Source organism: Natrix helvetica (genome assembly GCF_964273705.1).
Source record: "Natrix helvetica genome assembly, chromosome: 1".
In the NCBI taxonomy this organism is placed as follows: Eukaryota; Metazoa; Chordata; class Lepidosauria; order Squamata; family Natricidae; genus Natrix; species Natrix helvetica.
Window position 1 is genome coordinate 242,523,935 of NC_138548.1, and position 545,705 is coordinate 243,069,639.

The 545,705-nt window shown below is 42.3% G+C and overlaps 13 protein-coding genes and 1 long non-coding RNA gene across 20 annotated transcripts; 7 read left to right on the top strand and 7 right to left on the bottom strand.

The window, feature by feature from the left end:
* Positions 1 to 14,384: 14,384 nt before the first annotated feature.
* Positions 14,385 to 151,636, top strand: DNAH17 (dynein axonemal heavy chain 17; the record flags this gene model as incomplete). The annotated part of the gene is made up of 80 exons (XM_081936791.1): positions 14,385 to 14,729; positions 17,708 to 17,901; positions 18,494 to 18,686; positions 18,786 to 18,885; positions 19,203 to 19,288; positions 21,132 to 21,257; positions 23,251 to 23,406; positions 24,997 to 25,083; positions 25,332 to 25,499; positions 25,714 to 25,830; positions 30,358 to 30,626; positions 30,774 to 30,969; positions 31,979 to 32,125; positions 34,255 to 34,363; positions 34,679 to 34,782; positions 35,591 to 35,731; positions 39,650 to 39,793; positions 40,984 to 41,166; positions 42,570 to 42,824; positions 43,805 to 43,974; positions 45,183 to 45,405; positions 45,949 to 46,065; positions 46,690 to 46,776; positions 47,536 to 47,688; positions 48,801 to 49,049; positions 49,470 to 49,592; positions 51,991 to 52,338; positions 52,431 to 52,522; positions 53,783 to 53,909; positions 54,400 to 54,552; positions 57,983 to 58,108; positions 58,545 to 58,652; positions 59,158 to 59,289; positions 61,102 to 61,262; positions 61,351 to 61,507; positions 62,960 to 63,064; positions 64,402 to 64,559; positions 65,758 to 65,896; positions 66,690 to 66,917; positions 67,978 to 68,115; positions 70,384 to 70,516; positions 74,238 to 74,365; positions 74,457 to 74,605; positions 75,977 to 76,259; positions 77,116 to 77,289; positions 79,029 to 79,236; positions 83,542 to 83,707; positions 84,213 to 84,315; positions 84,531 to 84,678; positions 85,250 to 85,341; positions 87,829 to 87,990; positions 91,564 to 91,728; positions 93,359 to 93,550; positions 95,439 to 95,705; positions 96,333 to 96,494; positions 100,860 to 101,093; positions 103,937 to 104,101; positions 106,555 to 106,650; positions 107,643 to 107,860; positions 110,677 to 110,884; positions 113,232 to 113,347; positions 116,084 to 116,276; positions 117,615 to 117,850; positions 120,015 to 120,137; positions 124,766 to 124,970; positions 125,756 to 125,920; positions 126,082 to 126,222; positions 126,857 to 127,027; positions 129,822 to 129,944; positions 132,561 to 132,754; positions 133,874 to 134,022; positions 134,554 to 134,681; positions 135,395 to 135,622; positions 137,756 to 137,947; positions 140,432 to 140,611; positions 141,809 to 141,991; positions 142,560 to 142,742; positions 144,353 to 144,496; positions 148,645 to 148,870; positions 150,344 to 151,636. The coding sequence occupies 80 exons, from the start codon at positions 14,385 to 14,387 to the stop codon at positions 150,589 to 150,591; spliced, it is 13,395 nt and encodes a 4,464-aa protein (XP_081792917.1). The 3' UTR covers positions 150,592 to 151,636.
* On the bottom strand, positions 148,742 to 263,351 carry PGS1 (phosphatidylglycerophosphate synthase 1). Of its 5 annotated transcripts, XM_081936799.1 has the most exons (11): positions 201,859 to 201,902; positions 200,824 to 200,911; positions 175,513 to 175,702; positions 173,684 to 173,761; positions 172,796 to 172,895; positions 170,797 to 170,986; positions 170,221 to 170,399; positions 166,252 to 166,782; positions 160,322 to 160,470; positions 156,220 to 156,360; positions 149,850 to 150,525 (listed from the first exon to the last, which is right to left on the bottom strand). In XM_081936799.1, the coding sequence occupies exons 3-10, from the start codon at positions 175,516 to 175,518 to the stop codon at positions 156,241 to 156,243; spliced, it is 1,353 nt and encodes a 450-aa protein (XP_081792925.1). In that variant the 5' UTR covers positions 175,519 to 175,702; positions 200,824 to 200,911; positions 201,859 to 201,902; the 3' UTR covers positions 149,850 to 150,525; positions 156,220 to 156,240. The 5 variants fall into 5 exon arrangements, with proteins under 5 accessions (XP_081792922.1, XP_081792925.1, XP_081792923.1 ...); XM_081936796.1 differs by lacking the exons at positions 149,850 to 150,525; positions 200,824 to 200,911 and adding an exon at positions 148,742 to 149,152 and having other exon boundaries at positions 201,859 to 202,041; XM_081936797.1 differs by lacking the exons at positions 200,824 to 200,911; positions 201,859 to 201,902 and adding an exon at positions 263,171 to 263,351.
* LOC309384026 lies at positions 220,030 to 224,444 on the bottom strand. The gene is made up of 3 exons (XR_014173958.1): positions 224,390 to 224,444; positions 220,226 to 220,363; positions 220,030 to 220,107 (listed from the first exon to the last, which is right to left on the bottom strand). It is a non-coding gene; the product is annotated as an uncharacterized lncRNA (long non-coding RNA).
* Positions 227,984 to 230,415, top strand: SOCS3 (suppressor of cytokine signaling 3). Its single transcript, XM_081938425.1, has 2 exons — positions 227,984 to 228,095; positions 228,441 to 230,415. Exon 2 carries the CDS (start codon positions 228,509 to 228,511, stop codon positions 229,124 to 229,126), a length of 618 nt encoding a protein of 205 aa, XP_081794551.1. The 5' UTR covers positions 227,984 to 228,095; positions 228,441 to 228,508; the 3' UTR covers positions 229,127 to 230,415.
* An 83,103-nt stretch (positions 263,352 to 346,454) lies between the features above and the next one.
* On the bottom strand, positions 346,455 to 350,021 carry TMEM235 (transmembrane protein 235; the record flags this gene model as incomplete). Its single annotated transcript, XM_081946769.1, has 4 exons — positions 346,455 to 347,152; positions 347,886 to 348,023; positions 348,345 to 348,425; positions 349,811 to 350,021. The coding sequence occupies 4 exons, from the start codon at positions 350,019 to 350,021 to the stop codon at positions 346,920 to 346,922; spliced, it is 663 nt and encodes a 220-aa protein (XP_081802895.1). The 3' UTR covers positions 346,455 to 346,919.
* Positions 350,022 to 365,865: 15,844 nt separating this feature from the next.
* On the bottom strand, positions 365,866 to 373,167 carry BIRC5 (baculoviral IAP repeat containing 5). Its single transcript, XM_081937246.1, has 4 exons — positions 372,973 to 373,167; positions 371,371 to 371,480; positions 367,414 to 367,531; positions 365,866 to 366,125 (listed from the first exon to the last, which is right to left on the bottom strand). Exons 1-4 carry the CDS (start codon positions 373,081 to 373,083, stop codon positions 366,045 to 366,047), a joined length of 420 nt encoding a protein of 139 aa, XP_081793372.1. The 5' UTR covers positions 373,084 to 373,167; the 3' UTR covers positions 365,866 to 366,044.
* A 2,118-nt stretch (positions 373,168 to 375,285) lies between these two features.
* AFMID (arylformamidase) lies at positions 375,286 to 390,313 on the bottom strand. Its single transcript, XM_081936831.1, has 11 exons — positions 390,139 to 390,313; positions 388,942 to 389,032; positions 386,357 to 386,461; positions 385,683 to 385,731; positions 385,459 to 385,544; positions 385,310 to 385,382; positions 384,996 to 385,093; positions 384,497 to 384,575; positions 383,774 to 383,906; positions 381,758 to 381,862; positions 375,286 to 375,550 (listed from the first exon to the last, which is right to left on the bottom strand). The coding sequence occupies exons 1-11, from the start codon at positions 390,166 to 390,168 to the stop codon at positions 375,521 to 375,523; spliced, it is 879 nt and encodes a 292-aa protein (XP_081792957.1). The 5' UTR covers positions 390,169 to 390,313; the 3' UTR covers positions 375,286 to 375,520.
* A 4,207-nt stretch (positions 390,314 to 394,520) lies between these two features.
* TK1 (thymidine kinase 1) lies at positions 394,521 to 400,436 on the top strand. Its single transcript, XM_081936832.1, has 7 exons — positions 394,521 to 394,704; positions 394,859 to 394,890; positions 395,641 to 395,754; positions 397,846 to 397,939; positions 398,962 to 399,051; positions 399,134 to 399,253; positions 399,360 to 400,436. The coding sequence occupies exons 1-7, from the start codon at positions 394,639 to 394,641 to the stop codon at positions 399,543 to 399,545; spliced, it is 702 nt and encodes a 233-aa protein (XP_081792958.1). The 5' UTR covers positions 394,521 to 394,638; the 3' UTR covers positions 399,546 to 400,436.
* Positions 400,437 to 401,166: 730 nt separating this feature from the next.
* Positions 401,167 to 408,516, bottom strand: SYNGR2 (synaptogyrin 2). The gene is made up of 4 exons (XM_081936835.1): positions 408,283 to 408,516; positions 405,717 to 405,954; positions 404,172 to 404,311; positions 401,167 to 403,297 (listed from the first exon to the last, which is right to left on the bottom strand). The coding sequence occupies exons 1-4, from the start codon at positions 408,385 to 408,387 to the stop codon at positions 403,100 to 403,102; spliced, it is 681 nt and encodes a 226-aa protein (XP_081792961.1). The 5' UTR covers positions 408,388 to 408,516; the 3' UTR covers positions 401,167 to 403,099.
* A 22,633-nt stretch (positions 408,517 to 431,149) lies between these two features.
* On the top strand, positions 431,150 to 463,898 carry TMC6 (transmembrane channel like 6). The gene is made up of 20 exons (XM_081936792.1): positions 431,150 to 431,290; positions 432,689 to 432,813; positions 436,263 to 436,385; positions 436,531 to 436,689; positions 438,892 to 438,997; positions 439,151 to 439,244; positions 440,120 to 440,374; positions 441,761 to 441,954; positions 443,453 to 443,597; positions 445,394 to 445,546; positions 448,391 to 448,563; positions 449,742 to 449,823; positions 452,654 to 452,751; positions 456,875 to 456,970; positions 457,400 to 457,475; positions 458,051 to 458,184; positions 459,178 to 459,354; positions 460,434 to 460,512; positions 461,747 to 461,826; positions 463,443 to 463,898. Exons 1-19 carry the CDS (start codon positions 431,235 to 431,237, stop codon positions 461,801 to 461,803), a joined length of 2,382 nt encoding a protein of 793 aa, XP_081792918.1. The 5' UTR covers positions 431,150 to 431,234; the 3' UTR covers positions 461,804 to 461,826; positions 463,443 to 463,898.
* A 1,037-nt stretch (positions 463,899 to 464,935) lies between these two features.
* On the bottom strand, positions 464,936 to 476,506 carry ARL16 (ARF like GTPase 16). 2 transcript variants are annotated; one of them, XM_081936833.1, is made up of 5 exons: positions 476,366 to 476,506; positions 475,478 to 475,534; positions 473,014 to 473,127; positions 467,237 to 467,352; positions 464,936 to 467,116 (listed from the first exon to the last, which is right to left on the bottom strand). In XM_081936833.1, the coding sequence occupies exons 1-5, from the start codon at positions 476,489 to 476,491 to the stop codon at positions 466,951 to 466,953; spliced, it is 579 nt and encodes a 192-aa protein (XP_081792959.1). In that variant the 5' UTR covers positions 476,492 to 476,506; the 3' UTR covers positions 464,936 to 466,950. The 2 variants fall into 2 exon arrangements, with proteins under 2 accessions (XP_081792959.1, XP_081792960.1); XM_081936834.1 differs by having other exon boundaries at positions 475,478 to 475,535; positions 476,345 to 476,468.
* Positions 476,507 to 476,552: 46 nt separating this feature from the next.
* Positions 476,553 to 488,789, top strand: HGS (hepatocyte growth factor-regulated tyrosine kinase substrate). Of its 2 annotated transcripts, none has more exons than XM_081936793.1 (21): positions 476,553 to 476,691; positions 478,088 to 478,172; positions 479,911 to 479,986; positions 480,138 to 480,230; positions 481,575 to 481,698; positions 482,311 to 482,363; positions 482,880 to 482,948; positions 483,093 to 483,217; positions 483,514 to 483,592; positions 483,689 to 483,787; positions 484,484 to 484,579; positions 484,984 to 485,022; positions 485,140 to 485,283; positions 485,611 to 485,824; positions 486,076 to 486,248; positions 486,361 to 486,501; positions 486,603 to 486,780; positions 486,897 to 487,030; positions 487,325 to 487,453; positions 487,651 to 487,746; positions 487,956 to 488,789. In XM_081936793.1, the coding sequence occupies exons 1-21, from the start codon at positions 476,655 to 476,657 to the stop codon at positions 488,067 to 488,069; spliced, it is 2,298 nt and encodes a 765-aa protein (XP_081792919.1). In that variant the 5' UTR covers positions 476,553 to 476,654; the 3' UTR covers positions 488,070 to 488,789. The 2 variants fall into 2 exon arrangements, with proteins under 2 accessions (XP_081792919.1, XP_081792920.1); XM_081936794.1 differs by having other exon boundaries at positions 483,689 to 483,776; positions 484,482 to 484,579.
* Positions 488,790 to 491,217: 2,428 nt separating this feature from the next.
* MRPL12 (mitochondrial ribosomal protein L12) lies at positions 491,218 to 497,874 on the top strand. The gene is made up of 5 exons (XM_081935891.1): positions 491,218 to 491,285; positions 492,637 to 492,823; positions 493,013 to 493,087; positions 495,935 to 496,069; positions 497,253 to 497,874. Exons 1-5 carry the CDS (start codon positions 491,233 to 491,235, stop codon positions 497,367 to 497,369), a joined length of 567 nt encoding a protein of 188 aa, XP_081792017.1. The 5' UTR covers positions 491,218 to 491,232; the 3' UTR covers positions 497,370 to 497,874.
* Positions 497,875 to 499,659: 1,785 nt separating this feature from the next.
* Positions 499,660 to 523,146, top strand: SLC25A10 (solute carrier family 25 member 10). The gene is made up of 11 exons (XM_081936824.1): positions 499,660 to 501,321; positions 507,529 to 507,648; positions 508,815 to 508,929; positions 509,018 to 509,066; positions 509,959 to 510,000; positions 510,364 to 510,407; positions 513,092 to 513,162; positions 518,137 to 518,229; positions 520,449 to 520,526; positions 520,764 to 520,820; positions 521,138 to 523,146. Exons 1-11 carry the CDS (start codon positions 500,989 to 500,991, stop codon positions 521,237 to 521,239), a joined length of 1,104 nt encoding a protein of 367 aa, XP_081792950.1. The 5' UTR covers positions 499,660 to 500,988; the 3' UTR covers positions 521,240 to 523,146.
* The last annotated feature ends 22,559 nt before the right edge of the window (positions 523,147 to 545,705 follow it).

The following is a 545,705-nucleotide window of genomic DNA, read 5'->3' on the forward strand; positions in this document are numbered from 1 at the left end:
GGCGTCTGGGGTGGCGGGGGAGGCTCTTTTCGCCCTCCCCAGGCTCCTATAAAGCCTCTGGAGCCTGGGGAGGGCGAAAAATGGCTTTTAAAAAGGTGAACTCAGCTGGCCAGGGCACGCATGCGCGCTGGCCAGCTGACAGGGCAGCACCTCGCGTGCCCTGACAAATGGCTCCGCGTGCCACTTGTGGCACGCGTGCCATAGGTTCGCCATCACGGTTCTATAGGTTTAGCCTTCCCTGGGATTCCCTCCCCCCACTCCAGCTGTTGCATATGCCATTAGAGTTTGGGAACTTTCAACAAATTCATCGGCGGAAAACAGAAAATTGTGCAGTGGTTTACAGCTCATCTCCCCAAGGATTTTTCTTACTGTGCCTATTTTGATTGCCTTGGCAACTCACAGGCACTTTCCCAATGATCTTTCGCTCCGTTCATCCTTTAAAGAACTTAAATACAATTGTGCGGGAAGTAATATGTGTAGTTGATGAATACATACATTATGGTAATAATGATCAATGAAAATGTCTGCTTACAGGAATAAGACTGAATCAAATAGCTAATAGCATTGCATGGGTGTTACACTCACACTATATGTCAAGCATCCCTCATTGGCATCTTGTCACAAAAGGTTCTCGCACTCAGTTATTGCAGCCAAACTGGAACCAGTAGATCCTTTAGTCCCACACGGAATGTCTTCAGCCCATATAACCAAATAGTGTTTATTTTAAGCAAGCGTTTCAAATAATAGCACAGCCATTTTCTCCTTCAATAACTAAAGTATCTACGTGGTATATGTTGCATACACTTCAAAAGCGGTGAATAAATGTTTGATATTATTAACAGATTATCGATCAAATTGAACAGAGGGCTTAATCAAATAACGCAAAATTTTGAACAAGGATAAGTGAAGGTGAGATATGGAGGATAATAGTTACAACTATTGTGTGTATAAGATTTACTATCTGCATTCAATAGAGGTTGTAGAAGTTGTACCCGGATGATATACTGTTATTGTGAATGTAGAAATTCTATACATAACCAAGAAAATTGTACAATAAAAACATATTTTTAAAAGATTAATAAATGCTGTTTATTAGTAAAGCAGACTCATTTTTTTAATGCTTCTGTGCCAGCTTGGAAAAATGACATCTTCAGATTCCATTTGATATCCCAAGAGGGATATCAGGCAGAAGATTAGGCAAGGTCTTTTTTTAGAATAGAATGAATGAGCTGGAAGGGACATTGGAGATCTTCTAGTCCAGCCCCCTGCTCAAGCAGGAGAAACTATACTATTTCAGATATGTGACTGTCTAGATTCGTCTTAAAAACATCTACTGATGGAGCGCCCACAGTTTCTGAAGGCAAGCTGTTCCACTGGTTAATTGTCCTCACTGTTGGGAAGTTCCTCCTTAATTCCGGGGTGCTTCTTTCCTTGATTAGTTCCATCCTTTGTTTCTTGTCCTGTCCTCTAGTGCTTTGGGGAATAATTTCACCCCTGCTTCTTTGTGGCAGCTCCTTCAATTTTGGAATATTGCTATCATGTCACCCCTAATCAGTGGTGGGTTTCAAAATTCTTTAGAACCTCTTCTGTAGGTGTGGCCTGCTTTGTGGGAGTGGCTTGCCAGCCATGTGACTGGGTGGGAGTGGCTTGGCAGTCATGTGACTGGGTGGGCATGGCCAACTTGTAAAATGTGGTGAAACTCACTTAACAACGCTCTTCCTTGCAACCAAAATGTTGGCTCAGAAACTCTGGTATTTGAAGCACGCAAGTCTTAAAGCTGTCAGGTTACAAGACCCTTGCACCCCTAACCCTTTAGAAAAAATTAATTAATTTAATTTAATTTCAAGATTTATAGACCGCCCCCTCTCCCCGAAGGGACTCGGGGCGGTGTACAGGCATCTCATTAAAAAACCAGATACAAAAGATAATACCCTTAAATACCCTTAAAAGCGAATTAAACCTAAATTCAGCTGTACAGAATAATAAAAGTTAAGATCAGCTAAAAAGCGTACCCCTAAATATTTAAAAATGCAGACTTGAGGGACTAAAATTGGGATTAGGCCAGGCCGGCTAAATTGAACAGGTGGGTTTTAAGCTTCTTACGGAAGGAGCGGAGGTCGGTGGTAGTTCTAATGTCCGGGGGGAGGTCATTCCAGAGGGTCGGGCCCATCACAGAGAAGGCCCTACTCCTGGGCGTCGCCCGCTGGCATTGCCTAGTGGACAGCACCCGGAGGAGTCCCTCTCTGTGAGAGCGAATCGGCCAAAGGGATGTATGGGGCAGGATACGATCCCGCAAATAGCTAGGTCCTGTGCCATGGAGCGCTTTAAAGATGATAACCAGCACCTTGAAACGCACCCGGAAAGCCACAGGTAGCCAGTGCAGCCCGCGCAGAAGAGGTGCTATGTGGGAGTATCTAGTGACTCCCACAATTGTCCGCGCGGCCGCATTCTGAACCAGCTGCAGCCTTCGGGTTCATCTCAAGGGGAGCCCCATGTAGAGAGCATTACAGTAGTCCAGTCGGGACGTCACAAGCGCATGAGTGACTGTGCAGAGGGTGTTCCGGTCCAATAGGGGACGCATTTGGCGCACCAGGCGAACCTGGTGAAACACCCCCCTTGCCACGGCTGTCACATGGTCATCCATTGACAGCCGGGCATCCAGGAGGACGCCCAAATTGCGTGCCCGATCCACGGGGGCCAGCTGTTCGCCCCCAATGGCCAGTGATGGACGCAACTGGTTGAACCGGGGTGCCGGTAGCCACAGCCACTCCGTCTTGGACGGGTTGAGCTTGAGTTTGTTACTTCCCATCCAGATCCATACGGCTTCCAGACATCGGGACATCACTTCGACGGCATCGGAAAAAACTCCAGGGGTGTTCAAACTTGACAGCTTTAAGACTTATGGACTTCAACTCCCAGAATTCCTCCTCTCGCTCTTCATCTTGATGATGTCCAGACGGGCGGGGGAAGGGAGCTGGAACCGGTTCTAAACGGCACTGTAGATTTGTGGAACCTCTTCTATAGAAGAGGTTAGAACTGGCAGGAACCCACACCTGCCCCTAATCCTTCTTTTCTTTAGACTAGCCCAGGGATCTGCAACCTTAAAAACTCAAAGAGTCATTTGGACCCATTTCCCACAGGAAAGAAAACATTGCGAGCCACAAAACCTGGGTGGGCGTGGCCAACTCAACGTCACTCCCACCCGGTTACATGACCTGCCCCAGCCACACCTACCCAGGTTTTGTGGCTCCAGGGGTTTTGTGTGGGAAATGTGTTTGTGTGTGTCTCTCTCTCTCTCTTGTTTTTCTCTTTTTCCTCTCCCTCTCCCTTCCTTCCTTCCTTCCTTCCTTCCTTCCTTCCTTCCTTCCTTCCTTCCTTCCTTCCTTCCTTCCTTCCTTTCTTCCTTCCCCTTCTCTCTCATTTGTTTCCCTCTTTTCCCTCTCTCTCATTCTCTCCCTCCAGCTCTCTCTCATTTTTCTCTCCCCCTCTCTCTCTCCCTTCTTTCCCTCATGTTTCATTTCCCCCCCCTCTCATACTCGCCCTCCATCATTTTCTCTTTTTCTGCCCTTTTCTCTCTCTCCCTTTCATTTGTTTTTCTTTCTTTTCTTTCTCTCCCATTTTGTCTCTCTCTCTCTTGTGTGTCTGTGTGTCTGTGTGTCTGTGTGTCTGTGTGTCTGTGTGCTCCCTCTTGAACCATTTCCCAAAACAGGTGAGGGTTGGCGGGGGGAGTTCCTGATGTTTTTTCTTCTTCTTTGAGTGCTTTTTACCATATGATTTAAATCAAGAGTCATTTCAAGTTCCTACATAAATGAAGCTCTCTCGTCCCCCTGATGTGGCTCCCTTTTGGCTGGTGGCCCCTCCCCTCACCCTCCCCTCCCAGTCACTTCTTGCGTAGCCTGAGAAGGTAAGGGCGACGGCAGGGATGGAGACTCACTCTGAACGAGAGGGAAGCGCTCCTGTACTTGCCTCTTATCTCGCAGAGGCTTTTTCCGGCACTTCTTAGTGCTGTGCACACATCGGTCACTTGGGGTGATGCTCAACTTGCTCTCTGCCCCAAGATGTTGGCCTGGCTGTGGCCTATGCTCCGCATTGTAAATGGCATCCCCTCCTCCTCCTGAAGCCCATTACAATGCGTAACATCAGCTGTAGCCGGCCCGGGCCAGCATCTTGGGACGGAGAGCAAGACTCACTTCTCCCCAAGCAACTGAGGTGTGTGCAGTACTAAGAAGTGCCGGAAGAGGCACCCACGAAGTGAGAGGCAAATACAGGGGTGCTTCCCTCTGGTTTGGAGCAAGTCTCCATCCCCACTGTCGCTCTTACCTTCTCTGGCTACGCAAGGAGTGACTGGGAGGAAGGGCAAGAGGCGGGGTCAGCCAGCCGACAGGGAGCCACAGCAGGTGAAACAAAAGAGCCACATGCGGCTCTGGGGACGCAGGTTGCCAACACCCGGACTAGCCAAACCCAGTTCCTGCAGCCTTTCTTCATATGTTTTAGTCTCCAGGCCTTTGATCATCTTAGTTGCTCTTCTCTGAACTTTTTCCAAAGTGTCAACATCTTTTTTGTAGTATAATGACCAACATTGTTTGCAGTGTTCCAGGTGTGGTCTTACTAGGGTTTTATAAAGTGCTACTAATACTTTTTACAACCTGGGTGCAATAACTCAATGTTATAATCTGCCCTGCATTACTGAACTGCGGCAACAAAGATGTAATGCAGGCAGATTATGACATTGAGTTATTGCACCTGTGTTGTTAAAAAAAGGATCTTGTGTAAAGAGTCATGGTGGCGCAGCAGGTAGAATGTGGTATTGCAGACTAATTCTGCTGACTGCCAGGTGTTCGCTCCTGACTGGATCAAGGTTGGCTCAGCCTTCCACCCTTCTGAGGTTGGTAAAACGAGGACCCAGATTTCTGGGAACAATACGCTGACTCTGTAAACCACTCAGAGAGGACTTTAAAGCCCCGCGAAGCTGTAGATAAACCTAAGTGCTACGTGCTATTGCTATTATCTAAATTAGGCAACAATTGGTTTCATCATCTGCAAGTTTCAGAGGTGTTCCTGCCACTCCCTGTGCATATAGGGTTCCAAAAGAAATAGCCAAAAGAGTGCTTCAGAGTCACCAACTGGACAGCATAGCAGCTGTTGAACTCTGCTGTTAGTGCAAACTAAAAAAAAAAAACACACATCAAGAATCTATGCAAGTGCAGAATCCATTATATTTCTGGACAAGATGAGGATTATTTTATGGAATCTGCCCAAGGATGAGAAACCTATGAACCACGCAGTCATTGATCATGCAGAAAGGATTGCTGGGCTGTATTTCACTTGCAGGGATCAAATGTGCGAGTGGAATATGGGGTGCGGTGCCCTGTTTCCCCGAAAATAAGCCATCCCTGAAAATATTTAAATGCATGTGCAGCCGGTCCCCATCATTTTCTCTCCTTGCTTGCTGCACAAACAACACGAGGTGAGGAGCAAGGCTGGGTGGGGGAAGGGAGGGGAAAACATGCCCCATGCACTCCACAAGTCCTTAACTAATGGCTGCCCCCACAACCCTAGCCACCACGCCCCTTCTGCCATGCTAATGGACACCGCAAAAAGAGCAGCAGACCCAGCAACGCACAACACAGCAGCAGCCATGAGGTAACCACGCTTGCCTCCTCCTGCACCTCAAAAATAATAAGACCTCCCCAAAAATAAGACCAATCACTTATTTCAGGGGTCAAAAGAAAATAAGACCCTGTCTTATTTTCGGGGAAACATGGTAGGAGTTTACAACACAAATATTTCTATTAAATAAAGAACGTGTCATGCCATAAATCAGTAGGTCTTTTAATCCTGGTGATTATAGGGATATTGCCAGAAGCAGTGGAAAGCCATTTGAGAGAAAGAGATATTCTTGAGTTAAACAGGAACTTGATGTGGTTCTAGATAATGCTTATATTGTAGAATAATTCTGCTTTATTCACAGAATCTGTCAGCCTTGCGAGGTAGTCCAGACTACCTTTACAGCCTAAGAAACTAGTCCGGGTCCTCTTCTGAGACATTTGCACATCTATGTTCCTTGTATGGACTCAGCCGTCTCTTATCCACCCATTTCTCTGTGTCCGGCTCCTCCTCTTGTCTCCCAAGGTCATTCTTACATACCACTACTTGTTGCTCTCTTTTCAGTTGCAAAACTCCTGGTTTATCCCTCTACTTTTGTTTTTCCTCTTTTCATACACAGAGATTGTTTAAGGAGATGTAGGAAGAACCACTATGCAGTGCCTTAATATCCGGTTTACGGTTTCAAGCAGACTTTGGTAGCTCATGCTGCTAAGCGATTCCAATTATCTAGACACAGCCTAAGGCAATCAGGACAATGTGGTTTAAGTGTATTTACTCAGAAGAGTTCCATGAGGCTTATCGCCAGAGAGATCTAGTTACAATTGCAGCCTTCTTATCTTCCTAGAAATAAGTTTCGCTGAAATTAGTGGATATTGTTTCCGAGTAAAATATATTGCACTGTCAGTTATGCTTTTGTTGCTATCTTTACACATCTTTTCAAAGAATCATAGAATTGAAAAGGACCCAGAGGTCATTAGTTCACTCCACAGTGCAAGGTCAGCTAAAGCATTTTAGATACAGTATATCACAGAAGTGAATATATATCCCCCTCACATTTTGTAAATATTTAAGTATATCTTTTCATGAGAAATGACACTTGGCTACAATGTAAAGTAGTGAGTATACAGCTTGTATAACAGTGTAAATGCCCTCAAAATAATGCAACACAGAGCCATTAATGTCTAAATTGCTGGCAATAAAAGTGAGTACCTTATCCAAATGTGTCTAGATCCTTCAGACTCCTTTCCGTGGCTAGTGAAGTAATAATCGATTTTGAATTTGATAATAATCCTTTCAACTCCTGTAGTTAGATCATTGTTATGGACTTTCTTAGAGCTTGAGAAAGTAAAGTTTTGCAAAACATTCCTCCGCTATCAGCAAAACTACCTTTTCTATCCATCAAGCAGCCGTTGTAAAGAAAATTAAGAATTCCCTGCCTTGGAGAGAAAATGGATTCTAAATTGAAAGTATCTAGTTGTCAAGATTGTGGTAATGTTACTTCTCTCTTCCAATACATCTGATTGAAGAATACTATGAAAATCTCATTTCCTGTTGCCAAGAGCTTCATAGTCATTAATAAAAATATTGAATAGCACAGAATCCTGTAGTTCTGCACTTGATACTATTCTCCAAGCTCTAAGTACGTTTGTGGTCATTCAGCCAATGATGAATTCATCTAAAATTCTTGTTATTTAGCCCAGATTTCTCAAGCTTTATTCATCTGTCCTATCCCGGGACAAGCACAGAGAGGCAGTTGCAAACTTTACTGATACATTTTGTAAGTAAACTAAGGAAATATGCATGCAAATGCACGCGCGCGAACAGAAGAGAAATAGGTCCCCCAAAGTTCAGCCAGCTTGCCTTAAAAGTGCCATAGTCCAAAACATAAGAGTGGTCAAGCAAAGGCCAATGGTCCAGATGTCCTGGAAGGTTCCTCAGCCAATTCAAGCCCAGAATCCAAGTCATGAGGGTTTGGAATCAAGAATCAAGGCACACAGGAGTTAAGTAAACCAACAGTTATAGCCAATGGAGAGCCTTATGCTCACTGGTCTTCTTCACTGCTGATCTTGCCAATTTGGAACGGTGATGCTCTTTTATCTTGTAAGAAGCTTTCACTACAGTACCTTGTTTTGCAGGTTTTCCTGTTTTTTCCTGGATTGCTTACCTCCTTCTGGATTTTAAGTCATTAGATCAGACTCACCTTCCGCCTCTGAAATCTAGTCTTCTGAATCCAGTAGAGAAGTCTGAATCTTCCTTTCCAGCCCATTCCCTGAATATTATGCATTCAGAACTAATATTCATAGAGTTTTAATCCAGAACGTGTATGCCTTTGTAGCCTCATCTTTCAGGGGAGTTGAATTAGTAATTTTTATGAAACCGAATGTTTATTTTAGTAAAAAAATAATAATTGTTTTACAGTATTTCATCTTGTAAGCTGTTGGAAGTTAAAATGATTTGATGCTACAATCAATCAATTGCTTCGCCATTCCTTTAATGGATTTTTCATTTCGGCTTTATAAACAACCACTTTTTGCAGAGAGAAATGAACATTTATAAACCTAAATATGAAAGAGATTAACTAACTAGATGTTTTGTAGAGTCCAGAAAATCCACCATAATAGAATTGCTCTTTTATCTTCCTGTGATTGAGGTGTGGTTCTTTGTTCTTTTAATGTCCCAGGGACACAGTCCATAACATAGGGGTTCCTAAACTTTTTGCCATCACACCTCACTTTAATGTAACCTTAATGTCTTCACTTCTCCTAAAAATGTAAACATCAAAAAGAATACAAATTAACATGTAGGAAGTTAGCACCCACCCCTCTCCTAGGAAAATGAGATATTTTAGGAAATATTAAAAGGACAGAACATTTCCCCTAAAAGGGAGGCAGAAACTCAGCCCCCCACCCCCTTTGTCAATGGGCCATTAAGGCCTGGGCCAGTCTATTCTACATAACAATGTAGAATAATACATTGCAGAGCCATAATAGGAAACCCAAAGCCCTTTCATTACATCACCACCCAGCAAGGCTCAACCAAGCTTGGGACTCAAAAACACAATCTACAAAGATACCCCAGCATGGGAATCTGACAACCAATCAGAATGCAAGCTCACATTCAAATTCCAACAGAGGGTCTCTCTCTCTCTCCCTCCCTCCCTCCCCCCCCCCCCCCCCGTGCCTTTTCCCACTTGGAACTGAACCCAGATGGACATTTCTTCCAACAAATGAAAACAATACAATGAAAGTTTAGGAAAGGTGGGCTTCTTGAACTAAATATAATAAAAGGTTCTTCATGCCTGCCCTGGATTATGTTTGCATCTCCCCAAGGGAGGAGTACCTTACAGTTTGGGAAACTGTGCCATGCACTTCTTCCACTCAGCTTACCTGACTATGAGAGTTTCAACTCTTCCCTGAATCATTCCTTTCCAGGAATCATGCCTTTTGAGATGTGATTTCTAACCACCACCACCACCACCACTAATGAATACTGTGGTGTGTAGGGCATATTTGGTGGCATTCATTTATGCTAGGCTGATTGAAAAAGCTTCTTACATCAGCCAGACTCTTGTTCATCAGCAATAGGCACTGGGCTTCTTGCTGTGTAGGAATCTCCTGTTGCTTTGTCATTCAAGATGTTGAGAACTGAAACTGAGAATCTCAGATTATAAAGCTATACAGCATTGCTATAGCAAAAAGATGCTATAATTGAGTAAATTAATAGCTTTGTGATGAGAAAGCTTATGTGGATATATATCCTTGACTATAAACACTATTTTAAATGCTAGATCCTCTTATTGCTTCTTCAATGCTGCACAGGTACCGAAACGCATGACTCAGTTGCTGGCCTGATCAACTATCCAGTGTCTCATCTATATGAGAGAGACAAAAATGTGACAATCATTAAAATACATATTAAAAAAAAAAATTCCTCAATTTGATGCCTTTGAAAAAACCTAAAGGTGAAAATGTAGTGATATTTGATAGACGAAGGTTTCTGTTTTGTGAAGAAATAGACTCTAGTGGTGTTTATCTAGAAGGTATGAGACAGGCTCAGAAACATAACAATTGAAGACAGCAATTCTATTCTTCCATTTCTATTTCTTTCACAAATAAGGAATACAGAACCTAGAACTGTGATGGCGAACTAAGTGGCACACAGACCCATCTCTCCAGGCACGCCAGCCATCGGTTGTTGCTTTTCCAGGTTCTGGGCACACATGCGCACTGCCCAGCTGGTCTTTGCACATGCGGGAGCACTGGAAACTGGAAGAGCAGCTGCCTGGCATGCATGTGCACACCGGGAAGCTGAGCTTCTGGTTTCCAGTGCACGCATGCACACTGGCCAACTGGTCTTTGCACATGCATGCGTACCAGAAACCAAAAGCCCAGGTGACTGGCGCACATGTGCATACTGGAAACTGGAAGCTCAGCTTCCCAGTGCACGCTTGCATGCTGGGGAACTGCTCTTCCAGTTTCCGGCGCTCCCTCTCCCGCACATGCTCCTTTTTCGGCACTTGGTGCCAAAAAGGTTCACCAACACTGACCTAGAAGAATTTCAGGACACTCCTACTTCAATAGCAGCTGTTGAGTTATTAGCTGGTTGGCATTGAAAGGGTCATTTTGTACCCATTGTGTCTAATTATAACCTAAATGAAGTCAGCAGGTAGCCAGAAGGAACACAAAAAGAATCCATACCTTGTAGACTGCTTGAATGTTGTGTGTGTGTTTATGTTGTTAATGGTGACATGTATCCAGAAATGTTGATTGAGGCAAACACAGTTGTCATTTAAGAAGTTCATCAAAGAGCTACAATTCCATCATACTTGTGAAACATGCAGCTGCTGTCACAGTATATAATCTGGGACATGAATGTAGGATTGGGTGTTTCCTCCCAGGATGTTCTACATTGCCAGAAATTTTGTGGCCCACTTTTTATTTTTTTAAGTCCAAGACTGCTTGGCCAACAGTATCTGAAAAAGGAGTTTCATTTCTTATGTTAGTGTAAATATCCTGTCAGGCTGTGGATGAAATATCACTGGTGTGCAATGCATAAATTACAGACTACAGACACAAACCTCAGTAAATGTTGCCCTTTACTAGCAACTGTTAAGGTAAAAGCCTGAGGTGAATATTAAAAGAAAACTTGACTTGGATCAATAAACTTCAAACCTCTCTCTTCTGTTTACACAGTAACGTCTTTGCAGAATGAAGAAAAGAGAAGTGATGGATCATGAGGGAATGGATAAAGCACCCTATGGCTCTTACACACTCCATGTTTGTTGGGAAACTGCTGATTTGTCAATAGCTGCAAGAATAATAATGAACGCTGGATAGGTGGAATGATGCCTTGGTTAATGTTTCCAAAAATTAATGTTAAATAAGTAAATGTAGGTTATGTATTTGTTTTGCTTCCTCGCAAAAAGGGATATAGAAGCTAGTCCAGGAACAAAGTGAAGAAAGAAGGGGAAAAAGCTTTTCATATGTCATCTGGCTTCATTATTAGCATTTTAATAATGGTGATTTTAGCATTTTAGCAAGCCATTCGTATCTTCTTTGAAGTTCCGGAAATTACATTTTCCTTTTAATCAAAACCATTTTTTTGATAGCAGAACTAGCCTTTTAAACAATGCAGAGCAGAATAACAGAGTAACAGATGTGGAAGAAACCTTGGAGGTCTTCTAGTCCAACCTCCTGCTCAAGCAGGAGACCCTACACTACTTCAGACAAATGGTTATCCAACCTCTTCTTGAAAACTACTGATGGAGCACCCATAAGATATTCTGGAAGTTCTAGAATACACTTGCAAATATATTAAGAAAGACAAAACTCAGCTGGGAAAGGGGTGACATAAGCTATAAATTTGCCACCTATGGAATGTTATCTAAGATTGGTGCTTCCTATTTTTAATTCCTATGTCTAATTACTGCCTTGCAATTTGAGTGTTGCTTTCTGATGCATCACATATACTGATATATACACATATACACATATAATGTATTATTTGTTTCTGTACCATATAAAAAGACTTTAACTCCCCTTAATAAATGCTTTCTGTTCTGCCTGAATTACTTAATGATTTGAATTTTGGAGTGCACTAAAAAAAACCTTGCAAAAGTAAAATTGTTTTCTCTCCCACATTAAGGAAATAAGACCTTCAGCTCCACACACACCTGATCCCTGAGTTTCTAGGCAACATGGTAATATGTTATTTGTGAATATTATCTGGGGCTTTAGGAAGCAGTAAGGTATTCTCTCAGCAGGGTATCTAATACCTACAATGGACACCTGCAGGACAGCTGTTGATTCCCACAAAATGAATTCTAAATGTAAAAGTATATCTGCCTTAAAGCCCACTGTGTTTTGATCAAATAATAACAGGTGGAAATATTATTCTAGGAAAAGGGGAGATTTCCATTTTACCATCTTCAGGGCCAGTAAGGGAATGTAGGTGAAAGAAGGTTCTAGCAGGTGTGACCGTTGATAAATGATGTCACTAGACTTCTGTTTGGAAGCAATATTCCTTGGCAGTTGGAGGTTTTCAACTGGATCCCTCCAGGCCTATTAGGTAAGGGAAAACATGGTAAAACCTTTAGCTCTGCTTGCCTGTGGGTGTGAGGAGCCTTTTGTGAGCATCTTGATTCCCCTAAAGCAGGGCTGTCAAACTCTTGGTCCATGGGCCAGTTTAAAGAAGGGGAAAAATGACCCAATACATCAACTGATGCCTCTGTTACGGTGTGAGTTTGACACCCCTGCCCTAAAGCAAGGGAATCTTTGGCAATGTGTAGCCCTCCAAACAAGACAATGCTTAATCTTCTCACCTGTTGGCCATGCTAGCTAGCTAGGGCTAATGGGAATTCAACCATTGCCTATTGTTCAGTGTTTACCTGTTCATTTATTTTATTTATTTAGAAAATTTATATAGCCATCCAGTGGTAGGATTCAAAAATTTTTTTAATAGTTTTTATTGAATGTTTTAATCTTTAAAAACTGAAAGAAAAACACAACAAGAAAAAACAAAACACAAAGCATACATAACAATATAAAGTAATTATACAGCCTTCTATATCGGCTTTCATGTTTAGCCTTTATAATTCTCCATTCTGCATCGCCTTCCTATTGCTTTTACCTTGTCCTATAATATAACAATTGTAGTACTAACATTTCTAATAATATTAATTATCTATATCACCATGTATTTACATTCTCTATATTCTGTTTTGGCTTCTGTTTTCTAGCCACTTATAAATTCTATTCCATATTTTATAGAAATCTGATTCTTCTCTTTCTTTTAGTTCTATTGTCATTTTGTCCATCTCTGCACATTCGAGTACTTTTCTAATTATTGTTTCATCTGCGGGTGTATTGATTTTTGTCCAGTTTTGTGCAAAAGCAATCCTAGCTGCAATGAGTATGTGTATTATTATGTATTGAAGTTGTTTATCCATTTTCTGGTCTAATAGTCCTAATAAGAATGCTTCCTGGTTTCAGTTCTATTTTTTGCTCCATAATTTCTTCCAACCATTTCCGAATTTTGCACCAGTATTTCCTTGTGATGGGGATTCAATTTTTTTTACTACCAGTTCTGTGGGCATGGTTTTGTCGGCGTGGCAGGGGAAGGTTACTGCAAAATCACCATTCCCTCCCCACCCCACTTACCCTGCTTTCCAGCTCTGTTCATCTTTTCAGGGCAACAGAAGATCGGCTGGGAGGCAGCGGTGGCGGGGCCAGCCTATTTTCTGGTTCTCCAAACTACTCAAAGTTTCTGCTACCAGTTCTCCAGAACCTGTCAGAACTGGCTGGATACCCCTCTGTAGCCATCTGCTCACTCACAGTGAATCTAGGCAGCTTACAAACAATAAAAACACAATATAGACAAAATAAAACTAAAAAAACAATACCCCAACCCCACTCCTGGTGACAACACACGGTCAAATAAGTGTGGATAGATTGGCTCTATCCCATTCTGGGTTCCCCAAACCTGCTGGCAAAACCAAGTCTTCAGAGCCTTCTGAAAGAGTGCCAAAGTAGGGACCAGTCTCATTTCTGGAGGGATGATATTCCAAAGGGAGGGAGCCACCATGGAGAAATCCTTCTTCTGCGTCCCACTAGATGTACCTCCTTGGGACCCACAACATTTCTTGCCTCCCTGCTCTAGTGGGTCAGGTGGATGTGATCAAGAGACGGTCCCTCAGATAACCTGGTCCCAAGCCATGAAAGGCTTTAAAGGTGACAACCAGCACCTTGAATTGCACCCGGAAACAAATCAGCAACCAATGTACTTTAGCTCTTGCAGGAGAGGTGATGCATGTGCACACCAAAGTCTGCGTAAAACCACGTGGGCTGCCGCATTTTGAACCAACTGGGACTTCCAGATGCTTTTCACGGGCTGTCCCATGTAGAGCACATTGCAATAGTCAAAGATGGAAGGTGACTAGGGCATGAGTGGCCATGAGTAGGGATTGTTTGTCCAGGAAAAGGCATAACTGGCACACAATCTGCAGTTGAGCAGGAGTTGTGAGTCCATGAAAACCTCCAGATTATGCACTGGGTCTGTTTGGGGCAGTGCCACCCCATCAAAAACCAAGAGTGGCAATTTTCCATGGGCCAAAGAACCCCAAACCTAGAGCCAGGGTTCAGCTTCCACCGGTTGCACTCCATCCAGTCCCTAACAGATGTTTTCTTCCCAAGACAGGAAATAACATTGGGAGAGGAGACTTTCCAGTTTGTTAGCTGCTCAGCTCTGTTCATTCCGCGGTTAGCTGATGAGGAATCAACATGACAACGGGGGCTGATAAACGACTGGATTTCATAGAGAATTATTGCACTCTGTCTCTTCATGTTAAACCTGACAAATGGTCCAAGTTTGCAACCAGTGAAGAGACTCATACCATGCTCAATGAGTTCTATGAGAAGCAGGATGTGACAACGTTGGTGATCACCCTCAATCCTACTGGACAACTAATCCCCTGCCTTGGCTTCCCATCAACACTGAAAAATAAAGGAATTTATTTTGTGAAAAAGAGGCGTGAAAACATTACCAAAGATAACTTCCAGGAAGCACTCCTTGTTGGAGATATCAGCCCTTCCCCAGTAGAGCAGATGATGGCTATTGTGGAAGAGGTAGGCTTCCAGTTTTGGTTTGTGGTTCACTATAGGATGCTTCCATTTTCAGCAAATAAAGAGAGGGACTGTTGTTTTGACAGCAGGACTGGCATCAACAAGATGGATAACTCACAGAATATTGGTTAATCCAGACCATTGAACTGTACCAGTATCCAGTATTGCATGAAAATGGAAGCAAAATGCTACAATATTATGGCTGAAACTATTGTTTTTCACTATTGTATAAAGCCAATATGATGCAGTAGCTACAGTCCTGGAGGGGGGGGATTCTTTTCCTCAATCCTAATCCCATTCCCAATCTCAATCCTAATTTATTCCTATAATGGTTGTGAGGAGCTTTGCTTGTTGGAAACACTCTGTTAAGGTTGCAAATGGCAACCACGTGACCCCAGGATGCATGGTGGTTGCCAAATGCCCAAATTTTGACTGTGTGACTGTGGGTTTACTGGATTGATTGTAAATGCGAGGACCGATCATAAATCCCCTTTTCAGCACTCTCATAACCAACATTTATTTGGTTCTCTTTGAAGAAAGAGCTAGGATTGAAATATAACAAATTATACCTAGCACAATCTGGCCACTTTTCTTTATTCTTTTTTTTTTCAAAAACGTAATATTCCTTTCCAGTGTCTATGACACTGTTTCAAATGGCACAGTGGTATCTGCTGCTTAAAGAAATGGCTGAGTCCTCTGGGATGTCCATGCAGGAGTATTCCCAGAAAATTCTATGAGGTTTACATTCAACACAGATATTTACCTTATTTATGGACCTAGGAGATAGAATTATGAAGCAAATATCTGGAAAATCTGTGAAATATCCGGAGAAATAGCATTAATGCCATGGTCGCCAGTGAACTTAAGTTTCTCCATGTAACTGATCTTGCTGTTTTTTACATATGATGGGTACCATCAGAAGCTGCCACAAGCTGGTCAAAATATTGGTTGATTTATCTATCAATAAAGCAGAATATTTGTAGCTCGGGGTGAAATGATTTAACTATTGAAATTAACAGCAGTTTTCTGGAGACTCGAGCTAAGGCTGCCCTTCATCCTTTAAAATGTGGATAAAGTGCAGAACTGAAACAGAGACCTTGGGATATGGCAGTGCTCTGTCTTTAGGATATACTCAGTTTCCTCACCAGAAGCATGCAAAGATAGAAACAGCCTGAGATAATATGTGCCTGAAGGCCAGTAAAAAGGAATTGACACTAAGAAGGATTCGTAAAACAGCGCTAAGAAAACATTGCTCCCACCATCACTTTTATATTACACAAATTGCCACTCTGGTACATATACAAAACCCTCCTCCCGCAATATGAGACACAGCAAAAACACAAATATATTCTCTAACTAACACACAGGTAACACTTGTCCTGGTTTAGACCTTCAAATATACATTCTGTGCAAATGCCTTATGGACACACAGTCTGATTAGTCCCACAGGGGAAAAAATGGACATTAAACACATATATACAAAGTTGGGGGCACATGACTTCATTGCTAAGAAAGAAAATATCAAAACCTCCTAGGACCATCAGTGGTAAAAGGAGTAGAAAAAATTCCATGGAGCTGCCCATACGTTTCTATAGAGATATTTTAATATTGGTAAACATTTCCCCTAGTTCAAACTTTGAAACTGATCTTTTTCATAGATTTATAGGCTGCTTCAACAGTTTAACTGGGCCTAAAAATGAAATTTCGTCGTCTTGCCTAAAATAGTGCACTTATCTCTTCTTAGAGAGTAATATGCTGAAAGAGAAAGGATCAGTGCTCACACAGCGTTATTGTTAAGCCAGCATTGTGCCTATTACTAGTACATCACTGACATAGCTCTGATGTAGCCTCTTCAAGAATAGTGCCATTAAATGAATGCTGCTGTTCTGTAATGAAATTCCAGGCATGGGTGTTTTAAAATAGAATGGATTTTTCCAGAAAAGTTTTAGTTTGTTTAGGTCTGTTATGATTCAAAAAAAGGTATTAGTAAAACAATTCCAGAAGACTTTTGAGCTCTGAGTTGTTGTTTTTTTAACTTGAAAGCAAATTGCTTCGAAGTCCAAGCTTCCAAAATAACAATGTGTTTCTAATGTGAAACTATTTATTTATTTAGTCAAGCATGTATAAGATAACAGTTATAAGTATAAAGTATAAACATGATTATGAATACAGGAAATGGATACGAATAAGTGGGGACAGTAGGACAGGGATGGTAGGCACGTTGGTGCCCTTATGCACGCCCCTTACAGACGTCTTAGGAATGGGGTGAGGTCAACAGTAGACAGTCTAAGGTTAAAGTTAGGGGGGGTTGGGGATAAAATCACAGTCAGGTAGAGCATTTCAGGTGTTGACCGCTCTGTTACTGAAGTCGTATTTTCTGCAATCAAGTTTGGTGCAGTTTACGGTTATCTTGAATTTCTATCTATTGTGTGCTCATATATATATATATATATATATAATATGTATTTGGGTTACAACCCCTGGTATGCCCAAATATGGGAGGGAGCTCACTACTCCGCCTTTCTGTCCTTCGGCTCATTACAGAAAACCATCCAGGCAGAAAACCTGTAGTAGTGAGCTCCCTCCCATATTTGGGCATACCAGGGGTTGTAACACAAATACATACCTATTTCCCTGGCTCAGCTGATAAGGAGGAGAGCCTGTGGTTTAGTGGCTAAGACTCCTGCCTAATATGTAATACAGCCCAGGTTCAAATCCCAGTAAGGGTATGGCTAGCTGATGAGAGCTAAATAGCTTGAAATAGATCTATACTAGTCTCCCTTTATTTATTTATCAGCACAAATACAACACATACACACATACATACACATTATACATTATACATTATAAAATTTAGATAATTTTAGCAGATAATTTCAGACCTGAAATAATTATTTTGTGCTCAAAATGATTTCCCCCTCCCATATCCAAAATTGTTTTATGCCAATATTACATGTTCTAATAAAATCCTTTTCCTATAGGTGGCCTACTCCTTGTTCATGAAAAGTGTAAACCTTAGCGGATGGCCTCGAGTAGTAGCTGACGATGTGATTCGGCAAGCTCACAGGCTGAAAAATGATATGTTTGTGATGGGAGGAAAAATCAAAGGAAAAACACTGCTCCCTTTACCAGAGAATATGGATGCTCTGGAGAGTGACTCGGAAGTCTTTGACAGGTGGATGCCTCTCAGTTATGTCTGCCACCTTCTGTAAATTTGTGTGGAGTGAGAGAGGATAGGCAAGACTCTTTCAATTACAAATAAATAGATGCATATACTATTAGGTCTATTATACTATATAGACTAGATACTATTATTTTAATCACCTGAATGATATGTGGGTATATTCAGTTAGCCCTTATGTTACTCCCCATAGTACTTTGTTCCCTTCAGTTACTCAGGGAATCACACATTGTCCATTCATTCCTCACTTTTTATTAATCTCTTGTCCCAGCTACCATCAAAAGATTCCAAAGTTTGCATTAAGTTTATGTAATGTGTCTTGCTGTTTGAGTGTGCTTATATGCAGAATCCAATTTACAAAATTGAACCCAATCCCATAATTTGGATCTTCATTAGAGAATTGTTAGCTTTTTATTTACATGGTTCTTTAGTATGTGATGGTTTTCAGCAGAAAATTTACTGGACAAAGGAGTCCTAGTATGATGTCTTATATAGGCTATACATATGATCTGTTAACTACGGAATCAAACCTTAAGTTTATTTCCACTTTACCATTAAGTCTTCTCTATACTTTTCCCCCCTCCAGTCTACATGCTACTGTGGACAGTTCCCTACTACACTCCATTGAAACTATAATTATTGACTGGTCTCATCAGATCCGAGATATCTTGAGTAAGGATTCTGCCCAGCCTCTCCTGGATGGTTTAAACCCATTACCCAGAGTAGAATTTGATTTCTGGTACAGTAGGCAGGTCAATCTGCAATGCATAAATGAGCAGGTAGGCTGAACGGCTTCTTTCAGATTTGCAAGGACATTAGCCTGTGGTACTGAAGACCGACATGTTTTTTCTGATCTGGCTTTTGCTTTTCCCCATCAGCTTTATGCACCTCAAGTCAAAAAGATTGCTGACATTTTAGAGCGAGCAAAAAGCTGCTATTGGCCAGCACTTAAGAATGTCTTCAGGGATGTATCTGCAGGTAAACTCTATTTCCTAGACAATCTAGTTGCGTAACCTATGTAAGTGGCTGTTTCATTGGGTTCTAGAAATCAAAGGAGTAGCAACCAACGTAATATAATACACAGTATTTTATAACCATATTTTTTTTAATAGAGGAGTTCCAGGGCCTACTGCTCTCCCTATTACCTATTCCCTTCCCACTCTTTCAAATTCCTGCATTTGCAGGTTCCAAGTCCAACCAACCTGAACATTATTATGAAAAAAGTTCTACCAAAAAATTAATCAGTTCTCTTTCTCTTCTTAATTCACTTACCCTCAAGCATTCCTTTTATTCAGGATTGAAAGAAGCCGATGATATTAACCTGTATTTGCAGCCTCTAAAAGTTACACTTGAGGAAGTGGAACAAGCTGACTATCACCAGGTATGTCAAAAATAAAGAAACAATGTTTTGAGAGCCACCATGCGGAAGCTTACAGGCCAGTGGTTGGTTGCTAACAGGATTACTACCAGTTTGCTCGTGCTCGCAACACTTCTGTGCATGGATGGAACTCTCCCGCCACCGCCGCTACTGATTTGGCCAAACCGTGCTGAACTGGGAGCAACCCATCTCTGTTACAAACCACTATATCACTTTAAAAAACCATATTGACCTTTTCAGCTGTGTGGGACTTTGCAAGTAGAAGTGCCCTCTGCTTCTATGACTAGATACTATGACCAATGAAGTCAGTCCTTGAAGAATACTAGGTTGGGTGAGGAGCTGTATGCGAGAGTAGCGTAAGAATTCTCTGGAAGATATTATCACACAAAGATCAAGTAAAGATCCTGACTACACTGTTTAGGTTTAAATTAAAACTTGAAAGTCAGCCTAAATCCAATCATGGAGACCTGGGCGGAGAGGGGAACTGGCTGATTCCAAAATGATTGGAACCAAGCTATTGCCACTTCCAACACAAACAATGACTAGTCCTCACAAAATCCGAATATTTTAGGAAGGCAATCATGGCTTATAAATAGAGACCATAAGCAGGAAATATGGCTTGGCAATACTTACACTTAATACAATAATAATAATACAATAGTAGAGTTGGAAGGGACCTTGGAGGTCTTCTAGTCCAACCCCCTGCCTAGGCAGGAAACCCTATACCGTTCCAGACAAATGGCTATCCAACATCTTCTTAAAGATGTTAAAAACTTATTATCATCAACCTGCACAAATCTACTGAAATATAAGGGCTCACCTATGGGTTCCACTGAAGTGCACCAGGCCCTCCTACACTCAACCTGAAGTGTAACTTTATCAATAAAACCTCATTCTTGTCCTCTTATGTGTCTGTAGTCCCGGAATCTCTTAAACTGGAGAGGATCTTCTCGTGCAGCACAACACATTCTAAGTTTTCTTCATTAAGCTTACAACAGAGAGAAGGAAAAGCCATTTAGGGGACATTCTATGCCAGGGGTGTCCAAACTTGAGAACTTTAAGACTTGTGGACTTCAATTCCCAGAATTCCCCAGCCGGGGAATTCTGGGAGTTGAAGTTCACAAGTCTTAAAGTTCTCAAGTTTGGACACCCCTGTTCTATGCAACTGAGAAATTTTGTCCATAGAATGCCGCACAGTCTAGAGTAGGGCTTCCCAACCTCAGTAACTTTAAGGTGAGTGGACTTCAACTCCCAGAATTCCACAACCAATACTGGTCTTAGAGAGTCTCCTTGTCCTGACTTAGCATGCAAGCACAAACCTCCATGTGATTATTAAAATGAGAAGGAGGGTACACTGATACATTATGTTGGGTGTTAGCTGCTTCTATTTCTTTCTAATGCTTTCTTGAAGTTCTGGAAATGAGAATGTTTTGGGCACATGCAAAGTTAAGAATAAGCTGTTTTTTCAAGAGACAGCTGGACTTTCTGGTTTTTCTTTTTCTTTGAAGATGTTTCACTTCTCATCCAAGAAGCTTCTTTTTTTCAAAGAAAAGAAAAAGGGAAATCAAAATGGCCAGTTGCCTCTTGAAAATACACCTTTGGGACAACCATAATCTGCATGACTGAGAATCTCCATAGAGATTCAAGGATTAACTGTGCTTGTTTATAGTTGCCCAACTATAGGTTTTTTTTCCTAGCCTGAGGAACACCGTTCACACATTCAGAAGTGTGGATGGGATTTTCAGACTAGTAAGGATGATCTTGATCAGCACACCAAAAACTATGCAGTAATATTGAAATGTTTATTTCACCTTGCTGAAATTCCTATCCTGCTGTTTCCATACAGGTGTCTTCGCACATCAATAGCATCATGTACACAGTATGCTTGATCTGGGCTAATTCTGAATATTACAACATTCCATCCCGAGTCATTGTCATTTTGCAGGAGATTTGTAATCTCTTCATTGAAATGGTATTTTACTATGGAAATTAAACATTCTTAATTGAGAAGGGGTTTTCCTTATCACTTTGATGTTTGTGACCACTGTAAAGGTTTAACCATAGAAACAATGAAAAAGAAATAATGAAACCCAGCTTATTATTCTTTAAATATGCATACATACCAGGCCGGGGGACCGTACTGGTAAGGGGGCATGGCCAGGCCACCAGTCCTAAAGGTATGTTGCGGTACGGCCGATTTCTAATACCTATTCAACCCCCCTCTGATACATACATATTGTTTTTCAAAAGAAATGGAAAACAAAAGTGTAGAACAAAATGTCATTTAAAATCATGATGTGTATATAATTGATTCTGAAAAGATTTATTAATATAGTTAAGGAATTTGGTGACAAATTTGACTGGATTTGTTTATCACTAGAATTTTTCCAAGATTGTTATTGTTCTATTATTATTTTTAGCCTAGGCAATTTCCTACACCTTTAAATAGGATTCAGTAAAAATGCATTTTAGTTTCCCAAATGCTTTGAATTATAAATCTAGCTGACAATAAGCGAATCAATTTCTTGTGATGAATTAGTTTATGTGCCTTAGGTGGTGTAAACCGTAAACCAAATTCAGAATTATAGTACTATTAAAAAATTCTGAGCAGTTTTCTTACCTCAAAAACTTTCAAACAAAAGTACTGTCTAGTCGGGCACTGTTACCAAAGATGATAACATACATTGATTTCTTTACAACTCCTACCATCTGTCTAAAGAGCTGCAATTTAGGTAATATAAACTTAGTAGAATGCACTACCACTGACAGATTATTTTTATAATCTTGCTTGATTGCCTGCTGAAATAGATTGAAAAGGAATTTTATAATGCAAAGAATTTCAAATGAAATTTATCTAGTCCATTGTCCATTCCTCTTAAGTTTTTAAAGGTAAGGCTTCCAAGAAAATCTCAAATATAAATGTAGCATATTACGGGCTTCTCTTAGTGTTGATAGATCAGGTAGCTAAAGAGTGGTGCAGAATTAAGGGGAATATCATCACTCTTACCCACTTTCTTTATGGCATGCTACCTTGCATTTGGCATTCAAGAGAAAGAGTGGGTCTCATGAACCAGGACAATAATACTAAAAGTCATTCAGATTTGAAGTATCCAAAAATGCTATGATTGGTTTTTTTCTTTTTCTTACAATTTAGTCTTATGGTTCAATAGAGGTCTTTAGAAATTATTTCAGTTAATTCAAGATTGAATTAATGTTGACCAGCATTTTTATTTGACCAATCAAAGGAAAAAACGAAGGAGCAAGCTTTCTTGATCTGCAATGTTACAGGTGGAAGACAATCTTGCATATGATTGGTTTTGCCATCACAGCCAGAAGTGGGTTTCCACTGGTTTGCCCTGGATCTGGCAAACAAGTAGTGGCGGTGGTGGGAGGCTCCGCCCACTTGCCCGGACACTTCTGCGCATGCGCATGAGTGAACCGGTAGTAAAATAAATTGAAACCCACCACTGACCACAACCCCTTGTGCATTCAGGGTGTGGGCTCCAGTTTATATGAAAACAATTTGCCCTGAAACTAAATAAGGACTTTAGAGATTCAGGGACTGTGCAAATCAACACCAATAATTTGCCAGTGAAGAAGCACTGCGAGAGAAACATTTCAGATTATGTCTGAACATTTCATCCAGAGAAGGGAATATAGGTAGAGCCAGGATGGGGAATCTTTACCTTGTCAACAACTCTGGGCCTTCTCTCATAAACTCTGCTTTCTCCTCTTTGCCACTGCTATTCCATAAACCAATCTGAGACTTTTCTTCTACCAGATAGTCCATCCTGAAAAGACTTAAATATCAGCATAAACAAAGGAGACTTTCATCTGATAATTATGATACTGAAACAACCCTTCAAGCATGAGACCATTGATTGCCAAGCTGTTAATGACATTTCAATTACAATGTCTGGTTTTATAAGCCCTGTTCATCTTTATTTGCCTCTTTTCCTGTTTAGACACGTAACTTTTTGAGTCCTGAGGAAGTGCTGAAAGGCTTGCAAGGCGAAATTGAGGAGGTTTTATCTGGAATCAAGGTGGCCATTGCTGTGATTGAGAAACTTTACAAGACCTATGACCTTTGCTCCACTGATACAATGCCTTCTTTTTTTAAGGTTAGCCACAACAGCGAGAGCAACAGAACCTGGTGAATCTTAGAGGGAATATTACTGTAAGCTTCTCAGAGTATGGGAAAGAACAGGGCGGTTTGCAAAGCATTAGTATCACATAGGAAGTCCTTAGTTAATGACTATAATTGGCACTTGGAACTTTGTTGCTAAGCAATGTGCTCACAAAGTGAAAAAAAAATCACATGACTGTGCCAATCAGGGGTGGGGTCCGGCTGCCGTTACTACCGGTTCGGTGCCTGAAAATTTTTGCACGTGTGCACATTTGCACTTAAAATGATCTGCACATGCGCACAACATTTTAAAAGGAATAAAATTCACATTTTTTCAATGAAGATTGTTCTGCGCATGTGCAGAACAGAAAATCAAGATGGCGCTACCAAGGATAGAACCTGTACGGTCACGTGTCCACTAGAGTTACTACCTGTTCAGCCGAACCGGATCTTCCCCATTGATTTTCTTCTCAAAAGCCAGTGGTGAAGGTCGCAAATGCCAATTACAAACTCAACAGAATGCTGCAAATGTCGGAATTGTGTGCCAAGTTCCCAAATTGTCATCATGCAACTGGGGGGACCCTGCAATAGCTGCAACTTCGAGGACCAGTCATAAATTTCCTTATTAACTTCAAACAATTGCTGAAAAAGTGGTCATTAATGGAGGACTGTCTCCATACAGCATCTGCATGTACTTCCATTGTCAGGAAATATCTGCCCTAATGAACTTAGAGATAAATTGGCAAATGTATCTCGTTGCCAAGAATTCAGCCCTCACCACAATCAAAAAGCAAGGTTCTTTAACTGGATTCATTCAAACAGAGAAGGATATTAGGATATGGGACAGCTAAACTGCTGAAACCCATATATAGAGGCAATATATATTCATCTACCATGATTGGATGATCTTTCTATCGCCCATATGAACACCTTGGAAAGAAAGAGCAGTCACACAAATCTCATTGTTTCATTAAAGGTGTCTCCTATGGCCACCCTGTCATGTCATGTCGTAAGAATGGCTGATGGTCGGATTCCGAAAGATCTCCTTTATGGAGAATTAGTGCAGGGAAAGCGCCCCAGAGAGAGACCACAGTTGCAACATAAGGATATCTGCAAGAAGGGTCTAAAGACCTTGGGAATGGACTTTAACAGCTGGGAAACCTTAACCTCTGATCCTTCAGCTTGGAGGCTAAAGACGCAGCATGGTCTTCTCCAATTTGAAGAGACACCTGTTCAGTAGGCTGAGGCAAAGAGGCAGTCCCAGAACCAGTGAAATCTAGGCGCTGGGCAGGGGACAGAATGCATCTGCCCTCAATGTGGAAGAGATTGCCACTCTTGAATTGGCCTTTTTAGCCACACCAGATGTTGCTTTAGGACCTCTTTCCAGAGCATGACACCATAGTCTTTTGAGACTAAAGGATGCCAATGACGGCCACCAGTAGCATAGATTGGAAAGAATTTAAGAAGCAAAGTTCTGTAAATATTTCTTACCTCTTTTTTTGAAACCTGATATTAGCTATTGCAACAAGATGGGTGATAAATGAATTTAATAAATAAATAAAATATTTTTTATTTATGTTTTCAGGATAAAGAACCTCAGTACTGGGAATTTCCCTCTACCCTTGTCTTTATAAGAATGAATTTATTTTTTCACAGATTGAAGACCATAGAGGTAGGAATTAAGTAGCTGCTATAAAATTGGGAAAGGACTGCAATAATAATTAGCATAAAAATGATATATTCTTATAGTAAAAAGCAGATTATTTATATAACATATCAGCAGTTATAAAATTCTAAACTTTTAAACTATTTTTTTAAAAGTCTGAAATTAGAAGAAATTGTTTTATGAACAATAGCACTTTAAAAAAAATTTTTTTTAAAAAAAAATCTGTGAATAATGTGGTTATATGTCTTTTTAAGGAACTTTACATGACTGCAATTGAATTTTTCAAACTGGAGAAAATTGAACTGGGAGGTGTGAGAGGCAATATCCTAGGGAGTTTGGTGTTCCAAATTTACGAAGAGGTTCTTGAACATGTGAAAGTTTTTGCAGAATGCAAATATGATCCATTAGATCCAGCAGATGAGGTTGGTCCTTTTATGACAGAAAACAGATGTACTAATAAAACTGATTAATTATTCATTTAGTATAACCTAGGAAATCCTGGTGTTTATAATTGTTAGAGCAACAAATGCATTTCTTGTAAATGCTTCCCTGATTGGGAGTGAGAATAACTTCTGCAAGTCCACGTGTATAGATATTGCCTGATCTAATTTAGTCTATTACTTTTGTTATTTAAAGCAATTTGATGAAGATTATGCACATTTTGAGATCAAAATCCAGGATTTGGATAGGCGATTGGGCACCATTTTCTGTCAAGGATTTGCTGATTGTTCCAGTTTTGAATCAGCTGTCAAGGTACCCATATTCCTGTGAAGCATTACCTGTTTCTTATCTAACACTCTGGTAGTAGGTGTGAGCCACGCTGGCACAGTGGTTAGAATGCAGTACTGCAGGCTACTTCTGCTGACTGCCGGCTGCCTGCCATTTAGTAGATTGAAGCTCACCAGGCTCAAGGTTGACTCAGCCTTCCAAGGTGGGTAAAATGAGGACCCAGATTGTTGGGGGCAATAGGTTGACTCTGTAAACCGCTTAGAGAGAGCTGTAAAACCACTGTGAAGCAGTATATAAGTCTAAGTGCTTATTGCTATTGCTAGTAGGACAAGCAGCTGTTTCTGTTCTTGCCAGAAAAAAACCCTTTTTATGACCAGATAACCTGGAGGACTTTTCTAGTTCTATCTCTGATCTGAAGAACAAAAACTGTTTTTCTAAACTGTGCTCAATATGGAACAGCATTACTGTAACTTCTCAGACTCTTTCAGAATTAAACAACTCCCAAGATCAATCCCCACTCAATATATAGTTTAACTCCACCCTAGCCCTCCAGAGATTGGGTAGATCAGTCCTACCATTGTCTGTTTTTCAGAGAATGGAGAAGAAGCTTCTGACTTGACAAAGGACTGGAAGCAGTGGTGGGATTCAAATAATTTAACAACCGGTTCTCTGCCCTAATGACCAGCTGGGTAGGCGGGGCTCAGTGGTCATGTGACTGGGTGGGCATGGCCAACTCAACGTCACTCACGTGGAGGGCCGCTTTGCCTTAGCTGTTACAATGTAATGATTAACCTGAGAGGCAGCTTTTGTAAGCAGGGCAATAAGGATTAGGCTAGAAACAACACCAGAATGTTTCCTTCCTGTCTTCCTTACAGGATTAGCCCTGTAAAGTGGGGAAAAAAAACAACCGGTTCTCCCAACTGCTTAGAAAATTAACAACTGGTTCTCCCGAATAGGTGCGAACTGGCTAAATCCCACCACTGACTGGAAGTATTTCCAGAATTATTCATTTCACAAATCAGAAGAATTTTAATAGCACTTTTCAGAGTAATACATTTGATTAGGGAACATAACTTTCATGAACTCTTGTTCACTTCATCTGATGCCAGGTTTCTCTTAACTGTAGTTCATGAAAGTTTTGGCTATTAAGCAAATATGTTAGGCTGAAAAGTTAGTACCAGAATTTTTTTGTTGTTGGCTACCATAGAGTAACATGGTTCTCCTCTTATAATATCTGCAATTTGAAGCACCAGATTTCATAGAACCATTAACTCTATGGATTTTATTAAAAGTCCAGATCAAGATCCTGGGAGCAAGAAATGGGTACATGAAATCTCACTGCTTCCAACTAATTATAATTAGGATTTAAAAAGATTTATCAGAAATTAATACAGATTTGAAATGTATGTAAATGTGTTCATAATATATTCCATCATCAGTAAAATACAGTTTCAAGAAATGGGCTGTTCTTTTGATACATTTAAAATCTCTCTTGTCTGATTAGCAGGTCGAAAAACACTGGTACAAGGGTATACTTTTGAGGAAAACACTGAAAAATGATGCAGGGTTTGCCTGCACAAAAATATCAATTCACCCATACTTCTTTTTTTTTTAAACAAAGTTTTATTGGTTTTTTGAAAAATAATAGGGAAAAAGGTAGTGGAATGGTTACAAATTTTGGCAGTTGCGATGTGCGGTAGGTGGCCCCTCCCTCCATACTCATAAAATACATTTACACAAAATTCATTGCTAAATAGTAATATATAGTCAGCATATGAGTTCAATTAATAATTTCGAACAATTTATGTCAAGCAGATTTTCTTATTCATTTTTGTGATCTGAGTTTTCTCGGTATTGCCCCATCTCCCCCCGCCGCCAGAGCTCCGGCCCCTCCCGTGTCCTGTATGTCTGTTGTAGAATCATCTGGTTTTTCTAGGAGAGCTTTATTTTTTTCCATAAAGTCCTGCGCCTCTATGGGTGTATTAATTCTAACTCTTATGTCCTCCCAGAATATTAGCATACCTTCAGGCATCAGCCATCTGAACCACACCCCCTTCTGGTATAGTTTCTTCGCTAATTGCGAATAGCTTTTTCTTTTCTCCCTCACTTTCTTGGGGATCTGTTTCAGGATGGTTATTTCCCTATCTTGGTATTTCAAAGCTTGCCCCCTTTGTGCACTCAGAATTTCATCTCTTGTACTTTTTCTGAGAAATTTAATGTGTACCTCCCTGGGTACGTTGTGTATTCTAGCATAGGCTGAGTTCACTCTATAAACCAGATCTAGTTCCCATCCCATCTGTTGTTTCTCTTTCTGAATGTATTCAGCCAAAATACTTGTCATAATGTCCCTTATATCTTCATCATCTGTCTCCACCACATTTTGAAATCTAAGGTAAAAGGACATTCTCTCAAATTCTATTTTCATCTGTTGGGTGTCAAGTTCTTTGTTCCCCTTCTGCATCCCTTCCATCCCCTCCCTCATCTCAGCCGTCCCACCCTCCAAAAGATCCAGTCTCTGTGAGTTTTTATTAATTTGGGCCTGGTTCTCTTTAATTTCTTCTTTCATCTCTTTTAATTGTCTTTTTATTTCCTCTTGTCCCTGTAGACGTTGTTGAAACATTTGTTGGAATTCAGTCTCTGTGGTTCCAGGTTGCATCAAAGCTGTTATCGTTGATTGTGTACTGGGACTGGATGTTGTAGATGTTGGGGCAGAGGCAGCAAAGCCAGGCTTCTCAGGAAGTGGTTTTTTATGAGACATTGTTTGTAGAATAAAGAGTTCAGTCAATACAGAGAGTGATCAGTCAGATAGGTAGAACAGCCAGGAGAGTCCAGGAGATTAAAGGTCCAAGCAGAAGGTGATTTTTCTAGTTACACTGGCAATAAGATAAAGTTTTTCACACCAGGGAGTCCAAAGAGTAGCAATCAACAAGAGATTTATCTGAGTAGCACGGAGACAAAGACCGGAAGCCTGAAGTTTTAAAGTGGAGTCAATTTTCACAGTTCATAAAGACAACGGAAGTGTGCCATCTTGCCCTGGCAGCTTCGGGTTTAGAGGCATAACAAAGTTTTCAAAGTTTCCAAAATTTCCAGATCATCATTGCGTTGTAGAGTTAAATCCAAAATCGCTTTTAATAAGAGCGTGACATCATTGGTTGGCTCTCCCCCTCCTCCTTCCCCTGGGGCTGAGAGCAGAATTGTTTCAAGCCGCCTGTCCGAGGGGGGGGGAAATCCCCCTCCCTCCAGCCGCGCTTCTCCAGCCAAGCTGAAAGAAATGTTTAAACTGCTGGCAATTTCTCCAGACTGGTAAAGGGAATGGAAGGGAGTTTTCGCCTCACCGCACCGCAGCCGCGTCCTTCTGCTCGTTTATTCTTCCATCAGCCTCACAGCGAAGACGCTGGAGCATCTCCCCATCATGCTCCCCAGTGCCTGGAGCGAGGCGCCCCCCGGCTGCCGCCAATCCAGGGGATCCCCCGCGGTGCCGCCCCTCTGGCAGGAGCCTCTATGGGGCGTCCTGTGCCCCCCAAGGAGTGGGGAGCCCACCGGGAAAGCGCGGGGCGAGCAAAGCTTGCCCATTGCCGTCAGCCGCCGGAACCGGAGGTCAATTCACCCATACTTCTATGAGCATTTTCATCCCCATTATATTGTTAGACAACAAAAGAAATGACGATTTGTTGCAAAAAGAGTTAGTACTTGGATTAGAGAAAAGTTTTGTAAGATGATGCTGAACCTTTTTGGATTTTTTTGAAAATGGAATTGCCTGGCTGAACTCTGATTGTTTTTATGATAGCTATAAAATTTTGGAATTGCTAAAACCATAAGATAACAATAAAGCATTATTGCCATGAATGGGGGAAATATATTTTAAAGAACAAATAGTTTGATTCATGCTGCACAAATCACATGTTGTATCCCAGTTTCTTTGTGTAGGAAGTAGATTCCTAAAAGCCAAGCAGCACAAGGAAAGAAACAGATAGTAGCTTTCACTCTGAATATAGTACAATGGAGGCATTGTTATTTGTGCTGTTGCATTCCTTGCATCTCTTCCATGGTTACCTTAGTTCACACTTTTCTTGTATGTTTTCAATACCTTGCAAATCGTACTACAGCGCAAAAGAAGACAGTGAAATCAATATTATTTGGGACAGGCCATTGGTTCTTTTTGTTATCTGTAAGATTCCAGTCCTCTTTATCCATTTGCCATGCAGTGTCATTGATATCATCAGCGCTTACTTCTTAATGTGCATACATAAGTTTGCATGATCATTCTCTTAATTACTGTTGTTTATCTCAGCAATTTTACTGGCACTGTTAATACAGATCTGAACATGCTTAGTAGTCACAGAATGGGGTCATTTGAAAAGAAAACAATATTGGGGATGAAGTAGCATACCAAAAAGCATGGCTAGGAATAACTGCTTAAAGAACCTCAAAAAGTTTCTGCAGGTGTATATTGAAAGATAAGGGATATGCATCCCCTATATGTATATGTATACACAAACACACTCACTCACTCACACATCCACACTTATTCGTACCACTTTTCTTTTCCAGCAAATCCATATGTTTTCATCTCTGTTGGAACGACCATTGATCAAAGCAGACGCCGCTCCCCACTACACAACCCTTTTGGAGATGTTCAATGTTGAATTGGACAATGCAAAGATTTTGTATGATGCCCAGATAGAAGCTACTCAAACTGGAGATCATGTGCCTCCCATTAGCAAAAATATGCCACCTGTTGCTGGGCAACTGAAATGGGCTTTAGAACTCCAGGAACGAATCCAGGGCCCAAGGAAAGAGTTGCATGCCATTGATCATCCGTAAGTAACAACCTGTCATTACTGACTGTCCAGTTTTTAGTAACATTTTCCCTGGAGTAGAATTACAAGCTATTAGCTTTGTTCAAGTTAATGTTCATTAAATTCTATTTCCCTTCTGGAACTGAGGGTTTTCTTTCCTCTTTGCAGGGTAATGGTTGGTTCTGAAGCCAAACTGATATATGGAAAATATGATGAAATGATACGTTTGCTGAAAGGCTACCGTGAAAGAATTTATGCACAGTGGATTGCCAGAGTTGATAGAGACTGCCAGTTTAATCTAGAGCAACCACTGATCCACAGAGATCCAGAAACAAGACTTATTAGTGTCAACTTCAGCAAAGAGGTTGGTAAAGGAAATGGAAGCAAACTGAACATTTCAGTTCAATGTTCAGTTTGACTGCAAGTTTTTAGCCTTCTCCAAAATGGCAGACTATAGCTATATAGGACTATTGTTCCCCTGATTCTCAGACAGCATTGACTCTTCTGTCTGGGAATGATGGGCATCAGTAGTGGGATTCAATTTTTTTTACTACCAGTTCTGTAGGCATGGCTTGGTGGGCGTGGCATGGCTTGGTGGGCGTGGCAGGGAAAAGAATACTGTAAAATCCCCATTCTTTTGGGGGGACTTGGGAGGCAGAGAATAGATGGGGGCGGGGCCACTCAGAGGTGGTATTTATCGGTTCTCCGAACTACTCAAAATTTTCACTACCGGTTCTCCAGAACTGGTCAGAATCTGCTGAATACCACCTCTGATGGGCATGGTCCAACATCTATGTATGATGCTTCTTTTGTATGCAATGACTGATCCTAGCAGAATCTTTCCCAAAATGATAGTCTGTTATATAGCAGAAAGAATAACCTTACAGGGTTTTGAAATTAATTCTGTTTAAATGACATTGATTAGATTGCTTATGAGCTTTCAAGCTTTACAGGACCTTGATTGCACTGGTACATCAGATGATACGTTATTTGGTTACTGACTATCCAAATTCTTTTGCTACTCAGTAAAACCTGGAAGATTTCCTTATGCAGGCTGAAACCTTGCGATGGGAGGAGATGGGCCTTAGCTACTATTATCCCCAGTTTTGGATCCTTATAGCTGTTCTTTGCATTGAAAGGAAAACTTCCTCAGCCACATGAACAGCAATCAGACTTACATATTAGCTACACACAGCTTTATGTGGAACGGATTTGAACATTATAGAAATGGATAAAACCAGATGGGTTCATTCCTGTTCATTTACATACTTCCTGTTGTACTACAAGCATATCCATCACATTTTTAGTTCAATTTTGTTTTCTACTGTATATCTGGAAAATCACTTATTTCTCATGGCTGCATTCCTATACAGCTCATAGCTGTTCTCCGTGAAGTCAAGTACCTGAACTTTCAGCAGCAAAAAGAAATTCCAGACAGTGCTGGCAGCCTTTTCTCTCAGAGTGGAACTTTCCAGAAGTTTGTGGATAACTTAGATCTCATTGTTGGCTGGTACAATAAGGTATTTATTTATGAACTGCCCAGTGGTGGGATTTTAAAATAATTTACTACCAGTTCTGTGGGCATGGCTTGGTGGGCATGGCAGGGGAGGGATACTGTAAAATCTCCATTCCCTCCCCACTCCAGGGGAAGGTTACTGCCGAATCTCCATTCCCTCCCGATCAGCTGGGACTCTGGAGGCAGACAATAGATGGGGACGTCAGAGGTGGTACTTACTGGTTCTCTGAACTACTCAAAATGTCCACTAACGGTTCTCCAGAACTGGTCAGAACCTGCTGAATACCACCTCTGGAATTGCCTGATTATAAATCACACTCCTTCATTAGCAATAGAGATCAGTATGACTAACAATAAAATGGAGATAAAATAAAGTTGGAACTAAAGCATTAAGATTCATAAAGATTCAAAGAAAAAGGCATCAGCAAGACATTAATTATAGTACACACACACAAATCTTTTTTCAACAGCTTGTCAATTTAAGGCCAAATAGCTTGTCTTAATCAAAACATGGTTGCCCATCAGTGGAACAGGAATGATATATCTTCCCTAGCACTTCATTCTTAATTTAGTAACCACTGCGAAAGCCCCCTCCATGGATGAGAGGTTCACAAAAAGCTCCCAAGGATCTTAGAAACTAGGCAAGCTGCTGTCTTTCAGATAAGCCTCAAGACAATTAATAGTTCCTAAACAGTCTTTCAGTTGTGTCTGGAATCTACTAGAAATCATTCAAATCCATCTTTCATTAGTTGCTAATCTGTAGAAGCTGTGAGTCACGGTAAGTGATGGTCTGAATAATAATTCATTCCTTAGCTAATGATCAGTCCATCACAACAGAATTATCAAACCTAAATTTTATGCCACCAAATACAGAAAACCGGAATCAAGTATACTTTGATTGATAAATATGGACATGCTAATTTGGACATAATCCTGGACCCCATTTTGCACAGTAGTTTCACGTAGTCAGAGCAAATGCTAAATCTACCCCCCACACACACACACAAAAAGCAAGCCTAGGGAACTTTGGCACATTTCTCAGACTTCAGATGGTTGGGAAGGGAGGCTGAATCTCTGTCCCAAACACACAGAGAATGATGGATTTGATTACAACAGATCCTTGGAAATCTGCCTCCCATCAGGCTAAGCTTGAGGAAATTATTTCTTTGAATGTCACCTACTCTGTCTCTGTGACGCAGAGGCATTCAGAATCCAGACCTGTGTGGCTATTTTTCAATGCCCTGACTTGGCATTTGGCAATAAAGTACTCAACTCAGAGAATTCTTATGTAGGCTTCCTGAACTAGAAGACGATCGAAGTAATCAAATCCTGTCACAACAGTCTCCCAATGTCATATTTTCTTCTTCTTGCCTTTTGTTATAATCTTAGCAGCTTCCCATTTTCTTCCACTGACCCCTTTTAAGACAAATCCCTCCCCCCACCCTTAGCTCCATTAGATTATAAAGAGACATACCCCATCTTTCTTTGTCAGGAAGAATGAGGAGCAATTTCATGTATCCATCCATTCATTATGTGAATAAGGGGATTATAAGAAAGCAGCACAATTCAGCCCTGCAAATAAAAATGTGTATTGCATATAAGCAATAGCACTTAGACTTACTGTATACGCTGCTTCATAGTGCTTTACAGCCCTCTCTAAGCTGTTTACAGAGTCAGCCTATTGCCTCCAACAATCTGGGTCCTCATTTTCCCGACCTCGGAAGGAATGGAAAGCTGAGTCAACCATATGCTGGTCAGGATCAAACTGCCAAACTGCCGGCAGCTGGCAGTCAGCAGACGTAGCCTGCAGTACTACATTCTAACCATTGCACCACTACGGCTCTTGTAACGTAACGTAACGTAATATAACATAATATAATTCTGCAAACTTCACAGGTTTTCTTGAACTTGCTGAATGTCCACCACAAATGCTTCTATAGCAGGACTCAGTTACCACAATAGCATCGTCCCCTCTCTTTTTTTGACAAAAAATAATAATAATTTCCCCCCTTAACTTACGCATAAGCAAAAAAGTTTCGAGGACTAAAATAAAATATGCCACTATCAAGACAATACCATAGATCTACAAAATGAGCTAAGAATGCATCCTGAAATAAACTGCCTATTTTTTAGATCAAGAGAACAATTTTACCAGTAGAACTTCCTCTAGTCAAAACTGAATTGGAAGAAATTGATGTTGGCCTAGAGAAAGCTGAGACCAATCTGTTTTGGAGTAATGAAGGTACATTTATCTATTACAAGCTGGGATCTGCCTTGAAATGCCTTATTTCCAAACTGGAGAGAGTGCGCCTCCAAATATCAGTTGCAGGAAGCAGTGGCAGGAGAGGAATATTTTTGTGTCTCTTTCTAGCAAGGACAACCAGAGACAACCGATTTGCTTAGAAGGGCCAGCAGTGCCATTCTTATGTTCTTACGGCCTTTTGTTTCTAGTGCCATTATATTGCAGCGATAAAATTGTGGGAACTGGATATTAAATCCATGGGACATGATAGACTAGCTAGCTACTAACTAAGTTTCCCTTCCATTACCCATCCAGATGTTATGGATTATATTCAAGAGATGCGAAATGTTTTATATGATTTAGAGACAAGAATTCAAAAAACCAAATTAAATGTGGAGAATATTGGACAGCTTATGCAAGTGAGTAAAGCATTGCTACCAGACACTTTAAAAAGGGAGGTTCTTTGATTTTAGTTTTAATTTTGTTCTGCTACAGATTTATCTGTGACAACTGCTGTACAAGAACTTCCTATCCTGTTCCTTTAAAAAAAAGGAGGCTCCTTGATTTTTAGTTTTAACAGAATAGAATGACAGAATAACAGATTTGGAAGGTGCCTTGGAAGTCTTCTAGTCCAACCTCCTACACCATTTCAGACAAATGGTTGCCCAGTCTCTTCTTAAAAGCCTCCACAACTTCTGAAGGCAAGCAGTTTCACTGGTTAGTTGTTCTCACTATTGGGAAATTTCTCCTTAGTTCTAGGTTGCTTCTCTCCTTGATTAATTTATATCAATTGTGTCTTGTCTTCTGGTGCTTTGGGAAATAGGCTGACCCCCTCTTTTTTGTGGCAGCCCCTCAAATATTGGAACACTACTGTCAAATCACCCTGGGCCCTAGCCCTTCTTTTTACTAGACTAGATAAACCAAATTCCTGAAACCATTCCTCATATGGTTTAACTTCCAGCTCCCTAGTCATCTTTGTTGTTCTATTCTGCACTCTTTCCAGAGTCTCTACCTCTTTTTTTTTAATAATATGGCGACCGCTTTATAAAGCGTTAGTAAGATCACACTTAGAATATGGTCTTACTAAGTCTTTATGAAGTGGTACTAATACTTGATGTGATCTTGATTCTATCCCTCTGTTAATGCATCCTAGGATTGCATTGGCTACGGATTTATTTCTGACAGCTGCTCTAAAGGAGTTTCATCTTATCCTGTTTCTTCTTACAGGAATGGTCAGCTAGTCCTTTGTTTGAAAGGAAAGACAACAAAGAGACAGCCCTTCTTGATCTAGATGGAAGACAAACAAATATAAACAAACGCTATGCAGTAATCAAAGATGCTGGGCAGAAGATCCAGAGTATGGTGGAGGTATGAAGGAGTGAGAGAAAGATAGTTTTCATAGTAATGTGGACTATTTATTGAATATTATGTTTGTCAATAGCACTTTTTTAATTAGTTTTTTTATTATTTTAAAACAAGCAAAACATACATAAAATATATCATCAATTACATGTCTATTTAGCATGTCATTTGGTCACAAACATTTGTGCATCACCGCTTTCAATTCCATATAAAATTAGTAGTTATCAACCCACTATAAGTTAATACATTGATTATCATTGTAAATCATATATTCAATTTACTCTTATAATTTCTTCCTTTTAAACATGTATTCTAAAGATTAAATTCATATATAGGCTAACTATCTGTTACATCATTGTAAATCTATTAAGTAATAACATATTTTTATAGTATCATCTATCTTATTTTAATATTTCTTGCAGCATATAAAAATGATTATTTGTATATCATTATTTTCAATTATATTAAAAAATCAAGAAATATCTATCAAATATATATAAATACATCTTTATCATTGTATCTCATATAATCAACTACAATTATTATTTCTTCATTTTAAACAAGATATTCTAAATATTCAATTCATATATATATACCAATATTCCATTACATTGTTATAAATCTATAAAATCTATATAAAAGTAATATGTCTTTATAATATCTCCTATCACATTCTATTAGTACAATTCAAGATTGTGGTAATTGTATCCATTGATAAAGCAAGTTCCAAATCTTAAAAAATTGTTCATCCTCTTGTTCTCTGATTTCAAATGTCAATTTACCCATTTCAGCACATTCCATTGTTTTTCGAATAACTTCCTCCTGCATTGGTATTTTCTCATTTTTCCAATTTTTTGCAAATACAAAATAGCTCTAGTTTTTATACACTTTCAGGAACATAGGAAATTGTTTTATCATATTATATTATGACTTCACCTCTTTCAGTGTTGACCATCGTATTCCCTACATTGGGTAAGATAATCTTCATGAAACTTACATAGATACAGCAAGGATTAAATCTGAGATTTTTTGTATATAAAGAATGTGCATTATTCTTGCACTTCAATCCTTCCTTTATACCCTATCTGGCTACATTATAATATGAATATTTATTTTTGAAACTATATTATTACTAGCTACTTTTGGAGGGTTTTGCTCAGTTGAGGCTGTTAGCTTGAGATATGTGTACTCCTTGTAATGTGTGAAATACAAAGCTTTGGTGGTAGGAAACCACAATATTTGTTTTAAGTCATTGATTTAGAGCATTTGTAGTCTTCATTTTGAAGATTTGTAAGGCAATTTACAAAATGACTTTAAAATACTCAAGTAGCTGTAAAGTGTGCTTAAACATTAAAAGTGGTCCAGACTATTGAATAACTGTTATTCTGCTAATTGAACTGCAAAATAAACCCTTGAATAACATTGAGTTCACACTCACAGGAGGTTCAAGTAAAAATGCACAGTAAAAAGATTTTAATCTGTTTTTTTAAATATGTAACCACCCTCAGCCAAATAATTTTTGTTCAGCCTCACATTTCCATCAGTCAAATTTGTAACCTTCCATATAAATACTTGTTTTCATGAATGAAAGGAACATGATAAGCATCAAACAGCGTCAATTTATTTATTTATGGGCCATTAAGTTTCATTAATGGCATCAGAGGCATGGTATTTTCTGGGTTTTTGTTAAGTGGGCCTTTGAGAATATATGCATTTCAGCCTCAGTTGTCCATGTAGCGAAGGCCACTAACAACTGGGATTCAGCTGTTATTTGCATTCTAGCTCTGTTCCTGAAGTAACTTTGTAAAAGTGATTGTAATACAAAGAAAGTTCACAATATAAATTTGGAATTTCTCTTTTCTTGTTCATATTTTTTCTGCTCACATGAAGCCAGACTAGAGACATGTTACTCAGATCCTTAAATTTCCACTGCAGATCAGGTCGCTTCTTCTGTATGACCAAGAAAGAAGACACTGATTTCAGTGGTGGATTCCTAACCGGTTTACTACCAGTTTGCGGAGAAAGGGTGCTTTGCCCGTGCACAAAATGTTTGCATTGCTGCGCATGCGCAGTTTACTGAAAACTGTTCTGAGCATGCGCAGAAACATGCCGGCAATGGGAGAAGAGACCAGGGAACCAGTTTGGGGGCATGGCAAGCCTGGGTTGCTGCCGGTTCCAGCGACCCAGGCCACCAAACCACTACCGGTTCGGCCGAACTGGTCCGAATCGGTAGGAACCCATCACTGATTGATTTGTATTAAATGTCCATAACCTAATCTATATGTACAAATAAGGAAGTGCTAAAAGTAAAATTTTAGGCCCTGTAAACCAGTGGTGGGTTGCTAAATGGTTTACTACCAGTTCGCTCGTGCTTGTGCGCGCAATACTTCTGCACCTGCGCAGAAGCGTCCGGGCAGGTGGGTGGAGCCTCCCACCACCGCCACTACCGGTTTGGCCAAACCAGGATGAACCGGCAGCAACTCACCTCTGCTATAAACCATATATGTCCTAGACCAGGGGTGTCAAAGTCAAGGCACACAGGCCAGATGTGGCCCACAGGGTGGTTAGATCTGGCCTATGGGGCTGACCTGGAAACTGTGAAGGACCCGCCCACATACCTCTGCCAGTGAAAACAGGCTCGGTTTTTGCTGGTGGAGGGTTGCAGGATGCTGTCGCAGCCAAAAACAGAGCTCATGAGCCCATTTCCGCTGGCAGAGCACTTGGGCCACCACAGGTGCCCCCAATACGCATGATGTCGAGTTGGCCATGCCCACCCTGGCCACGCCCATTCCAGCCCCCCGAGGTTAAACACAACCCTGATGAGAGAAAGAGAAAGAGAGGGGGGGGGAAGGGAGAGACTCATAACCTGCTGAATACCACCTTTGATTCTAACCCTTTATCTCCTTTTATTCTTCATTAATACCTTCATGTATTTCATCATAACAATAAAATTTGTTACACTGATACCACATGCTACACGCTCTTTTAGCATATTTTGGTCAGTCTGCCAGAAATGCAGACAGGTGAAGGCCTGGTTTTATCCCAAGCATGCTGATATTATGGTATCTACTTCAGTTTTCGAATCTAGAAATTGTCTTGCAAATCAATGTACAGCTGACAGCATTTCCCCCCTTGCCCCCCCCCGCCCCCAGTTAAAAAATACAGACAATGCTCTGAGGGAAGCATATGCTATTTTAAAAACAGAAACGTTACAGGAGTTCCTGTCTAGGAGGGAAGGAACAATTCCCCAAATGCACTATATGGTAAAACAAAAATGGTATACAGGTAGTCCTCAACTTACGACCACAATTGAGCCCAACATTTCTGTTGTTAAGTGAGACATTTGTTAAGTCCGTTTTGCCCCATTTTATGACCTTTCTTGCCTCAGTTGTTAAGTGAATCATTGAAGTTGATAAGTTAGTAACTCAGTTGTAAGTGAATCTGGCTTTCCTATTCACTTTGCTCGTCAGAATCACATGACTTTGGGACATACCAGTGGTCCTAAATATGAACCAGTTGCCAAGCATCTGAATTTTGATCACATGATCATGGGAATGCTGGAAAGGTTGAAACGGTGAAAGACAGTCATAAATCACTTTTTTTCCAATGCCATTGTAACTTTGAGCGGTCACTAAATGAACTGTGGTAAGTCAAGGACTACAAGCCATCAGTGTGGATGCAGAGCCATATGAGATGTGATATGCTTAAAGTGGGCATGTTTTTAATCTCTTACTTCTCTTCCATCGTTTCTCTTTACTGAATACATATTGGAAATGATATCATGCGTGTACTGGTAAATTCTAGTTACTGAAGTATTGCTGAGTGACTCTTTTTATGACCATTAAAGCAATTACTATTGACAGAAAGGATCTGATTAAACCTGATTCACTGCTTCTCTGAAATATTTTTTTTTTCTATCTCCAGGAAAATGCAGAGTCGTTCAAGGCTGACAAGACAACTGTAATATGGTCTCATTATGTAGAATATATAGACGAAATAATCTTAGATGGTTACTTTAAGTTTATACGCAAATCACTGCAGTTTCTACTCAGCAACATGGCAGCCGATGTAAGTAAATGAAGTTTCAGAAGTCTTTTTTTCCTTTAATACTACCTTTGAAACACAAAGATATTAATGGGCGCAATCTTGCATACTAATTTGAAGATGTTTGCATCAAAGCTCAATAAATTAAATCTCTGTGTCCAGAGAGGCTTTCTTAGTATAGGTAGTCCCCAACTTACGACCACAATATAGCTCAAAATTTATGTTGCTGAGACGTTTGTTAAGTGAATTTTGCCCCATTTTATGACTTTTCTTGCTAGAGTTGTTAAATGAACACTACAGTTGTGAAGTTAGTGACGCGGTTGTTAAGTGAACCTGGCTTCCCCATTAGTTTTACTTGTCAGAAAGTCACAAAAGTTGATCATATAAGCCTGGGACACTGCAACGGTCATAAATATGAGTCAGCTGCCAAGCATCTGAATTTTGAACATGTGACTATGGGAATGCTGCAATGGGGTGCAGTGTGAAAAAACGGCTGTAAGTCACTTTTTTGCAGTGCCGTTGTAACTTTGAACAGTCACTAAATGAACCGTGGTAAGTCGAGCACTACCTGGTAAAAGTAAATAAGCAAGATCTGTTAGCGCACACATATTTTGTAATGAGCCTACAGTGCAATACAATTGCTGTTTAATAGTGCTCAAAATGGCACACTGATACAAGAGCAATTTGGGATTTACTGGGTTCAAAGCTCTTCTTCTCTTCTATGTGGCCCACAATTCTTGTTGACTCCAGGGGGTTGCATGCATATTCCCCTCCCACTGAAACCTATGGGAACTATTCTTTTGAAAACTGTGGAGGTGGGGAGAGCAAGCACTGTATGTCCTGCTGCTCCCCCCCTACTGCTCTTCCCTTGTTTTACAATTGTTCTGCATTTTATTATTACCATTCTCAACCAATCTGAATAACACAAATCAGAATGATTCAAAATGCAAATAAAGGAAAGGGATATAAAGGGATAATTTTCTTTTGAATCCATAAACATACTGGTTTCTTTATGTACCTGCTGATTAAATTGTCAGATTCTTTAAAATGATTTAATATCACTTCAATGAAAGCAAGTCTGCTTTATACATTGAAATAGGACTATAGCAATAATGATAGGGCCAAGGGTCCAGTGAGCTTGTAGAAAAGGGAACAAAAATTTTGTACATGAGACTGAAAACTGGCAAATGAAAACTGCACCAATGTGCTTTCAGGCCAATGTTGCCCCGTTATTTGAAGTACGGATGGAGTTGTATAAAGATGACTTAAGGTATCGTCCATCGCTGGAAGTTGGAGCAGAACATGGTTTTTTGGAAATGGTAGAAAACTTAATGAATGATATCTATGAAACAGCAAACCTTATACCCCGACTGGCAAAAGGGAAACACAACTATAAGGTTAGTCCCAATCTAAGGATTTTTTTTCACCTGAATAAATCTAGGGCAAGGGATAACCAGTCAGGCAAGAGTTGATTTTTGCTTTGGTTCAAAATGCCTTGAGGGCATCAAACTAGGTCCACCTGCCTTTACACAAAGTACTGATCGTTTCTGATGGGGCAAAGGAAGAGCAGTGCTTAAATTTTTAAGAATAATTAAATGCAGCCCCCAATTTCTGCATACCTTTCTGAGGACAGAACCATGCAGTGATGTATCTAGGGTTGAAAATGAAATGTGCTAGTCGTTCCCAACTCTAGGGGGCGGTGCTCATCTCTGTTTCAAAGCCGAAGAGCCAGCGCTGTCCGAAGATGTCTCCGTGGTCATGTGACTCAGCATGACTAAATGCCGAAGACGCACGGAACGTTGTTACCTTCCCAACAAAGGTGGTCCCTATTTTTCTACTTGCATTTTTGCATGCTTTCAAACTGCTAGGTTGGCTGAAGCTGGGACAAGTAACGGGAGCTCACTCTGTTACACGGCACTAGGGATTCGAACCGCCAAACTGCCGACCTTTCTGATCGACAAGTTCAGCATCTTAGCCCCTGAGCCACCGTGTCCCTAATGTCTCTTTAAGCAATTGCTAATTGAGCACCCAAGGAATAGCAAATAATGGGGCCAACAGCTATTATGGGCACAAGAGCAAATAATGGGCATAACAGCAAGCAGGCACAACAAATCACGAGCATTGTAAATTGGTATTAATGGGCTGGTGCACATCTCTTACTTTTTTTTTTTTTTTTAGAGAAGGGTTGAGCAAAAGGACAGCTCACTAACCATGATGGTAATAGTGGTGATGATTTCCTGCGGGAAGGTAGTATTGCAGGCATTCTTCATTCTGTCCCCAAAATAATTGTGTGACCCGGGATAAGAAATAGCAATGTGTGAAGAGTGATGCAGTGAGCTCCAGGATTGAGTGGGAACCTGAACATGGGCCTTCCCTGCCCCAGTTCAACAGCTTCAGCACTATATCACAGTAGCTATCTTGAAAAAAACCGCCTTTCACCATTAAAAACATATTAACCATTGCAACATGTTCATGTACGGTAATGCACATTGTTGCCCCAAGGGATCTTTCCCCCACCTATGATCATTATTTGGTTTATATGTTTTGTTCCCAGATAGAGATTTCCTGCAAATTTCTCCTATGGTTAAAAACAAAAATGTGGGAACAGACAGGCACTATGAAAGAAGCAACACAAGCTCCTTCTCAATAGATAGCAAAGAAGCAGCACTGCAGTACTCTAATTATTAAGAACAAATACATAAAGGTTCATTTAATACAACACATGACTTTTTTTTTAACAGGTGGAAACTAGCTGCTTTATGTAATTGCCTAATGCCAGTATTGTCCTTGATGTTTGCAGACTGACTTGGAAGATAATGGAGAACTAATAGAGATGAGGGAGGAAGTGGCTAACATTGTGGTGAATGCCATGAAGCAGGGCGAGGAATATCAAGACTCTTTCGAAAAATACTCCTACCTTTGGATGGATGATCCCCAAGAATTCATGCAGCGCTTCCTGACTTTTGGCCATGCTCTCACACAGGAAGAGCTTGAATCTCACGCGGAGGAGTACTTGCCACATGTTGCACCCACTCTTGAGCAATTCCAGCTACAGGTTAGAAGAGGAGGGGGTGGATAGGTCAAGGGAGACTCTCATTCTTTATCTGACTAAACCATAGAGTGCAATATTATGGGGATATCTCCTACCCCGTTTCCCTAACCCCATAATGGCCACATCATTGCTAATGAGGGTGTGTAATAGTACGTCATCTGTCTTCTTTCAGTGGTTTCATTACAATCATTCTTTTTCTATCTCCCTGTTCAGTCCTCTTTCTTTTATAATGTCCCAAATTTGATGCTTAGACTATTGCCTCATTCCTATCTTTGATTTGAATAAGAATATTCTCATCATTCCTATCACCCATCTCCTCCCACTTATGACTGCATGACTGTAACTTTGTTGCTTGTATCCTTATGATTTATATTGATTGTTTTCTGATTGCTTATTTGTACCCTATGACTATCATTAAGTGCCGTACCTTATGATTCTTGACAAATGTATCTTGTCTTGTTATGTACACTGAGAGTATACACACAAAAGACAAATTCCTTATGTGTCCAATCACACTTGGCCAATAAAGAATTCTATTCTATTCCAGTCCATTCCATTCCATTCTATTCTATATGCATCTGGTGTTTCTTCTAAATTTTACATTTTAATAATGGTCACCACATAAATTGTACAAATGCCCAATGGCAGGTGGTTTTTTCTTAACCTAAGAACTGTTTTGTCCTGAGTACCTGTGCTTTCTTCTCTTCATCTTTTGTAAAGTATTTTTGCTAATCATCCACAACCGGAAGAGGGCACTCTGTCCCTAGAAAAGATAGCTTTTCCATACCTTTTTCAATGGGAAGTTGACTAATGCAGACTTTGTAAGACACATTTATCCTCCAGTCATCTATGTTTTGCCCATCAGTGAAAGAGTTTATGCTGCCTACCTTAGAAAAGATAGACAGCAGGAAGGTTTTATGTAGAAATCCTACCTCTGCTAGGTCCATTTCTTTTCTGAACTTTTTTTTTGTTTTGTTTCCTAGATTGATACATACGAAAAACTTTATGAAGAAGTATCCAAGTTTGATAATACCAAAGTGTTCAATGGTTGGCTGCAAAGTGATTGTCGGCCCTTCAAGCAAGCACTCCTGAACACTATCAAACGCTGGAGTTTAATGTTCAAGCAGCACCTCATCAATCATGTCACTAATAGGTAGGATTGGAAGATTTTGACAATTTCCAAGCATCTGATAACACAAACCTTCCTCCTCCCTCTCCCCAAATATGGAGTGTGTTCAAGGCAACCACAGTGATTACCTTCAGAAACTCGCTATTTGTAATTGGGAAGCCCACAAGTAGGACATGGGTGTAACAACACCTCTCCCACTTGAATTAGCTATCAACTCTACCGAATAAACAGGCTGATTCTGATTGTGAAAATGCCACACAAGATGACAGCTAGTAATCTCTGATGGCCTTATCCTTTGTCAATTTGTCTAATCTAGTTTTAAAGGTATCTGAGTTGGTGGGCGCTTCCACATGTTGTGGGAGGGAGCACCAAATTTAATTATGTACCTTGTATGGGGTGGGCTTCAAAATTTTTAGCAAGGGGTTCTCGGCCTGGTTGCTGGGTAGGCGTGGCCATTGTGGGCATGGCCTAATTGGCCTCCTGCACAACAGTGGCGGGGTGATGGTGGTGTTTTTGCCCTAACTGGGCTCCGGAGGGTTCCTCCAGCTACCGGGAAGGTGAAAATGGCCTCGCCAGGCTCCAGAATGAGCCTCCACAATGGGCCTACTGGAAGTTCAAGAAGACTGGACTTCTTGAACTTCCGTTAGCCCATTTTTGCCCTCCCCGAGCCTCCACGCATGCCCTGCACTTACCTGCATCCAAAACAAGGCGCATGGGGACTCCTGGAAGGGGAGGGGTGGGCAGGGCCAGCCAGTAGTGGGATTTGGGGGTTCTCAGAACTGCACAAAATCTTAGCTAGAGGTTCTCCCAAATCCCCGTGAACCTCCAGCAGCCCACCCCTGAATAAAGAAACACTTCCTCCCCCCCCCCATCCTGAATCTCCAACTGTCACTGGATGATTTCAGGTGTTGGGATTAAAAGTTACACCTCTGATAAGAAAGATCTTCCTCCCCCAGCTGTCTTCTTTCAGCAGGCTAGGCTAAGAAAATGAGGCAACATATTGCCTCTCAGATAAAAAGAATTACTCTGTCTCACAGGGTATCATTGTTTTCTATGCCAAAAAGAAATACTACCGTCTGTGGAAGTTGAGGATGTAAGTTTATTGGTATTTATACAAAAACACTTTTAAGATTTTCTGTAAAATAGAGTAACGTGGCTACTTCCTCTAAAGTTCAAATCAATGTTATTTCTGCATTGAAGGAAGCCAGAATATCATTTTTTGCCCTTTGTAGCCTCCAGGAGCTTGCTACTTTCATGAAAGAGGCAAATGTAGGCTTAACTAAACCAGTGAAAGAGGGCGACTACGATGGGCTTGTTGAAGTGATGGCACACTTGATGAAAGTCAAAGAAAGACAAGTAGCTACAGACAATATGTTTGAGCCTCTAAAGCAGACTATTGAATTACTAAAATTGTACGGAGAAGAAATGCCTGAAGAGATCCATATGCAGTTGCATGTAAGTATGTCAGCAGTAATTTTCACTAGAAACAATTAACTATTAGTTATCTTTTTAAAAAAGTATTTGGATATAGTATAAAATGATACGATTCGTTTGTACAATATAAACGATCACAAGTATCAAATGTTTTTATAGTTCCTATACGTTGGAATAGAAAGAAGTACAGAACATTTAGAGAGAAAAAATAATTTAGGAAGGTAAATACCTAATTAAGCGCTAAATTTGCACAATCTGCAGCGACCCTTTCTATAATTCCGTTTCAGCTCTCTGAGATCCATGTGATCTGCCATAGGTGCTGCATTGTCTACACATTTCTTTACTGTTCACTCTGCTGAAATTGGTGTTTGAAAAGTCACAAATATGAATAGAACAAGTCCCCAACAAATTTGTTCATCCTCTTATTTAGCTATTTGACTTCTTTATTTTCTTTTTTCTCCTCATATTACCTATAATAGTCTGTATTTATTTCCCTCATCCAAAGGTCTCTCACACCTGCATGGACAAAATCTCTCTCTCTCTCTCTCTCCCTCTCTCTTTTAGGACTTGCCAGAACAATGGAACAATACCAAAAAGTTGTCCTTCCAAGTCAAACAAAATGTGGCTCCTCTGCAGGCCAATGAAGTTACAATTATCCGAAGAAAATGCCAACAATTTGAGGTATGTTTTATTATTAAGGTCCAACATTGCTCAAATTCCCTCCGTTCAACATAGATTAAACATATGAGAGAGGAAAGAGACTTAAGATGGATACCTGCCCTCCGTTTGGCAGCAAGGTCCCATTATGAGCCATGGTGGCGCAGTGGTTAGAATGCTGTAGTGCAAGCTACTTCTGTTGACTGCTGACTGACTGCAATTTGGCAGTTCGAACCTCGCCAGGCTCAAGGTTGACTCAGCCTTCTATCCTTCTGAGGTGGGTAAAATGAAGACCCAGATTGTTGGGGGCAATAGGCTGACTCTGTACCCTGTTAACTGTGACAAGTGTAACATAGAAACAATTCTTAAGGCTTATCTTACTATCTTTAAAAAGGCCATCCAGAAAAGACCAATCTCATTCTTTCAGAAGGCCAACCAGGTTAAGGCAGTTAATCTCCAGTGATGAACTAAGCATCTCCTTTAGTTCCAGTCCTTCTGTTCTGATGGTAGTGGGGACTGGCAGCAACTTTTTCATATTGGACAGGCCAATTTTGGTTGAAGGAGGAGGTCCTTAAGTGTTCCAGTGTTGCATTTTAACCATTATTAATTTCCTGTACAAAATTTCCTTTCTCTTTCTTTTTTGTTCAGCTTAAACAACATGAGTTCAGAGAGAAATTCCGAGTGGATGCACCTTTCACGTTTGTTGATCCAGACCCATATAAATCCCTAAGCAAGGTATAATCTGCTAAAACAGTGCTTCCCAAACCTGGGGCAAAGTACCCCAAGTTGGGTAAAAGTGTGTTATTTTTTTTGGGGGGGGGGAGGAATAACAACACACAACTGCATTAACCAGACATTTACATTGGCTTGAAGACTGTCACATGTACTAAAATATGCTCAAAAATTTTCCAAAGCATTTTTATTAAGATGAAAACTACTGAAATTACCAATGGTTATTTGTTGAAATGACATAAGATTATAAATATTATTGTCTTTATAATACTGGTAGTCCTACAGCTACAATTCACTGATCATTTGAAGTTACAACAGTGCTGAAGGAAGGAACTTACAACTGGTCATCGAAGTTTGATAAAACTTTCTGATAAGCGATGTCTGGTAATGATGGAAAACATTTGGGAAGTGCCGTACTACGATGTGGAAATGTCTATCTGGGCAATATTGAATGGATTTCAAAGAACAATTGCTCTAATACACGTGCAGTACTTTTAGTGCCATAGTAAAATTCCCAGACCGATTGAGCTCTGTTGTTTCCCTTTGTTGAGATATATATGTCAGTTGATAATTGTCACATGTGCTATCAACCAGGCATCAAGAAAACCTCAGTAAGGCCTTGAAGGATGGCCTGGAGTGTCACTCTATAGATATTTATTGTAATGTTCCTAGCTTTAGTGCTACTAGGATAGAAAGACAGTAAAGGTCTAACCTCTATACTCAGCAAGTGGAAACCAATGCTTTTTCATTGTGTGCTTCCAGCAACAAAAAATGATTACTGGTATGGAAAAAGAGATGGAAGCCCTATCCAAATCGGCAGGCTTGTTTGAAGTATCTGTTCCAGACTACAAGCAGCTAAAAGCATGCCACAAGGAAGTGCGCTTGCTCAAGGAGCTCTGGGACATGATAGTTTTGGTAAGACTTGGAAGTGTAATATGTGGAATGGGATCAGTGCTAAACCCTGAGCCAAAATGACAGGTCTTGCCACATCAAAAAGCAGAAAAAGGGAACTACCAAGGGAAGAAAATCCCAAATCAGATCAATGTTGCTTCTCCTGTAATCCAAGTTGTTTGTTTGTTTGTTTGTTTGTTTCATTGACTATCTGCTGGTTGATTTCTTTGAGTGATTCCATCGCTGTACTTTTATTTGGAAGTGGAAGTGTTGCCAGGGTCTTTGACAAACACAATATTATTTCTTTAATGGTTACAACATGATCTTCTATGTGTAGGATCTGAATGTTTGATGGGAATTATGAGAAGTCGTTGCAATTGATAGGCTCTTGTGAAGGATGCAGGAACTAACTGCGTAGGAGAAGAGCTTGGCTTCTCTCTAGGATCTGAAGGAGAACAGCGGGTGCCTTGCTGCATTGCTTATTTGTGGCGTCCTGTGACCTGTTGATATAAACAAGTCTGCTTGTTTTTTCACAACAATCCAACGTGCTATCTGTGTGTGTATATCCATGAGGCAGGCAGAAGAGGAAAATGACAATGCTGGGGTGATGACATTGTCATGTAAAATTCATGATGTATATGCTTGTGTCAGACACCATAAAATCCTTACAAAATGTTGTCACTTGCATAATGGCATCACACCCTTGAGCCACCACTTTGATATCATGTGGCTTGTTACAGACACTTAGGACTATTTCCAACTTCTTGGCATTGGGGGATTTTTCTGTCCTTATTTCTGGAGATATTGATTATCTGCCACCAGAGCACCCACAAACAACTTGCTTATGCACTCATTAAACAGCAAATCGTTTAAAGCTCTGTACTCTCTGTTTCTAATGCAGGAAAACCTTTATTTTGAATGGACCTATTTGGGCTACTGAGAAGTAGGTTTGAATAGCACATTATTTGCACTGCATAGGGATGAACGGTAGTAAAGGATTCAAATAGATATCTCCTTACTTATTTTCTCCTTCGAGTTGTAAAATCTGTTGAAGCCTTCAAAATGATTCCACATAAGTTTTATAATAGACTGTTTCTCCAGTCAAAGATTGCACACATGCATACATTTTCATCTAGGTAAATGAAAGCATTAACGATTGGAAGACAACCAAGTGGAAAGAGATTAATGTTGAACAAATGGATCTTGACTGCAAGAAATTCGCTAAGGATGTGAGAACTTTGGACAAGGAAATGAGACCGTGGGATGCTTTTATAGGACTCGATAATACAGTTAAGAACATGATCACATCTCTTCGAGCTGTCAGTGAACTCCAGAATCCAGCTATCCGAGATAGACATTGGACAGAACTCATGGAGGCCACCCAGGTAATCGAATGTAGGCTAAAACAAAGGCCCACAAGACTGATGGTCACCATCGTCATCCTCATCCTCTTTCTAATTTTTGATCTTCCAACAAATTTGAAGTGTTCCGATGAAGTGAAATGCAAAAAATAATATAAGTATTTTAAAATTGTTTTTATTGTTGTACTGTGAGCAGCCTAGAGTTATGTAAAATAAGATAAATAGCTATATAAAGTCTTTTAAATAAATGAATAAATAAATCTACTATAAGTAAAGTAAAAGTCATACAATTGTTAGATCCAAACATTGGTTCTTCTGATTTGTTGTTAATCTGAATATAAATTGAAGCTGCAATTATTATAAAATGGCAGAGCAGAATAGAAAGACTACAGAAGAACGTTCTGCTTTGATTGACTGTCCTTCCTAATATGTCTTCTGCACCAGGTGAGGTTTACCATGTCTGAGGAAACAACACTGGCAGACCTACTTCAGCTGAATCTTCACAAGTTTGAAGATGAGGTTCGCAGCATTGTAGATAAAGCTGTGAAAGAATCTGGGATGGAAAAGGTACGGTTTGCCTCATGCCATGACCATTAATTACTCCCTCATAGGTACAGAACAGTTTGAAATGGCATTGAACACAGCTATGGTTCTCATTCCTTTCTTCAGCGTGTGGGCAAATCTTCACCATGGGATCTGTTTGATATTTTCAGAATAGCTGAGAATAAAATCTGACCAAGGCCCTGCATGCTAGGGAGCAAGCAAGCAAACATTGTACAGTGTTAAGCAGTGGTGGGATTCAATTTTTTTTTACTACCGGTTCTGTGGGCAGGGGAAGGATACTGTAAAATCTCTATTCCCTACCGATCAGCTGGGACTCAGGAGGCAGAGAATAGATGGGGGTGGAGCCAGTCAGTGGTGGTATTTACCGGTTCTCCAAACTATTCAAAATTTCCGCTACTTGTTCTCCAGAACTGATCAGAACCTGCTGAATACCACCTCTGGTATTAAGCCTTTTTAGAAACCAAAGTTTAAAATAAGCCTATCAATTCTACTGATTAAGATCGAATGTTTGCTTTTTCACATAAACCTTTGCACCCTCTATTTAAATGGTTTTTTAATATAATGTAATTGCAAGTAGGCACTATAATTATTGTTATCATCTCACAATATGGATGCTCCATTAAGTTCCCAGTCCAATTGGATCTAAAGGCCAAGAAAACTTTCAAACAAAGAGTCATTGATGTACCTCCCCAAGACGATATAGCAGCACTTAAACATATGTTAAGTCTTTGAAGTGATCTTTTCAACACAAATCAACCACCCAGTTAGAACAATGTTTAACAACTTATATACGTACCTTAGTATCTCAGAAGAGCTTTTTCTAGAGTTTGTTTCAAACAAGTAGACTTCATGGTAGGATAGGGGAGGTTTCATGAAGTCTCAATTGAAGAATTTTGTGAAGAACTAGGAGGATATTGTACATATTCTTCTTGACTGCAAACTTTAGTCTGCAGAAAGGGCTTTTTATTTACATTCTTATTTAAAAACTAAAACTGAAAAATACTCGGGCATCCAGGAGAAATTGCCTTATTTTTTACAGGGAATGAACTAGCACATAACTACTGTGTTTTCCCAAAAATAAGACACGGTCTTATTTTCTTTTGATCCCCAAAATAAGTGTTTGGTCTTATTTTCAAGGAGGTCTTATTATTTTTGAGGTGCAGGAGGCCCTCTAACCTCAGCCCATGGATCAGCTGATTCAGAGAGGGCCGGAAGTTCTGTCTCTGTTTCGGGCACATTCTTGGCAGCCCTGGCGACGCTAGGTCTGCCACTCTTTTTGCGGCCGCCACTAAGAGAAGGGGTGCGGTAGCTAGGGTTTGCAGGAGTGGCCTCAGTCCATTCTGCGTGGATGGCAGATATGGGGCATGTTCTCCCCCTTCCCCTCCCCCCAGGAAATGGTGGGGAATGGATGTGCATGCATTTAAATATTTTAGGGGAGGACTTTTTTTGGGGGGGGTAGGGCTTATTTTAGTACATGCGCTCAAAAGCCTGATTGGGGAGGTCTTATTTTTGGGGAAACAGGGTAGTAAGACTGCAGTGGTTTTTTTCAAAGGCCATTTCAAAGTAGATGGAATAATTCGATCAGATTGGAATTAGCTTGAAGTCGTACACAGGAGTCCACTATTTTTTTCTGAGCAACGTTCAAAGCCCTACATATCTTGGGATCAGAAGAATTCTCTGCTGCACATCAATTTGTCTTCGGCTCATAAATGGAAGCTTTTCTCTGGGTGAAAGGATGACTAGCGGAGGGGTCCTTCTTCCCACAGATGGAACCCTCTCCTAGCAAAGCCACTAGCAACATTGTGTTTTCTTGTCCTTTTGGCACCAAGGAGACACATATTTATTTTTTGCAGACCTTTGAAGTTTGCCATCTTTGCCGATTTAACGGCTGTTTCCATGCTGGCTTTACTCAGAGTAATTTGTTGTGCGGTATTGCTTTGTTTGTTCTTTTATCTGGGAACTGTTCTGGAACATAGAGTATACAACATATAAAATAAGTTCAAGCGAATCTTTAACCCTGCTGTGTAAAATCTGGAACAGTTTGCTGTGTTTGCCTCATTAGCTGGTATAATACACAACTGTGACCAGGAATGGAGCTGCCTTCTTTAATATTTGTCTTCCTTTCTAAAAATCCCTCATTCATGAGTAAGAAAATGGTGTATAAAGAATCCCATTGGCTTCAGTTCTCATGATTCCAGCAGGCATAGCTTTGGGCCAAGATTATTGACGTGTTATGAATATGTAAATTCAACAGATTAGGATAACACCAAACAAGGGAGGGGGGGGTTCTCTCACATTGTTGCCTTGCTTTGATTTGTTTTAGCAAAATGGAAGAAATCCACCTGCATTTGCAATACCTCAATTTTTAAAATGTTTCTCCCCTTTTATTATTGTCTTAAAGGTGTTGAAGGCTCTTGACAGTACCTGGTCAACCATGCAGTTTGAACATGAGCCTCATCACAGGACGGGAACAATGATGCTGAAGGCAGACGAAGCACTAGTGGAAACCCTTGAAGAGAACCAAGTGCAGCTCCAGACTCTGATGACGTCTAAGTATCTGTCCCACTTCCTACAGGAGGTCTCTGGCTGGCAGCAGAAATTATCCACTGCTGACTCTGTGATATCCATTTGGTTTGAAGTCCAGAGAACGTGGAGCCACCTGGAGAGCATCTTCATTGGCTCAGAGGACATTCGGAATCAGCTGCCTGAGGATTCAAAGCGTTTTGATCTCATTGACAAAGACTTCAAAGTAAGCAGACTTCCTTTTAAGCACTGATTCTGTGACGTTACTATTGCAAAAATACTATTTGAATGACTGACAAATTTTTCTTCTCTTTAAAGATATTAATGGCGGATGCAGTAAAAACTCCCAATGTGGTTGAGGCAACAAATAAACCAGGTCTCTATGACAAGCTAGAGAGCTTGCAGCAAAGGTCAGGAGGCTAATTTTGTCAAAATGCAAATGTAAAATAGAGTAGAGAGAGAATGATTTTTTTTTTGCAGCAGAAGCAAGCCATAGGGCAGTGATGGCTAACCCTTTAGGTGCTGATTCCCAAAGCGTGCACGTGTAACCCCAAAATGCAATGCCCACATGCAGGCACCCTGCCCCCCTACATATACACCACACCTCCATTGCCCACCACCCAATTTTGGCTTCTAGGTTGGTGCAGGAGGCCTTTCAGGCCCAAAATGGGCTGTGGGGTGGGGCGCACATGCACACGAAGCCCAAAATGCAATGCGAGGGTCCCCTGCACATATGCTTAGCCCCTCCCCCGCTGTGCATGTGCGGCAGAAACCAGAAGACCAGCTGACTGGTGGGAGGCACGCACGCTTCTGCCGTGGAGCTGGGCTGGGATGACGGCTGGCACGCATGCCATAGGATCGCCATCACAGTCGTAGGGTGACAGTTCTTGCAAGTCCACGTTTTAGCAAAAACAAAAACAAAAGCACCATTTCATCAGTGCCAATTTCTATTTATAATTTCTGTTTTTTTTTTTAATGGCAGCTATAAATGGTGCTAGACCCCCATTCTGAATAACTAAAATTCTTCAGCTAGGGCTTGGAGACAGAAGCTTTTTCTGCCTGGCCTTGTTTTGGAAATAATTGTCTCTCACAATGATAACTAGGGGTAGTTATGTTTCAGTGGCTATGGATCCTGTATTTCAGTAGTTGTCCCAGTGTACTAATGCATAAGCTGTCTCAAACTAGAAGCGTTGGCAGTGAAGATTATTTCATTATTTCTTTGAACTGAACAGTAGTAGATAATATGCAGAGCATAACCCAAGGACCAAACCTATCACAACCTCAGATATGAGATTTGGGGCATATTTGCAAGTATCCTGCAGGTATTATTCCTATAATTTATTTATTTTATTTATTAAATTTCTACACCATCCATCTTACCTGAGGCTGGTGAGATATACATGCACATTTCAAGTCCCAGCTGATCGGGAGGAATTGGGGATTTTGCAGTAACTTTCCCCTGGAGTGGGAAGATTTTACAGTAACCTTCCCCTGCCACGCCCACCAAGCCATGCCATGCCCACCAAGCCACACCTACAGAACTGGTAGTAAAAACATTTGAATCCCACCACTGGTCTAAATCAATGTACATCAATAGTGATGAATAAGGATAATTACTTAGAGAGAGCAAAAAGAGGGGTGTTACTACTTTCCTCTTGCTTGCTTTTTAGTTTGGCACTCTGTGAAAAAGCTTTGGCTGAATATTTGGAAACCAAGAGACTGGCTTTCCCTCGATTTTATTTTGTATCCTCTGCTGACCTGCTGGATATTTTGTCCAATGGTAATGACCCCGTTGAGGTATGATGGAATGTCTTGAGGTTTGGGGGGGGGGGTTGGGGGTTGGAACCTATAATGGAATTTGTAATAGAATGTCAGGAGTTTGACTAAATTCTCTTTCCCACATAAAAGTTAATGTATCCAATACAAACATCAGAGACTAATAGAAACTGAACAGGATTTATTTGACTTGATAACAATTAAGGAAAGGGTTTGTAGCTCAGTGAATCCTATGATTTAAATTTTGATAATCCAACTTAAAAGAGGGTCTCACTTAACAGCTGATAAAAAGACCTTCCTCTCACGGGATCAAACAGTGAGAGAAGAAAATACATGAATGAATCACTTACACAGATTTGACTGACGTCTTCAAATTAGACGCTTTTGTTCAATTGATCAATGCATGTTTACTTCAAGCTTTCAACAGTGATGATCACTTTAAAGAACTGCCGATGTCTTCATCAGACCTCTAATACCTACCGTCTGGTCCTTTGTGTTGTAATTCTTGAAGGTGTCCCGCCATTTGTCCAAATTATTTGATAGCATGGCAAGGCTGAAATTCAAGCTAGATGCAGAAGGACAGCCTCTGAAGGTTGGCGTGGGAATGTACAGCAAAGAAGATGAGTATGTTGATTTTGACAAGGAGTGCGACTGCTCTGGACAGGTTAGTTATAAATCATTTTAAATGCAGTATTCCTGTGGACCTTAAGTCAGCAGAAAAATATTGCAGTGCCAATTCCACTTCCAGACAATGTTCTGCTCAAGGATTAGGCCAGGGGTGAAATCCTCTTGGTTCAACGACGATTGGTATCAGTTCTCCTAACCGGTGGCAAAAATCCCTGGTGACCCTGCCCACGCCCATCTGGTTGCCCTGTCACCGCTCACCTCTTCCGGCCGCTCGACCCACCCACTCAATCCGAACGTTTCTTCCTCTGATCACAGCAGAGCTGCTGCAGCCTGTCCCTTTAAAGTACTTCAACCCCCGGAAGGGAGTAGGCAAGGGGGCACCAAAAAGGGAACACCATCTTCTCTGTGAATGGACTCATACACACATTTTTCCCTACTGGGTTTCTGTGGGCATGGCTTGGTGGTGATGGGGGCATGTGACTGAGTGGGTATGGCCATGAGTGACATCGAATTGGCCACGCCCAGTCAGTCACAGGACCCCACCACCAAGCCACGCCCAGAGAACCGGTAGTAAAAAAAATTGAATTTCACCACTGGATTAGGTTACTGAGCATATTGACCTTACCTTCTCAATGTGGGGCACTTGTAAAGCACTGAAGGGTGGACTCCCCTGAATGATTTTCCTCTCAAAGTAGCATTACCTGCTGATGGGAAAAAAATCATCACTAATTACAGTTCTTACCAGCAGCGTGGTTAATTCAAGTTGCTACCTTGGCAGCTTACTGGCCCTCGCATAACTTCCATAGTGGTGTCACTCACTATCTCTGAACAGATATCTAGCACTTTTCTGGAAGAATGCTAAGCCTGTGCTCCTCCTTGATTCCCACCTCTCTGCTGCACCTACAATCTGGTTGTTTTTTTAAAAATCTAGGATAAAATAGGAGAACTCTTGCTTGCTATCTCAACCCTGCTGTCATAAATCCCAAATAAAATAGTGCTGCCAGGGAATAGCTAACAATGAGTGACAACCAGCAAAATTACATCCTTTACTGCCAAAAGAATTATGACACTGAGAAATATGGCCAGACAACCCCCCCCCCCCCTGATATAGGCAGACGTGACAAAACATTGGTTGCAGAATCAGCAACATTCAATTGGCAAAATCTGGCTCTATCTCCTGTTTTTTAAGCTTAGTCCATTTTTTTAACAGGTTAGTCTACTGTTCTTCCAGAAGGGACCAATACCTGTATATATAGGGTACCCACATAATTTTTGAATTATGCTTCCTGAAACACTAGTTGGACATTATATAGGCACATTCCCTTGCAAAAGCCAAGAACTGAGTGTCTCTTCCACCCCAAGTAAAAATACCCATGGAGGCCAGTGAAAAGGTATCTGCAATATCTTCAGTGGCCAGCAAGGGTTGAGCAGATCTAACTCTTTGACCGTCTTCTCACCATCATCATAATGACACATGGTAGATTATTTTTATGGCAAAGCTCATGCTGGACAAAAGGGAAAATACTCCTTTAACACCAGAATAGCTAAAACTGAATATAAGCTGCTCTACCCTGAGCTGAAGAAGAAAGCCTAAAAGTATATATCCTTTGAAAATAGTGGCTGAAGTGACTTCACACTGCAGTTGCTGGGATGTAAGGCTGTACCCTTTGAAAAATGATAAATGGAAGAATGGAAGGAATATGAATAGATCTACCCTATATGTTTAAATGATATTGTGATTGATATTAGAATTGTATGTTGAAACACTGAACAATGAAAGAATGAAGGACAGAACTTTAATATATACAGATGTGAAGAGTTAAATAAGTGAAATATGAATAATAAAGCAGGTGAAAGATGGGAGACAGAAAAGAAACATTTTTGAATACAACAGAGACATGAATAAAAGTTAGAATAAAAATAGAAATAAGAGGGGAACAGCAATACACGTATTTTAACATAACAAGATACATGTAATAAAAAGACGGAGGTTTAGAAATTGAAGGGCGGTAGTATTAGATATGTTTAACCAATATGAAATGAAAATGAAATGTAATAACTATGAGTCAGTGGTGGGTTCCTATCGGTTTGGATCGGTTCACCCGAACCGGTAGTGGTTTGGTGGCCTGGGTTGACTGGAAGCGGCAGTGACCCAGGCCTGCCACGCCCCTGAACCGGTTCTCCCGGCGGCACTATAGGTGGCGCCATAGGCGCTGCCATCTTGTTTTGTGCTTCTGTGCATGCACAGAGCAATTTTTGTTGTACTGCAAATGCGCGGGCAGCGTGCATCAAGCGCACGCCGCATGGCCCTGAGCAAACCAAAAGTAGTGACTGCCGGAACCCACCCCTGCTATGAGTAATAATATTATGTTTATGTGTACTAAAACGTATGATGCCCAGGTATCTATCAAACTGTTCACGCAATGATATGTATAAGCAATATAAAATAAAAAACCAAAATAATAATAATAATATTAAAATCCTGCTGTCTGGGACATGTCATGAAAGGACAGTCCAACACAAAGGCAAGGAACACTGGGTGATTTATAGTAACAGGACTTCTGCTAGCAGAAACCTCCTCCGAGTGATGCTAAATTTTCATTATTTCTTTTCCATTGTATGCTTTAAATAGCTGGATGTCATCAGCAAATGTGGCACCTCTAACTCCAGATCACTTGTAAAATTTAAAAGACCTTTGGTGCAAAAACTACACTCATTTGTTTAAAAAAATCAATTTATTCTTAATCCCTGCTTTCTGTTCTCTAACTAATTATTAATCAGTGATATTAATGACAGCTGAGTTTATTTCTAAGGTTTTAGTGAGGAGCTTCCTGAAAATCCAAATATGCACCTTCATTTAGATCACTTTTACTCACATTTGCGAAGTCACTCTCAAAAAATGTAGAAGGCTAACATTATGGCTTGCCATGCTAGCTCTCCAGCAGTAATTTTTCTACTATAGGTTTGGTTATACAACCATATTTTCCACAAGTTTAACCAAAACTTACTGATCCTCAATTAATCTCGTCAGTCTCTGAAAAAATAGTTACACTGGACTTTTTCCAGACAAGAGTAGATGCCGAGTTAGAGGAAATTCTATTAGATGATCAACAATTTCAGCCCTTTTAATTTTATTAGTAAATCATATCAACAGGAGCTATCTTGTCAATTCATGGAGGAGCCTGATAAATTCTAGTATAGGATAACATCAGGATAGATAACAAAAATTACTCTTTTTAGCTATAGCAAAATGCAACAACCTTACAGTAGCATACTGATTTTTGTGTTATATCATAATCATCACTCCACCATTCTGCAAATAGGGTAGAGGATACAAATGAGTAAAAATTACACCTGTATTTTGTAATACAATCCGGTGAAGAAAGAAAGCTAGAATATAGACATTTAGGAGGATGTATATCAAGGCACCAAAACATGCACAACTAATTTGAAAAGTCTACACCCAGGTTGAAGTTTGGTTAAACCGAGTGTTGGTGAGAATGCAGAGCACCTTGCGCCAGCTAATAGCTGAAGCTGTAGTGACTTATGAGGAAAAGCCAAGAGAACAATGGATATTTGATTACCCAGCCCAGGTAAGCAGAAACCACTATGATTCAAATAAAAAAGAGGCAGGAACCAAATGAACCAAGTTCATTTATTTTTATTCCATCTGAATTTTTGGTCCTCTTTAGGCAGCATACACACCGAATTCTTTCACTCTTGTTTTCCGAACAATAACTGTGAGTGAGCTGACTTGGGCTAAGAGAGAGTGATTGGCCCAAAATCACCCAGTGAACTTTCAGGCCTAAGGACTTCCAGCCCAAAATCACAGTCCTGATTTCTAGCTCAACATCTCAGCCACTACTCCAGAGTGGCTGAAATTCTAGTAAAACACAACGGTAGACAAAAGAAGCCTTTTTTTTTGTAAGTTTAAGCTTCAGGTCTGAGTAACCATACCTCCACAAGGGCAATGTTTGTAGATGATTCACAGGACTGAAACATTTGATAATTTTTTTTTGTCTATGACAGATTGCTTTAACATGTACCCAGATCTGGTGGACTACGGAAGTTGGCATTGCCTTTTCACGATTGGAAGAAGGCTATGAAAATGCAATTAAAGATTACAATAAAAAGCAGGTGAATAGGAAGTCTCTCAGTTCACCTTACTTTAAAACATTGGGGTGTGCAATGATAGAACATGAGTGTGTTTGTGTGTGCATGTGTGTGTCGGGTGGGTTCCTGCCAGTTTTCTAAAGGGTTAGGGGTGCAAGGGTCTTGTAACTTGACAGCTTTAAGACTTGCATGCTTCAAATGCCAGAGTTTCTTAGCCAACATTTTGGTTGCTAAGCAAGAGCGTTGTTAAGTGAGTTGCACCACATTTTACAAGTTGGCCACGCCCACCCAGTCACATGGCTGGCAAGCCACTCCCACCCAGTCACATGGCTGGCAAGCCACTCCTACCTGGTCACATGGCCAGCAAGCCACTCCCACAAAGCAGGCCACACCTACAGAAGAGGTTCTAAAAAAAAACGAAACCCACCACTGGTGTGTGTGTATATACACTTATATCAAACAAGTTTCCACAGCTCATTCTGAAAGAGATCAGAAAACCCTTTCATCTCTTTGGTTTTCCTCTTCACAGATTAACCAGTTGAACACCTTAATTACGCTGCTGATTGGGAATTTATCTCCAGGGGACAGAATGAAGATTATGACCATTTGTACTATTGATGTGCATGCCAGGGACGTCATTGCCAAAATGATTTTAGCAAAGGTATATTGTGAACAAAAAAACTGTGCAGTATTTTTTTCATGGACATGTTTGAGCAAACCTTTTGTTCTGTTCGTTCGTCCTGAAATTTCTTAATTTCAGGTTGAAAAATGAATTGCAAGAATCAGCCCCCCCCCCCTCAGCCTGGTGGACTTCAGATACAGTGGAGCACACTTTTTATGATCCCCTTTGAACATGCCTGGGAGATTTCAGGATTGTGATTTAATGTATCCACCATGGAAAAATGAATGAGCAAAGAGGTTGGGCCAATCATAACACTACAAATTGTTTGAGTTAGCAGATGCCACAGAACTCGATCTGCTCCAAGGCATGAACAATCGTGGAAAAAAAATGTGTAGGACAATTGTGACTGTTCCAAATATAAAATGAAGTCTTCCTCTCTTAGCGTGTCTTTGAGAGGTCAAAAGTTTGGGAATTTGACTATAAAACTTCAATAACCATATCTCCGAGAGAGGTTATTGTACTGGCAATGACATGAAGCCTTCTCCCTTATTTACTAAGGGCAAAAAGATCTGCTATGGCAGTGATGGCAAACTTTTTTCAGCACACAAATGCCCAAACCAGAACATGCGTGTATGTGTGTGGATATGTGTGTGCCCGAGCACTGGAAACCCGAAGGCCAGCTGGTTGGCACACTCATGCCTGTTTTTTGGGCGTTTTGGGGTTATTTTCAGGCCATTTTTCAAGGCCAAAATGTCCTGGAAAACAGCCTGGTTTTTTGGACATTTGTGGGGACATTATCAGGCTGTTTTCCAGTGCTCCGGCACCCGCGAAGACCAACTGGCTGGAAACCAGAAGAGTAGCTGGCAACGGCGGACATATCCACAGAGAGGGCTCTGTGTGCCACCTGTGGCACGCATGCCATAGGTTCGCCATCACGGTGCTATGGCATGAGAAATCCTGAACAGGTGGTTCTACTTGGTTGCATTAACTTACATGACTGGAAAATACGCACTTGCAAAGTCGGTGCATGAAAGGTTTTTGTCTGTTCACATAGTCAGCCGCCTGACAAAAGAACACCAAGAGTTATCTTTAACCTTTAGAAAGAACATGGTTAAAAATATTAATACTGCAAACTATTGTTCCAGCTGGATGGAACAATGTAGGAACATGGAAGATCAGCTAGCTTTCACTAAAGGCAAAAGAATTATCATTCATCCATAATGAGGAAAACCTCCTTTATTTAAGAAGCTTATGATGTTCGTAAATGAGATGTGCATAAAAGGTCGGTGTTCAAGTTGCAAATCCCAGGCCAGCTGATGGCACAATGGATGTCTTTTGTAAGACATACATACAAAGAAGCAAGATCATTATTCATTCATCCATCTCTGGATCAGCCCTAATAATAAGTTTAGTAGATAGTCATCTACTAAAGGAGAGGCTATCTTATTTCCTGCTCCCCCGCCCCAAGCTACCCAAATACAGAGCTGATACAGCTGCAAAAAGGGGATATTAAAAGCTGATAATGAAACAAAATGGCTGGAAAACTCTCATCTTGAGAGTGTTTGACTCCATCCAAGAAAAAATGGCTGCCACTCAGCCAACCTGCTGCGCAGTTCATTCGCTTCTTCTGTAAGACACACATTGAAAGAAGCAAGGCCCTTAGTCATCAATAATAATATTAATAATAATATCAATAATATTAATATTAATATTAATAATAATAATAATAATAATAATAATAACGACGATGATGATTGCCACCAGTTACTCCCCTTCTTCCTCAGCTTCTCAGTAAATAAGGGCCACCTCACACTCCCTAGTCGGAACTAAATTGCACTCCTTTTGTGACAGGTGGAGAGCTCTCAGGCCTTTACGTGGCAGTCCCAACTTAGACACCGTTGGGATGAAGAGAAGAGGCACTGCTTTGCCAATATCTGTGATGCTCAACTCCAGTATTCCTATGAATACCTTGGCAACACTCCTCGTCTGGTGATCACCCCGCTTACCGACCGGTACGAGCTCAACCTCACAAACTTGAGGCTGGCACAGCCTGATTTGTCAGGCCCAAAAGATAACATGCCTAATCCCTGTGTTTTGCAGTTGCTATATCACCCTGACCCAGTCCCTCCACTTAATCATGGGAGGAGCCCCTGCAGGCCCTGCGGGAACAGGAAAAACCGAGACCACCAAGGACTTGGGCAGGGCTGTAGGAATCATGGTGTATGTCTTCAACTGCTCTGAGCAAATGGACTATAAGGTAGCGATCCAGCGGGCGAAATGAAATATATGGGTCAGGAGAACAGCTTCCATCCTGTAAAGTCTCTTATTGTTGTTCTAATGAATGCTTATGCATCGTTTCTTTGATTCGATTCAAGGACAAGTACATTTGAGTCATGTGCAAATCGCTTAGAAAAGAAATCCAAAGGAAAGGGTCTGAGAGAATCATTCATTGAGAGCTACAATTAAATATACATGAATTTTTGTTGGTTATGAAAAGATTGCGTTACCTTTAAAGCAATGGGCTTTTTCTCAAATTCCGTGCAGTAAAATAACCATTTTCCATCTGCATTGTTTCCATTTGGCAGCACTAATTACACCACTCAAAACAACCCCCCCCCAAAAAAAAGAACAGGCTGCTCATCTTTACATGAGTGCTTTACAACAGTTTCTTTTCTAAAATATCCTTTTTGGTGATGCCTCATCTGTTTTCTGCAATTTGTGAGTACTAAGGAGAGGGTGATTGCCTGTCAAATATCAGTGATGATTGGGGTATCTCCCCCTTGCAATGCACTCACTTCCAAAACAATGCATCTCATTTCAGTTTGAAGTTCCTCCTTGTGACCTATCGACCACTTCGCCTTTAATTTGAAATGACTCACTGAGAGGCATAGGCTCTAGGACTGGGATGGCTAACCTTTTTTGGCTCGGGTGCCAAAAGCATGTGTGCGCCTGCGATAGCACATGCACACGTGCCCATCCCATAATTCAATCCCCCCTGCATGCTCCCCACGCATGCATGCAAGACCTCCCCCCGCTGCCCCACTCCCGTGCATACGTGACAACCTCCCCACCTTCTGAAACCTGGGGAGGGCGTAAACAGCCTCCCCCAGCCCCCCCGGAGACCCTCCAGAAGCTGGAAACGGCCCATTTCTGAACTTCCAGTACGCCTGGTAGGACTGTTTGTTGCCCTCCCCAGGCTTCGGAGGCTTTCTTGAAGCCTGGGAGGGCAAAAGCAGCCTCCCCCAGCCCTTCAGAGGCCCTTCAAAGGCCCAAAACCAGCTGGCTGGCATGCACATGTGCGCTGCAGCTGACCTAGGGTAATGGCTCATGTACCCTCCGAGATGGTTCCACATACCACCTGTGGCACGCATGCCATAGGTTCGCCATCACGGCCCTAGGATGTTAGGAATACTTGCAAACCTCCCCCATATTAGTCCTTAAAACCCAATCACTCCCCTACTTGCTAACCCTTGATAGGGCTTGTTCATTGAAATATCACATCATTCCACTGGCAGTTATGTGGGACAAATTGGAACTGCCCATAGTAGGGTATTTCCATCAACAAACATCACAAGACTGTATGGACCGTATTACTTTCACTGTGTACAAAATAAAGACAACTGCAATTTAATAATACTCGCCTCTGGGGGAAAACCCAAACCTTCATTTGGAACAACTTTTTTCTCTCTCTCTCTCTCTCTCCCTCTAGTCCTGTGGAAATATCTACAAAGGGCTGGCCCAAACCGGGGCCTGGGGATGTTTTGATGAATTCAATCGGATTTCAGTAGAAGTCCTGTCAGTAATTGCTGTACAGGTAAATCTTTTCCATAAGAGGCCGGTGCTGTGGTGTGTGAATAACTTAGAGGCAAGGGAGGTGATTTCAGCTTGATGATTGCAGCTAAATGTCTGTCTTGTGGGTGTTCCAAGAACAACAGCTGTTAAAAAAAAAGGCTGGGCAGCTAGTCCATCTTTTTTTATGTTCTGATGAGATAAAAGATGGAAGTGGTAGTGGGAGGCTGTTCAAAGGAATAAAATGTTCAGGACTCGGTGTAAAAGTCTGTGAATGACGCAGAGCCATCACACAATGAAAGATTTGTATGGTTAAAGCAGTGGTATAGGAATAATGGATCAGATCCAAACATCCTATAAATGGACTCCTGCAGATAAAATGTCCCAGAAAAGCAGAAGGAAACCTCTGTGCATGCTTTTTCTCCATCTTCTACAATATCCCTTGCAGCTTCTATAAGCTAAAGCTACCAGACCGGAACTGCAAATTTCAGGTAGCCACTGTGTAACAGCAAATGGAGCTTTATGTGCTTCATGGCTGCCATCAAGGGTGGATTGCTGCCAGCTCGGTGCACGCACGATTTGCCAGTGCGAACCGTTAGCAACCCACCTCTGGTCTGGATTTTTGGAATCCTAATCTGGTAGCTCTGTTACAAATAGGATTATATCCAAAATTTTAATGGTTACAGTGGAATCTGCCTATAACTGTTAACTACAATTAAGCAATTGCTATTGCCGGCATGAAGCATCAAGTTGTCTCACATAAAGCATTGAAATAAGTTTAACATTAGTGTAGTACTATGACAAGCTGTAGATGTGACTGATTATGAGAGTGCCATGAATGTTTGCAGAATGTTGTTTTCAAAGAACCCAGAAAGTTCCCCAGAGTTCCCTTATTCCTCTTCACTTGATTGATAGGTGCTGAGGCTGCCCAGAACCAAGCAGTCAGTGAGATGTTGTCAAAACCACACAATAGAGCCCATTAGGTTTGACAACATGAGACCATCCAGAAGCTATTCATGGGAAATGCTTTCTCTTCTCATTCTTAACAGTGAACAATTTGCCATTCATAGCTGAAGCCTACAGCGGCGCTTTAAAAATTGGTACTTTTCAACTTGCAAAAAGCCTTATTCACATGCATAAGCATTATTTTAGTCATGGCTAATTTGCCATAAAATGTCCTGGGAAATGAATGTGTGAGCTTCAGTGTGCTGTTATTCCTGGGTTTATTATTTATCCAACATGCCTTTGGTATTATAGTTTGAATTGTTATACATTTGTATGTAAATATTTGTGCACTGCTCTTCATTTTCCAAATTCAGCCACGTGTGAAATCAATAAAATGATCTTCTTCTCATTGTTTAGGTTAAATGTGTTCAAGACGCTATTCGAGCCAAGAAGAAGACATTCAATTTCCTTGGAGAGATAATCTCTCTGATTCCCACTGTTGGAATGTTTATTACCATGAATCCTGGGTATGCAGGTCGTACTGAACTGCCTGAAAATCTGAAAGCTTTATTCAGGTATTAATATCTTGAGGAAATGAAGAAATGCAGGTTGGCTTGAATAATGAAAAAGTTTGACTTGGGGAATTGGCTCAAAAGAAAGACCAAGCATTAAATACAGAAACTCAGGTGGCTATGTTTGTTTTGGCTTTGAAGCTAAGTGGGGCACTTGGATGAGAGGCCTGCAAGGAATATCTGGGCTATAGAACTAATATGAGCATATCTGTCAGAAGAAACGATGGCAAACGACTTCTATTATATTGCCACTACAAGAACATGTCCATATTCATGTCTATTAAATTAGCAAGAGCTGAATTTGACATAGAAATGTATATTTAAGATTGCCTACTTTGGCAGACTTTAATGGGACAAAGTCCCCCAGAATGCCCATTTCAAGAAGGCACTCAATGAGATGCTCTTAAATTTCCAAATGGAATACTTTATTGTCATTATACGTATATACACAATATACCCACACAACGAAATTCACAAACACCCAGAGACCAGGCCCAGCACACATGACAATCCCTCCACACACCAAAAATTTCCTGCCCCTAAACCACCCAAGCATCCACACAACAGACCAAGTAATGCTGTCCAATAGCTCACTGATGGTGGCCCTTTAGTTCATTGTTGAGTGAAATTATAGCCCTGGGACAAAAACTATTCAGAAGACATGTGGTCCGAGTTTTAATTGTTCTGTATCTTCTGCCAGAAGGCAACAGTCCAAAAAGATTGTAAGCAGGATGGGAGCAGTCTCTGAGAATGTTGTGCAACGTCTTCAAACAGTGAGATGTGAAGATGTCATCCAGGGCTGGTAGCTGGAGCCCGATGATATTCTGGGCAAATGTGTCACCAGCCAAGAAAGGCTGGAAATCCCTGAACAAGTATATGACTGGGTGCCCTAAAATAAACTTTCAAAGTACACCTGAAGTCCCTTTATACTGAAAATGTGGCCAGGTAATATTCAAAATGACTTCTTTGCATAAAATATCATTATACGAGAAGGCTGTCAATTACACATCACAAAAAATGTATGTATCATTGTTTTACCTTTTTACAGCAGGTGGATTTTTTTTTCTAATAGAGGCACTTGAAATTGAATTGTGTCTGGCATTTGCAGTGAGTGCTCCCTGTAGCTGAATGGAAAGATGTGCTTGTTGCTTCTGCAGTATAAGCACTCCAGATGTTCATTTTCCCTCATGTCCTCTCGTAGGCCCTGTGCCATGGTTGTTCCTGATTTTGAGCTTATCTGTGAAATCATGCTTGTTGCTGAAGGTTTTATTGAAGCTAGGCTCCTGGCCAGGAAATTTATTACCCTCTACACACTATGTAAGGAGCTACTTTCCAAGCAGGTAATTGAATGTGGTTCCCCAGCTCTGCTACGGCGCCAAATATTTCAAAGCAAACAAAAGAATTGGTGGGAAAGAATTGGCAGAGATTTCTGAAAATATTACAGTAATATAACTCGCCGAATTCCATCTCCAATACTCCATTATGCCGAATGTTGTTTCCAAAGCCCTTGATAATACTGCAAGAATGTATAGATTTCAATATCTGGAATAAATCCATGATAAATGCAGCTGAGCACCCTGTTCATTTGGGTAGGCCAAAACGGCCTGCAGGAGCCACAGACGTATTTGGATTGCAATTCCTATCATCCCTGTTCAGCATAGTGAGGGAGATGGGATTAGTGGTTCAGAAAAATATATAGTAACCTTGGTGGGGAAAGCTGGTTTAAAGCAGAGGTGGGCTCCTACTGGTTTGGACTGGTTCGGCCAAGTAGGTAGTAACTTGGCTGGCCACATGCCCAAACCGATTATCTCGGTTGCGCGTAGCTGCCGCCATCTTGTTTTTTGCTTCTGCATATGCACAGAAATCATTTTTTTACTTCTGCGCATGCACCCGAAACATGTCCCTAAGCAAACCGACAGTAAAAGAAGTCAGAACCCACCCCTGGTTTCAAGTCTTTGAGAAAAGACTTTAAAAGGTTTGGGAAGGGCCATCTTCCTCTGATTAATAGTGGATATCTTTGCTAAGGGAAGCATCGGTCCTTTCTTCTCATTGGAAGTAGGTGATCTTTTGTGCCTTATTTAAGCGACATCATTTTATTCACCTGGAGTTCTAACGGCATTTTCTGTCTCTCAGGATCACTACGACTGGGGGTTGAGAGCTATCAAATCTGTGCTAGTGGTGGCAGGGTCCCTGAAGAGAGGAGACCCAGGCCGGGCTGAAGACCAGGTCCTCATGAGAGCTTTGCGAGATTTTAATATACCCAAGATTGTGACTGACGACTTACCTGTGTTCATGGGACTCATTGGGGACCTTTTCCCAGCCCTGGATGTACCCCGGAAGCGTGACCTGAACTTTGAGAAGGTGAGTTGGCTACTGTGGGTTCAAGCAAGGGGCTAAGGAAAGCAACTAAATGCTTCTTGTTAGAAATACAAGTACTTTCTTCTGTGGGAAAATCAAGATGTCATCTGAAGAACAGCCTTGATTCAGAAACTGCCCTCTCTTCTTACTTGAGTTATAAGACTGAAAAACAGGGCCTATAAGGAGAATCATGATACCAGGCCATGCTTCAGAGGATACAGAGGAATTCTCTTGGCCCATTTCTCTCTCTCTCTCTCTCTCTCTCTCTCTCTCTCTCTCTCTCTCTCTCTCTCTCTCTCTCTCTCTCACTCTCACACTCACACACACACACACACACACACACACAGAGCTTACTTCCTACTCTCTTGACTAATGGATAGAGTCACATGCAATTATATTTGTGGTATTGTTTGTGTCTGAATTACACACTTTGATTCTTGTCTTTAAACACCTCCACTGCTACCACTATCGTACAGTCAGTGTAAACAGACAGGCAGGGAGATGGATGGCATAGAACGTATGAATATCCCTCGACTTACAACCATTTATTTAGAGTGATGGTGCAAAAAAAGGAAGTGACTTATGACCAGCCCTCACAGTCACATGATCAAAATTTGGATGTTTGGCAACTGGCATGAATTTATGATCTCCTGCATTGTCCCATGATCACTATTTACAACCTTGCTAGCTGACTTTCAACAAGCAAAATACGTGGGGGAATCTGGATTCGCTTAACAACCCTGGTGATTTGCTTAACTACTATAGCAAAAAAAAGGGGTGCAAAATCAGGTGTAACTCATTTAATAACTGTCTTCTAGCGACAGAGGTTCTGGTTCCAATACAGGACATAAGTTGATGACTCTATCTCACTCTCTCTCTCCCTCCCTCTCCCTCCCTCCCCCTTTCCCTCTCCCTCTCTCTCTCTCCCTCCCCCCTCTCTCCTTGTGTGGGTCAGTCATGAAGATTAATAGAAATGACCTGGAATATAGTAAATGGAAAAATAAAACATGCAAGACTGACCCAATCTGGAAACAACTCTGTTTGTGATTTCTCTTATCCTCAGATTATTAAACAAGCTGTTGTTGAGCTCCGTCTGCAACCTGAGGAGAGTTTTGTTTTGAAGGTGGTGCAGCTAGAGGAACTACTGCAAGTCCGACACTCGGTGTTCGTGATTGGAAATGCCGGCTCTGGCAAGTCACAGGTGGGAACCCTGTTTCACCACTTGGGATTTTTTAGCCAAGGACTCAGATATGAGTTCAGTGTCATCACCAAGGGCCAACTGGAAATAGAAATGTTTTGCTTAAAATTGGTTTCACAGAACATGGCAGCCATCACACACTGATTCCCAGAATATTTGTGATTGACAGATCTTACACCTAAGATCAGGGGCCTGAATGCACTGCTGTCTGGAGGAAGCCCAGATAAGTGGCTAGCTCCATCACACGCTGGTGGTTCCAATGATCTCATTTGCCTGGGGAAGTAGGATATAAAGAGGCTATGAGCATTTGGATAGAGAACAACAGCCTTTGGCTACACCAGGGGTCAGCAACCTGAGGCTCTGGAGCCGCATGTGGCTCTTTCATCTCTGTGCTGTTGCTCCCTGTTATTGGTCAGCTCCACAATTGATAGGGCTTTCAGTTAGGACAGGTAGAGGAAAAAGGACGCCGTGCTAGGAGGAGACCCTATGGTGGGGGAACTGGACTTCCGGTCAGCTTCAGAATTGAATGAGGAGCTTCCGGTTAGGACTTTTGTAGCTCTTTGAGTGGGTTTGAGAACCCTCCTCATCTTTGGTCCTGGTTGAGGTTATATTCCCTCAGTTAGAACTTGTGCACAATTTGGACATTCTCTAGAAATCTAAGCTGTTGCTGGAGAAGCAGGTAGCAGGCATGCCAAGTAGGCCTTTGCACAATCCTGGATTGGCATGTCCTATTCACAGTAACATAACATATATATCACCCTCTGTTTAAACTACTGCAGTGTGCTCTACATAGGGCTTCCCTTGAACACTATCTGGGAGCTATTCAAATGCAGTGAAACAAATAATTATAAACTCGTCTTGGTGCACCCATGTAACATGGTTATGTCAATTCAACCTATAAGATTTAAGAATTAAGAGCTGTGGTGGCGCGGTGGCGCAGCCACAGTGAATGTAGTACTGCAGGCTATTTCTGCTGATCACCATCTGCCAGCAGTTTGTCAGTTTGAGTCTCATCAGGCTCAAGGTTGATTCAGCCTTCCATCCTTCTGAGGTGGGTAAAATGAGGATCCATATTGCCCCATATTGTTGGGGGCAATATGCTGACTCTGTAAACCAAATCAGTTTAGAGATAGCTGTAAAGCACTGTGAAGTGGTATATAAGTCTAAGTGCTAAGTGCAAAATGCTAAGATCTGGCAGAGAGAACATGCTTCAAGTCCCTTTCACAAAATTTTTATTGTATATTTATTGTCTGTACACCGCCCCAAGTCCCTTCGGGGAGAGGGGGCGGTTTATAAATGTAATAAACTAAACTAAACTAAAATAATCCCACTTAGTGGGAACCAGGAATCATATCCCTGCCCCATGAGACATCATTTCCCCCTGATTTAGATTCCCCTTCTCTATTTCTACAGGGCACTAAAAACTTGGTTCTTCTGCCAAGCATTGACCAGATCTCAGGATGAGCTCACAGATAAGGCTTTTGAACAAGACCTGAGCTAGCCGGCCTTAGTTGCTTCCCTGATTATTATTATTATTTCTGTTGTGTTAGCCTGTTTTTTTATGGTCTGGGATTACATATTATATTATAATACTTTTAATTCCCAGTTTTTACATGTAAGCTACCCAAAGTCTTCCTTGCAAATTAGGCAACCATACATATCCAGTCAATCCAACGTCCAGTCTGGGTCGGTCACCAGGACCAGAGGTCTACTCTTCCAAGCTTCCAATATCTCAGGGGTTGCCACAAAGAAGAGGGAGTCAAACTGTTCTCCAAGGCACCTGAGGGTAGAACAAGAGGCAATGGGTGGAAACTAATCAAGGGGAGAAGCAACTTAGAACTGAGGAGAAACTTCCTGACAGTTAGAACAATTAATCAGTGGAACAGAAGTTGCCTCCAGAAGTTGTGAATGCCCCAACACTGGAAGTCTTTAAGAAGATGTTGGATAGGCATCTGTCTGAAACGGTATAGGGTTTCCTGCCTAGGCAGGGGGTTGGACTAGAAGACCTCCAAGGTCCCTTCCAACTCTACTATTGTATTGTATTGTATTGTATTAAGCTTTCGGACTTGTGGAACCCATCAATTCAATCAATACCTTTGGAGTTCCAATCATGGGGCTTTCCAAAAGTGTGTTAGTGGTTGCATCTTTTGCGTAGGCTGGTTCGAAGAAGCTTAAAATCGAAATCCAATATATCTGAAGAAAGCCAGATTAGGAATGGACACAATAGTGTGAACATGATGGACAAAGCACTCAATCTTTTCCTTCTGACAGGTATTAAAATCTCTGAATAAAACTTATCAGCTCATGAAGAGGAAGCCTGTAGCTGTTGATCTTGATCCTAAAGCTGTGACTTGTGATGAGCTATTTGGCATAATTAACCCAGCAACAAGAGAATGGAAAGATGGTAAGAAACAATATAGCTACTTTCTGGAGATTGTAGCTGAACAACGCTTTTTAATTTGAATTGTTGTTCAACTACAATCTACAGACATCACAAAAAAGGTGATTCTATAAAAGCTGAGAAAACAGTACAAAATAGCAGATGTGTTACATGAATATACATAGAAACATCATGCATTTGTTTTACAGATTGACATTTAAATGTTTTTCCCCTGAAATACTACTATAGTGGCACTATTTTTTTTTTACAAAATTAGAGTCTTGGTGAAAATAATAATAATTACAATTCACTTATCTTCACTTAGAATAATGGTTTGCTTAGGAAACTCAGAGATATTTCATTTGGGAAAATTACATACTACAGTCATGAACTTAAAACACATTCATGCTGTTTAAAATTCTAATACTATCACTTTCTAAAAAGAACCCTTTGTTACACTGTGTAAAGATTCTTCCCCACTTCAGTTATTTGGGCCAACGTCAAGCAGGACAAAAAAAAACCAGGATTATTTTTTTCCCCATGGAATATCCAATGACAAATCTCTTTAATGATTTGACATTTTTAAAAGCTTATAACTAAGGAAGATACCAAATGCATATACTGTATATGATAGCTGCCAAATGTTATCAGGTTTATTTTAATTATTCAAAGAAAGGGTTTTTCTGTTTTCACCATGTTTACTGTTCAAATTCTCTGAAATATTTCTGAAATGATTTGAGACCAATCTCATTGGAAGCAGTTTCAACACTTTGAAAACGACATATGAGTCAACCAGTTCTTTATTAAACTAAGGCTTGGTATGACTACTGTTACACTGGCGTGAGTTAGCAAAAGGAGAGAGAAATAGGAGAAAGGAAACTCAATTCTGGCCTGGAAGTGCAGGTACATAGGGCTGTGGTGGCGCAGTGGTTAGAAAGCAGTACTGCAGGCTACTTCTGCTGACTACCGGCTGCCAGCACTTCGAGTCCCACAGGCTCACGATTGACTCAGCCTTCTATCCTTCCGAGGTGGGTAAAATGAGGACCCAGATTGTTGGGGGCAATAAGCTGACTCTGTAAACTGCTTAGAGAGGGCTGTAAAGCACTGTGAAGCAGTATATAAGTATTGCTATTGCTACTCCATTATACAGGCCAGTGGTGTGTTTCAATTTATTTTACTACCAGTTCGCTTAGGTGCATGCTTGTGCGACGCTTCTGCACAGAAATGTCCGGTCAGGTGGGCGGAGCCTCCCGGTGCCGCCACTACTGGTTTGCCTGATCCGGGGTGAAATGGCAAAACTCACTTCTGACACAGGCTGATAGCTGAACTGGCTGCCAGCCAGTACTCTTGTGGGACACAGATAGAAAGCAACCCCATTAGTCCAGCTTTATATAGCGAGGTTAGGGACTAGAACCCTGGGAGGGACACATACCTCCTTTGTTGCTGGATGGATATGCTGCTGCTCTAACCTAAAATTGGAGATAGGAAGAAGGAGAAGGGAGAAAATTGTGGTGGGGGAGAAAAATGAGGAGAGAAAATATACTATAGAGTGTTGCAGAAGGCAATGGCTGGAGAGAAAATATGGAGAGTTAGTGTCAGTGTATCGAGCAGTTTTTGGTGTCCAGTCAGAAAAGCTAAGTTGTAGAGGGATGACATATTTACCCAAGGTTCAAGATGGGAAAGAGATAGAGAGAACTGCCCATGGACAGAGGATTGCAATCTATGGCAAAGCTGCAGTCTCTGTGCAAGGATTGAACAGAAGACTGCGAAGAGAGTTTTGTTCCACAAATGGAGGAGGAGCCCAGGACAATGATCAACTGAGCAGATCAAAAGAAAGGAGATGAAAGGCACTGAGCCTACTGAGTATTTAGGCAAGAAAAACCAAACACACAGGTACAGTATATGTGGTACCTTGCTCAATAGTAGTAACTGTGAGAGGGATCTTGGAGTCCTAATGGACAACCATTTGAATATGAACCAGCAGTGTGCAGCAGCTGCCAAAAAAGCCAACACAGTCCTAGGGTGCATCAACAGAGGGATAGAATCAAGATCACGTGAAGTGTTAATACCACTTTATAATGCCTTGGTAAGGCCACACTTGGAATACTGCATTCAGTTCTGATCGCCACGATGTAAAAAAGATGTGGAGACTCTAGAAAGAGTGCAGAGAAGAGCAACAAATATGATTAGGAGACTGGAGGCTAAAACATATGAAGAACGGTAGCTGGATGTCTAGTTTAATGAAAAGAAGGACTAGGGGAGACATGATAGCAATATCTCAGGGGTTGCCACAAAGAAGAGGGAGTCAACCAAAGCACCCGAAGGCAGGACAAGAAGCAATGGGTGGAAACTAATCAAGGAGAGAAGCAACTTAGAACTGAGGAGAACTTTCCTGACAATTAGAACAATTAATCAGTGGAACAGCTTGCCTCCAGAAGTTCTGAATGCTCCAACACTGGAGGTTTTTAAGAAGATATTGGATAACCATTTGTCTGAAGTGGTGTAAGGTTTCCTGCCTGAGCAGGGGGTTGGACTAGAAGGCCTCCAAGGCCCCTTCCAACTCTGTTATTCTAAGTATCTAAGTATCATTTATAAATGTAGCATATTTCTTCCTTTATTCCCTCTATAGTTACTAAAATGGAGGACTCTAGCATGGTCTCTTTTTTTATTGCACAATTTAAAATAGTGGTGAATGGTGACACCAAAGTCCTTCTGCTTCACCTTCTTTGGGATGACTCTCTGTCAATTGGAGTATGCCTAGAATTTAGAAAGCAGGTGTTTTCCCAGCTGAGGAAATGGCCCAGCTGCAGCTCTGCAGAGATCCACTGATTCACCTGGAAAAACAATTATAGTTGTGCCAGGAAATAAATGGACTCAGCTGCCAAACAGGGATAAAAATACTCGCTCAGAAGAATGCAGAGCTATCTGGAATGGCACAATCCCTTGTTTTGGAAGTATCTTAAAAAGATACATAATCTTGTTCTAAGGAAAAGTTTATGAACATCTGTGGTCTATCCAGCTGGAGTCAATATGCCCCCATTCATATTTACTAGCTGCAAATATGAATACATTAACATATCTGTTACTAATTCTCTTTGTGGGGCAGCCCCATATAGAGCCAGAAAGTAGCTAGGTGATAGCTCCCCCAAGACATGATTTTAAAACACCAGCCTGTGTAGAATATAGTTACTGTTACAGTAACTTAAGTAAGTAACTTACTTACAGTAAGTTACAGTAATCAATTACTGTTCAAAGTGCCTTGCTGTTAATATTCATGTACAAAGCCTTGAACCACCTAAAGAATTATCTCTGCTAATGTCAGCAATTTAGACACTTATGATCTTTAGGGATGATACTGTTGGTGATTTGCAAATCTGCTGAGAACACACTACTGAACCCTTTTTTTGCAGCAGTATCTGTCTTGTACCAAAATTCTTCTTTACCATCTGTAAAACTGAAATGGACCCATGATTTAGGTGCTCTTTGAAAATTGCTCATGTCAGCTTTGCTGAAGACCAACTAGTATTTCCCCCGTTTTCTGGATGATGAATTGCTAGCACATTACAGCTTGGGGATTTATATAAATGAGATGATAATCACAAATAGTTTAATAACTTTATTGGTCAGCATGTGTTGATATATGTTTTTATCAGCTCTGTGCCTTCTTTCTGCTATAAGATTACTGCAACTTGAGCACATACCTGCATATTATAAAATTCATTGAGAATTGCTCTGTTCTGGACAGGCTTATTTTCAACTATAATGCGAGATCTAGCTAATGTAACTCACCGAGGACCTAAATGGATTGTTCTAGATGGAGATATTGATCCCATGTGGATTGAATCTTTGAATACCGTGATGGATGACAACAAGGTCAGCACAACAAGCTAGGGACTCAGTCATTGGCATCCACTTTTATGAAATTAGGAAGTTGCATTGTATGATTTGATTTCCTCCTTCCTAGGTGCTGACCTTAGCCAGCAATGAGAGAATTCCACTAAACCCCACCATGAGGCTTGTGTTTGAAATCAGTCACCTAAGGACAGCAACACCTGCCACGGTGTCTCGAGCAGGAATTTTGTATATCAATCCCGCTGACCTGGGCTGGAATCCGTAAGTCCTGATTTCCTTTGAAAGTGTATCAGTGCACCCATTTTTAGATTTTATATATATATGATAAAGGAGGAGAGCCTGTGGCTTAGTGGCTAATACATCTGCCTAATAGGTAATACAGCCCAGGTTCAAATCCCAGTAAGGGTATGGCTAGCTGATGAGAGCTAAATAGCTTGAAATAGATCTATACTAGTCTCCCTTTATTTATTTATCAGCGCGCGTGCGTGCGCGCGCACACACACACACACACACATTCAATAATATATATATGCTGGTTTTGTTGTATTCGGGTCTTTTCCCGTGTAAGATTGAGATTGTCTTTGCAACGTTTCGGCAGGATCTCACCTGCTATCTTCAACCTTGGGCTCAAAATGGGAACGGAGCTGCCATCTTTCTGTAAATCTGTAAACGTTGCAAAGACAATCTCAATCTTACACGGGAAAAGACCCGAATACAACAAAACCAGCATACCTACACCCGTGAAAATCTACGAAAACAAATATATATATTTGATCTATAATATATCCCATTATAGATGAGACACAGTCCTCACTGGTCATATGAGGATGTTGCCAGGAATCTATTATTGCATTATTCCAGATTATTCTAGTTCCAACAGCAAGTTACTTGCTGTCTAAGAAAATTTTGGACAGACAGTGCTACATGAGACATGTAATCATTAAAGAAAAATTTCCCTTGACCCATTTCCTAGGTGCTGAACCCTTCTGTAGTGCCTGGATATTATTATGGGGTTAAGGTCCTCCATATATAGTATAGTTGCTATGACAGCATAAGGACACTTGTGAAGGACGCCTCCATGATGAGTGCAACATTATGATTTCTCCCTCCCTCCCTTGGGTTGTGCAGAGCGGAGAGAAATGAATTCGAGTTTTAGAATAAAATTGAGACGGTTGGGATGAGATATTATTGGGAATAAGTACTAATAGGTCAACTATTAATGATTGGTTGATTGTCAATTCTTGTTTCTCCTTTTCCTTTCAAACATGTTGACCTGTTCTCCAAAATAAGGAACTTCTGATGCTTTATTTTTACCAAAAGGTGTAACTTGTATACGCAATGTAGTTTACACAAAAATGATTAGCTTCATTTGGTAATTACCAAAACACACTGATCATACACTGATGGTATTTATTGATTTATTTGTACTATTTATTGAGTAGTATGTTATGTCTTTCTTAACAGCTAAATACCTTCCCTGTAATTTAAATGGCATTCCTATAAAGATGTAGTGTAAGAGGGGGGAAAGAAGAAGAATAAAAAATATCAGTTGATGGGTACATGTTACATGCATGGCACATGTTACATGCATGAGAATGCATATTCAATAACTAATTTTATGTCACTCTACAGAATAGTGAGCAGCTGGATTGAGCGCCGAGAAGTGCAATCAGAAAAAGCTAACCTGATGATCTTGTTTGATAAATACTTACCAGTTTGTTTGGACAAACTGAAATTTGGGTTCAAGAAGATAACCCCTGTTCCTGAAGTGACTGTGGTGCAAATGATTCTCTATTTACTAGAATGCCTCTTGACCCCAACCAACACACCTCCAGATTCTCCCAAAGAGCTATACGAACTCTATTTTGTATTTGCTTGCTTCTGGGCTTTCGGAGGAGCAATGTTCCAAGATCAGGTATCTTCAGAAATGGAAGTGATCAGGTCTTCCGTTACTATAATTCAAGAGCTATCTCAATATAGATCCGTGATGGCGAACCTATGGCACACACGGAAGTCGGAAAATGGGCCGTTTCTGGCCTCTGGAGGGCCTCCGGGGGGAGGAGGCCATTTTCGGCCTCCCCAGGTTCCAAGAAAGCTGTGTGCAGTGGTGGTAGGGGTCATGCACGCATGCACAGGGGTACGATGTGGGGGGCATAAAATTATGGGGTAAGTATACAAGCGTGCACGATGCTTATGGCACCCGAGGCGAAAAAGGTTCGCCATTGCTAATATAAACCAATGACGCCATAAACAACGTTCAGTACATAGAGTCCATTTTTCTATGGGCCTTTTTCAAAGGTTTCTGCACTGACACAATTGATACCAAAATCACTTCCATCTTCTTAGGGTTTAACATTTCATTGATACGTTATATTGTTTACCAGGATTCTTTTCGAGGCCACACATCCTTTAGAATCAATGGAAGTAATGGGGTTTTGGCCCATCTTTGAAGGAAAAAAAAATCATATATTCCATGAAGGAAAAAAAAATCATATATTCCACTAGTACTACTACATTGTGGTCATTTGGGCCCTCATTGAGATGAATGGGGTAATGGGGTTTGGGAAGTTATCCCTGTTTATCATAGCAGTTGATTCAGATCATTCACTCAGATTATGCCTGCATTTGATTTTTTTAAAGCTCATTTAGCTTTGATAAATTTTGTTTTGATGTTTTATTATATTCCCTCTGGTCATGTTTTCAGAACATATTCTAATTTAAATCAAATGTAAGTTTAAAACCATAAAAAATATGCATAACTTTCTCCGCAGCTTGTGGATTATCGTGTGGAATTTAGCAAGTGGTGGGTGAATGAATTTAAAACAATCAAATTCCCATCTCAGGGAACAATTTTTGACTATTACATTGACCCAGAATCAAAGAAATTCATGCCATGGACTGATAAAGTGCCACAATTTGAATTGGATCCAGATGTCCCATTACAGGTAATTTGCTGGAAATAATTCTGCTTCTGATATTGCTTGTTTTAGAGTACTTTTGCAGTATTCTGAGGCAAAAATCACTCACATTAGCAAAAGATGCTGAATCTACTAACTCAAAACAAGTTTGGGAGAAATACAGATTGTTGATTTATATTCTACTGGTAATTTGAGATACCAGTTTCTTGTCATGTTTCCAATATATCTACCCACAGCTTATATCTAAATCCTTCAAAACAACAATTACCACTGCAGCAAGATTGGTTTTAAAAAATGAACAAATAGTATGGACTATACTGTACGTATGTATCAGAAAGAATAAATGAAAGTTGTTATACGGTTGTCATGAAATTTAAAATAGAAGTCCTGCACAGATATGGTACTTTAATTATCCCGGTGGATGTTTGCATCTTACCGTGGGTAAGCCACATATTTGTAGAAGAAAAATGACAGAGGGTCAATACTAGAGGAAATCAACCCTGACTCAACCCTTTGGAAGGATACTGAAGTCAAAGCTCAAATACATTGGCCAAATGAGAAGAGAGGACTCATTGGAAAAGGTCCAGAAAGATTGGAGGCAAAAGGAGAAGGGGACGGCAGAGGATGAATTGGCTAGAGAGTGCCATTGTTGCAATGAACATGAATTTGGGCAAACTCTGGGAGACAGTGGAGGGCAGGAAAGGCCTGGCATGCTATGGTCCATGGGGTTGCGAAGAATTGCACATGACTTAGTGACTGAACAACAGCAATGAGAGTGGGAGCATGTGCAGAGTTCCAGTTGCCTTGTTCCAGGCTGGCCCAATCCTACCATCCTTGCCAATTTTATCATTCTGTGGTCATGACACATACACAGTTCTCGTGGTGGTTTTTGCATTTTCCCTCTTTAAGGTATATTTTTGCTTATAAATTTTGCCTTAAAGGTATATTTTTGCATTTCTACTAATTTGGAACTTCCTCAAGCTTCCTGATCCCTTCCTTATATACATGGCTAATATAAGGACTGGCACTCAAGACTGGTTTTCTTTTCTGGGGCTGAGAACACGTTGTTACTGTTCCACTTTGGCTGCAACGACATCATCTGTACTTATAGAGCAGTTATCCTCTGACTTTAAAAAAATAATATTTTCAGTACATTAATTTAATTAATTAATGTAAATTTAAATTTTAAAAATTAGCTCTGAGAAGTAGAGAGATAGATACACAATATTTTTGCTTCAAATATTGTCAGTGTAGTATTCAGGAGCTGGAATAAGGTTTAGTAACAAGGTCAGCCAATGGGAGCTGAAACAGCTTGGAGCCAGGGCATGGCTTAGCTCTGCAGCTTTGAGTCTGTGCTGAGCCAAAAAAAAACTGCTTTGCTGCACTGAACTGAAATTGAAACTGTTCTCTCCTCTGCCTGTGTTTTACTTGTATTTAGTACCATGTTGGAAAACCTGCTTTTGGTATTGTATATTTACTTCATGTGTTGTATTATTTATAAAGAGAAGTTAATGAATCCCGCTGAATCAGTTACCCGTGTGCACTTTCTGGATGTGATTGCTGCAACAAACTCTGACAAATATTCTATTCAAACACAGCTGGGTTTTGCCAAGCCTGTGTGTACATTTATTTTCAAGGGGAGATCTCTCTAGCCACCAATACTTCTTTTCTTAGAAGCTATTTCATTATTCAGTTTCTTTTAAAATTACAATTCAGGTTGTTGTTCTTTTAATTGATGTAGATTTCATAGGGGGTCTGTTTTTCAGGCTTCAATGGTCCACACAACAGAAACCATCCGGATTCGTTACTTCATGGACTTACTAATGGAGAAAAAATGGCCAGTGATGTTAGTTGGGAATGCAGGCACTGGGAAGTCAGTTCTGATGGGAGACAAGCTGGATACTCTGAACCTGGATGATTTTATGGTGCAAGCTGTTCCCTTTAACTTCTACACGACTTCAGCTATGCTTCAGGGTAAGGGGATTGGATGGATTTTCATTTTTAACAATTAGGGGTGCACAATCTGAGCCCCCTCAAAGCTACAGACGAGTTCTCCAAACCCCTTGGTTGTGTCTCTGGAAAAGCAGTTTCCATATTGTAATCTCAATGCAAAGAATACAAACTGGCAATTGTTAAAGATTTATGGGAATATTCTGGTGAGAGAGAAGTTCCCTGAGGATGGACTCCAGCATGAGTAAAAAACTCGGAGGACTAAACCTTGGGTCCCGGTGACTGACCCAGATTGGATCCTGCAACATTATCTGGGACATGAATATTTTAATTCATTCATTTATGAGAATACATAAAAAGTGAGACTTTGTATATTATGTGAACTCTCCTAAATAACTTTTGGAGTACATGTTCTCAGCAAAAAATGCCACTCTATGTTGATTTAAATATTTCATATTACTTAATTGACCAATATTGATATACAGGGAAAAGTCCTTGTGTTTAAGGGGAAGAACAGATATTGTTAAAATGAATATTATTTCTTCAGAATAGATAGATAATGAGAATTTTATTATCAGTCCAAATCCACCCTATTGAATTATGAAAAAAGAGTTCCATCACTGACATAATCAAGCCAACATTTGTAGAGTTTGCTTACATAAACTGCTAATCAGTGGTGGGATTCAAATAATTTAACAACCAGTTCTCTGCCTTAATGACCAGCTGGGTAGGCATGGCTCGGTGGTCATGTGACTGTGTGGGTGTGGTCAACTCAACATCACTCAGGTCAATGGGCACTTCGCCTTAGCTGTTACAATGTAATAAGGGTTAACTGGAGAGGCAGTTTCTGTAAGCAGGGCAATAAAGATTAGGCTAGAAACAACACTAGAATGTTTCCTTCCTGTCTTCCTTACAGGAGTAACCCTGTAAAGTGGTGGGAAAAAACAAAATAAGATTTCTTCCAACAACCAGTTCTCTGAACTGCTTAGAAAGTTAACAAGTGGTTCTCCCAAATAGGTACAAACTGGCTGAATCCCACCACTGCTGCTAATGTTATGGCATTCCTTAACTTTATTCTCACCTGGTGAATTGGATTTCAAATCCCTCCATCTCTGTCTATTGATAATGCTGTAGGCCTAATGGGAATAGTATTACAGAACATCAAAAGAGGAACAGGTAGTGTTTCAGCTCTACTGAATACGATACGATACGATACGATGCGATACGATACGATACGATGCGATACGATACAATACAATACAATACAATACAATATAATACAATACAATAATACAATGCAATACAATACCAGAGTTGGAAGGGACCTTGGAGGTTTTCTAGTCCAACCCCCTGCCTTGGCAGGAAACCCTATACCATTTCAGACAAATGGCTATCCAACATCTTCTTAAAGACTTCCAGTGTTGGGGCATTCACAACTTCTGGAGGCAAGCTGTTCCACTGATTAATTGTTCTAACTGTCAGGAAATTTCTTCTCAGTTCTAAGTTGCTTCTCTCCTTGATTAGTTTCCATCCATTGCTTCTTGTTCTACCCTCAGTTGCCTTGGAGAATAGTTTGACTCCCTCTTCTTTGTGGCAACCCCTGAGATATTGGAACACTGCTCTCATGTCTCCCCTGGCTCTTCTTTTCATTAAACTAGACATACCCAGTTCCTGCAACCGTTCCTCATATGTTTTAGCCTCCAGTCTCCTAATCACCTTTGTTGCTCTTCTCTAGATTCTCAACATCTTTTCTGCATCGTGGCGACCAGAACTGAATGCAGTATTCCAAGCGTGGCCTTACCAAGGCATTATAAAGTGGTATTAACACTTCACGTGATCTTGATTCTATCCCTCTGTTTATGTAGCCTAGAACTGTGTTGGCTTTTTTGGCAGCTGCTGAACACTGCTGGCTCATATTCAAATGGTTGTCCACTAGGACTCCAAGATCCCTCTCACAGTTACTACTATTGAGCAAGGTACCACTTATACTGTACCTGTGCATTTCGTTTTTCTTGCCTAAATGTAGAACCTTATCTTTTCACCAATGAATTTCATTTTATTAGATAGTGCCCAATGTTCAAGTTTGTCAAGATCCTTCTGTATCTTAAGCCTATCTTCTGGAGTGTTGGCTATTCCTGCCAGCTTGGTGTCATCTGCAAATTTGATGAGTTCCCCATTTATTCCCTCACCCAAATTATTGATGAAGATGTTGAAGAGTAGGTTTCTGAGATCTCGTCTGCCAGTTCCTTCAGAACCCTGGGGTGTAATCCATCCGGTCCTGGTGATTTGAACTCGTCTAGGGTAAACAGGTGCTCACTTATCATTTTCTTCCCTATTTCATGTTCCTAATCTGATTTTTGTGGTGCTGTTTTTGATAGGTTGGACTGTTTTATCCCTTTGTGTAAAAACAGATGCAAAAAATGAATTAAATAGTTCTGCTTTCTCCCTGTTGCTTGTCATCTTCTTGCCACTTTCTCCCAGAAATGGACCAATTGTTTCCTTAACTTTTTTCTTGTTTTTAACATGTTGGAAGAAGCTTTTTTTGTTATTTTTTTACTTTTGTGGCATGCCTTTCTTCATTGGGAGCCTTAGCTTTCCTCACTTCATCTTTACAGGCTCGGGCTATTTGCTGATATTCTGCCTTTGTTATGTCCCCCTCCTTCCACTTTTTATACTTACCTTTTTTGTCTTTCAATTTGTCAGAGAGTTCTTTATGCAGCCATGCTGTTTTCTTTTGGGAGCTGTTATTTCTCTTCTTCATTGGTATTGTGCTACACTGGGCTTTTGTAATCTCATTTTTCAAAATTTCCCAAGCTTCTTGAGTTGTTTTCCCCTTGAGGATTCTCATTCATAAAATTCTTCCCAAGCTCTCTCTAAGTTTATTGAAATTAGCTCTCTTAAAGTCCAAGACTCTAGTTTGACTTTGTTCTACTACTTGTGTTTTCATAATGTTGAATTCCAATATTGCATGGTCACTTGCCCCCAGGGTTCCTGTGGCTTCAGCACCTTCTATCATTTCCTCTCTGTTAGTGAGAATTAAGTCCAATATAGCTGACCCCCTTGTTCCCTTCTCTTCTTTTTGGAAAACAAAGTTGTCTGCTAGGTTTGTTAGGAACCTGTTGGATCTTTCACTTGGTGTGGAGTTTGTTTCCCAGTTGATGTCAGGGTAGTTAAAATCCCCCATTACTATTGCAGTGTGCTTCCTACATACCTTAGTTAGCTGACTAGCAAAAAGTTCATCTACTTCCTCTACTTGGTTGGGTGTCCTGTAGTATAGACCTATGGCAATGTCATTTCCTCCACAACCTTTAATATTGACCCAAATGCTTTCAAGATAGTCCTCATCATTGTTGTGCTCTATTTCTGTAGAGATGTAGTTATTTCTTATATATAGTGCAACTCCACCTCCTCTTTTATTTGGTCTATTTCTTTTAAATAATTGAAATCCTTCTAGCTGTATGTTCCATTTGTCGGTTTCATCCCACCAAGTTTCTGTAATGGCAACAATATCGTATCCGCCCTCATTTACTTGAGTTTCTAATTCACCCTGTTTATTTCTCATACTCTGTGGATTGGTGTATAGACATTTGAGTCCATTTTGATTGACCCTGTGTTTACTGTCTACATAACCTGTGTTGTGCCTGACTGCCCCTATTTTCTTGCCACTTGTATGATTCATGCACATGGTATGGCACTCACTATTAAATGCTTGGTTTTGCTTGACAGGAGGAGTGATAATCTTACACGCACAAACATCTATGTTACACACACTGATAACCCTATGAATTTTAGATTGCTGGGGACAGAAATGTTCTGTATCAATTAATTCTCTGTCCCCGCTGTTCAGTTTAAATGTTTATCTAGAAAATCTGTGAATTAAATGCCAAGTAACTCAGTCCCTTTCTTGGATGGGTGCAAACCATCTCTTGCTATTATACTTGCTATTTGAGAAGGAGACTCCTGCTCTTTTCCACTGCCATTATTCAGCACAGCATGTGTATATCTGCATCCTAGACAGGTTGTGAGAAAAGGTATTTTAACTGGTCTGCCTGTACTAATGGAACTGATTCGGGACTTCTTGTTCCTTGCATCAAGGTGTTTTCAAGTTATCATTTAGGTAATGATAACTTACAAAGTCTTACAGAGGAGGTAGGTTACCTGCCTCCTCTGTTAAGACTTTGATGCACTGAAGAAAAGCTGCCTTCCTCAAGAACATTACATAACTAACTTTCACTTTGGAACTTGTGCATGAGATGGAAGGACATTTGACCAGATCATTTAGATAAGGTCCAATGCCATCTGTTGATTAATGGTCTTCTGTTTGCACAGCTATTCTGGAGAAGCCTCTGGAGAAGAAATCAGGGCGTAATTTTGGGCCCCCTGGTACCAAGAAGCTGATTTACTTCATAGATGATATGAACATGCCAGAAGTTGACAAATATGGCACTGTGGCTCCTCATACCTTGATCCGGCAGCACATGGATCATGGCCATTGGTATAAATACATTTTTTTCCTTGATAATTACTATGGCTGTATGGCTAAAGGATAGGCTCACAGAGAACCTCATGCAAAAAAAAGCAACTAACCTTCAAGTTGAATCTTTTGTGTTTTCTATTATTATTATATTATACAATATTATAATATATTGTAATGTAATGCATTGCAATGCATTAATGTATTATAGAGATGATATCGTTTGAACGCTATGCTATGCTATGCATATTGCAGGCTATCAATATGATGCCTGCGTGTTTAAAGATATAGGCCATCTTGTCTCCTACTTGTAGATTAAGCTCAATATTTTCATTGATAGATGTGTTATTTAAAACTTAGTTGTGCTTTTTTTTTTTTAAATGAAAAGACATCAAAGCCCTTCATTCCTTGTTCATTTTGTATAAAAGACAGGAAGACGATCTTAAGTGTAAGGGAATAGTGCAGCATCGCTTTCTCAAAAATATTGGGTCAGTATAATGCTCACCAATTTGCTTCTTCCCATTAGGTATGATAGAAACAAATTGACCTTAAAGGATATCCACAACTGTCAGTATGTTGCCTGTATGAACCCAACCTCTGGATCCTTCACTATTGATTCCAGGCTCCAGGTACCTAATAGAGGGAGACGTGGTACTTTGGTGATTTCAGTGAAAAATAAGACCGTCTTTCTTACATTACGGTCGTTGCTTTTTTTTAAAAAAAAAGACTAAACTGTGAGCAGAAAAAGTGGGAGGCCTAAATTTAGAGGGTTTTTTTGGTTGATGTTGTTAAGAGACCTACCTAGCAGCATTGCAGGATGTTGTAAATTGTGTTTTGTTTGTAGAGGCACTTCTGTGTGTTTGCGGTGAGTTTCCCAGGTCAGGATGCCCTAATGTCCATCTACAGTACTATCTTAGGACAGCACTTGGCCGTTCGAAATGTCTCAATGGTCGTCCAGAAGGTTACCCAACAGCTTGTTTCGGCAGCTCTGGGTAAGCACTGCAGAAAAACCAGCATGAACTAAAACAGGTTTTCCCATTAATGTTCTACCCCTTGGCATCTTATTCATATTTGTAACCTGCATGATGCTGAAGGTTTTCAGATTCAGATCTCTTTGTGCAAAGAATGTTTGGGAAATGGGGGCAATGGTTAGCCAATAGTGTATTTTGCCTGGGGAAAAAGGTACAACTGACTGAATCACTGGGATGGAATTTTGCCTGGCATGATTGTCACAGGTACTTCCTGCCTTGGATGCTACCACATCATTATCATTTTTCTTTGGAACTGCCATCTTTTGTTGATTTGGGTTTACTCAACTTCCACTTAGTGTTGTTAAATTATTCTAGTTAGGTGAGTTTGTAGGTGTTATGAAACCTCTATTGGATTGTAAAACTGACAAGGCTTTGCAAGAGTCCTACATATTTAATTAAACAATTTGGAGATCAACCCATTCCATTGTTTTTTGTTGATCCTGACTGAGGAATTAATCATGAATAACCTGTTTCTTATCCCAAGCAACTCCATGCTTTTTTGGTATGATTATGGCATGTTTCTTCATAACAGGTCTACATCAAAAAATTACATCAACATTTCTTCCTACGGCCATAAAATTTCACTACGTTTTCAATCTCCGGGATCTCTCAAATATATTCCAGGTACAATATCATTTTTGTATTTTGGTATGTATGAATTTTCCAATATCTTGGAATAAAAATGACACCACACAAGTCACTTGTTTGTGAACCATTTCTTTGAAGCTATATTATAATAAATGCTAGAAATTGTGAACTCAATTTCCTTGAGATATTCAGGGTTTTAGATTTCACAAGCCACAGTCAGCATGGCCAATATGTAGTAAGGGATGGTAAAATTAGTGGATATAAGGAGGAACCAAGCTGCTACCTCTCATGTATGTCTTTCGATACAGTCAATTTAATAAAATAAAATTGGCCAAATGAACTGAACCTAGAGAGTTTCCTTTGTCCATGTTAGTATTGTTACAATTGCTAATTTGCCCTATCATATTAAAGAAAATAGCCTTAGAACTAGACTGCTGTATGAATTCTTGAGGGTAAGACTTTCCACAATTATCACATTCCATTAATCAAAGGACACTTCCACAGCAGAAGTGGTATTCAGCAAGTTCTGATCAGTTCAGGAGAATCGGTAGTGAAAATTTTGAGTAGTTCAGAGAACCTGTAAATACAATTTCTGAATGGCCCCACCCCATCTATTCTCTGCCTCCCGTGTCCCAGCTGATCGGGAAGAATTGGAGATTTTACAAAATCCTTCCCCTGTCACATCCACCAAACCATGTCATCCACCAAACCATGTCACCAAGCCATGCCCACAGAACCGGTAGTAATTTTTTTGGAATCTCATCACTGTTCCACAGGGCTTCTGTCTGAATTAAGATATTCCTACTCTGGCTTTAAGATTTCTGATATTATCTTGTATTTTAGAATTTTTTTCTTATTATAGGATATAACGTTCTTCTTCGTTTATTATGACTGCTCATTGTATGACCAGTATGAATGTATACAACATATTTTTTTCACACTGTTACCCTCCATTTTAACCCTTTATATCTAGAGGGCACTAAGTTGAAAAAGAATAGAATAGAATAGAATAGAATAGAATAGAATAGAATAGAATAGAATAGACAACAGGAGTGAATGGAATAGAATGCAATCCAATGCCATGCCATACCATACTATATCATTAATGTCCTGATCCAGGAAAAGCTGGTATATATTAGGATATGGCATCATCTTGGATAGATGGCAGTCTATCACCTCTCTTAAATCCAAAATCAACATATAAAAGCCCTGGTGAGCAGAGGACCATTTTGAGTTCATTTAGAATTGCTGAAGTTGCTTTTGCCTTTTATAATCATCTGAATATATCTTTCTTAATAATGCATATTTGAATTACTTAGTCATGACCTTCCACATAAATATATTGAAAGATAAACATATCTGCAAATAACCTGAGAAAACATCAACTTCTCTCCCAATTCTTAAAATATTTTTTTGCAAACATGTTCTCTGGTGACTGTTTGCATGCAAAGTTTTGCATATACTGTATATGAATTAATAAATATGTACTTTGCTAAGATAGATTTACATAGATTAAAATATACCTACAACAGCCTATACAACAGCATCATTAATAACTTTACTTTTACTTTACAGCGGTCTGTATATCTTAAAACTCAAACAAGGAATTTATTTATTTTTTATAGTCTTTCCTTGTCTGAGTTTCACTGATGTGGCATTGCAAACACAACGGCTCAAGTTAGATTGGCACATATAATACAATATACTACCAAATTAGTTGTTAGTCAACGGTATGTAGCTTGGAAACATTATCTATATCAGGGGTGTCCAAACTAGGGAACTTTAAGACTTGTGGACTGGCTGGGGAATTCTGGGAGTTGAAGTCCACAAGGCTTAAAGTTCCCAAGTTTGGACACCCCTGATCTATATTAAAAGATTGAGCACAAATCCTTAAGAGAATTGTTTTTCCGAGAAAGTATTATCATGACAGAACATTTTTCACTGACTCATATGGAGGCTGCAACAATAGATTAGGTCAAAGAAATCAGAAATTGTGGATCTTTCTGAGGTAATTGGAAATAGACCATGGGAGTATATTGTCAAGCATCGGTTATGATGCATCCTTGTCCTTTGTGGGGATAGGTATGAAATCCATCTCCCCATCTACACCCACGTATGTATATACAGTAGTAGGAGGGGGAGAGATAAACAGAGATTTATACTCAGAATATTATTCAACCATTTCCTCTTTTTTTTCTTGTTACCATCTTTACTGTGCTTATTATCATGCTTACAAGGCTCATTGTGTCAACTTCAGCCTGAGCATTTTAGGGCAGAGTGACCACAACCCCTCATTTCTTAAGACCTTGGAAAATGTCAAAGAGAAATTTCACCCAAAAGAGATGCTTGCAATTTCAGCAACAATGCTCAATCCCGCCTCAGTCAAAGAATACATAGATTTGAAGTCTGCAGGTGTCTCCTTTATTCCATCTTAGCTCATATAGGACTTTAAATGTCACCGAAATGTCCTGCCTTAGTAACATACCAAGGAGAAAGCAACCCTGATCCTTTTGTCTCTGCCAGGGACTCCTGTTCTCCACTCACGAGTGCCTCAAAATACCATCAGACCTGGTCCGGCTGTGGCTGCATGAAGCAGAGAGGGTTTACTATGACAAACTTGTGGAAGATAAAGATCAAGAGACCTATACCCGGGTCATGACAGCAAATTGCAAGAAATTCTTTGAGGTGAAGGAACTGTTGATGCTACTTCTTTACCTCTACCCTCTTCTCTTCCTCCAGCTGACATTCAAAAGTGACTTTGGACTCAACCAGGATGTACTTTCCCAATACCAGTAGTTAAATGTTAATTAATTTGATATAGGAATATGCTTGCTTTAAAAGGCCGTATGCGGGTTTTCAGAGGCTTCATTGAATTAGGAAAAAATGTTGTGTCTAGGTTAGGGGTGAAATCTGCCCGGCTTGGGCCAGTTCAACCGAACCGGGAGGGACAATTGTCGTTGGTTCTGTGAACCAGTAGTTTAAAAAAAAAGCTTCCGAGGATCGCATGGCTCAGCTGTGAGCCACGCGATTGTCGGAAGCTTTCCCCCCGCTTTTTAAAGCAATTTTTTTCCTGCTTATGCGCCCAAACCGGCAGGAAAAAAAAATGCTTTAAAAAGTGAAAAAAAGTTGGCCACACCTGTTAGATTGGGTATTGAGAAGGCAGACATGGGCTTATGGCAACAACAGCTCTTCATTTAACAAGTAACAGTATGTACAATCCAGCTCCTGCTTGGTCTGACAGCAGCCCTTTTATAGGGAGCTGTCAGACCTCTCAACCAATAGGATTGAACCTCTGTGGCTCGGTGGCTGAGGACAGCGCCGATGCCGAATGGAGATGCGTCGCAGGTTAACACCAACGGCAGGGTCTGGCTGTGCTGGACTAGAAGGGAGTCAGCTGTCAGTAGTTGTTTGATCACGGCAAATGCGGTAGCCTCGGCTCTGCCCCAGGATCACTTTGCGTTCTTGGCCAGGAGATGGTGGAGCGGTTCAGCAACGGTGGCTTTCTGTTTAAGAAAGACACTGTAGAAATTAAGGAGCCCGAGGAACGCCTGCAGCTCGGTTTGAGTGCAAGGTGTGGGGGCTTCCTGGATTGCTTTTATTTTTTGTGATATCGGGTGAATCCCAGAGCCATTGATCATGTACCCAAGGAATTCAACCCTTGGTACATTAATTTTGCATTTTTCTTTTTTGAGCCGGAGGCCTTTTTCTCTAATTCTGGCCAAAACCATTCAAACTCATTTTAAACGTTGTGCCTCGTTTGCAGCTGATACCAAGATGACATCGAAATGGGGGACGACTCCTGGTATCCCCTGCAAAAGCTGTTCCATGACACTTTTGAACAGTCCAGGGGCGATACTAACTCCAAATTGCAGTCGGTGGCATTTGAATGCACCCCTGTGCATCACAATGGTTTGAGCCTCCACTGTAGTGCCATCTACAGGAAACTGTTGGTATGCCTGCTCCATGTGTAATTTCGCAAAAAATTTTCCTGGGCCTAGCGAATGTAGTAGGTGTTGTACAATGGGTACAGGGTATGCGCTTTGTTGTAGCGTGTTGTTAATTGTACATTTATAGTCTGTGCAGATGCGGACTGACCCATTAGGCTTGACTGGGGTCACAATAGGGGTCTCCCAGCAAGCATGGTCGACTGGTTTTAGGATTCCCTGGCTCATGAGCTTGTCAATTTCCCTGTCAATTTTAGGGCTGAAAGCGAAAGGTACTCTCCTGGGTTTTAGCCTAATCGGCGCTATGTTGGGGTCCAAACTAAAAAAGATTGGTGTCCCCATATACCGAGACTGGTACCAAAGACGTCTTCAAACTCCTTAAATATGGCCTCAGTGCCGTCTCACTTCATGGAATTGATTCTGGTCACTTCCAACCCCAGGGCTTGGAACTAATCAAGCCCCAGGAGGCTCTGCAGTTTTTTGCTGGCCACGGTCATGGGAAGTTTTGTGCAGAATTCCTTGAATTTCACCTGGAAGGTGCCCTGGCCTACGATGGGAACTTGATTCCCATGGTAGTCTCGTAGGCTGATGTCAGGGGTGCGAAGATGCTGCTTTTTCAAGCTCATAATGGCTTGCTTCAGGGTCGACCATGACATGATCGTTAATGATGATCCAGTCTATCTCCAACTCACAGGGAGCGTCCTCTATGGGGACAGTGATCTTCAGCTTTTTTGGCCGCCTGGTGCGGACTTGTCCTATCGCAGTGTGATAGGTGACCTTGGTTTCTCTCTCTGGGCGCCCTTGTGGTTTCTGCCAGGCCCCTGTGCTGGGCCTCTGTTTGCGGTTTGGAGTAGTTTTAGGCTGCCATGTGGTGGCAGGGAATTCACTCCGGCACACTTTGGCAATGTGCCCCTTTCATTCGCAATGCTGACCAGTTGTGTCTCGGAAGCGGCAAGTAGACCGGGCATAGTCTCCTCCACAGCTTTCGCAAGGCGGCAAATGCGAGTTGAATTTTCGCACCGGCTTCGTGCGCAGTAGCCGTCATCTTCTTCACTGTCAGAGCGCTCAGGCTCTGCAGCCTCTTGGTGGACGCAGGTTTGTTTCTGAGCGGCTTGTGGCACCTTTTGTTGACGCTGCAAGGTCTCCGTTGACTTGTCTGCTGATTCGGACACTCTGGCCCCATCGAGTGCGATCTGCAGAGATAGATTTGATTTGGCAAGCAATCTTCTCTGTAGATGTCCCGCACACCGCAGATTATGCGGTCCAATATTAAGTCGTCCAGGTCACGGAACTCGCAATAGGCGGCTGCCTTACGAAGCGCCGCCATGTATTCATTGATTGATTCGCCCTCTCTCTGGTGCCTAATATTGAATTTGTGGCGGCGAACGTGCTTCGATGGTTTGGGTGCATAGTGGGTTTTCAAAGTCTGTTGTAATGCCGCCCAGGGAACCGCTTGGAGCGGGGTTGGCTCCGACAGGTTCTTTGCTGTTTCAAAAACCTCTCAGCCGCAGTACCCCAGAAAGAGGTTTTTCTTTCGGCTTTCAGAGACGCCCATGAGATCGTTTGCCTCGAGGAAGCATTCGAATCGTAACATGTACGATTCCCAGTGTTCGGCCACCGGGTCAAACGGAGTTGGCGGGGCGTGCATGGCCATTTTCGTATAGAGGGCAATTCGAGTTTTGCCGCTCAAAATGGTCGCTCAATGCCGCACCGAGAGCTCCGGGCTGGATCTACTTGCTGGATTTCGCTGTTTTTCTTTTTCGCCTGTTTGCCTTCCGATCCCATCCTCGTCGCCAGTGTTAGATTGGGTATTGAGAAGGCAGACTCAGGCTTATGGCAACAACAACTCTTTATTTAACAAGTAATAGTATGTACAATCCAGCTACTGCTTGGTCTGACAGCAGCCCTTTTATAGGGAGCTGTCAGACCTCTCAACCAATAGGATTGAACCTCTGTTCCCGCCGGAACAGAGGACCTTGGTGGAAACCATGGTAGTTAGAATGAATATCTAACAGCACCCATTCAGTCACATGACCCCTCCCCACTAAGCCACGCCCCAAGAACCAGTGGCAAAAAATTAGATTTTACCACTGGTCTAGGTTGAGCAAAGAGCCCAGCTCCCAGGTGCTAACTTTTTAAAATTTATCTTCTGTCAAAATAACTCTCCAGGCTTTACTTGCAGGCTAGCCCTAGATAATTAATCCCAAACGTTGTCTTAGATGTTTCAAATAAATCCAAGATTAAAAAGCAGCGGATGAGTGGGTAAAAAGTAGCTTCAGCCTGATGCATTGTTTTGTTTTGTTTTGTTTTGCAGGATCTGGGTGAAAATATTATCTTTGCAAAGCCCAACATTTTTTGCCACTTTGCTCAAGGCATTGGAGATCCAAAGTATTTTCCTGTTTCCAATATACAGAGTTTGAATAAATTGCTTGTGGAAGCCTTGGATAGCTACAATGAGGTCAATGCAGTGATGAATTTGGTAAGTGAAACTGGAGCTGAGCCAGAGAGAGAATGCTGCTGCTGAGCCCATGAAGCAAGGCTAAACTAACGGATGGCTGTGCTACAATTTCCATAATACAAAGTCATTAGCGATAGCACTTATACTGCTCTATCTGAACAGTTATAATGTCAGCATATTGCCTTTAACAATCTGGGTCGTCATTTGACTGACTTTGAAAGAATGCCAATCTCAAGCCCCATCAGGATCAAACTCCTGGCTGGGGACAGAATTTGCCTGCAATACTGCATTCTAACCACTGCATCACCACAGCTCATTAACTACAGTATGGTGGCTTAGAGGTTTAGCAGTTCTAGCCCAAAATGTAAACATTTGGAGGAGAAAAAGTTGCTTCTTTCTAGTAAAGACATTATTTTTATTTAGGTTAGTCTTCCCTATTGATTTTATTTCCTGCTTCTTCGAGCTGGAACAAGCTCTTGCATCAAAAGGATATAACACAGCGACCCCTAAATCATAGAAAAGTGCTTCTGGTCGTAGCATTCACCGATGGTGGAAAAAATTATGTTAAACATGATAGGCTCCATCACATTACCCAAATACCTTTATGCCCTAACCAAGTAGAGTTTTCTTTTTGTTGTTATTGTTTACCGTATTTCCTTCTTTTCTTTCCCCCATTACAGTAATCTCATACTTAGTGAATTCTGAGACATGTTTGAATAATTCTGTAATTTTACAGGCACTGCTAAATTTTGGGGGCTCCTGGTCTTTAAAAAGATGAAATAAGGGGAACAAAATCATGATTCCTTGGGATCCTGCCAAATATCCATAGTTTTAAAAGGTTGAGACTAATGAGAATGAAGTTAGAGTTTGGAGTTGATGAATAATTAATAGGCACAACCATAAATTAGATGATGGAAATTGGAGGATGGGTCAGTGGCCAAGATAAAAATGTTGTATGGACTGTTTTTATTCCCAGAATCTAGAAACATCAATTAGAATATGGTTCAGATTAGGATGAGAATAAGCATGAGTAAACCTGATGCTACAATTAAGATATAGTCACGTGTCTCCCCGCCCCAAAAGGCCACTATTGGCTGGGAAGGGTGAAACAAAGTGGATGGAACCAGTGGTGGGATTCAAATTTTTTTACTACCGGTTCTGTGGGCGTGGCTTGGTGGGCGTGATGTGGGTTGGTGGGCGTGGGATGGTGGGCGTGGCAGGGAAAGGTTACTGCAAAATCCCCATTCCCTCCTGATCAGCTGGGACTCGGGAGGCAGAGAATAGATGGGGGTGGGGCCAGTCAGAGGTGGTATTTACTGGTTCTCCAAACTACTCAAAATGTCCACTACCAGTTCTCCAGAACTGGTCAGAACCTTTTGAATACCACCTCTGGATGGAACTCAGAAGAGTCTCCATGTTTTGCTTTGTTTTGTTTTGTTTTGTTTTGCTTTCCTTGTTGTGAGTGGAGTCGGGTGTTAAATGATTTTCCCTATCTTGAGAATTATACAGTACTACAATTTCTGCTTTGTTCACTGTTTAAAATGCCATTCAGCTTTGCCTGCTCAAGGAGAGGTAGAATCTAATGTTATTGTTTTGGTTGTTTCCATGTTGTTGGGTCAAAACTAGGAACAGGCCTTCTTGTCTACTGCAGGTGCTGTTTGAAGATGCTGTGTCACATGTCTGTAGGATCAATCGCATCCTAGAGTCTCCCAGAGGCAATGCTTTGCTTGTGGGGGTTGGAGGCAGTGGCAAGCAAAGTCTGTCTCGACTGGCTGCCTATATTAGCTCCCTGGATGTCTTTCAGATCACTTTGAAGAAGGGTTATGGCATTCCAGATCTCAAGGTGAGGACAATTTGTCCAGGTATATATCAGCAAACTTCAAAAATGGTATGAAGAGGCCTAAAATGGAAGATAAATGCTGGGTCCAGCTACCTGACAAGTTATACATTGTAATCAAATCAACATTTCTGAGTTTATCATTATCAGTGTGCTGCGATGCCATGTGTTATAGGCATACTGTCAGGGTTCCAAATAGCATCCAAAAGTAAATTAGAGTCCAAGGCAAAGTATTGCTCAAAGTTCCAATTTATTAAGAGAGCCATGTTGGCACATCTGGGAAAACCCAAATCTGAAAGCTTCCTGGTTTTCCCCACCCAGTTGAAAGTTCATGATCTTGCCCCCACACCCACAAGTCTATCACATGGTCCAATCTTCCACTTCCATGCTGGCAGTTCCACCCATCTAGGTCCGGTCAGGTCCAGAGGTGCAAAGACAAAGGATGACCTTGGCTTTCTAGAAAGAATTTTGTCATGGCTACATAGCATCTAACTCTATACAATTCCCCCTTCCACTTTCCCACAATAGAAAATGCATAGTAGAATAATAGAAAGTATGGGAAGTCAAAGATCCAAAAGAAAAGATGGCTGCAGGCCTGACATGCATGCTTCTAAAGACAGAAACGTGAGATCTTTCTACCTAGGATGGACAGTAGGGAGCTACAGAAGAAACACAGGAATATAAAACAGGAAGCATCAAGGAATATAAAAGAGGAATTAGTTTTACTTAGGTTGTTGAGAAGATTGAGATAAGGCCTTCAGAGGTTTAGACAGGGATAGCTATCTTTTTTTTATGGCCGGGAGCATGACAGGGACATGTGAACATCACCAAAAGGGTGGATCCAGAAATGATTATTTTCTTTTTGAAAGACAGGGAATGATGTGTTCTGGCTGGAGGAGCCTTAATATCAATTAATATTGTGGAATTTCCCAGACTCACACCTGCATTGCCTAATGTCCTCATTTTTATATCGGCACAGGGTTACTGTGCATGAGGCTGAGAAAACAGGATTAGAGAATTGCATGGGGCATGAGTTATGCAGGTTGCATATCCCTGCCATAAACAAGAAGCTGGTTGGGATGTGATAGGAGATTGTTTTCATGCATATCATCCTAACCCTTCCTATACCACAATGGCCCCTGCAGTGTGTTTGTGGAATTAAGCCATTTATGCATTTTATATGCTAATTTATTTTGGATTTTGGCCTCAAACATTGTATTTCGGTCCTGATCTGTGTACAGAGATAATACTCCAGAATAGCCTGTCCAAACCTGATGCCTTCTCGGTGTCTCAGGAATAAAATTTCCAAGCTTACCAGTCATCGTTTTCTTTTCCATGTTCGGAGTTCTGAAAGATGTATTCTCAACATATTTGGAGAGCCCTGGGTCAGGAAAGGCTGCATTGTGCTTGCCTGTCTGATAAATACAAGAGTGACACCAGGGGTGGGTTACTGCCGGTGTTGCTGCCAGTTTGCAACCCACGTGCAACGTGTGTGCATGCCAGACACCCGCAGCTCGTGCATGCACTGTTCAATGTAAATTGTTCTGCGTGCATGCACAGAACAATTGAAAATCCAAAATGGCGGTCCTCAAGTGGCATTTGGGGAGGTGGCAGGCATGGGTCACTGCCGGTTCTGGCGACCCAAGCCTGAATTCCACTACCAGTTCGGCTGAACCTGGCCGAACCGGTCAAAACCCACCTTTGGGTGATACCTCAGGACCATTGGGGAACATGGTGGTTGCTTTTACATAATGATGCTTTCAACATCATTAACCAGCTTTCATAATACTATGGGAAAGTTTTCTACATGAAATTCGACATTTTTTTAAATTGTTCACTCTTGAAACGAAATAGAAAGGATGCTAAACTGACAAGTATTTGTTCTGTGATTCAGGCTGATCTGGCCTCCCAGTACATCAAATCTGCGGTGAAGAATACGCCTACTGTTTTCCTTATGACAGACTCACAGGTTGCTGAAGAGCAGTTTTTGGTTTTGATCAATGATCTTTTGGCATCTGGTGAGATTCCAGGGCTATTTCAGGATGATGAAGTGGAAAATATTATTAGCTCCATGAGGCCTCAGGTAAAATCTATGGGCTTGCCGGACACTCGTGAAAACGCCTGGAAATTTTTCATTGACAAAGTCCGAAAACAATTAAAGGTAAGAAGTTGGAAGAGTTCAAATTCTATTCGGCCACAAATTGTTTTGGCTAACCAGTTGCCAGGTTCAACATACTAGCTTACACAATCATGTGGTTTGTTGGTTTGTGCAAAGTGTTATGAAATGAAGGCACTGGGGTTTGTAAACCATGGTTTATGGGTTAACAATGAGCAAATATTGCCCTCATTCCCAGCCTAACCTACCTCACAAGATTTTTGTGAACATTAAATTGAAACAGATGGAAGATGCACTCTACCTTGTACCCTTAAAGGAAATGTCAAATGTGTGTATAACTAATAATATCCAAATTAATATTCTTTATTATTGCATGACTGATGGAAGGAGAGGACATTTAATCTTTTGAGTGGGGCTGTTGATGTAAAAAAAACAGTAACTATGGTTTTGTGTCATGTGAAATATGAAAATTCTTTAGCCAACCTTTGGGTATTGTACAAATGAAGGCAGGAATATCTACAGTATCCACTCTAATAGGGAGAGCATTTTTCAAATGTAAATTTGATATACAGAGATTTACAGGGACTCCCCAATAACATTTGAGTAGTAAAAGCTCTTAAGTAATTAATAGTAGTGATTGTGCCCATTGATGGGTCTTCACTCCCTCCCCAGGTAATCCTATGTTTCTCTCCTGTGGGATCTACTCTCCGTGTGAGGGCCAGAAAATTCCCTGCTGTAGTAAACTGCACAGCTATTGACTGGTTTCACGAATGGCCTGAAGATGCCTTAGTGTCTGTCAGTGGAAGATTCCTTGAGGAGATTGAAGGGATTGAGGTATGCATCCATTTTCAAAAAAGTAAACACTGTATACTCCCAATATCTCTTGGCACTAAATAGAATCTCTTTTTTTTGGCCAATGTTTCATTATGGTTTTATTCTTTGATTTCTTTCAAATGGCATTCCCTCTATCTCTTTAGACTGTGGTGAGCAACGGCGGGTTAAGGCTCACTGGTGCCCTAAACACTGACAAATCTTGGTGCCCTCTTCCTTTGTACACACTGTACAAATCTTCATTGTTTTTTTTTTTCTTTCTCAACTTTGTGGGGCCCCCTTTGGGCCTGGTGCCCTACGCATGTGCTTAGTCTGCTTAATGGTTAATACACCACTGGTGGTGAGCAATATATGCTCCCTTCCGAAACCTTAATTACAATCCCCAGAGCCAGCCTAAGCTTTGTCACCACATTGTCATGTTAATATGATAGACGTTGAAAATCCTTTCTGGTTCCACCCAGTTTTGGATGCAGGCCAAGTGTGCCCCTAGTCTCATTCCAAAAAGAGTTCATTCTTGGTAAATGGCATCACATGTTCAAAGTTGTCTGGATTCGGAAACTAAGCAGGATCAGGTCACTAAGAAAGATCAATGTGTAACTCACAATCAACCATTTTTTCAGCAATTTATAGAACAGTTGACAAAAATATGTGTCAGATTGAATAATTAATGCTATATGATCAGGTTGGCACAATTCTTAGCAATCATCTAGGTAGATTTTTTTCCAAGACTATCTGTCCCTCACTTAATCCTTCAGGCCTTCCCACAGTGCATCTATTGCCACTGCAATTGAATTTGTCCACCTTGTTGATCATCTTCTTTTTCTCATTCCTTCTACCTTCCCAACATTACACCTTTTTCCAAGAAAGATGGGTCTTTGCATAATGTGTCTGAAGTCAAATAATTAGCATCTGGTTGTTTGTGCCTCATGTGAGAACGCTGGTTTGATTTGTACAAGGATCCATTTGTTTATTTCCTTGGCTATTCAAAAGTCTTCAGGAGTCTTCTCAACACCAGCATGTCAGTTTGAAAACCTTTATTTTGCTCAGAATGTTTGTTTCAAATAATCATTTAAAATATAAAGCAGGGCTTCAAGAGTAGCCAACCTTTGATCCTCCCAAATTTTATTAGAGTTGGGGCATTTCCCCACAGGTACTTAAACACATCACATTACATATCTGTTGTGGCCCAGCAGGATCCGGTTGAGCTGCTGATGGATTCAGATAGCGAGGAACCATATGAGTCTGCCCTGGACGATGTGGAGGACCCTGTGCAGGGTTCAGACTCAGAGCAGGGACCAGAGAGGGTGGTTGGCCACCAGGAGGCACCTGAGGCATGGAGCAGTGGGGAGGATCAAAGGCAGTTTGTCCCTGATGCTAGATTGAGAAGGGCTGAGAAACGGAAGCAGCAACTCCATAGGCAGACTCACAGAAGATGATTAAGCACAGGTGGTTGTGGATTGGCCCCTCCCAAGAGAGATTATAGGTGAGGCGTTGGGAGGGGACATTTGCAGGAAACAACCGTTCGAATTAGTAGTTAAGAAAATCTATCTGTGTATTCTAGCCGTGTCTGTTCGTTTGGACTATCTGCGCTGCTTCATTTGAATTATCTGGGTTGCTCTATTGAACGTGAGTTGTCTGGGTCCTCAACCAAAGGATTCGTTCTCTCAGTAATTAAACAGTGGCAAACATCCAAGCCAGTGTTCTGGTTTATTCACAGGCGTGGAGAGGGGGGTCAGAACACATATCCTAGCACATTTTGTATCTCCATGATGAAACCTTTTACCTTCTAGCCAGTAAGGTCTATAGCTCAGGACCTAGTTACCTGCGGGATCGTATTCTGCCCCATACATCCCTACGACCCATCCGCTCGCACAGAGAGGGACTTCTCCAGGTGCCGTCTACCAGACAGTGCCATGGGGCGGCGCCTAGGAGCAGAGCCTTCTCTGTGGCGGGCCCAGCCCTGTGGAATGACCTCCCCCCGGATATTAGGACTACTACTGACCTCCGCTCCTTCCGTGTCAAGCTCAAGACCCACCTTTTCCAAATAGCTGGCCTGGCTCGACCATAACTTAGTAACGCTCCTGATGGGTTTTTTAATTTGGTAATTTTATTAGGGGATTTTAAATTGTATTTTTAACTGTCTTTCACTTAAGTCCATCCTCCTCCATGCACATATGTATATGTCTCTGTTCTTTTGTATATATGTTTGTCTTATGTGTATTTTTTATCTGTTTGATTGTACGCCGCCCCGAGTCCTTCGGGAGAGGGTTGCGGCTAATCAAATAAAATTATTATTATTATTATTATTATTATTATTATTATTATTATTATTATTATTATTATTATTATTATTATTATTATTATAGCTCCTGCCTTTTTGATGGTCAAGGCATGTGATGCCGGAAAATTAAATTAAATATGGAATATATAATTATTGCATGTTTTTTATAAAGGTAATATATACATTAGAATATAATTCAGTGGTGGGTTGCTGGGAGTACGCCCTGGTACAGGCATACCGGAGCCTGCCTGGAGCACCGTGTAGCGTTCTGGTACAGTGTTCTGGAGGGCCCACCCGCCTGCCTGTACTCCTTACCTGTCTTTAAACTCTTCAATGCTTCCACACACGACACGTACAGCACCTGCATGACACTCCACCAAGCAGCTGGAGCATTGCAGAGGTGTCGCTGGACGGTAAGATGCATGCGCGTGCTGCACACGTGTGCGCGCACACCGCACACATTCATGTGGAGGACGCCGGGCTCCACCACTGATGTAATTCTTAATATGTTTACTTAGAAATAAAGCCTATTGAGCATAAAAGGTTGCAAATGTTGATAGAATTGCTGAAAGGACAGGAAATCTTGGAAACAGCTTCATGAAGACAAGGAAAACCTTTAGCTTTAATAAGATTTTTAAAAGATATTGTTTGCTTAGTTACCAATTCTCCGACCTTTGGAAGGGTTGCCTCTTTACTAGCTGTTGCAGGATTTTGATGCTGATATGGATCTTTTCTACAGAAGCAGTTATATATTCCATGCCTCTTTCTGTCATTATGTCTCTCTTTTATGTTATAGTTTGTGCTTCACATAGTGTTGGCTTGAAAATACCACTTTATAGATTTTGGCCTGGAGCTTTTGTTTCCTGGAAAGAGCATGATACATTTATTTATTTTTCATTTGACATTTATTCCAGATTTTTAAAAACTGCAGTATAAGCCCAATGTAATTTTATTTGTGTACAGCATTAGCATCAGTGTTCTCCTGGGACTTGTCAAAAATGCTAATATTGACCAGAGCCTTTATGTCTGTGTTTCTTTGCTATACATGCTATCTCTTCCTAAGTACATTTAGTATTAATAATTCTGTTTCTTATACCACAGTGTTTATATCAGATTCTTAGAGAAAGGAATGTGGGGCATGCAAAACCTCAAATCCGCAGAATAACATTAACTTATCAACTGCATGTCATAGTAGTATTTGAAGCTAACATTTCCAAAACTCAATTAGGTGTAAAACATGCATTCTCTGAGTTGTCTGTTTCTTATTTGGTGCCCTTCATGATGTGCAGTTTTTAATGTCACTGACTTTAGGCAGAGATAGGAACCCAAATAAATGCTTTTCATTCAAAGTTAGACAAACAATGTACTTTGTTCCAAGCTCATTGTGCTCATTACATATAACCTGAACTAATTCAGATGAGTTAACTGTAGGTGTGTTACTGTATTTTTCCTCTAGAGAGTTCAAATTTGTTTAGGAGATGGAGCAAGAGATTCGTAATTTGGTGAAGATGGTGTTGGTGTTGAATTAGGATTGATGAGGCCGTGTTCAGTTATGATCAATGAGGCCAAGATTCAAATCCACTTTCCAACATGGAATCTCTCTGGGAATAAACCCCCATCTCACAGCATGATTGTTGTAGAGAAAATTAGAGCAAGGGGGAACAGTGAATTATAAGAAATGAAACGTTGAAATTGATCAAGCAAAGTTCCTTCAAGTTAACAATTGCAGAGTTTCTGAATAGTTGGAAAAGCTATTTGGCAGTCAACCAACTTTATTCAAATTATTTCCCATTATTCTCTGTTTGGTATCCAGTTTGTCTCCCCTTAGGCAAACATAGCCTTATCAAGCAGCAATTGGGCCTGGGACTTATTCAGGAGGGAAATTCCCATAAGTGCCTGTATGGAAATGTGTGGATTTTGTTACAGCTAATGAGAAATTATAAACGATATAATCAAGTCTTAATTCAATTAAGATAATGATAAATAAATAACTTCTAAATTACAAAAAGAACAGTGGGGAGGGGGGAAAGGGAGAAGAAGGTTGCTCTTGCACAAATTGGCCTAATATTTTCTGGTCCTTTTTGCAGCCTGGAGTTAAAACCTCCATCAGCCTGTTTATGTCCTTCGTCCATACAACCGTCAACGAAATGTCCAAGGTCTACCTGGCCACCGAAAGGCGTTATAATTATACCACCCCAAAGACCTTCCTGGAACAGATCAAACTTTACCAGAACCTCCTAGCCAAAAAAAGAAAAGAACTGATTGCTAAAATTGAGAGGCTGGAGAATGGCTTAATGAAACTTCAGAGTACAGCTTCACAGGTTTGTGGGCAAATTGGAAGTTCTTGATTGTAGCCATTTTCAGATCTCATTGTGGAACCCTCATTGGCTGCCTACAGAGGATTATCATATAGTGACTGGTTATTTCAATTCAGGTTTGACAAGATCCATCTAGATTCTAGAAAGTGTCTTGGCTGATCTATTTTAGAGGTTTTGAGTGGGCACAAAAATTCTCTGTTTCGTCTTGAAATTCCAATCTGAGGTAAAAGATTGGGAATCTATAGGGAAATATTTTTTTTCTCCAAGATTATGCCAACTTCTCCCATAATATGCTAAAGTTAATTGCATGTAACTGAAACGCTTTTCCAAATGAGCAGCCACATTCAACTACTACCTGTCTACATCCACTGTCTAATATTCCACTGCCACTGCAATAATCTACTGCGTAAAATTATATACCGCCTGGAGCGGAGTAATTTCCTCCCCACCCATCTGTTCTTTTTAAAAGCTCAATCAGGTTAGGAGGTAAGGAATCTGAGTACCATAGCAGAAGAATGGAGATGGAGACCCTTGACTGTATATGGGTGGCAGAGATGTTCAAAATCCACCTCTAAAGTCTGCTGCAATGGACTGAGCCTTGTTTTCTTTTAGGAGAGGGGAGGATGTTTAGAGGAGAAAAGATGCTTCCATACAAAGATTATGCACTAGTTTGAAAGCAACTTCAGTCCTATGCAGCCTCCTGATATTATCAGCGTTGGAAATTGGGATGATTTCCTGCTAGTTTATCAACATGTAATTCAGACTGTGGCAAATGTTTTGATTTTGTTTACCTTTGTTTTCTCACATTCTGTAGCTACATTTCCACTATATCGCTCCTGACGGGTTTTTTATTTGGGGTATTTTAATTGTATTCTATTAGTTAGGGGTTTTTAAACATTGTGTTTTTAATTGTTTTTATTCATCAGCTTACCTCCTCCTTGTATATGTCTTGGTATACGTTTTTGTTATATGTATGTTTGTCTATATATTTATTTCCTATGTTTTATTGTACGCCGCCCCGAGTCCTTCGGGAGAGGGTGCGGCTAAGAAATAAATATTTATTATTATTATTATTATTTAGAGGGATACCCTTCCTGGTTTCTGAATATAAGTCCTGTAAGTGAAATATTGGGATGCGGTGGCTCAGTGGCTAAGACGCTGAGCTTGTTGATCAGAAAGGTCGGCAGTTCAACGGTTCGAATCCGTAGCACCGCCTAACGGAGTGAGCTCCCATTATTTGTCTCAGCTTCTGCCAACCTAGCAGTTCGAAAGCATGCAAAAATGCAAGTAGAAAAATAGGAACCACCTTTGGTGGGAAGGTAACAGCGTTACGTGCGTCTTCAGCGTTTAGTCATGCCGGCCACATGACCACGGAGACGTCTTCGGACAGCGCTGGTTCTTCAGCTTTGAAACAAAGATGAGCACCGCCCCCTAGAGTTTGGGAATGACTAGCACATATGTGTGAGCGGAACCTTTAAGGGAAATACTACCTTGATGGCTTTGCAGAAATCCCCCATAAAACTAAGATTCATATTCTGGATGAACAAATTTCCAAGGGTCAGGCTCCTGGGGTTGCTTTGTTTTTCATTTTCTTTCTTTCCATACAATAAAGAGATTTTCTTGCTGCTGGGTTTGCAGTGGTTTGGGAGAGGGCACTGAGTGTCTCTACTTGTTTTCATCATGTTGTGTTGCCAGACGTGACGCCAGCCACAAATCCTCTTCAGATTGCCTTGGAATATTTGGCATGGAAATGGTGGGATTATGGCATTCTCATTATTTCCTGGGTTAATTCTGGCTCCAAAGAAATGTAGAAGGGGGTGGGCTGGGGGAGGCTGCAGATGCCATTTAAGAATGTCCTATCTCTGAGGTCTTTTTGTTTTATTAAAAGCAATCACGTTTTGGTGAAAAGCTGCTTCGCTTTTTCTTCTTGCGACTCTTTCTGAATTTAACCAGTCTCCTAACAAATGTATTAATTGCAAAGAAAACAAGAATTCTTTGCAATTAAGAGTAGGAAGAAATGTAGAGTAGGAAGAAATGCTCAAGCTGTCAGAGTTCCGACCGATGCCCTAATAATAATCAGGAGCCTCAAGCCATTTAGCAAGAAAAATCCAGTTGTTTATTAGGAATGCCATGTCAGCATGAAGCCAGTGAAGCCAGCTCTGACTTCACTCAATTCATGCCTTGCCTCTGACACTGTTTCCCCCTCCCCCCCAAAGTGTGTCACCAGTCACATCCCCCAATTTTGGGGTTGTAGAAGTCACTCCCTCCAGCCATTGCGGGTAGAGATGGCGTTAACTTCGGCTGACAAGGATGTGTTTTGTTTTGATTGAGGTGTGATTTCCTCAGTGCAGCTGCAAGGTGCGATTTCCCATCCCCCTGCCTATGGCAACTCAGGAGCAGGTCAGGAAAGTTTCGCGAGTTGACACAAGCATTACCCTATCAGGATGATTTTACTTGGTTTGCTTAGAGGAGGTGATAGATGCTTAGATTTCCTGAATAGGTTTTAGCACTATTTGGGATAAATATTTCATATTTTACTAGGATGCGCATGGAAGTTATACTAAGATACCACAGACCCTCAGTTTTCCATGTGTAAGTTAGGTCTTTAGGTGTGCCAATATGTCAGAATCTACTTCCCACAGCCTCCTTCCATCTTCCTGATCTATAGATTTGATTTGATTTATTTATTTTAAGAACAGCTATTCTCTGAAATAATCCCATGTGGTCAGAATCCATTTCTAAGAGGCTAGAACAAGTAAATGTAAGAAGTCAAACATATTTCATTGGGAGGAGCAGCTGTAAACATACATGTATTTGAGAGTTTGTCTTCATGTGGAACTTTATAGGTGGATGATCTGAAAGCCAAACTTGCTGTTCAGGAGCTGGAGCTTAAGCACAAGAATGAAGATGCTGACAAACTGATTCATGTGGTAGGAGTTGAAACAGAGAAAGTGAGCAGGGAAAAAGCAATTGCTGATGAAGAGGAACTCAAAGTGCAAGTCATTAACTTGGTAGGGGTTTTTTTTTTTATTTGATTTGGCACTGGCAGTTGCTCCCCTTGTAAAAGATGTAGAAAGAGAAAGCTGCTAATTAAGCAAAGAATGCATAAGGAGGCCTATGCAAGAACCAGATGCTGGCCTAAGACACATATTCTATCTGTAAACAATACAATACAATACAATACAATAGTAGAGTTGGAAGGGACCTTGGAGGTCTTCTAGTCCAACCCCCTGCCTAGGCAGGAAACCCTATACCGTTCCAGACAGATGGCTATCCAACATCTTCTTAAAGACTTCCAGTGTTGGGGCATTCACAACTTCTGGAAGGAACTACTCGAAACCTCATTTCATTTTGGTTTGCTTTAATTCTGTGATGGCGAACCTATAGCAAACGTGCCACAGAGGCACGCAGAGCCCTCTCTGCGGGCACACGACCCGTCGCCCCAGCTCAGCTTCACCGCACATGTGCACATACCTCCCGCTGGCTGGTTAATTTTCTGGTCTCTGCCGCATATGTGCAGGGGGCAGGATGCATGCAGGAGATGCGCAGGCATGCGCAGAGATGCTTGTGCATGTGCAGTGTATACATATGCATGGGGTGCATGTGCTTGCATGCGCTTGCACGAGATGGGGTGGGGTGCGCCTCCCCCCCATGGTCCGTTTTTGCTCCCAGGAAGCTACAGGGAAGCCTACTAGGCCCAAAATGAGGCATGGAGTGTGTGCAGCACGACCCCTCTGTGGCCCGTTTTTACTCCCAAGAGGCTGTAGGGAGTCCTTCTAAGCCCAAAGTGGGATGTGGGGGGTGCAGCACGGCCCCCCTTGTGGTCCGTTCTTGCTCCCAGGAGGCTGTAGGGAGGGTGCACATGTATGGGGGGAAGGGGGAGCACAGTGGGGGGCCCTGCAGGGGTGTATTCCGCACATGCATTTCATTATGGCTGTCACGCGGGTACGTATTTTTCGGCACGCAATGACAAAAAGGTTAGCGATCACTGCTTTAATTCCCGGCATCTTTTTTTTAACCAAGTCTGACCAGTGGTTTATTACACTAGTTTTTGATCATTTAAACCAAAACACGGATCCATTTCATAGATCAGTGTTGCTAGTAGAATTTAGTTGTCACCTCCGTTGGTTGTCTAACATATTGTTCCTCAATAGTGATGAGCTCTCATAATCTCTAACCAACCACTTTAACATTAATTATATGTATAACCCACAATAGTTTTTTAACCAGTTGCCCTTTGCTCCAAATCCCACTAACTAGTTTTGCCCATTAGAAGACACTGCATTGTAAGAAGAGGTTGTGATTTTTAAAGATAAGATTATATACTTTATACAAATATGAGAAATTGATATTATTGATGGATTTGCTGCAGTGTACTCTATCTGTATTTATTTGTTTTAAACGTTGACATCACTGCCCATCATACCAAACTCTGAGTAGCTCCCAATCAAGAATTAAAATAAGATCAGTAAAAAAGACATAAAAAACCAAATTAAATCAATTAATATTCTAAATATTAAAAAGCAAAAAACTTGGCACTAAATTAAGCGAAGAATTTATGTATTAAAAATATTAAAGAACTTAGCCACAAAGCCACACATTGTTCCTTGCAGATCCGCTCCTTTCGTGTGCTCTCTCTAGTGTGTATTGAAGCACTGAAAACTGCCTCAAAGGTGCTTTCTTTCAAAAGACAAGTGGGCTTTCTGTTTTTGCTTGAAGATGTTTTGCCTCTCATCCAAAAAGCTTCTTCAGTTCTGACTGAATGGTGGAGAATGGAAGGATTTTATTCTTTGCAATCATCCTTGTTCAGGATATGAACGGATCTTCAGGGGGGAAATTTGCCGACTAGAGGATTCAGGTGACTCTGAGGGCATTTATAAACCTCCAAGTGTCCTCCAACAATTCTCAGAAAGAGGGCTATTGACCAGATGACTGCAAAAAATATAAATCCTTCCATTCTCCTCCATTTAGTCAGAACTGAATTAGCTTCTTGGATGAGAAGTGAAACGTCTTCAAGAAAAACTAGAAGGTCCAGCTGCCTTTTGAAAGAAAGCACCTTTGGGACATCCATGACCTGGATGACAAAGAATCTCCTTAGACACTGAAAACTGCATTGCATCATATGCCAATCATATATGAGGATGAATCTGCCTCAGCAAGGAGATAGAATGAATAATCTCCTTCATTATTTTCCCTTTGTGCTTCTCTTTACTTGGCAGTTCATTTGAATTCATTTATTGGGTGTCCTAAACACAGAACTCTCCTGGGAAATTTCCAGTTACCAAGCTTCGGCAATTGCTCACAACCGGTGTTCACAATTACTCTCTTTCTTAGCATTACTTTATGATGGAAACTTTTTTGTTCATCTAACAAGGGAACCTTGAGGGGATCTGAATGTTAAAACTGAACTAATGAAACACATTTTCCCAAATAAATTGAGAAACATTCGTATTTCCTTCCCCAGAACGTATCTGAAAAGCAAAGGGCTTGTGAAACTGATTTGGCTAAGGCTGAACCAGCACTGATTGCCGCTCAGGAAGCTCTCGACACCCTCAATAAGGTAAAAATCCTTTAGGTTTTCAACCATCCATAAAAAAACGATGTACTCATTTCTAGTGATATACTCTGTTTCAACATGTCATTGATTAAGTAGATGAATATGCTTCTATTTTTATGAAAGAAGATCCCAGAGACAGAAATGTGGTCTGGATAATTGATTCCTCTTACAGGAACCATTTCCAAGCCATCAATTGTAAAAGGGCAGAGTTTCTCAGAGTTTGTTTGAAACTTCAAATCTCTTTGGAAATAAATACCTCTCATCCAACAAAATATGAAGTTAAAAAAAAAACCCACAGACTGAGATTGTTTTGCATATCAAAAACCCAAGATCCCTTTTAGATTGAGCCCCTACCCTGGAAGGCTTTATCAAGGATTTGGAGCTGCACGGACTATGAAGCCTCTGAAGTACTGCTCCAAAATTCTGTAAATCCAAAATTCCACTAGAAGAGAATATTTGTAGCTTCAGGTTGAATTGTGGGGTCCTTGGTGCTCTCTGAGCTTGGTTGTTTACTTGTCGACCAGTGGTAGGATTCAATTTTTTTTATTACTGGTTCTGTGGGTGTGGCTTGGTGGGCGTGGCAGGGGAGGGATACTGTAAAATCTCCCACCCCACTCCAGGGGAAGGTTACTGCAAAATCCTCATTCCCTCCCAATCAGCTGGGACTCGGGAGGCAGTTAATAGATGGGGGTGGGGCCAGTCAGAGGTGGTATTTACCGGTTCTCTGAACTACTCAAAATGCCCGCTACCAATTCTCCAGAACTGGTCAGAACCTGCTGAATTTCACCTCTGTTGTAGACATTTCATTACTCAACTCGGTAACATCCAAGCTCAAAGGCCAAACTATAGCATGTAATATTCTGCTGCTCTGCTAACACAGATATATTGTAGTGAATATGGGGTGCTTAATGGATTATTTTCTTAATCATGGAATTTACTATTTCATTGTTAGTTTTTTTTTTCCTCTTCTCCCCCATCTTTGGCTACCTTTTTAGAACAACCTGACAGAGCTGAAGTCTTTTGGATCTCCTCCAGAAGCTGTGGTTAATGTAACAGCAGCAGTTCTGATTCTTACTGCTCCAGGTGGCAAGATACCAAAAGATAGAAGCTGGAAAGCAGCAAAATCCATGATGGGCAAAGTAGATGCTTTCCTGGATGCCCTGAAGAAATATGACAAAGAACACATTCCCGAATCTTGCTTGAAAGCTTTTAAGTAAGAAGCACCTACACATATATGTTCTTACAGTTAAATAAATTGAAATGGCAGGTAATGCATTGGAGGGGAGGGGAGAGAGAGGAGAGAAAGAGGGAGGGAGGAGAGAGAAAGAGAGGGGTGAAAGAAAGAGAGGGGTAAGAGAGAGAGAGGAGAGAGAGAGGAGAGAGAGAAGAGAAAGAGAGAGGAGAGAGAGAAGAAAGAGAGGGGTGAGAGAGGAAAGAGAGGAGAGAAAGAGAGGAGAGAGGGGAGAGAAAGAGAGGAGAGAGAGAGGAAGAGAGAGATTTAAACTTAGAATCTTCTTCTCTGTAGCTCACTGACACCACCTTCAATAATAAAAGTGGGGTAAATGCCAATAATTGTGGCTGAGCAGAGGCTCTGAATGCAAAAGGTGCCAGTCTTTCCAAACATGTCTGGGAATTCTTCCCTGAAACCCTGAGAGTCTGTGTTAATTATTGCCGACACTGCTGAGGTTTGATGGCATTTGTGTTGTCCTTGACTTGGGGTGAGGCTGTATCTGTCTCTCCAGTGCCCAGAGCAGATTTTCTCCTTCCTCTTTCTTTCTTCTTCCTTCTCATGCCAGGCCCGCAAGGAGTTTAACATTTTCCCCAGTTGCCGTCGTCCTATGGATGAGTTATAATTCTCAGATTTCTAGATTTAATTTAATTGCTAATCTGAAACCTTCTTTAAAGGTGACAAATGTAACCAGAATTTTTCCCATTTTCTAAGAAAAATCTGTTCTTGCATCTCTTGCCTTTAGCGAGATGCAATGTACAGTGTTGGCAGCAATCAACCGATGCAGTGATTAGAAAAGGACTTTTCTGCTTTTCTTTATTTAGATATAGATAGCTGCCCAGTTCACCACAGAGGCTCTGAGCAGCAAACAAAGATTAAACAGAAACCATAATATAAAACTTTAAAATGTATAATACTGACATATAATTAAAAACAAAAGCAGGAACTACAAGTTTTTTAAAAAAATTAATTATATAAGGCTGTGTTAACCCACTCAGGCTTTGCTAACTTCACAACCCCCATGCTTGACAAATAACTGGCTTTTGACGATTTCCAGAGAGGCAGCAGGGTCAGGGCCAGCCTGATTTCCGATGGTATAGTGTCTCAGAGGCAGTGGTGAGATTCAATTTTTTTTACTACCGGTTTTGTGGGCGTGGCGTTGCTTGCTGGGTGTGGCTTGGCTTGGCTTGGTGGGTGTGGCAATGGAAGGATACTGCAAAATCCCCAGTCCCTCCCCACTCCTGGGGAAAGGATACTGTAAAATCTCCATTTCCACCCCACCCCACCAACCTGTTTTCCAGCTCTGTTCTCCTGTGCAGGGCAACAGAAGAAGACCCAGCCAATCAGCTGTGACTCGGGAGGCAGCGAATAGATTGGAGGCGGGACCAGTCAGAGGTGGTATTTGCCGGTTCTCTGAACTACTCAAAATGTATACTACCAGTTTGCCAGAACCGGTCTGAACTGGCTGAATACCACCTCTGTTCAGAGGACAGGGGTCATGACAGAACATGTACATTTCCTGGTTCCTGCAAGATGACAATCTTTAATTGATAGGAGTTGAATTGTGCCCTTCCAGGCAGCTCTCAAAGGAGAATACAGCCCACTTGGAGAGGCAGTATTTCCAGTTTCCATGATTTGCTGAGAGAGGAAGAAAAAGATGGAAGATCCACTTCAATGTACATTGCCTTTTTTGTGCCTTCTGACTTTATTGGCTATTGCCGATAATAAGTGTAATCTTTAGTGGAAGGATTCCTCTTTTTCACTTCTTTATATTCCATCTATGATACCATCAAGCATGCCTATAACTAGACACTCTGATATTCTCAGGACTCCCATCACTTCCAGTACCAAATCCTTGTCCTCACAATTCCTCTTTCCACAATTCCCCTCCAGTAATAAAGTAAATACTGTGTGTGCCAGGCTCCACGCTGTCTAGCAGACTACGTGTCTTTCATTCACTTACTGTACTTTGAATATAACTGGATCAGATACGGAGGCTATGTATCTAAACGTAATTTCCTAATAAAGACTGCATTCCTTTTTAAAGGCAAACACCAGTTATATAAATCTTATTGTGAATTTAGAAGCAACGGAGCAAAAACTGGAGCAATATTTCTACTTTTCCATAATTTAAACATTTCTTAATGTTTCCATCAACAGATTACATTATTTTATGATTGTGTGTGTGTGTGTTGTGTGTTGCAAAAGTAGCAAAAAGAATATGAATGATAGCAGTCTTATTGTTGTTGCACTCATTCTAAGATGACCTGGAACATGTTCGTCTCTTCATCTGCTTTCACTTTGTCCAGTGTGTGATTGATGTCAGAGAGTTTAAAGACTTGAACAATTTTCTTCAATTTCATTCCTTGAAAAGTGCTAACAGCCTGTATCGCCGTTTCACTTGCTAAAAAAGAAACAGCACAATTCCTAGGATCAGTTCATACACATTTGCAGGGAGATCAGTTGGCAAGACCGCGTTATGATGTCAAATGTGCTGTAAAACCCTTAACTTATGTATTGGTCCGCAACATTTCGATGTAAATACAAAAGAACAGGGATTTGCACTGTAACATCACGTGTGCCGTTGTTCATCACAGTTGCTGGGCCCAGAGCAGACATCTTTGTAGTTCTTTGGGGCAAATAGATTATAACGGTGGTCACTCTTTTTTCCTCTTTCTTGTAAATACAGTAACACGGCTTTATCTTTCATTACTGCTTTTGTTCATTTAAGTGATCAGCAACTTGAAGATGTCCTTGTTCCCCCAGCTCCAATATATCCCTTTGTAAACTTTTCTCTGCAGACCATTTCAGAATGATCCAACGTTTGATCCTGAGTTTATACTCTCCAAGTCCACAGCTGCGTCTGGTTTATGCTCTTGGTGCTTAAACATTGTTCGTTTCTATGAAGTCTACTGTGATGTGGCACCTAAGCGGCAGGCCTTGGAAGAGGCCAATGCCGAACTGGCAGAGGCACAAGCCAAACTCACGATGATTAAAAACAAGATTGCAGTAAGTAGGCTACAACTTCACTTGGGTAATGTGCCAGACCCCAGGGCATCTTGTTGAAGTAGATAACAGTGTTCCAATTGGCTGACATTCGCTGCTGGCGCCAAGCAAGAGAATTAATTATTTAGCCAAAGTTACACAATTAAACCAATTGCATGCAAACAACATTCCGTTGTATCTATACAGATCAAGAACCGGTATAAACATGAACTCTTGAGTCACACATTTTCCTGCACATGAATGGAATGAAATGAAATGAAAACTGTACTGGCCCAGTTGAGATGTGGTGACCTCGTGGCTTTCCAAAATTTGCTACGCTGTAACAGTAGCTGTTACTGTACTAAGGAGTGGAATGCTGGGAGTTGACGTTATGCAATATCTGACGGGACACGTTACCCATTCCTGAGCTAAATAAGAAGCATCTCTCCCTTCCTTCCCTCCACATAGCCAGAGGAATTAATTTAGGCTTTAGATTTTACAGATTTCTGGCTTTTGAGAAGGGCTGTGATTTATAATATGCTCTGATTTTGGGACAAACTATTAAAGCATTTCAGTGTTCAAAGTTGGTTCCAAACAGGCAAGGTGGTAATTGCAGTGTCACAATTAAGGCCCTGTCCCTTTGGGTTTGCATGTGACATCCTATATGGGCAAATCTTTGCCACCATCACCATGTTGCCTCTTTGAATACACAAACACATATCTGTCCTGGCAGATGCCACTGTTGGTTTGTTTAGCCACAGTTTCTGGTTTAAACAAAACAGCAAGCAGGCATCTGCTAATTCCAATGTATTTTCTCCTCCCTTTTACTTCAGAAGAGAAAAGTGAGCATAGGCTGTGCATGAACTCATACCCACTTGTACACCAGTTTGTTAAGGAGAACCTGGCTCAATCAATAGCTTACCTAGCTCTGGACCGATTTCAATAGAAGATAGTTAGAAGTTAACATGAGTGTAACAGCTCTTTTCTACTGCATGTGAGGCTCAGTTAATTTTAACCTTGCTTAATGGCTACTTAGTACATTTCTGCTTGGTTTTATTATTTCATTTCATTTCATTATTTTAAATAATGGGGAAATTTATCCTCTTGTACTTATGTTATTATTCAATATATTGTGCAAATCCAGAAACCAGATTGATTCAGAGTCTAAGTTATATACAGTATAGTGTATAGTTTGTTCTGAATCCTTCATTATGTGCAACTTGAAGAAGTATGTCATTTACCAGCTTTACATCTCTTATTTAGGACTAAGATACAGGTAGTCCTTGACTTACAACAGTTCGTTTAGTGACTGTTCAAAGTTACAATGGCCCTGAAAAAAGTAACTTATGACCATTTTTCACATTTACAACCATTACGTTCCCTATGATCATGGGATCAAAATTTGAACCCTTGGCAACCTGCTCATATTTATGGCGGTCGCAGTATCCCGGGGTCATGGGTTAAGCTTTTATGACCTTCTGACAAGCAAAGTCAATGGGGAAGCCAGATTCACTTAACAACCGTGCTACTAATTTAATGATTGCAATGATTCACTTAACAACTGTGGTAAGAAAAGTTGTAAAATGGGGCAACAGTCACTTAACAGATGTCTCACTAGGCAACATAAATTCTATGGTTGAGTTGTGGTCGTTAGTTGAGGATTATCTGTATGAATAGGACTCTCAGCCTCCCTGTTTCTAGCCTAATGTCTTTAACCACTACACCAAATTGATTCTTTTTCTAAATTGGATATTTTTTTTACAAACCTCCCTTACGTTTCCATTCTTTGCCCTTTCCCCCCCTAAACTATCACTACCCATTATTACAGCCTTTTCTCCCTCACAGTTTTAAACAACTTTACTTGATGAAATTATTGCCACGATTACTGATAAATTACGCTTCATTCATTCATGATTTGCTGTCAGAAGGCTATTCAGGGGCCTGGTGGCGTGATTATGAAAGCAGAATGACACACAGCACAGCCTCCGCCCCTTTTCCTGTGCACATTGTGATGTTGCACACATGAACGATGTTTTCCTCATTTCGATATACATGTTAGATCCTGCGACACCTCCCCAAATTATTGCATATTTGTAAGCATTTCCAACAACAACTAGGGGCGTCTTCATTTTATTTGTTTTTAATCAGGAGTAGTTGTCTGCTTTTCTGTGATGAATTGATATTACTCCCCTTTCAGATCTGGTTACATGATGCAGCACTTACTCATCCTTCAAAACTAGCTTGTGCGTAAATGCTCAATTTAAATAAATTTCTTTTAGCCAAACTATTGCCTCATTAATATGGGAAGAAATTACATCGGTTTAATTCGTCATTTCCATACACGTAACTTTTCAAACTTTTTGTCCGAAAGGATCTAAATGCCAATTTAGCTAATCTGACTGCCGAATTCGAAAAGGCCACAGCTGCGAAAATCAAGTGCCAGCAAGAGGCTGATGCAACGAATAGAGTAATTTCATTGGCTAACAGGTACACTGTCACTAAATACCTCCTAGGATGCTCTTTGTTAATGTTGGTTAATTACCGTAGTTGGCTTGTGTCAGCATGAGCCTGACCACAGGAGGTCCATGATTGATCTTCCTCTTTTTAAAAACTGAAAGCCAGAAGTAGGGTGGGGAGGGGAGGGGGCTGCCGTTGTCTCTGAAGCAGCAGTTACAGGAGGAGAGTTTCACTGTTTGAACCCCAACCCATTTCTCAATTCAGATTGACTCTTGTAAATGGATATTGTGGACATATGCTCCATCTTAATTTTCTTGGGGATAGGTCAGAAATTAAATATGATTTCTAAAAGTATTTGTTTCATTACATCAAAAAGCATGCTGGCATAGAGGTTTTGTTTGAGTTTTCCTATATCATTAACTCTAACGGCTAATACTTTACATTCAGGGGTGGACTGCTACGGGTTTGCCCGGGTTTGGGAGAACCTGTAGCTAACCTTGTGGCTGGTTCAGAGGGCCTCCCATCCCTGGCTGGCCCTGGCCACCCCACCCTGCCACTCCAGGAGTGTCCATGCAGCCCATTTTGGAGGCGAGGTAAATGCAGGGCATGCGCGGAGAACTCAGGGAGGGGGGGGAAAGGGGCCTCGTGAAAGTTCCGGAGGGCCTCCAGAGCCTGAGGAGGTAGTTTTCGCCTTCCCAGAGGCTTGAAGAAAGCCTCCGGAGCCTGGGGAAGATGAAAATGTTGCCCACCCACCCCCCGGCATGGTGCAGGAGGCCGACTAGGCCATTCCCACCATGGCTATGCCCGTTGCTGAATTTTTTGAAGCCCGCCCCTGTTTACATTTGTATGTCTTCCAAAATTTCTAAGAGACAGAATCCAATACCTTCACTCTTACAAGCCCTTGGAAGAAGATGCTCTTCGTTTGGTTACACCAGGGGTCAGCAACCCGCAGCTCTGGAGCCGCATGTGGCTCTTTCATCCCTCTGCTGTGGCTCCTTGTCGCCAGTCAGTAAAAGAAAAAAAGAATGCCGCTCTATGAGGAGACTCTATGGTGGGGGGACTTCCAGCCAGTAAAAGGAAAAAGGATGCCATGCTAGGGGGAGACTCTATGGTGGGGAAACCAGAGTTCCGGTCAGCTCCAAAATTGAACAGGGGGCTTCCGGTTAGGATAGCTGTGGCTCTTACTGCAAACAATACTATAGTTTGGTGTAGCCCAGGGGTTGGCAACCTTAAACACTCATTTAAGGTTGCCAACCCCTGGGCTACACCAAACTATAGTGTTGTTTGCAGTTAATCATGGCTAGCCTAGGAGGATACATGATATTCCTTATTTGAATCCCAAGACTCTAAGCCACATTTCAAGAAGATCAGAAAGAATAGTATAATATGAATCTTAAATGTTATAAACCAGACAGTGATTGCTAAAGCTTCAAACTACTTGTGTATTCATATCAAATTGGGGTGTTTTTTTTAATTCTTGTGAATCCGAAAATATGAGAAGTCATTGGGAAGCTTGATTCTCCCAAACTGGCTGGAAGTCCCAGCTGGTATGAAGAAAATTGTTCAGCTTCTCAGCAAGCCATGAACCATTTCCTGAAAATAAAATACTGCATACGAGAGAAAGCATGAATCAAAGATGAGTGGTTTGTTTAGAGGAACTGCAGTTAGCATTTGGAGAAGGCTGTTTGTTCATAAACAAGCAATGTTCTCTGCTTTTATGGGTCCTCTGGAGATGACAGTCTTAACTGATTCTCATCACTCTGCCCCTTGCCAGAAGCCACAAAGTATATCACCAAGGAAAAGAGTTACGGTACACATCTCCCACTAAGGCTTATGGTATGGATCTTCACAAAAGTTGTGGCTTAAATGTTGCTGAAAACTGTTGTGGCCCTCAGATCTATCCTACTGTTATATGCTCCCTGATTTCTTTTAATAATGAGAAACCCGAGCGGTTTCAGAACTTACCAGGAAGTGCTTGCTTCAAATGAGAATGTTTATGGTTTTATACATCGTATTTCACAGTAGCTGAAGGGAGGAGGGGGAAACACTCTGATTGCCAGATTGTTCTTTCCCAAAGAGCCCAACAGCTGAGGGCAGCCCCTGCAATGAAGAAAAAAAAAATACTTGGTCATTTTCCCAAGTTCCTTATTGGTGGTTTTCTCCTTGGTAGTTCCTTGAAGAGGTCATTGTTTTCCGCTTGATGGTCTGTCTGGTGTTAATCCCTGGTTATTTGGGTGTAGGCTGATATAAAGGATATGTTCGGATCGTTTGGTTTCCTCCTCAGCCTTTTAATTGTCTCTTTTGAATAATGTGCAGAATAAATGTGGTTTATTACAAACCCCACATTCCCTAGCACTGATGATGTTACCTACTTAGGTAATGAAACACGCGGAGGCTCGGGGAGGGGGAAAACCAGGCCTCCTGGAAGACCTCTGGAGCCCGGGTGGAAAGTTTTCACCCTCCCAGAATCTCAAGTAAAGCCTCCGGAGCCTGGAGAGGGTGAAACACTCTCCTCCCCGCTGCCGACTAGGCCACACCCACCATGGCCACGCCCACCCAGCAACTGGACAGAGAACCCGTTGCTGAACTTTTTGAAGCCCAGTCCTGAAGTAAACAGCAAATCTCAGAGAGCACTAAGGACTCTGCAGTTCAGCCCTGAGCGCCATATATTGCCTTCTATTCTATGACTGACTATTTAAGCCAGGTTGGGTTAGATCCTCACACGTCCTAATCAGATCCTTCTCTCCTTTTGGAATGTTTCCTAAGGCTTGTTGGTGGATTAGCCTCTGAAAACGTGCGCTGGGCTGAATCGGTGGAAAATTTCAGTGAACAGGGAAAGACTCTGTGCGGGGATGTGCTACTGATTACTGCATTTGTTTCCTATGTTGGGTATTTTACCAAAAAGTATAGGACCGAGTTACTGGATAAGTTCTGGACTCCTTACTTAAAGCAGCTGAAGGTAAGTCTATGTGAACCACCTATTCCAGAAGATGAATGCTCTTTCAGTGGATCTGTCTGGCTTCTAATCCTAGTGGCTTTAGGTTAGAAGTAGAGTGTCAGGGTTCCAAATAGCATCCAAAATTAAATCAGAGTCCAAGGCTAAGTATTGCTCATAGTTCCAATTTATTAAGAGAGCCATGTTGGCACATCTGGGAAAACCCGAATCTGAAAACTTCCTGGTTTTCCCCACCTAGTTGAAAGTTCATGATCTTGCTCCCACACCCACAAGTCCATCACATGGTCCATCACCCATCCAGTTCCAGTAAGGTTCAGAAGTACAGAAACAAAGGATGACCTTGGCTTCCTAGAAATAATTTTGTTTAGGCTACACAGTAAGTGACTCTGTACAATCCCTCCTCCCATCTTTCCCACAGTAGAAAAAGGCATAGTAGAATAATAGAAAGTGTGGCAGGCCAAAGATCCAAAAGAAAACTGCAGGCCTGACAGGTTCTTCAGGTTATGCCCAGCTTTAGACTATAAACCTCTACCTCTCTGACCATTTCTTGACTTCTTGGCCAAGAAAGGAAACACCATCCTTTACTTTTATTCTCCAGGGCACTTTGTAACAACCCATTAAAATAATTGAGCCTCAGAGTGATCTTTTCAGAAGTAATACCGTAGCACAGAAATGACAAAGAGCCTTGGGGAATGAAGGGAACTTTGCTTCATACCTTAAAAATACGAACGTTAATATGAGTAGCAGCCAAACCTTCCTAGAGAGAGTCACACGCAAGATGTCCTTGCTGGAAGGCCTACTCCCATTGCTTCTCTTCAGATGATAGATGTGAAGGGTGAAAAATACTGACGCATCATATCCCCCTCAAGTGTTTTGCCAAGATGTATGCATTTTGTCAAAATAATAGTTTGTCAATGAAGGGTGCAGCATATCCAAGAGATGATAGATCTTGAGGACAAGATGTTATTCCTGCAGGCTATTCCTGCTAAAAATCTATGATTCTTTCTAACCATTGTGTCATTTGTCTAAATTAGTGAGGAGCTCCTGGCCTGTGAGTCTCCTTATCCAATCTGCAGGGTTTTCTCATCTGAGCCCTGAAGCTCCCTTGATGCTGCTTTCTCTCTGCTCATCTGCCCTTTAGAGAACTGCTGCTTTATAGTGCTTCCTTGAACCAACACCTGATTTTCCAGTAACAAGTGAGATAGTCTCAGATAAGCAAAGAGATCGTGAAGTTCTGTTTTATGTTCACAGTGGCTTGTCAAAATCTGAGAAATTTACAGCTGAACACAGGCGGTGCCTTTTCGATCCTAACAGTCCATTCTTATCTTAACATCATGATAGGTACCAATTCCTATTACCTCTGGCCTGGATCCTTTGTCCCTGTTAACAGACGATGCAGATATAGCAACCTGGAACAACCAGGGGCTCCCCAGCGACCGAATGTCAACAGAAAATGCAACCATTCTGTGCAACACAGAACGCTGGCCCCTCATTGTAGACGCGCAGCTTCAAGGGATCAAATGGATCAAAAACAAACATGGACGAGATCTGAAGGCCATCCGGCTTGGACAGAAAAGGTGAACGAGCATTAATCTGTTCGGTTTGGGCTTTATTCTAAAAGAATAGCCTTATAGGCTCAAAACCAAGAATTGCTCAGAGACCAGGGATGGGCTTCAAAAATTTTAGCAACGGGCTCTCTGCCCAGTTGCTGGGTGGGCGTGGCCATGGTGGGCATGGTCTAGTTGGCCTCCTGGGGGCATTTTCTCCCTCGAGCCTCCAGGAGGGCAAAAATAGTCGCCCCTGGGCTCCGGAGACCCTCCGGAGGCCAGAAATGGCCTTGTTTCTAGCCTTCCAGAGGCCCATTGTTTGCTCTCCCCAAGCCTCCATGCGGGCCCTGTACTTACCTGGCATCCCAAATGGGCTGCGTGGAGACTCCTGGGAGGGGATGGGAGGGGCAGGGTGCGCGGGGCCAGCCAGGGGTAGTATTTGTGGGTTTTCCAAACTGGGCAGATTCCCGAACCCGTGCGAACCTGCAGCAGCCCACCCTGTCTGAGACACACCTTCATTTTGCTTGCATCTCTGGGATTATTATAATTAGCCCCTTCACGTTCTTTGCATTCAATCAATCTTCCTTGCACCACCCCTCAAAGCCCACACGATCAGATTTCCTCACTTGCGATGCCCCACACTTAGGGAATGGCTGGGAACAGGCTCCTTGAGATGACTGGAGCCTTGATCAGTAGCCAGGAGTTTAGGTGGGAAACACACAGTCATCTTTCAATGACATAGCAACATTTCCAGGATCTGGGACAGGCAGGTAATTCACACCCAATGACACTTTATCCACAAAGAATTCTTTATTAATCTCCTAGCTTTATTATTCAACACTGAGATCTTTCACTCCCCCATGCTTCCCTAACTCCACCAGAAAAGCTAATCAAGAAACAGGCGAGAAGAAGATGGATGCCATCCAGATGGATGCATCTACACACAAAATGTCCTCTGTCCAACCCTCCTTCTTATAGCAATTGTGGTCATAGTCACTCACCATGTTGGGCTACATAGCTTTTACCCTGCGATGTGTAAACTGCCACATGGTAGCCAGTTTCCGGTTGGTCTAGTTTCAGACTGTGTCACTCACAGGTCTTTACGCATCCAAGGACACACTCCTTAGGTGGCTTTGTTGTTGTGTTTGCCTTCTTGCGTTGTTCGATGTTTTTCTTAGGCCATAATAACCTATGTACCAGTCCATTTAATTCAGGTAGATTTTGTAAATTTTACAACTTCTTCTGCCCAAATTCCACAGATTTAATAGGCGTTCTGGGCTTATTTATTTATTTAAATTTATATAATTGCCCATCTAATTTACATGACTCTGGGTGACTCACATGGAAAACAATGACAAATTCACATTGCATAAAATGATTAAAATGATTAACCGAATAGACAAGCACAAGCAAGTGCCAATCTACAACTCAGTATTTAATTGGCTATTTCATCTAATTGGGTAGTTAATTAGTGTGAGGACTCCATTGCTGCTTTTCTATCTTGCAATGTCTGTCACTCTCTGTTCACTTGAATTCTCACTGAATCTTCTCATGTCTTATGTCCAGGATGGCAAACCTATGGCACGTGCGCCAAGGCCAGCCCAGCCCAGCTCCACCATGCATGCGTGTCCTGCTGGCCATCTGGTCTTCGGGTCTCTGCCGCACATGTGTGGGGGGCAGAGGGCATGCATGGGATGCACATGTGATGCACGCATACATGTATGGGGAGCAGGGCACATGCGGAGGGCACTCACATTGCATTTTTGGGGTTCATGTGTGTGCGTGCCCCATGCCCCATTTTGGGCCTCCCGCACCAACCTGGAAGCCAAAAATGGGTGGGGGCCAAGGCAGATGTGTGGGGTTTATGCAGGACGGGGTGCATGCACAGGCGGTGGAGCACATGCGCAGAGGCAGGGAGCATGCGCAGAGGGTGCTCGCATTGCATTTTGGTGTTTTGCACGCACACAGGTGCGCTTTGGCCACTCGGCACCAAAAACATTAGCAATCCCAGTCCTATGTGCTCTGGCATCTGCTTCAGTGGCCCTGATGGAGCTCCCTTTCCCAGCATGCCTCTCCACTGCAAGTGATTATGAAAACGCACTTGACTTCTTTTTCAGTAGAGTAGGGTTTTTGTCTGTGTGTGTTCTCAAGAGACTGTGTGACACATGTTAAAGGTTGATTATCAATTGTCCAGCTACCTAGATATCATTGAAAAAGCTGTTTCTGATGGAGATACGCTGCTTATTGAAAATATTGGAGAGACAATAGAGCCTGTGCTGGACCCCCTGCTAGGTCGAAACACAATTAAGAAAGGAAGGTAAGTGCATTTGCAGCTGCAACAGCCCTTGATTGTATCTTTGCAGCCCGGTTTGCACTGGAAGTTGATGCATTTGGTGTGTGTGCCTTCGTTGTCCTAAGAGCGGGAATTTGATGCAAGCAAAGATTAGTGAAGCATATTTTACGGTTACAGCAACAGAAGATGTATTTACAGTAAATACATTTTTTCCCTTCCATTCAATTGTGCTGATTCACAGAGGCTGCCTGGATAATTCCCTCCAGTTTTCTTGGCAAGATTTTCAGGCGTGGCTTGCTGTTTCCTCTTCCCTAAGGCTATGAAAGTGATGACCTTCCAGGGCCATTCAGTTGTCTTTGTCCCTAAGGAGAACCTAGAAGCTATCCTGTCCTAGTTTTTAACCTAGTGCCTTAATCATTACACCAAACTGGTAAAACCAACACATAGATAAAGGCATCCTAGGAAGAGAGTATTTGTTCTGGGCATGGGCACTTTGGGAAAGAAAGGCAGAAGCAGATGACCTCAGATTAGCAATCTCTTAAAACAGGGGTGTCCAAACTTGGGAAGCTTAAGACTTGTGGACTTCAACTCCCAGGCCTCTTTGAATATATCACAAATTTAATTCAACAACTTGCTTTCGCAGTTTTCAAACCTTTCATTAAGGCACCATTCTGACTTTTGCAGGTTGTTTTGCATTTGTATTGGGTTTGTGTGTTCTTACACCCACTTACCCAGTTAGCATTCAAGAATGCACAGAAAAGTTGCTTTAAACCAGATGAAGCCTTAGTCCAGGGGTGTCCAAACTTGGGAACTTTAAGACTTGTGGACTTCAGCTGGCTGGGGAATTCTGGGAGTTGAAGTCCACAAGTCTTAAGCTTCCCAAGTTTGGACACCCCTGTCTTAAAAGAAAGAGCAGGCAAGATAATCAAGAAAGAAGGCGCACGATGAAAACCCTTCACTTTACACTCACACTAGACAACTCTCTTTTGATCAATAGATCACGAGGTGCTGAAGCATCAGCACCGTCACATTATCTTCAACCATTTGATAAAGAAGAGGAGAGCAAGACCTCTGTTACTTTGTTGAGGGAAGAGGAACAGACATGTTTGTTCATTTTTTTTCATCAACAGTGTTCTAAAATGAAAAAAAATATTGTTTATACAGAACTGCATGTATGCACTTGCCTTAGGGGTAGGTTACTGACGGCATTACTGCCGGTTCATCAAGATGGCACCGCCGTAGGAGAACTGGTTCGGGGGCGTGGCAGGCCTGGGTCACTGCTGGTTCCAGCGACCCAGGCCACCAAACCACTACAGGTTCGGCTAAACCGGTCTGAATCGGTAGGAACCCTCCACTGACTTCCTTGTCTTCCCCAAATGAAGTGAGGAGGCTCTTCTCTATCTTTTTGGAAGCTAGAGATTGCTGGGTTCAGAAATGGAGAGAAAGGTGAGGAAGGAACACAAGGAAACAAATGCTGACACACAAAATAAACTCTGAGAATGAAACAATTGTGAGTGACTGGCTGGTGACCAGAGAGGTCACCTCACCTAACCTTAAGGATAATGAATGATGAAGTATGACAGAAAACCCTCATTTACTGACTGCCTCCAATAGTGGTTTTGTAACCAATCTCTCCCTCCCTCCCTCCCTCCCTCCCTCCCTCTCCCTCTCTGTCTTTCCCCCCTCCCTCCCCCCCCTCTCTTCTCTGTGTCTCTCCCTCTCATCCTAGGCTAGAGATACTTATCTGTAAGCCTTCTGAGTTTTCACTGAGCTCTAACACCAACAGAGGGCTATAGCAGAGGTGGTTCTGACCAGTTCTGGAGAACCGGTAGTGGAAATTTTGAGTAGTTCAGAGAACCAGTAAATACCACCTCTGACTGGCTCCACCCCCATCTATTCTCTGCCTCCCGAGTCCCAGCTGATCAGGAGGGAATGGGGATTTTACAGTGTCCTTCCCCTGCCATGCCCATCAAGCCACGCCCACCAAGCCACACCCACAGTACCGGTAGTAAAAAAAATTGAATCCCAACACTGGGCTACAGCTGTTTAACATCTCTGCAATTTTAATTTATTTACTCTTCATATTACAATAACGTGTAAACTGCACGATCTGTCCAAATTAGTTCCCAAATTAGCTCATTGTTTTCAAGTGTGGTGGATGATGGTATGTTAAGTTTATGTTTATTTGATTTATAGACCGCCCCCTCTCCCCGAAGGGACTCCATTGTATGCCATTGCTTATCTGTCAGGTGCCACTGCCATTTGAATTAGGGCTTCCTCCCCCTTTCAGGATCAGGAGGGAGCACCATACACCCTTTTGCCTTAAGCAGCGAAGTGTCTCTGGTTATCCACGAGTGGATTTAGGACAGCAGTAAGAGTTTCAGAAATGGCAGGCTCATGCCCTTTTCCTTTAAACTGACTCAGAATTGCAAGTCTTGGCCTGCTGGCTTTTATCCACATCTACCTTTGTAGGCACAAAGTTTCCCTCTGACGTAACCAAGACTGATAACGTTGGGACTGGTCTCACTCCATTCAGAGGTGTCCCAAGAGGAGAAGAACATTATTGCCCTGCCAGCCATCACAAAGCAACAAGCTGCAAAGCAATTTTAAGTGCACTTTGGGTCTGTTTTCACCCAAAGGATTTTAACTAAAATTCACTAAATCTTTTCCTAGCACAGGAGATTTATATCGAATTCCGGAGTGCTATTTAAGGATAGAAAAAACAGGATTGCTTCCACTTCGTACCTGTTTCAAATTATACATCTTGAATCATAAATGCTCCAGAATGTTGATAATTTAAGTTGTTATAATGAAAATCAAAGAGAGAGAAAAAAAAAACCCCAATGACAGCAAATATTTTTAAGTTGTGCTGTTTGTGCTCGTGTCTCTGAATCTATCCAAAAGGATATTGAAATCTGTCACTCTTGTGTGGGTTGACAACACAAATCTCACTCCACTTTAAGCTATTTTTACTAGTTTTCATTGCAATGGCCAACTTCCAGCATCACAATGTCCCTCATTAACCTTGACCTTACCTAATTAATCTCTTTTTTTCAAGATGTGTTGCATAAGATGAGCGGATATGGAAAGGGGCTGCTCTATTACAATTTAGTGCCGTGAATCTGCTTTGCATGCTGAAATTATCTAGTTTCCCCCTGCAGCATCTCCAGAATAGGACGCAGAAAGATTCATTTGTGAAACCGGGGCAACCTGACTTAAAGCCTTTATTTGCATCTAACTGTAATAAATTCTTTTGCCCTGGCCTCACGATAATTGCTTTCATCTCATTCTTAGATCATAAGGCCACCTTAGGTGATCCTGAGCTGTGCCAATTTGAGTAGTGTTTTCCCTTTAATCTAATACACTTTACTAGCTGTTCTGCTGGAAGTGCAATTAGTAAACAGCCTGCATCTGTTGGCCATTTGACAAGGCACAGCCCTTCCCCTGGGGCTCCAAGCGCTTGTCTTGGGCTGCCCTCCTTTTTAACTTCAGATAGAAAGAACGGGTGGTGGCAGCTATCATCAAGTTATCCTGCAGTCCCTTAGAAGCCATAGAAAAACTGACCGGGGATCAGGGGGAGCTGCACTACAAAGAAAAAAAAAAGGTGTCGGTCTCAAATCTGATCAACATAAACTTCTTGCTTTACCACAGTTTGTCCAGCCCGCTGATCAGCTGTTCAGCAATCTGGATTGCTGCCATTGGGTTTTGCAAATGCCCGTTCTGCTTTACCATGGAACTTCCCTGGTTTCTGATAGACGTCTTGGCCAGTGGTGAAATTCAATTTTTCTTACTACCGGCTCTGTGGGAATGGCTTGGTGGGCGTGGCGTGGTGGGCATGGCTTGGTGGGTGTGGCAGGGGAAGGATACTGCAAAATCTCCATTCCCACCCCACTCCAGGGGAAGGATACTGCAAAATCCTCATTCCCACCCTACTCTGGGGCCGTCCAGAGGTGACATTTGTCAGTTCTCCAAACTACTCAAAATTTCCGCTATCGGTTCTCCAGAACCTGTCAGAACCTGCTGGGTTTCACCCCTGGTCTTGGCGTAATGATAAGCTTGGATAGCTGCTTATAATCAAGTCAGCCACCAGTCAACATTTGCCATCACCCCAAGCCCCATCACTGCATCGCTGCTCTGACTGGAATATGATTGGCCGATGGCTGGTCAGATCCAAAAAGGAGGACAGTGCAGTAAAGCCAGGGAGCTTTACCCATAGCTTTGTACCTGAGCGGCTGGAATCAAGATACCACCATTTGGCAACAAGCCAAAAAAGAAGCGGTTGGTGCAGGATAAAGATTGACAGCGTAGAAAGACAGAGACTGTAGAAAACTATAGCTTTCTGCCAATTGAAGCATGGGTCAATAGCACTAGCTCAGCGTTTGGCAACGGCTCCCAGTCTACATAGACAATCTTAAACTAAATGAATTGATGATCTGACCTGATAAGCAGTTCCCTGTCTATTGAACCATCTGTTCTAGACAAAAAGCATTGATTTTCTATCACCGAGTCTAAACTAAAATGAAAAAAAAAAAAAAAGCAAAATGATGGTGGGACAGAGATAGTAGCTCTGCCCATCAATAGTGAATACAAACAAAAGTGAGTTACATTAGTTTATGCAATATTTTCACATATTTGCAAACTCTTATTTCCAGATACATTAAAATAGGAGACAAGGAAGTAGAATACCACCCCAACTTTCGCCTGATTCTGCACACCAAGTACTTCAATCCCCACTACAAGCCAGAGATGCAGGCTCAGTGCACGTTGATCAACTTCTTGGTTACCAGGGATGGCTTGGAAGACCAGCTTTTAGCTGCTGTGGTTGCTAAGGAAAGACCTGACTTAGAGGAACTGAAGGTATTATCATTACTAGTGGTGGGCTTCTGAGTTATGGACTATGCAGTAGTCATCTTAGTAATGCCAAAGGAAAGCAAATTGTCTTAAGTCAGCCTTCCTGATATGATAGTCTACAGATGTATTGACACTTATTAAACCTCAGCCAGGATTGACAAAGATTATGGAAGCTGACATCCAGCCTATTTGGCAAGTTGAAAAAGCAGAGAATCTAAAACAAGTGTTCAGATTGGTCTTCTTCCTTAATATGTTTGTTTATTATGTCCCAGGACTGCAACAACCCAAGTGTTTTATAAAGGGGAATAGCACTGATGTGTAGCCTTCACAATAAATAAATGTGTATTTAAAATAAATGAAATGTTAGTCAGTGGTGGGATGCTACTGGTGGGATGATTTTGAGAAAACTTAACTTCCACATTACTGTTGGGGAGGAAAACAGCTGAGGCGCAGAAATCCACTGTGCCGCGCGACTCCGCTGAGAAGATATAGGTGAGTTAAGCGCAGGGCGGGTGGATGGCCCCACTTCATCATCGGAGCGAACCGGTTCGCTTCCAGCTGATGGTCGAAGCTACCAGTTCGCCCGAACCCATCCGAACCGGTAGAATCCACCCCTGATGTTAATGGAAAAATCCAAGAATTCATATCCCATTTTTACACAGTAACCTCATCTAAGATAGGAACCTGCAGCTCCATGTTGCAAATGATCTGGCTTTGGTACAAGAAAAAAAGAGATTTGCTGATAAATAACAAAAGCTCTCCCTCCCCCTCCCCCTCTGTTTCTGGTATAGGCTACTCTCACAAAGCAACAGAATGAATTCAAGATCATCCTGAAAGAACTAGAGGATTCCTTACTAGCTAGACTCTCTGCTGCATCAGGAAACTTCTTAGGAGATACAGCCTTGGTAGAAAACCTGGAGACCACAAAGCGCACAGCTAATGAAATAGAACAAAAAGTAAGCTAGCTGGCTCAACTTCACTCTGCAACACTGTGCACCCAGCAAGAGCGCTGAGAAATGTACATGTGATTTACCAATCCAGCAACATAGACATCACACATCGTGGTCTTTTTTTTTTATTCTTTAAAAACGGTGGGGGTTTTTTTGTATTTCTTTAGGTGAAAGAGGCTAAAGTTACTGAAATACAAATCAATGAAGCCAGAGAGAACTACAGGCCAGCTGCAGAAAGGGCATCCCTGTTGTATTTTATATTAAATGACCTAAACAAAATCAACCCCATCTATCAGTTCTCCCTGAAGGTAACTAATAGTAGAACATGCTGTTTGGATAGTCATTGGTTCTATTTTTGTACAAAAGATAGCTCCCTCTGTCAGAGGTTCTGACCAGTTCTGGAGAACCGGTAGTGGAAATTTGGAGTAGTTCGGAGAACCGGTAAATACCACCTCTGGCTGGCTCTGCCTCCATCTATTCTCCGCCTCCCGAGTCCCAGCTGATCGGGAGGAAATGGGGATTTTGCAGGAACCTTCCCCTGCCACGCCCACCAAGCCACGCCCACAGTAGTAAAAAAAATTGAATCCCACCACTGCCTCTCTCCTTATGGAGTCCAAGATACATTCAGCTTTCTTTGCAGAAACCTTACAGCTGCCCATTGGGACTTTTTGTCTATGATGAGGAAGCATGACTAAGATCCAAGCAGGAAGAAAACTCCTCAGATGCAATGGGGGGGGGGGATCCATAGAGACTTATGATCCATAGAGTCAAACCTTGGGCCTTATGTTTTGCTCATGCCCAAATATGTAACCCCTTCATGTTCTTGAAGATGGTACCTTGCTTGTGTCTTTCTGTTCCAGAATACAAAGCAAGGCATCTGCCTGAAACCCCACATGGTTTGGCATTTTGGCTCCTTTTCCTTGTTCTTCTCTTTCTGTTCAGGCTTTCAACGTGGTGTTTGAGAAAGCTATTCAGCGTACAGCTCCAGCAGAGGATGTGAAACACAGGGTGATCAACCTTACAGATGAAATCACCTATTCAGTTTTCATGTACACGGCTCGGGGACTTTTCGAGAGAGACAAACTTATTTTTCTAGCCCAGGTTGCCTTCCAGGTAAAGTGACTGGATGATGATCATGACAAAAAGTATTTTACTCCTGCCTGATAAAAAGGATAGAAGAATGTAGAAAAGTTGCTATTATATTGAAAATATCACTGGCTATTGGCTAACCGTATAGTATGAGAAACTAAGCTGACACATTATTTACTTGCCGTGGCTTGTTCAGTAGAATGTGTTCACACAGCATGCTAAGACATCAACCACAATGGCTGGATTTACACGTCCCCTTAACCACAGTCCAGCCACATGATAGCGTGATGAGATGTATGAACCAAACCACAGAATATTTTGCAAATGAGAATAAAGGTCCCCAAGAGGCCAAGGATCACCCTGTAATAGAGAATGCAGAAGCAGACCAGTCTTATTGCAAAATAAGTTGGGAAACCAATTTCTCAAGAAAATTCATGTAGGAAAAAAAAATGCTCATAAATGAATAAATAAATGAAGCAACTGGAATTGGAAGGCAGTTAGCCATGAAAGGTTAAAGGAGAAGGCAGGGTGGAAATAACTCTAAGCAATAAAGAATACTTATGCGGCCAGGCATTCTCTAGATTTGAGGACAGCTTCTATTAATTCCCAGCCAATTACCCTATGGATCATTTTGGCTATAGATTTTCAGTGCTGCAATTTAGAAAAGCTCATTAAGTATTGCACTCTAGGGAAGTAAGGTCAACATTGGCATGGCTACTACCACCAATGTGGCCTCGTTTCACTGAAAGCTCAAGCAGATATTTGTGCTATAAATTATCTTCAGTAGTCCGAATGCATTCAATTCTAGGGAATCACACTACAGGTAGCCTTCAACTTATGACCACAATTGAGCCCAAAATTTATGTCGCTAAGCAAGACAGTTGCTAAGTGAATCTTTCCTCATTTTATGACTGTCAACTCACGAAGCATTCTTGACCTGCTCTTGAGTTGCCATAGGCAGGGGGGTAGAGAATCGAGCCTCGCGGCTGCATTGAGGAACTTGCACTTCAGTTAAAACAAAGCACATTCTAGCCGGCAAACGCCAAGGCCATCTCCACGGAGATCCACGGTGGCCAGAGGGAGTGACTTCTATAACCCGCGAAATTGCTTCATTGGGGAATGTGACTGATGACACACCTTGGGAGGAAGGGGAACCAGAGTCAGAGCCAAGGCGCAAATTAAGTGAGGTCAGAGTTCGCTTCACTTGGTCTGTGCTGACATAATAAATAACTGGATTTCTTTTGAAGCTTGGCTTGAAGCTCATGATTTAATTAGGGCATTGGTCGAAAACCTGACAGTGATCTTTCTTGCCACAGTTGTTAAGTGAATCACTGCTGTTATAGTAATATGGTTATAAAGTGTCTTCCCATTAACAGCTCATCAGAAGGTCACAAAAGGTGATCACATGACTCCAGAATACTGCAACCATCGTAAATACATGCCAATTGCCAAGCTTCCAAATGTTGATCCCATGACCATGGAGATGCTGCAATGGTCGTAAATGTAAAAAACAGTCATAAGTCACTTTTTTTAGTTCCATTACAACTTTGAACAATCACTAGAGAAATGGTTGTTAAGTTGAAGACAACTTGTATACTGTACAAAGATCTGCATTTGCTCCCCTTTCTCAGAATTCCCAAGCTAGCCCCCCCCTCCCGGTTTAAATTATGTCCTTTTATGTAGGCTCACCACAGGAGTGGGTTTCAGCCAATACGGACCGGTACGGGCATACCGGTTGGTGAAATTTAGCGTGCCTTAGCGTACCCATTCTTCCGGAGGCCCTGACAAGCCCACGTGGCCTCTTCTCTTTGATAACTACCTTGTTTCCATTGAAGGTGGCGGGGAATCCATTCAGAGGGTTCCACACAGGGCTTTTCCAACAGCCGAACTCCCCTCCTGTTCCTTCTTCGCCTGTTTGAAGAAGCCACGCGGGGCACGCTCCCTTGATTTTGACAGCGGCCTCATTTTCAATTGGTGGGGGGAGAAATTCATGTTTTTCCTCCTTCTGCATGGATCCCCCCCAATTGGAAACAAGGCCACTGTCAAAGACAAGGGAGCACGCCCCACATGGCTTCTTCAATCAAGTGAAGAAGGAACAGGAGGGGAGTTCCACGCGGGGCTTTTCCAACTCCCCTCCTGTTCCTTCTTCGCCTCTTTACACAGAGATGAGGCCTGGGGCTCGCTTCCCTGTCTCCTTCCTCCGAGAGCTGCGGGCAGCAGGGAAAACAAGGCTTCTTTGCCAGCCTCCCAGCTGGCAAAACAGAAATTTTCGCCAACTGTAAGGCATGTGTATGTGAGAGGGGGGGCGAGCGAGAGAGAGAGAGAGAGAAAGAGAAAGAATAAGAGAGAAAGAACGGAAGGAAGGGAGAGAGAGAGAAAAAGAGAGAGACAAAGATAGAAAGAGAAAGAAGGAAAAAGAAAGAAAGAAAGTTGGAGAGATAGAAACAAGAAAGAAGGAAGAAAGAAAAGAAAGAAAGAAAGAAAGAAAGAAGAAAGAAAGAAAGAAAGAAAGAAAGAAAGAAAGAAAGAAAGAAAGAAAGAAAGAAAGAACTTATGATCACAATTGAGCCCAAAATTTGGCTGCTAAGCAAGAGCGTTGTTAAATGAGTTTCACCACATTTTATAAGTTGGCCACTGCCACCCAGTCACATGACCACCAAGCCACGCCCACAAAGTAGGCCACACCTACAGAATAGGTTCTAAAATATTTTGAAATTCACCACTGGAAGGTACATGAATTTGACTTCGAAGCTGTTGTTTGTTTGTTTGAAGAAAGGTATATCATTTGTAACATTCCTAATTTTCTCATCTTCCTTAGGTCTTGCTGGTTAAAAAAGAAGTGAATCCAGTGGAACTAGACTTCCTTCTGCGTTTTCCCTTTAAAGCTGGCTTGACATCTCCAGTAGAATTCTTATTAGGTCAAGGATGGGGTGGAATTAAGGTGTGCTCAAAACCACTATTTGTAGCCTAATCTCTTCTTAGTAACTTAGAGGGAGCCATGAAAAGTGCTAGGCAGGGGTGGGTTCCAGCAGCCACTACTGCCGGTTTGCTCGTGGACGCACAGTGCGCACGCACACTTGATGTGCACTGTGCAAGCATGCACAGTACAATAAAAATTATTCTGCGCATGCACAGAACCAAAACAAGATGGTGCCACCCATGGCGCCACCAGGAGAACCATTTCGGGACCTTGGCAGGCCTGGGTTGCTGCCAGTTCCAGCGACCCAGGCCGCCAAACCACTAGCGAACTGGTCCGAACCCATCACTGGTGCTAGGCCTCATATCTGTAGTAGAGTCCATAATAGATATAAACATCTTCATGAACAATTTGCTTCAGTTACAAGATGAGGTGCTGGCTAGGCGGTGCATGCCTTTTGGTAGGCCCGCTTTATACTTAGTTTTAAAGGTGAGATATGAGCTGCAGGACAGCAAAGACCTGGAGTAAGATATGCAAGAGGAAGCATGGTATAAGGGTGATTTTACAATGTAGATTTCAAAAGTAGTTGCAGTTTGTTACCATTGTAGTGGCTGGACAGGTATGAATTAGTTCTGAATACATTCTAATTTTATTTTATTTATTTATTTATTCGATTTATCAGTCGCCCCCTCTCCGCAAAGGGACTCGGGGCGACGTACAATCAAATCAAATAAACAGGTGTGGCATGGAGGAGGTAAAATCAATGTTTAACAAATCAGATACAAATGAGCAGCCACTAGGTTAAAATAAATAATAATAAGTTACGACAATTAAAACAATTTAAAAAACCCCAAAATTTACATTTAAATAATTAAAATTGCCAGGGAGGTTAGAAGGTTCTGATTAAGCCAGGCCGGCTAGTTGGAACAGGTGGGTCTTGAGTTTCGTGCGGAAGGAGCGGAGGTCGGTCGTTATCCTGATATCTGGGGGGAGGTCATTCCAGAGGGCTGGGCCCATCACAGAGAAGGCCCTACTCCTGGGCGCCGCCCTCTGACACTGCCTAGTGGACGGCACCCGGAGGAGTCCCTCTCTGTGAGAGCGAATTGGTCGCAGGGATGTATGGGGCAGAATGTGATCCCGCAAATAGCTAGGTCCTGTGCCATGGAGCGCTTTAAAGATGGTAACTAACACCTTGAAGCGCACCCGATAGACCACAGGGAGCCAGTGCAGCTCGCGCAGGAGAGGTGTTATGTGGGAGAACCTAGTTCTCCCCATGATTGCCCGCGCGGCCGCATTCTGGACCAGCTGCAGTCTCCGGGTGCATCTCAAGGGGAGCCCCATGTAGAGAGCGTTACAGTAGTCCAGGCGGGACGTCACCAGCGCGTGAGTGACTGTGCGGAGGGCATCCTGGTCCAATAGGGGGCACAATTGGCGCACCAGGCGAGCCTGGTGGAACGCCCCCCTCGCCACGGCTGCCACATGATCATCCATAGACAGCCGGGCGTCTAGGAGGACGCCCAAATTGCGCGCCCGCTCCACGGGGGCCAGTTGCTCGCCCCCAATGGCCAGTGATGGAATACATTGGTTGAACCGGGGGGGCGGTAGCCACAGCCATTCCGTCTGCATACCAAATCTGCATCGATCCAAACCATTCAAATCTGTTCAGGGAGGTCCAAGAAGCAGCTGGATCCTTCATTATTGATTAGGGGCAGTATTATGGCATCACTTGGCAAAAACAGTTTATCCTGTTGGGTATCATTGACCTTGGTCCACATCCAGTCCCTTATCTTGCTGTTTTCCATAGTGGAAAATACAATAGACTGCCAAGATCATCATTAGGTCAAGGGCTATTTTAATCCCAGAGAAATGGCTGGGTCCTATTAAAGACCACCACAATGGAAAACATGTTGTATTTGGATAACCACGTCATACTCATTAACATAGTTTTGTGATCAATTGCTTCTTTAAGTATAAACAGTCTTCCATGTCTGGGAAGTGCAGGTTACTGGGGAGGGGGCCATTTACAAATTGTTCATCAGAACTATCTTTTGAGGATATTTTATAATAAAATGGCAATGTCGTAAATGGATAAAGCTAAAGAAACCATATGGAAAGTATGCCTTAGTAAGTTTGTACATCTGGAGATGAAAAATGTGTCCTTTATTATAACTTTTTAAAGGACCAAAATATGGTCTGAATTTGATTACCTGCAGATTTAGGTCCCCTTAGAAACAAAAACTTTAACATCATATGGTCACTCCCCTCCTCCCCCAGTGTTCATGCTACCTGTCTTTCTTTAGTTACGTTGTCCAAGGCAAGGATAGTTGATCCTTTTGTCCCACTTGGAAGAAGAAAGAGATCAGCAAGACCAGTCAGGAATTTCCTAGCAGGACCTAGCTGAGGTTTTTTTTTTTTCCTCAACAGAGGTTGCACAATAGTCTGCCATTCCTGCTATTACAATATGCAAAACAGTTCATTAGCCCCTCTTAATACTTTACTAATACAGGAGCTGCTTCATTTCTTTCTGTTGCAACACATCTAAAACCTAGACGGAGAATGATAAGAACCAAGTGATCTAACTAGTCCCTCATGGGAATGGGGAATTAGAAGGCAATGCAACTGCTGTTGCTGTATCCCCAGGTGCTTTCTGAAATGGATGAATTCAAAAACCTGGACAGCGATATTGAAGGCTCTGCGAAGCGATGGAAAAAATTTGTAGAATCGGAGACCCCAGAAAAGGAAGTTTTCCCGAAGGAGTGGAAGAATAAGACTGCCCTGCAAAAGCTGTGCATGATGCGATGCATGAGGCCAGACCGCATGACCTACGCAGTCAAGTATGTATCCTGTTGTCTTCTGCAGGCTTGGAAAATAGGAAATCTGAGGGTGCTTCACCTGGAGACTGAAGAATATTGTCATGGGGAACATCTCATATTATAGCTTGATATGTTATTCCAAGGGTGTGAGTCTTTTGGTCTACTCTGGCCTTTTTCCTGCTATACAGTCAAGAAGAAGACACAGGTTTGTACAGTCCAGAGGTTCAAAGGCAAGCAACAGAGACATCCATCTTGCAGACAGGGACACATAAGACATGGGCACCAGGGCTCAGACAGCTCTATATATATATATCACTCATTTCGTGTTCCTTTATCAACAATTCCGGAAAGCTTCAGCTGATAGCAAACGCTGATAATTCTGAAAGAATCCAAGCATGTAGGAGCAGTTGCAAATGGTCAGCTAGATTTCATTTAGGGGTTTGCTTGGTCCCATAATTAAAGTTACTTCTGTGGTTTTAACAATACAAACAAAAACATCCATTTTTCACGCTCGTAAATGATGAATCTACCCCACCTCAAGAACGGAATTACACATTTATGCTATCTAAACTAATAGCACAAAACCCCACTCAAGATTGGTTGCTTGGGGCTCAAGTGAAAAACGAGCAGACTGTTTCCCTGAGAATAAGGATAGGTAATCAGATTTTTTTTTTAAAAAAAAGTTTCTTTTATAACACCTGTGGTCCTCAAGCAATGTGAACAGTAGACAGGGATCTGGAGAGCTGTAGTCCAAAACATTTGGAGGACACTATGTAGCTTACTACAAAACCATTCATACAGAAAGCTAATAATGTACTACTGAATTCTATTGGAACTTGCCATTTCCAGTGCTATTACACATAGAGCATCTCTGCCATCAGTTTGTAGTGGAGAAAGGGCCAATCTCAATTATTTATATCTCTGTTCTATCCATGTGTGTCTAAATCTGCCTGGTGGAATTCATAGAACTTACTTTTAAGCAGTTGTTGACAGGATAACAAGCTAAAGTCCCTATGACTGAAACTGAGTGAACTGATAATTCCCCAGACTGTTTGTTTTAATAATGTACCTGGCTGCTTCTATTCCTCCCTCTCTGCCCCTCTCCTTCCCTCCCTTTCCAAAAAAAAATGACTTTCTCAGAAACTTTGTGGAAGAGAAGATGGGAAGTAAATTTGTTGAAGGGCGTAGTGTTGAATTCTCAAAGTCCTACGAAGAAAGCAGTCAATCCACACCAATATTTTTCATTCTTTCTCCTGGAGTGGATCCCCTGAAGGATGTTGAAGCCCTAGGTAAGTTGATATGGCACTGTTGATAAATGTTCCCTATAGATAATATGACATTGGCTGGTGCAGTCCATAGATAGACAACCCAATTATTAATTGTATAGATAGTTATACCGTGTTTCCCCAAAAATAAGACAGGATCTTATTTTCTTTTGACCCCAGAAATAAACGCTTGGCCTTATTTTCAAGGAGGTCCTATTATTTTTGAGGTGCACGAGACCCCTTAACCTCGCCCCGTGGCCCGCAGCTCAGCTGATCCAGAGAGGAACAGAAGTTCTGTTTCTGGTACACTCTTGCCAACCCTAGCATCGCTGGGCCTGCTTCTTTTTTTGCGGCCGTCACTAAGACAATGGGCGTGGGAGCTAGGGTTTGCAAGAGGAGGAGGAGGGAGGGCTTATTTTAGGGCCCGCGCTCAAAATCCCGATTGGGCTTATTATCTAGGAAACAGGGTATAGAGACCTGGACAAAGTGCAAGGAAATCACAACAAAAGCAAGCAATGAACATGTGCAGTTTTTAAACTGTGTTATTGCTCCTAGGTCAAAAGCTTGGTTTCACCATAGACAATGGGAAAATCCATAATGTGTCCCTGGGACAGGGGCAAGAGGTTGTGGCTGAAAATGCTCTGGATGTGGCTGCAGTAGAAGGACATTGGGTCATTCTTCAGGTATTGAATACCCATAGATTTCCTGTTTACAATTCCTAGATTTGTCAGCTGCACTGACTCCACACACTATTCCTTTTTCCTACGTGATTAAACAATTAGTCAATGCGTAGTCCACACAAATTGCACAAACTGTCTGCATTCTGATCCAAAAACAAACCCACAATAAATAAATGTCCAAATATTTGCTTGCCCCAGAAATGCAGAATGCCCATCACCAGAGGCTGTCACAAGGCGACCGCACCATTACATGCCAAGGAGCTTGTTGCAACCTTTAGACAGAAGCACCCCACATTTTAGATAAATTTGTTAAGTTATAATGTGAATACACCCCTTCCCTCTGATTAACAGAAGGAGGGGCATTTTTAGTAATAAGACTGATCCAAAGAGCACACATTGTTACATAATAGCATTACTCATTAAATACAAAAGATATCTGGGCTAGCACAAAGAGAAGAAATTATAAATAACATACTCATGATAATACACATCCAATGCAGGGAACTCTAAACACACATAGCAGAGTCAGCAAAGAATTGCCCTACCACAGCTTCGTAGACAAATGCAGGAGGCTGAGCATTTTTTCAACGAGAGGGGGGTCAAAGCTTTGGAACAGAAGACAGGGGCAGTTTAAAATAGCAGTCCAGTCATTGCCAGACCAAAAAGACAAGTTAAACTTCGTCAGTGCCAAGTCATTTAATTTTACAATCTTGCAGAATATACATCTGGTAGCCAAGTGGCTGAGCACGCTGGATAAGAAAGTGGAGCGCTACAGCATTGGGAGCCACGACGATTACCGCGTATTTATGAGTGCTGAACCTGCTCCTTGTCCCGATGCTCACATTATTCCTCAGGGCCTGCTAGAAAACGCCATTAAAATCACAAATGAGCCTCCAACTGGCATGTATGCCAACTTACACAAGGCCCTCGACCTCTTTACACAGGTAAACAAACTCCTCTGTCCAATTTGTTATGCCTTTCTAGCCTCAAGTCCTAGTTCTTAAATACTAACACAACAATTGGTTTGATTTATTTGGGAGGGCTGCCAGCACTTCATTGGTTAGAACAGATACTGAAGTTTTGTCTTGCTTCTGGAGATTAGGACAGCCTTTGTGTTCTGAACATGTGCTACTTATTTCCTTCAAGCTTAGAATATTTTTTTCTAGTTTGCCTAAGTAAATTTTTAGACCTTTACGAAGAGCCAAGCGACAGAACACATCATAACAAGATGAGGACTTAGAAGAATTGTCACTATGTCAAAAACATAGCTGAGGTCAAACTTGACCCTAAAATTACTCCTTTCCTTGCATCTGGGAGAATCTGGGAGAACCATTCCCATTCTGTATATCACAACTGTGACTCCTTCTGGCCAAAATACTAAAACTGAAAAAGCAGGTACACATGTGGGAACAGAATTCAGATCTCAATGGTTTTTTTTTAAAACAAGGGCTTTAGTGATAGTGGGTCATCTGATGATACTAAAATACTAAAGAAATTAAGAACTTTAAGGTTCAGTCAAAAATTGAGTAAGGCAAAACAATGGTACCATCTTAAAGCCTTAAAAACTACAACTAGAATTTCCTGGCAGCCTTTTGGTCTACTCTTCCTTGCTTCTGATTTCTATTTAATTTTCCACCGATTTATATTCTTTGTCAGAATACTACAGTAACTCTAAATTCTCTAGAAAGAATCAGATTAGTGGTGTTCCTAATGCCTTGGGCATTTTCACAAGTGCAGTATTTTGTTAGACCAATAGTGAAGTTTAGATTATGGTACTCTAGAAAATGCCTTTGTCATTGCTCTGCTTTTGCAGTTCCCAGTTGAATTTCCACAACAGGAGGAGTATTTTACACCCATCTTACAACACCACTTTTATACCTAGTTGCTGTGAGTGAGGGTATTTGAAATTTAGCTTACAGCTTCTGTAGCCCTGCTGAGGACACCGTTTATTTTTAAGTCTGTATTTTAATTAGTCAATGAAGTATATTTCTACTGTTAAATGAAAGATTGGTAGATTGCTGTAATTGTACAGTGCTAGGTTTTTAGGGGAAGGGTGTTTTTGTGGCAGGTTTTTGTATGTTTTGTATTATTATTCTTATTATATGAAGTCATTACCATTTTTTGCAACATGATTTGTATTGGTAACTGGAAAATACTGTATTTAAAATTAATAATAATATAAAGATAGGGTGCTATTTCTGTCTTTAATTATGGATATGGCCGGATAACTATTTAACATGAATTACAATAGTACTTTTAAAAGATTGTGGTCACCATATGGCATTCCCCATAAAACTATAATGAGCACATAAGGTCTAATGGAGCCCTCTTCCCAATATATTAGTGCCTAACTAAAACCCTATTAAAGTGATGGATGAGTAGCCCTAAAGGCAGATACACCTTAAGAAATGATGCTGTTCGTTCCTCCATTCTCCTGAAAACAGGAAGCATTCTGCACTCTGATGGAGATCAAATGAGAGTGCTTGAGTGACGGGATCTTGTGTGTGTCCTAAAAAGAGCGAGGGGTTGCCTAGTGTAGAAGAACAACCCTGGATTACAACCAAAGGAATTTAAATGTACATCTGCCATGTTTTCTGAGCAATTTCCCTGAATTACAGACAGTCCTCAACTTACAACCATTTCGTTTATTGACCAAAGTTACAACTGCGATGAAAAAAGTGACTCTATGATTGTTTTTCATGCTTATGACTGTTGCAGCATCCCCATGGTAACATGATCAAAATTCAGACACTTGGTAACTGGCTTATATTTAGGACGGTTGCAGCGTCCCAAGGCCATGTGATCACCTTTTGTGGCTTTCTGACAAGTAAAGTCACTAGGGACACCAGGTACACTTAGTAATCGTGCTACTAAATTAACAACTGCAGTGATTCACTTACCAACTGTGGCAAGAAAGTGGGGCAAAATTCATTTAACGGTTTCTGTTATTTAAGCAACAGAAATTTGGGGCTCTATTGTAGTTGTAAGTTGAGGACTACCTGTAAAGCAATAAGCATTGTAACAAAACGATATCATTGTAATTTGTGCATATATTTTCTTTCTATGCATCCCTTTAGGATACCCTGGAAATGTGCACCAAGGAAATTGAGTTTAAGTGCGTTCTCTTTGCCCTCTGCTACTTCCACGCAGTGGTAGCGGAACGGAGGAAATTTGGAGCGCAAGGTTGGAACAGGTCTTACCCCTTTAACAATGGAGATCTCACCATTTCCATCAATGTCCTGTATAATTACCTGGAAGCCAACGTGAGGGTAAAGATTATTTGATTGCTCATTTGCCTGCTAATGCTGTTATAAAATAGTAACTAAATCTCTGCTTCCCCAATTCACTTGATTAACAAACTAGATTTGTGAGGAATAAAGAAACATGGAATAAGGCAGTGTATCCTTGTGGATAGCATGCTTTCTTTTTGAGGGGAAGACTGCCAGGGCTTCTGGACTTTGTCAAAAGGACTTCTCCACTTTTTAACATGGAACTGCTTCAAATGAAGTAGACTTCCAGCAACTGAAAAGCAAAACATGTGTGTTTCTGCAATCTAGAAGGTCAGTATAATAGAATCATTTTACTTCCCTCAAAAGCTGTTCCAGATTCCTGTTGTAATCCATCCAATTTCTATGTCATTATATAGGTAAGAATGGGAGAAATGGACCTATAACACTTTCTCCTGTTACAAGGGTATCAATGTGACCCAAAGGCTGTATGTAAGACCAAGGGTGGGTTCCTGCCGGCGTTACTACCGATTCGGAGCGCAAAAATGTTTGCACACGAGCGCTCATTTCACTTGTGCGCATGCCAGACGTGCGCATTTGCACCTAAAATGGTCTGCACGTGCACACATTAGAAAAAGCAAAAAAAAAAATTCAATGAAGATTGAAAAAATCAAGATGGCAACCCCCGAGGATAGAACTGGTTTGGGCGCATATCCGGCCAATTACTACCTACTCGGCCGAATCGGCCCGAACCAGTAGGAACCCACCTCGGTGTGAGACACAGACTTCCAATACATACATTTTTGGGGGTACCCTATTTCCCCAAAAATAAGACCCCGGTGGATGATAAGTCCAATTGGGCTTTTGAGCGCATGTGCTAAAATAAGCCCTCCCCAGAAAATAAGCCCTCCCCAAAAATATTGCAACACAACAGCAGCCATGAGGTGACCATGCTTGCCACCTCCTGCACCTGAAAAATAATAAGACCTCCCTGAAAATAAGGCCAAGCGCTTATTTTGGGGGTCAAAAGAAAATAAGACCCTGTCTTATTTTCGGGAAAACACGGTAGCTATGTGAATTCCTCCCCTCCCTTTCATTTCCAAACGTTGCAATCCTGCCATTACCAGGTGGGAAGCAAAACTATAGTACCTGAAAGCTTAAAATGTGCTTTAGGAAAATTTTAAAAGAGCCAGACTGATCTAGTAATTATGGCATCAAGCTAGAAAGCAAGAGACCATAGTTCAAGTCCTGCCTTAGTCATGAAAGTCAGCTGGGTGGCTTTGGGCCAATCACACACCCTCTCTCAGCCCAACCCACCTCACAGGGTTGCTGCTGTGGGGAAATTAGGAGGAGGAAGGTGTGTTGAATATGTTTGCCACCTTGAGCTATTTGTAAAAATAATAAAGGTGGGATATAAACAAACAAACCAATAAAAAGCCTGGTAACTGTTAGAAAGGCCTTAAAAACCTGGTTCTTCCATAGCCTCTAGGCCAGAATGCTACATTAGCCCATCTTCCTTGTTTTGTTTATTTATTTTTACTTTATTTATTTCATCAAACATGTATTAGATAACATATATAAGTATAAACATGATTTTGGATACATGAAATGGATACTAATAAAAGGGAATATTAGAACAGGGACGTTAGGCACATTGGTGCGCTTGTGCACACCCCTTACAGACCTCTTAGGAATGAGGTGAGGTCAACAAGAGTTTTGGGGGTTTGGGGAAGAAACCACAGTGTCAGGTAGAGCATTCCAGGCATTGACCACTCTGTTGCTGAAGTCGTATTTTCTGCAATCGAGTTTGGAGTTTACATTGAGTTTGTATCTATTGTGGGCTCGTTTGTTGTTGTGGTTGAAGCTGAAGTAGTTATTGACAGGTAGGACATTGTAGCAGATAATTTTATGTACTACGCTTAGGTCGGATCGAAGCCGGTGTGGTTCTAAGTTGTCTAAGCCCAAAATTTCAAGTCTGGTGGCATAAGGTATTCTGTTGCAAGCAGAGGAGCGGAGGAATCTTCTCGTGAAATATCTCTGGACTCACTCAGTGTTTTTAATCATTTCTGTTGCATTTTATTTTATTTTATTCACTCTGTTATAACAAAAACTGCAGGTGGGGATTCAGACTTCCCTCTCTTGCATAACACAGTCCCACTTTACCTCCTAATTTCATTACCTGGAGTCCTCAAACCTCCCAAAATCATGAAACATATCCCACAACTACCAAAAAGCATTTATTTTCTTCAACAAGTGTCACCAAGATAATTTTTTTTCCAATCCTGAAATAAAATAGTCTTTATATTATCATTCATTTTCTGGGAGGAAAAGAATTAATTGAAAAAATCTGTTGTACATGCTAGGAATTCTGGGAGTTCCCATCTGAACCCAACTGGCTGGACTTTGGAAGCCACACTGGTACTACAGTCAAATCAAAAGCTGCATGTCTTTTGCATTATGAAGAACCAAGGAATAAAGTTCTATCTGCTAACATCACAGTCATAAATATTGTCCCCTGCTCTCTAGGTGCCGTGGGATGACTTACGGTATCTCTTTGGTGAAATCATGTATGGGGGACATATCACTGATGACTGGGACCGCAGACTGTGTCGGACGTACCTGGCTGAATACATACGCATGGAAATGCTGGAAGGCGAAATGTTTCTGGCTCCAGGATTCCTCATTCCACCCAATAGTGATTACAAGGTGAAAACAGGGTGGATCCAATGTACAGAGAATCAGGCAGGGGCAGGGCAGTAAAGATGGTATTCAGCCGGTTCTGAGCAGTTCTGGAGAACCGGTAGCGGAAATTTTGAGTAGTTCGGAGAACCGGTAAATACCACTTGACTGGGCCCGCCCCCATCTATTCTCTGCCTCCTGAGTCCCAGCTGATCGGGAGGGAATGGGGATTTTGCAGAGAGAGAAAGCTTCACATTTGACATAGAGAATACAGGAAGCTCATTTGGAGCAAGCCAAAACAGTTTTTAGATAGATATGAAAAATAAAAGCACTTTAATAGTAAGCAAGTCAGGCAGATGCTCCTGAGAGAACCATCAAATGGGAGGCAGAGATTGGGAAGATAATCTAAAACCTTCCTGGCCATCTTCCAAGAGCTCCTCAAAATGGAGGCTGTCATTGGTCAGGCTGGCCTTCCTGATGCTTCCAGTCCAGGGATGTCAAACTCACAGCCGCAGGCCAGATGTCTCACACACTGGCCACGTCCACCTCTGGTTTAGCGAAGGGGGGGATTGGAGATGTGTCACATGACGGCTCTGTGATGACGCATGTTTGACACCCCTGCCCTCGTCCATCAACTGAGGAGAATTTCACCCTTCTGCCAAGAACTTCATCCTGCAGGCCAGCCCTAGGCAAACTAACTGTAGCTTTTGTGTCCCTCTAGCCTGTATTTTAAATTTTAAATGTTTAGGGATAGATTTTATAGGTTGTTTTAATTTTTAACTATAATGTACAGCCTATCATATAATTTGTTTTAATGGGTATTTATAATTATTTAAGTTTGTATATTGTTTTATTGTGGTCTGTACACCGCCCCGAGTCCCTTTGGGGAGAGGGGGCGGTCTATAAATTAAATAAATAAAATAAATAAATAAACTAACAAACAGATATGCTCTGGAGCGCCCTGCTGAAATACAGAATTTACTTAACTATCAGTCCTGAAATAGAAACAGCAGCTGTGTTATATGCGAGGAAGGTTTTAACAAGAAAACCGATTCAACCTATAAAGCCTAAATACGAAAAAAATACTTCTTGGGAAAAGGGGAATATAGGAAAAGTTAACAGAAGATATGAATCACACAGAAAATTCAAATTAAATGGATGCAGAGTAAACTGGAAGCTATCATGTGAAGGTCAGAATGTCGAGACTCGGCTATATTTCCATAGGGCTATCATGAGTATATTGATGAAAATCTACCACCTGAGAGTCCTTATCTGTATGGGCTCCACCCGAATGCAGAGATTGGTTTCCTCACTGTAACCTCAGAGAAGCTTTTCCGCACGGTGCTGGAAATGCAACCCAAAGAATCCGATGCTGGAGGAGGAACTGGCGTGTCCCGTGAAGAAAAGGTAAAGTTGTATGTCATTTCCTGAGAAATGAAGCACCGTAGAAAAATAGAGGATTGGTAGTAGAAAACCAATGTTCCGTCAAGTCTGCCTTTTGAGTTTTGGGGTGTTTTTTTTTTCTTATTTTTAAAATTTATTTATTTTAAATTATCATTTGTTTTTATTTTATTTTATTTATTTAAAATTATTTGACCTTTTTAATTTCCCCACTTGCTCTGTCTCTCCCACTGTCAGGTTTTGTTTTGTAGAAGTTGGTTGATCTCTCATTCAGATTTAAATATGGTTGGATCAGGCTAGTATTTGGATGACAGACTTCTTGGGAATTTCCAAGGTTGTTGATTAAACAATTAAAAATAATAATCCCACAAGACAGTAGTGTCTAGCTGTCAAGAAAACTGCCTGGTTGCCGCCCAAAGAATCACACTCAGGAAAGCTTTATCATCTTTTGGGGCTACGCTGTGCTTAGCACTTCTTTGACCACATGAGAAATAAACTTGATCATCCAAGTAATTTGCTCTCACAGCAAAATGTTCTAAGCAATAAAACATACAATTGGCCTTTTGTGTGTCAGGTGAAGGCAGTACTAGATGAGATCATGGATCGTCTTCCAGAGCCCTTCAACATGGTGGAAATTATGGCAAAAGCAATTGAGAAAACGCCCTATGTGGTAGTTGCTTTCCAGGAATGTGAACGGATGAATATCCTCACCAGTGAAATCAGACGCTCTTTGAAAGAACTGAACTTGGGGCTGAAGGTGACTGTATATTATTACATGCTTTTGCTGGTACTGTCTTCAATAAGACAATGATCAGCTCTTCAGTTGGTGTACTGATCCAGAAAAAAGATGAGTGGAAAACTGTTTTGTGGTAATATATATCAAGATCAAGTTTCACCTGGTGAACAGAAATGCCCTTCCACTGAATTTAATCCTTTTTGTAACACCAAATTGGTCTTTTGCTTTTCTTCTCTAGCAAATTACCCTGACCCCTCATCTCATTGCTTTATCCCCGCCCCCATCCCATCCAAACGTTTTCTCATTTTCTCCTTCCATTCATCCCATCTGCCTCCTGTCCCGTCACGTTCCCCCCCTCCCCCAGTCTCTTTTTTGCTGTTGTCCTGAGATAGGGTGATTGTATGTATACTGAATAATTCTCTGGATGAGGGGAAATGGTTATCTATGCAGATGGGGACTCTATTTTAGGCAAATTTAACTAGTAGTCAATTAATATACCTCCCTCCCTTTCGGGGTCCTTGTTCTGCTCTTGGATTTGCATGCTCATATACAGAACAAGACTGCCACTCACGCACAAAGAGGCTGCGAAATCAGCTGCGGTGGGCAACTTTGGTTGACAAGACAGGGACTGCACTGAATTAAAGCTGTACATATTAGACCTACGCTTTCTTTGGAGGTGAATAATCTTCGGCGTTTAGTCATGCCGGCCACATGACAACGGAGAGGTCTTCAGACAGCGCTGGCTCTTCGGCTTTGAAACAGAGATGAGCACCGCCCCCAAGAGTCGGGAACAACTAGCACATATGTGCGAGGGGAACCTTTACTTTAACCTTTAATCTTAAATTCAGAATAGTAATTTTTGAGTGATTATATAGTGAACACAAGTTTGTGTGTTTACATATGTAAAAATTGAGGGAGCTAGATCCAAAGTGTGGCTGAGATATGATGTAATATACTAGCTCACACGGCTGCCTTAAAAGCTGTCTCTGGTTCTTTGTATGAGTCTGCACAGGAACAGACTCAAGACTTTTCCAGGAATTGCCGAAGTAACATTTCAAAATAGCTGTATGAGCTTTCCAGAGGACATAGACATTTAAATGTTTCAAGCAGGTATACTTTATTGTACTAATACTCTTTTGCAAAGGATTCCTTTGAAATGCTTAGTTGGGAGCTAGAAGCTAAAGTTGCTCAAAAACTTGGACCTTGCTTCTCCTTTGAAACTATCGCACAAGCATTCAGAGAGAAAAACTGATTTTTCATGTCGAAAATCAGTTTTGTGTATGCTATGTATATGCTTTTGATTCATATTACAATCAGTCATCCTCTAATTTCAACCCTGGCAATTACAACAGTAACTGGGAAAATAATCTTATTTTCTCAGCAGTGTGTTGGGAAATTTAAATTGCCACACGGCACCATAATTAACTTGAAGGAAAATGCTAAAAAGTCCCCTGAAAGAATCTGCTTATTGGATAATGCAATACAGAGATAATTAACATTCAGATAATCAGGACCAAGCGTGGGATGCCATTTCCCTAGTTACCCTGAAAATTATTCAAATGGACAATATGTTCAGGCAGGATGTTCTGATAATGGCAACAACTAATTTACAACTTTTACTTTTTCCAAAGGGTGAATTGACAATCACAACAGACATGGAGGACTTATCCAATGCCCTTTTTTATGACAATGTGCCCGAATCCTGGACAAAACGTGCTTACCCATCTTTACTTAGCTTAGCAGCCTGGTATGCAGATCTACTGCTCCGGATCAGGGTAAGGACCATGAAGCTTTAGTTAAAACCTTCCATGCTAGGTTTTTTTTTTTAAGTACTTAGTTGTAAAATTTGCTGTAAATTATTTAGGCTGGTTTTTTCAAAAAGCTGACCTGCCCTTAAGCATTATTCTCCTATTAGGATCTTGTTTGCTGAGCTTGGTTTTCTTCTGGTGAATCTTTCCTTCCATCCTTCCGAGGTCGGTAAAATGAGGACCCAGATTGTTGGGGGCAATATGCTGACTCTGTAAACCATTTAGAGATGGCTGTAAAGCATTGTGAAGCGGTATATAAGTCTGAGTGCTATTGCTGTTACTATGTTGTTGTTAGTTGTGAAGTCGTGTCTGACCCATCGTGACCCCATGGACAACATTCCTCCAGGCCTTCCTTGGGCTACCAGGACAGAGGGGCCGAAGTGCTGTGCTGAGCACAGGGGACTGGATGCCTTTCAGTGCTGATCTCGTGGACGCTGTCCTTTGCATTCCATCCCACCGTCAGGGCCTGAGTTCAAGCCAGCCGGGACTCTCTCCTCCCGATCCAGTCAATATGTCTCCTCCCCCTCCCCTTCCCCACAGTCCCTGTCCAAGAAAATAGGGAGGGACGAGGGAGAATACGCCAGCACCACTCTGGCTTGTTTACAGCTCCTGGCACAGTCCAGTTAGGACTCAAAAGGCAGTTAATCATTAACACCCTCCTGGGATCCCTGGCTCTTCAAGCCTTGTTGTCTCCTAACCCAGGAGCCCCCTTCCCGGTAGCTGACAAAATCCCCCATGTGCCCAGAGTCAGACTTCCTGGCTGGAAAGCTATGCTGGGTTCCCATGGGTGGTTGGGCAATGCCCTGGGTTCGTGCAGAATAAACTCCGAGGCCCCCGTGAACTAATGCCTTCAATCCTTCTCTAATCTGGTTAAAGGGCTTCTGAATGGGACTGCAGTGCTCCGGACAAGCAAGCTATTCTTTGCTGGGCACCTTGCAACAACAGGCTAAGCTTTTGGCAACAGATCCCGCCAGAGCTCTGCTGGGATTAAGAGGGGGCTACTCCACTTACCCCATGAAGCAAAAATCCCTTGGCCTTGGATTGCTGGAGTTTTAACTGTGGAGCCTTGGAAGGAACAACTTCCCACCAGACACCAGAACTTCCCAGTCCCCCAAATTCTCGATGGAAAAGGACACCCAGAAAACCGGGAGATCCTCTTTTGCTAGAAGGCAACTGCACCTTTCCGAAATTGTCAGGATGTGATTGATCCAAAGTAGAGAGTTTGGGTTTAGCAAGAAAAGGAGTCCCTGTGGCTAATAATTCTTGCTGGCTCCCCTTCGTAGCTCGTGGAAACAACATACTCATCCAGTAAATTAATTTAAGACATTTTTAGACCACCTACTGATTGCAATGAATCCACAAAAGTGGGTCACAGTAATTGGAACCGATAGTCAAACCAACACCCACTGATACAGGCACGAATAGTGTAAATGCAGAGCAGTTGGTGATCCTTCAGTCAGTATAGAAATAACTGGGTCTCCCCTGATGTGATTAAAGGGCAATGCATAAATACAATTTTTTTCCAGCCATAGAAAGTCTAACTCAAGGTTCTGGCACTGAGAATTCCAGAATGTGAATACCTAGTCCTGCCATAGAAGTGTGGCCGTTCCCCAAACTAACTTCCAAAGAACAAATCCTTTGAGTCTGTAATGCAATTCTGTCTATTTGTTGTTGTTAGTTGCAAAGTCGTGTATGACCCATCGCAACCCCATGGACAACATTCTTGCAGGCCTTCCTGTCCTCTACCATCCTCTGGAGTCCATTTAAGCACACATCAACTGCTTCAGTGATTCCATCCAGCCGCCTCGCTCTCTGTCGTCCACTTCTTCTTATGCCCTCAATGTTTCCCAGCACATTAGGCTCTTCTCCAGTGAGTCCTTCCTTCTCATTAGTGGCCAAAGTATTTGAGTTTCATCTTCAGAATCTGGCCTTCTAAAGAGCAGTCAGGGTTGATTGATCTTCTCTAGGGCTGACCGGTTTGATTGCCTTGCAGTCCAAGGGACTCACAGAAGTCTTCTCCAGCACATAGTTCAAAGACCTCAATTTTCTGACGCTCAGCCTTCCTTATGGTCCAACTTTCACAGTCATACATTGCAAATGGGAAAACCATAGCCTTGAGTATATGCACTTTTGTTGGCAGGGTGATGTCTCTGCTTTTTGGTATGCTGTCTAGATTTGCCATAGCTTTCCTCCCCAGGAGCAAGCATCTTTAAATTTCTTGGCTTCAGTCCCCATCTACGGTGATCTTGGAGTTACTATACTAGGTAATATTGTCATTTGATGGCTTTTTATGAGTAGCAGCCTGTCCTACTTATCTTGAGCAGGAATGGTGTAGATTGCCTGTTTCCAATTTGTTTATCTAGTTTGGTTGACACTATTGTTCTCTGAAAAGTACTCCTATCTATTGTGTTCTCACTTAACCTATTTAATTGCTGGTTATAAGGATGTGCCGCAAGCTGCTTGCTTCCTTGTTGGATCACTGCTTTTTAAAAATAGTTTATACACTGGGATTTTATATGTTTGTTAATGGCTGATCGATCAGAATGCCTTTGGCTTTTACAAATTCTCTTGCATTGATCTAAAACAGTTTCCCAGGTGAATTTATGGCTGCATTTGTCTATGTGCTATGAAATGAAAGAATCATCGTGTTTTGTAAGAACTAGTTTATGGATGTGTTCTGATAAGCTGCTTGTTTTTTTTCTACCTGGTGACATTCAGAATCCTTGCATTGTATCTTGCAAATAACTGTCTGTCCGTCTGTTCCGTCTTCTTCAGTTGTTGGGTCTTTGGGGTTTCTTCAGATGTTTTAGAGATATTTTGTTGGAGTTTTTATTATTCTGATGTCTATAGCAAATGAAGTAAACTGCTTGCAATTTTTAAATATTTTTTGGTTGTATGGGAGAATTGATCTTTTCATGAGTTGTGGTGGTTGTGCACTAGTTGGCTGCATAGAAAAGATTTTTTTTTCTATTTTGTTAACATAATCAGTTACTTTTCTTTGACGTTTTTGGCTGTATAGCATTCTTACACAGCTTTTCTTGCAGACAGCTGGACTGGTAAGGTACCCCTTGGTTTGTTATTTTTTTAGTACACCTGAGTTGAAACTCTGGGATTATTTCCTCAGCTGAGAAATATCTAGGAAGGGTAGTCGGTTTCTATTCTCTTCTTCTCTTTTGAAATTATTAAATTAACTATTGATATTCTTGAGTTTCCTATTGTCCTCCTTTGACCATGACAACTGTGCATCTACGTAATGGGTGCATAGTTTGATTTACATATGTGTGAGGGCTATTATTTCCAGCTATTGCATACCTTGTTTGTGTTATGAATTCTGGGATTTGGTGTTCCCATAGAGCAGGCCTGGCAACATTTAAAAAAAAAAAACCTCTGTAGCTGCCAGGGAGAAACTATACCACTACCTTTAAACATTGAAAGGAGAATGAGTTGGTATTCTGCAGTCAAGAAAAAAAAAACTTTATATTTCCTTATCTTCTTCCAGATCTCTGCAATACCTTTCTGTTTCTTGGTGACCCACTTAATTCATTTTTTTTCCTTTTAAAAGTTAAATAACAGAAGCAGAATAAAACAGACTCACATAATCATGCATGTTATTCATAAAAGAATGGTTTTATTGCAATGTTTTACCCAAAGTTATCATAATGGCCAGCAATAGACATGTCTCTAGAAATTCTGCTAGGTCCAACAGCAGTCCCCACTCCTTTCTCCCAGTGTTTTTACAGAGGACTACAGAAGGGATAAATTTATAGTAGCTTACACCAATACCGTGATCCATTTGTGCTCCAATTCTCTTGTAGGTTTGCCTTGACAAAAGAAGTTTTTAAAACAGAAGAGTGTCAAAACTCCTGTACCTTAACACTGTTTAATAGTACACAAAGCAAAACAAAAAGACCGCTCTCTTTGTCTGGATTTTTTGCTATCACCCAAATCTCAGCGTGCTTACTCCAATTTGTTCAGCAAATTTTATTTAATACATCTTCCCATTCAAGCTGTAGATATTTTTTAAAAACACGCAGGAGAATTAAAGCTGCAATATGAAGTATGTGCGGTCCTTAATATGCTTGTCTATAAAACACTGCCACTATTTTCATTTCCAGGAGCTGGAGGCTTGGACCACAGATTTTGCCCTGCCCACAACTGTGTGGCTAGCAGGTTTCTTCAATCCTCAGTCTTTCCTGACTGCCATTATGCAGTCCATGGCTAGGAGGAATGAATGGCCTCTTGACAGAATGTGTCTCTCCGTGGAAGTTACCAAGAAAAACCGGGAAGATATGACAGCTCCACCTCGAGAAGGCTCCTATGTGCATGGGCTTTTCATGGAAGGTACAGACCATTCCTCTAGTAGTGTAGATAAGATATGGACATTGTTTCGTGGGACCCTGAGTTTAATTTCAAAAACCTTCTCAATCGTGAGTGCAGCTTACAGACAATCATTGGTGTTTTCTTCCACAGCAATTTGCCGAACAGATAAGAGGAGGGGAAAGAAAATAATTTTGGAAACAGAATGTTCAGATTTTACTTTGAGACTAAATAGATAAATTCCTGAGAGATTTCAGAATGTTGTTTTCAGACTTTCTCTACCAGTGTTGCATCTGTTCCACAATTCTGTAACCAAGAAAAATAACATAATTCAGGTGCCCATTCTCCAAAATTAAAAAAATAGAATAGAATTCTTCAACTGCTGTTCAATGACAGCTTCTATAATTACCATGGGAATACTGAGGGTTGCAGGCCAATATATCAGGAGTGCAGTGACTTTGAGTAACCTTGAAATTAAAATTCCTCTTTGGTAGTTTAAGTCCCTATTGAGTCACGTCCGACACCTGGTGACTGCATAGATGAATATTCATTACCTCAGCCTGACCCCTACTGCATCTCATAGCTATTCCAACGACTACCCTGTCATTTCTTTGATCCATCCATCCATCCATTCACAACATGATTTTTTTCTAGCCCATCATCCACTTGCTTCCATTGTTGATCGCTGCTGCAAAAGAACAGTCAGCTTTAATTTGGTCCAGGTTTTATTGAATGATTACTGCAGTCTGCGGTACCCTTATTTTCCATCTCCAGATCTATAATTCAAAGACAACTTTATTTCTATCCGTCTCTCATTCTTTTTCAGTGTCCAACTTTCATACTTATACAAAGACTATTTGACAGAAATTATGCTAGAAATCAGCCACTTGGCAATACACTTTGCACCCACAGCAGAATTAGAACGAATCCTCCAAATTCATTCTGAGAAATAAATATTTGACACCACCATCCCCACCGACCAAAAAAATAAACCAGACAGACGTTTGGCTAGCTGCCTCTTTTATTTCATATCGGTAGAGGGCAGCAGATCCATTGCATTAGCAAACCAACCTGTGTTTAAAAAACAAGAGGACAGCTTTCACAATTCTTTCTACTTTGGAAATGTTGGGTCTAAGATACGTTTCCCCCCCCTTTTTTTTTAGAAGCTGTTTTTTAAAGTTGAGCAAAACAAGCCTAGATTTTTCTGCTTAGCTGTGTATAAATGGACTTTATGTTAAAAGATCTTGTAGGGGTGCACAACCTTCCGCAATAAAATAATAGCTGCTACAGGCCAAGGGCAGGGTATGAATCAAATCATTTTGCTTATATTCCTGTAAAGCATATTAAGTAAACCACCGGCATAGCATCAAAAACAAGTGCAAGCCAAAGTCTAGCAGGTATTGCTAAAGTTAGCAGGTTGATAATCATGCAAACTCCCTTTCCTTAGCCTTGCTGCAAAACAACTGCTCTTGAGAGTACTGCCCCATATCGTTGCAGGTGCACGCTGGGATACTCAGACGGGGGTCATCACGGATGCACGCCTGAAGGAGCTGACGCCTTCGATGCCAGTCATTTTCATCAAGGCCATCCCTGTGGATCGCATGGATATCAAGAACGTGTATGAGTGTCCCGTGTACAAGACACGCACAAGAGGCCCCACCTACGTCTGGACTTTCAACCTGAAAACAAAAGAGAAGCCGGCTAAGTGGATTCTTGCTGGAGTTGCTTTACTCTTACAGATTTAATGTCTGATAACATTTTGTCCACGGGACTTATATCCCTTCCCCGAAAACCCCAAGCAAAGTAATTGTAAGTTTCAAAATAAAATTTATTTTAAAATATATCTGGCCTGATGTTCCTACTCAAGTGATCATTAATAACATTGTTCCTATATTTAATTATTCTCCACGAATGACAGAAAGGTTGTCTGTCCAATCAGTGGCTCTGCAAGCACACACAGAAAGAAAGAAAAACAAAGACTGCAGTAACTATCACTTAACAGCTTATGGTACTTAGCCCAGACATCTTCACCTTACTGGCCATACATGGAACTTTGGAAAAATGTAACTTCCACTTGCATAGAACTCATTCATTAACTAAAACCTGGTCAACCTAATAGTGAAATAATTTGCTCAAAACTTTGAACGTTAAGGTACAAATGGAATCTAAAACACTTTGAACCCAGAGTCACCTCTCACTCAATACCTACTTATCCTGATGATAGACATTTCTCTGTACATACACCAAGACTTGGTGCTCCTGCTTTATCATCTTGGAATGCCTCTATTAACCTACTAGGTTATTTCTGAAGCTGTCCGTGAGCTGCCCATCTAGCCAAATCTTTTCACTTCTGCCTCCCACAATATTGGCTCACCACCAGATCTAACTTGGATCACTGTCAGGCTCGTAATGAAAACTCGGCTCTGGAGTGTTTGAAATTGCACAGCCAGCATTCCTTAAAATGCAAAATGCTTGACAGGACATTATCACATTTCCATTCAAAAAAGGCTGTGTTATGATGTCTAAAAATTGTAAATAAATGTGCACTTATCCAGGGAAATTATACTACTTGTACAATGAATGAATTTCTCCTGTCTACTTGCCTTGTCCATTCACCAGAAAGAGGGACAGCTGTCAATCAAAATAACTCAACCAATATAACACCTAATACATCCAACCCACCCTCTAATTCTTGGGTGTCCCTGACTAACTCACTGCAACAGGATAGACCAGTGCATGAGACATATTAGTTATTGTTGGTATGAATTAAGTTTATGTTATTTCAGTATATACTTGTATAGTATGTAAACTATCTTTCTGGTATAAGATGTGAACTTGCTTTTAACATTTTGCTCTCCAAAAAGTAAATAAGCAAAATAAAATAAATATCAAGAGGCCATTTTGTGGGGCAGGAGAAAGTGTCCACAGGTGAATGATGCCTATCAATTCCTGATAATTATTATTTAAAAGCACTCAGTGATTCCTGAAGTTTTAGGAATCTGATTACAAATGTTAATAAGCAACTTTTATTATACTTATCTAATTAGCAAAAAAAAAACCACCATACATATAAAGGTAAAGGTTCCCCTCACACATATGTGCTAGTTGTTTCCAACTCTAGGGGGCAGTGCTCATCTCCGTTTCAAAGCCAAAGAGCCAGCGCTCTCCAAAGACCTCTCCGTTGTCATGTGGCCAGCATGACTAAACGCCAAAGGCACACAGAACACTGTTACCTTCCCACCAAAGGTGGTCCCTATTTTTCTACTTGCATTTTTTACGTGCTTCCAAACTGCTAAGTTGGCAGAAGCTGGGACAAGTAACGGGAGCTCACTACGTTATGTGACGCTAGGGATTCAAACTGCCAAACTTCCAACCCCTCTGATGGACAAGCTCAGCATCTTAGCCACTGAGCCAGCGTGTCCTTATCTAATTAGCAAATTTTTAAAAAACCATATATTCCTCCAATTTTTAAAGAAAAAAATACCCAAATATATCCTTAACTTTTTTTTAGTCTTACACGGGATATCACTCTTTAGAGCAGTCAGTAGCAGCAAATCTAGGCACCTGCTAAAAATACTCATTGATCTGATAAAAGGTAGAACATGCTTACTGAAAGGCTGTTTACTCTCAAAATACAAAAGTGATACTGTAGATACTGAAGAGGTATCGCGTAGCTTTATGCCTGGGACACTAGCAGACTTCTTGTGTATGTGGTGCTCATTCACATCACTTCTGTACCCAGCTCCAAATTGGCTCAACCTATCTCATGTTGCACATATGTTTTCCCAACAGAGCTTTCACCTCAGTGCCAACCCACTGCTGATAAATTAAAGCCATATCGAAGCTATATGGCAGGAAAGTAGCTTTTAATCAAATCTTGTCACCTCTCCCACCATACCTTTGCATGCTTTGGTCTTCCCAAAAGCACTGGGCATGGGGAAATTCCCCAGAGAAGCTGAGAAAAAAGCAAGCAAATGAGGGAAGCTAAGAATAAGGCCTGGACTAATGTTTTGCTCTCTTCCTTCCCCCATTCTGCCTCATCCTGTCACACCAAAAGAGGAATGTACTGCCTTACGCAGAACAGCAGCAGTGGCTGCCCGTGTGAGGGCAGCAGCACCGCAAGTCTTGTGCCTGAGGCAGAGTAAAGGACCACTGTATTTCAGGATCTGTCACCAAGGAGAGGAGGAAAGCACATTGATGCCAACGGGATGGGTGATCCCATTCAGATGAAAAGAATTTCCACTCCTCAGCAGTTCACAAATTAGCTTCAGACATTACAGTCAAATGTTATTAAGGAGCAAGACTATCGCAGAACTGCTTGTAAACTCATTCCAGCTTTTTTTTTCCCATTCAGCAATTGAAAAGAATTATCTAAAGAAGAATGCAGGGCTATTAACTCAGACAGTAGAAGGTCTGCAGTTCTCTGTGTGAAAACTAAATCTTGCTTTCTTGGCCATTCAGAACATGCATCAGTTTTCAAAGCAGATTTTTCTTTAATGGTGATTTTTAATGTACTTCAACATTTAAAATGGTATGTATTAACAGCGTAGTAAAATTATAATTCCCCCTCTCTAACAAAACAATCTATTGATTTTTCTTTCCTCGCGTAGCAACTTGGTCACAGTCTTTTCTTCTTCTGTTTTGCTCTTAGCGTCAGAAGCCAAAGCAAGGGAAATAATGGCCCACACTGTTCACAAAGTACATTTTATTATTATTCTTTTTAAAATCTACCATGGTTGGAATGAAACAACAGAGGAACTTGGTTGACCAGAACATATTACAAATATATCTACATGCATTCTTAAGTCAGCAGCAGGGAAGGTTCTTCAACTCCTTTGAGTTACAAGAAGGAAGCAGCATGAACTTTGCTTATACAAAAGGGAAACAAAACAAATAGCACTTCAGAGAGAAACCGAAAAGGGTACAACCACTATACTCTTTCCCCAACTGCCAATCCAACCTTGCAAATGCCATTGAAGACCAAAACCGTGAATTTTCTCCTCAAAATCTATTTCTAGCGGACTAACATGGTGCCTTAATGAAATCTCCTACAGCAGGGCTGTCAAACTTGTGGCCTACGGGATGGATGCATCCCGCACTGGCCACGCCCACACCTGGTTTCGTGAAAGGGGGAAAAGTCATGATATGTCACGTGGCAACGTGGGTTTGACATCCCTGCCCCTGCCCTGAATTACAATCACATCAAGGACTATTTTCCCTCCTTATGTTTGTGGATGAAGGGCTTATCAATAGCAAGTACTAGGAATAATTTTCTCTTTACTGTTCAGAAGTGAGATGTTCTGACGACAATGTCCAAACTCTCTTTTGTTGGCTCTTAATTTTTTGCATCATTTCCCAGCCAATTTATTCCCTCTGTGGCCCCACTCCAAGTGTAATATTCTTACTACATTATTTTGCTTTCTAAAGAAAATTGTAGCCAGAAGCTGAAAACTGCAATCCACCAGCTATTCTTATAGTCCCACTCACATTATTTCTGAGTAGCTATGCTGTCTAGACCTGAAAGAAGACAGCGCTCAGGAACATCTAGAGAGCTACAAATTTCCCTCCCTTACACTATTTACATACCCGCGGGGGGGATTATTTGATATGACTAATAGATTAGTATATTAAAATTACTTAGAATCCAAAAATCAGTTTCTTGGAATCTAGTGTTTCTTATTGTAAATGCTGCAGAAGATGTCTATGGAGTCTATAGAACCAAAATATCAAAAGCAACTTGGCAGTACTTTTTTCAGCTAACGAATTTGTTAATTGGGTGCTGCCAAAATTCTTCTGATCCCTCATAACTTAGTACCTACTCAAGGGTACAACAGAATTAGATTTGTGCTATCTCTGGCTATCCTATACTGTTCTAAAGAAGCACACAACAGATGATGGGTGCAGTATTTAACTATCATAGGACACCTCTTTTATTTAAAAAGTCTTCTTACAAATTAGAAAATACATATCTAAAAATATTTAGACAATATAAAAAATCTCAAAAGCACAATGTAACTGTTGTCTAAGACTTCTAGTATCTAAGAAACAGGCATTCGATTCCTTTTATATCACCTCATAGTTGCCAAATCCAAAATAAAATTCTCAGGTAGCTAAAATAACACGTGGATTATCTGAGAACATACATTTGTGTAGCATTAATTGATCACAAATCTTGTGATATTAATTACTAAACAGATGATCCATATAATCCTCTGAGCTTTCTTTTTCTCTGAAACAGATTGTGGACAGCCTTTTCTCTTCCTAAAGGGAAATGTTCAGGTTCTTTTATGACTAATTTCTAGCCATATGAAAAGGAACAGGCCCAGCAATTAAATCTATTTTCATGTTGGGTTGAAACCAACTTGTGTAGTTCTTAAGTATGCTCAGTTTCACAAATGAGTAATAGGCCTTGAGGCTCACCATTAGTTAAGAAGTCTTTATGAGCAATGTCTCCTCCCAAAATTTAAGTCCTCCAGGCATCCTTCTATTGAAAGAAGAGGGCTGACTCTTGGGTGCCCCTACCCAGTAGATGCATTCTTGGATAAGCCTACTGTATGTCTGTTTACCCTTAACAATACAGAATTTTATGCTTCCCTGTCCTTTCATGAGTCCTTATTTTAATTTTGAATTTCTGGGGAGAAGTTTAATCCCTGCGGAAACAACAAAAATCAACACAAATTTCTTTATTCGTGGCCGTGTATATTTATGACAGAAAATCAATAGCTGATACTTATTAAAATACATTATTGTGCACCAAAAGGACATAAGTGAAAGAAAAATATTTATACAATGTTCCAGAGGAGAATGCAAAATTTAGTTCTGTTTTGCTCTGAGATAGTTGGCAAAAATATGTCTCACTGTTCCAGTATATTTCTGCTTATGAGAAGTAATAAGATCTTAATATACTTTAACAAAGCTGAGTTGCTACCTTACTCTTTGAAAAAGGTATCTCCGTTTAAAAGGCTTATTTTTGTTTAAATAAGATGGAAATGCACAGAAATGTATTTGTACCTTTTCTTAACATAAATATTTTTTTACTCAAAAGAACAAGGCATATTCAAAATTAACATAATTTTGATATATTTTGTACCCTTACAGACTCAGAATTCTTAAAAACCAAAATAGTGTTCCACAATTGAATTTAAAGTTGTACAGAGAGATCCAATTATTTTACACATAGCTTTTAACATTTCCCAGAAGAATCTGATCTATGATTGTGAGAGTTGACACCAAGAACTCAAGACTGCATAATGTTCAAGAACATTACGCATTGTAGAAGTACATTAAAATGAAATCAGCCCCTACGCATTTCCTGTTAACTGAAGTGCTTCCCAATAAGAGGAAGCTATAAAAAAACCTCATATCATACTCACCAAGAGCTGCCTCTCCTTATTTCAGAAGAAGTTCTTAATCAGAGGTGTCAACATCTTCACCCACAGCTTGACATAACGGCTTGGCTGATCAAACGTTGAAGAAGACACTGTACCAGAATGGGAGTAAAGTTGCTCCTGCTCCTAGAGTAAAAAAATTACAACCTGAATTTCAACGTTTGCTCTAATTAGTACCTCCTGATCTGTAGTCCACCATTGCTACTCAAGAACCAATAAGTGTCTACTACAATCACTGTCTAGCTTAACCTTTTTAAAATCAAAATCAGTCTGATCAGAATCCTGGTATTTCATCCAGCAAATGTGATCAGAAATCTGTAAAATCTTTCCAGAATTTGGCATCTTAGATGCTAATTGAGCCAAACCCCAAGTAATTGCAAACACAGAACCCAACCCACATGTGTATACAAACATACAAAGAGGAAAGCACTGCAAGACTGGCTCTATGGTTATTCTTTTTCCCGTAACACAGCCAAGCCCTGAGCTATAATTGTCCCAAAAGGAAACCCAGCTTTGATCTCCAGAGACCTTGGCTGCTCATTTCTCTTTAGAAAAATCCAAAGCTCCATTCAAAAACTAATGTGCCGTCAAGGTTTCAATGTGGTTCCCAGAAATGTTAAGCTCTTTAAAAGTACAAACAGTACAGCTGGAAGGAAAAGTGAATGTTTCTATTACAAAAGCATACACGTGGCATTTGAAAATGGTGTTTACAACACATGAATATTTCATCTGAATTAATAAAACAGACAACTATACGTAAAGAGCTATGATATCATTATGGGACTCCTGCCCACCTTCAGCCAAGCTACCCCTTCCTGTTCTCAATTCTTAAAACATCATCTTTGACGCCAGCTAAGCCTATGCAAACGGCATTGCTATGCTCGTTTTTCTTCCCTTTTTCCTACACTGTAGATCCCACTGAGGTTTAATAAGACCAGTTTTAGGGAGGGGGGGGGGGGATAAACGGATCCCATGTAATATTTTTCCATCTGCCCAACTGATCTGAAGAACACTCCACAATATTGCTTCTAATTTTACATAATAATTGCAGCTCCATAGACTGCAGTGAGAAAAATCCTAAGGGTGGCTAATTGAAGGTTCTGCTCTGAGAGCGAGAAAACCATGACGGACCTTCAGAGAGTGTGCTGCCCCATGTGACCTGCTCCATTCTGAGGCTCATCATCTATTAGAGCATACCAAAAAAAAGACCGAGGAATAAGCCATATAGGAAATAAAGGAAGCTTTTCCAAAGGTTTAAGGAAATATTCACTTTAGCTCTCCTGCTTGCATCCACCAGAATGACCACAGGACAGACATTGACTTTCAAAAAGAAATTCGGAAAAGTTAACTAAATAAAAAAATGATAACTACAGCTTCCACTAGAGCTGTGATGGCGAACCTATGGCACAGGTGCCACAGGTGGCATGCAGAGCCCTCTCTGCGGGCACGCCAGCCGTCACCCCAGCCTCCTGCTAGCCAGCTGGTCTTCGGATCTCTGCCATGCATGCGTGGGGGGCAAAGTGCACGTGGGGTGGGGGGGGGCTTCCATTGCATTTTTGGGCCTCATGCAGCGCCCCCATGCCCTGTTTTGGATTCCAGGTTGGCGCAGGAGGCCTTCCAGGCCCAAAGCGGGGTGCGGGGGGGGCAGCCCATTTTGGGCCTGGAAGGCCCCCTGCACCAACCTGGAAGCCAAAACAAGCATGGGGGCATATGCATGGGGAGCAGGGCGCAAGCGGGGGGTCATGCGCATGTGCATGGGGCGGGCTGCACGGGGGGCTCACACATGCATTGCATTACATTATGGATGTGGGCTTTTGGCATGTGACGACGAAAAGGTTCGCCATCACTGCCTTTGAGCTATCTAGAAGAAGTGCTTGCTTAACTACAGTACTTGGGAATGGTAACTCCCTCTCTAAAGGCCGTGGTCATAAACTGCGACGTCATAGGACTGTGCCAACTTATGAAGGCAATTGAGAAGTTCTGGTTGCCAGTGAGTCCTGCATGGTTGTTAGGTACAACATTATTGTGATCATCATTTATAATCTCCTGATCATTATTTACAATCTCACTGACTTTGTTTGTCAGGCCATGAGTATAAGACCGGTCAAAAGTCTACTCATTCAGGACCATTGTAAGCCTGAATGGTTGCTGAACAAGTTGTTAAACCTGCACAAACAATAAGCAAGTAAAACACTGCTTTTTATAGGACAAGAAATGATAGCAAGGTGTGTGCTTTCATTCCTCCGGTTTGTCTCTGGCTTCTGAAATACCCCTCTCACTTTTCTAACCACCTACGGATGAAGGCCGTGATGGCACGCAGAGTCTCTCTGCTGGTGCAGCAGCTGTCACCCCAGACTAGCTCTACCGCGCATGTGCGCATACCTCTTGCTGGCCAGCTGGTCTTTGGGTCTCTGCCACGCATTTGTGGGCGTTGGGGCCTTTACCAATCTCCACAGGTCCCCCTACAGCACACCCTACCTTTCTACTCCATTTCTGCCAGCCGTGCCATCCCCGATCTCTGTAGATTCCCCCCCACCCAGTGTGCCCTACCTTTGTACTCCATTTCTTCCGCCTGCACCAACCTGGAAGCCAAAACATGGTGCGGAGGTGCCACGCGAGGCCACTCCACACCTCATTTTGGGCCTGGAAAGCCTCCTGTACCAACTTGGAAGCCAAAATGGGGCGGGGGGGCGCATGTGCGGTGGGAGAGGTGCATGTGTGTGCGTGTATGGGGGCGTGGCGCATGCACAGGGAGCGCTCACATTGCATTTGGGGGATTAAGGCGTGGGGGCTTGCATTCGCACATGTACAGGCGCACCCTGGGCGCTCAGCACCAAAAAGATTAACCATCACTGGATTAAAGGCATACAAAAATAAGATAAATTAAAGGAGGATCAAGTCCAACCTCTAACAAAACGAACTAAATTAGGCAAATGGCAAAAGTCTTTTTTCCTTGTCACGCAAGATTTCAAACATTGTGGTGTGTGGTGGCATAAACTACATCAGCTTCCCTTTCCCTCTTCCCAAAGTTCAATTCCTGCCACTTCCTATATTTCTGAAGTCATGCACACAAAGCAAAAGCATCTCTTCCTTCTCAAATCGTCCACAGATGCCACAGAAATAAGGAAGGCCTATAGGAAGGCTGCCTTTTTTAAAACGTTTTACAGATATCAAACGTTTAGCCAAAGATACAGCAGTTCCACTGCTTCTGATTTCTACAAAACCAGATCAAACGATCAAAAGACGTTTCCTTGAAACGTCTGATAGAAGTAAATAACATGGGGTCAGGGGAAAGTTCAGTTCTGACTACAAGTTGCAACTAGTAAAACAAAATATACAGCCTCGATGTGCCTTATTTCTGGGATTCAATTGCAAAGAAAGTGGGTACATCTTAACTGACTGAACACTGAATATTTATATAGTTCTGGTTCTCAAGGGGAATAAAAGATCAGTTTAAAGTGTATTTGCAATATTCAAAAGATTAATTCTATGAGCTCAGAACAATCATCATTTTATTAAGCAAGTCTAGATGAAACAATTTACAAGGGCAGCACTGCACGAAATATTTACTTGTCCTAGAAGCAAGACTACAGCTTACCCTTGATTTGTGGGAAGAAAGCCAGGAAGAGACAGGAATTTTATCTCATAATAGAATTAACCAGGCTTATGAGTTATCTAAACATTGGGAGCTACTGGAAACAGTTGCTACAGATTTTGCTTGGGAAGTGAGGAGTTGCTACATTTCCCCGCAGCAGCCCCTCAGATGGGAGAACCGCTTCAGAGAAAGACAGAGGAATTAATTTACAACCAGAATAAACGCACTTTCACATTTTTCTCATGCTCTCTTCAAATTCCTGGGTCAGCTTCTTATTCAGAATTCTTCCAGCATTCAACTATTTAAGGTAGTGGATCTTTCATGAAAAGTCATTTTAAAAAAAAGCCTTTTGTCAATTCTCAATTACTGTTTTTTTTTAAAAAAATAAAAATAAAACCCTCCTGTCGCACCCAAACCCTCAGCCCTATGAAGTAGGCCCAGTGCTCAAAAAAAAAAAAAAAAAAAAAACCAAGAGTCCGCGTGGCTACAAACCTGATGGAACTGCTGCTGTAGGGCTTTGTTTTCTGTCACTATCGCAATCTGTGCTTCCAGGTCACGATGGACTGACCTGTACCCGAAATTAGGAGAGCCAATCAAAGTTAAGCAGGGCAGGCAGCTTCCTGCGAGGTACAACCAGAGGCCTGCAAGGAAACATAGAAAGGAAATATGGCAGACAGAGGAAGTGACCAGGGTAGCCGTTAGGTGCTCCGAACAATTGTTTGTTATCACTGTAACAAAAGCACACTGAACGTTTTGTTAGGTTTACCAGCAGTGTAAATCATTAAAAGTGAGCAACCAGGAAACAGGGATGCTTCCCGCCAGAGATTGTCATCCAATTCATTCGAGAATTAGCCTCCTTCAGCTTGCACAATGCAATCGCCACATGGTGCAGACCATGTTCTAATTTCCATTACCACATCCCAGCTGTCACAAGTCTAACTAATAACCCAGCCCCATTATTATACTTACCATATTTGAAAATAAATAATGACAACGAAGACTGCAAGAACATGCCGGAATTGAAGCCATTTTAGCAATTTTTAACGAGAAACTATAAAAGGGGCTCCTTTAATGTTATTAGGATGAATGGGCAGGGGAAAACTATGCCAACTTGAACTCCTGCAGAGTACAATGAATAAATAAAAACTGTATTGACCTACCAGATATAGGCTACACTTATCCTAACTACCCCCACAATTCTTTGCTTGGTTTTTTACAATGATATCAACATCAATAAAAAGCCATAGATGGCTAATGGTAATCATCACTGAAAAATTAATTTGGGATCTGGGGAGGAAGGCGAAAAGGCTTCCCTTAAGAAATTATATAGTGTGGCTTCCACATGCATAGATAAAATTAAGTTCATTTATTTCAAGAGTGAGCAGCTCTTAGCAATCAAACCCACAAGCTCTTCCCCAACTGAAGCAGACAGCAGGAATGTCCCAACAGTATTTCTAACATTGTATTTTATTTGTGCAATTCACAACACAAACAATACAGCAATACAACTCGCATTCTGAGAATATTTTCTCATTGGGAAAAATATATTAATATTTTAAATAAAACTCCTTATTACTACTACCATGTTTCCCCAAAAACAAGACAGAGTCTTATTTTCTTTTGACCCCCCTCAATAAGCACTTGGCCTTATTTTTGGGAAGGTCTTATTATTTTTGAGGTGCAGGAGGCTCCTTAACCTCGGCCGGTGGATCAGCAAATCAAGGGAGGGCCAGAGGTTCTGTCTCTGTTTCTGGCTGGGCCTGCCGCTCTTTTTATGGCTGCTACTAAGAGAAGGGGCGTGGTAGCTAGAGTTTGGGAGAGCGGTCTCCACAAGGCTGTTCTGCATGGATGGCAGGTGCATGCAGGGCATGTGGGGCACGCCCCCCCCAGGAAATAGCGGGGAGTGGCTGCGCATGTGTTTAAATATTTCAGGGGAGGGCTTATTTTAGCGCCTGTGCTCAAAAGCCCAATTGGGCTTATTATCCCAGGGTGTGTGTGTGTGTGTGTCTTATTTTTGGGGAAACAGGATAGATGCCGCATTATGATAGAAGCCATTGTAGAATCCAAAACAAATTTATCCCTGTATTTCTAATTCTAATCCTCATTCTGGTAAATAGGGCTTTTTTTGGTGGGGTGGGGGGGATAAACAAGCCAACCTTCATTGCATCTTTAAAATATGCCATGATCACATCAGATACGCTTTAATACAGATACTATATACTTTCAGCTAAAATAATGAGCAACCAACAGTTTTGATGTCTCTTTTGGGAAACTGAGCCTCCACCCGGCAGTTACCTTTTCACCGCTCTGTCACATCTGCCAGGACAAAAGTGGCACACACCCATTTTGCACGGTTTCCTATCTTCTAATCTCTTCCTCTTTACATACCAAAAAACTAAAGCAGTATTCCAAAAACAACTGTAATAACTACCCCAAACTCCCAAACATACACATGCAATCACAAGGCTTCCCTGCAGCCTGGGATCTAATTCATATCGCGGCAACTAAATGAGACAAGAGCAGAAAGGGCTAGATCCATTTGCCCCTTCTTTTTAATTTTTGAAAGGGAATGGGGGATGGACTGCTGAAGAGTGACAATTTTGCAATTGGGGCTAGGTGGTACAACCTGGAGGAGCTGTGAGGGTCACACTTCACCTGTGAGATGTAGCACTTACAAGCTTTGAAAATTATTCCTGATGCCATTAATGAGGTGAGTACAGTATTGCAGTTTTCATGCAAGCAGTTGACTGCCAAAGAAAGCACACCCTTACAAATTGTGTTTGAAGAACCTGCAGTGCAGTAACATCTAATGAATTAATTATGCTCCTAAAACTTGGAGTTTAAAACATCCATGCTTTTTCTGTTAAAGTCCTGTTAAAAACATAAGAAAATTAATTATATGATTCTTCCTTCCCAAGTTAAAGGTAAAGGTTCCCCTCGCACATATGTGCTAGTCGTTCCCGACTCTAGGGGGCAGTGCTCATCTCCGTTTCAAAGCCGAAGAACCAGTGCTCTCCGAAGACGTCTCTGTGGTCATGTGGTCGGCATGACTAAACGCTGAAGGCGCTCGGAATGCTGTTACCTTCCAACCAAATGTGGCTCCTATTTTTCTACTTGCATTTTTTACATGCTTTCAAATTGCTAGGTTGGAAATAAGCCCTTCCAAGTTAGCAATTTCCTTTATAGTTCTGCTTTTGTTTTCTTACACCTGAAATAAAATTAGTCACCCAGACACACTCAATTGAGGCACACATTATTGTCCATAATTCTAAATATTCCATATTCTTCTATCCTCACTGCGTATCAATGGTTCCTTGGCAAACAAAGAGCTGGGTTATCCAGTTGTTCCAACTGATGGCTCTCAGCACAACCTACAATGCAACCCAGGAGAAGTGAGGGAAAGGGCCGCCTGCTACTCCACTGGAATCTGACAGAAAAGACCCCAGCGATGCTTTTGATCATAGGGACCAGGCAGGTGTGGAATGGGAAGCCAAAAAGCAGGAGACTGACTGCCTACTGTAAGAGGGGATCGGTCTTGGGACTATACCAACCTGATTTGGCTCACGTCATGACTCACCTTTCCAGGAGGGAAATACAAAGAATGTCTCAATTGTCACGCAATTGCTGTAGAGGAGATTTACCTCAGCACAAGGGACACTTTGCCCCCAGTTGCATAACAGACAGCAGATCATTTTTCCCTGCAAGAACACACTTGCCTCTCCTAAGAGGTGCTTACAACTTTATTTACCTCAAGCCTCTCCATCTAATCTAAATCCCTTCCTCCACAGCCAGATTCCAAGACAGGAATCTTAAATGTGCTTTCCCAAACTAGTGAGGAATTACTGCCTCTTACACAACTTGGTTTGGTAAGTGGATGAATTCTTGGTAGTCTTAACTGTTAACAGTGCTTGGAAGGTTTTTTTTTTAAGCTGACGTATCTTACCTAAAACTCTGGCCAGCACAAGATGGAATGTATCAAGAATGAGAAATTCTTCTTTCAGTTTGCAGCAACAAGAAACACATGGGATTGTGACTTTGTATGGCAACTGCACTTGCAATTTTTTTCTGTTTTGTGTAACTTTATTATCCATTGCCATTGCTCAGTCAAAGCCAGTTACAGAATGCCTATGACATTATTCTAATCTACTGCAGGATCCGCAGCTTTTTAAAGTACAGTGTGTATATTTCACATCTCCTGAATCATAAAATGAGGAAAGGCATGTCATGTGTAGTCAACTGACAAAAGTATGAGGGCTTTGGAGAATGTAAAAAAAAAATCAGGGGAAAAACATTTCACAGCACTGAGAAACTAACCAAAGTCATCCTCCTAAAATTGTCGTCCCCCGCCCACTAGTCCTCCTATTTCTAAAGAGGTTTGCAATATCGGAGCCCACTGCCAGTAAGACAGAAGATCAGCCATTCTAAGGCCACCCCCCTTCGAAGGGTTGCTGACAGGGGGGATCTTAAAAGAACGCATAAGCAGTGCTCTTGGTTACCCACATGATCCCATCCTTTGCCCTTTTTCCTGATTTTGGCTGAGCGGGAGCATGAGTATGTTTTCTTAACAGAAAAGAGCTTGCTCAGCAGCCATCCCCCACACCCAACCTCCAAGCCTCTTCCCAGAAGCTCTGCAGGAAGGAGGTTGGGAAGATATCAGCATTCCCATAATGATTAACCACCACAAACGCAGACAAATAAAAGCCTAGATCCCTGGAGTACAACGGCCTGTTAGGACGTGAACTTTGGGACTTGCTCAAGGTAACAAGAGAAGGCTGCCCAGTTTACTCTAATCTAATGTATACAGTAAGCGACCAAGAGGTTCCTGAGGGCAATAAAAAGCGGACTGATGCAAGGGAGAACTTGGATTTTGCATGGGAAATACTAATTATTTCTGGCAGCAGCTTCTCTTCCAAGGGCTAGACAATGGATGCCATAGTTTGGCAATATACGACTGAATGGAAATTTTAGGCGCCTCAACTTGCCAGGACATGCAAAATATCCAAATTTGAGAAATTCAAATTTGGTTGCTTTCAAATAAAGACTATGAAAATTACTACATTTTTCCAACTGTTTATAGAGATTCTGAGATGCTATGGTTTCCACAAAAAGTGTGGCTTTATCACAGCTGGGACACTTCACTTCCACTTATGTTTTGGGCATCCATTTCCTCTCCCCTGGCATACCACAATCTCACCCTGCTTAACCTTGAATTCCATTCCGCATAGCACATCTTTCGCAGAGAAATTTTTAAATCAAGGCTAGCTAGTAAAAATGCAGGAATCCATTGTCTTTTTCCCAAAATGGATCTGATTTCAGACTTCCCAGCCTCATTTCTCAGAACACAGGAAAGACAGGACTGCTTCATTAACGGGAGGTTTCTTCCCTTCAGGCATCCATCATTCTTAAACGTTACTGGAAAATTGGCAAATTCAGTTCAGTACCCAGATTGTTATTTGTCAGATGCCTCAACTGGCCTTTAGATCCCATTCAGCCACTACTTTCTTACACGGTAACACAATTTCCTGCTTTCCCAACTGGCCACATCACAGTAACAGGAAATGAAGAAATTGTAGCAGATTACAAGGTCAGTAATGTAGTTAACAATTCCCATACATCTTCTTCCCAAATCTAGTACTATATAGTTCCTATTTTCTACTGTCTTTCCTATACGGAGAAATACTTTTGATTCTGATGTGGCCATCTTTTTTTAAAAAAAATCTTCCTCTGTCTTGTTGTATTCCTGGCATGCTTTTATCTTTTCTATTGGATTGATTTTAAGCTATTTTTTCTATGTAAGACACTGAGAGTTCCAGTGGTATATAAATGCAATAAACAAACAAACAAATAAATAAATATTGCTGCAGTAGTTTCTTTCATATTTGGTTCCAATATATCATATTCCTGACCTAAATATAAAATTATCAAGATAAACTGATTATCAACAATATGGCACAGTGGTTTTGCTGCCACTGATTAGTTCAGGAACAGTAAAGTATTTACATCTGCCCCTGTGGCTTGAAGGTCCAACTTGAAATCCTTTGCTAATCCCTACCCTTAGAGGGGCATCTTGGAAATGTATCATATAACCCCGCCTCACAAGGCTGTTGTTGTGGGGAAACCAGAAGGAGGAAGGAGTATGATATATGATGCCTTGAGTTACTGATAAAGTAATAAATACAGGATAAAAAAATTAACAAAAATACATTATATGACTCTGGCCTTTTCCTAGCCTTTTTAAACCTACAATTCATAATCAATTCATCAGCTGGATTTCCTGGCATGAAAATTATCCAAGGACTGTTCTCCAGAGCAAATGCAGAAAGATGTTTAAAACAGAATTAAGTCTAACTCATTTTTTGATTATAAAACATGTTCAACCACTTCAATGAATAAGCAAAAGTCCTTTGCCTAGAATGTCTCACCTTTGGCGTGGAAAGTCCATTCACTCCTTGTATATTCATGCAACTGGACTCTCTCTTCCTGACCCAGGCCACACACCTTGCTGAAGAATTGCTGTTCAATGTAAACGTAAGCAGCAGGGATGGCACCTGCCACCCCTTTGGCTCCAAAAAACCCATTCACCTCCGGTGAGGCTAGTAGAATCTGGAATTTTGCCCGGGTGCCTAGAATCAGATCTACATATGTTTTTGTGAGGTTGAAATAACCTGTGGTGAGATATATGCTGGCACCCTGCTCTGCTTCCATAAGGAGAGTATTTGTGACTGTCTCATCTATCCGAATCCCAAACGGCTTCATCTGTATTAGTGGATAAATCCACGTGTCTGGTTCTGACTGCCCATCACCAATTGCCTTTGTATCACCGGATGAGATTTCTCCTTCTGTGTTGTTGCTATGGAAAGTCCGAGTGTGAAATTGTTCTTGTTTGATCCTGGCAGAATTGATCACTTCCATCACTTTCTTATTTGCCATCTCATAATAGGCCATCTTGTCTCCTGAGAAGATAAATGTATGATTTAATGAAATATAAGATCTATCAAAGAGATCAGAATAGTCGGTGGTTGCTTCATGCAGGTCAGGAATTATGGAAATCAAATTAAGCTAAAACGGTGGTGCTCAAACCAGGAGGAATTACACTTAAGGGGGTATCTAGATATATCATGGAGCAATTTGTAACTGTTTGTTTGTGAACCAAAGGTCCAGCTGGAATTGCCCCTTTCAAAACCCTGGTGTAAACCAACAGATGTTGGAGGCTTCGGAGGGGGGGGGGAGTTGACAGCAAAGGGGTAATTGAACCAAGGTCCAGCTGAAATAGCCCCTTCCAAGACCCTTGTGTAGAACAATAGAAGGTGGATGCTTGGGTGTCTGTGTCTGATGATAATGGCATTATTTAAGACCAGGAAAGGTAACTGACATAACAAATAGAACTGGGAAAAGCCCCCTGGCTGCAGCTTCTACCCGTTGCACTTAAGCCTAAAGAAATCCCTAATGCTCTTTTAAAAGCATGTTCTTTGGACTCAGGACAGAGCCAAACCTGCCACCAATACACACTTTCTATAACACTTTTTGCTTGTTGGATTGGCTTTCAATTGTATCTACTGAGTTACTAATGGCAATGGGATATATTATGATATGGGAACAAAATCTGGTTCTCAAATGAAGAATTGTGGATTTACTCAATTAATTTTTGTCAGGCGCTAGTTTGCAAAGGAATAAGTGGATTAGAGATGAAAGCAGAGGCATGAGTAACTGAGGCATATGGGACATATTGGGAAGAGTGTGTCTTCTTCCTGCCCTGACATGACTCATTTCCCAAGTTTTGACAATCAGGGCCAGATGAAACAATTTAGTCTTATCCAAGCCGTCTCAGATCTCTTGCAGAGACCCTTGACTTCCTTAGCGGCAGTAACTGCTTTGTGACTCTCATGGATTCTGGGATTTGTGATTTAGTGTGATTAATTGAATTTACAGGTACTTTCAGGTGGTGAAAATAAAAGGGGCCCCTATGTGACACCCTTTCAGCACCTGACTAAAGGTTTTTCTTCCCAAAGGTTTAACACAGAGAATTTGCCTGCCTATTCTATCTATCTTATCTTATCTTATCTATCTATCTTATCTATCTATCACCTACCTACCTAATTTGGCATCTCACCAAAGGGAACTCTGGGCGGCGCACAATAGATAAACCACATAACAAATCAAAATGTAAGCTACATAAATATCCCAAACTGGAAAAACTACTAAAGTGACATTCATGCTACATACCTCTTCAATTTAATGAACATAATTTACTATGTACAAATAATTAAAAAAAATAAGGCACCTGTGATTTTTTTTAAAAAATAACAAAATGAGACAAGAATTTACAACTGTTAAGGAATTGTCAGCTAAGGTGCATGTCAAGTACCTTCTTCTGTGCCTATTTGAGCATAATTCATTTTATTCTCATCAATATAACAAACGTCAGAGCGCAGTCCAGTCCCCCTTTACCTACTCCCAGAGTATTTGCTTTTGTTACCTGATCTAGAAATCACAGCAACTGACTTGCCGGGAAGGGCTCTCAACAATTGGTATTGCTTGGAAAACACCTCCCAAGGGAAAGCGACACCCAGTGACTTATGCTCTGCAGTAAAAATTAGCTTTCCAGGTTGTAACAAAGAAAGACTATTCCCCAGACACAAACAAAAACATATTTTAGTGAGAACAAATAGCATCCACCATACCAGCATTCACGTACAGATTTTGAAACACACATTATATAGCAGCGCTTGGAGTTCTTCGCTTCTTCCCATTCAGGAATCACCACAAAGTCACTCAAATTACTTACTAGCATGGGAATCATTAGAATGTTTAGCTTTAGCCTCACAATCTACAGAACCAAGTCAGCTTAGCCGAAAGCCCCTGGCTACAAAAGATGAATGCAAAATTTTATTGTGGACTCAGCACTGTTTTAAATGGTTTTCTGTTTAAATTGTTTTGTGGGGTTTTTATTCTTGTTTGCCATGCAGAGTTCCTCCTGTTTAGTCATTGTCATAAAATTTAATGCCACCTATGGATAAATTCCTTCCATCGTTGCTCCTCCTATCTCAAAGGTTTCAGCCCTAAAGTATGTATCAATTGGCAATTGTATCTGTAATCCCAGTAATCACGGTTAGCAGAGAAATTCCTACTAGCTAAACCAGAATGCTTCTCCTGTCACAAAAGAATCTCCATGGACAAGTGTCTCTCCAGGGATCAAGCTAAATGCTGATTAGAAAGGAGCCGTAACTCCATTTTTCAGCCTATTCTTTACAGAAAAATCACTTTCAGGCTCCATCCTTAGGAATATAAAAGAAGATCAACAGGGTTTACTGGGCCTGGCAGTGCTTTCCTAGCTCTGCTTTCAGAGATCCTTATGAACCCCCAGGATACGGGTATCTGGAATGCATAACAGAAGGTAGTCTGGATTGGTATTGGTATCAGGCCTTTCTGACATTTATGTTGACCACTGTTTAATTCTATTTGATTTAATAGATTATATAACTTAACTCAATTTTATAGGGCCTAATTTATACGTTCTTTTTACTGTAGTGACCTGTCGGTATTCTACTACTTCCTTAGAATTACAAGTGCCTAGGTTTTCATGTGTCTATTTTATATTTTTGAATTAATATTAGTTTTAGTTAATTCAGTTTTTGTACTGCGCTTAGTTCTTAAACATATTCTACATTAGTTATATATAGTTAAACATCATAATGATTATGTCAACAACATATAATATTAATATATTAAAACTATAATTTATATAATTTATATTATATTGCCGGCAAGAAAACTCAAAATAAATTCTGGTAAGATACAAATCTCTCTCTCTCTATCTAGTCAGTCATCTGTGTACCAAGTTTGGTTGAAATTGCTCGAGGTGTTTCAAAGTTACGCTGGAACACACGCACGCACGCACACGCACACACACCCGTGTGTGTTTATGTGTGTGTGTATTGCTTGACTTACAACAGTTCATTTAGTGATCGTTCAAATTTATAACGGTTTTTCACAGTTACAACCCTTTGAAGCATCCCCAGGATCAGATGAACAAAATTCAGGTGCTTGGCAACTAGTTCACTTTTATGACCATTGCTGTGTTACAAGGCCATGTGATCCCCTTTTGCGACCTATTGACAAGCAAAGTCAATGGGGAAACCAGATTCACTTAACAACCAGGTTATTAACTTAGTAACTGCAGTGATTTATTTAAAGTGGTGGCAAGAATGGTTGTAAAATGGGGCAAAACTCACTTAACAAATGTCTCACTTAACAACAGAAATTTTGGGCTCAATTTTGGTTGTAAGTCAAGGACTACCTGTATACGTAATAAATTCCTTGCTAAAGACCTCCCCAAAATCTAAATTTATGGCAATGTAGAAAATAAAGTGATAAATAAATGGCCATCCTACCTTTGTAAGGATGGACCATCCCATCTATGATTTTGACTGTGTCATCCTGCTGTAACTGTAAAGATACATCCCCAACTGCATTTACTAGCTCAGTGAAGAAATCTGCAATCTCTGGCGAGCCTTGCAGGAACACGTAACGGTCTTGCCGATTGCTGAAGTAAGAGTCACTTAAGTTGGCTCTGGAGTGGGGAAATAGGAGGCAGTTAAGAATGCCAAATGATGGCATATATATCATATTCAACGCACATACATTTGACAGTTGAAAAAACAATAGACAGGAAGGCACATAAGATTAATCAACACATGAACACTAATATTGCCTTCCTGATCCATTTCCCCATTAAAACTTTGGTTAAAGGCAAATGAATTGTAGAATCCTTATTCAGAATCACTTAAGACTAGAAACAGTCCAAAAATGGGAAAGTACAGAACAGAGCTATGACACATATTCCAGAATTTTCAGAACGATCCCTATTATGATCTGGCTTCATTGACTTCCTTCTTTCCTTTCTTCTTTACTGGAAATCACCAAATTCTTCCTAACCCAATGCTATTTCCTTATAACGAGGAACTCACCCGCTCAAGATCACATTATCGTCAAAGAGATAGACTTTGATATGCTGCAACCCGATGGTCTCATTAAAACGCTCAGGAATTAGATGTCTGAGAAGACCACGTAGATTAGGAGTGTGGAAGAGGGAGACACGGACCTTATCTGGAAATCGCCTCAGGAGTGGAAGCAGCATGGTTCGAGAATTCTTTTGGCCTTGTGGGGGGGAAAACACACCGGATGGGATCACAGTAACACAGAATATCTGCTCCAACCCACTGTAAGAATTAGAAAACCTTAACAATCGGGAGATGCTAGAAACTGTTATGTATAGAATGTCTAAATATGTCCAGTTGTTCATCAGCTGCAGAGTGATTAAAAAATGACCATTTACCTCTCTAGAAGCACATGTTAGAAGATATTTTGTGTCATCTCTAGTTGCTCTGGATTAATAATAAGAGAATTAAGTGGACAGTGGTTGTACCAGGCACACATGCTTTGGCTCATTTCCATCTCTGGTGATCAAGAATAGTAGTTGAGCATATGATTAAGTTTTTTTTTTCCTGATCTCCCAAAGATGGACCTAATAGGAAGATCTTAACTTCACCTCCTCCAGAGGCCATGCCTCAAGGCATTTCTACATTTTACAGCCTTCAGCTGCAAGTTCTGACTCCTTCTTTATTGTATATTTCACATAACAGCAAAACTTGCATCATGGGAACAGAAAAATGTAGATAGACAGAATGCCGTAAAGAGAGTTTTGTGTACCTCTCATGCAGCATCTTCTGCAAATGAAGTTTGTTTTACTTGGAGAGTAGTGCCTGCTCTTTCTTTGCTAAGGCAGTTATGCCTCACTATTAGGCTACGAAATTCATGCTTTTCGTCTTAAGAGCAGCTCCTGGATTTTTCCATCCAAGACACTTCCATTACTATCTACAACTAGCCTATCATTTTGGAAGCATAATGCCATTCACTGAACTGTTCCTTTGACACATCACAGACGTCTGCGTGGAAAACCTGAGTCACGAACATCTTGTCTTCTGGGAACTGCTCAAGGCACAAACTTAGGAAATATCAGCAGCAAGTCATGCAAGAGGAATAGAGATATCTCTTAGAACAAAATCAAAGAATTGGTCATCAGCAAGACGGTGGTTATTTAGTTGCGAGGCCAAGATCTGTAGTCATTCACGACAGCTGATCAACATAAGGGCAAAATCTTTGAGGGGGGGAGGGGCTCTGACCGGTCTGGTGAAGAATATGCACCAGCAAGGAGTCAGAAGTCTGTATGGATCTAAATTCAGACCTGAATAGGAAGTAGGAGAATTAGATAGTAAATGCTGCAAAAGAAGAGGCACCAAAGTGGATATGAAAACCATCAAAATTTAAGGAAGGTTTCAAAGGAGCAAATAAAACATGATTAAGAAGAAAATACGTGGATTTTGATATATTTTGGGTTTGTTTTGCATTAGAAACAAAAAGAAAAAGAAAAGAAACAACAACACAGAAAATATTCCTGATTATGTCAGGCAGTAAAAGAGGAGCTGAGGAAAACCAGCAGGCTAATAATACATAAGTGGGGAGAGATAAGGTTCCTATCAATTTGGCTCAGCTGGGGAATGCTTCAAAACACTTAATTTGACAGATACAGACTCCTCAACAGGCGGCAGAGATCAAGAAAATTAACATTATTCTTCACAATTCAATAAAATAGGAAGAATTGTATAGGCAAGATTTACATTTTAGTAAGTTTAAAAAAAAGAGTATCAGGAATATCTTGCCTGGGTTTTAAATTAAGAGAATTCTTTGCATTTTTTATGGCTGTTTGCAAAATAAAACTAATGAGATAATATTTTGACATCTACAGAAGAATTGAAGTTGTTTTTTGAGCATTGATTTCAGACAAAGGTCCAAATTCTTTGATCTGCAGAATTATTTAAACCAAATTCTTATATCAGAGATCCTGAACCATATCAGTCTATTCCGACTAAGTGAAAAGAGTTGGTCAATGAATACATTTATACTTACCTCGGGATCCTCTCGTGAAGTCTAACAGGATAGACACTCTAAAATTGGGACTCTCACATCCCTTCAATGAGCTTTCCAAAGCTATTTCAATACAATCCACCTACAAGAAGGAAACATACACAAATGTGGGTGAACATTCATTCTCCGAGCTTGTGGGTTGATTTCTGAATGTTTCGTTGCCAGGCTAGATAACATCTTCAGCGGGGTTTAGGGGATGTTAGTGTCACCCTTCACCCTCATCCTACACCTGAGCTACAGATATTCGCCACTATTGCAAACATACACAAATGCACAAGGCTGTCTTCCTATCTTTCAAGCATACTAAGCGTTGGGAAGTGAAGTGTGCATAAAATAAATCAAATGTCAGATTTACATAGAACTTCAACTTGCCAAGCGGGAAGTGTCAGTGTTTTCCTAATTTATCTGTTTATTTAGCTTGTCAAACATGTGCAAGATAACAGGTATAAGTATAAACATAGACATGCACAAGGAAATGAATAGAAATAGATGGGGACAGTAGGACAGGGATGGAAGGCACGCTGGTGCACTTATGCACGCCCCCTTTACGGACCTCTTAGGCATGGGGTGAGGTCCACGTAGACAATTTAAGGTTGAATCTGTGGGGATTAGAAGATGTAACCACAGAGTCAGGCAGAGCATTCCAGGTCTCAACCACTCTGTTGCTGAAGTCGTATTTTCTGCAATCAATCTAACTTTTTTTCTCCTATCACAACTCGCATACAGCAATATAACAGAGTGGATCTCTGAATTAGAGTTCTGAAGCCAGAGCCCCTGCCCCCTCCCCAAATAAAACTAAATCTAAGGCATCTCTTATCTAGCTATTTAGTAAAAAGGCTTCAGTCCCTCCTTCCCATTTTAGATACTTACTAATTCCTGTTCCAAAGAGCCTGTTCCAAGATATAGCGAAGCTAAAACGATTCGTTGCTTAGCCATCTTTGCCTGTCCCTGAAAAAGAAAAACATTTAGATTTGTAGTCCATCAAATGAAGCATCTAAGTACAGATAGTCCCTGACGTATGATGACAATTGAGCCCCCAATTTCCGAAGCTAAGGAAGACATTTGTTAAGTTTGCCCCATTCTACAACTTTTCTTGCCCCAGTTGTTAAGTGAATCACTGCACTTGCTTGGTAACACAGTTACTGAGTGAATCTGGCTTCCCCGGTGACTTGGTTTGTCAGAAGGTCACAAAAGATGATCGCATGACTTCAGGACACCGCATCCATCAGAAACACATTTTAATCACATGACCAAGGCGATACGGCAATAGTCGTAAGTGTGAAAAACTGTAAGTCACTTTTTTTTCAGTCCGTTGCAACTTTAAACGGTCGCTAAAAGAATGGTTTTACGTCAAGGACTATTTGCATCTCCTATGGGACACACTACTTAATTTTATAAGAATCAATAAAGCTTGAATTTACCAGGAAAAATATTAAACATTTTTTGCTCACAACTGGACTGAGAAAAAGTTTCTTGGTTGCAAGTGACTATATCTCTCTTGTCAACTAAAAGGTCAAGAAAGAAAAATCTGCTAATACTGGATAGGTTGATCCTCTTTCATCACTTTTAATTATATACAAACTGAGGGTTTTCTATTCTTAATGTTTATTGTCTTCCAAAAGAGAAAAAAATGTTTGAAAGCCATTAATGTACTAAGTTAAATATAATCACTCACATTTTAAAAATTACTTCAAAAGTCCCACTTTTATAAACTTAGAAGCACCTACTTTTTAATAGAAACTGGCGGAAAAAATAATTTTGGGATTTTTTTTTACATGTTATGCTGAAATGTAATGAAAAAATTGAATAAATAAAGTTAGCAGCACCCATGTGGCAGAAACAGCTCGATGCTTTTAAGCAAGAGTCTTTCCCTGGCCAGCTACTGATTTTTCTACTTAGAGATGGCAATAATTGACACATTAAAATAAGCACAACACTGAGCTACGAGACTGTAACTTTTCAGGTCTCACTATATTGACAGAAATTTACACTATTTTCTTCTTCTTTAGTCTTAAGAATTGAATATAGTAACTAATTCACCAAGGAATGGTAAGGTAAAATTACTTTAACTTATAAGCCTGAAAAGATTTTTTAGAACCACAACAGAGCCATTGAACAATCCTGTCTTTACACGGGAAAAGACCCAAATACAACAAGATCAGCATACCTACACCCGTAAAAATATACGAAAACAAATGTATGTATGTACGTATGTATGTATATGTATATGCATATGTATATATGAATGACTCTCTCCCTCTCTCTTTGTCTTTCTCTTTCTCTCTCTCTCTCTGTCTGTGTATGTTATAGCATAACTTTGAAACACCTTGAGCAATTTCAACCAAACTTGGTACACAGATAACTTACTCTCTGGAAACAAATACTGTGGTGGTAAGACACTCCTAATACCCTTTGGGGGGGTGTTCTGTTATGATACAGCCTGTTGTGCCTTCAAATGGCTTCTACTGTACTGCCACAAAATGGCTTTTATTATGCAGCGCAGTGAGTTGCCATGGTAACGGCTTCACAGTACTCCACAGGGGGGCTCCCTCTGTGATGGGGAAAATCCAACATTAGAAATTATGTTTGGTTCGGACATTTTCCTCCTATAAATAAATACCCGGACAACGCTGGGTTATCAGCTATGTAGTATAACAAAACCAGTGACAAAACATGGAAGAGAAAAATATTGAGATCACCTTCATAAGTTCGTAGAATTCGGCTGGCGATGAAAGTACCTTGACGTGGGAGCCAGCAATACCAAATTCTGGAACCAAGTTTCTGATCCATTGAAAAATGTGTGTTCCCTCAGGGCTAAGGCAATTTGTGGGAAGAGTCAGCTGTGGAACTGCAGATGTGAGTAAAGGAGCCAACAGCAGCCATGATGACCTAATTTTTTTAAAAAAAGAGATTAGCTTAGCAACATATATGGTTTTCTCTTAAAGCCTGCAGACATGTGATATACTCAGTCTATATTTCACCTATATTACAGGTAGGTTTTTGGTATAAATAGAAACAACAATCTGCAGGCAAAGAAGAGGCACCTACCCTATACTTTGTATGTGGAAACTAAGCAATTACCTACTTAGTAATAAACCATCAAAATGGTTAAAATATATGTGTAATTGGCCACTTGCAAAAAGAAAAAGCAACACAAACCACATAAATACTACTAAAATAGAGAGCCAGTTTAGTTAAGGTGCTAGACTAGAAACTGAGAGACCATGAATTCTAGTCCCCTCTATAAGCATAGAAGCCAGGTGGGTGACTGTAGGCATTCTCTCTTGCAGCCCAGCCATGTCACAGAATTAATATGGGGAAGAAGAAGAGATGGATAGAGATAGGAGAGACAGAGAGAGAGTGTGTATGTGGGGAGAGGGAGAGGGAGAGGGAGAGGGAGAGGGAGAGAGAGAGAGAGAGAGAGAGAGAGAGAGAGAGAGAGAGAGAGAGAGAGAGATATTTTAGATATAAATATATACATGTAGATATATCATACTGAATTAAATGGGATAAAATCAAATAAAAATAATTAAAAACCAATTAATCAAATTAATAAAAATTGTTCCATTAGTTCTTAAAATATGATTCCTAAATGAGTAGACTATTCTCCTAGCTGATTCCCTTCATTGATTTCAGATGTCTTTCTAGAATAAATGATTCTGGACGAGAGTATGCAACTTTTTTCTGATTTGCCGCATGTGACAGGGCTATATTGTTTAATTAGAAAAACACCACAAACCCATGCTTTGGATTCAGTTCCAAACACACAATTTGGAGTGTTCAGGACTACAAACACAGTACCTCTCTGCAGGCTTTTAAAGCAGCCACACCTTTTCTCAGGACTACACAACTGTGCTCTTCAACTATTTTGTGATCCCAGGAGTAGATGCAGCAAATTTACAAAATTATAGACCCATGCCCCACTCACATTCCTTGTTTCACAGCCTACTCTTGTTGGAAGATTGAGTCACTATGTTCCCACATGCTAAGCCAGTGATGGGGAATCTTTTTGTAAATGTGTGCCAAAAGTGTGTGTGCATGTGCGATAGCACACACCCGTGTGCCCCACACCCACAATGCGCTCCCCGCACCTGCATATGTGTCCCCCGCACATGTGCGCATGACTCTCCCCGTGCGCATGACTGCCCCACATGGGGGGGGGGGGTTGGCCTCTCCAGGCTTCCGGAAAGCCTCCGGAGCCTGGGGAAGGTGAAAAACGGCCCCAACAGATCAACCAGAAGTTCAGAAACAATCTGTTTCTGGCTTCCAGAGGGCCTCCAGGGGGTCAGGAGAGGCTGTTTTCACCCTCCCCAGCCTCCGGAGACTTTCCTGAAGCATGGGGAGGCTGAAAACAGCCTCCCTTGCCCCTCCGGAAAACCGAAAATCAGCTGGCCAATGCGTGCATGCGCGCTGAAGCTGACAGCTTATGTGCCGGCAGATATTGCTAAGTATGTCACCTGTGGCATGCGTGTCATAAGTTTGCCGTCACGGTGTTAAGCCATAGTTGGTTAGTTGATTAAACCATAATAGTTAAGATGCTCAAAACATTTCAAAGCCAAACCAAATTAATCATCCTAATGGCTTGGGATGATGTACAAAACTAATCAAGGGCTGCAAATTTGAGCGTGCAAATTTGGATTCTTAATATTAAATGCATATAATTTCTTTTTATATTTAACTATTATTTTAATCCATTATCCTGTATTTCAAGTTTTTCTTTATATGAGCATCTGTATAAAAATTTAATAAACAACCAGTGAAGCTTGAAGAGGCACATCTAACTGCAGATAGCCAGTTTCTAACACTAATACAGATTTGACTAATATTTTCCTACTATAACATGAAAAAAAAAAATCAAATGACTTTAAAGGAAATAATTTTTTCTCTAAGTCATTTTTACATTACTATATACGTATCATCAAAGTATTTCTAACACAGAAACCATCGCTTCACTTGTCATCCTGGTCCCACACCGCTCTGTGGTCATAGTTTACCCCAAAGTATTCCCCGTCTCACTACAAAGTCCTAAAATGCTTAAACGAAACAGCATTGTAGGAGGAACTCTTAACTATGAGGAACTGTCAGTCCAAAGAGCAAATTGACCACAGGTGCCAGGAAGATGATTTCACTTGTTTCACAGAAAAAATGTTAAATCTTTACAAGGTTTGCATGCATCCTTCCCCCTTAGTCTCCAGAAAAAAAAGAAAAAAATCAAAACCAAAAATGGTTTGCCACTGCATTTCCCAGAAAGCCCACCGCTTTGTCATTGCCTATTCATACAATGGAGAGCTGACTCAGTGTGTACAAGAATTCCTAGCTACTCTGTTTTCAACAGTTTTGTGGGGACCGGCATTTCTTTGGCAATAGTGAATTACAGTAATCTGGAGGAAAGCTGCCATTATCCTGATCTTAAAAAGAGAACTTCACAAATTACTTCCCCAATGAAATCTTTGAAACGTGCAATCAAAAGGCAGCGAAATAGCAATGTCCTACTGAGGTTTAACCAATATTAGCCTAGACTATCACAATAGAATTAGGGTATTTTAAAAAGTCATTGTTCACATGTAAAAAGTAACTTTTTAAAATATCCTAATAAAGATGTTAATAAAAAACTTATTCCAACTTCTAGCTCTAGCACAATTGGAATTCATGGAATCATGGCTATACATACTGGTTTACAAGAAACAAAAGCACATTATTTCTACATTTATATAACATAATCAATATGTTTCTTTCAGTGAGGCATACTAGTGCCTTCCCTATTTCCTCTGAAGCCATCAATCCTCTGATTCATATACATTGATAATGGACATGCATTTAGGACAATACACAGTATTATCATTAATCTACTTTATAACCGGGGTTACAATATAACTGCTGCTTTAAAGTGTGTGTCAGGGATGTGTGTATGTGTGTGTAGGGTACAGATCCTATTTATTTTAAGAAATTAATCTAGTTATATCTGATTCCAAAACATAGTTTCAATGTGTTTTTTCCCCATAAAACAGAGGACTGTAGTATTTTTAAGCTTCTCCGTGATTCAAGAATCATCCATCATTATTATCTGGCATGAAGTAGCATTGCAATTCTTTTTTTAAGAAAATAGAAGCCTTGAGGTACCCATGGTTATTTGTGAAAATTTAAATATGAAGATGCTATTGATTTCCTTCCTGCAAAGAAATTATTTTGGCCAGATTACTTAGAGTAACTGAAGTACTTAAAAAAACGTGCAGTATGTCAAATATGCTGGCTCAAAGATACACTTTTGAAATGCCATTTTAAAAAATTTAATCTATCGTGTTTTCCCAAAAAGAAACACAGGGCCTTATTTTCTTTTGACCCCCAAAATAAGTGCCGGGCCTTATTTTCAAGGTGGCCTTATTATTTTTGAGGTACAGGAGGCAAGCATGGTCACCTCATGGCTGTTGCTGTGTTGCAATATTTTTGGGGAGTGCTTATTTTAGCCCATGCACTCAAAAGCCCGATTGGGCTTAGTATCCAGGGAGGTCTTATTTTCAGGCAAATGGGGTATTTCAAACCAGTGATCTAAGTAGAAAGCAACTAGTAGCGCATATTAAAATCAACATTATCCAGAAAGGAAAATGAACTGAAAATCATACCTTTCTTTTCTGAATTTGACTTTCTACTATTAATAAATCTGGGGGTTTTGGAATCTCTATTTTTAGGAAGTAGGATTTTGACTAATATTAGGAATGAACTCAAAGCACCATAATACTTGTTTAATTGCAACAACTTTACCAGAGGCAAAGAGAGATTAACAGGATATTTCTCATGGTATTTATCACCCACACATAAACCACATTAGAGTGACTTCTGCTAATGACTCTTGTTTCATTGGAATGCCTGAGTGTATATTACAGTATTTCTGCATATGTTATGACTGAATCTGGGAAACCAATTTTATTGTTAACATATTGATGCCAATGAACAATAAAGACTCAAGGGTAACTTCCTTAAACAAGAGAAGAGTGAGCATGGACCTGTGGCCCCAGATTATCAGTCTGCCCTTGTTTCAACTGAGTCATGCTTACGGGATATTACATATTGCTTAAGTCTACGTCCTTCTGGATGCTATCTGACTTGTAAGAAATTAAAAGCGAAATGAAATCAAAGAGGAAGCTGTTTCTAAAAAACAAATTGTCATCTGATAAACACAAAACTATATTAATGAAATATAAACTATTTTACAGAATTTATACATAACAGCTGTAGCATCAATCCTCCAAAAATTCATAACGCATGAGTACAATTTGCGCTACCGAATTCCTGAAGTTGTCATCTGATTTAAATTTAGAACAAAGTGAATATTATTATATACAATGAACATAACTCTAAACAGAATTGGCTTAAGCCACGGGTGTCAAATTCGCCACGTCACATTGCCGTCACGTGACGTTTTGTGACGTTTCCCCCCTTCGCAGAGCTGGGGTGGGTGTGGCCTGTGCATGATGCCTCGGGCCCACTGGCCGCGGGTTTGATACTCCTGGTCAGTCTTAAGCAATCTGACTGTATTGCATCATAGAAAAGAACATGCAAATCAAATGGAAGTCTGTCTCCATATTCTTTTTTAAATGCTTTTATTTAGTCAATAACTTTTCACACAGAGGATAATATAAACATACCTTCTTAATTTCTGTATTATAGTAGGTAAAGTAAAGGTAAAGGTTCCCCTCGTACGTATGTACTAGTCATTCCCAACTCTAGGGGGTGGTGCTGATCTCCGTTTTAAAGCCAAAGAGCCAGCATTGTCCAAAGATGTCTCTGTGGTCATGTAGCCGACATGACTAAATGCCAAAAGCGCACGGAATGCTGTTACCTTCCCACCAAAGGTGATCCCCATTTTTCTACTTGCATTTTTACATGCTTTCGAACTGCTAGGTTGGCAGAAGCTGGGACAAGTAACGGGAGCTCACTAGGGATTTGAACCACCGAACTGCTGACCTTTCTGATCGACAAGCTCAGCATCTTAGCCACTGAGCCACCATGTCCCTATTCTGTATTATAGTACAAAGATCTTTTTAGAGCCAATAATACAGACTTGCTTAAAATGCACAAACTGAATATTCTATTGAAAAATAAGATTCATATGCAACTACCAGTGTGTCCATGATAACGCATGAGCTAGAGGCTTCGATGGTTGCATAAAAGGAGCTACCTTGAGAATACGTATTTTTCCTCATGAATGTACACATTTACAGCACGAAATCCCATCACAACTATGAAGACAAGGTACATCCACATAAAAAATCTTATTCCCATGAAATCTATTAAGAGTATGTATTAGAAAATCAGGTTGCTAGGGATCTTGGTGCTCCTATTCCAATTTGTGTGTAATCCATCCAACCACTTTTACATGATTATATTCTTTATGACTTGGGATTCACCCAACAGGGGGCCTCTTAAGGAAATTTATAAATGCAAAAACATTGTTTATTGTTTCCATAGTGCACAACTTTAGGGGAAAATGTTTGTTTTCAAAATATTGAGTTTTACTACTGGCAAGGACCCAGAACATCTGCTGAGAAAATAAAGAACTAATGTGAATGCAACACACTTCCTGTAACACCAGCAAGCAATTTTTCCCAGATAATGCAAGACAAAGCATCAAGCACTATTCAGAAATCTTTCCTCCTTGAGAAAAAAGGAACTAGTTCAGTATGTGTATTTTATGTGGTATAAAAACATTTTGCATATAGTGTATTTATAAGCCAATTAGCCCAGCAAGTCAAACTACTTCTCAGGTGCTGGTGGTAAGACCGAAGCTAAGGGAGTCAAAATTTTCTAAATATCACTTTATAGACCAGGATGCTGATTAAGAAATTTAAGTAAATTAAACACTTTCACTCATTTAATTTTTTTTGCATATGTGGTGAAAAGCTTGCACATCTTACACTTATGTTAGGAAATAGTTTGTATTGCTTTAGCATCTAATGACATGTTGATAAACTCAGCTTCTTTCGTGTTTCACATTTTTATTAGTTTATAAACACAGCTTCTTAAGAAAAGAATGAGGAAGATGACCCTGGTATTTGAAGGACTACTTCCACGGTAAAGTAATGCATAGCAGAAGAAGTTGTAAAGAATTAATAGGAACTTGCAAAGAAATTAAAAATAACTTTCTATGAAGTTATAAAAGGTTCAAAAAAGCAACTTACAAAGAATTAAAAAGCAAGTCGTGGGTTCAGCATTAGCAACTGTCTACGAAGTCACGATATATACTCTTCTCACTCTGCTGAACTACATAAATGATTTCTGACATAGAATATAAACTCACAGGCCAACATTCTACATACTTCAGGTGTAGTAAGGTTGATAAAAATAATGCTCCACTGTCACCCTCACAAACCATTTTTTAAAATTATAGGCAAAGGAAAGCATAAAATTATTATTTTTTCTCACTGAAGTATGATAACCAAGTGAATAAATCCAAGTAAGCTCTTTCAATTAACTAAAATTTCAATTTAACTTCTGTAGTTTTAATGTTTGTTAGGCAACTTAAATAACAGAATGACTTGGAAGGGACCTTGGAGGTCCTCCAGTCCAACCCCTGCTCAAGCAGGAAACCCCAAACCATTTCAGAAAAATGGTTGTCCAATCTCTTCTTTAAATATTGTATTGGAGCATCTACAACTTCTGGAGGCAAGTCATTCCGTTGATTAATTTTGCTGTCAGGAAATGTCTCCTTATTTCTAGGTTGCTTCTCTCCTTGATTAGTTTCCATCCATTGTTTCTTGTCCTGCCTTCAGGTGTTTTGGAGAATAGGTTGAGCCCCCTCTTCTTTGTGGCAACCCCTGAGATATTGGAACACTGCTTAACACAAATAAGAGCATCTTGCCAAACAATTAGAAAAACAACAGTAACCCACCAGAAGAATTCCAATAGCTGGTAAACCTACAATTGTGAAATGCAAAAATAAATGCAGAATTCTGCTCTGCAATATAAACCATTCAAAAATAGCTAGTATTACAAGTACCTTGTTTTCCTGAAAATAAGACCTATCCCAAAAATAAGCCCTTGCTTATGCCCCCAATATAAGCCCTAACACCCCACCACCACCACCAAATAAGCCCTAGTTAAGACCCTGGCTACTCTGTTGCATCCGATTGCATGAGATGGAGCGAGGCGCATAGGTAAATATCAAGCTAGGGGTGGGGATGAGGGGGTGCTGCCCCACAGGCCCCACACTTGCTGACTTTAAGATAATTGTAGCCTGGCCTCCAATGCCCCGACATCTGCCTCGCTTTCCTGGCCCATTTCTTCTGCAGCCGCTTGCCACCGCTCGCACGTGTCACCCCCCCACCCCCATGTCGCCATCAGAAGCCTTCAGGAAAGCAGCCTCTGCAGCCAAGAATCTTAAGGAAAGGCCTCTGATGGCGGAACGGAGGCTGGGGGGGAGAGATGCCAAGCATGTCAATTCGGGGCTCGTTTCTCAGCTGCAGAGGCCTTTCCTGGAAGTCTCTGATGGCGGAATGGAGGCTGGGGGTGCCATGCGCAAGTGGCGGCAAACAGCTGCAGAAGAAGTAGGCCAGCAGTGGCCACATGGGCTTTTGCTGGGCGGGGCTGTCGGTGCCACCACCACTGCAGCGAGTGGAAAAGACATCCCCTGAAAATAAGACCTAATGCCTCTTTTGGAGGCAAAAAAAATAACGGGTCATATTTTCAGGGAAACGGGGTAGTATGTAAACGATATAAATTATATTGGTTGGTTAATTGGCTTTATAAGCCAATTAACCCAGCAAGTCAAACTACTTCTCAGGTGCTGGTGGTAAGACAGAAGCTAAGGGAGTCAAAATTTTCTAAATATCACTTTATAGACCAGGATGCTGATTAAGAAATTTAAGTAAATTAAACGCTTTCACTCATTTAATTTTTTTTTTTGCATATGTGGTGAAAAGCTTGCACATCCTACACTTATGTTAGGAAATAGTTTTTGTTGCTTTAGCATCTAATGACATGTTGATAAACTCAGCTTCTTTCGTGTTTCACATTTTTATTAGTTTATAAACACAGCTTCTTAAGAAAAGAATGAGGAAGATGACCCTGGTATTTGAAGGACTACTTCCACGGTAAAGTAATGCATAGCAGAAGAAGTTGTAAAGAATTAATAGGAACTTGCAAAGAAATTAAAAAGAACTTTCTATGAAGTTATAAAAGACATTCCCTGAAAATAAGACCTAATGCCTCTTTTGGAGGCAAAAAAAATAACGGGTCATATTTTCAGGGAAACGGGGTAGTATGTAAACGATATAAATTATATTGGTTGGCTCTAGTATGTCAAAAATAAGCAACATGAATCCTAAATTTAGAGATCAAGAAAATCAGAGTAAGCAAAATCATGTGTAAAAGCAAAATCTTCCAGTCTGACTCAGTTCTAAAATAAAGGCCAAGCCGTTTCAGCAATATTTCATCAATGAACTCATCCATGGAGGTCATGCTGTGTTCTAGTGTTTCCTCTCCTCACACTCCTCCAGCGATTGTCTCAATAAACCAAGATGAAAGGCCTCTGCAGCAATGGGAGGTGAAACCCTCTTCATATTATGAAGCATCTCTGCTCTACAGCAGAGCCTGTTCTATTTGAAGCGTCTTGTCTCGATTAGGCATGTTTCTAACTTGCCTATTGTTGGACTTAGAAATACAAGCCTGAGGGGGTTACTCTGTTTGCCTCCAGAGGAAAGCAAATATCGTGGCTCTTCACATCCGCCTCCAATTCTGATAATAATCTAAACTGGAAAAGAACGTCCTATATGTCTTTCTCATGTAACCTACCCTACACCGCTGACTTTCAAACTTACTTCTCCCCGTGCAGATCCTTCTCAACCTGGTTGCAAGTGACATCAAACAGAAGAAAAGGTTTCTTCCCCGTCCACTGAGCCAGACCGCATCCTGTTTTAAGGGTTACTACTTCCTCCATTATTTTAGAAAAACTATACTTTGGGGCCCTAGAAAGAGAAGGGAGGCAAACCATCTTCCCAACTTCTTACTAACATCAGAATATTTTCATTGACAAGAGAACTCACAGATCAGAGGATTGACAACACAGGAACTCTCAAGGATTGGACAGGAGGCTTGAAACTTTAGGGAAACAAAGATGGGTGCAGTTCAAATTCAAAAATACATGTAAATAATGGAGGAGACCTTTCAGCTAAGGGAGACAGGTGCCTAAACTAACCTATTGTATAGTTTCCACAATGCCCCAGATTTTACCACTGAAATATGATAGAAAATCTGATTTGGTTTGGGTACGTGATGGCGAACCTATGGCACGCATACCACAGGGGGCACGCGGAAGCCTCTCGGCTGGCACGCAAGCCATCATCCTAGCTGAGTTCAATCGCGCATGTGCGTGCGCCTTCCACCGGCCATCTGATTTTTGGGTCTCTGCAGCGTGTGTTGTTTAATCAAAATGCAGTTAAAACACTATACAAGCCCTCAAGAATATAACTATATACATCCAACAGGAGCAGGAGCAGGAGCAGGTAGAGGTAAATCCTAGAGAGGCAGGAAATGCATCACTGAACAATGGAGATGAATGCTAGAGAGGAATAAAGCTGCTCATAAGGCCAACATGACACCGGTAACAGCATTGGCCTGCATTGGGGCAAGGGGAGCATGGGGGTTGCGGCGCCCACCCACACCCCATTTTTGGTGCCAGCAGGCCCAAAACAGGGCATGGGGGGGTCTCACACGCATGCACGGGGGATGTGCAGGGGGTCACACGCGCATGCACAGGTGGCAGGGCACACAGGTCACTCGCGCATTGTATTATGGGTGTGGGCACATGCACATTTTCGGCACATGAGGACAAAAAGGTTAGCCATCCCTGGTTTAGGGGGTAGTGGCAGGAGAAAAAGTATGTGTACGACCATTTAAGCATCCCCAATCGTCACATGATCAAAATTCAGCTGCTTGGCAACTGACTCATAGTTATGACGGCGACAGTGCCCTGTGTCATGTGATCATCTTTTGCAACCTTCTTGCAAACCAAGTCAATGAGGAGGTCAGATTCACTTAACAACTGTGTTAACTAACAGAACAACTGCAGTGATTCAGTTAACTGTGGCAAGGAAGGTCATAACGGGGGGCAAAACTCACTCAACAACTGCCTTATCTTATCAACAGAAATTTTGAGTTCAACTGTGGTCCTAAGTCGAGGACTACCCGTATTACTGAATTGGTACTATTTGATCCCCTTTTGTGACCTTCTGGCAAGCAAAGTCAATGGGGAAGCCAGATTCATTTAACCACTGTGTTACTAACTTAACAACTGCAAGTGAGTCTCTTAACAACTGTGGCAAGGAAAGTCGTAATCTGGGGCAACATTCACTTAACACAGTGCTTCTCAATTATTTTCTGTCATGCCCCCCCTAGGAAGAAGAAAACATTTCGCGCCCCCCCGCATGACTGTAAATAGTATCATTTGTCTATAAAATTGTTATAAGTACACCTCTGCATAACACTGTATCCTTATTAACGTATAAGAGAATAAAAAAAGAAAAATGTGGATCAATTTACAACAAAGAATAGCTTTATTAACTGTAGCAGAAAAGATTTAAAGGAGCACAGCTAGAACATATATATATACATATATTTATATATAGAGTATCACAGAAGTGAGTACACCCCTTAACATTTTGTAAATATTTAAGTATACTTAAATATTTACAAAATGTTAAGGGGTGTACTCACTTCTGTGATAACACTGAAGAAATGACACTTGTATGTGCATGTATACATGTTACGGTGAAAGTCCGAAATCTGGTGAATGTCGACATTCACCGGTGAATGTCGACATTCACCAATCTCGCTTGGTGAATGTCCGAAATATTTGCTAAATGCCCTTATTTCTGACTTACACCGGTGAATGTCGACATTCACCAAGTATGTTTTCCCCTCTCTTTGGGGAGGAGGAGAGCCAGAGGATCGCCTCTCTTTGGGGAGGAAAGTACGTTTTCCCCTCTCTTTGGGGAGGAGGAGAGCCAGAGGATCGCCTCTCTTTGGGGAGGAAAGTACGTTTCCCCCTCTCTTTGGGGAGGAGGAGAGCCAGAGGATCGCCTCTCTTTGGGGAGGAAAGTACGTTTCCCCCTCTCTTTGGGGAGGAGGAGAGCCAGAGGGTCGCCTCTCTTTGGGGAGGAAAGTACGTTTCCCCCTCTCTTTGGGGAGGAGGAGAGCCAGAGGATCGCCTCTCTTTGGGGAGGAAAGTACGTTTCCCCCTCTCTTTGGGGAGGAGGAGAGCCAGAGGATCGCCTCTCTTTGGGGAGGAGGAGAGCCAGAGGATCGCCTCTCTTTGGGGAGGAAAGTACGTTTTGCCTCTCTTTGGGGCATCCTTTGAGGCGATCCTCTGGCTCTCCTCCTCCCCAAAGAGAGGGGGAAACGTACTTTCCTCCCCAAAGAGAGGCGATCCTCTGGCTCTCCTCCTCCCCAAAGAGAGGGGGAAACGTACTTTCCTCCCCAAAGAGAGGCGACCCTCTGGCTCTCCTCCTCCCCAAAGAGAGGGGGAAGCGTACTTGGTGAATGTCGACATTCACCGGTGTAAGTCAGAAATAAGGGCATTTAGCAAATATTTCGGACATTCACCAAGCGAGATTGGTGAATGTCGACATTCACCGGTGAATGTCGACATTCACCAATTTCGGTCTTTCACCGTAACATACACACACAAACACACACATATATTTCCTGCATGCAGTGATTTCTAGAAACAACACCTGCTCGTCTCAATGGGAAAGACCCATGCATCCCAGATGCGAAGACAGTCCAAGTGGTCTCTCCCTCTGTCTCTCTCTCTCCCTCGTCTCTCTCCCTCTCTCTCTCTCTCTGCCTTTCTCTTTCTGTCTCTCCTTCTATTTCTGTCTGTCTTTCTGTCTCCCTCTCTCTTTCTCTCTCTCTGTCTCTCACTCTCTCTGTCTCTTTCTGTCTCTCTCTCTTTGTCTCCTCTCTCTCTGTCTCTTTCTGTCTCTCTGTGTCTCACTCTCTCTTTCTGTCTCTCTCTTCTCTCTCTCTGTCTTTCTGTCTCTCTCTGTCTTTCTCGGTCTCTCTCTCCTCTCTCTCTCTTTCTGTCCCTCTTTCTCCTTCTGTCTCTCTCTGTCTCTCTCTCTCTGTGTGTCTCTCTCTCTGTCTATCTCTTTCTGTCTCACTTCTCCCTCCCTCCCTCTCACTAGCTCTCTCTTTCTCTATCATCTTCTGAAGGTGGGGGGGGTTGAAAAGGGGCCCATTTTTTGTGCCTCCTGGGGCATCTGTGCACCCCATTTTTCACCTCCCCCACCCCCAGAAGCATTCTACTGGCAACAAATGGGCAAAAATGGCCCGTTTTTTGGCCAAAACCTTCCCCTCACAGCCAGTTGCAGGGCGTGGATCCCGCTCGGAGAAGGCGGAGCGGCAGCTCCTCCCTCAGCCAGGAGCCAGCGGGGGCTGGTCGGACAGGCAACCTTGGCGGGAAACTCCAGTCCGCCGCCGCCGCTGCGCTGTTGCCGCCGCCGTTGCACCCAGATGGAAAGGGAGCCTTCGCGCCCCCCTTTACGGAGCCTCGCGCCCCCCCTGGGGGGCGCGCCCCACTATTTGAGAACCACTGACTTAACAGCTGTCTTGCTTAGCCACAGAACTTTCAGGTAAATTGTGGACGTAAGTCAAGGACTACCTGTATTACAGATGTGGTACTCTCAAGCCAAACTGTGTGAAAACAGCCAAACTCAGAGAGCACCCGGGACCCCTCATTTCAAGCATGAGCTACAAATATTCTCCTCTACTGAAACTACAATATGTGGCAGCACAGCGCCAATCTTGTCTGGTTTTTAAAAGCTTAGCAGACTTTAGTTAGGAATAGACAGGACCACCAGGAAACTAGACTGGACTGAAGTACTGAAAAAATACCCTGGAAAAGCCAGTGGAAACTACTTTTCTATTGCTGCCAAGAAACCACCTGGACATATCCAAGAAGTTATGAGAGAGTTCCACACTTAAACACTGTTAACATCACACATTTGAATAATCCAAAAGAAGAAAATATTATTGGGTGATCCTGGGTGCAAAAGTCTTTACTGTCATAGAAGCTCCAATAAAATGTACAAGAAATAAATGTGCTCTCACCAGCATCACATGGACACACACTACTAAATGGGATTCTTAAAAACCAGCTTTCAAAAATCATGGAAATATAGAGTTAAAAGATACTTTGCAGGTCATTTAGCACAACCCTCTGGGCTTACTCAGTGCAGAATCCACTAGCATTGATAGGTGATATAGTTCTCTGAAGATCTTTGGCAAAGGAGAATTCACTACTTCATGTGGCAGCCTGTCTCACTGACCAACAAGGACAGGCAGATCCTTTTCATGTGTATTACTGCCAAGCCAGGTTTCCCATGTCCAACACTTGAGCTTTACATACTGTATCTCTCTCCCCCCCATTCAAATTCCAAGCTATTCATCTCAATTCATTGTTCTTCTCTAGTTCTTTTGGAACTTTCTCTCTCTTATCTAAAGTACTGGCCAGAACTTCTAATTTTGTATCATATGCAAACTTTACAAGTGGCCCTTCACAACTGTTTTATTCAATCACTGATAAAAATGCTGAACAGCATAGGGCCCAGGACACCACATTATAGCACTCCACACTTCTGCCCAAGCTGAAGTGGAGCCATTCATGATGTGAACCCATCTGCCAGGAGTATCATCCTGCCCATATTGTACCATTTTATTAAGCAAAAATATGAAGCAGTCTGTCAAGGACTTTGCTGAGGTCCAACGACATTTTGCTAACACCTGGCTCAATAGTAGTAATTGTGAGAGGGATCTTGGAGTCCTGGTGGACAATCACTTAAATATGAGCCAGTGGTGTGCCGCAGCTGCCAAAAAAGCCAATGCAACCCTAGGCTGCATTAATGAGGGGGTAGAATCAAGATCACGTGAAGTGTTAATACCACTTTATAATGCCTTGGTGTGACCATATTTGGAATATTGCATCCAGTTTTGTTCACCACAATGTAAAAAAGATGTGGAGACTCTAGAACAGTGATGGTGAACCTATGGCATGTGGAGCCATTTGTCAGGACACGCGAGGCGCTGCCCTGTCAGCTGGCCAGCGCGCATGCATGCGCTGGCCAGCTGAGTTCACCCTTTTTAAAAGCCATTTTTCGCCCTCCCCAGGCTCCAGAGGCTTTATAGGAGCCTGGGGAGGGCGAGAAGAGCCTCCCCCACCCCCACCCCCGGAGGCCCTCCGGAAGCTTCATGAGCTTCCGTGAAGCCTCCGGAGCATAAAAAACCGGCCCTACGGGCAAACCAGAAGTTCGGGAACAGACTTCCGGTTTGCTCAGAGGGTCGTTTTGAGCACTCCGAAAGCTTCAGGGACCTTCCGGAGGCTTCCCTGAAGCCTTTGGAATGCTTAAAACGACCCTCCGAGCAAACCGGAAGTGACTTTCGGTTTGCTCGGAGGGTCATTTTGAGCGCTCTGAAGGCATCTGGGAGGCCTCTGGACGGTCCCTGAAGCCTTCAGAGCGCTAGAGGGTCGTTTTGACTGCTCCGAAGGCTTCAGGGAAGCCTCCTGAAGGTCCCTGAAGCCTCCGGAGGGCGTCCGGGTGGGCGGAGGAGGCTGTTTTCGCCCTCCCCAGGCTCCCATAAAGCCTCTGGAGCCTGGGAAAGGCGAAAAAAGCATGTAAAAAAGGGGGGAACGCCTGTAGTGCATGTATGCACACTGGGTGGGGTCGCGCATTGAATTATGGGTGCGGCATCCCCGCACATGACCCCCTTGCACTCCCCCCACTTATGGCACGTGAGCCAAAAAAGGTTCGCCATTGCTGCTCTAGAAAGAGTGCAGAGAAGAGCAACAAAGATGATTAGGGGACTGGAAGCTAAAACATATAAAGAATGGTTGCTGGAACTGGGCATGTCTATTTTGATGAAAAGAAGGACTAGGGGAGACATAATAGCAGTGTTCTGATATCTCAGCGGTTGCCACAAAGAAAAGGAAGTCAACCTATTCTCCAAAGCAGCTGAAAGTAGGACAAGAAGCAATGGATGGGAACTAATCAAGGAAAGAAGCAACCTAGAAGTAAAGAGAAATCTCCTGACAGTTAGAGCAATTAATCGGTGGAACAATTTGTCTCCAGAAATTTTGAATTTTCCAACACCGGACGTTTTTAAGAAGAGATTGGACAACCATTTGTCTGGAATGGTATAGGGCTTCCTACCTGAGCAGGGGGTTGGACTAAAAGGCTTCCAAGGTCTCTTCCAACTCTGTCATTCTGTTATTATTCTGTTATTATTATTAATAACTCTATAAAAGAAAGCAATATGGTTAGATTAGCATGAACTGTTTGTGACACACCCACAATACCTGTTACTGATAACAAGCTTGTAAAATACAAGCTGCTTGATGATAACCAGTTCTTGCCTAGTATAAATGTCAAACTTAGATTTGTAGTTCTCTACACCCTCCTTCCCCCTCTGGATAAGGACTAAGTATTATCTTGGGGGTGCAATGCTCAGCAGTTAAAGGTGCTGAGCCTGTCAGCTGGAAATAGCAATAGCAGTTAGACTTATATATCGCTTCACAGTGCTTTATAGTCTTCTCTAAGCAGTTTACAAAGTCAGCCTGTTGCCCCCGACTATCTGGGTCCTTATTTTACCCACTTCGGAAGGATGGAAGGCTGAGTCAACCTTGAGCAGGTGACATTCGAACTGCCAAACTGTAGGCAGCCGGCAGGCAGCAAACAAAGCCTGCAGTACTGCATTCTAACCACTGTGCTACTACAGAAAGCTGACAGCCTGGGTTAGACACTCAAGTGTCACACAACAGGGTGAACTACTATTACTTGTCCTAGCTCCCACCTAGCAGTTCAAAAGCATGCAAATGCAAGTAGATAAATAGGCAACACTTCAATGGGAAGGTAACAGCGTTCCATGCGTATAGCAAAGCTGGCCACATGACCATGGAAATTGTCTTTGGACAACACTGACTCCCTCGGCTAAGATATAGAGATGAGCATGTTCCCTCTTTATCTTTAAGTATTATCTTAACTTCAACTTGTCTATCTTCAGCTCAGTTCCCTCATTCCCCCAGTGGTATGACCAACAAGGGCACCATCTCCCTTGTGAGAGAAGATAAACAGGAAATAGAAGTGAAGAACTCTTGCCTTCACAATCACCAATTAGCAGTTCATTCCTTCCACCTTGCAGTGGATAAAGAGGATGGCCTTGAAGGACAGAGGGAAGATTCATTACCAGGGTAACAATCAGATAAAGAAAATCTGACCCCAGGCCAAATAAATTATGAAAATGCCTTGGACAAGACCAATATGACAGTGCCCTCCCACCCCCATTCTCATAAAAACAAAAGCAAGAAGACAGATAACACATTCAGATTTGTAAGATTTTGTTCCTATAGTGGTTCTAATAAAAATAGCTTAGATCTGCATGATCCTGACTTTCTACCTGATAGGACTGATGTGGACCAGTGGTGGGTTTCAAAAAATTTTATTATTTTTTTTTTAAAAAGTTTTATTGGTTTTTTTAAAACATTTATAGGGAAAAAGGTAGGTGGAATGGTTACAAATTTTGGCAGTTGCAAGTGTGGCAGACGCCCCGTCCCTCCAAACTCATAGGTTAGATCTAAATATCAAACATTAATACATAGTCATAAAAAGTCAGCATATTAGTTCTAGAAAAAATAATTTTCAATCAGTTTATATAGTTATGATATATAGTCTAGATATAATTTCATTATTACTTTCGGTCTGTTTGTAATATTGTGGTTTTCTTATTCATTTTTGTGATCTGAGCGTTCTTTGTGTTGCCCCTTCACCCCCCGCTGGCTGAGCTCCGGCCCCTCCCGTGTCCTGTGTGACCGTAGTAGTGTCTTCTGTTTTTTCTAGGTTCGCTTTATTTTTTTCCATAAAGGCCTGTGCCTCTATGGGTGTGTTGATTCTGATTCTTGTCTCCTCCCAGAATATCAGCATACCTTCACGCATCAACCATCTAAACCACACCCCCTTCTGGTATAGTTTATTCACCAATTGCGAATAGCTTTTCCTTTTCTCCCTAATTTTTTTGGGAATCTGCTTTAGAACGGTTATCTCCCTGTCATGGTATGTCAGTGTTTGCCCCCTTTGTACACCCAGGATTTCATCTCTTGTGCTTTTCCTAAGGAATTTAATATGAACCTCCCTGGGTACATTGTGTGTCCTAGCATATGCTGAGTTTACTCTATAAGCCAGATCTATCTCCCATTCCATCTGCTGTTTATCTTTGTGTATGTATTCAGCAAGAATATTAGTCATAATGTCCCTTATGTTTTCCCCATCTACTTCTATTACATTTTGAAATCTGAGATAAAAGGACATTCTCTCAAACTCTGTTTTCATTTGTTGGATGTCAAGTTCTTTGTTTCCCTTCTGTAAGGCCTCTACCACCCCTCTCGCCTCCGCCACCCCACCCTCCACAAGGTCCAGTCTCTGTGAGTTCTTATAAATTTGGACTTGATTCTCTTTAATTTCATCTTTCATCTCCCTTAACTGTTTCTTGATTTCCTCCTGGCCCTGTAAAATTTGTTGAAGCATTTGTTGAAAGTCTGTCTCTGTAGTCTTAGGTTGCATCAGTTCTGTTATCTTTGACTGTGTAGCTGGACTAGATGTTGCAGATGTTGGAGCAGAAGTGGCAAAGCCAGGTTTTCCAGGGGGTGGTCTTTTTGGAGGCATGATGTATGAAACAAAGAGATCAGTCAGTGTAGAAACTGGGCAGCTGGGGAGGTAGAGCAGGCAGGCGAGTCCAGAAGGCAGAGGGTCCAAACAGATGGGAGTTTCTTTAATCACTCTAGCAATAGATGAAAGTTTTTTCTCCAAAGAGTTCAGAAAATAACAATCCACAAGAGATTCCTCTGGGTGACTCGGAGACAAAGACCGGAAGCCTGAATTTTAAAGGTGGAGTCAGGTTTCACAATTCATGAAGACAACGGAAGTGTGCCATCTTGCCCTGCCAGCTTTGGGCTCAGAGGCATAGAAAAAACTTTAAAAGTTCAAAAAGTTCTCAGGTCATCAATAAATCCTGGAACTAAGTCCCATGAAAAGCACTTTTACTGGGGTGAGGCATCGTTGGTTGGCTCTCCCCCCTCCTCCTTCCCCTGGGGGCGAGAGCAGAATTTTAACAAGCCGCTTGTCCAAGGGGGGGGGAATCCCCCTCCCCTCTAGCCGCTCCTCAAAGAGTAAATCCGAAAGGTTAACTTTTAGAGTTACTGAAAAGTCTGTCAATTCAAGAGTAAGGGAATGGAGAGAGGAAGCATCTCACCGCACCGCCGCTGCTTCCTTCAGTTTTGCATTCTCCGATCAGCATGGGGCGAGACGCTGGCGCGTCCTCCAAAACTGCTCCCCGGTGCCTGGAGCAAAGCGGAAAAGCCCCCACCAGCCGCCGCCGGTGCCAGAGCCTTCCGCGAGCCGCTCCTTCGGCAGGGCGCCTCTCCGGGGTGTCCTGTGCCCCCCCCGAAGACGGGGGAAGCCCACCGAAGAGCGGGAGCGGGCAAAGTCCTTGCCCGTCGCCGTAGCCGCCGGAACCGGAAGACAGATAACACATTCAGATTTGTAAGATTTTGTTCCTATAGTGGTTCTAATAAAAATAGCTTAGATCTGCATGATCCTGACTTTCTACCTGATAGGACTGATGTGGACCAGTGGTGGGTTTCAAAAAATTTTAGAACCTCTTCTGTAGGTGTGTCCTGCTTTGTGGGAGTGGCTTGCTGGCCATGTGACTGGGTGGGAGTAGCTTGCCAGCCATGTGACTGGGTTGGAGTGGCTTGCCAGCCATGTGACTGGGTAACTGGGTAGGTATGGCCAACTTGTAAAATGTGCTGAAACTCACTTAACAACGCTCCTGCTTAGCAACCAAAATGTTGGCTCAGAAACTCTAGCATTTGAAGCACGCAAGTCTTAAAGCTGTCAAGTTACAAGACCCTTGTACCCCTAACCCTTTAGAAAGAAATCCCCAGGGTTGTTCAAATTTGACAGCTTTAAGACTTGTGGACTTCAACTCCCAGAATTCCTCCTCTCACTCATCTTGATGATATGCGGGGGGGGGGGAGCTGGAACCGATTCTAAACAGCACTGTAGATTTGTGGAACTTCTTCTATAGAAGAGGTTAGAGCTGGCAGGAACCCACCCCTGATGTGGACTTACAGTATACCATCCTTGTCTTTCCTTTTATTTTCAACAAAAACTGGAAAAAAAACCTTTTTGCTGTTTTTGATATCTCATTCTGAGTTTTAGCCTGAAAGAACTTCAACAGCAGCAGTCACCGATCTTTTTGGCTCCACAGATTGGCGATGGCGGCAAGGGAGAGAGGATGGTTTTGTGCACACAACCTAATTCTGCTCCTGTGCATATAAAACTTTACACGCTCACCCCCACTTATACTGTCCAATTCCCAATGGGGCACAGACCAGTACCAGTCAGTGCAGCAGGGATCAGGGATCTCAATTCTACAGCTTCAGAAAGACTACTTTCATCTGCTGTCCAGAGATTCAACAATACTTTTGGGTGTATCATTTGAAGATGGCAAGGAAGTAACAGGCAGTAGAGACAAAGCAAGAGCTGTTTAATTCATTTTTTGCATCAGTCTTCACACAAAAAGAAACTATAGCCCAACCTACCAAAAACCAAACTGTCAGACTAGAAATAAAAATTAAAATAAGCAAAAAAATGATTAGAGGACACCTATCTGATCTTGATGAATATAAATCACCGGGACCTGATGGGTTTATATCCCAGAATCCTGAAGGAGTTGGCAGATGGTATCTCAGATATCCCATATCTTTCAAAAGCCCTGGAACACCAAGGAATTTTACCCAAGGATTGGAAAAGAGCTGATGTGGTTCCCATCATTTAAAAAAAAGGGAGGGGGGATAACAGACCCTGGAAATTACAGACCAATCAGCCTAACATCAATACCTGGGAAGATACTGGAAAAAATAATAAAACAAATCTGTGAACATATGGAACCAAATAAAATTATCACTAAAAGCCAGCATGGGTTTGTTAAAAACAGATCATGCCAAACCAATCTTATTTCATACTTTGACAAAGTGCCTAAATTAGTAGACCAGCAAAATGCTATGGATATAGTATACTTAGACTTCAGCAAGGCATTCAACAAAGTAGACTACTTCTTGGTAAGCTAGAAAAATGTGGGATAGTCAACATCACCACTAGATGGATTTGTAACTGCCTGACAAACCATACTCAACTAATAATCCTTAATGGCTCTATATCTACCTAGAGGGAAGTAAATAGTGGGGTTCCATTGGGTTCCATCTTAGGCCCAGTACTCTTCAATATCATCATAAATGACTTAGATGAGGGAATAGAAGGGGAACTCATCACATTTGCAGAAGACACTAAGCTGGCAGGAATAGCCAACATTCTAGAAGACAACCTCAGGATCTAAAAAGATCTTGACAGACTTGAACAATGGGCACTATCCAACAACATGAAATTTAATATGGAAAAAAGCAAGGTTTTACACTTAGGCAGGAAAAACCTAAGGTAAAAGTACACATTAGGTGAAATGAGGCAGTAGTCAAAAATGCTAATATAATCCTTGGTTGTATAAACAAAGGCATAAAATCAAAATCATGTGAAGTATTACTACCGCTGCATAAAGACTTAGTAAGCCACACCGGGAATACCGCATCCAGTTTTGGTCACCACATTACAAAAATGATGTTGAGACTTTGGAAAAAGTGTAAAGAAGAGCAACTAAGATGATTAAACGCCTGGAGATTAAAACATATGAAGTTGCAGGATTTGGGTTTGGCTAGTATAGAAAAAAGAAGGACTAGGGGTGACATGATAACAGAATTCCCTCCAGAGGGCTTAAACCGATCCTACGAGCAAACTGGAAGTCCGTTCCTGAACTTCCGGTTTGCCCATAGGGCCAGTTTTTTTGCACTCCAGAGGCTTCAGGGAAGCTCCTGAAGCTTCGGGAGGGCCTCAGGGAGGAGGCTCTTTTCCCCCTCCCCAGGCTCCTATAAAGCCTCTGGAGGCCTGGGGAGGGCGAAAAAATGCCTTTTAAAAAGGCTGAACTCAGCTGGCCAGCACGTGCCATAGGTTCGCCATCCCGGGTATAAGGTCTCCTGCCTGAACAGGAGGTTGAAATAGAAGACCTCCAAGGTCCCTTTCAGCTCTATTCTGGTTGGTTGGTTGGTTGGTTGGTTGGTTGGTTGGTTGGTTGGTTGGTTGATTGATTGTCCCCACATGAACCAAAAAGAAACAATATGGTAGTTTTTAGTGGATTTGAGTAATTTTGGTGACTTCTTCATCATGTCCTGTATATAGATACCTGGAAATCAGCACACCTCACACAACTTCACAGCAAGTCTGCATACAGCTTCCCCATATCAAGGAACCCTGACATTCCTTTTTTTCAAAGCAATTCTTGGGGTTTTTTTATGTTTTTGACCTTGTTTGCTCCAGGTGGCTGTCAATTCTCATGTCTGGGAACCTATCATCTTCCCTAATGCAACACAATGTAGCAACTCTCTAATGTCCTTTACAGTTTGCTCCAATAAGCTTTTTTGCTTATAGGAGCAAACTGTAAATGACATTAGGAGAGTCTATGCTGTCTATGTCCTCTTTAGACAGAAAGACAATCATTGCATATATTTTGGAGGTCACAATAATTTTTCCTCCCTGCCTTACCTACCAACGCTCCTAGTGCACATTAAGCTTATGTTTGCTTAATCTGGCTATAAGCTTCCAGGAGTTGCTTCTTTAATGCAAAATAGAATGGACTTGATTTCCTTTTAATTTTCATGGAATGTCCAAGTTTACTTTTTGAGACTTAGAGGAAGTAGCAAAGCCTTATGTCTTTCAGGCATCTTCTTGTTATACTTTTCCCCAAGTTCATATAAAGGAAGACATTGAAACTTTTCATAAAAATGTTTTGACATAACAGAAGTCCTGAAGCAACTTTTGCCAAAAGCACCAAAACCTGGTTTAATGACTGTGGGATTACTGTGCTTGATTGGCCTCTTCATTCTTCCTCCATACTCTGGGTCCTTGGTTTCCAAATGAGATGCAAAAGTTGCTCTCATCAGAAAAGAAGACTTTGGACCACTGAGCAACAGGACTTTGGACCACTGTGCTTCATTAAGACCAGGGTTAATGCAGCCGTCTACCAGGAGATGTTGGAGGACTTCATGCTTCCTTCCGCAGACGAGCTTTATGGGGATGCTGACTTCATTTTCCAGCTGCCCACACTGCCAAAAGCACCAAAACCTGGTTCAATGACCATGGGATGTACTGTGCTTGATTGGCCAGCAAACTCGCCTGACCTGAACTCCATAGAGAATCTATGGGGCATTGCCAAGAGAAAGATGAGAGACATGAGACCGAATGCAGAAGAGCTGAAGGCCGCTACTGAAGCATCCTGGTCTTCCATAACACCTCAGCAGTGCCACAGGCTGATAGCTTCCATGCCACGCTGCATTGAGGCAGTAACTGCTGCAAAAGGGGCCCAAACCAAGTACTGAGTACATATGCATGCTTATACTTTTCAGAGGTCTGATATTGTTCTATGTACAATCCTTGTTTTATTGATTGCATGTAATATTCTAATTTTCTGAGATGGTGGATTTGGGGTTTTCACGAGCTGTACGCCATAATCATCACAATTATGACAAATCACGGCCTGAACTATCTTGCTTTGCATGTAATGAGTCTATCTCATATATTAGTTTCAGCTTTTAAGTTGCATTACTGAAATAAATGAACTTTTGCACAATATTCTAATTTTTTGAGTTTTACCTGTATATAGAAAACAAAAAATAAAAAAACTTTATATTAAAAAAAGGAATATTAAAGTTTGGAAATGTAGCAAATTGATATAGCAAGTATCGTTAGCAACAGTGAGTCTTGTAAGACCACTCTGGGAGGAGTTTGACTCTGTTGCCCCCGAGGATTTGGACAGGTTGCGTGGACGGCTGCGGCCCACCACATGTTTAATGGACCCGTGTCCCTCCTGGCTGGTACTGGCATCCTGGGAGGTGACACGAGGCTGGCTTCTGGGCCTGGTGAACGCTTCATTGGGTGAGGGATCCTTACCAACTGCCTTGAAAGAGGCGGTGGTGAGGCCCTTACTCAAGAGGCCTTCACTGGACCCAATGGAGCTGGCTAATTATCGTCCAGTCTCCAACCTTCCTTTTTTAGCGAAGGTTGTTGAGAATGTGGTGGCGCAGCAATTTCCACGACACCTTGATGAATCCGAATATCTAGACCCACGCCAGTCCGGCTTCCGACCCGGACACAGCACAGAGACAGCCTTGGTCGCGCTGGTTGATGATCTCTGGAGGGCCAGAGATAGAGGTTGCTCCTCTATCCTGGTCCTATTAGATCTCTCAGCGGCTTTTGATACCATCGACCATGGTATCCTACTGCGCCGGCTGGAGGGGATGGGAGTCGGAGGCACCGTTTTACGGTGGTTCGGCTCCTACCTCTCCGACCGGTCGCAATGTGTGTTGACGGGGGGGCAGAGGTCGACCCTGAGGTCACTCACTTGTGGGGTGCCGCAGGGATCGGTCCTTTCGCCCCTCCTGTTCAACACATATGTGAAGCCGCTGGGGGAGATCATCCGTGGTTTTGGGGTTGAATACCATCTGTACGCTGATGATACTCAGCTGTACGTTTCAACCCCAAACCACCCCAGTGAGGCTGTCGAAGTGATGTCCCGGTGTTTGGAAGCCGTCGGGGTCTGGATGGGGGACAACAGACTCAAACTCAACCCCTCCAAGACTGAGTGGCTGTGGCTACCGGCACCTCGGTTCAGTCAGCTAATCCCAACGCTGGCCATAGGGGGCGAGCAGCTGCCCCCTGTGGAACGGGCGCGCAATTTGGGCGTCCTCCTAGATGCCCGGCTGTCAATGGATGACCATGTGGCAGCCGTGGCAAGGGGGGCGTTCCACCAGGTTCGCCTGGTGCGCCAATTGCGCCCCCTCCTGGACCGAGATGCCCTACGCACGGTCACTCATGCACTGGTGACGTCTCGCCTGGACTACTGTAATGCTCTCTACATGGGGCTTCCCTTGGGACGCGCCCGAAGACTGCAGCTAGTCCAGAACGCAGCCGTGCGGGCAGTCATGGGGAGTACCAGGTACTCCCATGTAACACCGCTCCTGCGCGAGCTGCACTGGCTGCCTGTGGTCTTTCGGGTGCGTTTCAAGGTTTTGACTACCATCTTTAAAGCGCTCCATGGCATAGGGCCCAGTTATCTGTGGGATCGCGTCCTCCCACATACATCCCAGCGGCCAATTCGCTCTCACAGGGAGGGGCTTCTCCTGGTGCCGTCCGCTAGGCAATGCCAGCGGGCGACGCCAAGGAGTAGGGCCTTCTCTGTGATGGGCCCAACCCTCTGGAATGACCTCCCCCCAGACATTAGAACCACCACCGACTTCCGGCAGAAACTAAAGACTCACCTGTTCCGACTGGCTGGCCTGGCATAATTTCAACGCCTATCTCCTGGCATTTATATTTTTACTGGTTTTTAAGGGGATTATTCTGTAGACTTAATTTTATTGGGTATTGGGATTTTAATGTCTGTTTATTTTAATTATTTATTAGCAATACAGTCCTGCACATCTTTTATCCTCTTCTTATCCATCTATTTTATATTTGTATATGTATACTGTCCATTTAGTAATTTTAATTGTTTTAATTTTGTTCTTTGACATGGACTGTACACCGCCCCGAGTCCCTTTCGGGAGAGGGGGCGGTCTATAAGCGCTAATAAATTGAATTGAATATTAAAATGTGACTATATTCTGAATCTAAATTACTAATAAGTAATTTGACCAATTTACATCAATTAGTAAAAGAATTAAAAGAAGAATCAAAATAAAATATTTCTGAGAGGAAAAAAACTTTCAAAATAATTAAAGTTGTACAAGTCATTTAGGAAAACCTGAAACTAATTTTAAAAAATGCAGATGACTTTGCAGAAGTTTGGACAGTTTTTCTTTTTACCTGTGCAATTCTAATGGTAGGCTTTACACTACATTTATGCTTCCCCTCCTCATTATGAAGGAAACGAGCTCATCCGTTTTCAAAAGTCCTATTGGAGAGGGACCACAAAAAAATCAGCCAAGAACGGCACAAACTGGGCATATTTTAGCACAGCACATTAAGCAAACTAGTCTTGGTAATCAGTTTATGGTTCAATGTATTGTAAGACCACTACCCCTCTCCCCAATGTAGGCTTTATATGTCAGAATAACAGAGTTGGAAGGGACCTTGGAGGTCTTCTAGTCCAAACCCCTGCTCAAGTAGGAGACCCTATATCAGGGGTGAAATCCAGCAGGTTCTGACAGGTTCTGGAAAACCGGTAGCAGAAATTTTGAGTAGTTCGGAGAACTGGCAAATGCCATCTCTGGCTGGCCCCAGTGGGGAGAGAATGGAGATTTTACAGTATCCTTTCCCTGCCACGCCCACCAAGCCATTAAAAAAATGAATTTCACCACTGCCCTATACCATTTTAGACCAATGGCTGTCCAATCTCTTGTTAAAAGCATCCAACGATGGAGACACCTATAACCTCTAAAGGCAAACCGCTCCACCGGATTCACTGTTCTGTCAGTGGATTCCTCCTTATTTCTAGCCTGGATCGATGGAACCCAGGCAAGCAACTTGAACAAATCCGTCTGGAAATCAAGTCCTTTTTCTCCTCTTACATAAAACAATCGTTTCTCAGGCCAGCCTACGGTTGCTTCAGATCAACTTCACCCAACAATCCAGGATGCTCCAAAAGGATAGAACTGCAGCTTCTACCAACAACAGATGCGCAACCCAACATCTGAGGATCGGAGAAGCTGCAAATCCTACACACACTTCGAGGACGCGGCGCCCATTGCAGACTTCCAACTGCATCGGTCCCCACGTGGGTTTCTCCCGACTCGGCCCAAGCCACGGCGTCTCATTGATTTACTGCATCCACTAGGAATGCAGGTGAATTATGAGCAGGCGGAACCGCGCAGGCTTTTAGCCGCTCCTCCTCCTCCTCACCTGCGAGCGCTGCTTTCGCGGCCTCGGCTCAGACGATCCGAGAGCCTGCCCAAAAACGCCGCCAGAGACGGCCTCCCGCGGGGCAAACAATCCAGCAACCGCCGCCAGAGCGCGGGAGCCGCCGCAACTACGGCCGCCGCCGCCATGGAAACACGGCCGCTTCTGTTTCCGGGTGTTGAAGTTCCGCCGGTTCTGCTTCCGGTGGTGGGGGTGGAAAGCTTTGAGACAAAGGCGAAAAGGTGGGGGGGAGCTGAGCGTTAGGATTAGAATTCGGATAACAGAGTTGGGAGGGACCTTGGAGGTCTTCTAGTCCAACCCCCTGCTCAGGCAGAAAGCCCTGAACCCATTTCAGACAAGTGGCTGCCATCTTCTTCAAAATCTTCAGTGACAGAGAGTACCCACAGCTTCTGATTCCAAGACATTCCACTGATTAATTCAGAGGTCTTCAAACTTGGCAACTTTAAGACCTGTGGACTTCAACTCCCAGAATTCTCCAGCCAGAAGCTGGCTGGAGAATTCTGGGAGTTGAAGTCCACAAGACTTAAAGTTGCAAAGTTTGGGAAGCCCTGGATTAATTGTTTCCTAAGTGTCAGGAAATTTCTCTTTAGTTCTAAGTTTCTCTCCTTGATTAGTTGCCACCCACTGCTTCTTGTCCTGCCCTCAGGTGCTTTGGAGAATAGTTTGACTCCCTGTTCTTTGTAGCAACCCCTGAGATATCGGAATACTGCTATCATGTCTCCCCTAGTCCTTCTTTTCATCAAAATAGACATACCCAGTTCGAGCAACCATTCTTTATATGTTTTAGCTTCCAGTCCCCTAATCATCTTTGTTGCTCTTCTCTAGATTCTCAACATCTTTTTTATATGGTGGCGAGACCAAAACTGGATGCAGTATTTCAAATATGATCTCACCAAGGCATTATAAAGTGGTATTAACACTTCACATGATTTTGATTCTATCCCTCTCTTAATGCAGCCTAGGACTGTGTTGACTTTTTTGGCAGCTGCTTGTTCTGACTAGTTCCAACTCGTGTTGTATTTCATCATAAAGCCATGAAGTAGTAGCACTACTAATACTATACAAGATCCAGTCTGGATTAGATATTGAGGCAGATAACAGTAGAGACCCTCAAGTCACCCACCTATTCACTGTCAACCCAACCCAACATATCTGACACATCCTCTTTGAATTCCCGGAGAAAAGATATGCTATAAATCTAACACACATACTGGAATTGGCTTTCATTTTAAGACCATATCTCTGCAACTAACCAAGGGCTAATCTAAGGCTACTTTACTTGAGTTGCAGAAATCAGGAGATAGGCAGCTGACTCTGGGAGAATAAGAGTTGTCTGGATTGTTATAGTCCAAATTTGATAGCTGCAGCCTAATCTTAATTATTGAGTACAGTAAGTCGAAGACAATCTGTATAATTTGGCCCTGAAAAATGTCTAGAGTTGTGCTGTACTGCATTGTACCATACATTTTAAAGATCCAATCTGAGTATTATTACAGATGCTGAGTTGAGGGAATTGAAAACTAAGCAAAATGGTTTTGGTTTTTTTCCCCCCAGTATATTAATTACACACATACAGTAATGATTTCAAAGATTAAGTACATCTCTATGTTTTACAGAACTAAATTGACTGAAATTATAGATTAAATTATAGGAAATTATAATTAAAGTTTTTTAAAATTCATAGTCATTCCCACTTAATTTAATTGTGCTTATTCTTATAAATGCATAGAACATAGCAGTGATAGAAACCCAAGTGGTTTTTTATAATGTTGAATAATGTCAATCAGATAATGAATGGGAGTTGTAGTTCAAAATATCTGGAAACTAGGAATTGCATTTAATCTTGACGTTGAGCATTAAGAAATGAAAATAGGTCAGAATTATTAAAAAGCTTATGAGTACCACAAACCCCTGTACTATCCTCTTCAATGTATGTGGAAGTATTAAACAGAAGCCGTATCTCCAATTTATGAATTGGAAATTCCAAATTAGAAGGTTATGACAAGGCATAAATTGCCATTGTTTGAACTTGTCTATTAGACTGAAGAAAAAAATGATAAAATGTATATTGCATGCTTTTGGAATTACTAGTATTCATTCAGCAAGCATTCATTCAGCAACTGTTCAAAGTTACAGCAGCTCCAAATGAGAGTAACTTACAATTGGTCCACAAAGTTGTGGCTGTTGCAGTACTCCCAAATCAGGTAATCACAATCCAGTCACTCAGTGATCAACTGATTACATCACAGTAAGTCACAGTCACATGATCATAATTTCTGATGTTCCCTACTGGCTCCCAGGAGGCGAACTAAGAAAATCAAATACAAGGCACATGGTTTTTTTTCATTCAGTCAGAGACAAAGAGGGAGAAATTAGAGAACTTAAATCCTTTTGAAATTATACTTACTGTTCCCTCACAATAGGTACATCTGCTATGCAAATAGATTGAGAACTATAAATGGCTTTATTTAATTAGCACTTATGTTCCTCATAAATTGATCCTGTGCGGGTGTCTTCACATATATGTTCCAATATATTAAAGTAGCCCAACAAGAAAAAACAGGAGTCCCCTAAAACATACAGTGTAAGCACTGTAATATTACTATGTAGGTCACACAGGCAGAAAACACTTTTAACCTCACTACACATGGACAGATTCATAATAGTTTCAACTGGGAAACTGTGAGGATTCTAAACCAAGCTAATTCCAAAATGCTCAAGAATTCCTGGTAGTTTGGCATAGACAAATCAGCCATCAATAGATATGAGGTGGGTTGCTGCTGGTTTTACTACAGGTTTGCTTCGTGGGTGTTTTGCGCGTGTGCCATTGCTTCGCTCACATACGTGTGCGCAGTTCAATGTAAATTGTTCCTTGCGCATGCACAGAATAATTTACAGTGAACTGCGCAGGGGCTGTCAATACAAAACAACATGGTGGCGACAGAGGTGAAGAGGGAACCGGTTCGGGGGCATGGCAAGCCTGGGTCGCTGCCAGTTCTGTGACCCAGGCAAAAATGCACTACCGGTTCGGCCGAACCTGGCCAAACCGGGAGCAACCCACCTCTGCAACAGATACATATAAATGAACTATATTTATTTATCATTCAAAAGAGACAAACAAGCTAAGGGGGAAAACAAAAAGACCAGAGCATATCCTCTCCAGCAGCCAATACCCATAGAAGCAGGGTTTAACCCCCTTAAGCAATCAATCAAGCAGAAAACAATAGCCTAATCAAAGAACTGCTAAGGAGAACACTCACACACACTCCACCAAAACAGGCAAGGCAAGCTTCTGTTTATAAATAGGGAACAAACCAGTGGTGGGTTGCTCTTACCGTCGCTACTGGTACACTGATCACAGTCTGTTCGTGCACAAACCAGAAGTGCACTGTGCATGCACCTAAGGAGAGCTACGCACGCATGTGCAATCCACCGCCCCTGCGACAACCAGCTGCTTGTTGGGGCTCGCGCAGGCACCGTACACTGTGCGCTTGCACTTTGCCATTTGCCACAAAAACAGCTGTAGAGCACGGGCAGGCGGACGGGCAGGCAGGCGGGCCAAACGAGCCACCATACCGGTATGCTCTCAGCTGCTCCCAACCACTACTGGTACGGCTGTACCAGGCCGTACCTGCAGCAACCCACCTCTGGAATAAATCCCATGCTCACTAGCACTGATGATGCTACCTAGTCAAATAATGAAACATCTGCAAGCAAACAACCAAGCTCAGAGAGTACCAAGGACTCCATTTGTTCCAGAGGATTCTATGGAGCTTCCTTCTACGTAAGCAATCTCAGGAACCCAACTTTCAAACATAGCTAGAGCAGCCAGATAAACTGTTTCTGTACTGTGCAGCAGCTTGAGTTTCCATTTACTGTATCTTGAAATAGTTCAATAGTTATTTAGAGAGCTTCAGCTGCTTTCCCAGCACCAAGGAATAAAAAACCTTTTACTTTCCGAAAGAAAGGTTTCACCCACAGTCTCCAACAGATATCAGAGCTTTTGAAATCTACTAATCTCCAAATCACTTCTCAAACAAATTAGATCTTTTGTAGAGTGCTAGTCAAAAGATTTTTCCCCCCTGCTGAAACCAGATCTTCTCTCTCCAAAGTCAATTTCTGACTTTGGGACTTTAATGTGACTGTCCCCTATCAGATCAAACAAAGGCAGGAAATCCTGATTTAGGACTGTTATGGGCAGAAAGTCTATAATTCACCCTAAGGCAAACCCATTGAAAATTCCTCAATGCCCTTCATTCTCAAAATATCTTTCTGCTGTATGCCCACAGGCAATTGACAAAAACAAATGACATTCTTTTTAAGGAACGTGCCCTTTCATTTTGTCATTGTGGTTTTCACATCTGGCAGCTGGGCATTAAAATGCAATTGGGAGAACTTTCCATTCAGCTCAAGTGCAGGTTACGAATGTGTATGCAAAACAGTTTTGATGTTTTCATTTCTTTCCCCAAAACATATTTTTTAAAGCAATAACACAAATTAGTATTGCCATCTACAATATATTTCTTAAATCTAAATACTTTAAAAGTGAATTTGCCTTTTTATTTTAAAATATTGATTTTCAAATCTTTTCTTTTAAAATACCATGATCTGAGGTTAAACATGAGGAACTTCCTCCTTATATAAGACTATAAAAGACAAGAAGAAAAAACAACTTATTTAGTTTAACAAGGAATTTGACCAAAAGATTTCTTAAAATGGAAGATAGTAAACAAATGGGTTAAGTTAGTTTAGCATTCTCTCCCTTTCAGTTGAAGCCACAGGTTAGCTAAAGAGAAAGCAAAGGTTAATAACCTGCTCCCCTAAGATCTCCTTAATATGCTTCAAAGTCCTTCCCTCAAGAAACCTTCCAATGAGTTAACTGTCCCCACTGTGGTTGGGTAGGGTCTTCCCACTATAAAGCTTTGCCTCAGAAAAATTCCAGCTTTCACTAGAGGAGAACAAATCACCCCAGGGATTTTGCTGTTGAGGAGAGCAAACCATCACTGCTCTGGCAAAACAGATTTCCAGCTGCTATGTGGCAGAATATGCCTTCTCTAATTGGCTGAGTGTGCTGCACATACATGGGACAGTCTCAGAAGCAGAGGTGAGCAGAGATGGGATAGATACTGAACCTTTGGAAGGGATCGAGATTCCTTATCATGTTCCTCTTGGCAAGTCCTTAACAGTAGTTTATTTTAGAACCGTATCAAAATAGAAACCCAAGTAAAAACTTGATGAAACTATATTTGGTTTCTCATATTCTACACAGGGCTGAGGATTTATGGAGTTATCCCTAAAATATAACACATAGCGCTTTTTATGAAAACACCTGCTTTACTTGCAATTTCTGAATATCACACAGTGGGATTCCTGAGGCAAAGGGCATACAGGTAGTGTCAATGTCATTAAGAGAGTTAAAAAAATTAAAATCCTCCTGAGTAGAAATGCTCGGTCTAAGCTGGTGGCAATTAACCAGATGTTTCTATGGTGTAGGAATGAAAATGGCAACTCCACATAAAAAAGACAAATTCCATGCAGGGCTTCATTAGAAAATAGATATATTAACTGGGCTCATATCTTGTGCTAAATCATAGCTAGGTTTGCATGAGTTTGGTTTTGTAGGTTATTTAAACTCAAACATTACTGAGTTTAAATTTTTCATGGCCAAAAATTGTCAATGTCACCAAATTTTGCTAGCATGGTGCTGGCTGATTGTGAGGGAGATAAGAATGGGCCTGGCCTATAATAAGAGAGACAGTTAACCTAACCTATGATAATAGAGGCATCTGTTTTCTTGGCACAGGTTACATCATGAAGAATAAAATGGTGTTGGAAGAAATGTCCTTCTGGGTTCGGCTCCAAGTGGGGAAAAAGACACTGGAGACATGGAGGCTGCTTGGAAAGATGGTTTTAATGGTGGACAGGACCGCATGGCTTGAGTCCTGAACAGAAAAGGTTATCACATGCTTCAATGTTGGTGGAGAAGAAGAGAAGGCAAAGGAAGAGAAGAGGGGTGAAGAAGGGCTTGCAGGGCTTTTTATAATCTGTTCTGCCCCACCTATCTGTTGCCTGTTCCTGTGTAAGAAATGTATTCTGATTGGTTGCCAGACTCCCATGGGCCCGGGCAAGGGCAACCCTCTAGGCTGAGTTTTGAATCGAGGTTTGGTTGAGTTCTCAGATGCCATGTGGTCAGTTGAGTAAAAGGCAATATTATCCTGCCTTAATCCCATCACTCTGGAGTTGAAGAGGAGAACTCTTTATTATGTAAAGTGGACTAGCTTGGCCTTCTTAATGGCCCATTGACAAAGTGGGATGGGCCGGAAGCTGCAGGAATTTACTTTGTGTTTAAAATGTGTTTCTCCCTTTTTCACATCCAGGAAAATATAATATTCTGCCTTTTCAATATTTCCTAGGACCGTGATGGCGAACCTATGGCATGCGTGCCACAAGTGGCACGCGGAGCCATTTGTCAGGGCACGCGAGGTGCTGCCCTGTCAGCTGGCCAGCGCGCATGCGCGCGCTGGCCAGCTGAGTTCACCTTTTTAGAAGCTATTTTTCGGCTTCCCCAGGCTCCAGAGGCTTTATAGGAGCCTGGGGAGGGCGAGAAGAGCCTCCCCCCCACGGAGGCCCTCCGGAAGCTTCATGAGCTTCCGTGAAGCCTCCGGAGCGTAAAAAACCGGCCTTACGGGCAAACCGGAAATTCGGGAACGGACTTCCGGTTTGCTCAGAGGGTCATTTTGAGCGCTCCAAAGGCATCTGGGACCATCCGGAGGCTTCCCTGAAGCCTTCGGAACGCTTAAAACCACCCTCCGAGCAAACCGGAAGTGACTTACGGGTTGCTCGGAGGGTCGTTTTAAGCACTTCAAAGGCATCAGGGAAGCCTCGGACGGTCCCTGAAGCCTTCGGAGCACTTAAAGCCACCCGAGCAAACCGGAAGTTACTTCCGGGTTGCTCGGAGGGTCGTTTTAAGCGCTCCGAAGGCATCAGGGAAGCCTCGGACGGTCCCTGAAGCCTTCGGAGCGCTTAAAACCACCCTCCGAGCAAACCTGAAGTGACTTCCGGGTTGCTCGGAGGGTCGTTTTAAGCGCTCCGAAGGCATCAGGGAAGCCTCGGACGGTCCCTGAAGCCTTCGGAACGCTTAAAACGACCCTCTGAGCAACCCGGAAGTCACTTCCGGTTTGCTCGGAGGGTGGTTTTCAGCGTTCCGAAGGCTTCAGGGACGGTCCCTGAAGCCTCCGGGGTGGGTGGGGGAGGCTCTTTTCGCCCTCCCCAGGCTCCTATAAAGCCCCTGGAGCCTGGGGAGGGCAAAAAAAATGTAAAAATGGGGGGGTCGCGCATTGCATTATGGGTGCAGCACGCCCGCCCTTGACCCCCCTGCGCTCCCCCCATTTGTGGCACGCGAGCCAAAAAAGGTTTGCCATCACTGTCCTAGGATATTTCATTTTTTCTGGGAGAGGTGATAAATTCCAACAATCCCTCCTTTTTTTTTTCAAAACATGTGAGTGGAACGCACATGTTCTTGACAAAAGATCAAAATTGGTCATATCAAGGAAACTTAATTTTTCTGATGGGAAGGCATTGAGAGACAGCAGAAGGATCCCTTCAGTGGCTCCCAGAGAGCTTTCAACCATGAAGGTCTAGCAACCAGGGCACAATTGTTGGAAAGAAATTTACAATATCCAATTTACCATGCCAATTATTTTCAGATGTTTGATATCACTTTCTGTGAGCTTCCAGACAGGTTACAAGCAAGCAGAAGTCCCAAAATTCTTCACAGCCATGCTTTTCCTTTAAGTTACAGGCTGCCCATTTCAAAGGGATGATTCTAGAACCTGCCCTAGCTTTTATTTTAATGAGGCCAAATTGAGTTTAGCTAGTGTGCAATACAAGCTATTTAGTATTTTTTTTAAAAAAAATTACACACAATGAGCCCAGAGACCACCAGTGCAACATGTCCTGCTATACTGGGCAACTGGGCAGCATCATTTTTTTTTGAGTCACAGTCAGGGTTTGAGTTTTGAAGATCCTTTCTGCTACTCTTCAAGTGGGGGAATTGCCTGAGGGGAATTGACCCTCCCCCATGGGATTAAAAGGGAGATATCACTGCTTAGGCTTTTGTGCAAAGGCAAAAATCAACCTAGGAAAAACTTTGTGTGGAGTTAAGTCAAGGAGATAGTTTCAATCTAATTCTGAATGGGGCCTCTCTCTCTCTCTCTCTCTCTCTTTTGTGTGTGTGTGTGTGTGTGTGCTTCTACAATACAGAAAATACAGATATTTTGGATAAATTTCCCTCCCACCAGCCAGAAATCTAAGGTGTTCAGATCTTGCTGTGCCAGCCACTCTCAAATACAATTCTTACATGAATACATTACTGATTACAATATAAATGAGATAAGAAAAGAAAGCTTACAATGAGGCAAAGAAAGAAAACTTTACAATCAATTTTCACCCTCCCCCATAGTCTTTACAGCTGTCTTCTGGGGATAGAAGAGAGACTTTTGGTCTTTACTTCTTCATCTCCTTCAGGGTTCTTTCATGTCTGCTAGGATGGCATGCTTGATTTGGTGGTAAGGCTGGTGAGTTAGGCTTCACTCTGGTTGCTGGACATTCAGTGGAGGACTAGATCCAAACCCAAGTCCTGGCTCAAATGGATGGAGGGTCTCCTCTAGAGGCATCTGGATCCATGTGCTCTGCTCATTGTGCAGGGCTGAAAGACATGAGAACAAGGTCCCCTCCCCCACAGAAAAGGCATTGTTGGAGGATTAGAGGTAAGGGAGGGGCGTGGGGGGGGTAGATAGCTTGCAGGCAGAGTTTGAAAAATAAAACCATTTACTAAACAGATAAACTGGTAACATTATGGGAATATCACAGATGAGAAATGGGGTCTGAATTCACATGCTTCAGGAAAGAAATGAACAGGTAAAATCATTTAAACACACAAATGCAAGGATGAAAACTTTTCTTGTAAATGAACTTAAAACATTTCCTGGGTTGCTACTTTAAGGTATAGGGAAGGAAGGAAGGAAAAAAAACTTCTCTGTACTCTGTTTCTGCTGGCCAAACAGACGCAAAGTAAAGACCCCCTCCATCTTCACTCAGTTTTCTGGGCCCAACAAACTGAGCGAAGGCAATTTCTGCCAGTTTACTCTTTTCTTTCTTTGAACACTTTAAAATTCTTGTCTTTTGGGTTGGAAACATCTTAGTTACAATTACCTTGAGGGTGCACAAAGACTTAGACATACACACACAGAGACAAAGAGGGGATAACAAAACTCATGAGTTTCACAAACAAAATCATTCCCACCATAAATCTCAGTTAAATTGGGGAAGGCACAAATCTTAACAAACAAACCACGTGGTTACATAGAAGACAGAGAAAGAGACAGACAAGAGAAAAAAAGAAATCCCACCATTTTCCCTTTTCTTTTAAGTACCTTTTTAGCCAAATTAGTTTTTCCTGTATCATCTTTCAGCAAAGCCCATTTTTCTACAATCTGTTTTGCTTTCCTTTTTTTTCATTCCGGCCAGGACAGGCATCTGCCTTTTCGTCCCAGGCCCCCAACAGTTCCCCTAGGGGGGTTTCCGTGGCCACCCGCGAGCTACTGCTTCCCATGATCCCGTTCAGATGTGGGCTCACTTCGTCCTAGCCGGGTTTGCCACTTCGTATTCCCCGCTTCAATTTTGTATCCTTAGAGGACTTTCGCACCCTTTTGAAGGGACTTTTGTTTGCCCTTCGGAGGGACTATGTGTGCCCTTCGGAGGGACTTTTTTCTGTGTGCCCTTCGGAAGGACTTTTTCGCGTTCCTCACCGCAGGAACCTTCTCTCTATTCGTGCCCTTTCACGCAGGGACTTTTCTTACAGTTTCAAGTCTTGGGGAAAGACCCGGAGGACCAACCGCACAGTTACCCAGGAGGGGTTCTGTCATCAGTGGGTATGCGTACCTCCATTTTTTTCCTTTCTCTACCTTTCTTATGGGCTTTGGCTTTTTTCTCTCACAGGACAAAAACAGCAGCAACAACAAAAAATAAAAAATTCATTCACTTTTCCATCCATTTTCACACACACTAGTCACACACATGCAGGCATACACACATTTCCCACGCTTTAAAATTAAATTTTAGAGAATTAAAATTTAGAGGTACTCACCTTCTTTCCAGGCAGCCTTTGAGCTCAAACTCAAAACCCCTTTAAAGCCTAGGTCGCCAATTGTTGGAAGAAATGTCCTTCTGGGTTCGGCTCCAAGTGGGGAAAAAGACACTGGAGACATGGAGGCTACTTGGAAAGATGGTTTTAATGGTGGACAGGACCGCATGGCTTGTGTCCTGAACAGAAAAGGTGATCACATGCTTCAATGTTGGTGGAGAAGAAGAGAAGGGAAGAGGGGTGAAGAAGGGAGAACCTACAAATTTTTGCCGCTCTAAATCCCACCACAGGGCTTACACATCCCCGGGTCTGTACCCACCTCCCCCGCCACACTGGCGTAAATGCCGGCAATGTGAGTGGGAGGAAAGGCCCCAAGAACGGTGCACCCACTGTCTGCAGTGCGGGGAGGAAGGACACCTAAAACGAGATTGTAGACAAAACCCGGCAAACCAACCACGCCGGGCCCGACCTAGAGCACCCTTGCAAAGGGCCCGCCCAGGTAACCGAGGAGAATGGAGGCAGAACTACATGCACACACAGGATTCAGGGAGGGATAGGGATCAATCACCCTTATGACTAGCGGTGAACGCCATGGACTTTTCGGCTACCTTTTGTGGATTGGCCATTCCCTTAAGGAACGGCCCCAGAGGGGAACCCATTATATCCCTCTGGATAGGGGGAAAGCAGTATGAGTGCCTAGTGGACACAGGAGCAACCTCCTCACTAATAACAACACCCCCAACAAAAAACTCGATCGCACAAGGGGTCCGCGATGAAATAATGGGGGTAGGAGGAAGGACCATCCCAGTAGAATTCACAAAGGAAATTCCAGTTGATGTAGGTCCTCTAGCCCTAAAACATTCCTTTACAATCTGTACTCAATCTCCCCTCTCCCTACTGGGTAGAGACCTCCTGTGTAAAATGGGGGCCACTATTAAATGTGGAAAGGACGGTTTGCTACTAGATATCCCGACAAAGAACGTCCATATGGTAGTCACCAAGGCCACCTCCCTGCCTAATGACCTTAATAGTCTACCCTCCTCCCTATGGGACTGGGACGCCATGGAAGTAGGATTGTTAAAAATAGCGGTAAAACCTGAGGCCCCACCTTACGCCCCGCAGTATAAAATCCAGACTGAAGCCATCCAGCCCATAAGAAAGTTAATAAAGGCTTATCTAGAGCAAGGAGTCCTCCGCAAGTGCACCTCCCCATGTAACACTCCAATCTTCCCTGTAAAGAAACAGAAATTAGACCGGGAAGGGAACCCTATTTTCAGATTCGTACATGACTTACGCCTAATCAATAAACATGTGATACCCCGGGCTCCGGTAGTACCCAATTCTGCAATCATAGTCACGGAAGTACCGGCTTGGGCACAATATTTTACAGTCATAGACCTGTACTCTGCCTTCTTTAGTATCCCGGTACATCAGACCTCCCAATACCTTTTTGCCTTCACTTGGGAAGACCAACAGTACACGTGGACTCGCTTGCCACAAGGCTACACGGAGTCACCCACCTTATTCTCCCAGATCTTAAAAACGGACCTTTCTTCCATATCACTCCCACACAACTCGACCTTAATACAATATGTAGATGATTTATTGCTGGCATCAGAAACAGAGGAGGCCTGTAAAATGGACACAATACATCTCCTGCAAGCTCTAGCACAGTGTTTTTCAACCACTGTTCCGCGGCACACTAGTGTGCCGCGAGATGTTGCCTGGTGTGCCGTGGGAAAATCTTGAATCTTGAAGGGAAGAGGGAAGAGGGAAGAGGGAAGAGGGAAGCCACCGGGGAAACTACGAATCCCAGCATGCCGCGGCCTCCCCCCTCCCCGCCTGCCTGGCCGTCTTGGCACAGGGGAGCGATCCAGTAGCAGCGGGGAGAGGGGGGCGTCAGGGCGGCGGGAGGGGCAGGGAGGGACCGCAGCCAAGTGCCTCCGCCTTCTCACCCGGGCAAGAGGCTTGCAGGGCTGACGACGGGAGGCGGGATCCGGAGGCTGGGCTGCCACCACCGCGGGGGCTGCTGCGGACGGAGCTCCGGTAAGCCGAGGCAGGCCCGCGACCGCGCCTGAGGACGCCTTCGCTGTGGGCTGGAGCGCCCCACGGGGGCTGGGGGCGGCGCTGCTCTGTGGCGGTGGAGGGAGCCAGCAGCGGTCGAGCGGCCCGGAGCCCCCGCCGGAGCTGGGCGGCCGATAAGCAGGTGAGCCCAGCGCCAGGCAAACCGCACCCCCCCACGCGCCCAGGTAACTGTCCCTGGCCGCCCCGCCCCCCGTTTTGTATATATAGACTTTATATATAGTCAATATAGGCACAGAGTTAAATTTTTTAACATTTTCTAATGGTGGTGTGCCTCGTGATTTTTTTCATGAAACAAGTGTGCCTTTGCCCAAAAAAGGTTGAAAAACACTGCTCTAGCAGATAGAGGGCACAAAGCGTCACCCACTAAGTTACAATATCTACAACGAGAGGTGACCTATTTGGGGTACATCATAGCACCCAGCATAAGGAGACTAGCCCCCAGCAGAGTGCAGACCATTTTGAACATGAAACCTCCACACACAAAGAGGCAAATCAGAGCCCTACTGGGCGTACTGGGTTTCTGCCGCCCATGGATTCCATCATTCGGGGAATTAGCAAAACCCTTAATACAATTAACGGAAAAGGCTATGCCCGACCCCATTGAATGGACCAACTCCTTAGACCAAACTCTAAAAGAAATTAAACAGACATTAGCCTCGGCCCCAGCACTGGGACTTCCAGACTACAATAAACCCTTTACATTATTCATTCATGAAAACAGGGGAGTAGCTTCAGGAGTTTTAACACAAACATTTGGCCCCGCGCAACGTCCAGTCGCCTACTACTCAGTAATCCAAGACCCGGTAGCTCAAGGAGCTGTACCATGCCTTAGAGCAGTGGCAGCAACAGTAGAAATTGTAAGAAAGTCAAAAGACATAGTCCTGGGACACCCGCTGCTTTTAAAAGTACCTCGCGAAGTCTTTGCGCTTCTGTTAAAATCACAAACGCAAGCCTTCATACACCAGCGCCTAGCACGATATGAGGCCGAATTATTTACAATGGATCACATAACATTTGAAAGGTGTTCCACCCTGAACCCAGCCACCTTACTCCCGACAGAACAGCAGGGCAACTTGCACGATTGCCTCCACCTGATTCACGATGCTAAATCCCCACGCCCCGATCTAACCGATACCCCACTCCTAAACCCAGACATGGAACTATATACAGATGGCTCATCTTACATGTATAACGGGAAGAGGGTAGCAGGAGCCGCCGTTGTTTCTCTACATGAAATTATTTGGGCTTCCCCTCTCCCCCCCTCCCATAGCGCCCAAGCGGCCGAGCTCATAGCATTAACAAAAGCTTGCGAAGCCGCTAGGAACCAGTCTGTAAACATTTACACCGACTCCAAGTATGCTTTTGGAGTCTGCCACGCCACAGGTACCCTATGGAAACAGCGGGGGTTTCTCACGTCGGCTGGCCAATGCATAGCCCACGCCACCTTGGTCTCTGACCTATTAAACGCCATTAAATTACCACACTCCATAGCTGTCATCCACTGTAGAGCCCACCTAACAGATAACTCCTTGACCACAAAGAGCAACAGATATGCGGATGAAACGGCAAAATGGGCGGCTACCGAACCTCTCCCTCAAAATATGACAGCAGTAGCAATACAAGCCACCCCAACCATCCCTTATGCCGATTTCCTGGAGAATGGAGAGGCAGAAATATGGAAGGAGACATTGGGTGCAGTTTTTAGGGATGGGTTCTGGAGGGTGCTGGATGGCAAGCCATTAGCCCCACGACGCCTCTTACAATTAATCTGCCAGAGGCTACAGACAAAAGGCCACTGTGGGATGCAAGCGATAGTAGACGCCGCCAGAAGAGTATGGCACGCACCAGGGATCTATAGCGAAGCCACTAGGGTGACTAGCACCTGTCAGACTTGTCAAGCCAATAATAGTTCATCTAGAAAAAGCATTCATGAAGGCGGTAGACCCTGGGCACAGAGACCATTCGAAAAAATACAAATGGACTACATACAATTACCCAAAGCAGATGGATACCAATATGCCCTTGTATGCTGGGATCAGCTCACACACTGGGTAGAAGCTTTCCCCTGCCGCCACGCAACAGCCTTAGAGACAGCGAGGCACCTCATCAATGACATTATACCAAGATTTGGGGTACCTACAGTCATAGACATGGATCGGGGAAAACATTTTGTAGCACAAGTCCTAGATCACATAGTCCAAGCCCTAGGTATTACCCAGAACCTTCACTGCCCGTATTCACCTTCCTCCTCGGGAGGAACTGAACAATCTAATAGGGAAATTAAGACCCTGCTGGGGAAACTTTGCCAGGAAACGCATCTCTCATGGCCTAAAGTATTGCCTATTGAACTATTTCATATCAGGACTAGACCACAGCAAGACATCGGACTCTCCCCGTTTGAAATACTTTTCGGACGACCACCTGATACCTTAAAAGGTCTAGACCCACACTCCCTGAGCTTAGAGAGGGGGGATATGGTATTATGCTCTTTCAGCCCTGCATAACAGACTCCAGACTCTGTGGACACAGAGCGCCCTGACTCAGACGCTACCCCTGGAGGAAAACCTGCATTCATACGAACCAGGCAGCTGGGTGTGGATAAAGCACTTTACCAGAACGACGTCATTACAACCCAGCTGGACAGACCCTACCAAGTCTTGCTGACTACACAAACAGCTGTAAAGGTTGTGGAAAAAGACTCCTGGATTCATTGGACTCATGTCAAGCCCGCGGTTATAGACCACAGTGCCGACATCCCACCGATTAAGCTGAAACGGAACCCGGAAACCCAGCAGTAGACTCTAGAGGCCCTCTTCCAAGAGAAGGAACAAGTAAACTGACCTAAAAAGACTTGTTGGTTAAAACTTTAAAAACTTTTCATAACTTTCAAAAAAAAAAGAAGGGGGAGGGGTATTTAGTGGGTATTTAGTTGAAAATGAGAAAAGAGAATATTGGGACAAAGATCTTATGTTGTTGTATAATGTTAACTGTAACTCGAGTAACTGCATTTTTAGAACCAAACCTCATCCCAGAGAAAGGAAACATATGGGAATATTTAGCAAGGGAAGTGCTTAACACCACAGACTTCTGCCTAGAGGGGGGGAGCTTAGTAAAATACATTTTAAAAACATGCCTCATGGGGGTGGCAGTGGGACCCCAAGCCATTCACAACGACACTAAGCTTAGGCACATCCCCATCACTCCGTCATACTCAACCATTTATGACTGGGGAAACGTCACCAAGGCTAAAAATTTAGACATGTACACTCTACACATAGCAGCCATTTCATCCTCATCCTGGTGTTTCAGGGTCGAGGGATGCGAGGCCCAAAGAGGGGAAGGTTGCACTAACCTCAACAACACCGACCTCAAATGCAACCACACAGAAAACATTCCCCACTCCTATAGCTACATGAGGCTACCCCACGGATGGCTCATACTATGTGGATTTCACGCCTATTCATATATACCGGCCAACTCTACAGGGGGGCCGTGCACCCTAGGAAAGTTAACCATGCTCATGCCTTCTTTACAGAGGCGACACAAAAGGGCCTTTCACTCCCTAGACTCGGACTGCGAATCTAAAGTATCCCTACTGACAAAAGCTGAATATGTTTCATTGGCGGTATCACTAGTGGGATTGCCAGAGCTAGCAGTGCGAAACTCCAGAAATTTGAATAGCCTGGCATGTACCCTAACAAAAGGTTTAAATTCGACTTCCCATGCGCTGGATGCTTTAAACAGAGAGCTGCGGCAAGTTAGAGAAGCCACCTTGGAAAATCGCGCAGCAATAGACTTCCTATTGCTGAAACATAACTACGGATGCGTGGAATTCAGAGGATTGTGCTGCTTCAACCTAGATCAAAGCTCTGGAGCTGTAGAAAAAGACATCCACCACCTAAAAGAATTGGCTCAGAATATAGGCCAGGACCAACCCTGTATAGACTGGTCCTGGATTTATTCCTTCCACTGGCTAAAAATACTCCTGACAGGAATCGTCATAGTCTGTGTCATAGGAGCCCTCATGTGTTGTCTCTGCCATTGTATTCCCCCTTGTTTAGCCTGCTTAAGGACCTGCCAACCCACTAGGACCTCACGAAAAACAACTAAACATAGCCAAGCAGCCCTCATGATGATCCAGATAGACCGGGACTTTCAAGTATACCCCGATGAGGCACCCAACGACACTGAGGGGGCGAAAATAATTGACACCAATTATTTTGCCCCAGTTCAGAATGAGGGATTGTAGTAAGGTAACAGAAATAACCCAGAGAGCATGCACAGAAACAAATTAATGATACATAGTCAGGGACCATAGCCAGAGAAAAACCACACACGTAACCAGGAAGAGGTTACACTTGGTCACAAAAGAAATAAGATAATAGGATTAGGAAAAGGATAATAGAGTTGGGAAATCCCCGAATCTAGCAATGATAACAAACAGAAAACCAATTACAAGATAACACGAACACCATGACCATTTACATAAAACAGACCTCTTTGTATAAGCGCCCCAAATAAGAGGAAAACATCCTCCTCAGGTTCGATGATAGGATTAACCCAAGGGCGAGATACCGGACGAACGAAACCCAAAGACAAGAGAATCAGTATCAGAACGATCATCCAGAATAAAGGAACTTTTATTCTCATTGAAATTTACACTATAGCCAGGGGCAAGAAAAACTGTATATAAGGAAAAACCAAACTGTATATGGTGCTGCAGACCCGGGAATGATAGAGCTGCGTCTCATCCTTCCCGTTCCTTTTTCCTTCAATAAAGCTCATAACTTTCAGGCGGCTGTCTTCACAAAACTTTCTTCTAAGCGTCGGCAGTGACTCCTGGCTGGGAACGAACCAGGAAACCTTTCTCTTCCAACAATGGCATCACAATACAAGTCTGCTTTTTCTTCAAAAAGTACCATAATCTTATTTCAGTTAGAACATCTAAGCACTACATACCTAATAAGGTAGTTAACACTGTGTTTTAGCCTATTATTCTAGGAAAACCACTGAAAAGATTACTTTACCTGAAATATTGAAAAAAATGTATAATTTATATTCTAATATTCATTTTTCCCATCAGTGCTAATCATTTCTTTAAGACAAGCATTTCTTTGCTCCTCCCTTTGTGTTTGTCTTTTGAGTGTCTTCTGACTTTATGAGAAATATCTCCTTAGGCTTGTTCCCTTTCTCTGAAAAACCATGAACTTGGCAAATAGGCTGCATTGAGTAATAAGGGGGAAAAATGCATGCTTCATTGTGTCAATATCTATTTGGTAAACTGTGGACCTACTAACCCATAGTATAGGACAGCGATGGCGAACCTTTTTTGGCTCGCGTGCCACAAGTGGGGGGAGCGCAGGGGGGTCGTGTGCGGGCGTGCCACACCCATAATGCAACACGCGACACCCCCCCATTTTTACATGCTTTTTTCTCCCTCCCCAGGCTCCAGAGGCTTTATAGGAGCCTGGGGAGGACGAAAAGAGCCTCCCCTGCCCCCCATGGAGGCTTCAGGGACTGTCCGGAGGCTTTCCTGAAGCCTTCGGAACGCTTAAAACGACCCTCAGAGCAACCCGGAAGTCACTTCCGGTTTGCTCGGAGGGTGGTTTTAAGCGCTCCTAAGTCATCAGGGAAGCCTCCGGACAGTCCCTGAAGCCTCCATGGGGGGCAGGGGAGGCTCTTTTCGCTCTCCCCAGGCTCCTATAAAGCCTCTGGAGCCTGGGGAAGGCGAAAAATAGCTTTTAAAAAGGTGAACTCAGCTGGCCAGCGCGCGCATGCGCGCTGGCCAGGTGACAGGGCAGCGCCTCGCGTGCCCTGACAAATGGCTCCGTGTGCCACTTGTGGCACGCGTGCCATAGGTTTGCCATCACTGCTATAGGACATAAACTTGCCCAACAAACAGAGCTTAGCTATGGAGGCAGAGGTGGGAGGATGCTGCTTGAATTTTTGGAACAGAATCTTGCTCTTGCTTCCTCTCATTGGATTTTGAAGCTTAAGAAGGGCTATAAGAATAAACAGGAGGAAGGCAGAGTATTAGATATGTTTGCAGTCTTGATTTGTTTATAAAAATAATAATGGTGGGATATCAATTGAGTAAATAATAAAATAAGCCTGGAGTACCTAGAAAAGGTTTCTCAGCAAATCTGTACTGTGGCTGATTGGTGGAATCTGCTTTAGAATTTGGTTTTCTTTCCATTCCCAATGTGCTCCTGGATGTGCTTCATGCCCCAACATCTAATGGGATGCCCTTAGAACTTCCTTCAAAACAACCACACCATCATTGGTACTCATGTCTAACATTCAGAGTTGCTTAATGTTGCATAACACGAGAGGTCTTAATTCTGCACACCTAAATCTAACTCAGGCACTCTTTCCCCCATGCCTAATTACATCCATACAAAAAAAAAAAGTCTATTGTTAGGTACTCATATCATCCCAGTTCAGACCTTTCCAGAGTGTTTTTAAGGTCTGCTGCTGTAGCAGTCCAGAATAGCACAAAGTAATATATCTGACTAAGATGCAGCTGATAAATAACCCCGTCACAAGGAATGTAGTTATGCTTGAAGTGCCATGGAATTATCTTGGGTTGTTCTGAATATAAATATTGTCCTGAAACGGTGTTTCAAATCTGAATGAAAATTCAGTGGCTGAAGTCACACATTGTGACACAAGTCATTACGGATAACCCTTGTCTTAAATCCATTCATTCAGTGACCAATCAAAGTTAAAACGGCACTGAAAGAAGTGACTTAAGACTAGCCTCCCACAGTCAGGTGATCAAAGGTTGAACCCTTGGCAACTGGCATGTATTTACGAAGGCAGCAGGGTTCTGGCCCTTTGCTACCTTCCCAGCTAATAAAAGCCAAAGTGGAGGTGAGGGTGGTGCCGAAATCACTTAACAACATAGTAAAAAAAAAAAGTTGTAAAATCGGGCACCACTCATTTAACAACTGCCTTATTTAGCCATGGAAATTATAGTCCCAATTGCAGTCGTAAGTCGAAGACTACCTGTACACAATATGTCTTCTTTGAGCTTAGTGCCACATGTCAGCCCTCTTGGTATCTGAATACCTTTCCCTTTAATTAATGGTGTGGCTTTCCAGGGTCTCTGAAAATTGTAAGTGGTAGCTTGATGATAATCATGTTTGATTATGTAAAAAAAAAATACTGTCACTTTTGGAAGTTTTTTGTCTGAATGTAGCAGGGGTGGGTTCCGGATCCTGTTGCAACTGATACAGTGCAACGGGGCCTGGTGTCCACCACATGAACGCATGCACATGCGCAGCGCATGCATGCATATCCTTACCTTTTGCGATGCTCCATGACGTCTCCGCCATGCTCCAGCTGCTCGGCAAGCATTACGCAGACACCGTACGCTTTGTGCGCGTGTGTGGAAGCACTGAAGAGCTCAAATACAGGTGAGGGTGGGCGGGCGGACCCTCTGGAGCACAGTACCAGAACGGTACCCTGTGCTCCTGGCAGGCACCGGTACGCCTGTACCGAGGCGTACCAGTCGTAACCCACCGCTGGAATGCAGATACCTCTAAGATAGTTGCAAAGCAGGACGATGCTCCAGGAAAATTCCACTGTGGTTTTCCAAAGGACAAGCTGAATTCCTGAATCTTTTTTATTTATAGACTATATCTCTTGATTGTCCTCCTTACACTATTTGCACTACTATAATTGTTTGTTAGTACTTAATATCATAAAATATCTAACTATTTCAAAATATGGTATTAGTATGCCTTCCACAAATGGTTTCAAAATAAGGAATCCTGTGTAACTCGTGCTACATTAGGTAGCAAGAATGACATATTAGCCAAACAGTGTCTTTTTTTTTTTTTTTTGCTTCTTCCCTTAGTTTTCCTCTATGCCAGGGGTGTCAAACTGGTGGCCCGTGGGCTGGATGCGTCATGCACAGGCCACACCCGCCCCAGCTCCACAAAGGCAAAAAACGTCACAATATATCACGCGATATCACAGGATGCAATCGAGTTTGAAACCCGTGCTCTATGCTATCATCATTTCTATCACCTGAATGAGAAAGGAGAATTTTTTGAGTAAAGGGAATGTGAAAAGGTCATAAATTAAGGACTTAGCCTGGAGTATATAGTTATAGTACAATTGACCTGGCTACTCTCTCAATCTGATAACACATTCTCTAAATTGAAAGCAGCAGAAAAGAGAAAGTCTCCCCTGTATTGAACTTCATTCCTATTTGACTTCATGATTATGATAATTTAATAGAGAAGTGGCTTATATAGTGATCTGCCTTCCCAATCTAACATGTAAATAAATTCAAAAGCTCATTTAAATTTTTGCAAAATAGACCGTGTAAAATTTCTTCTTCGCAGATGTTTAAATGCAACAAAGGAATTGTAACCAAATGGGTGGGAAGAAGCTGAAAGATTGTAATGGTTTTATTTTGTATATAATCTTTTGTCCCCCAGCATCCCATTTTGCAAACATTCACTTCTGGGGACAGCTGATTGGGGGTATTCTGGGAAGCCGATCCACCTGCCAATCAGCTGCTCGTGCTGAATCAGGCTATGATAATGTGCTGAAGCTGACCAGGCTGTTTGCTAAGGACGCTAGTCATATGAATACCAATGGATGCTGGTAGGCAGAGGCAGAATTTTTTTTCTTATTTTCCTCCCCAAAAACTAATGTGCATCTTATATTCCGAAAAATACAGTATATCAGCAGGCTGCTGTTATATAAAATGGGATGGAGTTTTGATTGGAAAATAGAGCACAGCTCTATTTTAAATGCTATTTTAAACGCTCTATTTTAAACAGCTTTAAATGCTTGAACTGCTGTCACTGCTGATCTCATCAACACTAAATTTCTCCCCAGCTTGAGTTGCTTTAAAATTAAAAGTAATATAATGAAAACATATTTTTAAAGTCAGAAAATTCCAGTACAGATTACTCATGTCGCACTTGCTTTAACCTTTGAACAACGAATTGCGTTTAGGGAAAAGAGTGCTTTGTGATGCCTACCTTACCCCTTTGCCTTCTTTTAGGTACATCGCAAGAGAAGGGATTAGTGTGCCCTTTACTACTTGGACAAAGCATATTGCCATAGATGAACTAACAGGAGGTGCTTCCCATCACCAGCATTTCTGTCTCGAAAATAAGTTTGAAACTCACCCATACTTCTGCTAAATCAGCCTTGAAATACAGAGAATGCATGAAGAATACCATAAACCAATAATTACTCATACTCTTCCCTTCATGCTGATCAACAGGCAAACACAGATTTTCTACCCCTCTCACCTCTCCCTGGTTATCAGCAGTCAGATGTTCTCAGCAACACACACACCCCACACACACACAAAAAGAAGAGAAGGAGATCAGATCCTATCACACAGGCCTTTTAATGTGTGCATTCGGAGGGTGGACAGCCCTACATTCAATATATAAGAAGCACCCAAATTTCAGTCTCTTTTGTGGGGGGAGAGTGTGTCTTATACTTCGAAAAATACAGCATGTAGCAGAATCATACTAGGCTTTGTTTCCTCAGTGGAAGGACAGCAGTTTCAGAAGAAAAAATAAAACTGTAGAGGATCATTAGCTTGTCTCTTATCCCACCTCCATGCATGAAGATTCAATTCATATAGTACGTGGTCCCATACCAGAGGTCTGGTATGAGACTAAGCCCCATGAAAACAGTGGTGTTTACATATCTGGATTCATATAGCGGCTCTGGCAGCATGCACAGTAAATGTCCAGATGGGATGCAATTCAGACATCGTCTGCCACAGACAGGATACCAGATCCACGCTGCAGAAATCTAGATGACCATTAGATAGCAGTCAAGAGATGTGAAAAAACCCAGTCTTTTTAGTGTCATTAATTGGTAGTCTGGAGTTTTGTAACCCAGATCTGTTAGCCCTTAATATGCCTGCTTTAATGCTGTCAACACCTAGTAACAACCATCTCAGATTACGATTCCAGCCTTCCTGTACATCTTCAGCTCTGGCTTATTTATTTAAAACAAGCACCAGAACACCAGGCTTCTTTCATTCCTTTCCTTTAACAGCACCTGGGATGATTCCCCCCCCCCCACTTTCTGCCCTTTGCTTCTCCTCCAGGAAGACTCTAGGCAGCATCTTATTGTTTGCATTTTGGAGCAGCTGCTATTGCAGCTTCACTTCCCAGAACTGCTTGCTGGTGTTTGTTCCTGAGTGCTCATGGGCAGCTGCTATGGGGCAAGGAAAACTCCCTCCCTGTATTGCAGCATATACAATAAGACGCCGCTTATTCCCAAGTTCAGACTTACCATATCTGCGATCCCCTCTCGCTGGGAAAAGAGATAAAGGAGACTTACAGTGGAGTTCTGAGGCTGGAACCATTCAGGCATGTTAGGAACACCTGCCAAGAACTCCACTCTAACATACAATAATGAGGACTTGTCAGGCAACCAGTACTGAGCACAGAGAAATACAGGGAAGATGGGGGCCACATTATTTTCTGCCAAATAATTCTGCATAAGAAACAGAACGATTGCTATAATAATTCAATGTGTATTTGCAGTTTTAGCACTTTATTTGATCCATTTCCAGTAACACTTTTGCGGTTATTAGATATTTATCCCAGCTTTATTATTTTTATAAGTAACTTAAGACTGCAAATATACCTAATACTCCAGCCCTCTTTTACCCACACAACAACCATGTAAGGTAGGTTGGGCTGAGAGAGTGACTAGCCCAAAGACACCCAGCCACTTTTTGTGCCTAAGGCAGGACTAGAACTCATAGTCTCCGGGCTTTTAGACAAACACCTTAACCACTACACCAGATAGGTTCACAACTTATTTCTGTTATTGAACATAATGATGAACATGTAAGCACTGCCTTGAATGCAGCCAGCAAGGAAGTTTTTTATAGTCATCATTTTGTTCCTGAAATAATAGTACAGTATATGTGAAAACTGATTCAAGTTAGTACCTTAATGGTTTGTTCAATTTACTTTTCAAACAATCACTCTTTGAACTCTCCAAAGCTGCTGTGACACACTGAAAATTTAGAGCATAGAGAAATTATAATGTAAATAAAAGAGCTTGAGTAAATTAACACAGGGTGTACTGCATATGCTATACTTTTTGTTACTATTTCAATTATAATCATAGGCAATGCAAACTCATGCAACCACGCTTGTGCACAATTTTTATTGGATTCTTAGCAGAACTGTAAACTCTTCAAAAAAAAAATTGGAAGAAGAGCTTTGGACCACTTGCATGCATAACACTTCTCTTTTATTTATTCATGCAGCCTGTCTTTTAAAGCCTGGGAGGGAAAGTTGTGGTTGTTTTAAGGGTTGTGTTAAGTTTAATGAGTCAATTGCTTAAAACAGTAGCATCTTTTTTCAGGTTCCCATAACAGCCTGAGAAAAAAATGGGCTGCTTCAATTAAGAGAGAGGGGGAAGGAAGGGAGGGAGATATTGTCTTCTGCTCACAAGAGATCCCAATCACTTCTTCAGAATCATTTTTAATTAATCGAATGCTATTGGGAACAACCTGGATCTCATACATAAATAACCACTTTACCCGGTTATGGATTCTCTAAATAAAGCTTTAAATGTTGCTGTTTCATCTTTCCTATGAGAATCATTATTTTCTGCAGCAACTTCTATGATGCAAGTGCATAAACACCCACGTACACACAAAATGTTCCGAAAAATTTCAGCCAGCCAGTATTCATAGCGCACTCATCCCTTCTGAGCATTTAGAGTTGTCTATGCCTCTCCCATTATACATGCTTATTGTGGGAAATGTCATTCCAACGGCAAAGTACACAAAGGTTGCATAAAGTATGCCTTACACAATCACTACACAAAAGGCTTTCTATTTCCTCCATACGGGGCTGTTCCAGCCTGCACTTCACATTTCTCACATGCTAGGGAAAAAAAATGTCGAGCCACAATCGGAGCCCATAATTTTATTCGGAAGGCTTCCTCAATCTCCTGTTTTCTTGCAAAACAGACTCTTTCCCTTAAGAGTTGCAGCTGCAGCACATCCAGTCATTGGTTCACTCAGTAACCTGACCTGTTTCCCTGAGCCCCGAGGCACCAAATTAAAGCAAAGAAGTGGGAGGGCTCCTTGCTTTTCAGGTTCCCAATGTTTCTCTTCCCTGCAGCTCCTCTGGAAAGGGCAAGTAAGGATAGAATATGAATGGCAATGTAATGAATGTAATCCCTGGGAGAAGAAAAATAATAAGAATGCACCAGACAATCAAGCACAAAACCTTTCTCCAGTCCAAGGGCATCCAGACAAACCTTGCGAGATGCTGAAGTTGGAGAGAGGAAGGGGCACCTCCTGCAAAGCAAATGTTTTTTTTAACATTTACCGTATATTTAGATTTCTGTCATTTATCTCCTCGGAGATTGGGAAACGCCTTTTGACTGACATCAACGCAACCAGAGGGGTTCCCAGGCTGCTTCATGCATGTTTTAGCTCTGCTGATAAATGCTGATGCATTTCTGAGGTTGCTTTATAAGTACCAAGGTTGAGTTAATAGGAGGGAGGTTTTCTTCCAGGTAGAAGAAAAAGCTGCTTTGTGGAAAATGTGCACAAGACTCAGGAGTTACAAGGTGCAATTCCAGGGGGATGGCCCCTTACTGTTACCAAACAAACAGGATATTGGACAGCTAATTCCATTTTGGTTTATTTTAAAAATAGCAATAGAAGAAAGGCTTGGAAGAAGTCATGTGGAGGCTCAGTAAAATTCCATCAACAAAGCAGGGTAATTCCTGCTAGTGGGTCACATCGGGAAGCAGCTCCTGATGCATTTACAGGTTTATCCCACAAAGGTTGATTTCCTCCTGCCCTTTCCCTGCATCGAGGCCCCGAATTGCTCATAACAAATCCTATTTCCCCATCTGCTTTTTCCCCATCCTCGAACGATCAGCAGTCCTGTACATAATATGGGGCTGCTGACATTCTGGGTAGTCAGTAGATATGCAAATATGCCAAATTAGATTTCTGTTCTGGCAAATTCTTTGTTATCCCGGCTTTATCGCAAAGCCCTACTTATAAGGCTAAAAAGAAGCCTCATTCCAGACCACCAGGAATGGCATTATTTGCCAGAGATGAACTTCTCAAAAGGAAACGTTGAATTGTGGCACTCGGGTGACCTGGGAAGCCCTTGGCTGCTTCTTACCCATGCCAGTAAACCTCCGTTACATCCCAGGAAGGGCGCCCTCTAGCGTGGGTCACCCAACGGGTTCTCAGCTATCGTTACCACACAATTTGAAAAAGGAACTAGCGGCGGGGGGGGGGGGAGGGTGAAGGGGTCTCAGGCGCTTAGGAGGATGGCTGTTTTCGAAGAAATGCAAAAGAGTGACTGGAAGAGCCACAAAACCACATTAAGGAATGAAGGAACTTGAGATGACACGCGAGTTTGTTTGAGCGGCCCCACGCCGTCCTTGGCCGCCAAGTCTTTCGGGCGCTCTTTTCCCACGCGCCTTTTTTTTCACCGGGAAGAGGCACGGGGGGGGGAGGCAGCCCGCGGCCCCGGGCGTCCCACCGCGCGTGGAAGCCCTCCGCTCACACGTCCCCAAAGGTCGCCCCTTAGAGTGGGGGAGGCGGCCGCCTCTGCCCGCGGATCTTCTCGCCAAAGGGAGCGACGTGACTCCAGCCTTCCCGCTGGTTCCTTGGAGCAAGTGGCGGGCCGAGAAGCGGCCAGGACAGGGAGGGAGCGGGGGAGGGGAAAAGGAGGCCTCGCTGCCCGGAATGGGCTGGCCGCTGCCTGGCTGGCTGGCTGGCTGCCTGGGACGCGCTCGCCCTCCCGGCAGAACTGAGTTCCAGGAACCACGAGGCGTGGCTAAGCGGATGCTCTATAAAAGCCTCCGATAGGCGCTCTGGCAGCTTTGTAAAGTAGGACAAGCTAAACGCGCCGAAGCGGAGCCGCTGTTCCTTCTGCCTCGCCAACAGCCGCGCTCTGCCAGCACCTTGGATTCCCCCCGCGACTCTTTTCTCGCCCCCCAGGTAACCACCGACTCCGCTCCGATCTCTTGAGAAATAGCCGAACGAGCGAGGTCCCGGGCTGCTACAGACAAAGGGGGAGGTGGTCCCGGGAGAAAGCGATGCCAAATGGGGAGCCAGCGAGAGGGGTGGGCTGCGTGCGAGGGGGAGGCAGAGTAGTTATTCTTGGGGATCCAACCCAGGGAGAGATGCCCTCTGTGGTAGCGTTTGGCCCAAGAGGCAGCGACCAAACTGAGGGAATATTTTGGCGATGTGGTAGGAAAGTAGAGTTCCAGTCCTGAAGATGCAGTGATGCCTGGCTATTGAGATGCTCTTTGTCTTAAAACATTTTCTCCTCTCCATTCACAGGTACCCATCCTAGCAGCCGCTGCGCTTGGCAGCAGCCCAGATTACTTGCAAAGCTGGCTCCCTGCGCCATGGTCACCCACAGCAAGTTCCCCACTACCGGGATGAGCCACCCGCTGGACACCAGCCTGCGCCTCAAGACGTTCAGTTCCAAGAGCGAATATCAGCTGGTGGTGAACGCTGTGCGCAAGCTGCAGGAGAGCGGCTTCTACTGGAGCACAGTGACAGGTGGTCAAGCCAACCTGCTCCTGAGCTCCGAGCCCATCGGCACCTTCCTCATCCGTGACAGCTCAGACCAGCGCCACTTCTTCACTCTGAGCGTGAAGACTGAGTCAGGCACCAAAAACCTGCGGATCCAGTGTGAAGGAGGCAGCTTCTCGCTCCAGAGTGATCCGCACAGCAGCCACCCTGTGCCCCGCTTTGACTGTGTTCTCAAACTCGTCCATCACTACATGCCGCTCCCTGAGCCACAGCCAGGGCAGGCATCGCACCCTAGACGTGCCTACTATATCCACTCAGGTGAAGAGAAGATCCCGCTGGTGCTGAACCGCCCCCTCTCCTCCACCGTCTCCACTCTACAACATTTGTGTCGCAAGACTGTCAATGGGCACTTGGATTCCTATGAGAAGAGGACCCAGCTTCCTGCTCCCATCAAAGACTTCTTGGACCAGTATGATGCGACTTTCTAAGGGGCTCTATCAGCAGGATTAGCCAATGACACAAGCACAAGAGCAGAAAGAAGAAAGGATGGAGATGGAGAATCCAGGACAAAACTCACACTTTTTTCCCTTAGCATGTGGATTATGAAAGGGGCAGAGGGGCCCAGCACACAGATCAGCCTAGGAACCTCTGCCCAGCACAGAAACTATCTCACTGTTGCTTGTGCTGGATAACTTGCCAACAGGGAATTTGTGCAAGTGACTGATGCTGTTGGACTATGGAACAGGCTGTTGCTCCTAGATAAAACTGTCTCTCTGATTTAGGATGGGCATGATTGGATGGTTTGCAAACTTCCTTAACCAACGGACCGTTTACAAAGAGCTGATTGCTCTGCACTGGACCAGACCACCTCTAATGACTTTTGACCAGAACCATTCTTCTGACAAAGGAATGCATGCACTGGAATCCAGCTAGTGCCTGAAAGTCAATGTTTTCCTCAGTTTTAAGGGGGAAATCTTTTTTGTTATTGTGGTTATTGTTATTAATCTTTACCTCTTGCAACCTCCAGGAGGGACAAATCTCCTTTCAACCCAAGTCTCTTCCTCGGAGGTTGTTGCCACAACATTTTATTCATGGGACTAAGCCTTAAGAAGAAATCCACATCCTCCATAGACTATTAATGAAATCCCATGAAGAAAATACCATTCACTCTCTGGGCCATCATGCAGGCAAAAGACATAACTCTCTGAGATTTCTTTATTGCTTTTTGGAACACCAAACTGAATGTTACATGATCTGGTGTTTCTCCTGAGTGTTTATTCTACTTTGACTTTTCCTGCTCAGGCTGCTAATTTCTTGCCTTCCTTTTTGGAATTTGAACTCATCAAAAAATGGCATTACATCTATAACAGAGGTTGTGGATTTGTTTGGGTCCTTGATTGCACTGAATAACTGAAAACCGTACAGGAATGTAGCAACAAGAGAATTACCTGGAACTCCTTAATTTAACTTTTTTTTTGTAAAAAACTGTAACCAAAATTTTGTGGGTTCATCTTATTTTTGCATATCAGGGTTTTAGAAGGGCAGATAAGGTTTTGTTTTTACAGAAAGAAATGTTTACAGACCTGCCTAAGAAAAATTGTTCTGTCTTTTATAAAGATTCCACCCTTCAGCCTTGAAGGCTGTTAGACATGCTTGAAGACTCCACCAAAAATCAAACTTGGAAGAAAACTTTGCACATCTATTTATATTTATATTCAAGGGACTTTAAAGACAGCATTCAATAATTTATAATAAAAAGCACTATTTTTTAAATTAATGGTTTGACTCACTTCTCTTCTTCTTCCCTCCCTAAGTGTCTTACCTCCAATGTTATCTACATTGTACATCCCAATCCAGTAAATCTTTTAATAATAGAAAGCAAAAGAGATGCCTTGGCCAAGAAAGACTGCAGTGAAAAGTAAGGCTCTTTTGCTATCATTAGTCTCAGTTATAGTAAATGTGCATCTACACATCACTGCTTTTTCTCAGAAAAGGAAACACTAGAAAGGCATTGACTCCTTATCATTAAGCACTGCTTTTTATCACCACCTTGGACACTGAGATTCATTGCACACTCAGAATTAATTGATTCTGTGTGGAATGCACTTAAGTAATAACTACTTGCAGCCTTCTGCATGGGAGGAAGGAAGTCTTCTGTGTGTATTTCTGAAATGCCATAGGGACACATAAAGGATATCACTAGTGTAATGGCCATAGGACTTGGAAATATAAGTAATGATGAAAATAGCATTTACCCTGTTTGTTTCGTGGCTTATACCATGTTTCCCTGAAAATAAGACAGTCTTATTTCTTTTGACCCCCGAAATAAGCGCTTGGCCTTATTTTCGGGGTGGTCTTATTATTTTTGTGGTGCAGGAGGCGGCGAGTGGGTCACCTCATGGCTGCTGCTGTGTTGCAATATTTTCGGGGAGGGCTTATTTTAGCCCATGAGCTCAAAAGCCAGATTGGGCTTATTATCTTATTTCCAGGGAAACAGGGTACAAGTATTTGAAGGCAAGCAAAAGCTGCCATCATGCCATTCTTTGCATTCCCCAATCGCCATCACAGAGCTAAACCCAGAAGTAAAAAAAACCTCGGGAGAAGGGGAAATAAGTATCTGGAACAGCAGATTTTTTTTTACATGCAGAATATCCCAAATTCAGTCAATGGCACCTAGAATTAGCAAGGTATAGAAGACCTTTACCTGAATCCTGGACTACTACTGCCAGCCAGAATAAACATTCCCGAGCTTAATGGCTGTTCCTATAAGATGTTATATTAGATAACACAATTTTAAATGAGTCCATCAAGCCCATTACTTATTTTTATTTATTTATTTACTATCTATGCAGCCATATTTGAAAAGAAACTCATGGTGATGTGAAATCAAAATTGTTGCTTTTCTCTTTGCAGCTGTTATTCCCTCTCCTGCCATTTTTCTCCCAAGTAAAGCAAATACCAAAGAGCTTTGGCTAGATGAAATCAACCTAGGGAATTGTATTAGAATTGTGTTCACCATTCAGGGTCTCGACTATTGTAATTAAGGCAAGGTTAGCAGCTTTCCAGAAATGTTGACTTCCCAAGTCTCATTAGCCCTGCTCAGTATAATTAAAGGTTAGAAGTGATGGTAATTGTGCTGGAATAACAATTTAAAGAGGCCCAGGGCAACATCCCTGACATAAGCAAATTGTTTCCCAGAAATAAGCAATGTGTAAAACACATCCCTTGATATGCAAACTTTTCAGTGAGGCTTCCTGCAATCTAACTCCACTTCCCATCATATCACAGCCAGACCACTGAGAGGTATGATAAGATAGCTTGTTTAGCTTTGGGATCTTCTCAAGGGCAGTGGAAAGTTCTGGTGGAGAACGTGCTGTCTGCATGTCAGCTCCCTTCTATGTGTTTGCAGAAAGCTGCTTCCTTATCACTCCAACATTTGCTAACAAAATGGGGAGTGGTGGAGGTATCTTTTGATGGACCCATTTAGAAGAAGTCTAAATTTTTCCCCACCATGTTTGTATGTCTCCACCTGCATAATGTATATTTTACCTAAAACTGAGTCAACCCTGGCTTCACAAGTGTGGATATATTTTTTTTGGCCCACAATTTATCTCCTTTAAATAATATTCTCCTTTTCTACAGTATCCTTCAGCTTATGTCTCTATCCCTATAATTTGCCTCTTTCCTTCAGTGGTGCCACTTCCAGAGGTGGGTTGCTCCCGGATCAGCCCGGATCGGCGAACCGGTAGTGGTGGTGGTGGGAGGCTCTGTCGCACACGTTGCTAACCAGTAGTAAAGTTAATGGAAACCCACCACTGACCACTTCCCAAACTCATACCTGTTGCTTCCATCAGCTTGCTCTTTCTTTTCTTTTTAAAGTAACACACAGTTGTATATTTAAGCATGTAACTTTTCTATTTATTTTATGAAAGGGCTACTGGTGGACACAGATACTCAGTATGGTATATATCCCCTGATAGCAACAGGACCTTTAATCATTTGGTCAGACCAAAGCTTTCTACTCCTGTTATAATGGCCCTGATCCTCATTCTTCCTATCCCACCATTCTGGACATGTGTGTTATAAACATATACATACACACATGCATATACACATATACAGTACATACATGAATGCATACATATATATACAGAGATGAACCAGAGTTATAAGGCACTTAAAGATTAGTATTTCACATTACTTCATTTGAGTGATGATATAAAACAATTCTTAGTCTGGATTCCCTGGGCAAGCAAAATAGATATTTTCCAGTTGAATTGGTTTTTCAAAAGGGGGTTGCTGTTTGTAAACACGAATAATGGAGGAGAAAACAAAAATGGATGGTGTTTGGATGAATCCATGGAGAGGGTTACACCCTTGGTGGGCGTGGCAGGGGATGGATATCATAAAATCTCCATTCCCTTCCCACTCCAGGGGAAGGATACTGTAAAATCTCTATTCCCTACTGATCAGCTGGGACTCGGGAGGCAGAGAATAGATGGGGGCGGGGCCAGTCAGAGGTGGCATTTACCAATTCTCCGAACTACTCAAAATGTCCGCTACCAGTTCTCCAGAACTGGTCAGAACCTGCTGAATAACCACCTCTGAATCCATGGCATCTGAACATGGAATATGTTCTTTGGGCTGAAGGAAAAGAATCCCAGAAGTGTTTGGACTATTCCAATCCTCCACTAATAAGGCTGGGTGGGAGCACCAGGCTGGAAAAAGAGAAGGTATCCCAAAAACATAACACAGAGATAAAATAAGTTAGCTCGAAGTGCATCATGTTGGCATTGCCAAAGGCCATAATATCATCACCTCTATTTCAGTCAACATTATTTTGCCTTTAAATACTGAACAAGAGTCAGAAAATCATCTGATATGTCCTATCTTCACACTGCCTCTCTATGCCAGAGATAACTGCACTCGTAGAGTTCTTACTTGATATGTAGCAGTTAAAAATATACAGAAGCCATAAGCAGTAAAAAGGGTGACTGTCCAAAGCAGGGGTCTCCAACCTTGGCAACATTAAACCTGGCGGACTTCAAGTCCCAGAATTCCCCTTTTGCTGACTGGGGAATTCCAGGAGTTGAAGTCCGACAGGCTTAAAGTTGCCAAGGTTGGAGATCACTAGTCCAAAGGGAAGCATAGGCCCTGCTCCAGCAAAACAAGGCTCAGTTACAAATAAGCCCATGATTAATCCAGACCTTTGTCCCTGCATTTGTAGAATGACTGTGATCATTCTAATCTTGCATCTTCCATTAGCAGAATAAATGGAAAGATAAGGAGGACTGCACAAGTTCCTGGCCATGCCCCTGCCTGGTCCTCTGGCTTATTGTCCCAGCTCTGCCAGGAATCAGTGGTTCCTAGTTGAGTCAGAGCTATGTCAAGAATGTCCAGCCCAAGTAAAGCTGGTGGCACCATGCCAAGCCCTGCTGAGGCACATCCCCAGCGTCAGTGCCATCTGATCCTGGCTGGCCCACACCCCTCTCCTTGCCGAGATCTAGGTTGCCACAGCAACAGGATTAAAGGCTGGGGTATCACTGTTATTCTTTGGCCTGTGCCAGGAAATGAGAGGCCTTCCATCTCCTTTACTCCAGCTGCCGTCTATGGTATAGCAGCAGCCATGGAAATTTGAGGTGGAAGGCCTCCCTTTTCCATTAATGGTGGAGGATGAATAAGTTAATCCTATCTAGGAGAGAGCTGAGAAGGCCCACTTTGGAAGGCTCTCAACATGGACTATGAAAGAACTTCAGTTCTACCTTGTTTCATACAGAGACCACATCATATCCTCTCATTGTTTACCAACAGCTCTTACCATCTGAACCTACACCGTTCCCATACAGATCCACAATGAAAGGCAGAATTAAGACCATCGCCATGATTTTGATTGGTTAAAAATATAGTCTATCCCCTACACTGTCCCTCTCTTATATCAGCTTGCCAGCTGCAACTTTCTGGGATTTCAGAGCCATCCTTAGTCTTAAATTTACTGTATGGCATTTCATCTGAATAGTTTGAAAGAGAAATGAATTATGTATGCTTGAATTCACTGTGGTATTTACATCAAGGAAGGGAGGAATGGATTCAAGAAATACGTATTTGGTTGGATTTTAGATTCTCCTTGAGGGGAAGAGGAATGTTTTCCCCTCAAGTACTGAATTATCTTGGACCAACCCAGCCTCTCCCCTTCTACCTTCTGAACAGTTTCCAGCTGTTTACTTCTGCACACAAAACACCCAGCTGCAATGTGTTGCTGATTCAAAAAAATCCAGGAAGGTTTGCAAATGCCTATCATTTCTTGGAACCTGCCCCAATCGGTTGTGACGTTTCTGGTCCAGGAGCCAACTTTAAGCAGAAGTTTCTCAAGTCTCGTAATTGCTCCAGAAATTTCTCTAGTTCTGCATAATGCAGGGAACTGAGAGACTTTATCAGTAAGTGTACTGTTCCTTTCCTCAGTTCTCAAGCTCTGGATTTCGTAGACTTTATGTCACCAGGGGGAAAAGTCGTTGAATGGGGGAGTGGGTGGACCTGCCTGGCTGAACATAGTAATAAACTTCAGCCAATCGGCCCTCATTTGACTGGCAGGAAATACCCTGTCCCAACAGGAAAGTATCTCCACCAAATGCAGGATGCACAGCCCTTATCTAGTGCTTTACACAATTAACCAGTTCCTGTCAGCCGGTGTTCGGAGAATGTGAAACAAGCACTTGCCAGAATTAAGTATGAGTAGAAGTTTTTCGAAACATCAAAAAAATAGATTGGAAATACTTAACGCAAGGACTATTGCAAATTCATAAACAGTGATAAATTTGAGGTCAATTTAACATATACCCATCCTTCATTGTATTCTATTCTATTCTATCATATTATATTATCTGGCGTACCCATGAACTGCCATTTTATAAGGCCCAGAAGTGCCAATTGTAAGATGAGGAACAATTTTATTCTTGTTTTAATTTCCTCCTGATATATTTATTTATGGGTTTTATGTTTTACGTTTTAATTGTACAGAGTTACTCTGGAAATGATGTAGGCAGTTTCCAGATTTGGCAATTAAATAAACCAATGTCAGAACTTCGTCAAGACAAGAATCGCACTATGACGCTTTTTGACTTTGTTATATAAGATAAAAGATGACTACACATTTTAAACAGAAACGGGGTTTTAGTCATGATATTTATACGTAAAATGTTCCACAGGCTTCTCGTTAATTAGAAGAAGAGTAGTTGAAACAAAAATGAGCAATTGGGAGAAAAATTGCATTTCAATGCTATCTCAAAAACTAAGGGGAAAACTACATTTGACAGTAATTGGAATTTTATATCCAGATTTCAGATGGAACTGATGAAATCAGGAGGACGTAAAATATGACTAAGCTGAATGCCTGAACCCTATCTAATTCAGTGGGTTTACTTTAAAGTATGACTAAACCTTTATTCAGTAGTGATATATTTCATCAACACAATCAGATAGAGTAACAGAGCCTAGATAAAAAACATGATGAGAGCCAATCTGGTAGAAGCAGATTAAACCCCGGTTCTTGTCCATTTCCAGACACAGAATTTTTCCACATAGTTTATTTTCCAGTCCAATTTACCTTACAGATTGTTATTATGGGGAAAAGTAGATCTTGTATTGATATGTGCATATAAATAAAAATAGTAAAAATAGTAAGTGCTATGATAAAGATTAGAAGATGTAGCTGTTGGCAAAATAATATCAAGCACAAGTCATGCTTTAATAAACAGCTAAACTTTGTAGCCATCTCCTGCAGTTTTCTTTCAGAAGTTACACTATAATTTATGGTGACAATTAAACCAGTAGCCATTAAGTGAAGAAATTAATTTTTTAATAATATAGCCGTAGTTGCCCATGATGTTTTGAACCATAAGTATGCACAATGAACAGGGTAAAATAGTGCCATCAATCTGGAATCCTCAGACACTGAACTATAACTGTCATCATTACCGGTAGCTTTGCCATCTCATTGAAAAGGATCAGATATGAGCTGATGTGAGATCTAGCTGATAGGGAACCAGACTGTAGAAGCCAAATCTGGAACATATGTTCTCCAACAATTCTAGATCTAAGACTCATTTTTAATACCAGTACATTCTTCCTTCCTTCCTTCCTGCCTCCTTACCTTCCTGCCTTCCTACCTCCCTTCCTCTCCTTTTGTCTCTAGGACTTTATTTCTAATATATCTCCTGAAATGGATTTTAAGCTTCAAACACATACTGCATGTCCTGGAAAATGTCATTAATTATCATAAGATTTTTTGTTATTTGTTCTCGTTTATCTTCCTAGCCATCAGTGAATAATTCCAGAGAAGCTTTCACCAGGTTTTGTGGCATTTTCCTTCTCTTTAAAAATGGGGCAGCAAGATTGACTTTTGCTTTGCTCCACAAACTATATGACCCTCAATTACAAATTAATGATGCACAGATATATTTTTAATGTTGTTTTGTGGAAGGTTTAAGAAACAGTTTAACTGGTTTTTGTTTTTTTTTAGTTTCAGCTCAATGAATTCCCAATCCCTTGATAGTTTATCACAGTGTGCACATCTGTAATTTTAAAAATATCTGAGACAGTATATATTTCTTCAAGGGTTTCTAACAATGAAAATCTCTAACAATCTCTAAGTTTTCCACTAGATAATAAATAACAATGAAATTATTGTAAGACGTACATTCACAAACATTGTTAGAGCACTAATCCAAAATTGGCAAATACAGAAGCAAAACCAAAAAAGAGAAGGCTATAATCCAATATGTGGGAATAACACATTTTAAATCCCATTAAAACCAGACAGACAAGTATTAAATTGTTGGCTGGCTTCCATACAAGGAAGTTGCTGCACTTTTTTGATGAATTAGTCATAAATAGGACTGGCAAATATAGTCAATTAATCAGTTAAATTGATCAAGTACCTTTTGACTGATTTATAAAATTGTCCTGATGAATTAAGAGCAGATTACCAATACTATGAATGTTTATACCAAATGTTCAGGTGACATAGGCATTTCCCCTTGCACACACAAAAGACAAATTCCACATGGCACCAACAAGGTTAGCTAAAATCTCAACAAATACCTCCCCAAAATGTTGGAAATGCGAATCAATACATGGAACATATTACCATTTATGGTGGACCTGTGAAGAGGCTAAATTTTTTTGGAAAAAGATCAAAAATTGGCTGGAGGCAATAACGGAGGTTACAATAGAATGGAAACCTGAATTTTTTTTATTAGGAATAATGTCTGCAAAATACAAAAAAGAAATCCAGTATTTAATTCTACACATAATTATGGCGGCAAGGATTGCCTTTGCCCAGAAATGGAAAAACAAACTAACTCCAAGCGAAGATGAAATAATAAGAAAGGTTATGGATTGTGCTGAAATGGACAAACTAACTAAAGAAATTCAGGGAAAAGAAGAATCAGAATTCTACCAGATATGGGATAAATGGTATAGGTGGATGGAGGAAAGAAACAAGAATCAATGAAGGAATATAACAAAACTCAAAAATAATAGTTATGAGTATAATAAGAGAGTTAAGAATGTTGAAATCCAAATGAAATACAATAGAAGGGGAAATAATATAAGGTGAGCGGTATCGATTGATAATTGCTATTAGAAAGAACAGGAAGCTCCTGTTTGTATTGCATTGTGTAAATGTGTTGTACGTCTAAGTTTTTTGTGTGTGTGTGTATTTTACATGTTTGTTAATAAAATTGAAAATTCCTTCTGCGATGAAGTTCCTGAAGAAGCTATGCATTTGTGACAGAGCTAATTTACAAACAGGCGAGTTGAACACATGGAAAGGTTGGCTTAAATTGGCCTTTATTCTTCAGAATCGTTCTGATGCCGCTAGCAATCACCAACCCTTTCCAGAGATGCATTTTATTCTAATCTATGTTCATTACGATGTGACGCCTTTGAGCACTGATAATGGGCATAGCCTCTGTTGAGAGAGGAAGTTATACAATCAGATTAAGGGAAAGGAGTGGTCTTTCCTGAGGATGGGATGTGGGGGGTGAGGGGGGGAGAAGCCAACATTATGTAGCAAGACTTTGGATGCAGGGAAAAAGATAAATGAAGTTTATAAATGCCCCCAAATGAAATGTATTCGTTTCTTTGTTACCAGAAAAGGCCACAGCAGTGAGACAAGCAGAGGCAGATAGCCTCTTGACACAATAAGTGAAGAGTCCTAAGGGGTGACCTCTTTGTGACATCTGTATTTGAATTTGCCTATCTTGTGGTAGAAACCAAACAACAGGCCTTAGAAGAAATAAGAGCATCCTTGACATGAGGGGACTTTGCACCAGTACAAAATGACTCTCTGGTCAGTTAAAATGTTTGATTTTCATGAGCTGAGTTGGATTTTTGTCTCTGCAGAGGTTTTCTTGACACCAGAACAAAGGCAGACTTCCCCTCCTCCTCCTCTGGAAATAATTGTTGTTATTGTTGCTGTGGCCTGCCAGCAGCCAGCAGAGCTAGCAGCAGATTCGGACAGTGAGGAGGTTGGGGAGGATCATGGGCCAGTCCTGGAGTCTGGGGAAGGCTCTGATGAGGGCTCTGTGCCGGAGGCAGAGAGGGGGCCAGAGCCGTATGCCAGTCATCAGCTGCCTTCAGAGTCAGACTTCAGTGAGGCAGACGAACAGCTGGAGCCTGTTCCTATGTGCACATGCGCAGTTACCAGACGAAGGGAACAGCTAAAGAACAGGGGTCGACTTGGGAGTAAGGCCACAGGTGGATGATGAATGGCCCCTCTCAGAGGAAATAAAGGAGGAGCGAAAGGGGAGTGGAGTTTGTAGGAGACAATTAGTTCACTTAATTGGTTTGTGACTCTCCGAGACTCCTTGCCAAATTTTGCAGATATTAGCCTGTCAGCTTTCCAAGCCAGAGAAGGTCTGTGACTGTAAATCCTCCCTCGAAAGACTTTGCTGGATGTGAATGAGCAGAATTCACAGTAAATTAATAAAAGGGTTTTTTGTTGGAACAAGGAGTTTGCTTCATGCTCTTGGCAAGCCTCAGTCAGAACAGTTGTTGCTGGGTGTCAACATTTCTGGCCATTCCCGTCATGAGAAATCTTGCTTCTCCCTATTTCCCACCTATAGCCCAGGTAACCCTAACCCTTTCAACGTAATTACATTGCTCTTTTCTTTTCCTTTTAAAAAGGACAAATTGTAGTTTTGCATGCAAGCTAGTTCTGGGCTGGCTACAACATACACATATATGGCACCTTTAGGAGACCAAAGCAATATGATGGCCGCACAAATAACTCAAGTCAGAAGAAGAAAGTTTTTCCTTAAATAACTGCTGCTTTCATGTTGATTTTTTTTATCACCCCTCCTCCTCAATCCAATACCTTGGTCCAATGGTGAAATTCACATTTTTTTACTACTGGTTCTGTGGGCAAGGCTTGGTGGCCATGGCAGGGGAATGATACTGCAAAATTGCCACCCCACTCTGGAGCCAGACAGAGGTGGCATTTGCCGGTTCTCCAAACTACTCAAAATTTCCACTACCGGTTCTCCAGAACCCGTCAGAACCTACCATATTTCACCTCTGCCTTGGTCCCATCACATTACATGGTAAAATATGGTATCTTGCATGTATTTCATATGTTAAAAAAGGGGGTGGGTGGGCAGAAGTGGAGCAAAAGTGTTATTTATGGTACTGCCCGCTTATGTGCTGCTTTTGATCTCCATAGGGATAGTCCTTGATGTACAACCACTCGCTTGGACCACCCAAAGTTACCACAGCACTGAAAAAAGTGACTTATGACTGTTTTTCACACTTACGACCATTGCAGCATCCCCATGGTCACATGATTAAAATTTGACCTCTTGGCAACTGGCATGTATTTATAACGAATGTAGTGTCCTGGGTCCATGTGATCACCTTTTGCGACCTTCAGACAAGCAAAAACAGTAAAACTGTGTCACTAACTTAATAACTGCAGTGCTTCACTTAACAACTGGGGCAAGAAAGGTTGTAAACAGGGGGCAAAATTCACTTAAAAACCCTAGAAAGCGGAATTTTGGGCTCAATTGCAGTTGTAAGTTGATGACTACCTGTAGAAGAGAAAATTTGTAGCGCAGGGTGCGTGTTTCCTTGCAGAAGTTTCATTACCCAACTAGATAACATCGGTGCTAATTAGAAAGCAGCAAGGACACACAGTGCTTTTTATCTGTTTTTCTTCTAACTTTGTTTCCTTTGAGTTATGACAGAGCACATATGGAAAGGGCAGAGGAAAAATGTCAGAAATAATGGGCAGAGTTCTGGAGTCACCATCCCTGCTGCAATACCGTGATGGCTAGACTTCCCATTCAATGTTACATTTGTTCAGTCTACCATATAGATCCACCACGTTACCATTCGCCGTTAAATTAGCCACATTATTTTGACCTGGTTGACCCCAAGATGTCCAACCTTGCCAGTTTTTGCACCTCTATTTTTTACACTGTCAGAATTAGCTTCAACACTCCCTACACATAACAGAACATGCTCTTGTGCCATTTGGTGCGTTTTATCATTCGTGGGTTATTTTTAAAATAGGGATATCCCCTATTTAAATGCTTGGCTAGTACTAAGAAAATCTGAAGAAGGTAGCATGTGACTCCAAATTTGTCCTGTCTCAATCCAGACTTTGCTATTATGACCTTTGACTTCAGAGATTTAGCTAACATTTCAACATCTAATTTTATATATGACTACACACTTAGCCATTCCCCTAAAAGGGATTTGGTTCAATCTCTCTCCTACTTTTTCCAGAACATTTATACATTATTATTTTTCTTTTTTCCAAAAAGTATTTTTTTTCTGTGATTTTGACACATCATATTTAGTCCGTTTTGCCTAGACTAAATAGAATACAAGGACCTCACTCCTACAGGGAATGCAGAATGAATCTAAGATATTACAAAAGAAGAAAGTCGTGTTTCTAACCTGATTGCCTATCAATGGCAGTTAAATCAGGGACGTGCGGTCATTGGAGGCAGGGGAGGCAGAGCCTCACCTCTCATCATGAAATAATAATATATAAAATAATAATATCCACGAGGGAGTTTCATATATATAAGAGGAAGAGGAGGGAGGAGGAGGAGCGTGTGCGGGGTGGTGCCAGCTGGGCAACCGGCGGAGGCAGGAGGGTTCTCGGAAGCGCCAATAACCTTCCTGCCTTCGCTGTACTTTGCGCCCTCCTCGCGACTGCAATCGACGTCCAGAAGTGGCAGGGGCTTGATGACGTTGCCGCAGCTGCCATGTGCGGATGGACGGAGGTAGCCAGACTGCCGCCAAGGCAGTCCGGCGGACGAGCGACCAAGGATCAGGCTACCTGATCCTCCATCGCTCGCTCAGTCGCTCTTTCGTCCACCCGGACCCCTCGGCGCCACTCTGGTTACCTCCGTCCGGCCGCGCCTAGCAGCAACGTCGGCGACGTCATCAAGACGAAGTGGCTTGGAGGCAAAGTGCTTTTCTGTGCTTTTCTGTGCGTCTGGCGTTTAGGTAGATAGCCTGATGTCCTAAACACCAGACACACAGAAAAGCACTAAAAAGCAGCTGCTGTTGGGGAGCGCGAGCCGGCGGAGCGTGCTCAGGAAGGTGGGGAATGGGATCACGTGTGCTGATCCATTCCCCGCCTTCCTGAGCACGCTCCGCCAGCTTGCGCTCTGCAATCCCCAACAGCAGCTGCTTTTATGTGCGTCTGGCGTTTAGGTAGATAGCCGGATGTTCTAAACGCCAGACACACAGAAAAGCACTAAAAAGCAGCTGCTGTTGGGGAGCGCGAGCCGGTGGAGCGCGCTCAGGAAGGCAGGGAATGGGATCACGTGTGCTGGAGACCAGTGACGTGCGGTGAGAGTTACGGCTGGTGAGGCTGGTGACGTCATCAGGAAGGCGGGGAATGGGACCACGTGTGCAGGAGGCTGAGGCAGCCCCCACCTTCCTGAGTGAACATTAAGGGGACCGCGGAGTGCACTGATCCGCGTAGCCTTGCTTCCTCCACCGGCGCCAGTCCCTTCCCCCCCACTCCTTCAAGGTCTTCCACCAACCCAAAGCCCAATCCCCAGAAGCCTCCCTCGGGCCTTCTGCATCCCCCTAACTCTTCCTGCATGGCTTCTTCAGTGTTGTCACCTCAGCGAAGCCCTGCCTTGGCAGCCAGCAAAAGACCCGTTGGCTCCCGGGAATGGCCCCACATCAAACGAGAGACTCACCTACAGGGCGGGCCTCTCCCGAGCCGCCGACTCCGAGAAAAAAATCGGGGTGAGGGAGGGAGACGCACAAAATGGGGGCAGGAGCTTCCCAGGGGTGTGGGAGAGGAGGAGGAAGAAGAAGAGCCTGTCCAAGGCTTGCAGCCGCCGGCGCCCACAAACGTGGGCCCGTGGCGGTGGGTTCCTTTGCGTTTGCTTCCTAACGACCTGAGAGGTGGTGTGCCGGCTGTGTGGTTGTCAAGCGGCTTCACGAATCGCTGCCCAGGAAAAGCAGCTCCGCGGGGCCCAGCGGCAAGGCTTGAGCGGGGTGACAGAACAGCCGCCTGAATGGGAAAGCAACGAAAGGGGCTGCATTTTCACCCCGCTGAAGCCTTGCTGCCTGAATGGGAAGCCGTCCTCGCTGCCCCTTTCATTGCTTTCCCATTCAGGCAGCTGCGTTTTCACCCCGCTGAAGCCTTGCTGCCTGAATGGGAAGCTGTCCTCGCTGTCCCTTTCGTTGCTTTCCTATTCAGGCAGCTGCGTTTTCACCTCGCTGAAGCCTTGCTGCTGAATGGGAAAGCAAGAAAGGGGCTGCGTTTTCACCTCGCTGAAGCCTTGCTGCCTGAATGGGAAAGCAAGAAAGGGGCTGCGTTTTCACCTCGCTGAAGCCTTGCTGCTGAATGGGAAAGCAAGAAAGGGGCTGCGTTTTCACCTCGCTGAAGCCTTGCTGCCTGAATGGGAAAGCAACGAAAGGGGCAGCGAGGTCGTTCTCCAGTCGCTTTCATGGCTTCGTCATCCGGGAGCGCCAACAACATTTCTGCCTCCGCAGCTCCCGGGCGCGGCTGACGGATGTATGTAATATTATAATATTATATATATATATAGTATATAATATTATATACTATTATTTCATGAAGAGAGGTGAGGCTCTGCCTCCCCTGCCTCCCCTGACCGCACGTCCCTGCTGGAGACTGAGGCAGCCTCAGCCTCCAGCACACGTGGTCCCATTCCCCGCCTTCCTGATGACGTCACCAGCCTCACCAGGCGTAAACCTCACCGCACGTCACTGCAATTAAAGTATAGCTATTGTACTAAATCATGGTCTGTTTGATCAAAGGGTTTTTCAATCACCTTTTTACTAAATATATGTCAAATAGCTGAATTTATTCAATACACACTGTCCCAAGTAAAGGTTGGATTCACACCACAGGTTAAGCTAAAGCAAATAAGTGTTATTATGATTTTGGGGCGGGCAAACCAAAGCGTCACAGCCGCACACAGCCCAACGTCAGTGGCTGATCAGTGACAATATATTTTGCGGTGATAAAATGTACACAAAGTCCTATTATAAGTACTGATATACGTAGGTTCAACATGGTTTATAAAAACTGCTCTTCAAAGGGCCAGGGGAAATAAAACAAAAAATCCTGGCTATGGTTAGCAAAGTAACTTGTCTTCATCCATTAGGTTTCACTCAGGAGTGGGCTTCAAAAATTTTAGCAAGGGGTTCTCTGCCCAGTTGATGGGTGGACGTGACCATGGTGGGCATGGCCTAGTCGGGTTCCTGCACCACAATGGGGAGGGGGCATTTTTGCCCTTCCTGGGCTCCAGAGGCTTTCCTCCAGGAAGGCGAAAATGGTCTCTCCAGGCTCCAGAGACTTTCTGCAGGCTGGAAACGGGCCGGTTTCTGGCATTCCCGAATTTCCACTAGGCCAATTTTTTTGCCTTCCCTGAGCCTCTGCGCATGCCCTGCACTTACCTGCATCCAAAATGGGCTGCATGGGGACTCCTGGAAGGGGTGCAGTGGGTGGGGCGGGGCCAGCCAGGAGTGGGATTTGGGGGTTCTCCGAACTGCATAGAATCTTAGCTAGAGATTCTCCTGAACCTCTGTGAGCTCCCAACAGCCCACCCTTGGTTTCACTGGTCCACCCTCAGATCTCTCTTTCCATCAGCCATTGAGTAAAAGTTGCTCCAGTTTAGCACAATCTATGAAACCCGCTAAAATGATAAGAATGGGAATTTAATAGTGTGTATTTGTATAGCTGCAGCCTGAATCAATAGAGGGAGGGAGGGAGGGAGGGAGGGAGGGAGGGAGGGAGATAGATAGATAGATAGATAGATAGATAGATAGATAGATAGATAGATAGATAGATAGATAGATAGATGATAGATAGATGATAGATAGATAGATAGATAGATAGATAGATAGATAGATAGATGATAGATAGATAGATAGATAGATAGATAGATAGATAGATAGATAGATAGATAGATAGATAGATAGATAGATAGAACAAACCCCGGGCAATGTGATCTTGTCGCCGTTAAATATTCTACCCATTCCAACTGCTGGACCTCCCAATAAGAAGCAACATGAGTAGTGAAAATCCACAGATGAGAAATATGTGATCCCCCTTGGTATTCCTTCCTTCCCTACAATTTCCAGTATCTCTTCCTGCTGATCAGACTAGCTGGGGTTGCAGGGAATCATTTGGTAAGATTAGGAAGGCCCCAGATTCCCAACTGCCACTGATAGCGAAAAATAGTTTTTTCCTGATTGTACGTGCCATAATTAAACCTCTACATTAAAATTCCATTTGGAAAAACTGATGGCTGTTCAAAGAATTCCAACAATTAGCACTCCCATGCATGATCTCTGTACCAGTTTGAAGCCAGCTTTGAACCTCCTTGGTCCCTACTTGTACCCTGTATCCGAAGGCTGATTTATTATATTTCTGGTTCAGAGAGAGTGTGTTGGGAAACTCAGTCATGCTAGCCATTTGGCCAAAATCCTAGAACTCTGTGAGGCTTGTGGATGATCCCTGCTTACTGGAAACTGCCTCTTGCAGCCTCTCAGCTTCTCAGCACCTTTGCAGCTCCTCCCTCGTAGGTATTATTCAGATGTTTTGCAGACAGCCAGCGAAATGCCCGATGTGAAGTAAGGATGTAAACTTGAAGCGAAATTCTTGTATTCTAAGTAAAATCAAACCAATTGTTGCCATCACAATTACCATCAAATACTGCTTTTCCCATTGTAGGAAGTTAGCACCCACCCCTCTCCTAGAAGAATGAAATATCCTAGGAGATACTAAAAAAGCAGAATATTATATTTCTCTGGATAAGAAATGGAGAAACATGTTTTTAGGTAGGAAACAGACTCACTCTTAATAGCCCCCACCTTTGTCAATGGGCCATTAAAAGGCCTGATCCAGTCTATGCTACATAACAAAGATCTCCCTCCTTCAGTTCCAGGGTGATGGGATTAAGGCATGATAGTATTAGCCCATTACCCATCTCACCACAGGGCACCTGGGAAGAAGCAATGCTCGACTAAACGTGGACTCAAAGCACAGCCTACAGAGTTGCCCCTGCATGGCCCCATGGGAGTCTGACAACCAATCAGAATACAAACTCAAGATCAAAACTCAGAGAGGGCATAAAACCAAGGTCTTTCGGCATCTCTGTCTCTTTTCTTCTTCACCCAACATCTGGAAGCATGTAATCCCCTTTTTCTGTTCAGGAGTTCAAGCCATGTGGTCCCATCCACCATTAAACCATCTTTCCAAGCAGCCTCCATGTTTCCAGTGTCTTTTTCCACACTTGGAACTGAACCCAGAAGGACATTTCTTCCAACACTATATTACGGCAAGATAGGAAATACCATAATATAGGGCATATTCTGCTAAAACAAGGCTCTGCAATTGTGGAACAATGGTAAAACTGTACTGTTTCCCAGTCAAAACACAGGATAATTTCCAGCTGCATCCAATTCCGGCTCTTGGTTGCATGTTCCTGAGTCAGGGATAACCCACTGAATAGGTCAAGGAAGGGAGGAGCATAAGGCTTCCCATTCTTCAGGGACTGATCATCTTTGTGCCTGGATTTCTTCACACACAACTTCCCAGAGCCGCTTAGCAAAGCACTGAACCGCAAGTGTACATTTACTGTAAATGGTCTCTGTTCTTTCATTCCCTGCTCTTTCATTCTCTTAGTCTGGGCTGTGATGCTTCAAGACAATCCAAGAAGGAGAGAGAGGGGTTTACCTGTCCGTGTGCTGCGCATGACAACGTGGATTGTGTTCTTCTAAACAATTACTTCACTCCTGATTGCTTTGAAGTCTTTCGGTTTCATTCAGTGCATGCAGAATAACACAGACTTCCATCACACTTCTAGTTAGTGCCTCGCTTTGCAGCTTAACAGCAAATTATTAGAAACTTAGCATAAAGCGTTCCAGCTGAATGTTGCCTGGCAAGCTCAAGTTTTATTGGAATGCAACACTTCACAGAGCTTGCAACGATCTCACTAGCACAAAGTTCACCATAGAGGGCAGATTTGATGGCACACCGAACAGAAAGCTTTTGCAGCCTCCCAGTACATTTGTTAATCGCTTTAATAATCAATCTTTCTTTGCATCCACTCCGTAGTAGCCTATTGGAATGCTTTGAAACCACCAGATCAATGTACACATATATAACTGGACATATGCAAGGATGTTTTCTTGGCAGGATTTCAGGAGTGATTTGCCTTTGCTTCCTTCCTAGGGTGGGAAGAGAGTGACTGGCTCAAGGTCACCCGTCTGGCTTTGAACCTAAACTGGGACTAGAACTCAGGATCTCCCGGTTTCTAACCACGAAACCATCCTGACTTCTCTTATAAATTATGACATGTCTTTAAAAAGCAGGTTCAGACATTGCGTTATGGCTGTCCTTTTTTTTACAAAAAATTAAAATCTCTGTATAGTGATATAATTAGTGCAGATCTTCTTCTTTTTTTGTGTGAATTATATCAGTTAGTGCAGGGGCGTCAAACTCAAGGCCCAGGGGCTGGATCCTGCCCATGGGGTGCTTAGATCTGGCACGCAGGGCCACCCTGGAAACAGCGAAGGACCGGCCTGTGGTGCCTCTGCCAGCAAAAGCGGAGCTTGGGAGGGCTTCGGCCAGCCGGGCCAGGTTCCGCCTTTGCTGGCAGAGGCCTGCAGGAGGTCGTCACAACTGAAAACGGAGCTCTTTTGCTGGCAGAGCAGCCAGGCCACCACAGGCACCCTCGACACGAGTGACATCGAGCTGGCCATGCCCACCCTGGCCACGGGCCATCGAGCCCCCCCCCCCCGGTTAAATACAACACTGATGAGGCCCTCAATGAAAACGAGTTTGACACCCGCAAGTGTCTTTGGCACCTACACTTGCCATGATTTAACTGCATGTAAAATCACACACTATGCACAAATCAAGATGTCATAAAGACAGAAATGATGAATTAACCAATAAATTCCCTGAAGTTTGTGGGTAGGAGGGTGTGTGGCTGTGCCATTGCTATACAGGTAGTCCTTGACTTACCAGAGTTCCTTTAGTGACCGTTGAAAGTTATGACCATTTTTCACACTTATGACCGCTGCAGCATCCCCATGGTCACGTGATTTAGATTCGGATGCTTGACCACTGGTTCATATTTATGACGCTTGCAGTGTCCTTGGATCACGTGATCATCTTTTGTGACATTTTGATAAACACAGTCAATGGGGAAGCCACATTCGCTCAACAACCATTTGACTAGTTTAACAACTGCAGCGATCCACTTAACAAATGTGGCAAGAAAAGTTGTAAAAGGGGGCAAAATTCACTTAACAATTTTTTTCACTTAGCAACATAAATTCTGGGCTCAATTGTCGTCGTACGTTGATGACTACCTGTGTTTTGTTCAAGTGACTTTTCAGAGGATTGCCATTCTGATGTTTCCTCTGTTGGGAAGCTATGATGTTTAATCCTTGAGTTTGAAACTGGTCTAAAAGTTCGTGCCATGACGACATGGGGATGATTGACCCGCAAACCTAAACGAAGAAAAAAGATCAGTAAGTCAAATTGAATGACCGGTATTTTATTGAGCATCTGATGGATTCTATCAGAAATTTATGCCCCCAGATTCAGGTGACATGAAACCTACTTTTCCCTACTTCTTCCCTCTTTCCCACCAAACACATACAAACATGCAAACATTTTTACTATGCTATCGTTCAGTGATAGACTCTAGATAGTTCTAAAATTTATTTGTTATTCTGTGACATTCTGTCTGGCCTAATAAAGATATTACAACAGTAAGCATTTTGACATCTCTCCAGTGGTGGGATTCAATTTTTTTTACTACTGGTTCTGTTGGTGTGGCTTGGTGGGCGTGGCTTGGTGGGCATGGCAGGGGAAGGATACTGTAAAATCCCCATTCCCTCCTGATCAGCTGGGACTCGGGAGGCAGAGAATAGATGTGGGCAGGGCCAGTCAGAGGTGGTATTTACCGGTTCTCCGAATTATTCAAAATTTCCGCTACCGGTTCTCCAGAACTGGTCAGAACCTGCTGAATACCACCTCTGCATCTCTCTCCTGCTTCATGTATGACATCAAGGATCCCGGATTTAGATGTCCAAAGGAGGAATCCTAAATTGAAGAAAAGGAAGCCAGTTCAGTGTGGTGACTTAAAGGCAATAGAGTAGAAACTAGGGATCCATGATTTTTACTCCTACCTTATGGACTACCAACTGGGTGACTTTGAGGAAGAGAAAGAAAGAGGAAGAAAAAGATAGACAGATAGTCTCCCTCCCTTTCTCCCTTCCTCCCTTCCTCCCTCCCTCCCTCCCCCTCCCTCCCTCCCTCCCTCCCTCCCTCTCTCTCTCTCTCTCTCTCTCTTTCTTTTCTAGGAAACTGACGTAATATGAATTACACCATGTGTTTAACTTATCAGGTCTTTTCATGGAACTGAAAGCTCTTAATCGTAGTGGAAGAGCACAGGCAGTGCAAGCAAGCAACGGGAAGGAGGAGGGAAAGTATTTTGGTATGTTTGAAGGGTAGGCAAAGTTGGTTTTTTAAAGTGCTGTTTACATCTCCATGGCAACATACTTTCTGTTGCTCCATCTCCAGTGAAGCTACGGTAAACTCGTAAAAGGCAAATGGGCAGCTGCACATTCCTCACTTGTTCCATGAGCAAAACTGCTCTCAGAGCCCAGACCTTTCACTCCGGCCAAAGCAACCAAGCTCTATGAGCTCATCAAATTCTTCTCTCCCCCATCCCCCACACCGCCCTGCTCCAGCCGCAAGCTTTCCCAGAGAAAAACCAAGAGAAACGGGAAGATGGATGGTTGACCATCTTTGTCTTCCTCGGAATGGAACGTTTTGTACTCAAGTCTTGGTCAAGATCTAGAGATATGATTCTAATAAGCACAGGAAATTCTTCTGATCTGTAGGAATAGTAATCTGCCCAAATATGTAATGACTTTAAGAAGCATAAATGCAAGGAGGAAGCGAGAAAGCTTGAGGCTGTAGTAGTAGTACCATGTTCCCCAACTTGTTTGTTTGTTTGTTTGTTTGCTTGTCAAACATGTACAGGTGTAAGTATGAATATGGACATGAGCAAAGGAAATGAATGCAAATAGATGGGGACAATAGCAGTGGTGAAATTCAAAACTTTTTACTACCGGTTCTGTGGGCTTGGCTTGGTGGGCGTGGCAGGGAAAGGTTATTGCAATATCTCCATTCCATGGCCAGCCAGAGGTAGTATTTGCTGGTTCTCCAAACTACTCAAAATTTCCGCTACCAGTTCTCCAGGACCACCTGTCAGAACCTGCTGAATTTCACCTGTGGACGGTAGGACATGGATGTCAGGCACGCTGGTGAGCTCATGCACAACCCCTTTACGGACCTCTTAGGAATAAGGTGAGGTCCACCATAGACAGTTTATGGTTGAAGCTGTGGGGGTTTGAGGATGTAACAACGGAGTCAGGCAGTGCCTTCCAGGCGTTGACCACTCTGTTGCCGAAGCCGTATTTTCCGCAATCGACTTTGAAGTGGTTTACCTCGAGTTTAATAATTTAATAATTGTACATTTGTACAATTTTACAGTTTAATAATTTAATAATTGTATTGAGTTTGTTTACCTTGAGTTTGAGTTTGTATTTTTATTGGAGTAAAGTTGCATAAACTTGGCATCTTGGAGGCAGCCCGTTGAAGAAGGTTGCACTGGACTTCAAGACCTGTCTCAGTCTGTTTCAAGAATAGGAAGTCCTCATCTGCCTTGCGGTCTTCAGTCCTGTTTCAGAGGTGGTGGTTTCAGTATTGGCAGTATTTCTAGTAATCGTAATCTTTTCTAGTAAACATAAAGTGCACCTGAATTATGTTGGCGGATATCTATGGCCATTTTCACTGATCACACACAGATGTTTTATGGGGATGCAGAACTGAGGACACAGCGCATACAGAGGCTTCCCTGCACACTTTAGTCACCTTACAGTACAACAGTGCAGCTTGCACCAGTGGTGGGTTTCCAAATTTTTTACTACCAGTTTGCTCTCGTGCTCTCTCTTGCGCACGTGCAACGCTTCTGCGCAGATCTGTCCGGGTGGATGGGCGGAGCTTCCCGCTGCCGCTACTACCAGTTTGGCCAATCCGGGCCGAACTGGGAGCTACCCACCTCTGGCTTCCATCAGAGGTGGTATTCAGCAGTTTCTAACCAGTTCTGGAGAACCAGTAGTAGAAATTTTGAGTAGTTCAGAGAATTGGTAAATACCACCTCTGATTGGCCCCGCCCCCATCTATCCTCTGCCTCCTAAGTCCCAGCTGATCAGGAGGAAATGGGGATTTTGCAGTAATCTTCCCCTGGAGTGGGGAGGGAATGGAGATTTTACAGTATCCTTTCCCTGCCACGCCCACCAAGCCAAGCCCACCAAGCCATACCCATAGAACTGGTAGTAAAAATTTTTGAATCCCACCAGTGGCTTGCACTCAGTTTGGAAACCGTAGCTTCAATAAAGGCTTCATTGCCCTTGAAATGGCCTTGGGCCTGAATCATTTGTCTCTGCTTCACAGGAGTTGTTTTGTGATTGGACAAGCCATATTTTACCTTCCTATGTCATCTCGCTGTTTGTGAAATAAAAGTAATAAACTGGTGTACTTAGCTGAGCAATGAGGCTGAGCAGCAGAAAGGCTCTCTCTCTCTCTTTTTTTTTTTTTCCACAAGTTCGAACTGCCATAAAGAACCTCTGAAGTAATAAAATATAAACATGGTGGAAAAACAGCATGCTAATCCAGAACACCCTTAGTCATTCAATGAGTTTGGCATAGTTGGCATGCAACATTGTGAACTTGATAATAGTACTATAGCAAAATTATTCCCATAAGAACAGTGCTATAAAACCAATGAAATTAATTTCAGGAGTCAGACTGAAGAACAGAGGGCAAGACTACATTACAGTTTTAAATCAATTTAAAGCCTATTTAACTGTTATGGCTCTCATCCAAGGAGACTGGGAACTGTAGTTCCGTCAAAGGACTAGGAGTTTCTAATGAAGCTGGAATTCATTGGCATCTAATGCACTGCTTGTGGCAGCAACTTTTTGCAATAATTTAAATCACTCCTGGGAGTACTTTAGGCTGATGTAAGATGTGTGAATACACTTTTCTCAATAGATCCTTTAACACCGCTTGATCTCCTAAAATAGAATCATTTGGATGTATATTTTAGTGTAATAGTGAAGATCAACAATGGCCTGAAATACATTTTCATTTATTGGTGTGTTTCTGATAATTTGCAATATTGGGAGGATTTCTATTTCATAATTATCAGTAAAAGCAATATGGAGAAGAAATGGAGAAAAACATATCTTAGAGTAACCAAGGCTGGATTTTTAATGTGAAAAAAACTATTTTTAATGATGAGATTTTGGGTAAAAAATGAATAATACTTTCTCTATTAAAATGTTCTTAAGAAATAAACAAATCTCTTAAATTGTACTCCTAAATGTACTTACTAGGAAATGAAAGATCAAGCCAAAATCCAAGGAATTTGGGCTGGATTCTCAGTTAATCATGCTAGGGTTTTTTTTAAACTAACAAGGAAGTGCCTTATCATTGTCTTACTTCCAAGTAAATATGCATAAGATGATTTCATTAATAAAGTTTCACAGAACTCTTGCCAAAGAATTCTATATGAGTCTACTATTACTGAAAAATCAATCCCAGTGATTCAATAAGTTCTGCTAAAAGGCCCCACAGATATTGTAAAGCAAGTGAAGAAACAATTTGGGCATGTAAGTGAGTGGCATTCATTCATCTGATGTCAGGAAATATATCCATTCTGACTTGGCAGCCTATTTCACCTAGTAAAATGCTATCATTAGGAACTTCCTCATCATACTGAGCCCTGAGTTTGTTTCTATAGTGATTGTTTACTTCAGTGACCAAAAATATTTTGCTACTGTTAAGATGTATTTACAATTATGTTATGGGAAGTTTTATCCACTAAGTGTAATGCAAACAGCTTCCTGGAATTAATCCAACATATTTCCTCCACCACCGCCCTATTTACACGATTGTTATGATTTTCTGGAAATATAATACTGGTAAGTAGCAATAATGCTCAATAACCCTGTTGGAATAATATCATGTCTCCCCGAAAATAAGACAGGGTCTTATTTTCTTTTGACTCTCGAAGTAAGCATTTGGACTTATTTTTGTGGAGGTCTTATTATTTCTGAGGTGCAGGAGGCAGCGAGCCTGGTCACCTCATGGCTGCTGCTATGTTGCAATATTCTGGGGGCGGGTTTATTTTAACATGCGTGCTCAAAAAGCCTGATTAAGCTTATTATCCGGGGAGGTCTTATTTTCAGGGAAACAGGGTGTGCAAAGAAATCCTAAATGCAGAAGTCTACTAGTTTAACAGGTATCTTCACAATGTATTCAGGAGTCACTGGGGATGCAAAATGTGTGCTGAAAAGGTTCATGTGACAACCAGGTTGTCCATCCTAATCGTAAGAGATATCCTTAGGTGTAGAGTATTTTCATATATTTTATAAAGTTAATATCCTTCATAGATTCCCATTGTTGGAACTCCCTTTTTGGAACTGTGAAAACATCCCCTGGCCAATAGATGTAGCTGAAAATGTATCAACAGGACATGAGTATGATATCCTCTGGAATTCCAAGAAACTATTACATTCATTCCAATTCTTAGAGCAACAAGACATTCTAAGTGCTTCATGAGCTGTGGATTTCTATGGCAAGCAGCCACTTGAAAAATATGCTGCTATGATACATAGATATATTAATTTATATACATAGGAGCACAGATTAGCACTCAAAAGATTGCCAAAACTCCTGGTCTCATGTCGGATTTTCAGAAAGAAATCTTTCCTTAGATCTGTTTATTTTCATTATTCTGCTACAGCCTAATGTTCTGCAAATGTATTGGTACTTCAATTTCCAAAACTATTGGCCTGTGTGGGCCTTGGTCTAAAGAGCCCAGACTCTCTTTTTCAGTAAATCTGCTCTTGTAATCTGACCAGAGACAGGAGAAAGGATGAGTTATCTCCTAACTTTATTGGGCTAATTTTCAGCATTCAAAGATAATCTCCAGATGATTTTTTAAAAAATTGATTGTGAGTTACAGTGAGTTACAATTCCAGAATCTTCAGCCTACTTTTACATAGTGAAAAATGCTGGCCCATAGGTCTCTATCCGTCTCTAATATTCAACTCCATGAAAATCCCTTTCTCTCAACGCCACACAACAAGATATGTACGATTAAGGAAATCTTCATCAGTTCCTAAGTTTCATTAATATTTTCTTCTCCAAAATCCAGTATGTCCTTTGTCTTAAATGTTGTACCTAATTGCCAGAAATAGCCCTACCTTTCATTTACATTTGCTTTCTGTCAGAGGTGGGATTCAGCCAGTTCACACCAGTTCAAGTGAACCGGTTGTTAACTTTTTGTGCAGTTCAGTTGCACTGGCTCATCCCACCACTGGCTGGCCCCTCCACACCCTGCTCCTCCCAGCCACTCCTTATCTCGCCTCACCCATCTTGGCCAGTGCCTAGACTAGAGTGATGCCCACGGCATAGCTGCTGCTGATCCCTGGCTCCCTCTCTCATTCGCTTGCAGTGACCACACGGTCCCCGTGGCCCAACTTTCTGCCTCAGGTACATGCCTTCCCTGATCTCCGCTTCTCACCCAGCTGCCTCCCCCGCGCTGCGGCCTACCTTTCTGCTGCCTGAGCTCTCTGCAGTTTCCCCCCACAGAGCGCCTCACCTTTTGGCTCCCTTTCTGTTGCCTGTGCCTAAGCCAATCTCTACAGCAGGGGTGTCCAAACTTGGAAACTTTAAGACTTGTGGACTTCAACTCCCAGAATTCCCCAGCCAGCCATGCTGGCTGGGGAATTCTGGGAGTTGAAGTCCACAAGTCTTAAAGTTCCCAAGTTTGGACACCCCTGCTCTACAGGCTCCCCTCCAGCGCACCCTACCTTTCTGCTCCCTTTCTGCCACCTGCGCCTTCCCCGATCTCCGCAAGCTCCCCCCCCGAGCACCCCACCTTTCTGCTCCCTTTCTGCCGCCTGTGCCTTCCCCGATCTCCACAGGCTCCACCCCAGCACCACATACCTTTCTGCTCCCTTTCTGCAGCCTGTGCCTTTCCCAATCTCCTACCCTGTCTCAGAGTCCGAGCTCTGGACCTAAACCAGTATGAAAACGCCACACACATGTAGGCTAACTGGCTTTATTCAGCCAGACTCTGGCACAGAATGAGTTCTAGCAGAAGCAAAACAGCATTCTGTAATGATACAAAGTCAGTGCTGGCAGCTTCCGCCTCCCAGCACGCTTTATCAAAGCGAGCCTTGCACTCTTTCTCCTGTCTGGCCTCGCCCCTTCATCAGTCATGTGTTAGCCTAGTCTGCGAGGCTCCCGCTTTCAGCCTGGAAGGCCTCCTGCAACCCTTTGCCAGCAAAAAATGGAGCCACCACAGGCCAGTCCTTCGCTGTTTTCCCATGGGCCAGGTCTAAGCACCCCGCCAGCCAGATCCAGCCCATGGACCTTGACTTTGACATCCTTGCTCTGCGACATTGCCTCCACCTCACCCTGAGCCCACAAATGAGACAGGGTTAAGTTTAGGGTCATCCTTAACTTCACCAGTATTCACAAACTATTTCCTCTCTTGTTCTGACAGCTTCAGAATAATCCATTAGGCTTTGCCACCTGTTACCTTGGAAGGAAATCAGGGGATTGCGGAGACTCGCAGCAGAGACAATAGCCGTGGAGGAATGGCTGGTGAGAGCAAATTTCATACAGGTCCAACTTTTGCTGATTCAAGATGGGCAGCTAGTAGCTCAATTCAAGATGAGGAAAAGCCTCAGAGCTTCTCCTGAATACAGGTGCCTGCTATCCCCAGCCTACCAAAATGGGATCCAGGATTGGCTTAGGCCAGTGATGGCGAACCTATGGCACGCGTGCCACAGGTGGCACGTGGAGCCATTTGTCAGGGCACGCGAGGCGCTGCCCTGTTAGCTGGCCAGCATGCATGCACGCGCTGGCCAGCTGAGTTCACCTTTTTAAAAGCCATTTTTCGCCCTCCCTAGGCTCCAGAGGCTTTATAGGAGCCTGGGGAGGGCGAAAAGAGCCTCCCCCGCCCTCCCAGAGGGCCTCTGGAGGCTTCAGGGTCCGCCTGGAGGCTTCCCTGATGCCTTCGGAATGCTTAAAACAACCCTCTGAGCAAACCGGAAGTGACTTCCGGTTTACTCGGAGGGTGATTTTAAGCGTTTCGAAGGCTTCAGGGACCGTCCGGAGGCTTCCCTGACGTCTTCGGAGCACTTAAAACCACCCTCCGAGCAAACCGGAAGTCACTTCCGGTTTGCTCGGAGGATCCTTTTGAGCGCTCCGAAGGCTTCAGGGAAGCCTCCAGACGCTCCCTAGGGCCTCTGGAGGGCCTCCGGGGCGGCGGGGAAGGCTCTTTTCGCCCTCCCTAGGCTCCTATAAAGCCTCTGGAGCCTGGGGAGGGCGAAAAAAGCATGTATAAATTGGGGGGGGCGCACGTTGTGTGTGCATGCGCACTGGGGGGGTTGTGCATTGCATTATGGGTGCGGCACGCCCGCACACGACCCCTCTGTGCTCCCCCCACTTGTGGCACGCGAGCCAAAAAAGGTTCGCCATTGCTGGCTTAGGCTCAGGCAAGCGGAACCAGAATGGATTTTATTATATGTTTTTCCTCTCAACACCTGATGGTTGTACAAATCACTGTGCTGCTGTTGCCACTGGATCCATTCTCTTGGTAGAATAGAATAGAATAGAATAGAATAGAATAGAATAGAATAGAATAGAGCAGAGCAGAGCAGAGCAGAGCAGAGCAGAATAGAATTCTTTATTGGCCAAGTGTGATTGGACACACAAGGAATTTGTCTTTAGTGCATATGCTCTCAGTGTACATAAAAAGACAAGGTACATTTGTCAACTAGTTTCATGATTACAGTATCTGGATGTTAATTTTTGTGCAACAAAAGCAAGGGACTCTTATCTCCATAATTGGGTAAATTCCTACAGAAAGAAATTCCCATTAAACCTGGCACTTTTCTCCTCCTGACTATAGAAAGCAGGAAATGTCACTGTATTTGCATAGAGTGTTTTATACAGAAAAGGGAACTAGCGGCTGGGAAATACAATACCATTTCCCTGGTAGAATAGACTCCAGTTTCAACAGGCCAACGTCATGTGGCCACAGCAGTAAGGAAGTTGCATCTTCGCTAGACTCTTTGTGATTGACAGAGGCCAGGGTGGTATTTCCAGGAAACTTTTTGATGTGGAGGAACTCCTACGCAATCGTTCAGGGAAATAGGTTCAAAGAAAGGAAAGGGAAATATCATAATACTATTCAAAGAGGAAACCAGAGATTCCTCACAAGTCTGAGTATCGGAAGATATCCCAGTTTCTTCTAAAAGCCACTCACTTTATTGAGAAAGTTGGGGACTTTTATTACAATCATTCCAGGAGTCACCCTTTCTGGGAGCAAGACAGACTGAATTCAGATACCTTAATATTACTGTTCCAAATTGACATTTTGATTTCTGAAAGTCCTTTACAAACATGGTCTGTGTACTCTTCAGAATTACTGCATACCTTTGTGTTTTCTGCATTCCTCTGTGCATGTGTGAGTGTGCGATCAGAACTAATACCTAAAATAAAACTCTAGTTTAGGCTTATGGGAGTTGTGTCTGGGTATCTGAGGAACCACCTAATCCTGAGGGACTAACCCGCCCCACACATTCCAGACCACTTTGGATCCCATTGGCCAAAGAATTTCAGATGGCGGGGCCCAGGAGAAGAGCCTTTTCTGCTGTGGCCCCGGCCCTCTGGTCTTATATTCTCCAGTCAGAGGTGAGATCAGCCCCCATACTCCTGGCCTTCAGGACAGCCTAAAATTTGGCTCTGCCAGTTGGCCTGGGGCCCTGTCCAGAGCTTGCTATATTTTTATTTATTTATTTCATCAAGTATGAGTTAGATAACATATATAAGTATAGACATGATTATGAATATATGAAATAAATACAAATACAAGGGAATATTACAGACCTCTTAGGAATGGGGTGAGGTTCGACAGTAAACAATCTAAGGTTAAAGTTTTGGGGGTTTGGGGAAGAAATAATAGCATCAGGTAGTGCATTCTAGGCATTGACAACTCTGTTACTGAAGTTGTATTTTCTGCAGTCAAGTTTGGAGCGGTTTACCATAAGTTTATATCTATTGTGAACTCGTGTGTTGCTGTGGTTGAAGCTGAAATATTCATTGACAGGTAAGACATTGTAGCAGATACTTTTATGTACTACACTTAGGTCAGATCGAAGCCCATCATCTTGGATTTTAATTTTAATGTTTAACTTTTTATTCTGTTTTAACTGTTGTTGTTTTTTGCACTTTCTAACTTTTATTGCATTGGAAGCTTATTAGGGAGGTAGGTGGCATAGAACTCCATCTATCAAACATAGGTGGATTGTTGTACGTGTACACATACGCACACACACACACCAATCTGGAATAACAGCATATGCTTTGGTGGTTGTGGGAAAGGATAGCTAATAAATGATAGAGGAGAAGTACTTGAGTGAAATGGCATAACATCACTTTAAAAAGTTTAGGGGAAAATATATTCAGTTGTATCTCCAGCTCCTGGGGATAAATAAAACACTCGTCCGTCCAGATTTCAGTCATTTTCCTTCCTTTCATTTTAAGCAGAATTTACTGTTTTATCAGCTGATTTGCCTTGAATTTCTTTTGGCATGATGAGAGCAGAGTTGTTTTGGTTTCTAAGATGGCTGAGTAAATTTCTATTCTAAGAAAACGCTTTTTGGAAAATACCACACTTGCATGATGCATGTACAATAATATTTTGGAGGAATGTTTTAATCAAAGCTTGGTTGCTACGACAACAGACATTGTCCATAATTCCTGTCCACCCCACACACACACCCGTTACGCACACACACCATTGCCATTTCCTCCCTAAATTGGGAAGACACTCATTGCCGATGACAAGAAACAACAATGTCTCATCTCACAGGCATTAGAATGCAGTCACCCAGGCAAACTGCTCCTCCTGTCTCCATGAAGCTCCTCCAGAAATCTTGAGTTTTAAAAGTTTGAGGAGATGCCAGCTGACTATGAGGGGGAAACAGGAGGAGGAAGGAGTTTTAGGAATATTTGCCACCTTGAGTTACTTATAAAGTAATAAAGATGGGGTAACAATCTAACCCATTGATCAATAAAGATGGGCCAAGCTGGTTTGGAGCTGAAGAGAAAACCTTACTGGAGGACAGAGTTCACTTAGAAAAACTCTTCCTTCCTTTCTGAAAGTTCACTCGTCGCATAAGGGTCATATTCGTTTTGGATCTAACCATGAGACAAAGATATTCCAACAGCATCTTTTTTGCTGCTTACAGTAGTTTGAATGACATTGCCTTCCCTTCATCCCCAACCCATGAGGAAGGCAACCATGTCATCCTTCACTGTGCTGAAAAAGCCTTCTCTGCTTCTGACACTCTCCGAGATGGAAGGAAGTCAGATGACTACCAATGATGGGGGACAAAGATAAATAGAAAAGAGATAGAAATTAGCAACAAGGGACAGCAAATACCGTATGGTTACGTTGTGTTTTGCTAATTCAAGGTTGGTTACAAAGCACTCTATTCTGGTCATGGGGAGAACCCATACCCATGATGGGGAAACTATGGCATGCGTGCCCAAAGTGGCATACACTTTGGGCACGTCTGGCATGGGTGGTATCACCCGTTCCTCTACTGGGTTTCTGGCATGCATGCGCACCGACTATCAGCTGGCCTTTGTGTGTGCAGAAACTGGAGGAGCTGGTCTTCTGTTTTCTGGCGTGAGCATGTGCGCCACCAGCCAGCTGATCAGTGCACCAGTAACTGGAAGATTTTGGAAACCGGAAGTTCATTTTCCGGTGCGTGCATGCCCCCTAGGCAGCTCCTCTTCCGGGTTGCGGCCCAGACGAATGTGCACATGCTCCCTTTTCGGCACTCGGTGCCAAAAAGGTTCGCCATCACTGACCTATACTATAGGCTGGCTATTTTTATTTACCAAAAGAATCCCATTGGATCCCTTCTAAATCTGCCATCCTGAGGTTAGATATTATTTTCTGATGCATTTTTTGGTAACTCTGTCCTCTGAATGAATGCCAGCATTCAACAGTGTGAGCGTGAGTATGTATTAAAATTGGAGCAAGTTATCTACGGACGCAAAAAGTAATGAACTACAGGTAGTCCTCAACTTACAGCCACAACTGAGTCAAAAATTTCTGTTGTTAAGCAAAACAGTTGTTAAGTGAATTGTGCTTCATTTTGCAATTTTCCTTGCCTCAATTGTTAAGTGAATCGCTGCAGTTGTTGAGTTAGTAACACGGTTGTTAAGTGAATCTGGCTTCCCCATTGACTTTGCTTGTCGGAATATTGCAAAAGCTGATCACCTGATTCCCAATTTTGAACACATGACACTGGGAATGATGCAATGGTTGTAAGTATGAAAAACAGTTGTAAGACAGTTTTTCCAGTGACGTCGTAACTTTGATCGGTCCCTAAATGAACTGTTGTAAATCAAGGGCTGCCTGTGTTGTAATTCTTTTGCTCCCCACCCCTTCCATCCCTTGTCATCAATATTAAAAGTCACAGAGTCTGTTCATCCTTCGGCACATTAAATGAGACAAAATTATGGACTTAGCTATTTTATTACACAGTCTTCTGTTAAAAAATTAAAAATGTAATCCTTTACTTGGTCGAAAGGTTTGGGCAAATTCCAGATGGTAAATATCATCTTTTAGAAAAGTGAAATGAAAGCTCAGTTGCCCTTATGACCTCACACATATGACAGTGTCCCAGTCCCTTAGTGTATTTCAGTGGTTCCTCTTTTATGCTCTACTCAAACTGCCTAAGTTAAACTTACCAGGGCAGAGCAGCCTGGAAATCCTTCTATTCCTGTAGCACCACCATACTGTGTGTGTTTTGTCCACATACATATGGATCATATGCTAAGGAACACCTCTCTAATTTTATAAGATAATCAGGTGCCAAGCAGCGTCTTCACTGCCGTTATAAGTATGATTACATTTTAACCTCTTCCTTTAATGTTATGTCATAATACTCTTTTTCTATCATCTATCTTAATCATCCAAACCATAAATCATGTGTTCAATTTTTTTTATTTTTAAGCAAAAAGTCCGTAAGAGGTTTTCAGCAGGGGTGAAATGCTACCGGTTCGGATTGGTTCGCCTGAACCAGTAGTAAAAAAAGCTAGTGGTTCAGGCGAATTGGTATTTCCTGCTTTCTAGCTCATCTAAATCGTATGGCACAGCGGATTCCCCACCACCACCTGTTCTACTTACCTTTGCAGGTGCGCTCAGTAGCAGGCTCTGCCCACCCACCTGGACATCCGTTTTTGATGCTCTGCACATGCGGGAAGGTCCTGCGTGCACTCACATTTGCAAACCGGTAGCAAAGGTAAGTAGATTTCACCCCTGGTATCCAGTCACCAATAAATTTCTCTAACCAAAGAAGGTAGTTTATACATCTCAGCAAGATTTGTCAATTTCATCAACCACCCCTCCATAATGAGAACAGATAGTCCTCAACTTAATTTAGTCCTTAACTTATAACAGATCCCGCAAAAGGTACTTACTACCCAGTTCTGAAGTTCCAATGGCCACCCCTCAATACAATCACATATTGGTTAGGTTTATCAGCCCACCCACCCAATGATCTTGGTGGAACAATAAAAATCTAGTCTGGTTCACAACTTGTGCCGCTGTAACATGGGAGTAGATAGGAAGGACCCGCTTTGGATTTAGATAGTTTTAAAAGATTTTTCATCCTGCCTTTATTATTTTTATAAATAATTCAAGGCAGTGAACCTATCCATAATACCTTCCTCTGCCCTATTTTCCCCACAATAACAACCCTATGAGGCTGAGAAAGAGTGATTGGCTGACAGTCACTAGCCAGCTTTCATGGCTAAGGCAGGACTAGAATTCACAGTTGTCTACTTTCCAACTCAGTCCAAACTGGGCTCTCTAGAGCCATGATGGCGAACCTATGGCATGTGTGCCACAGGTGGCACGCAGAGCCCTCTCTGCCGGCATGCCAGCCATTGCCCCAGCCTAGCTCCACTGCGCCCCTCACTGGCCAGCTGGTCTTTGGGTCTCTGTCACTCATGCACGGGGGGGCACGCTCGCATTGCATTTTGGGACCTCGCTCAGCACTCCCACGCTCTGTTTTGGCTTTCAAGTTGATGCAGGAAGACTTCCAAGCCCAAAATGGGGTGGGGCGGCGCGTATGGCCTCCCCATGATTTGTTTTGGCTTCCAGGTTGGTCAGGAGGCCTTCCAGGTCCAAAATGGGGCATGGGGAGGCATGCCCCCTCTGCACCCTATTTTGGGCCTAGAAGGCCTCCTGCACCAACCTAGAAGCCAGAGGGGGTGGGCCGCATGCGTGGGGGTTGGGGGGTGTCACACATGCATTGCATTACATTGCTTTCGGCACACGACGACAAAAAAGCCATCACTGTTCTAGGGGAAATGAAAGCTGAATCCTGCGGCCTCTTAGCTTGAGCTCAATTGGCTAGATGTTTTAGGGAGCAATTTTGTGCCACCCTTAAACTAGGGGGATTATCACACCTCCCCAGTAAGGATTTTTGCAGATGGATTCATTTGAAAAATGGCCTGAGCAACATGCAGAAAAATGTAACATTTAGGCAAACTCACGTGCCAATTTTATAAAGAAACACATGAGTTTATTTATTTATAAATGTATTTGATTTCACCTCACCACAATCTAATAGACTAAGCAGCTTTCAAGTGCAATAAAAAAAAAAATCTCCAAGCAAAACTGCAAACATACAGTGCAGAGAAGGAGAAACTCAAACCGCAAAGCATAAGGTGTCCCCATCCAAAAGGCGTCCTAGTACCACAGAACAAACATCCAGTAGAAGAGCTCAATCTTGAACATCTTCTGGAAGCTAGCTTGGTAGACAAGTCTTACCTCAGATGGGAGGTCGTTCCAAAGGGCTGGGTGTCACCACCAAAAAGCAACACTTTTGACCATCCTTCTCCTTGACCTTCCAAAAGTGCTGAGGAATCCATAATTTGTTCTCACGTAATTGCAACATTTGGGCCAACATCATTAGGGAGATGCAGACGTCCATGTGGTTTGGTGCTGAGACATAATGCCTCCTATATGTTTAACAATGGCACTTTTAACTGCGCTTGGAAACCAATAGGTAATCCATTCAGGGCTTACAAAATAGGCGTCACGTGTTCCCACTGATGGCTGCCAGGGAATATTAGGAGTGTTGCAATCTGTATCAATTGAAACTCCCAGGTGGCTTTTAAAGGCAGACCCATGCAGTGTGTTTTGCAATAGTCATGGGGATGAGGGTGTAAGCCGCTATCACAAGATCCCCTGAGCCAGGGATGGGTTCCTGCCGACATCACTGCCGGTTCGGCGTGCAAAAAATGCACACGTGAGTATTTAACCTAAAAAGGTCTGCGCATGTGCACAACATTAGAAAAGGAGAGGAAAAAAATACATTTTTGCAATGAAGATCGTTCTGCACATGCGCAGAACAGACAATCAAGATGGTGCCGCCGAGGATAGAACTGGTTCGGGCACGTGTCCGGCCGAGTTACTACCTACTCGGCCGACTGGGCCGAATCAGTAGGAATCCACCTCTGCCCTGGGCCCAGGAAAGGCCACAAACGATACACCAGTCAAAGTTAGGCAAAGCCTCCATCTGCCGCTCTAGAAGGAGCCGCAATTCCAGCAGGACCTCCAAGTTGTGGATCTGCCTCTTCGGGGATCAATGGCTTCCCATCCACAATAATCAGGGGTGAGTTGCTGCCAGTTCTGCAACCCAGGCCAAAATACCACTACCAGTTCACCTGCACCGGTGCAAACCGGTAGCAATCTACCTCTGACAATAATCACTGGGTCTCAAAGGGAATCCAAATCAGGGGTGAGTTCCTGCCGGCATTACTATTGGATCGGAGTCCAAAAGAAATGTGCCCACAGGCGCATTTGCACTTTAAAAGGTCTGCGCATGCGCACAACATTTAAAAAGGAACAAGAATAATATTTTTTCAATGAAGATTGTTCTGCACATGTGCAGAACAGAAAATCAAGATGGCGCCGCCAAGGATAGAATCAGTACGGTCACTTGTCCAGCCAGTTACTCCCTATTCAGCCAAACCGGTCCGAACCGGTAGGAACCCACCTTTGATCCGAATGTATAAGAGCAGTTCTGTCGTGCTGGAGCTTAATGTCAATATCTACCTGTTTCCTTCCATCCGCGCATTGAGATGTACTTCAGTGGGATGAATTACCACTCCAGAAAAGTCTGATGTGCAAGATGAGACTGGAAAACAAACTTAAATTCGATTCCTGTGAAATATAGACTAGATACAAAGTCAGGATTGAAAACTGGGCCCGAGTTCCACATTCAGGATGCCAAGAGAATTGTGCCAAAGCTGAAGTTGGATCAATATTTATTTATTTATCTGTATATTTAAAAAGAAGAAGGATGATAAACACATTTGATATTTCTTAGAATTTGGTGCGCGGGATTCCAAACGCTCATCCAAACCGGCTACTGCAAAAATAAATTCAAGTAATTGCTTTGGCAGCTCTGCAGAGTTCCTGCTTGGATTATATATAAGAAAACATGGGAAATGTGTTACACAAACTGTCCTCAGGATAAATCGAAAGGCCGTAATTGTTTAGAGTGATTTATCCAGGCGTCTTGTGATGCTCTATATATACCACTGTTCTCTATTCACAGGATCACATGAAACACATGCAGGAAAGCGAGAGGGGAACAGATAAAAGCCACAGCCAACTTGATTCTGTGTATTAGATAAGGAGGCCTTAAAAGACAGAAATGAAAAGTGACTTTATGCCGAATGCAAAGCTTTTAGATGTTTCCAAGCAGCTTGTCCTGAATTAACAAAAATGCTTCTTTACCAAAATGGTCACTTCCCAGCAGGCTTCGCAAAGCCTCTCTTCTGCTGGTGGGAAGCTGGCACCTCCCCCCACACACACACACACCTTTGGGGCGCCTGGGTTCTCCCACCTGGCATATTTCCAGAACAAGTTTGCTTTGATTCCATACAGGTTGAGCAAGAAGTAGTTCCTCCCTTCCTCCCTTCTGCCTATAGGGCAGCTGGCAACCAGTAAAAGCGGGTGAAATAGCGCTTCAGCAACACTTACACAATTATACATGGTGCCTGCTTCCCGGCAGTCTGTACACAACCCTCACATGCTCTAGTTTTATAATCCGCCTGTTCTACACCGATCATGCACGTACACACCTACAAATCTAGTTCACCACCCTTGATTCCTCTCACCTAGATCTCAGGTTACCACCTTGGAATCCAAGGGCTATATATTCTATGGTTTTTTTTTGGAGGACTCCTATGTTTCACACCACAGCTTTAAATGAAAGAAGCTGAAAAGGCAAGAGAGGGAGCTCCCCCCCCCCCACACACACACACTTCAGTGTTTTTCTTTACGGTTCTACCAATCAGGTATTTCCAGTAAGTGTGAACTGTTAGTTGGCAATTATGGGGATTGGTATCTAATACATCTGTAAGACACCAGTTGGGGAAGAATTGCTTATATGCTGCTTGTTAAATATATGAAATGTTTTAGGACAGATTACTATTATCCCAATAACATCAGCAATGTGCATTTTAATTTATCCACTGGACTCCTGGTGAGTATTTTAAGGCTCTGCCCAGAGTATGGGAAACAGATCAGGAAAAATCCTAATAGCACAAAGGCAATATGATACAAACTTTACAGAAATGAGGTGGGGTGACACACAATTGGAACATAGCCCTGGAAGACGACAACCGGAAGACTACAAGAAACAGACTCTACAGAAGAAATAGAAATACTATACCACTGTATGTGTTTATCTATTTTTCAGTCAGATATACAGCTCACTGTAATTCTAAAGGATTGTTGGTGATTCACAAAGATAAGCACAGAATAAATAGTTTGCAATTAAAGTACACAGTTAAAAAAAATCTGCAAACCAATGACCGTAACAAGCAAAAAATGCAAATTGTATCAATAGCACCAGGCTATGACCCATTCGAATTGGCATCTGGGACATGATAAACAATGCAAACAATTGATACAAACTCAAGGTAAACTGCTCCAAACACGATTGCAGAAAATACAACTTTAGCCACCGAGTGGTCAATGCCTGGAATGCTCTACCTGACTCCGTTGTTACATCCTCTAACCCTCACAGCTTCAACCTTCAACTGTCTACTGTGGGCCTCACCCCATTCCTAAGAGGTCCGTAAAGGGGGCGTACATAAGTGCACCAGTGTGCCTACTGTCCCTGTCCTACTGTCCCCATTTATTTGTATTCATTTCATGTCCATGTTTATACTTATACCTGCTATCATGTACATGTTTGACAAACTAATAAATACAAATACAGATATAAAGCCTTCTAGAAAAGCTGCTTTTGGGAAGATGGTCACAGTGGGTGCTAACTGGAGGATCACTGGGAGGTCATTCCAAAGGACTGTCAATTGTGGCCCCTCTCACCTCCCTAAAGAAAGGGACCACTAGCAGCTTTACTCTGGCAGATAACCTGGCACCAGTTACACAGAGAAAGCATACTCCAGCATGGAAAATGTGGGTAAGGATAAAAGGAAACAAAAAGAAAATAACATAATCCTAGGAATTATTGTAGCCTATCTAGATAGATAAACTAGATGGGTGAGTTGTTCCTGTGCCAAATAAACAAGCTTTTAAAGAGTCAAGCAATTGTGACAATGGGAGGTTTCAGTTATCTCCAGTGGTGCAATTTAGCTGATTCTATCTGGTTCGGGCCAACTGGCAGGGGTGGCAGCGGGAGGCTCCACCCACCCACCTGACATCATCACATCCTGTTTTTGATGCTCTTCACATGCACAGAGGTGGCGTGTGCGAGCAAAGCAAGCACATGCGCGCAAGCTATCACATTTGCGAACCGGTTGATTTCACCCCTGGTTTTCTCTATATCTGCTGGGAATCTAACTCTGACAACCTTGACAGAATTCCAGCAAATCCCTGTCTCCTCTTGTTCACAACTTCATTTGTCAAAAGATAGAAGAAAGAAAAGGAAGTCAGAGGGCCTGGATCCAATCCTTCTAAATAGGGAGGAACTGGAGAAGTGAAGATGACCCAAACCTCGAAGAGAAATTCTATGACTATGTTTTTCTTCAGTTTGTGATATCAAGGAGAGAAGAAATAGAAAAGAATCAGACTTTTATGCCAAACTTCAGAAGAAGAGATTTCAATTAACTAAGATCTAGCGGCTTAGACTACAGCACCATATACAGAGGGCAAACCCTGCTGCCTTCTGAGCAATGAAGATGTTACCTAGTTGGATAATGAAACATCTGCAACAAAAAAAACACCACATAAGCTCTGAGAGCACCAAGCACTTCGCAGCTTTTGGATTTGTTGCAAATGTCGCAGGGGTGGACTGCTACGGTTTCACCCAGATTCGGGAGAACCTGTAGCTAATGTTATGGTTGGTTCAGAGAACCTACAAATCCCACCCCGGCTGGCCCTGCCCACCCCCCCCCCCTCCCAGGAGTCTCCACGCGGCCCGTTTTGGATGCGAGGTAAGTGCAGGGCCCATGCAGAGGCTTGGGGGGGAAATGGGCCTCCCAGAAGTTCCAGAGGGCCTCCAGAGCCCAGGGAAGGCAGTTTTCACCCTCCCAGAGCCTGGGGAAGGCAAAAGTGCCCCTCCCCCCCGCTGTGGTGCAGGAAGCCAACTAGGCCACGCCCATTATGGCCACACCAACCCAGCAACCAGGCAGAGAACCCGTTGCTGAAATTTTTGAAGCCCGCCCCTGCAAATGTGTGTATCAGATCAGAAGAACACCATGGACAACATACTGTACTTTGACCACAGCAGCAAACTGATGGTAACTTCATTAATAAATCTGAAATGTGGGCTACATTATAGAAGCATTCAAGTAACAGGTTGAATCATCCCAGTCAGAAAATATTACTGTAGAATGGCTCCACACGAACTAGAATAGTGGGGTTGAGTAGAATACCAGTTCCGAAGCCCTTCCCCATTCCACATTTTTTTAAAATTGATGACATGGCTGAAGGGGTTGGGGCGATGATTACCGTTTGCAGAGAATATAGAATTGGGGGAAGGGGCTAAAGTATTAGAACAAAAAGGCAAAATTCAGGAAGATCTAGACAATGCTTGAACAGTACTGTGAGCTGAAACAGGCAAGATGAAATTTAATTGCAAGGAATGAGATGTCCTGTATTTGGCAAGGAAAAAATGAAAAGCACAGTATAGGACGGAGGAGATGTGGCTTGGCAGCAGAACATGTGAAAAGGAACTGGGTGTTCTAGTATTACTGCTCACAGACTGAACATGACCCAAGAGTATGGTACAGCTGCTAAAAAGGCCTATGGTATTTTGCAATATATTAATGGAAACTTACACACCAGAGCATAGGATATAATTGTTCTACTCTACTTTGCCTTGGTGAGGCCCCACTTGGAATCGTGTGTCCGGTTCCAGTTAACAGAGTACAAAATGGGCATCAACATAGGGCAGCGTTCAAGGGAAGGCAGGCAAGATGAGGAGGAGACTGGAAACAGCCCTACTGGGAATGTTTATGGAACCTGAGTAAGTTTAGCCTACAGAAGAGAAGGCTGAAGGGAGATGGAACACCAGGCTTCATATATCTAAAGCGCTGTCATACAATGTAAGGACAAGACTTAGTTCTATGTCTTCCTGAAGTAAAGTAGATTCAGATTAGATATTAAGAGGATTTTCCTGAGAATAACAAGTGGAATAAACTTCCTAATGAAATGGTATGGCCCCTTTCACTGGAGGTCCTGAAACAAGATCTGGATAAGCAGTTTCACAGATCAAGCAGGAGATTAAATTAGATGACCTCCGAGATCTTTTGTTCAGTTCTCTAATGATTCCCACTTCACTATCCTTATGCTAAAATTTATCCTTGTCTCATTTAATTAAGGTAAGTCAGTAGAGGGAGGCCAGTAGTCAAAATAGAGTTAGAGGATTCAGAGTCACTCAACTTTCAGTTTAAAGCAGAGGGGTGGAACTTCTGATGCTCACATTAGTCAGGATGGATGAAAATTGGGAGAATATTTAAAGACCGCAAATAAATGTGCCCATTTCATTCTCTTATAGCTGGTTTTCCCAATTGAAGGCCCTTTGGCATTCTAGTCCCAATGTATCAAGTTGGTGCTGTATTGGGCGTCCTATAGACATGGACATACTACACGCCCCATTTGATCCAATTTCCTTTAGTTTTACTCATTAAAGGAACGGGGGGGGGGGCAGGGGATTGTTTGCTGGATATACTGTGCTAGCTGCAAGCTAGTCACTCACGTTTTACCAGTCTGCTATGTTGGATAAATCTAGCCTTCAGATTACTGATGATTCAATGTCTTGCAAACCCAGAGTGCTGCATTAATGGAGTAAACCATGGTTTAGTTAAATATAGATGTTCGTGTGATGTCATGTGAAGACAGCAGTGAGTTATTTCCAGTAGCTCTTAATCTGAGTTTCGCCTCAACAACTCTTAACTTTTCCTGCAAGGTCCATTGCAAACCACAATATTACCCAAATGACAAGCGTGCAATGACATCATCATGTAAGTGCTGTACTTTTGTATTTCTGTCCCCATCTCTGAGACAAGTGTGTAAGCCACAGAATTATCATCATTATTCATACAATGACCACTTGTCACCTCCCAGAATTTATGCCTTTCCTTTTATCAGTAACTAGAATAATTTATTGGGCACTTAGACACACATATATCACGCATATTACCTTTGTAGGGTAAGTAATATTATAAAAAGGAACCCAAAATAGTAAGGAGTAGCAAATAAAAGATGAAGATAGAAGATAAAATAAAAGGAAATTTAATTACATTTAGTTTAAACTAATATACTTTGTATTTCTCCATATGTATCTGTCTTGCAAATCATTATTTCTTTGACCATTCTAATACTCTTGTGCATAGATCGTTATTTTTAAACTTCTCACCTCTCTCCTTCGAAGGATTTTATCAGCTCAATCGGATAACTATCTCAAAACCACAATTTTCTCAGACCTTCCCCATCCTCTCAATTCACTCTTTTTTCTTCAGATTTGCAATTTGTTCCTAATTCACTCTTTTCACATGATCTATCTCAACATACTTCTAGTCACTCACTTTTGTTTATCAAATCACATGCATGCAATATGTTATTGTTGATTACAGAGACTGTCAGATTGGATATGGTATTTTTTGTCACTCTATCAAGTTGTTCTCAAGCAGCTGGGATAGGTATTGTAGTAGTAGTAGTAGTAGTAGTAGTAGTAGTAGTAGTAGTAGTAGTAGTTGGTTGAAGTCACCCAGATGTTAGATTGGATTTGGCATTTTTGTCTTCCAACTGAATCTTTCCCAAGGGGATAGGTAAATGTTGGGACAGACCTGGGGTAGGCAAATGTTGTTGCTTAATAATATTGAAGATGTTGAATTAAATATTGATTTAGATATTGATATCTTCAACAATATTGAAAATATTGTTTGCCAGATGTAAGGTCTTCCAAAAAAGCTGCCTTCTGCAATTAACTGGTGATGATTTTGTCAATGACAAAGGTGTTCACACTGTGTTCCAGTGGTTTTGGAATTGTATCCAAAGAGCCTATTATATTGGTACTATCTTTGATTTCTTCTGAAGATGTTTCGTTTCCCATCCAAGAAGCTTCTTTAGTTCTTCACTTCTTCAGCTTCTTGGATGAGAAGCAACATGTCTTCAAGGAAAAAAAAACAAGGCTAGTTCCTTTTTTGGAAACAACTTTTGAGACAACTATGACATAGATCAGGGGTGTCCAAACTTGGGAACTTTAAGACTTGTGGACTTCAACTCCCAGAATTCCCCAGCCAGCATGGCTGGCTGGGGAATTCTGGGAGTTGAAGTCCACAAGTCTTAAAGTTCCCAAGTTTGGACACCCCTGACCTAGATGATTGAGAATCTCCATAGACATTTTCCACAGTTGTTTATATTTTATTATTTTTCCCCAATTCTTTCTCTTCTCTTCTGCTGACTCCAGAAATAGCAGTGTCCGCTATTCAGATATTTTTGTCTTTCTTATCAACAATTGTTATATCTTGTTGTGTGGCAGGTGCTTATCTGTTTGAATTCTAAAGCAAGGGTCCCCAACCCCCGATCAATGGACCAGAACGCAGCATGCCAGAAAACAATCTATGCCAACAAGTGAAGCCCCATCCACGGGATGCAGGCAGCACACGAAATCACGACCCCTCCGGTCCGTGGAAAAACCTTTCACCACAGAACCGGTCCCTGCTGCCCAAAAAGTTGGGGGCCACTGTTTAAAGTCCAGAGTACATTAGCTTCTTGTTTTCTGTCACTTTGTCTATTTTGTGGTCCCAGCAGTTTTTGCTTGCAGGTGAAGGAAGTTAAAACCCACCCCTCTGCTAGAAAACTGAAATATTCTGGGAAATATTAAGAATATTATATTTCCCTGGATGTGAAAAGGGAGAAACATGTTTTTAAAGACAGAGTACCTCCCTGCAGCTTCCTGCTCCTCTACCCCTTGTCAATGAGCCATTAAAGCCTGAGCTAGTCTACTTTACATAATAAAGGTAGGATCAGCCTTCCACCGAAACTCACCACATGGCATCTGAAAACTCAATCAAACTTGGGACTCAAAATACAGCCTAGAGAGTTGCCCCTGCATGGCTCCATGGGAGTCTGACAACCAATCAGAATACACAGGAACAGGAAACAGAGATGTGGGGCCAAACAGAGTATTAAAAAAACAGTAAGCCCCTTCTCTCTTCTTCACCCAACATCTGGAAGCATGTGACCCACCCACCCCAACCCCATTTTCTGTTCAGAAACTCAAGCCATGAGATCCTGTCCACCATTAAACCATATTTCCAAGCAGCCTCCATGTCTCCAGTGTCTTTTTCTCCACTTGGAACTGAACCCAGAAGGACATTTCTTCGAACAATGGCAAATGGTATCTCTTGCAGGTATTCTAATGTAGCATTGTGGCTACTTTGTCATATTATTATTATTATTACTCAGCATCCATTCATTTATAATCTTATATCTTATTATTCTACCATGCACACTTCTTAAGTAACTCGTTCCCATTACATCCAATTTACTTTTATCCTTCCACTGGTATCCCCAACTCTCACCTCCACATAACAACATGGGCAAAAATTACTCTCACACAGATCTATTTTAATTCCTTCTGACAAAATTCATTCCTAACAATAGCAATAGCACAGACTTATATATTGCTTCATAGTGCTTTACAGCCCTCTCTCAAAAGTTTACAGAGTCAGCATATTGCCCCCAACAATCTAGGTCCTCCTTTTACCATCCTTGGAAGGGTGGAAGGCTGAGTCGACCTTGACCCCCGTCAGGATCGAACTCCTGGCAGTGGGCAGAGTTAGCCTGCAATACTGCATTCCAACCATTGCACCATGCCGCAGAACCCAGAGTGCCCACAAGATTTCTGCCAGATGTGCATGTCTTTTTAAAAATACATTCTTCCATATACTTGCCCTAATTTTTCACCATTGATGTATAGGCTGTATTCATTCACTCCATTTTCCTTCTAAAGTATAAATATTTTATACCATCTGCCCTGCCCATTCAATCTGCTAGGGTTAGAATGCTCTGGTTCCTTTGATTAAGCAACGCATCCTCCTAGAAATGTATCTTCCCAGGAGCAGCGCCTGCCCTCTGGAATGGGATTCCTCACAAGATCCAGACTTTGGATCCTGGTTCTAAGAATGCAAAAAAAACCGTTGGGTTGTGGGAGTCTACTGTATTTTTCGGAGTATAAGACACACTTTTTTCCTTCAAAAAAAGTGGATGAAAATCTGGGTGCGTCTTATACACTTTACACTATAGAATTTTTGGCCTCCTGAAACCCAGCCCCCTTTGCAAAAAATGGCCGTGCATAGCCTTTAGGAAGCTTCCAGAGTGCTCCTGGGGGCTGGGGAGGCAGAAATGAGTGAAAAATGGGTCATTTTTTGCTCTTTTTTGCCCTCCCCAGTCCCCAGGAGCACTCTACAAGCCTCCTAAAGGCTATGCATGCCCTTTTGTTGACAAAAAACACGCCCGTTTTTGTGAAAAACGGGCCATTTTTGGGAGGTCTGCAGAGTGCTAAAGCTTTTTTTTAAATTTGCCTCTTCAAAATCTTGGAACGTCTTATACTCCAGTGCATCTTATACTCCGAAAAATACAGTATTTATTTTTTCCTTCTTGTTCAGCTTTTGTCATCTTTGCCATCTTCTACTTCTTTATTGTTATCTATGATGATACCTTTTTCCTTTCTTGTTCTTAATATTTTTTAAAACTTGTGAACTACCCAGAGTTGTTAGAGAAAAGAAATAAATAAAATAAATTATGCAAGCTAACTAACATTCACTGCAAATCGGTCAGGCTCTCAGCCAGCAACAGTGCATTGTCTGCATAAAAAGGAAACAGTCAACTTCAGCCAACACACCTCTAATGACCTTACAATTATTCCTTATACACTGACTCACAAATACATTAATCAAGAAGAAATACTGTAGGAATTTCAAAGAAACCCGGATATGTTGCTTCCCACCCCCACCCCATCAGTATATTTAACTCTGAAATATCTACAGGGATTGAATTTTTTCTTTATGAATCAAGCAGGGATCTTTCCCATCTGGAGTTGCAGATTTTGAAATGGAAACTTTGCCAAGGTTCACTCTATGGCTGCAGCAGGGCTCAAATGGCAATATTCAATACAGAAACTCAAGCCTGAAATATACATGAGGTTCAAGAAAATAGAAGAACCATTGAGAAGGTACAAAATGTCGCCACTACAGAGCCCCCCACAATCAAAAGACAGAAGGCAGAAAAGAGGGAGGTTGAATGGATAAAGATACCTACAAATTAAGGACTATTAGCAATAAGCTGAGTTGGTAGGGGTGAAACTTAATTGAGAATCATGACTAATTTGTTCTTTGAATAACATCTCTGTACGTCCCTCCAGAAGAGACTGGTGGGAATAAGAAAGGGAAAACTGAATCATAGCTCCTGGCCAGCAAGTTATATTGCACAGAAAAAAGAAAAGAAACAGATGTTTGCCAGGGCTATGATTATAGCATACTACACAAGATCAACATGGGACAAATGTGAGATGCGTCACGGGAAGGCCAAGCGAGAGCCAATGCTATTCTTCCCCACCCCCCATCTCACTGGGACCACCCAGAACCATGGAGGCTTCCCTCTCCTACTGCAAGTTGCTATGGATCCTGTCAATAATGACTTCAGTAATAAACCATGAGGCAGACTGAGTTAAGTTTGAGAGGGGGGCACACTGTTGTATGTACGTGTATTAGTACAGAGATGGCCTATGCAAGGACTGGGGGAAGGAGAGGCCGTGTCTTGCAATTCAAGAATCTATATGCAGACATTCTTATTTTTAGATAAGACTGTTAGGCAGACATCCCAGGTAATAAAAGGGTATAAAGTGGGCAATGGCAAAAGCCTGTCCCCGTACCCCTAAGTTAGCCTGCTAAGGATAGTGCCCTACCAAAATCAAACCAAGATTTAATCATCATTCTTATAACTTTTTTGAAATGCGTTTTGTTATTCTGCCTCTCACTATTAAAATAAACCTCCTACCATTAAAATTACAGATTGATCGTTCCTTTGTCAGTGGGCAAGTGTATAAAATCAGCAGGGGATCAAATACTTTTTTCCCTCACTGTATTCCTCATAACATAATTTAAGACCTTCAGACCATTTTTCAAAAGAAGTTCCAATTAAGAACCCTACGTAATTGCAAACTGCTTAAAATGGCAAATTTGAATAAAGCACAGCAAAAAACCTAATAAACGGGTTTTTAAAAAAAAAAAAAAAAACTTGAAACAAAGTATGTATTTTCATCCCCAAGAAATAGATGAACTAATTTGAAATATTGCATTTGTGGAATCTGAGAAAAGGACTGTTCTGTTCTGGACTTTCCTATTCTGGGAAATTATTTCATAAGGACTGACCTGCTACAATTTTAAGAAATCCCTGTCACTTGTTCTTGCCAGCCTGTCTCCAAAGGTTATGCAAGCAAGCCAGGCGTGGGATTCAAAATTTTTTACTACTAGTTCTGTCGGCGTGGGTGGTGTGGGTGGCATGGCACGGTGAGCGTGGCAGGGGAAGGTTACTGCAAAATCCCCATTCCCTCCCGATCAGCCAGGACTCGGGAGGCAGAGAATAGATGGGGGCGGAGCCAATCAGAAGTGGCATTTACTAGTTCTCCAAATTACTCAAAATTTCCTCTGCCAGTTCTCTAGAATTGGTCAGAACCAGCTGAATATCACCTCTAGCAAGCGTCGTAGTAGCAAGCGTCGTAGTAGCAATCTCAGTATACTGATGGAGAATTGAGAGAGAAGGGGTGTTCCACACATGTAACTTCTATATTAAAGAGAATAAACCTCTATGGATACAGAATACAGAATAACAGAGTTGAAAGGAAACTCGGAGGTCTTCTAGTCTAACTCCTTGCTTAAGTAGGAGTTACTCTATTCCAGGCGTGTCAAACTCAATTTCATTGAGGGCCGCATCAGGATTGTGTTTGACCTTCGGGGGCTGGTGTGGGCATGGCCAGGGTAGGCATGGGCAACTTGACATCACTTGTGTCGGGGGCGCCTGTGGTGGCCCAAGCACTCTGCCAGCAAAAACGGGGCCCCGAGGTCCATTTTCGGCTGTGACAGCTTCCTGCAACCCTCTGTCAGTGAAAACGGAGCTTAGGGGGAGGGAGCTCCATTTTCACTGGCAGAAGCACCGTGGGCCAGGCCTTTGCTGTTTCCAGGGCAGCCTGGATCTAAGCACTCTGCGGACTGGATCCAGCCTGCAGGCCTTGAGTTTGAGACCGCTGCCCTATATAATTCCACACAAATGGAATGATTTACCTCTTCTTAAAAACCTCTAGTGATGGAGCGCACACAACTTCTGAAAGCAAGCCGTTCTACTGATTAATTGTTCTCACTGCCAGGAAATTTCTCGTTAATTCTAGGATTTAGGATCCCTAAAGTTTCCCTCCATTACTTCTTGTCTTGCCCTCAGGTGCTTTGGAGAATAGAGACCTGAGGGCAAGACAATAAAGTAATCAATCAATTAATTTATCAATCAATCAGTAAAATGGTTTATTGTTCTCTATTACAAAGCCATTCCATGTTAAAGGTAAAAAGAAAGAGGACATTGAAGCGACCATTATAATAGCATCTGAACCAAACAAGCATGCAGAACATCCAACCTTTCCACAAATATAGTGAGATGCATTATACTTCTGTTTAAAGTATATCATTAAGTTGTTTCTGTACCAACCAATTAACATGTAATTTTTAGGCAAATATGCTTTCCTTTTCTCCTCTTTGGGGCGATTTCTTCTTTTAGTAACGTAAAACTGGACAATCTACTCCTAGAGGTGTGGTCTTGAGGTGAAGAAAGAGACTTGTGATGTTCATTGCGAGTGATGATATCACAGGGTTACTCAGTAGGTCCTATGATCCTTACACAAACAGATTCCCGTCAAAAGGTTTCCATTAACTGGTAAAGGAATGAGTTTTTGCACTAAAAAAAATGACTGAATTCTGGTTGCTGAAATAATTTTTAGAACACACGAACAACAAAAATGTACTCGAACAAGCATTCAGTAAAATTATGGGATCTGAGTGTGTTTCCTGCATTCAAGAGCTCTTCACCCAAGGGGGAAAATAACATGATCCCTTACACAATTCAGCACAGAGTATTTTCTGACAACTTGTGTCAGTTGCAGAGATTTTAAAAATGCCCCTATTCTTGTAATAAAAGCATTACCTTAAAGAGGGAAAGAACCCGCAAGAGAGGCACAATAACCTGCATTGTGGCAAAACATATACACACACACATTCGTGTCTTGCTCATTTGGGAAAAAAAAAATCTTCACAGCACCCCTCTCCATATCTACAATAGTAATGCTATGAGTGAACCAATGGCTGGGAAGAGAGAGGCCTTGTCCTGACACTGACTGGGATCTGGCTCTCATTGATTTGCTGTTACTGAAGCAAGTAAGAGTGGATGCTGCGGTCGGGAACTCAGAAGCTCCCCTCAGGCATTTCCTGGAACAGGCATTGCTCATACGGCCTTCAGTTTCAGAAACTGCACACAAACACTTTTGCCTCAGATCTGGAATAACTCCCTTGCTTTTGCATAAATGGGTGGACATGCATTTCTATACTCTTCATGAGGTTTTCCGTTGGAAGAAGCTCAGAATGAGCTTGTCACACTGTTAATTACACAGAAGACTTCTCTAGGGCCGTTTCCCCACTTCTCACTTCTATCGTCTCTACAGCATTACCCAGCCATCACTTAAGGGATATAAAGCCCGTTGCCGTGATTATTTATTTACACATAACCATGGTTGTTTGGCTTCTAGAATCTTCTGGGTACCATACGGTGTTATCAAGGAAATATTCCCTGGGACATAGCCATTCATCTCTAAATCCAACATTTCCATGGATTATCTCAGTATGAATTATGTTTTTTTTAAAAATATTTCTGATGTCATGGAGCCATTCTTGTTACCCCATCTGCTTTGTCAACCTAACTCAGGACAAGCTGGTGTGCTTGTGTGTCCAATATCAGCACAAGAAGTTGACTCTCAGAAACATTCGCTGTGAAATATTCAAAGAGTTTAATAGGTGCTTAGCGTGTGCTTACATTCCTAAGAGTCTAAATTCCTAAGTGCAGCCTTACCAATGTTTGTTTGGCGTATTTATAGGCCACCGAACTCAAAATCACTCTGGGCAGCACACATATTGCATAAGGTTTCCCCCACCATCACTTTGTGGTACGCTCTCCAGAATCATAGCCAGATCCATTTTAAAGTCATGATTTTAACTTTAAAGCCTTAGAAGATTTAGGATCACATTCTTTTAAATGCCTCCTCATGAGCCTAAACTTCAAATCAAGTTATCAAGAAATTGGGCTTCCTTGGTAGTAGTCCAGAAATTCCTTCATGTTAATTTTAGGTCTTAAGTTGTTTAAGCAACTAAAACCATTTTCTTCACTTCTATTAGAATGGGATTATTAAAAAAAAAAACCCAACCCTGAGAATTCCTTGTGAGGTTCATGGTATCTGAACAAGATCGCAGATCTTCTCTGGTAGTTCACGCACTATGGAACATGCATCCCCTGGAGGCTTTAAGGGCTCCTTATTTTCGGGAAGAACATTACAACTTTCCCGTTCCACTAGGCATTTGGCTCCATTTGATTGGTTGTGGGCACCTCTCTCTATTAATTTGCAGCTTTTGTTAGGTTGCACTGGTTCTTTTTGTAGGACTTTTGTTCTTTTTTTTTCTTTGTTGTACACTCCTCACAATCAAATGAATGGGCTGGTTTATAAATGTTGTAAAACCAACCAACCAACAAATAATAAACTTCATAAAGTAGTCTGTATCCTAAAGGCTACCATATACCTGCAGCATTCCTAGCTCTTGCTTCTACAAACATGTATGAATAGATAAGGTTAAAATATCAATTTGGTAAGCGCTGAATTAAGTAGATAAGGGCTAAGTGGCTAAGACACTGAGCTTGTCGATCAGAAGGTCAACAGTTCGGCGGTTTGAATCCCTAGCACCGTGTGACAGAGTGAGTTCCTGTTACTTGTCCCAGCTTCTGCCAAATTATCAGTTCGAAAACATGGAGTAGAAAAATAGGGACCACCTTTGGTGGGAAGGTAACAGCATTCTATGCGTCTTCAACGTTTAGTCATGCTGGCCACATGACCATGGAGATGAGCACCAACCCCAAGAGTCAGGAACGACTAGCACATATGTGCGAGAGAAACCTTTACCTTAAGTAGATAGTTCAATTTGCTTAGGCCCAGTAAAATAGAACGACATTGTTTTTTCAATATTTTTTAGTAATAATAATACAATACAATACAATACAATACAATAGTAGAGTTGGAAGGGACCTTGGAGGTCTTCTAGTCCAACCCCCTGCCTAGGCAGGAAACCCTATACCTGTGATGGCGAACCTATGGCACGCGTGCCACAAGTAGCACGTGGAGCCATTTGTCAGGGCACGCGAGGCGCTGGCCAGCTGAGTTCACCTTTTTAAGAGCTATTTTTCACCTTCCCCAGGCTCCAGAGGCTTTATTAGGAGCCTGGGGAGGGTGAAAAGAGCCTCCCCCGCCCCCCCCCCCGGAGGCTTCAGGGACCGTCCCTGAAGCCTTCGGAGCGCTTAAAACGACCCTCCGAGCAACCCGGAAGTCACTTCCGGTTTGCTCAGAGGGTGGTTTTAAGTACTCCGAAGGCTTCAGGGAAGCCTCTGGACAGTCCCTGAAGCCTCCGGAGGGCCTCCGGGGGGTCGGGGGAGGCTCTTTTCGCCCTCCCCAGGCTCCTATAAAGCCCCTGGAGCATGGGGAGGGCAAAAAAAATGTAAAAATGGGGGGGAGCGTGCGTTTTGCGCGCATGCACACTGGGGGGGTCGCGCGTTGCATTATGGGTGCGGCACGCCCGCACTCGACCCCCCTGCGCTCCCCACACTTGTGGCACGCGAGCCAAAAAAGGTTCGCCATCACTGCCCTATACCGTTTCAGACAGATGGCTATCCAACATCTTCTTAAAGACTTCCAGTGTTGGGGCATTCACAACTTCTGGAGGCAAGCCGTTCCACTGATTAATTGTTCTAACTGTCAGGAAATTTCTCCTCAGTTTTAAGTTGCTTCTCTCCTTGATTAGTTTCCACCCATTGCTTCTTGTTCTACCCTCAGGTGCCTTGGAGAATAATTTGACTCCCTCTTCTTTGTGGCAACCCCTGAGATAATAAAGGAGACAGGGAAGTGGATTTTTTTTTGTTGTTGTTCATATACCAAAATGTAAAGCTACATATTTTAGAAGCCTTCATGTCCCACAATTAAAGTGCCACAACTTGGAGCCTGGTGACTTGGTGCTAAGATAATGTTTCTTCTCCCCATCCATTGCCTCTCTCAGTATCATATTAACCATGGTCACTTGAACAGAGGTCCTATCAGAGATGGCTAGGATCACAGTGGTCTATGTAGGAGGTCAGGTGCTCTTCTCCCTAGGGATAAATTTTGTTCCCTGTCCAGGAACCAATCCGTGGCTCGGCCCCAGGACATAGCCATGACTCACCTTTTGCCATCTGGTTCCTGCATGCTTGGGAGCATAAATGCATGATCAATCAGCATGGCCACAACCCCACCCTCCCATTTTGTACATGTTTCCTGGAAGTGGGTAAAGTCATCCTTTCCAGTTTTGGAGGAGGGTGGGCAGTGAATCACCGTCATGTTGCATGAATTCCATCCATAATATCTGCTTTAAGGAAGAGTTAAAGGATTTTAAAACAACTCAAAATGAACACCATTGCCAGCTCTTGACAAAGCAGAAGGTTAGAGTCTAGAAATAAGCCATGGTGAGGCATGGCCCAAAGGAAAGAATCTGTTCCTTTCATGTTGTCAGTGAAACCCCTAAGTGTTCAGCAATTCGAGCAAGACCATTGACGCAGGAGATTGTATCAGCGTAGATTTCTCAATTGAAGCACACTTCTAGAACAAGGATTCAAAATGCACGCATAATAATAATGTAGGACTTAAGTTAGAAGGTGTGCCTAGAATAAATTACATTTATACACAAAATGTATATATGCCTTTGAGTTTCTTTTGGCAGAAAAGTAGAAGGTAAATATTTAAAAGAAATATAGATTCAGCATATAATGGCTGAATAAAAAAAAGAAATATTGACATTTTAGAAATTATTAACCTATGGGACTGTGTGGATGGAGACTAATGACAGTGAACCCAGGGTTAAGATCTCAAATATATAAAGAATAAATATCCTTAACAACAGACAACCACAAAATGTGTGTTTATGTGAAAAGATGATTGAAGAAAATGTCGAAGGCTGAAAATTACAGATACTTAGAACAAGACTGGGAATTAGGATTAAAAGGCTACTAACATCTCTGCTTATCAGTTGTTGTCTCTGAAAACATCTGTTTTATCAAAAAATCAGAAGGATATCAAAATCCTGCGGTAGCACTTTTTCCGACTAATATATTTTATAAAAAGGCATCATTTTTTCTGAGCTTGTTGATCAGAAAGGTCGGCAGTTCGGTGGTTTGAATCCCTAGCGCCGTGTAACGGAGTGAGCTTGTCCCAGCTTCTACCAACCTAGAAGTTCAAAAGCACGTAAAAAATGCAAGTAGAAAAATAGGGATCACCTTTGTTGGGAAGGCAACAGTATTCCATGCGCCTTGGTTTAGTCATGCCAGCCACATGACCATGGAGCCGTCTTCGGACAGTGATGGCTCTTTGGCTTTGAAACGAAGATGAGCACCGCCCCCTAGAGTTGGGAATGACTAGCACATAGTATGTGCGAGGGGAATCTTTGTATGTACGTATGTATGTATGTATGTATGTATGTATGTATGTATGTATGTATGTATGTATGAAATAAAGAAACAGATTTCTGCTAGAGACAGATTTCTCCAAATAAAACTCATACAATAATCCTGTTGTGCATTTCACCACAGAGACTCTGTCAAGAGAAGTACAAAGCTGCACACAAAATCAGGAAAACTACCCAAACCTTGACTGTTGACAAACTACCCTTTGACTATTATGGTTGTGCTGATTTGGCCTCCTGGAACCACCACAAAGGGCTGATTCCCAGGAAATACAGTGGATAAGATTAAAAACCACACAGCCTTTGCTTGGTCGCATGCCAAAAAGTTGAGATGGCCAGGAAAAAGAAGTAGCTCACAGTAGAAGAAAAACGTAAACATATTGAAATTAAATCACAAAATTATCAAATGAATTAAACGCAAGTAATGCGACTTTCTTCCTGTGCCGCTAATAAAAATAATTAAGATAATTCAATTTACTTTGCATATTGCAAATGATTTTTCTGTTCTGTCATATAAAAAATTACAGTTCATCAGCAAAGTTTAGATGGATTAAGGCCTTGAGGGTGAGGTGAAGATGCAGGCCTGCAGCTGTGGTACCACAAAAGGTGTCACCTCACATGGAAGTAGTAAGATTAAGTATGAGCCATGAAATCAGCTCCCCACACAAAGCGTAAGCCAAATGTTTGTTCCATTTTTTGTGGCACAACCAATTGCACTCTCAATGTAAGCCAGCTAGCCAACACATTCAATATGTTTCTACCCTTTCATATTCTAGTCAATGTTTAGCTTCCAATCCAAAATATTGCCCCTCTGTGATGTACTCAAGGGAATGAATGTTCCATCCTCCCCAAAATATTGATGTGGTCTTCTTTGTGGCTATATTGATGGTATGATGTTAGTGAGCTACTGTCTATACAGGCAGTCCTCAACTTACAACAATTTATATAGTGACCATTCAAACTTACAACAGCCCTGAAAAAAAGTGACTTATGGCAGGATTTCACATGACCGCTGTAGCATCCCTATGGTCATGACATCAAAATTTGGGCACTTGACAACTGGTAGGCGTTTAGGATAGTTGCATTTTCCAAGGGTATCACCATTTGTCAAGATAGTTTCTGACAAACAAAATCAATGGGAGCAGACAGATACTCTTAACAACCACACAATTCATTTAACAACTGCAGTGATTCATTTAACTATTGTGTGTGTGGGGGAATATCATAAAATGGGCACCACTCACTGTCAGGGTTCCAAATAGCATCCAAAAGTAAACCAGAGTCCAGGGCAAAGTACTGCTCAAAGTTCCAATTTATTAAGAGAGCCATGTTGGCACATCTGGGAAAACCCGAATTTGAAAGCTTCCTGGTTTTCCCCACCCAGTTGAAAGTTCAAGATCTTGCCCCCACACCCACAAGTCCATCACATGGTCCAATCTTCCGCTGCCATGCTGGCAATTCCAGCCATCCAGTTCCAATCAGGTCCAGAGGTGCAAAGACAAAGGATGACTGTTCTGACCCCCCCTTCCTCCTTCGCCCACACAGAACACTCTCCGGAATAATACAAATGAACAGGGTTTATTTTACAGACAGACAGAAAGTTCCGTGGCAGTAAACCACCACGACAAAGCTCACAAATACAAGGCATGAAAGCAGCTATCCAGCCTGCTATGTTTCAAGACCAAAACTTCTTGCAGGAGTTCTTTGTTGACTGCTGCAAAGGGCGTATGCACAGTCAACCCTTTTATAGCCTGAAGAGGAGTCTCCTGATCAACAGCTGAGAGCCCTTACCGCCGATAATTACGCCCACGCTCCTTGCGTCTATGGGCGTGGCGATAACAGGCGTCCAGGAACTCCCTGTTAATCTCTGACTCACTGTCTCGTGACTCCTCCCCACTGCTCCAAGGCATGGCATCAGGAGTCCCCCTCCTCTGGCTCTCACCGCTGCTCCATGCCTCAGGCGCCTCCTGGTGGCCGACCAGACTCTCTGATCCCTGCTCAGAGTCGGAACCCTGTCCAGGGTCCTCCACATCCTCCTGAGCCGACTCATAGGGACCCTCACTCTCGGAGTCTGGTGGCAGCGGCAACGGCTCCTGCTGGGCCACAACAGATGACCTTGGCTTTTTAGAAAGAATTTTGTTGTGGTTACATAGTATCTCACTCCTTACAATCCCCCCTCCCATTTTCCCACAATACAAAATGCATAATACAATAAAAGAAAGTGTGGCAGGCCAAAGATCCAAAAGAAAAGATAGTCTGAACTCACTTAACAACTTTCTTGCTTAGCAATGGAAAATTTGCGCTCCATTGTGGTCGTCAGTCGAGAACTACTTGTAGTAGGAAGTGATGCAACATGTAGAGAAAGGGATTTAAGAAACTAAGCAAAGAGTATACAGAGAATCTCATAAGACAAAGGAGCTAAATGAGGAAAAGGTGAGATGGAAGTTGGAGCTGACTTTTGTCTTTGTGGAGACCAAAGATTAAGCAAGTCAAGTAAAGATCTAGCAGGTGCATTTAGATAAACACAATTAGGGCTTTTGTTTTAGGTAGTTCAGTGGATGATGCAGACTCAACTCACTCGTTTATTTTATGCATCCAAAATAAATTTAATTAATTTGATTACCTGTGTTGTAGGAACACAGGGAGAATGGAGTTGCAAGATAGCAGGAGACATAGCTAGAACATCTCCAGATGTTTGGAGCCAACTTCCAGACTTCCTTTTCATTGTCTGTTCCACCTAGGACTGATGTGAGTTGAATAAAAGACATCAGGATTCTATCAGGTGGCTACTTCCTAATTTAGAAGTACTACGCTCAGAATCTACATACTTCCCCAAACTGGGTACTCTTTTCTGTGGGACGCACACCTGTATGGCTGTGTCAGTGCTCAGTTTCAACTTTAAAAAAATTCCATGGTTATCACTTTCTGTTCTTCTTTTGCAAGAAATTCCTCCTTTATGAGAAATCCCCGGTTTCTGTCGGGCAAAGGAGAAGAGAAGGGTCAAACTGTCTACAATTCAGACAGTGACAACATAATGGAAATGATTGCTCGGCTCAGGGTTCCCACGAATCGCTATGTCTCTCTACCCCCAACACATTGTTCAGAAAGCACTTGCCTAACAAGTTTTTAGAAACATCAAAACAACCCAAAATACTTAATATTCTTCATTCCTTCATAATTGGGTAATAGAATGAGGCAAAATTTCTGCTAATTTGGTTTGTACTTCCAGTATGTTATCTTACTGTATCTTTAGGTTCACTAAAATAAACAAATTAACAATTAAAACTCCTTCCCCCTCTTTTTTGGAGAAAACCCAACCCAACCATAATCAAGTCAATTTTATGCATAATGCCACAACTGGCCCAGCCTCTTCCAATTGTTGATTTGAACTCTGATTTCCAGTATCTCAGCATGGTCATCTCATGTTTATTTGATGGCTCTATTTATCACTTTCAGAATTATGAAAAGAGACAGATTCCATTGCATGGCATGTGATGTCATCACATGTTGAATAGGCTCTTAATGCTAAGCCAAGACCTTGATTTCTATTTTTACGAACCTGTAAACCCTATGGTATTTTTATATATTTCCATTAGGCAAAATTTCCCATTTTTTCCTTGATTTTACAGTATTGAAAGGTAGAACCCAGTTTTACCATCTTACCTATTTTGTACTTGTTTGTTGTTTCTCCCTGAATAGCAAAAGACTAGTACTTGCTGTAGCAAAATAAGAATGACAATGAAAAACAATTTAACTTCTATACTCACGCACACATACCTAATGCTACATTTTGGCTGCACAGGCCTAATTGAAGCACAGAGTGAGGAATTGCTATGGTCTGGTTTTTCTCCATAACATCAAATTGGAAGTGATCCAACTCATTATTCAGGGCAGGGTCTGCTAAAACATCTTGGACAGATGGCGATCCAACCTCTGTTTGAAGTCAGCCAGTTCTACGGGTTAGAATAGCTCTTACATCAGGAAGTTTCACTTAATACCTACTCTCAATCTAAATCTCTGCAGTTCAACACTTTCTGGTCCCACCCTCTGGGACAAAAGAGAAAATATCATTCCCTCCTGTTTAGATATCTAAAGATATGTCAGTTCCCTCTTGTGCAGATTAAACATATTACATCGTTCTTACAATACAATACAATACAATAGTAGAGTTGGAAGGGACCTTGGAGGTCTTCTAGTCCAACCCCCTGCCTAGGCAGGAAACCCTATACCGTTCCAGACAAATGGCTATCCAACATCTTCTTAAAGACTTCCAGTGTTGGGGCATTCACAACTTCTGGAGGCAAGCTGTTCCGCTGATTAATTGTTCTAACTGTCAGGAAGTTTCTCCTCAGTTCTAAGTTGCTTCTCTCCTTGATTAGTTTCCACCCATTGCTTCTTGTTCTGTTCACAGGTGCCTTGGAGAATAGCTTGACTCCCTCTTCTTTGTGGCAACTCCTGAGATATTGGAACACTGCTATCATGTCTTCCCTAGTCCTTCTTTCTCTTAAGCTAGACATACCTAGTTCCTGCAACCGTTCTTCGTATGTTTTAGTCTCCAGTCCCCTAATCATCTTTGTTGCTCTTCTCTGCACTCTTTCTAGAGTCTCCACATCTTTTTTACATCGTGGCGACCAGAACTGAATGCAGTATTCCAAGTGTGGCCTTACCAAGGCATTATAAAGTGGTATTAATACTTCACGTGATCTTGATTCTATCCCTCTGTTGATGCAGCCTAGAACTGTGTTGGCTTTTTTGGCAGCTGCTGCACACTGCTGGCTCATATTTAAATGGTTGTCCACTAGAACTCCAAGATCCCTCTCACAGTTACTACTATTGAGCACGGTACCACCTATACTGTACCTGTGCATTCCGTTTTTGTTGCCTAAATGTAGAACCTTACTCTTTTCACCATTGAATTTCATTTTATTAGATAGTGCCCAATGTTCAAGTTTGTCAAGATCCTTCTGTATCTTAAGCCTATCTTCTGGAGTGTTGGCTATTCCTGCCAGCTTGGTGTCATCTGCAAATTTGATGAGTTCCCCATTTATTCCCTCATCCAAATCATTGATGAAGATGTTGAAGAGTACTGGGCCTAAAACAGAGCCTTGGGGTACTCCACTGCATACTTCCCTCCATGTAGATGCAGTTCCATTGAGGACTACACGTTGAGTGCGGTTGGTCAGCCAGTTACGAATCCATCTGGTGGTGATGCTGTCTAACCCACATTCTTCTACTTTATCTAGTAGTAGGTTATGGTCTACCTTATCAAAAGCCTTACTGAAGTCCAAGTAAACTATATCAACGGCATTCTTCTGGTCCACTAATTTTGTCACATTATCAAAGAATGCAATAAGATTAGTCTGGCATGATCTGTTTTTGACAAATCCATGTTGACTTTTGGCTATTACTTTGTTTGCTTCTAGGTGTTCGCAAATTCGTTGCTTGATTATTTTTTCCAGAATCTTTCCTGGTATTGAGGTCAGGCTGATAGGTCTGTAGTTTCCTGGATCTATTTTTTTCCCTTTTTTGAAGATGGGAACCACATCAGCTCTTTTCCAGTCCTCTTCATAGGACTTGATTCACAGTCCCCTCACCATTCTGGTAGCCCTTCTTTGAACTGAATCAGGTGTGTCAATGCCTGGAACTGGAGGCTCTATTCCACATGGAATAGAGCAGAGGTGGGTTGCAGCCAGTTCAGCTCCATTAGTGGAATTCAGGCCTGGGTCACAGAACCAGCAGCAACCCAGGCCTGCAACATCCCTGAACCGGTTACCTCGCTGTTGCTTGGCCAGCGCCATTTTGGATTTTAGTGACTGAACGTGCGCAATTCACTGTAACTTGTTCTGAGCATGTGCGCAGAACAATTTACATTGAACAGCACGTGTGCGCACATTGCACGCACTTCGCGAACCAGCAGTAACGCCGGCACCAACCCACCCCCGGAATAGAGCCTTCCACCAAAGCAGAATAGAGGAGAACCATTACTTACTTCCCATAAGTTGGACTCTCTTGCTCCCATACATACATTCCAAAACAGCGCCTGTCATTTTAAGCAGCTGCATCACATTGGTTCATGTTCGATTGATGAGCCAGTAAAACAAGAGAGATCTTTTTGTATGTAGTAGGAGCCATCCAGATCTCTCCCATCCTATTTTGCCCCTTTTTGTTTTCTCCCCAGGAACAGGACACTATATTTCTTCTTGTTAAATTACTTGTTTCAGCCCATTGTTTCAAACCTGTTTATATCCATTGGGAGCTTCTCTCTCTCTTCTGTAAAGTTGTAGTCGCTCCTCTTCAAATTTAATAATCAAACTATTAATCCCTTCAGTCAGGTCATTAATAAAAAAAATGGTGAACAGCACAGGTCCCAGGACAAAAACTACTGGCATTCCATTCAATACTACTCTTCTAGCTGGTGTAGAGCTATTGATGAATAATCTCTGAGTGTGATCATTCACATCTAGCCCATATTTTTACCTTTTTTTTTTTTTGCTGAATGAAATTGAATTGTCTAACATGTTACTGAATTCAAGATATACCAAGTTCATGGCATTCCCCTGATAAATTATACTAATAACTCTTGTCAAAGAGAAGATGTTTCTAATACCCTCATACTGACAATTCTTAATTGTTGCATTCTTATCTATGTACTAACTAATTGATATACTTTTAGTTATTTGCTCAATACTCTTTCTCATTGTAGACAACAGGCAGACAGACTCATAATTTCCCAAGTCTTTTTTCTTCCTTTATTTGAGGATAGGGACCACATTTAGCCATTTCAATTCTTCTGAGACTTTATATTTGTTTCTTGCAAACAACTCAAGGAGGTGAACATTTATTTCATTTTATTTAGTTTGTCAAGCGTATACAAGACAACAGGTATAAGTATAAACATGGACATGAACAAAGGAAATGATTACAAATAAATGGGGATAGTAGGACAGGGATGGTAGGCATGCTGGTGCGCTTATGCACGCCCCCTTTACGGACCTCTTAGGAAAGGGGTGAGGTCCATGGTAGATAGTTTAAGGTTGAAGCTGTGAGGGTTTGAGGATGTAACGATGGAGTCAGGTAGAGCATTCCAGGCGTTGACCACTCTGTTGCTGAAGTCGTATTTTCTGCAATTGAGTTTGGAGTGATTTACCTTGAGTTTGTATCTATTGTTTGCTCGTGTATTATTGAGGTTGAAGCTGAAGTAGTCGTTGACATGTAGGATGTTGCAGCAGACAATTTTGCGTACTATGCTTTGGTCAGACCATAGGTGGCGTAGTTCCAGGTTGTCCAAGCCCAAAATTTTGAGCCTGGTGGCGTAAGGGATTTTATTGTGAGCAGAGGAGTGGAGTACTCTTCTAGTGAAATACTTCTGGACATATCCAGCACATCTTCCTCCTGCTTTCCCCTCAACAATAACCCTGTGAGGTGGGCTGGGCTAAGAGAGAATAACTGGCCCAGAGTCACCCAACTGGCTTTCATGGCTAAGAGGGGACTTGAACTCTGCCTCCCATTTTCTAGGCTGGTGTGTTAACCACTAGACCAAACCAGCTCTCTAGATCTTACCAGTTCTCCTAGAATTCTCAAAAGACTGTCTTACAATTAGCAGTTCTGTGATCTCTTCCTGCTGTGACTTCAGTACTGTAGGATGTAGTTCATTTGGCCTTGGAGATATGAATTTATTAAATTAGCTAGGTGTTTGCACTGTGTTCTTGTTGAGCTTTAATTCCCTCCTTCTACTGATGTCAAAATGTTAGCCAGCTGGAGCTTTGTTTCCCATATTGGAGATGACATAAAATACAAAATATTATACTTGTCATCGTTCCTTTCTCCTCACAATGTAAATAAGAGCTTTTTCTTTTATTTCTGACATGTTCACACAATTGAGACATTATTTTTGGGGGTCCTTTGGGGCATGACTTTCAAGCCTCAGCACGTTCCCACTTTAGCCTTTCCAGCATACATCCTAGTTTCTGACAATTGCCTAGAAGTTTTTTGTTTTTTGTTTTTTTATTGAATCCCCATCCTCCCATTTCTTATACACATTTCTTTTTCTTTTCAGCGTTGTAGAAAGCTCTGGGTATATCCACCCTGGTCTCTTTGGCTATCTCCCATTTTTTCTGTAGTAGGAATTCCTTATTATCAGTTTCTCTTTTGACAGGATTATTCCATCCTTCCCAGATCTCTTTCATCTTCTTTCTTTCAAGTCATTGGACCGGATTATCTGCTGCTTGAGTTCACAGAAATTCACTCTTCTGAAACACATAAGCCTTTCTTTTCTATTCCTCTTTGATTAACCCTGTCTGTTACTAAAAAAGAAAGCAATATAGAAACATAAAGCAAATGCTTTCTCTCTGTGTGTGGCTTCTTTTTAATCAGAGGATTCACAGGAAGCTCACATATTAGTCAAAGCATCTTGCATTACGTGTACAAAACATGTCCTCATCTCCAATGCTTTTCATTCTTCCAAAGCAAGTGCAAACTGACCTGCAATCATCACCCACGCTGCCAACCTTGAAATACAGCAAATATGTTGAGATCACCAAGCCAGTCAATGTTTCTTCCAGCTCATCAATGGGGAGAGAGTGGGAGGGACAGAATCATTTAATCATTGACCTAAACCCTCTCCCACACTAGCTAACTAAGTAGCTCCTATCAATACACTCATGTTACTAGGAAATATTACTACCATACAGGTAGTCTTTGACTTATGATAGGCCGCTTAGCGACCACTCTCAAAGCTACTATGGACCCTCCAAAAGGTATTTGCAACTCGGTTCTAAAGTTCCAATGGCTGCTCCCTGCCCCAAGGTCACATTACATCTCAGGCGCTAGGCAATTGATCCGCATTTAAGCTGTTTGCAGTGTCCTGCAGACATGTACCAGTAAGTGTGATTTACATTTTTGCTACAAACTGATGTTTACTTTCACACCGCAAACAATGGGTTCACTTAACACTGTGACAGCCACTTAACAACTGTAGTGGTGGCTTTAGCCCCATGGTATTCACTTAATGCTTGCCACAAGAAATGGTCATAAAATCAGGTCGATCACAAGATGATCTGCTTTACAACTTTACAACCAAAATGGGCAAGTTCCATTAAGGGCGAAAATTAAGGATTATCTGTACTATGTTGCTTAAGAAAGCAACTGAAGCTGTTAACATTAATAGCAATTACACAGTTACAGTAGGACCTTTTCCCGCTGTCCTTACATATGGTTCTGTGCCACCAGTTACAGTGGCTGGAGTGGGAGAGAAGCAGGGGTGGGCTGCTGGGTGTTCGCAGGGGTTCAGGAGAATCTCTAGCTAAGATTCTGTGCAGTTCGGAGAACCCCCAAATCAATGGTGGGGGGAATTTTTTTTTACTTCTGGTTCTGTTGGCATAGCTTGATAGGCGTAGCTTGGTGGGCACGGCAAGGGAAGGATACTGCAAAATACCATTCCTTCCTGAACAGCTGCAACTCGGGAGGCACAGAATATATCGGGGCGGGGCCAGCCAGAAGTGGCATTTACCAGTTCTCCAAACTACTCAAGATGTCCACTACCAGTTCTCCAGAACTGGTCAGAACCTGCTGAATACCACCTCTGCCCCAAATCCCATCCTGGTGGCCCCACCCACCCCGCCCCTCCCAGGAGTCCCCATGCAGCCCATTTTCGATGCAGGTGTGTAGGGTGCGCATGGAAACTCAGGGAGGGTGAAAAATGGGCCTACTGGAAGTTTGGGAAGGCCAGAAACAGACCCGTTTGTGGCCTCCAGGGGGCCTCCGGAGCCTGGGGAGGCCATTTTCTCTCTCCTGGAGGTTCAAGGAAAGCCTCCGGAGCCCATGGAGGGCAAAAATGCCCCTTCCTGCTGTGGTGCAGGAGGCTGACTAGGCCACGCCTACCCAGCAACCAGGCAGAGAACCCCTTGCTAAAATTTTTGAAGCCCACCCATGGCAGCGAAGACCTTCTAAGCAACAAAGAATAATGATAATACAGACAGAATGCAGACAACATTTTTCTGGGTTGACAAGGGTATCTGTCTGTGTACAAAATACCCTTATGCTTTGGTTTCTTCTGTGGGATTGTGTGAACATAGGAGCCTTTCCTGAGCCATGCAGAAGAGGCCCACAGAGGCCAGATTTCCCGCCAAAGTGGGTCATTCCCAAACACCAACAATGGGAAAGAATATGCCAACTTTACTCCAGTTTCAAGTGGAGAAAATGCAGCTGTATTTTTTAGGATCAGAAGGGGAAATACCTGGAAAAACTCCCAGTTTTCATTTTACCGAACAGTAAACTTGGATTAGTGACTCAGTAGAGGACAGATAGTATGCACCTCAGTGATGGATTACAGGCGGTACGCCCCGGTATGGGCATACCAGAGTCTGCCCGGAGCACCAGGTACCATTCCGGTACGATGCTCCGGAGGGTAGTTCCTTGCCTGTCCTTTAAAGCCTTCGGCGATTCCGCACACGCGCATGGTGCCTACAGCACCTGCGCAATGCTCTGCCAAGCAGCTGGAGCGTCGCAGAGGCTTGCGGAGGCATCGCTGGCAGGTACGACACATGCGCGCACCGCACGCATTCATGTGGAGGGCAACAGGATCCAGAACCCACCATTGGTGCACCTGTACAGACACATACTTTAGGAAAAATGAAAAAAATCCCCTTCCTTGACAGAAGTGTGCCATTCTGCTTCTAAGAAAATTAATGAGTTCTCTCTTGCGTCGACAGAGTGACAAAAAAAGAGACTGTAAAAGGCAGGAAATTTTTTTAGACTCAGTTTGACTCTAATTTCCCCTGCAGTACAGAGATTAAAGGTCTAGCTATTATCGGTGGAGTAGACAATCTGTGGCTGACAAATACAGTAAACCGAAACAGCAAATGAAGAAATAGGATGTGAAGAACAGGGAAGAGGGACAATTTATAGAACATGGTAACAAAAGTCCAGATCAATCAGGTTAGAGATCATTCTATGAGATTTGCAGGGCACAAATTACAATTACTTGTTAGGGAACATACTTTAACTTTCCACACATTCAGATCTTTCTTTCTTTTCTTTTTTTTGTTTTCTTATTTTCCAAATTTTTAATTTTCTTTCTTTATTCTTTTCCCTGTTTTCTTTTTTCCTTTTCTCTTTTCTTTCTTTTTTCTTTTTTCTTTTTTTCTTTTTCTTTCTTTCTCTCCTGCCTTAAACCCACCTTCTTTATCCTATTTTCCCCACAACAATACTTGCAATGAAGTGAGCTAGACAAGAGTGCCCCAAAATCACCCAAATGGCTTTCATATACAAGGTGGGACTAGAACGCCCCATCTCCCACTTTGTAGCCTGGCACCTTAACCCCTATTAGACCAAACTGGCTTTCTTATATTTAGGCACTCATCCTGGTGTGGTAAGGAGCTGGAATAAGGAACCTCACAAATTTTCTTCTTTGGATTCAATTCAAGAATAATTTTTCTTTGCTGAATTTTGGTTAATGACGGTATTGAGAAACCTCTGGAGCAGAGATGGTATTCAGCAGGTTCTGACCAGTTCTGGAGAACCAGAAGCAGAAATTTTGAGTAGTTCAGAGAACCAGCAAATACCACCTCTGGCTGGCCCCGCCCCCATCTATTCTTTGTCTCCCGAGTCCCCTCTGATCGGGAGGAAATGGAGATTTTGCAGTAATCTTCCCCTGGAGTGGGGTGGGAATGGAGATTTTACAGTATCCTTCCTCTGCCACGGCCACCAAGCCACGGCCACCAAGCCACAGAACCGGTACTAAAAAAATTTTTAATCCCACCACTGCTCTGGATCACTTTCAATATCTGTGCTTAATACTACAAAACATATAGAAATAGTCTTCAACTAGCAACCATTCGTTTAGCAACTGTTCAAAGGTAAAACAGCACTGAATAAAGTGGCTTATGACCAGTCCTTGCATTAGTCCTACAACTGCTGTAGCATCCTCAGGAAATTTGGGGTACTTGGCAACCGGCATGTATTTATAATTGCTGGAGCATCTTGGAGTCATGTGATCACCATTGGCAATTTTTCTCAGTCAGCTTTTGACAAGCAAAATCAATGGAAGAAACCAAATACACTTATTGATCATAATGATTCCCTTGACAACTGTAGCAAGAAAGGTTGTAAGACTGGGTGCAATTCGTTTAACAATTTCTTATTTAACCACCAAAATCCTGGGCCAAATTTGGATTGTAAGAAGGACTACCTGTATGGAACTGATGAAAGAAATGTCCTTCTGGGTTCGGCTCCAAGTGGGGAAAAAGACACTGGAGACATGGAGGCTGCTTGGAAAGATGGTTTTAATGGTGGACAGGACCGCATGGCCTGAGTCCTGAACAGAAAAGGTGATCACATGCTTCAATGTTGGTGGAGAAGAAGAGAAGGGAAGAGAAGAGAAGAGAAGAAGGGCTTGCAGGGCTTTTTATAACCTGTTCTGCCCCACCTATCTGTTTCCTGTTCCTGTGTAAGAAATGTATTCTGATTGGTTGCCAGACTCCCATGGGCCTGGGCAAGGGCAACCCTCTAGGCTGAGTTTTGAATCCAGGTTTGGTTGAGTTCTCAGATGCCATGTGGTCAGTTGAGTAAAAGGCAATATTATCCTGCCTTAATCCCATCACTCTGGAGCTGAAGAGGAGAACTCTTTATTATGTAAAGTGGACTAGCTTGGCCTTCTTAATGGCCCATTGACAAAGTGGGTGGAGGCAGGAAGCTACAGGGAGCTATTCTCAATTTAAAACATGTTTCTCCCTTTTTCACATCCAGGGAAATATAATATTCTGCCTTTTCAATATTTCCTAGGATATTTCATTTTTCTGGGAGAGGGCTGGGTGATAACTTCTAACAGAACATAATAGGTTGCTGACATAATTTTGATTGTTTTCATGAAACTCTTGTAAAATAATCAAGCTTCTCACAGCATTATTACTTTGATCAACTCATTTCCGAAGCATTCTATCAAATGATACTTTTGCAAAATTACAAAAGAAATTCATTTACTTCAGAATGCTTGTTGGCAGTTTATTCAACTTCAGTATTTCTTATTCGATTTATTTGTTCAGATGCTGTTCTGGCTTCCAAAGATCCAGTACAAATAGAGATTTTGTAGGAATTAATTGTACTTCCTATGCCAGTAGCCCTTTTTAATAAGAAATTGATGAAATTGGCATTTACTCAACTTCAGGGATAATCAGATGGAATATTCTGGCTTAGTAAACTAAGAGGAAATTGTGCTAAAACAATATAAAATTTCTACTATCTTCCAATGAGTTTAAGATAATGCTTCTGATTTATTGGATGACTGAAAAACATATTAATACCTGTTGGTTATACTACATTTATTGTTGGAAATATAATTCAGTATTCATTAACAACTCTGATCTTGTTTTATTATTTTCCCTTTTTCTATTGATATCAACAGAATAATTCATGTGATTTTGGATTTTTGGGTTAATAACAGTATGTTAGAATGCATATATTATTCTTGGCTAACAGAAGTATGGATTTTTCAGAAATTGGGGTTAGCTCAAAGAATTAACACTAGAAAAAAATGCAACAATGAATTTTTGATGTATTTTCTGTCAACTTTCAATTAGCATTTTAAAATCATGGGACAAGGAAGAATTCGTTTAGCACGATAAAATTGTAAGAAAATGCCTGTCTTGCCTCTTAAGAAGCAAATTTCTCAGTGATGACAACCAAATCAGCAAGTGCAAAGGTGACACATACTAAACAAAATATCCAGTAGCCTACAATTTAATACGTTCTAACTAGTAGCTATTGGAACTTCATTATTTTGTAAAGAACGTGTTATGCTCTCTTTTGTTAAGGAGAACATGAGACACTCATAGCTGCCAGACACATGTCTAGACATCAATAAGTAAAATATTATCAATTTGCACCTTGGGGGGATGACTGCAGTCTTCAAGGAAACAAGAAGCCTTCATTTGATCTTACTAATTGCATGAAAAGATATGCTTCTTAGTCAGCCTACGTTCACCAATGAAAAAAACTACTTTGCTTTTTTCATGGGTCAATTCCACAGAACTTATAATTTTGCATGATAATAAGGATTGAGTCAGTTGTCAGGGTTCCAAGTAATAGATCCATAGCAACGAAATCTGGAGGCAGGTAGATTCTTCAAATAATAGTTTCATTGGAAATAGCTGGTGAAAACCAACTCTGAAGTCTCCCGCGGTTTTCACCTAATTAAAAGTAAAAGTTTTTCTACTTCCCTATTCCTCGGCTCCAGTGTGACAACACTGAAGTGGTTTAAAATGGCTTCGGCCAGGTCAGCTTCAGGATTGACATTAGTATGGATATGCTGGTGCACTCCGTGTCTCTTTAGCAGCTAATATACAGGTAGTCTTCTACTTATGTCAATTGAATCCAACATTTCTGTTGCTTAGCAAGATGGTTGTTAAATGAACTTTAAATGAATTTTGACCCATTTTACAACTTTTTTTTTGCCAGAGTTATTAAGTGAATCAATGCAGTTGTTAAGTTAGTAACACAGTTGTTAAGGAAACCTCGTTTCCCCACTGACTTTGCTCATCAGAAAGTTGCAGAAGGTGATCGCGTGGCACTGCAACCGTCATAAATATGTCTCAGTTGTCAAGCATCTGAATTTTGATCATGTAACTATGGGATGCTGCAATGGTCATAATAAGTGTGAAAATCAGTCATAAGTCACTCTTTTCAGTGATATTGTAACTTTGAACAGTCATTAAATGAACTGTTTTAAGCTGAAGACTATCTGTAGTAGGAAGGGAAAGTGTTTACTTTTCATGGAAATTGGACTCTAATATACACCGGCATAGAAAAACTGCCAAATATGCTGATTCCAAGAGAGCAAATTTGCAGTATGCATATGCTTAACCCAAGAAATGCCCTTCTTAACCAATATGCCTTATGATAGAAATTTACACTGGGGGAATTGAAACCATCTTCTCTAACTGAAAACTGAAGCTACCAAGTGGAAAAATAAGGGGGAGAATTTCCCCCAACAATGTAGGGCATCTCTGAAAATATGTTTTATCAATAGTTCAGGGAACATTAAGCATACTATATAGTATTGTCTATGGCAAAATATTAATTTTTAAATTATCCATTTTGATTAAATTACTCCAAGACTCGCATATGCAATATATATCTTATCAATGTTGGCTGATATTTCTAATAATAAAGGATTTAGATGTCATTTAATCATCTGATTAAAAAAGAATTAGATAGAACTGCACCCAAGATAAAGTTATTTCCCAGGACACCAACAACCATATCCAGAGGGATCAGTTTAGACTCGGGTCAGTGCATATGTTGTGCGTATGTGTGTGTGCGCACAATATCTAAAAACAGCTTCAAAACTGTCTGTGATTGAATTAAGGAAGATCTGGAATATCTTTCAATATTTTAGGATTAGAAATAGGAGCGGGCTTGTGTCAATGGGTGTGTCAACATGCTTTTTCTTTCTCTGTAGTTAAGGGAAGAGAACATGCATCCTTAATTTAGCAGAGACCGGCACCATGGGACCACTGTTCCTCTAAGCAAACACCATCTCTTTTCTTAAATTAAAAATCAAGTGTTTGTTATGGCCTGAATTATATAATGTAATTGGTTACAGATTTTTTTTTTTTTGTATTTTGGGATTCCCAGTGACTGCCTTGATTAATTCCTACAGTTTTCTTGGCAAGATTTCAGTAGTGATCGGCCACTGCTTAGAATTGAGGCAGTGGTATTAGTCCAAAGTTAGCTGGCATGCTTTCTGCCAAGACCAAACTAGAACTGAGAGTCTCCAGGTTTCTACCCTGATGCCTTAACCGCTACACAAAACCAGCTCTTACAGACTTTTAGATGTGTGCATGTATGCACATATATCGCATGCAGTAATCTATGTGAAATTATGGTATTTGATTTTAAGAGCTGTGGTGGTGCGGTGGTTAGACTGCAGTATTGCTGGCTAATTTTGCTGCCTGCCGACTGCCAGCAGTTCAAATCACACATGCTCAAGGTTAACTCAGTCTTCCATTCTTCCAAGGTCAGTAAAATGTGGAGCCAGATTGTTGGGGGGGAGGGGCAAAATGATGACTCTGCAAATCATTTAGAGAGGGCTGGAAAAAACTGTGATGCAGTATATAAATCTAAGTGTTATTGCTATTTATCCAGGTTTTTTTTTCAAATACTATTTGATTAATGATTGCTAATTGCCCATTTATTAGATTTATATGCAACCTGTATTTTTGTACAACTCTAGGGGAGCATATTTGATGCCCCACATTCTGTTTTCCCCTCAACATCTTGTCAGATGCATTTAGCTAAAATAAAGTGACTGGCCCAAAGGCAACCAGTTGAGTTTCATGTTGAAGGGAAGACTAATGGTCTACAGTTTCAAGTTCAGGATCTTAACCACTACACCTGACTCTTGATTACATAAACGTCTGAAATTCCCAAATTATTGACCTTTCAAGGAGAGAAAAAAAATCTCTTTTTTTCCTCAGAAAATTAAGAAGATCCTATGTGAGCTAGTGCCTAAGGCTACAGGCTAGAAACTAGGAGACTGTGGTTTCTAGTGCCACTTTAGGTATGAAAGCCAGCTGCGGGACTTTAGATCAGTCATTCTCTGAAGCCCATCACACCCCACAGAACTGCTGTTAAGGGGAAAATAGGAGGAAGGAGTATTAGCAGTGGGGGGTTTCAATTTTTTTTAGAACCTATTCTGTAGGTGTGGCCTGTTTTGTGGGAGTGGCTTGGTGGTCATGTGACCGGGTGGGAGTGGCTTGGCAGTCATGTGACTGAGTTGGAGTGGCTTGGCAGTCATGTGACTGAATGGGAGTGCGAAGTTGATGTCACTGAATTCTTTGCCCCAAAGAATGACCTACAAAAAGAAGATATAAAAAAGGAAATTTATTATTTTGTGCACTTACTACTTAAATAAGAATAAAATAAGTACACAAAACAATAAAAACAGCTACTTACAGAAGAAATATGGCTGTCCTTGCAACATTACTGACCACCTTGCACACACTCTTCCAGCCCCTCTGCCTCTTGCCTCTTCCTGGGTTCACTCAGAGGTTTTTAAGACTCACAGCCTGTGCACACACAAGACATTTTTAAAACCCACAGTCTGTGCACAGCACACACACTTCCAGCCCCTCTGGCTCTTGCCTCTTCCTGGATTCACTCAGAGGTTTTTTAAAAGCCACAGCCTGTGCACATGCACACACTCTTCCAGCAGCTCCTCTGCCTCTTCCCTCGTCCCCACCATCCTCCCCCCGACCCCAGCCACTCACCAGTTCTTTCTTCTTCTGAGAACTTTTTGGCAGCATGGTGCGGATGGGCGGAGCGAGTGAAAGAGCGAATGAGGGGGGGGAGCGTTCCGGTACAGGGCCTCCTGACCAACAGGTACGGGAAGGCACGCTAAATTTCAACATCCGGTATGGCCATACAGGTCCATATCGGTTGAAACCCACCTCTGAGTATTAGTTATGCCCATCTCCTTGAGTTACTTATAAACTAATAAAGGCAGGATAAAAAAATATCTAAAAATAAATATATACTTTCAATTAGTTCTTGCACTGAAGTTTTACTAAGTCAAGAAAGGCCTAAGGCATTATTATATTTTCAAATGGTATAAGAATACTGTGAAACCAGCTATCTGGACTACTCAGAAGCAAGATTCATTAAATCTCAGATTTCAAACATTTTAAATATATATATTTTACTGAACTCTTGGTTAACAAAAATTATCAGTATGTTATTTAGTACATAATGTAACATCTGAGCTAAAAAAGATTTTTTAAAGTACAAAAAAGCCTCCTAAAAAGTAAGTAAAGAAACAGCTACCATACACATCTAAATCTACCATATGAATTTATTATATATAAAATATTACAACATTAATCTATTGGAACTGAGATAAACTAGAAACTCCATTCAGGTTTGAAAGAATCTTCCTCTAACATTTCGTTGTTTTAACTGTGATTTTTTTTTCTAATGTAGCACTGGAAGGGTCTTTGTTAATTCACATCTCAAGAGATGATTACAACTTATTCTAATTACGGTAAGCTTACCCTAACTAGAATAAGTTGTAATGATCTCAATTGTATTTTTGCATAGATTGCCATAGGACAGGGTTGTATACTTCTTTAACAATTCTGAACTACAGTACAGAAATTTGCTTATTTCCTTTGCTTATTTCCAATTCTCTGGATGTCTGCTGTTCAACTCCATAAAAGCAAGATTGCTTACACTTAACCTTTTCAAGATTTAGAAGTATTATATATAATTCTGGTGTTTTTTTTTAGGTATGGTGAGTTTTAATAGTGAAGTAGTCATATTTGGTGTATGCTATTTAATTGTTAACTCCAGATCCCATTGAGGTGAAAGGTATTTTCCTCTATGCTATGTTCAATGGGTGTATGCTTTTCCAATATTTGTCAATATATGCATACCCCTTGAGTCACAACTGATTACACACCTACTATTGTGGAGGGCATGTCCTGAGAGTAACAGCTGGAACGGGAAATACCTCAAGTTGTACCAGTTATTGACATGCAGGATTCATCACATGCATATGATTCAGTTAAGGAACATTTGTCATGGTGCACTTACTCTGTTGGCACAGAAGGGCGTTGATAAAGGGATCAAAGCAGGAGAAAGCCTCAGGCCACCAATGACAGCCACCTCTGAGATTTGCTCCAGGGTGCAATGTGCCTTTTACTTTTTTGAAAATGTGGCCATTTCCTGCAGCAAAAGGTTGCAGACATCTGCTTAACTTGAATTGGGGTTTTCCAGAAGGGGGATGTCCTCCTCACAAACCAGGATCTTATCTTGCCAATAAATACGAACATGTCATGTGCAACAACCAATTATTTGCATGCATCAAAGCACTCTTCTGCCTAACTATGAAGTTAAAAGCACCAAACCTAAATCAAAGAAAAAGGAAGGGGCCAATCATTATTCTCCTTTGCAAAAGAGAGAGAGAGAGAGAGAGATCTTAGTTGTTTTTAAATTCTGGGGGGGAAAGAACAATTTTGAAATAATTTTTTAAAAGTATTGAAATATAGATTCCAAATGGGTATATATTTTGCATTTCAGTTTTCCATTAAAGTAACATAATTTATATTTGGTTTCTTTCTGGAGCAAATAGCAGCATAAGAGAGAGGGCAATGTGGATTATGACTTGGTGGGGAACATTATGAAAATGACTTGGTGGGGAACATTAACCCCCTGACCTAAAATGTTGCTGTCCCATTCCAGCTTAGTGTCAGTTGCTTTAGTCCTTGAAAAAGACTTGATTTGCATACAGATTCACCTTTCTCATATTTAATTTAACTTCAGAAGAAGTGTACCATTGAAAGGAAAGCTTGGTAGAAATTATCAGGTTGCAGAATTAGGAATACCCAAATAGTCATAGATGAGAGAATATATATATATATACCAGGAACAGCAAAAAAAAAAAAAAACCTATTAGAAGAGTTCAGAAGTTCCAGAGGTGGATGCTAGATGCCTGTCTAACAAGAATTATGATCAATAACAGATCCCTGACATTATGCAAATGCCTTCAAATTCTAATGTTCTTATCACTTTGAAATTAAGGTAAAGGTAAAGGTTCCGCTCGCACATATGTGCTAGTCATTCCCGAAATTACAAAATTAGGAAGAACTAAAATCTCAGTGAGTCAATTTGGTGTAGTGGTTAAGGCATCATGCTCGAAACTGGGAGACTGGAAGTTCTAGTCCTCCCTTAGGCACAAAGCCAGCTGGGTAACATTCAGCCAATCACTTTCTGCCGTAGGAAGGAAGCCGTGGCAAACCACGTCTGAAAAACCTTGCCAAGAAAACTGCAAGGACTTGTCCAGGCATCTCCCGGAATCAGACACAACTGAACAAAAGAAAAGAAAAACTCAATAGAAAAAGCCCAAGGGGAACAACCCCACCTTGTGACAAATGCATGGTTTTGACCGAGTGAAGATTTTACTCCAGTGCTCCCAAACAAGGACGTGTAGGGAAGATTGGGGGAGTGGGAAGGTCCCCCCTCAGGAACAAGGTGCAAAATTTCCTATTAGGTAGTCACAGAGACAAACCACATTTGACAGAATGTGGAACAGGTAGACTTTACCATTCCATTAAGTAATAACAGGCCACCCATGTAGTAACAGACACTAGACAGAAGGCGATTTATTACTTTTTCCCCATTTCTGTGATGTGGTGAAGCTCAGGGCAAGCTTGGCATCAGCACTTGTTGTACTTGGGCTGAACCACTGCTGCATATTTTAAAATGGACATTGACCATTTCTTGGAACATCCCCTGTATAATGTTGCCTCAGGACACAGTGAGAAATCCCAGTAAGGGAAATGGCTAAAATCCTGTGGCACTTCGGGGAGCAATGTTGCTGTTTCCATCACTGGCACTAAATACAAGAAAGCTAATTGGGAGGGAGGAGAAATTAAATCATCAGAGAATAGGATGCCAAAGATACCTTCAAATCTGGGACAGGCCATGATTCATAGCCTCTCCAGCAGAAAAGCAGAGAAATCCGGAGTTGTTTTACAGTACATGGTCATTGTGGGAGTTGATTGCTTTTCCTTACTGTAAATCAAACTAGAGAACAAACAGCTTGTTATTTAACCCAGTTTAATACAAAGAAGAATGGTTGCAGGAACTGGGTATGACTAATTTAATAGAAAGAAGGACTAGGGGAGACATGATAGCAGTGTTCCAATAATTCAGGGGCTGCCACAAAGAAGAGGGAGTCAAACTATTCGCCAAAGCACCTGAGGGCAGGACAAGAAGCAATGGGTGGAAACTAATCAAGGAGAGAAGCAACTTAGAACTGAGGAAAAATTTCCTGATAGAATAATTAATCAGTGGAACAGCTTTGCCTCCAGAAGTTGTGAATACCCCAACACTGGAAGTCTTTAAGATGTTGGATAGCCAGCTGTCTGAAACGGTATAGGGTTTCCTGCCAATGCAGGGGGTTGGACTAGAAGACCTCCAAGGTTCCTTCCAACTCGGTTCTTCTATTCTATTCTAAACTCTATCCCAATAAGAGCATGTTAACACTTCGTTATTTATTTATCCGCACAACAAGCCTATGGGATACATACACTGTTAGGATGACTGTTTCTGACGACTGCAGAATTTCTGATTTGCCCACACATGAAGACACTTCCAGATACAATATCCTATTCACCAGACCACTCTGTTTATAATCCTTTGAATGGAAGTAATTTGTTCCACCTTACGAAATCCTTTTGATTTGTTGACTGCCAGGAATTCAGCAGCATTCATTTCTATTTCCCCTTAAACGCTCATCTCCTCCTAGTGGCCAGTTTTGGCAGAGATCTTCAGATTTATAATTTTCTCATTGCTTGTGGGAACCTCCTCAAATGCATTTTTAATAATGGTGATAGCAATCGCTTTTACAGAAGGCTCGACGCAATATACCAAGAAGGAAAGCGTTATCTAGACTCAAGAAAATGATTACTTTACCAATTAAGTTATATTCAGAGAACAGCATAGGCCACATATAAGAGTCAGATAAACAAGAAATACACGTATGCATAATGATATCACAGTACTAAATAGACAGCAATGATGAAATACTATGCAGGCAGTGGTAATTTTGACTTATTTCAAAGATAATTAATTCAACCCATGGGAGGCTGTTTTTCACATTATCTAGCATTGATACAGTGCCTGTAAACCAAGAATAGAGACTATTCTCCTGCAGATGTTAAAACTCCAAGTTTCATCAAAAGGTCCTAACTGGGGAGTATGAGAAATCAGTCAACAATCTAAATAAACTAGGATTCCTCATTTCTTGCTATAAATACTTTACAATTCCTCTCACCCACCCCCAAAAAGCTCTTTCAGCACTCCTCTCTTATTCTTTTCAGGCTTTTGGCCATTCCCCCCACCCCCTGCTATTGTGGAATAACACCAAAGACACTGTCACAGCACATGGGAAGAGAAACACAGACAGTGGGAAGTTTACATACATTTGTGCAAAAATAAGGCATCTAGCATCCTGGATTTCAACTCCTATCAAGACAGCTACAGTGCCAATACGTGCATGTGTGGGTATGCACCTGTATGCATTAATGCAACAGAAGTCTGTGGATTGAAGGGTTTCATGGTTGCTAAATGTGACCACTATGGTTAACTGAGCTCACACCCTGAGGATTTTCTCTGCTGGTGGAAGTGTCACTTCTGCTTCAGCAGCCTTTGGTGGTGGTGTGAGACAACAGCCTTTCACTTCCTGAAGATCACCAGATACCCACAGCACCTGATCACCACACCACAATTGAGTCAGACTATTTCCTGAGTGGAAAGTTTCTGAAAGTGATGTGAATTGTAGGTGCCTGGTTTTGTGTGTGTGTGTGTGTGTGTGTGTGTGTGTGTGTGTGTGTGTGTGCCTTCATGCACACGCGTGCATGTATGTGTCTCTTACTCTTCCCATATGCACTCACAAACAATAACTATAGCGCCCCACGTGTATGGCAAGACATGCAAAGACCAAGGAAAGCTTCTTCGGCCTATTAGGCTGAGCCTCTTGGCTATACCCACATGAAGTCTTGCAGGGATGCTTGCTATGAATAATCATACAGGTAGTCCTTGACTTAAGACCACGAGGAAGGCTCCATATTTTTGTTGCAAAGCAAAACAGTTAAGTAAATTCTGCCCCGCTTTATGAACTTTCTTATCATACTTGCTAAATGAATCACTGCAGTTCTTAAGTGAGTAACAGGGTTGTTAAGTGAATCTGGCTTTTCTGTTGTCTTTGTTGATCAGGAGGTCACGAAAGGTGATCACATGACCTTTGAACACTGTAACCATCGTAAATACAGCTGCCCAAATTTTGATCACGTGACCATGGAGATCAGGGGTGGGTTGCTGCCGGTTTTAACACCCGTTCACAACCCACGCGCATGCGCAGAACAATTTACAGTGAACTGCGCATGCGCAGTCACTAAAACCGAAATGGTGGCGGCCCAGCGGTGGCGAGGGAACCGGTTCAGGGGCCTGGCAGGCCTGGGTTGCTGCCAGTTCTGCGACCCAGGCCTGAATTCCACTACCGGTTCAGCCAAAACGGGAGCAACCCACCTCTGATGGAGCTGCTGCAACAGTCATACGAGAAATGATCATAAGCCACATTTCTCAGTGCCGTTATAACTTTGAACAGTCACTAAATGAATACTTGTAATTTTTTTACTCCAACCATATGGATGAAGGGCAATTTTCCAAAATAACAATGTATCTTAAAAAAAAAAATCAGATAGTAAACTTGCAACTTTAATGCTTGTAGGAAAAAGTACCTTTCTACAGGGTTGCCAAAAGGATTATTAAGTGCTGGAACAAGACTACTACGCCCCTCCCCCACTTACACATGGACACATAAATCAATAATGTCATAATTGTACATTTACAATGTATAGGGTTTTTGAGCTCCGGATTTTTGACATGACATGTTATCACCATTCATAAATGGACATGAAATATAGAATATATTCATAAACGAAATGAAACTAAACTTGCAAACTTAAATAAATAATGAAATTAAAGTTCAATAAATTACATAAATGGTCACTGAGTTTCAGATTAATAAAAGTTATGTCAAACAAGGCTGCAAGGTGGTTTTGCTATACACACAAAGTAGAGAGTAGGAAGTATATAATATCCAATATTTTTTTCTTTTTAAAAAATTGGTTTTGTAAATCTTTTTAAAAAAAAAAATCCCCTTCATGGGCCCCCTTTGAGCTCCATGGGCCCTGGAACAATGTGCCAGTTGCACCCCCCCTCTTCTCAGGCCTGCCTTTCTATCATCATTATAATTTAGCCCAGGTGATTGTGATCTGGGGATCTAGCAGAGAACAGATTTTAACACTTCTAAACAAGCTCATTCCCAGTAGTTTTTATCCAACCCATCACATCTGACAGGATGGGCAGGCTCTGGGTCCCCTTTGTAAAGCAACATCATCCGGGATGATCTAAAAAGAGTTCTCTATCCTGAGGCCTGCCTTATAAAACGATCTCCTGCTTGAGACTCCTCAATCCGGCGTGAAAACACAACTTTTCCTCCAGGCATTGTGATCAAGAAGCTTAGTGGTGCCCAGCATGGCTGTCTTTATGTTGTTTTTAAGGAGCCTCTACTAGACTTTTTTTTTTAAAGTAGTTTGCACATTTGTGCTTTTGTTTCCTGTCCAGAGTTCCTCTAGTTATGATGGGCAGCCATTTAAATGTGCTTAATAAATACTGAAATAAATAGAAGTTTATATATAAAACTATTTTCCTCTACACCAAACCCTTGTAAGTTACATTAGGCTAAGAGATATTAACTCAGTGGTGAAATTCAATTTTTTTTACTACCACTTCTGTGGGCGTGGCTTAGTGGGCGTGGCCTGGTGGGCGTGGCAGAGGAAGGATACTGCAAAATCCCCATTCGCTCCCTACTCTGGGGCCAGCCAGAGGTGGCATTTGTCGGTTCTCCGAACTACTCAAAATATCTGCTACCAGTTCTCCAGAACCTGTCAGAACCTGCTGGATTTCACTGCTTAACTCCTAATTTGGAATAGCTTAAACTGGGCTGAAATTGTTCTTGGGACATACAAAATGTGCCCAAAGTGACAAACACTGTCATTATCTTATCAGGGAAAGATGCCTATAGAATAGATAACACTAACACAAGTGGTCCAGTCTACATTACTAAAATTTAATACGGGTAAGCCCTCGCCTTATAACTGATCATTTAATGACCACTTGAAGTTACAATCGCACTTTAAAAAGTGACTTATGACTGTTTTTCACACTTACAACCACAACAGCATCCCCATGATCACATGATCAAAATTCAGATGTTTGGGGACTGTCTCACATTTACGACCGTTGCAGTGTCACATGCAGGGTAATGTGATCCCTTTTGCAGTCTTCTGACCGCCACGTCAATGGGAAAAACAGATTCACTTAACAACCGCGTTACTAATTTAACACTTGTGGTTATTCACTTAGCAAGTGTGGCAAGAAAGGTCGTAAAATGGAGCAAAATTCATTGAACAAGTGTCTCACTTAGCAACAAAAATGTTGGACTCTATTGGTGGTCATAAGTCAAGGACCATCTGTACCTGGGAGATTGCCCTGACTGACTAATAGTTATGATGAGCAGCAGAGGTATGTCTCTGTGGACCCATCTGGATATAATTATGGCACAGGAGAGATTGAAATTGGGAACATAAGAACAACAAACATAAAATAGCAAATGGCATGAAAGAAAAGGGCGAGATATATATTGAAAGTGTAAAACGAAGGGTATTTCTAGACTGCAGACAATTTGCATAAACTGGCTGGAAACAAAGCGAGTTTAAGAATTTTATCTTCTCCTTTCAACTCTTTCTTCCGCTTTGGCTCAGGTGATGGCCTTTTATTCCTAAACATGGTCCTTGACTGATGTGTTCTCCTGCTTCTTCTACCCTTATGAAACCAGTAAAGAAAGAAAAAGAAAACACCACAGTTACACCAGTTTCTTCCCTTTACTTGGTCTAGAAGAGAAAAGTGGGAAAACTCTTCTACTCCATTGGTTAAAAAATAAAAACCCAGAAGCTTCATTTCCATCCGTAAGCTTGTAAGACCAAAGGAAAAAAACCTCAACTTCTCATCGTGCGACTGGTGAATTTGTGTGTGGGGATGGGTTTGGGAAACTGGCTATGAAAGGCGCTAACCAGGGATTGGAGGAGAAGACTGTGGTCAAATACAAAGTGGTCAAATGGAGTGGATGCATCTACCTATCATAAAACAAAACCCAGCAGGCAAATCAGTCAGTACCACCTGATACAGCAGAAGTCACTGAATGCAAAGCAAGCAAGCAAGAAGAAAAAGGAGAGACATTTCCTGCCCAGGAGCCTGGGGAGGGTAAAGAATTATGCTGTATATGTTCTGACCTAGGCTTCCCCAACAGCACAAAGCCGGGTCCTGGTCCCGATAAACTCCTTTTATTTAATTTACAGTGAATTCCCCTCCAGCCCACAGTCTTTCAAGATAGTTCCCAATTATCAACCTTTATCAGGCCAAGCTGCTATCTTTCAGATGCCGCAATACTTGGCAAGAATGTAGGAATGAACTAATTGTCTCCTGCAAACTTCCCTCCCCTTTCACTCCTCTTTTATTTCCTATGGGAGGGGCCATTCACTGTCCTTCGTCTGGCAGCTCTGTGTATACGCATACTGGGAACAGGCTCCAGTTGTTCATCTGCCTCAGTGATGTCTGACTGTGAAGGCAGCTGATAACTGGCATACGGCTCTGGCCTCCAACACAGAGCCCTCATCAGAGCCTTCCCCAGACTCCAGGACTAGCCCATGTTCCTCCCCAACCTCCTCACTGTCCAAATCTGCTGCCAGTTCCACTGGCCATTGCCGGAGCACAACAGTATATTCATACCCTCAAGAGATGGTCAGTGACTCATATTCATACCAGGGCAAGTTATTTCTACAGATAAACTATAAGAGAAAGGGTTCCACGTTGAACAAACCTACAATAAAAATTGTATCACTAAGTTTATTGTTTATACAACTATGGAATGTCCTGGGAATCCAAGGCAGCATACCATAAATATCAGATGCCAGTATGCAAAAGAGGAAGAAGCTGTTCTAATGGCCTCCTTGTGAGCTTCTTAGTATATTTTGTTGGCCTCTAATCATAAGTAGGTCTTTGGCTTGATCCAGCAGGGATAATCTTACATTCTTAAAAGAGGAGGGATCTATGGGAGCGCTAACACATTACTATGGTAAAATGAAAGCTGAAGTTGGAAATGAAATCCAGAAATGAGTAAGCAGCCAGATCAGGTTCTACATTCTGACAGATATATCAGTAGACAACCAGATCCACAGTCAGGTGAACTTATAATCAAGAGTCAGATAATTTATCCAAGCAAAAGTAATCAACTTTTTCAAGAAAAAAGCATATTGATTGATTTTTGCTATGTTGTGGGCATCAAAATAAGCAATTATGTAAGAACACAGATATCTTACAAGATTTAATTACTTACAAGACTGTGATTTTTTTTTTCATTTTGAGAGTATCATTAGGCCTTGTTATGGGTGCCATGGTTGATTACCAATTCAAAGGAATTAAGCTACTGAAACTACGTAGGTTCATGGTTTAAACATAAGATTCTGTATGTATATGTGCTTTATGAACAAAGTTAAAACCAACTAGAAATAATTGTTACTAAGCCTAGTGAGAAACAGCCAATCAAGCTATTTGACTAGGAAAGGAAAAATTGTCAAGGATATCGAAGGGCAGCAAAACTTATTTTTCTTTCAACATGCAGCCTTGAATGCTTAGATTATACCAATAAGGCCACTAGGTAGACTTCGGATTAAAATTCCTAAAGACTATGATACCCACAACAATTTGGGATGCTTCCAAAAAGTTTTCTTATTATGCAATGTTTCTGCTTCATTTATGGAATTTTATAGGGAAGTGATTCAGACATAAAGTTCTTCTCGATCAACCTGTCTCCAAGTCATTCTGAACCCAATTTAAAGCATGCTCAAGGTGAATCTAAACTGTTTTGACCATTTTTATTTGGGAGCAAACTATGCTACCGAAGCATAGAACTGCAATATGTTGCCAGTGAAAACAGCTTCAGAATTGCATTTTCCCACCCATAGATGCAATGCTACTACCTAAGTCAGGGGTGTCCAAACTTGGGAACTTTAAGACTTGTGGACTTCAACCAATTTTGTTGTATTTAAGTACAATGACAATAAAGATTATACTTATATTTATAACTCCCAGAATTCCCCAGCCAGCATGGCTGGCTGGGGAATTCTGGGAGTTAAAGTCCACAAATCTTAAAGTTCCCAAGTTTGGACACCCCTGACCTAGGGATATATTGAAATTGTTCACATTTGCAAGTTATAACATTTTATCAATGAGGATACTCTCACCTTAACACAGAAACTACATCTCTTTCTGAAAGGGCTCAGTGTCCTCCATTCAGGTGGAGATCCCCAGCAAGAATCTAAAAAGGAAAAGAGTGGTAATAGCTGAACAATGTCTTTTGATTAATAGTGCTAGGAGCCATCTGCTTGGAAACAGCCTCCTTGTGCAATTCATCTTAATCCTGGCAGAGAGGCAATTCAAAACAATAGAGCCAAAATGAAATGTGCATAATGGGGATTACATTTAAAATATGGCTAACATCTGGTTGAGCTGGATTAGAGGAATCTCACATTTTTAAAATCCCTTAATTTACATCTTCTTCCTGGAATCTTAGGAGCTCAGTGTGATCCCTAAAGAGCCATTTCCAAGAAACTCAGCTTTCTTTTCTCTTTACCAGATGCTGATTGCTAGGATTGGCCTCACTGGATCAATTTGCAGTGACTTGCCTTGGGGGGGATGATAGAGGTTTAATGCAGCCCAGCTGCCAGTTGTTCTCTTGCAGGTTTTGTTTGAATTTAGAGCCTACTTCAAGATCTGTCTGCCCAAAACAGACCTGTGGTAGGATTAATCCATTTAAATATCCATATCATGTTGCCACCCTCCCAAGGGGGGGAAAATCCACACTATCTTTAGCACACTGCTGGAACTGAGTAAGAAGCTGAACCTAAAGGGGTCTTCTAAGAATCTAAGAAAGTATTGTGTTTGCTCTCCTGCAGTTCTAAATCTACACACCTCTCACTTCCAGGACCCACATTTGCATATGTTGGAAGAAATGTCCTTCTGGGTTCAGTTCCAAGTGGGGGGAAAGACACTGGAAACATGGAGGCTGGTTGGAAAGATGGTTTAAGGGTGGACAGGCTCACATGGCTTGAGCTCCTGAATAGAAAAGGGGGATCACATGCTTCCAGATGTTGGGTGAAGAATAAAAGGAAAAGGAGGGCTTGCTGAGAGTTCCTGGGTTTTTTTTTTACTCTCTGTTCGGCCCCACCTCTCTGTTTCCTGTTCCTGTGTAAGAAAATGTATTCTGATTGGTTGTCAGACTCCCATGGGGCCATGCAGGGGCAACTCTTTAGGTTGTGCTTTGAGTCCACGTTTGGTTGAGCATTGCTTCTTCCCAAGTGCCCTGCGGTGAGATGGGTAAAGGGCTAATACTATCATGCCTTAATCCCGTCACCCTGGAACTGAAGGAGGGAGATCTTTGTTATGTAGCATAGACTGGATCAGGCCTTTTAATGGCCCATTGACAAAGGTGGGGGCTATTAAGAGTGAGTCTGTTTCCTACCTAAAAACATGTTTCTCCATTTCTTATCCAGAGAAATATAATATTCTGCTTTTTTAGTATCTCCTAAGATATTTCATTCTTTTAGGAGAGGGGTGGGTGCTAAATTCCTACACATCAGATCCTCCAAACTTGCAATCTCCCTTCCCTGGGTGCCTTCTCTCTCAGGAGTCAGCCTATGTACTCAACTATTCCGTTTTCAAAGCAATTACCAGCAAGGGGCTTTGTAGGCTGTGCTCCCTACCCATTAACACTGGGTTGATTTATAGGAAACCGATGGTTGGGCTTGTCAGAGTATATTAATGGCTGGCAGAGGAACAAGTCAAACAGCCTGGCCAGTAAGAAAGGAAATCCTTGTCTGAGCCTCACTAAAGGGAAGAGGCAAATCTCCTTGCCTCACTTGCATTCCAGCTGGGGACTTCAAGCCTGCACCAGGCAGGGGAAGCCAAGGAAATATTTAGAAGAGGCATTCAAATCAGAAAACAACAATCTGGACTCCAGAGGTCTTTCAAGAAAGATTAGCTTTTTATAATGAAGAGCCACATCAAGACTGGAGCTTCCCAAGAGAAGAAATGTATTTGGTTCTTCTTATTATATAAATGAGCTTGGTCTAGTGGTTAAAATACCAGGCTACAAACCAGGCGTCTCTGAATTCTAGACCTCCCTTAGAAGTGAAAGCCAATGGGATGACTTTGGGCCAGTCCCTCTCTCTTAGCCCAACTCACTTCACAGGGGTTGTTATGGGGAAATTAAAGGGAAGAAAGAATATTAGGTAGGTTCCTCTTCTTGACTTATTTATACAAAATAAAAAAGGCGGGGGGGAAATCCAAATCTAATATTATACAGTATAAGGAACTTATACATGCAAGTTTTGCCTGAACTAATCACTTCCCTCATTTCCCTCTTCTGAAGATCAGAGTTATCAGAGATTGATAGTTAATTGATTTTAAATTATTTTTAAATATCCTGATTTGACAGTATTTTGGGGAAGAATTTGAAGTAGTGTGTACATGTGTGTGTGTGTATTTCTACAGGCAGTGTCCACTTAAATCAACTGTTGTGGCTTAACTGTAGCACAGAGCCTGAATTACTGATTACTGAACTACATACAGAGCCTTCAATGGGGAATATAGTCACTGATGTGCTGTTATGATGCCCCTTGAGAAATGGCCATATTTGTTTCCCAGAACAGCGCCTCTCATCTGTCGGGATCGCTGGCAACAATAATCAAGAGCCAGGCACCCTCACATTTTCTGATTGCTGTGCTGCACTGTGAAGCATGAGACTTTCCTGGCACAGCTGCAGACCATGAGGAAATCCCATTTTCTGGGAATGCAATTGGAGGAGGGGACAGCGTGAAGGTCATTCAAGTACTGCTGGGATAGCTACAAAAGTGCTAATCTAATTCAGTGTTTGACTTCATTTACATGACCATGTTGGGTGAGACACTAGAAAAAGTTAGAGAAAATAATCAGGGATCCCTTATGAAACAATTTCTATCAAAAGAATCAGGGGTACACTAATAAAAACTTGCATCCCTTATTGATTCTGCTCATTTAACGCTTCTTAAATCCATGTTTGCTTCTTGACCTTGTAGGAAGTTAAAACCCACCCCTCTCCAAGAAAAATGAAATATCCATGGGAAATATTGAAAAAAGCAGATTATCTTTCCCTGGATAAGAAATGGAGAAACATGTTTTTAGGTAGGAAACAGACTTGCTCTTAATAGCCCCCACCCCTTTGTGAATGGGCCATTAAAATGCCTGAGCCAGTCTATTCTACATAACAAAGATCTACCTCCTTCAGACAGAGCCATAATAGGAATCCCAAAGCCCTTTAATTACATCATCACCCAGCGAGGCTCAACCAAGCTTGGGATCCAGGACAGCCTACAGAGTTGCCCCTCCATGGCCCCATGGGAGTCTGACAACCAATCAGAATACAAACTCAATATCAAAGGCCAGAGAGGGCATAAAACCAGGAACTTTCAGCATCTTGCTCTCTTTTCTTCTTCACCCAACATCTGGAAGCACGTGATCCCCCTTTTCTGTTCAGGAGCTCAAGACATGTGGTCCTGTTCACCATTAAAGCATCTTTCCAAACAACCTCCATGTTTCCAGTATCTTTTTCCCCACTTGGAGCTGAACCCAAATGGACATTTCTTCCAACAACCTAATTTGATACAGTAAATATGGCAGTAAAAAGCCAAGCCTGATTCCTATCCAGAAGTTTCTTTTCCTCATAATTGCTCATGAAATGAATACATACAGCCAGTTTGGTCTGGTCAGGTGGTTAAGATACTGGGATAGAAACCAGGAGGTTGCGAGTTCAAGTTCTGCTTTAGCCATGAAAGCCAGCTGAGTGACTTCGGACCAGTCACCCTCTGTCAGCCCAACAGGTACAGGTGAAAATTTTCATGGGTACAGGTGAGAACAGCCTTCGGCTTCGTGCTTGTGCGAGCAAAGTGTGATCGGAGCTGCCGTCTTTCTATAAATATTGGTGGGGGTGTGTGGAGTGCTGGCTTTGTTGCTCTTAGCAGATTGGTTGGCTATGTCGTGACATCTTGATTAGTTGATGTTTGTAGATTAGTTGGCTGTTTTGTAACATCCTATGTGGTTGAGGTACTAGCTGTGTGTCCGTTGTTCTTTTGTGTTGTAATGACCTGGGTAATGGGCTGACATCCTGAGCTCTATTGTAGTGATATCCTGATTCCTGTACTGCAACCTCCTGGGGGGTTGGCTGCGTTGTAACATCCCGAGTCTTTGCGTTGTAACCTCCTGAGTTCTGTGATGTAATGTCCTGAGCAGATGGCTGTGGTGTAATATCCCGGGCTTTGGTTTGGCTCTGAGTTTGCGATCTGGCCATGTGTTCATGGCGTGTGTCAGTTTGCTTTGTGTGGGGGTCAGAGGGGGGTGCAGCAGTTGGTGATGCCACTGTGGTTTGGCTTCTGGATGGTGGTTGCAAACATATATGTGTGTGTGTGTGTGTGTGTGTGTGTGTGTGTGTTTTCGTAGATTTTCACGGGTACAGGTATGCAGGTCTTGGCATATCCGGGTCTTTTCCTGTGTAAGATTGAGAGTATCTTGGTGACGTTTCGACGAGGTCCCACTCGCCATCTTTAGGCTGGTGCCTTCGGGCACAAGCACGAAGCCGAAGGCACCAGCCTGAAGATGGCAAGTGGGACCTTGTTGAAACGTTGCCAAGATACTCTCAATCTTACATGGGAAAAGACCCGAATACGCCAAGACCTGCATACACACACGGACATTCATACCAGTGGTGGGTTTCAAATTTTTTTAGAACTTCTTCTGTAGGTGTGGCCTGCTTTGTGGGAGTGGCTTGCCAGCCATGTGACTGAGTGGGAGTAGCTTGGCAGTCATGTGACTGGGTGTGCGTGGCCAACTTGTAAAATGTGGTGAAACTCACGTAACAACGCTCTTGCTTAACAACCAAAATGTTGGCTCAGGAACTCTGGCATTGAAGTGTGCAAGCCTTAAAGCTGTCAAGTTACAAGACCCTTGCACCCCTAACCCTTTAGAAAAAAAAAACCCCAAGGGTGTTCAAGCTTGACAGCTTTAAGACTTTAAGGTTTAGATAGGACTCTTAGAGGCAGGCGGGGCAATTGGTGAGCCAGCCAATCAGTGAGCGGTGGGTGGGGCAAGCGTGGTGCAGACGGGCGGGGGGAGGGAGCTGGAACTGGTTCTAAACGGCACGGTAGATTTGTGGAACCTCTTCTATAGAAGAGGTTACAATTGGCAGGAACCCACCCCTGATACATACACACATACACACACACAAAATACAGCTGAGTGCGTTTTTTTGTTCTACAGGAATTGAAGCAAGAATTGGGTAAACATTCCCAAATAGCATGATCAGTGTCAGAGGTTGCTTGCTATATATCAAAATTAGTACATCTTATTTCTGCTCCAGTCACCTTAGTTAAGAATCAACCTTCCTTGCAGTCAAATAACAACACCCTCATCAGATACAGTATTGTATTCTGAGGAACCCATGTGACAAAATTCCCCATGCTTAGAAAAGGTTATTCACTATGAACCTGGAGGACTTCTTTATTCTCTCCCCAATCAGTGACAAAATGGAGAATAAATTTACAATTTACGACCACAATTGGAGGAGCGCCCCAAAGCAACAAGACTTTGCTCTCCAGAGCCATGGCAGAATGCTCCCTGCCAGCAATTCTGAGTTGTTTCGCACTGCCTGGGTTGATTTAAGACAGACTGTTTCCTCATTTAAAAAAAAAAATGCTCCCTCCCTACCTCCTCACAAAAAAGTGGAGGCATTGTAGCCTGCCCACTTAATGTTGCAACAAGTAATAAGAGCGAATTAATAGCCTTCAATGGTTGTTCTGTTGTCTCACCAGGCAATGTGGGGCTTGTTCCATTATGGAGCTAAACAAAGGAAGCAGGAAGCTACAGCCCTAGCTCAGAGGCATGGTGTGCCTTCCCACCCATTCCAGCTGTGTGGGCTTGAGCAATTTACATGACAGAGATTCTTCACTCCTACATACAATTCGGACATTCCTTCCATTGCCTCCGGGGTGTTAAGGAGAGCTCTCAGGGCTCAGAGCACACCTTTCAGGCGCCCCAATTAGGAGAGAGCGAAGGTGCCAAGCTTTCCCACCCAGCAGACTGCATCAATTTAAATACCATATTTGAGTCGACCGGAAGTTCTCCAGCTGAACAGATGTGGGTGAGGGGTGAACTCTCAAGAGCCACACATGAAACCTGTCTGACAAACCAATTCCGAGATCCGGTTTGGGTCAGAACCCTCCTGGAGGGGGGGCGAAGAAGGGGCAGCATCTCATTAGACCCAGGGAGAGGCAACAGGTCCCTCTCAGGTCGGAGATTTGCCCTCTGAATCAGAGTAGGGGTGGCAGCATGGCAACATGGCTGCACAAGAAGCTGGCTTCCAGCCAAAGCAACTGAACAGGAGTGTGAAGGCAAGATGAAATTCATTTAACCCACAGTCATAAATCAAAACTTGGAAAAGGCAAAGAATCCTGAGAGTATAAATAATATTAATAGACAGATCTGGATTTTGGCAAAAAGAAAGAAAGAAAGGGGAAATGGGGGGTTGGAACACTAGCCCCCCCAAAAAAGGCCATTTGTTTGAAACAATTTGGACAGAAAGGGAGAAAGCAGAGAAGTGACAAACCCACTCAAATACAAACTCTAAATTTGGATTTGGATTTGAAATAGAAAGCAAACATTCCGAGGGAATTACTTCGTCTGAATTTCTTCCAACTAATATATCTTAAGCAACTCCAATTAATGAGAGGTGGAATGCAACAAGGGAGAAAGTTCAAGAAAAAAGCAATATTTTCTCACTGACAACTGATAACCTAATCCAGCTTGTGCGGGAAGTTTTAATTAACCAACTGCCATAAATCAGAAATTGGAAAAGCAGGAGGTGAAGAGAAACATACCCAAGTTTGGCTATATGCAAGTGTGTTCCAATTAATATATTTTGAGCAACTATAACCAAAAAGAGGTGGAAAGTAGAAAGGGAAAAAATAATAACAAAATCAAGAACTAGGAAAATACGAAGTTTGTTTTCTTTTCTTTTCTGCAAAAGATCAAGATGGCTCCAGCTTCTCTTCCGTTTTCACATTAGTTGAATTTGCTAAATTTAAGGAGGACCAGAACTCTGAAACAAGAACTGTATAATTAACTGTAACTTTGGAACTGGACATAATGGAAAGGTGGGAATTTGAAGAACTACGTGAAATTATAAAAAATATATATGCATAAATCATTAAAATCAAGCCTAAATAGAATTCTGAACTCAGAGAAGCAAGTATTTAAAGAAGAAGGGAAGGGAGAAGGGGGGGGAGGAATAATGAAGGGGTAGAAACGATGGGAAATAAAAAGCAGACAAAAAACTACATTGGGTTTGGCAGTGGTATAGGGAAAATTGAAAGAGGGGATGTGTCCCAACGAAAGGAAATAAAAAGCATACAAAAGATGTTTCGGAGGTTGACAGTGGCATAAGGAATATTGAAGAAGGAGGTTATGCCCCAACAAAGGGAAATAGAAAAGATTTCTTTGATGGTGGCTTGGGGAAAATTGAAGAGGGTGGACGTGTCAAAACAAAGAAAAGGCAGAAGACAGGAGTAGAGAAGTGGTACAAAAGACTTACTAGGAAAAAAATCAGACAACTAGAAATTGTTATATGGGAAAATATAAAGCTGAGATAAGGGTTTACTCCTAAATATGACAACAAAATTAAGTTGCTAACTGATTGAATATGATAATGGAAAGATAATTAAATAAAGGTTAAAATATATGGAATATGGACAAATATGAAAGTGATATGGGGGGATTGTAAAGCAGAGGTTGTGATTCACTTTTATACATGATAATTAAACTGAGTTGCTAATTGATTGAATATGACAATAGAAGGACATTAAGCATGGGTTAAAATATATGAAACATGGACATATATAGAACTTCTAAGATGATGAACAAAGTGAGATGTGTACCGCTTGTTATTCTATATGGTAGATTACGGGAATTGTAATGAACTTTGAACAGTAAGGATTACCATTTATAGACAATTAAGGGTAACCTAAACCAAGATATGGAAAAATGGAGAGGGAACATGAAATATACTTACAATGGGAAACTATTGAGATTTAAAGACAGAATCACAAGGCGGGGGCATGTAAGGATGCATAATTATATAAATATAATGATGAGAATAGCTGGGAATTGTAACCAGGTCTACATCTCAGCCAAATTGAGGCGGGGGAGGGGTTAAAAGCACAATGACTATTTATGTATACTTTTTTCTCTCTTTTTTAAAAAAGGAGGAAAATATGTTAAAATTAAATATGTATATTGAAAAGGAATTTTAAAATACTATCAACATAAAATGGAGCTTGCTCAGAAGCTGAAATACACCAAGTAAATGAGATGAAGAGTGTGAAGTAGAGGAGAGAGGTAAGGGAAGAAGAGAGGGATAGGAGAGAGGGCAGGGTGGGGGGGAAGAGGAGGAGAGAAAGAAGGAGTGGAAAGGGGAGAGAGGAGAAGGAGAGAGGAAGAGGAAGTAGAGAAGGAAAGGATGACAGAGGGAAGAAAGGAGGTAGGGAGGGGGAGGAGAGAGGGAGAAGAAAGTGGTGAATAAGGTACAAATATGGTGTATGGAGAGCAGAAGAGCCAATAATTGTTTTTTGGGAGTTGATGGTAAGACAAATTAATGTAAACATTTAGTAATACAATATGATGTTGGCTATGTAATAGTATACATGTGGGTTATATGTTATGAAAATGAAAAAATAAAAAACTTTATATTAAAAAAAATTAAATACCATATTTGAGAAAGCATAAAGAACAGCTAGGCCACACACCCCACCCGCACTGCTGGACCAGGAGGGCCTGATCCCTGCAAAGACTTTGCTCAGTTCCCAAAGCATCCCTTTCCCACCCTCCCACCAAAGATCTTTCTCAGCCATGCCCTTCGAGGCCATGTTGGAAGAAATGTCCTTTTAGGTTCAGTTCTAAGCGGGGAGAAAGACACTGGAAACATGGTGGCTGTTTGGAAAGATGGTTTTTAATGGTGGACAGGATCACATGCCTTGAAGATGTTGGGTGAAGAAAAAAAGGGCGGAGATGCTGAGAGTGCCTGAGTTTTATGCCCTCTCTGGGCTTTTGAACTTGAGCTTGCATTCTGATTGGTTGTCGGACTCCCATGGGGCCATGCAGGGGCAACTCTGTAGTCTGTCATGAGTCCCAGAATTGGTTGAGCCTTGCTGGGTGATGATGTAAAGAAAGGGCTTTGGGATTCCTATTATGGCTCTGTTTGAAGGAGGTAGATCTCTGTTATATAGAATAGAGTGGCTCGGGCCTTAATGGTCCATTGGCAAAGGTGGGGGGGGGTGAGTTTCTGCTTCCATTTTAGAAGAAATATTCTGTCCTTTTAATATTTCCTAAAATATTTCATTTTTCTAGGAGAGGGGTGGGTGCTAACTTCCTACAGCAAACTTGGCAACTTTAAGACTTGAGGACTTCAACTCCCAGAATTCTCCAGTCAGCATAGCTGGGAGTTGAAGTCCTCAAGTCTTTAAAGTTGCCAAGTTTGAAGACCTCTGCACTAGATGGTAGGCACGCATTCGTGTTTCCGGTATGATATGACTACCCTCTATTGGTTGCTGGGAATTTTGTGGATCATGTATGGGTTGCACTGTCATTCATGTTTTTATGCCTCCGTCCTTCACCTACTGTAGGAGGAAGAGAGCAAGAAAAGGAAGAGAGCGGTTGGTAGCCATGTTCAGGGAAGCTGCCAGATTCTCCAAGGACATTGTTTCTAGCACACACAATGGCTGATTCCATGACAGCTGCCATAGCAGTCCTGCTGCCCTTTCTCTTGCAGATCTCAATGCTTCCTATGGGGATCCCCACAAGTTGGGCTTTCGTATCTGGGTTGCAGAAATCTGGACCGCCATAGACACGCCAGCAAAGAGATAAAGCTCTTTATTGATATCTATTGATATTTATTGATAGTGATCATCTGGAATCAGCAATCATCGGGGTTGTTAAAGGGTCAGAGAGTGTGAACTCTAAGGAGGCCGCTTTTCCTATATTTAATCGCTTAAGCCACTGATCATCTTAGGAAAAGTTATTTACTGTCAATAATAGCTTTAATTAATTCCCCCCAAAGACCTCTCAATTATTCATCCTGCTCTGGGCTGCAGAGAAAACAATTAAAGCACTTTATATTTCAATGCCATCCCTGCTTCCGAAAGGAAAGAGGCAAATGGCATCATATGGCATCTGCTCCAACCTGTGGCCCTTCAGAAAATTTCAGTATTAAGTACTATTATTAGTCTAATATAACAATATGAATACATTATTTATATTAATATATTACTATTATTAGATAATAATACTATCCAATTAACCAGCTGTTCTGCACCTTCAGTTATTTACAGGGTTGTGGAGATTGATTGATTTGATTGATTTGATTGATTTGATTGATTTGACTGATTTGACTGATTTGACTGATTTGATTTGATTTGATTGATTTACCCATGGAATTAGATTTGTACATCAACATACAGTGTGCTCCTCTATAGAAATGAAATATGAAATATCCCAATCTATGTAAATGCTCACTGTTTTGTCATGTCATAATTTTAATGGAAAGATGACTGACAAAGGTGGTCAAAAGATACTAGCTAGCCTGTTGGAATTTAATAAAAAGAATATACATAAATGTTTCACTTCTCAGGGAAAAGCATCCCCAGTTTTAGCACAGAGGGGGAAGCCAAAGAATCAACCAGAATCAAAAGCCACCTCCTTCTATATAAGGAACAGCTTGTACTTTAAACCAGGGGTCCCCAACCTTTCGGACCTCAGGGACCATTAAATTCATAATTTTAAATCCCATGAACCACTGAAGATAAATAGTATTTAGTGCAATATAAAAAATGCAAATATTTTTTTTGCAGACTACCAACATTTTCCACAGATCACCAGTTGGTGACCGCTGCTTTAACCCTCACAGAGACTCCAACATTGCTGATTTTCTTACTCTCACATTATAAAAACTTGGATTAGGACACTATGTCAGAGTAGAGTTAAATGTGGGAGAAAGAAGGAAAGTTAAAACTATGCACCCCACTCTTCACTGTTTAATTTTACACTCTTTTTTTTTGTTTCTGGACAAACAAAATTGTTTACTACCTTAAAGGGCCCTGGGAATAAGAGTTTGGATAACTGTAATAAATAAAATGAAGCCATACCTGACAGGCAGAAGGCAGAACCATTTTGCTACGACCTGATGGCATTCATTTCCAATTTGCCTAATCTACATTTAGATTTATGTTGATTTTGCCCGACTCCTCCCTTCTCACGGACCAGAAAACCGCAGTTAAGAGTTCGGAAACTACAATAGATGAAAGTGGATAGGGGAGGGCTGGGAGTTCTACCACGATTTTAACTGCCGTCAGAAACTGATTCTTTCTGTGATTCTTTCATAAAACCTGAGTTCTTAGGCGCATACCATCTATCGTCTTTTATCACCAAAGCACCTCCGCAGCAGACCAACCATCCTTGTTCTCCATTCCGGCCTGCCAAGGGTTAAGAGCACAAATAATTAAATAAACCCTCAGTCCTCTTCCCCAGCCCACCATCCACTATGCAGCCAGAGGGCGGGGCTGTCGGGAAGCCCAGAGTTCTGCAGGGGGTTTACTGGAAAAGTTGTTGTGGCAGGTAGGAGGGAGTCACCATGGCAACACCAATGGCAGAGTGGGTGGCATTCTGCTACTACCAGGACTACTCCTCCCGGAGATCCGATTCATCAGAAAACACCAGTACAGCAAACTGTGGCTAACAGCCCTGGAAAAAGGCCACCAGTGTTTAATTTCTAAGGAGGGAAGGGGGAGTGAAATGCAAAGGAGTGAGTGGGATTACTCAGAAAGGCAACTCAGCCTGCCCAGAACCGTGTTTCCTTGGCATAACTTCAAAGTTTCACTCATTATCACACTCATTATCAAGGTTACTGTGAAACAGTTTACAACCCCAGCAGGAGTGGAGTTAGGTGAAATGCAAAGAATGTTGTTTTCCCATTTGACTGTGGTCAACTTCCCTCACTGGAGAAGAGCCTTATGCTGGGAAAGATTGAGGGCAAAAGAAGAAGGGGATGACAGAGAATGAAGTGGCTGTATGGAGTCACCGAAACATAGATGGTGTGAGCTTAAATGGACTCCAGAGGATGGTAGAGGACAGGAAGGCCCGGAGGAACGTTGTCCATTGGGTCGGACATGATTTCGCAACTAACAACAACAACAAACTTCCCTCATGCTTATTCCCCTACTGTTGTTGCCAGTGTTGAGTTTTGGCTGAGAAGTCAAATACCAAGATTGGTATCCGAGAAATGCATCATTAGCTAAGAGATGGCAGGCTTTGCATCCAATTAGGGTCGGATACAATGTTTTCCATGAGGATAACATGGAAAATGAAATGCTATGAGATTCATCTTGAGTAGAATTAAGCAGCTTGGCACTCTCCACATTTGCTTACTACAGGTAATCTTCGATTTACGACCACAATTGAGCCCAAAATTTCTGTGGTGATTTTTGCCCCATTTTACGACCTTTCTTGCCTCAGTTGTTAAGTGAAGCACTTATGACTTGATAAGTTAGTAACCTGGTTATTAAGTGAATCTGGCTTCACCATTGACTTTGCTTGTCAGAAAAACGCAAAGGGTGATCGATCACATGATCCTGGGACACAACGACGGTCATAAATATGAACCAGTTGCTCAGCATCTGAATTTTGATCAACTGATCATGGGGTTGCTGGAAATTGTAATTGTGAAAAATGGTCATAAGTCACTTTTTTTCAGTGACTTTGAATGGTCATTAAGCAAATTGTTGTAAGTCAAGGACTACCTCTTTGCTTACTTAACTGGAGCTGATGGGGAGTGCAGAAGACAGAAAGGAGTACTGTTGCCTAGTCTACTTCATGGATTTTAAAGATTTTGGACCAGACCTGGACCAAATGTAAAGAAATGTGATATTACTGGCTGTTACAACTCTGGATTGCTTACTTGTTTATGATGTTATAAATGCCGCAACCCATATTACCAGTTTCTTTATCGAACCTGGACAAGAGGTTACAGTTGTACTAATAAAAACTGTTATCCAGCCATTTTATAAAGTTGTGACATTGCTTCAGCATCTCATTGTCAAAAAGATCTCTGGCCATACTAGAACTTCCATTCTGTGGAACTTCCCATCAATGTGCTATTCTGTTTTGCAATTTGAAAACTGAAGTAAGCAACCAAGATGATGTAAACGATGGGTGTGCATTTTATTTTGCAGAAGTCAGCTCAAGTCCAAAATACACAATTGTTAAATTATTTATTTTACAATATTAAAGCCCATCCAATCCAAAGAGGTGGAAATAAACAAACATGAACAAAGAAATGCACCAAGCAATTCACTGAAATCATCAATAAACATGAATTGGGATCATGTTGTATTATTTTTTTCCCAGAAGATAGTGCTAAGACTGCCACTATATCCAGTGGCGGGAGTCAAATAATTTAACAGCTGGTTCTCTGCCCTAATGACCAGCTGGGTAGGTATGGCTCAGTGGCCATGTGACTGTGGGGGTGTGGCCAACTCAACGTCACTCAGGTCGATGGGCACGTCGCCTTAGCTGTTACAATGTAATAAGGGTTAACCGGAGAGGCACTTTCTGTAAGCAGGGCAATAAAGATTAGGCTAGAAACAACACCAGAATGTTTCCTTCCTGCCTTCCTTACAGGATTAGCCTTGTAAAGTGGAAAAACAAAAAACAAAAGGAGATTTCTTCCAACAACTGATTCTCCAAATCAGTGACGTGCAGTCAGGTGAGGCAAGTGAGGCATAGCCTCACCACTCTCATCATGAAAAGAAAAAAAAATGTAAAAGGAAAAAGCTGAGCTAGTTGCTGCCTCAACATGGATGACTCTGCTTAACTGTTTAAAAAAGCCTCTAAAAAAGCACCCTCTACTATGAGGCAGAAGAAGTGCATGCCTCATCTAGTCTGACTTTAGGTGTTGATCACTCCAGAGTTAAGCAAGGGTTAAAAGCCTAAAAATTCTTGACGTAGGTGAGGCACGCAGTTCTCCTGCCTCATAGTAGAGGGTGCTTTTTAAGAGGCTTTTTTTAACAGTTAAGCAGAGTCATCCACGGAAGCCAGGCAAAGAGCCATGCTGCACCACACACACTTTCCCCCAGTCTCTTTCTTTTGGAAGGCTCGGATTGGCTCCCCTCCGGCTTCTCTGCCTCTCCTCTCACCCCAGCCTGCCAGCAGGAGGTGAGTGGGTGGGCTTTATTGCGTTCCAGGCATTTCCCACCCAGACAGCAGGCTGCATTTGCAATGGTGGAGGTGTTTGGGGAAGGCAGCAGGGGAATGGGGGGGGATGGCAGAGGAGTTGCTTTCAAGCCACTGGAAAAGATATCCAATCCAACTTTTGTGTGTGTGTGTGTGTGTGTGTGTGTGTGTTTGTTTGAGAGTGAGTGAGAGAGGGAAGGGGGTAGGAGAGATAGTCCAATCCAACTTTTGTGTGTGTGTGTGTGTGTGTGTGTGTGTTTGAGAGAGGGGGAGGAAGGAGGGAAAGGGAGAAAAAAAGAAAATGAAAAAAAGAAATTTATTTCGCAAAGGAGAAAAACAAATGCTGTCGTTTTAAATCGGAACTGAGCATGCCTGGCTGTGGAATTCTGGGAGTTGAAGTCCACAAGTCTAAAAATATTTGAAACCCACCACTGTGTCAGTGCCTCACCAGCCATAAACCTCACCGCACGTCACTGCTCCAAATTGCTTAGAAAGTTAACAACCAGTTCACCTGAATAGGTGCTAACTAGCTGAATTTCACCACTGTTTATATCTGCCTGTCCCATCAGATTTGACAGAGAAGGCATGCTGCACGTCCCATCTTCTCGGGAACTTACATTGGCAGATCCCAGGAGGCGGACTTTCTCTGCTATGTCAACTGGCATATGGAATTTTCTCCCTCTGAAAGCAAGTTTAACTCCATCCCTGTTAATGTTCTGGAAGTCCCTCAAACCTAGCTCTTTCATTAGGGCTGGGGATCCCAGAGAACTGGTGAAATCTTTGGATGGGTCCCATTCTGTAATGCCTTGTGCTTTTTCATATTTTTAATAATAATTTTATATATTTATTGTTTTAATTAAATGTTCATCATTTTTTTCTAGGATGGGCAGCCATAAGGCAAATATAAAGGTTTCCCTCGCACATATGTGCTAGTCGTTCCCGACTCCAGGGGGTGGTGCTCATCTCCATTTCAAAGCCGAAGAGCCAGCGCTGTCCGAAGACTTCTCTGTGGTCATGTTGCCGGCATGACTAAATGCCGAAGGCGTACGGAACACTGTTACCTTCCCACCAAAGGTGGTCTCTATTTTTCTACTTGCATTTTTACATGCTTTTGAACTGCAAGGTTGGTAGAAGCTGGGACAAGTAACGGGAGCTCACTCCATTATGCAGCACTAGGGGTTCAAACCGCCAAACTGCTGATCTTTCCGATTGACAAGCTTTGCATCTTAGCCACTGAGCCACCGCATCTTCCCTGAGCAGCCATATAAATTTGATGAATAAATTTATTTTGTATTTATCTAAATACTTTCTATTTAGATGAATGAGATGGGCCTTATTTTATTGACTGTTATATTCTGAACGGTTTGGAAACTGAGCAGGAAAGAATGAATCAGTAGAAGAAAATATTCACAGGCTACACTCAGCAAAGCAGGCAGGATGTAAATCTGGATGGAATATGAGTATGAAAAATAACAAGTTGTTGGCTGATGCAGGGTGGAGCTAGTGTACATCTTACTCCAATCAATGTTGCCTTGAGTCAATTATAGTGGTTGTATGGAGGGGATAGGAAGGGATGTGTATCTGACAGAAATGCATATTATTAGCTATGAAAAGTCAAAGGAGAGGAGATAAAAGATGTATGCTACCTTTAAAGACTTGATTGCTACATGCCAGCAAATGAGGCAACCCTGAGATACAGCAGCCTTCTCCAGATCTGAACCCCCCTTTAGCTATCTGGGCTAAAGCTTCCAGAATTCCAAAACCAGATGTGTGAGCTAAAGCTGTGCATGCTTTAAAAATGATTCAGAAGAAGTGTTTCAGGCTTCACATGAAACCATAAATCTCTGCTTTTTATTAAAGCAGCCATTTTATTTCAAAACCTCTGTGCAACCTCTCCAAAGGTAGCTAAAAAACTATCTTGCTGCTTTTCCTCTTCTATCCTGGGCCTCAGCCATGAGCTTCTTTAGAAAGGATGAAAAATACTAAATCTAAATAAAAAATGGATTTCCCTACTCCATCCTCTCAAGAAACAAATGATCTTTTTCCCCACACTGGCTCTGGAGAAATTTTTAGCTGTGTTTTTTTTTAAGTTTCACACGGCATCACTTAACTGACTTAATTTGATCTCCAAAAGGAAATCAAGGTTGGCAGCATTTCCTTGCTCTTCATTAAAGCAGTCTGCCATTTTGCAAAGTTCCAAACTTGTGGCTACAGACATGTTAACTTTAATTAGCCCAATAGCATGTTTGTTGACTAACACATTTGTTTAAAGGGCTTAAGCTTTCATGAGCCAGAGATTGAGAGTGATGAAGTGAGCTGTAGCTCAAGAATTTTAAATTAGATAGATAGATGATAGATGATAGATAGATAGATAGATAGATAGATAGATAGATAGATAGATAGATAGATAGTAATGAGAGAGAGAGAGAGAGAGAAAGAGAGAGAGAGAGAGAGAGAGAGAGATTTATACCCTCTGTTGGGCTTTGAATTTGAGCTTGTATTCTGATTGGTTGTCAGACTCCCATGAGGCCATGCAGGGTTGGTTGACTCTTGCTGGGTGATGCTTTAGTGAAAAGGCTTTGGGATTCCTATTATGTCTCTGCCTGAAGGAAGTAGATCTTTGTTATGTAGAATAGATTGACTCAGGCCTTAATTTCCCATTGACAAAAGGTGGGGGGCTGAGTTTCTGCCTCCTTTTTAGAGGAAATATTCTGCCCTTTAAAAATTACCTAAACTATCTCATTTTCTTTGGAGAGGGGTAGGTGCTAGCTTCCTACAATAAAGAGCAGAGAGGTTCTGGCATTGTCAGAGGTCCAAAGAAAGTTCTATTTCCAACACATCATTCAAACCCATGAAGGTCAACAGCTCTAGTCTGTTGTGTGCCCCGTGCTGACAACTATGTTTCAAAATATGCTTACACCAAACACAGAAGCTGCATTTAGCTGTCACAGCTAATAGCTAACATCTTCACTGAATATGCTTAACATCAGATTGTTTAATACCGAGTATGTCTTAGGAAATCAAGGAAGAAAATGTCTCTTGTTCTCTAAAAAAAAGGAAAATTACAACATAGACTTGCTCTGTCTGAGAAATTATGTCACTAATTATGCCCAAGAGATGAACTATGGTATTTCTGCAATTATGGCCCCATTATTTCTACAGAAGATAGAGGTTTTCTAACTAGGAACTATAGTAGAATTTTCCTGGCATAAAATATTGAACTTTGCTCAGAAAGTGCAATTTCTGCTAGACTACAACAAAGTCTGAGCACAAGGTGACAATACTGTAGAAACCACATGAAAAGTGAAATTAATTACCACCCACAAACATGCACAAAAAAGACTGCCATATAATCTTCAAGTAATATTCTAGCCTAGCCTCAGCAGGAAAGTCTCGGAGCTATGAGCTCATTCATTCATCCAAGTTGCACAGTCTTTTTCCAGGTCAGGAAGACAAAACTAGACAAGGCAACCTTAGTTTGAAAAGATGACATTTGGCCAATAGCAAAGAAGAGAGCAAATGATTAATACACAATCCAGAAGACTGACAGTGGGAGCCTCTCACTCCCAAGAAGAACCTTCCATTCTGAACAGGGGGTAGGAAGTTAAAACCCACCCCCCAGGATTTTTCAGAAAATATTAAGAAGGCAGAATATTATATTTCTCTGGATGTGAAAAGGGAGAAACATGTTTTTAAAGACAGAATAGCTTCCTGCAGCTTCCTGCCCCTCTCTTGTCAATGAGCCATTAAAGCCTGAGCTAGTCTATTTTACATAATAAAGGTAGGATCAGCCTTCCACAGAAACTCACCAAATGGCATCTGGAAACGCGATCAAACTTGGGACTCAAAACACAGCCTAGACTCTAGAGAGTTGCCCCTGCATGGCCCCATGGGCGCCTGACAATCAATCAGAATATATTTCTTACATAGGAAAAGGAAACAGAGAGGTGGGGCGGAACAGAGTATAAAAAACCCAGCAAGCCCCTTCTTCTCTCTCTTCTCTTCTTCACCCAACATCTGGAAGCATGTGACACATCTTTTCTGTTCAGGAACTCAAGCCATGTGATCCTGTCCACCATTAAATCATCTTTCCAAGCAGCCTCCTTGTCTCCAATGTCTTTTTCCCCACTTGCAGCTGAACTCAGAAGGACATTTCTTCCAACAAGGGCATAACCAAGTTTGTTCGGCCAATGCCTTCATGGCCCTCTACAGTTTAATGAATTACATACAATACAATACAATAGTAGAGTTGGAAGGGACCTTGGAGGTCTTCTAGTCCAACCCCCTGCCTAGGCAGGAAACCCTATACTATTTCAGACAGATGGCTATCCAACATCTTCTTAAAGACTTCCAGTGTTGGGGCATTCACAACTTCTGGAGGCAAGCTGTTCCACTGATTAATTGTTCTAACTGTCAGGAAGTTTCTCCTCAGTTCTAAGTTGCTTCTCTCCTTGATTAGTTTCCACCCATTGCTTCTTGTTCTACCCTCAGGTGCCTTGGAGAATAGTTTGACTCCCTCTTCTTTGTGGCAACCCCTGAGATATTGGAACACTGCTATCATGTCTCCCCTAGTCCTTCTTTCTCTTAAGCTAAACATACCCAGTTCCTGCAACCATTCTTCATATGTTTTAGTCTCCAGTCCCCTAATCATCTTTGTTGCTCTTCTCTGCACTCTTTCTAGAGTCTTCATCTTTTTTACATCGTGGCGACCAGAACTGAATGCAGTATTCCAAGTGTGGCCTTACCAAGGCATTATAAAGTGGTATTAACACTTTACGTGATCTTGATTCTATCCCTCTGTTGATGCAGCCTAGAACTGTGTTGGCTTTTTTGGCAGCTGCTGCACACTGCTGGCTCATATTTAAATGGTTGTCCACTAGAACTCCAAGATCCCTCTCACAGTTACTACTATTGAGCACGGTAGCACCTATACTGTACCTGTGCATTCCGTTTTTGTTGCCTAAATGTAGAACCTTATTCTTTTCACCATTGAATTGCATTTTATTAGATAGTGCCCAATGTTCAAGAATAAGAATATCCTTTGTAGGAAGGGTAAGTGGGCATGGATCAGGCAGCTCTGCTCTCATTGCTTTTCCATAAGAAGAAACAGTTGATAACTGCTGACTTCCTGGCAGTCCTTCCTTTGATTAATTCCCAAAGCCTTTGGAGATGTAAAAGGATGCGAAGTATGTTTGCAGAGGGTCTCACTTCTTCCAATCTACACAACATACCTTCCACAAGACTGCCTATTGCTTGAGTTTCACACCCACGTTATTGCTTTCCAGCTTCTACATAACCCTAACAAACTCCTGGACAGATTTATGCAGTTTCTTGCCACCCTGATCTCTCTCTGCCCCTTTTTAAAGCCTCCTTGCCTCTCTTCATTGCCTTTTCTATGCCAATGCCACCCACCCAGCCGCTGGCATGCTGTTTGATCTCACTGCCTTGCTTAACCAACATTTAAGTGGCTGGTGAAGGAGCCAGGAAAGGAGACACATGTGGTAGGATAACTCTGTGGTATAGCACTGTTCCCAAGCCTGTGCCCGCTAACGGGAAGTAGTTATTTTCAATGACAGTAAATCAGATTGGCAAGATTAGAGGCTTCTTGCTGCCTAATCATGAGCTACTTGGACAGGACAACTTACTGGAACTGAGAGGAAATAAAAGTAATAAACAAACAGTGCTGTTAACATCTGGCCCTTGTCATATGGTGAACAGTTTCTGCAGGATGGGGGGTGGGTGGGTATAATTTATTCCCTGACTTTTTAGGGCTCCATGGTGTAAGGAAAGAGAGTAAGAGCAATAGAGTACAACACACTGTGCTAAAGTCAGGATTGTACATACATATACATATAACTCTGCGTGCAAGTGTAAATATTCACATTTATATTCAAACAAGACCAGGCAGGTCAGGTAAGTAAGAAGGCCGTTTGGGTAGCCCCATTTGTAGAATCTCAATTAGCATTGTGCTCCAAGTGGCCTACCTATTCCAAGGACAAAGTATCGTGCATCAACTACAGAGAGGTTTATACAGAGCTCATTATGCAACTGCCCTAGGAGCAGGGGGTCAGCTGTGCAGTGAAGACTTGTCATTGCAACTGGGAATAGACCAATTTTCCGAGCAACAAAGTTCACATCGCTGACTTCCTTCCTGGTAATAGCTAAGAGAACATTTTAAGTATGTTGTCCCTCTTCCCGCCCTTGACACCTCCCACAGATACCCAGTCATTGTGTGTGAGAGAGATGGGCCATCTCACCAGAGAACAAGTAAGTCTGTGGGTATCTTTTCAAAAGACTGGCACTTCCACCAGCAAAATCTCAACTATAGGAGAAAACCAAGGCCGTAACTGGGTACATTAGAATAGAGCGAAAGAAATTGAAACAATCATTAATACTGAAAATAGCAGGAGCTAAAGTAACCGATGCTCTTGATCTTTCTCAATCTCAGGTGCCCTGCAAACGTGTTCAGTGCATAATTCCCAACTACCATCTAAAGAGAGGTAATTGGGGAAATTAGACCTAACCTGTTTCTCATCTTCATCGCCAGCCAGTTCGGACTAATAGTTAAGGTCTTGGTGTAGAAAGAAGGAGGCTGTGAGTTGTAATCCTGCTTTAGGCATGAAAGCCAGCTGGGTGACTTTGGGCCAGTCATTTTTACTCAGCCCAACCCACCTCGTTATTGTTGTGGGGAAAATAGGAGGAGAAAGGAGTGTAATATATATTTTCCCCTTGAGTTATTTATAAAAGTAATAAAGACAGGATTTTAAAAAAGCAAATAAATAGAGCTTATGCATATGTAAAACAAGGCCTTCCAAAATCTGAGTTTGATCTTCAGAATCCTTCCAAAACTGCCACTGTGCTTTTTTCTTCTTCTTCTTCTTTTTCTTCTATCTCAGATGCTGCTGAATTATCTTTCCTATTTTAATTGTGATTTACATTCTACGCACTATCATTAGATAACAAGGGATGAGGGAATGATGGGCAAAGTTCACTGATTTTTCCATTATGGGAAGAATGTTTTTATCTGCAAACATATCACTGGGCAGAACAGGAGGAAGACCTTGCTTCTCCCCTTTCATAACTGAGAATATTTTAAAGGAAGGGTATACAGAGCTGGGGTGTCAAACCCAAGGCCTGGGGGCTGCATTTGGCCCATGGGGTGCTTAGATCTGGCCCGCGGGGCCTCCCTGGAAACAGCAAAGGACTGGCCCATAATGTTTCTGCCAGCAAAAATGGAGCCGACACAGCTGAAAATGACGCTTGTGAGGGCCGCGGGTGGCACTCCCAACTCTGTTTTCGCTGGCAGAGGGTTGCAGGAGGCCATTGCAGCTGAAACTAAGGAGCCTGTTTTTGCTTGCAGAGCACTCGAGCCACCACAAGTGTCCCCAATATGAGTGACATTGAACTGGCCATGCCCACCCAGCCACATCCATCCTGCCTCCCCCCCCCCCCGGTCAAAATGGTGGCGGCATGAGGCTCCGCCCACAAACCCTGATGTCATGAAGGACCTTCTGTGCTCGCGCAGAAGGTTCGGCGCATGCCCAAATGTGCTGCGTGTGAGCGAATGGAGCTACCAAACTGGTAGTGAAGAAAATAAAATACCATCTCTGCCCTGGTGTAGGGAAATGTGATAATGAAGAAATGTGCACCTGCAATGTTTGTATGTAGCTTTGTGAATAATCAACATCGCTTCCCCAGCTCTATAAACAAGGAGGCTCTGAAATTACAAGTCACGCAGCCACAATTCCAATAATTTGAACTTCTTGAATTTAAACATTATAATAATCACCATGTTGATGCTGCTTAGAAATAATTTTCCTAAACAATAAAAACCCATTTCGCCAAAGTACTAGGAATGAGGAGTGGATCACACTCTTTGTTCAAAAACTGGGTAGTTGGTGGAAATAAAGATAATTTCTTCCAATTCATAAGTAAAAAAAAATTAGTTGGAATTAATAATTAGGTTGCCAACATGCACTACAAAACATATTAAGGAGTTACTTGCTCCTTGTATCAGGTGTCCAATGTCTGAATATATTTTCTTTTACTGGTCTAACATCCAATAATATTCTCATTACCAATTGGTAGGATACATTCACAGAATGGAAAATGTAACCCAGGAATCTTCTTCAAGGATGTTAGTAAGGTTCTACATTTAGGCAACAAAAATGGAATGCACAGGTACAGTATAGGTGATACCTTGCTCAGTAGTAGTAACTGTGAAAGGGATCTTGGAGTCCTAGTGGACAACCATTTAAATATGAGCCAGCAGTGTGCAGCAGCTGCCAAAAAAGCCAACACAGTTCTAAGCTGCATCAACAGAGGGATAGAATCAAGATCATGTGAAGTGTTAATACCACTTTACAATGCCTTGGTAAGGCCACACTTGGAATACTGCATTCAGTTCTGGTCGCCAAGATGTAAAAAAGATGTGGAGATTCTAGAAAGAGTGCAGAGAAGAACAACAAAGATGATTAGGGGACTGGAGACTAAAACATATGAAGAACGGTTGCAGGAACTGGGTATGTTTAGCTTAAGAGAAAGAAGGACTAGGGGAGACATGATAGCAGTGTTCCAATATCTCAGGGGTTGCCACAAAGAAGAGGGAGTCAAACTATTCTCCAAGGCACCTGAGGGTAGAACAAGAAGCAATGGGTGGAAACTAATCAAGGAGAGAAGCAACTTAGAACTGAGGAGAAACTTCCTGACAGTTAGAACAATTAATCAGTGGAACAGCTTGCTTCCAGAAGTTGTGAATGCCCCAACACTGGAAGTCTTTAAGAAGATGTTGGATAGCCATCTGTCTGAAACAGTATAAGGTTTCCTGCCTAGGCAGGGGGTTGGACTAGAAGACCTCCAAGGTCCCTTCCAACTACTATTGTATTGTATTGTATCACCATCCCTGCCCCAATGCAACTTTTTGGCAGGTATGAATAGTTGTTTAACAGGTTGATTTATATAACAAGGATCATCTCCAGGTAATTTAAGCATTTCATCGGTTTTAATTTGTCAGGATTTAGATGTAGTTTTCAGAAACAGTGCAAAGATGGATGTGAGAGTTCGGAATTCCAGTACTGAAGATTCGCCATCTCAAGAATTTGAATTTCAACACTGCTACGGTCCTTAGCACTTCTGCTAGATTTGACGTTTGTTCCTCAAGCACACGAAGCTTTTCCTAGAAGAGATGGAAAACAAGGGAAATGCCTCAGTACACGGGGGAAACAAACCTCAAATCCACGGTTCCCTCTGCCTGCAACCTTTCCTGCCAGCTTCCCCATTGACTTTCTGAGGAAACCTGAAGAAGATTGCAAATAGTGATCACGTGATTTACAGGGCACTTGGCAACCAGTCATAATCATGCAAATAGGTTGCAATGCACTTGAAATATGGTCATGTGATAATTGGTGGCTGGCGTGATTGCCAGAAGTATTTTATCAGCTGTAAAGCACTTGTTCAAGGTCGTCATGACAGCAAATAGTCATCAAACATCCAATTGGGTGAGGATACCAGTAATACACTTTGAAAAATGTTTTCACCTGATAACAGAACGTACGGAAAGTCACTTAAGTCTTGGAACAGGGAAGTCCATATATCAAATGCAAGTAGGGGTGTTTCCTTATTTCCTCACAGGTAAAAAAAAAAAGGAGCCCAGTGAGGCACTTGCTAGCATCACACCAAAGTATGGTAAATTGTGCACCTGTCACATCCAAAAGGGCAGTGTAGGGAAAGGTGAACGAGAGAAGGAAGGGAATGCTCTTTTCTCTGCCCTCTCTCTGGGTAGCTCGCAATCATGGAGTTCCTGAAAGAAAACATGAGCCAGAAGAGACAGCCAGCGGGATATCCATGGCAGGAGTAAAATCAACTTACTTTCATTACGTTTGCAAATGCGAGTGCGCATTCACTTCCGTGCATGCGCGAAATGTCAAAAACAGGACATGATGACATCCGGGTGGGTGGGTACAGCCTCCCACCGCCACTGCTACCAGCCCAAACTGGATGGAACTGACTGAATTGCACCACTAATCCGTGGGCTTTTCTCACTTTATCTGTAATCCTTTTTGAAGGTTCTCTCCCTGCCAGGACCTACGTAACTGTGGCAGGAGCATGCTCTGATTGGGAGGGGCAGCGTGGTTGGCTTTGTCAGCCATTATTCTGGAGACAAGTTCAATGACTGAGAACAGAGACAATAGATTCGAAGCTGAATAGAGATTGGCAATGAGGAGAACAAGTTTCATGCCAGTTGTCACACACTTGCTGATGGCCAGTAAGCAAAGGCTGGATGGAGATGTTTCATTCATCCTTGTGCTTCTTGATCTCTTAGGAGCTTTCAATATTCTTCTCCACAGTATACTTCTGGATAGGTTCTAGGGGTTGGGACCAGGTGGCACTGTTCTTCTTAGTTCTCTTCAAGACTATCAACTTTTGTTGACAGCAATAGCACTTAGACTTATGTACTGCTTCATAATGTTTTATAACACTCTATGAACAGTTACAATGTCAGTGTACTGCCCTCAACAATCAGAGTCCTCATTTTAGGGACTTCAGAATGATGGAAGGCTGAGTCAACCTCAAGCACGTCAGGATCAAACTCCAGACTGTGGACAGAGTTTGCTGCAATACTGCATTCTAACCACTGAGCAAGGGAAGGGGAGTGGGGGAGGTCATTCTCTAGACCCCTCCTTTATGAGCTTCCTCGGGGCTCCATGCTTTCTCAATTCCTGTTTATCATATACAAGAAACTATTACTTGTGGTCATCTATTAGTTTGGGGCTTGATATCATAATTATGCTGGTGATACCAAATTAATCTTAATTGTAGAGATGGGCCAAGTGAGGCTATCAAAGTCCTGTCCCAGTTTTTGAATGCTGCGCAATCAGATAGGGGGACAGTTCAATCCTACAAGACTGAACAGCTACAATTGTTAGGGTCACCTAAATCCAGGGAGATTGCAATTTTGACTTTGTGCGAGGTTGCACTTCTCCAATCATTGAACAATCTGGTGGCCTTCTTAGACTCGTAGCTCCTGCTTGATAGTACAGCAGATGGTACATGTGACCAAGAAGCTTCATCTGGTTCATCAGTTATGGCTTTTCCAGGATCGGGAACCCCTTAAAATCATCCATGACTCAATTATTAAAACATGCTCTACATGGCATTGCTGTTGAAGACAATTCAGAAATTTCAAATGATTCAAAACGTAGCATTGTAGACAATGATCGGCAGGCCTCAGTATGCTCATATGAGACCCTGCTCTATGAGTTGCACTGATTACCAGTTTTTTTTTAGTGCAATCCAAAGTGCTGGTTATGATATATAAAGCCCTACATGCTGTGATTATTTAAGAAACCATCTTGCCTTCCATGGTCTTTGTACAGCCCATACAAGATAGGAGGGCCCACATGTTTTAGGTCCCTTCGATTAAACAGTGTCATCTTTTGGGATCCAAAAGCAACACCTTCTCCATCACAGGACCTGCCCTCTGGAATGAATCCTCCCTACCAGATCTAGGTGGCTCCTGCATAGAGAGCGGTCCAGAGAGTCATAAAGATCTGGCTTTTGCCCCAGATCTTGGGGTTATGATGGTAGGAACCGCTTGTGAGTTTTGTGAGCCAGATTTTCCATGCTGTGGGAAATGTGTTTTAATTTGCTTTGTTATCTCTTTGGTAGATCCTTTTTGAATTGCACTGCATTTTATTCTTTTGTACCCTCTGAGCCACCCAGAATCATTTGTAGTCAGGTGGCACATAAATTGATGAAGATACATGGGCTTGGACAAGCTAGAGCTACACCGCCTATGGTCTCACCTAAGCGCAGTACACAAAAGTATCTGCTACAAAGTCCTACTTGTCAATGACTACTTCAGCTTCAACCGCAATAATACAGGAGCACACAACAGATACAAACTCAAGGTAAACCGCTCCAAACTTGATTGCAGAAAATACGACTTCAGCAACAGAGTGGTCAATGCCTGGAACGGACTACCTGACTCTGTTGTTACATCCTCAAGCCCAGTGGTGAAATTGAAATGTTTTTACTACTGGTACTGTGGGCGTAGCTTGGTGGGCGTGGCAGGGGAAGGATACTGCAAAATCCCCATTCCCACCCCACTCCTGGGGGAAGGATACTGCAAAATCCCCATTCCCTCCCCACTCCTGGGGGAGGAATACTGCAAAATCCCCATTCCCTCCCCACTCCTGGAGGAAGGATACTGCAAAATCCCCATTCCCTCCCCACTCCTGGGGGAGGAATACTGCAAAATCCCCATTCCCTCCCCACTCCTGGAGGAAGGAATACTGCAAAATCCCCATTCCCTCCCCACTCCTGGGGGAGGGATACTGCAAAATCCCCATTCCTTCCCCACTCCTGGGGGAGGGATACTGCAAAATCCCCATTCCCACCCCACTCCTGGGGGAGGGATACTGCAAAATCCCCATTCCCACCCCACTCCTGGGGGAGGGATACTGCAAAATCCCCATTCCCACCCCACTCCTGGGGGAGGGATACTGCAAAATCCCCATTCCCACCCCACTCTGGGGCCAGCCAGAGGTAGTATTTGCTGGTTCTCCGAACTACTCAAACTTTCCCTACAGGTTTTCCAGAACCTGTCAGAACCTGCTGAATTTTACCCCTGCTCAAACCCTGCTCAAACCCCCATAACTTTAACCTTAAACTGTACTGTTGACTTCATCCCTTTCTTAAGAGGTCTGCAGGGGACGTGCATAAGCACACCAGCATGCCTAACGTCCCTGTCCTACTGTCCCCTATTTATTTGTCCCCAATTTCCTGTGTTCTTACTCACGTTTATTCTTATTCCTGTCATTTTGTACATGAGTGACAAACTAAATGCATAAATAAAAGAAATAAATAAAGATAAATTACTTTCTGCCCTCTAAAGGATGGCTGACTAGCCCTGTAGCTTGAAAGGCCCTGAGAAAGCAGTGTGTGCAGAAGTGGCTGTTCCAGCAGGGGGAAAGGCTGCTTTGTCGTTTCACTTGCACCTTGAACTAATGGCCACACATTGCCAAGAAAGCGCCATTCTAGTCACTTTCCCTGGTATGATCTTCCATGGAGAGAAGTAAGTTTGGACTACGGCTGTTCCCGACAACTTACCTCTCTTCTCCCTGGGGCGATTCCACCCAGTCCTCCCCCGTTTCTCTTTGGGTGGCCCAGCGGAGAACGTTTAAGGCCGAGAAACCCCACCCCGGGAAGAAACAAAGGAGAGGCTTTCGACCTGCCGTTCACCGCCATCCAGCTCCCTCAGGGCCCCGCGGTAGGGAAGAGTACCCGCATAGCTCCGGCTCCAGTTCGCGCCTCAAGCCGGGCTAAAGTGGGCGCCAAGCGTCGGGAACAGCAGCAGAAAGCGAAGCGCTTCCTTCTCGGACCCTTTCCCGTGAACAGGCTCGCTATCCCGGCTCTACGTCGCCGGCCTACTGAGTCCAGAAGGACCCACCGCAGAAAGAGGGGAATAAGACTTAAACGATGGCCGCCGCCTTCCTCTACCTGCGCCCCGCCAAAACTGGCTGGAAACCTGAAAAGGAGGCGGGGTGGGTGGGTATATTTCTCCATGCCAAGAACGGGACCTGGTCTACCATTTGTCAGAAATGGTGTAGGGACTCCTGCTTGGGCGGGGGAGATGACCTACAAGGTCTCTTAACGTGTAATCTGGCCTTCCGTAGGCAAAACCCTAAAAGCCGAATGTATAACCACATCCCCTTCCACAGCTGCCCTGCCAGGTATTTTGAACACCATAATGCAGCCGGATGACTTATGTTCTCTAAGAAACAAGCCCTTTGGAATCTTTCCAAGTGGGACAAGGCTGGGGTGGGGGTGAGGAGGAGGAGGAGGTTAGATTGAGCAGGCTAGTAGGAGAGATGGTAGACTGGTAAAGAAATAGATGGAGTTCTGTACAATGAGCCTCCCAGCTCTCACACCTCCTCTTTGGCACCCAGCACTCTGACCTCTGCCAGCACCAAGATGAAAAGTTGAGGCCACAAGCAACTGACAGGTGGATTGTTCTGAATGCGATCAGTCACTGGTGGAGCCAAGCAGGGGCTCAAGGTTGGACCCAGCCTGGGAACATAAAGGCAGTTTGAGCTTTACAAACCCAAACCAGTGGTGGGATTCAAAATTTTTTACTACCAGTTCTGTGGGCGTGGCAGGGGAAGGATACTGCAAAATCCCCATTCCCTCCCCACTCCAGGGGAAGGATACTGCAAAATCCCCATTCCCTCCCCACTCCAGGGGAAGGATACTGCAAAATCCCCATTCCCTCCCCACTCCTGGGGGAAGGATACTGCAAAACCCCCATTCCCTCCCCACTCCAGGGGAAGGATACTGCAAAATCTCCATTCCCTCACCACTCCAGGGGAAGGATACTGCAAAATCCCCATTCCCTCCCCACTCCTGGGGGAAGGATACTGCAAAACCCCCATTCCCTCCCCACTCCAGGGGAAAGATACTGCAAAATCTCCATTCCCTCACCACTCCAGGGGAAGGATACTGCAAAATCTCCATTCCCTCCCCACTCCAGGGGAAGGATACTGCAAAATCTCCATTCCCTCCCCACTCCAGGGGAAAGATACTGCAAAATCCCCATTCCCTCCCCACTCCAGTGGAAGGATACTGCAAAATCCCCATTCCCTCCCCACTCCAGGGGAAGGATACTGCAAAATCCCCATTCCCTCCCCACTCCAGGGGAAGGATACTGCAAAATCTCCATTCCCTCCCAACTCCTGGGGGAAGGATACTGCAAAACCCCCATTCCCTCCCCACTCCAGGGGAAGGATACTGCAAAATCCCCATTCCCTCCCCACTCCAGGGGAAGGATACTGCAAAATTCCCATTCCCTCCCCACTCCTGGGGGAAGGATACTGCAAAATCCCCATTCCCTCCCGATCAGCTGGGACTCAGGAGGCAGAGAATAGATGGGGATGAGGCCAGTCAGAGGTGGTCTTTACCGGTGCTCTGAACTACTCAAACGTTTCCGCTACCGGTTCTCCAGAACTGATCAGAACCTGCTGAATAACTACCTCTGACCCAAACGCTACACAAACCTTGGGACTTGTAGCAGGATGATTACTATCTTTTGGAGAAGGAATTGGGGCAGAATTTCAGAAGTCTGTTCAGCCAGGCCCAGAAAAAAGCCAACATCTTAGTATCAGCTAGGCCAGTGGTGGGCAACCCGCGGCTCGGGAGCCACATGCGGCTCTTTACACCCTTTAATGCGGCTCTTCTGTGTGCCGGGTGCCCGCTCCCCTCCCTCCTCTCGGGCTTCGGAGGGAAGCTTCTGCAAAAGCCCGGGCGAGTGACAACCAATTTTGGTCCTATGACTGCAGAATGCTGCAAAATACCATAAATGCAGGCCAGTTGTTGAGTGTTTCAAATGTGATTGGAACACTCAACAAGGTGACCACACTGTGTGTTTGTGTGTGTGTGAGTGAGAAAGACAGACAGAGAGAGGAACAGAGAGAGGGAGTGAGGGAGGGAATCAGAGAGAGACTGACAGACAGACACACACACACACACACAGACAGAGAGAGACAGAGAGGGGGAGGGAGGGAGAGAAAGATAGACAGACAGAGAGACACACACAGAGTGAGTGATTAAGTGAATGAGTGAGAGACAGACACACCCACATACACAGTGACAGAGAGAGAGGAAGGGAGGGGAGAGAGACAGAGACAGACACACACACACACAGAGTGAGTGAGAGACAGACAGACACACACACACACAGAGTGACAGAGATGGGGGAGGGAGGGAGAGAGAGACAAAGAGCCAGAGAGAGAGAGAGAAAGAAAAAGAAAAAAAGAAAGAAAGTGGGAGAGAGAGATGAAATTAAAAACAACAACATACAAACCTGACTTACTCAAACTATCCAAGGAAATGCAAGGCCAATGTTCACATTAGTGGTTGTGACTTTGTCAGTCAATGTCAGGATGTAATTTTCTCTACATTGTAAGGCAAATTTTACGGAATTTAACGTTATCGATAAATAATATCGTTCTAAAGTTTTTGTTTTATTAGTTGTGTTATTTGTATCCTCCCGACCCATGTGGATACTTGCATGCAGAATATTCTCAATAAAAACTTATTGAAACTAAAAACAGTGTACCATCCTATGTATTTTCGGTTTTAAAAATGTGGCTCTCAAAGTAAATTTCAATCATGGTTTTGGCGAGATTTGGCTCAGTTGAAAAAAAAGGTTGCCCACCACTGAGCTAGGCAGCCTTGCTTCTTAAGCATCCTATCAAAAATTACAGCCACTTTGTTCCTGACCAAGAAAATATCATTAATCCAAGAGACTGAATATATATCTTCCCTTGTCTCAGATACAAAACCTAATACTCACAGTTACTGCACCACAGAGACCAATTGCTGTGTGGCAGTTCAACAGAGAGACTGGATGAATCTGCCTGACTCAGACAGGAGTTACTCTACGGTTCAGACAGAGATGGGTGATGACTCTATGCAAGCAGAATAGGCACCCCATGGCAGGATTCATGTTGCAACCGTATTCTGAACGTGCTTACAGTTTTACAATACAATACAATAGCAGAGTTGGAAGAGACCTTGGAGGTCTTCTAGTCCAACCCCCTGCCTAGGCAGGAAACCCTATACCATTTCAGGCAAATGGCTGTCCAACATCTTCTTAAAGACTTCCAGTGTTGGTGCATTCACAACTTCTAGAGGCAACTTCTGTTCCACTGATTAATTGTTCTAACTGTCAGGAAATTTCTCCTCAGTTCTAAGTTGCTTCTCTCCTTGATTAGTTTCCACCCATTGCTTCTTGTTCTACCCTCAGGTGCCTTGGAGAATAATTTGACTCCCTCTTCTTTGTGGCAACCCCTGAGATATTGGAACACTGCTATCATGTCTCCCCTAGTCCTTCTTTCTCTTAAGCTAAACATACCCAGTTCCTGCAACCGTTCTTCATATGTTTTAGTCTCCAGTCCCTTAATCATCTTTGTTGCTCTTCTCTGCGCTGCGTTTTATATGCGCTGATTCTGCTCATCTCTGTAGCAAAGGGTACAGGTAAAACCACAGAGCACAGAGCATTGGTGTGTGCCCAGGAATCATATGGCAGCTAGAAGAATACGGGATAGAAGAGCCACCATTAACATTTTTAAAAAGGAAGGATACATGTTGATGCTTGTGTTGTTATTGATAGTGGGATACTTTCACTCCCTATAATTATAGAAGACTAGTTCTATTAGTGGATGCCTCCAGAAAAGATTAAACAGCAATAAACTACACACCTTATGACTGCATCTTATTTAGAAGTATAAAATGTAATCCACCAGCAACACTTCAAAAAAAAAAGTAGATGGAACTTTAATCTTTGTTCAAGTATAAAACTAGTATTTATTAAATTACTAGTCTCTGAAATCTTATTTTTGTATTTTCCAATACAAGTAGCCCTTGACCTATGACCACAACTGAGCCCAAAATTCCTGTTTGCTAAGTGAGACATTTGTTAAGTGAGTTTTGCCCTATTTTACAACCTTTCAGCGAAGTGAATCACTGCAGCGGTTGTAACACAGTTATTAAATGAATCTTGCTTCCCAATGGACTTCGCTTGTCAGAAGGTCACAAGACCCTGGAACTCTGCGACTAGCGTGAATATGAGTGAGTTGGCAAGTATCTGAATGTAGATCATGTGACCATGGGGATGCTGCAATGATTGTAAGGGTGAAAAAAAGGTCATAAGTCTCTTTTTTCAGTGCTATTGTAATTTCAAATGGTCACTAAACACAGGGTTGTAAGTTGAGGGCTACCTATAAAGTTTGCCTCTCCCCACAGAATCGGTCACTTCACAGTTGTTCTCTTAACCATCTTCAAGTGTCACTGTTACGGGCATCAAGCAGACATAAATGTTGTCAGAAGAGACGCTGCAGTGCACAGATTGGAGTCACATTGGATTGGGCCAGTAAATCTTGATTAATAAAGGGAAAGGTTTGATACAGAATACTAAAAATGCACCTGAACTTTCCTCTTTCATTGTTTCTGTTCATGCTAAAGTGTACAAACACTAGGAGACAATTTAGAACAATTGAATGTATATTTCAATCCACATGAGCTTGATATTAAAATTAGGAACCTATTTGTAACTAACATGAGAAAGTTATCTCTGTCCTCATAGCAAGTAGGACTCCTGAAAGAAATTAATAACCATTTTGGTTTCAACATAGTTCAGACAAAGAGGTTTTAAAAAAGAGACTAGAAAAATCAAGAAAATCTGAACACCAGTTTGAGGGCTTTAGCACTGCAATTGTTAGCCTGTCAATGCCGATCTCAAACACAGTCCCCAAATTGCATCTGGAATAAATGAATACACTTCAGCTACATCACAAGGCAACTTGCTTAGGTGAGTTACAATAAATGTTGCTAACAGTTACCAATATTTTTTTGATGTTAACAGTTCTGCAAGATTTAGAGAGCTGCTTTGCAAAGTTTGCACACACATGAATGAAATGCTTACAGAAAGGCAGGGAAACCTGGTCATTGGTTTCCCTCTAGTGGCCATTAGTACAAGCCTTATTTTCTTCTCCTGGGCTAGGTACATTAACGAAATGTCCTAGGATTTTAATAATTGGGAGGTGCACCAGACCATCCCGTGTAATTGTGCAAAGACACTGGAGACCTGAAAGGATTGGCATCCCCTAAATTAGATAATTCTATTTATTACCCTCTCTCCTCTCCTCTATATCCCCTGCACCAAATCCAAAGTAGTATTCTCACATGTAGGCTTCCTTGTGATGCAGGAGGAGAAAATGAAGATGGTCACCCCCCCAGTCGTCCTACCATGGTATTAGCAGAAGGACTCTTGAATAGGCTGGAAACCCTTCCGGAAGAAAAATGGAGGCCCACGAAGGAAGAGATGGGGAATATCTATTTCTTTGTTAATGTGCACATTTAATGTAAATGTAAGAAAGAATTGAGGCTTTTGAACTATGGTGCTGGAGAAGACTCCTACGAGTCCCTTGGACTGCAAGGCAATCAAACCGGTCAGTCCTAGAGGAGATCAACCCTGACTGCTCTTTAGAAGGCCAGATCCTGAAGATGAAACTCAAAACACTTTGGCCACCTAATGAGAAGGAAGGACTCACTGGAGAAGAGCCTGATGCTGGGGAAGATTGAGGGCAAAAGAAGAAAGGGATGACAGAGAATGAGGTGGCTGGATGGAGTCACCAAAACAGTAGGCGTGAGCTTAAATGGACTCCAGAGGATGGTAGAGGACAGGAAGGCCTGGAGGAATGTTGTAGATGGGGTCGTGATGGGTTGGACACGACTTCGCAATTAACAACAACAACAATAAAATAAGAAAGGGATGGGATTTTTTTTCCTCCTGCCAAAGTGATTATACTTTTCCTAGTGTATCAGGAAACCATATGCAAAAGCAAAAGGGACCTAAAGAAAACATAAATTGGTGTCAACTCCACCAGATATTTTCTCAAACACATGTACCGGTATATATCCAACTCTCCATCCTGAAATTAGGCTTTTAACCAATTTTACTGCAAAGGTAGGTAGTTTGGCCTCCAGATAACTTATCAGTTGGAACCAACCCAAGAATTCCTCCTCTTTAGACTCCTAAGATCTTCTGATTTCTAGATACGAAATATTAAGATGGAACTTATCGGGGACCTCTCTCAAGTCGAGTTTAACTCTTTGTGATGACATGGACGTGTTCCATGCTGCTTTTTGACCATGTTATGAATATGATTTAACACTGGGGTTTGTTGTTATTGTTTTGTTTTTCTTTTCAACTTTCCAATCTGGCCTGCAACAACCTCCCATCTCAGTATTAATAAATCAGGCTGTGCAGCACTTCAGATTTCATTCTGCACAAGGAGTTTCAGAGTGTAGAGGTGTACACAGAGTACTTGCCCACAACTCTATAATTATCTTTAATTAGAATAGAAATTATATTAAAATTCTTGTGCTAAGAGATAATTAAATGGAACTGGTATAACGGATCTACCTTATTTCATCTACCCACTTCATCCTGGAATAGGAAATTGGGGTCCTTTCAGACTCCCCTGTTGGGATCATGAGTCATGATGAATTGGAATACAAACTCTAGCAGATGCACAAGAACAAGTACCATCTTCATCTTGAGTCCTCCTGCCTTGAGAAGGCAGCTTGTTCAGATGGGGGAAAGGGGCAGGCACAGAGATGATGATTCATTCAGTAACTCCAGGAGATAAATTTTTAAGAGCCAGCCAACCTTCCTTAACCAATTAATTTTTCTGAAGAATCACCTTGTTCTCTAGATAAATGGGTATCTTGAGTCATTTCAAGTAGAAGCAATATGACCTACAAAAACTATTTTGCATTTCCACCTCACTGCTTCCAAAATAATAATCTTGTAGTAAAAAGACTAGAGTAACCTCTTGCCCAGATCTTCTCTCATTCCTGCGATATCTCCTGTGCCTAACAAAAAAATGGAAACACTGTGATTATTACTTGGATAGGCAGCTAAATTGGGCGCTTGGAAGAGCAATCTTACTGGAGCTTGCAAGAACCAATAGATGGTTGCAACAGAAGTTTCTCAGACTTCTAAACAAGGCCTCTAACTGGATCCAGAGGGGACTGGCTTTCCCATTCTCCAGTGCCTTTGCATGTGGCCTCCATTTCTTTCCCCTTTTGTTTGACATGAGATGGGTATACTATATGTGATGGACATGGGTAGAGGCAAAAAAGTACTGGACAAAAATACAAATGTGGTTTGGAAAAGATGATAAGGCAGCATCTTGACTTAAAACCAGAAATATTTTTGTTGGAGATTTTGCCCGAAACTTACAGTAAAGGAAATGGATATTTAATTATACATGTATTAACTGCAGTTAGAATTGTATTTGCTCAAAATTGGAAAAGTGATGAGATCCCTACAGATAAGAATGCAATTAGGAAAATATTGGAATGTGCAAAAATGAACTGATTAACACTTGCTATAAAGGAGACAGAATGGGACATGGGAGCTATTTTACAGGTGGTTGGAGAATAAAAACAGAAATGAGAAATAAATGGAGACAAGTGAAATAAAGAATATATGTTAAGATAGAGATGTAAACAATATAATGATGATGATTAATATGATTGTTAAGATTATTATACCTAATATTATATCTTCATTTGAAGATAAGAGGGAGAAATGAATAGAGTGATAATATTGATAATTATTATTGTAAGATTAGAGAATCATTATCAATGTAATGAATACTGTAAGTTTTGATTGTAATAGCACAGAGACATTTGTACCCAGATGACACATTGTTTAATGGAAGATATGTTCAAGTTTTAAAAAAATATTTAAAAAAATAGATGAGTATCCCCTGCCAGGAGTCCTCGGGCTAGAGATAAGGAAACCCATCTCTGAAGGGGCTTGGGGGAGAAAGGCAGGTTCTGACAGCCACTCCATTTGTTGGATTAAACTGTATGAATGAAACACTGAAAAGTAGGTTTGCTCAATGTACCATTTCTGGGAGGAGGAAGAGGGGAGGGGCAAAAGAGTTGTGTAGTTAACTATTTGAGCTAAAACTCCTGGTGGTGCAGGGACTGGGATGTTTTTTTCAAATCTGTTTATGCAAGTTAGAGCCTTCTGCGGCAATTACTCAGTCCCTTCCTCCTGAGAGGCACAGTTTTTACATGATTGAATATTAATGTGCTTTGGATGATGGCTCATCCCAGCTTTCTAACCTCAGAATTCTTCTACAGTCTGTAGAAGGTCTGTAATTCTCTGTTCTCTTCCATGGGTCCAGTAACAGTAGAAGCCTGTATTACCATGGGGTAATTAACTCCTGCAAGTTATGTGAGCTCATGAAGCTATGCATGAGGAAGGTGCTGCAGTCACGGGCGAAGTTATTAACACCCAGCTCACCCCATAGGGTGAACTCTACCTAAGTGCTACCTGGCACTACAAATCTCCAGGAAACATCAAAGAAGCGGAGCTTGGATTACATATTTTGGAGGACAAATCAATCCGCACACCAGAAGTGAAGCTGATGCTTGGCAGACCAATCTAGACTACATCAAAATATGCTCAGCTTGGCTAACGTTAGACTTACTCTTAGAGAAGCATTTAACAGGCTAAGATTCCAACATGGATTTTTCATTCCTTTCTATTAAAACTCTCATTGACTACTCCACAGCTATAAAACTGAAACAGATTCTGTTTTTTAAGACATGGTATGTTAAGTGAAACCTGCTTCCTATCCTCTGTTCCCAGAAGACTCCAAAGGCTAAGGTGGAAATTGATCCAATGCGTGTGCCACCTTTTACTATGACGTATCCTTGCACTAAAACCTTTCAAGTTCATTAAAATCCCATGCGAAAACAATAGGAGAGCAGCAGTCCTATCTCAGCAGGATGAGAGAAACAGCTGGTTTGTAGGAGTAGGTCTGAAGGCCAATAACACCAATGCTCTCCAAAACACTTTGCATCGAGATCAGTTGTGACTGAGAATCATTCTTGCTTCCTGCACAGAAAGAGACACTGTTGTACATTCTTCTTGTTTATACCTCGTTGCACTTTCAGGGCAGGATGGGAGATGTAGCAGAGAGTTACTTCTCTGAGCTACTACAAACTATTTAATTATATCTGCTAGGTGAGGTCTGGAGAATCCAATTGTCACAGCACTGATAAAACAGCTCTATAGTGATGACACACGGAAGCTGCATTTCCCTTTTGCTTCCAGGAGAGAATAAGAAACTAGCAGCCAGGTGTTAGATTTGCTTGCTTTATTTTGAGAGATTCCGGTAGAAATTAAGCCATGAAGAAAAGGAGAAATAAGGAATGCATTAAACAATCAGGGCAAACGAGCCACATTTGTCATAATTCTTGGAGAGGCAATAAATCCTGCCTTGCATGACTTAATTCAATTTGCACACCAGGAGTTCAATTCTATGCTCCCTGCTAATGTTCATGAAAACAACAATCAGAAATGAAATTATGATGTCTTTTTAACAAGTTTCCATTTGTGCTACCCCTTAGCCTTTCACATTCACCAGGGATTCTTCTTCTACAGTAGGCACAGTCCCAGCCCTGTAACCCCACAGTCTACCTGTGTGTGCTGTGTTTACACCAGAGCAGGGCATGAGCATCAGCATTTCCTATAAGAAAGATTAAGGAAAGCAGTATTGTAGAGCAAGAATTACTTCACAGGCCTGGCGCCGCCTCGTTTCCTTTCCCACCTTCTCCCAGGATTAAATGTCTGCTGAATGGGCATCCAGCTTCAGACGGAGTCCTTGAGCAGCCAGGAGAAGCAGGATGCCAGCTAAACCCTCAGTGCCAAAAGAGAGCCAGGCGAGTGCCAGGGACCAGCCAAAGGTAATATGGACACGGTCAAAACGCTGTTGGTCAAACATACGCACGGTTTCAATGAACGCGGCTTTGGAGTAGCAGATATAGGTGCTTATCCCGGACAGAGTCAGGAGTGCTGAATGGGAACAAAAGTGGAGGAAAAGTCATCAACTTTGAGTAGCAAATAGAGTCATTCTGTTGGTATCAATGGAGGTAAATGGAGCAATCCAGATCACAAACAGATGGTCAAGCAAAGAGGCAGGGCTACCATCTCCCAGTTTGCTTGGAAGTTTCTAAAAGCATTTGTAAACTAGATAGATCTTTGCATTCTAATAAAGCAAATCCTTAGATGACACACCTTCATAAAATAAGTTTCCAGAGAGCTCTTGCTGTAACTATCCAAGAAACAAGTCACAGGAGAGTGGTCCCTGCCAGAGAAATGTTTGGGGATTCTGTCCAGAAAAGACCTGCCTAAATCTAGCTACCAACTGTGCTTCAATTGTGTATCCTATTGGCTTCAGAATAAATTAATTGTTTATAGCTTCTAGCATAGTGAATGTGATTTTTCACAGCAATCTCACCACTTCATTTGCTGGCAATCTGAACTGCTTACTATGAGATGTCTCACAGATAACTTATGTCCAAATCTGCTGTGAGTCTCAATTAATTGCTAAAAATACAATCTGCCCTGCATAATCTCAGGAACTACTACTTGGATCCAAGATGATGCAGGTGAATATTTGATGTCATAAACAAAGCATGCACACTGTCATTTGAAATGTCAGGTCCAACAAGGAGTAGCAGGCAGGCTCATAATGCAGAGATGCTAAGGGATTCTTCGGAGACTTTCCAGACATAATATCACTCACCAACCAACAGAAAATAGCAGCCTGTGAAGAGCAGAAGCCAGGAAATCTGGGCCAAGGAGCCAATGATCCCACAGATCCAGCCAAAAATAATCAAGATGAGGCTGAGTGGCAGCAAGATCATGAAGGCTCGATGCATGTCTGACAAAGGAAAAAAAAAACAGTGGCATAGCAAAAGAAGAAAGCAAAATCCTGGAATTTGAATAAAGGGCTATGCATTGGCTGAATTATAACAATCTTTCTGCTGGAAACATCACTCCTTCTTAAACATCTATCAATTTTTCCTCTTAAAGAACAAATACTTCCCTTACGCCCATCCCCAAAACTAAACAGTGCCCACTTCTACAAATAATCAGTTTTACAAAAGGCTCCATCCCGGTGTGTTTTTACAGAGGACAGTGTGAATTTCAAAATGCTACGTAAAATGTAGGATGCCAAAGTCACATTAATCTCTCTACTCACAGATAAGATGCTGGAGTGATGCTGGCACCAGCCAACTCTCTGCACCAAAGGGGTCGATCAGGGGCATACAGGCATTTTGTCCTGGGGAAGCAGCAAAATAAGAAAAGCAACAGGCATGTAGCTTTGGGGTTTACGGTGCTGGATTGCTGACCAATGCAAGCTCAGCAAAAAGCATGTCCTAGTTCAGTAGAAACTTCAAAGAAACCACAAGTTAGAACTAAACAACAGCAGTCCAACAAATATTTGTGCCAAATGACAGTACTTAGAGGTTTATTTATTTTTATCAAGATCACTAATTTGGCTCGTTGCAGACAATAAAAGCTTTTTTTAAAAGCTAGAAAGAGCAAATCAAGTCCCTGTAGTGCATTTAATTTTTTTCCTGTGGTAGCATCACAATAGGGGCACCCTTTCTGCCTTTCATACCCAGTTGCATAATTCTGATGTGACTTGGAAGAAGAGCAAATGGGAAGAACGGAGGATGTGTGTCTCTTGGGTGAGAAAGAGATCCTGCCTGTTGCAAATCTCTCTTGATGGTAGGTACCCCTTTTCTCCTAGCTATGCAAGTAGATACGTAACTGTATACTTGACCCACCTCTGCTGCCATAAAAGTTATTTCCCTTCCCATATTGAGAAATGAGACAATTGTAACCATACCCATCCCTACCCTTAGAAGAAGGGGGTCTCGATGCTACCAGTCAATTGTAACAAAAGGAAGCAAAGCTCAGAAGACAGAGCGTGGCTCTATTTCACAGCCTGATGCAAAATGAATGGAGATGCTTAGGATCGGCTTGGGATCCAACATAAACGTGCCATTTCGGTGGGTTGGCAATGAGAGATACTAAAAGTCATGCTAGGCATCCGAATGAGATAGCATCAAGTAGCTTCCCAATGATGTGGTGCATTCTTCAGAGCTGATGGCTAAAAAAACAGACAGCAGCGGTTGGCAGGAGCCACACATTTTCTTCATTGTTGTCTCCTTTGCCCAGGAGATCAAGCCTTCTCCTTCACTTCGAGCTCCTCTTTTCTTAAGGCAGTATTTCTAGAGCTTGCAGACCCCAGCTCCTACAGGTACTGGAAAGGCACTGAGATACAGAATCTAGGGATTGGTGGGGGCACAAGGAAAGCCACAAGAGAGTTAGGAGCCCCCCCTCCCCCAAATTGGCATTTTTACTCGAACTATATCATATTATTTAAGTAGCAGGGAAAACAGCGGAGGAAGCACAAATGTGCTGGGGAGGGGGGACGGCCAGAATGAAGCGCCAGCTGAGTTCAACATCCTGAGCCGCTACTCGCTCACCTCAAGAGCCCAGCCTTCAGCAGGGACTGTAGTTCCTACCTAGGCGGGTGCAGTTGGATGGCACAGATCTCCCGGATCCAGTAGCCACGGAGTTCCAGTCCATGCCATGGGGCAGGGGCAGCGGCACCGGCAGGCAAGGGGCAAGCAAGGCTGCCCCATCCCTCCTTACCTTCGCAGAGTCGCCACAGCCCGGAGTGAGAACTCAGTTCCTCGCCATCCCGAGCGCTGCCGTTGCGCCCAGCCCCGTCCACGTGGATCAAGTACCAGTAGTCGGTGCCGATGGCCGCAGCCAGGAAGCCGAAGCTGAGTAGTCCATTGAGCGCAGCGGCCAGACAGAGCGTGCCAGGGGAGGATAGAGCCGCCCCGCACTTCAGTACCATGATCCAGCCTCAAGCACAGGAGCCGAGAAGCTGCCCAGAGAGAGACAGAGACAGAGACAGAGACGGGGGGGGGGGAGACGGAGAGAGAGACAGAGAGAGAGTCAGAGAGAGAGAGAGAGAGAGAGAGAGAGAGAGAGAGAGAGAGAGAGAGAGAGAGAAGGGGGGAGAGAGACACAGAGAGACAGCGAGCGAGCGAGCGAGCGAGAGAGAGAGAGAGAGAGAGAGAGAGAGAGAGAGAGAGAGGGAGAGAGGCACCCTTTTGGAAAGCAACTCTACCAGCTCTACCTTCTGAGAGACCTCAGGGGAGCCCAGGAGAGAGGAGGGCTCCGGAGTCGCTCAGTCAATTCAAAACAAGCAAGGGGGGGCAGTTGCTGCCACCCTTCGTCCTTCAAACTGAGCTCAAAGAGCGCATCTATGGGCAAAAGAGCAGAGCCCAGCTTCATCCAGAAGAGACTCTGCACCACTGGAGAGCAAAATCAGATCTTGGAAACCCGACCAGATGTTACTTGGTGGCAGAATCTCTTCCCCCCCCCCCCCGTTCATTTTCCATCTACTTCCATTTCATCTAGAAATATAGTTCAGATTCATACAATACTATAAAACCTGGGATGGAAATGTCCAGATCAGTTTTTGGGTCTATGATTCCTTTGAGATGAAAAGCATGTTAAGAGGGGTTGGGGGTTCTCTCTCACCCCTCATTCTCTTGTGTTCATTCCCTATATTCATTTGAAACACCTGCAGCAATCATGCTAACCAAATAGAAGGGGCTTTAAATTTCTCTCCAAAACTCATTACTTTTGAGGAGCCATTAATCTCCCTAGTTCCTACTACGTTCCAATTGCTCTAATATATCAATCATTGAAGTAAGCGCATTTGAATAAAAGAATAGAGAGCAAATAATTGGACAGGACAAAGAAAACAAGAAATAGAAACCCAGACAACACAGTACCAAATGAAGAGGGGGAAAGGAGGGGGGAAATAAAAAGGTATTAATACACAAATATATGCTTAAAAGATGATGTACGTGTAGCTATTAGAATGAAAATAAATTGTGGAAGAGGGAATTTAAGATTGTTATGTAAATACAGAACCGGGTTTGCTAGAATACAATCCCAAAAATACACCAGATTGAAGAGGAAAATATCTAAATGCAACAATGGAAAGAGGGCATGGAGAGAGGAGTAGAGGGAAAGACAGGAAGAGGAGAGAAGAAAATAGAGGGAAAGAAGAAAGGGAAAAGGAGAGGAAGAAACGGCGGGGAAATAAGAGTAGGAGAGAGGATAGGAAAGGGAAGAAGAGGGAAGGAGTGGGGGAGAGGAAGTAGAGAAGGGAAAGGAGAGGAGGGAAGAAGAAAGGAGAGAAGAAGGGAGGGAAGGAAGGAGTAAGACGTAGGGTTGTTGTAAAATAAGTTGGGTGGATGGGATGACAGAAAAGCAATCTTGATCATTTGTTAATTGTAGGGGAGAAAAATTGTTATCAATATTAAAAGATAACACACATTATTAATAATAGTTATGAGATTGTATGTTTGTGAATGTATGTATGAGAAATAAAAACAAAAACTTTTTTTTTTAAAAAGTGAATTTCTCTTTTCCATTGTTTCTACATGCCTTACATGGGGTGGATGGGGTGTTCAGGGAGGGGTAGCACCCCTGGTGTAGGGGCATGTCGTGTCATTTTAGGGCAGCACATCCACCTTTGGTCCCCACCTGTCACTCAGCTCTCAGTTGGGGCTGCTAGTAGTTGTAGCATGCGCAGTGGCCACACCCCGGACAACTGCTTAGACAGGCTGGCCAAACCACGTTGAGAGCAGCCTTTGGGTCATTGACTTTCGGTGAGATAGGGAATTGTCTATCCTGAGCATGTGAAGACAGATTCCGACGGACTGAGCGGATAAAACTTACTAAAATAGGACAACAGACATGAAGGCGGTCTTAGCAAGCGATGTGGTATGCTAGGAGCACGGCAAGACATGAAAGAAACCCTGGTCAACCACTGCATCCAGCCCATCTCCAACTGTCTCAACTCTTGTCCTGCTCATGGAGCAAGATGGACTCTGGGAAGAGAGAGCGAGGCTGACTCTGCGCACCTCCCCCTCACTTTAATCCAATTCACCCGCAAGTCTTGACATCCCCTCAATTAAATATCAAGGATCCTCTTCGAGCAGGATGGACGATCTTCATCATCACGTGCCTTAGAATTACAAGGAAGGGATTCAAGAGGCTTGCAAAGTGCCATTCACAAAGGCAATATTATGTCCAATAATGTAACATTATTACATTATTACAATACCCTGTATTGCCGCCTTATACTTAATTTGTCAAGAAACAAAAAGATGCTTTGCCTGAAATGGAAAATTCAATAGACTCTTCCATCAATCACTAAACCTTCAATACCAGATTGAAAAATAATTGATGATTCACTGCCCTTCAGTGGCATCCAAAAACTTGCTACCAGAGTGGTGGGGTCTAGCTGCAAGGCTCTCTCTGATCTGAAAGATGGTTGCAGCCACCCTGTCTCATTAGAAATATCCTACTGTGACATGAATTAGTGCAAATGTATCAAGAAACTGCAGTGCCATTGTTTCAATTGTATTACAGTTTCACAGGTGTCCTACCCTGCGCATGCACGCATGACCCCCCTGCCCTCCCCCCACTTTTCGCATGATTTTCATCCTCCCCAGGCTGCAAAGGCTTTCTAGGAGCCTGGGGAGGGCAAAAACGGCCTCCCCCGCCCCACCTCCCGCAGGCCAGAAACGGCCTGTTTCTGACTTCCAGTTTGCGTGTTGGACCGTTTTTCTCCCTCTGGAGGCTTTAGGGAAGCCTCCTGAAGCCTCCGGAGGGAGAAAAGCGGCCAACGCACAAACCAGAAGTCCGTTTCCAAATTTCCGGTTTGTACGTTGGGTTGTTTTTTGCCCTCCGGAGGCTTCAGGGAAGCTTCCGGAGGGAGAAAAACAGCCAAAAATGAAGGCTGAAATCAGCTGGCCAACACGTGCATGTGCACTGGAGCTGACAGGGCAATGCCTCACGTGTCCTAAGAAATGGCTCCACATGCCACCTGTGGCATGCGTGCCATAGGTTCACCATCACGGCACTAGGGATCTATTATGGTTTCACCACTGAACAAAGAGCAGAGTTACCGTTCTAAGAAACTCAGCAATGCTGCCCATTGCAAATCATGGCTGGAGGTCATTAGGAATGCTCTCAACTTTTTAAGAGCATAAAGCACCTTTTCCAAGCTGTTTATTTAGCTTGTTAAGCTTTGCAAGAGTGTGAGGGAACTTTACAGTCTCACAAGGTGGGTAATTTCTGGCCATGCTGGAGACGTTGTATAAGAAGGCTGCCTACTGTAGTAAAAAAAATAAATCAGCTCCTACTAAACAAAGCCAAAGCAATACATGGCCTGCCTGTTGCCTTTTCATCCATCTCTACCCTGAAAAGTGAGTTTTTAAAGGAACAATATAAGTCAGACCCTTCTTACAAAAGGGTCTGACTTCTGATGTTGTTCACCTCCCAGACCTGACAACACCAATTATTCTTGCAATAAAACTCCAACAAGGAACGTTTTGTCTGAATATATGTTGTGCGGCTGTTATAAGTACTGATAATACCATAAGCTTTCAACTACAATTTGATTGGGGTGGTAATCATTAAAATACCAAAGAAAGGGAGCCTCAGATTGTAATAACTGGAGGGGCATAACATTGCTATCAGTCCCTGGAAACGTTCTATACCTTGTGTTGCTCAGGAAACTGCAGCATCAAGTGGATGCATATTGCATACCTGTGTGAAGAACAAACAGGATTCAGAACAGGACACTCTTGTAAGGCCCAGATCCTGACCTTAAGAAATATCCTCAAACACACGTCAGAATTCTGGAAGCCAGTGGAAATCAATTTTATTGACTTCAAAAAGGCTTTTGAGTCTATTCATTGAGAATCACTTTGGATTATTGTAAAGTCCTAGGGCAGTGATGGCTACCTTTTTGTCTTTGCGGGCTGAAAGCTTACATTTGCGCATGTGACAATGCAATGTACGTGTGACTCCCCCCCATGTGCTCCGCCCATGCACATGTGATCTCCCGTGTGTGCCCCGCCCTGTGCATGCGAAAATCCCCCGCATACTTCCCCACCCCCCTTCACCCATTTTTTTGCTTCCAGGATGGTGCAGGAGGCTTTCCAGGCCCAAAACGCAGCGCAGGGGGCCTCACATGCCCCCCCCCATGCCCCGTTTCAGGCCTGGAAGCCCTCCTGCAGCAACCTGGAAGCAAAAACAAGGCACAGGGGCATCGTGAGAGGCTCCAAAATGCAATGCGAGTGCCTCCCACGGATGTGCCCCATGTGTGCACATGCGCATCCCCCACATGCACCCCATCCCACGCATTTGCAGTAGACACCCAAAGATCAGCTGGCTGGTGGGAGGTGCACATGCATGTGCAATGGAGCTGGGCTGGGGTGACGGCTGGCGTGCCTGCAGAGAGGGCTCTGCATGGCACCTGTGGCACGTGTACCATAGGTCCTATGGCATTCCTCAAAGTTTTATTAACATCTTTAAGAGCCCGTATTATAATTCTAGTTGTTATGTACGAACGGAATGTGGCAACACAGCCTTTAACATTAATGCAGGAGTTAGACAGGGATGGATACTATTGCCATTCTCCTTTCTCCTCTCCATGTACATATTACTGTTATGCAATAGCAATGGATAAACCATCTAACAGATTTAGATTCTGTGGATGACGTTGCACTGTTTGGTGAAACAAAGGCACACTTGCAGAAATGATCACCAGTTTAGATACAAGGCCAACAAAATTGACTTACACATAAATTTTGAGAAGACCAAGTTTATGCACATCGGAAGTGCTCAGGATATGCGTATAACAGTCAGTGGCCAGGCTATAGAACAAGTCCAACAATTAATTTGGCAGCATTATATCTGCCAATGGAGGTACAGATAAGGACCTTAACTATATATGCTTGGAATGGCGGCAGCTGAGTTTCAATGCATGCACCCAATTTGATCTATGGCAGATATATATATTCCCACAAAGATAAAACTCTTCAAGAGTGTTGTTATACCAACGGCAATATATGCTTGTGAAACATGGAAGCGTACAACCAAGATTATTAAATGGTTTCCAGCAATGCTGTTTGAGAATGACCGTTGTCTTACCTGAACGGTCGTTCTCATGGCGCTGCGGAGAGTACAAGGATGGGTTAACACAGCCTGTTTGCCCATGGACTGAGTAGATTTTTCCCCTCTGGCCACGCCTCCTTTGCCTCTTCTGGCTCAGTTTTAAAAACGAGGTCTTGTCCGACGAAGACGTTCTCAGCTCACACCTGTGCAAAGATACAATCTCGGAGCTAAACAATCACCCTGGGTGGGTCTTGTACTCTCCGCAGCGCCATGAGAACAACCGTTCAGGTAAGACAATGGTCATTCTCCATAGCGCTGCTTGGAGAGTCCAAGGATGGGACATGCCCAAGCTATTGTGTCCCAGGGCGGGAAGAAGAGACATTGTCCGGAGCCTCAATAACCTTCTGTAATACTCTACGGCCAAAGGAGGCTTCGGCAGAGGCAAAGGAATCGATCTTGTAGTTTCTAATGAAAGCCGTGGGAGACGCCCACGTGGCTGCTCTGCAAATGTCCAGAATAGATGCTTGAGTCGCCCAGGCTGCGGTCGTGGCCGCACTTCTGGTGGAATGTGCCGTTACACGAGGTGGAACCGGCTTGCCCTGAAGGTCATATGTCATCTTAATGCAAGCTCGCAGCCACCGACCTATGGTTGAAGATGACACCTTGCGACCCAGCGAGCCTGGTTGAAAAGACACAAAGAAGGCCTCGGAGTGCCTGATGTCCTTAGTTCGTTTCAGGTAAATGCGGACTGCCCTTCGTACGTCCAATTTGTGCCACCTGCGCTCCTTGGAGTGTTGAGGGCTGGGACAGAAGTTCGGGAGGATAACCTCCTGAGACCTGTGAAAATGAGAATTCACCTTCGGCATGAAGGCGGGGTCTAACCGTAGGATGATCCTGTCTGGGTGGATGATTCACAGCTCTTCCTTGGCCGAGAAGGCCGCAATCTCAGATACCCTTCTGGCTGAAGTAATGGCTATGAGGAAGGCAGTCTTAAGAGTCAGATGTCGAAGAGATACCTTCCTCAAAGGTTCGAAGGGAGCCGCTGTCAATGCCTGCAGGACAAAGGGTAGGTTCCAGGTCGGGTACCTGTGCACCACCTGGGGTCGGATGTTGTAGGCCCCCTTCAAGAAGCTCTTGACCTGAGGATGGTGACTCAGGGATTGAAGTTGGTGTCTGGCTAAGATGGTGGATAATGCAGCAACCTGGCGCCTGAGAGTGGCTGGTGCCAGTCCTTTCTCCAAGCCCTCTTGTAGGAAGTCCAATAACTGAGGGATGGACACTTCCACACTGTCAATGTCCCGTTTGCTGCACCAGGAAGAAAAGGCAGCCCAAGTCGCGTCATAAATGCGAGTAGTGGCCGGACGTCTGGAAGCTTGGATGGTTTTAATGACGTTGTCTGAGAGGCTCTGGTCCTTTAGGAGCTGCCCCTCAAGTGCCAGACGGCTAACTGCAACCATTGGGGCTCTGGATGGTTGATGGCCCCTTGACGCAAGGATACCTGGTCTGGAGGAATTCTCCATGGTTGCTCCACAGACAGATCGACTAGGTCCGCGAACCAGGATCTCCTGGGCCAATGTGGAGCCACCAGAATGAGCTCCGCCCCCTCCTTCAGCAGCTTGTAGATCACCTGCGGGATCAGAGGGAGGGGTGGAAACGCGTAAAGAAGCCCTGGAGGCCAGTTGGACCTCAGGGCATCCGTCCCCTCCGCTTGTGCTGACTTGTAGCGGGAGAAGAACCGCTGGAGCTGTGTGTTTGCCGCCGAGGCAAACAGGTCGACCTGTGGGAGACCAAACCTCCTTACCACCTGTGCGAACAGATCCGGATGAAGTTGCCACTCCGAGTTGTCGATGGTCTGACGGCTCAACCAATCCGCACTCACATTGCTGGTTCCGGAGATGTGATCCGCCCTCAGCGACGCTAAGTGGATCTCTGCCCATCGTCCTATGGCCTCCGCCTCTGACATGAGTCTTTTGGAGTGGGTCCCTCCTTGTCGGTTCACGTGAGCCTTTGTGGCCACATTGTCGGTCAGTAGCAGAACGTGGTGCCCCTTCAGCTGTTCTGCAAATCTCTTCAGCGCAAGCCGGGCTGCCCTGAGTTCTAGCCAATTGATGCTCCGGGCTGCCTCCGTGCTGGACCACCTGCCTTGCGCCAGCTGACCTTGGCAATGCGCCCCCCAACCGTAGAGACTGGTGTCGGTCGTTACCACGATCCTGTCGGGTTCTCTGACTAGGCAGCCCTTCTCCACTGCTCGAGACTGCCACCAACTCAGAGACCGAGTCACTCTTGGTGGGATGCGAACTTTCCTGGTGGAGTTGCTGATCTTTGCTCTTTGCATTGGAAGTAAGAACCATTGCAGTTCCCTTGCATGAAGACGTGCCCAGGGAACTATGTTGAGGCAAGAAATCATGATCCCTAACAGTTGGGATAGCTGCACTACCTGCCAGGACCTGTTCCTGTGACACGACCGGATCCTGCTCCTGAGGTTGCGGATTCTTTCCGGAGACAGGGACACCTGGCAAGATACTGAGTCTATTATGGCGCCCAGGTGTTGTATGCGTGTGGCAGGAGTCAGGTTGCTTTTTTCCATGTTTACGGAAAAACCGTGGTCCTGTAAGGTGTGAACTGTGACGTTTACATCTCTCACCGCTTGCTGCTGAGTCCTTGAGTGGATGATGATGTCGTCCAGATAGCACTCCAGGCGGACTGGAAGCTTGCGCAGGTGGGCCGCCACAGCTGCAAGAAGCTTCGTGAACGTTCTGGGTGCAGAAGAAAGTCCGAACGGAAGCGCCCTGTATTGGAAGTGCTTTCCGTTGTAACACAAGCGCAGGAACTTCCTGTGTGCAGGATGGATGGGCACATGCAGGTACGCCTCCTTGAGATCGATGGAGGTGAGCAGATCCCCTTGTCGCGTGCAGCTTAGGATCGACTGGAGAGACTGCATTTTGAAGCGCTTGTAGGCCAAATGTCTGTTCAGGCGCTTCAGATCTAAAATGGCCCTCCACCCCCCTGAATTCTTGGGGACCAGGAAGAGAATGGAATAGAACCCCCTCCCTTCCTGTTCTGGAGGAACTGCCTCTATTGCGTTGATCTGCAGAAGATGATCTATCTCTGCCTGCATGAGAGCCCTCTTTACAGGGTTCTTGGATAGTGGGCAGCGAACAAAGGTCCGCGGAGGAGAGGATAGAAACTCCAAGGTTAGACCCCTCCTGATGGTATTTAAGACCCACTTGTCCGAGGTTGTTTCCTCCCAACGGTCTGCATAGAATTGCAGGCGGCCCCCGATGGGAGGAGATCCCAGACGGTCACTTCCCACGTCTAAACTGACGGTTGTGGGATCCCCCACGAAAGGGCTTCTGAAAGGACCCCTGATTGGATTGTCTGCCCCTGGAAGAAAAGTTGTTTCGTTCCTGGGACCTGTCAGAGGACTGGTTAAACTGTCTTTGGGAGGAATATGAAGAGGAGGAGGCCTGGGCACCTTCCTGTGCCCGAAAGGCCTGTTTCCTGAACGAGCCCTGACCTTTCCTGTCATGCTTCCTGAAGGTGGAAGGAAGGACCTTCCTCTTATCCTTTGTCTCAATTAGGAATTTCTCTAGGGAATCCCCAAAGAGGTTCTCTCCCTTGAATGGAGCTGAAGCCAGCTTCCACTTAGCCTTCATGTCCGCCTGCCAGTGCCGAAGCCAAAGCAGGCGGCGAGAAGTGATGTTGGACGCTAGTGCCCTGGAGGCGAATTTCGCTGCATGCAGGGATGCATCAGAGGCATATTCCACAGCCGTAATGATCTTGTTAAGATCATGTCGCCAACGAGATGCTTCAGATGGGGGCTGAGATCTGAGTTGGCGCAGCCATAATAGGGATGCCCTCGTAAAGAACGAGGCAGAAGTGGAGGTTTTGATCGCCCAGGCAGCCGCCTGGTGCGTTTTGAGACAAGCCTTTTCTGCCCTCTTATCCTCTGCCTTTAACCCTTCTAATAACTTGGCCGGGAGATTAGAATTAGAGGTCAGAGAGACCACAGGGGCATCCACTTCTGGAGGCTTCAATACATCCTCCAGCCTAGGTTCTAAGGGATACAATGATTTGTCTGCGCCACTGGGGTTGGCCAGGGTACCTGGCTGTGCCCATTGGCGCTGGATAACCTCCATGAACATGTCAGGGACTGGTATCAGTTCTGGGTCAGGGGTTGTTTCGCTGAACAGCCCTGCCATGAGGTCCTGGGAAGTAGAGGGGACTTCCTTGTCCTTAGGTTTGGCACCAAGCTCAGTAGAGGCTCTGGCCTTGTGTAAGATGGACTTGAATAAGGATGGCTTAAAGAGACCAGTGAAGGAGGGCTTGTCTGGAGGCATATCCTCATCCTCCGAGACAGCAAAGTCCTCAGCGGTCTCCTCCTCCCACGTAGACACCTCTGTGGTGATAGAAGTGCCCGGGGAATCGAGTACTCTGGTCCTCTTTTCCCCCAGGGGGCGAGTAGGCCTAGAGGCCTTGCCACCCCTGCCTTCCTGTAGCCTCATGGCTTCTACCACACCCTGGGAAATAGCCTGCGTGATGAGATCCCTCATCTCTGCTGACATAGCTGGGCCCTTGTCCTCTACAGGCCTGGATTGGGCATAGGCCTGTCCCCTGGCACCCCTAGGAGGATCTCCCTGATCCTCTGCATGAAAACAGCATTGAAAGGAGGGGATATCCTCCCTGACTGAAGAGCTAGGAGAACCTGGATAACCCAGAGAGGCTGCAGGGGATCCTGACATGGAATCCCTATCACAGAAGGATGGGGATCTGTCCCCCATCTCCTCCCCCTGCTCTATCTCCCTCTGGATGGGTGGGGAAGGAACTGGCCCAGCCTCACTTGGTAAGGGTGCAGAGGGAACCTGGGGCCTAGCAGACTTGTCCTTTAGGGAGTCCTGCCCCTTGTCCCCTTGAATTTTGGGGGCCTTGCTCCCAGCTGAAGAGTGGGAAGCTTTCCCCCCAGCGCCCTTGTTTCCCTTTCTCCCCTGGCCTGAGGGATCTGGCCTACTGCGCTTTGCAGATGGCCCTGCCAGCTCCTCCCTTCGCTCCAAACCTTCATCAGCCATCCTTGGTTGATCTTGAGTCGAAGAGGTCGCTGCTGTGGGAAGGGCAGTGGACGCTGGCCCGACGGCTCCAGAAGCGTCTGCAGATTCAGTTGGGAGGCTGGATCAGGCACCAGGACACTCCCTGCCGCTTCCCCTTAGTTGGCTGGGGAACTTCAGGCTTGCTGGAGACCCAGGCAAGCCCTCGCAATCCTCTGCGGCTGTCTGCTTGAGGCGGAGAGGCTCTGCTGCTTGCTGCTACTTCCGGACAGTAAAAAAGTCTCCAAAAAAATGGCCGCCGGTTCTTCTGCGCGCCGAAAGCCTCACTTAAGGGCCAGGCGCTTCCTATTGGCTGCAGCCGAAAAGCGCGCCAAAGCAGCGCTTTTCAAAATGGCCGCCGCTCTCCCGATCGGCAAAAGACGCCGTTTGGAGAAGCAAGGGCTTTTTTAAAAGCCTCTCCTCCAAAACGACCAGGGAAACACGGGGATTGCCGTCCTTCCCTGCGCTCGCCAGCAGACGCCGGACAAGCGGCCTCGCTTGTTCCCCCAGCTGCGACTAAGCAGCTGTGGAACCGATCGCTGCCTCAGCCTTACTTTAGTAAATCCTCTTCTTGGTAAAAAATAGAAAAAAGGAAAATAAAAAGTCAAAATAATAAAACCTGGGGAAAAATCCTAATAACAACTAAATATCAACACATAAAATACTCTAAAATTACTATTGGAGAACCCAGCCTATTTGCTCAAAGCTGAGTGTTCCCCAAACTCGTCCTATCGGGCGGACTGAGTTTTTAAAACTGAGCCAGAAGAGGCAAAGGAGGCGTGGCCAGAGGGGAAAAATCTACTCAGTCCATGGGCAAACAGGCTGTGTTAACCCATCCTTGGACTCTCCAAGCAGCGCTATGGAGAATACTTTGTCTCTCATATTATGACCGCATCACTAATGAAGACGTATTACAAAGATCAGATTTAGATAACCTATTGAAAAGTGTGGATGAATGCCGAATGGGGCTTGTCGGCCAAATCTTATGTATGCCTAAAGACCGGAATCCAAAAATTGTTCTATATTGGATACCTCCTGGAAACAAGCCCAGCCTTGGAAAACCTGGCACCAAACACTTAAGGAAGATCTTAAGACAATTAATGTCTCTTGGGACAAGTAATGATGATGATGATGAATCAACGACATCACACTGTTCATCTTGATATCCAGTCAATCTTTTTGCAAATTCATTTGTTATAACACATCCTTCAACAATAAATTCTGAAAGTTAGTTGTGCACTACTTAAGTATTCACACTATTGAAAGTTCTGGCACTTAGTTTCATTTGATGATTGCAAGTCAACTGAAGGATAAGTTTCTCTGTTTACTTTCTCTTATAAGCAAAGCAAACTACTATTTGATAGGATGTTTGGAATCTTTTCTAACATTTTTTAGTTTATGACAGTGAAATATAAAGTTTATATAAAATATAAAATCTGGCAAGACTTCTGGCTAAGATAATATAGCCACTGAGCTTAAACAAAACCTAGATTGATGGGGCCCTGCCTTACTCGCTACAATTCATATCTCTGGTTTAATCCCCCTGGGCTGGAATAGAGCTATGATATTGAAAATCCTGCCAATCAGATTACTATTAGATCTGGGAAAACTTTATGCAAACCATTTAAATGGACAATTAACCTCTTACCATTAACAATCAAATGGAAAGGAGAAGCAAAAAGGGAAAAGAGATGGACCATGACTCAGAGGGTTGTAAAAGAAAATAATTAGGTACAGTATGTGGAAAAAGAATTAGCATTTTTCCTAAAAGAAAACTGGAATGAACAGACAACCATTCAAAACCTATGGGATACAACTAAAGCTCCTGTGCGATTTTTATACAATAAGAAGAAATAAAGATAAAAAGAAACGATATACAGAGCTTCAGGAGAAACTGGGGAAATTAGAATATAAATTCCAGAAAGAACCTCAAAACAAAGAAACCAAAGAAGAAAAAGAAATAATTAAACATAGATTAAACTTAATTACACAAGAAGTGGCCCAGAAAATTAGATCAAGTAGGCAAAATTATTTCAAAAATGCCAATAAACTGGGGAGATAGCTAGCCTATAAACTAAAAAGAGAAAGAAAAGAAAATAATACAGCAACTAGAGGATGAAAAAGGGCTGATACACTACCAAAAGGAAGAAAAAAAAGTATAGCAGTAAGATACTTCCAAGCATTGTACTGCCAAGAGGAAATAGAAGAGGAGGATATTAAAAGATATCTCCAGAGGAGGGATCTTCCAACCTTACCGGAAACAATAAAAGAAACATTACATGAGAAAATAACGAGGCTAGAATTAAAAAGGGCAATCCCAAAACAAAAAAATAATAAAACTCTGGGCCTAGACAGAATTCCAGCAGAATTTTATAAAGAATTGCAAAAATCATTAGAGAACATATTATTAGAAATGTATAATGAAGTATTAGAACGAGCTAAGACACCAAAATCCTGGATGAAGGCATTAATAACACTAATTCCCAAAGACAACGCTGAAAAACAAAAGATCCAAAATTATAGGCCAATCTTGCTGCTAAATGCTGATTATAAAATATTTATGACAATAATGGCGGAAATAATTAAAAATATATTAAATGGAATCATACATCCAGACTAAAAAGGGTTTTTACCCAATAGACAAATAAAAAACAATATACGAACAATAATGGACATATTAGAATGCTACAAGATACATCCAGGAAAACAAGCAGCATTGATATTTATCAATGCACAAAAAGCATTTGATAACCTGAATTGGGATTTTCTTATAAATCAATTAGCAGTAATGAACTTCGGAGAGAAATTCATCGGGATGATCAGAGCGATATATTCGAGTCAGAGGGCAAAAATAATACTAAACGGGGAAGCAACAGAAGATTTCAGCATAACCAAAGGGGTAAGACAGGGATGCCCGCTATCCCCGTTATTTATCCTCTCATTATAGACATTGATATCACAAATCAGGCAAAATAAGGACATAAAGGGGCCGAAAATTAGAACACAGGAATATAAAGTGCAGGCCTTTGCAGACGATCTTGCATTTATCATAGAGGAACCCCTAGAAACTGGACTAAAACTATTACAGGATATAAACCAATTCGGTAAAGTGGCAGGGTTTAAAACGAATAAAGAGAAAACTAAAATATTAACTAAGAATTTAACCAAAAGACAAAATGAAGTATTGGAGGAGCAACTGGGAATTTCGAGGGCCAAGAAAATTAAATATTTGGGAATATGGCTATCGGCAAATGTATTACAATAAAAGAAGATAATTACAACAAACTGCTATGACAGATACAAAAATATTTGGACAATTGGACTAAACTACAGATATCACTAATTAGCAGAATCTCAACAATCAAAATGAATATACTACCCAAATTACTCTATCTTTTTCAAATGATACCGATTAAATTAGAGAATTGTTTTTCCGAACAACGAAATAAAATGGTATCCAAATTTATTTGGTCAGGGAAAAAACTGTGTATAAAATACACTTCTACAAGATAGTAGAAACAGAGGCGGCTTTGGACTCCCAGATTGGGAGCTATATTACCAGGTGGCAGCCCTAACATGGTTAAAAGACTGGATCCAATTTAAAAATAAAAGAATCCTTATGCTAGAAGGACACGATCTCCAACTAGGCTGGCACGGCTTCCTCTGGGAGGGAAAGACTAAATCCCATTCCTACTTTCAGAGACATATAGTAAGGGATGCTCTGTTTAGGGTCTGGGAAAAAATAAAAAAAACCCACTACCTGAAAATCCCAAGCTGGTTTTCAACCATGGAGGCAATGACATATCGATATACTAGACCTTAGTAAAATGATAAGATATGCAGACCTCTTAGATGAAAAAGGAGAACTAAAATCAGTACAAGATCTGAAAGCACAGGGAATAAATATGGAATGGTGGCCTTACCTACAAATTAAAACAAGATTTAAAAAAGATCGGGAACAATACAGAATATATGAGACACAAGTGGAATTAGATAAAATATTACTAGGAATGGGAGGAAAAATGATCACTAGATTATATAATTTTCTTTAAAATATAAATTGGAGGAAGATACTGTAAAGGAGACAATGATTAGCTTGGGAAGAAATTTTGGCCATAATATAGTTAGAAAAATGGAATAAACTGTGGGAAAGAAATTATAAATTTACGACGGCAGTAGCTTACAAAAAAAAATCTCTATAAAATGTTTTATAGATGGCATTGGCCTCCAGCGAGATTGGCAAAAATGCACCCAAATTTGTCCCCTAATTGTTGGAGATGCAACCACAAGCCTGGAACATTCCATCACAAGAAAGTACTGGTGCAAAATTCGGAAATGGTTAGAAGAAATTACTGAGCGAAAAATAGAACTCAAACCAGAAGCATTCTTATTAGGACTACTGGATTAAAAAATGGACAAACAATATCAATACATAATCATACACATACTCACTACAGCTAGGATTGCCTTCGCACAAAACTGGAAAAAATCACCCTCAGATGAAACTACAATCAGGAAAATACTCAAATGCGCAGAAATGGATAAAATGACAATAGAACTAAAGGAAAGAGAAGAATCGGACTTCTATAAAGTATGGAATAAAATGTACAAGTGGCTAGAAAACAGAAGCCAAGATAGAAAATAGAGAATACAAATATATGGAGATATAAATAATGAATACTATTATAAGTGTTAATACTATGTTTGTTAAATTATAGGACAAGGTTATAGTGAGAGGAAGGCAATGCAGAAGGGAGAATTATAAAAACTAAGAAGGAAAGCCAATAGAGAAAGCTATGAAATTACTGTACATTGTTATGTATGTTGTTTTGTCTTATTGTTTTTTTTCTTTGTTGTGTCTTCCATATTGTTTTTAAGGATCAAAATATTTAATAAAAATTATTTATTAAAAATAAATTAAAAAAGAGAAAAAAAATAAAGTTTACAAGTCTATAAATACTGCCTCTAACCTATATTTCTATTGCCTCTATATTTCTATATTATTATCTATAGTAATACTAATATAACAATGTTTTGTTCTTCCAAACACTATTCTGCTTTAATTCCTCTCTATAATTTCTTTTGCTTTTTTCTTTTCTATTACTGGCCAGGACAACATGTAGAGTATTTGCAACTTTCCATATTATGCTTTTGTACTTAACTTTTCCTTGCTGTGCCACTATTTTTGCTGTGCTTCTTTTCCTCTGGATGATTCACTACTTTAAAGGAAAAATGTCTTCTTTCGTTCAGCTATTTTCAATTTTCTGGTAATTGCAGAGCTTCCAAAACATCCCCCCCCCCCCTATCTCCATCTATATCTGTTCAAAGGTTGCAGTTTAATTGGCAAGTTTGTTGATGTAGGGAGAAGGCTTAAATAGGAGGTGAAGAAGACAATACAAGTGTCTGCATTTTTTTCTAAGCAGCTTGCTGTTTTATAGTACCACTTTGAGGATGATCATTGCAAAGAGTCAAAGACATAATCAAAATAAAGCAGTTTCCTAAGAAGTTCATCCACTCTTCTGACTTGATCTCATTTTCAAGAGTGGGTCAGAGCTTCATTTAACACCTGAGAGCAATGGTTGCCTTCAAACAATTTTGAAACAATTTATTAAAATATGGTAAACATGGTATTTTACAAAAAGGAACATTTATTCGCAAACACATCAGAAGAAATTCCATAAGAAGTAACTACAAAAAAACTTAACATAAACTTGAACAGCAGACTTTGAGAAATTCAACTTTTGATCTTGCTCAATACAATTTAGACACTCGAAAAGGCCACAGCATCCAATGGCATATACAGTTTATTAACGCAGGTTGTCTATTTGTCCACGGATCAGCTGAGCATATTTCTCCATCTCAGTAATTGTGTGCTTAACTTCTTTTTCCTAGAAGAAAATAAAAAACACATATTCCTATTACTAAATAGGCAGCTACTGAATTATAGGGGGAAAATCCATACAGGGAATCTGATCCTAATGAAGAGAAATGTATCTAAATAATTCACTCTGAGATAGAAATCAGCCAGTAACAAACAGGCCTACACACTGTGGCTAAATTAGGACATACGGTATGTATGCAGCCATATGACCCCTATAACACAATATGGAAAGCAGAGTAATTCTAGAAGGAATTCAAGAAGACATTCTAGAACAGAAATGACAAACCTTTTCAGCACCAAGTGCCCAAAACGGAGCATGTGCACATATGTGCAAGTGCCGGAAACCCGAAGACCAGCTGGTCTTTGGATTTCTGGGACGCGCATGTGCACTGGCCAGCTGTTCTTCACGTACATCGCAAACCCGAAGACCAATTGGCTGACACACACATTCGCACTGGCCAGTTAGTCTTTGGGTTTCCGGTGCTCCGGTGCACACGAAGACCAGCTGGTGTGCCAGAAACCAAAAGGGCAGCTGGCGATGGCGCGCATGCCCACAGAGAGCTCTGCATGCCATCTCTGGCACATGTATCGTACCATATTTTTCAGAGTATAAGATGCACTGGAGTATAAGACGCACCAAGGTTTTGAAGAGCCATTTTTTTTTAAAAAAGTAGGTAGATAGATAGAGGGATAGACAGGGAGAGAAAGAGAAATACAGTAGGTAGGTAGGGAGAGAGAGAGTAGTTAGGTAGGTAGGTAGATAAAGGGATAGAGAGAAAAATAGAGAGATAGAGAGAGTGTGTAGGTAGGTAGAGGGATAGAGAGAGAGAGAAATACAGTAGATAGGTAGAGAGAGAGAATAATTAGCTGGTAGATAAAGGGAGAGAGAGAGAAAAATACAGTATGACATTGCTGAATTCACATATGTCAAAAGGCTTGAAGCTATATCACGATATCTCAACAAATACAGTAGACTTTAATACAACACTTTTATTCCTTATTGTACAATTCCTTATTATGCAATAAAGAACTTATAATATATATCGCATGTAACTTACATCCGAGGAACCTATCCGTCTTCTCCTTCCCCACCCCATTCCCTGCTTTATCCCAATTTAATTTGGCATTAATCAATTTAATTTAATCAATTTGCCATTTCGTGCATCTGACAAAATGAGCTGTAGTTCACTCTTTAATAATAAAATGTGTTAATCTGAAAAGGTGCTACCAAACTACTGCAGAGCGATGAGAGACTACTCAAGCTAAGTTAATGGCTCCTTGCAAGTTATACTCACAATCAAATTGTTCATCCTCTCTTTACGAAGTTTCATAAATTCCTGTACTGTCAGGTCACAAATGTCTTTCCGTAGAGCAAGAAATGCACATTTGGGGGAGTGTTTACGGTGCTCTTCCCTAGAAATTTGAAATACAAGTCATAATCATGCAATGGATTTACAAGGGCAATTAAATAGCAAGCATACTGCAAATGAAGAATGCGACCCTAATTTGGATCTCATGCCGTCTCCCACCCCATGCAAACTTTTTGTCCATCGATTTACTATTAAACAGCTACTTTCCCCCAAATCTGTACATGTCAGGTGGGGAAACTCTGCTCTTAGTCCCGTGGGACATTGACTTGCAGCCTGGAGCCAGAAATAGGGCCTTTGGCAGCCAGATTATGGAATTCTTTCTCAGAATGTGTATAGCTGCCTTTCTTTCTATGTTCTATTTCTACATTTGTAGAATAACAATTGCTCTAGGACAGGGATGGCTAACCTTCTCCTCGCGTGCCAAAAGCAGGCGCACAGGTGCGACAGCATGTGCGTGCGTGCCCACACCCATAATACAATGCATGCAGGACACCCCATGATATCCACCCCCTCCACCCCCTATGCATGCACGTGTGACCCCCACTCTCCCACCGCCCATGCATATGTGACCCCCCCTTGTGGCCTGTTTTAGGCCTAGCAGGCATCCCTGAAGCCTCCTGGCACCAAAAACAGGGGGGGCGCCACAACCCCACCCCCCCGTGCATGCACACATGACCTACCCATCCCCGTGCATGGGCGCATCTCCCAACAATGACCTGAAAATCAGCTGGCTGATGGGAGACATGCACACATGTACAGTGGAGCTGAGCTGGTTGACAGCTTGCGTGCCCGCAGAGGGAACTGCGTGCCACATGTGGCATGTGTGCCATAGGCTTGCCATCACGGCTCTAGGACAATGACGAACCTTTTTGTTGTTGGGTGCCAAAAATGCGAGGCGTGCACACAATAGGGCGTGCTCATACCAGCACCCATAATGCAAAATGCGCCCCACATATGCATGCATGCACAACCTCCCCCCCCCCGCATTGCTCAACTCCAAGTTGAGTTTGGTATTTCCTTGGGGGGGGGGGTTATTTTTGTCCTCCCCAGGTTCTGGGAAAGCCTCCAGAGTGTGGGGAGGGCAAAAAATGGGCCCAATGGGCCAACAGGAAGTTCAGAAACGAACTTCCAGTAGGCCCATTGGACTTGGTTTTTGCACTCCCCAGGTTCTGGAGGCTTTCCTGAAGCCTGGGGAGGGCAAAAACGGCATCCCCCAGACACCTGGAAGCCGGAAATAGATTGGTTCCAAACGTTTGGTTGGCCCCGTTTTTCACCCTCCCCCAGGCTCCAGAGGCTTTCCTGAAGCCTTGGGAGGGCGTAAACAGCCTCCCCCGGCCCTCCAGAGGGCCGTAAATCAGCTGGCCGGCTCACGTGCTGGCAGATATGGCTCCACCTGCTGCACGCATAACATAGGTGTGCCATCACAGTTCTAGGACCAGACTATCATTTTAAATGAACTGTTGTAACTGTTCTTTCAATTTTTATGGAAAGAATAAATGACAACCTTCCGATGGCACTTACAGTCATAAAACCTATGTTTATAACTGGATAAACTGTGTCACACTTTTTTTAAAAAGAATTTTATTGGTTTTTAAACATTTATGGGGAAAGGTACAGGGTATATAGAAAATTTTGGCAGCTCCCATGCTAGTGGTAGAAATCCCTCCAAATCTCACTATTTTTACATGTTAAAAACAACGTATAAAAGATAAGCAAAAACAGAATTTTGTTCTACATCATATCAACCATGTGTTCAATCATCTTTTTTGGTCACTTCTAGTATATCAACAATTACAGTAACATTTCAAATATGTTTATTTTTGTGACCTGAGCTTTTTCGATATTGCTCCCTCCTCCCTGTCCCCAGATGGAGCCAAAGCCCCTCCCTCCCTCATAACTTGTGCATTACTACCTTTTTCACTACCTCCCGTATTTTCGTCTTCTAGGAGAGAACTGTTTTTTTTAATGAAGGCTTCTGCCTCCCCCACTGTTAATTCTAGTGTTAATTCTAATTCTGTTTCCCTCCCAAAAAATCAACATTCCCTCTGGCAATAACCATCTAAACCAAACTCCTTTAATGAATAATTTCTTTGATAAGGAGGAGTACTTCCTCCTTTTTTCTCTTATCTTTTTTGGAATTTGCTTAAGAATGGTAATTTCTTTGTCTTTATATTTTAGTGGTCCCCCCTTTGGGCCCCTAGCACCTCATCCCTAGTGGTCCTCCTAAGAAATTTAACATGTACCTCCCTTGGAACATTACGTGTTCTAGCATATGCTGAATTAATCCTATAAACCAGATCCATATCCCACCACAGCTGTTCTTTGTCTCTCTTAATATATTCTGCTAAAATTGTACTCATAATATCCTTAAGGTCTTCATTTTCTATCTCTGGTAGGTTCTGGAATCTGAGAAAAAAGGACATTCTTTCAAGTTCTAGCTTTGCCAAAAAAAAATTCAATTCTAAATTCCCCTTCCGGACTGTCTTAACCTCCTCCTCCAACCCAGCCGCCCCCTCCTCCAACGCACTTATTCTTTGTTTATTCTCTATTATATGTTGTTGTACACCTCTGAGTTCTTCTTTGAGGTCTGTCACCTTTTTTTTCAACTCATTTTGACCCCTCATAATTTCTTGAAACATTTGGGTAACAGATAAGTCTTTTGAGCTCTCTCCAGCCCCTTCTTAAATGTGTCACACTTTTGGACGAGGCTCGGGCAAGCTTACCCAGAGCGCTATTATATTTGACAATGATGCAGTCAGAAGCCTGGAACATTTCTTGGGTTTCCTTCTATGAACTGGATGAAATCAGGAGCCTTGACCCCAGAGTTCCTCCCACTGTTCCCGAGGGGCCATCACTATGGTGCACCTTGAAGCAACAGCTCCCAAGGGCTGGCTTGTCTTTCTGACTGCTTTGTTTCTGTGGCTGAAGGATAAAAATTAGTGACATACACTTTGTCATGATTCATCACTCGTAATCACAGCCCAGCCAGCTCTAGAGAAAGTCAAATTGATTCCCAAGCAGCTTACGTGTTTTCAAAAACCTCAGAAAGTATAGATAACATTTATGCTGGTCTTTGCCAATTTAGGCCTCTAGTGCAGGGTTGTCAAACTCACGGCCCACAGGCATCACACGCTGGCCACCCCTCTGCCCGGTTTAGTGAAAGGGGGGGGATCGTGATACGTCATGTGATGACATCATGACTTGAGTTTGAAACTCCTACTGCAGTGAAAAAACAGATGTTGCAGATGGATTTAGCACAGGACTGTCAAACTCACGGCCCACGGGCCGGATGCATCACGCACTGGCCATGCCTGGTTTAGCAAAAGGGGGAAAATCCCGATACATCACATGACACCACAGTGACAATGTGAGTTTGACATCCCTGATTTAGAGTTAGCTGACAGGGCACATATAAACCCTTATAAACACCCCACAAAATATTCTAGAGGTTTCTGGACTGCGTAAGTTCATAATCAAGAATCCGGGTTCCCATCCTCCTACCTCACTGAAAGAAGGGGAAAAAAACGAGTGGAAAAACTGGAGTGGAAGCCAGCTGTACTGACTGCAAAGTATTAGTTGATCATGTTAACAATCCCTGTCAGCCATACAACTAATAATCAGATAGAGATGTTGAATCCGTCTTTGACAAGTGGCTTAATTTGCTTTGACGTGGCGTGAACAGTACTATGGAAAAAAGAGTAGATGACATAATAAATTATTAATATCTAGTACTACCATACTATCTTTGCCTCTATCATCCCTCATTTTAGCAACGAAATATAATGTTTTGCAAGATTCTGTAAGTGTATTTGTTGAGCTTTCTTTCCTAAACGTCATTTGGTATCATTAAAAGTCTTAGGATAACAATTTCAAAGTACTTACATGGGGTCATCATCAGGTTCCCATCCCTCTAATTCTTTAAAGCATATAAAACATTGTGCCACATCGGAAGCATTCTCAATAGGACAGTGAATGAATCCAGCTTCGGCCATCTGAATTGGGAAAGGCGGAAGAGACAGAGCAAGACAAATGAGGAAAAAAAAACATTCAACAAAGTTACACATTTCAGGTTATGCATCTTATTTCTGAAACGGGGCTGTAGTTGAAAAATTTCTGAAGGCAAGCTGTTCCACTGGTTAATTGTCCTCAATATTAGAAAGTTTCTCCTTAATTCCAGGTTGCTTCTCTCCTTGATTAGTTTCCAACCATTGTCACAACGGTGGCTCGTTGTCCTGCCCTCTGGTGCTTTGAAGATTAATTTGACCATCTCTTCTTCGTGGCAGCCCCTCAAATATTGACATACCATGTCACCCCTAATTCTTCTTTTCTTTAGACTAGCAAATCCAGTTCCTACAGCCATTCTTCATGTGTTTTAGTCTCCAGGCCTTTGATTATCTTAGTTGCTCTTCCCTGAACTTTTTCCAAAGTCTCAACATCTTTTTTTTTTTTGTAGTAGGGTGACCAAAACTGGTTGCAGCATTCCAGGTGTGGTCTTAGTAGGGTTTTATAAAGTAGTACTAAATGGAATGCGGTGGCTCAGATGCTGAGCTTGTTGATCAGAATTGTCGGAAGTTCAAATCCATAGTGCAGTGTAATGGAGTGAGTTCCTGTTACTTGTCTAAGCTTCTGCCAACCTAGCAGTTCGAAAGCATGTAAAAATGCAAGTATAAAATAGGGACCACCTTTGGTGGGAAGGTAACAGTGTTCTGTGCGCCCTTCGGCATTTAGTCATGTCAGCTATAGGATCATGGAGACGTCTTCGGACAGTGCTGGTGGCTCTTCGGGTTTGAAACACGGATGAGCACCACCCCCTAGAGTTGGGAATGACTAGCACATATGTGTGAGGGGAACCTTTACCTTTAGCATTAGATAAATGAATCTGGAGGAGAGGGGGACGGTATCTGTCTCTTTGTTCTGAAAAATTGGTAAAAGGCCTCACTTGGTTCTCTATGCTGGAAAATAAAATGGGATCCAATCTCAGAATGTTTAGTCTGCGTTTAACCCATTGCATTTTATTAAGAAAAACAGGGGACTTCTCTTAAGAGATTTAAATCCCTTGCAATCATACACTCAGACCAAAAGCAATTATTCTGCACTTCTAGATAGGAGCCGGAGTGCTGCCTCTCCCCCCCAAATGGTCCGCAAAGCTTCCCCTGGTTTTTGGAATTGCTTGCTGGCAAAATTGTTTCAATTGCAGTTGGTGAAATGAAGAGGTGTGTTTTGATTCCAAGGGGGGGGGGCGCATCGAACCACTGGAGGGAGGGAGGAAAAGGAGGGGAAGGAAGAAGAGAGGGAGGGAGGGGAAGAAGGGGGAAGGAAGAATAAAGGAAGAAAGAGGCGTGATTTTGATTCCCAGGATGTGCTTGGGAATAAAAGCCCATGAGGCAGGAGAAGCATCACTTCCAAGGAAGAAAACCCACCCACTCCAAGCCCCCCGAGAGAAGAGGGACCCCAGGCAGGGGTTGGGAGAAACGAGCCCCTCACCCTGTCCGCCGTGCAGGAACAGTCGGAGTCGAAGGGCCACTGGGTAAACGTGGCGAGACGGTTCTCTTTCAGGTACAACTCGAGGCCCGGCGGGAACCCCCCGCGAGACATGATGACGGTTGCCGGAGCTTTCAAACAGCCGCGGGAAAGAAGAAGGGAAAAAAAACAAAAAGGCTTTCCCGAGGCATGATGGGAAATAGGCTGAGTGCGGACGTCGTGCGTGCCACGACCCCCCCCCCGAGCGCTGAGCATGCTGGGAAGCGTAGTTTTTCTTACGGTCGCAATGAACAAAGAACGACCTTTGTTCTACAATTGGAAAATATCACTTCTGTATCGACAGCACCTTTTAGAAAAATGGCCCCTTAAAAACCCTTACTGGTTTTGTTGTACTGTAAGTGTAAAGCAAAATTAGATCTCCCAAGTTGTCGTTTCAAACTGGAAAAACTCCATTATTATTATTATTATTTTGCATTTGGTGCAACAGTAAGAGAAAAGGTTTTTGTGGCCTTTGACTATGAACAAGTCACTGATTTGGTGTTACCATTACCCGCACAGGTCTTGGTAACGCTCATGAAAGTACAGTAGATGGCAGCACTTTGCTGCCCTTGATAAAAAGTTAACCAGGGTTGGGTGTGTTAGTTATTGGACTAGGAAATCCAATAAGGCTAGCCTAAGAATTTGAAAAAGGATATCAAGCAGTCAATCATAGGGTTTCCTGCCTAGACAGGGGGTTGGACTAGACGACCTCCAAGGTCCCTTCCAACTCTGCTATTGTATTATTGTAAACCATTTTCATACCATATTGTGGCTCAGAAAATTACTTGTGGGTCCCTGGTCACAATCAATTGAGTTCACCTGGAATCTCAATTTACTTTTTTAACATTACTAAACACCATAGAATTAATTTCTGAGTGAATACAATAAACATGTAAGCTTGAAGATTTATTTCCCCTTGGCAATGCTCTAAAAAGTTTCTTGGTTGATGTCAGATTCAGATAAATCCTCAAGATTCCAAGATTCAAATGGGAGCCGTTTGAAATTGCCATAAAAAACACAAGCCACATCTATCTGTGTAAGAAGAATCTCCATTTATGGTTGAACCAGCAATCCCTCACATTTTACTGTCAATATGGAGAAAAAAGTAGATCTATGTATGGGGAAGGAAGGGAAGGAGGGAGGGAAGAAGGGAAGGAAGGAAGGATTTTTTGGCAAAGATGCAGTGCAAAAACATGAATTCAAGAAGCACATCTTTTTGAATCCTCCCAATTGTACATAGGATCCATTTGAAAGTACTATTAAAACAGATCACATCGATTTGAACAGAGTGAGTTTTTAAAATCTCATCCAATTACTTTTAGACAAGAACAGCAGAATTATAGGCTATAATGGAATGAAAAAGATTTGGAATTGTGACTATTATTCATTCTTTGCAGATAGCTATGATCTGTGCTTTGATAGTGGTCTCAGATGATACTCATATACATATCATGAGCATCCATAAGAAATCACATGGATCTGATATCTTCCTTTTAAAAATAAAGTTAAAGTAATAGTTTACTTTTTTCAGACTGTATGATTTGCCAGCCAGAATGAACACAATGTACAGCAAAAATATAAGTGGTATTTAAAGAAAAGTACATAAGTAGCTTTTTCTCCAGGCTAATTCTTTAAAATGTATTATTTTTTCTTACACTTCGATTGTTCTCTCGTAAACGTGCCCTGAATTGCAGTTAAGAGGTCCAATTAAAAATGTAATTACTTGTTTGATATTTTTCTCACTCTTGTCTGGTTTTTATCCAATTTTTGCCTGTTAACTCTTTCTAGTCTTTGCTAATATTTAATACGTAGATACAAAGTATACTTTTGCTAGCTGGAGTGATTGGCTGTATCTTTGCTCTGATCTAGATGCAAAGATTAGCTAAGATTGATCCAGGTGCAAACTAAACTGGAAATTGGCCTGTCATTTCCTAACAAAAATTGCTTTGAGATAGGAGGAAAATGGGCTGGATGATTCCTTCCCATTTTTTATGAAGAGATACCGGTATATAGTCCTCAAAGCACAGGGAACCATAACCAAAAAGAACAGCTACCGCTGAGCTAACTCATAGTTTTACTATTCTGATCATGATTGCTTTATATTCACCCAGAACATCATATGCAGTTGCTGCTCAAAGGGAAAAATATATACCTGCAATTTGAGACTAAAGCAAAATAGATAAAAGTGGTAATTTATGCAGCAATTTTGTATTACTGGCAGATTCATTCCCAAGCTACATCCTTTGGGACAAGTATTGTACAACTATGATAACTATGATGTAATTGAGGCTCTGGTTTTGTTTATTGCTTTTCATCTCTCACGCCATAATAGATGTCACAGTGTGAGAACAGAGGTGAACTGCTTCAAAGTGATAGCTCTGGTCTCAATTCATCTGCGGCTGAGAAAAGAAAGGTCTGAGGAAGCTCAGTCTTTGTTTGACCTAAAGGACTTCAATGGAAAGACAGTGGAGAAGAAGACAGCAGGCAGACAGCAATTTCTCCTTTCCTGGCTTCAGCCACTTGAAATCATGTTCAAAATCACCTGGAACAGAAGGAATAGGGACATGTAATTCTTTTCTTCTTGCAGGTATAGGAAGTTAGCACCCACCCCTCTCCTAGGAAATATTTATTATTTAGGAAATATTTAGGAATTATTAAAAGGACAGAATATGTCACCTAAAAGAGAGGCCAAAACTCTCTCACACACACAGCCTTGTCAATGGGCCATTAAGGCCTGAGCCAGTCTATTCTACATAACAAACATCTATCCCCTTCAGGCAGAACCATAATAGGAATCCCAAAGCACTTTCATTACATCATCGCCCAGCAAGCTTGGGACTCAGGAAGCCTACAGAGTTGCCCCTGCATGGCCTCATGGGAGTCTGACAACCAATCAGAATACAAACTCAAATTCAAAAGCCCAGTGTTAGATTGGATAATGGAAAGACACACAAGGCTAAAGACAACAACATCTCTTTATTATAACACAACAAGTAAGAACAATCCAGCGAAGGTTGAGTCTGACAGCAGCCCTTTTATAGAGAGCTTTCAGACCCTTCGGCCAATGAGATTAAACCTCTGTTCCCGCTGGAACAGAGGACCTTGGTGGAAACCACTATAACTGAAGCTAGTATCTAACATCCCTCCCCTCTTAAATGGAATAATCCTACTGGTTACATAGTCACGCAGGTAGGGGGCTTTATGGTAGCTCTGCCTGATCTGCGCAGTTCAGTCGGAGGGTGTTCTTTGGACAGGTCGGACGGACTTGTTTGCTCTGCAGCTCCGCTTGGTGGAAGCTCCTGGAAACTTGCAGAGGCCACGGCTGGAGCTTCTAGAGCCAGTTCGCTCGGAGCTTGCTGTGGGCCTGCAACACAAGAAGCTAAGTATCCCGGTGACTTCGGGTTTGAGTTGGCTTTGGAAAGAGTGACTTTGTATTCCTTTTGGGTAGGGCTTTGGCTAACTCATGCAGGAGTTACCTCTGGCTGCCTAAGAGTGTAGTTGGAGAGGCAGTCACGGAGTTGGTCAACATGCCTTCTCCAATTCCGACCGTCCTCGAGCTCTATGAGATAAGACCAAGGCCCGGTGATGCCTATCACTGTGGCAGGAATCTGCAGAGTTCCCCCGGCATAGTTGTGGGCGTAAACTGAAACCCCCACGCTAAAATTCCGAATTTTGCTTGTGGAGTTTGGGGGCAATGTGGCAGAATAGTTTGGGTATAGCCAGTCTAAGTGGGACCTTAGCCGGCAACCCATGAGAAGCTCGGAGGGGCTTCTCCCTGTAGTGGCACTTGGTGTGATATGTTGAATTAGCAGGTAATGGTCAACCCGCGTTTGCCAATCTCCCGGGCCCATCCTAGATAGGGCCTCTTTTGCAGATCTCACCATTCTCTCCGCCTGACCATTGGAGGCCGGGTGGAATGGCACGGCCAGGGCATGTCTGATTCCCTGTGCTGCTAAGAAGGTCTCAAATTGCATGGCTGTGAATTGGGGCCCATTGTCAGAGACCAGGACGTTGGTCAGGCCCTGTGTGGAGAAAAGTCTCCGTAGTACCTTGATGACCGCTTCTGCCGTAGTGGAGGTCATCAGGACTAACTCTAGCCATTTTGAGTAGGTGTCCACAACTACGAGGAATGTCTGGCCATGAACTGGGCCAGCAAAATCAATGTGCACTCTAGACCACGGTGTTTGAGGTCACTCCCACTCCTTAGCGGGCGCCTCTGGGAGAGCTGGTCTGGACTCCTGACACGGTGTGCAGGTAGCTACCCATTCTTTGATCTCCCTGTCCATGTTAGGCCACCACATGTAACTCCTGGCCAAAGACTTAATCCTGACAATTCCAGAATGCCCTATGTGTAAAGCCTCTAATACTGAAATGCGCAGTTTGGGTGGAACAACGACCCGGTCCCCTCACAGCAAACAGCCATTAGCAATGGACAATTTGTCTTGCTTACAATGGTACATTTTGAAATCAGACCCAACAGGTCCCTTGGGCCACCTACTCCACACCCAGTTCAAAATTTGTTTGATGGTGGAGTCTTTTGCAGAGTGGCAGGCAACGTCACTAGACTAGACAGGACCAGTCTCTAAGCAGTCAATGAGAAGGACTGGCATCTCGGGGGTAGGGTCAGCAAGAAGTTCTGGCAGTGGGCAGTGGCTCAAAGCGTCGGCGTGCCCCAAAGTGGAGCCTGGTCGGTGGATGAGACAATAGGAGTTGACAGCTAGGAAGATGGTCCATCTGGTCATCCGCTGTGATAATGACACAGGAGTAGGTCGGTCCCCAGCCAGTAAGCCCAATAGTGGTTTGTGGTCCATAATTAGTTTGAAATCACGGCCGTATAGATACTCATGGAACCTTTTTACTCCGGCCACTGCAGCCAAAGCCTCACGGTCCAGCTGGCTGTAGTTCCGCTCAGCAGCGGACAAGGTCCTAGAGTAAAAGGCTATGGGAACCTCGGTGCCGTTGGGCATGCAGTGGCTGAGGACGGTGCCGACGCCAAACAGGGAAGCGTCGCAGGTCAGCACCAGTGACAGGGTCTGGCTGTACTGTAATTGTTGGTGTCTGCCGACAGAAGTCTTTTTACCGCGGCAAATGCGGCAGCCTTGGCTCTGCCCCAGGACCACTTTGTGTTCTTTGCCAGGAGATGGTGTAAGGGCTCAGCAACAGTGGCTTTCTGTTTTAAAAAGATGCTGTAGAAATTAAGTAGCTCGGTTTGGTTGCGAGGTGTAGGGGCGTACTGAATTGCTTTAATTTTTCTCATGGTTGGGTGAATCCCAGAGCCATCGACTAGGTACCCTAAGAATTCAACCCTTGGCACGTTAATTTGGCATTTTTCTTTTTTGAGACGGAGGCCTTTGTCTCTAATTCTAGCCAAAACAGTTTGTAAATGTTTGAAAAGTTGCACCTCATTTGCAACCGATACCAAGATGTCATCAAAATAGGGAACGACTACTGGAATCCCCTGCAAAAGCCACTCCATGACCCTTTGGAACAGTCGAGGGGCGATACTAACTCAAATTGCAGGCGGTGACATTTGAATGCACCCCTGTGCGTCACAGTGGTTTGGGCTTCCGCCGTAGCGGCATCTACAGGCAATTCTTGGTATTCCTGCACCATGTCCACTTTAGCGAATACTTTGCCGGGGCCTAGAGAATGTAATAAATGCTGCACAATAGGTACAGGGTAAGCGCTTTGTTGTAACGATTTATTGATTGTGCATTTGTAGTCCACGCAGATGCGGACAGACCTGTCAGATTTCACAGGTGTCACTATAGGGGTCCCCCAGGGTGTGTGATCAACTGGCTCTAGGATTCCCTGACCTATGAACTTGTCAATTTCCAGATCGATTTTGGGGCGGAGAGCGAAAGGTACTCTCCTGGGTTTTAGCCTTATGGGGGCTATGTTAGGGTCCAAATTAAACGAGATTGGAGTCCCCATATACTTACCCAGACCGGTGCCGAAGACGTCCTCAAACTCCTTAAAAATTGCTTCAGCGCTCTCAGCTTTCAAGGCGTTGATACCGGTCACTTCTAGGCCCAGGGCTTCGAACCAGTCAAGCCCCAGGAGGCTCTGCAGGTCACCGCTGACCAGTGTCACTGGGAGCAGGCCTCTGTATTTCTTGAATTGCATCCGGAAGGAGCCCTGGCTTACGATGGGGACTCGGTTCCCCTGGTAATCGCGAAGGCGGATGTCAGGGGAGCGTAGATGCTGCTTCTTCAGGCTAGGGATAGCCTGCTTGAGCGTGGACTATGGCATGATGGTCAGTGATGACCCCTTGTCGATCTCCATCTCACATGGAGAGCCCTCGATGAGGACTGTGACCTTCAGCTTTTTTGGCCGCCTAGTGGGGACTTGGCTGATTGAGGTTTGATGGGTGACTCTGGAGTTGGCCTCTGAGCGCCGTGATGGCCTCTGCCATGCCCCTTGGTTGGCCCTCTGCTGTTGGTTAGCTCAACTTCTTGGCTGCCAGGTCGCCTTCCCTGTTTTAATCTTTTTTGTAGCTACCAATATCTCCATAGTTGGTATAGGAATCTTCACAATATGCTATGGGATTATGAAAGTATTGATACATTTTGTTCTACCATTTTTTCTTGGCTACTGTGTTTTATACAAATTAGAATAATACAGATAGTCTTTAATTTACAACCATTCATTTAGTGACTGTTCAAAATTACAACGGGACTGAAAAAAGTGACTTATGACCATTTTTCACCCAACTGTTACAGCATCCCCATGGTCACATCTTTAAAATTCAGATGCTTGCAGTATCTTAGGGTCAGATTTTGCAATCTCAAGCGAGGTCAATGTGGAAGCCAAGTGAAGCTTAACAACTGCAGTAATTCACTTAACAACTAAGGCGAGAAAGGTCGTAAAATGGGGCAAAACTCATTTAACAATTATTCCTTCCAACTATGCGACAATAAAATGGAATATTTTTTCTGTTTCAAAAAGTCTGTTTGGAAGAAGTACACAAGATCCTAATGGGAATCTCCTTTAAAACAATTGCATCAACATTATCAATTTCAATCTTGCCTCAAAAATCACATTGCAAAAATTAGTCCCCTGTTCTTTTCCTCAAGAAATGTACCAAAATATATCTTGGTGTTTGTCTTAATGCAACAAAATGTGAATCCACATGATACACAAGGGTTCTTCATCAACCCTTTCCTACTCCCCAGCTCAACAGATCAACTAATGCCTGAACAAGCTTTTTTCATATATTCTCAAGGTATCTTCTGGAATAGACCTGCACTGCAAACAAAATTCCTTCTGTATGGATTCTGGCATAACCAAATTTTTCAATTCTTTCTGTAGATCCAAATCCCTAGTTTTCTATAAAAAAAATCCATCCTGTTAGTGAGTTGTTTAATTTCTTCTGAATTTTTCTCGTCTTTTGTCCAAATTTCAAATTGTACTTCCAGAGATTGTATCAATCTTTTACTCAAATCATCAAATGCTCCTTTCATCACAGCCTGTGGTACCTGCTTATCACAGGAACTTCATCTAACACAGTGGTTCTCAACCTGTGGGTCGGGACCCCTTTGGGGGGGTCGAACAACCCTTTCACAGGGGTCGCCTAAGACCATCAGAAAACACATATTTTTGATGGTCTTAGGAACCGAGACACCAATTTTATGGTTGGGGGTCACCACAATATGAACTATATTAAAGGGTTGCGGCATTGGGAAGGTTGAGAACCACTGATATAGCACCATGTAGTCACGGTCTATAACACACTCTGCTGGTAGAACATATAATATTATCTCTTAATTCATAAAAGAGACGACAAATGGGTGACAAGGTAAATTTTTAAAAAAATTAAAAAGTAATTCTGTCTAAATGTTTTTAATCTCTTTTATTTCCAAATTTTTGTGAGCCAAGCAAGTGCCAATAAGAGTTTCTAATGTTTTAATTTAAACACAACCTAAGAAATAACAAAATAATCCAGTATTTATGGGATCCAAAGAAAGTCTCTCTTTCACTATAGAAAAAAATAAATCCAAAAGTGATTTAGAAATTAGGAAGGTTGTTTTTGGTGAGTGTAATTTTGGTTACATTGCAACTGTGGACTCAATGAAGATCCTACCCCAGAGGTTGTATTCAGCAGGTTCTGACCAGTTCTAGAGAAATAGTAGCGGAAATGTTGAGTAATTCAGAGAACTGGTAAAGATCACCTCTGACTCCCCCCTCCCACTCTTCCATCTGTTCTCTGCCTCTCGAGTCCCAGCTGATCCGGAGGAAATGGGGATTTTGCAGTATCCTTCCCCTGGAGTGGGGAGAGAATGGGGATTTTGCAGTATCCTTCCCCTGCCACGCCCACCAAGCCATGCCCACCAAGCCACGCCCACAGTACCGGTAGTAAAAAAAATTGAATGCCACTACTGTCCTACCCCCTTGTCACTCAATTCACAAGCCAACTGAGGAAACCTCTGTTTCTGCCATTTATTCATGAGGAGCAATAGTCTGGGAATTGAATAGTGAATTCCTAGCTTCCTTCTTGAATCTGGAGGAAGAATGAAGGCCTCCTGTTGCACAGGGAGCATAAAAGAGCTGGGATGTCATCTCTGAATGTGTCTCAACTATCATTTTCCCCACAGGAAGTCCAGAAGCTACAGTTCTCATTTGTCTGTGAATGACCCATTATTTTCTAAATGTCATGATGACTGTCTGAAGCACAGTTTATAGCACAAGTTCAGTCCAATCTGTTCCCAAATGCTCTCATTTTTACTGCCAAATCTCTTAGCCGCTATACCTGTGTGAGGCGATAGTTCTCTTGGGAGAGTTTCTCAATGACATCAAAGTGATCGGTGCCTGGTAGGTCTAGCAAGGAGACCTTCCAACCTGCTGTACGAAGAGCCTGTGGGATAAATAAATAAATAAATAAATAAATAAATAAATAATAAATAAATAAATAAATAAATAAATAAATAAATAAATAAATAAATAAATAAATAAATAAATGAAAGGGGTGTGAACAAAATGGCTCCCACCATGCTAGGTACAAATGCAATTGCCCTGAGTACCCAACAAGTAGAAAGGCAGAACATAAATTAAAGTAACACAACAATAATGATGTAGATCTCAGGATAGGAGAACAGATTTTTTTTAAAAAAAACGGGCAAACAAAAAATGTATGCGTGAGAGGACATCTATTTGTCTTCTTGAGGAAGTTGAAGTGGCACAATGGAAGGGGTGCATTTGATAACTATTTAGGCATCCCTCTCCAAACAGAAAAGAATGGTCCAAATACAGATAGCCCTCAACTTACAAGAAGTTTAGTGACCATTCAAAGTTACAACGGCAGTAAAGAATGTGACTTATGATTGTTTTCCACAGTTACGACTTTTGCAGCATCCCCCCAGTCATGTGATCAAAATTCAGACACTTGGCAACTGCCTGATATTTATGATGGTTGCAGTGTCCCAGGGTCATGGGATCCCCTTGTTGTGAGTTTCTGACAAGCAAAGTCAATGGGGAAGCCGGGATCCACTTAACAGCTGTGGCAAGAAAGCTCGAAAAATGGGGCAAAACTCACTTAACAAATATCTCATTTATCAACAGAAATTCTAGGCTCAATTGTGGTTGTAAGTCAAGGACTAGGCTTATGCATTTTTAGTCTTACGTTTAGATATATAAATGTAATACATATTTTAGATGCACAAACATGATTGCAACGTACTTTGATTTACCCCCTACAATTTTACACTGATTGCTCAAGGTAAATAATAGAATTAAAAGATGGATGAAAGTTAAAATTATTAAAATTATGCCTTTTAAAGGACTGGCTGAAGAGGAGGCAATATCAGCCATATGTCAGCGTTCCAAATATCATCCAAAATTAAATCAGAGTCCAAGGCAGAACTTTCCTCAAACTTCCAATTTATTAAGAGAAACATGTTGGCACATCTGTGGAAAACCTAAATCTGAAAACTTCCTTGGTTTCCCACCCAATTGAAAGTTCATGATCTTGCCCCCACACCCACAAGTCCCATCACATGGTCCAATCTTCCATTGCCACGCTGGCAGTTCCACCCATCCAGTTCCGGTCAGGCTCAGAGGTGTAGAGACAAAGGATGACCTTGGGCTTCTTGGAAGGAATTTTTTATTTTGACAACAACACATTCTACTCCTTACTATTCTCCCTTCCATTCCCCACTAATGAAAAAGCACAGTAAAATAATAGGGAGTGTGGCAGGCTAAAGATCCTAAAAGGAACCAGCTGCAGGCCTGACACCATACTTGCTTAAAACTTTGTGAAATACATGTCCTCGACTTAAAACCATTCATTGAGTGTCCGTTCAAAGTTACAATGGCACTGAAAAAAGTTACTTATGACCATTTTTCACACTTACGACTGTTGCAGCATCCCCATGATCATGTGATCAAAATTTGGACGCTTGACAATTGATTCATATTTATAATGGTTACAGTGTCCTGGGGTCATGTGGTCACATTTCGCAAACTTCTGACCAGTGAAGTCAATGGGGTATCCAGATTCACTTAACAACCGTGTGACTAACTTAACAACAGCAGTGATTCATTTAACAACTGTGGCAAGAAAAGTCTAAAATGGGGCAAAACAGAAATTTTGAGCTCAATTGTAGTCGTAGGTTGAGGACTACCTGTCTTTCCAAGGGATCAAAATTGCTGGCATGTTTGTTCAGGCATGTTTGTTTCCATACAAAAGGGCACAGGCACATTTTTTCCTTAACTGCTTTCTCTGGTCATTGAACTCCTACATTTCAAATGGAATGTGTAGTCAATCTACCTGACAATATTCCTGAGATTGCCTGTGGAACTCCGATGGGTCATGCTGGGCTACTGCAATGAGCACCTGGCAAGTTTTCTTGTCTTTCACCTTTGGCACACACCGCAAAGGGCTATTCTCTTGGGCTACTGCACTGAAGAAAGAAAACACACTATTAAAATTAGTAGTGAGGTAAAGGAAGCAGACTTTGACAGATGGGCAGGCCTGTGAACGAGGCAAAAATACAAACAGCCCTTTCTGTGTATAACCGTATTTCGAATGCATTTATCACACTAAATGCAAATGAGAGAACGAAGCCCATGGGTTCAAAAAACTTTGCTATGCGAAGATGTACAGTGTGTTTGGGATATCATATTTCTATGCATTGGCTGAAAAGACAATGTGATATGCAAATGGAGGACACAAGAAGCTACAGGCATATAGGCACACAAATCTAGAAGGCACAGAAGGCAATAGAGAGAAAAGTTCTAAATCAAAGATAATGAACTAATCAGAGATTTAAATTATTTGGTTGTACACTTGTTTCTCCCTGTACAGATCACTCAGGAAGCTAAAGGGCTATTGTGCTGGATTATGTAAATATTGCAGCCTTAGCTGGTCATGTGTATATAATTAATATAGTACTTCCTGCTTCAAGTCAACCTGAAGAATTGGCAGTTACAAGAGAGCTACTGTTATGTTTCTGCCCTGCCCAAATTAAACAGTTCTAGGAATGTTCCTTACCGGCTCATCTGCAACAGATCATTAACATAGGTGTGTGTAATGGGCTCCAAATCATAAATGCCGCTCACCAAAAAGACACCTACAGTGAAAAATAATTAAAAATAACTTAATTAATAATTTAATAATTAAAATAAAAATCTGGATTGTTTTAAATGGATTCCAACTCGATCTACCCCAAAAATAAGACCTCCTCAGATAATAAGCCCAATTGGGTTTTGAGCGCATGCGCTAAAATAAGCCCTCCCCCCCCAACTATTGCAACATAGCAGCAGCCATGGGGTGATCACGCTTGCTGCCTCCTGCACCTCAAAAATAACAAGACCTCCCTGAAAATAAGACCAAGTGCTTATTTGGGGGATCAAAAGAAAATAAGATCCTGTCTTATTTTGGGGGAAACACGGTAATATTCCAGTATGCACGATGTTCAAGCAAGGGAAATCGAGGAAATAATGAGGCAAAAAAAATGAGAAAAACAGGATGAATTTCTCCCAGGCAATACCTTTGATGTTTGGCTCAACACCAAATTTTGCCCAATCTGTGGAAAGCACCATGGCTGCTAGGTGGGCTCCTGCCGAGTGCCCAAGCAGGTAGACCCCACTGCAAGAAAAGATGAAGTGGTTACAATACAAGAAGTGGTTAGAGCAAAGAAGAGATGCTGATGGGGATAGAGAAGGGAAAACTGGTTGAGGAGTCAATCACTCAACATCTATTAAACTGAGTTCTAAACCTGGGCAGGTTATCAGTTGGAATCCAAGTTTCTCTTTCTCAAAGTTGCATGTTTATTACTCATGCAACTTGTGAAGGCCCTCTTACCTGATCCCTGTATATTGCTGAACTGCAAAAGCCACACTATGCCGCACCTGCTCAACCATTACCTCCAGCTGGCCTGGGCAGAGAACACAATACCATGGTTAGTCAGAGGGGAGCAGGGTGTGCAATGCACCTGAGCCAGCATACTATACCTTTGGGAGCCACGTCATAGCCAACTGCAGCCAAGGCAATGCCTTGCTTCACTAGAGGACATGCAGCAAAACCGGAAACATCTTTGCTAGAAAGAAATTAAAAGGTCAGTTGTTATAACAGTAGGTGTCCTCCATCAAAAAAGAGGTTCTTCTAGCCAGAGTGCCACTGACTGAAGTCTAGCAATTGGAAAATGTAGACCGTTGCAGCCTCCAATACAACTCACCTCAAACTTTGCCAGTAGCCACCGTGAATATAGAGGACCAGAGGAAAGGCTGAAATGGGATAATAAGTCACCAAAAGCATTGTCTACGGTAACTTTCCCCAAATGTACCATTCCCCCCCCCCCCGGTCTTTGTTCATCTTAGCTAAGAGCCATGGTGGCACAGTGGTTAGAATGCAGTATTGCAGGCTAATTCTGTCGACTGCCAGCAGTTCGATCCTGATCGGCTCAAGGTAGATTCAGCCTTCCATCCTTCCAAGGTCGGTAAAATGAGGACCCAGATTGTTAGGGGCAATATGATGACTCTGTAAACTGCTTAGAAAGGGCTGTAAAGCACTCTATGAAGCTGCATATAAGTCTAAGTGATATTGCTACCTCTGAGACATAACATCAGTCCTTGCAGGTAGATCAGGTCAAGAAATCATCACCACAACTGATGAAGTCTAGTGCTGGCAAGTATATAATAGTAGGAGATTCTTGAAAGCATGACAGAGACTTTCTCTCCCACCCCTTACATCAAAAGTATTAAAACGGGGCAATCTTAAGTTTCTTCCTTTCAGGGCTGAGGATTTACCGAACAACTACATTCTTGAAGGCCATTTCCATCCTGCTCTCTGTTTTCCTATTTCCCTACCCTGCTTCTTTCAGAGCCCTCACCCCACCTTTTGTGCTCTTACTTTCAACGTGTTTTTTAGGAAGATACACATCCAGTTTCTCTCCCTCACTGGAGCCATAGGGGACATTCAGCAGAGTTTGGGTGAGTGCCTGGGCATTTCGAGTACCTGCAGAGTATTGGAAGAAAACACAAACAAATGCAGCAACCCCCCTTCCTAAATATTATTTGGGCTGCCCTCCAAGATGTTCCAGATGTCACTGAATCCCCATACAGGCAGTCCTTGACTTACAACTATTGGTTTAGTGACTGTTTTTTACAGAGGTATTGAAAAAAAGTCATCTATGACAGTGTTTCACTTATAGCCATTGCCGCATCCCCTATGTTCATATGATCAATATCTGGTCTCTTGGCAAGTAGTTCATATTTATGATCTTTGATGTGTCCCAAGGTCATGTGATCACCTTTTGCGACCTTCTGATGAGCAAAATCAATGGGGAAGCCAGATTCATTTAGTAACCAGGTTACTACCTTAACAACTGCAGTGATTCACAAGAATCACTGCAGTTGTTAAGGTAGTAACATGGTTGTTACTACCTGTGACAAGAAAGGTCGTAAAATGGGGCAAAACTCATGTACAATTGTCTTGCTTAGCTAGCGAAATGTTGGGCTTGATTGTGGTCATAAGTCGAGGACTACTTACCGTGTTTCCCCAAAAATACGACATGTCCTGATAATAAGGCCATGCCACATTTTTCTGGTGGCAAAAATATAAGCCCTCCCCCGCAAATAAGCCCCCTGGACAACCCCCCACTTCTGGCCAGGCAGAGCGCCACTCACCAACCTAGCTGTATCCTGAAGCTGCCAAGCCGCGGGAACCAGGGGGGAGGCAAAGGTGATCGCGTTGCTTGGCGCCTTCGGGATACCGCTAGGTTGGTGAGCAGCACTGTGCCCAGTTGAAGAGGGAGGTTGCCGTGCGGTGGTGGCGAACAGGCACTCACACGGCTTGGCAATACCCCTAGGTCAGTGAATGGCGCTGTGCCCAGCTGGAAAGGGGGTTTGCCGGGCAGCTGCTCGTGAGCGTGGTCGCCTCATGGCTGTTGTGTTGCGCTGCTGCGACAGCGCAAAACAGCCATTCGCCCCTGAGGCTGTGCCCGGCTCTTTGGGAGCCCACTCGCAAGAGAGCAGCCGCCCGGCAACCCCAAAACAATAAACCCTCCCCTGATAATAAGGCCCAAGCCATATTTTGTGTGTTAAAAGAAAATAAGACCCTGTCTTAGTTTCAGGGAAACACGGTATTGTCACAACTGCATCTGATTCTGTTTGCTTCCTGGGAGAACAGTGGCTCTTCACTTTGACATAGCTTCAAAGGATGGAGTTCTCCATGTTTTTTTCCAGACTTGCCCAGCTCTTCCTTGGTACGTTTTTCTTTCCATACCAGAGGGTAGGTAGTCCATAGATCTGTATGGCCTACTCATTAGAAATGCCATATTCACCAATTTATTTCAGTATTTTCCACCTTCTGGAAAAAGTTGAAGGCTGAGCTTTTCAGGAGTGCTTTGAGGACATTGTTGTGGTCTGTTGTATTTTGGGATTTATTTGCCTTATTTATTGTATTTTTTTGTTGTCGTGAACAATAAGGATTTCTATGCTTGCAGCTGTGTGCAATTGTTTGTAATTATTTCAGAGTTTACAAACACGGGAACACCTGCTACGACATAACTAATCCTGGCAATGTAATCATGTGTTCATAAAAGCATGCTTGCTGCCTGTTTTGCTGGAGCGGACTCGGATGCTCTAGTACAGTGATGGCTAAACTTTTGGTTGTTGGGTGCCAAAAATATGAGCATGCACACAATAGCTCACGGACATGCCGGCACCCATAACACAAAGCACGCCCCCACACAAACCCCCTTCATGCTCCCCCCCCCCCATGCATGCCGCACTGTTCGCCTCCAAGCGGAGCTTGGTATTTCCTCCAGGGGGGGCTGTTTTTGCCTCCCCAGGCTCCAAGAAAGCCTCCAGAGTCTCGGGAGGGTGAAAAACAGGCCCAACGAGCCAAAGAACTTCCGGTAAGCCAGTTGGGCCTGTTTTTCACCCTCCCCAGGCTCCGGAGGCTTTCCTGAAGCCTAGGGAGGGTGAAAGCAGCCTCTCCCGGCCCCCCGGAGGCCCTCCGGAAGCTGGAAACGGATTGTTTCCAAACTTAGTAGGCCTGTTGGGTCCATTTTTCACCCACCCCAGGCTCCGGAGGCTTTCCTGAAGCCTGGGGGAGTGGGCAAAAATGGCTTTCCCCAGCCCTCCGGAAGGCCGAAAATCAGATGGCCTGTGCACACATGCATGCTGGAATGGATAACTCGTGTGCCAGCAAATATGGCTCTGCCTGCCCCCTGTGGCATGCGTGCCATAGGTTTGCCATCATGGCTCTAGTATATTTTGGCAATAAAGCCACAATCCAGAGTAATTGGGAAGTCTATAGGAAGGTACCGTGTTTCCCCAAAAATATGAAATGAACTGAAAATAAGGCCAAGGTCATATTTTGGGGGTCAAAAGAAAATATTTTCATAAATATGAGAAAATATGTCTCATTTTCGGGGAAACACAGTAATTTTTCTGCTTACTCCATTTTTCTGGTTCTTGGATAGCCCCTACCTTCAGTCACTGCTTTCACGTGTGCCTCAATCACAGCATCCTTATCCAGCCGTGGAGACCACCTGCTAGGGGAATATTGAGTCTCCAGCTCCTGTGTAGAAAGAAAGCAGGATAACTTGTACAAAGGCAAGGGAATCCTCCATACCTCGTGTGGACATTTTCAGAAATACTTGCAGATTGAACCCCACTTAAGAAAAAGTAGGTAGCTACCTGCAAGAGAGAGGCAAGAGGATGCCTGTATGAATGGCTGCACCTGTAGTCCCTTCCATCTGTCTGCACAAAATGCTTTGTTGATTTATTTGTCTAGGATTAATTTAGTTCATCTTAAATTTAACATTTCATGACTGCTTCTGTAACATGGACCCTTCCAAGTCGCATTCAATTTATTCCCCAGAATTTTCTTAGCCTTAACTTCAGTAACAGTGATCCAAATAATCGGCTAAGCAAGTCTTCTTTCTACCCCTCTTGTCTCTTCTCTGAACCTGGGTATGAAAGTGGCAGTATGTTGCAGGAAAGCTAAGAGGAGGAGCAGGAGGGAGGGACCTGAGAAGCTCAGAATAGAAGCTCTTTTGCAAGGCAGACTGTGATATTCTTGTCACAAATGGAGCTAGCTGGTTAAACCTTCAGGGGTTTTGTGCTGTCTATAATTTTTGTGGCAGGGCGCAAGAGCAGGTTCAGAGAGTTCCTCGGGGATTCAGAGAACGATACTTCCAAGCACATAAATAAATCTATGAGTAAGTCATTTCTTAGCCCTTGTTCTAGAGCCATGATGGCGAACCTATGGCACGCAGGCCAGAGGTGACAGGCAGAGCACTCTCTGTGGCCATGTGCACCATTGCCAGCTGTTCTTCTGGTTTCCGCATGCGCATGCACACCAGCCAACTGGTCTTTGTGTGTGCCGAAGCTCTGGAAACCTGAAGACCAGCTAGCCTTTCCGGTGTGTGTATGCGTGATGGCCAGCTGGTCTTCAGGTTTTTGGTGTTCCGGCACAAACACGCACATGAATGCATTCCAGTTTGGGCACTCAGTGCCGAAACATTTTGCCATCACTGTTCTAGAGCAAAATAGGTTGTACCACTCCCCTTCCCATTCTGGAAACTCCCATATCTTTTTTTTTTTTAATGTGTCTAAAATACACCCCACATTAAACAAATATTGAAAATCTCTCTTCCCTCCCAACAAACATTAAAACTATACCTCCTTTGTCATTTCCTGCCACTTTCCCATAGCAATGGCTAAGTGGTGGCTCTATTCCTTCTCCGGATGAACCTCGGCCCAAGGCGAACAAAGTGGCGAGAACATGTGATCCTACATAGCCTCTGACAAACAGTGCAGATCAGATTCAGTGTTCCTCCTTGGCCTGTGCTCTTCCAGCTGCTCTGCAAGACGTCAGAAATTCCTGATTAGTGGGCTGACCTCATTGGCCATACCAGCATTGGGGCTGCATACAAAGCAGCGTTGCTGTAGAACAGAGACACTGAGTAAACTCAGATCACTATCTTCCTGCTATGATATCCAGGTACACAAATTTGGGGGAAGTAATGGTAATGTTAGGCCTGGCAATGTTATCTCTATCCCCACCCCATTTTTTTCCTTGTCTTAATTTACTGATCTCTGTGTATCTATCAACAAAATTTTTAGCATGCCTTCATAAGTATGCTAAAAACGAATAATTGGCAAATAAACGTTAAATATTAACCTAGATACACTGAGAGGCCAGTCAACTTCTAAAAATCAAGGCTGTTTTAGAAAGGTTTTTATTCAGCATATCCACTTTAGTTTTGACTGACCCACACAGTACTAATAGATACAGAATGTTTTGGTAATGTCTTTGTCTTCCGTTTGCTAATCTTAAAACCTGTTAATGTACCAAATTGTTTTATTTTTCTGATTAATGTTACAATTCCCTTTAAAGGACCCTCTAAAACCAGTGTCAAATCAAATGCTCTTAGCCTATAGGTTTCTCTTTCAGTCTTTATTCCCACAATTTTTTTCATTTTTGTCTTATATCTTCATTCAATATTTCAAGAACTAAACAAAACAAAAACAAGAGGAGATAATGAACAGACCTCTCTTGTTCCTTTTTGTATCCCATAAGATTTGTTAGCTCTCCATTAACAATTATTTGTGCTTTCCATGTTGTGTAAACCAGTTTTATACATTTAATAAAATTCTCTCCAAACTTCATATCCTCCAAGACATTGAATAGGCCTTTTCTGCATTTAAGAAATCAATGTGAATTGTTTTTCATTATGTTGCTCCAAATATTCCAAAATGTCCGATACATTTCTAATATTGTTATTAAGTGTCTTTTAAATTAAGCACACATTGATCTTCATATACAAATTCTTACAAACTTATTTTCAATCTCTCAGTTAAAATTGTTCAAACAACTTAAAGTCATTAATCAATAAGGGTATTGGTTGATAGTTTCTTGTTAAAGTCAAATCTTTCCCTTTTTGTATTAATTAATGTAGAATTAATGTATTAATTCTATATTATCCTTTCCCCCCCAGCTCTCTGGCAATTTTCCTCCCTATAAAATAGAGTTCATCATATTTTGTAAAGTTTGTAAAACTTTGTCCTTAAAACATTTATGCGATCCTTGTTATCCATCTGTTCCAGGCAACTTTCCTGTTTTAATCTTTTTTATAGTTTTGCAAATTTCCCTTATTGTTATAATGAATGTGTTATAGGTTGATAAATACATTTGCAAGAATAAGAAATATTGTAAGGTATGCTCTGGTGCATTTTGTCAGGAAGACAAGAGATCAGGTTTTGCAGCAGCAACTTAATACAAGGTTGAAGATTGATAACATGGATGTAAGTCATATTATCTTTCAGAAAATAATAACAAGGAAACAAGTTAACCAAATTAATATGAGATTAATTTTAACCAAAATTAATCTCATTATATGAATCATATTATTATGAACCACATTATTTAAAACTCATGTACATGTTTTTCTAATTCCTTGTTCCAAGCTTCATGCAAGTAACATTTTATTTGCTAAATTCTTACAATTAAAGAGTATTGTTTAATTGATACTCTTTCATTGATATACTACTAAAATTCTCAGCCATGATCTTTAACTGGGTAAAAGGAGAAAGATAATGACAGAATTACAGTGCGGGAGGGAGAAAGGGAAAAAGGTGAAGGAGGAAGGAAGAAGAAAGTAGGAAGGAAGGGTGGAAAGGGGGAAAAAGAAGTAAGGGAGAGGGAGGTATAGAGAGAAGGAGGAAGGAAGAGAGAGGAACAGTGAGGAAAGGACAGAGGAAAGAAAGAGTGGAAAGTGGGAGGGAGGGAAGGGAGGGAGAGACAGAGAGAGAGAAGGGTGGGTGGGAGGGAAGAGACTGACAGAATGACAGCAAGGGAAGGAAGCAGGGAAGAAGGGAAGGGAGGGAGAAAGGGAAGGAGGCCAAGAAGGAAGGTGGAGGGAGAGTGCGAGGGCCGGAGGGAGACTGGTTGGTTTCTGATGCTCTCTGCAAGTTTCCCATAAGGAAATTAAATGGGAAGCCCGCAAGAAGTTGGAAGTCACTCCCGTTCTGACTTTTTTTCTCCCTCAACCATGGTCATGTCCCTTAAAAATAGTTAACAAAACAATCTTGCACTGCAACGTGGAGCGTGAATGTAAGTTGTGAATCGGAATTGGTAGGTTTATCTATTGTGGTGAGTCAAAACTAAACAAATTGCTACATGAAAAATCATGTAGCTAAAAACAAACATTTCCTCAGCTAAAGAGGAAGCACTGAAGTTAAACAGAAAAAGAAACATCAGAATTTTTTTTTATTATTATTACTGATGGGAGATAGAAAGCTTGAATGGAGCAAGAGCTTCAAGATTGAAGATGGTTCATTGACTCAGCCACAAAAATATTAAGAAGCAGCAGCTGCTAAGCAAAGAGAACTCCGGAGTCCAAGAGCTCAGCACAAAATGACTGTCCAAGATGGTGAGCAGATGTGGGAGAAGAGGGTAGTGAACAGTCCCTGCAGTCCCTTGGAGCTGGGACTGCTACTATGAAAAGAACAGAGCACCTGAGACCCTTCGCCCCACCCCTGAAGGGCTTAAGATGGCTCAGGTTGAAAGAATAGCAGCTTCGACTCAAAGCTGGAAAATATGAGCAGAGGGTGCATTTGAAGTGGGTGTTGGTGTGCATTCTTGCATGCACAGAGTGCTGAAGCGGCCTATATTGGTGATGGGCCAGGCAGAAAGCGCAGATCTGAGTCTACTTTTTCACTCATTTCTGTCATGAGAGATTTAATGCACTCAGTATACGCAACCTGTATGTTTGGTACTTATAATTGAAATAATTCACATAAACTATACTTTTATTATTTCAGCTGCAGGCCCAGTGATACCTATCTGCCAGTTAATTAACAGATTAGCAGAGCTGGAAGGGACCTTGTAGGTCATCTAATCCAACCCCTTGCCCAAGCAGGAGACCCTGGCCTACACTATTTCTGACAGATGGCAGTCAAGTTTCTTCTTGAAAGCTTCCAGTAATGAAGCTCCCACAACCTCTGAAGGCAAGTTGTTCCATTGGTTGATTGCGCTGTCAGAAAATGTCTCCTTATTTCCAGGTCGAATCTCTCCTTGTTCAGTTTCCATCCATTATTCCTTGTCTGGCCTCCAGGTGCTGTGGAAAATAGCTTGATTCCTTCCTCTCTGTGGCTTCCCCTCAAATATTGGAACACTGCTATTGTCTCTCCTGGTCCTTCTCTTCATTAGACTACTGGTGCCCAGTTCCTGCAACCATTCATTGTAAGCTTTAGCCTCCAGTCCCCTAATCATCCTGGTTGCTCTTTTCTGCAATCTTTCTGGAGTCTCAACATATTTTTATAGTGTGGTGACCAAAACTGGATACAGTACTCTAGGTGTGGTCTTACTAGAGCTTTTATAGAGCTTTGTATTAGTACCTCACTTGATCTTGATTGTATCCCTTTGTTAATGCAACATAGGATTGCACTGGTTTTTTTGGCTGCCTCCACACATTGTTGGCTCATATTTAATTGGTTATCCACTAAGACTCCAAGATCCCTCTCACAGCTACTGCTATTAAGCCTAGTTTCACCCAGTCTATATTTCTAATTATTTTCAGTTTAGTTCTGTGACATTGAATTTCTTGAATCTCTGAATCCTCAGTTCCTAAAGAAGCAAGCAGCGTGCCCCGTACCGACAGCCTTCCTCAAACTAATGCTCTCCAGATTTTCTGACAAAAGCAATTGAAATCTCAAGTTATCAATTAGACAACAGGCTGGGGAGATTGAATGCTTTGCCGACAGAAAAAGATCCCTTTAAAACGAAAGATATTGCAACAAAAGAAGGCGGCGCTCAGCTAGAAAAGCAAAGAGAACATTAAGAGCAATAGATCAGCAAATTCGGAGATCTCCTTCTTCCCTTCCTCCCTTGGCTTGCTTCATAGCGCACGTTGGAAGTTCCTGATAAACGGGCTAACAGGAATGTCGAAAAGCATTTTAAAGGGGAAAAAAATATGCCCTGCCTTGTTAGTGATTGGCCGAAAAGTTCTTTCTTCTTCTTCTTCTTCATGATTTGCCAGATGACTGGTGGGAACCGTCCCGATTGGTCAGCTAACTCTGCTGTAGACGAAAATCCCGCGCGCGCCTGAAAGAAAAAGCCGCCTTTTGGGGATTCCACTTTGGGAGCAGAGCAATCGGTGGGACCAGGTCGGTGCTGCTATGAGTTGCATGATGATGCCGAGGGTGCAGCCAGGATCCCCGCAGAAGGCCCGCGGCCAGATACAGGTACAGGGCAGGACGATCCGCTTTAAGAATTTGAAAAAATCGCATTCTAGCTGAGGATGGAAAGTTTTAAAATTAGGGAGGGGAAAGAGAAGTAGGTCACGCGGAAAGTGGAAAAACTGCTAATTATTCGTTTTCTTTTTTCCTCTTATGGCAGGTCATCTTTGGACCCATGTTCTCTGGAAAAAGGTATGAAGGCATTAAAAATAGTTAGCACTGGTATCTAGATGCTGAGATTATGACTAGATAAGAAGACGGGAGCTTCAAGGGAAATACATTGCTGGGGGAGGGGGGAAGCTGCAGAGGAGCAAGACAATCTGCAGGCCTGGTTATATTCAACTAGGGCCCATGCTTCTCCTTAGCTCAGTAGACTAGGAATTAAAAGTATGGCTGAGATCATTTTAGCCATGAAAGCCAAACTGGGTGACTTTGAGCCAGTCAGTCTCTCTCAGTCCAATCCACCTCACAGGGTTCTTGTTATGGAGAAAATTGAGTTATTGGTAAAAATAATAGAAGCCGGGTATAAATAAATAAAAATAAAGAATAGATTACACATGTATTACAACATGAGCACCACTGTCTTATTCTTTGAAACTTTGGCTAAGAATTTTAGAAGTTTAAGCTTTAATTTCAATAACATGCTGGAGGAGGCTGGGATAAGCAGGGGGCAAAAATTACGGTAACTACAATTTTTTTTCTGTTTCTGATAATACAGTATCTAAATAGGAAATGATACAGGTTTGGTATCTTGAGGGAGCATATTATCCAAGGGCTTAGATGCTCAATTACTTCAAAGTTATGTGGCCAAATTATTAAAATTGAAATTTTGGGTAGTGCAAGAAGCTTTGATCCATGATGGAATAAAAAAGATTTTACTTTTTGATTACTTTAGGTTTTTTCTGAGTAACATTTCTCACAATGGAATCTAATTTTTTTTAGCACTGAACTGATGCGCCGAGTCCGTCGATTTCAAATTGCACAGTATAAATGTCTACTAATCAAGTATGCGAAAGATACACGCTATTGCGTCAATGGAGTCTCCACACATGACAGGTGAAAATATACTATGAGCAAAGTAAATCAATAGTTTATCACTTGAAGAAAACACTTTACAGAGATACATTTTTGGGTTTAGGAAAACAGAATTCATATGTGTCCTGTAATATTGATTGCTTGTGGATTTTGTTTTATCATCTTCAAGAAACAGCAATTTGTGTTATTGCCTCAGAATACAATATATCTGACACACTTTTTTGGCTTTTAATATTGTACAGTGAAGCTTCATATAAGTCTCAACATAACATGAGCTTTTAGAGAACTAGAATTTTTTTTACAGATTATGATAGACAAGCATGAAATTATTAATATATGAAAAGACATTGTTTCACAAAAATAAGGCAAGTTCATTTCCTTATATAGTAAAGTAACTTTCCCAATGATTTGTAACTATTTTACTATACCTATATATAACCACTGCACCACCACAGCTCTTATATATAGGTATAGTATTGCAGGTTACTTCTGCTGATTAGTGGCTGCCAGCAGTTTGGCAGATCAAATCTCACCAGGCTCAAGGTTGACTCAGCTTTCCGTCCTTCTGAGGTGGGTAAAATGAGGGCCTAGATCAGTGATGGTGAACCTTTTTTGGCTCCCGTACCAAAAGCGGGGGGGGGGTGTCGTACGCAGGCATGCCACACCCATAATGCTATGCACGTGACACCCCCCACATGCATGCCCGCGCAACCAGCACCACCCCACCTCCCTGCTTTTGGTGCGGTTTTTTTTCCCCTCCCCAGGCTCCAGACACTTTTTAGGAGCCTGGGGAGGGTGAAAACAGCCCCCAACGCCCTCCGGAGGTCTCAGGAGCTTTCCGAGGGCAAAACAGACCTACGGGGTATCCGGAAATTCAGGAATGGTGACTTCCGGTTTGGCTATAGGGCCAATTTTCAACCTCCGAGGCCGTCAGGAGGCTTCCCTGAAGGCTCCGGAAGGCAAAAACCGGACCTACGGGGTACCCAGAGGTTTGGGAATGGTGACTTCCGGTTTGTCCGTAGGACCTGTTTTCAACCTCAGGAGCCTTCAGGGTCCATTCCTGAACTTCTGGTTTGCCCATAGGGCCGGTTTTTCGCGCTCCAGAGGCTTCAAGGAAGCCCCCAGAGGGCAAAAAACGGCCTCAAAAGAAGGCCAAAGTCAGCTGACAGGGCAACACCTCATGTGCCCTTAAAAATGGCTACGTGTGCCACCTGTTGCATAGGTTCGCCTTCACAGACCTAGATTGTTGGGGGCGATATGCTGACTCTAAACTGCTTAGAGAGGGCTATAAAACACTGAAGCGGTATATAAGTCTAAGTGCTACTGTTACTACATTTACACACACAGCTTAATATTTACAAATAAATAAGAAATGAGTGCTATCACATTGGAGGGAGGAAACAAAATTGCAAGAACAATATAAAAGGTTTTGTTAGTTAGATGCTAGCGTAATCCAGAGCCCTTCTATGTGCAGTTATGTTTTCATCATAAAATCATTCTTGTAAGGAAAATCACCCCAAAATCTTATGATTCAATCTTATGATTGTAACTGAATACACTTCTTTATATAACTTTTGTTCTTTTGAAAGCTAAAATTGGGATCTCCTAATTTATCATATTGGTTGAGCCTTTCAGAACTTCAAATGATTATTTTTTTTCATAAAATGTCATCTATTTTCCATATAAATAAGACAATTGCAAAAAAGGTAAAACATGTTTCTACTTCTTTTATTTGAATCTCTTCATTAAAATGTTTGCTATCAGATGGTCTTTAGGATTCCGAGGGTTGCTGTCTGTCTTAAAGAGGATCTGCAGGTTTTGGTATTTGGGAATAGTTACTCTGAAATAAATTTTAACCTGCTGCAGATACTTATCTTATAAGCAGAAACTTAATGGAGGAGAGATGCAACCTAGAATTAAAGAGAAACTTCCTGACAGTGGAATGGCTTGCCTCCAGAAATTGTGGGGGCTCCCATCGCTGGAGATTTTTAAGAAGAGATTGGACAGCCATTTATCTGAAATAGTGTAAGGTCTCCAGCTTGAGCAGGGGTTGGACTAGAAGACCTCCAAGGTCCCTCCAACGCTCAAACGCTCGATGTTCTTTCTGCACAGAAACACCATGGGGGCCATGTCAGCTTGTTGTCTCAAAGATGTCCAGCAGGAGGCTCTGAATTCCGCTGTGATTGGCATTGACGAAGGCCAGTTTGTAAGTTTATATTACCTAAATGTTTAAATGAACTGCCAAGTATTGATAATTGTTTCCGTGCTTAGTAGAGTTTGAAATGTAATTCTATACACACCTATGTAGGGTAAAACCCATTTTGTTCATTGATATTACCTCTGAGATGTGGGGCAACAGTGACAGTATGATAGATCTTTATATTCTCTTAACTTGATTGCAAACGTGAATGATTAAAATACAATCCTATGCATGCTTAGCCTGTAAACTCAGTAGGACTTGGATAAAATTGTGCTATGGATACCATGTAAATGCTTCTAATGGCATAATCTCAAAACAAATTGAAAATGCAGCCAGACTTGGAAATACAAGTAGAATTTTGATCAATTCATCTGAAAAAGAGTATCATGGGGATAAAGGACACACACACACACACCGTTCAAAAGAATATAATTTTGCTCGCTTTACATAGGAAGTGTGAAAATTTATTCTTTTGAATTATAAAACCTACGAATTAAGCTGAATGATAGAATTGCAACAAATAAAAGGACATGCTTATTTAAAAGACTATATTCTATGTACAATTTCTTTTATTATTGGAGAAAGCATATATTCAAAAGTTAATTACCAAAGAAGTTCAGTGGGAGGCTATGTTGTACTCCGGCTTGTGAGCTTCGTAGAGGCATCTAATGCACCAGTGGACACAGAATGATGAACTAAATAGATCTTATGTTCTTTGGAGGAATATCACTAACTTTATTCACAACAAAACAGCATCTTAGACATTGCTTTACAAAGTCTCTAAGGCAGTGGATCTCAACCTGTGGGTCGCGACCCCTTTGGGGGTCAAACGACCCTTTCACAGGGGTTACCTGAGACCATCGGAAAGCATTTTTGAAAAAAATACGGAAAACATAAAATAATCTTATGGTTGGGGGTCACCACAACATGAGGAACTGTATTAAAGGGTCGCGGCATTAGGAAGGTTGAGACCCACTGCTCTAAAGGCTTGAATGAGGGAATGATGAACTTTTAATTTTCCCAATTAGTTTCCAGATATAGTTGAGTTTTGCGAGACAATGGCCAACGCAGGGAAGACTGTCATTGTGGCAGCCCTTGATGGAACATTTCAGAGGAAGGTAAATCCCTTTAAATTCTTCATTAGAATTTCTGGATAGTTTATGTCCCAGATCTACAAAATATTTCATGATTTGATTTCAGGCTTTTGGGAATATCTTACAACTAGTCCCCTTAGCGGAGAGTGTCGTGAAACTTAACGCTGTTTGTATGGAGTGTTATCGTGAGGCCTCTTACACTAAAAGGTTGGGAACAGAGAAAGAGGTAAGACCCCCACAAAAGCTCTCCCTTTCTTGAAAGCTATTGACTGTGAGAGATATTGCCTGTTGAGCACAGCAAAACCTTTCGTTTTTAAATTTCATCCTACTAGGTGGAAGTAATAGGAGGGGCAGATAAATATCACTCAGTCTGCCGGGTCTGCTATTTCAAGAATCGACAACAGTTGGTATCTGAAAACAAAGAGAACCTACTAGGTGGGAATAAGCCACTGGATATTAGTGCCTCCAGGAAAGTCTTGGCTACCCGTCAGATCATGCAATGGAGTCCATCTAACTGAACAAAGGAAGCAAGAGATCTGATTCCCAGGTGGAATCATTTTCCTGTCCTTCCTTCTAGCTTTGCATTAAGCTGATGTCCTTCCAACAAATCAGAAAGAGTTATTTTTATGAGGAACAACAAGGCTCAAGGACATTATAACATGCTATGAATAAGGATGTTCTATATTGAGAGTTGCACTGGTTTCTTAGTCTCTAGAGGGAAGATTTTGTAATGTCATTAGTGGCGTTTCCTCTTGCACAAAATTTCCCCAAACGGTTTAATTCAGAGTTTTAACGGACGTAATAGCTAAATTTACTAACAGCAAGTTGCACTATGAAACTGGAACATTGTTTTTCTAAATCCATCAAATTGGGGTTTGGGGGAAGCGGAACTCTTACTCTATTCAATAGGTAATTCGTTTAAAATAAAACAGGCTGTTGGGCTGTAAAGACTGAATAAGTTAACTGAACAAAATGTATTTTTATTTGGTGCTGTGTGTATCGGTAAGTAAAGATCGACTTTAAAAAAGAAAGGCCCTTTTCCAGCACCTATAATTAAATGCCTTTATTTTAATCTTCCTGGATAGAGATTTGACATCTTACATTATTGACTTAAATATATTCTACTTTTGCTTGTTTAATTTATTAAATTGGCTACTAATGTGTCAAGTCGTTTTAAGTATTATATTCCTGCTTTATACTTTCTAGCATACTGCCTAGCGTTTTGTGATGAGTATCTGCATTTCCTCTTTTTAAGTAAATGTAATCTTTTTACACTGAAAACATTCCCCATGTCTTGCTTCTGTTTTCTTAGGAGTAGAAGCAGTAACTTCTTTTAGTGGAAACCAATGGGTTGGCTTTAATCAATGATGTATTGAATAAAATAAATCTTAAAAGTTTTATGTGTAGGACTTAGTGGTACCAGTTCATCTTAAGAATATTTAAGTTCAGTGACGAGAACTTTATTACTGGTTTAAAATGTATTCTAGACCTACCCTACCACCTCATTAATGCCTGTTGATAAAACAGGCATTATACTGCCCTAATATGTAAAGCTCTTAAACCATTAATCAGGAAATGGCTATGTGTATGGCATTCATTGAAGGGAAATTACAGCTGAAAATGCTGGGAAGTTTAAAAATAATTACTGCCAATAATCTTATCCTAGTTATTCCTAAACATTATAGATCCATGATGGCGAACCTATGGCATGCGTGCCAGAGGTGGCACACAGAGCCCTCTCTGGGTATGCGCGCAGTCGTCCCAGCTCAGCTCCATTCGCGTTTCACTCAATTCCAACTTCTCGAGTTTTTGTTTGTTTCATGATCTCACGAAGTTGGAATTGATTGAGTAAACTTTTTCACTCACGTGCTTCACAATGGGGGAGACGGAATCCCCCCACTCATGAAGCCCATTACTATGTGGAGCCACAATGCAACTTGGCTTAAAAAAAAGAACAGTTGCTTTTCCTGCAGAGCTGCCTGTGTTGGGATGCCCTGCCTGCCAGCTGAGCATGAGAACGCAGCTCCTGGGTCCGTTGTCATTCTCACCACCCAGCACCAGTTCAGGGGTTCCTTTCCCCCAGAGAGGGGGGGAGAGAAAGGGAGAGGGAAAGGGGAGAGAGGGGGAGGGAAAGAGAAATTATATTACAAAAGTTTTTCTTTTTTATTGTTGCTAAACGTAATATTTCAAAAGCAGGGGAAAAAATGAAAGGGCATAAAAGTGCATTTCCACGTTTTTCTTAGAACAATTAGCTGAACTCTGTTTATCATTCTTTCAGGTAGTAAAACCTCATTATTCAGGTTAAATTGCCGTGTTGTCACTTTCCGATGAATAAGTGGATTTTGGGTTGTAGTTTGGGCACTTGGTCTCTAAATGTTTGCCATCACTGGTATGGATGATCTTCACACAAAAGCTATACAACTTTTTTTTCCCCAGACAAAAAGTAGGCAATAAAGGCTAGCCTAAAAGGGTTCGTGCTTTTTAAAAGCTCCACCACTGTCGTTATGCTAGACAATACACCCTCGCCCAGTTATTAAATCTTTCTGTAATCTAAAGTATTTGTCCTCTGCCCTAAAATTATAGGATACATCAAAATCCACAATATGTTCTAAGGGATGACTATAATTCAACTTCTACTCTAGCAAAAAGATTTAAAACACTTCAAAGCCCCAAGATTGCAATATTTGCCTGAAGTTTCCCAAAACGTGCAATTAGAAAACAATATAGCGTTAACAGCCACAGGCTATGGATACAAAAAAGCCATTCTCTGAAAGACTTGTTAATGGAGATGTATAAATCATTGTGTGCAGAACAGCCATTTTTAGCTGGTTTCTGCCTGAACTAAAATACATCAATTTTGAATGTTTTGGTCTGCCTACAGACTGAAATGGGAGCCTCTTTTGTTCCAGTGGTGGACTGAAGTACAGATGGCTTGAGATAGAGCAAGAGAGATACCACATGCAGAGGCTGGCAGTCACAGCAAGGAGGGAGGGAAGGCATTGTAAAGATTGGGGTTAGGCTCTGGTGTGCTTTTGGGGCAGGGACTGCTGGAAAGATCAGACAAAGTGAGGCAATGGGATATGCTGTGCTTTGGCATTGGTGGTGGTTGAAGGCAGTATGCCTATTATTCTATTCACCAGAAAAATCCTCCTGATTTGAGTTTGATCAAAAGACAGTATTGCAGCTAGTGTTTTTGAGCCCTTCTAGAATGCAAAGTGTTTTGGGTTCAAAGCAGTGTATTTTCCACTTCACACACATTCCTATTTGTTACTGATTCAGGAGAGGTTAGGATAATAAAATTTGCAAGAGTGAGTGTGTCTTTGGTACATTATTGAAAACCTGTAGGTCTCTATAGAATACTTAAAACAGGTCTCACAATTCTTCACAGAGCCAAACCTTTCCCACTTTTAAACCAAAGGAAAGGTACGATAAGGTAAATTCAGTTGAATCACTAATGCAATACGTCTCGAGCTTTATCTAGAAATGCTTTTAATCGGTTTTGGTTATCAGCAACTGAAATGATAGAAAGCACTGCCAGTCTGGAAGGGTATTTCCCAGTCTGGAAGGGTAGCACCACTGAGCCATAGGAACACCAGACCCATTGGAGGTCTGGAATGATCAAAATGAACAAGCACACCAAGGCACAGATGTAACAGCATTGGGCAGTTAGCAGTGGCAAGGATCCCATTGGGCCATATCCAGTAGAAGTACAAGCTTCCTCTGCTGCAAAATGCCTCTAGCTTAATTTCCAGCAAGCAGCTTAGTTGGCTGCAGCAGTAATAAGACCAAGTAGTCAATACCGTTTCAGCCATTAATATGCCTTGCAAGTCACACAGCAAGCTTCCTGTGCCCACAAAAGAAACAGCATTTTTTTTTTGCAAGAAGCAAGTTTTGAAAACAGTTGAAAACAACAGAATATCCCAGAACCCAATACACACACAGGCACAACCCGCAATCTTGGATGTGGCACCCTCACAATTTCACAGTAGACATAGTCCCCACCACAAGAAATGAATACAAAGCACTCTAGGATACTATCCCCGCCAGCTGCTTTGAACAGTGTTAATAGCAATCAATACACAGGTGGAGGCTGGTAGCCCTCAGAGTTCTCTGCAGTCTGAGTGAAGGGTGGCTGCTGGTAGCTCTCATGACTGGCATTGGGGTAACTGGAGTAGGGGGGTGTCGGACCTGGTGCTGGGTCGATGTAACTTTGGTCAAAATCTTGGACACCCATACGGTAACGCTGAAGGGCGAAGGCAATCAGGAGTCCCTAAGGAGAGGAAGAGTTATTTGCAATAGTAGGAATCTGCCCACAAAGACTTACTTGCCAAGTACAAATACTGTATTTTTCAGACTATAAGACATACCTTTTTGTGTCCCACAAATGTCTGCATTTTATAGACAAATATTGCCAAAGCCCCGCCCACCCACCGGCCATTTTTTGGGCTCCACGCACCGTTTTAGGGCCTTTTCTGGCCCGTTTTGTAGGCTTTTTTTGGCCCGTTATGAGGCGCTTTTTGGGGGGGCAAAAAAAGCCGCCAAAAGAGGCCGAAATGCCTCAAAAAAGGGCCAAATAAGCCTCGAAAATGGATACAAAAAAGGCTGGAAAGGGGCCAAAAAAGGACTGAAAATGTAGCACATGGAAATCAAGAACCAGGTTTTTTTGTGTTAAATTTAGGTGCATCTTATAGTCAGGTGCGTTTTATAATCTGAAAAATATGGTGTCCTCTGCAACACTCAGCACAGTGTTCAGCAAACATGCCATCACCTTAATTAATTTAATCACACTGCAGCTTAAGGAGTTGAACTGAAAAAGTTGCATTTCATGAGTCAGTTCTATTGTAAAAGGCACCTGGATACATTTCCCTGGGATTCCTTTATTCAAAGAATTTACCACCTTTCTATAAAAGAGAGTAACTCCCATGTCCCTCAGGCAGTTAGAAGGCTGTGTTAATGACAATGAGATCTGAATCGTTCTCTGGTTTTGTGCTGAGGTCCCTTTAATGAAATAGCAAAAATCACCAGTTTCATATCCTGTTTGCCAACCAGGCAAACGAAGCCTTAAAGCTGCTTGATCTCCCTAGGCCGACAATGTTCATTCACCCTTGGGCTTTTTGAGACAGAGGAAGAAACTCTTTACTCACCCAGGAAAAAATGGAGAAGAAACTGAAGGCAATCGATGCACGGGCAGAATCAGCCCCAATTAGTACATCTTCAGCTTGCGTTGATGACCACTGGTTTGTCAGCACACAGAATCCAATAAACCACAAAAAGGTCCAAACAGCTAGACAAGAGAACACATCCTTATAGATTACATGATAGCAGGAAAGTAACATTTTGACTATAGTTATGACAAGTTACAGCACGGTACGTTAATCCTATTCAGATATTCTTGAAGAGCCGTGGTGGTGCAGTGGTTAGAGTTACAGGCTACTTCTGCTGACTGCCGATTGCCAGCAGTTCGGCAGTTTGAATCTCACCGGTTCAATGTTGACTCAGCCTTCCGTCCTTCCGAGGTGGGTAAAATGAGGACCCAGATTGTTGGGGGCAAAAGGCTGACTCTGTAAACTGCTTAGAGAGGGCTGGAAAGCACTGTGAAGTGGTGTATAAGTCTAAGTCCTATTTCTATTCCAAGTCAGCATTGGCCACTTTAGACAAATGGTCTAAAGCAGCGGCCCCCAACCTTTTGAGCGGCAGAGACCAGTTTTGGAAAGGGTGGAGCTTTTTCATGGATCAGGGGATGTAAAATCATACACTGCCTGGATCCCATGTGTGCAGATGGGGCTTCGCTCACTTGCATGGCCCAGTTCCGGGCAAGCTGTGGACCAGTGATGGTCTGTGAACTGAGGACCTCTGGTCTAGAGCATGGGCAGGCTTCATTCTAACTTCATAATAGGCATTAGGCAATATGATAGCCTTCAAACGCTTTGAACAATATCCCAGTGTTCTTGATCATTGGCAATGATGGCAGAGACTGAGGGAAATTGTAGTCCAAGAAGTTATAAAGGACTGCTTGTTCAATAACTGAAGTTACTATGAAAAAGGAAATTTCTGGCCACTCCTTCATGTAACAAACGCTGTAGCATCCACATAATCACTATTCAGGTGCTTGGCAACCCACATTTATGATAGTTACAGTGCTCTGCAGTCAAATCACATGATTGCCATTTGCAATCCTCACAGCTAACGTCCGACAAGGCAAGACAAGGCAAGCAAAATCAACGGGAAGCCAGCAGGAAGTTGCAAATTACAGTCAAGTGACATTGCATTTAATTGGGTTATGTGCTTCAGAATTGCAATCACATGGCTTTGCTTAGTGATAGAATTGCAGGCCCCAGTTGCAGTCAGTAAGTGAAGACTACCAGCAGTGACTTTTTATTCAGAGCATAAGACTCAAGCTTAAGCCAGAGAACAGGCTCCAAGTCTATGGTCTCTTATCCTTCAGCAATTATCCACATGAAGAAGCACCCAGAATGAGGTCCGCTCCCTTAAAGCCACTTTGCCCTTGCACAAAGCAGACCTTAGAGGGCATCATTCCAAAACCTAAACAATGACATGCACACACAGGGGAATAGGAGCCAAAAGGGGAAATGCTGTCCCAAGTCTGGAAGAGAAAAAAAAGCACAAGGACAGGACTCAGCTGTTCTCCCCAGGGTCCTTCTTTGAGTTCACATCTCCCAGAAACATACCTGAGAAGGCTAGGTCGGCCATAACGAGGTACTTGCGATCAGTGGCACTGCTAATCTGGGGGAAGTAGATATCGACCATAAAGAAAAATACACAAGCCAGGAAGGCAACCACACCAATGCCGATACCATAACGACAGGCATCCTCACTGTGATTAAAGATGCAGAAAAGTCCAGAGTCTTTCCCGGTACTCGTGTAACCTTCCCCAATGATGCATGAGAAAACGATGAGTGCAAATACCTGCAAAATAATAAAAGAGAAGGGGGAAAGGTCAATGCTAACACTTCCCAGGGAAATCCAATAATAACCATTTACCGAATTACAGATTCCGCCAAGTTTTGAACTCAAATACTCATGCCTACTGCTATTCTAGGACAGGGGGCAGCAACCCATGGCTCTGGAGCTGCATGTGGCTCTTTCATTCCTCTGCTGCGGCTCCATCACTCAAAATATGCGTCACAACCGCCAATGCGCAACACCTGCCGGCATGCAATTCATTGAGCTTTTTGACCCCCGGGAAGGCCAACCATGGATAAATCCAAGAAAAGAAAAGTTTCAGAAGAAAACAGAACATTTAATGGTACCTTAGAGAGGACTCAAATAGACATTGAGAAATTTATTTGAAAGTAACCTTCAACCCAGCATCTTTTTTCGAAGTTCAAAATGTTTTTGTTGCATGCAGAAATAAAAATTGGTTTTCTCTGTAGCAATTCATTGATTTTTTAAAAAATACATAGCATAGAGGTAAAAAAAACAATATGTGCAGTGTTATCTTCATTGTAGATGTCAAAAGCCAACTGAGATGGCTCCCGGTGTTTTCTTTTCTGGGGGAAATGGGTCCAGATGGCTCTTTGAGTGTTTAAGGTTGTCGTGCCCTGTTCTAGGGCAAGAAGCCAACTTGCAATATATGCACACTTTATTGGTATGCCGACCAATCCCCATAGACTTTAGGTCGGTTAAGATCATAAAATAAAGCTTTGATAAAGAGGAGTAGTAAAAAACAAAACAAATATCATGGCCCAACAATAAAACTCTGTAATCATATAGCTCTGGTGTTCAGGCAATAGCCCTTACTCAAGAGGAATCCACTAGTCACAGAAATGTTCTCACTTTCCCCGCCACAAACACAAGAAACTCTACCTTAAAAGGTTTCCCGGTTCCTGTTAATTGGAATGGAATTGAAACAGGCTCGCCAAACTACAAACTGAATGCTCATCACAGGTAATCAAGCACACCGTCAAAAACAAATCAGCACAGCAGCCTGTTTGCGTGCCTGCGGGACTTGCTTTGCCTATATATACTACAATGTTTGAAGACAAGGACAGAAACTTCTAAAAGCTTTTTTTATTTTTAAAGCCGCAGAATAAATGACTCCAAGTCTTTAACGAATACAAATTTCCTAGGATTTCAAGCTAAACCCCCACCACCACCACCACCACTTTAAAAGAAAGTAAAGAGCGCAGGGGAGTCAACAAGACGGCTGCCATCTACTTCCGTGTTTTGGCTAAGAAAACCAGAGGGACGGGTCGAGCTCGACTTGAATGGGTCTTTTTATCTGTCTCCGGTGCCCAGGCTTTATTGCCCGAAAAGTCAGAGGTCTTCAAACTTGGCAACTTGAAGACTTGTGGACTTCAACTCCCAGAATTCTCCAGCCAGCAGGCTTAAAGTTGCCAAGTTGAAAGACCCCTGGCTTAGAAGTAGCCCGAACGGAGCTGTGCAGAGTCACGTAGTTTCCCTCGGAGAGGGATTGTTGTTTTCGCTTCTCCAAAAATCCCGGCGGCGCTGAGCCGCTTGGGAAACCTAACGGCCTTGCCCTTCGCGTTGCAAAAACTTAAGAGGCGGGTGTTTTTGACCCTCGCCGGGCAGGGACCCCTTGAGGAGGAGGTGACGGGAGGGTAGGGGCTTTGCTTCGGATTAGCCTGATTAAAAACCTCTCCGTTTGTACGCAGCGGTGTTTGTGCGGCAGCCTAGTCATAGGGAGGTCAGCTGATGGATCACGGGCAGCGCGAGGGGCTGGCTGGCTTCCTTACAATGTAACGAGGATAGGACCAGCAAACGAGCACGGTCATGGCTCCGCTCTCCCTTGCTTTGATAGCCTTGCAAAGAACGTGGCAGTGCATTGCGCACCGGCTGCTACTGTAGATTAAGGCAGAGGTCTTCAAACTTGGCAACTTGAAGACTTGTGGACTTCAACTCCCAGAATTCTCCAGCCAGCAGAGCTGCCTGGAGAATTCTGGGAGTTGAAGTCCACAAGTCTTAAAAAGTTACCAAGTTTGGGGACCCCTGTTCTAGGTAGTGGTCCCAGCCCAGGTACGCAGTGACTAAGCAGACCCTCCTCTAGTGGTTCCAACTTCATGCTGACGGAACGCCTAACCCACCGGCACTCTGGTCACGTCACCCCCCACCCCCTCGTCCACACCCTGAGGTGAGAGCGGCCGTTCCACGCGCGCCCGCGAGAGGGACGGAAAAGAGAAGAAGCGGATCGGTCGCCGGCAAGCTGGAGCCCGCCGCTGGTGATTTCCAAGCTTCTCCGGGGCCCCGGGACCAACCTCAGCCACTCACACTCACCGCGCTGAACAAGCGTGCAATGACCTGTGGCTGCTGCAAAAATTGCCACAAGTCGAACGTGCCTCCCGCTTTAGCGGCTCCGTAGGCGCCCCCGCCGCTCTCCATAACTCTCTGACGCTGCTTTCCGCGGACTGTCTCAGCCCGGAAACTCCCTACGGCCGCCTCGCCCAAACTTGTGTTTGAGCGTTCATGAGGCCCGCCCCTTTGGGAGGAGACCCTGCCCGGGACCGCGGAAGCGAAGGACCGCGTGCCGGTTAAGAAAGGGCGGAATCGAGGCTTCTGCAACCTGCTCGTCTCAAAGCGGTTCGCTTTCTCCTTCTCCCTTTACTAAGGAAAGGAGCGCGTTAGGCGCGTCGTTACAATAAGCTTTAAAAGGTAAAGGTTCCCCTCCGCACATATGTGCTAGTCCAGGGGTCCCCAAACTTGGCAACTTTAAGACTTGTGGACTTAACTCTCAGAATTCACATGTCTTAAAAGTTGCCAAGTTTGAAAACCTTGCCTCATGATTTCTGTCCATCCTGTGTTTGATCTGGAAGGGTTGACATGCTTCAAAGCCCCTCAATTCAACAGTGTCATCTTCTGAAGCTGGGAAATTTTATCTGAGTGGCATCTTCCCTCTGGAATTAGGTCCACCCTAGATCCCTGTATCTCCCACTCTGAAGATATTTTGGAACGCATTGAAAAACCTATAAAACAGATAGTAAGGTGGGTGGGATTCCCCTGCTTGCCACATTTTATGTTGACTTTGTTGTTTATGCCTTCACATAATTATTTTGTAGTTAACTTTTGGGTACTCCGGTCATTTTTTGTATATTGTTTTTATGTCCCAAAGGTGCTTTTTTCAGGAGGCAACTGTACTTTCCTTGTTTTTTCTTTGAAGATGTTTCGCTTCTCATCCAAGAAGCTTCTTCAGCTCTGACAGGGCCCACTATCCTGACAGAGCTGAAGAAGCTTCTTGGATGAGAAGCGAAAAACAAGAAAAGTACAGTTGCCTTATGAAAAAAGCAACCTGACCTGAATGACTGAGAATCTCTACAGAATACTGCTTTTATATTATTCTGTTGTGAGCTGCTTGGAAGCAGTTGGAGATGAGTAGCACCATCATATTGAATAAATTAAATATGTTCTATAAACTGCTTGTTACATTGAAGGAATAGCAACCAGGATACAGGTTGGGAATAGTTCCTCTTTCGCTGAGGAGTGTACTGTATTCACGGTTGGGGAATTTTCAGCAAAACCTATTGGCCTGAATGACATAATTCAGATCAAGGCCTTAGGACATCAGCTCCCTTTATGACAAAGGAAGCAAATCAATTCTTACTGAAGAAATTTCCTTTAATATTAAATGCAACAAAGGGAAAATACTGAGCATGTAGCAAGTAGTTAAATCCTGAGCAATTGTAACACCTTCAATCCCACAAGATACATTTATCTTGATTTCTAGTGTTACCTAATCTGAAATACACCTATTTTTCCAAACTCCACAGAAGTTATTTTGATTCATTTGAACTAAATTATATAATTTAGGGCCTTCCCTCACTTGCATCCAACCCTCACAAACATGCCCTGGCACATTTTTTCTTCCTCATTCCTATGATGTGGCCTTCATCATGGCTCCTTTTCATGAGTCACTGTTAGCTGTACTAGTATTGAAACAATGCTACCAATTGTTTTCCTTACCAATGATACTGCTGAAGGCACATACACCTTAAGGTATGTAAAAGCTGTGATGCTTTGGTTCTCATCACCTTAGAGCAGTGATAGATAACCTTTTTGTCCCCGGGGACTGAAAGTGTGCATGCGTGCATGCGCAGCAGCATGCGTGCGTGTGCCCACACCCATAATGCAATGTGCATGCGACACCCCACTTGCGTTCCCCGCTCCCCCAGGCAAGTGACACCTTCCTCGTACCCCCCACTCTTCCGCGCATGCATACGCACCCCCGCTCCCCATGCATGTACATGCTCCCCCACCAGCCAGTTTTCGGCCTAGCAGACCTCCCTGAAGCCGCCTGGGACCAAAAATGGGCTGCAGGGGGCGTGCTGCTCCCCCCACCCCCCTCGTTTATGCTCATGCATCTCCCACATGCACGGCAGAGACCCAAAGATCAGCTGGCTGATGAGAGGCACGCGTGCATGTGCTGTGGTGCTGAGCTGGGGTGACAGCTCGCATGCCCGTAGAAAGAGCTTCGTGTGCCACCTTTGGAACGCGTGCCATAGGATCGCCAGCACGCCCTTAGAGGGTACTCAGGGGACTGCAGTGACTTGAAACAGAGGTTTCAGAGGCAAAATAAGGATCAGCAATGAAGACCTCAAATTTAGGTGGTGTTTTCTATTCCCACCAACTCAATAGCAGGAGAAAGTCCTGAGTCTTGTTGGAATCAGTTTAGAGTTCAATCTATTGCAACTGATTCAGTGTTTTAGATCCATTCCAGTGGTGGGTTACAGGCGATACGCCCCGGTACGGGCGTACCGGAGCCAGCCCAGAGCACCAGATACCGTTCCGGCACAGTGCTCCGGAGGTCCCACTCGCCTGCCTGAGCTTCTGTGCACATGCACAGCACATACAGCACCTGCACGTTGCTCCGTTGAGTAGCTGGAGCGTCGTGGAGGCTTGTGGAGGCGCTAAGATGCATGCATGCCCACTGGGCTCATTCCAACCGTACCAGTTGGAACGGGATCCAGAACCCACCACTGATCCATTTTAATTATGCAAGACTCTAGGAATCTAATACATGTGATTCGTTAAATAAAACACCTATTGTGACTTTGTGTTATGTGAGTCATAAACATGATGCAGTGGATCAAAGAGTTGGTCTGTGCTCTAGTCAATAAAGTTCTTCCAGCTTCATGTTTAGATCAGAATAATCTTCTACCTTCCCTAGTTCAGATATATTATTTTGTGGGTTCTGCTCTCAGAAAAAAAAAAATACATTTTCTTGCTTGATCATTGCGCTCTTACCAGCTTCTTTCCTTTTTTCTCGGGGATCTTTTACACCAAGTTTAGGGGAATTCCACCGGAACGCTACTTTTACTAAATATCACTTTTCCTAGGCACACAAATAACAAGAAAAAAATGAACCATTAAACCATTATATTAAATACATGTCAAAACAAAACGTCTTCCTATCATAGGTATCATCAATTCCACAGTGAATATTAATGCATCTCATCCAACATCCTTCTACAAAATTACAGGATTGCTCATTGTAAGTGTTGCCTCTTGAGTCTGTAATGCTTTGTCTGTTCGCCTGTGTCTGAGAAATGTAAACCGCAAAGACAATGCTGCGAGACGTGAAAGAGAAACTGTCACGCTGACACCAGTAGTTCCTCTATTCTTACTTTCTACTTCCCCCACTGAATAGATAGTGAAATGAAAGAGTTTAAGGCATAAAAAAATAGTAAAGTTCATTTATTTTATTTATTAATAAAAATAAATTTTATTTATATTTTAAAATTAATTTTATGGACTTGTGGTATTATGGATTAGTTTGATAGACCTTAATAGAAATGATTTGTTTATATTATTATGGAAAAACAGTTTAATGTCAAACAACGGGAATATAAAATTGTATGGGATGTGAAGACAGTAGACCAGTGGTTCTCAACCTGTGGGTCGGGAATCCTTTGGGGGTCAAGTGACCCTTTCACGGGGGTCGCCTAAGACCATCGGAAAACACATATTTTCGATGGTCTTAGGAACTGAGACACCAATTTTATGATTGGGGGTCACCACAACATGTGGAACTGTATTAAAGGGTCGCGGCATTGGGAAGGTTGAGAACCACTGCAGTAGATAGACACCTCTTTAATAATTCTGGAATTGTGTTCACATGATGAAAAAGAATTATGGGAGATTGTCTCCTCTCCCCCCCACAAAAAACACAACCAAGTATTTCTTCACACACTGTGCAGTTAGACAATGAAATCTACTAACGTAAAATGCAGCAGAAGCCATCAGCAAACGGCTTTAAAAGGGCTAGCAACATCATATCAGGTTATGTCTTATCTATATTTGTTAGTAACAATGGTTAAACATTCAACATCCAGTTGCTGGGGAAGCAAAGTGGGAGGGCCTTCTCGCAGATATAGAGTTCTCACTTTAGAAACACAATGCAGGATGAGACAAAGACTGTTATTCTTATGATTTATGTTCTTATGATCTATGTTATTGCTTCTAATCTCGACAGGATGGCCAGATAAGGATATTTTCCTAACGGATCCAAAGGAGTAATGTGCATATCTGTAAATAAAAGGCACATTTGCCTAATTTATATTCTGATAGGCCAACAATCAAGGAAACCTGAATTCTACATTTAGTTAGAATTGCTTATGATATTTTGCCTTAACTATGAGAAACACTGATAACAAAGACATAGACCAATATAGTCAGGAAGCTATATCATCCCAAAGTCCTTTGAGAAAAGCTACCAACACTTAACAAAATTTGTAAAAGTAGTCCTTTCATTTTAGATATCAGAAACAATGAAAATGAGTAAGTGAGATGAGGAAATAATGCACAGGGTAAGAGTGGTAACTGAATGTCTGCCTCCCCTAAAATGGCATGTCCCATTTTTATAGACTTGGTGCCTGCCAATCCTCCCAGATCTTACAGGTTTGGCAGAAATAATTGGAGTATCAGCGTACTTGGTAGACGGGACCGGAAAATCAACTCTACAGGAGAACGAGAACCTTATTGAGATAGCCTACAATAACAGAATCTTGAAAGTCTGATTGTGCTTTTACTCTTCTCTTATATCCCAGTAAATCCAGGAAGCATTTGTCTGAGCTTCTTCTGAACATTATTCTGCTTCCCAGGACATAAAATAATGTCTTGTCCCTCTTTACCTAGATAAAATGCAAAACGATCACTTCTTGTGAAATGAATGCATCCTGTTTCACACAATATAACAACATATGAAAGTGAATGTATATTACATTTCTGATTTACTACAGTTTCAGTGCGTTAGCTTTTCTTACTAAAGTCAGACTCCAATATTTCCCAAATCCCAATATTCATGGTTTAGTAAGAATCACCAGATCCAGAAATTAGGAATTTTTGGTTCCCAGGGATGGGAGGGACCAAAACTTAGGGAGGAAACACACTTTTGGTCCAAATTTGGAAACAGCCACTTACAGCCTCACTCTGACCCTTATCCTAATTAAATATAAAGGTTGGGCCTACCAGGGAACTCTTAGAGAATGAAGTAGAAAGCAGAAGCCCTTAATAGCAAGAGGATACAGTACAAGAAAAATGTTCAATGCTCTGCTAGGACTATCTGCCTAGAGAAAGACGGTCGTCTATATTTTGTTCAACGGAGCCTATAGTGAAACTGTTTATTCAAAAGCTTTAGGTATACAATGGCTACGTACTTTTAAAAACTTATATGATCATAACATCTTCACAAAAATACCAGAACAATAAGCATAACCTCTTGTCATCCTGGAAAGCATCCTCCAAGAAACCAGAATTATTCTTTATTATTCTTATAAATCCTAATTCTCCTTTTGTTGGCCCAATGACTAATTAAGAGCATCTGATTTTGCAAAACATGCTTACAAGGAATGACAAAACATCCATGTGAAGATTAGAATGTATCATTAGTACAAGGAACACATTCCCTTAGGTCTGCTTCAAATTAATATTTGAGACAGAGTTGTATAATTTTATGGACAGATTAGAAAACCAAGGACAATTCCCTGTTTTATCTTAAGCCACATCTTCACAAATCCCTTTTCAGCATTCCAGATGCATTCCTCTTATCTAATCTCTGTCAAAACCAGAATTTCCAACATTTTTGAGCTGGTTAGTTTATATGTAATTTTGAGAATATCTTATCAAAAAGAATTTCTAGAGGGAAAGATTCAGAAAATGATTGTTACAGTGGGACTGGCCAATCACAGAACACCAATTTATTAAAAGACAACTTGATAAAGTTGGTCTCTGCCGTGCCTTTTTAGCCTCTATGATGCAGTTATCTCTAAACCATATTTCCTACTGACTCAATTCCCCAGTGAAGATACATACGAAGAGAGCCAGTTTGGTATAGTAGTTAAGATGCTGCCCTAGAAACCAAGAGGCTATGAGTTGTAGTCTAGCGGCTAGCCTTAGGCATGAGAGTCACTTAAGTGACCTTGGGCCAGTCAATTTTCTCAGCCCAATCCACCTCAAAGTGTTGTTGTTGGGGAAATACAAGGAGGAAGGAGTGGGGGGGGGAGGAGCTGAAGTCGTGACGCCACGACGTGCAATGTCAATGCTCTGAGATCGCAGTCGATACTTTTGCCACTGGGTAGTCCACACGGACCTAAACCGTTCCGCAGAGTTGGTGAACAGGAAGAATACATCTTGCTGATCTCAGGGACATTGCAAAGTCCCTGATTGATCCAAGAGAAGTTCTTCAAGCCGGTGACAAAAAATCCAGCCATTTGGCTGATGAAGTCGGGGCGGCTCCAAAATGGAAGGATATGGAAAGAGAAAGTGTTTCCAGCTGGTGAGGAATTTTTACTGTTTTAAAAGTGACTGCCTATAAAAAAACTTAAAATTAATTTAAATTGGAGAACAGAAGAAATAAGCGGCGGAATTAAATTTGGACTGGTTTTGGACAGTGGGTTATCTTACTTTTTAAATGCTATCTTCACGGAGGGAATTTATGCAAGCCTTTTAAAATGAATGGATTAAGTTTCCTTCTATTTTTTTTCCTTTACTATTCTCTGTAATCTATGGACTAAGATTCTCCTCTTTCATTACTCTGAGTGTTTTTCTAACTCATTTAATAATTGGACTTTTTAAAAACTTGAAATACAAAAAAGATACAAAAAGAATCAAAGAAATTAACATTGTAACACTGCTACTCGGAGGCTGGAGGTTTGTGTATTGGAAATGAAACACTTTTTTCACTGATTATCCTGGCTTGGCACTTCAAGGTCTCACAGCTTGTTTATAGAGAGTGATAAAAAGAAAGCACACAGATGTTCCTTTGAAGTATAATTTTAACCAGAGAAAGGTGAAATGTTATTGTGATGCTTAATCCTGTTAAAACCTTCTAAGCTAGACCAGCAGTGTTTGTTGGCTGGAGATAATGGCACAATTTCAACAGCAGAAAGAAGTTTTAAGTCTGCAAAAGATACTTTCAGAAATACAGAAATTATCAGATACACGTGAGAGGATAGAGAAGAAGTTGGAAGTTTTAGTTCATCTAACAGCAAAATATGATGAAGACGTTGAAGATGCTAATCAAATGGAAAAAGTGGCAGTTAAAATCCTAAAAATCGAAGAGAAAAATGAATTTAAAGAAATTAAAATTGCTGATATTTATGGTGATTGGTTTGTCTCTGAAAAGGGAAAGAGTGGAATACTGAAAGAGGAATTAAATGGAGGGGAAATCTACCCCAGATGGCAAGATACAGAAGAAGAGAAAACAAAAGAATTTATGGATTTAAAGAGAGAAATTTTATTAGCAATATACAATACAATACAATACAATACAATAGTAGAGTTGGAAGGGACCTTGGAGGTCTTCTAGTCCAACCCCCTGCCTAGGCAGGAAACCCTATACCGTTTCAGACATATGGCTAGCCAACATCTTCTTAAAGACTTCCAGTGTTGGGGCATTCACAACTTTGATAACACTACCGATAATCAAAGATAAGCCCATTAAGGAAACAGAAGAAGGGCATTGAAATTACTTGAGAGATTTTATAAGCAAAGAGTTGCTAAGAGGAGTCCATACAAAGTTGATTAAGGAGATGATTAGAGGACTGACACCACAAATGGCAGAAGATATGAGACTGTTTTGCTACTGGAAAGATACAGGTTGATAGATGGAAGAGTATAATTTAAAACTAGCTAAACTTAGTGAAATTTAGTGATAATAGATATAGTTAAATAAATAATTGATAATGATAATAATGTATACCATGTGTAGTGTTATGATAAGTAATAACTTGATATGAATATTGAATGGTACCCATGAAAGGAAGATTAGAAACCCTTTTGGATTATATATAAAGGTTAATAAAAAAAGAATTGTTAGATTTAGTTAAGTCTTGATTATTAGGGGGAAAATGATATGATGCAGGATATAATCAAATAAAGCAGTGATAATTATAATAACGTGTGTGTATATGTATGTATATGTGTGTGTGTGTGTGTGTGTTGTATTTGTGCTGATAAATAAAGGGCATACCAGGGGTTGTAACACAAATACATACATACATACATACATACATACATACATACATACATACATACATACATATATGGGTACAACATAAGGAAATGGGATGCAAATTGTAAACAGTGATTTGGAAAGAAGGATAGAAAACTTTATTAAATATTATGGATGTTTAGCTAGAATAGGACATAAGGATTTAGTGTCATTGGAGAATTTTAGAAATAGTAAATGAAATGCCAGTATGTGGTTATGTGTTAAATCTTGGTATATTTTATGATGAAGGATGTTTAAACAATTATAGTCAAATGAAAATGGAGGTATGAAGATGGTAACATGTATAAATATCTGAGTTAAAATATTTGAGTTAAAATATTTGAGTTAATATGAATTATGTTTGTTGACTGTGGAAGAGATGCACGAAAGTCTTTTTGTAACCAACTGATACACTTTGTACAGTATGTAAAGAAGGATGTGTTGTGTTTGTTTGAAAATAAAAAATAAAAAAAAACTTTAATTAAAAAAAAGGAGGAAGGAGCATTACGTATGTTTTCTGCCTTGAGCTATTTATAAAAAATAATAAAGGCAGGAGAAAAAACTAATAAATTATTCCAAAAGTGTTGCCAGAAAGAACGTTGACTGGTGTCGTAACTGGCGTTGACTCAGTGGTAGGATTCAAACTTTATTACTACGGTTCTGTGGGCGTGGCATGGTGGGCGTGGCAGGGGAAGGATACTGTAAAATCGCCATTCTCTCCCCACTCCAGGGGAAGGATAATGCAAATTCCTCATTTCCTCCCAATCAGCTGGGACTCAGGAGGCAGCGAGTAGCTGGGGGCAGGGCCAGTCAGAGGTGATATTTACCGGTTCTCTGAAGTCCTCAAAATTTCCTCTACTGGTTCTCCATAACTGGTCAGAAACTGCTGAATACTACCTCTGCATTGACTGGTTTAATTCATGCATGCTGAGTGTAATGGCTGCATGGATTACAACTGCTATAATTCTCAACATATGCCCAGCAGCCATATTAGAATAATCTATTTGAGAGATGCTTGACTTATAATTTTAAAGTGACTGTTCCTACACAAAAGAAAGTTTGCCATTCGTTGTTTTTAATAATCTTTGTACATAGCCAGCCTCTAGAGGTCTCCCTTGCCTTACACACCAGCTTGATCAATGGTTTAAAAATTATTACTCCTGTATGTAGATACTATTAGACAAAGATGGACAAGTTATTGTCCTACTGATGTTGTTCAAACTAGCAAAGCCAATCGTGAAAGCTGTTGTAATTCAACAACATCTTCAAAGCAACAACTTGCCTACTACTATATAACAGAGATTCCCAATCTGTTTGTTCAAAGGACACATATTACATTTTAAGAGCATGTCATGTGGAGTAAAAGAAACATAGGGGAAAAGGGTTGTCATGAAAACTGGTCCATTCACAAAATGATTTCCATTGATTGGTGTGACCAAAAGGCAAATTTCCCTAACTTCCTTGTTTTCTAACATTCCAAGATCCTGTTATCAATCTATTGTAGGAAGTTAGCACCCACCCCTCTCCTAGAAAAATGAAATATCCTGGGAAATATTGAAAAAGGCAGAATATTATATTTTCCTGGATCAGAAATGGAGAAACATGTTTTAGGCAGGGAAAAGACTCACTCTTAATAGCCCCCACCTTTGTCAATGGGCCATTAAAAAAGCCTGAGTCTACTCTACATAACAAAGGTAGGATTAGTCTTCGGCAGAAACTCACCACAGGGCACCCAGGAAGAAGCAATGCTGAACCAAACTTGGACTCAAAGCACAACCTAAAAGTTGCCTCTGCATGGCCCCTTGGGAGTCTGACAACCAATCAGAATACAAGCTCAAGATCAAAGGCCAGAGAGGGCATAAAACCAGGGTCTATTAGCATCTCTGCCTCTTTTCTTCTTCACCCAACATCTGGAAGCATGTGATCCCCCTTTTCTGTTCAGGAGCTCAAGCCATGTGATCCTGTTCACCATTAAACCATCTTTCCAAGCAGCCTCCATGTTTCCAGTGTCTTTTTCCCCACTTGGAACTGAACCCAGAAGGACATTTCTTCCAACACTATAGTTTAATATATATATTTTTATGATCATGTAAACACAATTTTTAAAAAACAGAAAAATTAGTTATAACATCTGCTGTTTTTATTTTATATGAATAGGAATCTAAGCCATTATTGGAAAAAGATGACTAGAGGCCAATGTTTTGCTTTGCAGCATGCTGGTTTCACTTTGGTAGAAATAATAGCACTCTTAGCTCATGAGCTCTGACTTTTTTATACCAGGGCAGGGATGGGCATTTTTTAAGAAGGAAAGAGGGGAACATTTCTCACTTCCTTTGGCTGATGTCGTAATGTCATGAGAGAGTCTTCTGTGGTCATCCAGGAAGTAAAAGACTGAGTTACAACCCCCTTCTCCTCAAACATTGCCCAGTCTTATCTATTTGTGCAGCTGAAAAATGATTTCCAGTCGCTTCTTTTAATTTCATCCAGAAAGCCTTTCCCAAACTGGAAGATTATAGTTGACGCCCTCCTGAAGCTGCCTTTGCTCACTAAACTCAAGATTTAGAAGGATCATTAACAATTAATCTACTTAATACATTGTCTGTCCTTCTGTTCAATCACAATATATACATTTGTTCCAGTCTTGTCATCTTGTCTTATACCAATCATGGTTGAAACTAGCTGTACATAATGTGAATGTATGATCACTCCGACTCCGCGGTATTGCATTGTTTTAAATGATATATATATATATACATATATATATATATATATATATATGTATGTATGTATGTATGTATGTATGTATGTATGTATGTATGTGTATATATATATGTTGTAATTGTACTGATAAATAAATAAAGGGAGACTTTATTTATTTATTTATTGTAACACAAATACATACATACATACATACATACATACATACATACATATATATACACACACACAAGATTTAGAAGGATCATGATAGACTTGAATACTGGACCCTACCTAACATCATGAGATTCAATGGTGAAAAAAGCAAGGTTCTACCTTTAGGCAAGAAAACCCAAATACACAGGTATAGAATAGGTGGTAGCAGTAACTGTAAGAGAGATCTAGGGCTCTTGGTGGAAAACAATTTAAATATGAGCCAGAAGTGTATTCAGCCATCAAAAAAGTCAATGTGGTCCTAAACTGCATTAACAGAGATAGAATCAAGATCACATGAAGTGTTAGTACTGCTTTATAATGCCTTGGTAAGACTATACTTGGAATATTGCATCTGATTTTGGTTGCCACAATGCAAAAAAAAAAAGATGTTGAGACTCTAGAAAAAAATGCAGAGAAGATCAGCAAAGATGTCTGGGGACTGGAGGCTAAAGCATATGAAGAACAGTTGCAGGTCTAGTTTACTGAAGGTGTTAGGGGACTAGGATAAGGTGACCAACTTTTTTACAATGAAAAGGAGGACAAAACACGTTCTATTGTCCAAAATGCTAAGGTGACCAAGTTTTTTACAATGAAAAGGAGGACAAATAAATTGGAAAAAATATATCGTAAATAAAAGAAATATTTTATTCATTGCAACAATAATACACTAAAATATGATATATGCATAATAAAAACATTTACAACATTTTATATTGTAATTATACTTACATGCCTGTTAATTATTATTTAAATGAGTACTTTTCCATTGAATTAATATTTTTTGTCAATGTATCATCTTCTAACAATATATTGGAAATATCTGAACAAGAAATATCCTTCATATTGAATTTTACGGCAAGTGCTGCAGCTAGAGTATCAGCATTCAATCTCGATTTCTCACCTGTCGAAAAATCATTGGCAATTGAAAAAAAAACTCTTTCAACTGCTGCATTAGTTTCAGGGCAGCACAACGTAAATTGAACAAGTATAAATAAATGTTCACATGGAATATGTTCATTTTTGAAATGGCTGAAAATATCCACCCATCTTTTATCAATTTCAACATGTTGATTTTCCCATTGTATTAATTTTTCAGAATTTAAATATACATTCAGTCTTCTAATTTCTTCAAAGAGACAATTGTCATCTATTTTAATGTCTAGCATTTCTTTAGATAAAAATTCAACACAAGATTCAATATCTGTTCAATATACTTGTGATGAAGTAAAAAAAACACCATTAAAAACTGTTTAATAAAACGTGAATTGTACTTACCTCTGTATAATTGAATATTCACTGAGAAAGAAATAATTACTGTGAGTCATTCAATTGCCAACGTGCCATGAGTCTACTGCGTGTGTATGTGTCGTGTTGTGTTTCGGTAAGAAGTAAACAAAGCCACTTGCACGCGGCACTCTCTTTCAAGGTCTCCCGTGTGGAGCACATGCGTCTCATAATCGCGTCTTATACCGCACTATACTGAGTCTTGACGAATTGTCATGTCAAATACAAATACGTCACATAACGCGCAACAGATTAGTCTTCAAATATCGAAAAGGAGGACATGTAGGAGGACACTTTTCGAGGGAGGACAGAACTTACAAAAGAAGGACTGTCCTCCCTAAAGGAGGACGGTTGGTCACCTTAACTAGGATAACATGATAGCAATTGTTCTAATATCTAAGGGGCTGCCACAAAGAAGAGGGAGTCAATGTATTCTCCTAATCACCTGAAGGCAGGAAGAAGCAATGGATGGAAATTTATGAAGAAGAGACCCAACCTAGAAATAAGAAGACATTTCCTGACAGAACAATTAATAAGTGAAATTGCTTGCCTCCAGAATTTGGGGGTGTTCCACTAGGGGAGATTTTTAGGAAGGGATCAGACACTCTGGAGTGGTATAGGGTCAGGGCCGGATTTTCCTATAGGCTAACTAGGCTTCAGCCTAGGGCCTCAAGATCAAGAGGGGCCTTTTATTTTTATTTATTTTCCGTGCCACATTTTTTATAAAGGTTAGTACCAATTACAACATGTTTCATTTAATATATTGATATATATCACAGTAATGATGTATTTTATTATCTCTCATGTAATTTACAAACTTAAAAATGGGAGGTGAAAGGGCCCCATAAGTGGAATAGCCTAGGGCCTCTTTTCATCTAAATCGGGTCCTGTATAGGGTCTTTTGTTTGAGCAGGGGGTTGGACTAGAAGTCCTCCAAGGTCCCTTCCAATTCTATTATTCTGTAGGCACAAGTTATTAAGTCCAACCTTCCTTGAATTCCATTATTTTTTATCTAACTGTAAACAGGTGCTAACTATTAGTTCAAAAGATTGGTGTGAATAGGCTGTTTAGCAACAAATCAGTTTAATAACATCTTGTGTGGTCTTTCCCACCTGATATTGAAGCATTTATTCAGTAAATTAAAAAAGAACATGGAACCAAAAATTGACTTGAGTAAAGCTAACTATGGGCAAGTGTATTATGCAAACATAATCTATATGTCATTAAATGTTTAACGTCATACTGGACTTATACGTGTTGTTTTATAAGAAAGACGCTTCCTTTTTTAAAAAAGCTTTTCAAGAAACCTTAAAAATATGGATTACAATAAATCAGTCTACCATGCAAAACAATATATTTTATCCCTACATTACAATTACACTTAATTATTACCCGTCTACTTTGCCTTCACAAGACAATAAATACAAAAAATGTCTAAAATGAGTTTGGATGTTGCATGCATGGAAGCTCTTCACCCAATCATCGCATAGCTGAGGTCAACTAAAGAATATTTCAGTTTACAGTTGCCAGCCTTTAATTCATAAGTGCATTCTGATTAATCTAGTATAACACTGATATTGGCTATAGTTAGGCATATTAATTTTAGACCTTGACATTACCCCTGTTACAGCTCCCACACCCTTAGTAGACATGTGGAAGTATTTAAATAGTAACTATGAAGCATATTATTGTTTTTCTCCTTCTCTTCCTCACCCTGACATTCTATGTTTTTACACCCAATTAAAATATTCCCGATATGTTCCTTGGAGGAACAAAAACTTAAGATTTGCCAACCCTGAATTTAAATAAGAAGGAAAACAATAAATATGATTTCCTTCTGAAGAGTTTGCTATCATAAACATAAATCATAGGATCATTATAATTACCAGATTAGAAGGGAATTTGCTATTTTGGTTTGATGCTCAGTAGTTTTGCTTCGCAATGAATGCCATTTTTTGGAAGAATGGTTTTATACAGTCACGCTTTTTAGAAGTAAACATAACAAAATTAGCATAACCATAAATCTTCCTGATCTCTAGCTGTCAGCTATAAGTTGTTTTTAAAGTAGTATATGCACTATTGCAATATCTAACCTGCACTGAGCGTTAAATTATCCAGGTAGTTGGTCTGTTTTCACCTCCATCCTGTTTTCTGCTTCCATTGTCTTTGGGTTCAATATTTCTTTAGTGTCCAGGTCCATCTGATTTTCTATATATACTAAAAACAGAAGTTTATGGACTGTACTGCATATTCCAGTGTTACTTTTATTTTCAAGCAGAGCTTATCTGGCCTGAGTCCTGCAAACTTTCTTAAAGGTAAAGATCATAGGCAATGACAGTCTTAGGAGTTCTGCAGAATGTTAATTATTATAATGACCTGACTGATAGTGTCTAAGCAGATTTGGGAATTGACAAGGAGACCTCCAGGGAATACCAAGTCTGTAGCCTAGCTTGGGAAATTGAAAAAAAAAAATCCCAGAAGAAAGCCAGTGCAAGCCATCCTTTATTGTTGCCAAGAAGATACATAGCTATTTCTGTGAAGATACCAGGTATCAAGTTCAGCTCAGAATTAATTTATATGGATCCATTTCCAGGAGAAGTCAACTACTGTATGCAAGGAGGTTCCCTGTAAGCAATCTAGTATAGGAAGGGGGGGGAAGGGGGGAGGAGAGATATCTGCTTACAGGGCCTTTTTTAAAGGAGGCAATACATCACTTCTCATAATTCAAACTCCTCTGTGAATGTCTTAGATTCCGGACGGTCCCTGAAGACTTCGGAACGCTTAAAACGACCCTCCGAGCAACCCGGAAGTCACACTCTTTTCGCCCTCCCCAGGCTCCTATAAAGCCTCTGGAGCCTGGGGAAGGCGAAAAATAGCTTTTAAAAAGGTGAACTCAGCTGGCCAGCGCGCGCATGCGCGCTGGCCAGCTAACAGGGCAGCGCCTCGCGTGCCCTGACAAATGGCTCCACATGCCACTTGTGGCAAGCGTGCCATAGGTTCGCCATCACTGTCTTAGAAAGTGCCCCTCTTACTTTTCTGCTAATAACCACTCAAATGAAATATTTTAAATAATTCTTTTTTTTCCTCATTATAAAGAGGGGAAATATTTATATGTAACATTTGTAATATTTAAGTTTTACCCATCTTGTCCTCCCTCTCTGATGTATGGGATCCACAGCTCCTGCTCTATATATTAAACCAATGTCCATTCTGACTGGTCCTTCTGCCCATACCAAGGAGCTGGAAAGAAGTCGCTAGACAAGAGAAAAGATGACTTTGATGAGTTCGGTTTTTCAAACTTGGCAAGATGTGTGGACTTCAACTCCCAGAATTTCCGGGTTACCAAAGGGGTTGAAGCCCACACACCCTAAACTTACCACCTTGAAAAACATTCACTTAGAAGTTGTAGAAGCTTCCCGATAAGAGTAATTGGTCTCACTGGATAGGAAGGTTACTCATTTGTAGAGGAAACTTTTTTCTTCTCGCAAGCAGTTTTCCCTTTCAGTTGTGTAGAACTTAAAGCAAACCTAAAAGCACCTTTCCTGCTCCAGTAGGTGCTGGGGGGGGGGGGGGAGAACTACAGCTCCCAGAGTCCTTTGTTGTTCAGGTGAAACTCAGGGTGTGTTCTAGCCGCCGGGACTGGGGTTTCCTTTGGAGAAAAAAAAAGTTTTCTTGGTGTGAAGAGGAGCCCTTTAACCTGATTAAACCTGGAGGAAGGTGAGTGAAAAAGATAACCTGATGTAACCGCGGGGCTATGCCGTGATTCCGGGAGTTGTAAAAAGGCTCCGTGTTCTTTATTTTGTGAGGTCTTACTTTTTCTCGCACGTTTTACAATTGTTTATTTGTAATAGATCGTGGGGAGGGGGTGTCCGCGGGTTGCAAATTGGGTCTGAATGTGATCTCCGTTACTGCGATCGCTATCCTGGATCACAGAAATTCCATTGTCCAGCGTAGGATTTGCCGCAGGCGGGAAAATCACCCGAGGGACGCGGCTTCAAGGATTCCTGCGTGCAGTAAATGACCTCCGGGTTTCTTTCTCACACCCACGAAGCTGCTTGTAGAAATGTGAAGTCCTTGTCCTGGAGGGGCCGAACATAAAGCAGACTAAGTGTAATATAAATAAATGCACTAAAATGCGTTTGCTTTCTTTCCAATACATTCCAAGCCCCAAACAAACACAAACACAAAAGTATTTGCTATTTGTCCCGGAGAGAATCTTGAAATCAATTATTTAATTGTAGGATCCTGAGGTATTGGATTCAAATCAGGCAGGGTTTGGGTTTTAAAAACAGTACACCTTTTCTACCTTTTGAAAATCTGAAAGGGGCAATAGAAGCAGTAGCTATAATGTAGAGGTAAATCAAAAGAGGCAAGATTTTAACATGCAGGTCTCCCTGGGAAAACGGGGGCTGCTTCTTTATGATAAAATATCACTTATTGCAGCCCACATACTGCATAATTTACTCCCAGTAAGAAGTTCAAAAAGAAGTGGTGCTTCTTGCTAAATATAGATCTTGTAGGTCTATTATGATGGGGGGAGGAGGGGATGTAAAACTCTGCAGAATCCCCAGCACTGACATTCCTGGACTTTAAAATGTACTTATAATAGAAAATGAGCCTGTCGCCTTTCGGAATAAGTATGTTTTGTAGGATTAGGTTTGCTTCACTTTTTTCATCGTTCCCTCCAGAGGAGCATTTTTGAAGAAAAATTTAAAAACGCTAAGGTCCTGATCAGGTTTAAACACCAGTAATTGTAATAATCTTGGCTGCTAGATAAGTAGGCTGAGATCTTCAATAGGAACACAAGTAGTTGTTGGAAAAATGATTTTTCTTTCTTAGCCCTTTTGGGATGCCCCGATGTATCAGTCAGCTCATTTTAAGGAGGTGGCTGCCAAGAATATGCCCGGAGAAAAGGGAGGGTGGAAGATGAGACAGCAGCCTGGACTGCTTGGCACAGTGGGAGCAAAAACCCTTGGTTATGCAGCCTGCCCATTCTTTCTAAGCTGCATGAATGAGAGAATGTAAAGGAGGATTGCCATCAGCCAGTGGAATAGGATGCTCTTGACGGAGACAGTGTTTTACTTTGGGTCTATGACAGATTTCAGGAGCTAAGGTGGCCTTTGGATAGCCTTGTGTTGGTAAGTAATCAGGCTGTAATTTTTATTTTGAGGAATGAGCTACCAAATGCATTACAGATACACCCTTTTTCCCCTACGTTTATCTTTGATGGATATAGCACTGAGCTGCCAGAGAAATTGGCAGAAATTAAGAAGAGACAACCTCCAGCGAGGTCATTTCCCAGCTTTCTGCTGGAAGCCAGTTTGTTGGGTGTTAACGTTTGCCCCTTCTTATCCAGTTCTCTCCTTTCCCCTGCAATTGTGCTGTATGATTATGAATTCCTCTGGGTAATACCATAGAATACTTGCAAAAATATAGAACTGAACGGGAGTTGAAACATTTTTGTTTCACCACACAATATATGCACTGTGGAATAAATTTATGAAAACATAATCTGTCTGAACAAGATGTTTAGTTTCTCTTAACTCATTCTCTTGTACCTGCACTCTATTTTTGTTATGTGCGTATGTACACCAGAGATGGTATTCAGCAGGTTCTGACCAGTTCTGGAGAACCGGTAGTGGAAAGTTTGAGAACCGGTAAATATAATCTCTGACTGATCCTGCCCCCATCTATTCTCTTCCTCCCGAGTCCCAGCTGATCGGGAGGGAATGGAGATTTTGCAGTAACCTTCCCCTGGAGTGAGGAGGAAATGGGGATTTTACGGTATCCTTCCCTGGAGTGGGGTGGGAATATGTGACTTGGTGGGCATGGCTTGGTGGGCGTGGCAGGGGAAGGATACTGCAAATCTCCAAGCCACACAACGCCTACCAAGCCAGGTCCACAGAACTGGTAGTAAAAAGTTTTGAATTTTTTGAATCCCACCACTGATACACACATGAAAGAGAGAATGACCCTAGGCCAATGGGCTGGCTGGACAAATCCTGATTGGCTCCTTAGAACTCAGCAGTGACCGTGCCAATTATAAATTCTTCCCCTGTGTGGCTACCAATAAACGATCCAAAATTCATTGAAATTTGGGCTACATCAACTGGTGTAAATGCTGCCAAAAATCGTAAGTTGTAGTTTGTTTCTCAACTGAGCAATCAATCCAGTCTGGGTTTCAAAGACAGAAAACAGTGTGGCTTACTAGCAAATTGGAGGATGGGTGGAGGACTATGCCTCCTATAAAGTATGATATATACGCATGGCAAGACTACTTGAATACAACCCCTCAAAAAAATAGATACTATTGAAATGGGGAAAGTACAGATTATTATTATTATTGTGCAGATCAAGGGCCACCTGAGTAGATATCCTCCAAATCAGACTGAAGAAAGTAGACTGTGATAAAGTTTTGCTATTCAGTTGAATTGGTGCCAAAGCAGGACAAAAGGCTTCTAAGTCATTGGAAAGGCGGGCAGCCATGACGGGCAAGCCAATGCATTTCATGCATATCATTTACGCGGCAGCTGGCTCCTTGCATTCTGTAGAAGTGAAAGAACATAAAGGTTGACATTTATGTGTAATCCCTATGTCATGCTAATCTGCATAATGGGTCTGCTGGGGTAACGGGTTATAAATTGAACTTTCATAAAAAAGAAGAACCCAGCGCTGCTCATATCAAACATGAAGTGTTTTAGAGCAGAAGTAGGCATCTCCCTTGGCACCCTCCAGGTTCCCTATCGATCTGACAATTTGTTTATACCAGGAGTGAAATCCTCCTGGTTCGGCCGAACTGGTAGCGATGGTTCTGCAAACCGGTAGTAAAAAAAAAAAAGCTTCCGAGGAGCGTGTAGCTCAGCTGTGAGCCGCGCGATCGTGGGAAACTTTTTTTCTTTTTAATGCATTTTTTTCCCTGCAGGTTTGGGCAAATAGGTAGGGACCAAATGCTTTAAAAAGTGAAAAAAAAGTTGGCCAGGCCCACCCAGTCACATGAACCCCCTACGAAGCCACGCCCACAGAACCGGTGGCCCAAAAAATTAGATTTCACTATTGGTTTATATCCTACTTAATTTAAAACAATACATGGAAATTGATGTGCTGCAAAGAAAAGTGCCAGTATCCAGCTGCAACTGGGTTTGCATAAAAGCTGTTAAATAAAAATGGTGAGTGGCACCATTGAGGGAGGTGCATATGATTTTTTTTAAGAAAGGATTTTCTCTATTGCTATTAGTGTTGAGTTGAAGTGCTCCTGGACATCCTTGACTCAGCAGAAAACTATACAGACTGCCCCTGGCAGTGTCATAATAAGCAGAAAAGTACTAATTTAACCAAGTACAGCCAAAGGTGACTTAAGACTGTCTCACTCATGGGTTGGGAACAAGCTAAAGGCAGTGCCATGGAACATTGCAGAAAAAACGGTACCAGAGTATGCTGAATCTTTGGTTAAGTGAAACCACCAATCAAGTGAGGGCTCAAACTCCAAAGAAATCCCTACCCAGTATGGTGGCTGGGGAATCCTGGGAGTGGAAATCCACTCATCTTAAAGTTGCTAACAATGAGAAACATTGACCAAGATGTTTGTCAGAAAAACTCAAGGAGGTCATAACAGAGAATAAACTAGCTGATAGCTAGGAAAATAAAAAAGTGGAGATGATTAATGGTTTGGACAGGAATATACCTATCTCATCTGGTCTGTTAGTCTTTCTGTTCCCCAAACATCCTGGCAAACCAAAATTTGTGGAGAGACAATTCATTCTCCCCAAGTCTTTCTTCCTGTCAGAACTAGTTATTGGAGGGAATTGTTTTCCTTCGTCATGAAGAGTGTTCCAATATCTTAACTGGTTGCCACAAAGAACCAAAAAGAATTATTCTCAACCTATTCTCCAAAGCATCTGAAGGCAGAACAAGAAGCAATAGATGAAAACCAATCAAGGAGAGAAGCAACCTAAAACTAAGAAATGTCTTGACAGTGAGAACAATTAATTAGTGGAACAACTTGCCTCCAGAAGTTATGGATGCTCCAACGTTGGAAGTTTTTAAGAAGAGATTGAACAACCATTTTGTCTGAAATGGTAGGGTTTCCTGCCTGAGCAGGGGGTTGGACTAGAAGTCCTCCAAGGTCCCTTCCAACTCTGTTATTCTGTTAAGAAAGGGATGCTTTTCTTGCTTCGAGAGATGAGCAGGGATGTTGTCCCTGCCATTTCCCAGATGTGAAAAGACATTCCATATAGAGCAGGGTGTTCAGCCTTGGCAACTTTAAGATTTGTAGACTTCAACTCCCAGAATTCCCTAGCCAGTGGGGAAATTCCTGTTGGCTCATTCTGTACTGGATGCTTTCCTTCATACAAGAGGACTCGGAGAGCCATCAACTCCAGGAAAGAAATAAAGTCCCAGAGTTTTGCTGCTGCTTCATTTGTTTAGCAAGGATGACAAAGGTTGCCTAGCTGATGCCCAATATGTTAAAGTGTGGAATATCAGGTACCCTGTTTTCCTGAAAATAAGACCTCCCTGCGTAATAAGCTCAATCGGGCTTTTGAGCGCATATGCTAAAATAAAGCCTTCCCCTGAAAATAAACCCAGCCCCAAAATATTGCAACACAGCAGCAGCCATGAGGTGACAATGCTCGCTGCCTCCTGCACCTCAAAAATAATAAGACGTCCCCGAAAATAAGGCCAAGTGCTTATTTTGGGGGGGTCAAAAGAAAATAAGACCCTGTCTTATTTTCGGGGAAATATGGTAGTAGCTCAGGCTTCAGGATTTTCTGAAAATATTAAAACAGCAGCTGTTAGATAAGCTAAATTTCCAGCAACTGTTCATTTGTTGCCACACCCATAGTTCCCCAAAGCCGTGACTCTCTCTCTAGCTTTGTTTGCCCCTTTTGTATTTTGGGGTCAGGAAAAGATTAAAGCTGTACAAAGCCCTGAAAGCTGCTATTTCACAACAATCTTTGCCCTGAAGCTGGAGACTAAGCTGGAGCCAGGCTTCCAATTTTTGCAAGCGGGGAGGTGAGAATACATACTGTAAGAAGGCTCAAGGATTTGTGTTTCACAGCACTCTTGAGTTCCTTCAGACGTTTGGATTCTGTCTTTATCAGGCTGTAACAAAGACGTCTGATATAGTCCATGTTCGACCATCCTTGTCCTTGTATCAGAAGATAAAAAATATGCAACATATTGTTGCAAGCTCCACTTAAAATCACATTTTTTAAAAAATTAAAACAGGTCAAGGCTGGTTTGCTGCTGTCTTTTTCTTGCCATTTTAGTGAAGTTTTATTTTGCCCCACCCTGCATGACAAGGTCCTAAGATCTCCAAAAATCCAGACATCTGAACAGCCACAGTATGGAACCTTTCTGAAAGGGAATGATACATAATGTGAGAGAGTTCAGACTGAGAAGCAGAAGTGGGTTTTTTTCCCCCTCCAGTCAAGAGCTGTCCTGGTCAAGATAATTACTTAATCACTTCCCCAGGAATAGAGTATGTAATAGTGACCTTATACGTCAACCACAAGTTTATAATTTCAAAAAGCAAATACGCCATGAAGTTCTTTGCTATCAGTATAGCAAAGTACTGGCGTCTTTTACAGAAAAACAAAATACCTTTCTGCATACAGTAAACGCGTGTTGCAACTCTTGTTGAGCTGAACCAGGGAAGCAGCCAGACAGTTTCCTAGTGTTAACCCCTGACAGGATGCTCCGTTTTTTTATCTTTCATAGGCAACAACCTCGCTTCCTTTCTTCATTCTTCTCATGCCCTGTTGAGAGTGTTAGCCCTCTGAACCTGCACAGTCAGTGGTAGAAACAAACTTCCTGTCAGGCAGGAAGCTTGGTTGCTTCATTGCTGGTGTTCGCTCACATTCTCCTCTCAGGAATGCAGGAACTGGGCTTTACTAACCCTTGGAAGCCTAGTCCATCCTGGAGTATTGAAATGCAGAGTTACTTATCTCCCTTAGTGACAGCCGGGATGCTTGACAAGGATTGAGACAATCAAGAGAAACTTTATGTTATGTTTTCTGGTAGTGAAGGACAGAAATGCACCTGCAGGTAAGTGCAAGGGAGCTTCCGCTTTCCTTTGCAGAAATGATTTGCTTTCCTACCGTAAGTCAGGGAATTACGAAGTTTGAGCGCCAGCAGCTGTATTTGCATTGTCTGAATTGCAGCCTTTGTCTCGACCTTGTTTTCCTTCCTTTTTGTGTGATTTGCTCACAGCGGACCAGCCAGCTCTTGCGATACACACTTTTCTAAATCTTGTAGTGGGAGGAGGCGGGAGACCCCAGTACAGCAGCTCTGTGTCTTTCAAGTTGTGTTCTTTATGGCGTGTAGGCTTGAACGTTTTGTGGCCTGCCGTTCTTCGATCTCGAGAGGGAATAAGAAGACACCAGATATTAGACCACAGTCTGAGCCATTTGTTAGAAGATGGGGAGCCTGAATCGTCTCAATGGAACCAGCTCCGTGTGACATTGATTCTTTCTGTAACCTGCATTTGGCAATGTGGTGGAACTGAAAAGTGCAGAGGCGAGCAAATTACTTGTGGAGTGCATTTATCAAAATGTCCCACACGGTGACTTTCACCTTTCAGGACTTTGAGAATGGAGACCCTGCCAGGTGAGTGTGGTTCTTTAAAAAAAAAAGAGGCACATTTTTAAAAAGTATATGGGAACTGTATTCATTCCTGCCTTAGAAAAGGAAAGCATGTCATCAGATGGTGAGAGTTCTTCCAAATTATGTACAAAGCTGAAAATTAGCATGTATTGGTTTCAAAGCAAAACTACTTTTCAAAAGCCTGAAAATAAGACTTTTCTTTTTCTATATTGAATTGTCAAGAATACTAAAAGTAGAATTCTTGTTAGCATAAGCATGGTGTTCTGTTGTCTGTTTATGAAAGCTGGAGAGAGGAGTTCCCAGTAACAAATATAAATCATTATCAACATTGGGGAAAAAAAGTTGATGGACTATTTATATGCACTGATGATGTTACCTAGTTTGGTAATGAAATGTTTGCAAAAAAAAAAACACTAAGCTTAGAGAGCACCAAGGACCCCTCATATGGGAAGTCAGTTCAATCCTGAGCTACAAAAATTCTGTACTATCAGGACTATTTATAATATCCAATGTAAATCCTTGGGAATGAGTGGGTGGTGCATAAATTGCCCTACCGTGGTATCAGTTATTCTCAGAATAGTTTACAGTGTTAGGAAAATATTAGTCATTGCTTCTAAATGTTTTGAGTATCGCAGCCTTAGATCTGATCTTAAGACATATGAAACATGTTTTGTACATTATTGCACCATATGGTACTAAGATCTGCAAATTACCATTAGTAGAATTTTAGCCAGAGATATCAAAAGTACAGGATTCATATATTACAAATCCTGGAAGAGACAGGAATTGATTGATTCTACCTCAATATTAGATTGGTAGATAATCATTATTTCCCCAGACTTAGGACAGAACATACCAGAACAGTATACAGCTGTGTAATAAGGATTTACAGAATTCGGATGTAAATATGTTAACAGTTTAATTAAATTAGAAATAAAAATGGAACAATAAAATGCAATTACTAGAGCGCTAAAAGATAGGATGCCGAGATTAATCTCTACCTTACAACACGACTTTCCAAGGTGTAATAATCAAGACTTCGTTATTTGTTTGTAGTTTATTGTTTAAACATATAAGGCTTTGGTTTCACTCTCATTATGTAGATCTCCTGGGTGCCCATTAGTAGATGCTTACATAATGCTCTGAAGGCCCTGAGGGGAAGCCTTTGCAAACCATGTTCGATCACGTGGTTGTTATGTCTTCTGTCTGCGTCTTAGACTCTGTCATGATTTGCTATAAGAACTGTAATGTTCCAATATGTTCTGCCTCCTTCCGTTTAGTCACTACCTATTCCCAACTGCTAACTGAATCCCATGTGAATTTGGTGAGATGTTAGAGGCTGTTGTTTTAGGGATCCTGTTCATTAAATAGTTGGGCAGACTGGTTCTCTGTTCCCCACAGCCAAGATCCAAGCCCATATGATGAAGGGGCCGTACATGATTCCTTCCACCAGCTAATTAAGGAGCAGAGCAGTTTGGCTGAGCAAGAGTTGGTGGAGATGCAAGATTTGACTAACAGGAGCAAAGGTGAGACAAGCCACGTCTATATAGCACGGACACTTCCTGGTGATTATCAAGGATATTCAATTTGTAGGTAAATAGTTGGGTTGAAGGAGAACGATGTGTAACTTTTAAGTGGTATTTCCTGATTTTTCATCAAAGAAAAATGTGAAAAGCTGTGCGACCTGATGTTACAGCTTTTAACTGTTGGAAGCTTTTAACTTCTGGGTTCAGTTCCAAGTGGAGAAAAAGATACTGGAAACATGGAAGCTGCTCGGAAAGATGCTTTAATGGTGAACAGGACCACATGGCTTGAGCTCCTGAACAGAAAAGGGGGAACCACATGCTTCCAGATGTTGGGTGAAGAAGAAAAGAGGCAGAGATGCTGAAAGTTCCTGGTTTTATGTCCTCTCTGGCCTTTGATCTTGAGTTTGTATTATGATTGGTTGCCAGACTCCCATGGGGCCATGCAGGGGCAACTCTCTAGGCTGTGCTTTGAGTCCAAGTTTGGTTGAGCATTGCTTCATCCCAGGTGTCTTGTGGTGAGATGGATAAAGGGCTAATACTATCGTTCCTTAATCCCGTCACCCTGGAGCTGAAGGGAGATCTTTGTTATATAGAATAGACTGGCCCAGGCTTTTTTAATGGCCCATTGACAAAGGTGGGGGCTAGGAAGAGTGAGTCTGCTTCCTGCCTAAAAACATGCTTCTCCATTTCTGACCCAGGAAAATGTAATATTCTGCCTTTTCAATATTTCCCAGGATATTTCATTTTTCTAGGAGAGCAGGTGTGTGTGTGTGCTAACCTCCTACATAACTTAACAAAATGTGGATGAGGAAATGTTTCTAGAAAGCATTTTTTTTTCAATCATTGTCTCTCTGTATAGCCAGCACCTACAGCTAAACAAAAAATATTTGGCATCTTAACTATGTTTAACAACCCTGTTGACAGTAAAAAGTAGGATGAAAAAGAAATGCATGATCTCATTTTATTCTCACAACCATCCTGTATGGAAGATTGGCTTCAGAAGCAGTGAAAGCTCCACAATACGTTTATAGCCAGCATGGATTTCAATTTGGAGTAATAATAATAATGACCTCTTTCACAAGATTAACCTGATACTAAATAAGATAACTGAAAGGGCATTGGAGCAGTGGTGGATGCTGGGTTCTAAACCCCGGTATGGGGGTACTGGTGCCAGCTGGGAGCAGCTGCCACCATACCGGAACGATGTTTCCGTTGGGCCCACCCTCGTTCCTTACCTCTTTTTAAGCAGGCAGGCCATTTGCGCATTCACGCGCTGCAAATGGCACCTGTGCAACCTCCGCCAAGCAGCTGGAGCGTCGCAGGTGGTGGCATGCAGGTGCGTGCGTAGCGCGCGTGCCCAAGGTGGACGCCCGGCCCCGTCGTAATGTACCGGTTGTGACGGGATCCAGAACCCACCACTGCATTGGAGATAGAGGTGGGCTTCTAGAGCAGTGAGTGCCCCAACTGGTATGCGCATGCACAGGTGCGCACTGGAGCATCAGAGTGCTGGAAACCCAAAGACCAGCTGGCCAGTGCTCATGTGCGCACCGGAAACCAGAAGAGCAGCTGTGATGGTGCACGTGCCCAGAAAGAGGGCTCTGCTTGCCACCTCTGGCACGTGTGCCATAGGTTCGCCATCATGGCTATAGAGAGTGATAGGTCAGATCAAAACTAGAGAACTAACTAAGATGTGGAATCCGAGTGAGCAAGAACCAAGGCTATAGGGCAGTGATGGCTAACCTTTCTGCTATCATGTGCCAAAAGCAGGGGGGGTCGTGTGCATGTGTGCCCACCCCCCATGCATGCGCGTGCAACCCCCTGCCTTCCCCCCCGCTTTTGGCACACGATGGCATTGTGGACCCATTTTTCGCCCTCCCCAGGCTCCAGAGGCTTTCTCCCCTGCCACCCCTCGCCCCCGGGACCCTACCACCCAGGAAGAACTCAGCTAATACAGAAAACTCTGCTTATTCTCTTTTTCTGTCCTTTAGGACCCAGTGGCTCACTGAGAGACCTGGATCAAGCCAGGGCATGAATACATTTTACTGAGAATATTTTGCAGGGTAGCATTAAAGGATTATTTGCCAGTGGAGGAGGTTGGCATGCAACGTTATGGCACAAAATTGTATCTTTAATCTTCTGCCGCAGAACAAATTGTTGATGGAAGAGAGAAACTATAAATAGCCCTTGTTTAGTAACTGCCTCATTTAGTGACCATTTGCAATTACAAGGGTGATGAGAAATATAGAATAACAGAATTGGAAGGCATCAATCTCCTTCTCAGGCAGGAGACCCTATGCCAGTGATGGCTAACCTTTCCGAGACCCTGTGCCCAAAGTGCAAGTGCAAACCCCCAAAATACAATGCGCCCCCTTATGCATGCTCCTTGCTCCTGCGCATGTGTGTGTCCTCACATGCTCCCCGCCCCCGCACATTTCCCCCCCCCCCCAGATGAATGGCTGTCCAATCTCTTCTTAAAATCTTCCAGTGACCCACAACTTCTGGAGGCAATCTGTTCCACTGGCTAAAGACCACGTCTTTTGCCCATGTCTTCCTGAAATCCCCAAGGCATCTTCCTGCCATGGTCAGCAGACTATGCGGAAGAAGACCTGAGAAACCTCTAACTGCATTTCAGTGGTTCATTTAATGGGGCAGCTGCATTCAAACACCTGAAACAGAACTTAAATAATTCATATGTCCATTATGAAAGTGTTAGGACGTTATTCTCCTCCCAATCAAAAGCTAAGAATATTATTTTCCTCCGCTTCAAAACAACTCATTTGTGTGATTCATATAAAACGTTGATCAGAATTAGAGGTCCTGCACTTAATTTTTCTCCTGCTATGTTGTATTTTGAGCCATGGTGGGGCAGTGGTTAAAATGCAGTATTGCAGGCTAACTCTGCCCACAGGTGGGAGTTTGATTCTGACAGGGCTCAAGGTTGACTCAGCCTTCCATCCTTCCGAGGTCGGTAAAATGAGACTCAGATTGTTGGGGACAATATATTGACATTGTAAACTGCCCAGAGAGTGCTGTAAAGCACTATGACGCGGTATATAAGTCTAAGTGCTTGCTTAGAACTTTACCTACTGTTGCTTTAGAGCTGATTTTGAGCATTTCATTATTCTGTTATTTGTAAAGCTTGGATTTGGAGTCTTTTGTTTTTTCTGGAACACAACTGCCTGGACACAACTGTATCGGCACAAAGATTTCTGTCCTGTAAACGACAGGGAGTGACTCAGTCCACCTGTCATATAATAAATATTTTCGCTGTAGGAAATAGTGAAATGAATTTAGAATGAATGTCTTAAGTTGTAAAATGTTAGGGGGAAAAAAACATGCTCATTTAGGGGTGCAAAAGGGAGGATGTGGAGATTCCAGTTTTGACAAGACAATTCATAGCAACTTGGCAATGCAGAGAGGTTGTATCGAGGACTTTTCTTTTCCCCCAGAAAATCTGGTTCATCCATCAGATCCGACTGGAACTTGGAACCCAAATGCACAGCTGATGGAGCACCCTGATTACTCTTCCACCACATTGCGCATCCTTGCCAATATGCCAAGCCGGACTATTGGTGAGTTGTGATGCTCCCCTGTAGCCCCGGTCTACTTCTTTTGATGAAGAAGAATTTCAGGATAGGGCATGGGAAATGTGGGGATTAGCACAGAAGATGATCCTTTTCTTCCCTCCGTAGTGATGGTCTTCCCTTTCGTTTGCAGGGCGCAGCAGAGGAGCCATACTGTCCCAGTATTGCAACCGCACTGCCAGACGACGGCGTCGGAGCAGCCGTGCCCCTCTCCAGGAAGTATCCCGTTCTGCACGGCCTAGTTTTCGACAGCTGTCTCTAGAGTTGGATTCCAGCTACAGAGAAGAAGACCGTAAGTTGACTAAAAGAGGAGGAAGATGCCTGTTAAGCAGAAAAGTAGTGCAAGAAAAATAGAAGTGTATATTTAACTTATTGTGCAGTTATTATGAGTAGCAATAGCAATAGCACTTAGACGTATTGTTCTGACCTAGGCTTCCTGATACAGTAAAAAGCACACAGTCCAAAAAAACCTTTTTTTATTTCAACGGCTATGAATTATGTTCACAGCCCTTAATGAGTCACAAATAGTTTGTAAAGAGTCCAACAGAAGTCTGCCAAAGTCTTTTGGGATAAGGCTGATAAGCACCCACTTTTATCTCCTTTGAAACGCTGCCAAAGACCTAATTGGCAATTAGCTTGCAAGGCCACATGGAGCAAAGAGTAAAAGAGGAGCTTCAGAATTTAAACGGACCAGAACGAACAAAGTTGCTTCCTGCAAAGGCTCACGTGCCTTTGCTCCTCCTTTATGTCCTATGGGAGGTGCCAATCACCTCTAAGCCTTACTTCTGAGTCATTCCTTTTGTCTTAACTGTTCTTGCCTTCTGGCAGCTGTGTATGTGTGTACTGGGAACAGGCTCCCCCTGTTCCTCTGCCTCGCTGATGTCCGACTCTGGAGGCTCTGGAGGGATACACAGAACCCTCATCCGAGCCTTCCCCAGACTCCAGGACTGGCCCATGTTCCTCCCCAACCTCCTCGCTGTCCGACTCTGCTGCAGGCTGCTGGCGGACCACAATACTTATATACCGCTTCACAGTAGATTACAGCACTCTCTAAGCAATTTGCAGAGTCAGATATTGCCCCCAACAACCTGGACTTCATTTTATTGACCTCGGAAGGATGAAAGGCTTGAGCCGGTCAGGATTGAATTCCTGGCAGACAGCAGAATTAGCCTGCAATACTGCATTCTAATCACTGCACTCCCCATGGATTTTCCTTATCATAAAGAAATCATCTTGATCATTTTCAGTATGTAATCCAGCCATCCAGGCATTGTAATCTCTCAGTGCTTCTCACAAAATAATGATGACGTGTTACAACGTGTCCTGCTCGGTGGATCAGCTAGTCATCTTTGACTGATTTTGCAAACCCAAGCAGGGTTTGACCTGATTGGGACTTAGATGGGAAAATGCTAGAGAGCGACGTATTCCTGGAGAGGAAAACTAGGAATGTATCCATGAAGTCCTGAAGAGTCAAACGTGATTCGGGGGAGGCCATTATAATATTCCTCATTGAAAGAGATGGAACAATGTCCTACCTGTTAATGATTACTTTTACTTCAACTGCAATAACACAAGGGCGATCAATAGATACAAACTAAAGGTAATCCGCTCTAATCTTGATTGCAGGAAAAATGACTTCAGCAATAGAGTAGTAAATGTCTGGAACACTCTACCTGATCCCATTGTTAGTTCCTCTAACCCAGTGGTTCTCAACCTTCCCAATGCCGTGACCCTTTAATACAGTTCCTTATGTTGTGGTGACCCCCAACCATAAAATTGGTGTCTCGGTTCCTAAGACCGTCGAAGATATGTGTTTTCCGATGGTCTTAGGTGACCCCTGTGAAAGGGTCGTTTGACCCCCAAAGGGGTCCCGACCCACAGGTTGAGAACCACTGCTCTAACCCACAAAACCTTTTACCTGAAACTGTCTTCTGTGGACCTTACATATTTCTTAAGAGGTCCTTAAGGGGGCATGCATAAGCGCACCAGCCTGCCTACCGTCTCTGTCCTACTGTCCCCATTTATGTATATGTTTATGTACTCATTTATTTAAGGCTATGTTTTGCTTATTTATATCCATTTATTTGTGCTATATTTTCATGTGTCCATGTCTATGCCTATACAGATACTTGCTTCCTTGTACTTGTTGTCATAAACAAACAAACAAACAAACAAATAAATAAATAAAATGTACACTTCCAGAAGACCTGAGAGTGGGAGTACTCTTGCTCCCTATTTAACCTGTAAAGATGACTTTGTCAAGGTTCTTTTCTTGGTCAGCTTTGCCATGAAAGGCCACAATACGCTTGCTTTTAGTAGAGAAGGTGGTTGTTGTTTTTTTAACCTTCCTATGCCTTTAAAGAAAAAAGGTATGATCCTAATTAAAAGTGGAAGAAGGAAAGCATCCTTTTCCTTTCTGTAATCCAAATGTTTGCACTGGAGATGCAGTTTGGGCTGCCTGACCTCCGGCCTCACCTCTGCATTTCCTCCATAGCCAAGTGTATTTTGTTGGTCAAAGAACTCCAGAACCTGCCAGTACATCAACGCAATCACATGCTGCAAATGATGCCTCTAAGCTTGGCTGAGAAGCGCAGACTCAAGTGAGTGCCTTTAATCTTTGTTAGTGTTCGGGTCATAAACTGCTTTGGGAGGAGAGAATTTACCTCACAGCTCTTCCTCCCAAAAACAACTTTGGCCACAGTTTAAGTTTATCCACCCCCCAACCTCTCTTTCCCCCCTCCCCTCTTTTACAGACATGATTCAAGTGGGCATTCAGGCACCTTGAGGAAACCCAAGACAACGGGTCACTTGTCTTACTGCAGCTGGATTAAGTACCACATCCTAATAGTAAGCCATGTTCCCCACTTGACTTTTATTGTGGTAGTTGAGAAATAAGTGGACTCAGTGTCTTTCTCACACTATGAGAAAGGAAACTTTCACTGGAGTCTTTCTGTGAAATTTGTGACTATTCAAAGAGTTGGGAAAAGTACTCTGGAAGGTGTTTTTTTTTTGTCAATTCTTGATATACTTATCAAGAAGGCATTAGCAAATTTTAGGAGGATCTTTCTAGGTCACTACATTGAATATGAAGCAGGGGGGTTGCTGTTTGCCAAATTCTGGTGAACAGGATGGGAAAAGTGGCTTTTGGTTCAAACCGGCTTAGGAAAATAGGCTAGAGCTTTTGGGAAAATAGGAAAGGAGGCTGCTGTGGTCTTCTTGCCAAGAAACAAAAATTGCCAGACAAATAGAAATAATTCCTACTTTGAGACATGGGATGTTTCTTCATTTTAGCGGAAGCTGCAAATCCTTCTGCTCAGCAACATTTTTATAGCACAAAAAAGAGAAGAAGTATGGCACTCCTTTTAACATGAGTTTTACAGTCTGAGTTCCTGGAAGACTTCTCTTTCCATTTATTTTAATGATTTTTGCTAATAGTGTCCTGGGCTTGAAAAAAAAGTCAATTAGCACACTTTTCCATTGTGCTAAACGTTGTTTCAAACATTTAATTTTTTTGCAGTACTCCTTCAAGTAAGTAATTGCAATCCTTTTTTCTGCCTAAGAAGACCGAGAGAGTTTCTCATAAATGAAGGCTGGGGAAAGATGTTTCTGATACACGTTGGACTATACTGTTATTTTCTGTCGAATAAAGGGGATTGGATAGTTACTCCAGGGACATCGTCCTGTTATGTTTTCATCTGAAGCTGTATCCATTTTTCTTGCAGGGCTTCCGGAATTTTTGGTACAATCTGCTGTCCTTCATTCCTATTCTCCAGCCCTGGCATTATTCCCTCAAGAAGATCAGTGGCCGCTTTGGCTCTAGCATCCTCTCCTATTTCCTATTCCTTAGGACGTTGCTCTTCTTCAATCTCTTTATGTTCTTGATCCTGCTGGTCTTTGTAGTTGTCGTGCAGGCTGCTTTCCCTTCTGCCATGCCCAACAGTGTGGCGTTCGCAGGATCTGATCTCTTAACTGGAGCAGTGAGTATTCCTGAAATCCAATAGCTTTCCCTTTACTAATATAATTTCTTAACAGAGTGTATCACCAGCAGTTTTGAGTATCTGTAGTGACATATTTCCCTTTAATCCGTTCAATTGCACAGTAGAAATGTTTGCTTAGCCCTTAGAAAAGATGGTTTAAAAATCCAGATAAAGCCTGGCTCTATGAGACACTATGAGACAGAATGGAAAAAATATAAGCTATTGGTGCCTATCAATTTTGCCTTGCCTTTCAGTCCATAACCTTCTACCAGAGTCAAACTTTTGCTTGCCAATCTAACAGATTAGATTGCCATAGTAAACTACACACCTATTGAGTCTGTAGCAACATGTCTGGATGGTTGATAGATGCCTGTTCACTATCAGTGCTTCTACTTGTAGTCTATACTCCGGTAACCTGAACTTGTTCCAGAAACGAAAGAATACAGGTAATCCCGGGTTAAGAATGTCCCCGTAGTGAATGTTCGAAGTTACACGATAAGCGCCCCCTAGTGTTTATGAAAAAGTCCCAAAACTACGAATCTTGTAGCACCAGGGTAGTTGTTCGCCCTTACAAACAACCACAGAGCCTTGGCAACATTCATCCTGCACATTGCAGGCCGAAATGGAGGTCCAGAAGGGCAGATCCAACGCTCCGTTCAGGCCTCCAAATCCACCTCTCCGAAGCTGCCTTTGGCAACGTGCTAGGTAAGACCTGCCGAGGCCGAAATGGAGCATCTAAGCTCCATTTTGGCCTGCAATGTGCTGGGGAAGGCCTCTGGAGGCCCAAATGGAGTGGTGGATCTGCCCCTCCGGAGTTCCATTTCAGCCTGCAATGTGCCGGGCGAGATCTGCGCAGGCCTAAACGGAGCTGCAGAGGGGAGCACGCAGCTGAGAGGCTGGGAGACTGCTTGCCAGATCTTCGCCTGGTAAGTGACCCAGCGCGACAGGTTGTGCGGAGCATGAGGTATTTCAATGGGCCGGGGAGGCCTTGGGTGGTGACCTGTTCCATCACATGGCCATCCTCCCCACCGTGAAATGCCTCATGTGCACTTAACGAACCATGCATTCTATTAGCGAATGTGTGGGCGAAAGGAGGGAGTGATCCAGTTCAAGGTACGAGATTCACTCTCACAAATCCTCGGGTTAGGAATGGAATGTGCAGGCTCCATTACAATCCTAAGTCGAGGGCTACCTGTAATGTTTGGAATAGTCCACGGGTTATAGGTTACTTCTGTGTGATTTTGGTGTCAGTATAAGACCATTTCCACGAATAATCTGTGGCTTTTAATAAAGAGTGAAATATTTCAGGATGGTTGCAGCCAGTGCCATCTTCTTCGGGAAAGGATAACCCTCCAAAGGATTGACAATATTGTATTTTCTTCACAGGGCTACTTCAGTCACACAGTGATGTATTATGGCTACTACAGTAATTTCACACTGAATGCCCCTGATGCTTCTGAGGCTAATAGCACCCATTACAGGCAACACACTCATAGCCAGATGTCCTACAATATGCCTCTGGCTTACCTCTTTGTTACTGGAAGCGCCTTCTTTGGAATCTGCTTTCTCTTGATCTACAGGTGAGATGCCTACTAGCTTCCCTTTGCATAAGAGCCCAGTTAATCCTTTCTTTTCTGCCTGGGATAAGACCAGTCTTCCTAAATGCATTAATTGTGCATTTGCATCCCTTTCAGGTAGGATTTAAATAAACATTATTTTTATACGTCATCCCAAGTGGTTTCCTCCTACCTATCAATATTTATTTTTCTTGACTGTGATTCTCAGCACCAGGGAGAGGAAGCTCTGCCGCTCACCTAGACTTTTGTATTTTGAGAGTCCTGGTCATCTGGACCAAGAGCAAAGGATTGTGGGACATCTTAGTGGAATCAGACTGATATCAGTACATACAGGATTGCAAGAAAACAAAAGAGATGGTTACTCATGAATTAGCCTCACTGAACTTGTGAGGGGGTCTTATTTCTGCAACATAGGATTATATTGCCAATCTTGTGTAATTTACAATTACATTATTTGAACATAAATATTGTACTTTGGTCACCAAATGAGAAGGAAGGACTCACTGGAGAAGGGCCTAATGCTGGGAAAGATTGAGGGCAAAAGAAGAAGGGGGCGACAGAGAATGAGGTGGCTGGATGGAGTCACTGAAGCAATAAGCATGAGCTTAAAGGGACTCCAGGGGATGATAGAGGACAGGAAGGCCTGAAGGAACGTTGTCCATGGGGTCATAATGGGTTGGACATGACTCCGCAACTAACAACAACAAAATTGTAAATTGTTTCAAAACAATTTCAAACTTCTTAATATGATCACTAAAAACGGGTTTAAATAATTAAATAACTTGATATTCATCATTTTCAAAATGTCATTTCCCCCCCAAGAAATGGTTTGATATCAAATATTCTAACGCAGGGGTGTCAAACTGAAGGCCCCGTGGGATGCTTAGATCTGGCCCACGGGGCAGCCCTGGAAACAGTAAAGGACTGGCCCACGGTGCTCTGCCAGTGAAAATGGAGCTCAGACGGGCCGCACATGGGTCCTTTCAAGCTCCGTTTTTGCTGGCAGTAGGCCATCGCAGCCGAAACTGGAGCTCAGGAGCCTGTTTTCTCTGGCAGAGTGTTCAAGCCGCCCCAGGTGCCCCCAACATGAATGACGTCGAGCTGGCCATGCCTACCCTGGCCACGCCCACTCTGGCCCCCGAGGTCAAACACAACCCTGATGTGCCCCTCAATGAAATTGAGTTTGACGCCCCTGCTCTAACGTTATTCCTGTTATTAATAGGAATAACATTATTCCCATTATAGCTTTCCCAGTGCTCTTAAAAATCTTCCTTCAGGCACTTTACTCATATTTATAATATTAAGCTTATCTACAATCTTACATACCTGCCTATGAAATACAGTGAAATTTGCCTGTAGCCCTGCCAATCTTTCAACCACACAGTTAATTCCATGCTTGCAGCTAACAGAGTGACCACAGAGGCTCTTCCTTGGAGAACAGTTTAAAACGGTTGCTTGTCTAACCAGCAGATACCGATGGCTTTTTCCCCCCTCCTCACAGTGTGTCTCACTCCTTTGGGGAGAGTTATCGTGTAGGCAGTGCATCAACTAACCTGGCAGTTAAAGTCTTCTGTTCCTGGGATTACAAAGTGATTCAGAAACGCTCAGTCCAACTGCAAAGTGAGAACATTCGCACACATCTGAAGGTACGTAAGTGCTGAACAGAGCTGTGTAGTCTGTGAAAATGCAAGAACTAAACCAACTGGGAAATAAAATCTCCAGTGTTAGCGAAATGGAGAATAGAAATGAGATGTCACAGGGTTACTTGAGAGTGCATTTGAAAGAAATGGTGCAGCCCAGTGGTGAGACTCAAAAATTTTTACTACTGGTTCTGTGGACCTGGCTTGGTAGGCATTGTGTGGCTTGGAGATTTTACAGTATCCTTCCCCTGCCACGCCCACCAAGCCATGCCCACCAAGTCACATATTCCCACCCCACTCCAGGGAAGGATACCGTAAAATCCCCATTCCCTCCCCACTCCAGGGGAAGGTTACTGCAAAATCCCCATTTCCTCCTGATCAGCTGGGACTCAGGAGGCAGAGAATAGATGGGGGCGGGATCAGTCAGAGGTGATGTTTACCGGTTCTCCAAACTACTCAAAATTTCCGCTACCGGTTCTCCAGAACTGGTCAGAACCTGCTGAATACCACCTCTGGTGCAGCCTTTTCATGCTGAATACATCCAAATCTTCATTTTCACTAATGTTTCTGCAAGTAGGTTACCAGCAGCTGTGAATTCTGACTGACATCCTGCCTGTTGCTACAGCCCTAGTGTGCAAAAGAAGGGGAATAATCCCAACTTTCCATTATATTCTTTGGCTGAATGCTTACAGGGTTTCAAATTAGGTGAATGTTTGAGCTATTTTCTTCTTTCCCTTATGGCTAACTACCTCCACTATGCTAGCAATAGTACCATCCCATGTGGTTCCTAAAATGTTCATTGCCCCTCATGATACAGGGCATTTTAGTGAACAAGAATCAAACCTTCTGCCCTGAACATATGATGTTCCCTGTCTCAACCAGTTCATACTACATACATACAGTGAGTTCAAAGGGATTCTATCTGCAAGAAATAAATACGTGTAGTGCATTTTACAGGGGGGACAAAAGAAAAACGCAGCGGCTTGTATGTAGCAGTGTGTCTCTTGATTGAGGCGTAGTGAGCAATTTACAGCTTTTGGCCTCTGCAAGCAGTCAGATCAGTCCTTTGGCAAGGAGATATCTGCCCCTTCCTTGGCAGGTTGAGAGCGGGAGAAGGGGTGCAATTGCTACTGATAGGTCACTGACGAGATTATACTCCAAGGATATTTGATCCTCATACCAACGACAGCAACGACAAAAATTTCCCATCCTATCGGTTTAGCGACAGGAGAGTGGATTTGGACACAGAGTAGGAAACCTGGCTTATGCATGCTCAGTGGCAAAGCCTTCTCAGAGTCATAGTACTGGGCATTAATAGAGAGATGTAGATTGCATCCAAGATAAGATATTATGTTCCTTGGAGGTTTCAATATAATTCGCCTGAAGCTTGTCTTTTCCTGTAATGGCCTCTTTTTGTTTACACCACATTCCCATTTAAAGCCCACAGTTCACTTTTAAGGCTCTAGTGGTTCTCCAGAGATTTCCTTTCTGAAAATCAGTGCTGACTTCTCATTCATTGAGAATCTACTTATGTGTAAGATATAACTGTACTGTTACACTTTCATTATTGAGTCACATACTTAATCCCTTTTAATCATGAACGGAGCTCTTTCTCTCTCTCCCCCTCCTCTCTCTCTTTCCCTCCTCTCTCTCTCATTCCTTCTCTCTCTCTCATTCTCTCTCTGCTTCTCTCTCCTCTCTACCTCCTCTCTCTCTCTACCTCCTCTCTCTCTCTCTCTTTCTCTTTCTCTCTCTCTCTGTATCTGTATCTGTATCCTGTTTTTCCTATCTTTTTTTCCCAGGAGTGTCTGGCTGAGCAGAGGCTGGAATCCTGTTTAAGCTTTTCTAAGAAACTTCAGGAACTCGTAATCTTGCTGGTGACCTGGACTATGTCGCTGAGCACTGTTGCAGGCACTGCCATTGGTATACACTACTTTTCTGAATATGTACACCAGGTATGTGAGAAATAGGATTTCTGTTCAGATACTTGCTCCTGCTTCCTGGGAGAGAATCAGGAGAATGATCATTTTCTGGGCTCATACAATAATTCAAGGCTCAGGAGTGGCAGGAGCCTCTGAGAAAGGGAAGTCAAAACAGGAAAAGATGGCGGTTGCAGCAGGCACGTGCAAAGGAACAGGGCTTCATTCGCATAGCTGCAACTGCTGTCTAGCCTGTTTTTATCCTTCCTGGGAGATGCTACTGCTCAGGGCACTTATACCAGTAGCAGTAAGTCTTGGATTCATGCATTTATATATTGCCATAGGCACCTATCAGAAAATCTTGCCCAAAAAAATCTGCAGGGACTTATCCAAAAATAAGACACAATTGAACTAAAGGAAAAAAATTAATAACAATGTTTATGGTCCGAAAGCTATTATTGGACAGATTAAAAAGCTAATGTATACCTCAACGAAGAAAATAAATTGATGCAAATAGAGCGTAGGTCAGGGTGGTTAATAGAGTGATCTTTCCCAAGCTTGCATTCTCCTGGCATATTGTTTTATTGTTCCCATCATAAACAGCCAACATTTCATGCTTGCTTTGCCCGATGGGAAATGTAACTATACAGAACAAACACACTGGGGTGACCAATAATGACCAATCTGGCTTCTATAAAATAACCATTCTTGTGAATGAAATTAAACTCTTAGTTTCAGCAGAAATATAATTGGGGGCAAGTACATTGAGCTACCATCAGCCATCTTTGTTGTTGTTAGTTGCGAAGTCATATCCGACCCATCGTGACCCCATGGACAACGTTCCTCCAGGCCCTCCTCAGCCCTCTTAACTGCAGTGAAAGAAGCTCCTTTTCCAAGATGTCTGTTTCAAACAAACAGTAGTTCTCCAGTCACCATGGAATTATTGCACACACTCTGCTAACTAATTACAATGGCCCAACTTGTCTACAGGAACTTGAGCGAAAGCTCAGTTTGAGGGAAACTCTCCATATTCCATACCAACAGTTCCATTAGCACTGAATGTGGATGTGCTGGTTTTCTTAGTGGTTTCATGCATTCTTTGGGCATTTCATAGCCAGGCAGAAAGATGCACTGATTAAGATGTTGGTCTTGGACCAGGGTAACCGTATGTCAAGTCTCTGCTCAATCATGGACCTCATTGGGTGACATTGAGCCAATCGTCTTAGCCTATCCAAATTTGCTTACAGTGTAGTTGTGGGAAAGCTAGTTTGGTCTAATAGTTAAGGCGCCGGGCTAGAAAGCAGGAGATTGTGAGTTCAAGTCCCACCTTAGCCATAAAAGCCGTCTAGGTCCATGATGGCGAACCTATGGCATGCATGCCACAGGTGGCACATGGAGCCATTTGTCAGGGCACGTGAGGCATTGCCCTGTCAGCTAGCCAGTGCGCATGTGTACACTGGCTAGCTGATTTCAGCCTTTTGAGGCCATTTTTCGCCCTCTGGAGGCTTCCTTGAAGGCTCCAGAGTGTGAAAAACCGGTCCTACGGGCAAACCGAAAATTCAGGAACGTACTTCTGGTTTGCTCGTAGGGCTGGTTTTAGCCCTCAGGAGGCTTTCCTGAAGACTCCGGAGGGCTAAAACCAGCCCTACGAGCAACCCAGAAGTGACTTCCAGTTTGCTCGTAGGGTTGTTTTTTGCCCTCCGGAGCCTTCAGGAAAGCCTCCTGAAGGCCCCTGAAGGCTCCGGAAGATGAAAAACAGCCCTATGGACAAACCGGAAGTCTATCCCCGAATTCCCGGTTTGCCCGTAGGGGCAGTTTTTTGCACTCTGGAGGCTTCAGGGAAACTCCTGAAGCCTCTGGAGGGCCTCCGGGGAGGGCGGGGAGGCTGTTTTCGCCCTCCCCAGACTCCTATAAAGCCTCTGGAGCCTGGGGAGGGCAAAAAAATCCCACACCAAAAATGGGTGAGGGCGCCGGTTGTGCGTGCATGCTTGCTGGGGTTGTGCGCAAAGCATTATGGATGTGACACACCTGTGCACGAACCCCCCTGCGCTCCTCCCACTTTTGGCACGTGAGCCAAGAAAGGTTCGCCATCACTGGTCTAGGTGATCTTGGGCCAATCAATCATTCTCAGCCCAATTCATCTCACAGAGTTGTGGGGAAATTAGGAGGAAGAAAGTGAGTTGCATATATTGGCTGTCTTGAGTGAGTGAATTGTTTATTTATTTATTTAATTTATATTGCTGCCAATTCGCTCATGGCGACTCAAGGCAGCTTACTTAATTTAAAACCACATTAAAAAAACAATCAAACTAATCTAAAAGAATCAGATAAATTAATATAATAAAATCACCCCCACCCCCCAGCGACCTGCCGATAACAGGAGCCATTTAATGGGCTCCATTCCGCTCTGGCTTCCCCAGGCCTGGTGGCAGAACCAGGTCTTCAGCGCCTTCTGGAAGAGCATTAGAGTGGGGGCCATTCTAATCTCTGGGGGAATAATGTTCCAGAGAGGAGCCACAATGGAGAAGGCCCTTCTTCTGGGTCACACCAGGTGTATCTCCCTCGGGGATGCAACCTGCAGCATTCCCTGCCTCTCTGTTCTAATGGGTCGAGTAGATGTGATCAGCAAGAGACGGTCCTTCAGATAACCTGGTCCCAAGCCATGAAGGGCTTTAAAGGTGACAACAAGCACCTCGAATTACACCCGGAAGCAAATCGGCAGCCAATGCAGCTCCCGCTGCATTGCATTATTATTTGTGAAAATAATAAAGATGGGATGCAGATAAAGGATAATAGCATCAGGGAAAACTCTTTCTATGCTGTCTTGGTTTCCTAGTGAAGAAGTGGAATGTAAATGCATGTGAATGATTTTCTCCTTAGGTTCTGCGTGAGGAGTTTTTGAAAAACAACCATGCTGGGAAAGAGTTGTTGCTCCTGGCCCTGCCTCTGGTTGTGTCACTCATTAACTTGCTTATGCCGTATTTTTACAACCTCCTGGCTGCATGGGAGAAACAGGAATCTCCAGTCCTGGAGGTGTACGTTGCCATTAGCAGGTAATAAAAATAAAAAAAATCTCACAGCCTGAAATGCAGGATCAACCCCATCCCATTGTTGCAATATTATTAACCGTTTATAAAGGGGACTTGAAAGCCATTTCCACCAGCAGTACTGCACAGGAAGAGCCCAGCCCTCAATGCCTTTCTATTCCATTCCCCATCAATTTATGCACTCCAGCCAGAAGCACGTGATAGGACCGTGTGTGTGTGTGTGTGTGTGTTTGTGTGTGTGTGTGACCGAGCTGTGCTTGCAGAAATGAGCTAAATCATGGTATACATAATTTTGTAATAGAAAGAGCCATTTGTAGCAATAGCAATAGCACTTAGACTTATATACCGCTTTACAGCCCTCTCTAAGTGATTTACAGAGACAGGATATTGCCCCCAAACAATCTGGGTCCTCTTTTCCCCACCTCGGAAGGATGGAAGGCTGAGTCAACCTTGAGCCTGGTGGGATTCGATCTGCCAAACTGCTGGCAGCCGGGGATCAGCAGAAGTAGCCTGCAGTACTGCGCTCTTACCACTGCACCCCCACGGCTCATTGTACCTTTGTTTTTACTGTGTGGCTAGAAAAGAGGAGGCACCTGGGGCTTAATCTGCTTCCCTCTTCTTGTTCTGCCCACACTCTGCCTCCTTGTACCAATGCGACAGTGGTGGGATTCAAATAATTTAACAACCGGTTTTCTGCCCCAATGACCAGCTGGGTAGGCGTGGCTCAGTGGTCATGTGACCGTGTGGGCATGGCCAACTCAACCTCACTCAGGTCGATGGGCGCTTTGCCTTAGCTGTTACAATGTAATAAAGGTTAACCGGAGAGGCATCTTCTGTAAGCAGGGAAATAAAATTAGGCTAGAAGCAACACCACAATGTTTCCTTCCTGCCTTTTTTGCAGGAACCCTTAACCCTGTAAAGTGGGAAAAAAACAAAAAGAGATTTCTTCCAACAAACAGTTCTCCAAACTGCTTGGAAAGTTAACAACCGGTTCTCCCGAATAGGTGCGAACTGGCTGAATCCCGCCACTGCAATGCGGGATAAAAGAGGTCTTCCTTGCTCCAGGTGTCAGCTGGAGGGAGGCAAGAGAAGCAGGCAGAGAGGATACCCGATGGTGATTCCTCTGATCTGAAAGCAAACTCTTCTTTTCTTAGGCAATAATTTTATTTCTCCCCCCCCCCCAGGAATTTAATTCTCAAGATGGTCATCTTGGGCCTCCTGTCCTACCATTGGCTGAGTTGGAAAGTGACATCTTCAGAGATTCAGGTCAGTTCAGATCTGAAGTAACTCAAGACTGTTCCTGGAACAGTTCGAAAAGGGTTCGTGGCTCTCCCCCTCTGACATTAGGCCAACCACCGATCAATGGTTTTAGGAATTGTGGAACAAAAGAGCTTTTCTCTTGGTCAATCCAGTGTGGGTTGTACCAGAACGACAACCCGTGATTGCCAGTTACGAAGAGAGAAAGGGCCTTTAAGAACATGAAGGGTTCTCCAGTGAGTAGCTTTTCCCATGGAATAAGACTGGTCATCCGGACTACGTGTGGCTTTTCTCTTGGGTCATAGGCAGTGGTGAGTGGGTTGAGGATATGAATTGGGCAGGCACCCCCCTCCCCATGTGGGCAGAAGCAGACGTTTCCTTTTTTCCTTCTTTGTGGGCACTGAGAATACAATTTTCTGTGTTTTACTAGTTTTTGGTAATCAGGCTTCCCAAATTTGCCATGCAGCTGGAGGGCGCAACAAAAAGGATTGGGAAATGGCCAAACTCCCACCTTCAATTCGGCCAGTTCTGTAGCATTTATTAAACTTATGGAGGAAAAAAAGACTCCTGAGTTTTTAAGACTACAACCCAGACTTGCTAGTACAGTATTCCAAATGGCGTTCCTGATTTTTCCAAGGCGAGACATTTATTCCCAGGCCTATAAAATTGTTTCTGCGTGGCAGGGAGGGGCTCTGCTCTGATGGGCTTGGTGAGTTGATGTTTCCGATAAGAGAGAAGTTGATGGGCACAAAGCTCTGGAAAGAGTGAAGGAGCAGATTCAGTATTGCATCATGGGGTTCAAGTACATTTTACTAGGTTTGTGAGTGTTTGCATGTCGGGGAGAGGTATCTGAGGACTCCTGTATTATTGCAGCGAAGGAGACATTTACATTGTAAGTGCTGTAGTAATAGATACCCGGTGGTACAGTGTTGCCACTGAGACTTCCCATATGAGGGGTCCTTGGGGCTCCCTGAGCTTGCTTGTTTTCTGGCAGACGTTTCATTACACTAACTAGGTAACATCATCAGTGCTAGTAAGCAGGGCTGCTTGCTGTCAGTTTATATTCTGGTGTCTTGCCTGTCTGTTTGGGCGTGGGTGGTCTTAGAGATTCTTCAATTGGGCTGTTTACTGATGGCTCTTTGTCAGTTTGTTGATTGTTGGTCTGAAGTTAACCTTGGAGTTAATCTATGACCTGGGTGCTGATACTGGTGGAGAGGTGCTGGAGTGTTTTTGTTCTCTTTTGGGCTGGTTGTTTGTTTCTTTTGCATAGACTATAGCAGGGGTGAAATGCTACCAGTTCAGGGCAGTTCGCCTGAACCGGTAGTAAAAAATGCTACAGTTTGCCCGAACCAGTAGCAAAAGTTTTTTAAAAAGTCCGACAATTGTTCAGCACAGCTGATTGTCGCACAGCTGATCATTGGAACTTTTAAAAAACTTTTTAAAAGCATTTTTTTACTACTGATCAGCTGTGCAACAATCAGCTGTGCCTGATTGTCTGTGAGGCTCCTGCTTGTTGCAAGGGGCCTTTTTGTGTGAAGTACAGCTGTTTTTGCATGTTGTGTAGCTTTTGTGTTGTTTTTGTGTAAAGTGTGACAGTTTGTTTTTGAGCTCTCTGTGACTCTGTGAGGTTCCTGCTTATTGCAGGGGACATTTTTTGTGAAGTCCTGCTGCTTTTACATTGTGTGTGAATCAGTTGTGCAGCCACGCCCACCCGGTCACATGACCACCAAGCCACACCCACCCAGTCATATGACCACCAAGCCATGCCCACAGAATTGGTAGGGAACATTTTTTGAATTTCACCACTGGTCTATAGATGTTAATGTCTATGTGTCTATTGATGGCTGCTTTGTGCCAGGCTTCTAGAAATTCCCTGGCATTTTTGGACTTAGCCTAGTCTAGGATTGTCACATTTTTCCCAATTGAAATTATGGCTACAACTGTCTATATGTTGTGAAATTAAAGAATTTTCGTCATGTTTTCTGACTGCCAGTTGGTGTTCTGCTATGGATGCCACTTCCCATATGGCTGAAGTACATTCCAAGTTACAGTACCTTTCCCTGCATTTTCATTTGTATTAAAGGCTCCTCAGTTCCCTTGGAATGAAAACTCTGGCACAGGACTTTTCAATGTTCCCTTCTCTTATGATCTCAGCAGCTTGCTCCTAAGTGCAAGCCAAGATGACACAGGCAAAGAGCATAAGGGGACAGCTCTTTAGATCTATTATGATTCACTCCTTTGTATGGGAATTGAGAAGCACCAATGGCCCTTCAAGCTTTCTTCTATTCAAAAGGTGGTCTCAGCTCCAAAGAAGCTATGAGTTTTATAGAATGATGGGACTTGGGCCTGAAGGATTAGACATTGAAAGAGATCCTGCATTAAGCATTGTTAGCTTCTTCTAGGAGTTACCTGGTGCCAAAGAACTACATTTTTGTTAACTTTGGTTTAGCCTGCTACTTGGTGTTCATGTGACTCAGTGGTGGCATTCAAATATTTTTACTACTAGTTCTGTGGGCGTGGCTTGGTGGGCATGGCAGGGGAAGGATACTGCAAAATCCCCATTCCCTCCCCACTCTAGGGGAAGGATACTGCAAAATCCCCATTCCCTCCCGATCAGCTGGGACTCGGGAAGCAGAGAATAGATGGAGGTGGAGCCAGTCAGAGGTGGTCTTTACTGGTTCTCTAAACTACTCAACATGTTTGCTACCGGTTCTTCAGAACCGGTCAGAACCTGCTGTATACCACCTCTGATTTGACTTCTGTAAAGGTGATAGGGAAGGCCAAATGGAGAGAAGCTCACCTGCCTGCTCTGATGCAAACAATGCTTACCTTTCCACAGTGCTGGGAAACCTTTGTGGGGCAGGAGCTCTACCGTTTGATGGTGATGGACTTGATTTTCATTCTCCTGGACGTCATCTTTGGAGAGCTGATATGGAGGTAATCATTACAATGAGATAATATGGAGGCAATCAGATGGAGCCCATCAAGTGGTGGGGCGCATACTTATTTAATGTAGGCAACATACTTCAAATCTTAATACACAGGTAATCAAAAGAAATATGCCATACAGCTAGTCTTGACTTAACAACTGCAATTGAGCCAAAATTTGGGTTGCTAACCAAGGCGTTTGTTAAGTGAGTTGTGCCCGTTTCGCAACCTTTTTGTCAAAGTTAGGTGAATCATGGTGGTGTTAAGTGAATGTGGCTTCCCACTTAATTTTACTGATCAGAAGCCAGCTGGGAAGGTTGCAAATGGGGATCACATGGCCCTGGGGGGACAGTGCAGCTACCATGCATGCATGCCGATTGCCAAGCAGGCAAACTTGAATCATGTGACTATGGGGATATTCCAATGCTCGTAAGTGTGAAAACTGATCATAAGCAGGGGTGGGTTCCTGCCAGTTCTAACCTCTTCTATAGAAGAGGTTCCACAAATCTACAGTGCCGTTTAGAACCGGTTCCAGCTCCCTCCCCCCCGCCCGCCCGTACATCATCACGAAGAAAGAGAGGAGGAATTCTGGGAGTTGAAGTCCACAAGTCTTAAAGCTGTCAAGTTGGAACACCCCTGGGTTATTTTTCTAAAGGATTAGGGGTGGAAGGGTCTTGTAACTTGACAGCTTTAAGACTTGCACACTTCAATGCCAGAGTTCCTGAGCCAACATTTTGGTTGCTAAGCAAGAGCGTTGTTAAGTGAGTTTCACCACATTTTCCAAGTTGGCCATGCCCACCCAGTCACATGACTGCCAAGTCACTCCCACTCAATCACATGGCTGGCAAGCCACTCCCACAAAGCAGGCCACACCTACAGAAGAGGTTCTAAAAATTTTTGAAACCCACCACTGATCATAAGCCACTTTTTTCAGTGCCACTGGAACTTCAAATGGTGATTAAACAAATGATTGTAAGTCAAAGATGTTACGTACTGACGCGGCCCGCCCCCTTCTGTCAATCAGGCAGAGCAATTACTGATTGTGTCAATTTATGTTGTATTCAGGCGGGAGAATTGGAGCATTCTCTTTGGCTAACGCTCTGACAGCTGCGAGTATAAAAGAGCTGTCAGAGCGCGCGCTGCTGTTCTGTTCTAGTTTCAGTTGAAATAAAGCCGTTGCTGTGAACACAGAGCTTCAGCATTTCCTCAAGACGCTAAGTACATTAGAAAAGACTACCTGTACCACTCTGCATATGCATGTTTATGGATAAGATTAAGGATATACCATATTTTTGGAGTATAAGACGCACCTTTTTCCTCCCTAAAAGAGGGTGAAAATTTGGGCATGTCTTAAACACTGAATGTAGCCCCATCCACCCACCGGCCCCAACCCTTTGGCCTCTGCCTCCCAGCAATTTAGTTCCTTGCAGCAAACGGGGAAAATGGGGCTTGGGAGGCGCACTTAAATTGAAAGTGAAACTTGCTGTTTGCTCCACGAGGCAAATTGCTGTGAGGCAGAAGCAGATATTTTTTTCTTGTGCTAATCGGGCTGTTTGCTGCAAGAAGATAAGTCAATAACTATAAATGCCTATAGAATGTTCAAATTATTAGACTTATTTTTTAAAGACTGCTTTATTATTGTTCTAGACAGCTTAACAAAATGAAGAACCTTTTTAAAATAAATGCTTGATCTGAAGAGGCCCAGTGTTATTGTATCTTCTTTTAAATAGCAGAGAATAACTATACTTCCAGAAAGCACCTCAATTTTAATAGCATCTGTACAAGTATAGTCTGAAATGTAATACCACAAACAATATATATTGTCTGTACTGTTTGCTGTTTGTTGCAAGGAGGCAAATTGCTGGGAGGCAGAAGCAGATTTCCCCCCCTTGTTTTCCTCCCCAAAAGCTAGGTGTGTCTTACACTTCGGAGCGTCTTATACTCCAAAAAATACGATAGGTTACATAGCTGTGAAAGAGCATACGATGCTTTCTTCCAGCATTAAAAATAAGCAAGAGATTTACCCTTTATTGGAATGGGAAGGAAATGCAATGGGAAGAAAAAAATGATCCATATATTATGCAGGTAGTTCTTGTTTAGTAACCACAATTGGGACCAACTACTCGGTCTTTAAGTAAAACAGTAAAAAAAATCATGTGATAGTGGTTACAATTTTACTTTGATTTCCCCTTGCTTTATAGCAGGGCTGTCAAACTCCTGGCCCGCCAGACAGATGCGTCACGCACTGGCCAGGCCCGGTTTAGCAAAGGGGGGGGGGAGTCGTGATACATCACCTGATGCCACCATGACAATGCGAGTTTGACATCCCTGCTTTACAGCATCAGAAGGATAGGACCCCAACTGCCAGGTGAGCCCAAATGGTAGGGAAGGTTTCCAGCATTTGAGTCATGAGGAAGCCAGGCAAAAGGGCAAATCTTATAGCCTTTTTACCCCCTCCCTGCCCTTTAGAGTGCTCACCCAGGCACTGGGATAGTTAGCAAGAAGAGAATTGATGTTTGTATTTACATTCATTGGAGAGGAAGAAATTACGAGAGAGTAAGCAGGCACAGAAGGAGGAAGATGCACCAAAAGGAATGTGCTACAGTTAGTTGTTGCTTAGTGAACCTAATTGGGATTGGAATGTCCATCACTCAGCAATGAGGTCATTCGGTGAAACATCATGTGACTGCACTGCTTAGTGACAGCAGTTTCAGTCATCCCGCTTGTGGTTCTTAGGCAAGGATCTTGTGCCTCTGCCCTTCCAGCTTCCCTCTGCTTCAGCTCCTCTCTCTCCCCATCCCGTCTTCCCCATCTCTGCCCTTTTGATCACATGACTGCAGAGGCGCACAATAGCCATGCTTTTGGATCATTTGTTCAGTGTTGTCATAACTTCAAACAATGGCTGAATGAATGATTGTTAAAGGGGGATTACTGTAGCTGAAGTGCCAGCCATAAGCTGCAAAGGAGGCAAACAAAAACCTTTAGTGTGAAACTGATTAGATTCTGATTAATTTCAGGCCAGCTGATTAATTAAGGTTGCAGAGCTGACCTGGTTAACATTCCCTTAGCACAGGGGTGTCCAAACTTGGCAACTTTAAGACTTGTGGACTTCAATTCCCAGAATTGAAGAGCTGGCTGGGGAATTCTGGGAGTTGAAGTCCACAAGTCTTAAAGTTGCCAAGTTTGGACACCCCTGCCTTAGCATTTTCTAAGGAGAGTTGCACTGCCTAGAAAAGCAGCTGTGGAAAAGAGTGCTTGTTTAGGCAATTTCTGCTGTGTGAAGGGAAAGGGTAAAAAAAAGAAGAGTCAGGCACAGGATAATGTTTACTAGTTGATTGTAATGATCAGCACAAGTGACAAGAGAGACATGTAGCAAACATAGCAAAGTTGCTTTTTCATCACCATGTATCCACAGACCGTTGCTATCCAAGGCAGTTGCTAAAAACAAGAACCACGTGTCACCCTAAATATAATTCTAATTATGTGAGGTACATTGGATTTGTTTCAGAGTAACCTCCAATAGGATTGTGTTGTTAGCACCTTATAATGATGCTACTTCAGGTAAATAAATATCAACATAAAGGGTCAACTCCTAAAGTGGAAACTTTGGGGGTCTGAAAAATGTAGACAAGTATTCCAGAAATGAAATAACTTGCTTGATACTTTGAATAAATATATAGAGAGAGGGGGCTTTGTGTTTAAATACATTTTAATTCAACATTTTCTAAACATTAAAATCACAATTACACTTGTGAATTGTGAAAAATATGTGAAAACCATATTTTTATTTTTAATGTTGCCTTTGCTATGTTTGTGTTGTATTTGTGCTGATAAATAAATAAAGGGAGACTAGTATAGATCTATTTCAAGCTATTTAGCTCTCATCAGCTAGCCATACCCTTACTGGGATTAGAACCTGGGCTGTATTACATATTAGGCAGATGTATTAGCCACTAATCCACAGGCTCTCCTCCTTATCAGCTGAGCCAGGGAAATAGGTATGCATTACACACACACACACACACACACAATATTTACATCTCTATTAGAGAGGGTTATGTATTGATTAAATAGCAAGACAAAAATTGATCTTTGAATTTTTTAAGCAAGGCCTTTTCCCTTTTCTTTACAGGATCATATTGGAGAAGAAGTTACAAAGTAAACAGAGGCCTGAATTTGACATTGCTAGAAATGTGCTAGATCTGATTTATGGACAAACCCTAACTTGGTGAGACTCTTTCTTTTCCTTCTGTTGGTTGTTTCCTGCTTTGTTCCTTATACAACACCCACCCCACCCCTGGAGATTACAAGCTTCAAAGTATGTTGATCTTTAGAATCCTTGTGTGGATGTGATTTAAAATAATTTTACTCTGCCTTTGTCAAAGTTTTCAAAATGCTTCCCAACACATTTATATATTTTAATTTTTTAAGAAATACACTGAATTAACCCCATGAAGACATGTCTGTGAGATGGAACCTTGGTATTCACTATTGCTCATTGTCACTGGCTTCTGTGGTCTCCATCTCTAAATCTAAGCTTTGGATTACTTAAGCAAATGGGGTGAGATGCGGAATTGTGTCAGTGCACTGCATCCTAATGAAATAACAGCTAAGCAATGTAATAACATTTCTTCATCTTTTTAATTTTTTTCCCTAGGTTGGGAGTCTTCTTTGCCCCACTTCTTCCTGTGGTCCAAATCCTCAAGTTGCTGCTGCTGTTCTATGTTAAGAAGGTAATTTAGTTGCCATTTTTCTTAATTCTCAAGCACCTTTGTTGCATTACCTGGCAGCATTCCTGGAGAAAGGACAGGAATGTGGAAGTAGGTACAATATTAGACACACACTCCCCCACCCAGTCAGGATGGAAAAGTTAGCAAATCATATTGAATGGGAGGAGCTGCATTGACCAGGAGACTGTTTACCGAAAGGGAAATCCATCAGGTGTTCTGGGCCAAGAGGAAGATGTTTATTTCACACATTCAGAAGGAGCAGTGAATGAAATGCACTCTCGCTCTGAGATGTGAATTAGAGTATTTTTTGTAAAATATTTTTTAAAAAAATGCTTTGGGAGGTTACATTTGCAGAAGAAAATATTTTGGCCATGTTTTATTTTCCCTTCCTTAAAATCACCCTGCATGATTTATTCCTTTGCAGAGTTTAGGCATAAATTACCCTTAAAGAAGAGGCATTGATTGTCTATAGTTCACCTGTTTCAGCATACATATATACTGCATGTAAGTTTTACTCAGAAACTACTGCTGTTGGGAATAAGTAAAAATCCATGAATTTTCCTATGAATCTCTCTTAGGTCAGTTTGATGAGAAATTGTCAATGTCCCAGCAAACCCTGGCGTGCATCTCAGATGAGCACCATCTTCATCTCTTTGCTGTGCTTCCCTTCCTTCCTGGGTGCCTCCGTATTCCTCTCCTATACCATCTGGGCGTGAGTCGATTTTCCGTGCAAAATAACCTTGGGGTTACCTTTCAGATGTGAAATATTTCAGACCAAATAGTCACAACTTCCTCCTCCTCATTTCTGTAATCTCCATTCTGCCATCCATTGTCTGCTACAAAACAGATCCTGTTTTGGTGGTTTTGGGGAGAAGGGGCTCTCGCCAGCATCATGTTGTAGAACTTGTATCTCCACCCGGTATACAAGTTACCATGTTCCTTTCCTCCTAAGAGGCCAGTCTTCTACCAATGCTAGTTCATTGGTACTCACAGCAGAACCATTTTAACACAATCTGTTGTCAGGTCAGGAAACTATAGACTGCGTTTCTGATAAAGTGACCCTCTGATTATTCTGTCATTGCAACATTTAATAGGATGTTATTTTGACAAAGCACTTATTTTTCCTTTGAGAAATGTATTTCTTAAGCTGCTGCAAATTGCTCTTTCCGTTAGTGGAGATGTCGCAATTAAATCTGTTTTATTTTCCATTCTCAGAACTCCAATTCACACATAGTGGCATATGCAGCATCTTTTATATATATCTATGGAGATTCTCAGTCATCCAGATCATGGTTGTCCCCAAAGGTGCTTTTTTCAAAAGGTGACTGGACATTGTTTTTTGTTGAAGAGGCTTCACTTCTCATCCAAGTAGCTTCTTCAGTTCTGACAGTCAGAACTGAAGAAACTTTTGGGATGAGAAGTGAAAAGTAAGAAAAAACTAACTCCCGTTGCCTTTTGAAAAAGCATCTCTGGCACATCTTTTATATATTGTTAAATAAATAAGGAACATATGTTAAGAGGGAAATTGCTTTTTATGTGTTGGTGCTATCAATTGTGTTTAATGAATACTGAAAACACTGGTTTTATAATAAGCAATACCGATTACATATAAATCTGTAAAATGAAGAATTAAACGTGGTAGTTACATGAGTTACATTTCCTTTTGCTTGACATTTTGATACTCAGCCTATCTTTCCCCATACAGAATAAAACCGTCAGAACTGTGCGGACCTTTTCAAACTTTTGATACCATCTATGATTCTTGGAAGGTATGGGTATTACAGCTGGAAGAATCCAATCCAAATATCACTTGGTTTACCTGGATCCATCAAAACCTCTTCCAAACTTCCTATTTCATGTTGTTAATCGTTGCAATGTTGGTGTAAGTTGAAATGACAAATTTATTCATGTAAGCCTAGAAAATCATAAGCACCTGTTAGCCACGGTGCATAAAATATTTTTGCAGATGTATGTACCATGTAATTGAGTGATTGAATAGTATGGATAAAGGCTGATTGCGTGCCATTTCCCAACTTAATGTAACATCAGGCTAGATCAGAAGTTGTTGATGATTTCTGCTGCTGGATATGGTATTAAGTCAAACAGGAATAATTTGCTGTAGATTTTAATGTAATGTAATGTATAGTTTGGTTTTAATTGAACTTCTAGGAAGTTAATGAAAATTTGTCTTCTTCCAAACAATGTAAAAAGCCTTAAAAAGTTAATTGAAAATATTTAATAGAAAATGATTAATGATTCGGAGAAGTAAAATGGAGGCTGTATTATAGGAAAATATATAAAATACAATTGATATTTTAAAAACTGAAAATTTTATGCAGTATTAGTAAAGAGTTATAGAATGAACTGTCAGTTTAAAAAGTTTACTTATTAGTAAACTTTTAATAAAAAAATAATAAATACAATACGTATAGCTTTAAGACCCATGGTGGCACAGTGGTTAGAATGCAGTACTGCGGGCTACTTCTGCTGACTGCCAGCTGACTGCAGTTCATCAATTCAAGTCTCACAGTACAGTAACAGATTCTTGCAAGTCTGAATGTGCTTCCTCACTTTATCTTAGTGTGAAGGAGCCTGTCTGAGATATTTACTCAAACTCATTCCTTGCAGTGGGCTCAAACTGGGCTTGTATGATCATTGCCTTAGTATTGGCTCTTCCTCCTGTCCTTGAAGGCCACTCTAAATGCTCTCTACATGCAGTAGGTAGAGATCTCAAGATGCTCACCAGAAGATGTGCTGGCTTATCTGGTCATAGATAATTGATTCCTATCATTCTTCTAAAGGATTATCTTCCCTGTTCTCTGTTTGAAAATACCGGGCAAATGGCTTTCATTCCCCTTGGCCAATTCTCATAGCCTTTTTGGAGCACACATTGTTCTTCTCAGTATGTGTTGATTAATTTGTCAGCATAAATATAATATTCTCCAACCTTATCTTTTACAGGGCTGTGATCTACTTCACCATTGAGATGGTAAAGGGTCTGCGGAGTATCATTTCAATACTAAAGGGTCAGATTGCCAATGTGAGTACTAAAGGGGAGTGGTTCCCCTTTTTAAATAATTTTAATTTAAACATAGAGTGAAAAAGAAACATTAGCAATTAAAAGGACAAAAAAAACCCTATCAGAAATATAGAAAGCAAATATTTAAAACCTGCATAAACTGAGATTATGTATATATTCATTTGAAACACACAAATATAAACATCTGGATTTATTTTTATTTATACAATTCTTAATGCAGCCCAACTCCCCTACAAGTTGGGGAAGCATGATCAGCAGAATTCATACCATCGTTTACACAATTCCACATTTCCAGAGCTCTTATTTCCTCCAGTCCGAACAGCTATTAGATTTTCCCCATTCTTATGAAACTTTTCTATCTAAAACAGGTCCAATGTATTCCATTTCCAGACAAACATACATTTTGATTTGGATACACACACACACACCTTAAAAAAAACCCGCTAGCAATTGTAGGCATTTTTGTATCCTTATCCATTTTTAGTATTTTTATCTAAACAGACAATTTTAGACAGGAATAATCTACTATGAGTTACATGATTACCCTGCCTAAAAAATGGAGACTAAATCCGATTTAAAATATTTTTAAAAGAAAAAAATCTTAGAGAGACTTTACTGTGTTTATTCTCAGACAACACTGTTTCCTACATTTGTAAAGACCTTTATCCCCCCCCAAAAGAAGTTTGTTTGGTTTTCTGTTATTCTGTTATATGGTAGCTAACAAAAATATTCATTTCTAATGTTGCAACATTTTATTTGTCCTAAAAAAAGAACAGAATTATACAGCTTATTATTAACTTACTGATTTCCTCAAAAATGTTCAACCAAAATTAGTAATTAAATGGCGATTGCCAAAGTTGGTAGTATTCACCAATTTAATCACACTTCCTCAATTCGGCTTTACTTTGTGACTTTTAAAAGAAAAAAGAACTTGTCTTCCTGCATTGCCCAACTTACACTAGTTGTAGCTAGGTAGTTGAGGGGAGTGGGCTGCAAACTGTCAGTGCCCAAGGCTCTACAGATAAAATGGACCTCCTACTCTAGGTACCTGAACTGTAATGACTTTCCCGTTCATACCTATTTTGCCAATCATAAGTAACCTTTTAGCAATCAACTCCAGCATAAAAAACAATTAGCAATCTTGCATTGTATTTGCTTCAGCACTCATAATGTCCACGTTCTATTAAGAAAGTCAGTTTCCTGTTGCTCATCTTAAACGTGTCTCATATTCCAGGAAAGAGAAGACAAGAAGTTTCTCATTCAAAGACTTCATATTATATATGAAAAATGAAAGTACAACATGGTGAAAATAAGGTAAGGTTATTTGGAACTAATCAGGATAGGACAGGACAGTGATATGCCAAACGAGACCCAAGTTGGCTAAAAGTTTTGCTCAAACTAGCAGACAGCATATGCCAAATCCACACAGCTAGTAGCCTCCTAACTTACAGTTTGGTTTTGGAATTCTGCAATAGTTGTTTTGTGTTTTCTCTCTTTCAGTAGACCAAAATACCAAATGCAGTTACAGGTTTCCCTAAGGCCCTTCCTTCAGTATATAATACTGTAGGAAATTTTTGGCAGAAAATTACAGGCTCTGAAGCAAATAGATTTCAGAGGAAGACACATTAGTCTTGTTTTCTCTCTCTCTCTCTCTCTCTCTCACACACACACACACACACACACACACACACACATACCAGTGGTAGAATCCTGCCAATTTCACAAGCGGTTCGGTGATTGCCTGTTTCACACGCCCAGGTCTGATGTGCGCTCCGCACATGTGCGCAGTTTTAAGGAAACTTACCTTCCATGTAGCTTCTGAGGAGTAACACAGCTGAGGCGCGGCAGTCTGCTATGCCGCGTGAATCAGCTGAGAGGATATAGGACAGTAAAGCACAGGGGCAGATGGGTGGGCCCACCTGATCATCAGAGCGAACTGGTTTGCTCCAGCTGATCATCGGAGCTACCGATTCGCCCGAACAGGTCCGAACCAGCTGAATCCCACCCTGCCCTGACACATACACAAATGAGAGAGACTATCCCCACTAAACTTAAAATGTTAGGCTGCCATGATTACAGGAACTTTCTATGAAAGGACGATGTTCTAAGCAGCAATATGAACAAGTGGATACTGAAATCTTGCTATGGCCAACACATTTTTCCTAATAACATTTTTCTTCTATTTAGGCTCAAGACTGACAGTATTTCCTTCCATCAGAAGTATAGCAGGCATAGAAAAAAATGATGAGAGTCTGGGAGAGGGGGAACACATTATAACTGATGTGTAGGCTGGTATTATACAGGTAGTTCTCACCTTACAAACAACATTGAGCCCAAAGTTTATGTTGTTAAGTGAGAAATTAGTTGTGAGTTTTGCCCACTTTACGACTTTTCTTGCCACAGTTGTTAAGTAAATCACTGCCGTTGATAAGTTAGTAACCCGGTTGCTAAGGGAATTTGGCTTCCCCAGTGACTGCTTGTCAGAAGGTCCCAAAAGGGGATCACCTGACCCCAGGACACTGCAACAGTCGTAAGTATGAACCAGTTGCCAAGCATCTGAATTTTGATCACATGATGAGGATGCTACAAAGGTTGTAACTGACAAATAAGTCACTTTTTTTCAGTGGCGTTAACAACTTTGAATGGTTACTAAATGAACTGTTGTAAGTTGAGGACTACCTGTATTTGTTTACTCTTGGGAACCAAGTCTTTAGATCCTCTGTTCAGCACATAGGATGCTAGAGGACACTATACAGTAATTCAAATTTTGGGATTTTATTTATAAGCAAAGATGAGGTTGGACTGTATTTTTCAAATTGGTTTTTTGAGGACAAATTTAAAAAGGCAAGGTAAGGGTTGAAAAATGTGTTGTCATTAGGAAATGCATTGCTCATTATTGACTCATCACTAATTTTCTTATTACATTACAGATCCATTTTCCCTTAGCATCTTTACCAGCGAATGGAGCAAGTAAACTCTTCGCTGAAGGACTTCTTAGGAAAAGGAGAACAGATATGGGACTATCCAAAAAAGATTTGATGAACATGTTTATGCTGCTGAAAACATCTGACGTTGACTCCCTTCACTTCCTGCATTGTGAATGTCATCTACCTTTAGCTGAAGAAGTTATATTCTAACTGTTTGCTGGCCATTCCAATTTGTCTTCAGCCAAATGGAAACCTTTCCTGAACCAGACTAAGAGCTTCTAGACTTCCTGAAGATTTTTACAGACAGTTTTTATAGTAGAGAATTCAAACATATTTTATAATGTGCAATGATCTAAGTACTTTGTTTTGCCAGGATTATGAAATCTATGACTTCACATGGAAAGTGTACAGTTACTGGAAAGAAATCTTTTTTTTACAAAGGCTTAATATTATTAAAAATGACTCTTTAAAAAGCTCTCTAGTTACCTAAGAGAGTAAATTATATTCCCTTTGAATTCATTTGCTATCAGTTGCCTAAGTGATGGTGAACAGGTGTCATTTGTTAAGTTCTCATAGTGTGCAGTTACTCCAACATGATTGTGCATGCCTACATTTTAACTCATATCCTTTGAATGTATTTTCACCAGGTGTGAGTACTAATCTGTAGAGGAAATCTTAACTCTTTGCTACCTCATCTTTTATTTTCTTTGTGGAATTAAGGTGTACAATTATGGGTCATTTTTCACCATTTCTATGTTCCAGACAGTAAATAAAAACTGCAACTTTCTTTTTAGAATTGTCTCACCCACAAGAGTCGGGTGAGTGAAGGGAGGTATGAGAATGTGTGTCATGGTGAAAGCAAAGGATTTTTTAAAAATAAAGTGTTGCAACCGAAGCCATGTGCTCAAAACTCACTGAAAGTTTCTAGCTGTTCTACCACCTAATGCCTTATGAAAATTAAGAAAAGGAGTCCCATTGGATGGTACATGTATGCTATCCCATAATAAAATCTCATGCCCTTTACCTCAACTGTGCAAAATATTTCCCCAAATATGTTAACTGGTAGTGGAGCAGCAGAACTAATCTCATTTCTGGACATGTTATATCTCCACTCTCTCCATGTTGAATATTAAGGATAGTCTATGCTTGCTTGAATGTATAAATTGGAAATGCTACTTTAACAATCAATTAGGAAATATGTTTCCAAAACAGAGATTCAGAAAACAATGTTACAGGACTAATACCAGCTCTACTTCTTAGATGTCAGTGGCTCTCCCTTGCTGGCTCTATTTTTTTGCCCAAGCTAATTCCTCATGGAAATCATTATTTATTTTGGGCTGCAAACTAAATATCTTCTAAAGAACAAATTACTAAAAGTTACTAGTAAATTTCAATAAAATGAAAGTAATGATGAAGCTTGTACAGAATGATGCTGTAAGAGCTGCTCAATCATTGACACAGGAAGCATTTTTACTCAATGAAATATTTATTTCAAATAAATATTTAAATGTCTAATTTAGAGCACTGTCATAAAAACACCAGTGAGAAAATATGGCAGCATAAAATAGGTTAGTTCATAGCATTCAGATGCATTGAGTTCATAATTGGCTGGCTTTTGGTATTAGGAATTCAGTGTAATTAATTAAAGCTCCCATTAAACTGAGTGTTTATGGAGGGTGAACACAGTGTTTATGGAGGGTGGATACAGCATGATGAGATGGGAGAGTCAATTCTACTGGATTGAATCTACGCATTTTGTGAGACAGGAAGAAGATGTCATCTGTATTCACCTCTAGTAAAACCATCTTTGTTATTGTCCAGCAGTAGGTGCAACTGAACTGAATGCCAGCATTCATTCTGTAACTATTCTTTACTATACTTTTAACCCTAGTACATATTTGGTTTCTTATAGGCCATTCAAAAACTCTCGAGAGTCACTGAATTAGACTAAGTAATTAAAAGCATTCAAATAACTGGTTAGTGGCTCTGATGGAGGCCACTGATACCAAAAGAGAATAAAATGGAAAGCGGAGAAGATAACAGTTTAGGTGAAAAAAGAGACAGAAGAGCTGAGGGTTAAACAGAATACATCCAATATTGATAAGCTCTCGTCTTGTTACATCTTAAACTTTACAATTTTTAATTGGTTGAGAGAACTAATTTGTTCAGAACTTCAGAATTGCTACATGGCATACCCATTTTGTAATTCAACTACAATCTACTGATGTTTTGCTGATGTCCCATGACTCAGCTAATCTGGTTCACATGATGGTATGAGCTCACCAAAACCCTGAATTCCAAGAATGTGAGATTCTTGTAAGAAGAAATCAAAGTCAAGGAAACACTCGGAGAATCAACACATTTCTAATGCATCTCCCAGAAAACCAATAGTGTACAGTACAGCAACCACTGTATATGATATTTAATATAGCAGGGTCAATCCGTGGTGTGTTTCAAAGTTTTTTAGAACCTCTTCTGTTGGTGTGGCCTGCTTTGTGGGAGTGGCTTGTCGGCCATGTAACTGGGTGGGAGTGGTTTGCCGGCCATGTGACCGGGTGGGAATGGCTTGGCAGCCATGTGACCGGGTGGGAGTGACCAACTTGTAAAATGTGGTGAAACTCACTTAACAACTCTTGCTTAGCAGCCAAAATGTTGGGTCAGGAACTCTGGCATTGAAGTGTGCAAGTCTTAAAGCTGTCAAGTTACAAGATCCTTGCACTCCTAACCCTTTAGAAAAAAAACCCCAGGGGTGTTCAAACTTGACAGTTTTAAGACTTGTGGACTTCAACTCCCAGAATTCCTCCTCTCGCTCTTCATCGTGATGATGTGCGGATGGGCGGGGGGGGGGAGCTGGAACCGGTTCTAAACGGCACTGTAGATTTGTGGAACCTCTTCTATAGAAGAGGTTAGAACTGGCAGGAACCCACCCCTGAGGTCAATGTTGTCCCTGCACATTGGTCTGGAACAGCAGATTGCGCCAGTGGCAAAAGCCATCTACTAAACCCCGTCAAGTTAATACTTTGTAGGTCTGAATTTATGGTTAGATTACTGTTGTAGAAAATAATTAAATATTGACAACTAAAACATAAGATACTATGCACACAAACTCTTGAATAAGGTATTCAGACTTGAGCAATCTGAATTTCTAGTGTGTTATAGAACAGGATTTTCTTTGCTTTATACTTCCATCAAATCTGACTTCATACAAAGCACAGAAACATATGAGTGAAATTAAATTTCATGTTGTCTACAAAACCTTATACTTACTTGCCATTATTTCAACTCTACAAATCTTCATCTAAAGAAAATGATACTGTATATCATTATTGGGCTTACCTTAGAAGCTACAATATTCCCTTTCAATGCATCTGCATGCAGTAGCAGCAATCCAATTTGCCAGTTAAGAGGCAATCCACTGAATAATTTAAATGACATATTTCTACATCAAAGTTTGTGATAGCAATGTTGATCCGCGGCTTGCAGGAAACACTTCAGCTTCCAGATTCCAGCTTCAATCATGCAGGGTGGATTGAAACCACTTCATTACATCTGATAAGCCCCTGCCGTCTCGTGCACTGATCTCAACCACAGTGATAACCTGTTTGGCCTGAGCAATGATATCGTGGATTCGGAATAATGACTTCATCTCTACCAGGGACATGTAGCATGGTAAGTCACTAGGATTCAGAATAGTGAGGAAAGAAAGTAGTTACACACCCATTTCCATTTGCCTGCTGAGCTGACAAAAGCCACTAATGTTAAGTCTTCTGTGTGGAAATTCAGCTTAATTTTCTTACATTTTGTTGAAAATGAGGAGGACAGGAACTGATGTTAGCTGTTCAGCAGAAAGGAGGGTCAGAAGCTGGACACAGGATGCGGAAATCTGGGTAGGGTTGGCAGCATCAATCATATACTGCAAGAGACAGAAAGCCATATCCTTAAATAATATCCTAAAGCACTGTATAAGCTTATTTGCTTATTTCACTATTTGTGGCGCTTGCCATGGCAAAACAAGAAATACATAAAAATTTAGTCCAATCTGAATTCCCAAATGTTATAATCTATTGACAATTTTATAGAAAATGGGCTGTAAGGCTATAATTTTACAACCATTTAACTCCTTTATTCGGGATGGAGTTGGAGCGATTGAATGGAGTGTTTACTGGCCGGATGCCCTTCCTGACACCTATGCGGAATTCACGTAGGTGTCAGGAAGGGCATCCGGCCATTAAACACATTAAACATTAAGCTCCATTCAGTCACCCAACTCCACCCCAAATAAACGGCTTAAAGAGTGAATGTTAAATATAATATATGCATACCTAGGCATAAGAAATTTGCTTACCCTATATACAACACATTAAATACAGGTTTAGGATTATATTTTCTTATAAAAGAACGCCAATAGTGTCTTATCAGCCCCACCAGATCTGGCAGAAGGGATATTCTCCAAGTCCCATTGATTAAAGAGCGTCACTTGGCAGGACCCAAGAGATGTGTCATCTTGTAGCATTGCCTGCCCTTTGGCGCACCATCCCTCCCAATATGAGATCAGCCCCAAACCTAGCTAGTTTCATCTGAGTCTCTTAAGACCTGGCTTTTCTTTCAGGTACAATAGAACCTCTGGTCACAACCATAATTTATTCCATAACTTTTGTCGCAACCCGATTTGGTCGTGACCTGAACCTAATTTTGGAAATTTGCTTACAAAAAAAATGGTGTGGAAGGGGAAATCGGCTGTGAAAAAAATTATACGTTTTTTTGGTCATTTAGTCATAATTGGAAGCGTTTGTTAGCCAGAGGTTCTACTGTATGTGGCTGTGAAGTCCAGTAGTTGTGAACATGAGTTGTGCAAATGTGTTACTGATTGATTTAGCCTTTGCCATTTTTCATTTTTGCTTTCTCATGTGCTTTTATGTACTGTATTTTGTGTTGCACAAAAACAATCTGAAAGACCAGATTAGGAACAGATCATCCTGGAGACAATTTTAATGTATGTGGCTGCTGAGAGTCGAGAGTCAACACTGACTTCATGGCGCATAATCAATTTTATTATGTCGAAGTTTTCATTGGGTTAGCTATCCAGAGTCACTTTATGGGAGGTCATATAAATCTAATACATAAACACTCTAGCCTAAGAAATAAGAGCATATGTTGAGATGACAAATCCAATTGGAATGTCCCAGAACATCTAGAATTGTTTAAAAACCCTCAGAATAGAGTTATTAAGTTAGTAACACAGAATCTGGTTTCTCCATTGACTTTGTCAGAAAGTTGCAAAAAGTCATCACATGACCCCAGGACATTGCAACCATCATAAATGCAAAAAACAATCTAATCACTTTTTCATTGCTATTGTAACTTTGAATGTCCCAAACAAATGGTTCTAACTCAGGGTCTAACTGTATTTATTTGACATTTTTGCACCTTATAGCAAAAAAACTTTCAGCAGGGTAAAATCTTAATCAAAGTACCCATGTCACAATTATAAATTTAAACTAATCAATACAACAAAATAAACAAACTGCTCAAGTAAAGAACAGCACCACCAGCAAATAGAAACAATAAACAAATTGCAACAAATCCAAAACTTTATTGAATAATGCTATCTTCAGTAGTTACCAAAACTACTGAAAGCTGAATAAAGTGGGAACTGATCGAATGTTAGGGGCAAGATATTCTGGAGCCGGGATGGCGAACCTATGGCACGCGTGCCACAGGTGGCACCCGGAGTCATTTGTCAGGGCATGCGAAGGGCATGTGCGCACTGGTCAGCTGATTTTGGCCTTTTGAGGCCATTTTTCGCCCTCCGGAGGCTTCCTTGAAGGCTCTGGAGTGCGAAAAACCGGCCCTATGGGCAAACCGGAAGTTCAGGAATGGACTTCCGGTTTCTTCGTAGGGTCGGTTTAAGCCCTCCGGAGGCTTCAGAGACCTTCAGGAGGCTTCCCTGAAGCCTCCGGAAGATTAAAAAGGACACTACGAGTAAACCGGAAGTGACCTCCGGTTTGCTTGTAGGGTTGTTTTTTGCCCTTTGGAGGCTTCAGGGAAGCCTCCTGAAGGTCCCTGAAGCCTCTGGAGAGCCTCCAGAGAGGGCGGGGGAGGGCTTTTTTCACCCTCCGCAGGTTCCTATAAAGCCTCTGGAGCCTGAGGAGGGCGAAAAAAGCATGCAAAAAATGGGGGGGGGGTAACACCTCTAATGCACGCATGCGCACTGGGAGGGGGTCACGCGTTGCACTATGGGTGCGGCACACCCATGCATGACACCCCTGCGTTCCCCCTCCTTATGGCACACGAGCCAAAAAAGGTTCGCCATCGCTGTTCTAGAGCAGGGGTGTCAAACTCCATTTCATTGAGGAGTGCATCAGGGTTGTGTTTGACTACTGGGGACCGGATGTATGTGCCCGAGATGTGGGTGGCCAGCCCAACGTCACTTATCGAGGATCTGTTTTGGGCCACAATGGCCGCCTCCAATTCTCTGCCAGCGAAAACAAAGCTTGGGAGGCTGCAATCAGCTCGTCTGGGCCCCATTTTCAGCTGCAACTGGCTGCAGCCCTCTGGCAGCAAAAACAGAGCCCAGGCGGGATCCATGCACCCTCCCTGGCTTGGTTTCCACTGGCAGAGGGCTGCAGGAGGCCATCACGGCCTAACATGGAGCCTGGGAGGGCTGTTTTCGCCCTCCCAGACTCCCCCCCCCAACCTCTTTTTTTGCTAGCAGAAGCACCGTGGCTGGTTCTTTGCTGTTTCCAGGTTAGCCCCACGGGCCAGATCCAAGCACCGTGGGCCTTGAGTTTGACACCCCTTTTCTAGAGCAACTTAATATGGTTGAGGTTGCATTTGGGGATGTTGTGGGCCACATGCAGCCCGTGGGTTTGGCACCTCTGCTCTAGAGTGCCCTGTAGCTGCACATCAACCACAGTTTTAATAACCGTGTCCCCACCCCCAAAGCAGTGGTGGGTTCCGGATCCTGTTGCAAAAGGTACGGTGCAACGGGGCCCGGCGTCCACATGAACGTGTGCAGCACGCGCACATGCGTCCTTATCTCCTGCAATGCTCCGCAACGCCTCCGCAATGCCCCAGCTGCTTGGTGGAGCGTTGTGCAGGCACCGTATGCTCCATGCACGTGCGCGGAAGAGCTCAAATACAGGTAAGGATGGTGGGCGGGCGGGTGGGCCTTCTGGAGCACCGTACCGGAAGGGTACCAGGTGCGCCCAGCAGGCACCGGTACGCCCATACCGGGGCGTACCTCCTGCAACTCACCACTGCCCCAAAGAAGAATAGAGAACGTGCGTAAAAGTGGTTGTCATCAAGTGCAAATGGGTTCAGGGAGAATCTCTTGAGGACACACCAGAGGCAGATGACCTTAATTTCCTCCCTCACCCAATCTGTTCCCTCTCTTCCAGATACCCAAAGGAGCCAAGAGCAAGAGAGAGGGATGAAGCACACAAGGGACAACCAAAACAGCCCCCTATCAATTTCATTAAAGTTCAAAGGATAGAACCCATTCCCGGTAACACGGCTAGACAAGACCACAAAGACTCAATATTTTGATGAATCAAGAGTAGCCTTCACAAAAATTGGTGTTAAACAGTCACAGGAGCAGCATACAGACAGCCCTTGACTTCCAACTGGTCATTTAACACTGGTTCAAGTTATGACAGGCTTAAAAAAAAAATCTATTTATGACTCATCTTCAAAATTATGACTGCCATTTCCCCCCTCACCCAGTGGTCATGTGATAGCATTTTAGGTGCCTGGCAATCAGCTCATCTTTATGATCAGCTTCAGCATTCCCTGGTCACGTGACCTTGATTTACAATGTTCTTGCCATTTTCTGGCAAAAAAAACCCCACCCCTGAATATGCTTAATGACCACGTAGTTCGTAAAACAAACATGTGTTTCACTTAACAATAGCGATGACTCACTTTCCAACTGCCATAAAAATAGTCATAAAATCAAGTTGGGTCGTGAGGCGCCTCAACTTATAACAGCAATAACTTACAACCAAAATTCCGGGTTCCACTAAGGTCCTATGTCGAGGACTACCTGTACAGATGTATCTGCCTTCCGTTCCCTAAATGTCTGTGCCAGTGCAAGAGGTCAGAGGCTTTATGGTAGCTATAAATCTTACAACAGTACAAGGAATGTGAAAGCCCAGGAGAAATAAACAAGGAGCCAGGATTCATTGCAGACAAATCCAAGTTCCAGGAATCAGAGCTAAGTATATTCTTGTACCGATCCAAAGTTCAATCAAGGAATCAAAACACGGTCAGAAAGTCAGGCTGAAGAATCAGAAGTTGCTTACCAGCAGAAATCCGATCCCCAAGCCCTTCTTTTATAACATGATTCAGGCTCGTCTGTTTTCAAAGTCAAATCTCTTTTGAGGTGCCTTATGAAGCATTCACCCCTCTGAGGTGAGAGTCCCTGATCAAAAGCTGCCATTTAAGATGAATATTATACTCCTATTGCCTGGCGCAGGCATCTGGGTCTTTAGCCAAGAGAGCAGATTTCTAAGAGAGCAGTGTCACTGCCCTCGCACAACCAGGTTTTGGAAATATACAGTACATTAGATCAGCAAGTTGTGGACAAGAAAAGTTTTACAAGGACTGCATCGCAGCTGACAAACCTATGCAATGAAACATGTACAGTACCAGTAAACCAGCTAAATAAGCTCCCAAAGCCCCAACTTTTAAGAAGATCCAGACACCCTCTAGCCCAGTGAGTAGCTGTTCTACTTCCTCCTTTTTTCTGTCAGGTTTCTGCCATTGATCTCATTTATCTTCACCACATACCATCCTCCCAATTTACAACACTGCACTTTTTGCCAACTCCAATGTTACAGGATAAGGATGACCACAATCGCCCAGAAACTTCAACTCTACCAAAAATAATTCTGAGTAATAGTATTCTTCCAATCTGACCTTACTCTCTCTTTCAAAAAAAACATTCATTGTTTAGCACCATCTCTCATTCCTTTGTGTCCATATAAGCAGAAAAACTGGTATGCCACCGATACAAGTTAAAAGGCCTCTGTTCTGCATCCGCGCCCCCCCTTTTAGCAGCCCTCTGAATTTTTAATTGCTGAGCAGCCCCAGAATAATCATACAATCCTAACACTTAGACAAGTATTTGCCTGACTCCCTAAAAAACAGGAATCCTCTAGGATAAAGAGAAACGTCATATGTAGATATGAAATACACATATCTGAGGAACATCTTCCTTTATGGATTTCACACAGGATCAAAGCCCAAATCAGGTGCAACTGCACAGGAAGGACACGTTAAAACCAGCATGTTCACAAACCCCTTTGCTCACATCAAAGTCTAGCCCCTCTATAAAACCAAGCCTCTGGACCCCATTTCCTAGGTAGTCTACCCCCAAAAGCAAATCTCTTTGTTCTTGGGAATAAAATTGGATCTCTTTTCTCACAGTAGGTCTGGATTTCATTTGTTCTTATGCCACCCAAGCTTGTAGGAACCCACATTATTATTCTAACACCATAAAACTGGTAATAATCTTGCAGGTTTATTATAAAAATACCACTGAATTATACATAATACATTAATGAATGCTCACCAGGAGAGCACAGCAGTCACTATAGTAACTGGACCAGATAGGACCCATGCATCCTCCTAGCTCTCGAATTGTGATCTTCTTTCCTATTGGGAGATCAGTAAGATTTGTGCCTACCTGCAAAAACATAATCATACAAACATATACACAGATGTGCAAATGAATTAATGTGTAATGTACCATAAACTATCATAGGTTTTATTCCCAAGAATCTGTGTACAGAACTGTAGATACAGTCTACTCTGTTAATTAGGTTCCCTATCCTGGTATAGTAATCTAACTTTCCCAATTCTAATGAGAAAGAGCAAAAAAATTCCGGTACACAATATCATAAAGTTGTTTTCAGGTTCCTCAGAGACCTAAGCTCTATTTTCAATGCAAGGTCTGATATAATTCAGTAGTGCCAGAAGGCCTTCTGCTTTCACTGATGCTATGTTTTTTAGGACTTAAATATCCAAAAATATCCATGTCATATACATACTATTGAGTTATGATTAGCATGACTAACATTTCCACAGGTAATGTGCTTTTTCCAAGACTGGAAAGAAGCAGCAGCTGAAAAATCACGTTGGAGGGAACATGATAATAATTCAACAACTCATTTATTTATTTTTTCCACATTTTTAAACTGCCCATCTCCCCAAGAGATGGATACTATTGGGTAAATACATAATAACAAGCCACAGGTGGGCGCATCTCATATCAACACACATTATAAAATATAATGGAAGGAAAAATCATTAACAAATAGAGAGGATAACAAAGTTTGTCCTAGAAGAATTAATCCTGAGGGCCACCTACTGGCTTTAATTACATGAGGTTTTAAAAATCTGCTTTGAATGAAGAGAGTCTGAAAACAAGTATGAACTTGAAGATTAGTCATTACATTGCAATAGTGACAATCAACTATAAAATTACAGTCAGAGCAGCAAAAAGTTATTTTTTAGAAGGATCTGTAATCCTGTAGTATTATGATGCACAATGTGAACTGAGCTTCATTTACATCCTACTGGAATAGTATACCATAAAATAGCATAGCGTGTATTGTCTAGTGAACACACTAAGCCAACATTCACTATCTTTATCAGAAAATTTGTAAAGATTTAAAGAAGTACTATCAAAGTAATTGATGTTACTTCTTTTAGCAGTGACAACTTCCAACAAATGTTTTCTGTTTTTTCTTTACAGAACTACAATTAATAATATGATTGTGCTTCAGGTGATGCCATAGTATTTCAACTTAGTTAATGTCACAGCTTTAACTTGGATATTCCAAAAGTCAGTTTCCTCTGCTTCAGTTATTTTGATGTAGATTTATATGTATTTTACTATTGTTTTGTTGCATGATCCACATTCATTTAAGCATCAGCTCATGGACATTTACCCTGCCATTTTCCTGATAAATTTGCTAATACAGGCCAAAATTTGGTTTTTTCAATTATTGCAAGGTGAAAGCAGCCCTTTTCTTTATGCACTCTTCTGTTAGAATGCAGTACGAAACCCACAAAAATATTTCAAGCTCATAATTCACTTCTACAAACCTGTATCATGGAGGGAAGTTTCCAAAAGAGGCAACCAACTTTTTACTTGAGAAGAGTTCCTCAGACTCATACCTGGTTCATCACCAAATTAATTGAAACATCTAATTCAACTTGAGTTGCTTATCCTAGGCTTCATATATTTCTCCCCAGCAAAGATATTAAATATTGACTCAATGTTCTATAAAGATGTGACACTGTGCAGTTTTCAGTATTGATTGTTTAGTACAAGTGTAAAGGTACTAGGCTAGAAATCATGAGATCTAGTCTTGCCTTAGACATGAAGCCAACCCGGTGCCTTTGGGCAGTCATTCTCTTAGACCTAGAAGGCGGCAAGGATAAACTACTTCTGAAAATCTTGCCAAAACACCAGGGATTAGTTTAGGCAATTGCCAGGAGAAAAGGCTGACCTGAAGGCATAGAAAAAGAGCTTTCTCTACTGTTTACTGAAAAATACAAACAAATCTAAACATACATTATATGGTATCCTACACTGCATCTACTATTAATCCACTAGCCTAGCAAAATATATTCAATACCTAAACAGAACACAATGGCATTCCCTCAGCAGTTTGTGCAATCTGACTAACAATACTCTGCCAGCCAGCTTTTCAGCCATCAGACAGGCTGTGAGGAAAACAATCGAATGCAGAAGGCATATTACCTCACTCTTGCCCTATAATACTGAGAAAAGGGGAGGGAGAACAGAAAGGTCTGTTTAAGGGTACGTATATAAGAATGTATGGATGAACATGAGTCTCCTAATCCTGTTTTCCACATATTGTACCTACCAGCTCCAACTATTTATGTGGGCTCAATTCTATAAACCAATCGCCCCTGATCTATTCAAGCAACAGTGCTCAAAAGAATTCCTTTCACTGGATTTGTTTTCACCAAAACTAGTGAACCAAAGATAATAAAAGCCATACCGTTGGCAAAGTAGCTGGTGGGTCTCCAAGGTCCTTGGCACCATCTTTGGAGCTCAGCTGTATAAAAAAGCCATTAAGGAAGATGGTAGGAAAGAATAATATTCAATACAATAATAAGATATAGGTCGGATTGAAATTTTCCAGAATAACATTTCTCAAACTTACTCTCAGAAGTCTTCCATTGCCTATGTGCTTATCTGGGAATTATGGAAATATTTCTCAAAGATAATTATCTGGAAAACAGCAGGATATGAGTAGGAAAAGATGCTCAAGAAGGAGATCCCATTTACACCCTTGCCCAATACAGCAAGGACTAAATATTGTATGTCAAAAAAACCTATGTTCCAAACATCAAGTAGACATTTTTTTAAAATTCCATCCCTCTCTCTGACACTTAACTCCACATGCCACCATTAGCCCCAAGCCTCTTAGAAGAGAGGCCAAACCCCTATAATTTCCCCCCCCCCCCCGTGCATTTAACAATTTAATACTGTATATTGCACTTTAAAAAGTAATGGCAGCGGACAGAAAGCCATATTCCAAGTCTTCCTTTGCATTTAAACTTCATTAAAATTAAATATAACCCAATACGGATTTTTTTTTGCAGTCATACATTTATTTAATGGATGCCCTCTTCAGTCCCATTTAAAGCCACAATTTAGCAATCACAGTTTAGTCATCACTTTCTGCGATCTCTAGAGGCTACCCTCAGTCTATGCATCCTTTCCCTGCAAAGAGAAGCAAGGCGCACCCACCGCCTTCCTTGGGCAAAAGCGTCTCCTCGTTCCTTTCCTTTTTCCCCCTCTACCCCGTCCGCCTTTGACCCACGAGCCCCGCTTCCCCCTTGCCCGTCGGGACCCGAGGATATTCTGCAGCCGCTTCACCAACAGCGTCTTGCCCACCCCGGTGGCCCCGAGGAGCAGGCAGCAGGGAGGAATACCACCGCTTCCCGCCATTCCCATAGCAACCAAAGGCCCCGACTGTCCCGTCGCCAACGTTCTTCGGCGCGTTCATTGGTTCCGAACGACAGTTCGCTTCAACCAATCGCGAAGGCTTGCCGCCGGAAAGCCCGCCTCTCCGTTGACTGGAAGCCGGAAGCGGGGCCTAAATTGCGGAGACGTCGGGAGGGGAAGAACGGCGGCGGGTCGGTCCAGCCTGATCTTCAGCGGGGAGGACAATGGGGCGAGGAGGCGGCACCTTCGAGCGCCTTTTAGGTACCGAGGAGGGGATAGGGGGACCTTGGCCTAACCCTGCCTCAGAGCCTCGGCCTTCAGTTTAACGCTCGCTCGGAGCAGCGGGGCTGGGTTCCTCTTGTTTTCCTTCGACCTCCCTTCCTTCTTCAGCTCTTGTGCAAAAAACCTTTCTGTCAATGGCGCCTTCCTTCTCTGGGATTTTTCGTGGCTTCTGAAAAGCCAATCAGGACTTCGAAGCATTTTCCCTTTCCTCCCTCCCCCCTTAGACACCCATATTGATTGTCCTGTATTTATTGGTAGGATCATTGTCCTCTTTCCACAAATTCAAAGGTTGCACTTTCAGCGACAAAGAGGTCGACTGGAGTGATTAATAATGTGACATTGCCTAGTAGGGTCATGGGATGGGATTGCAGGATGACAGTATTATTCACTACTCGAGACTAAGTACTGGCTCTCCTTTGCGTAAATGGGGGAACCAGCTTGATCCATTTTGAATGTATGGACTGGTAACAAATGTGTAATTTGGGGGTGGGGGAGAGAAAAAAAATCTCAGTTCCCGTATTTGTAATTGTGCAATGCTGCTGACCTCATTGCTAACCTAGAATCAGGTTCTACAAGGTGACTGATTGTACCAGGAAACAACAGACTTAAGCAGTGACTGAATCGAGGCAAACGTGATGTGCTGCATTAGGACAAATATCAGTGGGGAAAAAAATCTACATCACCCCCTATCAACAGTCGACAAATTCACTGGTGTTTTTGTGTTGATGGGGAAAAGGCAATGATCAGTTATTCATTTCCCTTTAAATATAGTGCTCTATTTGAATTGGGAATGTTAGAATATAGCAAAGTATACCACTCCAAAATATACTTACATTCCCTCAAAAAATTTATAACATGACAGGGAAGGGGAAAATAAGGGGGAGAGAGTGATATGCAGAAAGATTAAATACATACAAAAGCAGTTACATGTAACTAGGATTTATTCTACATAAATGTGGAAAAAAGTACCAAAGTTTATGACAGAAGGAAGTTTGGAGGAAGAACTGGAAGTGAAGAGGTTATAATTTACTGTAAACCTGATGATGGAGATGCTTGAGTGGCCTGATTAAAAAAGTCTATTTATTGGGGACGATAAAGATGAAGTAATTAAAGGAAAATATAAGATATCTGGGCAAATGATAAATATGGTTGGAGGAGTACATGTTTATAGCTAGATTCGACAGCTAAGAGGTCAGCTTTGCTGAGAAAAGTTACAAATGCTTGCTAATAGCATATGGTAAATAACTGTAATAGCTGTAATTGTGATCTCATTCATCTCTAATAATTCTTGTCATTTGTCCTTTGTCCATCAATTCTCTGATAGCTAATATAAATTTTATTTTGTGCCTGAATGACTTAGCTTATTATCTTGCAGATAAGGCCACAAGTCAGCTTCTGCTGGAGACAGACTGGGAATCTATTCTACAGATCTGTGACATGATTCGTCAGGGAGATACCCAGTACGTGCTGAACTCTACCATCTTATCATTTCCCCTATTTTTATGCACTTTATTGACAAAAGAAGCATTCTTTCATTGCAATTAAACTTTAAGCAAAGTATGAGTGGAAAGAAACATGCTGCTAACATAGAAATTTGAATCTGTGTTTATCTATTTTCTAAAGTCAGAATTTTAGGTATTGACTACATTGTGTCTCTAAAGACTTTGTTGTTCAAATAAACCATCAGCTAGCAGAGCGCTACACAATGTGAGATATCTGTATAATTCACCAAATCCTTGGCAGCCCCTAGATTGTTGATAAATTATAAATTTTAATATAAAAATACATAGGGAACAATCATTTCAATGATACTGCAGTGTTAATCTTAATATTAGTTTCATTAGTTTTAGCTATAATTTAGTTTTTTGTCCTGTGTCTTAATCACTTTTGCAGTGTGGATTTCAGGATGCTATTGAAAGCTGAGGGCTGCCATCACTCAAAAAGGATGATTGGTTGCTACCCTCCAGATAGCATGGAATTCAGCTCTCAGCAATCCCAACTAACATGACTAATACCTGGAATTATTATCCAGTATATAGAAACTAAGAAAAATCCTTCTGGATCAGCACATAGATCTGTTTAATACACATTCTGTGTTACATTATCCAGTCAGTTCCATTCTAGAAGCTCATGAGCAGGATTTGAAGTTGGTAGCCTTTTCCTGTTGTTGCTCCTTTTATATATGCTGTGTATAAAAATATAAATATATATACACACATACACACACACACATATAAAATGCTACCTTTGATTTTGGAGATAGATTCTAATTTTAGACATCCTAGACAACCCAAGGTGACACAGAATTTGCATTGGACGTCATAACATGAATTCTAGGCTTTTGTACTTCTATCCCAATGTTGTATAGAAGCATGTAAGTCATGCGGCTAATTTTGTTATTTGTCCCCAGTCCTCATCTCTCTCTCCTGAAGATGGCTATGAATAGATCCATCAACATGAATAGTCACTAATAGCCCTATCCTCTGAACACGTATCTTGCTAATCCATTTTAAAACCATTTGCACTGATGGTCAGTGTCTACTGACAATGAATTTCATAGCTTAATTGTTTGTGTGACTAAGATTGTTTTCTCATTTAGATTCAGTAAATAAAATACATTCTAATACTGTGTGTGAAAGAAAATATATTTTCTGCTATCCATTTTCCCCCCTTACATACTCTGTCTGCTTTGTTAACTAAGAAGTATTCAACACTATTTCCCCCCCTTTTTGCAGTGCCTTTGTTCTGCTCATTGCTGCATCTTTTACAGCTCTGTAATGGGTTTTTTTTAGAAATAACTAAGATGCAGTTGTAAAATTGATTTATATTAACAATTATTTCACTGGCAATTTTTATTTTTAATCAATTGGCGAATTATTCCTAGGAAATCCCAGAACAGAACTTGGTTGCTACTTGGGACTAAGCATATAGTTGGTTCCACTCTGGTTGGCCCTTAGCCCATTATTCTAGGTCTAGGACATAGTCATTTGGGATATTTTCTTTGTCTAGGACTAAGCTAGTCATAATATGACTTTTTGTTTTGTCTTGGCATATACACAGCCTCCTTCATCAAATGTTTGCATTTTGTAGGTGATTATACTATGTTTCGTGAGAGAGAAAAATGTTATCTGGCTTAGGTGTTTCTTGCAGCTTTCATTAGACTGAACTGGTTCCCTCCCCCCCCCCCCCTTTTCCCAGGGCTAAGTATGCTGTGGGTGCGATTAAGAAAAAAGTCAATGATAAGAATCCTCACGTGGCGCTCTATGCACTAGAGGTAAGCAGAAGTATAATCACACTCCCAGGTGACTAGGGAGGTTTTCTTCATTTGGGTCCATGTGGTATGCGTTGTAGAGGAGATCCAGACCATTTGTTGTGAAGTCTCTGAACTTTATTTGGGAACCAACTTTTGTATAATTTTCACACAGGTCTTGGAATCTGTAGTAAAGAATTGTGGTCAGACAGTCCATGATGAGGTGGCTAACAAGCAGACCATGGAGGAATTGAAGGAATTGTTCAAGGTAACATCACTTAGGCAATTTTTGTTTACAGTAAGCTAAACTAGAGAAAAGCCTTATACTGGAGCGAGGTGGAATAGATTGACTTTCTGTTTTTTTTTCCCCTGAAGGTTTGTATTAATATTATATGACAAAAATATTACCTTATATGACCTTTTTTTTTACAAGTAAACAATACAGAAAAAATCCCAAAGTCCTAAAAGTTTTATTTTAAAAAATCAGTTTGGGCATTAAAATTGTAATGACCTTATTCAAGCGTAGTATGTTTATACATTTATATATACACATACCACATCTAATATATTTCAATTAGCCTGAAATAGTTTTAGAGCACAACCATTTCCATGTCTGCGCATGTATTTGTATAGCAAAGATTTCAGCTTGAATAGTTGCGCATGCTTATATCAGTGTATGTGTTATTGATGCTTTCATTGCTTGAATACACTCATTGCTGGATTGTTTTCTTCCTTATTATCATCACATTTTCTAACGTGGGAATTTTATCTACTAGTGTCAATTGAAACATAGCACTTTCTATGCTTCCATTGTATCTCTAAAAAAAAATCAGTGAAGAAAAATAAATGTTGGATTACTGTGCAAGTTTTGTACTCTGATTTGCTAGTTCTTAAAAATATATAGATTTAATATGTATATAGTATACACAAGTGTAGTAATGCTCCTGTAGCTAAGTGGTGGAACACATCTTTTTCCTAGAAGAACGTTCCAGATTCAAATCTTGGTCTCTTTTAGCACCATAGAATAACATGACTCCTCCCACAAAGTCCATTTTTATTATGGCTCTCTAAACCCTAACTTTATCCAATTTAGATCTTGTCCTTATGCTCTTTCCTGCCTTACAGTATTTCAGCCTCATTCCATCAATGGTTCTTGATGGAAGAATGTACTATTATGCAAGGTGAGAATGTGCTTGTGACTGCATCTTCAGTAATGCAGAGGTAATCCTAGTGTTCAGGGAAGAGTATTTTTCTACAAGAGCCTTGCTGTACCTTTAACTTTGTTTTTTTTAGCTTGTTGCAACAGGAAGAGCCTTACATTATTTTATGTTTGTGAGGTAAGAACAGTCATTCGTGTACCAAAACACCTCTTAAAATTAGATATACATTTCTTCAATGAGAATATATTTTTAGGAAGAAAGTATTTTGAGTCCCTAGTCATATTGTACATGTTTACAAGCAATGACTAAACAAGGGGAAAAGTTGGGCTTAGCTTTTGCTGCTCTGAGGGATGATGCCCTCTGTATCAGTATCATAACTCAAACAGGGGAAGATTGCGAGCTCAGTTCGGCTGGCTACAATGCCTGATCTTGACCCTTCCTATTATCTGCAGAGACAGGTTGAGGCAAACGTTCGCAACAAGATCCTGTACCTGATCCAAGCATGGGCCCATGCCTTCCGCAATGAGCCCAAATACAAGGTGGTCCAAGATACCTACCAGATCATGAAGGTAGAAGGTGAGGAAAGACAAGTAGCCTTCCATTGTGGTACTAAGGCTGTTTGGGCGGGTAATATGTCTGCAGCTGGGGATTTGGAGAAAAAACCAGAACTTTCCATTGATTTATCAAATTTATATGACCTGAAAACCACCTCATAAATTTACTGACACTACTGAAGTGCTGGTGGCAATTGCTTAGTGTGTTTCAAATACTGATCATAGCCATTTCACTTCTTGGGCCTATCTCAGTCTTCCAATTCTGGAGCCAGTAGATATATCAGCTTTCAAATTCTGTCATTCTTATCCCTTCTGACTCCACGATTCTGGACATAGTGGCAATCAAAAATTAATCCCTTTGCCCTTGGTCATTGTCACATTGTGACATTCATGGGATTTAGTGGTCAAGTGATCATCTGGAAAGATTCTGAAGAGTTCTTGCAAATAAATCATGCCCTGTAAGCTCCCTAACTTTGGTTGGTTAAAAAAAAGAGGCTTGGAGGCTTTGCCCACATGAGGCAGAGCATAGGGAGGCATGGGGACAGTTGCTCAGGTCCACCGTGTAGTCCTTAGTCCAATATCCAGGGCCCAAGGTTTGGCATGCAGTGGCATGACAGTGTTAATTTACCTACAGGTCATGTTTTTCCAGAATTCAAAGAAAGTGATGCGATGTTCGCCGCAGAAAGGGTAAGTATAGCTGGGAAAGTGGCTCACCTCATTGGGGGAAATAATGTGGACTTTTCTGTAGTAATTACATCTAGAATGTGTAGCATATATTTGTTTTGTCTCTGATTTGATACTCTTTCTAAGGCTGAGAATTTGGGATGAATCAATCACCAGCAGAGCAGCTGGTTGAGGCAGGTGATAAAACACAGCCTCTCCTCTTTTTTTGCTATCAATACACCGGGAATTTCCCCAATTCCTTTCTTCTCCACTCATTACTTCACATCTGAGAGTGATTTGTGGTTGCAGTTGTATTCAGACAGACAGCTAATCGTTTTTCGACTTGTAAGTCAACAAAAAGATTAGTTCACACTGAGCTTTTACTGACCATTAGCGACACATATCACTGGATGCATTTCCTTTATCTGGAATGCATTCTAGCATAGCAGTAGTTTTGGAAAGCTTTGCACATTTAGGATCATGCAAAGTGTTATAGTGGCCTTTTTTGTACTCATAATCGCTGTGTTTCTGTGAGGTTAGGCTCCTGATTGGGTGGATGCAGAAGAATGCCACCGGTGCCGAGTTCAATTTGGCGTGGTGACGCGCAAGGTGAGTACTGCCGCATCCTCTGATCCTGGGAATGTGATGCAGGGTTTTTGTTAGAGGTGCTAGGAGAGAAGAGGGCATTGGCTTTAATGTTTTCCTACCAGATGTTTATCTTGGATAATCCTGATCGTTCTAATATGTTCACAGCATCATTGTCGGGCCTGTGGGCAGATCTTCTGTGGAAAATGCTCATCCAAATATTCCACCATCCCCAAGTTTGGCATAGAGAAGGAAGTACGAGTATGTGAGCCTTGCTATGAACATCTCAACAAGTAAGAGCTTAACTATGGAAGGGGCTACTACATTTGAGATTCTGAAAACAATGGCTGTTTGGGCACCTCTGCTTTTTGTACGTGGGAATTTTGCAGTATGGGATTTGTAAAAACCGAATGGCGTAACTTCCCCTATTCTACAGAAATGCTGTTTCCAGAAAAATTGCTAGTTGGTTCATTGCAGATTATAGTTTAGTTGTTGCTGCCCCCCCCCCCCCCCGCTTCCTCTTCCTCATTCAGCTTAGCAAGAGGGTAGTTCCGCAGCAGTCAGGACCTTGTCCTTTTCATCCATACAGGAAGGGAGAAGGAAAAGGAACTGCTACCACAGAACTTCCTCCGGAATACCTGACCAGCCCTCTTTCACAGCAGTCCCAGGTAAGTCCTTGCCTGTTTTAGCTCTCTACTCCTCTTTAATTTAATTCATCAGCGTCACATAGTAGGTACAGTGACTGCTGTTTGCTCTGTCCCTAGCTGCCCCCAAAGCGTGATGAAACTGCCCTGCAGGAGGAGGAAGAGCTACAGCTGGCAATTGCACTTTCCCAGTCTGAGGCGGAGGAAAAGGAAAGGATGGTTTGTGTATTGATCATGATTCTTACAAGTTATCATGATTAATTTTCATTTGTCGTAACTAACATTCCTGTGAATTCCTCATGCTTGGCTGCTTTGTGCCATTATAAGAATTTATTTAGCAACTCGGGCTTCTGCTTCTTCCTGTGACAGCCTATTGTCCACTTGTGAGAAATTTCTGCTAATGAAAGGAAGCCCCTTAATTACCAAATAGAAGTCTTTCTGATAGTCTCTCTCACCTAATCTACTATTCGCAAATGATCCAAAAATTGAATTCCTCAGGACTTTTCAATCTTTGTTGCATTCAGGTTACAATATCACATTTTGGTTTCTGACATCTAGTTATCACTGATGTACTGTATTTTAATGAAATATCCTCATATCTAAGATATTGTCGTTCTGACTGTCAAAAGGATGCTTAACGCTTCCTCATAAGACTGTAATCTGGATTCGAAAGGGGAAACATGATTTGGACTGTACATTTACATGTTGATAACTCTTTTAAAATGTGTCATCCTAGTGTTGTATGTAATCCTAGGTTTGATTTAAGAAGGTTCCAAAGCGTGGTCTGAATTATCTTTTTCCCCTCTCAATCCTTACACAGTGCTACTCTTTTCTGTCCTCCATCTCTCATGCTGATGAACATCAAAAGGTAATTAAAGGTGGTAGTCTTACTTTTTTTTTTCTTTTCCTCTGCAGAGGCAGAAAAGCACCTATTCTACCTACCCCAAGGCTGAGCCCACCCCAGTCACCTCTTCAGCACCCCCAGGCGGCACCCTCTATTCCTCTCCTGTGGTAAGAACGGAGCCTTTGGCAGAGAAGGTTTTGGACCCCTGCAGGCGAAAATACTTTGTACTTGTTTTGATTGGTTTATTGTGTGCAAGTCAGAGTCAGGTTTGTGAGACGAGGAGCTATATAAATCTGATTAGTGAATCCCAGGAATTAATTTCTTTTGGGCTTTAGGTGACTCTTAAGGCACTTCATTTCTCATGATAATCCAGTAGTATCTTGATCAGGCTAATGAAAGAAATTTGAAAGATGAAAATAAGAATTTTGCTCTCGTCTGCCTTGCTTGAGCAGCTGATTTGCAGGTCTATTCTCAAGCATTTGATATATATTTCTAAAGGATAATTAGATTGTGGGATATTTTCATGATGTTAACCTTACTAAAAAAATTTTTTAAAACCTGTCTTTTTCAGAACTCCTCTGCTCCTCTAGCTGAGGACATCGATCCTGAGGTAAGACTCCAAACTTTTTAAGCTAATGAGATGGTCTCAATGATATCTGACAATAAGTTGCTGGTTTGAATAATGTCTTGGCAATAAGTTGTTTTCATTTCTCCTTTTTCTGGGCAGTTGGCTCGATATCTGAATCGCAACTTTTGGGAAAAGAAGCAGGAGGAAGTGCGCAAGAGCCCCACTCCTTCAGCCCCACTGTCTATGGGGGAGCCAGCAACCCAAACTACGGAAGTCCCACCTGCCCCACTTAGTGTTGTGGAGGTAGGAACAAAACCCTTCTGCGTTAGTAGAGTTAGTACAGTGTCACTCTCTAAGCGTCACTCAGACTCAACCACATCACTGTAGGGTTTGGGGAATATTTATTTATGAACTGGGAGTAGCAGCGCTAAAGGAAAGTTTAGGAGTGAGTGCCAGGCTTTCTTTTTTAGGAGTTGTTTCGTTGTGGGTGCATCTATTCTGGTGTGGGGTTTACCTGGACAAACAGTAGTAGCCATCTTGAAGAACAAAATTAACTTTTAAAGAAGCAGTGCCAGGATTCTAAGGCAGAACCTGGGACTTCTGGTCAGCGGCTTCCCATCTCTTCCCCAGCAGCAATATCAGAATGGTGAGACAGACGAGAGCCATGAGCAGTTTTTGAAAGCTCTGCAGACTGCGGTCACCACCTTTGTCAACCGTATGAAGAGCAACCACCTGCGAGGGCGGAGCATTACCAATGATTCGGCAGTCCTTTCTGTCTTCCAGTCCATCAACAGCATGCAACCCCAGCTCTTGGAGCTCCTGAACCAATTGGATGAGCGCCGCTGTATGTTATCAGAAGCTGTGTCCCTGATGCGTGAATTGAAAATAGATTTAGAGTTCCCTCGCCCCCTGTTGAATCTTAGCCACCTAAGTGACTACTACTACTACTACTTTTCGATTGGTGTGGGGTTAAAACAATCCGGTGCTTCCCAATCCTTCTGACAGTTCCGCTTCTGCTTTCCTCTTTGAAGAGATTTGGGGAGGTGTGACGTGGAAGCTGTGATGAGACTCCAGCCTTGTCCTTCTTTTCCATAGTATATTATGAGGGACTTCAAGATAAACTTGCCCAGATCCGGGATGCACGTGGAGCCTTAAATGCCTTGAGAGAAGAGCACAGAGAAAAGCTGCGCCGAGCTGCAGAAGAGGCAGAGCGTCAACGTCAGATCCAGCTAGTTCAAAAACTGGAGATCATGCGGCAGAAGAAGCAGGTGAGGCTTGGACTGGGATGTCCCACGTTTGTTTTGGAGCAAAGATTCGTCTGCTATCTGACAGCATCATGACCAGAGTGCCTAATACACCCTGTGTTATTCCAACCTTTAGGAATATCTGGAAATGCAACGGCAGATAGCCATCCAGCGCCTTCAAGAGCAAGAAAAGGAACGCCAGTTACGGTTGGAGCAACAGAAGCAAACGATCCAGATGAGGGCACAAATGCCTGCTTTCTCCTTGCCATACGCACAGGTATTTGAGTGGAAGAAGACTGGGGAGGCCAAAAATTCCTTTTACCCTGCCCTGCCCTGCCCGTAAAGTTTACAGGAACCAATCTTGCTTACTGTGTGTAGCTGCAGGCCATGCCTCCTGCTAGCGGAGTGATCTACCAACCATCAGGACCCACAAGCTTCCCAGGCACCTTCAGCCCAGCAAGCTCTGTGGAGGGCTCCCCCATGCACACTGTCTACATGAGTCAGTCCGCCCAGGGCAGTACAGGACCCTACACTGCGATGCCTGTGGCAGGAACAGGTAACGGAAGTAGAAGAAAGAAAAGGAGTGGGTGTGGATTTAGCCCAGCCCTTTACTGGTAAGCTACAAAGCTCAGCCCGGAAGAATAACTTTCAAATCTTGCATGTTTGTTTCAGATCCTGGCATGGTGAGCACCTACATGTACTCCACAGGCAATAACAACACACAACCTCCCCCACAGGCACAGGCAGTGCCCACCGCAAATCCTGCTTATTCTTCCTATCAGCCCACACCTACGCAGGGCTACCAGGTACAGTTGATCCCCACTCCCCAATCTCACCTCAAGTCAGGAGACCAGCTCCTACCATTCTATTGCTGCTCAAGCCCTCAGCTTAATTAAGGAGGATTTCTTGGCAGGGTTCTCTCTTCATTTACTTGTGGAGAAAGCAGCCTTTCCCAGCTTTCTAGAAGCAAAAGGCATCACATTTTATCTGTATGTTGAAGTTTGTCTAGACTTTCCTTGGAAGTTTCTGGGTATCAAAATCTTCTGCTCAACGTTGCTATGTACGGGCATCTTGTTCCAGCTATCTTCTTTACCTTGCAGAATGCAGCCGCCCCTTCCCAAACGCAGACAATGCCTGGCATGACACAAGCGCCCCCCCAGTCTGGGGGTACTATGGGTTACATGGGCAATCAGCCAGTGCCAATGGGATACCAGCCCTACAATATGCAGGTGAGGAAGTTGTTTCAATTACTGTGCTGTTTCCTTTGCTGAACTTCATGAATGAGGTTAGCAGCAGGAAGATTCATAGGGAATATGTAGTTATGTTCATAGAGACAGGAAAAATTCATTTCTAAAGCCGAAGCGGCTGCATTTCAAGAAGGGCCACTTGTTCTGGTGCAAAGTTTGACACTCTCTTTTTCTGCTAGAACCTTATGTCAACTCTCCCTGGCCAGGAATCAGGTCTGAGTAGCCTGCCACCCCAGCAGCCTTACATGTCAGGACAACAGCCTATGTATCAACAGGTAAGTCTTCGACCAAAATTTCAATGTAATCTCCTCCCCCCCCCCCCAAAAAAAAAATACCAAAGAATTCCTTGACCTTATTAGCATTAAGATAGTGACTCTACCAACCCTTGGGCTAAGGGAGCAAGTGCTATTAATTCTTTCCTGTAGGAATTCCACTGAAAGAAATGCTGTCTTACTCCATGCTGGCTTCCATTTAACTTTTGCAGATGGCACCCTCCGGAGGGCCTCCACAACAACAGCCGCCTCCCCAGCAGACCCATCCCCAGGTGCAGCAAGTGCAAGGGGGAAGTGGAGAGGCTCAGCTTATTTCCTTTGACTAATCTCTTGGGTTCCAAGGCAAGGGAGGGATGGGTTTCTAAAACATTGTAAAGCTACCATTTCTTGGTCACTGCTGTACTTGCTACACCATTGCTGTTCCTTTGTGCTGTTCCCTCAATGGGGAGAGAGGAGAGTTGAGCCCTCAGTGTTGGGTAATTTCCCACTGTCTGTCTGCATTTTCCCATTCCACCTGTCTAAAATGCTGCCAGGATCAAGAATCTGTAACATCCTATATGCTGCTACTCGGCTATGGAGAGAGAGTGGCCCACAGCCCAACTCACCTAGCTTTTCATTAGTTGGATAACAGAGCTTAGTTCTCAAGCAGTCGCTGGTATGTAGACCATTCAGGAAACTTCTCTTGTGGGGAAAATAACATTTAAGCATGCTCTAGAGTCAGAATTTATGAGATCCAGTGTACGTGCCGGCCCTGAGCCCGCATTCTCTCTCTCAGTGGTCACATCTAGCCAAACAAGTGACCTTCACTATGCCCAGCACACTCAACTTCTTTCCACACTAATTTTTGACATCTCTCCACCACTTCCCTCCATGTCTTCTGAGAACCCCCTATCTTGAACACAGCCTTTCCCAACCCAGTATGTTTTTTAAGTCCTCACCCCATCCAACCTATCTGTCCTTATGGCTTTGAAGATTTGTGTCTCATACTTAGTGACTGGTGTAGACAGAATGGAATCAGTGACAATAAAAATAAGTATTTAAAACTTTCCAGTCTCTGTTTCTGTTACAAGTCCTGTGCTGGTATTTGAGTCTTTGCATAAATGTGCATTCTACCAAACATGTCATTGGGTTGTGATTACTGAAGTGCTTCAGCAAGAGTACATGACACATTGCGGTGTTCCAGGACTCGGGGAATTTTCACCCATTTACCAAATGAAGAATTTGTAGAACTACCTACAGTAGCTTCATATTCAAAAGTTTTGTATCCAAACAGAAGGGCCAGGGAGGTGCAGAGCCCTGCACTAATCCTTCCACTGACTCACCAGGCCAATTGGAGCCAGCAGTTTTAGCAATAGCAATAGCACTTGCTTATATACCGCTTCATAGTGCTTTACAGCCTTCTCTAAGCGGTTTTCTGACCCTCGGAGGCTTCTTCTCACCTCCAGTTAGAGAAACATTACCTTCATGCTCTTTAATATCTTGGACGGTCTTCAGCCTGTATCAGCAATAGTTCATCTAGGAAAGGGAGCATAATTTGGAGGACTTGTCTTCAACAATACTAAGCAGACTTCAGTCCTTGATGAGTTCATAAAATTGGATTCCCTATGTTTGGTTTTCCATTCTGCAACATTCCAGGAAGTTCAGCATCTATCCATTGACATTATAGACTTTAATATATTTCTGTTGAGAAGGTGCATTGATCTCTACAGTAATGGCAATAAAGGCCTTGGCAGTTAGGCCTTAACCTAACTGCACACACTTTTGTTATGGTCTGCCTGTCTGCTTCATGCATCTTATGGTCTAAAAATAGGTTGATCTAAAAAGAGTAATTCCACAATCAATTTTTGAGGGGAATTATAGAAATCCTAAAATACACCTAGAAAGTTTTTTTTTCCCTAATTCAGTGGTACATAGTTCTGTGACAGGACTTGTATTTTGAATGCTACCATTATTTTATGAGGAAGTCAATAAAAAAGATTCCTTCACCCAACTCCTGACAATTTCCCGTGATTCTTCTTGGCAGTAATACAGAAGTGGTTTGTAACTGCCTTTCTCAACTTTCCAGTTTAGCCTACAGCTTTAATCTATCCAAGTACTAACCAGGTTCAACCTTAGTTTTTTTCAAAGTCAGGGTTAGCTCCATGCTATTGCAAACAGAATCATTAGATGAAACAGAAAACTTTCTGCTGTGGAAAATAATTTTTGTTTTTTTAAAAACTTTTAATGCTGTAATGAATGTTCAGTGGCCATTAGTGCAATATTATTACAAATGCCAATGTATAAGTATATCCAAGAACAGGATATGCCATAAGGCAAAACTATTTATTTTTGTATCATCCTGGTGATAATTAGATGATAAAATTTATAAAACAATGTCTGGAGAAGGCAGATTGGACTTCACGCCCTGATTTTTTCCCCCTTGGTCTTCACCCAAAAAGCATTTTGTGTATGAAACATAAACCTCTCTACATAACTTTTTTATCATTGTGTGCCAATAAGTACAGTGCGGTAACTCAAATGCAATATGTTTTCTGAAATAAACATGTTCCAAGAAGACTGTTAAATTGACTGGGGGGGGGGGGACCTGCTATAAAATGAACCACAGGCAAACTGTGTGCCCACATTCTCAAAATACGGTAGCTGGTTTACTGCTAAATAAATCAAATATAATAGAAATAAAAATTCCATCTACTTCACTATCTTGTGTCTGTTGACTTCACTGCCTCGGGCAAAATTTTAAATTAGTTCTCCCTTGCCGAGCTGTTAAGAGGCTCAGATTAACAAGAGTTGGAAGGGACCTTGTAGGCCATCTAGTCCAACACCCCCCTCCCCGCCCAAGCAGGAGCCCCTACACCATTTCTGACAGATGGCAGTCCAGTCTCTTCCTGAAAGCTTCCAGTGATGAAGTTCCCACAACTTCTGAAGGCAACTTCTGTTCCATTGGTTGACTGGATCACATTAGTGATTAGATCACATTAATCACTGCAAATAGTCCTCAACTTATAACCACAGAAGGCTCACACAGTAAATCCTAAATTATAGTCTTCCATCCTGTAAACCCTTCGCGGAGCCTCCTCACTCGTCCGCCTAGTTTGGAGTTCTTTTTTCCGCTTAAGCCTCCGAATTGCGGAGTATTCTTTAGTTGCAAATATCACTTGGTTTCACTTTGTTCGCCGAGCGCTGCAAGGGGAGCTGGGTAACGAAGTTTGGCTCGGTTGGAAAACGGACTTCCGGTTCCCGCAGTTTTTCATTTCTAACCTGGTACGCTAGACGGGCTTTGAATCGTCACGTCCGCTTACCATCGAGATGCCAGGCTGTGCAATGCTCTGTTGTACCTCACGGAGAGTCGAACTCGGCGGCGATTGGACGTTTCGTTGAACCACAGAGATGGCTCGGAGAGAGCGTCCCCGGCGCCCTTTGCGGTGTGCACGCTGCAGAAAGAGGGGGCCGTCGGTGTTTCCTTCCTGCCGCCTTTTGCAGCCGCCGGTAATGGCCATGTTCCCCGCGGCCGGACTCGGTACCGCTCTCCGACTGTTACTGCGGTACGTAGGCCTGGACGACAGATGCCCCGACCGAAGGGGAAGCGGGTGGGGGCGAACTAAGAGGCCCGAACGCCCAAATAAAGGTCACACGGCCGCCTCGCTTCTGCAGACGGAGCCCTTGCTTGGCGGTGCGCGTATACAATTGAAGGGGATTTGTTTTTGGCTCTCTTTAAACCACGCTTCAGCCCTCTCGATGTGTGGAGAGAGAATTTACTTCTTGATCAGTCTTGAAGCACCCCTGAAAGGTCAGCTCCGTTACCCCAGGTTGCTAAGGGGGCAGAAACTGATGGTGGGTGGACTCCTGTAAACGGGTGAGATCTGAACCAGAAACCTCGTGACTTGGGGCTGTGGCCAGTAGAGAGCCGGTGCGTCCAGGTAATATTCATAAATAAGCTCTAATAGATCAATCAGTGCTTGCGACTATTGTTGCAAATAGTACTGAATTAAAGTAGGCCTATTTTGCCTGAGGAATGAATAAAAAGGCACATTTCAAATAAATGTACCCACATGAATCCCTAATTATTAAAAACAGTCTGTCCTTTGTCATCTTAAAGCATGCTAGCAGAGCAGATTACGTTTGGTAAAAAAAATTTTTTTTGACCTATGCTACAGTATATTATGGGAAGCGGTGGCTTGGTGGCTAAGACACTGTGCTTGTCGATCAGAAAGGTCGGCAGTTTGGCGGTTCGAATCCCTAGCGCCACGTAACCGACTGAGTTCTTGTTACTTGTCCCAGCTTCTGCCAACCTAGCAGTTTGGAAGCATGTAAAAACTGCAAGTGGGAAAATAGGAACCACTTTGGTGGGAAGTAACGGCGTTCCGTGCGCCTTCAGCATTTAGTCATGCCGGCCACATGAGCATGGAGACGTCTTCGGACAGCGTTGGTTCTTTGGCTTTGAAACGGAGATGAGCACCGCCCCCTAGAGTCAGGAACGACTAGCACATATGTGCGAGGGGAACCTTTGCCTTTCAATATATTATAGCTTATCTTTTGGTTGACTGTTTTAAACTACTTGAACTGCACCTTTTGCGGTATGAAACCTTGTCATTATAAAGCTCCTACCATGTAATATTTCAGGCTATTGAAAATAGTCATTATGTCTGAAACTGGACTATTTCTAAAATGGAATTTTTCAAAATTTGCTAAAAAAAATGGCTGAGGAAGATTTTTTTTCCTTTTCAGTAGCATATGCACCAATTCATACTGTTGTTCCCCCCACCACCACCAATCTTGGTTGGTCTTGCCTTGTTATCCCTCCTTTCCTCATCTGTTCAACATATACTTTTCATTTGCATGTACCTGTGTGTTGGGAAATGTGAATTGTAACTTTTGTTTTCTGATCTTCTACAGGCAGCATCGATCACAAGCTTGTGCTATCCGGATGCTGAAGACTACATGTTCAAAGTGTAGTGAAGTTTTAGCAAGTCCGCGTATAGATGATGCCCCAAAAGAATATTCACCCAAGATTCAGCAGCTAGTTCAGGATATTGCTAACCTGACTCTCCTGGAGATCTCTGACCTCAATGAGTTGCTAAAGGTACCATTTTTACATTGGAAATTGAGTGATTAATAGATCAAAAATTAAAAGGTTGTAGTAGATGCTTCCTGTTGTTTGTAGCTTCTTTTTCCTTATAGAGATGGGGTGTGGTACTGTGGGTTATAATCCCTACTTCAGTATTACAAGTGATATAAAAGATGGATAAAAAGATGTGTTCTATATTTACAGAAAACTCTCAAGATCCAAGATATTGGACTTATGCCAATGGCCGGGATGATGCCAGCAGCACAGTTGGCAGCACCGGTAAGCAATCAGCCTTATATCTTGTCATTTACCTGAATCAAATAGTAATTGCTTTTAGAGGAGGGTCTGAATGTACCTGGTCAACAAATATACATTGTTCTTGAAGAGGTGGGTATGAAACTTGTAAGCATGAAGATGAAAGGTGCAGACAGACTGCCTTTCTTTATTTGGTATTTCAAAGAGCTGCTGCATGGTATCATGAAAATAATAGCACAGTTACTATTTGTAATGATATACAAATTGTAATAAACTCCTGAACAATTGGCAGTATAAAATGGGGCAAAAAGATTTATAAAGGCGGTTCATGAGTTAAAGTTAGCTACTTCTCTACGCAGCTATAGTTTTAGTTAGCTGGATACTTTTTAGTCCTGAGGGTGATCCTAAATTAAGTGACATAACAGACATATTTATTATAATGGACTTGGAAGCCATTTTTTTCAGCTGTACCTTTTAGATATTTCTATGCCTCTATTGCTCACTTAATTGTTTCCTACATATTTTTGTATATCGTGAATTTCTATTAAAGTTAAGCTTTGCATCATTAAATATAGAATAAATATTTTTGTGGTGCCCCAATTATGATGAGATTTGCTTCCTGACTAAAAGATTGTATAGATTTGAGTGAATCAAGTGAAAATATTTCTAAAGGTTTAAGAAATTCATCTCAAACTTAACTTTTCCAAGTGGTTGCTTAATTTTACTCCAAAGGAGTTCCCAAAACAATTTCCTTATAGCAGTTTTGGAAATTTGCCAGATACAGTGGGATATTTGTAGTAATTGTGGATAGATGCCTTTTAGAGGCTACTCTATTCTCCCCGCTGCCTCATATCACCTTCCTCAAGGTTGCTGTCTGATCTTCTCTCCGTTTACCAAACAAAAAGGCACCAGCAGCACTTCTTTTCCTTTTATTTTTTTCTTTCACATTTTGATAATCAAATATTTTTACTGATGTGGGATGGTGATAAAAATTTCAAGACATGAAGATGCAGACAAAATTTGGCAAATATTAATCTACCCATGAATATTAAACCTGGATAAAACTATAGACTCTAAAGTCTGCAGCAAACTATAAGAAGGAGCACACACTAGCTCCTGAATGAAATAATTCATTAGCAATTTTGGGAAATATTTTAACCAGCTCCATAGAGAAGAAAGAAAAAAATGGTCCTTAAAGTAAGGGGATTTTTCCAGAGAAAATAGCATGCAGGGCATCAACTTCTCAAAAAGGAAAATATATGTCTGGATTGTCTAGGTTAAGAAATTAATGAAACAAGCTTTTTCAAGGATGGAGGTTTCATATTCTATCCCCTTTCTTCTGTGACCCGACTCTCAAAGGGAAATTAATGAGTTTACTCTATTTGGAAAAAACAGAATTCATATTTTAGCCCTTCTTGTGATTATTCCCCTTGTGAGTTGTTATTTATGATTAAATTTAGGCAACTTGGTTGCACAGCATAAAATCACTGATCAGGCAAAAAAACCAGTGTGAGATTTATTTATTAATGTAGATGGGCAAATATGTTTTTTTAGGTTTATCAGTGAAATGTGTATATTAACGTTCTGGAAGAATGACAAGAGGAACAGAAATAATAAAGATTTGCATTACTTGTATATAATATCCATTCCCACTTAGAAATTCAGAGGAATGTACTTGATATGCTATGAGAGCATTTGATTAAACTAAGTCACAGAAGAATAAACAATATTATTGTTGTCAATACATTCAAAGTTAAATGCATATGTACATTTTATTGGATAATACCTTTGATAATGTAATGGCACGTAGGGATGACCTTTCGGGACATGTAGTTCAAATTTGCAAGATGTCAGCCTTGCAAGATTGTCCAGACAGGAAGCACATCACATGAACTAATTGTATTATAATTGTAAGATTACATTGATTAGAAGAAGAGAGCCAGTTTGATACAGTGGGTAAGGTAACAGGCTAGAAACCTGGAGACAGTGAGTTCTAATCCCACCTTAGACATGAACCCAGTTGGGTGACCTTAAACCAGTCACTTTTCTCAGCCCTGGGAAGAAAGCAAAAAAGAAGGTAGGAAGAAGGCAGAGTATTTCTAAAAAATCTTGCTTAGAAAAATGCAGACTAATCTAGGCAGTCGACAAGTCAAAAGGCACCCAATACACACACACACACACACACACACACACACCTACTTTACAAATCTGAAGGTAGATTCCCCCCCTCCCCCCAAAATCACCTTTAGAGGCCAAAAAACTAGACAGGATCCCTTCTGAGATATTTGCCTTGCCCACATTCGCTCTGCAGGTGAAACTCTCTTATCCAACTGTCCCCTTGGTTGTGGCTCTTTCCTGTTTCCCAAGGTCATTCCCACATACCATACATATAATTGACATCACAACAGTACACTTCATTTATTTTTATTAAATAAGTTGGATGAAGAACTGAAAACAATGCTTAGTACACTTTCAGATCATACAAAATTGGGGCAGATAGCTAACACCGTAGAAGACATAAATAAAAATGTCTTCTTTTGATTCTATGATTATTAAAAAGAGATTATTGGATCTAGTTTGGTACTATATTTTCTGCAATGGAAAGCTAAAAAAATTCTAAGAAGTCCCCATATAGAATATGAAACTAGTAACCATCCATTTCCTATTTGTACCTTTAGTTCCATTGTCAGTTTATAATAACAACATTGTTATAATTCAGTGCTGGCTTTGGGGGCCCTCCCCCATCTAAATTAATCAAATGAGGTGCCTAAATAGTTGGATCCTTTCTTTACTGCTGTCTCCTTGGAGACAAAGGGGCAGGCACTACCTACTAATTGTCAATTTGTTTCCCCATTCCTCTTCATCTACTAGGCAGAAGAAGAAGAAATGGTTGAAAAAGTAGAAAAGGTCAATTTTACAGTGCGATTGACTGGGTTTAAAGCTGAAGACAAGGTGAAAGTTATCAAGGAAATAAAGAACCATGTGGAGAACATAAACCTTGTCCAGGTAAACTGATTCTTTCCTATACTTGTTCAGATTGTACTGTTGAGGGAGAATATCTCTTTACTTGAAATGCTTGCAGGGGCTAAGAATGCTTAGAATTATGTGACCGACAGTTCCCTCTATAGTAACTGTTCATTTAATAGAAACATATATGCTGCTTTAAGCCTAAGGGGTCTTAAAGTGGTTTGCACTAATAATACCAATTTCATTAAAACAGTTAGGAAAATAAACAAAATGGTGATCATCAAAGTTAACATTGGATGGAAATATGCTTTTTGCCTGCTTAAAAAACATCCACGAAGGACTGGGTTATACATCTTGGAAGCAGGTTCCACAGCTAAGTGCTGATACTAAAAGTGTCATACGTTATGCTGCTGATTCCCTTGATGCCAAACTAGTGGAAACTAGTGATTACAGTTGATTTCTTAGCAAGATCTTGCAGATACTGTGGTCCCAAAAGATATGAAGTTTATAGAAAGAAATCAACATCTTATCCTGTGTCTGAGAATGAATAAGAACCTAATCCCAAGAAACAGAGTTAGTATAATATGGTCCATAAGAGGGATATTCTAAAAACATGTTGCTTCCCAACTGCCTTAGTTCATTTCCATAGAACTTGAATTTCCATAGAACTCCTGTTGTAATTTTTTGATGTTGCCAGTTGGGAGCAGAAAGGGTATGATTTGATGGAGAGTTTAAAAAAAAAAGACGATGTGGAATGAATAAGAGTAAAATTAGGATCTTCAGATATAGTGGCAATTAGTGTGACACCGTCTGTCATGAATCATGCAACTCAGTGGTATCTATTGAGAAAGCAGGGCTAAAAAAAAGGCAGGTTGGCAGAAAAGTCAGAGCAGTGCGAACCCACATCCCTTGGGTGTGATGTATACATCACTTTCCCCTTCTTGCCTTTTTGAACTTGCATGCATCCCCACCTTTCCTCCATGCAAATGAAGCTGGTAAGGCTCCAAAGACAATTTCCTCGAATCTTTGAATTCTGTTTAGTAAACCCTGGAACCATAATTTAGGAAATGCTTCTTGGGAAAGATTTGGGGGCTGCGTTGTCTCCTCAAATTCAAGAGGTAAGTAGAAAGTATATAGAGACCAAGACTAGCATTAGCTGAGGTTTCCCTTGAATGTCGTGATACCCTTTTCATTTTCTGATTAGAGTCTGTCTGTCTTGCAGGCCAAGAAGTTGGTGGAATCTCTTCCTCAAGATATCAAAGTAAATGTTCGTAAAGAAGAAGCAGAAAAGGTTAAATCGGCTCTAGAGGCAGCTGGAGGCACTGTAGTTGTGGATTAAAGAATCTGCCTACTTGCCAAAGGACTTAAAGCAGAATGGGGGAAGGACCCTCTGACTTGTGTCAGCCACTCCTGCTGATTGGTGGTGGAGTACTGTGCGGTTCCAGGAAAGTTGCTCTGCCCCATTTCTTTCTGCTCTGCAGTTTCCCTTGGGGATGGCTCAGTGTGTATCAATTATTTGACACACCTTGCAGTCTGCTATGTGGTTAAAAACCTGTATTCATAACGAATATATGTGATGGATAACACCTGCAAAACATGTGTGATAATCCTTTCTTACATGTTATTGGATCCCATTTCCTCCCCCCCCCCCCCCCAATCCAGCAGGTTTCTCAAGTTTGCATGGGTGTTTGGACCGGTGTCCCTTACTGGCAGATTTAATCATTTGTGAAAGGAGGTGGGTGGGATCTTTGTAGATTTTGTGTCATACTCTAAGATCATATTTCCAATAGGAGGTGTAAGTGAAATTGATACTCTCTTAATAAAGAAGGACAGCAGCTTGGAAATTTTAGCTTTCCCTGTTGTGACTTACTAGATTTAGTAGACAAAAGTATATATTTTTTCCAAATCTGAGCAGGTTAAACTTAGGTAGGGACAATACATCCTGCCAAGTTATTTTGTAGATGGCTAGACCTCCAACTTAGCCCCCTGATTGAGGTCTATTCTCTTCTGTGGGTGCCCCTTTTCCTTTCCCTTTGTCCAGTGGTTCTCAACCTTCCTAATGCTGCAACCCTTTAATACAGTTCCTCATGTTGTGGTGACCCCCAACCATAAGATTATTTTATGTTTTCCATATTTTTTCGAAAATACATGTTTTCCAATGGTCTTAGGCAACCCCTGTGAAAGGGTCGTTCGACCCCCAGAGGGGTCCCGACCCACAGGTTGAACCACTGCCTTAGTCCCTTTTGGTATGATTTATATCAGCACAGCCTACAACTATCTTTTCCTTGGCACTTGCTGGGTCTTGCAGTATGGTAGTTTGCTGAATCTTGGCTCCTGTTTGAAGGTTTAATATAAGCCATTGTTCAGGTCAAAAGGAATATTCTTAATTTGTTTTAGATATTTCACTCAATGAAACAAGATGTGGTTTTAGTCCAATGTCCATGTTGTTGCACTTTCATTTAAAACCAAGCTAAAGTGAACTCTTGGCAGGCAAGAGATGGCCTAAAGGCAGCTTTTAAGGCACACTGCTGATAGTTGGAATGCTGCTTTTGCAGTTTTAACTATATTTTCTCCAGCACTTGAGAATTCATAGAGGAGTTTTAAAGTATGCAAATTTATGTGAGGCTTTAAAGACAGAAACAATTTGAAACATCTTTTTCTTACGGTCATTTTTTCATGCTTTTCTCAAAGGTAGCTTGGAAGTGGCTAATTTTTAAGAGTTGGGAAACAGGTTTTACTGACCAATAAATTTATTGGGCATTTTCTACTATATTAATGCAATAAACAATGCCAAATATTACACTACCTCCAAAATTTACGTACACAAATGTATCTTCTGTGCTTACACACCTCAAATATTTTCAACATTGCTGAAGCCCTGTAAATATCATTGCCAATTTACAGATGCAACCACGAAGATATAGAACGAATTTCCGCAAATGAGCACACTTTTAACAATTATTCTATCACAGATATTGCTAGTTAGGATCTGCAACAAACATTGGAAAACAGCAAATACATCATTCAAGACTGGAATGATGACGATGATAAAGTGTATGAATGGAATGTTTCATCTTAAATACTGGTTTTTTTTTCTGTTGTCTGTGATAAGGCAGTAAGATTACTCGGAACATATAAAACTCCAATTTTTCTTAATGCATTTGTGGATGCTGTTAAAGCAATTTGGAATGGCATGCCTTCAGAAATTATAGGTGGTCCATCACTAAAGGTTTTTAAGACGAGATTGGACAACCATTTGTCTGATATAGTACGAGATCTTCTGCTTGAGAAGGGGGTTGGATTAGAAGACTTCCAAGATCTCTTCCATCTCTTATTCTATTAATTGAGAGAGAGAGCAAGGGTTTGTTTTTTTACATAGAAGGTAACATTATAAATGGCATCCCTGGTTAAATTGAAGAATTAACACTCTGCTACTGGGGGCAGGGGAATCGAGCAATTGTGTGCAAAATGTTTCTAATGTGTATTGCTTCAAGTCTGAAACAGGCTGAAGCATGTTGGACTTGAAACAGTTCTGAAATGATTACGCCTATTTCAAAATAATTGTTTCAGATATAAAACAGTACAACTGTGGAAGTTTTGCACATCTTTATTCAGTAAATCATGCAAAATGAATGCCCTCTTAGGAGCCTTGAAGAAGACTTTGCTGCAGGATATACAATGTTCAGATTGCTATGCCAAAGGCAATGCAGTAGGAGTTAGAAAAGCTATAGCCAGTAGATCTGAAGAACATCTGTCAAAAGAAGACTTATGTATGGAGTACAACTATATAACTATCTAAAGGGAGCCAGCTGTGCAAGAGGGCAGCTTGTATACACAAGAAAGATGGAATTGCAGGACAAGGCTTTGAAGTTCAATAGTTTGGTGAAACCGCAATGCAATGCAAACTAAAGCTGAATTTTTAATTTCCTATCAAACTTTCCCAGTTAGACCTGCAAGACTTGCTCCAAAACATTTACAGATTTTATGATACCATAAATACATTTACTATGGCATAAACATTTTAGGATTACAAGTTCTCTAACAAATGAAAGATCTTCAACAGGAAGGAAAAAAATAATGAAATGGGGAACAATAATGCCTATATATTACCAGCCAATGCAGTAAAGGCAAGAACACAAGCAGTCTAGGAAGTATGCTATAATTTAAAGAAGATCCTGATTAACCCCAAATCAGCAGCAAGACGTTTTTTTTCCCCAACATGTCCTGATGGATGTCAAATGAACAGTGTTTTAATTTAAAAGTAGGGAAACAGGTTTTATAAATTTATTGGGCATTTGCAAATGCCAGTGTTATTTGTTGATCACTATCTTGTCCCAAAGGCCTTGCCTGTTACCTTGCATTATAAAGGCTCCTAATACCAACAAAGTGATATAAAAGCTGCACAGTCAACCTAAATGTTAATTTCAGAAAGCAGTAATTCCATGGGCCTATTCCATGATCTCAATTGTGCCTCCTTGTATGAAGTCGGCCATATGACAACACATGGAATTGTGTGAAAGACTTTGTGCCAACCCCAGGAAAAGCATTTATTTATTTATTTAATTTCCACCCAACCCATCTCACCCAAGTGGGAGGTTTATAACCACAGATGAACCGGTGTGGACTGAGCTTTTCAGAATAACAAATCACAGAATAACAGAGTTGGAAGGGATCTTAGAGGTCTTCTAGTCCAACCCCCTGCTCAAGCAGGAGACCCTGTCTCATTCCAGACAAACGGTTGTCCAGTCTCTTCTTGAAAATCTCCAGTGATGGAGTAATCACAGCTTTTCTTTTAAGACTATTTGAAGAAGAACCAAATCAATGCGGTCGTTAAGACTCGATACTTTATCTCACAACGTCATAAAATAGTCTTTAGGCGGCCTCTCTTACAAATGTGCGTAGGAAAAAGAGCTTTGCGGCTTGGTGTGAAAAGGTCTTCGGAGCCGCCTTAGACTTTAATGCCAATCATCCCGCAAATTCGCGAAAAAGAAGCCCGGGAAACACCTGGCCCCTCCTGCAAGCTGCGCACCTTCGGCCTCCCCGGTTGCTCTTTTAAACTCTTCCTCCTCCTCCTCCGTCGCTCTCGGCGTTGCCCGTTTAAGGCCGCCTCGGTCGGCCGTGCGGGGCGGAGGCTGGGCTTGCCGGATCCGAAAGACGGAGGGAGGGGAGGGATCGCCGAAGACAGAAGTCTCGCCGGCAGGATGGCGGAGAAACGCGTATCCCGCTGGTACTTCGGGGGCCTGGCCTCTTGCGGGGCGGCGTGTTGCACGCACCCGCTGGATTTACTCAAGGTGCGTCCGGGCAAGGGAGGGAAGCAGCAGGGAAGGAGGAGGCTTTCTTAGTCTCTTGCTCGTCCTGCAGCCGATGCACAGCAGGCTGCACTGAGGTCTTCCCGGCAGCAACTTCCTCGATCAGTTCAGGGCCCGCCGGGAAGTCCTGTTGGAGCCACTACCTGGGGCAAATGCGTGGTGTGGCCGGAGGCGGATCTCCATCTGTTACCATAGCTGCAATGGTTGCCCAGCTGCCATTTTGGCGTCCGTTAGTCCTAAGGAAGCGCTGCCTGCCAATAAAGTCGAATATTTGTAGCTGGGGGTTGAAATGAGGGGTCCTTGGTGCTCCCTGAGCTTGCTTGTTTTCTTGCAGACGTTTCATTACCCTAGTAATGCTAGTAAGGAAGGATGTTTGCTGTCAGTTTATATTTTGCTGTCTTGCGTTGCCCGATTCCATTTATCTCTTGGCTGCCGAGAAATGTACAGAAATCCCCAATTGACTGTGCGAGAGGCAGACACCCCCCACTCTCTCCCCCCTGTGGTACGATGCTGTGGCTGCCTCTTAGAATGGAATGGAATAGAATAGAATTGAATTTAGAGAGTTAGAAGGGACCTTGGAGGTCTTCTAGTCCAACCCCCTGCTCAGGCAGGAAATCCTACACCACTTCAGACAAATGGATATCCGGCATCTTCTTAAAAACTTCCAGTGTTGGAGCTTTCACAACTTCTGGAGGCAAGTTGTTCCACTGGTTAATTGTTCTCACTGTCAGGGAATTTCTCTTTAGTTCTAAGTTGCTTCTCTCCTTGATTAGTTTCCACCCATTGCTTCTTGTTCTGCCCTCAGGTGCCTTGGAGAATAGCTTGACTCCCTCTTCTTTGTGGCAACCCCTGAGATATTGGAACACTGCTATCATGTCTCCCCTAGGCCTTCTTTTCATTAAACTAGACATACCCAGTTCCTGCAACCGTTCTTCATATGTTTTAGTCTCCAGTCCCCATATCTTTGTTGCCCTTCTCTGCACTCTCTCTTATTGGGCTATATACGCTTTTCTTCTAGATCTAGTCCAGCAACTCTCAGGCAGTTGAAGCAAGAAACTATTGCCCAACTTCATCACTATTAAAGCATTGTGGGAAGTAGAAAAGCTACACAAATGTTAAAGAAGCCATGAACACATTTCTTTGCCTTAGTGCTGGACTTTGACGTTGCGATAACTTGAAGGCACTTTCAAATTCCTCACTAAAGGCTCCTCGGCCAAGACTTCCGCTACTAGGTCATTGACTGAGGACTTCTGAAATAACTTTTCAACTTTTCTGATGTAATTAATGTACAAAAATATTTCTTCACAAAGCAACAGATCCTGGTACTAACTGTAGTTTTAATGACCGCAACTTAATGACCGCAACTGAGCCCAGAATTTCTGTTGCTAAGTGAGACGTTTGTAAAGTGAGTTTTACCCCATTTTACAACCTTTCCTGCCACAGTTATTAAGTGAACCAGTGCAGTTGTTAAGTTAGTAACGTAGTTGTTAAGTGAATCTGGCTTCCCCATGCTTGTCAGAAAGTCGCAAAAGGGGATCACGTAACACTGCAGTTGTCATAAATATGAGCCAGTTGCCAAGCGTTTGAATTTTGATCACATAACCACAGCAATGCTGCAACAGTTGTAAATATCAAAAATGGTCCATTCCTTTTTTCAGTACCATTGTAATTTCAAACAGTCTAAATGAACTGTCATAAATCGAGGATTACTTTTTTTTTTTTTTTGTAATCCTCGATTATTTTTTTTAGCTTGGAAATTTTATTGCTTGATTGTGAGAGTCATCTTCCTGTCTTTGAATACAAGCCTCAGTTCTTAGCCGATATACCAGAATTACACCTGCAGCATTTCCCCTTGAAATACAGGTAGTCCTCGACTTCTAACAGTTCACTTAGTGGCTGTTCAAAGTTACAGTGGCACTAAGAAATGTGTCTTATGACCATTCTTCACCATTACAACCTTTGCAGCATCCCCATGGTCCTGGGATCAAAATTCGGATGCTTGGCAACTGACTCATAGTTATGACGGTTGCTGTGTTCTGAGGCCACGCGATCCACCTTTTGCGACCTTCTGACAAGTCAATGGGGAAGCCAGATTCACTTAACAGCCATGTGACTAATTTACCAACTGTGCTGATTCGCTTAACAACTGGCAGGAAATGTCGTCAAATGGGGCGAAACTCACTTAACAAATGTCTCAATGAAGAACAGGAGGAGGTGAATTTCAGAGCATGATGGTTTCTAGCCCTGTCCAAAACATTCTGCACTCCTATTCTTTCTACATGGGCATTCTAAAAATGGTTGTTCTTAAAGCTGCCTGTTGCTGGATTTTTTTTGGCCATGCTTGCCAGAAATTTAGATGGTTGCCTATGGAAGGCAACAGGATGCAGAAGACTGAGTGAACAACAGGGGTATCTGTTGCAGAACATTAACCATGCTCAAGTAGATCCTTGGGACACTTATCAAAGTCAACCCATAGAAAAGAATAGAGGTGGCATAAATTGGTCAGGCTCCTCAAAAGGCAATTTGCTTTGGAACAGGTGCTTCAAGGGCTTTGCAGTTTCCATATCCAGCCTCCAGGGCGTTTCCAGATCAAACCAGTTCTATAATCTCACTCATGCTTTCCTCTTCTCAGACATTTGGTGCACTTAAGTATGGCCTATGTGGAGGAAAGTTTCCATTTGCTTGTCATTGCCTGGCTGTTGGCACCTTCCAGTCAGCACAAAGGTGCTAACTTTTGTGCAGAATTTCTCCTCCTGCTGCATATGTTCCCTCTGTGTTCCTGACCTGTTGGCTAGCTGCTTAAGGAGCAAATTCCAATTTCATGCTTTACAATAGATCTTTGGACTATAATTTAAAAAAAATTGGTGCAATGCCCAGCTTAGTCAGAGCTAACGTTTCATTGGCCTCTCCTGAGCATCTACTTCTTCTGTAGTTTCATCTAATTATATATTCTCATCGCAGGCTACTTCAAGACATTGATTAGTTAAAGTAGATGAACTAGATATTACTCTTAATTGATTGATAGAAGTCTCAGGGAATTGCACCCAAGTGCCTGTTCCCAGCCACACATTGGGCTTTCTATCTTTAAGGTAAAGGTTCCCCAGTGCATACATGCTAATTGTTGCCGAGGGAACAGTGCTCATCTCCGTTTTTAAGCCGAAGAGCCAGCGCTGTCTGAAGACGTCTCCGTGGTCATGTGACCGGCATGACTAAATGCCAAAGACGCACGGAACCCTGTTACCTTCCCACCAAGGTGGTCCCTATTTTTCTACCTACATTTTTACATACTTTCGAACTGCTAGGTGGGCAGAAGCTGGGACGAGTAACGGGAGCTCATTCTGTTAGGTGGTGCTAGGGATTCGAACCGTTGAACTGCCGACCTTTCAGATTGACAAACTCAGCGTCTTAGTCACTGCAGTTAGGACTCCTCTTATACAGGGTGGAATGGAAGAGCATTTGTGCTGCTAGACTGAGGGTACTTGTGTTTTCTCCTGGCATCTCATACAGTACATGTCATATATTTGCCTCCTTGTCTTGTTTGGCTCCTACAGCAGGGGTCCCCAACCCGTGGACCATGGCCCACTACTGGTCTGCGGCCTGTTCAGACCGGGCCACGGGAAGGGAAATGTGCTGACGTTGCGACAACATGACATGTTGATACTTTTGCCGCTGGACGGTCCATCTGGACCTAAACCATAGGGTCGGTTTAAGCCCTCCGGTGGCTTCAGGGAAGGCTTCTGAAGGTCCCTTAAGCCTCTGGAGGGCTCCAGGGGGAAGGGGGAGGCTGTTTTCGCCCTCCCCAGGCTCCTATAAAGTCTCTGGAGCCTGGGGAGGGCGAAAAAAGCATGGAAAAATGTGGCAGAGTGCCTCTCATGCACGCATGTGCACTGGGGGGGGTCACGCATTACATTATGGATGCGGCACGCACGCACACACCCCGCCCCCGCGCATGCGAGCCAAAAAAGGTTCGCTATCACTGACCTAGAACTTCTGCATGGTTGTATTTCCGTGTTTCCCTGAAAGTAAGACACAGTCTTATTTTCTTCCCCCCCAAAATTTTTTTGCTTGGGCCTTATTATGGGGGGGGGCTTATTGGTTTGGGGTTGCCGGGTGGCTGCTCTCTTGCGAGCGGGCGCCCGAAGAGCCGGGCACAGCCTCAGGGGCAAACTGCTGTGTTGCGCTGTCGCAGCAGCGCAACAAAGCTGCCATGAGGTGACCATGCTCATGAGCAGCCGCCCGGCAACCCCCCTTTCTAGCTGGGCAGAGCGCCACTCACCGACCCAGTAATATCCCAAAGGCACTAAGCCACGTGGCACTCTGCCCGGCTAGAAAGAGAGGTTGCGCGAGCACTTCTGCCTCCAGCATGCGTGCCTCCCTGCCTCACCATGCACATCTCTCCCTGCAGGGCTGGGTCAGGGCACCGCCGCTGCCGTGGCCCCGCTGCCGCCGCCATGCTCCAAACATAACCGGCTTCCAAACTCCGGAGATCCGCTGCCGAGTCTTCCAGCAGCAGCCGCTCTGGGACCATGCTCTATGGTTGTGGGCTGGCTGCGGGAAGATTCTCTGTCCCACCTGAGTCTTCCAACAGCCAGCTCACAACCATAGAGTGTAATCCCAGAGTGGCTACTGCCGGAAGACTCGGCAGCGGATCTCCGGAGTTTGGAAGCCAGTTATGCTCGGAGCATAGTGTCGGCAGCGGGGCGGTGGCGGTGCCCTGGCCCAGCCCTGCAGGGAGAGGTGGGCATGGTGAGGCTGGGAGGCACACGAGGTGGAGGCAGAACAAGGGCTCACGCAACCTCTTTCCAGCCGGGCAGAGCACCACACGGCAACTGGGCACAGTGCCACCCACCAACCTAGCGGTATCCCAAAGGCGTCAAGCAATGTGAGCGCTTTTGGCCCTCTCCCCCCGGCTCCTGCGGCTTTGCGCCTTCGGAATATCGCTAGGTTGGTGAGTGGCGCTCTGCCTGGCTAGAGAGGGGGGTTGTCCAGGGGGCTTATTATTGGGGGAGGGCGTATATTTTTGCCCATAGGAAAAATATGGCATGGCATTATCAGGACATGTCGTAATTTTGGGGAAACACAGTATTATTAACTTGAGTTGCCCCATAGCAGTATAGAATAGAATAGTTATCTGGGAGCAACTTTTAAGTTGGATTTCCATCCTGCAGAACTGGATAGCTTAACAAGCTGTCAGTGTTGCCGAGTCCTGTGCAAACCTTGGGCTCCTTCGCACTGGCTGAAGGACGTGTTGTTTGCTCTTCACTATTAAAACATCCAAAATAAACTGCTAATTAGATATGCAGTGAGGAATGCAAGATCAGAGCTCTATCAAAAGAAGGAGAAGATGAAATTGGAACGGTTGTGGCTGAGAACTAGAACTTGGTGCTTCCGGCTAGATCAGGCATGTCCAACCCACAGGCTGTCATGCAGTCCTGGGCAGCTGGTAATATGCCCCCCCCCCCCCCCGAGATGGTAAACTTTTAAGACTACTACATGATTTATATACATTAACTATAATATATATTTTAAATGCGGCCCAAGACAATCCCTCCTCACTCAATGCTGTCCAGGCAACCCAAAAGGTTGGAGACCCATGGGATAGATATTTCCATTGGAGCGTTTAACAAGCCCTGTTAGAGAGGAAGGAAAGGAATCCAAATGTTTTTATCCTAAATTTCTAGATCAAAGGTATTATTGCAGGGGTGAAATCAACTTACCATCATTACTGGTTTGCAAATGTGAGCGCGCATGCGCAGAGCGTCGAAAATGGGATGTGATGACGTCCTGGCGGGTGGGTGGGTGGGTGGGTGGGTGGAGCCTCCCGCCGCTACTGGTTCGCCCGAACCAGATAGAACCAGCTGAATTGCACCACTGTATTACCGGTATTATTTCTTATGTGAAACTGGAAAGATCAGACATAGCTACTGGGAATCTTTTGTCTTTAGTGCCGGGGCAAAATGTCCCCTTTAAGTATGAACCAGTGGAATCCAGCCCTATTAATCCTCTGAGTACAAAGTTCAAAGTGAATGTTAATCTGAGCTTGTGGGAACTTGTGATAGAGGGGATAAAGGCAGTTATGGGCTTCTTGCATCCGGAGTGTTTCAGTGCCTTCTTATTTGGCCTGGGATGCCCCTCAGCAAACGAGGTCCAGAAAAACGCCAGCCTGACCTCTCTGCCACTTCTGCTTAGGTTCATCTGCAAACTCAGCAGGAAGTGAAGATGCGCATGACGGGGATGGCGCTACGTGTGATTCGCAACGATGGTTTTCTGGCTCTCTACAATGGGCTGAGTGCCTCGCTTTGCCGACAAGTGAGTGTTTGGCTGCTGCTAAGATGGCTCACCTCATCATCGGCCATCCTGCGCATTGAGTCCTGTGCCAGCTTCTTGCCTTCATCATTGCCAATGAGAATTCTGCACTTCTGTCCAACATTCTCTCCTAAAAATCCACGTTGAGCATTCCGAGGACATCCATGCTCCCAACCAAGCACTTAAGAATTTGAGGCACTCTCTGAAATGGTAGAATTGTAACAAAATGTCTGTGAAACACTAACGGTGAAAATAGAATAGTGTTGACTAGCCATAGCCATATTGGTAGATCAGGCAAACTCTAGTTATGGGAATTTCTGAAATAAACCTGTGTGTTTCCAGAGTTTAGCAGGTAATATGTGTAGTTGGGAATAAACTTGGAGCTGCAGCAATTAATTATTTCCACTTCATAATATTTTGACAGTGACAGCTTTTTCCTTCCCCGCCTTAAGATCTTGGTTGCTTTTTTCACATACTACATAAATACCCCGCAGAGACTGATTCTGTAGCCTAAATCAGTCATTCTATATTATGCCAGTTGTAATGCTGGTGTTTGTGATTTTCATCATTAAGCAGGATCTGAAGGGCAAAGGTAGGTTCACTTGCAGCCATACTTGCCATATATTTTTACAAGCATGACAAAATTAGCCAGGGCAACTTTTTTAAAACAATAATAAAAATAATAAACAGCAGGCAAAACTTTGACTCCATTTTTTTTCCCATATTTTGGTGGGGTATACCAAGGATGTTAGGGCACAGAGGTAGAACAGGCATGTCACACTTGCTTAATAAACTTCATTTGCTTATTTTTCTATTTACAAATAGCTAAATGTTATTGCTGCCCAATTTGGGCACTGCAGTTAGGAGGAATCAGCACAGGTAAAGGAGGAGGTGGAAGAGCTTGCATGTGGCCTGCGAACAACGGATGTTTGTGATTCTGATGAGCAGTTGTCCCAAAGGTGCGTTTTCAGGAGTCAACTGGACTTTCTTGGGTGGGTTTTTTTTTTAAAGATGTTTCACTCCTCATCCAATGTTTTCAAAGAAAAAACAAAGTCCAGTTGCCTCCTGAAAAAGCACCTTTGGGACAATCAGGACCTGGATGACTGAGTATCTCCATAGACTGATGAACAGTTGCCCCTTCCTCTTATGACTCTTTTCTGCTTCTTCAGATGACGTACTCTCTCACCCGCTTTGCCATATATGAGACGGTGCGAGACAGCTTGAGCCAGGGTGCCCAGGGGCCAATGCCCTTCTACCAGAAGGTGCTGCTAGGTGCAGTAGGAGGTGAGCTGGGACTTGGCAAGTACAGAAAGAAGGGTGAGGTCATATCAGGCTGGGCAGTCATTTTTCACCTGCTGTCCTTTGGTTGCAGGATTTACTGGTGGATTCGTGGGGACCCCAGCTGACATGGTGAATGTCAGGTCAGTTTTTCTTTCTGTCATCTCCTCAGAACTCAGTGGATTGATCCTTAGGAGGATCCTAAATTAGTGGAGGGTAGAGAAGGATTTTATTTTGCCAAGAGCAAGGCTACAATTTGGTGAAATCTGCACTCTTAGTGTATTGTAGTATAGGGCTGTCAAATACATAGCCTGCGGACCAGATGCGTCATGCGCTGGCCACACCCACACCAGTTTAGTGAAGGAGGACAAAGTTGCAATGTCACCTCCTGCATGCTTGGCGGCCCAGGGCTACCATTCCGTCAGGGGAGGCTACTACGCCACAAACTGGCAGTGAACTGTACCCCCTGGTCAGACATTATCCTCCTCGGAATGCTGTGGAGTCAATATATATTAGCGACAAACAGCTTTGCTAGCTTTCTGGCTGACGGAAGGCCAGAACAAGCCACAAGATGAGCTTGTTTTGAGAACAGGCCGATAACCGTCCAGATCACTCTATTGCCCTGGCTTTCCAGTAAGTCCACCATGAAGTCCATGGCTACTACTTCCCATGGTCGGACGGGAGCTATTACTGGCTGTAAAAGGCCGGGAGGTTTCCCTTGCCATTTTTTTCACGGTGGTGAATATGACGCAGCTCTGCAATAATCCTCTATGTCCCCCTTCATGCGAGGCCACCAAAACTGTCGATTAGTTAAGTGTAAGGTCTTAAGAAACCCAAAATCGGGTGTCGTGGCAGCAATACAGCACGTCTAACCAGTCACGTGATGACACCATGATGATGCGAGTTTGACACCCCTGTTCAAGTGTCTCTACATCGTAAGGTCATTTGGAGCAAACAAAGCTACACTTAGTGGGGTGCTTGAAGAGATATTTTTACTTTTCCACGTCTCAATACTGCTGTCATGTTCTTTTCCAGGATGCAGAATGACATTAAGCAGCCGGCACATCTGCGACGCAAGTGAGTATTAGGGCTGCAGTCAGATGCAAAAAGTGAACAAATATGTGAAGGCAAAGAAGAGCATTGGGGGAAGGAAGGGCTATGAGACTTGTCTCTGTTTTTTTTTTAAAAAAAAAACACCTCTTGAATACGTATGACCACAGAGGGACAAAATTCATCTCCAGATGTCAATTCTCTCAAGTCTAAGATCTCTTTTAAATTGGTGGCAATCTCGCCACAGGTGCCCAAGTCCCATCTGTCAGAGCTATCAGACAGAAAATGGGATTAAAAGTCTTTGACAGTTGCCAGCTGGGGTAGTGAGTGCCTGAGAGAATTACATGAATATTGATGAAAGCTGTTGATTTGTCTCTTCCTGTTTCCCAGCTACTCCCATGCCTTGGATGGCCTGTACCGGGTGTTTCGTGAAGGTAAGAATGTAATCAGTGTACAGCCGAAATATATTGTGACTTTTAAGACAGGGGTGTCAAACTCGTGGCCCACGGGCCAGATGCATCAGACTCTGGCCACACCCACCCTGGTTTAGCAAAGGGGGGGGGAGTTGTGATACGTCATGTGACAACATGACGATGTGAGTTTGACACCAGTTTATTTATTTATTTATTTATTTATTTTATCATGCTTCTAGACCGCCCCCTCTCCCGAAAGGGACTCGGGGCGGTGTACAGTCCATATAAAGAATATATCAAAATACAATAAATAAAAGAATTAAGTATGTACAGTTAAATATGGAGGAGGTTAAAATCGAATTAAAAGAACTGTACAGAGCAAGTATATATAAATATAATATTAAAACCCCTAGGACACACACAAATTAAATTAAAAACAATACCCCTAAAATAACCAGTTAATAGTACGTTTACCAGGAGGAACAGTTGTAATTAAGCCAGTGGTGGGATTCATTTTTTTTTACTACCGGTTCTGTGGGTGTGGCTTGGTGGGCATGTCAGGGGAAGGATACTGTAAAATCCATTCCATCCATTCCCTCCTGATCAGCTGGGACTCGGGAGGCAGAGAATGGATGGGGGCAGGGGTCAATCAGAGGTGGCATTTACCGGTTCTCTGAAAACTTCCACTACCAGTTCTCCAGAACTGGTCAGAACCTGCTGAATGCCACCTCTGTTTGACACCCCTGCTCTAAGAGACCATTGTTGAATTAAGCTTACTTGAAGGGGAAAAGAGTCTCCTGAGCAGAACACTCTATAGTAGAACTTGTGGGCAACTAGTGGCCCTCTAGGGAGAGCTACTTTATGACTTTTGTGGGTCCTAGACACTTTTGTCTTTTCCCCTTCCTCTAGAATAGGGAATAGAATATGGCCCTTTTATGAGTTGTAGACTTCAACTCCCAGAATTCCTGACTCAGCCATACTAGCTCAGGAACTCTGGGAGTCGAAGTCCACAACTCATAAAGGGGCCATAGTTCCCCACCTCTGCTCTAGAAAAATAACGCAGGTAGTCCTCAATGATAATTGGAACCAGCAACCCTGTCACTAAATGACCGTAATTGTGAACAGCAATTGTGGCAGTTCTGTTTGCTGTTGTTAAGCGAATCTTGCATGTTTGTTAAGCATGACACCATGTGTTTTGCCCCATTTTACAACCTATTTTGCCACAGGCGTTAACGTTGTAGTTGTTAAGGGAATCATGTCTTTAAACGAATCTGGCTTCTCTCCTCCCCTCCCTTGACTTTGTTGGAACCTGTCTGGGAAGGTTACAAATGGTGATCACATGACCCCCAGGACAGTGCAACTATCACAAATACATGCCAGTTGCCAAGCAGCCAAATGTTGATCCCATGATCATGGGGTGCTACGATGGTCATGAGTTTGAAAACTGATCACGAGTCAATTTTTTTCAGTGCCATTGTAACTTCAGATAGTCACTGAACGAATGGTTATAAGTTGAGGACTACCTGGATAGGCAAAAGGCACCATGCACTATTCTTGAGGCAGAGGCTGTTAAAGCAGGTCCTCGGCTTCCTCTTTGCCAGGTACTGTTGTTTTTAGTTGTGAAGTCGAGTCCGGCCCATTGCGACCCCATGAACAACGTTCCTCCAGGCCTTCCTGTCCTCTACCATCCCCTGGAGTCCATTTAAGCTCATGCCTACTGCTCCAGTGACTCCATCCAGCCACCTCATTCTCTGTCGTCCCCTTCTTCTTTTGCCCTCAATCTTTCCCAGCATTAGGCTCTTCTCCAGTCAGTCCTTCCTTCTCATTAGGTGGCCAAAGTGTTTGGCTTTCATCTTCAGGATCTGGACAGTCAGGGTTGATCTCCTGTAGGACTGACCGGTTTGATCGCCTTGCAGTCCAAGGGATTCGCAGGAGTCTTCTCCAGCACCATAGTTCAAAAGCCTCAATTCTTTGGCGCTCAGCCTTTCTTATGGTCCAACTTTCACAGCCATACATTGCAACTGGGAAAACCAGTTGCCAGGTATAGAAGGTAAACATCAAAGCCCTTCTTAAGATCCAGATTGTGGTTCTTGAGAACTGAGCGATCTTTCTCCAAACACCTTCCGGGTGTCTGATTTATCACCTGCGTAGTCCTAGGTGACAGCTGGTGTCCCATCCAAATCTCACTTTGAAGCCAGAAGTGAGAGTGAGCTTGTTTTGCTCAAGGATATTAGCTCTCAGTTGGAGTGCAATGAACGTGAAATTGGTCAGGGTTATTTTTGAAACTGAATTCGTGGCAGAGCATATAAAATGCTCTTGTATTAGCCAGAGCTTCTTTGCTATGGTTAGATTTCACACGCAGGCATTTCATACGATCTTCTCTGGATCTTCATCAGCGGATGTATTTCTTTGCCTCTTTCATTGTGGCTACGTTCATTGAGGCATCTTTCTTTTCAGACACAGCTGTCTAACCTTTTTATAGCCATTATATCCAGTCTGGGATGTGTGTTGCTGATTGGTTTATTCTGCTCTCCAAGTGTTTTCGTAAATAGACTCTGCCATTCTTTTTCCTTGGGAATAATAGAAGATAGCTATTCTTGAGGGATGCCTTGTGGGGAGGGGGAGTTGCATCTGCCCAGGATAAGCGGAAAACACAGTTAAAATTGAATCCCTATTCTGTAAATTCCAGGCTTTTGTCTTTACAGAGGGTGTGAAGAAGTTGTTCTCAGGAGGAACAATGGCATCCAGCAGAGGAGCCTTGGTTACCGTTGGACAGGTAGGAATCCAGAATCAATGTGGCCTGTGATCCTCTTCTGAATATAAATAAGTGTGCCCATCTAGGCCAGTGATGGATAACATTTTTGCCATCACATGCCAAAAGCCCACACCCATAATGCAATGTGCGCATGGCACCCCCGCCCCGCAGTCTCCCCGCACATGCGTTCACGCCCTTTGCCCCATTTTGGGCCTAGCAGGCCTCCCTGCAGCCTCCTGGGAGCAAAACATTTAGTGACCACTCAAAATTACAACAGCACCGAAAAAAAGTGACTTATGGCCATTTTTCACAGTTACCACCTTTGCAGCATCCATCCCCATGATCATGTGATCAAAATTTGGATTTTTGGCAATTGATTCAGGTTTATGACGGTTGCAGTGTCCCAAGGTCACATGATCACCTTTTGCAACTTCTGACCAGCAACGTCAATGGGGAACCCAGATTCGCTTAACAACCAGATTACTATTGTAACAGCTGCAGTGATTTACTTAACAACCAAGGCAAGAAAGGTCATAAAATGGGGCAAAACTCAATGTCTCGCTTAACAACAGAAATTTTGGGCTCAATTGTGGTCGTAAGTCAAGGACTGCCTGTACAAAAAATTCAGTTGCGTACAGCGCTGGATGGTGGATCAGAACCCAAGGACAGGCAGTCCTTGACATACAAACATTTATTTCATGGCCGTTCAAATTTAGAACGGCACTGAAAAAAGTGACCTCTGACTGTTTTTCACAGTTACGACCGTTGCAGTATCCCTATGGTCACGTGATCAAAATTTGGATGCTCGCCAACTGCTTCACATTTATGACGGGGTAGTGTTCCAGGGTTCATGTGATTACCTTTTGCGACCTTCTGACAAGCAGGTCATAAAGCCCTTCATGGCATGGGTCCAAGGTTATTTGAGAATCACCTCTTCCCTCATTCATCTGCCCATCTAATCAGATCCAGCAGAGAGGGCATGTTATAATTCCATTGCCTAGGGCAGTGGCCTTTGGGCACTAGGGATGGTTCTATGCCAAGAGGTTTTTCCCTAGACCGGAGGGGACATGGTTTCACATGCTGCCTGCATCCCGCAGACGGGGCTTTGCTTATTTGCGCAGCCCTTTTCTGGGGTTGGGGATAAGAACTAGTGAGGTGGTTCCACTTTTCTTAACAAGTCTTCAGCTACTATTCTTCATATTAGCTTTTATACTTTTTAATGTATTTAATGTATGAGCTATAGTGGTGCAGTGGTTAGAATGCAATACTGCAGGGCTAACTCACTGCTCGCTCTAGGAGCTCGATTCTGACCGGCACAAGGCCTTCCATCCTTCTGAGGTCAGTAAAATGAGGACCCAGATTTTTAGGGGCAATAGGCTGACTCTGTAAACTGCTTAGAGAGGGCTGTAAAAGCACTGTGAAGCGGTATATAAGTATAAATATAAGCAATATATAAGTCTGAGTGCCATTGCTGTTTATTAACTGTTTTTAACTTTGTTGTACGCTGCCCAGAGTCACTTGTTTGTGAGAAGAGAGGCTATATATATAATTTGATTTAATTGATTAATAAAACAAGTAGTCAATATTTGTGTTTGCCTTGAGGATTTTAAATTGGCAGCTGGTCAGCCGTTACGGAAATTCTGTAGCCACTTTTGATCAAGCAAAGCTCTGTCTTAGATTCTTATATTGTATAGAACATTGATGGCTAACTTTTTTAGCATTGCGTGCCAAAAGAGGAAGGTTATCCTTTGAGGAGGATATGTCGTATTTTTTTTCTGTGGGGAATTATCTCTGTATGATGGCATCATCCTGGGGAAATTGTGAGGCCACTTCAGGGAAGCCTCCTGAAGCCTCCGGAGGGCGGAAAACAGCCCAATACGCAAACCGGATGTTTGGGAACGGACTTCCAGGTTGCCTGAAGGGCCATTTTTTCTCCCTCTGGAGAAAATCGGAGGGCTTCCCTGAAGCCTCTGGAGGGAGAAAAACGGCCCAATGCACAAACCGGAAGTCCGTTCCCAAATTTCCGGTTTGCGCTTTGGGGAAGCCTCTAGAGGGCGAAAAACAAACCAAAATGAAAACCAAAATCAGCTGGCCAGTGCACACATGCATGCTGGAGCTGACAGGCAACACCTCACGGACCCTAAAAAATGGCTCCGCATGCCACCTGTGGCACGTGTGCCATAGGTTCAACTACAGGTATAGAAGTTCTTTTTTTTCTGTTTTGTGAAAAGTTTTTTTTTATTTTAATTAGACAAAAACACAAAAAAAGAATCATCCTTCATTACATCTTGTAGAAAGCGTGTCGACTGGTTACAGATAACGTTCGTGCATTTCTTCCACAGTCATTACTTATAGTTCATATTAGATTATACACTTTAAATCAAAAATCTTTGTATATCTTACTATCAATGTACCACAATTCTCATTTGACAACAATTATTTGAACGTGCTTTTACCTCAAATCATTCATACTTAAAGACACAACCACATAATGGCGTTCATTAGCTATTTCAAAAATTCTCCAATAACATTACACCTTTGTGACATGTTCTAAGTAAAAGTCAATTAATAAAGTTTCTAAACCTTTTTTTCCTTTTTTTTTCAACTCGCTGTTTAGAGTTTGTATCCAAGTTTCTTTTGCCAAAACCAGAATCTAAAAATTACTAAATTCCTACTTCTTGATCACCAAAATTAACTAATTTTTTATTATCCTTTCATTGTCAACCTGTATCTTTCCAGTAACAAAGCAGTCTTATCTCTCTTGCCAATTGTGGCATAAGTCTTCTTTTTATCTTCTTTATAAGGTTTTTATAGACTTCTCTCCACACTTTGTTGCTTGAAGGATCTCTCAGGTAATCTCGTTGGCCTCCATCTGCTATTAAAATTAGCTTGTCTTTGGTTGTTAATCGTGCTTCTGAAAAAAATTCTCTTCTTAAATCCATCATCATTTCTCTCCTTTCTTCTTCTATATCTTGGAATATGAGGTAGAGCTCCAGTTCGTCGAATTCCCTTTTCCATATTCCCTTCTTTCCACTTTCACCCACATTTGCACCATTAATAAAATCATCTATTGTCTTGTCTTTATCTTCTATGTCTTCATTCTCCCCTTTAATTTTTGGGGCTCCAACCCCTTCATCTTTTGCTGTGAGGAACACTAGTTTTTCCAACTTCTTCTCAATTCTCCCTTATATCCTTCCAGTAGATTTTGAATTCCAGCCAAGATATTTTGGAATTTTAAAGTTTCCTCATCTGAGTATTGATCCATGTTTCCAAAAAAGAAGGAGGAAAAAGAAAAACTTATAACCACTGCTGCTCTAGCCTTCCAGGCCTCTTTTATTTTTTTTATTTTAGATTGACTTAATACAAGTTCTTTTATGCTCTTCAAAGGACAAGGGTTCTGTTTTTTTTCCCTTTCTCTCCCCTGCCAAAATAGTTCTCAAAGAGCACCTGCGAAAACAATTTGTGCCCTTGGCTCTTTATCAGTTTCTGTAAACAAATTGCAAACCCTTGAGCTACAGAGTCAGTAAGATCAAAGAGGAAAAGAGAAGAAATACGTTGTTTCACAAACTCCAGCCTCTGACCTCCGAGTGGCAGTGTTGCTACCTTTCACTTTCTAATATTTATCTCTGGCTTATAGGAAACAAAGTTCTTTAATGAAATTTAATAACAAGTAATAGGAAGATTTGTTAAAATAAAAAGGAAGGTTTTAATCCTTAAGACAAAAAGTAAAGTAACAAAAAACAGAAGAAGAAAAATTAATCCGTTCACTTTAAGAGGAGAAACGTTGCGAGCACTTCAATCCGCAAAGTATAGTTACAAAGAAAAAAAAGCTTTCCAGAGCAATCCAATATAGGTTAATTTCGCCGCTTAATTCTTTTGCTTAAGGATTTAATTTGGCTTAAAAAAAAGTTTCTTTGGGCAGTCTTTTTCAAAATAGAAAAAATACCTCACCAGATGGACTCACTTTCTCTTTTCATTTCCTTCTTTCCGGAGCCGTCCCAACTTAATCAGCCTGGGGCTGCCTGTTTACCGCCGGCTTGAAGAGCTTCCCTTGGGTCAATCAGGGACTTTGTGGTGTCCCTGAGACCAGCAAGGCTTCGTCTTCCTGATCACTATCTCTGCGGGACAGTTTAGGTCCAAATGAACCGTCCAGCGGCAAAAGTATCAACAGTGGTCTTGGAGTGTCGAGACCGCACGTTGTATCGTTGCGACGTTGGCTCCTCCTCCTGGGTATAGAAGTTCTTATTAAACTCTTAAAGAATGGTGTATTCCATGGTGACCAGAAATGAATAGCTTCATTTGACTTCAGCTTTCCTACTTAGGATATTTAAAGTATTTTAAGCTTCTTTCTTCTCTGCTTCTCATCCAAGAGGACAAAATGTAACCAACTGGTTGTAATCCCTTGTATTCTGTCTGTGTTTCTGGGACTGCAAAAAAAAAGTGGCTGGAAAAGGTTACAGAAGGAGGAAGGTTATCCTTTGAGGAGGACATGTCGTACTCCTTTTCTTTGGGGAATTATCTCTGTATGATGGCATCATCCTGGGGAAATTTTGAGGCCACAACAAGGTTAGGGAATGTAATGTCAACAGCCCAGGCACACCTTGGCAAGATGTTCTGATATTTAACAACTGCAGACCTCTGGCACCTTTGTTTTTATGGTAGTCCCAGTGGGAAAGGAATGGCTCTTCACAGATCCATTAAGGCAGGACTGTCAAACGCCCGGCCCGTGGGCCAGATGCATCTTGTGCTGGCCATGCCCACACCTGGTTCAGCAAAATCCCGAGACGTCTTGTGACGACGATGTGACGACGTGAGTTTGACACCCCTGCATTAAAGGCTCCAAACGAAAAACCCATAAACTCATAACGGAGGTGCTTGATGTCCTTGATCTACCTGATCCCTTGGGGTTTAGCAGAAGTTTGAGCCTGTCTGCTTAGTTTCCAAATCTGCTCATGACTCTCACAAACAGTCTTATTGTTTTCTGTTTCTTTGCAGCTCGCTTGCTATGACCAGGCAAAGCAGTTGGTTCTTGGGACCGGTTTACTCACTGACAATATTTTTACTCATTTCCTGGCCAGTTTTATTGCCGTATGTATATATCTGTGTTGGTGCAAAGTCAGCTAGGGTGTGTGTTTGTGTGCCTTTGTAAGAGTTTTTTGCTACTTTCACTAACATTCAAGGGTTGCCCTGCCAGTTCCTCGGAAAGGTGGAGTACAGCCTATGTCCCAGAGCTGCCAAGGCTTGGAGTAGGTGGGATTGCGTCATATATCCAGGTGTTGTTTTTTTTTTTTTCATGCTCTGTGCACCTTGTTCCTACATTTCAATTCTAAGAGGAAAATGTCTGCTGATTAAGAAAAAATCACATTGTAAGGTTAAAGCAGGAGATGAATATCTGCACACAGGTGGTGGCTCACCAAGTAAAACACAGAAGCATTTGGCACTGCTATTTTCCTCCCTTATCTGATGCTTTAAAAGTATGCAAGGTCTAAATGTCACACTTGAGAGGAGACTTCGACATTACTATGCATCAAAAGCCGTTCTGATTTACACAGACACAAGCCCTCCTTATTTTAAGCAGCTGCTAAAGTAAACCTGTGGTATCCACAGTTTTTGCAAAGCGATGTTTTATTTAACCAAGCTTTATTAAATGAACTATTGTCTGGGTTTACATTACGCCAGGGGTGTCCAAACTTGGGAACTTTAAGACTTGTGGACTTCAACTCCCAGAATTCCCCAGCCAGCCATGCTGGCTGGGGAATTCTGGAAGTTGAAGTCCACAAGTCTTAAAGTTCCCAAGTTTGGACACCCCTGCATTACACTGTCCAACTCATAGACAAGAAATTGGCAATCCAAGTCCCATTTTTTTCAGACTTTCGAGGGGTTCCCCAACCAGGATTTCTAAAAACAAGGGACATTATTTTTGCCATTTTAGTTAGAAAACAGGTGTAAATTAACAGTGTTTTAACTATGGTCCTTCGCCACCCAAAGGTGCTCATCTGTGTCAGAATTCATGGTTTATTTGCAAATTGATAAAGGCAAAAGAAAGATGATTAAAAGGGAAGGGTAACAGAGGTGGGTTTCTACCAGTTCGCACAGTTTCGGGCAAACTATTAATGGTAATTTGGCCTGGGTTGCAGAACCGGCAGCGACCTAGGCTGACCACCACCCCGAACCGGTTCCCCAGTTTCCGCTGCCGTTGCCAGCATGTTTATTAGTTTTTCGTGGTCTTTGCGCATAACAATTTGCAGTGAACTGTGAACGCATGCTCAGCACGCATCTTACTCGTGCGCGAAGCGAACCAGTCCCAACGCAGGTAGGAACCCACCCCTGAAGGGTAACCTCTACAGACAGTGCCATATACTTTACCTAAGAAATGGGATTTACAGATGACTTCAAAGACAAAAAGAGTGGCTGTCCCAGGCCATGAGATCAGATTAGCTGAAGTCTCAGTGTTTATTCAAACTTGGCAATTTGAAAAACATGTAGACTTCAACTCCCAGAATTCCCTAGCCAGCATGTTGGCTGGGGAAATCTGGGAGTTGAAGTCCACACATTGTCAAGTTGCCAAGTTTGAAAAACCCTGCTCCAGAGGGCAACAGAGTTTCTGAGTCGTCTATAAAAGATCATGCAATAACTCCAGAAGTTCTAATTTGCTTGGGATGATGCGAGTTGTAGTTGTTGAACACATCTGAAGGGGGTGAAGTCAGAGAACTCTTCTTTTCCATTTTCAGCCTGTCTAACTGATTGTCTTTTACTTCATATTTTGATATTTTAATAGCCTGCCTAAAGACAGTCATATTTTAGAAAAATATGATTGTCTTTAGGCAGGCTATTACAGCTATCCAGTTGCTTAGAACTAAAAGACAATCAGTTAGACAGGCTGAAAGTGGAAAAGAAGTCTTCTCTGACGGCCCGTGTTTTGCTCAATTTTACCCCACCCCACCTCAGCTCCCAGGAGCACTCTGTGAGCTTCCTAAAGGGTATCCATGCCCTGCGTGCCATTTTGGTAAAGGGGGCGGAGTTTCAGGAGGCAAAAAATGCTGTATTCCGTGTATAAGACGAACCCAGAGTTTCAGCCTCTTTTTTGAGGGAAAAGGGTGAGTCTTATACTCCGAAAAATATGGTAATATCATTTAATATTTTACAAATTACTCATTATTCCATCCTAATGTTCCAAATATACGGGGTTACTAATAAGGCCAAATATCAACAATGTTTAAACAATTCTGGGAATATATCTCAAAAACCCCATAATTTCTTGTCTTTATTATTTTAAATTCAATCATCCTTCTTTTTCCAAACTGCAGGGGGGATGTGCTACATTCCTGTGTCAGCCCTTGGATGTGCTAAAAACGCGACTTATGAATTCCCAAGGCGAATATCGGGTGAGTGATCAGTTTGCCGTGACTGCCAGCTCTCTGGTTCGTTAGAGAGCAGGTGCTCGTATTAAACACCAGCGGCTAGGCATTGCTGCCTTTGCCACTTGGCGTCACGGCCCTGTGATTTCAGCATTGTCCTGTTCTTGAATTTCATTAACAAGCTAAGTGATGAAACCTTGTTGGGTGGGTTCTGGAGATGGGGGTCAAATCAGCCTGCACTGAGTTCTCTCCATTTTGTTTCAGGGTGTCATGCACTGCGCAATGGAGACGGCCAAGCTTGGGCCATCGGCTTTTTATAAGGTAATACAAGAGAAGATGGGAGTCACAGGGAGTAATATCGATCAAACAGGAGCAGAAAAATTTGCTTAGAATTTCTGATATCCTCATGCACTCCTGTCCTAGCAAGTGCTGGCCTCCATACCAGTGGTGAAATTCTTTTTTTTTTTTACTACCGGTTCTTTGGGTGTGGCTTGGTGGGCGTGGCAGGGGAAGGATACTGCAAAATCTCCATTCCCACCCCACTCTGGGGCCAATGTGTATTGGAGAAGGCCTACTGTATGCAGCTGAAACTTCACAGTGGACAAAAGCTGATTTTTCCCTCTCTTTTCATCCTCCAGGGCCTTGTTCCTGCCGGCATTCGCTTGGTCCCTCATACTGTGCTCACCTTTGTCTTCCTGGAGCAACTACGCAAATACTTTGGGATTAAAGTATTGACCTAAGGGAGAAAAGATCCGTTAAGAGTAAAAAAAAAAAAAAAGATGGGAAACAGGGACTACGGAGTCTCAGAATGGCTGGGTGTCATATATTTTCCCTCCTTGAGGGGCAGGTATCCCCTTTAGTGCCAGGGCACCGCCTGACATCTCACAGAAAGTTCTTGTTTGGCATCTGCTCTTGGCCAGCTCTTCACTATGGTTTGGTGCCTGCTAGTGGATTAGCCCACTAGGATTTTCAGTGACCAGTCCCAAATGCCCATAAGCACCCAGGACCTTTTCAGTGTTGAAGGCTTGCTGATACCACAGCATTCCTCATCAACCTCCAACCTCTCTGTCTCCTTGCCATAATAGCCAGCATTCCATCAGCCGTGTCTGATTTCCCCCCCCCCCCGCCTCCCACCTTGCTAACATGCTTTCCTTTTGTGCTGTCAACAGGCATGTGCCTCATTCAGAACTCCATCCCACCCCCCGCTTTTCATTGCTCTCCTAGTCTCATGTGTAAGCAGTACCCTTCCCATCTCTGTGAGGATTCCTCTCTCCCCAAGCGGAAGGGTGTTGGCCCTTATGTCGGAGGGAGATCCTTCATCAAAAATTTGTCTCACTTCTAAATGTTACAATTATGGGCTGGAAAGGGGGTTTGGGTGGCTGCCAAGGGCAGTCGATAGCAATATCAGGCAGGGCCTTGACATAGCAGGCTCTCCAATTATTATTCAATGCTTTTCTCACTCTGTCCTGCCTGCTCCCTTTCTCTTACCTCAAGTCTTCTTTTACTCTTAGAGCTGCAGTCCAGGGAACAAGTGGTCTTCTGTGTTTATTTCCTGGGATTGTGGCATTGGGCAAGGGATGTCCTTCCACATACCCCAGTCCATAGCCAGTCTAATGTCACTCTTCTCCTTCAATTGCCTCCTTAAGCTTGTTCGACCAAAGCCTTCTGAAACCAAAGGGCCTTATACTGACGAGAGGCGGCCTTGGAAACTCCTGTCTAAGAAGGAACTGGTTTCCTGAATGCATGTAGATCTTCCCCCTGTCCTGTGAATGGGCAGTGCAGGTGCCTAATTAAATCCAGAGATGGGGGATAAAACTGGAGAGGCCTTGTGAGGTCCTTGGAACAATTAAAAAAAAGTAGCCTAGCAGATGGGCTCCTTATTGTCCCTGTGGGATATGGGCTTCAGTATCAAGTGAAAAGGCCACCAATTTTTAAGAGTAATTACAATATATTTGTTTGTTGAGCTTTTATCCTGAGCCTTTTTGGTACCACTGGAAGAGGCATCAAAGGCTGTGGAATCTTCCCAGATTGCCTCGCCCTTAACTGTGACAGCATCCAGATCCTACTGTAACACTGATATTTGTTTTTCTGTCTCGGAGCCTGTTTAATGAAACAATTTTGGGGCATCTATTGATTTTGTCCTCCACCAGCTTATGGAAGGGCTGCTGGCCGCATTCGGTGTGCCATTCTGGGTGGTTGATTATTGCCAATTCCAAGAATCAGAGCCAGTGATCAGCACTTTAGGAATCATGAAAATAAAGAGATTGTGCAAAACAAGTGTTATTTATTTCTGGATCACCAAACAATCTTATAGGCTGAAATGTTGCATTCATTCCAGAACTGAAGCTGCAAATACTTGGAGCAATAATTGGATAATTGTTGTAGAAAGAAGTGGGTGCTGAAACTGGAGTGGGGACATGGATTAATTTCCCACAGGAATTCATTTTCAAAACTGCAGAAATGTTTTGAGAATTTGCCTTTCTGAATGATTTTTAATAGTTGGATCAATAATTTCACTGAAATTTCACTGTAGTTGTAGGAGATGGCCTGACAGTAGTGTTACTAATTAAAGACCAAGATATGTGGAATCGTATGATTCATCTGCTGCCTTTTTAATAAATGACCAATTATCCATTAATTGAGAAAGGTGCAGTGGTGGGTTCCTGCTGGATCGCACCGGATCGCGCGCGCTCCCTTTCAGCGCTCCACCTGGCTTGCGCGCTCCCTTTCAGCGCTCCACCTGGCTTGCGCGCTCCCTTTCAGCGCTCCACCTGGCTCTCGCGCTCCCTTCCGGCGCTGAAACCGGAAGTACAGTCTTGCCCCTTTTCAGGCGCTCCGCTCCGCTGAGGAAACATCTCCGTTCCCAGCCGAGCTGGTGGAGCGCAGACAGGCGTCGTTGCTTCGCCAGGGCCGGGCAAAACTGTACTTCCGGTTTCAGCGCCGGAAGGGAGCGCGAGAGCCAGGTGGAGCGCTGAAAGGGAGCGCGCAAGCCAGGTGGAGCGCTGAAAGGGAGCGCGCAAGCCAGGTGGAGCGCTGAAAGGGAGCGTGCAAGCCAGGTGGAGCGCTGAAAGGGAGCGCGCGCGATCCGGTGCGATCCGGGAGGAACCCACCACTGGAAAGGTGGCACAAAAATTTACCCAAGCAGTTAAAGCCAGCAGCCAGCGGATCTGGCAGTCTGGGGAAGGCTCTGACGAGTGCGATAGGGCCAGGGCCGTCTGACAGTTATCAGCTGCCTTTGGAGTTGGACATCAGTGGGGCAGAAGAACAGCTGGAGCCTGTTCCCAATGTGCGCATGCACAGAGCTGCCAGAAGAAGGGAACAGCTAAGGAACAAGAGTAAAGACACAGGTGAATGGTAAATGGCCCCTCCCATAGGGAATAAAGAGGAGCGAAAGAGGGAGGGGGAGTTTGCAGAAGACAATTAGTTCAATTCATTAGAGTGAAGATCTGTTCCTGACTTCTTGCCAAGTATTGTCTGTTACAGAGTGGTGTTTGGAAGATATCGGCTTGGCAGTTCTCCAAGCCTGATAAAGGTCTATAGTTGTTAAACTCTCTTGAAAGACTGTTGGCCAGGACATTGCTGGAGAGAAATTCACTTTAAACTAAATAAAAGGGTTTTTTATCAGGACGAGGAGTCAGCTTCATGCTTTTGGGAAGCCTGGGTCAGGACAATGGGGAAATAAAAAGAAACGGAAGGCAGGAGCTTATTATGAATGGTATATAGCAAAACCTTGCAAAATCTTGGTAGTGTTGGCTATTTTTCTTATCGAGACAATTGAAGAGATCTGGTTTATCTCCTTAGCTCTAAGCTTTCCTTCTCGGCATTTTTCTGTGGTTAAAGGAGAAGTTGATTAAATCCCTACATTGGGTAAGGCAAAGTTTAATTCTTCAGGCTCAGAGAATCGCCAACCTTGGCTTTGAGTTTGAACTGCTAGCTCTTCTCTCTGACAGGCAGAGGCCAGGATTGCCTAGCAGTTCCTTAAATGAGTCCTGAAAAAATAGGGTGGTGGGTACTGCTAATTCCCAAGCTGTGCTCCTCAGTCATGGCATGTATGCCTGAATGGTGTACAGTCCACAGCTATCACATTGCTAAAAACTTTTGCCATGCCATGGGCCACCTCCTGTTTGACCTGCCTCACAGATGAGTCTGGCAGGCGCTGCCAATGAAACCTGGAGTGAAAGCTCGTGTTGGTGAAGTTTAATGATCCTTGGCATAGCATTTTGTTCAAAGTGTGGCTGCTTTGAGCAATGATCCAGTGTCCCCGAGGTAGAAATATCCTGTAAGACAATATTTTCCAATCCTGGCAACTTTGAGATGTCTCTACTCCAATTCTGGAGTTGAAATCCAGACATTTAGTTGCCAGGATTAAGAAACACTGCTGTGGGATCTGTTAGTAACCGAGGCATCCTGAGGAGTAGAAAGGGGTCTAAGGCAGGGGTCAGCAACCCCCCAGTTGTGGCTCTTTCATCCCTCTGCTGCAGTTCTCTGTCGCGGTGGGCTCCACAATTAATAGGACTTTCGGTCAGGACAGATAGAGGAAAAAGGACAGCATGCTAGGAGGAGAGTCTATGGGTGAGGGAACCGGACTTTCGGTCAGCTCCAGAATTGAACCCGGGGGGGGGAGGCTTCCGGTTAGGACCTTTGTGGCTCTTTGGGTATGTAAGGTTGCTGACCTTTGGTCTAAGGAATCGTGTTTCCTTTGCATCCATCATTGAAAAAGCCCCTGATTTTTTTGCAGGGTCAGATAGTACTTTGGCTGCATTGGTTCTGTCACCTTGAATGTTTGGCCTCTTGAGTACAAATACAAAGAAAAACATGGAATATTATATTCACAAAAGAGGGAAGGATGCCTCTAACATTGGAGAGCTTTTGAGATGGTGCAGGCATTCTTGCCACGCAGCAGATGGAGCTCAAGGACCGATGGGTCCCTCCAGTGTTAGCACTGCAGAGGGAATGTGCGGCTCCGGGTTTTGTTTTCAATTTGCAAGCATTTCTTTGCACATACGTATTGTGGTCCGGATCAGGCCGACTCCGGTTGCAACATGATGACAGAGGGAAGCTGCCACAGTTCAATGTTCCCTACCGAAGTTTAGCTCCACAGGGAAGTATGAAGGGACTGTAGCTATGGGAAATGGGCAAGTGTACATGGTACAGCTGTGTTTCTCCAAGAATTTAAATCATGGCTATATAGTGAATATGAATCAAGCTTTAATCTAGCATTTCGTGAGAACTTCTTGTTAGTTTCTGGTCAGTGTGTTTTGAATACAGAAAGGTTGATCTGAGGAAACTAGTTTTAATTTGGGTAAAACCCTACTTGAGGAGTGTCAAACTCAAGCCCTGGAGGGCAGATCCGGCCGGGGGGTGGGTGGGTACTTAGATCTGGCCCGTAGGGTCGCCCTGGAAACAGCGAAAGACTGGCCTGTGGTGTTTCTGCCAGAGAAAATGGGCTCCCAAGCTCCGTTTTCGGCTGCCACAGCCTCCTGCAACCCTCTGCCAGTGAAAATGGAGCAGAGCACTTAGGCCGCCACAGGCAATCCTGACAGGAGTGACGTCGTGCTGGCCACATCCATCCCAGCCACACCCACTCTGGCTCCCTGAGGTCAAACACAACCCTGATGCAGCCCTCAATGAAATCAAGTTTGACACCCCTGCCCTAGTTTATTTTGTAGATCAATTATAGTTAAATCATGGGTTAGTGCATCATGCAAACCATCGCCTATATGCAGCTGTGGTATGCACGGTAAGTGTATACAGCTGGCCCCTACATACGATTCTGCATTGAATACTCTCGTATTGTTAAATGCTGAGCCGTATTTTGCTCAGCAGCCCACTCTATCTAAAACTTATGATATGACAATAAGAGTGTTTCTGCCTCAGCAGCTCTCAGTTCTTAAGATGGGCCAAGCAATATGCCGTTTTCAAGGGACGGAACTAGAGAAGGGTGACCCTACTCACCCCACCCCCATTAATGTCCCCCCACAGCTCCTGAATATTATAAATCTGGAATGAAACATCACTTCAGTTTTTGAAGTCTTTCAGCTTGACACCGAAATACCTTTTGAAATATTCTGTAAAGGGCTTTCTATTAATTATTGATATTATGGGATTAATATGGATCTGATCCTTTGTGGGTGTTTAAATTGGATTTTAGATTCTGCTCACCGCTGAAATCCCAATTTAAATTAAGATGAAAGAAAACGAAAACACCGATTACCTAGATCACATACCTATGACAGCTAAACCACAATGCAAGTTTACTGGTGTTGAAAAAAAGTGACTCCCGACTGGTCCTCATACAACTGTTGCAGCAACTTAGTTAACAATTTAGCTGATGGGATTTTGTAACAGGGTACAAAATGAACTTGTTTGGAAACAGGTCAGTAATTACCCAAATTATGGTGTTGCCTAAACTCTCTTACAATTCGACAATGAACTCCATCGATATCTCCTTCCATGGGGCCTCAGGGCAGGCCACACTTTGGAGAAGATCCTGGGATTTTCCTGGTGGGCGTTTTGTGGCAGCACAAACAGGGCAACTGGCTATGTAGGACTCAATATCTTTTTTCAGTGAAGGCCACCAAAATTGTCTCTTAACCAGATATAAAGTCTTTATAAATCCAAAATGGCCTGCCATTCTTGAATCGTGGGCCCCCTGAAGAACATTAGTTTTCAGGTCTGGAGGAACATATAATTTAGCTCCTACCCAAGCCAGTCCATCCTTCATAGTGCATTCATTTGAATGTTCCTTGAACCAGTCATCGGACACAAGGCCCTCCTTGAGTTTGCACATGAGGTCCGTCGTGACATCTAAATTCAAAATGCCTTCGCTTCTAGTAATCACCGGGGCAGCTAGACCTTTTGCTGGGATGACTGGGTGAACTACGCTCAGCTTAGAGCTGTTGTATTGGGGAAGCCGAAACAAAGCATCAGGCATGAAATTCTCCCCACCCCCCAGATTGTACTTGAGGGTAAAGTTGAAACAGTTGAAATGTTGCGCCCAACGCACCTGTTTAGCAGATAGTTTACGTGGGGTCTTCAAAGCTTCCAAATTCTTATGATCAGTCCATACTTCAAAAGGGTGTTTCGCCCCTTCTAGGAAATGTTGCCAGGTCATCAAAGCCCATCTGACCGCAAAAGCTTCCTTTTTCCATATAGCCCATCGTGTCTCTGTCTCTGTCAGTTTGCGAGAGGTGTAAGTGCATGGCTGCAATTTTCCATTAGTGTTTGTTTGAAGTAATACTGCCCCCACCGCCACATCACTGGCATCAGCTTGAATGATAAATGGTGCCTCCATATCTGGGTGTTTCAAAACGGGTTCAGCTGCAAAAAGTCGCTTTAATTTCTTGAAAGCGGCTTGACACTCCATAGTCCAATTCAAAGGCTTACCCGGTCTAGGTTTGGCCTCCCCTTTGGACTTTAGGAGATTTGTAATGGGCAGAGCAATGCTGGCGAACGAGGGGATAAATTGATGATAAAAATTTGCAAATCCCAAAAAACTGTAATTGTTTGCGGGTGCGAGGAGGTGCCCATTCAGTTACATCCTGGACTTTCGCTGGGTCCATCTCGATGCCATTGTGGGAGATGCGGTAGCCCCAGTAATCAATTTTCTCTTGATGAAATTCACATTTAGACAATTTGGCATAAAATTCTGTGGCCTGGAGTTTCTTGAGTAGTGATCATACTAAAGTCACGTGTTCATCACGTGTTTCTGTGTAGATAAGGATGTCGTCAAGGTAGACCATCATGCCCTTGTACAGGTGTTCATGTAAAACTTCATTTATTAATTGCATGAAGACAGTTGGCACCCCCTGTAAGCCAAACGGGAGTACTATGAATTGAAAACACCCGAGTGGGCAGTTAAAAGCAGTTTTCCATTCATCTCCCTCTTTGATTTCTACCCTGTAGTAAGCCTCTCTTAGGTCCAATTTCGTGAAGATCTTCCCTTTACCCAAATGGGCCAACATATCCTTCATCAGAGGGAGGGGGTATACCAGTGATGGGGAACCTACTGGCATGCGTGCCACAAGTGGCACGTGGAGCCATTTGTCAGGGCACGCGAGGCACTGCCCTGTCAGCTGGCCAGCGCGCATGTGCACGCTGGCCAGCTGAGTTCACCCTTTTTAAAGCCATTTTTCACCCTCCCCAGGCTCCAGAGGCTCTATAGGAGCCTGGGGAGGGCAAAAATAGCCTCCCCTGCCGCCCCCGAAGGCCTACAGAGGCTTCATGAGCTTACCTGAAGCCTCCAGAGCGCAAAAAAACGGCCCTATGGGCAAACCGGAAGTTCGGGAACGGACTTCCGGTTTGCTCGGAGGCTCGTTTAGACTGCTCCAGAGGCTTCAGGGAAGCGTCCTGAAGGTCCCTCAAGCTTCTGGGGGGGGAGGCTATTTTCGTCCTCCCTAGGCTCCTATAAAGCCTCTGGAGCCTGGGGAGGGCAAAAAAAGAATACAAAAAATGGGGGGGTCGTGCCTGTAGTGCATGCATGCGCACTGGGGGGTCATGCGTTGCATTATGGGTGCAGCACACCTGCACACTACCCCCTGCAGTCCCCCCACTTAAAATTTTTGTAATTTACACAGACGAAAGGAGCCAACTTTTTTTTCTCTAAACAACACAGGGGCGGCCACACATGGCCTAGCAGGTTCAATAAATCCCCTTTTCAAATTTTTGTCAATAAACTTCCGTAATTCCTCCATCTCGTGTGGGGTCATCGAGTAAATCTGAGGTTTTGGAAGTTTTACTCCTGGGAGGATCTCAATGCTGCAATCCATCGTGCAGTGAGGGGGTAATTTATCAGAGGATTTTTCACTGAAAACGTCCTTTAGGTCCCAATATTCCTTTGGGATTTTCTCCTCCCCCTCAATTTTTTCCTGCACTGTGGATGCTAGGTTAGGTTCAGCGTTGGTAATATTGGAAACCCATCTCCTTCAGGGGGTTTAGCGGATCGGATGCACAACCACCCTTTCTTCCAGTTGATGTGTGGGTTCCATTTATGCAACCAGGGTAAGCCCAGTATGAGAGGTCGGTCCATTCCTGGGGCCACAATGAAACATAATGTTTCCACGTGTCTATAGGTTCAGTCACAAAATGGGCACCCTCCCCCAGGTAAAGATCCATCTAGTTGGCAAAAAGCAATGGGGACTTTCAAAGTTCTCAGTTTCAAGCCTATTTTCTCTACCACTTCTGGGCTAACAATGCAACGTGTGCATCCCGAGTCTAAAAGGGCCAGCATTTTTGCTTGGGCGCCAATAGAGGGCACTTTAAGTTCTACTGGGATGGTCAAGGGGCCCAATTGGGAACTTACCAGACGGTCGTCATCAGATTCGGTTTCACTTTCCCCCGATGAGGAGGATGGTTCTTCTTCTCTCAGGATGAGAGGGAATTGCGCAACAGGTTCCACCCCTTTCATGGTAGTGTCCCTTCTCTTCCCGGGTTGTTTGCCGAAAGCAAATAGCAAAACAGAGGCTGACACTATGAAAGGTTGGAGGAGGATATATTTGTTTGAGTTCTGATTTAAAACTCTCCGACGGTGGAGAAGTGGATATGCAAGTTCCCTTTGCTAAAAGATATTTCAGATTCGGATTTTGCTTCGTGTTGACACGGCATAAGAATTGCAGATGGTACACGTTATGCATGGCTGGTAATATAGTGACATCACTGGAAGGAGTAGGAAAGCTGAACTATTCAACATTTTTGGGGATAAAAAGAGACAAAGTGGCTGCATTAAGCTTTTGTGGTCTTCACAATTGGCAGGTTTGTCTGCCCTTCAGTGGGCACTGTCTGGAGATGATCTTGAGACTGAAAAACTAGATCTGGCAGGTAGGGTGTCAGCTCCGGCCAGCCCATGAATGGAGCTGACATTCAGGGGAGAAGACTGGGGCAGCTGCCAAGACTCACCATCCCACTTCCACAAGCTGAAGAAACTCCTGCTAACAATCCATGATTAATTGCCAGGCTCCCTGGTGCAGTTCTTGTTCTGCCATCCCAGCATTCAACCTGATTTTCTTTCAGGTTAGTAGCCTAAATAACATAAGTGAAGGTATCCGACTTTGTTGCAAACTGCCCCAGACTTTTCCAACATGTGTACTTACTTATTCCTATTTCAAGCCAGCTTATGTACTAAGTTAAAACTTTCAAGTTGATATAAAGAACAGTGTCTTTTTCTGATCCATTATAACAAATGTTCCTTCATGTACAAACATATAAGGAGATTGTTAAAATGTACAATATTTATGATCTGCTTTTCAATATAAGCAGTAAAGTGTGTGTGTGTGTGTGTGTGTGTGTGTGTGTGTGTGTGTGTGTGTAGAGAGATCTTTCTCTCTTTCTCCCTCTCTCCCTCTCTCCAACCCACCCCTCTCTCTTATAAAACCAGCTGTCATGCACATTGCAGGACATAAGGTAATGACATATTGCCAGGCACTAATGGACAGGACCCAAATGGTCAACATTTCAACTGCATAGTATGGGAAATTAAGTGGTACAAATTAGAGTTCCGTAGTCAAGTTAGAATTCCATCATCCAAATCCCTAATGAGCTATGAAACTAGATGTCCTTGCTCATCATCTCTCTTCCTAACATGGCCCACAGAGGTATAGAAAGACTAATCACCTGAAGTTTTCTGGGGAAAATATTAATAAATATAAACTTATATTTATTGAATTGGCATGAAAGATGCCCCAGAGTTCATGCATCTCTTTTAAATTTGAATAAGTGAGTGTCACGTTTTGTTTTATTTTTCAAACAATGCGACAGCTTTTCCAAGTGAGGAATGAAGACACAGATGTTGTTGTTACTGTTTTGTTGTTACATTCCTTAGATTTATTGCTGAATTCTTCACCAAAGGGGCTCCCAAAGCAGATATCAACTTGCTGGAAAGTTTTGTGAGTGCACCAGACCAGACAGCGTGATGCCCTTTTAGAGTTTCTTTGGCATGAAGCCGGCGCCCCAACACAGTAGGGGAGAGAAAATGGACAAGATGTCACTGGCCAGCAACTGCTAATTGGGTGATAGCAGCCAGACATGTCCTTCAAAGCAGAACACAACTCATTTCTGTGAGCTATTGTCATTGGGCCCTTAAGCTCTCCTTCCCTCAGTTTCAGGAGATTTTAAACACGATCTGTCGCTTATTTGTTTCTGGAAAAGAAACAGCAAGGAAAAGGTGGGAGAGAAACACAACAAAGCTTTTTAAAACTGAAGAAATGGTCTGCCTCTTATGACCCTGTCCAGAAATTATGGTAGGCTTTGGAAATTTTTCTTTTTGATGTCTTGGGAAATAAGTTGGTTGACTACCAATGGTACAGCACCTTTTCTGTGGCTGCACTTCCAGATATCTTTCTCTCCTTCATATATTTCTGCAGAGTCATCTTTTGGGCATTAGGGCAAATTTTCCTTCTTCGGTTGTTTATAAACTGCAATGTTCTCCTTGCCTAGCCAGTTGAGTTCAATGGAATGTAAAAGTTTTAAGAATTTCATGGGTTTGGTTCCTCATTTTATGAAATCTTGATCTTTGGTTCACTAAAGAAAACCTGCTAAAATATCTTACAGTTTTATAATTTTTTCCCTTGTACAGAATGTTATTTATTTGTTATACTGTAAGCCCAATAAATAATTTTTAAAATTCCTAAATTACTGGAATTTCTATTTGTCGGGTGAAATGGCACATTGATAGTCACAGAAATAGCTCAGAAGAATGAGGCAGTGTGTGCTTAACTCTGTACATTGAACTCCGTAGGGTTTATGTTTTTGTTTTAGACGGCTTACATAAGATTCACTGATTGAGAAATTTGGGTGATAGTCAATAGCTCCAATAACTTTTACAAGTCCGTATTATATCTTCTGAGATTTAATATCGAGGAAAGAGATTGATAGACAATTGCTACCTATAATATTTAAAATGGATCCTCAAAAATAATATCCAATTGGCTATGGACAAAAAGAAAAAAATACTCGTGACACATTAAAAACAAATAATTTAGTTCCGGTAGAATGTGACTGAGCATTGATACATGGCCACACAAAAAAGGCAGTTACCAGTGGTGGGATACGACCGGTACGCCTTGGTACGGGTGTACGGTGCCTGCTGGGAGCACCAGGTACAGTGCTCCGGAGGGCCCACCTACCTACCCGCCCTCCTTACCTATATTTGAGCCAATTGGGGCTTTGCCGCATGCGCACAGAGTGTACGGCGCCTGCGCAAAGCTCCGCCGAGCAGCTGGAGCATCACGGGCGGCATGCTGCGTGCATGCACATGGAGGATGCTGGGCCCTGTTGCAGCGTACTGGTTGCAACTGGATCCAGAACCCATCACTGGCAGATACCATATTTTTCGGCGTATAAGACACACCTTTTTCCTTCAAAAAAGAGGCTGAAAATCTGGGTGCTCTTATACACTCAATACAGCATTTTTGGCCTACCGAAATCCCACCCACTTTGCAAAAATGGACATGCAGAGGGTTTGGGAGGCTTGCAAAGTGCTCCTGGGGGCTGGGCAGGGCAAAAATGAGCAAAAAAGGGCCATTTTTTTGCTCATCCCCCCCCCCAGCCCCCAGGAGCACTCTAAAAGCTTCCCAAAGCTCTGCATGCCTTTTTTTTCCCAAAAAAATGAGGCATGCAGAGGGTTTGGAGGCCTGCAGTGAAAAAACTTTTTTTTTTAAATTTACCTCTTCAAAATCATGGTGCGTCTTATACTTCGGTGCATCTTATAGTCCAAAAATAGGGTACATTCTCCTTCTCTTCCTCTTGTACCCTAGGGAGTCAGGGGGCAAATCTGCATCTCTATAATACTCTCCAGCTTCTCAGGGCTGAACTCATGTTTCTTCTACCTCTGATGTTCCCCTAATGTCTTCCAGAGTCCTTCTCCAACCAGGGAACTTCCATGGTTACCTACTATCCAGTTCAAGATACTGCCATTGAAGAGGGATTCAAACAAATTAGATCAGTTTGAAAGAAGAACTGAATGGTCAGGAAATGGAAACTGCCTTCTGAAGAGCTGTGAGGAAACAAGACATAGAGTAGAAAAGATGAGAGGGGATATGATAAACACTTTTAAATATCTGTCACAAGGAAGAAAACGTGGTATATTGTTCAAGAGTGCAGGACACAAAATAATAGATCTAAGCTCCAGGAAGATACGGTAAATCCTGTTCAAACACCAAGGAGAAAAATCATTAATGGTAAATTCAAGAGTGGAACTACGACCCAAAAGATGCTGGGCTTCCCTTGATTGGATGGGTTATATAAATTAACAGCCGCCAGTGAGTATTATTGTAATTTGGATTCCTACACTGAGCAAAGGACTGGACTTGATGGCTAAATGGCCTCTTCCAAATCTATAATTCTGTGATTTAAAATTTATCATGACAAAACCTTTCATGAAATAACACTTTCTACAAATGTAACCAAAGAAGAGAAATTTCATCCATAAAATATTGTGCCATAATGGATAGTCTTCAAGGAACTATAAGGCTTTTGTGGTAATGTCATCACCACCACAAATTAACACATGCTTTAAAATGTTGTGTTTCCAGCCTGCCTCATTTAGGAGCCTCTCAGGGTTTCTGGATGACCACATCTGGAAATGGACAGCTGAACTGATGGACCTTTGATCCAGCAAGGCAATTTACTTAAATGTCACTGGACAAATAAAAGAGAGCAAAGCTTGCCTGCTAGCTCAGTGGAAGGAGATCCCAGTGAATGGCTTTCCCTAACATTTTACATCTCTGGGAGGAAGCATTCAGCTATCTTTGTTAGATGACCACAGAACTTATTAGGCTTCCACATAAAATGTTCAGCTGCAGAACCAGGAGAATGTCTGCCCAACATCTCCATTTTCTCAAGGTTCAAGAATGCAACAGCAGAAATTAGGGTTATTTAGATTGGCACTGCCATTGTGAGTGGACGGCTATTCTTTAGTATTTCCAGCTGAAAATGATAATTGAATGTCATGAGACCCCCTTCTAGTTCAGCATCTTGGAAAAAGGTAAGCCTCTTTATCATCACCCTGTCAGCCTTAATGTTTTTTGGATAAATAAAAGATAGTGCCACTACCTATTAAGTGAAAGATCGGGGTGGGACAGGACCAGAGGGAGACGCTCAAAATGGCATTGGAGCCTCTCTCAGGCCTCCTGAATCTGATACTGCTGTTGGATTAGCCCCAAACATTCTCAGTAGCCCAGATACTCCTGGAGTAAAATTGATCTGATGATCAGAACCCAGCAAGAGGTAGTCCTCAAAGCTAAAAAGAAAGCCCAGCAGGTATAGGGCAAGGAGTTCAAATCTATCTAATTCAATTGATGTGAAATAAATATGCAAAAACAAACTGATAGTTCAGTCTTTGCAGAAACCTGTCAAGGAAAAGAAAAAAAATGCACCCCACATTTGATCCTGCATTCCTCAGTGGTGCAATAAGTAGAGTACTGTGGTGATACACCTCTGATGAAAGCAAACCATCTATACATCTCTAATGCAGAAATTTACTACGATTGTATCCTATGAATGTTTGCTAGTTTAATTGGAGTTTCTTAACATAATATCTAACTATATCATAAGTTTATTATAAGGATATGCAATGAACAAGGACTGGTTCCCTGAGCTTTGTGATGAAGCGTTGGAAAGGTAGCTAGGAAGTTATGAAGTCAGATGGATAGATAGATGGAGAGAGGGCAAGAGATGCATGATGCTTCTGTATAGTGCTCATTCCAGATCCAACGTAAAAAACATGCTACATGCAACCCAGCCCCTTATTTGTTCTCATCCACCCAATATGACAGCTACAAATTCAGTAGTAATTATTATTTTGCTATAGATACACATTGTTATGATCTTGAGTTGCAATATACTTACTGGTATTTATTTTATTTTATTTTCAGAGTTGCAATTCCCAAATTATTAATATAGTGCAGGAGGTGGGTTGCCACCAGCATTACTACTGCTTCGGTGCAAAAAAATTTGTGCATGCATGTGCTCCGTGGACGTGCGCATTTACACTCCAAAAGTTCTGTGTATGTGCAGAATGTTAGAAAAGGGGAAAAAATTAAATTTCTGCAATGGAGATTGTTCTGCGCATGTGCAGAACCAAAAATCAAGATGGCGGCCCCGACAATAGGACCATTTCAGGGGCGGGAGCGGGGGCGGCCGAGTTACTACCTACTCAGCCGAACCGGTCCGAACCAGTAGGAACCCACCTCTAGTATAGTGCTAACTGGAGAGGGTGGGCTTGGATTAATCTTCCTCAACTGGCACACTCCACATGAGTATAATTCTTCCCCTCCCTCCTTTTTATACTGGTTTTATGTGTTTCAAAATCACAATTCATACCACCAGAGTACCAAAACAAATAGGTAATATTAAATATCCTTTATAGGCAGGGGTGGGCTTCAAACATTTTAGCAACAGGTTCTCTGCCCGGTTGCTGGATGGGCGTGGCCATGGTGGGCGGGGCCTAGTTGGCCTCCTGCACCATGGCGGGGGTGTGTGTGAGTGTTTTCGCCTTCCCTTGGCTCCGGAGGCTTTCCTTGAGCCTCTGGGAGAGCAAAAACTGCCTCCCCCGGAATCCGGAGGCCTGTTTGTCCTTCTCCCCGAGCCTCCGTGTAGCCCCTGCACTTGCCTTGCATCCAAACCGGTCCATGTGGAGACTCCTGGGAGGGGGTAGGTGGGAGGGGCCAGGCAGGTGTAGTATTTGGAGGTTCTCCAAACTGGCCATAATGTTAGCTACGGGTTCTCCCAAACCCAGGAGAACCCGTAGCAGCCCACCCCTGTTTATAAGGCAAAATATTATCAGATAACAGCATTTAAAAGTGTAATATTTGATGGCATCTATCATGTACTTTGCTTCCATCTGATTCAGTGGCAGATATATTTTTTTCCTCCTAGAGCAAAGATTTCAGGGAATTCAGAACTTGATGTTTACCCATAAACACAAGAGCCCAGCCTTCAACATGTTACATTTGACATGCCTTTCCTCCTCCGTGCCCTAAGCTGTGTGAAGGCTCAGCAGAATAACTTAAAACATGACCCCCCCCCCCATGACAACATTATAATTCTTGGTCATGGTGTGACACTTCTGACCTGTTGGCCAAAGAGCCAGATTTTTCTCCCCGGGGCCTTCCCTTTTCGGTCGTGCAGGGCAGGTGTTTTAAATCCCAGTTCAGGCCTCATTTGCCACTGAAATCTAAGAGCTAATCAGCTGATGTAGCACCACAGTTAATGTCTCTTCCCTTCCTCAAAGGCTAGTAGAAAAAAGGGCAGCTCTTGAAAACATGCACTTTAAAAAGGTCTTAACTAGCTTCCTTTTGCAGGGGAGGGGAAGGAAAAGTGCTGAAAGCTATCTCTGAATAGTGTGAGTTGTCAGCATAGAACACAGAATCATAGGGCTGGAAGAGACTCCAAAAGTCTTCTAGTCCAGGGATCACCAACCACTAAATTCATAATTTTAAACCACTAATATGATTTTTTTCAAAAAGATAAATAATATTTAGTGCAATATAAATAATGCAAATAATTTTTCTGCAGACCACCAAAATTTTCTCGTGGCCCACCGACCACTGGTTCGTGACCGCTGTTCTAGTTCAACCCCCAGATCAAGGCAGGAGATGTTATACCATCCTGGTGAAATGGTTGTCCAGTCTGTTTTTGAAAACCACCAGTGATGGTACACCTGCAACTCCTGGAGGTCAAACTATTCCATTAATTGGTCTTACTGTCAGAAACTTTATCCGTACTTCTAGGTTGGATCTCTCTTTAACCAGCTTCCACTCACTAACTCCTTGTCCTTCCCTGGGGTGCTTTGGAGAATAAGTCAATCTCCTCCTCTCTGCGACAGCCCCTCAATATTGGAAGACAGTTATCATGTCCCTCTCCATCCTTCTCTTCAATAGGCTACACCTGCCTAGCTCCCTCAAACCTTCATCATAGGATTTAGCCTCCAGACCTTTTATCATCTTTGTTGCTCTTCTCTGCACACTTTCGAGGGTCTCTCTTAGCAATTGCAAGATTCACTTAAGAATTGTTGGCAAAAAGATAATAAAACGAGGTACAACTCGCTTAACAACTGCCTTGCTTAGCAACAGAAATGTTGGGCTTGTAAATCAAGGACTACCTGTATTGCAGCTGGCAACACAAGAACTTCTGCAAAATAACACTTTGTAGCACTTATTAAAAACATACTGGAAATGCTGCTACAGTCCTTCATAGCATTTAAAAAGTAAGGAGCTGCCAATATTTCCTCCCAAAACTAAGAAAAAACCTCTACTTTTTCCCATCAAGCCTTCTTTCTTGCCCACAATGGACTTCAGGCTCCCAAAATGTTAAGGGCAGCATCTGGCCATCAAAATGTCCTTTCAACTAACTTTCATTATTTTGCCCTTGGGCTAAAATAGTAAAAGCCACAGAATTAAAGTACAGTTTGGCCAGAGAAGCAGCCTAACTGTTTTACACAATTTTGATAAGTCATTGGCACAATGCTTCCACATCCAGCTCTTTGGGATAAAAACAACATGATGGGATATGAGATTAACTAGAGAATAATGACCATATCAGCCCAAACTGACAAAAAAAATGCTCCTATGATTATTATTTTTTTAAAGAATTTTATTGGTTTTTACAAGTGTTTATAGAAAAGGGTAAATAGGTACAAGAAAATTTTGACAGCTACATCGTGCGAAAGGTAGAAATCCCCCCCCGAATCTCACAACTTTTACAGAAAAAAAGGAATCAAAAATTAAAAAATAAACATTGGCAACTTTTTGTTTTGCATTATATCAACAATATGTTCAATCATCTTTTATGTCACTTCCAACAATTATATTATAACAACAATTGCAATAATGTTTCAAACTCATTTTTGTGACCTGAGTCTTTTCACTATTGCTTCCTCCCCCCTGTCTTCTGGCAGAGCCATGACCCCCTCCCCCCTCATATCTTGTGTACTGTCCCCTGTTCCATCTAGAAAGGCACTGTATTTTTCAATGAAAGCCTCTGCCTCCACAACTGTATTAATTCTAATTCTAGTGCCCTTAAAAAAAATGCTCCTATGATTATTATCCAACGTAATGAATGTTACTCCAATATTATCCAACATAACAGGTTTTACCATTTACAGCTACTGCTGGGTGTTGTCTGTTTCAGAGGCAAGAAGGAATGGCAAACCACTTCTGAAATCTTGCCAAGGAAATTGCAGGTACTGGTCCAGGAAGTTTCCAGGAATGAAAATTGACTTGAACACAGACAGACAGACAGACAGACAGACAGACAGACAGACAGACAGACAAATTGGACTGTACAGATGAAGAAGGAAAAGATGTAGAAAAAGTTCTTGTATTTGAGTCTGGCTATACATTTCTGATGTATGGCCCTCAACACAGGATGATGGAAGATAGGAAACTCAAGTGCATCCTCCCTCATTTTATCTACTGTATACACCATTGGCCACTAATAATAGCCATTCTGAGTTCTTTCAATTTCCATTCACTCTAAGTAGCATTTTTTTTCTTTTAAGGCTCATTGGGTTGTCATAAAGAAGGCTATGAAGGAAGACAGCTCAGCCTGCAACAATATTCAAACAGCTGGAAGATCACATAAACAATATTCAAACAGCTGGAAGGTCACCTAGATGTGCCTAGAGTATTTAAAATCTTCTGCTCAATATGGAAACACCAGTATCAATACAATACAATACAATACAATACAATACAATACAATACAACACAACACAACACAACACAACACAACACAATACAATACAATACAATAGCAGAGTTGGAAGGACCTTGGAGGTTTTCTAGTCCAATCCCCTGCCTAGGCAGGAAATCCTATACTGTTTCAGACAAATGGCTATCCAACATCATCTTAAAGATTTCCAGTGTTGGGGCTTCACAACTTCTGGAGGCAAGCTGTTCCACTGATTAATTGTTCTAACTGTCAGGAAGTTTCTCCTCAGTTCTAAGTTGCTTCTCTCCTTGATTAGTTTCCACCCATTGCTTCTTGTTCTACCCTCAGGTGCCTTGGAGAATAGCTTGACTCCCTCTTCTTTGTGGCAACCCCTGAGATATTGGAACACTGCTATCATGTCTCCCCTAGTCCTTCTTTCTCTTAAGCTAGACATACCCAGTTCCTGCAACCATTCTTCATATGTTTTAGTCTCCAGTCCCCTAATCATCTTTGTTGCTCTTCTCTGCACTCTTTCTAGAGTCTCCACATCTTTTCTACATTGTGGCGACCAAAACTGAATGCAGTATTCCAAGTGTGGCCTTACCAAGGCATTATAAAGTGGTATTAACACTTCACGTGATCTTGATTCTATCCCTTTGTTTATGTAGCCTAGAACTGTCTTGGCTTTTTTGGCAGCTGCTGCACACTGCTGGCTCATATTTAAATGGTTGTCCACTAGGACTCCAAGATCCCTCTCACAGTTACTACTATTAAGGTACCACCTATACTTTACCTGTGCATTTCGTTTTTCTTGCCTAAATGTAGAACCTTAGTCTTTTCACCATTGAATTTCATTTTATTAGATAGTGCCCAATGTTCAAGTTTGTCAAGATCCTTCTGTATCTTAAGCCTATCTTCTGGAGTGTTGGCTATTCTTGCCAGCTTGGTGTCATCTGAAAAATGTGATGAGTTCCCCATTTATTCCCTCATCCAAATCATTGATGAAGATGTTGAAGAGTATTGGGCCTAAAACAGAGCCTTGGGGTACTCCACTGCATACTTCCTTCCATGTAGATGCAGTTCCATTGAGGACTACATGTTGAGTGTGGTTGGTCAGCCAGTTACGAATCCATCTGGTGGTGATGCTGTCCAACCCACATTCTTCTACTTTATCTAGTAGTAGGTATCAAATGCCTTACTGAAGTCCAAGTAAACTACATCAACGGCATTCCTCTGGTCCACTAATTTTGTCACTTTGTCAAAGAATGCAACAAGATTAGTCTGGCATGATCTGTTTTTGACAAACCCATGTTGGCTTTTGGCTATTGCTTTGTTTACTTCTAGGTGTTCGCTAATTCATTGCTTGATCATCTTTTCCAGAATCTTTCCTGGTATTGAGGTCAGGCTGATAGGTTTGTAGTTTCCTGGATCTATTTTTTTCCCTTTTTTGAAGATGGGAACCACATCAGCTCTTTTCCAGTCCTCTGGCAGTTCCCCGGTGCTCCAGGATCTCTGAAAGATATAGTTCAGTGGTTCTGAGATCTCATCTGCCAGTTCCTTCAGAACCCTGGGGTGTAATGCGTCCGGTCCTGGTGATTTGAACTCGTCTAGGGTAGACAGGTGCTCACTTACCATTTTCTTCCCTATTTCAACTTGTTTTTCTAATCTGATTTTTTGTGGTGCTGTTTTTGGTAGGTTGGACTGTTTTATCCCTTTGTGTAAAGACAGATGCAAAACATGAGTTAAATAGTTCTGCTTTCTCTCTGTTGCTTGTCACCTTCTTGCCACTTTCTCCCAGCAATGGACCAATTGTTTCCTTAATTTTTTTCTTGTTTTTAACCTGTTGGAAGAAGCTTTTTTGTTATTTTTTTACTTTTGTGGCAAGCCTTTCTTCATTGTGAGCCTTAGCTTTCCTCACTTTGTCTTTACGGGTTCGGCTATTTGCTGATATTCTGCCTTAGTTATGTCCCCCTCTTTCCACTTTTTATACTTATCTTTTTGTCATCTCTAGCTAACTTCACAGCATTGGACTAAGAGTGATCCCAGAGGCCTAACTTCACCAGTGGTGAAAACTGACTATCCTGCTTTAGTTGATTGTAGCATACCTGTAGGTTGATTCTTGGGACTGATTCAATGAATCAGTTTTTGTCTAGTCTAGTGGTTAAGGCACCAAGCTGGAAACCAAGCGATTGTGAGTTGAAATCCTGCCTTAGCCATAAAAGCCATCTGGGTGACCTTGGGCCAATCACTCTCTCTCAGCCCAACTCACTTCACAGTGTTGTGGAACAAATAAGAGGAAGAAGGAGTATTGGGTATATTTGTCCCCTTGAGTTATTTGTAAAAATAATAAAGATGGATTACAAATAAATAATTGGCAAAGTGAGGTCAGTGTTGTTGGTCTGTTCCCATCAGCAGTTGCTGTGGTTTTTTACAGCCATTTGCAGACAGTGTAGCAGTTTTGAACAGGAATAGAAAGAAAAACCACCTCAAAGAGCATATCCCTTGATCAATGTACAAAGTAAAGAGAAGACAAGAAAGCAAAAAAAAAAACAGACAACCAAATGAAGATCTATGCATCCTCGGAATTTAAGTGTGACTGTAATAGGTTGCTGTTTAGCAATTAGTGTAATTACAGAATTACTGGTCTGGAGCCAAGGCAGAAAGAATGACCTTGCTCAACATCTATCACATAGATTTAACTTCTAGCCTAAATATCCTAGTAACAACACAGTCCTTCAGCGGTCAACATTGGCATCAGTGCACCAAATATATTAGAACATGAGTCTTATTAGATCAAGTTTAAGAATGGCCTACCAGATGTTTTCTATCACAGCCAACCAGATGGTTTGAGAAGCCTACAAACAAAACATGAAGATAATAGCTCTTCTTTTGCATTTACCATGTTTTTCTCTCTACCCCAGCATTTATATGAAATGATTTCACGGAGCTGTTGTTTTTAAAAGGTTCTTATCCTTTTTAAAGCCATTGATGATGATGATGCCATATTCAAGTCTTGACATTTCCGTAATTGTTCTGCGTGTTTTTGAGTGAAACAGTTTTCATTATTCTGAATACTGGCAATTTAACTGGATTGCACTGAGCTAAAGTCTTGAGTCACTGAAGCAGTAGGTGTGAGCTTAAATGGACTCCAGAGGATGGTAGAGAACAGGAAGCCTGGAGGAACATTATCCTTGGGGTTGCGATGGGTCGGACACGACTTCGCAATTAACAATAAAGTCTTGGAGAATTTTATGTAAACACACAAAAAGGCACAGAATTCAAATATACTCATATCGCACATTTATTATTAAATGTTGTTTATTTATAGCAAGTCCTTCTAAATTGTGAGTGCACATAACAAATTATTTATATAATGCCACAACTTTAATTCAAAACAAACAAATCTCTCCTCCTAAATATGATACAATAATAGATTTCTGCCCATCTCAGCAATATCTGAAACCTTAAGAAAGTAATCCTTTCTTGGAATGGTAATGGAAGAGTAATCAATCTGTGACAAAACAGCTTTCCTAAAAAGATTACTTCCTTAAAAGGTTACTTACTAAGCTTGCAACTTTCAACTCTTTTGTCTCAAAACTTTTAAAAGTATAGTAAGAGAGTCAAATTTTAATATTTAACCTCTTACCATTCGATTGATCCTACTAACTTGAATATAAAGCCGAAAGACCAACAATGCCAACAAATATGAAGGTTTCTTACATTATTTTGTTAATATTTCATTAGCATTTATTTTGATAGGGTGTGTGAGAAATCATATAACCTGAGAGGACCATTACATTACATTCTGGGACTGTTTGAAGCAGCTGAAGTATCTCAAAAAGCTAAACAGTATCTACGGTCTACCTAGATAGAACCTGAATGACAGCCCCTACAAAATCCCAGGGTTACAGAAGGTAATATCCTGGAAGAATATAATGGCAAATTACACATTGTTGCTATGTAATTTATGTAAGCATAAAGTCACTAAAAATTGACCTTGACTTGAGGGCTACTACCTTATAATTCCTTTTTTTACCTCTCACACAAACCCCTATATTAGGTTGCAATGTTCATCAACATCTCCCACAAAAGTTCTCTTCCTGCCTCCCTCCCTTCCCTCCCTCTCATGCATAATTCCTATCACTTAAGAAAATATGAGTTAGGCTATATTACCAGTACTGTTCATTATTTGGAATTCCATATCTAAAACTCATGGGAAAATTATCTGGAAGATAATTAAATAAAGTTCTACATTTAGGCAAGAAAAACAAAATGCACAGGTACAGTATATGTGGTACCTTGCTCAATAGTAGTGAGAGGGATCTTGGAATCCTGCATCCAGTTTTGGTCGCCACAACATTGAGACTCTAGGAGTGCAGAGAAGAACAACAAAGATGATTAGGGGACTGTAGGCTAAAACATATGAAGAACGTTTGCAGGAAATGGGTATGTCTAGTTTAATGAAAAGAAGGACTAGGGGAGACATGATAGCAGTGCTCCAATGTCTCAGGGGCTACCACAAAGAAGAGGGCACCTGAGGATAGGACAAGAAGCAATGGGTGGAAACTAATCAAGGAGAGAAGCAACTTAGAACTGAGGAGGAATTTCCTGACAATTAGAACAAATTAACAGTGGAACAGCTTGCCTCCAGAAGTTGTGAATGCTCCAACACTGGACTTTTTAAGAAGAGATTAGAGTTGTCTGAAGTGGTGTAGGGTTTCCCATCTAAGCAGGAGATTGGAGTAGAAGATCTTCAAGGTCCCTTCCAACTCTGTTATTCTATTCTGTTCTGTTCTATTCTATTTGTGTTAAACTCTTTATAATTTTTCCAGACGTGCATGAAATTTATCCTTTTCATTACTGTTGCTCAGAGCCGATTTGTTCAAAGAGATATGGTAGTGCTACAATATATCTTTCCTGCTAATTACTAACAGTTCAGTTCTTGTCAGTAACATTGTTTTCTGCATAACCTAATATGCCTTACTTTCATACTACTAATCTGATCACAATTTCCACTACATTGTACCGGTATGTACAACTTTCCTGGAGCACAATCTCTTGATATCTGTTTTAGCAGTCTAGAAATGCAAAATGATTGGCTCTTGCCCCAAATAATTTATAATCCTTAATGGAGCACAATGGAGACGTCAAACAAAAGGGAACCAGAATTTAATAGATAGGAGTAACGAGGGAAGAATATATGCAGTATTTTTACATTAATTCTGAGGCAGTACCGTTACTCAGTTTTTTAAAAGCTAACATCCAAGATTGTTTTAAATTGAGGAGACTGACAGCCATTTCAATAATTAAATAGTCCCAAAAGATTATTAATGAAGAAGTTCCCTAAATATTATAGAAAAATAAATGAGTAACTTCCATGTTGCCAGTAAGAATAATATGCTAAGCTGTAAATCAGACTATATATATTAGATTGTTTAAAAAATATTTGATCAGTTGATACATATCTGGTCAACCATGCTTATGCTTATTCCTTTTCCTTCGTTAATTTTAATTCTTCTGATTCCTTCTTCCATAAAGCAAAGGAAATAATTTCTAGATCCAATAACAAAGCATATAGTATTGTTGGTTCAATTTAAACAAAAAAACAATGCTTTTTATCTTACTTTATTACATTTTATACAGAAAGATACTATAAATGTCTTGTCTGGAAATATTGGCACTTGGAGGGCCAATGCCTCTAACAGGTCTAGCAAACTTTCCTGTATTTAAAGAGAGTGGCAATTTACAACAGTTCCCCAAGAGAACCTCTTCTAGTTTGTGAACTTCGCCTTTCACAGATAGAATAATCCTATCCAGAACAGGCCAATTTATAATGTCATCTCAAACTTTGCTTTGACAAACACCTTCCAGTTCTCTGGATATAAGCTTAATTAATCTACATACTATGGCAAATCTAGACAGTATACGGCATACTAAAAAGCAGAGACATCACCCTGTCAACAAAAGTGTGCATAGTCAAGGCTATGGCTTTCCCAGTTGCAATGTATGGCTGTGAAAGTTGGACCATAAGGAAGGCTGAGCGCCAAAGAATTGAGGCCTTTGAACTATGGTGCTGGAGAAGATTCCTGTGAGTCCCTTGGACTGCAAGGCGATCAAACCGTTCAGTCCTACAGGAGATCAACCCTGGCTGCTCTTTAGAAGGCCAGATCCTGAAGATGAAACTCAAGTACTTTGGCCACCTAATGAGAAGGAAGGACTCACTGGAGAAGAGCCTAATGCTGGGAAAGATTGAGGGCAAAAGAAGAAGGGGACCACAGAGAATGAGGTGGCTGGATGGAGTCACCGAAGCAATAAGCATGAGTTTAAAGGGACTCCAGAGGTTGGTAGAGGACAGGAAGACTTGGAGGAATGTTGTCCATGGGATCGCAATGGGTTGGATACGACTTCGCAACCAACAACAACAAATCTACATACACCATGATTGAACTAAGGCAATATTCATAAAGAGTACTGTATAAACAGTTTCCTTTGTGTGTGAGAATTAAGAATGAGAGATTTTGTCATTTGCTACCTCAACTCTACATATTGTTTGACACACAG

Excerpts from the sequence above, each read along its gene's own strand:
- PGS1 (XM_081936796.1), bottom strand. The coding sequence starts at position 202,004 with ATGGCGGCGGCGGCCGTAGTTGCGGCGGCTCCCGCGCTCTGGCGGCGG. Across the intron at positions 172,896-173,683 it reads GCTCTTTGGAACAGGAATTA|GTGGATTGTATTGAAATAGC; the intron begins GTAAGTATCTAA and ends TCCTTCTTGTAG. Across the intron at positions 160,471-166,251 it reads ATGGACTTTCCACGCCAAAG|GCCTCTGGTTGTACCTCGCA; the intron begins GTGAGACATTCT and ends GTTTCCTTGCAG.
- SOCS3 (XM_081938425.1), top strand. The coding sequence starts at position 228,509 with ATGGTCACCCACAGCAAGTTCCCCACTACCGGGATGAGCCACCCGCTG.
- BIRC5 (XM_081937246.1), bottom strand. The coding sequence starts at position 373,083 with ATGTCTCGCGGGGGGTTCCCGCCGGGCCTCGAGTTGTACCTGAAAGAG. Across the intron at positions 371,481-372,972 it reads GTTCCTGCACGGCGGACAGG|ATGGCCGAAGCTGGATTCAT; the intron begins GTGAGGGGCTCG and ends TTCCCAATTCAG. Across the intron at positions 367,532-371,370 it reads GAACCTGATGATGACCCCAT|GGAAGAGCACCGTAAACACT; the intron begins GTAAGTACTTTG and ends TCAAATTTCTAG.
- AFMID (XM_081936831.1), bottom strand. The coding sequence starts at position 390,168 with ATGGGAAAGTGGCAGGAAATGACAAAGGAG. Across the intron at positions 381,863-383,773 it reads AATCTCAGGAATATTGTCAG|GCTCTTCGTACAGCAGGTTG; the intron begins GTAGATTGACTA and ends TTTATCCCACAG. Across the intron at positions 375,551-381,757 it reads AGAACTATCGCCTCACACAG|GTGATTTTGAACATGATTTC; the intron begins GTATAGCGGCTA and ends CTTCTGTTCCAG.
- TK1 (XM_081936832.1), top strand. The coding sequence starts at position 394,639 with ATGAGTTGCATGATGATGCCGAGGGTGCAGCCAGGATCCCCGCAGAAG. Across the intron at positions 394,891-395,640 it reads CCCATGTTCTCTGGAAAAAG|CACTGAACTGATGCGCCGAG; the intron begins GTATGAAGGCAT and ends AATTTTTTTTAG. Across the intron at positions 399,052-399,133 it reads ATGGAACATTTCAGAGGAAG|GCTTTTGGGAATATCTTACA; the intron begins GTAAATCCCTTT and ends ATTTGATTTCAG.
- SYNGR2 (XM_081936835.1), bottom strand. The coding sequence starts at position 408,387 with ATGGAGAGCGGCGGGGGCGCCTACGGAGCCGCTAAAGCGGGAGGCACG. Across the intron at positions 405,955-408,282 it reads TTGCACGCTTGTTCAGCGCG|GTATTTGCACTCATCGTTTT; the intron begins GTGAGTGTGAGT and ends ATTATTTTGCAG. Across the intron at positions 404,312-405,716 it reads GGCCGACCTAGCCTTCTCAG|CTGTTTGGACCTTTTTGTGG; the intron begins GTATGTTTCTGG and ends TCTCTTGTCTAG.
- TMC6 (XM_081936792.1), top strand. The coding sequence starts at position 431,235 with ATGTCCCACACGGTGACTTTCACCTTTCAGGACTTTGAGAATGGAGAC. Across the intron at positions 440,375-441,760 it reads CTGATCTCTTAACTGGAGCA|GGCTACTTCAGTCACACAGT; the intron begins GTGAGTATTCCT and ends TTTTCTTCACAG. Across the intron at positions 457,476-458,050 it reads TGCTGTTCTATGTTAAGAAG|GTCAGTTTGATGAGAAATTG; the intron begins GTAATTTAGTTG and ends AATCTCTCTTAG.
- ARL16 (XM_081936833.1), bottom strand. The coding sequence starts at position 476,491 with ATGAACGCGCCGAAGAACGTTGGCGACGGGACAGTCGGGGCCTTTGGT. Across the intron at positions 475,535-476,365 it reads ACCGGGGTGGGCAAGACGCT|CTGAGCTCCAAAGATGGTGC; the intron begins GTTGGTGAAGCG and ends TTTTTTATACAG. Across the intron at positions 473,128-475,477 it reads CACCAGCTACTTTGCCAACG|GTAGGCACAAATCTTACTGA; the intron begins GTATGGCTTTTA and ends ATGTTTTTGCAG.
- HGS (XM_081936793.1), top strand. The coding sequence starts at position 476,655 with ATGGGGCGAGGAGGCGGCACCTTCGAGCGCCTTTTAG. Across the intron at positions 478,173-479,910 it reads ATTCGTCAGGGAGATACCCA|GGCTAAGTATGCTGTGGGTG; the intron begins GTACGTGCTGAA and ends CCCTTTTCCCAG. Across the intron at positions 483,593-483,688 it reads CTCTTTCACAGCAGTCCCAG|CTGCCCCCAAAGCGTGATGA; the intron begins GTAAGTCCTTGC and ends CTCTGTCCCTAG.
- MRPL12 (XM_081935891.1), top strand. The coding sequence starts at position 491,233 with ATGGCCATGTTCCCCGCGGCCGGACTCGGTACCGCTCTCCGACTGTTA. Across the intron at positions 493,088-495,934 it reads CAGCACAGTTGGCAGCACCG|GCAGAAGAAGAAGAAATGGT; the intron begins GTAAGCAATCAG and ends TTCATCTACTAG. Across the intron at positions 496,070-497,252 it reads AGAACATAAACCTTGTCCAG|GCCAAGAAGTTGGTGGAATC; the intron begins GTAAACTGATTC and ends TCTGTCTTGCAG.
- SLC25A10 (XM_081936824.1), top strand. The coding sequence starts at position 500,989 with ATGCCAATCATCCCGCAAATTCGCGAAAAAGAAGCCCGGGAAACACCT. Across the intron at positions 510,408-513,091 it reads GTACCGGGTGTTTCGTGAAG|AGGGTGTGAAGAAGTTGTTC; the intron begins GTAAGAATGTAA and ends TTGTCTTTACAG. Across the intron at positions 518,230-520,448 it reads TCCTGGCCAGTTTTATTGCC|GGGGGATGTGCTACATTCCT; the intron begins GTATGTATATAT and ends TCCAAACTGCAG.